Source organism: Pseudorasbora parva, chromosome 9, assembly GCF_024679245.1.
Source record: "Pseudorasbora parva isolate DD20220531a chromosome 9, ASM2467924v1, whole genome shotgun sequence".
In the NCBI taxonomy this organism is placed as follows: Eukaryota; Metazoa; Chordata; class Actinopteri; order Cypriniformes; family Gobionidae; genus Pseudorasbora; species Pseudorasbora parva.
Window position 1 is genome coordinate 8,767,332 of NC_090180.1, and position 565,616 is coordinate 9,332,947.

A 565,616-nucleotide genomic window follows, 5' to 3' on the forward strand; every position below is an offset into this window, starting at 1 on the left:
CAAAATTCATCCTGTGAAAAACGTTTTAAAATTGGACGTTGTGTAACCATGGAAGCAGCCCTCAAATTTCTTCTAGCAGGCTCCTCCCCTAGTGGGCATTGTCATGTTTCATATTACAAAATTTACGTTATGATCAAAATCTTTTCTAATCTTGACAAAACACATATCGTCACAAAGGTCAGAGTCTCAAGGTTCCATATTTTGTGATGGAAGTGATATTTGGACAGACATTTACAGGAAAATGCATCAAAACAATCAATGGAATGTGGATTACACCCGGTGGCTATTTTAAGTACTACGCCTACACAAAATCTCATGGGAATGTTTGATATCAACTTCAAATTTGGAGCACAACTTGGTTAGAAACATGGCTTTGATTTTATAGTAATTTTAGAGTAAAACATTTTTTGTAAAATATATATTCTATATAAAATAAAAATATTAGTACAGTATTTTTCATTTACAGTTAATTTAAACTTCTAAAACTTTTTTATACTTTCATATTTTTATTTTATCTTTAAAACAAGACTAAACTGAGGTTTATATTCCAATAAATTCTTGAATTACAGCCATTTAAGTTTGGATAGAGCATTTTCATGTCTATTTTCAAAAAGGGGGGTGATAGTTAAGGGGTTAAGGATACACAGAATAGGCCTACTTTCCAACATGATCATCATTTCTGAGAGAAATACGAACAAGTTCTCCGTTTAGGATTAGAACAAATATAATCCAAGCGCCTTTGATGACGTGGATGATTACGTTACAATTGATCATCTGTCCATCATTGGCTAAAGCCCACTCTGAGAATTTCATTGGTCCGAACAGTTTCTGTTTGAGCATAATCTCTCCTCTATGGTTCAAGTCCAGACCGAACTGCCAGAGCTCAAATACTGTGGGCGGGGCTGAGTTCGGCTCTCCAGGATAATATAAATTATAATTAAAAAATATTGTGTAGAAACCATCGTACATTTGATATTACAAACATTTCTCAAATGTGTGTGAATTTTTTTCAATTGGTCAAATTGAATTTCTGGGAATTTCTGGAAATTGAACTCACAGATATTCAATTTGGCCAATTGAAAATGTAGATCTTATCAGTTACTAGAAAATTTTCAATTGAAGACATTTTTTATTTTTATTTTTTTACAGTGTATGTGTAAAAAAACATGCATACACCCTCCCAGTGAAATTCAAGACATTTATCTCTGTCTTGTAAACGCCACATAAACAATGTCATTAGCATATAGACGTGCACCAGTCAACATCAGCACCCTTTACTTGAGAATGGTGAGCAGCCAGAATTGTTTAGATTTCCACATTTTAAAAGTATGAACATTGAAGTGGATTTTAACGTACGCACACTCTAAGATTTTTACACGACAACGATGTAAAAACAAATGACAACGTTGTCAAAACGATCTCTGTTCACAAGGACCTACTAAAATGATGCATTATGCATGCCTGGCCAGTAGTTGGCAATGTCATTTTGCGAAGAAACACCCGACAAGCACATAATATGAAAGACTATAGATTCACTCTTAGGTAGTATGCATGCGTGAACATGTATAATATGCATGCACATGACATCACCGTTTTCACAAATTCACTCCAAAACGCGGATCAACACGTTTGTTGTGTAGATGAACAGTCAAAATGCATAAAAAGCTTTCCGTTTTTAGTTGAAAACGGTGTCCTCTAAACATATACTAAGTTCAAATCTGTGCGTAGAGGAGCGCGGGGCACAACGTAAAGCCCAGTTTATACTTCTGCGTCGAGTGTACACCATAGCTACGTCGTACGCTGTGTTGCATGCAAGTACTCCGACGTGCACCTCTCCAAAAATGTAACAATGCGGGCCGCGAGCGCTGTGATTGGTCTGCCAGAACCCTTCCCTCAGGAATACACATGCTCCCTCTGCATATACTGCACATCAACGCGGAAAAGGAACTATAAATGAAAATCAACACGTTGTAGAAGCTACGGTGCAGGTTCGGCGCAGACATATAAATCAGCCTTAATGCAGAGTTAATTGTAACACGCATGGTTTAACACTTTCCACACATGCCAGGATGACGGAACGTAGTGTATTTACTCGTTGCCATATCAACATTATTTAGAGAAAAAATAAATACTCTGAACCCCAATTGGATTAGCCTACTTGAAAAAGTCAAAAAGCGTTATGTTGTGCCCTGGTCTCCTTTACGCACGTTTTATAAATGAGGCCCCAAGACCACTTGTTTATGGCATATTTAGTTAGATAAACAGACAAAATACTAATTATTTTAGTGCCGTTAGTTTAAAATAAGATGCTTTAGAATAAGGAGTTTTTGGGCTAGAACGATGATGCCCAAACCAGGACTCAAAGCCTCCTTTAAGCTATTAAAGAAATTCTGTCATCTGTTTTCAATACAGACAAGAAGCTTCCATCATCACCCCCTTCTGTCTATACCTCTCTCTTCCCCCGGAAGCCATGCTTATTGATTCGCTGGAGAACACGGAGCCATGTGTGCTTGAAGGCCATCTTATGAAAGCACCAGTGCTTCGAAAATACTGCTTACAATCGCAGAGAATACAAAGTAAAAACACATTTACAGATGGATAAATAGTTGTGGTGATTCAGGCAATCATTATTTTCTCATTATGAAAAATAGCCAGTATACTACTTTGTCTTAAATTCATTTTTTCTTTTTAATTAATAATAAATAAAATAAATAAATAAAAAATTCAACCAGTCATTTCAAATACTACAAGTAAATTTAGGCCTGAAAAGCAATATGTATGGTATGAAAAATAGATTTTGGTTCTGAGATGTGTTAAAGATTACATTTAAGTGTTATTAAACTATTAGTGTTTTTAAAGATTAACATTGAAATGAGCATAATATGATGGCAAAGGTAATCCAACTGTAAAAAAGGACTAATTGAGCGTTTGCAATTAAGTTATATAACATTGGATTGTTGCTAGGCAACGTGGGGGAGAGGACGCTGGCGTTGTCTGTTCGCCGCTTCTCCACCCACAAATCATGTTACTGTACTATTAGATTTAGATTTTATTTTATTTTCTTATGTTTGTGACTAGTCTAACAGTCAGAGCTACAATTGGGGCTGTTGCTGATTGCTGGCAGCCACTGAGAGGACGTTGTTCGTCGTTTCGCCGTTTTCCACCGCTTCTCTAATGTTTATGTTTGAATTGCTGTGGTTGGGTCTGGTTTGGAGGACATTTGATGTTTCTCGCCGCGGGTGCTCACTGGTGGTCTCCCTTGGGCTTAAGCTGCATGGTGACTGAAGTTTGCACCGGGCTAGCGTCATCCGGGCTATCGTCATCGGCGTCCGGCATGATGTTGGGATGTTCCGCTTCTCGGCTGCGCCGCTGTTCCGTCCTGCATTGCGGCCGTGGAGCGGCTTGGACTTCTGCGCGGACCCCGGTGTGTCCACAGAAGTGCCCGGAAAAATGTTCTGCCTCCTGCATGGTGCTGCGGCGATCCCCATCGTTTGAATCGTCATGAAGACCCATCATCTGGTCTTCAGCTGTCGTGCCTCGGCGATGTCATCAGGACACTGCCGCTGGGAGAAATTTAAAACATGGAGTGGACCACAGTGTGCTGCGGAGCTAACAGAGACTTCCACCATCAGCTGTTTTCTGTTCACCATCAGCTCTGTTTCTGTTCACCATCAGCTCTTTCTGTTCTGTTTTCTGTGTTGGTTGATTGTTTGTAGTATTCTATATTTTTACTTGTTATTCATTTTTTTGTTTGTTATTTTTCCCCCCCTTTGTTGCACTTTGAGATTCTTCGGAATGAAAAGTGCATTATAAATAAAATCTATTATTATTATTATTATTATTATTATAATATTGGCCGATACTTTTTAAGTATCTTTATAAAAAATACTAATGATCAGCCAATCATTAGAATGGCCCAAATAAGCCAATCAGGCACTGATTATCTCTTCATCACAACACCTGTTAGTAGGGGGGATATATATTAAGCAGCAAGTGAACATTTTGTCCTTAAAGTTGATGTGTTGGAAGCAGGAAAAATGGGCAAGCGTAAGGATTTGAGCGAGTTAGACAAGGGCCAAGTTGTGATAGCTAGACAACTGGGTCAGAGCATCTCCAAAACGGCAGCTCTTGTGGGGTGTTCCCAGTCTGCAGTGGTCAGTATCTCTCAAAAGTGCTCCAAGGAAGGAACAGTGATGAACTGGTGACAGGGTCATGGGAAGCCTGTAGCCTGTACTGTAGCTTAAATTACTCAAGAAGTTAGGCTAATGCTGGTTCTGATAGCAAGGTGTCAGAATACACAATGCAGGGCAATTTGTTGCGTATGGGGCCGCAGACTGGTCAGGCATCCCATGTTGAACCTGTGGTCTGGTTTGATGAATCACATTGGCCTCTATCAGCAGGATAATGTGCCCTGCCACTAAGCAAAAATGGTTCAGGAATGGTTTGAGGAGCACAACAATGAGTTTGAGGTGTTGACTTGGTCTCCAAATTACCCTGATCTCAATCCAATCAGGCATCTGTGGGATGTGCTGAACAAATAAGTCCGATCTTTGGAGGCCCCACCTTGCAACTTAGGGTTAGGGTTAGGGTGTCATGCAAGTGCCAGACTAATGGCCCTTTGCTGTAAATGTGGAGTTATGAAAAAAGTCCAAAAATTAAGCATACAAAGTTTTTACTGTATTAGAAAAGAATAATTGTGATAACAGTAGGAGAAAACCCACAGGGCTTTGAGAATGTTAATCAAAAGCAGAGAGTAGGTCAGTTACATACGCTCATATCATTTGGAAAACTCAGAGCGAGAACAGACCGTGCCTCCTCAGGAAATGCCTGGAAGCTTCTTCAAACAGGAGCTGCACTAGAGTTCACGAGGATCACATTGTAATACTGTTGAATGTACAGCTGAAGATCCAGTCTGAGCCGCTCTCAACCCATGAAATCATTCTCTACAGAACATCCTGATAAATAAAGCCTCTCGCCATCTGAAATGTTTATACACCTGCGCAGACAGCAGAGAGAAGAAAAAGGACTTTACATTGGCTTAAGAATGTCTTGAAGGTACAACTCAAATGTAATGCTGATTTGATTAAGCCCTCCACATAAGTGTTGTATTTAAAATAAAAATTCTCAGTGTGTTAAGGATTACACATGCTTTGGTCGGGTGGGCAGCATATATCAAACTGTAGGCTAAAACTGTATTTTAACATACTGCAAGAAACAAAGAAGCACTCATTTGTATACGTGTATACAGAAAACCATTTGAAAAAAATATCAGATATCAGAGTTTCTCTCTGCTTCAACTGTTTTCCTAACAAAATTGAGTACACCATTTCTCTATCTGAATACCTCGGGTGGAGCACAGATGTTTTGCCATTCCCATTTTCCTTACCAAATATAGATTCAGCAATCATACAGTGAGAAGAGAACATTTGGGTTAAACCTGATAACACATTTGAATAATGAAAGACCAGTTTCTTTTTATTTTACGTCACTTTACGTCATAAAAGATCTTTTCCAGATTTAAATGAAAAATATATATTACATATGTTTCACATTTATGACCTCAGACTTTTGCCCCCCACATATATAAAAATACAACCTTGTTTTTAGCTATCATGCTTATCATCTGGTGCTTCACCTTTCATGCTTCCTGGTAGCACACTTCAAAGGGAGCCTAATGAGGGGGTGAGGGAAGTGTCAAATCTGTTATGAGCCCAGAGGACACACACTGACAAACATACACACACACACACACACACACACACACACACACACACACACACACACACACACACACACACACACACACACACACACACACACAGACACACACACACACACACACAGTCCAGATAAAAGAACAACAACCCAAGCAAACCAAGTGGCCTCTGCCTTTAAATAGCACTATCAGATCTATCATCCTCCCTTTTCCCACATATTTTCTCTTTCAAGAACTTGATACTCCTCTGTTGCTAATACACCCACTGCTCTTGACCTTAAAGGGGTACTTCAGCGCTGGGTGAATCTGTATTTAAACTGGATCAACAATGTAGTCGAAATGTGAAATTATTTTTGAATTTGGTGCCTTCTAGACTGAGAAAAGACAGAAAATGTATTTTTGTCTCATGGGGATGAAAGACTATAATTCCCAGAATGCTCCGCTGCCCTGTGAGGCCATTCCCAAAGCCACCTACTGGATTACTGTGACTGAGTTGGAGAAGACACTACAATTAAAAACTGAACGTGTCTGTTTAATATAATGAGTGAGTCACCGCGCGAGTATCACAGCACTGAGCACTAACTGCAGGAGTGAGATAAATGAGCTGATGAGCTCTCGTGATGAGAGCTGAGGTAATCGCGACTACACTCGCGGCATACATTCACAACGCGAGTTCAGTCTGGCCAGTTTCAGTTCATGCCTTTGCAAGCTTAACTTTCATATAAATTAATTTGAGAAGTTAAAAGACTTACATTGCTCACCATAGCTCCGTTTAAATGAGTGACTGTAGCTGCGAGCTGAGCTCTGAGTGTAATCTCCATCCCCCATGCGCGGATTCAAAACATGCGGAAATGGCCCCTCTGCTAGCTGTAGTCTTTAGCCTTTGGCCAAACATTCCTCATATGATGGAAATATCGTCAATTTGCATCATAGGAGGAATTTTTCCAGAAATAAAATGCATAAATCTCTTGTCTCAGGGGGATATGAGGGGGAAAGCTCAATCATTTGAATATACTCCAGGGCTTCTACTGATACAAAGCCCTATGCTAATATATAAAAATAAATATATAAAGGTGAATATCAAAGTGGGTCAGAATGGAAATCAGCAGATAAACATGTCTAAATAGTTTTAATATTCTAATGAGATCACTATTTTATTTCACTCAGCTAGATGAAAGCCAGTGTGTCCTAACACTCCTCACAGTGAAATATGAAAATAAGTGCCAAGTCTTACATTACACTGTATAGTAGTTTTGTGGCAAAACGCCCAGGAATTTGCTTACTCAAGCACCAGAGTATCTGCAGCATCCTTTCCATAGAAACCATAAGCAGTTATGAGGAGACAGACAAGTGAAAGGAACATGACTTTGTGCATACTGCATACCACAGGAATGTACCGGATATAAGTTTAATCCTCCAGTTAAGTAATGTTTTATTAAAAAGAGCATTTTCATTTAGCAGCGTACTGTGATTCCCTAGGTTCCGCTCAAATCAAAAGCAAAGACTTCAAAAGAAACAGTGGTTTAAAGACAAGAGCACTTTGCTACATTTTAGGCCACAGGTAATGCAAAGACTGACAAAATATGATCCATTACCACCCATATTACACGAAAATACTATTAAAACTTAATTTTGCAATACAGTGAATGAGAGCCGCTTGTCGTCTCCCAGCGGCTTAAATTAGTGTCAGTTTAGTGTTAGTGATAAATTTACAGCAAAACAAATGATAAAATCTCTATATGCTTTCTTGTCCAAAAACATTATTTTTGTATTACATTTTATAATAAAGTCATACAAGCGCAGTACCGACTGGTTTAACATCAGTTTTGTTTTTGTTTGTTTTTGCAAAGTTAAATGTGTGCAAAGAATTCTGGGTGTTTTAAGGCCCTGAAGGATACATCCGATGCGTCCTTCAAAACGGGCCAAATAAAGAATGCAAAACGAAGGATCCACTCAATTGAAATGAGCTTCAGCATCTTTTGATGACATGGTGGACAAGATATGCAGCCTTCATAGGATGGAGCCTTTCGTTTGAGAAATACCCCGGAAAAAAGGTCTGCTGCGGAGTAGTGCGATCTCGGCAAAAGTGCTCATCTAGAGCATATATCAACTGCAAAGGTGGCGCTCGCAAGCACCCTTCTGACACCTAAAATTAAAAATGGGACACTCTAGGGACTACAGTATGTGGAGTTAACGGACACACACACACACACACACACACACGGCAGCCATTCACAAGACCAAAAGCGCATATTAAAGGTGTAATGAACTTGCTTTTAAAAAAATGTATACTGTTGTCTGAGGTCAACTAATGACATTCGTGTGGTTTTTAGTTCCGTTTGGTGACTCTACATTGGCACACACACATCACACCGGAGTTCTACACTGCATTAATAGCATTTGATATCACACACGCACGACTCGTGCTGTTCTGAAAATCAGCAGCTTGCTGTGGTGACATTGGTTTTCATACATCTTCTGTCTATGCAAAGTTCAGCTCCAACCACCCTGAACAAACACGATCCTAGGAGCACTTAATTAAGTATGTTAGATCAGGGATCTAAACTCTGCAAATAGGAAGACCTCCAGGAACATGATTTTGCACCCCTGACTTATATAAACAGTCAATTATAGTATTAACTTACTTTTCTGTCAAAAGTTAGCCATTAAGTTCATATCCGAGGACCACTGATCCAAAAGACACAATGATAGCGAAGGGCTTACCGCGTTACCAAGCGCCAAAAGCCGGGCTGGAGCAGCACCACAGGAATGGAACAAATTGTTCTGTAATCATCGGCTCCAGCTCCACTCCGTTTTTTCCGTTCCCTCTGTAGAAAGCTATGGTTGTACGTGGCTTTTTTACCCTGTGGCTTTTACAAAAAATATCAGCACTGCCATTCTGCTATTTCAATAGCATTTAATAGCATTCTGTATAGTATAATTGTATTATATATAGGTAAAAGTATGCTGTTCTGAATTAAGTATCAAGAAGAAATAAATAGTTGAATAAGTGAAATGGCCACATTTAAAAGTCTGAATATGTATCTGGGAAACCAGCTGCTTGCAAGATGCAACCAAATCCCTTCATCAGGTAGGCTAGTAATCACAGCATCTATAGTGTGGATTGTTGGGCTCAAACCAAATTTGTAGTAGTACTGCATTGCTGTGAGGTTATCACTGGCCTGGGATCATGGTGAGGTGATGAGGGCCTGGTATGAATTAGCTCTAACTTCACAGGAGCACAATGACTCATAATTCAGTGACCCTTGGAGAGGCAAATACCGTAACAGGAGGAACTAGGCTTTTTTTTTATTGCTGGAAGGCTTTAGTTTTTAGTCTTACTCAGATGTCCTTGTTTCCTGCAAAACAAAAGACCTCCTCCGCTCTTCAGGATGACTGGACTTTAAATCACGGGTCATAAGTAAACAGACCTGAGATGGCAGGTGACTTTAAGAGCGGGGTCAAGGTCAGCGTTATTCTCTATAACAGAACACACATCAGGGAATCTGCTCTATTCATTTAATAACACTTACCCCTGGTTTCAAAGACAAGGCTTAAGACTAGTTTTAGAATAAAATGCATGTGTAACTTGCACTGTTATACCTTGAAATATATCAGTGCCATTGTTTTGGCTGCACACAAGATGCACATTTTAAGTCTAAGGATTTGTTTTTTTATCAGGGACATTTATAAAAGCTACATTAATGTCCTAGTTAAACTAAGACCTATATGGTTTAATCTAAGCCCCATCTCAAACGGAGATTGATAAAATGCAGCTTAGCCTTGTTTATTGGTGTTTTCAGATCATCCGCGAGCAGCTCGGTCGTGCGGTTGCCAGATTTCAGTAATTAAATCCCCCAAACAGAGCTTTTCTGTGAAAAGAAACTCGTATACACTCCGGTTTTACCTAAACATGTCCAATCTGGAAACCATTTGCACGCGAGCTCTCTCTTGTGCACGGACGATCTGAAAACACCAATAAACAAGTAGGCCTTAGCTGCATTTCAGCAATCTCCATATACTGTTGTTTTACCTTATATGGTGGAAAAGGTGACGTCTGCTAGAAGGATCGCGTGAACGATCTGTAAGCAAAGTATCTACGGTTTGTAATACAAAATAATATTAACCTTTGTCATTAGACACAATATTTTGTTTTGTATGGTAACGTTACTTGGTGTTTCCTATTGTTACGGTACTAGCATCTTGCTTCTAGACAATGTGGTCTCTCTAAGAAACTTTCAATTTAATCAGAAATTGTTTAAACAGTCAATAAGTGGATAAATTACTTACTGCTTGCAGGAATAGTTGCCACTTTCTTAAGTTTAAGACGCAGAGTGAAGCTTGCTTGAAATGGGCCGAACAAACGAACGATTTGTTGTGGTATCCGATTAACGTTATAATAAACCTTACCATGCGTCATGAGAGCCGTTTTTGCTATCTTCAAGTGTCTTGTTTACCATCAGTAGATTCGGCTTGTTTGGACAGATGCAAATGTTGGGGGCGTGCATATAAATGATCCCCAACGCTTGTCACGGCTGGGTTTATGTTGAGAAACACTTTTTTTCTGTTGAGTTTTTGATTTACATAAGAAATAGGAGGCAATGGGGTTTGAGACTCACAGTATGTGATGTCCATGTACTGGACTCTTATTATTTCACTATGGCAAGGTTAATTCAATTTTTCATTCTAGGGCACCTTTAAAAAAGCCCATGTGACTCCAGTGGTTCAATCTTATTTACTTATTTAATTTCTTGTGCAAAAAAACAAACTAAATTAGACCCGTTTAAAACATCTAAGAAATGCCTCCTTACGCTGGTTCAAGTTTAACGCCTCCCCTCCCACTCCTTTTTATTTTTTAGACAATTCTCATTTCCAAAATCTATTTTGCAACATGCAGTTTTAAAAGTTAAAAATGGAGAAAATGTGTTCAAAATATCCAGTGCCGTTTCTAGGCATAGGCAAACTAGGCGGTCGCCTAGGGCGCCAACAGCTGGGGGGCGCCAGTGAGCCCCCGCCCCAACAAGATTTTTTAGTTATTTCATATATATTTTATCATTAATATTTCATACTTTTTGCTATTTCAAGGCATTATGCTTAGTTGCGATTATTGTCGCCATGGAGATAGTGGCGCTGCTGCATGAAATGAGATCATGTAGAGGGCGGCAGGGAACGTCATCCGTGGCGTTGTAACGCTTGTGTCCGAGTGAAAAATGCGGATAGCTCACTTAATGTAACTGGAGTGGATGCAAACACGGAGGCGATTAACATCAAACAGATCGCACTTTATTCCCCGCTGAACTCTCATCACAAACTCTCATCACGCACATACACAAAATGCAGACTTCGTTTGCAGGGAGCGCGCGCAGCTCTTAAAGGGGCCACACTATATTTCTACTCGTTACAGCGTGCTTTAGTTTCATCATCATGAAAAGGCCAAAGCCATCAGGGGCTCAGTATCGTAAAAAGAAAAAAGAGGAAATATAAAAAAGAAAGTGAAATATACAGGTATGTTGGCCTATTAATTGGTTACTTGTTCTCTACTAAACTGGTCGCTTTATCATAACGTTGAGCAAAACATTACACTGAATATTAGTACTGGACGGACCACACGCCATGCTCATTTCAGGTGCAGAACATTATAGCAGTTCATTTGAATAATTTTTTTTTTTACATCAGAGATAGCTGTTTAGTGTAAATTGATCAAGTAGGCTAATACTGTAATAACCATGGGCCTCACTAGGCCCTTTTTTTATGAACTTATGCATCAAGTCTTTGTGTCACTGTGTTCTTCAATCCGTAGCGGCGCCGAGTGACATGGTTATCAAGCTATTGTTATCTAATTTTTTGGCCTTCAGAACATCTTAAAATACACATATGTAGATCATAGAAATCTAAATTTTCTCGGGGGAGCATGCCCCCAAACCCCCAACATCTGTGATCTCAGTGATAATAAACCTAGCTACATTATTCGATTAATGCATGTACAATATGCCCATGAAATAAGGAAGTTCATATTTACTTATTAAGTTGTAGTTTAAAAAAAAAAAAAGGGGGGGGGGGGGGGGGGTGCAACATATGAATCTCGCCTAGGGTGCCAGAAAGGCTAGAAACGGCCCTGAAAATATCTGTCATTTCAGTCTATCTAGAGCACCAGACAGTTTCATCATATAGTTCAGATGCCTTAGATCATAAGATCCCGCTATAATGGACACAAAACACCACATCTCAAGCCATTATAACGCATATTTATTTTCAAAGAAAGAAACCACATGTATACCCCAATATTAAATTTGATCATCTTCACTTGTGAGAACAGCTGTCAGCTCTGCATGTTTCCAACAATGAAACAAGGACTAAAAAATAAATGACAGATTCTTCTCCATCTGGAAGCAATGTGCAGCGGTATGAGGACCAACAAGAATCACCCCTGGATTTGTGCACCATTAAAACGAATGGATGTGGTGGATCATTCCCCCCCCCCCCCCCTCCTCCTCTTCCATACATATGTACATGTAAGACCATATGTACAGAAATTCATCTACATCTGCATTGAATCTACGTCTTATGTTGGCCCCTAGAATGTACGTTCTCATTTCAGAGTTGAGAAATGTAAACAGAGGACAATTCACAATCTGTCTCTGAAATGTATAGCAGAACACAATTTCTATATAGGAACCATTTGGCAATGCCTCGGGGCTCCTGTTAGCAGACTCGTATGTAAACAGGGGGAAAGCTAAAAGAAAAGAAAAAAGCAAGATAACTTTCACATCTCAGTTTCTTAATCAAAAGCAGGTTGGGTAAATCTGGAGTGATAGTTTCACTGTGCTTTACTGACATCTAGTGGATATTTTATAAATATGAGGAAAAAAGCAGGAGTCCATTCAGGGAAATGCAAAAATATGTCAAGACTTTTTGTGCTAAATATGTTAAAATGTGCAACAACAAAAACATTAATCACATAAAGCAATGTATCAAAGACAGGACCCCCAAGTTTAAAGTTGCCGACTGAAGCCTCTGCCAAAGCATCTTCAAGGCTTGAAACATGAAGGACAGCAGTTAAAAAATAAAATAATAATCAGAAGCACATTATTGGAAGCTTAAAAGCATGCCAACTTTAGAGTGACATGCAAAATGCCATTTTTGTTCCAGCCTTCAAAGCTGGCACATTTCAACAAAACACCACAGAACTGAATGTGTAGTTGGCAGTATTTGGGCACAATGTTTAAGACATGGTGTCAGTGGCTACAGAACAACTAAGCAATTGTCATTTCTGTGGAATTTTGCTTTTTTTTGTTGTTGAAGAATTTTGGTTAACTGAGATTCTTTATGAGTCAGCTGTTCATTGTAGCCACCCACACTGGAAAAACAAACACCGCTAATCCATACGAAATGTAATATATGCAGCCATGTAAAGCTTGGCTGGAATTGCTTATTGGGTGCGGTTTATTTTAAGAAATAAATACTTATATTCAACAAGGATGCATTAAGTTGTGAAATCAAAATGACATTGGAGGACTTGTTTTTTTAAAGACTTCTATTCAAAATAAATGCTGTTTGTTTGAGCATTCTATTCATCTTAATATCCAGGGAAAACATATGATTTCCACTAAGGTTTAAGCAGCACTTCTGTTTCCCTATTGACAATATGTTTTTTAAAGTAAAAATCATCATATTAGAACAATTTTTGAAGCCTCATGTGACACTGAAGACTGGCGTAATGACGCTAAAAAATCATCTTTGCCATCACAAGAATTGCACTTTTATTTTAAAATGCATTAATACTTTTTTATCAGGGCAACCATAAGACACGTCTTGGAGCACATTTAACACTAACCCCAAAGAGAAATGTTAAAACTAAATGCAAATGTATTACCAGGCCTGTTGAAAACTGGAAAAAAAAGAAACACAAAAGCTCATCCGTTTTTCAGTTGAGTTTATTATAATTGCTCCCCTCATATCCCAATTTGTGGTTTCTTACAATTATCATTCAACTATCCATATGAAAAACACTGAACACTATTATTTCTACTGCTTGTCTGATTAAGCATCTCCTTACAGTTTGCACTGGAAATGACCCATGTTTCTTTCTGTCTGTAACTCAGTCAAGCTGCTGAATTTAAGAAAAGAACCAATCTATAAAAAAAAAGCATGTAATTCACTCGCAAGCATGAACACTAATGATTTGCAGATAGAGACAGAGGTATTTTACAGGGATATTTAGGACTAATACTACAAACAGCAAAATAACTGAACACTGGAAACCTGAGAGACTCGCTGAGTTTTATATGCCAACGTGAAATCTTTTCAATACTGTACAGTCATACAATACTTCCCACTTATGTGAGCTCTCAGGCCACTTTTTATACGAGAGCTAGATTAACAATAACAAAAACTAGTTGAAACAGAGAACACCCAACAAAGCTGAAAATACCTCTTAAGAAAAATCATTCTGCCCAACCAAGAGTTGTCATTTGCTGGTCCATCCTATAGTAAACAAATTAAAAAAAAAAAAAAAAAAAAAAAAAAGGGAAAAAAAAATTCTGAATCAAATCTACCACAAAGAGGAATCCAAATGCAGATACAATAGCAACATTCCTCATTTCTACATCAAAAAAAGGAATTTCAGAGTAAATAAAAATGCTTTCTACTACAAAATACTATATTTTTAATGAGCCAAAAGCAAACTGTGCCCTTAAAGTAGAGAAAAACTAAAACTAATAAAGCCTTTATACCAGTAAACAAGCCAGTTGCATGTAAGATGCTATAGAGCGTGAAATGAAAGTGTGTTGGTATTGAAGCCCTTTAAGTGCACACGCTGTGCCTGTCTGAAAGTACAAAAAAATAAGCTAATTTATGCAGCATAAAAATTTGTTGTATAGCAAAGCTACTGTAAACAGAGTTTGTTACAGAGGGCGTTCTCTACCGTTGCATCACAGCCGGTTAGCCAGTGCAAAGCTCAAAGGCCCTTCTTATAATCATCTTCCCTTACTACTAAAGAGATGTAACAAAGGTACTGGGTTATTGCTTTGCTACCAAAATGAGTGTTAATTATGGAGGGACAAAGGCTGTAAACTTAAACTAAAGAAAACCTGGAAAGTTCAGGTGGAGAAAAACTAAATTTAGAATTACTTCTAAAAAAAAGAAAAAAAGAAAGAAAGAAAAATCAAACAAAAAACAGATTTTGCGATTCAGATCAACTACATTATATTTGGTCATTTGGTCTGGATTAAATGTCAGTAAAATTTGTTTTCCGTTTTCTGCCTTAGGGTCGCTAGTTGCCGGTCACCCCAACAAGTGCCAAGCTGTCAGAGTGACATTCAGACAAATCCTAGCCTACCTGAGACACACAGGCTTTGGCACATATGTGGATGTACCAAATGCCGGCAAACTAGTCAGTGAGATTCATAGAGGTAATCATCTATGGCTGCTGCCTGATTTGCAACAGTTTAAGGCCCGTCGGCATGAATAAAAAGGTTTCTGCAATAAGTAGAGCTTTAAAAAACTATTCCCATTTTTAATAATGAATGATAAAAGTGCATCTGTATAATGAAAAAGGAATGAATGAGGGGAAAATAATAATGAACAAGCGTGCAGGAAACCCTTTGTGATATGAAATATCCTGATTAGACAACACCTCATGAGACAGGTCAAAAGGTCCAGCATCTTTACTGTTTAACAGAAATGATTCTCGGTGGTTTGTGAAGGCTGTGACTTTGGTGACTTTTAGAACTAAATGTAATATTTGTGGTATAGAGGCCCTCACTCAACCAGCCCGTCAGCTTCTGTTCATTATGAGCTCATGGGTTTGATGGCAATGGGACACTCCTCCCCCATGGCAGCCAACACGGAGACCTGGGAAAGAGGGAAAGACGTCAAAAAATCAACTCTTTTTCAAAATGACATGGTAAAACACTAGGACTAATTTTAAAGCCATCATAAAATGAAACTTTAGCCTATCCATTTTCTAAATGCTATAAACCTTATGAGGGAATCACCCATTTATGTCTTTAGAACTTCTAATGAAACATTTAGTCTTTGTAGACCCCGCCACTCCACAGTCCACCACAATCTCACATTCATTTCAGTTTCCCTAAATATCCCTAAATTTAGGGAAACTGATTTTTCCCTAAATTTCTATTTTGAAAATCGGAAACACTTGGTTATTAATCACAATGCTGATTTATCACAACTTTAAAGGTGCAGTGTGTGAATTTAGCAGCATTTAGAGCTGAGGCTGTGAAAAGCAAACACCCAAAGCTCAAAATGTTGTCTGAGAAAGCAGAAACTGACTAGCGCTCTAGAGAAGTTTGTCCATTTAGGGCTACTGTAGAAACATGACTGTACAAAATGGTGACGTCACTGAAAGTGGACCCGCAGAGTATGTAGATAGCAATGGCTCATTCTATGGTAATAAAAACATAATGGTTCATTATGTAAGGTCTTTATGTAGTTATGTGTATTATATTGCATTTCTGTCAATAAATCCATATAAATACTACACACTGCACCTTTGTAAATGTAAATACTTTGCTAATACCTGTATAACTAAAATATATTTAGGAAAAAAACAAAACTGGTCACACTTTAGTTTTAACTAGTAACTATGACTTTTACCTCAAACTCCCAAGTATGGTTTGTTAATAGTTTAGGTAGTTGCTAAGTTTAGGTATTGGGTAGGATAAACAGCGAATATCCTAGTAATATGCAACTAGTTAGTAGTGAGAATTGCACTCTAAATCAAAGTGTTACCAAAAAAAACACTACAACTCGAGTGCTATGAATTGTGCTCTTTGCAAACTACATTAAACTACTGTATATCTTTTGTTCATTTTTCAGGTTATTCTTGCATTAAATCATTATTAATAATAAAAAGGTGCTATTTTGATCTCCACATGACATTGCAGTGATCAGATGGTACAAGAAAAGGCAGTTTATAAGAAGTAATTAAAAGTTCTACAAGGATGTTAACGCTTTTTACAAGTTGGAATCTCATAATTATGGTAACTCTAACATGGGACATTATGTGAACCCATGATCAGCCTCTATATCCTCTAATGGGTCCTTGGCCTGAGCAAGACTGAAGATTGATCCAAATTAAATTAATAAAGCCCCATCTAAAAAGTCTTTAAACATTTTTTAACTAGCTCACGGTGTACAAATTTATGTGAATTTAAAAGCATGTAACAGCTACAGACCAGAAATTCATCTCCAGATTCAAATTTGCTCTCTATTTCTTTGCCCAGATCCCCCTCAGGCAGCTTGAGGTCCTCACGCAAATCTCCATTATCCTTCAGCAGAGAAAGGTAGCCATCGGTAATGCCAACCAGCTGTGCCAAAGGAAAGACAGAAAAGGAACATTAATTCAAAAAGCCTCAGAATAGATGAAATATAGACAATTTCTGTGAAGTGCACATTTTTGAAGACAAAACTTTAGTACTAATCACAAACATTATTCAATCATAACCATGTGAACATGACTACTGAACACTGAGAAATGAGGCCCAAGGTTGATCTTACTTGATAGTCCAGTCTCTTGATATTAGGAACATCCATGTTGTGAGTGGAGGGACAGATATCTTCATTTTTCTTTCCAGTAAATATGTCAATTCCAACCATGTGCACCTGAAAAATGAAATTAAGCCAATGCAATTAGCACTTTTAATGATTACAACGTTACCAATTCAAAAATATGTATTGTATTACAAAATTCAGCCCTTAAAAATAAGCCCTTAGCAGTGGGTTAATTAATTTGATACCTTGGCGTGGCCATGCTTGCCAGTCTTGGAAGTAGACATCTCCACAATCTTGCATGGACGTCCTTTTAGCACCACAAAGCCGTTCTTACGTAGAGCACTGCACTGCATGGGGAAGGTTAGAGAAGCCCCAGCATCTCCACTGGTGAAATCAGTATCAAGATCAGCCATGATGGGTTAATCGAAAAGGATTCTGTCAGCAGAAAAGAAAAAAGGAATTATTAAAACATTCGTGTAATATGGTATTTACACAGCAAAGAGTACAGACGAAATCAGATAGTAATACTGTGGGGTACTTTTGATATACCACGTTATTTTCATGGTACTACGATTCAAAATGCAAGGTAGCGCCAAAGAACATCTACAAAAACATTACCGTCTGGTACTTTTAAAGAGATAGTTCACTCAAAAATAAAAAATAAAATAATAATTGGTCATAACGTTCCTTTCGTCTGTGGAACGTAAAAGAAAATGTGAGAACGAGCAGCAGATGTCAATGATAAGCGAAACGTGTGTTCAACAGAGCAAAGACAGACATGCAGGTTTGAATCGACACGAGGCGAGGGCGAGGAAATGACGGAATCGTCATTTTAGGGTGCACTATCCCTTTAAGTGTGGTGAAACATTCGCACATTTGCTGAAATAATTATATATTATCCATTTGTATGTTTATATGTAAATATTACAGACTTAACAGAGAGCACGTTGAAGCTAAAACAGCATGTGAGCTGTGGGGGTGCTCTAATAGACCGTAACTTAAAACTTGAATACGAACTCATTGCCAATGTTGTAAACGTGAACAAATCGACCACTTATAAACCATCAACTACAACCTACCACGGCCTGGACACCAACAAAAAGCGCGTAAAGTTAATCCTCGCTAAATTCGCAGACTCTAATGCCGTTGGAACGTTTGGGCTGGATGAATGACTCACTTTACAGCTGCACGCAAAGTTAACCGGAACTACTAAGTTGACCGAATCACTCAAAGAACGTGTATTAGCTCACAAACATGTAAACCTTGTTTTTGCTCAGGAACAAACCCTTATCGCGGTACATCATTCATAAACGAGTAAACGGAGATGTTCGCATCGGAATCAAGAACTTTTGTCAGGCCGTTATGCTGCTCTATCTAGCTTTGACACACATGCAAAATAAAACAACTCCGCACCCAGAGGCTCTGATCACACAATCGACCGCTTCAGGACACCGTCTTGAATCGCCAAATCCTCTTCCAGAGTCTTATCCACCTACTGTACTGTATTCAGAGGATTCGTCTATAAATGTTGCGATGCTGTAGCAGAGAGCATTGAAAACGCCAGTCATTCCCTTCCAACAAAAGACGAAGAGATCTGCGCATGCGCGTACCTTTACGGCAACGAGATTCTCATGCACGAGGAGAAACTGCTACAGCTGCGTAGTGCTCAAATTTAGGAACAAAAACAATTTTGAAACGAATAAATCACTTCACGAAATATTAAAACTTTAAAAGTAAACATACAAAAATATCAAACTTGTTTTGGCCAACAAATGTTGTACTTGATCAAATAAGTTTAATAGGCTACATTTATCATTGAAAACACGTGGCAACTTGGACCTGTCATTTCTGAAACGTAGCCTACTCTTGTTCTGAGAGCACAGTTGAGCATTTTTCCTAAACCCAACCTTCATTACATAGTTTGAATGTATGCCAGTATTGTGTTTGCTCTGCCCACCGGCAATTATAAAATATGATTATATTGAAGTTCTATCAACTAGCAAAAAGTTGAGTTCGATAGAGAATGAATTGAAGACTAGTTTGGGACTCCACCACTCCACACATTCCACCTTATTCAACATTGATAATATTAGCCTATCAGCATCATTTTTGAAGGATTGTGTCACACTAAAGACTGAGTAATGGCTGCCACAATATTACTGTTTTTACTGTATTTTTGATTAGATAAATGCAGCCTTGCTGAATAAATAAGATACTTGCCAACCCCAAACTTTAACAATAGAGTAAACATAACATTGACTGTTTCTTTTCAATAACTTCCCAGGTACTTTGATAGCCTACTCATCAAACTGCCATAACTTTAAATGGAAGAATGACTTGAAACAGATTAAAAGACATAGCCAAAAAGGGTTCAACATCATTGTTTTTTTCAAAGACCTTCCTATGTATCATTTGATATAATACAATTCAAGGATTATGCTTTTATTCTGCAAAAGTAAAATAATTATGTCCTAAGAGTCTTGGGATTTTTAGATATCTAGCAAAGCAAATAATTAAATATTTACGGTTGTTTTAACTTTGAATGGTTTACTTTAAAATATGGCTAAACTTACAATGACAAAAATCACACAAATGTAATACAACCATTGTAAATGTAGAACAAAATGTACTTAAATTTTGTCCTTGAATATATTTATACACTGAACAGGCGATGTTTCTTTTTAAACATTTATCATATAACTCCCATGTATGTAATGTGCCAAAGTTTATATATCCTTCTTTCAGTTGATTTATGTTACACAAACCTCAGGTGACACAGACAATTATCTCCCTATTAACTGAGAGCACAAATTACTTTACATTTGCCATCATAAATATCACTAATGAAATACACTGCAAAAATATATAATTTTACAACAATAACAATTTCTTTAAAATATTTTAAACAGATATATCATTTTGAGAATATACAAATTATATACAATCATAAACATCAGCCGCACCAGTGCATGTGCACCATCTTTCACGATTTTGCTGTTGTGTTTAGCTAATCTCTTTACTAGCTTCTAGACTAGTTATTTCCTGTCACATGATGGATGAGCTCTGCAGGCTCAGTGATCAGTTCTGTCATAATAGGTGAGTTCTGTGATGCAGTAACAACGTTCATTCCACAGGTCCTCCTTTAGGCCTCTGTAGAGCTCTTGAGCTGCACCATCTCACCCTCTTCTTGAGGTTTGGAAGGAGACGCTCCACGTTTACGGTGAAAAACTGCTGCAATCTCCTCAAAAGTCTTTCCTTTTGTTTCAGGTACACGCAAGTAGATGAAAATGGTGAAACCAAACAAGAGTACTGCAAAAATGACGAAGACATAGCTCCCACAGAGACCCTAGAGAGTAGGGACCAAAGCAAAGTTAGATTTATTCTTATTTTAAAGACCTTATGTAGTGACGGCATATGGGTACTACTGCACAAGGGTAGAGATGCAGGAAACCCTTACCTCTAAATAAGGGAAAAACATGCCAACAATAAAATTGCATGTCCAGTTGCAACAACCAGCTAATGCGATGGCTGCTGGACGTGGGCCCTGACTGAAGAGCTCCGCCACAATGAACCATGGGATTGGTCCAGGCCCGATTTCAAAGAAAGACACAAACATGAATATGGATATCATGCTGAGGTAGCTCATCCATGTGTAAACATCCTGAATAGCAGAATAAAAAGAAATCATTTTAAAACAAACAAAGACAGCAACTCAGTCCAACTCTGTCTAATGACAATTTCATATACTCTAGCTAATGAATTTGAGTTGTTGTTGTTTTTTTTGTTTAAAAAAACAAAACATTTTAGCTTTCTTCATATTAAAAAAACAAAACAATCATACCTGAAATGCCAGGCCCACTGTCATGGCTACTGCACAGCAGCACATTCCTGCCATCCCAACCAGAGTGAGTGTTCGTCTGCCAGTTCGGTCCACCAAGAACACCTGTAGAGCACGCGTGCAAACACACACATGAACCAAACTGTTCAAAAATCATCTATGATTGCCTGTACACAAAGATATGGTTTTTCAATTATTTTTTATTTATGTATTTGCCATATACTGACATCTAGTGGTTTTGAACCATTGAACCAACACATGCTATGGGTTGTAATGATATTTGTATATTTCTCCATATGTATTATTGTAATTAATTGTTATTATTATTCTATATATAAAATATTATTATTATTATATTGTTTATTTTTATTTATTTTTTGTAGTTTAATGGTCATGTTTCCACATTACCACCACATTTTAGGGGTTCCAGAACACCAAAGTATTTGGCTGGCCATGTGATCGCAACAACATCCCTAATGAGGTGACGCCTTCCGTGTATTTCATGGCGCTCGTTTCACAAATGTATATCTCACAAATCCAATTTGGACCTTTTTCTCACAATTGCCAGTTTATATTTCACAATTTTGACTTTTCTCAAATTCTGAATTGATATCTTAGAATTCAGAAATCACTGACACAATTGATCTTTTTTTTTTTTTTTTTTGAGTCAGTTATAAGTGTAAAGCAGTGTAAAGTCAGAAATATTTTTTTAAAAATTGAGAAACTGAGCAAAAAAAGTCAAAATTGTGAGATAAAAAGTTGCATTTCCTTTTTTTCCTTTTGTAGCAGAACATTTTCCAGACTTACTACTCATTTCTTTAGAGCTAAAACCTTTTTTAATAATAAAAAAAAGTACTATTGTGATTAGTACTATTTCTTCATTCAGAAAATGACTTTGTTGAAAATGATTGTGCTTTCATGCACACGATTCATCAAAACTGGTTCTGAATGGATTATTTGATTTAGAGTAGCTATTGACTCATTACTCAAAACTGTTTTCAGCAGGCTGCCCTTGAACCAGCAGAGATAAACACTGCAAAGTCCCCGATAAAATATGGCTGCTCTCCAGCTCTATGAGCCAACAGGCATCTGCACAACCAGCAATTATTAAAAAACTAATAATTATATAAGCCATTCACAAGACTCAAGGTGATGTGTCTCACTGCTGGGTCATATTTTGTAGCATAGTATGTAAAAACATGAGCATGACTGATAATGTCAGCAAAAAATGAATATACTGTATCTAACCTAAATTTAGACAAATTTTGATCATAGTGCTAATGGGTGTTGTTCTGCCTTTCAGTTGTAACGATTGTAAGCTGTTATCTAAAGAAACTGCTCTCAACTGAGCTGGATTTATCTACAATATCAGTCTCAAGTTACTGTCAAAAAGCATTAAAGGAAAGTAAGACCCAAGAGGCAACAGCACTCTGCTGTTTCTAAGAGACGAGAGCCTGTTCCTCAGCAGCCGGTGTTTGCCTTTAAATTAGTGTCTGTTTACCGACACAAGGGTGAAAATGATGTTTATAACTCCCACTCCGATAGTGGCATACACAGGCTGACCGACCCCTGCAGTCTGGAAGATCGAAGTAGAGTAATAAAAGATCTAGAAGAAAAAAAACAAAGACAATATCAAACATTACAGATGTCTTATAGTAATGGGGTCCATAAAACTTCAATCCAAATGTTTTTTTGTTTTCCAATAAAATGGGAGTAGGTAGACTGAGCGTACAGCGTTGATCCCAGAGAACTGCTGGGAGAAGTGCATCATCAGGGCCACAAAGAGCTGCTGGCGGTACACAGAGGAGCGGAGCAGTCGCAGGATGGACATTTTGGCCTCTTTCATGGCCTCCTCCTTCTCTGCCTGCATCTCTGCTAAGTCCTTAGAGGTGTCGTAATCTCCCTTCAGCCTTGTCAGACCTACCAGAAGGAAAAAGGGCAGCATTATTTTGTCTAATCTTTGAGGAAGTTTAGAATGAAGGACTGTTGACACAAAGAACAAAAAAAAATCAATCACTAAACTCTATAAGAGAATAGCAGAGTCCACATCACAACTATAACAACAATGACACAGAGGAACAATATTTTGGAATCCTTTTTTCAGAATTTTTTGAAGAACATTTGTTGGTGTAGACACTAATGCTGTTTTTATAGTGTTCATTCTGTGAAAGGGCCTTTAGAGAAATTCAGATTATTAGGACATTGTTTTAGTGGCAGGTTAACAAAAAATAATTTAGAATACGTTATGTGAATAAAGTTGTAATTTTGCAAATATAGTTGTACATTTTGTGGAATTTGGTATGAAAGTATTATGAAGGGTGTGTGTGTGTGCGTGTGTTCTGGGTTTATGAAGACACAAATGTGTGTAATGACTTGGGTATTACAACATAAACAAGGTTCATGAGGACACTTCCTGTGTCCCCGTAAACTAAATTGATTTAAAACATACTAAACAATGTTTTTCTTAAACTGTGAAAATGCAGAATGTTTCCTGTGATGGGTATAGGGGCAGTGTAGGATAGAATGTACCGTTTGTACAGTATAAAAACCATTACACCTATGGAGAGTTGGAGAGTTCCCGTAAACCACACGTGTGGGAGATTGATTATAGGGGGAAAAAAGCTTATTCGATGCAGAAATGGATGTGGAAGGTTTAGATATAGTCTAGCATGTGTTAACATGTAAATACTTTTGGCAAACCAGCAGTTTTCATTAGTCTCCAGCAGCAAAGGTAGGAAATTGAATTTATTAAGGAGAAATAACCAAACAGACATTCAGGAAATTGCCTGTTTTATGCAATCTGTAATAGCAGCCAGTGGTCAACTCCACTTCACTGTGATGTTACTTTCCTTATTATTATATTATATATTATTATTTTCCTTATTATAATATTGAGACTTCAGTCTCACAAAAATTTATCCTTGTAATTTTGACTTTATTCTCAGAATTCCTTTGGGCCATTTGTGTTTTTTTGGCCCAAAAAAAAATGACATACACTCTCAAAAAAAAAGGTACAGTTCTATCACTGGGGCGGTACCCATCTTTGTACCTTACTCACCCCTAAATGGTACATATTAGTACCTTAAAAGGTACATACCGCCCCAGTGACAGAAATTTACCTTTTTTCTGACAGTGTAGATCCTTGTAATTTTGACTTTATTCTCATAAAATTTCAACTTTAATATCATAATGTTTACTATCCGCTAGTGTAAACTTTATGACTGATGCTTAAGCCTATGAGATTATTCCTAAAATGTTTGTTATTTTTAACATTGCACAAAAATGATCTCTCTACAAATACAAATCGCATGTTTAGTGTTCACGAGTGAGGAGTGAGAAAGCTTTGGCACATACTCTTGCGTGCTTCTTCCACTTTGCCCAGTTTGATGTAGAGGTATCGAGGACTCTCTGGACACAGAAGCAGCAGCAGACTCTGCAGGACGGCAGGAGCTCCAGAAAGACCCAGCAACACGTGCCACATGTCATCATTTCCCAGCAGGAAGTCCATACCGATGATCTGTAGATGACAAGGACACCTGCACATGTCTCATAGAGCTCAAAAAGATCAAATAACTTTAATACAAGCTTCGGTTTTTGAGCAGATCACGTGACGTCCAAAATGATTAAAATACTCATTTGTATTACGTTTTGCATTGAAAAGCTATTGTACAGCATCACTGTTTTTTAAATCACAATTGTTTTAGGTGATTGTTAAACGGTTTTTCCACGGAAGGTCGTGTATGTCCATGCTCTTTTATTTAATAAAATAAAATATCCAGTTCTCGCAATGAACCGTTGAATCTTTATGTATTTGTGGATTAAATATATTATAAAAGTGTCGCTTACTTGACTAATAAGGATGCCAATTACAATAGCCAGCTGGTGGAGCGCTCCCATAGCCCCTCTGTACTTCACTGGAGAAATCTCTCCAATGTACAGGGGCACCAGGCCAGATGACAGACCTGTAACACATTTCACACATAACCACCAGTGTGCAGTCAAAACATATCCCAGATACATATACAAAACATAGGCAGTGCAATGTAATAAAACATATTAATGTAAGTAAATTATGAACTAATGCCTGTGCACCAGTCTGATAATCTTAGCATGTGAAAAGTCTAGTGAAAATGTATATTGATATCTTATATATATAAATGACGATGCATCTGGATATGCCTAACTCCATACTGTGCCGTAGGCCAAAAACAGTATGAGCAGAGTAGTATGTCCAAATTCATAGTATTCATAAAACAGTACAGGTGAAAAACACCCGGATGGCCTACTATTTCTGGCAAGATTCTGAGGTGCACATTTGATGGACATTTTACTATTCCATGAGGACACGGAATAGGATTAGTGAATGCCATCATCACATGATAACGACAACATGGTGAATGTAGTCATTTCATTTATATCACACACATTCATACCACTGTAAATGGATTCTTTAAAGGTGCACTATGCAACTTTTCCATCCACTAGAGGGCAAAACATTCAAAACGAAGGCATAGTTTGATGACGCCAAGTTTGAGCTCAGCATCTTGGCAAGAAAGTATAGTTAAGTTTGATTAGAAAATAGGCAGAAATCATCAGCTCATGGATGCGATTATTAACGCTACTGTAGTATGAAGCAGAGCAGGACCAAGTGTTGTGGAGCTGAGCAAGGCCGCTGGAGCGATTGTTAATAAGATGAAAAAAACACGGCTCACGAGCAGCCGGACTTTATCATGACGGGACACAGTCACCGGTGCCATTTTCACTTTTCCGCTCATAAGTATGAGGTAACGCAGCTCTGTTTATCATATGAGATACATTTAGTTGTGTTTACAATATTGTTATGACGTTACTCTATGCGTTCGCTCAGCGGCTGCTTTGACACTTGTTGCACTGCAGTGAGAGTAAAGCGTTTCTGCCAAATAAAGCTATAAACTGAGGGTAACGCAGATATGACACAATTGACAGGCAACTCCCTCAGACGCCTCGGCTCCTTGGTTAAAATAGCAATTTTTTCAACAAGTTCAACAAGTACTCAACTGAACAAAATATATAACACTGGCCTAGTGACTTTTGGATATTTTACTGCAAAAATACTACATAGTGCACCTTAAATGACCGCAATATGAGATTTCAGAAGATGCAATGATTGAATCATGCATTATTAACACCGATTCTTTGAATGAAGCAAGTACTGCCTGTATGAGCGAGTCATTGTAGCATTCACTTGATTCATTCAAAAACACTGTTTCATTAACCGCTCCTGCGGTTTAATCAGAGACGCAAAGATATTTTATATTTACATTTCGGCTTCATTTGGAAATACTTTCGTTGACCGTCGGATCATTTTACTGATCTGATTTGAGTCAAGTTAAAATGTTATTTATTTTTCAATAGCCAAATTTCCTTATACTTATTTGTTGATCATATTGTAAACCCTACAGGCCTAATGCAGACAAAATATGAATTATAAGAAACAGACAATCGACAAAATAATATCTTATGTAAAACGTAGCTCAATATAAAATTCTTGTTTATTAAACTGCTCTAAAGCAATATCCTACTCGTTGATATTCTAAACAGCTTGCTGTACAGCTTTTGATATTGCTTTTGCATTATTATTATTATTATTATTATTATTAGATTAAGGTTGTTGTTTTTTATTCTCTTATTTATCTTACATGTTCTTCTTATTTGTTTTTAATACATATTGTATATAATTCACATTTTTCAAACTGCAGTATTGATTGTTATTTTTATCCCATATGCATCAGTTATGATATACTTTCAGATTTTTTTAAAATCTCAAACTTGCTTCTCTCTCAAGACTATCTGTAAGGGCAAAGTCCTGTCTTACCACAGTACAGTCCCATGATAGCACGTCCCGCTATCACCATGAGGTAAGGTGTGCCCATTTTAGCCAGCACCATGAGCAGCCCAGCTGTTATGGCAAGGACATTTATTGCCAGCATGCCTTTGATCCTGGAAATCAATATTACACAAGAGGACCACAAATGAGTCACATTCTACTGTATCTGAGCATATTAATCTCAATTCTTCAAGATAAAGAAAGATGAAACTATTTATTGCATTTAATGTCCTTGAGTGGCTTCCTTTTTTATCTTAATCACAAAATAATCCACAAGAACACAGATACTCCACCTTCCACGGAAGTCGCTAACAAAGCTCACTAGAAAGGAGGACACCATGCCTCCAATAGCGAAGATGGACACGGACAAGGAAATGTACAAGACCACGGAAGGATCAGAAGCTTCTTCGAGATCTGTGGCATTCCCTTCTTCTCTACGGGCCAGTTCTTCATTATAGACACCGAGAGATCTTGCATAGTGCCTCTCGATGACCTACAACACAAATGACACACTGCCATAACAAATCCAATCCTACCAGTGATACAGAACAACAGTCCTTTCTCTTGAAGATATAATCTTAAGTAGATAAATCCATATCATTCTGGCTCAGAAGGCAGTTGGGAGTGTGAAGGTTGTAGTGTTGGTGTGATGACTGACCTTCTGTGGGGCATTGATGACGCCCAGGCTGTATCCCATCTGCAGAGAGCCGAGTGCGGCCGTGAACACCGCCAGAGCGAGTGTGAATGTTAACTGCTGCGAGTCCGTTAACACACACACACACAGAGTTAATTTACTTCATTAAAGTGAAATTAGGGTAATACTAAAGTTAGTCATTCACAATAAGGTTTTATCTGTTAACATTAGTTAATATTAAAATATTGATATTAGTTAATAACTAATGTGAACAATATTTCTAGCATTTAATTTGAACTAATGTTAATTTCAGCATTTACTTATACAGATCAAAAGTTGTACCTATTAAGTTTAGTTAATGATCACTGAACTAACACGAACAATGGTTAATAAATGCTGTAAAAACATGTTGCTCATCATTTGTTTAATATTGGATGATGCATTAACTAATGTTAACAAAGGCGTCCTTATTGTTACATAAATTAGCAATACAATCAAAATGATCTGCAAAAACAACAATACTTAATTACTCCTAATTATATAATCTGTAATTAAGGTCTTGAAATAAACGAACGAGAAATGTTTGTGAAGTAAAATATAAAGCATCCGCTCTTAACAATTCAATTTTAAACATTTTACTTTAAGCACAAATGAACAAAGTTGGATTAACACATTTTACTCAAAACTGAGATGCAGCTAAAACATTTTTATATAAAATATCAGTCAAAATTTACAGTCAAGTACATTAGTAATACCTGCAGTAAACAGAACTAAAGCTCTTGGTAGTCTGAAAATCTCTGGTAAAGTGTGTATTGCTCATATTACATTGCTACAATACATGTAGTTTATTCACACTATCAAGCGCTTATGTAAATACACACTTATGAAAATAAACAGTCATATAAACAGAATGACCATCTCTTTATACATCAACAAAAAAATGTACATATGTATCTAGATTCTGAACCGGAATCCATTTTTCAAAGAATCCTAGATCAAACTATATGATTGTTTGTTTTGTCAAAGCGCATTAATGCGACAAATCACGGCATCAAAAACATCTGCATTTATGATTTGGCATGTCAAGACTATCATCTCAGCAGTCTCATTTATAGAGTGAATATTAGACAATAAAAAAATCATTTAAAATGAAACATGCATTTAGTATGATCGACCATACAGACTCAAATCAAACGGTAATTTCCTTATCCAGGTGAATTTATGAAAACGGATGATATAAATTTACCTTCTCCATTTTGCATGAAGTGTCAGCAAAAGCTGCTCTTGGTCGTTATTAGCGGCTCCAAGGTTCTTGGCTGATTTCCCAATACTCAGTAAATAATCAATCCTGTCAGGATCATGCTGCACACGGGTGCTGTGCTCGAGACCTTCTGCCCTGATCCGCTAATGATGTCCATGTCTCACCCCTGTTTATATGGCGCTTTAGGAAAATCATTTTCTCCACTGAACACCAGACTACCATTTCCCTCTTAACTGTGGTGAATATGCCAACTTGATGATTTTAAGGGACTTTAATAACCGTATGTGGTGCAAATATTGAAAAATGACAGGTGTCCGCATTGTAAGATAGGTGCTTTTTTTTTGCATAGCATGACAAAACGGCTAAAAAAGACATGTGCTTGAGCAAGAGGAGTTAATGTATTACACCTATCAGAGCAAAGTTCTCAGCGCTGCGTGACACCGGTGTTCATGAACTCTGCAAAAACAGCCAAATACAACAGAGGCAGGGACACAAACACAAGGCAAAAAAAGGTACTTATTTGTTTTATTTTTTTCTTATCATAAAAAAAAACAACAAAAAGAGGAGGACGTAGTGCTTCTATCACCGTAAAAGAACTGAAAATCTTGTTTACAGCTTCTGAAAGAACGACGATCATTAAAAATGTGTTAAGACAGAAACATTAAGTAACCATTCTTGAGTGTCAAATAAAGTAGTTCATTAAAAGAGCTCAGTGTGTTTTTTTCCTAGCACTGGCTGAACACAGTGTTTCACACAGCATACATACATCAGCAGGACATTATTGCTAAAACCACTCATTCCCTCGCCATTAAAATATCTTCTTTTGCTATGTAAGAGATGTGAAAGAAATATAAATATCTATATAGTGTGCAAACATCAAGTGACTTTGAGAACATCTAAAGCGTTGAACTGAGGACAACGGCAAACATACAAAACCCCAAAAAATGGATAAACTGAAAACAGATCTAACAATACAAAAACAATACGTTACGGTTAATATCGGTTGACCTAATGTAGTAGTTCTGTACCAGGAAGTTGAGATCAGCTCAAATATCTGTGATATTTGAGTCCAAGAGACCAGATAAAGATACTTTTCCCTTTTTGGAATGTTTTGAGCCCCAGGTTATTGGACCGATTAAGCACTGTTGCGGAATAAAAGTGCAGGAAGCTACAGCTTAATACATAAACGGCAAGTCTTTGAAATGTTGAGAAGACAGCCCAAAACGATGGCTGACACGTAAGTTATGGCGTAAGAATGCAAAAAAAGAAAATCAATGTGCCTTTAATGGTTGATTTCACATGGGTTAATTTGTGCTAGGCACTATAAGGAAATCTTAACAAGTCAGCATCAATTCCCATTAGTCAATGAGATGCACGTGTCGTGCTTTTATCCTTTTTCTTATTTATTTTTTGTTGTTGTTGATCTCAGACATCACGTTGCTCTGACATTCCTGTCGCACAACATCTGATCCAGTGTCTACACAAACATGCAAGCGGTGAGGGGGAGCGTTTTCTTCCACGTGGGACTATATTTCGTGCTCCTGTTTCATCATGTTTCAAACATTCCAAAAAAGGACCAGCGAAGTTAAAAAAAGAATTCCAAACATGGTTCGCAACTTAAAAGATCGGGTTCATGATCGGTTCAACTCCCGTCTTTCCAACTTCAAAGCTATAAGACAAACTAAACAATATTTTGATACAGTACTTTTGATAAATGTACAGTATATGAATCTTGTTGACAATATACAAATGAGCACCAGTGTTATTAGTTTCTTTTGAGCATGTCGTTCTCTTTTGAGAAATTGAGCAAAAAACGGGCATCACAGATATTTGTGAAACTGGCAGAACTGTTTGCCAGTATCGTAAAGTGTAACATCAAGAGACTAAAGCTTGGTCTTAGCCTGAGTGCTTGCTAATGTTATCCCCACATTTGTTATCTTTTAAACACTGTCCAATTCTTTACAATCATGCAACTGACTAAAATTCATTGGAAACTGAAAAAAGTCCATCAAAACCAGTGGGAAAACCAGGGACAGGAACGTAAAAGGGGAGGATCCTAAAAGGACAGGCTTTACCGGAGGCCACAAATAAGGTCTAAAACCGAGTTCAAGTTAATCAGCCCCCTCTTCTGGGAACTGCGTGCCACTGCAGGTGACGTCAGATTACTGCACCTTCATGAGCCGTGTGCAGAGAGACAATACTCTCCCTACGGGACTGTCTCCAGGCTCGCTCCTCAGAGTCTTTAAAATATTTTTTTTAAATGTTTTTCAGACCAAAGTGTCAATGTACCGTGCCCTCACAGATGCAATGCTGACAGGAAAAAGGCTCCAGTGTTGGGTCTGCCGAAGCTTCACCAGTTCATCAGAGAGTTTCTGTTCAACGTCATGAAGAACACTTGACTGCTACCGCCTGATCGGACAGAGGCGAAGAACACCTGCGCAACAAAAGAGAACTGTTAGCTGGTCCAAAATGTTCAAAGCTCTTTTAGATTAAAAAAAATAACATTTACATTGAGACACCAGTCTTCCGTGTGGGGATGTTGAAGAGCCTTACCTTGTCGTTCCTCTCACAGAGGAACTTAAGTCTCTGAGCTCTCTTGTGCATGAAAACACCATCCAGGTGGCCCGTTTCAACGGAGCGGATCTCAATGGCTTTCTCTCCCCAGCCCATGATCTGGTTGGAGTGGATATAAGCTGCAAAACAGAACATTTGAATGAGTTCTGATGAATAAACAATATTACCATAGTTAGACAATATATAATTGTTATGTGAATGTAAAAAAGTGAATAACTATTATTTTACTTATTTTAATGATGAAAATATTTAGTTTCAACAGCTGTTAAAACAATTATTATTCTCCTTTTTTGTTTGTTTTTGTGTAAGATATTTTGTTTCAATTTTTGAGGGACTATTCCTCAAAGGGATAGTTACGATGGCCCTACATTTAAAAAGCAAACATAAGTTTGCACAAAACAATGGAAATGCTCCCGACCACTAGAGGGCACTTGGAGCATAGTAAAGTTTTTCATTGCCACTGTTCTATAGATTCGACAATTTCACAAAGATATCAATACCAATTTTAACAGTGTGTGATTATTGTAGATCGACATTCATTTAAAATCACCCAAGTTTACATGCATTTTAGCTAGATATTTATTCTTCAGAATGCTTCGACCCGCTACGGCTAAGGGAACGTCTTCCAATTCCATCATGTGGTTGAAACATAGACTGTAAAAAAATATGGACGTAGTGTCCGTGACGTCACCCATAGGATTCCGATAAGCGTTCTTCTGAAGCGTAAAGTAGGGCGATCTGGCCGTTGCCATCTTGCTAGCGCGTCATCGCATGTCACGCCCGGATAACAGAAAATGGGCAAAGAGGCGGGATATGGGCGGAGCTTATGTGATGCAATGACTATAGACGCCGAATAAATGTCTATCCACCTGCCACTCAATGTAGCAATGTCCTTAATTATGCTGAACTTTAAGACTTTAAATAATGTAAACGAATGAGTTATATATAAAAACTGGCCACTAGAGGCAGGCTCCAGAAAGGAGCAGAATCTCATTGAGCCCCGTTAAAATTCTCAACTTTACAGCAGAAAAAAAAATGTTTACAGCCTGGTACAAATTGTGGTTTTGGCCTATAAGGCTAATTTTGATCTTCATGACAACTGTGAGGAGGGTGAATTTTTTTATAACTCATTCGTTTACGTTACATAAAGCCTTAAAGTCCTGCATAATTAAGGGCGTGGTTACAAGTGGATAGCCATTTATCTGCCATCTATAGTCATTGCGGCACCCGCCTTTTTGCCCATTTTCTGTTATCCAGGAGTGGCACGCGATGACTCGCTCACAAGATGCAACGCCCAGCTCGCCCCAACTTTAAGCTTCAGAACGGCTTATCGGAATCCTATGGGTGACGTCACGGACACTTCGTTCATATTTTTTTTACATTCTAGGGTTGAAACGTATAATCTGTTTTAATCAAGCCTGCAGCACTCCACACGTCATGATTGACAGCTGAGACCAACGGCTTTTCTAATTGAAGTTGTCACTGAGGCACTAACAGATTTTTTCCTGAATTTCTGGGAGCAGATTGGAGCTTTAGCATTATTTCTACATTTCCTTAACTGTTTATTTCACACCAACATAATTAATTGTTCTGCATCTGTGAGAGTGTGGGCGGGCTTTTTGATATTGCAGCTGTACTTCCTGCACTCTACAGCGCAGACTCCGGTCCCAAGATGTCAGCGCCGTGCGGGGCGTCTAAAAACTTCAACTCTGGTCAGCGGAAAAAGATGAAGTCGCGTCGCCCGTATTTTTTTTAAGGTCTATGTGTTTTTTTTACCGCGCTTTGAATGCCCCCTAGTGGCCGGGAGCATTTCCATTGTGTTGCCTCTTTTCCGTTTTGTTGTGACCATGGTTGTGACTTGATTTTGTTGTGTTGTGAGCTTATGTTTGCTTTTTAAATTACATTGTGTTGTGCACTACTGGGCCATCATAGACAGTTCACTAATAAATAAAAAATTTGAAACAGTAGTCATTTATGCAGAATGTTCCGTTCTTTTCCAACAGAGACTTTTACTGAAATAATGACTTAAACCCTCATATGGCTTCAGAGAAAAAAACTGTATTGATAACGTATACTTTTAGAAACATTAACATCATGATTTTCTGCAAAGCTGTTTTGAAACTGTGTATTGTGAAAAGCATCATACAAGATTAGAACAACATGAGTGAGTAAGAGCGGAGTAAATGACAACTACACTCCTTACAAACAGATAAAAAAGGGATCTGTGTATGCCATGACATCTTTTCATACATTCAGTCTATTTTTCCACCACCCGCGGATGATTAACAAGCATACCACAGAAATCGGCCTAAAAATGAATAATTCTGTCTGTGAGCACTACTAATAATCATAACAGCCTGCCAAACATTATCACACTATCACATTATTATATTTGACAAAGTGTGCCAAAAGCCCTAAATCCTCCAAATAACGTGTTACACGAACCAGCGCGCACACACACACGTTCATACTTCTCAAAACATGAGAGAAGTTGAAGCCAAGTTCACGTGTTTTTGAACTCTGGGTGAACTACTTTTATCTCCTCCCACAAGGCAGAGGATTGTGTGGTGGCCCTTTGTTGTTTTCATGCACTTCTGTTGGCTGCGCATCCCTCAAGCTCTGCCCATGTGCTGGCAGAAAAAGCTAACACAATCAGACACTGCGGTAGAGGCCAATCGGACATCAGAGCCACTCTGAATGTGGAATCAGGGTTATGTTAGTCAGCAAGGCGAAATATGCTTGGTTTTAGGAAGTATTTTTTGAAGAAAAATATTGAATAAATATATAGGAGTCAGTCTCCGGTCACTGTGGCTTGCTTTCTTGTACAGAAGGGGTGGGTTTCTATTAACAAAGAGACTCACCAACAGAGGTGGGCATCTCTCCCCACTGCAAGACAACGTCCTTGGTGATTCTGCCGTAAGTGTTGACATAAACGCCCTCATCTTCATAACACAGTAGCATCTCCATGCCATCAGTCTTAGGAAGCACCACGATGGCATGAGGGGTCACACTGCTCTGAATCTGTGTGAGAGAGAGAGAGAGAGAGAGAGAGAGAGAGAGAGAGAGAGAGAGAGAGAGAGAGAGAGAGAGAGAGAGAGAGAGAGAGAGAGAGAGAGAGAGAGAGAGAGAGAGAGAGAGAGAGAGAGATTTTTAGATCATGCTGCAGTGCTTAAAGAGACCATTAGAGGGCCATATAACCTATTTCCATTTATCTATTGCTTAAACTTTAACATTAGAAAGGTGTGCTTGCAAAATGTTTGGGAACCACTTGCTTAAAGTATTCAGCCACGCTTTGTGTGTTGCGTAGTGCTCTTTCATTTTTCAGAATGTCTGCATTTGTTTCTATGGCAATGGCGTTGCATTGGTAGGTAAACCCAAAAAACAACCACCACAACTGAAAAATGGAGGGGTTTGCAATAGAGATGCTGCCATTATGATGCTGCCATAGACTTGTAAGTGTGGCATTATTCCATGCGGTCCATCTTCCCCAGTTTAAAAACGTTTTGCCTCACACATTTACTAAATCTGATGGGATTTCAAAAGGATATGTACAAAAATAATATTTGGACTGATAGTCTGGACAAGACTTAAAGGGTTAGTTCACCCAAAAATTAAAATTCTCTCATTAATTACTTACCCTGAAGTGGTGTAAAAGATACGAACAAAGATTCAAACGGTTATTAATCAGCGTTTCGATTCATGATTCGGATTGTGTGTCGAATTGCTGAAATCACGCAGCATTGCCGATCCGAATCATGAATCGATACGCTGATTAATAACCGTTCAAATCTTTGTTTTGAATCAGCCCATCAGTATAGAAGTCGTTATTTAGTTTTTTTGCAAACAAAAACTATTCTCGTCATTTCATAAAATGATTGTAGAGCCACTGTAGCGAGATGGGATTTGTAACGACGTCTTTATGTGCTATTTATGGGTCTTGAGAGAGGAAATGACATTGGTGTCAATGAAGGCCTTTCTGAGCCATCGGATTTCACCAAAAATATCTTCGTGTTCCGAAGATGACCATCTTTCGAACGACATTTAGGTAAGTAATTAATGACAGAAATTTCATTTTTGGTTGAACTAACCCTTTAATTGCGAGCCATCGGGGCAGATTTGAGACTCCCCCCACTTTTCACATTTATCTCGCATAAACATCGCTCCAGCTTTTTGTCTGCATCAGGTCAGTAACTAGTTAGCATGTCTGTTCTTCTTTATAGGAAAATGAGGAGTAGCGTATCAAATGAATGAAAGTATAATTCTATAAACCTTACATTTTTCACACTTTCAAGTGGTGTAAAGGAAACTTAACGTGTGGAGGCACGTTCGACCAATTAAGAGAGTGTTTCCCTTGACGGGAAAACGAAATTGCGTTTTTACAGTATCCAAACCACAGCCTAGTACAACTGAGAATAAACGGCAGCGTTCAAGTTTAATTTGTGATTAGAAATGATTTGTGTTGTAAATATAAAGATTCAATTTCTATGAAGTTAATTACAAAAACATAACTTACATGTGATGGTATGTAGATGTCATAGGGGTTTCCAGAATCCACATCTATGACGTGAAAGCCCACACTAGAGCCATAGATGACCTTTAACCTCTGACCCTCTTCTACAGTCAGGTCCACCAGCTGAGGCCTGTGCTGCAGTTCTGTGAACGACTGGCAGAAAGAAAGAGACAGAGATGGATGCGGAGTCTGGGGGAACTGGTTAAACGGAATCATTTGTAAATGAAAGAAAATGCCATAAAGGTTTACATGCATTAACTGCCTATCATATGTTGGTTAAATAGCAAGAAACGCAAGCATGAAAGAAATACACAGAGAGGAAAAGAGAGAGAAATACTGTTACACCATCATACCTTGAAAGCCATGAATTTATGATAAGGCTTGGGGGCCCATGCGTAAATCTCCACCGAGTTCTTCAGCGCGATTACCAGGAATTTGATTCTCTCGTATTTCACTGAAAACAAAGTACATCATGCTTCCAGTTACCTGCAGCTCACAGTGGCAGTCTGTCATATTCATTCAAGAAAGCAGACTGTCTCCCGCTGCCACTCTCCATGCTGTTAAAGGTGAGAAGAATACTGATCTTCTCGATTAGCATAAGAGATCTCAATTAGCCTACTCCAGAGTCTTAGACTTAGCCTCTGCTCTAACAAGGAAACTTTCATCTTTTGACCCCCATATGGACGTTTGCCACATTCTGCACACTCATTGTTGCTAATAAACATATAAAATAAGACAAAACATTTAAAACCTCTCACTGAGTGTCACTAAATGCTAATAAGTATAATAATATATAGAGTTTTATTTGGATATTAGTTGCTACTGTACACTAGGGTTGCATCTAAATGTATATTGATATTTGACTGGCATTGATATTAAATACTTTTGATATAGTGACAACCTTAGCTGAGATGGTTCACTTACCAACTTTATAGTGGATGCAGCCTTCCAGTTCCACTTACCAACTTTATAGTGGATGCAGCCTTCCAGTTCCCCAACAGTGATCCAGCCCTGTTTCTTCTCCACCTCTGGGTCATTGTGCAGTATCCTGTTTCTCAGCCATGACAAGTAGTAGACACGTAGTTTGTTTTTCTTCCCTAAAATCATCAATGACAAGGTTGATAAGCGAATAAAGCATGATGTGTATCCCCAAAGACATAAAGAGCTGCCATCAGGCTTTGGATTGACCTCCTTTTTTTTTAACATAGATGCACTGATTGCAATTTTCTTGGCCTATTCAGATTTCTGAATCGTGACCTGCCGATACAGATTTATGATGATTCTAATTTTCTTTCTAAGAACTATAACTGACAGTAAAAATCTACTTTTCAAAGCAAATTAGTATTTTAGTAAATTAGTATACAAAATAAAATAAAAAAATATTTTCTATCTCTATCTTTCCTGTAGCTCAACCAGTAGAGCGTGGCGCTTGCAACGCCAAGGTCTTGGGTTCGATTCCCAGGGAAAGCAAGAATATAAAAATGTGTATATTGAATGCAATGTAAGTCGCTTTGGATAAAAGCATCTGCCAAATACATAAATGTAAAAGTAAAAAACATCAGTAAATAAAATAAGAACAAATTAACAAATTGCAAACAATAGGACAAATAAACACAATGTAAGCCCGACCAAATCATCCCAATGGAGGCTAACGATTGGTGGGTAAAGGTCGCTGCGCGTTTGGTCTTTTCAGCTGGCCAAAGGATTTATTTCCAATTCCTCTTTATCTGACTCCATTTAATCATCATTTTGAATGTAGGTTAGAATGCCAATTAGTTATTTTGTCATTTATATTTAAAAGTTTAATCACACATTGAATTATTCTGTTTAACCCTTTGCTGAAATAGAACTGTTACTGACAAAAGACCAAATGGCTGAAAGCCACACCCACCATACTAAGGCAAGATATCTCTAAACTCTTAAAGCATTTATTATGTTCTGGTTTACTTCCGTAGAGTTCTGCTATTTTTACCCGTCGCACCGAGACATTTCCATTGATATCAAACACGTATACACTGTATAGTAGATTTTTGGTGTATTTCAGGTGATCTCATTATGAGGGGAACCCAGCGTTTGGGGGAAGTTTCATGTGAAAGGGAAGGCATGAAAGTGAGTGTCATTCGTAGACGATTCCCTCAGTGTGATGTCGTCTCGGACGGAGACGCTAGGTGTATGAATGAGTTCAGATGCTAATTTCCTTTGTTTTCTAAGGGAGTATGTTCCTTACAGTATTACAACAATATAATAAAGATAGTTATATATATATATATATATAAAAAGTTTAAGAGTAGATTATTATTAAGGTATGAAATACAACAGATATTAAAGTAATCAAATGTAAAATAATATTGGATAGTCTTCACTGTAAAAAAACCAAAAAAAAACAGATTAATGCTTACAATTAAAACAATAAAAAAGGCTAATATTTGTTTATAAAAAATAGACAAAATATTAGGCTTCTGTTATGAGTTTATGCACAAATCCAATATCACGTTAGTTACATAACTTGCATTTGCGTTATCTATCTTTCTCAACTCACAAGCTGTTTGAGACTGAGAAGCGGATTGTGCAGTCCACTTATAGATCAGGGGTGCGCACGCTTTTGGTATGAGCGTGAAACCTGCGGGAATGACTAAAATGATGCCCAATACTAGCACTATTTAACCATAACGAATGAGAAGCGAGTGAGAGGAATCTGGTGCGGTTACTTCGCCTTCAGAGAGAAGAGAGCAAACACTATGACATTATTGCCAGTGCCCCGGACACAAAACAGACCTGCTCGGAATTAGAAAGACGCAAGGCTGACCAGCCAGTCACCGGTCCAGGCCAATCATGTGGAAAATCAGCAGATTCCGGTCGCTGGTCGGTCAGTCGGTGTGTCTCTATTTTTTTGGGGTTAAAAAGCTCCATCAACTTTTTCTGAGACTAACCTGATATGGTGACGAGGACATTTAGACCTTCCAGCACTTCCATCTGTTGAAAGCGTCGGCGAGTGATGAGGTTATACACCTTGCCCTGCCCGCTGCGGTCCAGCAGCATTAAACCATTCTCAGTGCCGACCAAGAGGTTCACACCTGAGTATCCACAAAGATGAATTTAATTCTGACTCAAGAATTTTCATCCGAAGAAAGGCAATCGAAACCAAAAATGTATATATGAGAGAGAAGGTGATGTACCCCATAGAGCAGCACACAGGATCTCTGAGTTAAAGCGCTTCTTGTACTTGCGGATCTCTGGTGTGTCGCTGTGGGGTCTGATGTTGGTGGGGTTGACGTTGACCACGGAGATCTTCCGAGCTTCGTTCAGCTTGGCCTGCTCCTGACGCAGCAACTCATTAGCAAACATCACTGCAGAGGCGAGAAGAAAGGAATTCACATTATATGAAAAGAGAAAGAGAAAAGCATTTTATTCATAAACAATGTTTGGGCAAAAACCAAACCAGCAGGAGGAAACAAAAATGATGCCTTAATGCTCTTATCTCATTCAATGCCCAGCATAAACCTATTTTAAAGCCCATTTTATTCAAAATATCGTGCTATCCAAATTACTTTCCATAAATGTTCTTCCTTTCATTGTTGCAGGCGGCGATAACAAGATGAGTTTGTTTGTGATTAGTATAATTTACCGGCCGCTGAGCTCTCATCATTGTCATCTGTCGGGGAGGTTTGATACACACGTGGATCCACAAAAGGAGTGAAAGAAGCTTTCGAACCACTGCCAAGACCGAACTGATATAAAAACACAAACAAATGTACCATATCAGCTCCAGTAACATGATTTAATAGCAGAGATTCAGAGAAAAAAAATGTTGGAGCTAAAAATACAACAGAAGTGCAATTCCTCTGTTTAGATAATAGAAGTGTTTTATGACTCAGCAGCAAAATTTACATTTTCACAAGTGACTATGAATCAATACATATTTTTGTCACAGAGTTATGAAAATCTTAAGAGTCATTATGACTGCAAAGTGTTTTCCTCACATTTTTAGGCCCTTTGTTAATGTTAGTCAAGACAAATTATTGTGAGAGAAGGGCAGGGCAGGACTGGGAAATAACGCAAGCCAGTTTCAATAGCATGGCCTGGCTAAATACATCATATCCTTACCCCTCTTAAATGTTATCTACCTCATCCATAGAGTCCAGGTCCTGGGAGTTAAGGCCTGTTGGAGTTCCTGATGGGGAGTGGCTTTGCTGCACCAGGTCTGGTAGGTTCCCGTGGCCTGAGAAACCATTGCTCTCGCCGTGGCCCAAGCGCTGCCTCTCATTGGTCTATACAGAAGAATCAAAAATAATTTAAAAGCGATACATTTGAGAAGCGAGAGAATTTGAGAGTAGTCTTTTTGAGAGAATAGAGAGAATTGAGAGAATAGTCTTTTTGGAGCTAAATAACATCTAATGTGAATGGTATCTTACCTCTCTCATTTTCAGGGTACCATCTTTAGAGTCATCATTGTAGGAGTCACCGAAGGATTCAACATGACTGCTCGTGAAAGACTCGTTATTTCCCTGAACAGAGGGCCTGAGGGTGATAAATACATAAAAACTTGAATTTTGCAGATTCACATTAAAAAAGCATTCATTTCGGTGCTCGTTTATTGATAGATGTAATAAAGATAATAAGAAGTGATAGGATAAAGAGTGGTGAAGGGGAACAAGAAAGACACAAACCGCCCACATAAGCACCCTGACTCAGCACGTGCACTGATTGCTGGGCTCGGTGAGAGAAAAAATACATTTTGAGGAAAAAGAGAGAACTGTGCGTGCGCTTACATGATCCTGGGAATGTCGCTGACTGGCACCGTGCCGTCATGCCCCACAGTCCCATCCTCATCCTCACTGCTCTCAGTGTCCTCACTGGAGGAGGAATAGTCAGTCAGTTTAAGGGGTGGCCGGTTGATCTCATCTATTCGCAACTCCCTCAGTTCTTTAGCCAAGGCAGTCAGATCCTGAAAGACAGACAGAAAGATTCATATAACTACCATAGTGACACTAGTTACTTCAGTAGAGTGACAGTATCTTAGTTGTGGATACAGTGTAGCTGTACCTTGACAATATCAAGCTACTTTTGTTAATGTAACATTACGTTTTTTTTTTTTTAACTCTGCACATAGCTAAATTAAAGTGTTAGAAAGAGCAACAAATTCTGATGGTTCAAGAAAGTTTTTTTCTCTTCATGAATACATGTTTTAATACCATTTTATTATAATGAATCAGTTTTGAAAGAAAGTGTGCAAGAAAATTAACTGGTTCAACTAGTTTCATTAGTTGAACTGATTCTTTTATGTCACCACACAGTAATCCTAAAGATTTTAAAATTGAACATGTGTAATATTTGAGTATATAGCACAGTTTCAACAAAGTAGGTCCCCAACACTGGTGATAAAGCTCATTAAAATGAAATGTTTGATTCTCACTCAATTCAACTGCAAATAAAGGACAGTAATAGTTTCACTATGAATGATAAAACCAAATTTTGTTTAAATTTGAAGATGATACAAAACTCACACATTTAGATATATTGACACTCGCCCCTAAAATAAAATAAAATAAAACATATAGCAATAATTATAAAATAAACTCCTGCAGATTTTGGAGCTTTCATTAAAAGGTCATATGTGTGCAGTTTGCATTCGACCTGTAATCCCAGCTCAAGAACCAACATAAAAATGCCCCCTTGTGAACTTTAGTTGCTATAGAAACAGCAAGGCTCCTAACAAACAGCAGGGGTTATTTGCGTTGTGGTGAAGAATTTGAGCCAAGTGGGGAGAATGACATACACCCACACATAGGGTCCATTGACAAAGCCACTGGCAATCCCGCTTGGTGAGAAAGCTGAGAGGGTGAAAGAGTACAAGCTTTTCTCAAGTCAGCGTTGCTATTGAGATTAGCAGGCAAGAATTCCCACAGTCCTCTGCCAAGCAACCTTTAGACTGAGAGGGACTGAGAAAAGGATGGATGGGAATGCTACCAACCCTTACTCTGGCTTTCCAGCCCTGATTGAGGTCAAGGTGGGAGTGAGTGAGTGAGTGAGTGAGTGAGTGAGTGAGTGAGTGAGTGAGTGAGTGAGTGAGTGAGAGAGAGAGAGAGAGAGAGAGAGAGTGAGTGAGAGTGAGAGAGAGAGAGAGAGAGAGAGAGAGAGAGAGAGAGAGAGAGAGAGTTCAAACATTCATCACGCCTTAGAGACATTTCTTCAATATACTAAACATTTGTTTCCTCAAGTCAAAAGCATCAACTGTAAATATATATTAAAGGGATAGTTCACACAAAACTGAAAAGTAATTTACTTACCCTCAAGTTGTTGCTAACTTGTATGAATTTATTTCTTCTGCTGAACACAAAAGATATTTTGAAGAATGAAACAGTTGATGGGCCCCATTGACTTCTTCAGTAAGAATAAAATACAGTGGTAACCAGCATTCTTCAAAATATCTTTTGTGTTCAGCAGAAGAAATAAACTCATACAGGTTTGGAACAACTTGAGGGTAAGTAAAGTAGTGACAGAATTTTCATTTTTGTGTGTATGAGGGTTGTTGCAGCTGTTAAGTATGAAGAACAGTGTCGTAATAGTTATGGGGAAGCAAAATCTAATTGTAAATTTTAGCTTTTGGCCTGGTGTGTCCAGAGCTTCAGCCAAGAATTTTAATTTCAGATATCTCTAATCTAAAAGCTTTGAGCATTCACAAGTGGAAAACCGGCAAAGAGGACAGGCAGACCAATGTAACCACTGGGACATTTGGCCTCCAGCTGTAAAACAGCATCTGCATCTGAAGGTTGTTTAGTCTACAACTGTGTTTAGAGGCCACATCTACCATTAAAGAGAACTAAAAGCACCTTTAAGCAAATGCTAGATAAAAAAAAGAGAAGACGAAGCTGTGCATATTGACAAAGGAAATGAAGTTAGGCTAGTTAGTATTTGAGGGTGGTTGGGATGTAATTTACCGTAGGTCGACTGGGTTTGTTCACCTCTCTGCCCTCCTCCTGACTGGGCTTGGAGGTCTCCTGTAATGCCACTGGAGAACCTTGGGATTTACCAGAGCCTGGAAAATGCATATAACAGGATGTAACCACATGTTCAAGACTGAAGGTCATTGTAAAAGTTTAAGAAAACCCACACTAACTGACCCTTCTGATTATTGGGGAGGATACACTACAAGAGAACTTGTTCTAAAACAGTGTGATAACAATGAGATATTACCATTACTTTAAACGGAAATATACAAAAGGCTCAACAGCTGGCCTGTGATATTCTTTACGTATGAATACACATACTGGTCTGGACCGGACCAGAATATCAAAACAATTCAAGTGCACAAAACAGGCAAACAAAGTAACAAGCATGTCATACTACTATACATCCACTTCCCTCTCTGGAGGACGAGAGCAGCACTGCACATCTGACATGGTGAACAGAGTGGAACAGAAACAAGAGGATCCTGGCAAAACAACCAGTATGAAGTCTGAAAGACTGCCCTCTCCTTCAGGCCCATGGAGGTTGGCCACCCACCCGCCCACTTTGATTTCAATGAGCATGTCCGAGCCGTAGTGCAGACAGTAGCGTGCTGGCTGAACAAATGTCAAGTCATCTTAATTTATAGTGCTTTACACAATACCATTTCAAAACGGGCTTCACAGTAAGAAACAGGAAAACAACACCCAATTATGCAAACTTCAAATATGAGACAAATTCAAATTTTGAATAGTTTGAAAAGAAAGACAATAGTGTCATTATTCAGCCCAGTCAACCCAGCAATGATTCAGTTCAGTTCAATAACGGTTCATCAATTATAAAATGAGTTCGATTCTGCTATAAGCAGTTCCATTGAAGACAATAAGTGACATTATTCAGTCCCTTCACTGTTGATTCAGTTCAGCTCAATAACAGTACCGATTCATCAAATATGAACCTTTAAACCGTACCTAAACAAGCCAAAGGCAACAGAAGCAAGGAACCCAAAATCCATCAGGTGAGAGAAATAGAGGGGGGGAAAAATCTTGGGAGAACCCAGACTCATTCAGGGGGCCAGTTCACTTCTGGCTATAACAAATAATTTCATAATAAAAGGTTTGATCATGGACACCCAGGTTTGAATCTGGCCAGGATTATGTCCTAAACCTCTCTATCTCCCAATTACCATGTCTGCCTTAACTGTCTTGTAAATAAAAGCATTACTTTTGGATGGTGTGCTGTGGTTAAGGCTCAAGGCTGCTATCCAGAAGGCTTATATTTGGATCATTGAGAATGGTGAACGAATCACCTGGACTTACTCCAGAGGGATACCATTAAACTTATGCATCAAAGTTGTGTGATACTATTTGCTCTATACCACAACTCAAGACGAATCTTAAAGGATTAGTTTACTTCAAAATAAAAGTTTCCTGATAATGTACTCACCCCCAATGCCATCCAAAATGTTCACGTGTTTCTTCAGTGGAAAAAAAAAATCAATTTTTTGAGGAAAACATTTTTCTCAAAGGATTTTTCTCCATACAGTGGACTTCAATGGCAACCAAAATGTTGAGAGTCCAAATCAATGCAGTTTCAAAGTGCTTCAGAGTCTCTGAACAATCCAAGGCGAGGAATAGGGTCTTATCTAGCAAAACCATCAGTCATTTTCAAAAAAATTAATGTATATACTTTTTAACCTGAATTGCTCATCTTGCGCTGCTCTGCGAAGTTCCGCCCCCATGTTTACAAAGCACTTGTGCGAAGACTAATGCAAACATCCTTTAGCAAAAAAAAGTTAAACAATGATTTAGGACTATTTTGAAGTTGCAGATGGAGGATTTTTTTTTGGTAAAGGGCGTTTGTATTAGTCTTCGCACATTCACTTGGGGCGGTACTTCCGCATACGTCTAGTGTGACCTTTCCAACTTGTGGCATGTCCTTCAACATTTTGGTTGCCATAGAAGTTCATTATGTTAAGAAAAATCCTGGAATGTTTTCCTCAAAAACTTAACTTCTTTCCGACTGAAGAAAGAAAGACATGAACATCTTGGATGAGATGGGGGTGAGTAAATTGTCAGGAGATTTTAATTTTAAAGTGAACTAATCCTTTAAGCTAAAAAAGAAAAAGAGGACCAACTCAATCATGTAGAAATACAGAGCACCCTCACCTCTTGGCTGGCTTCTCTCACTGGATCCAGGGTGTGAGCCGCCCTGAGAGCTGGGTGTACTGGAGCTGGATGAGCTATTACTGCTGGTTCTCTGCAGAGCCACATCCAGAGACAACTCTGTCCTCCTCAAGTCTGGATTACTGGAGAGATTAAGATACTTTTTAGTGCATTAATACACCAACACAGAGCAACAGCTCCAGCATGGGATCTGACCGAGTTCTGACCTGGTGCGGATGAGCTGAGAGGCCACCCGCCCCCCTCCACTGGACTCTCCATTCCCTGGAGAGTTCTTCCTCATCAGAGCAGGGGAGATAGAAGTGGTCCGCTGGGGCACCTGGGTAGTACCGCACAACTTTAATCAAACACACAAATGACCAAACGTCAGAGACGAGGGATCATAGCATGATTACAATCAGTTTTATATGAAAGGCTCATGTCAATGTATTTAAACAAACATTGCCATTAAAAACTCTGGGGTCGGCAAGATTTTTTTTTTTTTAATTCATACTTTATGAACATTTATAAAAGTTACATTTAAAAAAAAATATTTTTCAAATAAAGACTATTATTTTGAACTTTACATTCAAAGAATCGAAAAAAACAAAATGTATTATGATTTCCCAGAAATATATTAAGCAGCACAACAGTTTTCAACATTGATAATAAGAAATTTTCTTTAGCAGCAAATCATCATATTAGAATGATTTCTGAAGGATTCAGTGTGACACTGAAGACTGGAGTAATGATGCTGAAAATAGACCTTGCCATCACAGGAATAAAAATGTATAAATAAATAAATAAATAAATAATATACTGCCATTATAATTTTTAATTAAATAAATGTAGCGAGAGACTTCTTTATTAACATTTTTTTTTAAAACTGACCCCAAAATAAATAGTCATATCATAACTCTTCAGGTGTCAAATAAAAATAAAATAAAAAAAGTGCCTCAGTGAAGTTGATTATTGTAATAATCCTGACCTTGGGAGGAATGTCGTCTTCCCTCAGCCAGGGAGAACTGCGATCAGGTTTTTCCTCACGACTGGCCATGCGAGGGGCCGGAGGGGGCATCTCAGAAGTTGGGTCGGAGTTCTGCCGTGGCATCTCTGGCCGATGGGACACCAGGCTCTCCTGGAAGGCTGAAACGCCCTTGGCAGATTGATCATGCAAGGACTGAGAGACTGACAGAGAAGAGCTATGGGACCTCACTGGAACCAAATGAGCCATCTAACAGGAGCAAGAAACCATTAAGTGCTTAGTTCAGGATTCTGGCAATTTTTCATCAATTCATTTTCATAACCTTTACAGTCATTTGTGATAACTGGATAAGAATGTTTTAGACATTTTTATATTTACAACATTTAGATATTGCTGTGTGGATTTCCATGGATATTTGAAAAATTGTATTTCTTAATACTTGTCGCCAATAAGACCCTAGAATGGACAGACTGATTTTTCACACTGATTTCTGAGCCAGCTTTATAATAAATAAATTAATAAGGGATGCACAATTTAAAAATTCTGGCCGATATACCCATAATTATTTTCATATTACAATCACCATATGTCCAATATTACCATTCACAATTAAATATCCAATATCAACAAAAATCCATAAATGATATATTACTGATATACTGTGCATCCGTATTGAAAACGAGCGCTTTAAATAAAAAATAAAGCTAAAGATTGTTTTACCTGAGGCTCCACAGGGCGATGAACAGGAGGGGTCCGTGCCGGCTGCATACCCCCACTGCTGAAGGACTCGGAGCGTGGAGGAAGAGAAGGGTCTGAGATACGGTTTGCCACCTTATGCTGCAGGGCAGGAGAGCTCTGGCGGTTCAGTTTAGAGCGCTCCTCAACCTTCATGAATAATACAAGCCATATAAGAACAAGCCACATTGTTTATCCCAGCCACCACTAACAAACAAGAAAAAGCTAGCAAGACCCTGCAAAATGCCTCAGAAAAGACATACTTGCACCGGCAAACATTACTTAAGTTAATCAGTAGAAACTATCACACCATCTGAAATAGAAAAGCAATCTATTCAGCTAGAAGCTGAATTAGCTGTTGCATGTTGATCGGATCATACATACAACAATCAGTTAGAGCAGACCAGCACCTTCTATAAGCAGAGAGGCTGAGGATCTTGGAGAGGTGAAAGGAAATACTCTATTCAACTAAGTTTAATGGATAAAGAATCTGCTTTGGCAATAGAAAAAGCCAATACACTGTATGAGACACTGCTTGGCAACTACATGAAAAGATTTCAGTTCTTATCTAAGAAAGTTACCATGGTAATCATTTACATTTAATTTGACACGTATCTGTATTCATGTCATGTGGAATATGTCTAAGTCTAAATATGTGAAGTCCTTCAGTGTCTCACAACTTGATGGCTTCTTGTTTGCACCAACAGATCCTTTCAAAGATCTAGACAGACATTGGTTAACCATCTTAATGTCTCAGAAATGCGGATTCCTACTGGGGAAGAAGGTTGTCAAACTCTAAAAGAAAAGGGTGGTTAGTGTGGAGATGGATGGCAGCTTGCTCAGAGATTTGATTACACTAAGTCTAGAGTCATAATTCAGGTTAATTAAAAGGCATTCAAAAGGCAACTAAATGACCCATCATATGTTGTTTAATAGCACTGGCTACATTGGTTAAGATAGTTTTGCTTGTTAATCTAACAGTATGTCCTAATCGGGCGCTATACGACAATATTTGTATGTTTTCAATGAACATGAAACTACTGCGAATGACCCAATCCCAGCCGTAAGAGGATATTTGATTTTCAATATACCGTAAAGTGCTGCAGGAATGAACTGTGCTCCTCAGAGCATTGAGCTAAATTTGTCAGAGCACTTAAAAACGGCCAGAGAAAAGATGCTCATGAAGTCTAAAAATGGGTGATTAAGCAGTATTCAGATGAAATGTACTGTACAATAAAACCTGGAAGCCTGTCTGAATTTTTGCACTTATGGATGCATTGTCCTGATGTCAATGTTTTTTTATTTTTGAAAACCTGAAATAAGGTGTGTACTTAACACAAGTTTAAGATATTTTCATGTTGTACTCCATTACATAGAATGCATGATATGCATTCTTAAAAAGCAGTGCTAATCAGTTATTGTGGAGGACATTAATTGTCGTCTCACAGAACAGGTAAATTCCTCTACTCACTGGCCACTTTTACATCATCAGTGTTTATTCATGTGCTCAAGCAACTAGCACAAAAAGAGTTGGAAGCGTAGTAGTGGTGATGCTGAAGTCATGCAACCGTGGTGTAGAATGTCTAATTAAATTCATAAAAGTTTATTTGTGAAGAATAAAAAAAAAGTTGGCAATATCTTATTTTCTGCAATAATCCAAAGGTCAATGGGACTATTGTCGAGGTAACCACAGTGACGCTAATTTCTGGGTTGGCATATAAAATGACATCATCCATGCAGCAGTCTTTTATGTGAACTGGGAATATGGACCAAGGAGATTTTGCAGTAGGCGGGGCGTCCCCAGCAGAATGCCACCGAAATAAAAATACTAAGCGATCATCAGAAAGTCCTGTTGCTCTGCGTTTGACGCTGCTGGCTAGGATATGGTATATAGGGGGAAAAATTGTTTTGAAAATGAAAAATGTTTTTCAGACTAAATATTAAACCATTAATTTTCAGCCTCTCTCAAAGGTTGTTTGATTTATATGATTAGCAGAGTTCACCACATGCCACCTTGCAAGAGGAAAAGAGGAGCTCCATCACCAAAGGGCAATGAACCCAGAAGCACCCAGCGATGGACTGCACTGACTGCTAAGGCTTACATAAACACCGAGGACAAGCAGGGGTGATGGGCCATCTGACGGGGCACAGAATCAGGACCGGGGTCCAACAAATGACAGAAGGGCATTCATGATGTCACTGATGAGTAAGAGCCAGTAAGATGGGAACGGGAGGGGTTTAAGAGATGAGGAGTACTGGTTGAATGAGTGGTTATGTCTGCTTAATGGGCAGTTGTATAGCTTATGTATGTCGATTTTGGAAATAAAAATTACGCCAGTAGGTTCCATTTTAGTTTGAGGAATAAGAGAGCAAATCAATAATACAGTTCCAGAAAAGCTATTTACATTTATTTACAATGATCGCAGACTCCCTCAATTGATAAAGGGTCTGATTGTCATCATGTTGGAGGAGGTGAACGGGGAGTCTACAGGGGATAAACTGGGGCTGAGCGAGGGCGAGCGATGTTTAGGGCTACCTGGGGATGGCGACCTAGAGGGGACCGGGCTTCCTCTGGGTGAGTTTCGAGGGGAGCGCTTAATCCAGCGCAACACAGCATCGAGTGGCTCAGCTAAGTTTAACTTTTTAGGGGTCTTGCGGTGCCCTTTAAAAAAGTCCTCGCGTTCAAAAGACGTGGAGCGCCAGATAGGCCGGGTAAATGCCTGCCTGAACTGATCCACTGAAGCCAGGTCCACAGCAGAGGAGGAGCGATTTATGCGAAACATTTTATCTGACTTGAAATCTGCGAGAGGCACAGCCCACTCCCATTGGGGTACCATCAGGAGGTTCTTGGCTGTCTCAGAGTTTGAACGCCTATCTCTAACCATTCTCTCTCTAAGAGAGTGCTCTGGGGCTGACTGGGACAAAAAGCTGTCCTCAGTGGTGATCAGATAGTCCTCGTTAACAGCGATTTGTGGGACCAGGTCATCGTCTACATCTATTCTAATCCCAGGTGATAACTTCAATTTTGGGGCCGGGTCTTCTGAACTAACCACTTTAGTGATCGCTGGGTTGGGCTTGTGTTCGCGGACCTCCTGCCTGGGCTTCTGGCAGGCCCTAAGCTGGTGCGCCTGCTGGCTAATGTTCTCTCGAATCTCTTGCTGGACTGAGATATGGAAGCTGGGCGGTTGCTGCTTTTGCTTCCGCTGCTGTAAATGCTGTGCGATCTGTTTGCTAACAGGGGGAATCGGTTTAGTCTGGGCCGAGGGGGTCCGGTTGGGACTGCGCTGCTGACAGGAAGGGGATGAGGAAGGCTTGTGGTTGATGTGTTGGATCTTTTTTGGGGGCCAGCCAGGGACCTGAAACAGTGAGTCAAGAGTTAAACACAATTAAGTTAGTTAAAAAAAAAAAAAAAACACGAAAACAGCTAGGCCATGCACATACTACAAGACTGACGCTCATATCGTTTTGACGCTGAAGACTTAAAGTCTGCGACTTGTAATGTTCGGCAAAGTTGTTCAAATGTGAGTGCTTGTGAGTTGCACTGTGAGTAGTTACAGATGTAATGTTCAATTTCAAACTGGCTGGGCATGTTTTTCTTTTGAGAACCAACTCGTGTCAAAAGTGCATTCAGTAATTCTTTAGCTAAATTTAACGTTGCTATTCTTCATATACTTTAATTACTAGTTGTTTAAGACGCTACACTGCCTCTATCAATGCAGATCAGCATGACTGTCTCTGAGTTATGTAAATTACACTAATACTAGTAAGGTTTTTTTATAGAACTAATTCACTTACCTGTCCAAACAAACAAAAAACACTACTCAGGATTTTCTTCATTATCAAATACTTCTACATTGTGGACCTTTATTGACGTCAGCATACAATTTAGTTGTCAATCTTGGTCTGTCTTCAAACCATTTTCACTTCGGCAGCCGATGTTCAGTCAAACACCATGGATCACGTTATTTCAACATGGCAAAATACAATGAGGGGGTGACTCGCACCATGCGAAATTAAACACTTTTTATTAACAACTATAAATCACTGTAACAGTCTTCATCACGCTTCACAAAACCAGAATTTATTTACTATTTAAAAACTTTTAAATTAGCACCAAACTACTGAATTTGCCTTAATATTTACATTTATGCATTTAGCAGATGCATTTATCCAAAGTCACTTACAAAATAGGAACAACGCATTCATCACAGAGCCAATAATCATAGTAGTACATAATGGCAGATTTATTAGACAACTAGTTTAGGAAACTAAAGAAATGAGTTTTTATTTTTGTGTGTGAGTGTGTGCGCACATTGACTCTAATATGCATGTATGCTCGTGTGAAAACACATTTTGAAATCTGTGGTTACTAGTTTGTGCAACAACCTTCTGTCTTGTAGTGTGTGCTTGGCCTAGGAAAGCAAAGACAAAATCAGAACAATATGATGAATGTAAATCAAAAGAAAAGAGTCCAGATTATGTCACAAAGACATTAAATACTGTTCCCTTTGGTTATATATCATTTCCAAAAAAGGCTGAAGACTGCGGTGGCCCCTCTGCTGATATTCAAGGATAAATCAAGAGCGTTAATCTGTCCAGTTTCATTTTGCTGAATCAGCATCAGTGGTCTTAGACTTTCAGAAAAGGTTTCCAGGCTGCTGACCCTGAAAAGTGTGCTGGAAAACAATTCTGCAGTGTCCTTACCAGACACAAAGTGTTTCCAGTGACAAGCTGTGACAGTGTGTGGCATGAAGTCAATAAGAAGATATTTGATGTTTAATGTACAGTTATTAATCAGATTTCTTTGAAGGTGGGGGTTATGCATACAAGAATTTGTTCCTTAAAAAAACAAAAAACAAAGAAAGAAAGAAAATCGCATCATCCCTGGAGGTTAGGCAGCGCGGCAATGCTGGAAAAAAAGACATTTTTTAGTCTAATTTCACGTTTTCCCACCTCTTTGGCCCAGGCAGGTTTGTCACTGGGGTTAACGGCATCTTTGTAGTGGTAGAGCTGCTTCTTCTCTCCAGGTCTGGGGTCTTGCTGCTGCTGCTGCTGCTGCTGTTGTTGGAGAGAGACAAGGTGAGCCCTTTCTTGCTGAAGCATTCTTTGCAATCTCTCCGCCTGTCTCTGTTCCTCTACCTGTTTACGTTTGTACTCCTGAAGACACACAGAGAGAGAGGAGATGGTAGTTTAACGTCACACAAGAGCCTTGCAATAAATTATTCACACTGTACCACAACCACAATGACCATACACTGGCAAACAAACGCACATAAACATGCACATGCTCAAGACGAAATGGGAGCACACAAAATCTTGGTGAACCACGATTCAATGCCAGGCATACGTTCTGCCTTGATGACAGAGATCTGGTATGGTGTGAGATCAGCTACAGATGAGGAAAAGAAAAACCCCCACAAAAGTGCCACTCTCCTCTAAAAAGTTCCATCTGAAGGTAAAGAACAGAGCTACCTGGAGCATAAAGTCCTCTATGCAGCTTTGCAGTCTTTTATCACTCTCTTCTCTCCTCTGTCTCCCTAGAGGCTTCAATGAAAAGCTAGTTTTATTGCCTCTCTCGGGCCTCCTCTACACTTCAAAACTCTCATGAGAGCAGAGAAAGAAGTAAAGACTTGCTCTGGTCTGCACCTTTCCCAGTTTATATTTAAATGCATCAAAGCATGCTGGGATTTCACAGGATCAATTTTTTTAATTTGCTAAGGATTAAAAAAAAGCTCTGCTGTGATTTGACCATCAACTTGATCAATTATTTGCACACAATACACAAATAACAGCTTGCTTTATTGTGCGTAGTAATAAACCGTAATAGCAATAAAAAGCATTCCTGCATTAACATATCATAGTGCGAGTCAGATGTTTGTCAGCGCTGGTGTGCCCACCTGCTCTGCAGTGCTGCGTAATATCATGTACAGAATAACAGAATTTAACTGATTCGGCAAATACTATAATTTTGGCACTGACGAACCAAACACTAAATTCAGTCAGATTCTTCTCCAGCATGCGGAACCACTGGCGTTAAAGCTTATATGTAAATGTGCGATATTATGGATTTTTAGTTATTTTGTTTATATTGGTATTATTGTATTAGTTTTATGTTTTTTTTGGGCCGCGTGTTTCCTGAATAAAAGTTTTGATTGATTTATTGATACTGTATGAATAGTGGCACAGCAGTGATACAGGTGGCTTCTCAAAAAAGAAAAAATGTTGAGCGACCTGATTTAGTCCAAAGGAAGGGATTAGATTGTTCTTGTTCTTCTAAGTAGTTTTTTCCCCACATAATTATTACAGCCACAAAAAAAATAAAAAATGATACCAACAATTTCAATACATCAATGCAAAAAAACTATTGTGATTCTGCAAGCACAAAAGGAATAAAGGTCAACAGAGAGATATCATTTGGGTCAGTGCAGCAGCGGGTCAGGGGAGAGGAGGTTTAGGGCTACAGCAAGGCGAGTCTTCTCTCTGTTACCAGTAGGAGTGCTTGCTCTTGCAAGAGCTGTTGCTGCAGGATCTCGAGCTGCCTCTGTTCCTCCTCCAACTGACGACGGATAAACTCCTACAGACCCGCCACGACGCAACAGAGAAAAAGAGAGGAAAACACAGAAGAGCCACTTTATCACAGAAGATGATGAAGTGTGAGATGAATAGAACAACAGAATGACAGATAGCTAGCCATTAAGACATATTAATCCAAACGACAGACTTTGCCCTGTGTCCAAATATGCCTACTTTCAAACAATATTAGTATGTCCGAATTCATAGTATTCATATACCCATTGGCAAATGTATCCAGATGACCAATTACTGCCAGCAATCTTTGGAAATGCGCATTCGATGGACCACGAGTAAGTCGCATGATGGATGTAGTGAGGCCGAATTTCATTCTCACTACACACATTTATTATAACTAGAATGGCTGAGAAGTAAGTTTTACATTAAATGTAACACCTACTACTATACAGTGTGAGATTTTGATCACAGCACTAAATCGATTGATAAAATTACAGCTAGCTCCATAGACAGAACAATAGCTAGCTAGAGAAACCATAGACAGAAAAAAAAATGATAGCTAGCCATTTTAAATGATTGCTATAGATAGATAAAACCTTAGCTAAAATGATTGCTTGATAGATTGATAGCTAGTAAGCTAGAATGATAGCTAGACCATAAATAGGAAAACAACAACTAGCTAGAACTATAGTACGATTGCTAGAATGATCCAGAAAAGAGGAGGTGTGGAAATAAAATATGAAGTGAAATACCAGGTACACAAAATGAAGGGAGGTGTGAACGTGGAGAGAGAAAGAAAGAGCACACTGGGTGTTTGTACATCAGCGCCTGAGAGGACAAAAATAGGTGGGAGAGAATATTGATAGTGAGAGCAGTCAGAGGGGAGTGTAATCGCCGTGTCCTCAAGAGCAACAGTGAGATGATGATGATGGAAAAACCTTTTCAGTGCTAGCGGTGTGTGTGTGAGCGAGCGTGAGGGTCAGAGCTCTGGCAAACAGCAGGCATTAACATTCTTAGAAACATACAGATAGCTCGGCAATGTAATTAACCTCACCCACACAAATGAAAAAGACTAAGATATTCTCATCCATTTATCAAGTCAGTGACTCAGCCATCCCTTCATACATCTGGAGGTTTGTGTGGGGGAATGGTTCAAGGTCATGTAGCCACACACACACAATCCTAGTGAAGGGTGTTAGATGGTCAATCAACTTGGAGCAGATAAAGAGAAAAGCTGTGCTCTCATTTCCCGTGTCTTATCTGGCTCTCCACAGAACCTTTTCGTTACGGAGCAATTCGCAGGGTTACTTTAGCAACAATTAACTTTCATTAATTGAGTGTGTAGTTGGGTTTCCAGCTGTATAATCAGGGCAGTGCAGTGAGAAACAGCTTGTGTACCTGCTCCCTTTCGGCCTGTCTTCTCTCCTCCTCTCGACGGAGCTGATCCTCATAGCGATGCCTCTCTCTCTCTTGCTGCTTCCTGAGCTCACGCTCACGCCGCTGTTGCTGTAAGACACACACAATCAATCGATCAATTAATCAATTGATCAATCAATTGAACAATCGATTGGTCAATCAAATCATCTTAAACCTGTTGAGTCTTTATATAGAAACAGTGTAGAAGCCAAAAAAGCATTTTCCTAGAACTAGTAATGGGAAAAAAACAAAAACGTTTGTATTTTGATAACGGGTCACGCACATTTCAATATTTATGTATTTGCTCTGAAATGGCTTAAACGAAATGGCTCTTCCATTCATTCATTCATTCATTCATTCATTCATTCATTCATTCATTCATTCAAACAAAAACAAAAATGTAAAGGCAAAGCTAAATAAAATAAACAATGCAATGATTTTAATTGAACTAACACAAGAATGTAAAATTATGGTAAGTTCATTTTAATTTATAGGCACAGTTACACTACATTTACTTTCATATGTGAATATGAACTTAAATATATAAAAGTTCTAAAATATTGTAATGTCAATTTCCCAATGAAGAATTCTGTGAACAAATTGAGCAATAATGCAGTGCATACTAGTTTAAGCAAATCATAGAAATGGAAAGTTTGAGCTGATTCATAGGAATAAATCAAACTTACCAATTCAAATGCAATTTTCTTATAATCACAATTTAGAGTATTAAGAAATATTTATAGCATTATTTATAGTATTTAGTACTATAAAAATGCTAAAAATAATTCTTAATACTCTAAATTGTGATTATAAGAAAATTGCATTTGAATTGGTAAGTTTGATTTATTCCTATGAATCAGCTAATAAGAATAATTATTTATAGCATTATTTATAGTATTTAGTATTTATACTTAAATAAAAAGAGCATAAAATCACTGTATGTATATATATATATATATATATATATATATATATATATATATATATATATATATATATATATATATATATATATATATATACACACATATACATACTGATATATACATATATACACACATAGATAGGCTAGAAGTTGTTGTCCTCACAGAAAACTAGCTTATTAAAACATGGCATTTCCTATTTTTTTCTTAACTTTCTTTCCATTCAAGGTACGCTGTAGGAGAGGAATGCTGGTCTGTGTTTGTGTGTGACTATCAGCTAATCTGGATGTTCTCCATTTAAATAGGTCTCTTATATCTTACATCACTGAGCACACACACACACACTCTAGCATACCTCTTCAAGTCTGCGCCTCTGTTCTTTTTGTTCCTCGATGCGTTTCTGTCTCTCTGCCAGTAGTTGGTGCTTGTGTCCCTCGTTCTGCTGTTGCTCCAGATGCTGTCTGCGCACGGCCTCTGATCGTTCCTTATTGGCTAGCTGCAGACGTAGGAAATCCCGCCTTAGAGTGGACTCTCCTGGTATGTTGATGATGGAGCTGTATGGGGATCGATCATTGGATATTTAGTTTAGTTTTGTCCCATAGACCCACATCCAGATCCCTCATAATTGTACGCCTACTTGAAAACCCAACCCCAAAGACCTCATGCAGATTGTACCTGGGTTCTCCCACGTCACGCTCCTCCTCCTCCTCTTCACTCCCACTGTACTCGTACTCGGTCTCATCTGCAGGTGTAAAAATGTCCAGTAGTCACATTTCAGACATGCAAAACTCTCCCTGATGGAATCCCTGTCATGTACCTTGCCATTATCTGTCCTTAAAGCCTCTGTCTGCTTTTAAAGTGTCAATATTCATATATTTGTAACTTTTCCAAGAAGTGCACTCATAACGTTTAAGGTTTCTAGCAACAGTCAAAAGCAGAACTTAGTTTTAATGGCCATTTACAACATAAGGTGTACTAGCACACCTTTAAAAAGACAAAGAGCATTTAACAGAATATCTGACAAGTGGCACTAATAGCAATAAGCATTACATTTACCAAACAGATCTAAAATGGATGGTTTCATATTGTGTTTCTAATACAATGAAATGTACCGGTAAGCATTTTAACTGTCCAAAAGGGTCTAAATATGTTTTGGGAACTCTGTACAGACTCCCATTCAGTTTGGGGTCTAAGACTTTTTTAATGTATTTGAAAGAGGTCACAATGACTAATTTGACCAAAAACACTAATACTGTGAAAAATTATTACAATTTAAAATAACTGCTTTATATTTTTACTATATACAATTTTTTATTGACTCCTGTGATGGTTAGGTAAAGCTATATTTCCAGCATCATTACTCTAGTCTTCAGTGTCACATGATCTTTCATAAATCATTCTAACATGATGCTTTGCTGCTCAATAAAAATGAATTATCAGTTATCATGTCTTATCATCATTATCAATTAACATGTCTTATTATCAATGTTGAAAAAAGTGGTGCTGTTTATAATTTGTGTAGAAGCTTCTTTGATGAATAGAAAGTTTAAAATAACAGGATTTATTTTAAATAAAATACATATGTTGTAGCATTGCAAATGTCTATGTGTTTTGATCAATTGAATGTATCCTTGCTAAATAAAAATTTCTTAATCATGCCCTGGTTTAGATCTAAATCTTCTCAAACTGTTCTCAACATCATTTACAGCAGCACACAAACATCCTTTATTTTCAACCTGTATTTTGAGACAATGTCAAAATGGCCATTTGGAGAAGGGCAATATTGCTGAACTCATATAATATAACTTAGAGCAGCAATTTAAGGGGCTATAAGGGAGAAAAGGCAAGCTAAATGGAAAATGAGGAATGGAGGTCATGAGTTATGTGATAAATGCTAAATGTCAGACTCAGCAGAGATAAAGTGTCTGTTGAGGGAATTTCCTCAGCTCTGCGCTGCACATGCCAGTTCCATCTTCATGGTACAAGAAAGGTCATCTGTTTTAGTGTGTTCAACAAAGTGTGCACCGAAAACATGAGTAGCACACAAAGCCAGACGTATCTAATATGTCTGATAAGGCTCACCTCTCTCGCCTCTCTTCTTTTTGGTTCGGTCGATGTGGTCCTTGAGCTGGATGCGGATTTGCCTCTCATTGGGCAAGTCTTTAATGAAGGAATGTTTGATAAGGCTCTCTGTGCTGGGCCTCTGGAGGTGGTTCTTCACTAGACAGCTCTCGATGAAGGACTGGAACTTTTTAGACCTGTAGATATGAGGAAGAGCTTGAGGAATGCTGCAGGCTTATCTTCTCTTTTTTTGTCTCCTTGTTTTGTCTATTAAGCATGTGATAACAATGACCGATGTGGGTGTGCAATTCTAGGCAGTTGGCTTACACGTTTAGGAAATCACATAATATCAAGCTACTGCTAAAAAACTAAAACCTGTCTGTCTAGGGTGACAAGCAACCTTTCTCAAGGCGTTTGAGCTTGAATAGGCTGACATACCAAATGAAGATCACATGTGACAGATGAAGTGAACAGTGAAGACTTTTTTGATTAATAGTAGATTGGACAGTGTTTGTGAGATCTTGTTTGGTCTGTCCTTGTGACCTTTGTGAACAAAGAGAAGGGGCACTCACCACTTTTTGGACTTGAGCCTGGGAGCCGGGTTTCTAGGGATCAGAAACAAGGCTCTCATTGGGTGCATGTCACAAAGGGCTGTGGAAAAATAGATGAGAACATTAACACTGACTAACACTGTCCAGCACATCTTAGCCATAACTGACAGGGCAAATATCCATGAGAGTTTGTTAATGTGCTGAAATGTACTCTTTAAAGCTAAAACAGAATAGTAGAATGCAGATATTCCTGTTTATTACTCTCTCTGAAATACTGAATTCTGATTGGAATGTTCAGAACCATGACAAGCAGCAATTTATTAATTGCTTATATTATTAGTACAAATTTATTACAAGTCCCTTGTTTAAAGGGGGGTAAAACACTCGTTTCAGTCAATTTCATGTCAATCTGGAGTACCTATAGAGTAGTATTGCATCCTTCATATCTCTGAAAAGTCTTTAGTTGTAATATATGTAGAAAAGAAAGATACGCTGTATGGAGTATTTTCGGGGGGGAAAAAGAGCAGCTGGAGGTGTATCCTGCGGGTGGAGCTAAAGAGCCACAAAATTGTGCGCAGCTAGTGCGTTGAGAGCGTCTGAAAGCTGTGATATCCTTAAACGTGGAAAAGAAAACGTTACCCTAATACACCATCAATCAGATTAAACCATACATATGATCCAGAATCAGATCCGGAGGCTGAAATTGAAGAGGAGCAGCAGCAACAGCAGGACCGCTCTGTGTGTTATGTACTGTAACTGTATGCTTAGTGGCTTGTCAACATTTGTGTGTTTACTCATGGTTTATTGAGGACATGATTTGGTTTAGGAATATTGTATGCGACTAAGGCCCTGTCCACACGAACACGGGTATTTTCAAAACCGCAGCTTTTTCTACGCGGTTTGGATGTTCGTCCACACGCAAACGCTGTATCCGGTTACTAAAACCGGACTTTTTTGAAAACTCCGGCCAGGGTGAAGATTTTTAGAAACTCCGGTTACAGCGTTGTCGTGTAGATGGTGAAACCAGAGATTTCAGCTTTTTGAATTGAAGTGCGCGCCGTTCTCTCCTTTGTTTGACGTCAGATTTTCCACATCTCCTTTTGATTTACGTGAGTCGATTCTATGCGGTGGACACCACTAACAGCGCTTATCACATGTATATCCTACAGATACATGTTCAGTTATTTCATTGTATTGCAGAACAAAGGCGCCAGATTGCAATAATACAAAATAGTAAAGCAAGTGTGTGAAGCTATTACAGTCCACTTCGGTCCTGCACCTGTGTATACAGTTACCTGTCACTGAGTCCAAAGCAAAGGAACTTGTAGGAAGTGTTTCACTTGAGCCCATGGCATCCCTTAGTCAGTGCAATGTGCATCGGTGCAGTGAATGGGACCCTTGTGGAAATCAGGCAGCCAATCATAGCGTAGTTTTGCGTTCTCATGTGGACAGATTTTTTTTTAAAACCGCGCTTGTGTGGACGCGATTGTTTTTTAAAATGGAGGAGGAAAAACTCCGGTAATAAAAATACCCGTGTACGTGTGGACTAGGCCTAAACCTAGCAGTAGCAAGCGGAACGGTTTTGCACGTCAGACAGGGTTCAATCCGAGGGGCGGGATAAACGGTTGTCTTTCAAACTCCCTCTGCACGCGATAGGATAGCGCTACACCAACCAGAGCAACGAAGGTGAAACAGAGCTTGTTGATGATTAAACATTCGCCGTATTCGGTCGGCAAAACTCCGAACACATCTCCCCTTTTTAAAAATGACTTCAATGCCGTTCTTTGTTCTTTTCTCAGAGAAAAGCTTAACTCCAAGTCTTCCAGAGTCGCGGTCAAAGCTGATTCGAAAGACCGCCGTTTGCCAGTTTTACTCACCGCCTGCTTCCAATGCACGACAGTGAACCTTTATCGGGACTGAAATTGTTTATTTGGTGAAGTCCTGTGACTGCAGTGCAGCTGGCCTTGGATCCGAGAAAAGCGTATTAATGGGCATGCGTGCATTTGCTCTCTCGCTCTGGTTGGTCGGTCGCGCGCCCTTCCGGGAGAAGAGCCCCCACGGCCCATACAAGGAAAACAGCATTTCCTCCCTCACATATAATAAAGAACTGCTCTAGACAGAATTCTTGACCCGGTTCACAGGTGTGGCTATATCAACTATTAACAATAGCTAAATCATCCAAGCTCACTTAAATAATAAAGTACATCGCTTAAATAATAAAAGTGAAAAGTAGTCCGTTTACTTCAGAAGTATAGTGACTCGCCTATCTCAGATTCCCTTTTTTATAGTTTCTCTATTGACGAATGTAACCACAAGAGAACAAACAACAAACCTGTGTGACAACTTTTGTATCTCTTCTATGGAAGTCTGGCTCCCTGTCAGCTTCTCTGGAACTGTTGTTAGTATAGTACACAGTACAAACAGTCTAACGCCTTGCATGACAATCCGTTGAATGATTTGTCTGCATTGCTTGCATTTAAAAAAAAAAAAGTAAAATTTCTGTCTTTAAAATGTAATGCTTGAAGGTGCAGTGTGTAGTATTATGAAAACTATGTTTTATGTTTATGCTGTATTATACATACATACACACATGTAACATCATATATGTGTGTGTATGTATGTATGTATGTATGTATGTATGTATGTATGTATGTATGTATGTATGTATGTATGTATGTATGTATGTATGTATGTATGTATGTATGTATGTATGTATGTATGTATGTATGTATGTATATATATATATATATATATATATATATATATATATATATATATATATATATATGTATATGTATATACATACATGCATACATAAACATAAAGCATATACGAGAAATAGATGTTGTATAGACAAATGTGTGTGTTAGATATATATAGTTTTCAGAACGCCTCAATTTAAAACTGCTGATGAACATTATCAAGCATTAAAGGGGTGGTTGCATGCAATTTCACTTCATTAACTTTAGTTAGTGCGTAATGTTGCTGCTTGAGCATAAACAGTATCTGCAAAGTTACAGCGCTGAAAGTTCAATGCAAACAGAAATATTGACTTTTAAAGTTATGGCAGTTTATTGCCTACAAAAACGGCCGGTTTGGACTACAACGAGCTTCTTCCTGGGTTGGTGACATCATAAACCCTTGCTAGTCACCCAAGATGTGACTTCTGCCCGTAATGGTAAGGGCCGTGGCGTTTCCAGATAACCTGTGGCACTTCAGCCAATAAAAATACATGCAACTACATTTGGCCATCTAACAAATCTATTGCGTTTATCGGAGGGATGGGCTTCATAGAAGCAGAAAGTAAACGAGCCGTTCAAAGAAAAGTGGAGACAGCGGTGTGGAACAAAGGTCAAATATAAGAAAAATACACCGTTTTAAAAAAAAAGTATTAAGACGTTATAACTCGCCCATAAACACAACCAAGCCTAGAAAAAAAACACGGAACCACCCCTTTAACAAGAGATTAAAAACTCAACTTTTGCAATATGCTTGTGAAATCTAGCAGCTACATTTAAAGGGGTGGTAAAACACGATTTCACTTTTTTAACTTTAGTTGGTGTGTAATGTTGCTCTTTGAGCATAAACAACATCTGCAAAGTTATAACGTTCAAAGTTTAAAGCAAAGGGAGATTTTTAAAGAAATCTATCTCTAAGGACTACAGCAAACGGCCGGTAGGGAACTATAGTATTTTCATCCAGGCTAGCTGACATCAGCAGCTCCAATATTAACATTAACCCCTCCTCCGAGAATATTAAATGAGGGGAATGAAGCCATTTTTTATTGCTGTGGGCTGGAGTGCCATCGGTCATCCAATGCCGACGAAACGCTGTTATTTTCATCCGGATTGCAGGTACACTTTGTTCAGCCTCCCTAGGGACGGGGGAGTTATGGATCAATGGTTAAAATTTAAATCTCGCTCTCTGTGCTGCATATTTTACGGAGAAAAGCTCACAATCGTCACAAGTTCAATGCAGGATTCAGACAACGGCTTGTCCAGAAAGATGGAGCAGTTCCAACTTTAAAAACAGAAGCTGTTTACGGGCCATAACCTGTAAGTATGATTTATTTTTCCATCGATGTGTTTTCCTGTAATAATTTGTATTGTTAATTGTACGTTGTAGCAAGGAAGTATACAAATGAAAATGTTTGGCTCCGCAAACCAGTTTGTTGACACGTATGATCACATTCTAGGTTGCTCCCTGGAGCATACAATCACATATATCGGGTTAGAACGTTCAGTGATCAACTGCCAAATTCACAAATGAAAATCTGCTTTAGCCCGTTGACTGGCGCAGAGCACTGAGTGAGACTGACTGAGCAGTGTCTTTTAATGTTTATTTTAGGTTTTATACACTTCAAATTACATTACACAATCACAAAAATGTCATATATATCAGGAGAAGTGAATGATCTTAGGTTGTAAATCCAGTATGCCCCATCTCCGTCCGTGTTTAAACATATACCGGCGGCCGAACGCCCCAGAGCTCGTGATAACTTTACCGATCAGCTAACACAATCCTTTTCTACCCTGTTCCCTCACGTAATGTCACCTAAGGTGAATTCAGGGTGATTGGGAAACTTTTCCCAAGTCATCTTAATGCCAAAAAGTGTCCCAATCACCTACATTCGCCCTATATCAGGAGAAGTGGATGATCTTGTGTTGTAAATCCAGCAGGCTCTGACTCCCTGTCAGTGTTGAAAAAATGTAATGGCAGCATCCCGCCCACAGCCCGTGATAATTTACTGATCAACTAACACAACCATTTTCGACCCTGTTCCCTCACGTAATGTCACATTACATATTTTAGGTGAATTGGATGATCTTGTGTTGTTAATCCAGCAGCCTCCGACTCCCTGACGGTGTTGAAAAGATGTAATGGTGGCGCCCCGCCCACAGCCCGTGATAACTTACCAATCATCAAACACGTGCACTAGGTGTTTAGCGAATAAGGACACAGCTTGGGCAGCTAACCAATCTGAGCCCATTGTGTATTTTTGAGGGACTGGCTTCACATAATCCAGAAACCATAAGACCATTTTTACAAGAAGGGACAATGTAGTGTCAAGTGTAGAATAAAGGTAAAATATATGAAAAATAATGCTTTTTTTTTATTTTTTTAAGCAAAGCATGAACACGTTACAGTGCATCCCAAAAAAAACAATCAAGCCTTCGAAAGAATGTGTTTTACCATCCCTTTAAAAAAAATACAAATCAACAAAATCTTAAGCAGATATCAACTCTTGAATAGGATTGTGTGTAGTTAGTAGACACAGATGCCAGGTATCCCACTACATGGGCAAGTGCAAGCGACTTCCCAGCACAGAATGGTCACGGGTTGAGGGCACACTGTCTCTCAGCCTGGCAGCAGGGTTGGCAAGCTGATTGCAAACTAGAGGACAGTCGAGCTTAGTGAGTTTGACCAGCAATGTCACTTTTGGACACAGATCTGTTGCTATATACAGAGGGCCAATATGCCAGTGCCAACAAAAATGCATGCACAAACCCATAAACACACACACTTCCATTTGTTGTCAGCAGTCACAATGGTGAGTCATCTCTTCAATGGACTACATAAAAAAGGGCAGATCTGTCCTCAAATGCACTGCCCAGCAGCTTTCTGTCCCCTGGCCAAAGCAGTACCACCCTGCCAGGGCACCTTCCTACAGGATTATTCCCCTCTCCAGCCAGGACAAGATCACTACAGTCTGCCTGCCTGCCCTTTGCCTATCCATCGCTGCTCAGCCATCTGTGAGACAGCTTTCCACTGAGAGCAGCTCACACGGCTGGTCCAGGCTCTGACCGCTGAAGACAGAGGGAAGAACGAGTCTTATATATCTAACAGATGCAAGGAAGACGTCGGTGACATTCACATATGCTTCAGCTAATGCCATAATGCCACACGAATCCACACATGGCCCATTTTTATATGCACTGGCTTGCATCCATCAAATTTTAAATAAAAATAAATAAAAACAAGATGTGTTATTTTTATTTGTTAAGTATTTAATTCAGTGTTGGCATTGCTTCAGGGTTATTTAATAAAACTTTTTTTGATACATTTCTACAAAAACTTAAGGGCGAGGATTCTGCTTCTATGTCCTTTCCAAAATTAAGTAGCCATGTCTTAATGTAACTTTGCAAGGCGTTCACCTATGCTAAGATAATATAAACCTCAATATACACAAAGCAGTGAATCATTTTACTTACGTGGGGCTCCTTCGGCCATTTCAATGGCTGTGATTCCCAATGACCACAGGTCACTCTGAAACAGAGAGAGGAGACATAAAATGAAATATAAGACAGCACACAAAAGCTCAAACTTCATTAAAAAAAGTGCAGAGATCTTGGATAACATACAATTAACCTGGTAAAAAAAAAGTAACTGGCTTTAAATGCATCTGTGTGCCATGTTTTAAATTTGGTCTCAGAGGTCTTGATCTTCTAGACTATAATCTATCAACTGATTTTCATGCAAAAGCTCTTTTTTTATTGTTCAAATTCATATTTTGGGGGGACTTTTAGATTACAAGAGAAAAACACATTGAAAACACAAGACAGTACAAAAGAACAATAAACAAAATTACATCAAACTAGATGACTTGCATTGTCGACATGCTCATCTACAGGATCTCGTGATTAGGGCTGACATTACCACCCCAACCCCACTAAACACCCAGCTGCCTTTTCTATAAATTCCTGTCATTTATTTACATTTAAAATGTAATAAATATCCCAAACCGTGCACACAATCTCAACTGAAGCAATAAACCATGAGAGAGTAAGCGTTACTGTATTACCACCATTAAAGGTGTTGTTCGACAAATCGTCCTTAAAGCAGCACTAGGTAACTTTTGCCCTCTGGGTCCCCCTACAGTTGGGAAAAAATCCTACATCAGGGGATGCGCGCGTGCATTTGTTGACATGACAACCATGATAGCCCTGAACTAGTGATAAGCGGGTCATCTCATAACCCGCGGACCCCACTTAACTCCACATTCCACACTTGCCTTTGAGTGAATACAGAACAAATCGGATCACTAACAACTAGGTGTGTGAGGAGACACATCTCACAAGACAAGACACCAGATCGGGTTCACGAGAACGAGACGCGATTTTTACATATTTTTAAGAAATCCACAATGATGAAATACATGACTTGAAATTAAAAATTGTTTGCAGGTGCATTTCAAATGTTTTAACAAATCATCTTATAATGCATGTCATTTGATTTTTACTTTCTTAATATGAATGATCATATACAGTAAAAGACAACAGTAGGCTACTGTATTCTTTCCTGTATGATTGTCTCTTCAGACCTTAGAACTGCACATACGCTTCTTTTGACCTCCTAACTGAACTCCTTCCTACTAATTGATCATAGATATAAGGTGCAAACAATACCCATAATCAAAGTTCTCAGTATTCAAAGTGCAAATAGAGATTTTTTCTTAAAGCACAGATAGAGATAAGAGATGGTTACAACTAGCTGTAATATTTGGAAACATTTTAATGCCTCAGGGAGCCCCTTTCAAACAGCAGCAACTTGCGTTTGAATGCGCGTTCCCCTGTACTTTCACTTTCGCGATCGCGCATATACTCTGTAAGTAGGGAGCGGTGGTGCTGAGCATGCAGTTTATAAGACTGGCGCTTCTGTTGCGCAACAAATCCTCCACCATGGTCATGTCCACTAACATGTAACACACACACACACTCATAACACACACTGAATTCGAACCCGCAACACAGCTCTTCTTCTCGTCGCGTGATCACTGCTGCATAAGCCTCGAACAACTCATTCTAGATGAGCTGATGGAATTGAAGCGAGTTCAAGCGACTATTATAATTATTCACCTGAATGAAATTGTTTTTATTTTTATAAAAAGAAAAACTAGAGTAAAGCCGTGATATAAAGTTCACCCTCACACTTCTTCATGACCAGGTCATGAGAATATGACGAAATCGCGTTAGAATTTAGTCTTGCGAGATCTCGTGGCACAAGATTTCGTCACACCCCTACTAACAACTATTAAAAGGATAGTTCACCCAAAAAACGAAAATGTCATGTTTATCTGCTTACCCCCAGGGCATCAGATGTAGGTGTGTTTGTTTCTTCAGTAGAGCACAAATTAAGATTTTTAACAGATTTTAAGATTTTTCGCTCGTATAATGCATGTCAATGGGGTGTATTTCTATGAGAGCCAAAATCACATAGACATAGGAATCCATATTAAACCCTGCGGCTTGTGATGATACAGTGATGTCTTAAATACTGTTCGGTTTCTTGCAGAAAACTATCGTTTTGTATTTTATGTTTACAGCAGACGAATCTCATCTAATATTCCCAACGCCATTACTTCCACCGGAGGTGGTCAAAACCACCCCTTTCGGTGCGATCATATTAATATTATATATATATCTATGATCGTACCATTGTTTTAACCTTCTCTGGCAGAAGAAATGACATTGGGAATACTGGATGAGACTCGTCTGCTATGAGGTAAAAAAATAACAAATACTGTTCAGTTGCTCACACAAACTGATCGTTTCGTGTCTTAATACATCAATGTGTCGCCACGAGCTGCAGGGTTTAATGTGGATTCATATGTCTGTGTTTTTTACTCTCATAGAAATACACCCCATTGACATACATCATAAAAACAACAAAAACTTTGACTTTATTCAGCATTGTCTTCTCTTCCGCATTTGAAAACTGCTGAAATCACGTGACATTGGCGATCCGAATCATGAATCAATAAGCTGATTCATGACCGTTTGAATCTTTATTTGAGGTTTGAAAACAACCGCGGAAGAGAAGACAATGCTGAATAAAGTCGTAGTTTTCGTTATTTTTGGACCAAAATGTATTTTCAATGCTTCAAGAGATTCTAACTAACCAACTGATGTGACATATGGACTACTCTGATGATGTTTTATTCCCTTACTGGATATGGACAGTATAGTGTGCCTACACTTAGATAAGCTGTCTGACTAAATATAAAATATCTTAAACTGTGTTCTGAAGATGAACGGAGGTCTTACGGGTGAGGAACGACATTAGAGTGAGTCATTAATGACATCAATTTCATTTTTGGGTGAACTAACCTTTTAAGTAGTAACAATTTGGACCTTTTCTATCTTTAGCACTTTTCTAACCCTGTTACTAATATTTGTCTACAATGACATGCATATGAAAATGAAAGACATTTAATCTAAAATAAAATAGAATAAAAAGCTCATCTAATTATTAAAATGTAAATTTTTCTGAAGTCCTTTCACAGAGGATTTCAAACAGAAGAAAACCTAACCCAACATAGCACACATTTTTATCAGTGGTGCTGAGCATCAAGACTCTGACATGTCGGCAATTTGATACGACAATATAAATGCAATAGAGCAGTGAGTAAAACCACTGCACACAGATGGCATTTCACAGTGCAATAAAAAAAATTTTTTTACTTTACATTTGTCTGAGCTTTGAGCTAAACCAGGGATGAATTTTTAAACATGCATTGAAAAGGACTAAAGCCTAATGCTAGAAGGAAACAGGCCAATATTTCTCTGGACAGGGAAGGGGAGGAACATTTTCTTATCCTGTTACTGTGACATTATCAACCCTGCCAGCCGTGGCATGGATCAGTGTATTAGCCCTAGTGATTCGTGGATAATGGTGACTAAATTGTTTCCAAGGCGAGTTTATTTGATTTTGATTGCATATGCTCACATGTGTATTGAGTAAATTGAGGACCCGTGATCAATAATCTCCTACCGGCTAAATCACTGCGGACTGTTTTGCTGTTATAGAGGAGCATCTCCATCAGCAGCAGTAGCATGGCCATGTCCAAAACGGATTTGTGTGTGTGAATGTGTTCTCATTATGCGAGACTGGACTATCACTTCAAAACCAAGTAGTATGTCACATGATACAGATTATCCACGTCTGAGAGAGGAAAGCTCACCTTATAGTCATATGTGGCATCAGGATTCTCATCACAAGCAATGACCTCTGGTGCCATCCAATAAGGGGTACCGATGAAAGTGTTCCTGCGGCTCACGGTGCGGTCCAGCTGTGCACTCACACCGAAGTCCACTGGGGTTCAAATAAAACAGACACAGGGAAACCAGTCTGATCAGTGTTCTAACCAGGTGTTAAAAACCAGGATATTTTGTCAGTCACTGCAGGCTTCTATTTTGTGCAGTCACATTATCTGTTGTTTGGCCAGTATTCACATGTGAAATCCAGTGATTTCAAAGGGAATCCACAAAATCAGGAATAAACAAAAGTTTAGCAGGTTGTCAACAAAAAAAAGTGTTGACCAACAGAAATCGGTCTTCATGCATCTCAACACTAGCCTGACGTGGTCATACTCAATTCTAGTAAGAATATGAGTCTGAAACTGCTCCATTGTGCTGTAATTATGGGGCGTGTTTAAACCGAACCAGCGACACAACGTTAGTTGTCAGATGTCAACAGAACTCAAATCCACTGTGTTGCTAAATGTGCGGTTTTCCCATGGGTTGTTTTCCATGTCCGTGGGTTGACGTGACCTCAATTATGTGATATATAGAGCCAGGAATGCGAATTTTAGCAGGCAACCGTGCCAAAATAACTAATTTTACCCCCCCAAACGGCATTTTGTCCCGCCACAGAACTGTGTGCTACAGCTGCTGCAGCTCTGAGTAGTGTCAAACAGGCTGTCAAGATAGAGAACTTCCTGTAAAGTACTGAATTACCTAAGAAGCTAGTTTACCAAGATATGCTAAATTGAACCAACAGATGCAGGGGCATGTGAATGCCAGCGCTTTCAGGTAATTGGCCTCTCTTCACATTGCAAATGAAGATAATAAGCGAGAAAAAGTTTAAGATGGTAATGAGAAAAAACAAATGTACTCAGGGCAGAGAGAGACAGAAAAACAAAATGCCTCACAAGCCAAACTTTTAGAATTCAGCCTTGAGCATGTTTGGGAAATCTGCTAGAGTAGCGCTGTCAACTGAAGAATGATCAATTCTTTACCCCACACTGGCTAAATTGATTTACCTCTGATCCACCCTACTTTGTCTCAGTCAATGATAATTTCCTCAATGAGTTTAAAGGGGGCGCCGCTAAAGGACAACAGCGCATTAGCATTGCCGGGCCATGCTTCTCTCGCATTCCTTTGCTTTGAAACCTCCTCTGAGCAGTCACATGCAGGACTGTAAATGCTATGCAAAGTTATCTGAGCCTCAGGGTTGCACTCTTACCTAGTTTGACCTCTGCGTTCTCCGTTAGCAGCACGTTCTGTCCTTTGATGTCTCTGTGGATGACTTTGTGATGGTGGAGATGAGTGAGCCCCTGGCAGAGAGACAAACGTGAAATAGGAGAGATGGCGGAATAGTAGAATGGCAGAATTATTCATTCATAAATTAGGTTGTGAATGAGTACCATTAATTCATAACTAGAAATAGGTTTTTACATTTAAAACCTAACGAGCATTTGGTGTGTGAGAAATGTTTTTTTTCTCTTGACCGTTCATGTTCTTTTGCCTTTCTTTAAAATAAATATCACTTGGTTTGATATTGTGTCTAATGCAATAACATTCATACATTAAGAATGCCTTACAATAAAATTTGACAGAACATTTTTACTATTGTTTAAAAATCCTCAAGTAGCTTCAGAACAGCATCATGGTTTTTTTCTTCTTATATGTAACATAAAAAGATTCATGCTTTATGTCTTATACCATATACAATGCCTTTCAAAAGACCCCAAGCTTTTGAATGGTTGTGTATTTGATTAGAGAGCTGAAACACAGCACACATGAACACAGCAGATGAAATGGTTACTTTTTTGGTGAGTAACCATTATTTTATTTAATATTTTTCAGGATATATGTTTGGATTATTCCTCTACTTTGTTTGGCAAGATAACTCTCCATTAACCCTTTTTGGGGCTGTTTTTTGAGGCAATCTTTGGTCATTAGCTGGTTTATGTGGGCCAGGTGGAATATCATACAGCTGACCTGGTAAACTACATTAGCCAAGTTGGTTTGTACTGGTAAACCACCTAAATCAGCAAACATGTTCCAGTTGCTGGTTTGATTGCCTTAAGCTGATTTTTCCAGCAGGGAAGACTGAATAAAGCACAGTGACTTGAGGCCTTACCCTGAGGATCTCTCTGCTAATGTAGGCGGTCCAGTCTTCCCTCAGCGAGTTGCCCTTGGTGTTCTTGATCAGATCGGTCACTGAGCCCGCACCACAGAACTCCATCACCAGCTGTAGAAGAGACAACAAGTCACTTCCTGCAAATCAAAACCTTTTTGTGTTTAATTTTTCACTCAGTCCCTTAAAGAGCATTAAATTGAAATGAGAGATTTTTGGCTTTTAGTCCATTTCTGATAGCTTTGAGGTGAGGTATACTCAGCAAAAAATAAATATCTTCTCACTTTAAACTGCTTTTTTCCCCAGCATATTCCTTATTGTGTATACATATTTGTATGAACACAAACAGATTGAACAACTGAGACATTAAATGAACAGATTTCATAGACATCTGACGAACAGAAGCGGAATGTATCTCTGAACAGAGCAGAGGGTCCGCATCAAAAGAACGATCTACTCAGTAGCCATGTGTTAATTACCCCTAGGTTCATTTTTCACTGGAGTTCTCCTTTAATGGATGAGACCATTTTTGCTGTAAGAAGTTACTCCACTCGAGTTCTCAAGTTCTCGATCACATCAGAGAGGACATTTAGTTACACGTGGTTTGGTACTGCCAGGTCCATCAGATGTCCTTCCCTGTACCCCTGTCTTAGATGTCTTACATTATGGACATTGCAGCGTATCGCTCCGTTAACATCTGCAGTCATCATGCCTCCTGTGGAGGACTGTGGCCTGTTAACACAAGTCATCGTTCTCCTGGCGTTTTTCAGAGTGAGTAGAAAGGTCTCTAACGTACTAAATGACTTGAACCATTTTTTGAGAAGCCTTTTAAGGACTGTTCCACAGGTGCACACGCAAAAATGGTTTATGTTTCATTCAACAAGCATGAAAAACATTGTTTAAACACTTTCCAGTAAAGATCTATAAAGCGTATTAGGATTTTATCCTGAAAAGAGTTTATTTGCTAGTGTACTTCTACGTTTACTTTTAGCACAAACAAACAATTAATATGTACAGTGTCTTTCTCTTCTAGTAAACTGAGAAAAAATATTGGTCCCACATCCAGAACTACTAATTCTGACCAATCAAACGCTCTTTAGAATGACAACATCACTCGCCCTAATATTACTCTTCAACTTGAATATGTTCCGTTTTAATATGAAATATATATTTTAAAAAAAAGAAAAAAAGAAAAAGTGTTTAAATGACTTAAAGGGGTCCTGAAACAATTTCAATGTCTCTTAGCCTGATATCTCTGTGCAGTTGCTCCATTTAATCTTATATTGCCCGTCTGCCATTTGCTTATCAAAAATATATTAGAACAACCCCCCTAAACTGCAAACCATCACAAACAAAACCCAAACAAACCGCACAATAGGGATCGCCTGCTTTAATCAGCCCGTTACTTTTTCATTACACCCCATCGAACAATGGTGGATTTTGAGATATATAATATATATTTATTTAGAGAGGTAAGTCCCTCAGATCATTAAAATAACATGATAAATATTTCAGCATTCAACACAAACACCCAAGTAGGGACATTCAAATGGAGGGCATAAATCTTTGAGCACTGCTCAACCGCAGGCTGAGAGAGCGTGAGTTAGCTGTCCATTAATATGCATGTGGATGCTGGGATAAATGTAGCAGACAGGAGGAAAGGCCTGTCACCATCGTCATGCGCTGAATATCTGATCCCCTACTCTCCTAAGGGCCCGTGTCTCTCAGACCCAGGATGTGCAGAGTTTTACCGGCTGCATCACTCAGGTTTTATTGGACCTAATTTAGCTGCAAGAACTAAACTTGCTGGAGAGCACAGGAGATCACCCGGGACTTTCACTTTAATATCTGATGTGAATCACACTTAAATCTAGAAGTGCATGGCTTATCTGACTGCACAAACAACAACAACAAACAAAAAACAGCGGGTAGTAGATACACACATAAGTGACGTGTGCTAAAATTTAAATGATTTTATTTATATTTGGAAGTAAGAATCGACTTATAAAAGCAAGATTAGTAACGCTTCTGCTTGGAAATTGTACGAAAGATGAAAATGACTGTTGAAATGGGGACATAATTAAAAATTGAGTTTACAGTATAGCTTGAGGCTCCTTAGAAAGTCTGGTGATTCTGTTTTAAAACAGAATGATGATGAGAACAAACAGAACACCAAAATAATACTTCAAACTTTAACCCAAGTGACTTGTCACATCCAATTTGTGTTTCTGAAACATTCTTGGAAATGAAATTGAAGTAAAAGTTCATCTCTTCTTTTCAGCCGTTATAATTATTTGTACCAAGGGGCCGGGTAATTCCTCAGATGCAAAAGTTGATATTGCTGTAATACAAATAAGCCCATATTACAGGAGGCGCACGTTAGTTAATCACTGGCCATTAATCTTTGCCTGTTTGTTTTCCCAGGTGGAGGCAGTGAATTCTTACAGAGAAAAACAGGATTTGTTCTCGTGAAAAGGGCAACTGACAAACAACAACAATCCACTGTTCACAAAGTAGAGGAATCTGTGATTTTTTTTGGTTGCTTTTTTCAAAAAACATTGTGAACCACACATATTTAAACACATAACTAAATGGAATTTAGAAGCCATAACAAAAGCTATATTTAGTTTCATGCAAGTAAAAATGAAGAATACAACACATTAAATAGGTTGGACCATTGCGGACCTGGGTGTTAATTGTTTAAACATAAAAAAATGATCTTCCCGGGACCAAAAAAACTATTCAATCTATCATGAAACTAGCTACGCTACAAGCAAATTATTTTAAAAAAGTATTTAAAATACAGTTAAGCAATTGGTACAACTATTAACTAATCAAGCAATGGTACAAGTCTACAAAATCACTAGTTACTGCAACAGCAGCAATATTTCAAAAGTAATTTCCTCTATAATACTAGTATGCTGGCTTTCTGTTTGTTACTCATCCACAGCTGGTGTATTACATTCATTTGGTGTTATGGAAATTGCTGCAAAATGAAGCTAGACAGCTTAGCTGGATCCTCAGACCCTCCGATTTAGCCTTATTCTGCTGTAATTTGAAGTGACTTGTGCTTCTAGCTCCTCCAAATCGCACTTCAGCGGAGAGTGTCCTGTCTAGTCACGAGCCCTTGAGCACAGCCCTCAGGTTCAAATCCTCCATGTTAGAGATGTGTGCTCAATCACACAATGGCCACTCAAGCTGGCTGCCTCTGGAAACAGCCTCCAGTTAAATAAGGAAACACTTTACATTATTCAGTTCTCTGAAACTAAACATTTGCTTCCAAGGCCATGCAATATGCATTTAAGATTGTAAAGTTCAACCAAGGATAAATCCATTGCGTATGAACAGTTGAATAGATAAGCTCAGTAATCTTGAGTTCTAAACAAATCATAATCCACTTACGACATACAAAACCACATCAACACAAATAAAGGAAACATCATGTGCTGCTTGACCTCTTTAACACTTTATGAATCATAAGAAACTTGCTATTTTTCTGTCTGGGAAGCCAGAAATGAGGTAGAATGAGATCATTGAGCACTGCTGATGAGGCTGTGTTTTCGTGATGGTACTTCTCTATTTTAAGACACAGACTCATTTTCACAGACTATCACACTGAGTTGTGGCCTGTGATTCAGCAACAATGCCTGTCCTACTAGACAGAGAAGTGTACATACAGTAGGACTGTGTGATGTGTAGGCATTTTCACAGCGACATGGTTCTAGATACAATAAAAACATAACTATCTTAACCAACATAGGCGGTGCTTGTGCATTAAGATATGAAGAGAAATGAAACACCTGTTGTTAAAAATGGTTTTTCATTTGTTCATACCATAGACCGTAAAAGGTTCACTCACACACACACACACACACACACACACACAGTCCGTCCAGCACTAACCAGCAAAATTCAGCCTAAAGCCATGTGGAAATTACATGCTTGTGTAAGCTGGTCTTTTACAAAAGGGCAGGCTTTCATTGCCTTTATGTCCTCTTCCTCACTCTGAATAGAATGTGCAATGTGCTGCAAACTAATCTTTGTGCACTTGGACAAAACTGAAGGAGTAATTTATAGGCATCAAACTTGATTCATAGTTCACAGCACTAACTGCTGTTACCAAGTCAGTGCGAGCAATCGTAAAATAGAAAGTGATTTTGCAAGAGCAGCGCTGAAGCTCAGAGTGACAGAGTGTATGGACTCCCTTGGAAACATGCATGCCAACTATCTGATGAGCAGGACCAAAACTGAATGCGGGTTTCAGACACTTGGTCATGCCAAGAGCTTCTTTCAAAATCGGATTTTGATTGGCAGGTCAGAGGGAATACTGAAGAGGGCTGTGGCCCTCAAGTCTTACGGCAGTGGGAATGTCACCCTTCATCTGAAAGGTCTGCCCATTCAAGAGCTGCCACTCGACGCTGAGATGCGTCACAAATGCTCTTCATTTCCTGCGATGTCTATCTTTATCGGTGGAGCGTTTCACCTGCGCACCCCTGTGTGTCCCTGCAGCCGCAGATAAACAACACAAATTACCCTGCCACTATCAGACCCACCTTGTCTTTCAGCTGAGGAACAGGAGGGAAGTGGTCGGAGAGGGAAAATAAGTTGGTAGGGAGGAAAAATATGGACAGGAAAAGTAGAGTGGGAGATAAGTCTAGACAGCAGACAGAGAACGTATTAAATAAATACGTTAAGAGTCTATGATTGGGTAATTATTATGTTGATGTAGTGTGTAGCTTTTCATTTCTTAAAGGGATAGTTCACTTTAAAATGAAAATTCTGTCATCCTTTACTCACCCTCAAGTTGTTTCAAACCTGTATGAATTTCTTTCTTCAGCTGAACACAAGGGAAGATATTTTGAAGAAAGTCAGTATCCAAACAGTTAACTGGAGCCATTGACTGCCATAGTAGGGGGGAAAAAATACTATGGCAGTCAATGGCTCCAGTTAACTGTTTGGATACTGACTTTCTTCAAAATATCTTCCCTTGTGTTCAGCTGAAGAAAGAAATTCATACAGGTTTGAAACAACTTGAGGGTGAGTAAAGGATGACAGAATTTTCATTTTAAAGTGAACTATCCCTTTAAAACAGCCATGTAGAAAGTCACTTCATGGACATATTCCAGGATGACAATGTCAAGATGCATCAGGCTCAAACTGTGAAAGAATGGTTGGAATGGAGCATGTAGAATCATTTTCACACATGAATTGTCCTTTATTGAAAGTCTTTGGGATGTGCTGGAGTAGACTTTACAGACTTGACCAAAAATTGATGCACCTTTTGATGGAAATAAAAACACAACCTTTAATTGAATTATTTAACTGTAGTTCTTGACCAATTTCAATTGAAGGCCCTTCAGCCTAGAGAAAAATCCAATCCAATCCAAATATTATATTATATTATATTATATTATATTATATTATATTATATTATATTATATTATATTATATTATATTATATTATATTATATATATGTATATATATTTTTTAAGTTAAAAAGTTGTAATAAATAAAACTAAATATAAGAATAAATAAATTAATTAAAACATTTATTATATATATATATATATATATATATATATTTTTTTTTTTTTTTTTTTTTTTTAAGTTAAAAAGTTGTAATAAATAAAACTAAATGTAAGAATAAATTATTTAATTAAAACATTTAAAATATTATATATATGTATATGTATATGTATATGTATATATGTATATGCATATGTATGTATGTATGTATGTATATGTATATGTACATATATATACATATACACACATATATATATATATATATATATATATATATATATATATATATATATATATATATATATATATATATATATATATATATATATATATATATATATATATATATATATATATATATATATATATTTTTTTTAGTAAGTCATCAACTTGCATTGGTCAACCATTACTATCAAGTGGCCTCAACTATAATGCAAATTAAGAGACATTCAGTTATTAAAAAACCTTTACAAAGTCCTTAATTATTCGCAGCACAGAGCACCATTAACTCTCCGTGACAACAGGTCTGTAGGCGAGACAACGGTGCTTTGATTCCCGTTCATCAATGTTCATTCGAGGCCCATTTATCACACACTTCCCCATGGGCCCATAAAAGACCACATATACACAGGGCAGTGTGTGTGAAGCACAGATGGACACACTCTCTCCATTTCCACTGGCACAGTGGGGCACGGTACTCACCCACAGCTGGTCGTCCACGCCGGGAGGGTTCTTTTTAATGAAGGCACCATAGTAGGTGGCGATGTTCCTGTGGTGAGAGTATTTCTTCAGCATGTTGATCTCAGCTTTGATCTCCTCCTCCTCGTCCTGTCAAGACACATGCAGCAGGGAATCATGGGAAAGCTCACATTCTCCACTCGCTAAAGTAAAGCTTGAGGCCTGTGGGATCACGCTAGTGACCTATAATAAGGTCTGATGGCCCACTTACAGATGCAGGTGCTTTTACGTGAAGCAGAGAGGAAGGAAGGAGGGGAGAGAGAGCACAGGATTAGCTCTTGGCCCCAAGAATTACATCTTGACTGGAGTGTCCCTCTGGGAGCCACTCGGGACCCCAACTCAATGATCTCCTTCTAAGAACATGCTGGAGGCTACTGATGAACAGCAATTTGAGCTAATGACAACTCTCTTCATCTACCCTCACATTCACTACAGGTCAAACAGTAATTTGCAGGAACAACCCATCCTGATGATGACAGGTTTCCCACTCGTCCAATGAATTTCCAGGACTTTTCTAGGCATTTGTGAGGATTTAAAAAATAATTTTATAGGAGATTTTATTTGGCCCAACAAAAATTTGATTTCAAACCAAAGAATTATTAGGGATGCATGATATCTATACCATATTTATTTCCTGATATTGGAGAATTAGTTTACTGTTATTGTCGATAATAGATAATATTTAATTGTTCATGTTTATTTCCTCTATTTTTGCATTTAATGTACATGTACCATCATGTAATGCTCTCATCCAGGGATAGTTCACAAATGTGTCATCAGTTACTCACCCTCAAGATGTTCCAAACCTGTATGACTGACTTTCTTCTGCTGAACACAAAATATGATTGATTATGATTAACAGTTGATGGACCTCATTGACTTCCATTTTAGAAGGAAAAAAAAAACACTGTGGAAGTAAATGGGGACAACCAAACTGTTATAAAAAATATCTTCCTTTGTGTTCTGAAGAAGAAATTCATACTGGTTTGGAACAACTTGAGGGTTAGTAAATATATATATATATATATTATAAATATATGCAGACAAAAAATAGAATTATCATATAACAAGAAAAATATTAATATTTTAAAGAACTAGTAATGACTGGCTTTTAAAAGCCTAAAAATCTATGTTTATATTCTTTGCTAATTCCAGTGAATCCGGTGAATTATAAAACGCGTCTCAAAACGTATTGTCCTGCCGACCCAGGGAGCATTTTTGAGCATCACAGGCCTTTCACAAACTCTCTTATAATACTCAAAATGATGTCTACGAAGGCAGCAGAATAGGTTTTGTACCAACCACAGTACATCGTAATGTACATAGTGAAGACTGTTCATCCTACCAAACAAGGATCCACATAACCTGCTAATCAAGTGTTATTCACCCTGAAATAAAAGGTGGCAATCCCCAGGCCATTACAAATATAATCAACGTTGGCCAGTTAAATCAGAACAGCTTGTGAATTGTATTTGCTACGGTATATCAAACTCTACAACAGCTTATTAAATGCTAATTTGACTTTAGATTAAAAATAAAAAAGAGAAATGGGAAAAATCTGCCATTAAAAAGAGCAGACGTGACTGAAATACTGCGACTGATTAAAAATATTATTCCCAATTCATATGCTTGCACTCAATGAAATGCAGTACTGCCATTTCAAGAAACTCCACCAGCCTCATCTTTTCTAATCTATTATAAAGGAAATCTGCTAAAAGGTTATTAGGAAGATGTCTACTTTATCATCCAGAGAACTAATGAGGAGAAAACTAAACAGAGAAGATATGAATATAATAATTAAAAAAGACAAACTAAGCCTAAAATAAACCTGCAGATCTGAGCTGAGGACTCAAGAGGTTGAGACATCTCATCTGTGAAAGACCTCAACAGCTTCAGAGTATAAGAAGAAGTCAAGACGGAAAGTAGAGTGAACATAAACTCACCCCTGTGACATCCATGCACTTGATAGCAGCCAGTTGACCCGTTTTGACATGTCGGCCCTGAAGAGAAACAAAGAGGTTGCGCTTAGCAAAAGCATCAAAACTTGGAATATTATTATGACGACTTCATGCCTGTGAAACAAACAAACAATCAACACTTAAATAATGAATGAATAGATTTATAAAATCAAATATTTATAGCATCAAATAAACTCTTGACATAAGAAACGAGCAATGATTTCAATCCAAGAACACAAATGATGTCCTTAGAGAAGAGAGTTATGCTGGAATACAGGCAAAAGTCAAAAAAAGTTGTTTTTGTGAACAACATCTTTAATGATTATGTAAGATAGTTCTAAGAAAAGCTGACCTCAATTCCAAAATTGTGTTAATCCAAACAAACACACCCGGAGAAAACGTTTCACAAAGAAACTATTGTTCTATAATTGGCAATTAATTACTGCTGCTTTGTTGACATTAACAATGTAGGTTACACCAAAACATCAGTTGAAAACTCTCAACTGTCAAAGTAATATAACTCTCTTAAGCAAGTTAGTTTTAAATCACTTGATCTGAAAATAATTCAGTTTTTAAAAAAATAGCTGGACAGTCATGCACACCTCATACCATCATTATGCAATTTCTGTCTATTAAAAGGCACTGATAAATGCTTTTGTTTTGACCTTAAGGACTTTAAGGTATGTTTAGTCTGTAAGAATGAAAGCACTGACTAGATATTTTTATATGATTACATGATAACATTAACACCAAGTACAATAGTTCAAAAGGACCAGGAAGGACCTTTTTAAAACTTTCCTTAGGATTTGCGTCAGAAGTGGCGTACGGGTGAAACATATGACGTGAAATATTAGGATTTATAAAACTACAGTTTTACCTTACTAAATCACAATCAACTCTAAATGTAACGCAGCTTTTGCGGCCTTATGTCATGCCCATGGTTTCCCATAAATTTACATTTATGCATTTAGCAGACGCTTTTATCCAAAGCGACTTACAACTCAGGAGAACAGGAAGCGATCCGTCAAGAAGAGGCAAAGAAACGCATAAAATACCCTAAATACCAAGATTTGTTAACTGCTCAGAGTAGCAAAAACCAGAAAAAGGGAAGAAGAAAATAGAAATAGAGGATAAATAGTCTGTGAAATGCCCACAAGTTAATATTTATCGATTGCGAAATCATGGAAAACATGGGAAAAAAAAAAAAAAACGTAACTTCACTCAATGTGAAGTTGAAGTTATCGTTGTCGAGGTGGAAGAGAGGAGAAAAATGTTTGTTGTTTTGGAGGGCAAAGTGTGGGCATTACTAATGCCAAAAAATCATGCCGTAAATGCTAAGCCTCACAACCTCAGACCGCGGCCCAAAAAAAAAGAAAGAAATGGTCGGACATCAAAGTTGAGGCAAAAAAGCATCTAGCGCTCCATCGCCAGTGTGTCTGCCACGGGCGGGGGAAAGGGGACACTGGAGCTGACCGCTCTTGATGACAATTTCTAATTTTCTTTCTGAACATACGCCATACGTTATTTTATCAAAAATAAAACAAACTAAAGGCATTTGCATGAATACCATGATTCAGTAGCTGATGAAGAATTTTTTACTATGAAAACTTTCCCCAGTGGACAATTAATGCCAATGCTAATATTATTGCAGAACATAGTTCACTTTTCTTTTTGCAAATATGTGTTCATTTGCATTTCTGTTGTAATTTGTTTGTTTTACACTGCAGATCGATCAAACGGGTGTTTGTATGCTGTTAATTGTACAACTTTGTGAAGTCTTTGTTATTTATGAGAGGCAGTATTGCCATTTCTTTTACACAATGGTCTACAGTTTCACACCCTTTCATGCGTTTCTTCCATCTGCCGATGGTGTCCACATCTCTCATTTCACCAGTTTGCGTGCATACGCCTGGGTCAGAGCTTTGACAATTGCCAAAATGTTTGCAACACCAGTGTGTGTCGTTCACATGGTCGTCCTTAATGTCTATATTAGTTACGGGCCTGCTTCCTGCTAAAAACAAAATGTCTGGCCTCATGTTGCCTTATGTCCTTACCCCACCTTCCTTCAGACACCAGACAAATGGATAAAGGGAGAGAGACAGTAAAGCACTAGGGGAAGTAAACAGAGGTACCAAACATGAAGATATATTGACAGTTAAATGTCAGTAGGAAAGGAAATCAGAATAGCCTCTGTAGAAATACTTAGCCTGAAATGCAGGATTCGATGCAACAAGACGAATGTCCTTGACTATTTGTTATAACTCCAAAAGAGAGATTGTCAGGCAAATGACAAGACCACCTTAGGGGACCCATTAATGGACAAAAATTCAACTCATGCACATCTCCCTTACCATAGCATAATAACTGTTGCTTTACACACACACACACACACACACACACACACACACACACACACACACACACACACACACACACACACACACACACACACACACACACACACACACACACACACACACACACACACACACACTTTTCAAGGCTTCAGTGAATAGATTCAGCTGTCATTCAAAAGAAAAATCCAATCCTCTTTTCTTCCAAATTGAACATGGGGAGTTATTTTACCATCAGCGGGTGTTCAGCCATTGATTTCAATCTAAAACCTCAAGAACACGCCATCTACAACTAAACAAAGATACTACAGACTCTTGACCTTGACAGAACTGGTTTCATCCCACTAATACGTAATATTCTCACCTCATAGACTCTGCACTGCATTGCATTATATGCAAGCTTCATGAAGTGAGTGCTTTCATAAAATCGCAATTCCATTCAGCCATTGGTCTTTGTGACCTAGATCTGCAGTAACAGCCCTCATGAATGAGGATTACTGGATTTAAAAACGTATATCTTATAAACGCTGTATACTCGAGTACATTTGTTGCGCTCTGACTCCTAATGGCGTCGCTCAACACTAGGTTACAAATAAGAATAATAATAGAATCGCTCGCTCTCTGCCAGAGTAAACAGAGCGGGAATAAAAGGGGAGATGATGATGAATAGCACTCGTTCCGTGACGCTCCATAACACATTGGTCTGCTTCCTCCGATCCCACTCATGAAATGAAAAGCCACAAACTTCAAAAGCCAAGAGAAAAAACATGGAATATAGGAACGTGGTGATTATTTAGATCTCTGAAACACGGTATCAACGGACCATGGCATTACGGCCACTGAATCATGGCGCCACCAAAGTCATTTTAAAAAGGCTCTGATGTCCTGACATCAGCACAAAAATAAAATGTTTCATCATCTGCATCAGTGTGAATATTACTGGAGAAAGGCAGAGCTTTAACATTACCTTCATACACTTACCGAGTACACAAATAGCTTCCTTAACAACGTTTGTGGGTGTTTTTCCAGGCTCTAGTTGATGCATGACTTATATTTTCCCCTCTGTCCTCCTGTACTTGTTTTGAATGCTCCTTGTTAGCTAGGTATCATTATTAGCATAAATGATGTTGGGTCTAAATTGTATAAATGAGTGTGATAGCCGTGGAAAATACTGGTTGAAATGTATTACAACAAATGTCATGTTTTGGACATTATTTTGCAGTGAAAGTGTTTATGAACTCTTTTTATTTTTGCTAATATCTTTGTAAAGATAACATATTAAGATTATAAAATAAATACTTATCTATATTTATATAAAAATATGAACTATATAAATATACATTTGTAAATTAAAAAGACATGCAATAAAAGAAGATTTAAATAAATAGGAAAAATCTATTTAACCACAAAAAAAGCACTGGGCTAGTGAAAATTATATATTATAAAACTATTCATTCAAAATAATAAAATGTAAAACTTTGAAATTGTAAATTAAAAAAAAAAAGCTAAAAATGCTGAAAAATACATACATCGAGATAATACAGACAAAGTCACTAATTAAACATTCAATCTCCCAGTATTCACTAATTAGCAACAGAGACCAGATACTGAATATGCCGTTATGAGGCTGCCATAACATGTCAGATTTCCAGTTCGTTTCTGCAGTTTTGCTGACAGCCAATTGTAATTTGCCTACAGCGCACGCGAAGGCATCTGGAGATGAATGTTGTTGTTCGACGGAGTCTCACCGTCTTATTCGGCAGCAATACATGTTTGAGTTAGCGAGAGGACTACAGACAAAGGGCTCCAGGGGTGAGATGACAGGGATCGCCCGTAGTGTCAGGGAAACAACTGGGTTTAATGAGATAGCCCAACTGTTTGAGATGCAGGAGAGAAGCGTGCGTCTCTCTTAACTCCATTCCCACTGAAACCAATTCGCTAGTGGCTTCTCCGCATGGCTGCAGAGGCGTAGTGCAAGGTGAGCGTTCCTGATAAGACTAAATTGACTCTTTGAGCGCTCTTTCGACTGGCCTTGAATTGCCGCCACCGCCAAATAGCATCAGTGCAAACTTTTGACCTCTCAGGCAAGCACAGACTAAAATACATTTTACAGATACAAAGAACAGAATCACAATTGGAAAATAGAGCTGCGTGCCCATATTTCGCTAAAACTGAGCATTTAAACACCAAGCTTATTCAGTGTTTGCAGCAGCGCTGAGCTGGGGGGAAAGCACGCGCACCAGCCTGCTCCAATCTGTCACATCACAACAGCTGATAAGCAAAACACTCCACAAGGTACTAGAATGCCACGTAAGGGACAAAGAAAGCCAGCCAAAACATTCTGAGCAACACACCGGCGAGAGGAATGTTACACCACATTCAAAGACTTTTGGTTTACCATACACTGAGGAGACAAAGCTGAGTGGGATATTCTTATTCATTCTCTATATGGGAGTTGAGCGGCAAGGGATTTGAGGGATCGATGGTGGAGAAGAGCAAGCAGTAAGCGAGTCAAAAAGTTGAGAAGTGATCAACGTCATGCAAATGAGAGGTGAAAACACCAGAGTTTCTGTGGTTTCTGTGCACACTGTCACATATTACTACTAGATTTAAATTCAGACTTAAAATTCCGTTTGGACACTTTGAAAGTGGAGACTAGCTGGGTAAACAAAAATGTCATAAATTGGCATTTTATATAGGGCATTATTTAGGGAAGAAAAAAAACTGTTCATATATAGGCAAATGCTTAAGAGTCTCTGATTGGATCATTATTACAGTGATGTTATGTTATGTTATTATGTTTTGTGCTGGAGGAGACTTTACACAGTGCTTGACTTATTAATACAAGATCTTGACCAAAAATTGATACACCTCTTGACCTAACACCTCTTAATTCTACGTGGCATTGATTCAACAAGGTGCTGAAAGCATTCTTTAGAAATGTTGGCCCATATTGATAGGATAGCATCTTGCAGTTGATGGAGATTTGTGGGATGCACATCCAGGGTACGAAGCTCCCGTTCCACCACATCCCAAAGATGCTCCATTAGGTTGAGATCTGGTGACTGTGGGGCCATTTTAGTAGAGTCAACTCATTGTTATGTTCAAGAAACCAATTTGAAATGACTCAAGCTTTGTGACATGGTGCATTATCCTGCTGAAAGTAGCCATCAGAGGATGAGTACATAGTGGTCATAAAGGGATGGACATGGTCAGAAACAATGCTCAGGTAGGCTGGGGCATTTAAACGGTGCCCAATTGGCCCAATTGAAAATCCCAGTAACTGAGCAGATTGTGAAATACTCAGACCGGCCCGTCTGGCACCAACAACCATACCACGCTAAAAATAGCTTAAATCCCCTTTCTTTCCCATTCTGACATTTAGTTTGGAGTTCAGGAGATTGTCTTGACCAGGACCACACCCCTAAATGCATTGAAGCAACTGTCATGTGATTGGTTGATTAGATAATTGCATTAAAGCTGCACTGTGTGATATTTTTCCCCATGTAGCGGTGAAAAGGTATATGACCATCCAGGGAATAATAGTTTCTGTTCCTCTCAATTCTGATTTCGTTTAACTCCTACGGTGGCCGATTTAGTCCAAGATTAACATGGCAATCCCCCTCTTCACATTCGACAAGGTGCCATCGAGTGTTAAAACACGAAAGGCGAAACTTGAATTTATGGGTATGTCCCTCTTTGGCTAATGTACTTTCAAGATGGAGGGACAACATGGCGACAGGCATTTGAACCCTCACCTGTATGTATTTTCAATGGCATATAAACTTACGAGGATACTTTATACCTTGAAAGAAGTAAATATACATTAATGAGCACATATATTTTTAAAAGAATTAAATGTGTTTTTAGCTAAAAAAAAAAAAAAAACTAAAAAGTTACACAGTGTTAGCCTGACAAGCCAGACCCACATCAAGATGTTTGGTTTGGAAACTCACTATTGACAGGGCTCAATCCGAGGGGCGGGATAAACGGTTGTCTTTCAAACTTCCTCTGCACGCGATAGGATAGCGCTACACCAACCAGAGCAACGAAGGGGAAGCAGAGCTTGTTGACAGATTAAACATTCACCGTATCCGGTCAGCAAAACTCCGAACACATCTTCCCTTTTTAGGAAGGACTTGTGCCGTTCTTTGCTCTTTTCTCAGAGAAAAGCTTAACTCCAAGTCTTCCAGAGTCGCGGTCAAAGCTGATTCGAAAGACCGCCGTTCGCCAGTTTCTGTGTTTACTAGAAGCACGCAAACGCAACTCGGCCGTCGTCATTATGGCCCCGCCCACCGACTCTATACACGATGTGATTGGCCCGACAAGAGTTTGGCGTTTACAGCTCAGAAGGGTATTGAGAGTTGCTAGATGACACTCGCGGGCAGATTAGATTTGCTGCCGCTAGGGTGCGTCTAGATTTCTAGGCCAGCACAGTGTAGCTTTAATGAGAAATTGAACAGGTGAAAAATCCTGAAAATCCTTTAGGAGATTGAGATTATTTATATATATATATATATATATATATATATATATATATAATATATATATATATATATATATATATATATATATATATATATATATATATATATATATATATATATATATATATATATATATATATATATATATATATATATATATATATATATATATATATATATATCTAGAAATCAGAGGCAAAAACACAGATTAGCACAGAAAATCAAAACAAACACTTCAATAAACACTAAGGCAGTAAACACTTTAGCAGCAGCTGCTGAACATAATTTAATATGGTGAGTCAGTATTTAAAAAAAAAAAAAGACTTTAGCATAAAAAACACTAATTTCTAGTTTAAGTATTGCTCTAGAATCATTAAAGTTAAACAAGCTGAAAAGTCCATTGACGTTCATTGGACAAGTTTTAATGAACACTGGGAATACAATCATTTTTTTTTCTGTCACACTCAAACAGCCCCTCCTGGGATTCGAGCATCAGCCACGAGTGCCAAGAAATAAAGCCATGGCAAATAATTGAACACAATGTTTTTTCTCTCAGTGTGCAATCAGCTTATAATCAGTGGGTCTGTCTCTCTTCTGCATACCAATTCAATTACAAAGCCCATTGAGGGCCATTAAAATGCAAGCAGCTCCCCATACAGTAGCCTAGCAACAATTACAGTAAGCAGTGCAGTCCACCGGAGGATAAGAACTGCTGATTGCTCCTCTTTCGCTCATCTAGGCTGATAAACAGAGCTCATGGAACGCTGCCCTGCTGGCCAGCTGGCACAGTTTGCTCTGAGCTAAATTAAGTTCAGACAGTTTGCGGTGTGTAGACACTTTGATAGACTTGCAGATGGTTAGTTTAAATGTTGTAATCCAAGTCAGCGCTGAAAAAAACTGAGAAGAATGATAATGTTTATCATTCAGCCAAATGGTTACTTCACAAGCTTTTCCTATACAAGATTAAATAAAGTTTACCCAGCAGATCTACATTTGGAGAAGTGGCCATTTTGCTTTAGCATATTTCTGTTAAATCTACTGGACAACTAAAGGAGTGTGTTTGAGCTGATGCGTTCATATCCATATCTCTCCACTTAGATCAGCGCAGGACAAATGTATTTATCAAATTAAGTTCTGCTCTAATCCGTGTTTGACTCCTGAGCTGCAAACAATCTAAAGCACTCAGAAGACAAAGAGAGGACGGCAAATAAAGTGTAGGCTTTTGTATGAACGAGCTCATACTGGACAGCTTATTAATCCCCCTCAACTCCCAAATGAAAAAATGTTTTTGAAATTTTAAATTCAGCCTGGAAAATTCATTCAAAGCTCAAGTTCATGTCTCATGGGAATATTGTATTAGGCAAGCAATGACAAGAAGGAAATGTTGCAAGGAAAATAAAAACGCTCAAAATTCCCAAACACACTGATCAATGAAGTGGGGTAATTCACAATTAATAACACACAGTATAAAGAAACATTTCAGAGCTTTTAAAGTATTATGAGATTCATCCATCCCGTGACCTACATGAAGCAGAAATGTGGGTAATGTGTGTCGCTGCACGTGTGTGAATACACTGTTGGCTGCTAATATGGGCTACTTCGTTTCCCAGGAGAGCACAAAAAGCAGAGCCACAGCGAGGGAGCGACAGAGGAGAGATGGTGAAATGAAATGAAACGCCAGAGAAAAGAGCAGCAGGGTAGATGGAAATGATTGGCCTGCAGGCCACACTACCATCTCGGTGAGGAGTGACAGTGTTACAAGGTCACAATCAGCCCGTCTATGTACATCTTCAAACACAAATCAGTACAGCAATGCAGCTAGACCCTGCGCTGCCAGCACACATCAGCGCATGGACAAATGAAGCTCAGGGATGCGACTGGCCAGGACGATATGTAGGATTACAAGATGTTGTTTAGAACCAGTGGCTGTGTCCGAATTTTCATTTTTCATAGCATCCGAGTACGCAGGGAGCGAAAGTGGAGATGACGACACAGGAGGAGTCATGAAACAATGCGTAGGTTATTTCATCCTAACCCTGCTATTACGGTCTAAGAATTGTGAAGTGTTTCTATAGAGAGAGCTGGTCAGTGGGCTGATGATGTCATAATGGGGCTCTGACCCCCCTGAATTTAGGTGGGATCATAGACTGTAAAAAAATATGGACGTAGTGTCCGTGACGTCACCCATAGGATTCCGATAAGCCGTTCTGAAGCTTAAAGTAAAGACGAGCTGGGCGTTGCCATCTTGTGAGCGAGTCATCGCGTGTCACTCCCGGATAGCAGAAAATGGGCACAAAGGCGGGATGTGCGCGGAGCTGAGGTGACGCAATGACTATAGACGGCAGATAAATGGCTATCTACTCGTAACCACGCCCTTAATTATGCAGAACTTTATGCAGAGCTTTATATAATGTAAACGAATGAGTTTACATTATATAAAAAATTCACCCCGCTCACAGTTGTCATGAAGATCAAAATTAGCCTTATAGGCAAAAAACAACATTTTGTACCAGGCTGTAAACATGTTTTTTTCTGCTGTAAAGTTGAGAATTTTAACAGGGGGCTCAATGAGATTCTTCTCCCTTCTGCAGCCTGCCTCTAGCGGCCAGTTAAGGAATTGCAGTTTACATTACTTCCGAATTGGCTTCAAGAGAGATTGCAGGAGGTTGCCGCTTGGGTGGGATGCAATCAAGGCGATACCGAGAAGACAGTCACTGACAAACAAACAGGTCTGGACTGAATCAAATCACAATCCAAAATCGCAAAAATATTTTATCATGATATTGTATCAACTTTTGTTTGTTTATCTATATTTATATATTAATTTAATGAATTGACTTACTCTGTCTCTGTGTGTGTGTATGTGTGTGTGTGTGTGTGTGTGTGTGTGTGTGTGTGTGTGTGTGTGTGTGTGTGTGTGTGTGTGTGTGTGAAATATGAGGACACAAATGTGTATAATTACATGGGTATGACATCGGTATTAAAAGGAGAGAGTGAAATATGAGGACATTGGCCATTGTCCCACTTTTCAAAATGTTTTTTAGAAAGTAAAAATGCAGAATGATTCCTGTGATGAGTAGGTTTAGGGGCAGTCTAAGGGGATAGAAAATACGGGTTCTACAGTATAAAAATAACATTGTGCCTATGGAGTGTCCCCACATTTCACAAAAACGGACGTGTGTGTGTGTGTGTGTGTGTGTGTGTGTGTGTGTGTGTGTGTGTGTGTGTGTGTGTGTGTGTGCGTGTGTATGTGGCATGTGTGTACATATTTTTTTCCTCTTTACACACACACACTCTTTGAAATGAATCGACTTTACAGACCTAACTTTTAAATTGATGTTAACTATACATTAGGTAAACAGACTTTGAAGTTAGTTTCAATTAATAGTAATAATTAATTTTACAGTGCTTACTTTTACTATAATCGGCTTATTTATACTAAATTTATTCATTCATTAATTTCGTAATATTTAATTAGGCAAGAAATTAAGAAAAAAAGGTAAATTTAAAAAAAAAGTAAATTGGCCAAGAGATTTAAACGCATCTTCACTCTCTAGGCGACATACTGAGTCTCACATGTTCAAAGTACTAAAATAAAAATAAAAACACAAATGGCACAAATCTTTAAAAAAAATAACCATCTCATTTTTCAAAGGAAGGTCAAACTAAACTGTAAACACTGTTACCATGAAAATGATTCCCTCACACCCTGTAGATAATGGGCTTGCAAATAATCCCATTTAAAATAATGGCTTTATTCCGCTATGATTCTGACAGTTCAGCTTGAAACAGAAGGGAAATTTAAAAAAGAGAAGTCAAAAACAAAAAAGGATCGATGGAATAATTCAGTGGGCGCCGAGTGTGTTCTGGCGTTAATGGAGAGAGTCAGTCAAGCATGCAAAGTAATTACAGTGAGGCCGGCAGAGCAGGAGCATCCGCCTGGTGACACTGCACATCAGAGCTGCCGCACAGGAAGCCACTGACAAACGGCCTGTCAGTCAAGAACAGCCAATCAGATCGCACGGAGGAAATACTGATGGCATTTGGCGTCATTCAAAAGGCTAGCCCTTGACACGCAAACTCTTCAAGGGGTAAGGATAGTGACTGCACTTCCTGAGGATTATTCACATATTCAGATTTATTTTCACATATTATTTGCAAATATTAAAAGCTTATTACTAAATGAAGCAACAATCAGACATTATTAAATGCATTAATAAATGAGTTATACATTTATAAATACATATTTATAACAATATAACACTTAACTACATTTAACTAATATTAAACTACAATAATAACAGATAAATTAAAATATAAGTAAAAAATATACACTACTGTTCAAACATTTGTGGGTCTGGAGTTTTTGTTGTTTTGAAGTCTCTATATGCTCACCAAGGCTGCATTTATTTGAGAAAAAATAATATTAAAAACAGCAATTTTGTGAAATAGAACAAATTTAAAAAAAAATCAATTTGAATACATTTTAAATGCAACTTATTCCTGTAATGAAAAAGTCAGAAACAGTCAGAAGAGCAAAAGGGCCTTTTAAAGGAGTGATGAATTAAGAAATCAACTTCCTCTTGAGCTTTTGATATATAAAAGTTCATGGTAAATCAGAATATCCTGTAAGTTTCACAGCTGAAAACTTCCTTGTTATTTAAAGAAAAACTTTTATAGACACCAGGCCCAGAAAACGATTGTGTGCCGCTGCCAGTTCATGACACCTTTAATAAAAACCATTTAGTCCTGGTCTGCTTATGCATTGGCATTTTAACAACGGCTATGACTTTATGTCTTTTTTAGGGTCGCATATTGTGACATCATGCCCCGTTTATTTGCTTGTTTACATGTCTTTGGTCTGTATTGCATTCCTATTTCATTCAAACAGCAGCAGAGTTCATTTGAAAGATCTCTGAGACCCATCTTTTCAGCAGTCTCTGTGCGCTTGTTTGGTGCCCACCAGGGTTTGAGATGGCAGCGTTCACACTTATTCAAATGAATCGCACTAACAGAACAAATCGCTCCAGGGTTCGTTTTAATCGAACCAAACGAGCCAAGTGTGAACACACCTAAAGAAGAGCTCTCTCCTACACCCAAAACAAGATCAAAGGAAACCCATCTGAAGGGCTTCAAAACTGCTCTGAGATCAGACTGCAGTGGAATTCCAGCTCAGGTGGCGCCAGGTATGTGGATTGATTCCAAACCAACATACACACACAGACAGACAGACAAAGCTGCCAAAAGATACAAAACATGCAGGCTTTTTTTTCTCTGGCCACAATTGAGAATCCTTAAAAACACACACAAAAACAAATGACAATAGCCAAACCAAACGAGAGACAAGGCTGTGTATAAACAAATCAATTATGTAAAACTGCTGGACACAAATGAAATATAAATCACTTTCCCTAGCTTTCCGTTCTCTGCAGAGCAGCTTTAATTAAAAAAGAGAAAAGGCAATTAAAACTGCAGTGCAAACAGCTTATGGCTGCTCAGTGGGGTCACTGTCTGTCCCCTTTTCTCTCGATGTTGACTCATCATCTGTTTGGATCTTCTCCATCGCTTTCAGCTAATGTTTTCCATTCTCCACACCTTTCTCCCTCTCCTGAGACCGGATCAATAGGAATGGGATTTATACATCATGCCTATGTGATGGATGCCTCTGCGTTAAAAGGATGGCCACGTGACATCACCCACACAGCTCTCTGCCCTCCGCTCCACGATACAGAAAAGGTTCTCAAAATGTTGTTATACCTTTGTCAGAATAGAAGCAATAAATCATTTGACATGAATGAAAACTAATACATCCTTGTGCAAAATAGCAGGGTGTTCAAGTACTTATTTTCCTCACTGTATTTATAGATAAATTGATCAAAAGTGAAAAGACATTTGTATAATCTTACAATAGATCTATTTAAAATAAATGCAGTTCTTTCAAACTTTACTCAAATAATCTTGAGAATTTACCACAATTTCCACAAGAATATTAATGATGTATTATGAACATTCAGCTTTTCTATTACAGGAATAAGTTTCATTAAAAAAGATATTCAAATTGAAAATAGTTTTTTTTTCTATCTATTTCACAATATTACTGTTTTTATTGTATTTTGATCAAATAAATGCAGCCTTGGTGCGCATGAGAGTTTTGAAAAAACAAAAAACTACAGACCCACAAATGTAAAAAATAATAATTATTATTTATTATTATAATTTCTCTTCTAATTGTCGTAGACTTCTTTTAACGTTTCATTTTACTGGTAAATACCAAGGGTTGCAGTAAATCAATGCTCATGTCCTTTTTTAGGCATATACATACACACATGCATACAATGAGTTGCCTGCGCAATCGGGTATTAATTCGTTCTCGGCAGGAATAAACAAGGCAAATGCCAGCCACTTGTTGCAGCTGGTTGCCATGGCAATAGTCATGTTTATATTGATGTATTGCTCTGCCCATTGTCTGCCAAAGTACTACAAGGACTGACTGGCTGTGAGGGTATGAAACATTATTCTTATCATGCATTTTGACTTAAGGATTTGCAAAATGCTGGTCAAATCCTTCCGACAGCCTTTTTGAAGGTGGAGGCTTGTTTTGCATGCACTATTTGTCAAGTGATGTACTCACCGACTTCTCTTGACATTTACAAAAGGATCAGCTTCTTGGGGGACTTTAGATACCATTCTTTTTTTGATCCGCCACTGCAGAAAAATGAACGCTGAGCAAGGAGCATTTTTCACTTAGCATGCTGCTGGTCATCCATGGGGACAGATGTGCACTCAAAAGACATTTGCAGCAACCGGATCTGACTTGAAATAACTACTAGAAAGAGTAACCAAACCCATTTTCTATATGAGAGACCCACAGGACCTTGAAATGGTTGAGCGCGAGGAGGAGATGCCATCCTATAAGCAATTTCAGATGCTTTTTCAGAATGCCTCTTGTCCTCTTAAGCAGTGTTTGAGGATATATCAACCGACCTGTTCATGCTCCGCCCCTCTGTTGTCATCTGGAGGGCCCAGAAAGGCCCATACATGGCTGTTGAAGTCTCATTCAAACCTAACCAGCAAATGCTCTTCAGAAGATGTTTTTGGTGTAAGCTCACCCAAACAAGCGCACACACAGTAGATTGAGGGAACAATTGACATTAGCAAATGTTACTTTTGCAAAATAAGCTCTTGTATATAGTGAATACACACATGGCTAAAGGGTGAGTGGCGGTAATCTCCTCAGCTATGATCTCACTCACAATACAGTTTTTGTTAAACGGCTAGGGCTATATAATTAAAATCATTTAAAGGACAACTCCGGTGAGAAATGAACCTAGGGGTAATTAACACATGGTTACCGTGTAGATCGTTCTCTGGGATGCGTTTTCATGAAAACCGAATGTAAAGAGTTAAATCTCTAAAAACAGATTATCTTATAACGCTAGTGTAGGGGGCATAGTATAAGTAAAATTAAATCGCTAGTTAAAATATCTAAAAATGCTCAAAATAGCCTCACACTAACACGGCAGCATAATGAGTGTCCCTATATGCAAACTGAAGGATTGAGAACTTTGTAAGAGTACAAACAGTTTAATAAGAAGATACTTTATAAAGACAGTGCATTACGCGTATACAAACAGCAGCCATCTTGGAAAACAGTCTCGACGAGTCGAGCCACGAACCACGGGATCTCATTTAATTTCAGGAGCACACCAATGTTACATTATGCAAGATACAACCAATACTTATGTTTATGACTGATTGTAATATAGTCACGGATGACCAATATGGTGCCGATACCAATTTATTCCATTAAACTATTCATTCTATGATGTCTCCTTCAATCCTCCTACATTAAACAGCATTGAGGATAAAGGATTTTCTGAGGATAAACTGTTTTCCTATTGCACAGCTCAACATGACAAACTTGAAACACACACTAACATATTGTGGCTAGCTTCTATTTACAGCATAATTCAATCCTCTTTTCTGGTCAGAGGGCAGCATGGAGCCTGGCTAATCCAGGAGGAACTCAAGGTCTGCTGGGAACTGAACACCTTCAGTACTCTATACCAGCAGACAACAAAATGCTGACATTACACACATTTTCAGTGCTGATGTTGGAGAAAAGTGTGTGAAATGGATTAAGATATGTTCAAATGAGTTACTATGAGTACTTCACATTTATCCTTAGCCGAACCATTTAATAAAAGCTCCGAAAAATATAGAAAGGAGATATCTAAAGGCGTCATGAACTGGCTTTTTTAAAAAATGTATACTGTTGTCTCAGGTCAACTAATGACATTTGTGTGTTTTTTACATTCAAAAACATTATAACTAATAACTAATAGGCTATTTTCTACACAGGTTTTGAGGCTCTCTCCAAAACGCTGGTTTTTGATGGCCGTGCAGCACTGGAGACTTGAAAGTAAACGCCCATGGCTAGGATTGGAGAAGATTTGCATATTTAATGAGCTTAAGTTCACCTGTCAGTTCAGTGACATGAGAGAGAGAGGAGAGAATGATCATCTCGATCACGGGGCTCGTAAACGTCTTTATCAAACAAACACAATGTTTTATTTCTCATCGACACGCGATTGATTGGACTACTATTTTTATATTACACATAGCCCGCAAGATCGGACGATATAAGCGCGAACCGCACGCACACATACACGTTTGGCATGCACGCTGCCCTTCAGATGTCAACAATAGAGGGAGAGAAAGAGAGAGAGAATAGCAGAACAAGAACGGAATATAATAAGATTCATCGGCCTGCCGGGCTTTGCGAGCCCTGGCCCATACGAACCCAGCGTGCTGAGGCATGTTCTGTTAGACACGCACACAATAAGCAAAACGATCTATAACAATGCAGTACTATCACATTTCAAAACACTTTTTACTCCCATACGTGTGTTGCACCATTCCTGTCGGATCCAAATCCAGCATCGACCGGAGATTTGTTTACAAACGATCCCGCAGTGAACTAAAGTGAACATGTCTTCCCCATGTGAGCTGGAACTTCATTAAAAATAAAGTTCAACCACACATTCCTAATATTAGGATCAGGAGGAAGCTTAAGCAGTGACTGTTTTCTTCTACATCCAGGAATAGCGCAATATCTTTATCTTCCTCCTCGGCATGAAATTGTTGTTGACTAGCTAGCACGAGCCCTCCATGAGTCGGTGGGCAGGGCTAATGAACTACATGTGCTCATTATTCTGTATAGGCGGTGTTTCGTCGCACACTGACATCAGTATAAAGCACAGGATCGTTTGCTGAGCCTTGTGTCTATAAAAGATTTTCTTTGACTAACAAGGAACTTTTCAACACTTACCACGACCTTTTATATAGCAAAAGCTCAAGGGAAAGTTGATTCCTCAATTCCTCACCCCTTTAAAATAATGTGGAAATCACAGAGGAGATTCCATACGGGTGTACACGTCAACAACACTCGGCTTTAAAAACACATGGGACGCTTGAACAGGAAATTCCTGATGATACAGATTTGGCACAGTCACGGAATTCTCCATTATCCCAATTTCCAAACCTTACAGAAACTAGACATGACCATGCTATTAAAAAAACGGCACGGCAGGGTGACCCTTTCTTGGCGTGTAATGCAGAGGGAAAGCTTTCTCTCTGTGACTGCATAGTTATGCGCTCTTGTGTCTGGACTTCATGGCAGAAGCCTCTGAGGAAGACAGGCTGCAGCTGAGGTTCCTGTGCAATACCCTGCCAGGAGGCCTGTCAAACAACCAACATGATGTCTGCAGGTAAGACGAGAGGGAGGTGGGGAGAGGTGGCCTGCTCGGACTGATGAGGGAGAGAGCGAGAGGCAGGCTGAGAAAAGCAATGACATGCTCTGGCAGTCCTGGGAGGTCAACGGAATGATGGAATACATTTACATAGCAGAGGCACCCTGCCCTAGGAGAAGAGTGAAGGACAGAAAAGGGACAGAGAAAAGCAGAAAAGTGGGGTTTCCTTTCCTAGTAGTGAAACAACAGCAGCACAGAAAAATAAATTACATTTCTGAGCTTGAAATCTAAATTTAATATTATGATAATGAAAAAACAAAGTGAAAGAAAACAATATTCAAAAAACATTTTATTTAATTGTCTTCGCTGGCTGCACACGAACTCGAACACACACAGCGCCATTATAACGTACTTTGATTCGCAAAAAACTAAAATTGCACTGAACTGATTCTTTTAATGGAACAGTTGGCTCAGGGTTATTCATTTCCCATCAACCTCTTCTTCTTCCAAAATCTTCACACCAAGGATGAACATGTTTCAAACTCTGCTTCAAAGAGCCTGAGCTTTTAAAGCATAAGACGACAAAACTGCACAGTATACTCTTATAATGAAAGTAATATGATCATGCTAATATAGTTATAGTTATCGTTTTTTGTTTATCGTTTCCAGTCTGTGAAGCTCAAGAAGTTGACAATAAGCACCATAAGTCATTCAAATGGAAAATGTTTTAATCAAATGAAAACCTTATATAAAAAAACAACATGTATGTTTTTAATGTTTCATTATATTTTTTGTTGTCTTCACAATCTGTACAAATGTACATATGTATATGATGTACATATATGATAGAATCTGATAAACCTTTGCACAGGCTCTCAAATCAAATATGCTGCCAGGAGTTATCAGTTCAAATCACTCTAGCACATTTTTTAGGATCCGCGCCCTGCAAAAACGATTCAACTGAAATCTCTGTGGAACAGATTGCGGTGTTATGACTACCAGACAGATGAAGATTAACAGAGACTGAAGCGAAAGGAAAGCAAAAGGTAAGTGTCATCCGTCGATCAGGGGTCAAATCTGCAGGCATGGTGGTTATCTGAAGGCTTGGAGGGGCCAGACCTAAATAGATTTTTAAAGACATGGAGGAGGGTTATTGACATCAAGCTCTGCTAATTGAACCTTGGTTGGTGATAATGGAGCTGGAACCGTATGACCGTTAAAATGGCCTCAGGAGAGGCAATACATAACTGGGTTAATGGGCATCAAATCTGATGTGGTCTTCAGTGGAAGGTGGGTTAGAGCTCCACACACACCTGCTATCCAATAATCTACACACACGCATCTATACTATGCAACACTGATAGTGTGCAACCAGGTTCTATGCTACAGTTCACAGATTACAGGGTTCCCTTTGACGCAAGAAAAACACACTTTACAGATGCATTTGATTTTAGAATTCTAAAACTCGTTTTACAGAGATTGCACTCTCTGTAAATTTGATGTGTGCTTACGCACAGGGCATCCAAGATGTAGGTGTGTTTGTTTCTTTAGAAGAACACAAATTAAGATTTTTAACTCCAACCGTTGCTCATATAATGTATGTCAATGGGGTGTATTTCTATGAGAGTAAAAAACAGACATACGAATCCATATTAAACCCTGCGGCTCGTGGCGACACACTGATGTCTTAAGGCACGAAATGAGCGGTTAATGCATTACTTCCATGCGCAGACAGACAGACAGACAGACAGACAGACACCACATTAGTGCCTGCGTGGATCGGTCAAATGAGGCATTTATGTAAATATATCACGCAAAGATTTTGACCTTATTCGACGGAAGTAATGAAACCGATCGTTTTGTGTCTTAAAACATCAGTGTATCGCCAAGAGCCGCAGGGTTTAATATGGATTCATATGTCTGTGTTTTTTACTCTCATAGTGACTCTCATAGAAAACACCCCATTGGCATGCATTATACGAGAAACGGTTGGAGTTAAAAATCTTCAGTTGTGTTCTACTGAAGAAACAAACACGCCTACATCTTAGATGCCTTGGGGGTAAAGCAGATAAACATCCAACTTTCATTTTTGGGAGAACGCATTTTAGAACTGAGTATACAAATAAATAAAATGAACAAACAAACAGACAAACAAATTAATAAATGAATACACAAGCAAATTAATTAACAATTGAATGGCCACCATCCATTTAAAAACAACAACAACAAAACAGCAGTTAACACATCAACATTCACAACACAAATGGTTTCCTCCCACCATTCCCACACTCTCAGATCCTTACGCCTGGCCATGAACGCTGCGATTCAAAGGCAGTGCGAGCAGAAAGCTATACACAACGGTGGCTGTCATCTCTCACAAGTTGTCCATTAAAAAGCTCGGCTTTACTGTACATCTCAGTCATGAGACGTCATTAATCACATGTAACAAAGCCCTCCATACAGCACAGAAGCGGGCCTGTGTTTAACTCATTACCCACTTCAGGCAAGCCGTGACTTACAGTCGCCAGCCTGACCCGACCTTGGCCAGAGAAGAAGCATCTACTGTCTTGCGTGCAGAACCAGGATCAGATTTGTGGTTTTTATTATGGTTGAGAGTAGAATCTAGAGAGAAAAATCTAATCTAATCAAGATCAGTACAAAATGACCCTTTATTCTCTGGCTAAAGGCATGATATTCACAACAGCATTCTGGTTCTTTGACCTAAAAGGATGAAGGGTTGTTAATTTATAACCTTAATGCGTGTAATGAAGGCGAGAGTCAGTCCTGATGCATTTTTAATGTAAATCCATTTGACCTGGATTAGCGTTATGATGAAGAGCGCATGGTCTGACGCTTTAAATAGCAATTTATTAAAAACACTCTGTAGTGTTGGTGAGAGAAAGGGATGCCAGGAAGACAGAGAGAAGAAGGTTTTACCTCTGCTTTGTTATTCAAGAGAGCAGCGTGAGGTTTCCTGCTATCCAGTATAGCACACCGCCCATCTGGCCATAGGGGGAGTTTACTTTGAAGTCTTAAATCCTTCTATGCAGAATGAAAACAGAAGCTCTGATGGCCGATAACGTGGTGTGTTTTTCCTCGGTCACGACTCGCCTCACGTCATAATGCTTAGCTTGTTTTCAGCAGAACAGTACATGCAAACAAACATGCACTCAAACAAACACTTATGCTTAACAACATTAAGCTGGGAAAGCATATCGATGGCTGCGATGCAGTGTTTCTACTCCACTATTTTTATTTAGTTTGATTTTTGTCTTTTCTGGATTGGGCTTGCCTTCTTAAGAAAAACATCAAGCCCCTGTCTTTGAGTCAACGGCTGACAATGTTGGGAGATCAGTATTATAGTTTATACAATTAATTAAGACCTAATACATTTATTTTATTTGGATATTTAGTTGAATAATGAAATTTTAGTGTCTCTAACTGAGCAAGCCAAGCCAAAGTGACAGTGTATGATTATTATTCTGGCAACTTTACAGGTCAGAAATCATATATAGCTCTACAATCATAGCTATCACGCAAGAGACGGATTTATTGAGGATGATGCGTCGCGGTTTCTTTGAAGAAAGGAATATACAGCAGTTTTAAAAGTGTGATTTCCAGACCTGGAAAAGTGGAATATTTATATTGAGTGGGAATATTTATAATAAATATACATTTTTCTAGTTATGCAAAGCTCTAAAATATTTTATCCGGTAGAACTTGAGTAAAAAACTTTTTTTTTAAATACTTATCCATTAAATCACACCCACAAAAAAAAATTTGTCCATGGAATATTGTTGTGGACAATGGGGAGCATTAAAATCAAAGAACTTGAGAACCACTTGATTAAACTATACAGGATTAAATCAGAGGTGGACAGTAACTAAGTACATTTACCTGAGTACTGTACTTAAGTACACTTTTTGAGTATCTGTACTTTACCGGAGTATTATTTTTTCTGGAAACTTATGACTTTTACTTCACTACATTTGAAGGACAAATATCGTACTTTTTACTCCACTACATTTCTATCTAGGTTGAAAGTCGTTTCTGTAGCAGCTCTGAAAGTCGGAGGATAATTTTTTCCTTCTTTAAAAGGTTTTTTGTTGTTGTTGCAGACTGTCTATCAGGAATCACTCTTATAGTCATATACATTTCCCCAACTTTTTTTGAACACTGATCAGTTCATAGCAAAATGGAAGAAGACGGTTCTTAGGCACAAGTGTGTGCACCCATAGCCATACTTTGAAAGTATGTTTCAGTTTTAAAAAAATCAAGATTAGTTTAGTTGGCATACACTTGGTGCAGGTCTTATAAAATATTAAAAATATAAACGTCTGGGAGAATGGTAAAGTTGGGAAAATATCAGATGTGTATCAGTGTATTGGATCCGAGCATTCGGCCTTAAAGTGACAGCAGCTTTGTAAAGAGCTTTGTAACTTATATACAGTCATATGTAGTGGTAGTATGGTTAGTCGTATGGTAGTATGTCAGATGGAGCATCACTGACTGGCTTAAACCATGATGACAGTATGCATTTATACAAAAATAATAAAATAAGGCATTGGCATAAAAAAGGAAATTTACTTTGATACTTAAGTACTTTTGAAAACAAATACTTCTGTACTTTTACTTGAGTAAAAATCTGTTTTTACAACTTTCACTTGTAACGGAGTAATATTTGACCAGTAGTACTTTTACTTTTACTCAAGTAATAGAGTTGTGTACTTTGTCCACCTCTGGATTAAATACACAAAAAAAGGATGAATATGACTAAGGGTGCGTTCACACTTGTCATGTTTGGTTCGATTAAAACGAACCCTGGTGCGATTGCTCGTTTAGTGCGGTTCATTTGAACATATGTGAACGCTGCCATCCGAACCCTGGTGCGCACCAAACAAGACCGCTAAAAAGATGGGTCTCGGTCCGCTTCCAAACGAACTCAGGTGCGGTTCGATTGATATATGAACGCAACACGGACCAAAGACATGTAAACGGACCAAAAACCGGACGTATAATGTCACAAGATGCGACGCATAGTCAGCTGATTTGACGACGCGGAAAGATCGGTGTATCCAAAATGAGTAACGTTAACGTTAGAGGGCAAATGTGGAGCAACGAGGAAGTGCCTCATCAATATTTGGTCAGACGAGCATATTTCAAAAATGCTAGAAAAAACACACAAAAAGCATACCTGGTTATTGTCATCAAAGTTCCTGTGTTGCCCCTTATTAGCAGGGACAGACGACAGAACTGCACAACGGAGGAAATACTGATGCTGTTTTTAATGTTTTGAACATTTTATGAGCTCTTCATGAGTTCTTAGCGGGTAAAAATAAAACCATATGTACACGCATAAAATGACTGCGTTTAATCCAGCACACAGCGTTGTTTTGAATGTTTTGAACATTTCATGAGCTCTTCATGAGTTCTCTGGTAAAAAATAATGCCATATGTACACGCATAAAATGCCTGCGCGTGTAATCCGCACACAGCATTGTTTTGAATGTTCGGTAAGCAGCTCCTACGTCATATAAACCGACCAATCAGGTTGTGACCGTCTCCCTATGCCTTTGGTTCGGTAACTTTAGGTTCGCTGTTAAAAATGCCCGTGTGAACGCTAAGCGGACCAGGACTATTATGTTTTGTTTTTGTTTTTTGGTCCGGACCAAACGAACCAAACTAACCGAACTACAAGTGTGAACGCACCCTAAATTAAACAAGGTCATGTTAAAACACTATGCTACTGTTAGAAGGTTTGGCTGCATACTGTTCCACATATTAAAATAAATAATAGGCAGTGTACAATATGAACAATTAAATTAGAAAAAGAAACCACTGCACAAATCAGAGCCAATCAGAACATCATCGATTTTTAATATTCAATATTGTGAAGCATGCAGGACTTGGTTCACGATTGCTCAGCTACAAAAAAATAGAAATCAGGCAAAAATGTCAACTAAACATCCCTTCACTCATGGCTGCGGCTTACACAAAGGGAAAAAATGCCAAATAAAAGCACTTGCAACTCTTGAAGCGTTACATACATCACTATAACGGTTTTAAATATTGTTATAATGACATTGAGCACTTCTGTATTAAGGGAGAACGGTATTGACGTGGGTGACTTTTCCGCTGACATGTAAATTTGATGGGTTTCTGTTTAATGATCAGTCAGCAGCAGCAGCATATGATTTGCAGTTTCTGCAAATGAGCGTCTGGTTCACGAGCATTTGACAATAATGAAATCATCACTACTGGAAAAAACAAGTCCCAGAGACACGTCTGTGTCTTTCGAGTTGAGAGCCTGTGGCTGGGAGAGGGACAGTCCAGACGGCCATCTTCACTCTTCACTGAAGCACAGACTCGTCACAATCCAGCAACTCTGAACAAGAACAGAGATCTTCAGTTTAGATATAGCACTGCACTGAAGTGACAGTGGGAGTAAAGCATACCGTTTAGTAAATCACATGAAGTATCAAGGTTCTTCCTTTGCATTGTCAGCCAAAAGCAAAAATCAAAGTCAGCAAATGTCCTTCTGGCATATTTTATGAGTACTTTTCAAAAAAAACTTTAAATGGGAATAGCAAAGTCAGCATAAAAAGCAATCCACTGCATCCATCTAAAGACAACAAAACAGAGCCGAGACACTCACTGAGAAACTTAGACTTTCACCAGACTGTTCCTCAAGGTCAGCTGCTTCTGGTCTAGTCTAGCCTGTGGTTGTGCTTTCTAAATTCACAATTGCACTGCATAAGAACACCACGACCAGAGAGTGTGTAACTACGCATTACATATATGCAAAGGACAGAGAAACAAAACACACAACTACAAATTTATGAACATCCTTAAAACACTATGTTAAATTGTGCAAGTGCAAACTGTGGTGTTTCTTAACCAATTGTTAATTTATTTAAGAATAATCCTCACTAAATGTGGTTGCATTTATGCATGACACAAGAACAACTATTTGCCAACATGACATCTATGCTTAAATACAGAAGCTTGTTTTAAGAATGTTTACTGATTAAGAAGCTACTTAGCAAAGCTTCCCTTTAAAGCAGTGCTTCTTTATCTTCTGGAAAGGTTGAGACAAACAGCAGGATGAATTACTGGTAGACACATCTTCATGAACTGCTCTTAACGCGGTGTACGCAGGGGAAGCGCTGTGCTGGACTGGTGCAATACCAACTTGAGCAACCACAAACTTCATGTGACATTAAAACAAAATAAAACCCACGTGACGAACACTCTGCAGTCACCAAAAAGGGAAACTGTTTCCTCTCCTCTGACTGGAAAGGCACAAAAGTCTGTCTTTGTCCTTATCTGTTCTCTAGCTTTTCCTTCATCACACACACACACACACACACACACACACACACACACACACACACACACACCTAAATATTTTATTAGCCTCCTCAGCTTTGATAAAAAGTAAAAGTGCCATGTCATGAACAGCATGAATTCTATCTCACTACACTGAGCAGTGTTCAGGAGTAACCAAATAAAAGTAGCAATTTAGCAATAGGCTTTATCTAACCAGTAGCGATGTAACATGTCGGAGTCTTTTTGAACATTTTATAATGTCACATGTTGGCCCTTTTACATTTGAGGCTTTAGAGCGAGAAAGCTGGACAGGAAGATCCAATTCACTCTTGTGAATGATTCATGTAATTTAACAGATTAAAAATATATTAAAAATTAGTATGTTGAGCTGTTACAACAGCATGTTTTGTATTCTAAATGTTATATAGAGTCTGCTATATGAAATAGAATTTAAAATATATTTAGTTTTGTTTAGTTGCATTAAGTGTCAATATATTGGTTCAAGTTTAAAATTCATTGTTAATTCATAATTTAAAATTCTGTGCAAAAAAAAAAAAACAGATTTGATGGATTTTGTGGTGACTGTGGAGTAGCACGCACACACACACACAGCTGTGTATGACGGAGCGTTTGGGGTTAGGTGCCATGCTCAAGGTCATGAGTCATTTCCCACAGGCATTGAGAATCAAACCTGCAAACTTTGGGTTACAAAAGACATCAACATGACAGCCCCAGTTTAAACAAACATTTAAAACTGTTCTCTGATCAACTACATTGAGGGTATGTAGCTTATTTAAGGGCAAACAATTTTCTAGATAAGGTTTTACAGAACCATTTACAACCCTAGAAATTGTCCCTAGATTGAAACGGTCTGTTTTTGACTTATTTGGAAGGATTATGAGAAGTAATGTGGAGTTCTGCTCTGATTGGCTGTTTCACTGCGCAGCCTATTTCAGCAGTTCATAGTGACAGCAAACACATCTCTACTGTCTGGCATGCTAATGGAGAGATCAGGCATCCAACCTTATATGTTTGAGCCGGTTTCTGAGGAACATGCTGATTTTGAGGAACAACCAGTTGTTTTGAGGTTGGAAATGGATGCTCCTGAGTGGGAAGTTTAGACTTTATTTTCAGTGAGAACCTGCAAACGTAACCTTTACATCGGAACAATAGTGGAACTTTAGCCTAAACGTTAACTAGCATATAACCTTAACTCATAACGTCAGCAGTCACATAATGTCAGCAGTGCCCCTGCGAACATGATTTCTAATTTAACAACTTAGCCAACAACTTTGAATTAAACTGTTGCGTATCCGGTTACAGATGATAATCAACCATGCCCATTTGACTGTTTTGTTCTGTGGGAAGGGTATGAAAAATCCTTACATCCCCTGCACAGCCTGGAACATAACATTTATTTCCAAGATCTGCCATTTTCGCCATCCTCGCTTGAACTTCCGAGTATTCGGCTGTGCAGTTCCGCCTGGCACATAACATGGGCTGGCATATGCAAATGTTGAGGGCATACATATTAATGGTCCCGACTGTTGCGTCACAGTTGTGTTATGTTGAGATATGCCTATTTATCTGTGGTGTTTTTCACACACAATATTTACATATGAAGGAGGAAGCAATGGCGCTTGAGACTCAGTATATGATTTCCATGTACTGAACTCTTGTTATTCAGCGATGCCAAGGTTAAATCAATTTTCAATCTAGGGCCCCTTTAAGGCCCCATCCAAAAAAACACTGGTATTTTTAAAAAAACGCAGCTTTTCCCATGCACTCATGCCGGTCATCCAAGAGCAGTATCCAGTCAGTAAAACCAAACTTTTTTTTGTTGAAGATTTTTTAAAACTACGGTTGCAGTGTTGTCATGTGGACAGTGAAAATGAAGATTTTGGCTTGTTGCGTCAAAACCAGAAACGTTTCAACCTTTTTTCCAGGCTTCTGATGGGCCAACATTGCTTTACGTTTAAGGGTTATACACCTTTTGGCATGCTCTTGATGGCACTTCCAAGTATTTGTGCGTCTTCATGTGCTTTTTTCTTTTAAATGGAGGAGGAAAACTATCAGGGCCTAAATCATAAATGACATAACTGCAAACTTCCATATGGAAGAACCCTTCAATAGCCAGTTTCAAAACAGTATTTGACATCAAAAGAGCTTGTAAATGTTTTTACAAGACAGACAGATATCAAATTTAGAGCTTTAAAGGACATCCAGACGGCTTGCTGGGCCAAGCACAGATCAGACCAAAGGAAAGATAAATGCGTACAATCTCCTTGATCCACACTTCCAAATCAGCAAATGAAAGCGGTCGATCATGAAGGATATGGATAAAATGATTACACATTAATTTTTAATCTGCTCCTAATCTTCGAGGCGATATGCGACCTAGCTTTTTAAATAATAATAATAAAAGCATGCTGGGGGAGCAGGTGGTACACACGGCCACATTCTTTATTCCATAAGGTCTGTGTCTTATTGCTGGACAACAATGCATTAGTTCACCATTACTGTCAATTAAAATACCAATCATGAGTTATAGGCAATATAAGCTTTTTCATTCATGACTAGGAAATGTTTTTTCCATAGGCAGAGAAGGGAACTCACATGCCAACCAGAAGAACTGCCTCAGGCCCGAGCGCTTCGAGCATTGCGGGCAAACGGCAGGATGCATGCCATCTGTTATTCAGGGGCCTTTTGGTGAGGGGTCGAGAAGCTCGGGCCGTTTAAAACTACTGCTCCCTCTTCCAGTCATGCATTTCCATGAATGGGCAAATAGCAGAGCACAACAGAGAAAGCGAGCTGCTTTAATTACTGCAGCAGTGGGGCAATCGGCAGCTTAATCACCCCTCATCACTGGCCTGCCTCAAACACCACGGACGCCTCATTTGCCTTCGCCCCCCCAGGGAGCTGCCTCCAACATATTCTAGTTAGACACAAGCGAACCCAAAGCAGCGAAACCAACATTGTTCCTCCACCTCCTCTTCAGTTCCTTCATGTCTTCATTGTTCTCCACCAGCTCTCCATGTTATCGTGGCATGAATTATTTACAGGGTAAGGATTGTAATTAACAAGGCTTCCCCACATGAGCTCATCATTCCCTCTAGCTGAATTTTAGCAACAGGCAACATACACAAGCAAATATGTGTTAGAGCAGAACCTCAGCCCTGAAAAGCCCCATGAAAAATTCAACGGGCACTGAGGAAGAGCTTTAAATTATTCAGATTTAACAATCTTTTCTATCTTTGGAACTTTTAGCGATTCGACATCACTGTATATAAAAAGTAGTAGCATGTTTAACCACATGAGAACAAAGTCAGAGGAAGAAAAGGGAATATGTATTAGAACGACAGATGTTCTGCTTCTGAAAAATGTGGAATAAAGGGAATTAACTTACAAAGAGGAGGACAGAATGAGAACGAGATTAAATGGGGTTTTTTGAAGTGGCTGATTGATGGTTGTAGGCCAGAGCTAATAAATTTAACTGCAAATTTTATCCCCCATGATGATATAAATACAATAAGACTGTGGTCTAATGGTGAAACATCCTTCTAGACAAAGAAAGATGGGGAAAACCACCTAGAATTTCTTTCAGACATTTAGGAACATTAGTTCTCTCATAGGTTAAACCTTTTAAAACAGAGACTTTCGAAAAGTTCTACAATCACCACTAATCAAAAGCTGATCTACTTCATTATAACCAGTTGCACTTTTCAAAAAAAAAAAAAAATGCAATTCCTAGAAGTACTAAACTAACAGGCAATAGAGAACAAAATAACAAAAGGTTGCATCATGAGAAACCTGAATTGGGTATAGTTGATGCATAATGGTTTTTAAACAACGGGATTTTTAAAAATCAGTTGATATGGACTCATAAAAGCTGCATGCCTAATTATAAATCGTTAACACAATGTTGTTCAAATAGTTTTAGATTTAGTAGATCATGTCCATGCCAGAGGACATCTAAACCTCACTAAAGTATTTTATGTCAGCTACTCAAAGCCAAACGTTTGACCGGTGATGTTCAAGGAAATCAAATGATGGGAGGTGCTCTTTATGCTATTTCTCATACCTCTACACATTTCTAAAACTGCTATAATTATGCCATGCTTAATCACAGAAGTATGTGCAACCGTTAAAAAAACAGCACTGCAGAACACACTATCTGTATGGGCATGGTTCTGCTAAAACCATATGACAAACGCCGTTCTTTGGGTGACTGCAAAGTCTCCAGTAGACAATCCTTGTTTTGTTTCAAGAGCTGGTTTCTGCCAGGGACAAGTACAGGCATGACAAACCACACCACAGATTTGATGCATCATGTTAAACATTTAAAATATAAGGAATAAAATTAAGCAAATTATTAATATTTATATAATATTTATTTAAATAATTATTTTAATACATATACATTATTATATTATGGTTTAATCTGATCTGGGAACAATGTTAATTTTCCATGGAATGAGTCTCTAAAATGTAAAAAAGAATCTAAATATTTACGCATTTTTAGCAGCATATGGCATTATGACTAGCACATAGCAATTGTTATATTACTGATGTAAAATCTGGAATGTCATAACCAGCAAAGTGTGGAAAATTTTAAAACTCACAATCAGACACACTTTGAGGCAACTTATTTCAAAATGCAGCATGTGAATGTTTGCTTAATCTATGATTCATCAAGAGTCATACCAAAGCAGTGCTTTTGTCTTTTTTAGGAACATTAGTGTTGAGTCAAAATATTACTGCTCCTACGACTTATAAATCATAGGACCACTTGTGCATTATAGTGTAAGATTAGATAATGCTGATCTGATTAAAACATGCACCGTTGTGAAACAAGCTTTGGCAGACTAATATTCATTGGCTGACACACTGTACACAGACTTTAACGGAGCATGGTGAGATCAAGTGATCTGTGGGTGACTGCTAATAGTACTTGAATACTGACCGATAATGTCTGTCAGCAGCTTTTAACTAGGAAATTTAAAACAAAGTTGGGCCTACACTACAGTGAAAAACAGAACTGTAGAGTTAATTGCCAATTACAGGCATTCTGGTCAAACTCTGAACGCATCCAATCAGCATTACTTAAAATTGTAATTTTGTCTGACAATTAATACCCCCCCCCCCCCCAAAAAAAACACTGAATGGAAAATTAAATCACTTACAGTTAATGACAATACACCATAAGAAGCCATGCAAAATCACTTTGAAATCGGATTCATACAATAAAATGTAGGATTATAAGAAATATTTACAAAGAATAAAATGTATACAAAGACATGCTTCAAACATTTCTATATTTGCTTACAATTTCCTTCTTGGGATGGCAAAATGAGAGTAAAATTGAACATATTTAATGATCTTGGTTCTCAAACAGGATTATATTCAATAATTGCGACAGCGTTACTAATGTATTAAATCTAATACATTCAGTAAAAACTGCGTCTATAACCTAAAATGTTTTCTAGTACATCTGATTGTTTATATATTCAATTTCTGAATGTCTACTAGAAACACTTGATACCGCTGACAGGTATATTAAAGGCAAAATATCTGCACTATTGTTTTAACTCTCCTTTAGTTTACTGTCTTGAATGATTACATAAATGTATTTTTTCATACATTTTGAAAAATTATTTGCATGCTACATGTCATTAAATTAAATTATTAGATAAAGATGGTTTTGCTGTGGTATCTAAATTGCTGTTTAAAATGTACTGAATCACAACATCAAGACAACAAAAATATGCTGGTTTCTGCCTTTAGATAAACAGATCTAATTATTCGAACAAAGGGTACACCATAATTTAGCATGCCGTCTGCGTCGTGGAATCAGGACCAAAGTCTCTCAGTCACGTTTACAGCAGGTTTAAACCCTCGACTCGAAACCAACCGAGACATACAAGCTCAGTAAGAATCTGAGCTGAGTCACCATCAGTAACATAACACACCAACAGAGCAAAAGTGTTCAGTTCTGGTAACGTCGCTCCACCCAGTATCATGACTGCATGAGCGGTGCCATTGAGCTCTGAAGTGATTTTCATCCTATGAGTCAACGTGACATAATGTGGTTTGTTTCAACTTCAATGAGCATTATTCTGACCTGTTTCAATGCCTCTTATGTGCATGGGGAAATGGGAATTGTAAAAATGCATTATAATAGTGTAATAAAGAAAAATAAATTTATGCTGGAATTTTATCTAAATTATTCACAAACAGATGTAAAGGAGATTGTCACACAGTAGCATGACATGCTTATGCTTGCCTTGGTTTAACACAAATACCATTTTGACATTTCCCTGGTTATCTATGAAAGACATGAAAAACAACAAGATCCAAATCTCAAATCAAAGTTTAATAAAATAAAGAGATGAATTGGAATTCATAGATAGCATTTCTGTGAATTTCCCTTGAACAAGACTTAGAGATACAAGAAAAAAAACAACACAAACATATTTAACACGCAGCATTAATCAGATTTGTGCATATTGTGACCAAAAGAAAAACAGAAATAAAGAAGAGTAGAGAAGAAAAAAGGAAACTGAAGTTCTTGAAAGGGATGAGTTGAGAGCTTTTCTACACAGGTCTTTAGAGCAGGTGCCTCTGCTCAGACAAGGCGTCTCTCTCTACTGCACAAGAAGATATTTAGATAGAGATATTTTTATCCAGCACCAGTGCCATAAATAGGTCAATGTCATCCAAAATAAATTGAGAGCAGGATTCTGCTCTCAGGTGAGCCCCTGCAGTTACAAATGCACTTTCAGAAGTGCCCACATCTCTTTTTGTCCAAAGTGCTTCTTCTCCTGCAAAACTGGTACTGTCCCAGATCTGAAAATCTTGATACAAACAAACTCCCTCAAGATCAACTAAACCTAAATTATCATTCAAGGGTCGTGTGCCGAGTGGACCCTGAGGCCCCACACTTTGGACAGAGCAGCAGGCCTGTGTATACGCCACTGTAGAGAGCTATGCAAAAGGGTGAGGGTGCTTGTAGGAACCCATTAAAGACATCAAATGAGACGTACAACCCTAGTTATCTTATTATTATCTTTAGGCCATAAATGGGACAAATTATTAATGCAAAGTAAGCCTGGCTGCACTGGAATGAGGAGACTTTAAATTGATTTTAACAAATTAACAATAAATCATCATCAGGTTCCTAAAAAAAATGCATTCATGCATTTTTTTGGTCTCATTTTAACAGCATGCTACATTTTCAGTTCTTTGAGACCACTAACTACTGCTGTCCTGGTGAGCTTGAGCCAAGAGAAAAAAGGAGGCATGGTATCAGCTATGAACAGACACATAAATAAAAAAAACCCCACTAACTATTAAACTATTAGCCTATGCAAAGAAACATACAATTCAGCTATATCAGTTCCTGTCTGACTAACCACATGAGTGACCAGAGAGACAGAAAGACAGATGGATTCATTATAAACTGGATGTGACAGAATGGAATTAGTGACCCAGACCAAAATTCAGCCTCAGTGTAGGAAAGGTGTTGACAGTCAGACCTCAGGGATACAGACCTGTCCTTCTAAGAACTGAAGGGGCTGTTCTCTATTATGAATGAGGAAAGGTGCTCACTGGCGGTTTGAAGTCTCTCACCACCAGGCAGATCTTACATAAACTGGCTGTGGACAGCCGAAATGGCCATCCTTCTTTCTTAAACAGCATACAAACAATAGAACAATCTCAAGACAATAGGACGATGCATATTAGCACCTGAGCACCCAGCCTTTTAAATCAATGCTTACTTGCTCTAGTGACAACTTTGCCTGTCCTGAGGCTAAACTGAAAAATTCTGTTACTTTTAGAAATGGTTTTAAAATTAAGTGTCTGAACCAAGGGGGTAGCCAACCCTGCTCCTGGATGACTACCTTTCTGCAGTTCCAAACTTGCTGTAATAAACATGCTTGTTAATTCTGAAAGACGTTGTAAAGTATTCCTGAAGACCTTGATTAGCGGGTTCAGGCGGATTTGATTAGGGTTGAAGCTAAACTCTTCAGGGCGGCAGCACTGCAGGAACAGGGTTGGTAACCCCTAATCTAAATATCGGTTTAACATTAAGATTTCTTTATGACAAGGGGTAACCAACATCGTTCCAGGAGAACTACCATCCAGCAGATTTCAGTTCCAACCCTGCTCCAAAACTGGATATTTTCAAATAATCCTGATAACCTTGTTTAGCTGGTTCAGCTGGATTTGACACTTTTACTTTTGGATCAGTTTTACTTTTTCAATCCAAATTAGACCGATCTACCTTTTAATATAACTGACTTTAAAAAGTTAGGATTGACCTTAAAGAAAAAATATAGATCACTAACATTTAAGACTAATCTAAGCAGTTTATGCAACCGTCCTAAACCTAATCAAGGTCTATAGGATTACTAAAAACATCCAAGCAGGAGTGCTGGAGCCAAACTCCAGATGTTGGAAGGATGTTGGCCCTCCAGGAGCAGGGTTAGACAACCCTGTTCAAAGCAACTGTAAACTAATGCAAACCGAATCATTGGCATAAATGCTGCACCGGCTCAGCTGGGTACCCTGAGTAGATGGGCCAATGGCATTTTGCATTTACCTCCATAAACATAAGGACTGAATGACCTTCACTTGCACTAGACCTTGTCTGTCACATTTTAATAGCTAGTGTAAAATAATTTCCTGTACCGCATGGATCCAGAGCAAGGGATATTAATGATAGTGCAGAAAGGTGTAGCTGAAGTGGATGAGGTATGTTTATAGTACACCAACCCAGGTTCATCCTGCTGTGCATGTCTGAGACGTGAAGGGCAAACTGGAACGACAGAGGAGAGACTCACTAAGCGACCAGAAAGAAGGAAGGAAGACATTCCCCTCCCCATCTGAGCACAGATCGTCTGTAACGTCTTGTCTGTCTGCAGCTTCAAGGCAAAGATAGATGCATGTACATCAGACAGTCTCTTATCACATTCCACCCACTGAAGAACTTCTTTTAGGCTCTATCTGCTAACTCCGGCACAGAGCCAGCTCTCATCTCTCTTCCTCCACTGCTTCCCCTTCCATCTCATGACCACCGCTCTCATCGTTCTTGTCTCCTCCTCCCCAGCATGTGTCTTGGTTCCACAACATGGACCAGCTTTGTGACCCCATGCGGTCTTGGTGGCCTGTGCAAGAACCTGATCTGACTGAACTGTTTAATACTCTTTAGGAGATCCCCAGCTAATTTCTGGGCTACAGGAAGACTTCACATAAAAATGAACCTTTCATTTTTTTGTGCAAAAAATTTATAAAAATATGTTAAGCAGATGCAACTCTCTTCCATTCCATTAAAGGAGTACTTCAGCGGTGGGAAGATGAATCTGTATTTAAACTTGGTAATCAATGTAGTAGAAATGTGAAATTATTTTTGAATTTTGTGCTTTATAGACCGAGAAAAGACAGAAAATGTATTTTTGTCTCATGGGGATAAAAGACTATAATTCCCAGAATGCTTTCCTGCCCTGTGAGGCCATTCCCAAAGCCACCAACTTGATTACTGTGACTGAGTTGGAGAAGAAACTACGATTAAAAACTGAACGCGTCTGTTCAATATAATGAGTGAGTCACCGAGCGAGTACCACAGCACTGAGCACTAACTGCAGGAGAGCTGAGGTAATCGCGACTACACTCATCGCATACATTCACAACGCAAGTTCAGTCTGGCCAGTCTCAGTTCATGCCTTTGCAAGCTCAACTTTCATAGAAATTCATTTGAGAAGTTAAAAGACTTACATTGCTCACCATAGCTCCGTTTAAATGAGTGCCTGTAGCTGCGAGCTGAACCCCAAGCGTAAGGGAACCAGAGGTGGAGAACCCCCGAGATGGAGAAAAACCCAGAGGTGGGGGAACCCTGAGATCCCATCCTCCACCCAATTTTTTAAAGGAAGTGTATGTAAGATTGTGGCCAAAACTGGTACTGCAATCCCTATCCCCTCTCCCCCTCCCCCCTGACTCGAGGTTGCCAGATAGGCTGCAGGATGATTCATTGAAATACATTTCTTACATACAGTACGTTTTAAGATGAAAAATGGGGGGGGGGGGGGAAATTAAATACAATAAAAGTTTCTTACCTTGTACACCTGACCATACGTGCCATTGCCCACTAGTTCCACCAGCTCAAATATTCCTGCAGGGTCCTAAAGAGAGAAGAGTTTATGGTCAGCAAATGTACAATAATAGTCTGATAGTTTAAGGTATTTGTGACTTTTTTTTCGTAACTAATTGTCTTGTAATGTGTTGTACCTCCAGTGAAAAAGTATTAACAAAAAAGGAAGGCACTTGATATTATCCATCAGGAACTGCAGGGTATGGACTACATATTAAAAATTGTTGCAGAGGCATATAATGTATTTTTATAATGCGCACTGATGAGTCATTCACAATAACAGGAGGACCACATATCAAGTAAATAAACTGTGATTCCATGTTGACTTTAATAAACAGCAGCACACGGTTTCCAGCAGCAAGTTAATTGCTTCTCAGCTCACACAAACACAAAAACCCCTGGTGTCCTCCATCTTACAACTGTTGCGGTGTACCATCTCTCATGACCAGCACCCAACCAAGTGTGAGATTCACATCCAACACTCCATCTAACACCTAAATAAAGAAATGCCAAACAAGAGAGTCAATGCAGACAGAAAGGACAGGCCATTCCATTGTGCCATTCTTCACCCAAACACCACCTGGTTGAGTTTGTGACCCTAAACATCAAAAGCCTGCTCACTATCACCAATCGCTGTCTGACAGAAAACGGTTACGATAAAACGGTGAAAAGGGAGTGATATCTTTAGAGATGACATTGCTCAAAGGACAAAACCAGTATTGTGCGTATGAATCTTTTCTGTGGTTATGGCTCCTGTGAGAATTCCTGACAGACGGTGAGATTCCAAACTCGGACAACAATCAACAATCACATTAGCATACATGAGTGCCGTTTCACACAAATGTAACTCTCATTCTTGACCACACATACCCTGCTCTTAAAGGGATACTTTACCGCTTTTTAATATTAAACTATGTTATTCCCTTAACTAAAACGAGTTGATACATACCTCTCTCGACTCAGTGCGTGCACTTAAATCGCTCTGACACACGGTGACGATCTGATAGCATTTAGCTTAGCCCACCAAGCCCAGTTCATTCACTATGGAACCAAACAGAGATCAAGTTAGAAGCGACCAAACACTCGGTGCAGTAAAAAGTCCCAGTTGAAACATCCTCCCTCACATGTGTGAGGATGTCACCGCGCACCTGAGCGATTAAGTCCACGCACTGAGAAAAGAGATGACCTCATCCTGCTAACTGTCATCCTGCTAACTGTTGACGTCACAGATTATTATTCTGCCATCTTTCAAATAATTTATAATAAATATTGTTCATAATATGAACACCTTTCATATTATATATCATAATATTTCATATTATATTCATATCTATTCTGGATCATATATGTATGGCTGAATATGATTGATATCCATCTTTTATTTAGGACAATATTTTATTCCATGTTTTGTAAGTATGTAACAGCTTTCAGGTGCTCTCAACACAATAGCTCCGCCCACACGATACACCTCCAGTTAATTTGGTTTATTTGGAAAGACTCTGTACAGCGTATCTTTCTTTTATTAATATAACAAAACTAAAGACTTTTGGAGATATGAAGGATGCAATACTACTCTATAGGTACTCAAGATTGACATGAGATTGAAAAATGATACCTCCCCTTTAAGTTGTTATGCACAGCTATTTAACATTATTTCTGAATGTAATAATAAACTGTGATATATATATATATATATATATATATATATATATATATATATATATATATATATATATATATATATATATATATATATATATTTTTTTTTTTTTTTTTTTTTTTTTTTTTTTAGTTTTTTTTATTATAAATTACCATACACAATATAATACAATTTACTCTAAAATCTGCATCAAGCTTTGTATGTTTGAGAATGTTGCAGGCTATTCCAAATTAACGCATTTTGTCAAGTACATTTCTACACATAAAGCTGATACATGGTTTGGCTCTCTGGGGATGAGTAATATCATGTCCTTATGCTGACTGGTAAAATGCTGCAGTGTAGTTCACACAAGCGTAGACAGTCCACACAACAAAACTTGTGAAACGAAATGTTTAATTGATTGGAAATGTGGCCTGTCTGTTAGCCAAGGCTGTGAGGCCACTGCGAAACCAGTGCCACATCCAGTGAGACGTGAGAAAATGAGGGGTCAGATATTGTGCAACTGCCCAACAATGCTTTTATCAGCAGGTTACCGGTCTGCATTTTCTGTTCTGGCAAAGCATCAAAAGATGTGCTTTCTAAGATAATTCAGTCAACCCGTTGACCCCGTTCCTCTCTGGCGTGCTGCCAGAATCATTTGAATTATTCTTGTTCTCTGTTGATTTGTTTTTGGGGGGTTTTAATCATCAAACCAGTCACTAGAAACAATAGCTCATCTATTTATGATTATGGTTATTACCCAAAATAAGTAGATGGATTTTTTTAAAACTGCACCATTTATACAGCGTAGTATTAGCCGTTCAATCTTCTCCCTCGGGGTAAAAACTGGATCTGTCAATTCTGAGAATCTGCTGGCTGTTTCCATTACACAAGAAGTTGTAGGAGGAGGAGAAAAAGAAAAGAAAAGAGATCTGGTTTATAGCCAATCCCAAAATCCATTTCACGCCAAGGTGGTCTCAACACAGAGAGCTTAGTTGAAATGGCCTCAACAACATTCGTAATCAACGCTGAAAGATGTCTGTCTGTCCAGTGGGTTCATGGGGCCATTTGTAGCAGAAGGTCTTACGCAGATCATAACCCCAAACTGAACCATATCAAAGGCATGGGGGAAGTCAGCTGTGTGACCACATGACACTGACCGCTGAGAATGAGAAGAACAAGCAGGGGTAAGCACTAACCCACTTAAAGCTCTGAGACCTTGTAAATGAGTTTCCCTTCTAGATGACAACTTGCCTTGACAGACCTAAGAATAATGGTAAAGTAAAACACAGCAATCCAGAGTAAACTAACTAAAATAAATTGTTTAAATGCCAATGATTCTATTTAAAGGTTTAATTGTCATTTAATGTCCAGTACGAAAAACAGATTTTTTTATTTTTCCAAAATGTACAATATTATTGTTATGTATTTAATGTAGGCTATATAATGGATTAGGGATGGACGATAAAACGCTAACAAGATGCATTGCGATAGACATGTAATCGATATTTTTCCGATTTGATAAGTCTGACCGTAGTCAGACCAATGTCGTCTGCAAATTATGCAAGACCATCGTCCACACCTGGACTGGTAATACCACAAACTAGTTTCTACTTTCGTCTGGCTCCGTAGCGCAAGCCTCCGCTGACTGCATATGTGCCTCGTCCTTTGGGGAGGCGTTTATACTCTATGCGCTCGCTCGCCGTTGTGCTGTTCTTTAAACAGATATGGAGAGGTAATGTTCTCTGCATCAGTGCCTTATGACAAAGCATCTAAACAGTACAAATAAATAACGGAGACACTGCACCTTAATGTTAAAGGTCCCGTTCTTCGCGATTCCATCTTTCAAACTTTAGTTAGTGTGTAATGTTGCTGTTAGAGCATAAATAATACCTGTAAAATTATAAAGCTCAAAGTTCAATGCCAAGCGAGATATTTTATTTAACAGAAGTTCCCTTTCAAAGCCTACAGCGAACGGCCGGTTTGGACTACAGCAGGAAGTGCAGGGATGTAATGACGTCACTAGAACCGTTTGTTGACTAACCCTCCGCCCACAAGAACACGCAAAATAGGGGGCGTGGTCTTGTTGCTCTCCCACGTGGAGAAGAGCGCGCATTCAGCGCTTGCATCTCCCCGTTATGGTAAGAGGCGGGACCTTTCCAGGCAAAGTGCGCTAAGCTGATGTCCAATCACAACACAGGAAGCGCTGGCCCAATCAGAACTCGTTACGCGTTTCTGAAGGAGGGACTTCATAGAACAAGGAAATCATCAGGCCGTTTTTAGGACAGAGGAAATAGCGCCGTACAGATAAGTCAATTGTGTGAAAAATACTGTGTTTTTTTACATGTGAAACATGAACTCATGTTATATTGCACACTGTAAACATAATCAAAGCTTCGAAAACACTCGAAAAATGGGACCTTTAAGAGATTATTGTTAAGTGTTCATTGAGATTTTAGACTTAGGTTTACATTTAAATTATTTGAATGTTTTCCATTGCTGTGTTGACATTTCTGCCTTTTAGCTGGGGGGTTGGGGGGATATTCAGAGGAAGGTTAAAGGGTTAGTTCACCCAAAAATGAAAATTCTGTCAAAAATGACTTACCCTAATGTCGTTCGACACCCGTAAGACCTCCGTTCATCTTCAGAACACAAATGAAGATATTTTTGTTAAAATCCGATGGCTCAGAAAGGCCTTCATTGACATCAATGTCATTTCCTCTCTCAAGACCCATAAAAGGCACTAAAGACGTCGTTACAAAGCCCATCTCACTACTGTGGCTCTACAATCATTTTATGAAGCGCCGAGAATAGTCAAAAAAACGAAATAACGACTTATATAGTGATGGGATTCGGATTGGGGGTCAAACTGCTGAAATCATGTGACATTGGTGATCCAAATCATGAATCGATACACTGATTTATAACGGTTCATATCTTTGTTTTGAAATCGGTCTATCACTATACAATTCGTCTTTTTTTTTTTTGCACAAAAAAAATGAACTCTCGTCGCTTCATAAAATGATTGTAGTGAGATGGGCTTTGTAACGACGTCTTTAGTGCCTTTTATGGGTCTTGAGAGAGGAAATGACATTGGTGTCAATGAAGGCCTGCCTGAGCCATCGGATTTCAACAAAAATATCTTCATTTGCGAAGATGAACATCTTTCGGGTGTTGAACTACATTAGGGTAAGAATTAATGGCAGAATTACATTTTTGGGGTGAACTAACCCTTTAAGTTTAAAATAAAAATGTTATATTTATATATATATATATATATATATATATATATATATATATATATATATATATATATATATATATATATATATATATATATATATATATATATATAAATATATATATATATATACGTAATATATTTTTCTCCTGGTCCTTACTTTAGGTCATAAAATAAATAAATAATTATCGATATCGACCGTTATGAAACACATATCGTGATACAGTTTTCAGCCATCAGCCCTTTAATGGATACAGGCGAAAGCTAAAGGACACATCTCTGATTAATTTATTGTGGTTTATCATTTTATTCTACAGCTGGTGTCTTGACCATTTTCCTTACTCAGCCCTTCTCTTTACAGAGGTCTCGTGGCTCTTTCCTCCTCTCCTTCACCTCAGTCATCTCATGCTGGGCCTGCGCTTTGTCTGACAAGACTGGCAGGACGGCCCTTTTCTCCAGCAGCATCAGCAGACATGTCAGTCACAATGTCTATGGAAATGTGTTTTGCTCTTTATTTCTCCTTCTTGCTTCTGAGAGAGGAAGGATGCACATTCGCCCTGAATACCTTCCTGTCTTGGTTCATCTGAAAACGAGGGTCAGTGTGCAAACTGTCAGTGAGTGTGTGATGGGCAGAGAGGAGTTAACAACCTTGCACATCACTCAGGTTTCTGTTGTTCAAGCAAACATGAGCAGAATACCGTGTTATGGTTCCCACCGTTAGACTGACCCGTCTGACAGAAAACTAACATGGCAGCACTGTGCTGAGTAGAAGGGAAAGACAGCCTGAAAGGGGCTTTTTATAGAAGCAGAGGCACAACAGAAACTAACATGCACAGTTGACGCAACTCAAGGAAAATCAGTAGCAACCCCTATAGTTAAATATTAGTTCATGCAAATGTCCAAACTTTTCCCCCTGGTAACTGCCGCTTCTGTAACTTTTACAACGTGAACAGCTGCCACAACCCTGTTAAATTGATAGTTCAGACAAAAATTAAAGGCTCAGAGTTATGTTTTTCCAAACTCTGCTTATCATTAAAGTTCTATTCAATTAATCATACTTTGGCCATGTTCAAAGAATCACTCAATTCAGAAATTTATAAAAAATAAATGGAACATTTTTTATTCCACAAAAGAAAGCAAGTCATACAGGTTTGGAACAACATAAGGGTGAGTAAATGATGGCAGAGTACTCATTGTGTGAACCATCACTTTAAAGCATCTGTGTTTAAAGGAAAGGAGTGACGCGGATTTTAAACATTCAGAGCAAATGTTTCAGTTGTCCACAATCTCTTTTCCTCTTCATTTTCTGGATGATCTGTCTGCTTGACTCTGGCTCTGGATTACAATAGACGTTGTTTGCTCCAAACATTTCATAATGCCCAACTTCCTCTGGCACACACACAGACACACACACACAAATCTATCGGTATCCAATACATCCATATTTGACATGCCGCAGAAAAGAGTTGAGGCCCAGGCATTTTATTCATGCGACAAATGCAAATCCTAGAGTTCTTTTAATATAGCTAAACCACAGCAGATATTGGTTCCATGGCTAGCGGCATGTTCTTTACATGATGTGATGAGTGACCATTCTGTTTTGGTAATGTAATTTTTTGAATAAATTGGATTTAATACTTTACTAATGAGCTACTTCTTGTCATCATTTAATTCCTTTTTACATTGAATTTTATGGATGCAAACCACTTAAATGTTACACCCAAAAATGCTGTAATTTACTCACCCTTATGTTGTTTCAACCTCAAAATACTTTAGTTAATCTTCAAAACACAAATTAAAATGTTTTAATTGTACATGTGATGTGGTCCTTGCATTGATCAATGTTTACAAGTGAATAAAACCTTGAATTAAATAAACTTATTTAAAAATTAAAAATAAATTGAAATGTAAGACAACGTTGGTATTCATTCATTAACCTTTACTACATCTTTATGAACTTTTTGAAGCATTTTGGTAGCCTGACGTGGTTATACTCACGAGTCTGAAAATGCTCCATTGGGCTGTGATTATGGGGCGTGTTTCAACCGAACCAGGAAAGACATCAATTGGATAGACCTACAACCAATCAGAGCAACGAAGCGACGCATAACGGTAGTTGTCAAATGTCAACAGAGCTCAACTGCACTGTGTTGCCAAATCCGCGTTTTTTCCGTGGGTTGTTTTCTATGTCCGCAGGTTGAAGCGACTATTATGTGATATATAGACCCATGAGTGTGAATTTTAGCAGGCAACCTTGCCAAAACAACACACATTTCACCCCCTTTTTTTTCCTGAGAACTCTAAAATTCGAAAGAAATTTGCTGAAAGCAATTTCATGCAAGCATGTATGCACACAAATATATAAATGATTCCTGTGTAGAGTGCCTGATGAATGTACAACCTGTCCTCGGGTCTTTCAACTCTGTCTTTTCTTTCTCCCAAACATCTGACGCACCATAAAATAATGCTGTCTGTGGAGGGGCATGAGGACCAAGCCATGTTTCTGCCTTCACAGGCCATTGAGTCATGTAGAAGGCAAATGAAGAAGATGGTTCCGACATCAATACACGGCACCCGGGAGAGCGAAGCCTGCTGAACCGCTGATCAATACCAGTGATAACATAAACCTTTGGCTCTGAAATCCCATCTCGATCGCCAAAGCTCGCTCCCAATCAAGAGAGGCAGGCATCTATTTGTGCAAACATCCTATGCTGCCAATCCCAATGAACACGAGCAGAAGTCATCTGAAGTGCTGCCTCAAGCCAGCGTGCCAGACCAACACTAACTTTACTGAATAGAGAGCAGTGCTGAAAGTTTACTTTCTAATGCTACAAAGAATAAGGTAACACTTTACAATAAGGGGTCATTAGTTAAAATGGGTTAACGAACTACTTCTGCAGCATTTTTTAATTAGGGCTAGGCGATGTGGCTGAAAAGGATAACGTTATAAGTGATAATTATTTGGAATTTATGACCCATTAAAAAGTAAGGACCAGGAGAATATCACATAAAAAAAAAAAAATATTAAACTTAACCTTCCTCTGCTTACAATCCCCTTAGTTACAAAGCAGAATTGTCAACACAACCATGGAAAAGACGCTTTATTTAAAATGTAAACATGTTTATACTCGCCGATGCATGAGCGTGTCTAAACCAGTTGCTTACATTTACAAAATGAGCCAACAAAATCACAGAGATAAGCCTTTATTTTAAAGAAAAAATAAAGATCCATGTTTAATAAAAAATAAAAATAAACTAATTGAAAATGTTTGAGATCATCAGGGTGGGAAATTAACTTTTTTTGCCCACTAGCCAAAGTGGTTGGTGGATGTCCAATTTTACCAGCCACTTTTTACAGAATTCAAATTTAAAAGAAAGTGCATTAGCATAGTATGGGGTGAATTTGGGTTGATTGGGACATTTTTCCCCAGTCATTTCAATGGCAAAAACGGTCAGAATCATGAAATGAGTTACTCGACAAAGGTGCATTATTGTTACTACCAACATCATTCTTTGGCAAAAGCTGTCCAATCGGTTACAATGAATGTTTGAAGTAGTAACCAGTAAAAATATGTTTTACAATTCACCAGCCACTGTGGCTGGTATACACAGCAAAGTCACCCGCCACATTGAAAAAGTACCCGCCATTGGCTGGTGCTAATTTCCCACCCTGGAGATCATTAATTTAGTTGTGTTCTCCCATCTATTTGTTTTGTTCTAATGTTATTGGATGGGAAGTGTACCACTGCCCTCGAACCCAGCGGGACTCGAACCCAGGTCTTCCGGCATGAGAGTTGGACGCTCTAACAAGGAGGCTAAAGGCTGCAACCTCTACCTTCAGTCGCTAGAGTGTTTCTTGAGATCAGAGGAGTGAGGTTTACTCGCACAGCAGCTACTGGCCTCCGTTATAGAAAGCAGATGTTCTGTTCATTCCTCGAAAACAGGATAAACTAATTGATTCTTGGTATTTAAGGTCCTAAAAATGACAATCAATATTTTTCTCAAAACTTCCTTGTTAGTCCAAACATTTTATTTTGCACTGAAAACAACTTCATTCGGATTGTGTCACGTTATGATGCAAGTGCAACGTAAGACTGCCTCTGCAGAATAAGATCATCACCTACTTCATCAGCGCATATTTGGCCCCGCCAACTGGCATGTTAGTGAGAGGAGATGTTTTTGGGGGTTTATGGTTTACAATATCATATTTTGATGTTGTTAATACTTCTGTATTAATGTTCTGACTTGAATGCATGACATCATAATAACAAATGCCCTACGCTAAGATACAAATTTACCAGACGCACCTAAATGCAGCATCTGTCCTGATGAGAAAACAGCTAATAACTGCATACTTACCTGCAAATCAACCACTGATACAAAATATTAAAACTTTTGTGTAACAGTTAATGGCACAAAAAGTTATTAATGCTGAATTTTGGATGTATTATTGTAATTGAAGATCATATTTAGGTCATGACCATCAGTTGTTTGTGAAACAAAAGCTGTTTAAGCATGAAATGCTTGACTATAACATCCACATTTGTGTATTACCATAAGAATGGGATGCGTTTAGTTTAGTTTTTTTTTTTAACCTAAAACCTAGTTAAAATAATGCAAATGAATGTCCATGCCGCTACCCCTCTACCATAGCAGTTTTAAATTATATAAAAACAAACTTGAAATATCGGTAATTATCATTAGGGTAGTTATCAGTCTATAACAAGTTTTGGTAATGCAATAAAATATGTCTAAATTATCTTCCTTATTGAGTAGTGCTGGCTACTTGAAAAGTTATATTTCATACTGATGTCAGACTGAGCTATAAACTATTTAAGTTCTATATCTGTATGTCTAGTATATTATAGTCGCTCCTCACTTCAATAAACAAATCAATCAGTACTTAAGTACATGAAAACTGTATAGTTTTATAAATTTTATTTAGTACCTTTGTACTTTTATTCCACTACAATTAAAAAGGACTATATAGTAATTTATTTTACTGGAGTAATATTTTATTAGGGCATCTGTACTTTTACACAATTACTTGATTTGTTTTTCAAACGCTGCTTTCAAGGGCCTTTAAAAATGTTAAAATCGGACTGAAAACTTGAGAATGACCCTAACCCTGCATGTTAGCATTTGTGTTAAACCTAAAACCATGTGAGTAAATTTATGACAGACCATGACCACTGAACAGTCAAGTGATGTGCATTTCTTCAATACGTCTGATATCAACACGCAGTAGCATGCATCTTGAGATGCAGATCCAATTCAGTAAATGGGCGCTAGACTAAAATGAGATAAATGAGTATTCTGACTGAAACAGCACATTTGCATAAATCAAAATACAATGTTTTTTGTTTACAACAACAAAATGATGTAGTAAGTGACGTGCACAGAACACAATCAGTCACAGTAGACTACTGAGACTCATGTGACAACCAGATGTAAACAAAGAGTCTCTTGCGATCATCTGAGATTAACCTTAATTCCAAGCGTAAACAGGCCAGATGTGCCAGTCTATTAAATATACCTTAAAAAGGTTATACATCTATCTAATTTAAACTAAATGAAAGTCTACATTTGCTCTGTGTACAGACAGGAAATGGGTCAGTGGACGTCTGCTGGAGGGTAGAGTGGCGGAGAGATTGAGGATGGGAGGGGAGATTCAGAACAGCTAACGCTGCAGGGCACGGGCTAACTGCAGACACAAAACCCAAAAACCCACGAGCAAGGGGAGAGACAGCCCTCCACACCCCTCAGTTTAAGTGTCTCGATGTGGCTCTGCAAGAACTGGCAGTTCAGCCCATCATCAGCAACTACACATTTTCTTTTCTTGGTGAGCCACATATATAAAAATAATGTTATACAAGACATCCTCGGGCTGAATGGCATAGAATGGAATGCAGCTGGAATGCCCGGGTGAGACTAAGTAAGTAAGTAAGTGACTAACTAACAAAGGCACTCAGAACAACACACCCAGGGTGGACACCAGACCCCACGCTGTCAAACGCAGAGTCATCTGTCACTGATGCTCTTTGAGGAACGCAGGTATGATGTCGACATCTCTCCTACACTACTGCACATGGAGAGCACAGCGAACGGAAGTCAGTTAAGGGGGAAGCAGACGGTGCACCACCTGGCCCTCACAGTGCCCGGCGCTATTCCTTCAACCCACCGAGCTGCTGAATGAAATCACATAGACACTCAAACTAAGAGGAAGTGTGAATGAAAGAAGGATCTTAAGGCCTAACTCCAAGCCCAAAAAAGACCCCAACAAGAGTCGCATCTCGTATTTAAGCTGTTTTATCATTAATGGGTCTGTAACATTTAAGAGTGTTCACTATTAAAGAAAAGGAAAGATATTTATATAGGTTATATTAAAAAAAGAAATTTTATTAAACATGGTTCTCTAAAAAGCACTTTGTTTATTATGTGTTTAATGTAATTTTGGATTGCAAATGAACACCTGTAAGTGTACACATCGTAATCATGTACACAATGATTTTTTTAAACACTAGCCTTCAAAAATATATATATATTTTATTATATTTTAAAATGTAATTTATTCCTGTTATGGCAAAGCTGAATTTTCAGTGTCACATGATCCTGATGATTTGCTGCTCAAGAAACATTTCTGATTTTAACAAAGTAATAATAATAATTGTGCTACTTAATATTTATGTGGATATTTTTTTCCCAGGATTCTTTGATGAATTGAAAGTTCAAATGAAAATATTTTTTTTGAAACAGAAATCTTTGGTAACAATTTTTTGTCACTTTCAATTTATTCATGCTGTATAAAACTATTAATTTCATCAACAACAACAAAAATAATCACTTACTGTCCCCAAACTTTTAAACAGTGGTGAATTTCAAGGAAACACTATTTTTCGATATCAAATGAGTTATCAATTCATAAATATAAAAATTTAATTCATTTGAGGATTTGCACCAAATTACATTGTACAACCTGAACAAAGCTTGCCAAAAAGCTCAAATGATCTGATATTGCAACAGTTATTGACCTTGAGACAGTCATACCTTGACACATAAGGGTCCATTTTGTTTTCTGCATGTTGGTCATAAGCACAACACATGACACATACATATACACACATGCATACATACATATTTATTATACACACACTTATCAAATATTTAAAAAATTTACAAAAAAAGAAAGAAATTTAAATCTATCAAACTTTAGTTCATTCTGATATCACGTTTTACACTTTATAATATGGTTGAATTGAATTATAAAAGTATTTTTGAATAAAATAACAGCAGATTAGCATCACAAAAATTACCCATATCATTTTTAAAAAAACATAACCTTGAATCTTAATACGCCTGACTGCACAGAACCTCTAACCCGCAGGCCCATCAAACCCATGACAAAATAAACCTTGTCTGCATTACGAAAAACACTACCTCATTAATCTGGATGAACAAAGGTTATTCTGATGACCTGCATCAAAACCAAGCCTATAACACGGACACAGTGCAGTACACGACCCCTTCAACAAACTTAAGTCCTCGCTTCTTGTGTTTGGAGCTAAAAATGGCCAGACAACAAACAAAAAGGGCATGGATCTCATTTCAAGGTTTGTGGTCAGAGCACAGAAGCTCATTTTCAGATGTCGTCCCTCAGGACTAGGTGAGGCTGAGCAGGTGATGCCAAACATCGCTCCCATGTATGTGGGACACAGACCTCCGCTTCTGTGCCAGAGAGGGAGTTTATGAATGGCTCATCTGAGCATGTGCTGTGCTGAAATGTTTCACCACTACTGCATGTCAGCGCTCTGCTTCTGGGTGACCTATTTCCCTTCTCGCTCAAACACAGCATGCGAAAGCACACTCAACGACATGAAAAACACACTCAGACTATTTAAATGAACGGCCAGATAAAAGCAAAGGATTGTTTCCATGTGCAAGTCTGACATTTTTAGAAACAAACATCTACTGTAGTGAGGACTCTGGACAGACAGCAAAAATAAGGTTGCATCAGCAACTGTATGTCTGTTTCGTCTACAGTACAAAACCAAGACCAAGCATCAGGCGTGTTTTTAACAACAATCTGTATTTTCTCCACTGATAGAAAGTGACAGTCAGGAAGTGACGCAAGCGGCCTATAAACCTCAATTCTTATGGTGTGAAAAGCGAGGAGCTATCCATCACCTCGTCTCAGTGAAGGGCAGAGTGCAGGGCTAGTATAAAACAGAGATTAACACTTAAACAAATCCCATACGAAATGTGAGCGACATCTGGGGCGCCATGCGATTTGTAGTGTCGAAGCATGTACGTGCAAACAGATCCGTGTGTGAGAAGCCAGTGAAGGTGAAGATAATGCACCAGACACAATGGATGGCCAAATCAAAAGCACTCAAAGGGCTATCTGCAGTAATCTTTCCATCCCACGCGCTACTTAGCCTTGCGAGCGGAGAAAGGAGAGCACTTCACGGGCATCCCTTTAGCCCATTAGCTCCTACAGCACACAGGGTAATTGGTTTATGACTGCTGTGAAACTGTGCCTCACCATATGGGCATCCTTAAACTGCCCATCCACTTATATCTAGCCCAATTTACTCATCAGACACACTCATCACGAAACATATTTTTACACTTACGCATCGCCATTTTCAACTAAATGTGTAAAATATGCATTTTGGCCGTTCATATACATGATTGCGACATTTTGGGGGCCTACAAACAAACTCAAGAGCAATTTTTTTAAACGGTAGCGTTATCGTCTACAGAAACCTGAATTTGTGACAGTGAGGTCAAGCGCATATTGTGTTCAGTCTATAGAGGGTATGCACATGACATCAACGTTGTCCATAGTGACTGCGGATACGCCAACTGACGCCTGTTTCACACACACTCTGTTTGCAGTGCGGATTTTTTTCCGTACCCATGTTAACAGATTACAGCTTTTACACTTTATGCGGATGCTGTGTTGTTTGCATTAAAATCAACATGTTCTGACGTGAAACTCTAGTAATTTCACCACAGATGCGTATCATTTTAAATATACTCGTTTCAAAGTCAACACATGGCTTTTTTTCTCTGGTAAAGCAAGGTAACGACACATTACCTGTAGCCTGACAAGCCAGACCCACATCAAGATGTTTGGTCTGGAAACTCACCATTGACAGGGCTCAATCCGGATAAACGGTTGTCTTTCATACTCCCTCTGCACGCGACTGGATAGCCTTACAACCAACCAGGTTGTACCAACCGCCATTCACCAGCTTCTGTGTTTACTAGAAGCACGCAAGCGCAACTCTGCCGTCATTATGTTTATCCCCGCCCACCAGCACTACACGCAATGTGATTGGCCCATCTAGAGTTTGGCGTTTACAGCTCAGAAGTGTATTGAGAGTTGCTAGATGACCCTCGCGGGCAGGTTAGATTTGCTGCCGCTAGGGTGCGTCTAGATTTCTAGTCTACCTTACCTGGCATTTAGGTAAAAAATGTGCCATAATGAATAGCACTCGTCCTTTCTTGGAGGTGTAAAACAAAGTTCATGACCTGCAGAATTTCTGCATTGTGATTTTATGCTATAACCTATGTTTAAATGTTTTTCCACTTGTGTGAGCTAAATCTAAAGTACTGGGCTATATAAATATGAATGAATGAATTGAATACAATGTTGTTTAAATGTAGCAACCGGACTTCTATGAAAGAGTAAACAAAGAGAATTGCAATTCTGACGAACCATGTTCAGTAACAACTTTTGGATTTTAAATAAAAAATAATGAATAAATGCTGTGTTTGTGATATGAAACAGCAGATCAGTTGCGCACTATAAACACAGCACAACAGGGCATGCGGCTCCTGTACTGCATACGCAACACAACACCACATACACACTGCAGACGGAGTATGTGTGAAACGGGCGTGAGTGGCAAAAAGGCTGAGCTGTAGCATTGGTTTTCAGTGTGAATGCCACGAAAAACACACAAAACGTCTAAAACAGGAAGAGCTTTGAGATTGACTGTGCAGAAGTTACAGAAAAGAGAAGCAAATGGAGCGCTACAATTTACAGAAACTGGACTCGGCAGCAAAACGTGGATTTTTTGAGTTATCATTTTGTGTCAATATGTTGAATTCGGGGGTAAAATCATACCTTATATATTGTATAGACGACTCATCAGATCAATATTTAGCATATATTCTGCATGATTGGATGTTTTTAAATGAGCACTGACAAAATCAATACAAGTTTTATGGCTGGACAAGATGAATATAACAATGATATAAGCGATCACCCGGATTTAGACCGACCTATATTGTATTTATATAAAGCGTTCACGAGGCAATTTAGCGTTGTATTTCCCCAGCGTTGAAATCAGGCTCATATAAATATCAGGAAACAAGCGATTCCTGAATGTATGTCAATATCCATGGAACTGGATGTTGGGTAAGTTGTAAGGAACAACCTATGGAGTCCAAACTTTAGTTTAAACCAAGCGGCAACCTCCCCCAGTTTCTCTTGAAGACAATATGGAAGTGACTTAAACTGCAATTCACACTGGCCGCTAAAGACACGGTCCAAAAGGAGCAGAATCTCATTAGGTGCGTTTACATGGAGCAATAGCCTGGATGGATGCCAGCCGAACTTAGCCCCGCCTATACATTTTTTAGGCCGGGCAGTTCGGTCTGGCCTTGCTCCATAGAGGAGTAATTATCTCCGAACAGAAACTGTTCGGACCAATGAAATCATCAGGGCGGGCTTTAGACGATGACGGACAGATGATCAACAGTAACGTAATCATGCACGTCATCAAAGAGGCTTGGATTATATTTGTTTGAATCCTAAACGGAGAGCTTGTTTGTATGCATTCACCTTCACAATTTCTCTCAAAATTAATGATGATCATGTTGGGTAAGTACTCTGTGTATCATTCAAATTATTATTTTTTTTGTACAACACCGGCAAATATCGTTTATTTCAGCGCGTGCCGACAGGGTTGCCAAGTTTTTACAACAAAACCTGCCAACTACTAGCCCTAAACAATAGCTTCTCTGGGGGTTCTCCGGGGAAAAAATGGCGTTTGGGGGGGGAAATGTGTGTTATTTTGGCAAGGTTGCCTGCTACTATTCGCACTCATGGGTCCATATATCACATAATAGTCGCTTCAACCCGCGGACATAGAAAACAACCCGTGAAAAAAACGTGGACTTGGCAACACAGTGCAGTTGAGCTCTGTTGACGTTGCTTCGTTGCTCTGATTGGTTGTAGGTCTATCCAATTGATGCCTTTCCTGGTTCGGTTGAAACCGCCCCATAATCACAGCCCAATGGAGCATTTTCAGACTCATATTCACACTAGAATTGAGTATGACCACGTCAGGCTAATGGAGCACTGTAATCGGTTTAAAAGTCCATTCCAAATGAAAATGCTCCATATTAACACCTCAATCGGAATAAAAATGCGCAAACCAAATGAAAGGTGGGATAAACCTTTTCATGAACCGATCAAACGAAAAATGTAACCATGTAAACGACCTGACCCGATTACTTTTCAGTGCGAGTCCTTATGTGACGTGATACACACACGTGCCTTCACCACTGACCGCGCAGCACGCTCACATGCAGGCTAGAATGTTGAGAGGAAAGACAATTTTTCTGAGGGGTAAACTTTTTATTTTGTTAGAAGTTATGAAGATAATGTTGGCATAATGACAGACATAGCCCGGCTTTATCCTCTCATCTTGACAGCGTTTGTCCCAGGCACTTTTTACTTCAACTGCGCCTGCAGAATTTATTTTTTCTGAGATGATTACGCTTTACAATAAATAAATAGCTTTTATAAAACCGTATAAGTCCTGGTGGCCGTTGAGAGTTGCTATGGCATCCGTGAACACATTCCAGCTGCTTTAGAGGACAGCGTCGACATTTCTGACGCGGCAGACAAACGCTCTGTGATGCGATTAAAAGTCGGCATATGTAAACATAAGATTGGTTTAGATAACGTCTCATGTAAACAGTCCACTAAATCTTTTAATCGGAATGACAAAAAAGTGTGCATGTAAACGTGGCTATTGAGCCTCATTTTAAAATGCCCAAATTTACAGCAGATAAAAACATGTACAGCCTGGTACAAATTGTGGTTTTGATTTATACAAATAATTTTGCCCTTCATGACAACTGTGAGGGGGTGTTTTTTTTTTTTATAAGTCATTTGTTTACATTTTATAATGCCTAAAAGTCCTGCATAATTAAGAGCGTGGCCACTGAGTGACGGGTGGATTACCGCTTGTCTGCTGTCTGTTAGCCATCACGTCACCTCAGCTCAGCCCACATCCCACCCTTTTGCCCCTTTTCTGTTATCTGGGAGTGACGCACTACCAAGATGGCTCTTTAAAAACCTATGGGTGAGGTCATGGAAAATACATCCATATTTGTTTTTTACAGTCTATGGTTTAAACTGATAGTCATTTATTTTACTCACGTTTTCACAGTTTGCTCAATAGATCCATTCATGCAGCAGCTCTCCTGCCACTCAGTCAGGCTGAAAGTAATGTTAACACATACCCTCTATAAGCATGTAATATTCGTGTTTCTTTAGATGTCAACTACAGGCCTGGCATGCACGACAGCCTTTTTAGTCATTTATGCGGATCCTTGTGAACGGGGATCGTTTTGACAATGGCTATATGCGAAATTTTTAGTACATTGTTGTCGTGTAAATATCCCCTTTATTGTATGCATTTAGCAGACATGTATATCCAATAAGAATGACAGTGCATTAATCTCTGTGTGGCAATGATGGTGGCATGTTTTACCAGTTGAGCTACAGCACGACACACATACGCTCACACTAATTAGACAGACTGACACAGTTTTTATAATCCGAGGAGCGACGCATAAAACGGAGCCTTGTTAGGAAGTAACCCAGTTTATCCACTCAGAAGTCACAGGAAAACATGCTGTGAGTAATTTGGTGGCATTAGAAGGATTTGAGCATTTATCAAGCCATGCATATGGCACACAGTTTCCCAGCTGGACACACATAGATCCTGCAACAGCACACAGAAAGTTGTGTCCATTGAACAAACAGTGGAAGGGAAAAAACATGGGTAAATTACTCACTGCTTTATTTCTTTTCTTGGTATAAATCTGACTAAATTGTAATATTATTAAATACAATAAAAATGCAATTTAAACATGCAATTGCTCTGCTGTGATGAATGTGTTTTCAATTTCTGAAGCAGAATTAAAATCGCTTGAGTCCAAAAAAAAAAAAAGAATTGAATCAATTCTGTTTAAAAATATTCATATATGAAAATACTTCAAAAGGCATTATGCCATATAATCAACATACAGGAAGCCATTTTGTCGTCATGTGACAAGAATATGTTGGCCTTTTTATGAGAAGGCATGCTTTATTCAGGTCAAATGATTTATTTATTTTTAAATCTAAAAAAAAAATCCCCCTCATATATAAAATAAAAAATACAATAAAAACTTGATATTCATGACATGATTTATGATACGTTTAACAAAAAATAAATTCAAAACTTTTTGGAAAATGATGACTAAGCTTTATATTGTACTGTATAGCTACATTCATATAACATTTTCTTGTACTGATGACTGCAATACATGTTCGCTTCGAAAATGTAATAAATCAAAGCCACAAGCATTGCATTTTGAAGAACTTGACGTTTTAAACTAGACTTCTAGAAACAAATTTCCCTTTTCCTTATTTTGGATATTCTTATCATTGATTCATAAAAGTCCTGATGAAACAAATCAGAGAATCAGGCATGCGCGTGGAGCTAGGCAGGCTACTTTAGTAGACTAGTTCAACATACAATACACACACAAAGCAAAAGAAATGCCTGAATAACATTACAGGCTTCACTGCGATATCGTGATCATCTGGAATGACATTTGCTGCAATAATCTGTAATAAGTTTCGCAAAAGCAGTTTATCTAATAAAAGCAGCCGTCGATCACAGATTCTTATCGATTGAACAAGAAAGAAAATCGCTTTTGATCTGAATTAAAACGCCCTGTTGCTGCCCGTCAACCCGTTAATTTAATTTCATTCCATTTCTAACGTTACTATTGTAGTGATTGTTGCACCTGCCATTACGGCGCAACTGCAACACCAAAACACATCAATGAGCATCTTCAATAAAGGACACATAACTTACCCTTAACGCGGAGAGGTCTATTTCATCCAGACTCCGAGCCGGAGAATCGCTCGCCATATTAAAGACGAAAGAAAACCGGAATTACACGGAGAAACAAAGAAATGTTGTTGAATAGATCTCAGACAGCCGTCCGCTGATCTCCTACGGCAGCGCGTGCAAATCTCGTCTGGCTGTTCGCTCGTGCTTTTGTACAATCCGTCTTTTGACTGTGGATTCCACCGATGCTTTCGCTAGACCTCAGTTAGATTTTACCCCAGCAAGCAGAAACATCGTGTGCTCTGCGGACAGCATGCTTTTTTTCAGGAGCTACACATCTCTCAGTCTCTACTGTCGCCGAAATCTCAATGCCGCTTGTCTTGAGAGTAGCATCAATCAGTTATGTGGGAGTGGTCAGGAGAAGGGGCGGGATCAGCGTCACTAGTACCGCCCATTTATTGGTTCCATTGTAAAGTTCATGCAATAGTATGCTTCTGGGAACCTTCTTCACTTCTATGGAGCCCAATTCTTTTCTCACAGTTAACTTTATGTGTCCCTTATTCTTATTTCCTTCATGTTAAAGCGGATGCACGCACGTTGCCACGGTTACGCGCCTGGCCCGAAGTTAACTTCCGGTCTGTGTTTGTTTATCGGTGTGGATATGGCACTACTCAGTATACATTTTTGATGTACTATTCTTGGATACCATGATATAAATATTAAAAATCAAGCAGAGAGCATGACACATACGCAAAAACAGTGTGTGACTCACCAAAACGCCTTGAATGTTTCATAAATATCCAGTCTGCATGTGAGATCAGCATCTAATATAATTAGGGCCCAAGCCCTGAAAGGGCGCAGAGCCCTATTGTTCTTCTAAGGATTATTTGTTATTATTATTATTATTATTATTATTTTTTTACGCGACTATTTGGGCATTTTTGGGGCCCTTCCCATGCTCGAAAACTCTTGAAACTTTGCACACGCATCAGAATGCGCGGCCATCAGGGCCGGGCTGAGGCTGGGACCCGGGCGTGGCAGGGGGGCTCGACAGCGCCCCCTAAAGTGGGGTCTGAAAACGGGGTCTATAAATCAAACACACTTCCACGTATATATATGAAACTCGGTACACATATAGAGCTCATCGGGCCGAACAACTTTCGTGCTCTAAGTTATGTGTCAGCCCAACAGGAAGTGAGCTAATATGGGTTGTTCGGAAAACGCATGCTCTGAAATTTGCTATACTCCTCCTAGACGATTCACCCGATCAGCACCAAACTCGGTCAGCCTGAAGTCAAGACACTGAGGATGCCAAATTGCGAGCAACTTTCTGATTTCTCAAACGGTTTGGCCGTGGCGAAGAGACGAATTTATGGCGAGAAAAAGGAAACAGGAAGTGTGTTATAACTTTTGCATACATTAATTCATTTTGATGAAACTTCAGCTGTGTGTTCGTTGTAAGAGGCCGATCACATGGATATGACTTTTGTGAGACAAAGTTATAGCGCCACCAACTGGCAGCAGGAAGTGTGTCACTTTCAAAATTGCTTTAAATCCCCATCTTATTTTCACCCGATTTACTTCAAACTTCATCAGTATAATGTCAAAACATAGCAGATATAGACATATGAATGGATTCCTGATTCTAGAAAAACTGTTGTCATGGCAACATGTCAAAATCTAATAATCTTTTTTGGTGTTTTTGAGACTCTTCAAATGCTTGAAATTGCATGAAACTCAACACACACATCAGACATGCTGTCCAGAAGATGCAAGCAAAGATTCAGAAACGGGCGTGGTAGAGGGGCTCAGTAGCGCCATCTTTTGTCCAAAGCGGGGGGTTAGTTTTATCTACATTCACCAAACTCGGTATATATATTGTACATTTTGAGCCGGACAACTTTCTAATTTACAGTCATTAGCTCTGACCAATAGGAAGTCAGATAATTTGGTTGGAAGATAACAAGAAGTCGAAAGCGAGCTCTGAGTTTTTACCTTCTCCTCAAAAGCGATTCATTCAATCTCCTCCAAACTCGGACAACATGAAGTAAATATACAGAAGATGCTAAAATGCGAACGGTTATTGGATATCTCAAACGGTGTTCCCTTAGCAAAAGCCTAAAAAACACAAAATAGGGACACACGTGCCTGGTTCATAAATAAGGCTATACTCCCACCTGCTGGTTATTCTATATATCACACTGTTGTTTTTTTTTTGTTTTTTTTCAACACTTATGCTCTCCCTTAAATGACCAGTAGAGGGCAATATTGTATAAGCTTTCAAGCAAAAAGCCTTGCCTCTGTGTGTGTGTGTGAATGGTTTTCTAGGCTGGTGGGGACTTAAACCTGAATGCACACAGACTCATGGGGACTTCCCAATGGGTACAAAAGCTAATAAATCAGACAGAATGAGTTACTTTGAAAATGTGAAAAAGCAGAAAGTTGTGTGATGGGTAGGTTTTGGGGTAGGAGCAGTGCAGGAGGACAGAATATATGGTTGTTACAGCATAAAAACCATTACATCTATGCTGAGTCCCCAAAAAGATAGTGAACCAGACGTGTGTGTGTGTGTGTGTGTGTGTGGAGAGAGAGGGAGGGGGGCTGATTTCTACCTTCAGCTTACTACTGAGTTACTTTGAAAATGTGAAAAAGCAGAAAGTTGTGTGATGGGTAGGTTTTGGGGTAGGAGCAGTGCAGGAGGACAGAATATATGGTTGTTACAGCATAAAAACCATTACATCTATGCTGAGTCCCCAAAAAGATAGTGAACCAGACGTGTGTGTGTGTGTGTGTGTGTGTGTGTGTGGAGAGAGAGGGAGGGGGGCTGATTTCTACCTTCAGCTTACTACTGTGTGTGTGTGTGTGTGTGTGTGTGTGTGTGTGTGTGTGTGTGTGTGTGTGTGTGTGTGTGTGTGTGTGTGTGTGTGTGTGTGGAGAGAGAGGGAGGGGGGCTGATTTCTACCTGCAGCTTACAACTGTGTGTCTGTATTGTATAAGTTTTGAAGCAAAATAAACTTGCCTGTGTGTGTGTGTGTGTGTGTGTGTGTGTGTGTGTGTGTGTGTGTGTGTGTGTGTGTGTGTGTGTGTGTGTGTGTGTGTGTGTGTGTGTGTGGTTTTCTAGCCTGTTGGGGACTTCAACCTGAATGCACACAGACTCATTGGGACTCGTGTCACTGTAGGGACCTAAACTGAGGTCCCAATGGGTACAGAAGCTTATAAATCATAGAGAATGAGTTCGTTTGAAAATGTAAAAATGCAGAAAGTTTTGTGTGATGGGTAGGTTTTGGGGCAGGGGCAGTGTAGGGGGACAGAATATATGGTTTGTACAGCATAAAAACCATTACGTCTATGAGTCCCCAGAAAGATAGTGAACCAGACATGAGTGTACGTATGCAAGTGTGTGTGTATGTGTGTGTGTGTGTGGAGGGGGGGATGGGCTGAGCTGATAAGGGCTGCCTGCAGCATTACTACTGTGTGTGTGTGTGTTTGTGTGTGTGTGTGTGTGTGTGTGTGTGTGTGTGTGTGTGTGTGTGTGTGTGTGTGTGTGTGTGTGTGTGTGTGTGAGAGAGTGTGTGTGTGGAGAGAGAGGGAGGGGGGCTGATTTCTACCTGCAGCTTACTACAGTGTGTCTGTATTGTATAAGTTTTGAAGCAAAATAAACTTGCCTGTGTGTGTGTGTGTGTGTGTGTGGGGGGGGGGGGGGGGTGTTGTGGATGGGGGATGGGGGATGGGCTGAGCTGATTTGAGTTTGCTCATAATTGAAAGTGACCTATTATATCCTAATACTTTTAATTGTTTGCTATAACATGGGCTTTAAAGAAGGTCATGTGCTGTGTTTGCAAAGATCAGTATGACACCTCTTTAAACTAATTATTTCACTGTAAAAATTATTTAGAAAAAAAGTTATCTGGTTGCCTTAAAATGTTGAGTTCATTGAAATTGAAATTTTGAGTTAATACAATGAAATTTTTTTGAGATTCGACAACCTTTATTAAAAGATTATTAAAAGATTTTTTAAGCATATTAGGTAATTGTGTGTTTTATTTCTGATGATGGAGTGAAACATGCCAAATAGTGCTATTTTCATGATTTATCACATTTTTTTATGTGGTTCAGATACAAAAATATTTTGAGTTTTTATTTATTAAACAAATTTCCTTCATTGTATCAACTCACATTTTTAATTTCAATAAACTTAAAATTTTAAGGCAACCAGGTTACTTAGTTTTTTAAGTTAAACCAACAAAAAACAACCAACATTTTTTACAGTGTTGTTGATAAAATTCAAATGGATAAAAAAAAAAAATTCACATGATTTTATAAAAGTGGCTGTTAATAATAAACTTCCATAAATTATATGCACGCATATTTCTCTTCCCTGACACTGATATTAAAATCATTGTTGCGGTCTCTGTGATTTGGCTTAATTTATTTTTTAAGAGAAGTGTAAGGATAATACAACTTCAGCATTTGGACAGTATTCTGCACTCATTTTGAAATTGACATTTGACATCATCTGACATAAAATTAATGAATAGAATGTAATTGATCTCAGAGATGTGAGTGTTGTGGTTCCTGGTCATAGCAGCACCAGTTGCTGCAGTTAATGAGGTGAATTCAAATTACTTTGACATAGTCCCTTTATTTATTTTCCATATTAAATGCCTATTGCCTGCTGTGCATAGTTAAGCTGATGCCACCGGGGTGGCGGTGCCCCCGGCTTGGGCCCGTCATCGCTGCTCGCAGCTTTAATTTAGACTGTATGTCTAATTTACTTGTTATTTATTCAGATTGTTATCAGAAATAATCTACTGTAGAGGTAACTTATTCCAGTTGCGTTTACACTTAGCATTAATATGCGATCATGTCAGTCAGGACACAGCGCGTTTACATTTGTTCACATCAAGTGGTCGCCAGCTGGATAACTGATTAGATTAATTTACCGTAAATTATTCAATTATGTAATAGATCACTGATCATATTTATTACAGAGTGTAAAACAACTTTCACTTTATCCTCTATTAAAGCTACAGTATGTAACTTTTCCGTCCGCTAGAGGGCGCCTATTCAAAACAAAGGCGTAGCTTGGATGCCGCCAGTTTGAGCTCAGAATCTTGGGACTTGTGGTCTTCACCTCACAGCTGGTGGAAAAGAATTGGGAATAGACTCAGATAAAAATCAGGTTTAATGGATGTGATTATTAATGTTACTGTAGTATGAAGCAGAGCAAGACCAAGCGGCAACCTCCCCCAGTTTCTGTTGAAGCTAATACGGAAGTAACTTAAACTGAAATTCATTGTCTGGCTCCATAAGGGAGCAGAATCTAATTGAGCCCCATGTTCAAATTCTGTACATTTTACAGCAGAAAAAAACATGTTCACATCCTGGTACAAATTGTTTTGGTCTATACGGCTAATTTTGCCCTTCATGACAACTGTGAGGGGGATAACTCATTCGTTTACTTTATATAAAGCCTTACATTTCTGCATAATTAAGGGCGTGGCCACTTTGATTGACAGGTGGATAGCCATTTATCCACTATTAGTCATCACGTCACCTCAGCTCCGCCCATGTCCCGCCTCTTTGCCCATTTTCTGTTATCCGGGCATGACACGCGATGAAGCGCTGGCAAGATGACAACGGCCAATAATCTATAAATTATTTAAATATTAAAATCTGCTCCAGTTACCACAGCTGTAGTTACAAACGTTCCTGCAGCCTATATGGCAACCGAGTCAGGGGGAGGGGGAGAAGGGATAGTGATTGCAGTACCAATTGTGGCCACAATCTTACATACACTTCCTTTAAATGTGACTGAAAGACAATGATCATGTTGTATATGCTTTAAAGGGACTTATTTGGCAGCTGTCGCTAGGGAACTGTATTTACACTAAATTACTCTGGTACCATTTCTGCCTGGATTTGGCCTACCCTAATTGAAAAGCTTCCCATACACACCCATTTTTTATGGTCTATGATACAGACATACAGTGGTCCAAAATGTTGGCGTCATTTTACAGGAAACCCTTTGAAGTTACATAAAACACTGCTAAAAGTGATAAACATGTAATTACAAGTTGTCTGAGCTGTAATAACACTTCTTTTTTTCCACTATTTTCTTGAATTTAGTGGAAACAGCCTAAACTGTCTGAAGGAACCTAAAGCACACAGGGCCTGAGTTAGACACTTTCAGAACTGAATTATTGTTATTATTTTCAAATCAATCAATAAGCATCTAAATGGGGGGGGGGGGGGGTATTACAGCTTTGGCAACATATACTTACATGTGTATCACTTTTAGCAGTGTTTAATGTAACTTCAAAGGGTTTCCTGTAAAATGACACCAACATTTTGAACTTAGACCACTGTATGTAAGGGAAGCTTTTCAATTTGGATAGGTCAAATCCATGCCTACCAAATCCAAATCCAAAAAAATGGTCCTAGATCTTAATAGGTTAAAGCACCTTTAAAAAGAATAAACCGGATTATATAATACATGCTGTAGGTCTATACAAATGAATCAAGCTGAATACGTTCTCAGGAATAGCGTCATAGCCCTAGCTTCCCTTAAGCAGTTAATAACTGCCTTATGGTTCTTCTTTGGAACTCTGAAAAGAATTTAAAAGCCTTGTTACCTGGCAGATCTGCATGGCTGTGAGCAGTAAATCGAACTGACATTGCTTTAAGGCACATTCTGTTTACCCCAACAACAGTTTCCAAGCCATGTAAGAAATGAATGAGATATAACCAGCAGTCTGAACGATGATAACATCAAAAATACGTCACACCTCTGCATTTGATGTATAACTGTGGTTTAACTCGTTGTTTTCCAGCATAAACATGTAAATAAAAAAAGATTTCATTATCTTTTGAAGAAGTGTAACAAGAAATGCTAAATGAAAACCTCCCTGTTTATGTGTCTGATCTTATAAGTTTTATATAAATTATACACTATATCAAATATTTCACTGAATAAAAATACAAAACTTGGGTTTGCAAGTAATAGTAAAGCACTCTTAATAATATAGGTCACTTTCTCTTATTTTAATCTATTGTTGTTTCTATTTGAAGGAACACTCATCCAATTACCCTCATTTTCATCTGAAATACTGCAGTCTGCCACGACCACTGCAATTCAGCCGAACGTTTGTGTTTCCTTGGAAACTTGACCTAGCCCGTAATTGCTTAATCCACTTCTTAGGAACTCAAATCCCTTTTCATATTCTTCCTCCCTCAACAGTGCTAGGACATGATTTCTTTCCATTTTCATAGAAGTAAAGCATGCATATCAAGAGAAAAATCACATTCATTCTTGGCTGAAATTAGAGGACAGAGTCTGTCATTCAGATAAATCGTGTGTAAAAACCTGTTTCCAGCCTGTTTCACTGATGCTGTAAAATAAAGTGTGTTGTTGCTACAGTATGACTGGCTTGGTAAACAACACTGATAATGATGAATATGTATTACTTCAAAAGATCACATAAATAGAGCACTCTGCTTCTCATCTAATAAGTCTGTATTCTATGGATTCCTTTTTTTGTTGCCTATTCAAAACAGCTGCTCTACAACGACTGGACACAAGTGTAACAACGTTATTTAGCATGCAAGGCTCTTCAAGAGGGTGTTTCAAGGTCAAAGGTCACAGTTTGCTATAAATGTCAGCAAAGCGCTAGCCAGATGAGAGTCCCTCGCTGGGTTTTGATGAAAGCTGATCATTTCTTGATGCCAAAATCTGTTTAAACAGTATGACTTTTCAAATTATTTATATATTTGTGTCCCCGTTTTTGTATTTATGTCTTTTTAATGCCTTCAGTTTAGAGTTAAACAGGCCGGATTCAGTGCACCAAGGGGACATTTTTCATTTATCCATTTGTAGATGCTTTAATCCAAATTGACTCACAAAGAGGAGTACTACAATAAAAGCAGTTCATTTATTTGCAAGTCCACCAGCTTGTGCCAAATAGCCATGGAATAAACTACCCGGGCCGTCGCCTCCTAGTGGCAGCATGCTGCAAGGTGACATAAAAGGGCATATTTTAGACACTTCAAATTCACTTAGCTGTTAACCTAATGTGAGATGGAAAGTGCCTTCCTGTGCAATGTGTTTGATTAAAAACCTTTATCTGAAGTTGCATTTGAAGGAAGAACAATATTCCTGAATATTCCAGAAGGTTACATACCGTGTGAAATCTGTGCAGGGAGTGTGTAACAGGTTATGCAATAATTTGTTGCGCAATCGGTGCCCCAAAGGTGCTTCTTCCGTAGAAATTCACTTTCCATATATACCTGAATAAGGAGACAGTTTTTTTTGTGCTATTTTGCTATAATGTCAGTTATAGAATAAAAGGAAATCAGGGTTTTGTTAAATAGCAATCAAGTGTGAATAGAAAGAGCATTTGGTCAATCCACGAACAACAAGGACGCCTTTCAGCTCCACGTGATGGAGTGAAAGAGCTTTTTATGGCCAAATGTGCATAATCCTTTAGCCAGCAAAACATACAATGTGTGCACTGATGATACAGAAGAGTGATTTGTGCTGGTCCGAGAAGAAAGAGATTCCATATAACAGAGAGTCTGAAGAATCCTAGTCAATGGGGCATGAGATATCCGCATGTCTCTTCAACACATCAGCTCAACTCAAAGCCTGACTCAGTGCAGTTTCCATGTACACTTACTGAGTACTGACTGCAAATTTTGGGGATTTTTCCATTGTACAGTCATGCATTTGTGGACAACAAAGTATGACCGACTACTAACAGTAGTTGTCAAATATGCCTAAATGTTAAAGCAAATTCTGCAGGTCAAAATATAATTATGCACACACACACACACGCACGCACGCACATGTCGCACGCACACACACACACACACACACACACACACACACACACACACACACACACACACACACACACACACACACACACACACACACACACACACACACACACACACACACACACACACACACACAGTATATACATATATACAGTGCATCCAGAAATTATTAACAGCGTTTCACTTTTTCCACATTTTGTTATGTTACAGCCTTATTCCTTATTCCTAAAAAAATCTACAGACAATACCCCAAAAGGTAAACATGAAAGAAATTTGTTTGAAATCTTTACAAATTTATAAAAAATAAACAACAAAATCACATTTACATATAGGTATTCACAGCCTTTGCTCATTAACTAACACTTTTGCCTCAATAAACTCCTAATTACGGTTTATTAATACTTATTAGGCCTAGTAAATTTTGGTATTGGATAGGATTAAGGGATGGTCATGCAGAACAAAGAATTACTAAAGTACTAAAAAGCCAATATCCTAGTAATGTGCATGCTAATAAGCAACTAGTTATAATAGTGAGAATTGGACCCTAAACTAAAGTGTATATATTAAAATTATTTAAAAAAAAAATGTTAAATCAACTTTGCCAAGTAAGCCTTCCCATGCTTATTTAATTTTAATTTATCTGCTTAATCCAGAGCAGTTTGTCTGTTTTCTTAGCGAGATCTGGCAGCTAATATTCAAGGACACACCTTAGTAGTTTCTCACAGATTTTTATTTTGTAACTAAGCATGAGCAACAGCTTTTATTTTTTGTCAATGTACAGATTTTGTCCCTTAACACCTTCAAAACAAGGCACTATTCACAAGCTCGATCACTTTCCTCGACTTGCAGGATGATGAAATAATAAAATAGCGACATATTCGCCACCATTCCCTTCTTTTTGTTTCACATATTGCGTGTTGCTCGTGTCGATGCAGTTCAACCATTAGAGTTACACAAATTTCAAGCTGCAATGGCACACTGCAGTCGGCTTCTGTATTCAGCAGCGTCAGTATGCAGCACTTAGCTCTTGGCAGTGGGCCCTCAGGGACACATCTATAGGTGATATCTACCGTAGGCAGCATGTACAGCCCAGAATCTGCTACGGTCTTGATGTGCCCTTTCAGACTGTTCACTAATGACAGTGACAAATGCAGCTGCTTTAGACTCGACTCTTAGGATCGATTCCTGTCCATGAAGAGTCTGTTCGGATTAGATAGGTAAAGAGTTGCTATATAAAAAAACTTACATTAGCAGTTCTGTTGGCAGAGTGTATCTCTGCTTGGGGATAAGAGCTATACTCAAAGCAATGTCAAATTTATTTACAGTACACCGCTCACAGTGTATGTTTCTGGATTGTAGTCCACCAGGTGGCGCTGTGAGTAGCCTAATTAACTCAATGGTGGTCAAAACGGAAAATGCCACCAAAGTATGGCAATTGATCTTGAGATGTCCACCACAAAACAGTCAGATGCTAAGATTATTATTACTGAATATATAGCCTACCTTAAATTCTGTGTGTTGCTTTTGTAAGGCTGTATTTGCCGCTTTTATTGCACTTTTTGTCATTTTAGAAGTTTGGTAACCTATATTATTTTTAATGAAAAGAGCAGTAGATACATCTAAACAATTGTGTGTTCTACATCGGAAAGCAAATCATAACGTTTGGAACAACGTGAGGGTGAGTAAATGATGACTAAAGTTTGCTGAAAGTAATGATCAGAAAATAAGTGTTTGGGACCATTTCATGATCATAATACAACATAATATCCCTTTTTCTAAGCCATATAATCTAATACAAAATGTCATCCAAAAATGTATTATGTAATATTCTTGTTTAGGCTACTTCTTAACAGTCACATCTTTAAAAACCACTGTAATTATAGGTTATACGTTTATTGTTTGTAACTTGTTGACACATTCCACTGTCTCATGTGAAGCACAAACAGCATCAGGCAGTTATTCAGGAATGATGTGTGATATCTTCATATAAAAATCCTTTCTGATCACCTGCTAAGCTTAGCATTATCTGCATTACTTCTTTGGGAAAATTGTTTTGTAATAATAGGTTGTGAAAGGGAACATTCTCTCCGCTGTCAGGTGTGTCATTCTGGCCTCTGGCTGTATGGAAGTAAAACTGTGCCACTGGATTTTGAATTCAAATTTTTAGCACTGAATTTTGTTACATCGAATTTTTAACACTGAATTTTATTTTGCATCTAAATCAGACTTTGAATTTTAAAAGCCATCGAATTTCTAGCTGTTTTTTTTTTGCCTATGACATTTTTTCAATGTTTTAAAAAAATTCAGTGTAAAAAGAAATTCAACGTCTCAAAAAATTCAGTGTAAAAAAATTCAATGTCTCAAAAGATTCAGTGTAAAAAAATTCAACGTCTCAAAATATTCAGTGTAAAATAATTCAACGTCTCAAAAAATTCAGTGTAAAAATATTCAGAGTCAACATCCGGGTAACCAAGGAGAAGCAATCGATCCCTGTATCAAATCATCCAACATCCAGCCAATCATTTACGCTCCATTGGTCATGAGTAAACTCACTGAAGCGCCATCGTGTGTGTTCTGAGCCATGCTGCTGAGCTCTGGAGCTCACCTGAAGTGAACTTCCCCCCCAGTGCCGTTTCTAGGCATAGTCAAACTAGGCGGTCGCCTAGGGCGCCAACAGCTGGGGGGCGTCAATGAGTCCCCGCCCCAACAAGATTTTTTAGTTATTTCATATATATTTTATTATTAATATTTCGTACTTTTGCTATTTCAAGGCATTATGATTAGTTGCGATTATTGGAGTGAAGTCGCAATGGTGATAGTGGAGCTGCTGTAATGAAATGAGATCATGTAGAGGGCGGCAGGGAACGTCGTCATCCGTGGCGTTGTAACGCTTGTGTCCGAGTGAAAAATGCGGATAGCTCACTTAATGTAACTGGAGTGGATGCAAACACGGAGGCGATTAACATCAAACAGATCGCACTTTATTCCCCGCTGAACTCTCATCACAAACTCCCTTTCCGTCCACAGCATTACTTAATAAAACAAAATAACTGTTAGCAACAGAAAACTGTTAGCAACAGAAAACAGAAAATAATCCCCACACATGGGAGCTCAAGACTCAGTGCGCACATACACAAAATGCAGACTTCGTTTGCAGGGAGCGCGCGCAACTCTTAAAGGGGCCACACTATATTTCTACTCGTTACAGCGTGCTTTAGTTTCATCATCATGAAAAGGTCAAAGCCATCAGGGGCTCAGTATCGTAAAAAGAAAGCGAAATATACTGGTATAGCCTACTTATTGGTTACTTGTTCTCTACTAAGCTGGTCCCTCTATCATAACGTTGAGCAAAACATTACACTGAATATTAGTACTGGACGGACCACACGCCATGCTCATTTCAGGTGCAGAACATTATAGCAGTTCATTTGAATATTTTTTTTTTTACATCAGAGATAGCTGTTTAGTGTAAATTGATCAAGTAGGCTAATACTGTCATAACCATGGGCGTCACTAGGCCCTTTTTTATGAACTTATGCATCAGCCCCCCCTAAAAAAATATGTGATTAACCTTTAAAACATGAAACTGGCGCAAGGCTTCGGCTACGGCTTCGTCCCGTCTTTTAGTCTTTGTGTCACTCACTGTGTTCTTCAATCCGCAGCGGTGCCAAGTGACATGGTTTTCAAGCTATTGTTATCTAATTTTTTGGCCTTCAGAACATCTTAAAATACACATATGTAGATCATAGAAATCAAAATTTTCTCGGGGGAGCATGCCCCCGAACCCCCCAACATCTGTGATCTCAGAGATAATAAACCTAGCTACATTATTCGATTAATGCATGTACAATATGCCCATGAAATAAGGAAGTCATATTTACTTAATAAGTTGTAGTTTTAAAAAAAAACAGGGGGGGGGGGGGGGGGGGGGGTGCAACATATGAATCTCGCCTAGGGTGCCAGAAAGGCTAGAAACGGCCCTGTTCCCCGCCTTCCTGTTTCAGCGTCACATGACCAATTGAGCGTAAATGATTGGCTGGATGTTGGATGATTTGATACAGGGATCGATTGCTTCTCCTTGGTTACCCGGATGTTGACTCTGAATATTTTTACACTGAATTTTTTGAGACGTTGAATTATTTTACACTGAATATTTTGAGACGTTGAATTTTTTTACACTGAATCTTTTGAGACATTGAATTTTTTTACACTGAATTTTTTGAGACGTTGAATTTCTTTTTACACTGAATTTTTTTAAAACATTGAAAAAATGTCATAGGCAAAAAAAAAACAGTACTAGAAATTCGATGGCTTTTAAAATTCAAAGTCTGATTTAGATGCAAAATAAAATTCAGTGTTAAAAATTCGATGTAAAAAAATTCAGTGCTAAAAATTAGAATTCAAAATCCAGTGGCACAGTTTTACTTCCATAGCTGTAACTGTGAACTGTGATACAGTTTTAAAATGTTACAGTAAACTACAACTGAGGGGAGACACTGCAAACTGTGTGAAGCTACATTGAGTCTCTGGAGACCAACAAGTACACAAGTGGGTGGTTGGATTTAATTGATAGGATTGAAAGATTTTGTCATTTGTCTCAGGACAAGATAATATGAGCTTTCAATTTCAGAAAATATGATAAAAACTGTAGATGATATGTATATACCCCACCACTGTGTATATATGTATATACACTAAACAAAACTTTAAACGCAACCCCCCCCCCACCCATTTTCCATGAGCTGAACTCATGAAGACCTTTTGTCTGTTTTCTATGTATTTTTCTGTTTTCATCTGTGCAATAATCATGCTATATAATCAGCATCTTGATATGCCACACCTGTGAGGTGGATGTATTGTCCCTGAAAAGGAGAAGTGCTCACTAACTTATTTAGACAGATTTGTGAACAATATTTGAGAGAAATATAGGCCTTTTGTGTACATAGAAAAACTCTTAGATCTTTGAGTTCAAATCATTCAAAATGAGGGCAAAAAAAAAAGGTTGTGTTTATCATTTTGTTCAGTGTATCTATACATCCACTCACCAGCCACGTTTTAAGGCACACCTTGCTAGTACTAGGTTGGATGGACCCACTTTTGCCTTCAGAACTTATTTAATTTTGAATCATCGATTCAACAGGGTGCTGAAGACATTCATCAGTGATTTAGATCCATATTGACATGATAGTATAGCGCGATTGCTGCAGATTTATTGGCTGCACATCCATGCAAATCTTCTGTTTCACCACATCCCAAAGGTGCTCTGTTGGTTTGAGATCTCGGACCAGTTGCATAAACATAGCCATTATGTTAAAAAGTGTCTTAAGATCTAGTGTGATGACCCACTAGCACTTAATCAAGGGACAAAAAGAAAGCAAAAATAAATAAAATAAAAATAAATTCTGATTACTAACTTGTAATACTAGTCTTAGCAGTGTATGCCACAGGCCCACAAGATTGTGGAGGCAATTTGAATATAGTGACCTACTTATGTTCAAGAAACCAGTTTGTGATCATTTGCACTTTGTGATACCCGTCATCCTGCTGGCCATCAGATGATGTGTACACTGTGGTCAAAAAGGTCAGCAGCAATACTAGGTTGTGTTGTAGCATTGAAATGTTCAATTGGTACTAAGATGCTCAAAGTGTGCCAAGAAAATATCCTCAGTTATGTTATGTCTAAAATGCAAGGTGCTCCATATTACATTATAACTTCTCGTTTGTTCAAGTGTTTATAAAAGCAACATCATACTGTCAGCCATGCTGTTTGTCTGAATATCAACACTTGTGTGATTTTGCTTAATTAGAAAGCTTCTAGACTATACAAATCTTTAAACTATCACCACAGACTTCAATAGTAAAACTGTATTTGTTTATATTATAAGAATAATGAGCAGTGCAAAAATGTATAATTAACATATGGACTTCGCATACTTGTGAACATCAATGCAAATTTGCCAGAGAATGCTTTTCTCATTTCAGAAGAGGACAATCTGTTTAATGAGCCATTTCACAATACCAGAAAACTACAGTACACAGTAATTGAGACAATGATCCTGTTTTCAAATGACACATATGGTTAGTGAGGCATGACAGCTCATGAGGAAATAGCTCTTGAAGAAACTAAATGCTTAAGGTCTGGATGTGTTGAACAGCTGGAGGCTTTTAGACCAATGATAAGAAGGCATTAAGGTCACCAAGATAATTTATCAACTCTTTTCACTCTTGATTTCAATATCTCAGAACATGATTCCACTCAGAGGATGTCATTAATGTTGGCCGCTCTCAATCAGGTGTCTCCTCCAATGAGGCGCGTTTGGTGACGAGCCAGTGGCCAGATTTGCATTTAAATTGCTTCATAATGACCGCGTATCAAGACTTCCAGGTTTGGGCGCAGATCAGAGCCAGTTCCCCTGCGAAATGACAACGTTAAAACTAATGTTCACAAGGATACAACTCATATATTTAAACCTCTGCCCCAGCCGCTCGTGCCTAAAGGGCATGTTTTGATTGGATTTTGGTGTTAAAATGAAAAGACAGACAACATTAGAATATGATTTAAGATCAGCTATTGCAGTAAAACACCCCAAGGAAACCACTCACAAAACTTTTTTCTTCAAAGTTTTTGGATTTATTTGAAACTTTAGTCCAAATTTCTGTACAAATGAATTATCGAAAAGGAGCCAGGGCTAAATACACCTTGCTGTCAAATTCATAATTAATATAACTAGAAAAGGTGACACAGGAGATGTTATTCAACCGGGTTTGGCTTTGCTACAATTCAGAAAAGATGCAACAAGTTTGATATAGTGATGCATATAGTGATATTGTGAAACATGTTCAAGAAAAAAAGCAAAAATACATTCTTATCTCTTAAATTTTAACATAATTGCATTGCCAACATTAAATATAAAATCAATATGGACCCCATTTACTTTCTCAGTGCATATTCCAGATCTATTTATGAACGACTCAGCTGTGCATTTTATACTTCACAGGAGAAAAAAAAGTTTGTATTTAGGAATTATTTCAGTGAAACCACCATTATGGTTTATAACGCACATTGTTCGCCACATTAGATGCAAATATTCACACACACCACTCCAAAAGGTAAGGGTCAGTAAGATTAATTTTTTTTATTTAATTTTTTTAAATAAATTCTTGTATTCAGCAGGGTAGCATTCAATTGATCAAAAGTGACAGTTAAGACATTTATACGGTTACATAAGATTTATTTCAAATAAACATTTGAATCCTGAAAAAAAGGATCATAATTTCCACAAAAATATTAACCAACACAACTGTTTTCAACAAGAAAGAAATGTTTCTTGAGTACAAAATCAGCATATCAGAATGATTTCTGAAGGATCATGTGACACTGAAAACTAGAGTAATGATGCTGAAAATTCAGCTTTGCATCACAGGAATAAATTACATTTTAAAATGTATTAAAATAGAAACCCTATTTTTGATTAAATAAATTAAGCCTATGCGAGCATAAGAGATTAAAAGAATCGTACCGACCCCAAACTTTGAATGGCAGTGTATTCCCATACAGTACTCTTTATTTGAGGGAAGAAAATAAAAATTAAAATTTTTTAAAATTCACAAAAACTAAAATTGGTTAAAATAATTGCAGAAAACGGCTGACATGATTATATTCAAACACCAAGGGACAACGTGAAAATGGCAACAAGCCCTGAAAATCGGCCTGTGCCACATTTGTGAAGGGGACGATGTAGAATTGGACGCCCGACGTTGATGTTTGGAGTTGAGAAGCAACAATTTCCTTCAGTTACTCAGCACTTTAATTCACAGACAGATTGTCTGCTCTCCCCAGAGTGCTGACACGTAGACACAGGCAGTGAGGCTGGACAGTAAAAGCCTCTGCAGACTCGGCCTAAGAGCAGGTTCACCAGACAGAAAACACTCATCACTATACTCAGCCTGTCATGGATGCGTTTCCACTGGGGACGCCGTGCTGAAGAATGGGCCGCGGTGATAAAATTATATCTGACAGGGCTTCCACTCTCCATTTTGCCCTTCATTTTGAGTGGTGCCTCTACAAATGAGCCAGCTCTAGCAATAAAAATCAAATGTACGTTAGAATCATATTATTTATTTAAAAGCCCTTCTGTTTGGCATCTCAAAAAGGCGACATAATAGTAAAGTAAAATAATATGTTCTGATAATCACTGCTTATAAAATATCATTATGTACATTTATAACATTAATGAAAGGTAAAAAACCATATGGAGCTCTCCATTTCTTCCATGACAAAGGACAGACAGTTTGTCTTAATATCCTTTGCTCCTTCATGTCGTTTCACGAACAAAGTTTTGTCTGCCACAGCGGTGTTTTGCATCCCCTTCGTGCTGGGAGCAGATCATCTTCTCAGTGGTTCTGATTTGGTGCCATCAGGTCCAGATCTCTGTGGGCACCATGGCTTCTTTGGTGCCTACTGAGGGCATGAGGTTCTCCTCACAGAGGAAGTCCAGTGGGAACTGGACCAGGAAGCCTCTAATCTTCTTCAGTAGCTCTTGAGCTTTAACTGGGTCCTCTTTATCGAGACCTGGTTTGGACTGGAAACTCAAGAGCTCCTGTTTGTTCCTCACCAGACTGGAGGGCAGACAGCGGAAAACCTGCAACGCCACCACAACAAAAGTCATTTTTATGGTCATGGCTTCTTTTTTTTTCTTGGCAAATGTGCACCAGAGTTGTTATTGTTAAATAAAACAATTCAAAACATTTGTTACCTGAAATAAAGCTACAATTTTGTTTTGTTTTAAGTTATGGAGTGGAAACCTAGCACCTTTAAAGCAACACTAGGTCACTTTTGGCACTCTAGCAGTTAATTAAAAACTGCATGCGTCTTGCAGAAGAACATTGTAGCTGGAGCTACTTTGTTTATGTCTATGAAGAGTCATGCAGGGACTGTGCTACTCCGTTGTGTGTACTGACTAAACATGAAACTTACAGAGTGTGGTTTTAGCGCTAGGAGGCTGCTTGGGTATCAGCAGCAGTAGAATTTGTCAGATTAAAAGTTGTTCTACCACTGAAATACAGGTCCTTCTCAAAAAAATTGCATATTGTGATAAAGTTCATTATTTTCCATAATGTAATGATAAGAATTAAACGTTCATATATTTTAGATTCGTTGCAGACCAACTGAAATATTTCAGGTATTTAATTGTTTTAATACTGATGATTTTGGCATACAGCTCATGAAAACCCAAAATTCTTGTCTCAAAAAATTAGCATATCATGAAAAGGTTCTCTAAACAAGCTATTAACCTAATCATCTGAATCAACTAATTAACTCTAAACACCTGCAAAAGATTCCTGAGGCTTTTAAAAACTCACAGCCTGGTTCATTTCTCAAAACCGCAATCATGGGTAAGACTGCCGACCCGACCCTGTCCAGAAGGCCATCATTGACACCCTCAAGCGAGAGGGTGAGACACAGAAAGAAATTTTTGAACGAATAGGCTGTTCCCAGAGTGCTGTATTAAGGTCCCTCAGTGGGAAGTCTGTGGGAAGGAAAAAGTGTGGCAAAAAACGCTGCACAACGAGAAGTGGTGGCCGGACCCTGAAGAAGATTGTGGAGAAGGACAGATTCTAGACCTTGGGGGACCTGCGGAAGCAGTGGACAGAGTCTGGAGTAGAAACATCCAAAGCCACCGTGCACAGGCGTGTGCAGGAAATGGGCTACAGGTGCCGCATTCCCCAGGTCAAGCCACTTTTGAACCAGAAACAGCGGCAGAAACGCCTGACCTGGGCTACAGAGAAGCAGCACTGGACTGTTGCTCAAATTTTGCATGTCATTCAGAAATCAAGGTGCCAGAGTCTGGAGGAAGACTGGGGAGAAGGAAATGCCAAAATGCCTGAAGTCCAGTGTCAAGTCCCCACAGTCAGTGATGGTCTGGGGTGCCATGTCAGCTGCTGCTGTTGGTCCACTGTGTTTTTATCAAGGGCAGGGTCAATGTAGCTAGCTATCAGGAGATTTTGGAGCACTTCATGCTTCCATCTGCTGAAAATCTTTATGGAGAGGAAGATTTTGTTTTTCAGCACGACCTGGCACCTGCTCACAGTGCCAAAACCACTGGTAAATGGTTTACTGACCATGGTATTACTGTGCTCAATTGGCCTGCAAACTCTCCTGACCTGAACCCCATAGAGAATCTGTGGGATATTGTGAAGAGAAAGTTGAGAGACGCAAGACCCAACACTCTGGATCAGCATAAGGCCGCTATCGAAGCATCCTGGGCCTCCATAACACCTCAGCAGTGCCACAGGCTGATCGCCTCCATGCCACGCCGCATTGAAGCAGTCATTTCTGCAAAAGGATTCCCGACCAAGTATTGAGTGCATAACTGAACATAATTATTTGAAGTTTTGACTTTTTTGTATTAAAAGCACTTTTCTTTTATTGGTCGGAAGAAATATGCAATTTTTTTGAGAATTTAATTTTGGGTTTTCATGAGCTGTATGCCAAAATCATCAGTATTAAAAAAATAAAAGACCTGAAATATTTCAGTTGGTGTGCAATGAATCTAAAATATATGAAAGTTAAATTTTTTTCATTACATTATGGAAAATAATGAACTTTATCACAATATGCTAATTATTTGAGAAGGACCTGTAATTTTAGAGACATTATTTTAAAGGTCGAAAAACTACAGTGTTGCTTTAAAGGTGAGGTAAGTGTTATTACAAAACGGACTTGGGCCGTGTCCAAAAACAAACAGCAGGTAAGGGGCGTGTCTAATAATGATGGTGAAAAGAGAGTGAGCGCTTGCTCAATCCACGTCATTATTAAAAAAACACGAGTCACACATAACGAACATCAGCTGAGAACTAATATTTGCTGGCTTTTGATTGAATATGCTTGTGTCATGTTCGCTTGTTTGTCCATTTGCAATCGTATTGTCGTTCACTTCAGCGATGAAAAAGACCCGTTCATTTCCACACCGTATGGAGCATCTAAATCTCCTAACTGTCTGTTTCAAGATCAGCTCACAAAATGTGTGTGACAAGTAAGATACTATACACCTAAAATATGTTTCCTCTTTTCATGATCTATATAACTCTAATCTGGTCATAATTGTAATATGTCTTCAGTTGGGCTGTCGTGCTTGTGTACTATCGAGTTGTTCATGAGAACAGTTTGTGTTTTTGTGATCGCTATAACTCTAATCTGGTCATAATTGTAATATGTCGTCAGTTGGACTGTCGTGCTTGTGTACTATCGAGTTGTTCATGAGAACGGTTTGTGTTTTTGTGATGGAAGGGGTGACTTTTTCATTGAATATTCAACCTGGATTAGTAACACACAGATCCTGCCATAGTCGATGCCTGGGTTATGTATGTGTGGGGCGAAGCTATCATATAGGGGCGAGACCCTTTTGGGGGAAGGGCCTTGTTTGTTTTGGTGATTTGAAATATTAACAACGGTTACCAGAAAGCATTTACCCCACCTTTAGGGAGCCAACTAAAGCTTCCTAATTGTATTTGTATTGTAGTTGTGTGGCTGTCTGATGTATGTGTGTGAGGCATTTACTTAAATTGCCAGCCTACAATGGTGGTTTGGAATAAGAATCTCTCAATCCATTAGGCCTCATTATTACTGGCCTGTCATGATGCTGCCAAACAGCCAACTGAGCCTGAGAGCTTCAGTGGTGATTGAGAGCAATACCTATCTGACAAATGACCAAGCAACACCTCTAAATCATAATTCAAATGTTCCATGTAATAGGAAGATGGAAAGTAGCCATCATTAATTCCATTACATGCCCAGGATTGAGTGGAGAAGACACAAGAAATCACACGGACCTTCTCATAGATGGTGGCGTTTCGACCCGAGGTGCTCATCCAGACGTCTTTGTAGAATCCGTTACTGATGGGGTCACTGACATCAATGGTTGGATCAGTAAAGGCACCGAGAATGGTTCTGGTTTATGGAAAGACAAAGACTTTTAGCTGTGATTCAGTTGTGTTGCTAACACTGGGATGGATGGACTTTCCATCAGCTCTTACTTGAAGCACTCCAGTCTGAGCTGCAGAGCAAACTTGCCAGCCTGGTACTCTTGACCGTCCATCACCGAAGCTGTTGTTTCAGAGTCCTCAAAGATCACAGCTACCTCGCTGTCCCTCTTCCCCAACATGCTGCGGTCGTTGATGTTGGCAGAGCCTGGGGAAAAAATGTATTAAAAAGAGAAGAAAAAGAACAAACATAACTAGACTATGTTTATGAGGATGACCCTACAAATAAAGCAGTTTAATATTTGACAAAGATTCTTGGTCAAACTTTCAAGTATATCCATTAATATGCCTAGTATCATATAAAGCAAAACAATTCTGAGCTGTATCATACATTGCAATAACCATGAAAAAGACAATGTGCTTGACTGTCGCCGGGTTTGCTGAAAGGCATCGCACACTGATCATGACTCGCTTAGTTTAAAATATCAAGACAAATAATAATCACAGACAAGAAAACAAGATTTTTTTTTTAATACTCTGCGATTCAATTTGATTTATTGTTTTATAAGTGATTGGATCTTGAGGCATTTAATTTAATAGCACACAAATCGTCCACCTACAGAATGAGAGATAACTCAATTTCAGGATGCGGCTAAATGTTCCCATCTGCCTCCTTCTGATCTATGGCTTTCCTCATTGGATTTCTTCTATCTTCTGCAGAAATCTAAAGCTTTATCTGAAATGACAACTCACTTATTTTTTATGAGTTTCTTCCGCTCCTCATACAAAGTATTATTTGAACTTTTTTTACAGATGTGATATGTCTTTCAGTCAAGAAAACAGAGGCATGATGATAGGGCTTAGCTTAGGTCTGCCGAGCAAATATCAATACTGCACATCTGGCAGTGCAGTCATGTGTAAAATACACAGACCACAATGTTTTCCTCATTAAAACTCACTTCTTTTGGACACAAAAGTCTGTTGACCTCATTCCAAATACACTATTTTATGTGAATGAGTGGACAGAAGCAAAAAACAGCTATTTAGCTGCCAGATGAACGATTATATGGCCTCTTGGGCCTTACCATATACTTCAAAATCAAATGATGTACCACAGTGTACCACAAGGGGGAGTATAAGGCTCTCGCCGCTCAGCAAGTTGCTCAACATTTGAGCATTAAAAACACTCCTATTATTTGTTTCCGGATAACTGTAATGGATAACTGTAATAATGTAAACCTACCAATAATGACAGTGTTGTCATCAGCGATGAGTAACTTGCTATGAACATAGATGAGTTCAGACACCAGTCTGCCCTCTAGCTCTGCATGAGTTCTCAGACCACAAATCGAGATGTAGTTCATCCATTGGTCATCCACTGTTGGGGTGTAAAGAGAGAATCGGGTGAAATTCCGACTGCCTAGAAAAAGCAACACTGACCACAAAACACTGGGGGAAAACACTGCCCAGAATGAGCCATTTAGATTTTTGGTCCCACTTTATATTAAGTGGCTTTAACTGTACGCATAAAAAAGTACATTGGCTGCATTGTGTTCCTTGTATTGCAAAAAGGTGGGATATACGGGTAAGGTTAGACAGGTTTGGTGGTATCTGGTATGGGCTGGTTTAAGGGAGGGTAAAAGGGAAGGGTCAACAGTGTAATTATAGATGTAATTTCAGAAATTAATTATAGCTGTAATTGTATGCAGGTATTTCTTAAAATATAAGTTCAATGTAAAACATGTATTCACAATAAGTGCATTGTGTCAAATGATTACTTGAAATGTTATAGTAGAGTTAAAGCCCCTTAATATAAAGCTGGACCAACTTGGTCATGATTTAATGAATTATTAGCTTTTAAATCAACTCAAAAACCACAGTTTGAGAAAACCTGTCCCATGTAGTAGGAGAAGACCTCCAACTCAACTATGAATGCATTTGTTCATTTTTTTCACCACAAAAAAATTGCCCTCCAATAAATAAAAAAGCATCATATATATATACATTCATTTGGACAACTTTAAAAGGTGATTTTCTCAATATTTAGATATTGTACCCTCAGATTCTAGATTTTCAAATAGTTGTATCTCTGCCAAAAACCCTACATAAATTGGAAAGCTTATCTATTCAGTTTTCAGATGATGTATAAATCTCGATTTCAAAAAATAATAATAATAATTTTTTACCCATAACTGGTTTTGTGGTCCAGGGTCACAAAAAAAAGGGAAAAAAAAGAAAGAAAGATCTCCGTATTCCATACCTGTATTCTGTTTTTATTCTTTGAAATATCTTGCTTTATTACACGGCTCTGTGAAAAACTTGATTCTGATTGGTCAATCGCTCATTCCAGCGGTATGTTATTCCCAAATAACAACCGCTGATCCGGGTAATATGAGTTATCTTGACCGGTACTACTTCTATGCTTAACGCTGGCGCCATCTTGTGGCTTAAACAGCCATGGGTTACAATGGAAGACTTCAAAGAAGGTTTCCTTTATAAAGATTTAAATATAGATATTTTTCTTACACAAACGCAACGATTCGAATTAGAAGGCTCTATTAACCCATCGGAGCCACGTGGAGCACGTTATTTGACGGACAGCTGCATTTTTTATGGACTTCAAAAACAGCTGCTGGGATTAACGTTAGCTTGGACTTTTTAAATATGAGTCCGATTGTATTTGTCTGAAAGAAGAATGGCATATACACCTACGATAACTTGAGGGTGAGTAATCACAGGCTCTGTTTCATTTTTGGGTGAACTAACCCTTTCAGCATTCATTTTCAACATTTAGCATATGGCAAATCTTCAGCAATAGATAAAGGCTTAAAACAATTTGGAACTGTAGCCGTTTAATAAGCGGGGTAATGTACACCCAGCCGGTTGTTATCGCAGAATAAACCCCTTCATAGTGATGCAAGACCCCTAGCATCCCTCTGTCGGGGTTTATTCTGCGATAACAACCGACTGGGTGTACATTATCCCTTACATAAAGGCCCTACACAAAACAGGCTTTGCAGGTCAGAGGAATACTGGGACTTCTGTGCATAAATGTCACCTCAACTCAATGATTGGCACACGCAGACAATCAATTACAATAAGTTATGTCATCCTCTTACTAGTAATTATTTAGCACATTTTGAAATACATGTTCACTAGTCTTACATGTTGCAATGCTGTGGTAAACCACAGAGGAGAACTCCCTGCCACCACAGAGTCAGGTTCACATTAAACCATGTCACAATCGCATCATATCGCTCCTTCTCTAACAGCCGACACACAGAAAGAAGAGGGATGTAAACAATCAGACTTACTTTCTTTCTTCAGTTGAGTGATTATGGAGTACTCTCCTCTGTTCATGGTTCTAAAAAAATAAATAAAAAGATATTCAAGCCATGATTAGGTGGGAACAAATGATTTTTCAAATGTTAACATAACATTATAGCAGCTCATTGTGTTCTTTAAATGGCTTGACATTATTATCTTTAGTTACCATGGTATCTTCCAAAAAGGAAGCTTATGAACCAGTAAACCTGCCTTCCCACATGAAATGTGGCAGAGAGCTGCAGCAAATGTATACATATGTATAAATATTGTGATATATTATTACAATTTAAAATATTTGGTTTTCAATTTATTATACTTTAAATTATCATTTATTTCTGTGATGCAAAGCTGAATTTTCAGTGAAATCATTCTAATATTCTGATTTATTCTGAGTGTTGGAAACAGTTCTGCTGCCTAATATATCTGATGAATAAAAGGTTCAAAAGAACTGCATGCATTCAAAATAATAACATTTTCAAATAATATAAATCTCCTTTACAATCATTTTTTATCAGTATAACACATCCTTGCTGAATAAAATTATTGATTTATTTCAAAAAAAGAAAGAAAAAAAAGTCTGACCTCAAATTACTGAGCAGTAGTCTATATTGTTGCTACAAAAGATTTCTATTTTTAAAACATTTGCTTTTTAATTATTATTTTTTTTATTCATCAACGTATTATAAAAAAGTATCTCAGGTTATGAAAAAATATTAACCTGTAAATATACCTGTTTCCAACTTTGAAAATGAATCATCATATCAGAATGATTTCTGAAGGATCATGTGACACTGAAGACTGGAGGAATGATACTGAAAATTCAGCTTTCCATCATAGAAATAAATTATAATTTAAAGTATAATAACTTGAAAACCAATTATTTTAAATTGTAATAATATATCCCAATATTAAAAATGTTTCTGTATTTTTGATCAAATAAATGCAGGCTTGATGAGCAGAAAAAACTTCTGTCAAAAACATTACAAATAGTAATGTGTCCAAACTTTTGGCCTGTACTGTATATTTTAAAAACTTGTAAATAAATCTTGCATCAGTTTTCCATATTTAATGCGACACTAAAGCACTGCTTATTTCCATTTATTTTCCAGACGAATGAAACAAGCATTTAACACTTGGCTGCTGTGCCTCTTATGTGTGTAATGGAATGAATTGGTAAGCTGGCATTGGAAACAAAGGTGCACTGTCTAACTCGGGTCATTATCCTCACATAAGCCACATTTACAATTTTCTTTGACAAATTCCTCCTTTCATCCAAATGATATGCAGAGAGCATGATTGGAAGGTTATCGTTGAGATGAGGATGAATATGCCTGACTGCAGGATGAAAGCAGGCTTGTCTCGTAGACCAGGGTTGTTCGCTCTTCCTCTCTGATAGAGTTGAAAGAAGCCGTGAAGCTGTTTAGTGTGTTGTCAGACTCATTAAAGCTTAATCAGGGGAGGAGAGGAGAGAATGTGTCTGAGTTCACTAAAGAGGAAGCGTTAACTGCATCCCTGGGAAACCAACTACTGCTGTGAACTTATGAATGACACTGCAGAAACTGAAACTGACGGGCAAGTCATGCTCAGTGTACATGACACATTTGGTTTAAGACAATGTCAAGCAAATTTACTGCAGTAACTCTTAATAAATGTCCCTGGTCTGTGATTCAGTACATGTTATTCAGTTGTAGGGCAGCGCAATATATCGAAATATCTCTAATGTCCATATCACGATATGCATATCGCAACAGCCCGCAATATCCGAATGATTTTAATAGGCTACTTCAACATTGTGAAAAGTGTATGTTTTAGGTCGACGCATATAGCAGAGAATAGACTGGGCACACAACTGTTACTTATGTGACTTGCCTGATTCTAAAAATTATTAAACGTAATAACTTGCGACAAACAACTTGCGGCCTCGTGCTGTTTGACACACACACAATGAAAATTGCGCACAAGCCGCCTCTCTGAAAGCGCATGATCCCTTCAGTTTCCTTTCGTTTCTTGTTACACGCTCGAACTGTCAAATACACACAGAATTTAGAGTATACTTGATGAGTATTCATGTAAACTCAGTCGGTTAAGCTTTAAGTGAACGATATCAGTTGGGGAAAGAAACCGAATGCGTGTCAATAGGGTCCGTGCATTAGGTCTTAAAGGGTTAGAATACCCAAAAATGAAGAAAAAAAAGGGCATCGAAAATACATTTTGGTCCAAAAATAACAAAAACTACAACTTTAGCATTGTCTTCTCTTCCATGTTTGTTTTCTGGCTCACATCAGTGCAGTGGCAGATCAATCTGCGAACAAAGATTCAAACTCTTATGAATCAGTGTATTGATTCATGAGTCGGATCATGTGTCTAACTGCTGAGATCACTTGACATAGGCGATCCAAATTCTAAATCTATTCTCTGATTTATAACCATTCAAATCTTTGTTGGCAGATTGAAAACAAACACGGAATAGAAGACAATGCTGAATAAAGTCGTAGTTTTCAATGATTCGGATCGCCAATGTCATGTGATTTCAGCAGTTTGGCACGAGATCCGAATCATGAATCAATACACTGATTCATTAACGTTGAATCTTTATTTGAGGATTGAACACAAACAAGGAAGAGAAGACAATGCTGAATAAAGTCATAGTTTTTGTTATTTTAGGACCAAAATGTGTTTTTGATGCTTCAAGAGATTCTAACTAACCAACTGATGTGACATATGGACTACTCTGATGATGTTTTTATTCCCTTTCTGGACATAGGGAGTATAGTGTGCATACACTTAGATACGCTGTTGGACTAAATATAAAATATCTTAAACTGTGTTCTGAAGATGAACGGAGGTCTTACGGGTGTGGAACGACATTAGGGTGAGTCATTAATGACATCAATTTCATTTTTGGGTGAACTAACCCTTTAAGTTTTAGGCTGATATAACGATATATTACCAAGTCAAGCGAAATGTTTTTGGTATTAAATATTTGCATTACATTTTAGTTTGTTTACATTGATGTTAAAATTATATTTTCAGATTTGTGACATTCATTTTTGCTAAAACACTGCTGGTCACTTTTTTAATATAATTTAAATAGATTTTACATACTAATACCAATATCGTAATGCATCTAATATTGCATTATTTAATATTTAATATTTAGTATTGCATATCGCATTTTTCTTCAATATTGCACAGCCTTATTCAGTTGTTATTTCTTTCATCAAAATGTAATTTAATAGTATTCTCAGCCTCTGAAACAACTTCTTTTCAATGATGTAAGCAAGGCTGCATAGGCAGGGAATGATAATATTGTAAAATAATATTGTAGAATTATAGTATACGATGTTTCACATCTACATGACCTAATCAAATTCTGATGAAAGCAGTCCCAAGTCCCATCCTAAATTGCTTTTCTTTCTTTAATTATGAAATGCAACAGTACAAAAACTGGTTGCAAATACATGTTTGTTTGTTTCATGTTGTCTTAAAATATAAATTAAACAAATGAACAACGCAACGTAACATAACATATAGAGTATGTGTGTGAACTGTGCTACCCTTTTTGCTCAAAGACATACACAGCAACAAATTTCATTCCTACCTGTAGTTGAAATGCATGACAGCCTGGAGTGCATTTCCTCCACCTGTGGTAATGTCTCCCTCAAATCCAGGCAGCAGGGGAGTCACCACATACACACGGAACGTTTTATTCTCCCTGTGACAAATTACAAGAAGCATCAATCCTGATACACCCGTGCAAACATATGCTTATTCTTATATACCCTCACTCACTTCCACTGACATTAATGGTAAAGCATCCTTTCCAACCCATTTCTCTTTAGAAGCATGTCCTTGTGTTCAGTGTGCTGCCTCCATAATTATAAAGTCATTACAAATGGCTCTTCTCCCAGAGAGCTCTTTAAGCACATGCCAACATTGTTGCAGCACACCCAACAGCGCAGTATTTCAGTATTGAGGGCGATGACTTGAATGACTAAATGAAGAGTGGCGTGTCCACAGCCCGTGTCTGGCTCACATCAGTGCAGTGGCAGGTGCTGGCTTCTCATTAGCCGTCAATGCGCATTAAAGACAGGCCTGTCTCTGCAGCTGAGCCTGAGTGCGTGACAGCAGCGGCGAGAGACTCGTGCCTCCTCTAAATCAGATACTTCACAGGGAACTACAGTTGCCAGGACTCCATAAGCATGGGAGAAGGTGGCACTTTACTTTATCTCACATGCTTTCATTGAAGAAGTGAAGCAATACTAATATGTCTGGGTAATATTGATATATATACAGGAAAGATGGGTGTTGATATACAACCCAAAACTATAATCTGGTTGGATAATTGTTAAGCATGTGAGGAGACCTAAAATTCATATACAATACAATTACAATTATAGTTTATCTATTAAAGCTACACTGTGTAACTTTTTGTTTATTCTTAGCTAAAAAACAATTAGTTCTTTCAAAAATATATGTGCTCAATAATGTATATTTACTTCTTTCAAGTAATAAAGTATTCTCATAAGAGTATAATTTGCTATTGAAAATACATAAGGGTGAGGTTTCGAATGCTGGTCGCCATGTTGCCCCCTCCATCTTGAAAGTACATTAGCCAAAGAGGGACATACCCGTAAATTCATGCTTCGCCTTTCGCGTTTTAACACTCGATGGCACCGCGTCGAATGTGAAGAGGGGGATTGCCATGTTAATCTTGGACTAAATCGGCCACCGTAGGAGTTGAACGAAATCAGAATTGAGAGGAACAGAAACTATGTATTTTTGACTTTTTTTATCTTAGTGTGCCTGTTAAGATCTGGCTAAGGACAACAGATGGAAATTAGCACTAGTAGCTAACTCTGGCTTGTTTACAGCAAGTAACCTGTTGTTGATCAATGAGCATTGTCCCTATCAAATAAAGACAAATAAAAATAATAAAAATATTCCCTGAATGGTCATATAACTTTACACCGCTAGATGGGGGAAAATCACACAGTGTAGCTTTAAAAAAAGTTTACATAAAATTGTGTTCTTTACCATTTTTTTATATAAAATTACAATTTCATTACCTTAAAAAAAAACTATAATTGCATCTGGATTTCACATCATTATAAATTTTGTTGTATAAAAAAAATGTAAGTAAATGATATACAATTTTCTCAAATTAATAAATCCACAGTTTAGTCATGAAACTATCCAAGTGCCGATTGATTCTCCTAAAGCTATTGTAGTAGCCAACCAACGTACTTTCTAATCCACATAACCACTTTTTACCGTTCCCTAGCCAGCAAACATTCTACAGCAAGAGGCGAAAACTTGTTTTACCCTCCTCCTCTGCATTCTGACTTCTTTACAATGTTGTTAGTTGGATTCTCATGCTAAGCGTGCCAAAAAACAAACAAAAAAAAACTAGTTGGACATGACCTACTTATGTGCCAAATACACTCCTTCAGGATTCAAACAAGTTTCGTAAAGTTTTTTTTCCAAAGTATGGCCCTGTATGACATCATAAAGGGTGGAATTCCTTGTATGGCCACTTCTCCTGGATAACCTTGTTCAGCTTCCCAAATAACCCATTGTTAAGGAAACAATGTTTTTTTGTTTTTCCAGAGCAACAGTGAAGTTCTCCAAGTGTGTTTGTTTGTTCCAGGTCATGAGTTGAAACCACAGGAAGTGAGTAAAACCGTGTTTTGTTGGCAATCTAATAAGTGCATTTAATGTAAACAACACAAACGTATAGTGAATTGAAAGTTATCCAGAGACGTATTGTGTGTGTCATAGGTGTGTGTTTGTGTACTTGTGACTCTTTAGCTCCCACCCACTGCACGCCTCCACGAGTTCGGCTGTGTTCGGGAAGTAATCTGTACAGCCTTTTATCTGTTTTTATAAATATGATAAAACTAAAGATTCTTCTGAGATATCAAGGAATCAAAGCTACTCTATGGGTACTCAAGATTAACATGAGACAGCCAGAATGTGTGTGTTATGTACCCTTTAAGTATGTTTTTTGAACCTAAGCTGAACAAATCCTTGTATTTGCTCAGCAGCAGCATATCATATCTAGTATGTATGGCAAAATAAACCAATCAAGTACATTCCATGCACTATGCCAATACGATGTCATGACGGAAGTATATGTACAAAAACCTATTTAGTTACAATGAATGTGTATGATTATTACTTGTTTGGTTAGAACTGAGAACATTTAGTTTGAAAGGGCATGATGCTTCTGTACTTGCACATCTCTACTAAGCTCCACTGGTAAAGTGAATGGTGATGATGAATTACAATCAGTGTTAATGCATTAAGATTCTCATACTTACTTGTGAGCTCTGATAATTCTCTCAATAATGGCATCACCAATCTTGTTGTAAACATGTTTGTTATCGGCACAGCTGATGAAGAACTGGTTCTGAAACAAAATAATGAAACAGGAACGATCAATTCAGTTAATCAGGCATGTCACAGAATAATGGCACATTTCTGTAATCATGTAACGTTATTTATATATGAATGAATTTTAGACAGTGGAGCTTCCCCTTGAAAAAAATCCTACAAAACAGACTCCACTAATTGTTTATCATTTTGTCACTGCTTTGCTTTGATTGCATAAACTGCATTTTTTTTAAATTAAATTATATATTTTTTCCTTAACTGAATTTGCCATAAAGACAACTTTTAGTGTTTTTCTGTACAATAAATAAATCTAATTTACCTATATAACAATAGTATTCAGGATTGTGTTCTTCTCTAATTAAATCATGTCCTCAGAGCTAAAGAAAATAATTTTCTATTATTATTCCCTTGAAATATAATTTACAACTGTATACATTTTATTTATCTGTTTATACTTGGCGAATATCCAAGACATGGTTCTTCTAGAATTTCCACTAAATCATTCCTGGCACCTCCCTTGATATGCTCTGATAACCGCTGCATGCCATTCATCAATAATATGAAGCAACTCAAATGTCAGCTGTGTTTTATAACATAACTACAATGGTTGTCAACACATGTGAAGCATATCAGTGAATGCTCACAGGCAGCGTGAAAGTGGGAGATCATGTACCTCAATGTAGATGAAGTGCTTGCTCTTGGCAATGACCTGAATATAGGCATTATGAATGGACTCCTCGTGGTGCTTGATTCCCGCCGACCAGTCTGCTGCTGACCGCAGAACCTGAGAGACCATTTACATTTATGGGCAATTTTATGGCCATTTATGGCAAAGTTACTTAGTGTTCATTCTTTTTTTGTTTTTTTTCAGCAAGTATATGCATGTTCCTTGGAAACCAAACCCATGATGTTCCCTGCGTCATGCTCTAATAGTTACATGTACAGATTATGTTTACTTTACAAATTATGCTTACTCACCTGAACTTTGGTCTGGACAGAGTCTGGCACTTGGTACTTCAGATCATTGCCTGTGCTGTGTGATTTGGGCAGTAGAAACGGGTAGGAGAGTGATCTGTACTTTGGCTTCATTATCTAAAGGAGCAAAAAGTCTTTATTGTGACATGCGAATGCTTCATCAAATGTCAGAGTTTAAAGTTATATCGAAGAAGTTCACAAAGGGTATTGAGAAACCTGTCAACAAAGTTTAAATTGTGTGGGTCATGGCCCAAGCACTGGGGTGTTAAACCTCTCACCTTGGTGAAATTCCAGCGTTGTATAAAGTGCCTGGCCACATCCCTGGCTGCTTTCCCATGCACCACTGAGGAGATGTCATGCCAGGGCATTCTGGGAGTTGTGTACCTGTCAATAAAATCTATAGTCGAGCACAGTGTTAAAAAGCAGGATCGTAAACATCTGAAATGCATTAAAAAGACTGCGTTTAATAACACAATTAACCTTGGATAACCTGGATTAATGATCATTGAAATGAAGAAAACAAAAGCTGCCCGGCAGTAAACGTGTGGCTCACCATCAAAAGGCTTGTCCAGCTGGACCCAGTCTTTGTAGACAAAGTTGCAGTAGTCTTTCCCATGCCAGAAGCGCGTGTTTCCCATCAGCTCTCCCACTCCCGTCTGAAGACTGTGCACTGAGCCACTCTCTGCACACACAAGACATACAAAACTGATCAAAACACTTTTCTCTTTCACACTTTTGTAATAAATCTTTAAAATCTACAAATTTTACTCTGCTAAAATAAAAATAAAAATGTAAGAGAGAAACTAAAGGCATACTGTACACAAATAAACTAAATAAGGCTATGAAATAAGTATGGAAAATAAAATAAATATACAAAAGAGTATAATAGTGTCCGTATAGACCGTGATTTAATTGTAATAATCTTATTCATTTAGGATAAAAATAAGATTTTGATGCTTATTTTTCAGGTTACTGTTACAGATCTGTTTAGAAATAATTAAATGACTGATATCAGACCAAACAAACACACATTTGGGCCAGTATTTTCTCTCAAACATGCAATACATTGACAGCCAATATATTTGTAGTAATATTATGTATATTTATCCACAGTAAAAGGATCACAACATAATCTAAAACTGAATAATTAGAGGGAAACAAAGGATTGGTTATCTTAACAGCAAATGAATGTGACTTTGGTGTAAGAATCAGGGACAAATTAAATCTACCCTAAGGTCAAAGTAATTTAATTTACATTTACATTTACATTTAATCATTTAGCAGACGCTTTTATCCAAAGCGACTTACAAAAAAGGGGAGAGTAATAGAAGCAACGGAACAGACAAGGCCAAAAACCTGTAAGAGCTGTAAGAAATCTCAATTAATTAGCACAATACACAACAATTTTTTTTTTTTTTTTAAAGATAGACATCTACAACAAAAACTCACGTCCGCAAAGTGCCGAACACTGGATTTTGATAGCTATGATAACAACCCATTAGGACTAAGGCTGTTGCCCCAGCTGTTGTCGTTAATGCAGATTCAGTGGCCCAATGGGTTGGTTTTGTATTCTAGCTAAACGCGCAGCAATAGCCATCTACAACAAAAACTCACGTACGCAATATACAGAACACTGGATTCTGATAGTTATGATAACTATGTAACATACCCGCCTGAAGGCACAAGGAAATTTCATTAAAGCATATCTCTTATGTCTAGTCTTAAGCCAGTCTCAAATACACTTAATCCTCTCTCAGACAGGCTGAAATCTGATCTATACGTGTGTCTTACTATGGCATACTATGGCAGGGAGAACAAACAGAGAGAGCTAAACGAAGCTAAAACTATGGGGCACTCGTACATGCTGGGGCAGGGTGTCTAGAACTACACCTATGGTACTATCAGTCAGAGAGGATAAGCATCACAGCACAACCAACAGAGTGGGAAAATATAGACACACAAGGTGCACACTGACTGACACTGACAAGTAACAGAATTTATTACCTTTTTGCCTGATTTACTGATCCTGAAAGTCTAGAGATATAACAGAATTTGAATTGGAAATATATATAAATGCTAATATATATTATTATATGATGTAATTTTTCATTGGTTCCAGAGTAATTAACTTGTTACATGGCATTTACAGCTCAAGTGATTTGTTAAAAAGGATTGGGATGTGGAAATGAACACTCATGAGCAAAACGATCCAGTCAAATTCCATACATTTTAATTACTGTTGCATTATAAATGCGGCATTAGTGTAAACAACAACAGAATTTTCATGTTTCAGTGAACGATCCCTTTAAGAATATTTTTTTTGTTGTTGTTACGGTCACAAAGTATTTAATCATTATCAGACTCGGAGAACTTCACACAAATGAACCACAGGTCAGATTATGGCTGCAGTTTCCGCAAGTTAGTCCCAGTAGAATCTCTTACTGTTCGTGCTGTCGATGCTACTGACGCTTTCAGCATGGTGAAGGCCACGTTGGAGGTGACGGTACAGGCTGAAACGTGTCTTGCGAGTGCGACCGAGGCCTTTTAGCTTGGGCAGGTCCACTGAGTCACCAACCATCGTCCGGCTGCTGTTTCCACTGGAGGACACTTTTTTCCTGGGTGTGGATGAATCCAGTCCCTGAGTCCCAAACCAGACATAATTCCACTTCATTATAACAAGCAGAAACCTCTAAATCACAGTCTTTAATTTCAACCTTCAAAGCCAAAAAATTAAGTTAGGCATGTCATCCAAGGGTGCGGCACAAGTAATGCAGCCAAATCAAGCACGTTTTTGTGTACATTATGATGCTATCTCTAACCTGCTCTATGGCCTGAGCAACAGAACGTGTTACACTTCCCACATCTGTCAGTCGGTGCTCAAAGTCATCCCAGCGGCCATACGCCAGATCAATTCCCCCAACAAAAGCGACTGATTGGTCGATGACAACAATCTTCTCATGATGTGCCCATAAGTACACAGATGAGGACATGTGATCAGGGTGTCTCATAACCTTTAAGAAAGAGAGGAAGAGTTATAATCAACAAGATGTCATGAGATATGCAAAAGCAGACAAAAGACACACACAGCTTACCTTTATGTTTGGGTGAAGGTGCATTAATGTTCTTTTGCTGTATTCACTATTGATGCCGAGTGCCAGCTCCACTTCCTTATACAGCATAACAAAGATCCTCACTCCTTGTTGCTAAAAGTAAATACGTAAATAAATAAATAAAAAGTAAATATGAAAAAAAAGTAAAATGAGCAGTAATAACGATCTGAGTGACTTTTGATGAGGGCCAGAATGTGCAAGGGACTGGGTCTCTGAAATGACAAGGCTTGTGGGTTGTTTCTGGTCAGCACTGGTGAGAATTTACTTTTGTGTATGGGGCTGCGTTAGCCTGACGTGGTCATACTCAATTCTAGTCAGAATACGAGTCTGAAACTGCTCCATTGGGCTGTGATTATGGGGCGTGTTTCAACCGAACCAGGAAAAAAACGTTTGTTGTAAAAACTTGGCAACCCTGTTTGCACGCGCGCTGGAATAAACGATCTTTGCCGGTGTTGTAAAAAAAAAAGATTTTAATGATGCACAGAGTACTTACCCAACATGACAATTTTTGAGAGAAATAGTGAAGGTGAATGCATATACAAACAAGCTCTCCGTTTAAGAGTTGAACAAATATAATCCAAGCCCCTTTGATGACGTGCATGATTATTACTTTACTGTTGATCATCTGTCCATCATTGTCTAAAGCCCGCCCTGATGATTTCATTGGTCCGAACAGTTTCTGTTCGGAGATAATTACTCCTCTATGGATCGATGCCGGTCGAACCGCCCAACCTAAAAATGTTGTGGGCGGGGCTAATTTCGGCTGACATCCAGGCTAGGACTGCGTAACCGCAGACCAATCATAGTGCCTATGATAACCCCTGTTAACTATTAAAAGTGCATAAAATCGGTGTGCAAGCGCTGAAACTGAACCTTGGAGCAGTGGAAGAAGGTCGCCTGATTAGACGAGTACAGTTTTTCTCTTGTAGTGACTGGACCTATCAAACACGCAATTTTTACAATTAAATCTCCTTAAGGACCCAGACAGGCTCATTGATGTATAGTTTCCCACTGTGAATTAGAACCCTGGTGCCCACTCATACACTACAAAAGACACTTGGGCTAATTGTTCTCAAATGAGAGAACCGAACAACCAACAGACACCCAATCCCCTATATAAATGGAATTCTATGTATCCACTAATTCATTGAAAATCTGTTAAATGAATGAACATGCATTTCCCCAGTACATTTTATGTATCATTACTGTTTGTATATTGTCTTTTTACATTGTATAGTGTAATGCATGCTTGATGATGCTCTGTGGAACTTAAAAGCCAACGCGTTAGTAGTGCTTGCTGCTGGCATTCCATTCCCGAACGCTGTTCGCCGTGAGACCTCATCCCCAGCCCCAAACCCATCAAGCCGTGTGGGCTTTCTTCGACCATAACAGAGTCTCTGCAAATTGACCGTCACTTCTGCTCTCAACACAGAAGGAATCGATTGCAACTGCAACACCATCGGACAAAACTATCAAGTCTTTCTCCTGCGACTGTATATGTGGACACTCTTCAACAGCTCAGGCAAATGCAAGTAACGTGATATACAAAATCGCTGTGTAGTTAGTTAAAGCTGTAAACGCCATGGTCAAAAAAGGAGCTCAGGATGCAGGATGCACTGTAGGATGACAACAAAGGGAGTGTGATGCTTTAAGGAATACAGAAAACCATGGGTCTGGACATTGATGTGGATGTAAATTTGACCCGTGCCACCAACCTAAACATTGTTTCAGACCAGGTACACCCCTTCATGACAATGATGTTCCTTGTGTGAAGTGGATAATGCATCCTGCCACACAGCACAATTGTTCAGGAATAGTTTGAGGAGCATGATGAAGGGTTCAAGGTGTCGCCCTGACCTCTAAATTCCCCAGATCTAAATCCAACTAAGCATCTGTGGGATGTGCTTGACCAACAATTTTGATCCACAGCGGCTCCACCTGCATGACTTGATGGATCTGCTGCTAACACCTTGGTGCCAGATACCACAGGACACCTCCGGGGGTCCTGCAGAGTCCATGTCTCATTGGGCCGGCACTATTTTGGCAGCTCGTGGTGGACCAACAGGATATTAGGCATATCATACTGTTTTGGCTCATCGTATAAGTTAAGTATATAAGTTATTAAATAAATATAACCTTATTTTGAAAATGGACACACATCTTTGTATCCAACTTGTGAGCATGGCACCAAGTACAAATGTACCCGAGTAATGTCAAGAGGACTTACAGCCTTTCGTTTCAAAATGCAGTCGAGCCTCCAGCGATTTCCTTCCACCACAGGCCTCTTCAGAAAGATCTCAGGGCTCAGCCTGCACATTACAAACGCAATCATACAGCAGATACAACATACTACAGCAAAATCACACCACCTTTAAAGTCTACATGAAATCAAAATGGACACAGCTTACTTTCTTAATATACAAATTCCTGGTCTTTATTGTTTACATCATTATTATTGAAATAAAATAAAATATTGAAATTCTATAATTTCATTAAAAAAGTAAAATAATATGTCTTTTAAAATAGAATTGCTCTTTTGCTTAAGATACAACTAAGTGTCAAGTGTCAAGGAAGAGAATAGTCATACACCATATTTAACCAGGAATAGTTACAGTAACTATAAACTTAAATGCCAATAATAGAATATTTCATATTCTACAAGTACAACTACATTAAAAACACATTTAAATTGCCAATAATTTCTCTCACTCACACACACACACACAATTGAGTATATTCCAGGAATGATATTTCTGAAATAAGGAAGGCTGAAACTCGACACGAGTAAAATGAGAGATACTGGTCTTGCTGTATAACATACACCTCCTACTCGGAGCCCCTGAACCTCTGCCACAGATTCTGGATGTAGGCACGTAATGTCTACAGCAACACTACCACAGAGCATTACCAAACAGAGAAATAAACACAAAATACCAGTGTCACCTGATTAATGAGTACATTTTTCATGCATGAAAGATCATATTGAATCCAGCCTTGCTTTCAGTCAAAGTTTGACAGTTAACTGTGGCTTTTTTCTTCCATAACCATTTGACACTAAATAAAACTTAACCACTAGACTACTCCAATTTAAACGTATACAAATGGTTGTATACTGATACATTTTCTGGTCATTATTTATCTTTTTAAATAAGCTTAGACTGCCACTGGTGCCCCATAAACAAATACATGCATGTAATTTGCTTCTTCCAATCACAGCTGATATGCGCACACACATAACTACACAAAGTATTTTAGGTTAATTTCTCCGTAAACACTGTGACTGTGAAGTTATCAAAACATTGTTCTGTTTGTTGAAGTGATCTGTCCAGCCTACGATAGCAACATTGGCTCAACAAATAGTGTGAGATGGGCCGAGACTATCTGTCTGCCTGAACATGTTTTCTTCTTGGAAAGTAAACAGTGAGTACATACCACCAGTCTGTAATGAAGATCTCTTCTTTGGCCTCCTCCAGTGCATTGGCAACATCCTCCATGTAGGTTTTGCCATTCACATACCTGGACAATTGAATTTCTTTTTCTTAGTTGTCAGAGATCACAGAGTAATGTTTAATCACTCTTATGTCATTAAAAGCTGTAAGATTGTTTGACTGTATTACAACATTGGACCCCATTGTCTCATTGCATGGACAAAAAAAACTCACCTGAACCCGAAAGTCATAAAGGTATGAAACGACGTAAGGGTGAGTAAATGTTTATTTTTGGGCAAACTCTTAAATATACCATTTAGAGGGTATGTTCTCCTCCTCCCTGGCAAAAGATCCGAAGCGGTGGGTCCTTAAAAAGGCCTTGCCATGTTTCCGGACAAAGTGTTCAATGGACTGACCCCACCACATTGCATGTCTGTAGCTATTAAATTTCAGAATGAGTTTCCTACACAAGACACAAAAACAAACACAATTTGTCTACAAACTGAGATAAACATAAGTGACATTAAATTTGAGATTAAGTGAACAAACCTGGACAAGTTCTCAATGCTTACTCCATGCTTGGTCTCTGTCTGTTTGGAGTCTATTTTGATGCTGAACTCATTGTCCACCAGCAGGACAAATGAAATGGCACCAGTGTCCGGCTTCATGTACAGCAGGAAAGAGTCCTTTACAACAAGCCACCTAAACAAAGAGCACAAAAGAAATAATCATTAGTCTCCATCACAACCAAGAGGTCAAAACTAACCTAAAGTATGCTTGTGTAAAACATTATTATACAGGGAGCGGTGGAAGTCAACTATACGGTGTCAGTTTAATCAGAGAACGAAAGTAGCACGGTATCAGTGGAGCAGAGATAAACAGCATACTAGACTCAAAGAGACTTTACGGTGTGTGTGTGTGCGCGCATGTGCATGCTCGCTTTATCTGAATTGTGTATTTCGCAGATAACACTGCTTTAAAGAGCGTCTCACAAATGTTGAAGCTCAAAGTAAAGAGCACTGCCTCACTGCATGAACGCATTACCTCATATACAATAATTACCTCTTGGACCAGCGGTAGCAGACTTCATTGCGGCCACAGCAGTTCATGCCTGGGATACGGTGACCTCCTGACCTTTTATAAACAATGCCTTCTCTGAAAGATATAGGTTTGTATGAGCAAGTTAAAAGGGTAATCATCATGAAATCCATTAAAAACATTGTGTCATTTCAGATAATAAATGAGATTATAGATTTAATGTTGCAAAAGATTAAACATTTTAGGAGCATCACATGTTTTCATTGTAACATTTTCATGACAAGTACATCCCCTCCCAAATTCTCATGACATCATGGGAACATTTGTGATTTGTCAAGCATCCAGAAACAACATCCTGTTTTTTTTTTCCAAAACATGGTACTTTGTGCTTAACACTACTGTCACAATGAAAAAAAGTAATTAATGTCAATCAATATTAAACTAATCCAGAGAAATCCTAAATAAAGCTTAATTTAGTTTATGCAGTATTTTTCACCCTAAAATTATAAAACAAATAATCAGAGTGAGACAATAATAAAACAGGAAAGTAAAAAGAGTGTCCTCACAAGCCTTTAGGGCCCAAGTCCTGAATGAAGGACAACTGGCTAACATCAATAAACTCCATCTGGAAAAGAGAAACAATTCTGCTTAAAACCAGTGAGACAGAGACGCAGCTTCATTTAAAAGAAGTTACACTAAATCCTCAACTATATTGACCCTTGGAGGGTATTAAAGAGAGTGAAGGAATTTGAGAGAATTACAGATGTCCTTGATTAAAGCTGTTGGAAAGCACTGAGCGGAGAGAAAGAGCTGCACATTAACACGCTCAGGACACACAGTCTCCATCTGTAATATCGATCCTCATGCTGCTGCTTCATTTAAGATAACTCAACGTGAGCTCCATCAGGGACTGAACTCTATAATCAAGTGTGAGCTTACGGTGGCGTGATATTTTCGGTACATTGCCATCCTCAGCAGCTTGTTAAGGTAGTCTTCCAGTTGTTTCTGCAAAAGGAAAACACGTTAGTTGCTTTTAAAAGTTTGATTTTGTTGCACCAGTTTTGGATAATAGTAAATCTCCAAAAATAAAAACGGTATTCAAAGTCTCCAAAATATTTTTGGTGATGGCATTTAAATATGAAATATGAAATCTAACTTTCAATTATTATACCAATGTAATTATACCTTGTATATCTAATCTATACTAACATAGATAATATATAAGCATCATATTTCTTAAATGTTATTAATAAAAGTAGTTATTTATTAAGATTATACAGCATATATAAATTGTTGCGATTTGTATTGCTGTCTATATGCTGCAATTTACAAGTGCTACAAAGCTGAATGTCCTTCTTATTATTTATGAAAGTGATGTTTGCCTAGTAAGTCTAGTGTACTGGCTGAAAGAAAGAGCTGTAAACTAATAAGATGGTTAATTAATTTTTCTTTAGTTTATCTAAAGAATTTCTTTAAATATCTACAAAGTAAATGAAGAGGAAATAATTCAGAAACTCAGGCCATTGATAGTCAGCAGAATTTAGCTTTACTCAACAGTTGGACACTTACAAACTTCATCAGTAGATTATGAGAATATTCTCATGTGACTCACATTTGTAATATGACAACCAGAGTATTGTTATACATGCTCAGATACCAGTACAGTATATCATGTTAATGATGTTGTGTGGGATTGACCTGACCACAGACACACCTTGTGATGATGCAGATTACATCATGCTCAATATTGTCTGTGTAAACACTTCCTGTCAAGGGCTGGTGATGCAGTAAGCATGTTGGAGTGACTCACCCTCCGACTAGACACTTGCTCCTCTCTTGCTAACTCATCTCTGCCTCCCCGAGGCAGTGCAGGCATATGCCTCACCTCGCTCCTCTTTATGCTCTTCCTTCTCTCAGTATGGCTAAAAGACAAAGATATCATAGTCTGAGAGAAAAACAAGGAGTAACTATAGCACAGAGTGAATGGCAAGAATGAGTAACCATACAATTTTGAGAAAAGTGAAACAAAATGGAAAAGAAAGAAAAATCAATCAGAAAATCAACAGGAAAAGAAGGTGTAGAGGGACTGAGAATAATACTTCTATAAGAATAAGAAGAGTAACTGATCTGCTTCCTTTACACCTGGTATTAAAAGCCGTCTAGGACCATTGAATCACAAGAGGTCATGCGAGACGCATTACCGCTTACACCAAGTAGTAGCATGGATCTCTAAAGCATCTCCTGTAACCATTTGTGATCAGTCAACTATATTTCAGGAAGGTATTTTCACAAGGCTGATAGAATAAGGTAGAAGAAAGTAGCTTGCGGATTTATAATCGTGTGATTCTGAGTGGAGCACTCATGATTTACCTTAAAATCTGAGGTAATTTATTCATGATAAACTGAAATGGGAATCTTTACAAATTGAAATATTTTCATGTTTATGTTATTAAATGCCAATCAGTTACACAAGCTGAAATAAACTTGGATTAAAGACACAAAGAGACTATATTTGTGGGATGATGTTACCATTATCTTTAACTATAAACATTATTATTTTTGCCGATATGTTATGAAGGTACCTACCGATTCAAAAAATAACGTGTAGAGTGTTTCAGATGGCCACATGACACATACGATTTTTTTGAATGTTTATTAAAGAAGTCCTTCATGCTCACCAAGGATGCTTTTATTTGTTTAATTTTTTTAAATGGATATTAAGTAGTAATATTGTCAAAGGTTATTACAAATTGTAATAAAGGTCTTCAATTTTAATTTTGAAGACTTCACACACTCGTTTACATTCACTCCTTCAAGTGAACTATATTAGTGGACTAACTTAGGGAATAATGAATGAGGGTTTAGGGGACGATTTCGGATTAAGCCACTGTTGTTTATGGAGGGGTCTTTGAATCTTTGACTCAACTGATTAGTTTAAAGAGCTGAATTACTCAGTAATGAAACACGGTTGAGTTTGGTTGCTGTGCTACGAGACGCGCCGTGGTTCTTGAAACTACTTTCGCTGCTGAAACAGAACAAAAACATTCAATATTAGGTCTAAAATGTAAGTGACTTAATGTTAATTACTTGTATACTGAAATGTCACAAGAAATCAGTGTCATATTTTCAGTCGTGATGGTATTCAGCACTCTTGGTCGTGTGATGTTGCTGAAATGTATATGTTATAAATATAAAAACTCCACATTTTTATTTTACTGAAGTAGGTTACTGAGTTTCTTTGTGAGCTGCACTCATTTGTTTCCATTTCTTCTTGAGAGGCTGCATGATCCTCAACAGCACAACCTTGTTACTGTCAATAGCCTACATTATATATTATGTTATTATTCACTATAAATCGCCACTTATACAAAATGAATGCGTTTTTTTTTGTTTTTTTTGTTTTTTTGTGATTGACGTTTTAATAAGGATACTTGTCCAATCAGGCGAGTAAAATTCTCTTTCACTTGCCCCTTCAAAAAAATCCACTAGTCTCGGACAAGCGGACAAATGTTAACGTCGAGCCCAGCAGTGAGTATGTAGCATTTACACTACAAATGTGATGTGGTAATTTGCATTCCCAAATGTGGTTTGCGTGAACTTCTTACAAAATGTTTTGCATTTAGTGCCATGATCGGACTGCATAACAGGTGTAAACGGTCTGACCTTCGGGTGGGCAGTGGGATCCTCATGAGGGTCTTGTATCGTAGAAGCTCTCTATGAAGCTCCATGAAGTGCTTTTCTTTTCTCTTGACTATCCAGGTGAAGTTCCCATGTTTGAGCTCTATCTTAAACACGGAGGGCATTGCCTATGGACACAGCAGTGATGTGAGACCTGTGACATCTTTCAACATTTTAACTAGTGTGTGCTTCACAGACCTTAGACACGCCTCTGTGTTTGGAGATTTTGAAGCGGTCTGGGGCCCTGGTGAAGCGTTCCACATCTAGGATCTTGGCAGTGATGGGGGCAGAGATCAGATACACCTGCGCTTCTGTCTCTTTAAAGCCAACTGTCCTGTACACGGCAGAGAAAGGGATACAGGAAGCTCCTGTTGGAAAACAACAGTGCGGACTGAGGCATACCAGCGGGTTATATGAGCTCCAGTGTGTGTGTGCTGAATACTTCTTTTGACGTGCCTCATCATGTAACACAGTTGTCCTCACATCACTCCCTTTTACACACATCCCCCACAACCCAGATTCCTGATTTGACAGAACTACTGTAACCGTTTTCCACTTCCTAAATAAAAAATTACTGGCAAAACAAATGCTATTTCTCCAAGCTCACTTGTACTACTAAATTAAATGAATAGATGTATTCTACACACTGATATAAATACAATACAATACAATACAAAATACAAAGCGGCCAATGGGAAAATAATTACAATCAATATTAGCCAACCCTATACCAGGACAGAAAAACTGACAACCTACTTCAATGGATCAACAATCAAATACAATTATCCAAAATACATGCATTGCACACTATACTTCCAATTACAGACAATAATGAATACCAAAGGGTAATACATTAAATGGATTATTTGTGTCTGAAATAATAGTAATAATCATTTACCTGAAGTGTTGAACTCGCTGTCCACCTCTTCAGGTTCATCCTCAGCATCTGAGAACCCCAGTTCCCTGGTGTCCAGGTTCTCCACAGTGTCACTCATGTCTGCTTTTATGGAGTTCCTTCTTATAAGCTTACTGATACATTCAGCACTCTTCCGCCTGTAGGGCCAGCATTGGCTATTTCAACACAAAAACACACACGACATGTCCAGTCAACCCTAAAAATATGGTTCTCAACTAATGTAGAAAGAAAAAAAACAATACTAATATCCTCAAAAAATAATAACTAACCAAATAATCATGCATAATTAAGAATTGCAAACTATATTTTGCAACTTCGTAAACAGAAGGAGAAAATCTTTTGCTGTCAATGTCAAGGTTGTGCTTCCAATTAAGTTTTTGGATCAAACTCATGTGTGAATTTGTAGAAGCTGGTAAAAATTAGTTAGAACCGACGACAGGGTCAGGAGCGGCCAAGGCTCATTGATGTACTTGGCAAGCAAAGGCTGGCCTGTGTGTTCCGATCAAACAGATGAATTAATGTAGCTCAAATTGCTCAAGACATTCCAATGGTTCTGATAGAAAGGTGTCAAAATACACAGTGCATCACAGTTTACTGAATATGGGGCAGCAGAGCTGGAAACCACTCAGGGTGCCCATGCTGACCCCTGTCCATCTCTAAATGTGCCAACAGTGGGCACGTGAGCATCAGAACTGGACTACGGAGCAATGAAAGAAAGTGGCCTGGTCTGATGAGTCACATTTTCTTTTACATCACATGAACGGCCGGGTGTGTGTGCGTCGCTGACCTGGGGAACACATTGCACCAGAATGCACAATGGGACGAAGGCAAGTCAGCAGAGGTGATTTGGGCAGTGTTCTGCTGGGAAATCTTGGGTCCTGCCATTCATGCGGATGTTAGTTTGCCACGTATCACCAACCCTACCTAAGCATTATTGCAGACCATATACACCCTTTCATTAAACCAAAAATATTCCCCGGTGGCTGTGGCCTCTTTCAGCAGGATAATGTGCCCTGCCACAAAGCAAAACATTGAGTTTGAGGTATTTATTTAGCTTCCAAATTCCCCAGATCTAAATCCAATCGAGCATCTGTGGGATTTGCTGAACAAACAAGTCCGATCCATGGAGGCCCCACTGCACAACTTACAGGACTTAAAGGATCTGCTGCAAAAATCTTGCTGCCAGATACCACAGCACACCTTTAGGGGTCTAGTGGAATCCATGCCTTGTTTTGGCAGCAAAAGGGAGACCAACACAATATTAGAAACTCTCAACACCCTTCTGAGCTGTAAATGCCAAACTCTTGTCGGGCCAATCACATCGTGTATAGAGTCGGTGGGCGGGGCCATAATGACGACGGCCAAGTTGCGTTTGCGTGCTTCTAGTAAACACAGAAACTGGCGAACGGCGGCCTTTCAAATCAGCTTTGACCGCGACTCTGGAAGACTTGGAGTTAAGCTTTTCTCTGAGAAAAGAACAAAGAACGGCACTGAAGTCATTCGTAAAAAGGGAAGATGTGTTCGGAGTTTTGCCGACCGGATAAGGCGAATGTTTAATCTGTCAGCGAGCTCTGCTTCACCTTCGTTTCTCTGGTTGATGGTAGCGCTATCCTATCGCGTGCAGAGGGAGTTTGAAAGACAACCGTTTATCCCGCCCCTCGGATTGAGCCCTGTCAATGGTGAGTTTCCAGACCAAACATCTTGATGTGAGTCTGGCTTGTCAGGCTACCAGATCAGCATATTGACACTGAAAGTAATAGCTGCACACTGGAGTAATGGCTGCTTACAATTCAGCTTTAAAAGCTCAGGAATAAATAACATTTAAAAAAAATACAGAACGGTTATTTAAAATTTTAAAAATATCTCAATATTTACTGTTTTATTGTATTTTGATCATAAATACAGCCGTTGGGCATAAAATAGAATGGGTGATGCATTTTTGCAAATGGTCCAGTCTTGGCATAGAATCACTGATCCATGCTAACCAGCAAAACATTGACCCCCTAGTTTGCTCATTTCTATTTAAAACATTTCCAATTTCAACCAGGCCAAAGGCCAGAGGTTAAATGTCTTCTCTTGTAAAGCATGCGTTCCCTTCAGTGAATATTACTCTAATAATACACACAAGAACAGATCCGTGTCATTCTCTCACAAAAACAGCTATTAAAAAGGAGGCCAACATCCTGTTTTCTGCAAAAAATGCTGGGTTGTTTTTACACAATGTTGGGTCAAATATGGACTAACCATAAATATTTGCTCAAGACAACCCAATTGCTGGGTTAAAACAACCCAATTGCTGGGTTAGTTGATATTTGACCCAACATTGGGTTGTTTTTTACCCAGAATTTTTTAGAGTGTGGGAGCAAGAAAATTCCCAAAACAGTTTAGGAATCACAGTGATAACTGCTTTCAGAAATACAAAATCCAAGAATCTGTTAACTGCTCATGTCTTTAACATGAGTTAGTGGTATGACCGAGAGGTTGAAGAATATGAATTCAGATCTCTGAAGTTGATAGGATTTGTGACCGATCTACAGTCAGCAAAAAGCGGTGAGATGAGGTGTGATGATTCCACAACAGATTGATCATAAGCCACTGACGCCATTAAACTACTGCAAATCAGAGTTCATAATTGATGTGCGGCAGAATGGAGGAGTGCAGATAATTGCAGATCTGGGTTTTATGCCTAAAATAGAGAGTTCCCTGAAGAAAACAATATAGAGCAACATGGTACAAAGTACAAAAGCAAAAAGAAAGAGTCAAAAATATCAAAGAAAATGCTGAAACTGAGCAGCTGAGTCACTGCTTGTTACTAACACAACTCACAGCGACAAGTTCATTAAAACAAAAATGTAACCACTAACATTATTTTTCAAGCCTTTCACACAACATAAAGTCAACATTTGTGTTCTTAAAACAAAAATATCGTTATTAGAGAAAATAAGAGGAAACACACAGAGCTGCTCTCTCGATTTCTCTCACAAAGACTTTTGCTTTCCTTTAGATGGTAATTTTGCTGCCAAGTGCATGTTCTCTCTGTAACTACCCCACAAAACCATCTATTAAACATAATGGAACATTTTCTCCTCTCACTGGTTGGTTGCAGTGGGCTACAGAGTACAGATACTGGTCTATTCAGTTTGATCGAATAATGGCCATTTAAAACATGTAAAAGAGAAATCATGTGTGTTAGAGAAGCTGAAATGTCTAAACTTCCCATCTTACATAATATAAGTCTAACAGTGTGAGGTGTGGCTCTTTGGAAAATCTGAACTCAATATGACGTCACTTTCCAGTCCAGCTACCTTTGGAAGCCTCTGCTTAACTCTGACAAACAAACTCAGTCCCTCAATCCATAGTCATAGTAGACAGAAAGTCCTGAAAACCATTCACAAACAGAGACAAGATTGGCATGTTTCAAATCATCTCACAATATTTATTTCACAACTCCTAGTCTACAATGGCACCGTTTTGAACTTTCAGTCAACGTGAAATTAGAATTCCATTCACTTTGTCAGTGTACGTTCCTGGTCTTTCTGTAAATGAGTGATCGCTATGGTTTCAAACAAAAAAAAAGTTTGTCTGCGATATCAAATCAAAATACACTCCTGAACAAAATCTTAAGACCAGGGGATGCATTGCAAGTTTTACACATTTCGCACTTGTGGATCATAACCGGGTTGTAAGTGCTTCTTCAAAATGCCAAAAGAAGAAACAGGAGCAAGAGACGAAAAATAGAGAGTAGGCAATTTATTGAAAACTGCATTTAAACTCAAACAGCCCATTCATCAGCTGATAAAAAAAAAGTTTAAGACCATAGCCATAAAAAGGTCAAATCTGCACAACAATATTGCTTTTATGTCATTGTCCTTCAAGCCGACATATTGTCAAGATCTCCTGATGGCAAAGGCAAAAAGGCTTTCTCTCTTTGAACGTGGCAGGATTGTTGAGCTGCACAAGCAAGGCCTTTCGCAACGCGCCATCGCTGCTGAGGTTGGACGCAGTAAGACAGTCATTTTACATTTCTTTAAAAATCCTGAGAGTTATGGGACAAAAAAGTCAAGTGGTAGACCCAAAAAGATTTCACCTGCACTGAGCCGCAGGATCCGCCGGGTTGTCCGTGAAGACACAGGTCGATCCTCAACCCAAATTAAGGCCCTTACTGATGCTGACTGCAGCCCAATAACCATAAGACGTCATCTGCTAGAGAAGGGCTTCAAGAACAAAAAACGTCTTCAAAGGCCACGTCTCCTACCACCACACAAACTTGCCCGTTTAGAATTTGCAAGGTAGCACCAAACATGGGACACTGAAAAGTGGAAGAAAGTTTTATTCTCTGACGAGAAAAAATGTAACCTGAACAGTCCTGATGGCTTCCAACGTTACTGGCATGACAAGGAGATCTCACCTGAGATGTTTTCTACACGGCACAGTGGAGTAGGCTCCATCATGATCTGGGGTGCTTTTTCCTTCAATGGGAAAATGGAGCTTCAGGTTGTGCAGGGGCGTCAAACGGCGACTGGCTATGTGGATCTGTTGCAGCGGACATCCCTCTTGACCGAGGGCCCCCGTCTGTGCGGTAATGACTGGGTCTTTCAACAGTACAACGCTGCAATTCACAAAGCCCGCCTGACGAAGGACTTCTTCGAGGAGAATAACGTTGCTCTTTTGGACCATCCTGCATGTTCCCCTGATCTAAAACCCATTAAGAACATTTGGGGATGAATGGCAAGGGAAGTTTACAAAAATGGATGTCAGTTCCAGACCGCGGATTGCCCTTCATGAAGCCATCTTCACCACATGGAGCAACGTTCCCACCAGCCTCCTGTAAACAGTCGCATCAAGCATGCCGAAACAAGTTTTTGAAGTGATCAACAAGAATGGTGGGGCGACTCACTACTGCGTTTATTTTTGGGCTATGGTCTTAAACTCTTGATCAGCTGATGAATGGCCTGTTTCAGTTTAAATGCAGTTTTCAATAAATTGCCTACTATCTATTTTTTGTCTTGTTCCTGTTTCTTCTTTTGGCATTTTGAAGCAGCACTTACAACCTGGTTATGATCCACAAATGTGAAATGTGTAAAACTTGCAATGAATCCCCTGGTCTTAAGATTTTGTTCAGGATTGTATAATAACTTCCTTTTTCAGCTGACACAATCAATTTTGGCTCCTCAGATTATCAGATTACATTCCAATTTACCACGATCAAATTAATCACAGCCCAATATTTCACACAGTGAACAGTATAAAAAAAGATTAAAATTTTCTGTCTATGGTGACAGTGTTTACTGTACATATACAGGACAGTCTAGCTAGGTAATATGTAAACAATAGTGGTGCTGGTAGAGAGGTTCCTAATGGAAGGAAGGACTCATTCGTTCTCTCTGTGTAGGTGAACATTTATGACTTTGGTATCTCATGCGTGTCTCCCACTGTGCACTGACCTTTAGAGGCAGCTTTAAAGAGATGTGCAGGTCAGTGAGGAGCAATGAATCATATGCGTCAGCCATCACTCCGTTGGTGCAATATTACATTTTTATGATTCTTTAGATATCTTCTAGCACAAACCTTAATAAACCTTGCATATTTACTGTTTCAAGATATACAGAATCAAAATTCATTCAGACAACTTCAACGCTCACATTACAGTTTATTCGCTTTAGTTAAGAAAATGGTCATAAAATATGCCAAGAACAAGTTAAACTGTGTCAGAACAAATTCATCTTGACAATCTCAGATAATTTTGTTTTAATGGTATGTAATGGATTACAATCAACCAATCAGCTGTCAGTACACAATTAGATAATACCAATTTAGATCAACCAATAACCAAGCAATGCTTCATTTTGTTCAGTTTGTGGTATAAAAGGTTGCATTAGCAATTAAAGAAAAAACACTCGAGCAAAATATGGTCAGGTGAAAGTGTCTGAATAATTTTGGTCCCAAATTTTTGGGTATATATATTTATCAGTTAACCTGCTATCCTTACTTACATCAATGAACTAAAGTGTCCTGCACCCACTAATAAAAACTCATATTTGGTGTCTGAATAATTTTTGGTTTTACTGTAAATACACGCACACTTGTGATTTACACATGTTCCATGTATTGTATGGTAGAAACAAAGGCTAGGATAATTCCTCATATGTTTGAAGTGAACCTATTTAGGAAGCAAACTAAACCCAAACATATTAAAAAGCAGCCAAACATATAATGACACTGAGCTTTTATTTAAAACTATGGGAAATACCATTTCAACCCAGGGAATAGTTTGCTTTCAATAAACAAATCTTAAAGGGGGGGTGAAACACTCAGTTTCAGTCAGTGTCATGTCAATCTTGAGTACCTATAGAGTAGCATTGCATCCTGCATATCTCCGAAAAGTCTTTATTTTTTTAATAATTATATAAGAAAGATGCGCTGTTCCGAGTCTTTCCGAAAAAAGCCGAGCGGGTGGGGGCGTGTCGTGTGAGCGGAGCTAAATAATGACGTGTACAGCAGCGCTGTAGTGTTGAGTCGAGTCCGTCATCCCTAACAGCGGGAAAAAAACTTTATTCAAAATAAAAATATGGCTTTTAATCAGATACAGCCATACATCTATGATCCGGAATCAGACCCAGAGGCTGCAGTTGAACAGGAGCAGCAGCAAAAACGACTAGAGCAGGACGTCTGTATGTGGTAAGTTACAAGTTATACACTAACTATATAATATGCTTAGCGGCTTGTGTTATTTACATATTTATACTTGAATTATATCGTCGTATTTTTGTCTTTGAAGGTGTACATGTGGGAAGTGCAGTTGTGCACGTGTGTGTGTGTGTTTACGCGTGGTTTGTGTAGAGACATTTGAAGCAGTCTCACTCACCCTTCTAACGTTGGGACTGCTCCATCCTTCAGCATTAGGCGATTGGGAAAATGCGGCGTCGAGCTGGGCCTTGTGAAACAGTCGGCACCGAAATGCAGCGAACAGATATAAACATTCGCGCAACTCAGTTGCTGATCCGGAAAAGCAAATTACATCCACTGTTGCCTTAACGCGGGGTTTTGGAGAATCTGTGCAAGACTGTCTTGGTCTGGCAACCAAAAACGCACTTTTTTGGTGACATTATGTGTAATTGTCACCTGTCCAGCAATCTACAAACCAGCGCTTTGATGGGCGTAGGCTGTTGCTTTCGCTCTCTCCCTCGCTCTCTCTCACGCGCTTCCGGTAGAATTGTCCGTAAGGCCCATACAAGGAAATTCCGCCCCCACTAACGTCAATGGGGACGCATGATCTCAAAAAACTTGCCGAAACTTATGACTAACCGGAAGTAGTATTTTTGACAAAGAAATACTCCCATCAAACGTCCACCTTAACTTTTGAAACTTTGTCTATGTTTAGTATGGGATTCCAAGTCTTTAACAGTGTAAAAAGATCAGTATGCATGAAACAGCATTTCACCCCCCCTTTAATGTAAATTATCTAAAGCAGGACATAGGCCATGCAGTGAACTGTAGAAAATAACTGCGCTCTACTCAAGGGAGTAATCTAGCACTCGGAAAGCGTTCCACCCATAGGGGCGGCCATTGCTAACCAAGCCATCACCTGCTGTTAGCATCCCATTGACTCCCATTCACTTTGACAGTGAATAACTTTACATCTGAGACATTTAAAGACTCCATTTGTCCATTGTTTATTTCTAAAGAAACACGACAATGCATAAAAGGCTCCATTACCTTGTATCTTACACTATCGCCCCGTAGAAGCTGTTTTTTTAAAAATAGGCTAACGATTGCGTCATAACCAACGCGACTCTGTCGCACAGTTGAGAAATTACCGTATAGACAGGAGGAGACGCTCAGAAACAATCTTTTACTGTCTATGAGGCAGTCGGGGGGACGTGGAAACAAAGTTCGATAAAGTCAAGGGAGAAGAATGGGGAAAAGCCCATAGTGAGCCAAAGGCAACGGGAGAAAATATTTAAACAACGTGATTCAGATTTCACTTTCCACAATTACTAGAAGACCTACAACTGTCAGACAGGTTGCTTACGTCACATCTACGTCGTCAAGCTCAGTCTGAGCCTGCGCAGTACGCTCACCCATCAGGAAATGAGTGCCTCTAATTGACCTGACTTTTTGTCTATGGGATCGCTCTGTCCATTTCTTTTACTGTCTATGGCTCTACTACCAGTTAGACAAGCCAAGCTCATGTAAACCAAAACATTTTCATTTTCAGTATTGTCTTGATTGCCAAGAAAAATAATAAACATTTCTTAAAACAAGAAGAATGTTCTTGATATAGTATAGTACACCCAGCAATTATATATAGTATATTTTGCATACTAAACTACAGAAATACACAGATAATGAGGAGAGAAGGAGTCAGTGAGGACGTTCTGTGGATGGGATATCAGCTTTTGCTTCCTGCCAACAAGTTCCTGCCCATTGTAATTCGTCATGGAGACAAGGCTCATAGCATTTGAGAGGAGAGCAACAACAACAAAAAACATAATGCAACAACATAGGTTAGCTTTACTATAAACTGTGCTACAGACACTGGAGTCACTCAGGTGTGTTGGGGCACACATGAGGCTAAAGAATTGAGGGAATTATTGGCAGTGTCATTTTAAGACATGAAGCCACAAACAAAAGTATTCTATTCATATTTCATATTAGGAGGGGCATTTTGTCATGGAATGGCAGTCTTGTAAGTGCTGTCCTTGCCAACCTGAGGTGCCATTCAGCATGAATTCTGGTTCATGTTTCTACAGAACTAATGCACTTTGTACCTGAAGGCAATTTATGACAGGAAGGTGTTCACTAAACAAATCAGCACTACAGTTGTTGTGCCATTTTGTTTTACACATGTTAGAGATAGCATAAATTTCCCAGCAGCTCAGGGTCAGAAGTATCTTGCATTCTGATTAATGAATGACATGATTGAAGAATAAGAGATAAGTAAACAATAATGAGGGCTATTAAAAATCACTAACATATGTACTGCATTATTAATAAATTGAGTTGAAATACTATATATTAAGTTGTAGTGTATTGCATTCCTGCCCTTTAGCATATAGTTGAAAAGAATGAGAGGGACTTTGGAGCCTGAGCAAAGCCAAGTTTACTTTCCTCTCTCTAATGCACTGGTCACACATTCCACCATGGATACAAAAGCGTCTCACACTGCGGTGAGGGTGAGACAGGAGCCAAGGCATATCGGTACCAGAAAGACGTTCACATGTCACAATTACACACACACACACACACACACACACACACACACACACACACATACACGGCTAGAAATTTCCAAGTCTTCATTCCCTCTAACTTCGCAAGCTGAGACACAAGTTTGGAACAGAGAATAAAACAACAGCAAACTGCATAAAGTTTCACTGACCTGCCCTGCATGAGATTCCCACATGATAAATCAGCTGTGCTGTCTGACTCCTACAACAATGAAAGACTAACTCATAATTTCGCATGAAGCGTTAAAAGAGTCTCTCCTTTTCTGTGACTGCAAAAAGTCAGGGAGGGCGGTGGAGAGACCAGTCATAGGCCAATGTGTTTCAACGGGGCGGGGCCTTTCCTGGATTCTGAAGTGTCAGTCACGATCGCTCAGCCAGTCAAGTTCAGAAAGTCACAATATGCTCCTCCCCTCCTCAGCTGTTTTCTGCATTATTAAACTAACTGATATCATCCCGTGGCGTAGAAATGTTTGTAATGTTGCTGTGATACTGTCATTAACCTCCTAAAACCCAGGGGGAAAAAGTTAAGAATTTTGTTTTTTTGTTTTCCATTTCATTACATTGTTTACAGCATAACAAACAAATAAATAATACAATTATTTATAAACTTAATAATAACTAATAATTAATAAAAACTTTAGAATTAGCCATATTATACTATGTTTTCGTATGTGGACACCAGAACTCAGTTGTTTAAAATTAAAATGACATGAAAAAAAATAGATTTTTTTTTCCAGTTCACCAATCAATTTTTAGTTTTCAGAATTTTGTTTAACCAAATTCTCAACTGTTATGAAATATATATGGAATTAATTGTTATACCATTTTCCTTTATGCAATATGTGTGTAAAATAGCCATACATGGGTTGAAAGATGTCATAAAAAAAAACATTTTCATAATAATATCTAATATTTTATTGGAATATTGATGTGTAATTTCTTTCCCTATTCACTTGTATTTCCTAAAATGCCTGATAAACATGATTCAAGTCCTGGGGCCTATTACACAAAACTAGGATAAGAGATTAAGCTGGGATATCTTGGTGATCTTGTCATCTGTATGCAAAATTTAGTACACCGCTGTAGTAAATGTACCATGAAGGCACACTCACACCAAGAACGATAACGATAACGAAAGATAACTGTATATTAGTGGATAAATTGAACCAAAATCACCAAGATATCCCGGCTTAATCACTTATCCCAGTTTTGTGCAATAGGCCCCTGGTGTCCTCTATTGAGGACATGTATGAAGTCAATGCCCTGTTTTGTAACAGAAAGTCATATTTTATGACTAGATTAGAAACCTCATAACAACTGAGATGTTGATTTATAACAAACAGATTTAAGAATTTAAGAAATAACATTTGAATGACTATTACAAAGATATTATCATTTTCCATAAGAGTACTAAATGTGACCATTCATTAATTTTTAAAGACAAGAAGTTGTCCAGCTGAAACCTCAGAACAAATGGTATCACTGAAAAGCCCTGAATGTGGCTTTAATTTGTAGTATTTAAATTACAGCAATCTTAATTTACAGTAACAGTTGTGTAAAGTCCTGTTTAGAGGTCTTGTGCATGAGTTCTGATGTCACTACAGCTACAGTATGTTAAAATGACAAACCTAGTCCCTGATACTTGGAGGTCGAAATGTCAAACCAACTTATCTCCAGGCTGCTCAGCAGTCAGGGCCATAGTTTTCCCTTGGAGCAGTTTTTTCTGCTCCTCAAACAAACTGCAAGCATTTTCCTGAAGCCCTTCCTCTCCAACAATCCATCTATTTTCCATGGTGAGGAGAGTTCCACTCCACTGTGTCTAAATGGATTAATCACTGAAGAACAAGAGCAAGACGCCTCACTAAAGGACATGCCAGCGTATCTGACGCTCTGTGGCCAACAACAAAGACAGAGGAGAAGATAGACTTCTGAGCACCATAAATCATTTATATTTTCAATTTTCCGCCTTGTCTGATGCAGGACCTCTGGTCTATGGAGTCTGTAATAATTAACACGGCAGGGTGTGCCAGAGCGGCCATACCTTTGCTCAAATGGCAGGCATTACCATTTATCACAGCCGCAAGCAAACATCTCTGTCTCTCTCACACACACACACAAAACAATATCAGCTAAACTGCAGACCTTCAAGTGCACAGGAGAGCGGGGGGAGGAATATAAAGAGAAACAGTGCAATGTAAGGTAAACAGAGATTAAAAGAAAAGTTACATAGTTTAATGGCTTTGCATAACAGCTAGTTTCATTACTCTCACATGAGCCCATCTGCTACAAACAACACAATCCCAGAAAGCACACTAATTCTGAACGTCTAACACAAAACAATGATAACAAACTCAGGGCCATCATAAGAAGTAGACCATTGTGGGCCATAGTGCCCCACTATAAAAAATACATATATATATATTTATAGACTGTAAACTATAGTATTATGTGACTTGCTATTATCACTGAATCATACTTTTGCTGGATCTTGAAGTGTTAGAACAGTATTACATACAGCGCTATTGCCCTCTAGTGGACGGTATTAAAAAAAACTATTTCTGTCTCTTTAAAACTTCATTCCACGCTAACCACTTACAGTACAGTGAGCATAGGCCATTGAGCAGAAATCAAAAAATATGTTTGCATTCACAGTTATGTGAGTTCCTCAAATCCTTTTTAAATAGCAATAGGTCAACAAATAAACAAAACAGATTTTGGGATCTGGTAATCCTTCCTACGTCCCTATCTATATCTACAGGTGTGCGATGGTAATTGTGTACTAAATTAATAAATATCAATAGGTCAAACAAAACCTGCTATGGTCTAAGCTCTATACTTCCTCTCAAGCTGAAGGAGGATTAGTTGTTATCATGTGCTACAAAGATTTTATGTTGAATGTGATAACTAGATCACAGTGTGCAATATTACTGCAAATGGCACAGCTGTTGATTGGGAAGAAACTATTATGATGAAGACTTTGACCATACCACACAAAACCTTAAAGAAACAACAACACTTTAAATCACATGGTGATACACTAAGTTACACATTACACAAATATGCAAATTGCGTATATCAATGAATACTTTGCTTCTTTGATTTAACAGAAGATAGGACAAAATGCAGTACACATGGAAAAAGAAAGCAAGAAAAAGAATATCTATTTCCTGTTGCATGTTCAGGTTAGTTCTAGACACTGATGATGATAATTTATAGAAGGGCTCGATATCAGCAGCTCAGCCCTTTCCAGTCATAAAACAGGTTAATGATCTATATCTTAATTCATGTCTCATAATATTCAGTTAACATCAAAATCTAATTGGCATGAGAAGCATTTTTGCTTTAAATTTGTCAAAGTGTACACTTCTTCCCTTGCCAGCTGTAATGCTTGTACATTGCATATAAAACATTGGATGGGGGGTAGACCTATTGTATTGTATCTTTCTAACAGAGATAATTTCCTATTCTATTTATTTTACCTGAAACAAAATGCTGTGTATAGGACCACCCCTACCATCCAACAGGCTCAATTAATATTTTAAATGATGATGTGTTTAAAATTATAAAGCCTAACAAATCAGAATGAAGACAACACAATTGTAATACTTATTATCTCTTTAACACATCACCTATTTGTCGGTGGGATATAATTAGGCAGAATGTGAACACTTTGTCATCAAAGTTGGTGTGTTAGAAGCAGGAAAAATGGGCAAGCGTAAAGATTTAAACTAGTTTGAACACACTGTGATCGCTAGACGACTGGGTCAGAGCATCTCCAAAACTGCAGCTCTTGTGGAGTGTTCCCGGTCTGCAGTGGTCAGTATCTATCAAAAGTGGCCCAAGGAAGGAACAGTGGTGAACCAACGACAGGGTCATGGCTCATCGATGCACGCTCCAAGGGCAAAAAGCCTGACACATGGAGGCCCCACCTTGCAACTTACAGAACTGAAAGGATCTGCTGCTAACATCTTGGTGCCAGACGCCACAGCACACCTTCAGGGGTCTAGTGGAGTCCATGCCTTGTCGCGTCAGGGCTGTTTTGGCAGCAAAAGGGGAACACAATATTAGCATATGTTATGCCTGATCGGTGTGCACACATTGGGCCAAAAAATTGGGCCAATTGTGAGAGTTCTCCCAAATGATATGAGAGATAAATAAAGATATAATATATAGATATAAAGATATGAGAGAGGCCTGTAATTTTCATCATTGTACACTTCAACTAAAGGAAAAAAAAATCAGAAAAAAAAAATTGTCTAATTTTTAAAGAATTTATTTGCAAATTATGCTGGAAAATAAGTATTTGGTCTACTACAAAAAAAGGCAAGATTTCTGGCTCTCACAGACCTGTAACTTTTTCTTTAAGAGGCTCTGCTGTCCTCCACTTGTTACCTGTATTAATGGCACCTGTTTGAACTCGTTATCAGTATAAAATACATCTTTCCACAACCTCAAACAGTCAGACTCCAAACTCCCCTATGGCCAAGACCAAAGAGCTGTTAAAGGACACCAGAAACTAAATTGTAGACCTGCATCAGGCTGGGAAGACTGAATCTGCAATAGGTAAGCAGCTTGGTGTGAAGAAATCATCTGTGTTTTTATTAGAAATTATTGGAAGACATACAAGACCACTGATAATCTCCCTCGATCTGGGGCTCCACGCAAGATCTCACCCCGTGGGGTCAAATTGATCACAAGAACGGTGAGCAAAAATCCCAGAACCACACGGGGAGACCTAGGGAATGACCTGCAGAGAGCTGGGACCAAAGTAAAGGCTACCATCAGTAACACACTACGCCGCCAGGGACTCAAAACGCAGTGGCAGGCGTGTCCCCCTGCTTAAAGGGTTAGTTCACCCAAAAATGAAATTTATGTAATTAATGACTGACTCTAATGTTGTTCCACAGCCATAAGACCTCCGTTCATCTTCGGAACACAGTTTAAGATATTTTATATTTAGTCAGAGAGCTTTCCGTTCCTCCAATGAAAGTGTGTGCACACTATACTGTGATATACTTCTGTGTCCAGGAAGGTACTACAAATCATCAAAGTAGACCGTATGTGAGATCAGTTAGTTAATTAGAATCTCTTGAAGCATTGAAAATACATTTTGGTCCAAAAATCACAAAAACTACGACTTTATTCAGCATGGTCGTCTTCTCCTCATGTTTTTTTTTCCAATCCTCAAATAAAGATTCAAACGGTTATGAATCAGCGGATTGATTCACGAATCAGATCACATGTCAAACTGCCAAACTGCTGAAATCACATGACATTGGTAGCCTGACGTGGTCATACTCAATTCTAGTCAGAATATGAGTCTGAAACTGCTCCATTGGGCTGTGATTATGGGGCGTGTTTCAACCGAACCAGGAAAGACATCAACTGGATAGACCTACAACCAATCAGAGCAACGAAGCGATGCATTGTCAAATGTCAACAGACAGAGCTCAACTGCACTGTGTTGCCAAGTCCACGTTTTTTTCCGCGAGTTGAAGCAACTATTATGTGATATATAGACCCATGAGTGCGAATATTAGCAGGCAACCTTGCCAAAATAACACACATTTTACCCCCCAAACGCCATTTTTCCCCGGAGAGTAGTTGGCGGGTTTTGTTGTAAAAACTTGGCAACCCTGTCTGCACGCGCGCTGGTATCAGGCTGGAATACGCGATCTTTGTTGGTGTTGTAAAGAAAAAAAAAAAGATTTTAATGATACACAGAGTACTTACCCAACATGATCATTATTTCTGAGAGAAATTGTGAAGGTGAATGCATAATAATAATAATTCATTACATTTATATAGCTCTTTTTCTAGGCACCCAATGCGCTATAAATAGAAGGGGGAATCTCCTCAACCACCGGATGATGCGACGACAGCCATATTGCGCCAAAACGCTCACCACACACCAGCTGATTGGTGGAGAGGAGACCGAGGCATATTTAAACAAGCTCTCCGTTTAAGATTTGAACAAATATGATCCAAGCCCCTTTGATGACGTGCATGATTACGTTACTGTTGATCATCTGTCCGCCATCGTCTAAAGCCCGCCCTGATGATTTCATTGGTCCAAACAGTTTCTGTTCGGAGATAATTACTCCTCTATGGAGCGAGGCCAGACCGAACTGCCAGACCTAAAAAAATTGTGGTCGGGGCTAAGTTCAGCTGGCATCCAGGCTATGACATTGCGATCTGAATCGTGAATCAATATGCTGATTCATAAATGTTCTAATCTTTATTTGAGGATTGAAAACAAAGCAGGGAGTGAAGACTATGCTGAATAAAATGTGATTATTGGACCAAAATGTATTTTTGATGCTTCAAGAGATTCTAATTAACTAACTGATGTCACATATGGACTACTCTGATGATGTTTTTATTACCTTTCTGGACATGGACAGTACATACACTTTCATTTAAGGAACAGAAAGGTCTCGGACTAAATTTAAAATATTTTAAACTGTGTTCCTAAGATGAACAGAGGTCTTACGGGTATGGAACGACATTAGAGTCATTAATGACCTAAATTTAATTTTTGGGTGAACTAACCCTTTAAGCCAGCACATGTCTGGGCCCATCTGAAGTTTGCTAAAGAGCATTTGGATGATCCAGAAGATGATTGGGAGAATGTCATATGGTCAGATGAAACCAAAATATAACCTTTTGATAAAAAAAATCAACTTTTCATGTTTGGAGGAAAAAGAACACTGAGTTGCACCATACCTACTGGCATTGAAGATGAAACATGGCTGGGTCTTTCAGCATGACAATGATCCCAAACACACTGCCCGGGCAACAAAGAAGGGACTTCGTAAGAAGCATTTCAAGGTCCTGGAGTCTCCAGATCTCAACCCCAAAGAAAATCTTTGGAGGGAGTTGAAAATACGTGTTGCCCAGTGACAGCCCCAAAACATCACTGCTCTAGAGGAGCTCTGCATGGAGGAATGGGCCAAATTACCAGCAACACTGTGTGTAAACCTTGTGTCGACTTACAGAAAGCGTTTCTGTCATTGCCAACAAAGACTATATAACAAAGTATTGAGGTGAACTTTTTTTATTGACCAAATACTTATTTTCCACCTTAATTTGCAAATAAATTATTTAAAAATCAGACAATGTTATTTTCTGGAAAATGTTTTTCTCATATTCTGCCTCATCCTAGTTGAAGTTTACGTATGATGAAAATTGAGAAAATGAGAAAATGAGAAAAGCCTCTCTCATCTTTTTAAGTGGGAGAACATGCACAATTGGTGGCTGACTAAATACTTTTTTTGCCCCACTGTCTGTGTGTGTGTGTGTGTGTGTGTGTGTGTGTGTGTGTGTGTGTGTGTGTGTGTGTGTGTGTGTGTGTGTGTGTGTGTGTGTGTGTGTGTGTGTGTGTGTGTGTGTGTGTGTGTGTGTGTGTGTGTGTGTGTGTGTGTGTGTGTGTGTGTGTGTGTATGTATACTCCATACAGCTTACATGTATTCATTTGAAATGTGTTCTTTTAATGTTTGGAAAAATTACTATCAAACAGTAATGACGTTATCTATAACTATAACATTAATTGGTTAGACTCGCTATATGTATAGGTTTAGCCTTAGCAACATACCGGCATGTTACACAGATTCAATGACCGCAGATAGACAAATTAGCTGAGAGAAAATATATCTCTGACGCAACAACGCCACGGCCAAGTAAATAGTTTAAGAAATCAACAAATTGTCTTTTCATGATAATCCTTTTTTTTCGGGATGGGCCTTATAGTTTTAGTCAGATGGAGTATTTGAGCCAATTATAGGTTCCAGGTGAAATCAACTTTACAAGAATGCTTTAAACTGCATTCTATAACCACACGATGGCACTGCCCAACAAGTATCCATCTTCATAACGCTCGGGGCTTTTAAATAACGTGGATGTATATTTTCTGTCCACTTCCGAAAATCTCTACCCATATGCCGTATCTACTTAATCAAAGATAAACCAATGAAATCAGTAATGGAAGAGTCCTTCAGCATTCGCAGGTGACACGCAGCGCGCATTACGCGCGTCTCTCATCCCCCGTGAGGTGATTTCATCTCTCCCACCCGACACTTATCTTTCTTCCTACACCAAAGATTCCTTAAATAGCTTTAAGACTAACGATTTCCTGTCCAATGTGGACAGATAACTTAGCAGAAAAAGCTGGATTGCCATCCTTAAATCCTCCAAGTTTTCCTATCAGTTGAACACGTCATGAGGACATGTATTGGACAACAAATACTATGGGAAGCCAAACAATCCAAAAGTGGGATGAGTCAGCGGGCTGTTACAGAGCTCGCGCCGCGCGGACATGTCATCTGCGCGGTTCAATAGACCGAGCCGCGCGGCCGACTCGTCAGCGCAGCGCGGACGTGTTTACTAGCGCTACCCAATGGACAGCGCGGCGCGAATTAATCCGTTTTTTCCACGGTCTATGGAACTAATGCTCACCAGCGCTGTAATGAACAATTTAAACCGATACAAGTTCATTTGAAGCAGAAACTTCAATGACTTTGTTATCAATATTATGATATTATGATATAGCCTTATCTATCTATCTATCTATCTATCTATCTATCTATCTATCTATCTATCTATCTATCTATCTATCTATCTATCTATCTATCTATAATTATGGAATTCAGATATAAAAAGCTTAAGTATTACAGTCATGGGCGTCGGAAGCAAATAAAAAAAAATGTAATTTAGTCTACAAATAATAGCTGAATGCAAAACTTCATACAATAGGCTAATAAGATTAATTACCTGAACATATAAACTCTGATATAATTACCAGGAGGTTGGCGCTTCTCAAGAGGAATATGATATTGAAAATCATTAACGTTTGCTTTACAGATATTTCCATATAGCGTGCAGTTCAGTATCGACACAACACTGACTTGACTTTTCAAGATAATAAACAAAAGAAAAGGCATTTTATCCCCGATTTCATTTATCTACTGTAGGGAAAACAATTAAACTTCAGCAGAGAACCATTTGTAAGGAATGAGGGGTTTCTTTATTGTAGCCTATATTTGAGTGCATTTATGGTTCGCGCCGCGCTGCCCATTGGGTAGCGCTAGTAAACACGTCCGCGCTGCGCTGACGAGTCGGCCGCGCGGCTCGGTCTATTGAACCGCGCAGATGACATGTCCGCGCGGCGCGAGCTCTGTAACAGCCCGCTGTCTCGTCCCACTTTTGGATTGTTTGGCTTCCCATAAATACAACAGGGTGCGAAATACTGAATGAGCTTCAGGAAAACAGACTTTTTAAAGGAACTTCCGTCAGCAGTTCTCTGTCAGGGCGCATGTTCGTGCGCCACTAATAGTACGCCTCTGAAAGTAAGTTAAACTATTAAAAGGGCGTTTAAACAAAACAACAACTATATCTGTTAAATGTATATTTAAAAAAATAATGGCATTTTTGTCGTTTTCACGGAGCGCTCGAGCAGCTTACTGTTGCTATGGTTACTTCCACAGGCTGACGCGACTTCTGTTCGCAGGCTTTTATTCAGCGCACTAAATGCGACTTTTGTTGTTTTGGGAACGTTGCTAGAAAACGCTGCTGAAACATATAAATAAAAGAGTATGTTTTGAAGATTTATTCTACTTGTTTTGACTTCTTTTAGGGGGCTTGAAGCCGTGGGAAGTCAGACCCTCAAAAACTCCCATAATTCCCAGCCCGCAGTAAAGGTTGTATAAGTTAAATAACAAATGTTGGGCAGCCCTGAGCGCAGCACGATGGGGAGTCGGTGGGGAGACTGTCCTCCCCGAGCTCTCTCTCAGAGGAGAATCTAGACGCTCCATGATCTCTCAGCATGCCTGCCTGGACGAACCGGTCCAACTGTTCCTTCAACTGCAGTTGGGATGATAACGCGACATACTGGGGCGTCGAGCACCCGGTCAACATTTTCCCCATTCCAGTGCTGACCGGGGTCACCGTCACCTGCGTCCTCTTCTTCTTTGTGGGTGTAACAGGGAACCTGATGACCATTTTGGTGGTGTCAAAATACAAGGACATGCGAACCACCACTAACCTGTACCTGTCGAGCATGGCCTTTTCGGATTTACTCATTTTTCTCTGCATGCCTCTGGACTTGTACAGAATCTGGAAGTACCGACCTTGGAATTTCGGCAACATACTTTGTAAACTCTTTCAGTTCGTGAGCGAGTGTTGCACATACGCGACCATTCTGAACATCACTGCTCTCAGTGTGGAGAGATACTTTGCTATTTGTTTTCCTCTTAGGGCAAAAATAGTCGTGACCAAGGGTCGCGTGCGAGGGGTCATTTTGGTCCTCTGGATAGTATCCTTCTTTAGTGCAGGACCTGTATTTGTGCTCGTCGGGGTCGAGCATGAAAATGGGACAAACTCGTGGGATACTAACGAATGCAAAGCGACGGAATATGCTATTAGGTCAGGGCTCCTAACCATCATGGTTTGGGTCTCCAGCATCTTTTTCTTCTTGCCTGTGTTCTGCTTGACTGTTTTGTATAGTCTCATCGGGCGAAAGCTCTGGAAGAGAAAAAGGGAGACGATTGGAGAAAACGCTTCGAGTCGTGATAAAAACAATAGACAGACAGTGAAAATGCTGGGTAAGTGCCCGGTTTCATCACAGTATCAGGTAACCGCGATTAAGTTGTTTATCATTTGCGCACTTTACGCACAAGCGCACCCATTACGCACGGGATGCGCTTGGCACAAAACAGCAGCACGGTCCTCCATAAACTAAAATGCTTTTGTTAGAGGACCTAAAAATGTACTTTATGCGGTAACACCTAAATTAAATGTTTTTATTCAAGTAAATGGGACATTGTACACTTTTCCAGGAAGAAAAGCTAAACATTTCTGTCGGATCTCTTTGAATGGTAATACATTTCAGTGTGCTGTGCCATGTTAAGATTATATATTATAAAGGTAACACAGTGACAGTTTTCCGTTGATTTAGTCATGAAACCTAAATGTCATTATAGTACAAATTAAAGATAACTGGGTTGATCAATTAAAATGGTTGGTTACACTTTATTTTAAGGTGTCCAAGCTACTGTTTAATTTTACATTTAGGTACTGAGTAATAATAAATTACATATACTTTTCAATAGCGTCAAGGTTTGGATTAGGGTGTGGTTAAGCATGTAATTATGCACAATTTATAGTAATTAGTAACACTTTACTTTTATTTAAGAACGAACTCAAGAAAATATAAGATAAAGTGATACAAAGAGGAGACACTTGTTATTGCAAAGTTTGCGTTGTGAAAGAGTGATTATGTTTCTTATTTAATGAAACTGTTCATCATTTTAAAAAAGGGGGAGTTGTAATGGGGTTGAGAGAAACATTATGTCCACTAAAATACTTCTTCATAATAAAATTAAACAGACACTCTAAAAAATGCCGGGTTAAAAACAACCCAAGTTGGGTTGAAAATGCACCGACCCAACAATTGTTTTAACCCAATGGTTGAGTTGTTCTTACCCAGCAATTGGGTTGTCTTAAGCAACATTTAACCCAACTACTGGGTTAAAACAACTCAACCACTGGGTTAAAACAACTCAACCACTGGGTTAAAACAACTCAACCATTGGATTAAAACAACTCAACCATTGGGTTAAAACAACTCAATTGTTGGCATTTTCAACCCAACTTGGGTTGTTTTTAACCCAGCATTTTTTAGAGTGCATTGACTAATTTTGTGTTCTAAGAAAACTTTAAAATACCTGTTAAAGTGTGAGGCTATTGTTATTGTTACCATATGTTCAAGTTTGAGATATATTTGTCTCCTGAATAATATTTGCTTTCTGCAACAAAGTGAGGAACAAGGTGCTATTTCAATATTCATTTACTCTGATTTCTCTCTCTCTCTCTCTCTCTCTCTCTCTCTCTCTCTCTCTCTCTCTCTCTCTCTCTCTCTCTCTCTCTCTCTCTCTCTCTCTCTCTAACAGCTGTGGTGGTGTTTGCCTTCGTGCTCTGCTGGCTTCCCTTTCATGTTGGACGCTACCTGATCTCCAAATCCACAGAGATGGGCTCTCCTATCATGTCTGTCATCAGCCACTACTGTAATCTCATCTCATTTGTACTCTTTTACCTCAGTGCAGCAATCAACCCTATTCTGTACAACATCATGTCCAAGAAGTACAGGATGGCAGCTTGCAAACTTTTCGGACTGCGTAATAACCCACGAAGAAGCACATCAGTGGCTAAAGGAGAGAGCCCACCGTGCTGGACGGAATCCACTGCCAGCGTGTGACTGCACGTGACAGACTCTCTTTACCGTTAACAGCCATTTCAGACCTCATCTAATGCTGCCATCATTTTATAAGACGACGTCTCTTAATTAGACACAAGATTTATATGAAGGTCTCGTCGATTTTCAGACAGATCAGGGAGTATTTTAGAAAGATGTCATTAACAGCCATTTGCCTATTCAAGCTCAACATTAAATACCTTGATGTTTTATAAAAATATGCTTGTAAATAAAGAGAGAAAAAGATAACTTCAGTTGCCTTAAATCTAAATGAAATCTGGAAGACAAATTTAGCACTGTAGATCAGCAGAATCCTCATGCGCCTGATGACAGGGACTGCAGGGGTGATGCCGTTCGTTCGTTCGTTCGCCTCGTGCCTGAATGCACGTCATGCTCTTTTAGCCAGTGTTGTCACTTTCTTCATGTGTGCGTTTCACATGCACCCCCGCCCGAAGCACACAATCCAAAAGCTTTTGAGAAAAGTTCATTTAAAATAAAGAAACATAAAACAGTCAAGATTGCATAGGTGCATTTAAGTGCCCGAACATCATAAAAGCTTGCTTTTTTTGTTCTCAGTGTTTCATGTGCTGAATGTACAAACTGCTGGTACAGAATTACCCAGTTGTTGAGAAGAGTTTCATTGAAAACTTCTGCAATAACCGTTTGTGACAGTATATCCGTGCGTTAGCAAGTCCTCTTGCATCCAATTCTAAATGTTGTGGAAACTGCATGTGTCTTGTGTTCTAAAATGATGTACAGTAGGCCTACGTAGAAAATTCCTTATTTGAACTTTGTAAAATATGTAAATATACTCATGTTTAATTGGATGTCTGTTGTGATGGACGTTTTATTTTGTAAGAACAATGACAATATGATGAATTATAATATACATGAATATACTGTGTGTGTGTGTGTGTGTGTGTGTATCTATCTATCCATCCATCCATCTATATATATTATATATATATATATATATACACACACACACACACACACACACACACACACACACACACACGTGGCATTGATTCAGCAGGTGCTAAAGCATTCTTTAGAAATGTTGGCCCATATATTTATATCCCATTTCACTAAAATGGATGGATAGATAGATAGAGAGAGAGAGAGAGAGAGAGAGAGAGAGATAGATAGATAGATAGATAGATAGATAGATAGATAGATAGATAGACAGACAGACAGACAGACAGACAGACAGACAGACAGACAGACAGACAGACACACAGACAGACAGACAGACAGACAGACAGACAACCCCTTTGGGTAAACAGAGCACAACCAACAATGTATTGCAGATATCATTAATGTCAATATTTAAATTTACAATATCATTTGTGTATTTAGTCTGAGTTAAGGGGAATCAAAATACCAGAAGGGTAATTAGCTCCGGAGAAACATGATAGCAGCTGATAGTACTGAAGGAGCTTATTATATATATATATATATATATATATATATATATATATATATATATATATATATATATATATATATATATATTCATGCTGTGATAAACTGTACGGTGTATTTCTATAGCTAGACGTGATCATCTGACAGTCAGCTGATGCGAGCTTCACTAACATGACCTGCCAGAACTAACACTACACTGGAGTTGTGAAATTTCCTCACTTCTAAATATTCCAATCAACTGTTAGTAGTATTATAACAAAGTGGAAGCAATTGGGAACAACAGCAACTCAGCCACAAAGTGGTAATTTACGTAAAATCACAGAGCGGGGTCAGCGCATGCTGAGGTGCACAGGGCACAGAAGTTGGCAACTTTCTGTAGAGTCAATAGCTACAGACCTCCAAACCCTTGGTTTCCATGGCCGAGCAGCTGCAGCCAAGCCTTACATTATGTGCGACTGGACTCTAGAGCAGCGCAGACGTGTTCTCTGGAGTGATGAATCACGGTCCATAAAGACATGGATGAGCAAGTTTGATGTGGAGGAACTTGACTGGCCTGCACAGAGTCCTGACCTCAACCCAATATAGCAGAGACTACAAAATTCTTGTAGAACGCCTTCCTAGAAGAATTGAAGCTGTTATAGCTGCAAAGAGTGGGTCAACTTCACATGAAACCCTACAGATTAAGAATGGGATGTCATTAAAGTTCACGTGCATGTAAAGGCAGGCTTCCCAAAACTTTTGGCAATATAGTGATAGATAGACCGACTGACAGACAGACCAAAAGATAGGTAGATGATAATACTTGGATACAACGTAACTTGGAATAGTAGTTGAATTTGGGACTCTGTGTTAATTTACATAACCCCCAAAATAGACGCAGCAGTTTATTATAGTCTTTAAATAAATAATAAGGGATTTAATGATATCCATGTGTAAAGTCTGACTGTTGGAGTTTTATAGATGTCAAATCAAGGTTAGAGTGGCCAGACTGGAGAGAAAGAGGATTACAGAGGAGAATGCTTTCATAAATCAGTCAGAGCTCCTCATGAAGCAGAAGGTGACGCTGCAAAATGAGATTGTCCACCATTCACACATGCCACTTCTGCCTACCATCACCATAAAAAACACAGCCCTGATAAAGAGGAGGAGTGTAAACACTCTTCACAGTGTCAATTACAGGTCAATGAATTAACAGAACATCATACCTGGGCAAACCGTTTTTAATGTTTGACTTCACCTAAAAGATTTCTGTCGATTTTAATTAGTGATTGGAATCAATTTCCACAAACATAACTCTAAATGTCTTCACCAGTGTTGGGGGTAACACATTATAAGTAACACAGGTTACTTTGTTTTACCGTTTATTGACTGACAGCTGTCCTGTCTCCATGTTGAGAGAAATCCTGAGTAAGATGCAGAAGTGTGAGTGCAGTGTGAACATGACGGTCTCTCACTTGCACAAAAACAGATTCAATATTCAGTAAAGATGTTTCAACATATTACTCAGAAATGCAATGATTAAAGGCCCAATATGTAATTTTAGCCACTAGAGGTCACTTATTCAAAACAAAGGCGTAGCTTGATGAAGCCTTGATTTCGCAGAATCAGGGGAGTTATCTTCACCTCAGCCGGTGGAAAAGAATCAGACGGGACTCGAGCAGAAATCATGGATGAGCTATTGTGCAGTATTAAAGATTTATTAATGTTACTGTCGTATGAAGCAGGATGGAGCTGAAAGCCGTTGGAGCAGAACGAGGCCACTGGAGCGATTGCTAATGAGAGATAAATGCGGCACACGGCTCGAGCGCTGTGGAGCTTTTCTTATGCCTCAGACAGTCGCTTCCGCTTCTTCCGTTCATACGTATGTGGGGTAACGCAGCGCTGTTTACCAAGTTAGATACACCTGAGTGTGTTGAAGGTTATGTTATAATCATAGACTGTAAAAAAAATATGGACGTAGTGTCCGTGACGTCACCCATAGGATTCTGATAAGCCGTTCTGAAGCTTAAAGTATGGGCGAGCTGGGCGTTGCCATCTTGTGAGCAAGTCATCGCGTGTCACTCCTGGATAACAGAAAATGGGCAAAAAGGCGGGATGTGCGCGGAGCTGAGGTGACGCAATGACTATAGACGGCAGATAAATGGCTATCCACTCGTAACCATGCCCTTAATTATGCAGGACTTTAAGGCTTTATATAACGTAAACGTATGAGTTATAAAAAAATTCACCCCCCTCACAGTTGTCATGAAGATCAAAATTAGCTTTATAAGCCAAAACCACAATTTGTACCAGGCTGTAAACATGTTTTTTTCTGCTTTAAAGTTGAGAATTTTAACATGGGGCTCAATGAGATTCTGCTCCTTTCTGGAGCCTTTTTTTTGGCCAGTTGAGGAATTGCAGTTTACATTACTTCCGTATTGGCTTCAAGAGAGATCGTGGGAGGTTGCCGCTTGGTTATAATGCTACTCTGTGCATTCGCTCTGCGGCTACTATGAGACACTTGTTGCACACAGTAAGCTGGATTGATATTAGGCATGGTAAAACATGGTACTCACTGTAAATCAAGAAAACGAGATTTAGGCTAAACAATAAGACTAACTGTGTTGAGCTGTATAACAGTGATTCGTTTTCTGTCCAAACGGTTATTTACCTGTCTAATAAAAGATACATGACATCTTTCGTGTTTCCATGGTTTCTAAAAAATAAAATCAAGGGTAACGTGGGTATGTCAATGATAGGCGACGCCGAGATATTTTAATCCAAAAATCGTACATATTTTGCCTTAAATTGATAAATTACACAAGTATAATTGATGTACTTAATCTCACTTTATTAATGTATTTGCTGCTGACCATTAATGATCCAATTCAACCATGCAGCAAACAAAAATGAGTTTAGTTAAACATAAGAACAGCTGAATTTGCATTTGCTTCATTCATATACATTTGTCAACAACAACAACAAAAAAGTCATTAGAAGATATTTTTGTTGAAAGCTGATGACTGAGAAAGGCTTCAGAAAGGCCTCCATTGACATTCAGTTCATTTCCACTGACCCACTCACAAAGGCACTAAAGACTTCATTACAAAGCCCAATTCACTACAGTGGTTGTACAATAATTTTACGACGCGATGAGAATAGTTTTTGTGCGCAAAAAAAAAATCTAAATAATAACTTTATCTGCCAAGATATTGTCTTCTGTGTAGGTCTCTGATGTGATCTCACCTGGAACTCACGCGATACCGGCGCTCCTCCTCTTCCGGGTCATGTTTTCAAACAGCGGATCTGCCTCATATTCTCGCGCATGCGTCGAGTTCACGTCAATAACTTGGTGGATAAAGTCGTTATTTAGATTTTTGTGCGCACAATAACTATTTTTGTCACATTTTAAAATTATTGTAGAGCCACTGTAGTGAGATGGACTTTGTATCGATGTTTTTAGTGCCTTTATGGGTCTTGTGAGTGGGAATGTACTGAATGCCAATGGAGGCCTTTGTGAAGCCTTTCTCAGCCATCAGCTTTCAACAAAAATATCTTCATTTGTGTTCAGAAGATGAATGAAGGTCTTACGGGTGTCCAACGACATGAGGGTGAGTAATTAATTAAAAAAATATATTTTTTGGGTGAACTAACCCTTTAATATTACTTTAGTATTAAACAAACTAATAAATAAACTTTTCCCCAAAAAACACAGCACCAGAATAACAGTTGAGGACATCTTTCCTTAATGGAAATTTTGATGGTGTTTAGGTTGCTCAGTATTTAATAATTGTTCTTTATAAAGCTATTCATCATATCATTCTACAACATGAATCTTAACACAGACTTAACCCTCCTTTATGAGCGAGTAACTGCTTCAACAGGTTCAGGCGAGGCACTTTTGGTGGAGGATGAAATTGGACTAGCAGCTTCAACGAGCAACATAATTCTACATCAGACACGGCAGCATAATTGTAGAACAGCCTTTCAATAAATGAGAATAAGGACATATTCTGAGGCAATTCTTCAATCAAAAGCTCTGTGAATTATTAACACCTCCAGAACAAAATACAATCTGTCAGAAAAAATTAAAACATTTATTGGGTATAAATATATTACATACACGCTACAGATACAGATAAGTCTTACATACATAGGGTAGTATTTGCAAAAATCTATACATTAACAATGATATGGCAGTTTCTTTTATATATATGCATATGAAATTGTCTAACATTTACAATACGAGAAAAATTTATGACTTTAAAAATTGTAGATCATGACAAGCCTGGAATGTTTTGTATATTTTTCCTTTTCTGACTGTTTTTTTTTTTTTTTTTTTTTTTTTTTAACTGAGGTAAAAATACACTTTTTTTTGGAAAATACTTGAATACACTTACGGTTCTATACATTTCTCTGGGATGACTGAGAGCTGATCGATCTCCAAACCATCATTTTCAAATTCATTTTCATATTTAAAACAGAGCACAAACAAAACAAAGATAAAACGGAATAAAATACAATATAAAAATACAAAACTATACTTGGGCCACAAAACTGTTCTGTGTTCTTTTGAAATTTTACAAGGACCAATAAGAAAACAAACAAAAAAACATAAAAATTGAGCTCACCGGTTGGGATCAAACACTACTAACATAATGGGCAAAAAAAAGAAGAAAAAAAAAAAAACCATTCACTAACAATAAAAGGACCCCATGTACTTTCAGACTTTCCACTAAATATGTTCAAGCCTGTGCGGGCCAGTTTTACAGACATTTCTTACTGCATGATACTCTCGATATGAAAGCAATAGCAACGTTGACTAGGAAATACAGTTTTATCAAGATAAATCTAATAAAGATTAATGTTTCACTTTAAAAAGTGCTTAATTTCTGTTAGTTGTCATACTATATATCTCTATATATAATTCCTTAGCAAAAATACTGGAATAAACTCACTATTGCGCTATGTCTGAAAAAAATAAAAGGAAATGAGAAATGTCACTTGCCTGAAACAGTCTGATTGTTTTTTTTCCTTTTGGCGTGAAACGGCATGTAAGATTTCACCTCAGAAGGATTATCAAAATAAATGGCACAATTTTACTACTAAAAAAAAAGTGTAGTCACAGATGAAGTTTAACTTAAACTTATGTTTCTCCTTTTCAAGAAACCATGTTCTAGTGTCACAAAGGATTTGTCAAGTAACCCTTTAAATAACAACAAAAAGCAACATAAAAGTGGACAAGCTTCCGCTTTGGCAAACAGTAAGATAACATAAGCGTCATAACACTCTTTAGTAATGCCAAATGTAGCTATGTACTGTATGTCCCGTTACACACTCACAAATAATAATAATTAAAAAAAAAAAAAAAAAACGGTTAAACATTTGCTACGGTTCTCCATGAAAAGACAACTAACTGGAGTTCGGCACTTTGTAATAGGAGATGAACAGACATTTGGTTATATATAAATGTTTTAGCATGGTACATGCTACATGTTCCCAATTAATGAAAGACATAAACGTAACCAGAAATATGAATGAAAGGAATGCTGGCCTTTATCGTTAATCTACAATACATAAAAAATAACTGAAATAAAAAATAAAAATAAAAAATAAAAACATGCTACAAGAGAGGGGAAAAAAATAGTACATAACTACATCTCTTAATTTCTTGAAAAATAAATAAATGAAGATTGCACTTTAATTGCCATTTAAAGTACTGTATGCAATAGATAGTATAAATAACCCTAAAGAATGATACCTTACTTTCCCATTAACTTTGGCAAAGGTATTCTGAGCTAGTAAACGATTTGCTTACGAACAACTGGAGCAAGGCACAGCTTAGGTGAGAAAACAGATCAAATAAATGCATTTAAAACGGCAGAGGCAGATACAACGGAATGACGCTACCGACGACAGCGATATCAGAATCGTTCGGCAATGTTTAGTGTTTCGCAGCACCCTCTCAGAAACAGTATTTACTTCTTCTTCACCTCTGAAAAGTCCATGTCCCTGAGGTACAATACAGGCTGTCAGTTTATTTCTCCGTTTTCGAAACCTCCTAACCGGTTCTGCAAGTGTAATGTGGGAGAAACTCTTTGGATTGATGGGAACTGCTGGTTTGTACCTTTTACTTGGCTAAAGATGCACTGCGAGCGCATCAGGCTGTTTTGGCATGAACATCAGGTGCAGCGGGTGGAGGAATTCACTGCTGCTTTTGACAATAACCTTGGTAAAGCACCTTAGAAATGCCCAACTGGCTTTCACGGATTCAAAGAAGACGAAACATTCAACGCGTTGACACAGGCCACGGAGAAAACACAACGGGAGAAGTCCCGGGCACGCCATTCACAGAGTGAGCAAACGGGCTATTTTGGTTCCACAGCTACGCACTGGCCGTCGCGACTCCAGTCCGAGAGGGCGACGTTAGCCTAGCCAAGTCATCCGGGGGGCCGGAAGGCGAGAAGTAGCCCTGCGTCACTGCACCTCAGGACTAGATGGCCAGTTGTCTTGGGCGGAAAGAGGGTGCGTGGTTGTTACCGAACGCGTGGCACGTCAAACTTCCCATACCCTCGTCCACCGCCACCACCACTGACCACAGATAAAGCACCATAGATTGTGAATCGACACGCTCCAAAAGACAGATCTACCTTAAACTCGTCGGTACTTATATTACAATAGCTCTATAGAATCTTATAGATTTATATTTGTATCTATATATATTAGATAACTGATTCCATTCATAGGAAAAATAAACACACAATAGCAGCATCACTTAAACCACACTTGGATTGCAACTTGCTTTGGCAGCTTAATGCAGGGGGCTTTAAAACAGTCTTACTACGGTAACAGTATGTCGTGTTTCTGAGAAGGATCGTGATCGTACAAAGACGCACGGACAAAATGCGAATGTCACGCGATTGTGTATAGTGAAACGGCACTGGGTGAACCGTGACCGTGGGTATTACACCATGATAAAGCTATGATACTCGTATATGGCTGTGAAACAAAAGCACACTTGGATAAAACAAAGTAAGGCCATGAATGTGGAGAAAATACCAATACATTTTCCTCCCAACATATACGTACACTTAAAGGGATACAAAAAACGAAGCATGCAAAAACAGGCCGTCGCGCAACTCTTCGTAAGGCTTGATGATGTGGTTTTGCTTCCCCAAGAATTCAGAGCAAAATCCACACGCTGTAAAAGAGCGAGTGACACAGTGATGCACAGGCAGGCCGGAAGGCATCAGAGAGAGAGAGGGGGGGGGGGGGGGGGGAAGAATAAAAGACAGAGAAAGGAGAGCCTGTATAACATACTCAGCCTACAGTACGTCGCATCGGATGTATACTTTAAGTGTTTGTGTGTTACTCCAAACGTAAATGTTTTTCTTTCTTGACTGGCTGCTGGTTCTGCGTTGCTTTTTAACATCTTCATTTCATGAAGAAGTATTCCACCACAAAAGCGATGAGGAAAGACAGGGCCGCGAAAGCCCCGACTAAGACCGCCGCGAAGCGCTCGTCCGTGGCGAACATGCCGCTGGGCTTCAGGGTGTCGGCGGAGCTGAGCTCTCCGGGGAGGGCGAGCTCCGTGCGCCGCAGTGTGAAGAGCGAGGATGGGCTGAGGGGTCCGCACAGCTCCTGCGTGCTGTCCTGACACCGCCGACACACACACACACGGAAGCGATAGTCTGTGTTGTTTTGCAGGCCCGAGATCTGGAAGGTTGTGTCCTCTCCCTTATATAACTAAAAGAAAGAAAGAAAAGAAAGCTTGTGAAAAATACAGTTTTATAAGCTCAAACTGCAGAAAACTCACTAACACCAACAACTGGTCACCATCAGGAGTCGCTCATGTTTACAGGTTCAACACAAGTTAATGGCATAATGTTGATTACCACAGAATTTTTCTTTGGTAAACCAATTTGTGGTTTAAAAGCAGAAAATGTAAGCTTGTGTTATACTAATAATATTTAGTAATATAATACAATAAAATATATAATAATATAATGTAATGATATATAATTAACAATGCTAGTTATTAATACTATTAAAAATACTACTAATTATAAAATAAAATATATGCATTTTTTAAAATAATAAAATATTATTTGCATGGACCCATTTTATATTAAATGCCCTTTAAAGGGATAGTTCACCAAAAAATGAAAATTCTGTCATCATTTACTTACCCTCATGTTGTTCCAAACCTGTATGCGTTTGTTTGTTCTGCTGAACACAAAAGAAGATATTTGGAAGAATGTTTGTAACCAAGCAGAGAAAGCAACCATTGACTTCTATACACTGTAAAAAATGATATGTTCAATAAGTTATGACAACATATGTTTTTACATTGTTTTAACGCATCAAAATAAGTTAAGAAACGTTAAACTTGTTTTTATTAGTTATACAAGATGTAACTCATTTTTTAAAGTCAGTTTAACATAATTTAAGTTGAAATAACTTATACATCTAAGTCAATTGTAGTGCAACAAAATTTGCCTTTTTTTTACAGTGTAGTAGGGGAAAAATACTTTGATAGTCAATGGTTGCTTTCTCTGCTTGGTTACAAACATGCTTCTAAATATCTTCTTTTGTGTTCAGCAGAACAAATAAACTCTGACAGGTTTGGAACAACATGAGGGTTAGTAAATGATGACAGAATTTTCTTTTTTGGGTGAACTATCCCTTTAACTACGTTTTTACTAAAATTTAAATTAATAATTTGATACAATGCACTTATTGTGTACATACATGTTTTACATTGTACTCCATTTTTAAAATACCTGGCATGTAATTACTGTAATCTGTAATTAATTTACACATAATCCCACCCTTAAATTTACCCGTACCCCCACAGCCACCCCTGACCTTACCCGTATCCCACCTCAATATCAGCAGAAGTGTTAGGCAATACAATATGAACACAGTTAGTACAGTGTATTTATTTTTTTTAATGTACGTACACAGTAGTTAAGCCACCAAATATAAAGTGGGGCCATTTACATTATAAAATATAAAATAAATATGAATCTCGTTAAAGCATGTACTTTTTATAATGATAATTCTTTATAATAGCAATAATAATTCACTATTATTATCAATGTTTAATAATTCATGTAGTTGAATGTTTGTATATAACTAGTGATTCTATCGATCAGGATAAAGTATAATAATAATTCACAAAATGTAATATTAGGAAAAGGAGCATTCAACATTTATTAAAGTAAGAGCAGAGGGAAGCCTTTCTATGTCAATATGATAGATAGTGGTCAATAGGGTACGTTCCTCATGTGAGCGGGCCTTCATATCCTGTACTTTTGACAACGCCACAAAAATATATAAGGTATGACAGAGAGTCTAGATAAGAAAACTATACAGAAAAGATGATTTTTCACCGGGAAAATATATCTTCCAATTAGACTACATGCATGATATGCGGTTACTAACATGAAATATTCAACACAAATTCAAGGAAGTCTGATTAAAATGCAGAATAGGTCATGTGTGGGAAGAAAAGCCCATTCTAAATGACACAACACAGAGCGCTTGCTATGTATGAGGCTTTTCACATGTGGCTGCTTTTAGTTTGCCAAACAACAGTTGTTCAATTTCACTTGAAAGCCACCCACAATTTGTAACCTTCCTTACGCACTGCTGAGATGGACACATTTTCATTTGTGGACATAAATGAAACAGAGAAAAATCACTAAAAAGTCAAAACGTTCCGCTCTAACAGGACAGGAGCTAAATATTAAGACCTTCATTGTTTATTCCAGACGTATGGATAAAGTGGCACGGCACAAAGGTGTACAAAAACTGAGAACTAAACATTTGATGTTCAAGAGGAAAGGAGAACTTCAGCTTACCGTGCACATCAGGCTTTAGAAAACCCTAATGTATCAACCATATACACAAGCTATGCAAATACATTTAGAAACCGTCCCTTTCAGCAGTATAATGCGTCGAAAAAGATAAACTTAATAGAAGTTGTTTCTGCCAACCCTTTTTGACAGCTACTATTTCATTTTTCCATTTGCAGCGAGGAATGAAACAGATGCCATTTGAGTTCAGAAGAGCGTGTAAAACGGAGACAGCGATGCACCCGTTAATGAAAGTTGACAAAAACAAGCCAATTGCTCCTGAGCAGACAAAATAAAAATAAGTATACATTTTATAAACAAACTAAAAAAAAGTACAATGCGATGAAATAAAACACCCACCAATTTATTCAGGTCCACAAGTGCTGACATTTCATATAACAGCACAGGAAGATTTCACTATTTGTATCACTTCTATGTTTTCAATACAATACTACATATAGAGTCGATATTGAATATTTTATTGCTCATGCTCTTTTCCTCAGTTTTTACATTTAGATTAACTTTGAGCAACAAATAATGGAAAGAGTAATCTTTAAAAGTAATCTTAAAGCATCACAAAAGTAATAAATAACCTCTATCAAATCTCAAAACGAATATCCATTTTCCATACACTATATTATACTGTGGTAATGCCTAAACTAACACGTGTAGTGTTTTGTGATTTTTTAAATTTGATGTATATTGAGTAAAAAAGTGCAGCATTTTATTGGTTATTGGACCTTAATAATAATATAATTACAGGCCAAAATTGGAACTAACTTTTACATTAAGGGTCCTATTTAAAGCGCATGGTGCACTTAGGGCATGTCCGAATGCGCTTTTGTTAGTTTAACGATGGGAAAAAACGGTAGGCGTGCCAGGTGCATGGTCCAAAAGGGTCATGGGTGTGTTTTGGGCGTAACGTGCAATAAAGAGTCTAATCTCCCGTTCCCATTAAAAGCCAGTTGCGCTGGCACCATGGCGGATTTCGCTACTTACATGGCAGAATTTACGAGCAGAAATACAAAGTGTGTTTTCTTTTCTTTTTAGCATTTAAAGATGTTTGTGTGCTGCTGCGCATCTGTGTGTGCAATTAGCAGAGTGTACGCACCCTTTAAATAACACAAAAATACTGCGCTATTAACTTTAGACCCGGTTTTTGTTGGTCCATGGCACAGTCGTTTCAGTTCCTCAAAATAGCGACGTGCCAACAATGCACCTGAACACACCTTGTTTTCAGATCAGCAGCTCGCTGGGCGAACAGATGGGCCTTTTCTATTTAAACAGCGGCACTGGACGTGAAAATGATAACTGCGTCGCATTGAAACTAGAGCAAAAACACTTGGATCGCGCCTGGCATCGCATTGCGCCAGGTGTATGATAGGGCCCTAAATGGCCAGATGTCTATGCTTACGTCATTTTAATTCACTAATGAAGAGTAAACATGCATTGGCTGTACAGTTAGCTGGGTGAAAATGATCTGAGATGTAGACGGGATTTGTGCTGGATCCCTGCTCTGTCTCTAACTTTTACGTGTTTTATATAGTGGAAAAAACTGGTGAAATTGAGATATACACTAGTTGCTAGCCACCTTAGCGCAGAGTTCACAGACACATCAGAAACAGTGCAAACAGAACACAGCATCTGCTACCTTTAAATGCTCACTTCTCTCTACAAGCAAACAACCCGCTCCTGACTCACATCCATTTAAACAGCTGACAGGACAAGGCACACATTAGCAGAGTAATAGGAACCATGCCAGCTACATTAGACATTAGAACAGCAGGGCACTTGCCCCTAGCAGAGAAATATATGAGTGAAGGAAGGGATCTGATTGGCCCGCTCTGGTTATGACAGAAGCGGTCATGTAGAACTCCATGGAGAGTCCTCGTGGCCTTCAGAACCGCTCTGCTCAGTGGATTTAGACTCACCGGATGATCTACTAATGTGGCCATTAAAATGTAAAATGACAGCACATTTGTAACAGAACTGACAAAAAATGTGTGCAATAATGTCACTTGCAGTGCAGTGAATGATAATAATCCTCCCTCTGTGGAAAACCAAGGACTCAAACACGACAAACATCACAAAAGGACAAACAGTAACACTATTTAGGCAATTTAGGCATTTTATTAACTATAAGTAACTTTGCAACTACACGTCACCTACCAGTCATTAGAATATTAGTAGTCTTAAAGGCATAGCTCAGAATTTTAATTTAACCCTTGATTTACTCACCCTCAAACCATCTTAGGTGTATATGACTTCAGATGGATGTCAATTTCAGACAATCAGAGTTATATTTAAAAAAAAAAAATCCTGGTTAATCCAAGCTATATAATGGCAGTGAATATGAGCCCAAAATATGAATCTGCTAAACATTATTTTGATGGTTCCCCAAAAGACTGAATACAAGTAACTTTGCAAATACAAGTGAACTTATTCTACTAAGACTAAGTCTAAAGTTAACATGTAATTGCAAATTAAAGGAAGTGTATGTAAGATTGTGGCCAAAACTGGTACTGCAATCCCTATCCCCTCTCCCCCTCCCCCCGACTCAAGGTTGCCAGATAGGCTGCATGATCCAGCAGTCACGTTTGTAACTACAGCTGTGGTAACTAGAGCAGAGCTGGCAACCCAAATGCCGAAACACTACTGACTTCGTGATTGGTCGATAGGTGGAGAGCGGAGCTTCAGGCCAAAACACAACATGACAACATCAATGTCAGTTGAGGGCTGCAACAACAACTTTTAAATGACAATTATCCTGGCCGGACTACTGTTGTCAGTGATATAAGTATTTGAAATTAATATGATTTCTCAACGTCTAGGGACATATCAGGGCGCTTTTATGATTCATTGAAATACATTTCTTACATACAGTACCTTTAATTATTACATTTCCCTATTGATGGAATTTTCCGTCATTTATGGGACAACGATGCTTCCCTGCAATTTATGGAATTTTCCACCTTTCTGTGTTTTACTGTTATACCGTGCACTATTATGCATCTTCTGAAAGAGTATAGAATCTCTGGGTCAAAACACAGGAAAAAAAGATGCTGCTATTTTAACCAGTGTAAAATCCGTCCCTTGTCATTACTTCCCATCAATTACGTCATATCCACATTTTTCTCGATTTTACGTTGCATATACAACGTAAAATGTCTCAGGCTTTAGTCTGCGCCCTGCTTCATACCACTGTAACGCTAATAAAACTTTAATAGGAGGTGAAGACGACAACATTTAAACTGAGTGTACCATAAATTGAGTTATATTATAATTGGTGTGAATACCTTTTATGCTCAATAGTTTAATCAGGCTAACCCTATGAGCAGAACTATATGCTGTTTTTCTGTATTACTGGAATTTCTCCAAATCACAACCAACGCATTTTCAAGTCAAAAATACCAACCACAATAGAATGAAAGGCAAATAATGAAAGGTTCCTTTCTTCACTTGTATCAAGTATGATAGATGAGCTGGTTGTTAGTCTCTATCAAGCCATCAGCAGTGGCATCAGCGTTAGCCGCAGAATACTAATAGTCTGAGGCGGAGGACACAGACCTAACATCCGAGTCCTATCTCAGACTTAGACTGTGGCGATGACATCTCTCCATCTCTTTCCCTTTCCTTCAATAACAATGCAGTGCAAAGAGTAGCATTTTCCTTTAGTCTGTGTTGGTGTTAGTCGTAGTGTTTGTCAAATGTATGAAGATATTAGTATAAGAAGTTAATAATGTAAATTAAATATATAAAATAATCATAAATTACGCAAAATGCTGCGGTACAAATTAAATGGATGTCTCAAACTAAAAGCAATTAAAAAAGCAATTTTAGGGGATGAGTCATCTAAAAAGGGCTATCAAACTGAATGTGCATTAACACATTTCTCTATTTTAATACAAAAATTCTCTCATCACATTTTCATAAAAATATATAATCTACTTTGTATGCAAATTAGATAAGTAAAGAAAATGTGAATGTGTTTCTGTAGAAATGAACTCCGTGATAGAAGTCATGAGATGTATCACAGTTTCCTATAGATTAGGGCTATCGATTAGCCTGAGATGTGAAGAATGGAATCTCACCTGTTTGTAATCAGATTCTCGGCCCACCAGCACCTGTAGGATGTAGATGATGGGGTCTCCTCTCATTGGTGGAATGCTCTCCCAGCTGACTTCACAAGCATTCCCTTCCATCTGTACCACTTTGGGAGCTAAAAGATAATACACAAGTTTAGCTATAGTATTTAAATAGCCAATAGGTATCCATTTAGTACATAAACACGTGTGGCATGAAACAATATGTGGATGTTTTTGTACAAGGATACTTTACCCTTGAGAGCTGGAGGAACAGATTTGGTGGTATGGAAGGTGTGTATTTCAGAGAAAAGCCCCTCTCCTGCCTCACTCACAGCTTGAATCCTGAGACAGTAGCTGCTCGACTCACAAAGTCTCTGTACCTTATACGTGTGGCTTGGCCCTCTGTAAATTGTGACAAACCTAAAACACACACACATTTGATTTATGTTAATGCTATGTAATTTACTAATTTACTTAGTAATCGGACATTTGGTGGGTAGAATTTCATGTTTTTTTAAAGAAGTCTCTTATGCTCACTAAGGCTGCATTTAAGGCGGGCGTACACAGTGCGAATTCGGACACTCGGAAGGTCGTGAGATATTGCAGACGCTACGAGCCATTTAATTTGATCATCGCATCAAATCAGCTGGTAGGCCTACACGGCACGACTGTTTGCACCTCGAGCCGGCCGCGATCACACGAGTTTTCATGTAACACAGACACCGGAGCTTTCAATGTTGCTGCTATAGCTTTAGATACAAAAAATTAAGAAAAAAGATGTGAAAATGATTTGTTGAAAAGCAGAGAACAGCCATTCCTTTTAACCGAAACAACCAGAGGGAGAGAGAAGAGTGCACGTGAGAGAGAGAAAGTGTGTGTGTGTGGGTGTGTGTGTGTGTGTGTGTGTGTGTGTGTGTGTGTGTGTGTGTGTGTGTGTGTGAACGCAGTATGTGGCAGCCACTGAGCTAATAATAGTCATATAGATTGAGCGTATGTGACGTGCTTGTGCATGATTTGGCAATAGGGGACAGCCATATGCTGGTAAAAATCGGGCCGACTCCCCGAACTTTTTAAACATGTTTAAAAATTATCGTAAGGTCGGGAGGTGCTCTTAACGTGCTCGGCTCGTCTCGTATTTCCTCTCACACGGTGCGAGCCTCATAAATGGCATACGAGCCATTTATGAGCATCCACGATGTCCACGCGATTTCTCCCGAGAAAAAAAAAATCGTCTGCGAGTTCGTACGACAGCAAAAATTGCACCATGTACGCCCGCCTTTATTTGATAAAAAACTGTATTATTGTGAAATACTATTACAATTTAAAATGTGTTTTCTATTTTAATATATTTTAAAATACAATTTATTCCTGTGATGTCAAAGCTACATTTTCAGCAACATTACTCCAGTCTTCAGTCACACGATCCTTATTAAATCATTCTATTATGATTATTTTTGTAATTACCTTTTTTATTTCACAAATTGTAGCAATTATTATAAATTAGGTATCATTTGAAAGCTTACAATCTCTAGCGTACTCTAAATTCTTTTAGCAGGCTCCTCCCCTATTTCGGTTAATGCATTTTCACGTATATTCTCTTCAACATAATTTGTTGAACATGATTGCTCGTTTTAACGACCATCTTCAATTTGTCTAAAAAAACACAAAAAAAACATAAACCATATAACAAAATGTTAAAGAATGCCCTTTTATGCTCATTTGTGTATTTCTAAGACAAAAAAGGACATTGTGACATTGTAAACCAGACCCAGACATATAAAATATTATTTAATTGAACCTTTTTTGGTCTCAATTACATTAAATTAGGTGGAAATTTCTAGTATTGGCAGTGAGCTCAACCACCAGGTCACACAAGGTCAAAACAGGCAACAGCTGCTATTTAATGATTTTGCCAATTCCCAATGTCAAGAAAATCCTGCCAGCTTGATATCATACAAATCAGACAAAGGTAACAGTCCACTGATCTGCAGTTCATACTTAATATTCTCATCAAAGCTTGTCAAACTCTCCTCTACATGGTCTTTTCACCCAAAGCTGGTCTATTTTGGATTTATGCAAAGGGTATAGGTTCTTTCTAAGTGTTCTGATACAATATCTGCTATTGATCGTTTGATGGACAGGATAGTACATTTGTGGTTAGGTAATCTGACCAGAAATAAAATGTATAATATGAGAAGGATTACAAGTCATTTCAAAGCTGAGCTGAATCAAGACTCCCATTTGTGCAGTCGGCATCTAATTTTGATTAATCAGCTAAATCAATCATTGTTAATGTAGCAAATTCTAAACTACTAAAAAACATTTACCAAACTCTAATGCACACCAATGATGGCAATTGGATCTTAGGCCTTTAGTAAATATGGTTATCAGTATAATTTGATCAGGAATAACACACAAAGTCAAGGGGACATTATGCTACCAACTGATAGTCCTCTGTTTATGACTATGACGTTTCATTTTGTGACTTTCAGGCCCTGCACAGAATAAGATGAGCCTCAATAGCCGTGTTTCCACTGTTGGGCCAAAAGCTAGCGTGTGCCGGTGCCAACCGCATGTTCAATTGATCTGGTCTCCTCTGGGACAAAAGCCAGGGGGGTTTGTCCAACATCACAAAAGTTAGCATTTCTTTTAAAATTACAGCTCAGATATAAAAATATCTGAAGACTTGGGGCCAGATTTACCAACAGCATGAAGAGCCCAAATTTTCTTATTTTGTTTAAATATCAATTTTCCTAATTTAGTGCTGCCTTTCAGAAGCAACAGAAGATACTTGCATGTTTTTAGAAAAAAAATCAAGTACAATTTACCTTGACCTTCAAATTCAAAATAGTCCCCCCCCCGGCATCATGTTTCCTTCTGGAGTATCAGTGAATGTTTGAATCTTTTATAAGAGTTGTGTTTGAGTCTCTCAATTATCCTCAGTGTGAAAAGATGGATCACAAAATCATACAGCCACTGCTTGAAAAAGTTCAAATAGGCAAAAGGAAACGATTTTTCAAACGTTGGGCTATTTAACTGCTCAGGACAAACAAGGGACTCATGAACAACCGTCACGAAAAAACATGGATCATCCAGGTAAAAACACAAAATATTAAGAATCAATGGTTCATGAACTTTTAATCGGGTCATTTTAATAAATGCAGCTATTTTTGTCTTGTGGACTATATGTAAACATGTACATTAGTAAAATATCTTATTCAGGACATTAGTAAATAAAAAAAAATAACATGCATTTTGTATGATCGCTCTTATTTTGATAAAATTATTCACAGATTCTGCAGGGGTTCACATACTTTTTCTATAAAAAATGTATATTCTAACTGTGTAGAAAAACTGTTACTGGCTAAAGGAAATCATTGCAATAATTAGTCAATTAACCAGTCTAACACTAAAAGGATTTTTGACAGTGCTGGTTGGGGAATTCATTATAATTTCTATTAAATGCCCATCTGTCAGCCCTGTTGCCCAATCAAAAATACTGCCAACATGCCACTCTGCCAAGGAAAACAACCAACAGTTACAATTAAATTAGGTGAGCCAAAGTAAAACTTGGGTAGGTTAATGTAGTGACCTCACCAATCTATGGCTATGTCTAAAACAGTAATGCCTAAAGACCTAGAATAATTTTCAGACCTCAAAGCACTCATTTAAAAAAAAAAATGTTAAAAGATTATTAGCACCATTTAATGACAGTTCACCTTGACTAAATTACTTAATCGCTCACAGCGTGCTCTCAAAATGAATTCAATGATTTCCTTTTATCTGTGCCTTTATTGCCATTTATGAGGTGTGATTGAGATGAACAGACCTTCTATTCTTGTCCTCCATTTGCAAGTTGTAGACCATCTCTTCTCCAAGCAGGCTCTTGGCATTGCTGCCGTCTCCCCACTTGAGTTTGAGGCTCTGGGGACCCGCGGCGGTGCACTCCAGTCGGGGAGGGGCAGGTGGCAGTGGCCTGGTGCGGGCCAGCAGGGGAGGGCAGAAGGGACCGGCACCAATCTCATTCACTGCCTGAATCTGCAGACTGATAGCACAGAGAGTCTTATTTAAACCATGCACATCAGGTGATTTTTAGGGCTGGTCAATTTTACCTGTATAATCGGTGCAACGATAGAAATGTGTAAACCGTTAGATATAAGTTATATCATTTATATTTGTGTTGAACTGATATCAGTGATAAAACAATTAAATGTTTTATCAAACGGACAACCAGGCATTATCACATGGTTATTTCTGCTGTAATTCCTCCCAAAATAACTATAACAGACCTAATGTGTGAGTCACTACACTACACTGATTCATGTGCATGTGTTAAAACCACAACAATCCCCTCCGATTACAGCTGACATTCATGCAGAAGGTGGGCAGATGACACTCATATGATCAGCTTCATCTGAATATGCATGTATGGATGGATGAAATGTAGGGGGGTTCACATACAGTATGTTTATCAGCAGGCCAACAGATGTGCTCTAGTTTTGCTGTTAAACATGTGTAACACTATGACATTTCCATGGCACAACAAAATCTGATGTAGATACACTTGAGTGTTAGAAATTATATAAATAAAATATTTGAGACAACAGCTTGTTTTACCCAGTCATTTTTCACTTGAGTCAACCTTGATATGAAATGAGATGCAGTTGATCTCTTCACACACTGCCACTATAAAAAGTAATAAGTCACGTCATGCTAAGTTTCACTCACTAGAGGATGCAAATAACTTCCTTAACTTTCCCCTTGCTAAACTCAATCAAATTTATATTTGTCAGCTGAAAGTGCTTTGGGTAGGAGCCCATCATTCAAGGATAATGCCTTGTTGTGTTATTAAATCAAACGGAACCAAAATCAATTTCTGGGTTAAAAAAAAATTGTGGGTTGGGGAGTCTGGACTGAAATTAACAGCAGCTCTCCCACTACACCAGACTATTTGGTTGACATTTAACTGAAAACAAAACATACTTTAACCTTTCACAAGATTTCATTAGTCTGCACGCCCCTAATGACAAAAGACATAATCGATCTAAGAGCGATCAATCGGGTCGGGTCGGGTCTGGCTAAAAAAACTGGTACAGTGGGGTTCAAAAGTCTTAACCGGAGATTCAAAATCTCATCTTCATTTTAACCTGGAAATAAATCAGCCTGGAGATCCACTGCCCTGCAAAGTTGATATCAGTTAGTGATTTTTAAGGGATCCTGAAGACTTTGATAAGCTGCTTCAGGTGAGTTTGATTGGTGTTAGAGCTAAACTCTGCAGGACAGCGAGTCCTCAGGAGCGGGGTTGAAGACCTCTGAATCAATGAGAATGAATAAGACATATTGAGATTCTGCTCTATCTGAGGTTATTGATAACTTAAGCAAATCTGTTTTAAGCACAATATTACTACCTTAACCCATTGATGTGAATATAAGGTGTTAAATATACTGAACTGTCTCTTCTTTGTATGAGCAAGCAAAATAACAGAGGTTACTGCCATTAGGTCACTCAGAACCACTCTGGCAGGAGATTGCTGAGATAGCCTTGTATCAGATAATGAAATCTGTGAGAGTGGACTCCTGCCATCAGTTTTTTTTAATGCATATGAAAATAAATAAAAAGTGGACTGGATCTTTGTCACAATGGCAGGAAAATACAACACAGCCAGTGGGGTGTAATGAGTGGCTGATAATGCTAACCGAGAGGAAGTTCAAAAGCAGACAAATACAATATTATTGAGAATAAGCTTCATTACATTTACATTTACATTTATGCATTTGGCAGACGCTTTTATCCAAAGCGACTTACATTGCATTCAAGGTACACATTTTTTACATTATTGTCAGTTCTTGCTTTCCCTGGGAATCGAACCCATGACCTTGGCGTTGCTAGCGCCATGCTCTACTGGTTGAGCTACAGGAAAGCTTCATGACAATAAATGTAATACACCTGGGGAAAAAATGGTCATACAGTAGAAATCCTACACTAACCTACGCTAGTTTGGGGTTGGTAAGATTTTTTAAAATGTTTTTGATTTTGATAAGTCTCTTATGCTCACCAAGGCTGCATTTATTTGATAAAAAAAAATTAACAACAGTAATATTGTAAAATATGATTATATTTTAAAGGGGTGGTTCCGTGTTTTTTTTTTCTAGGCTTGTTTGTGTTTATGGGGCGCAGTATAACATGTCTTATTACTTCTTTCTTTTTTTAATGCCGTATTTTTCTTATATTTGACCTTTATTCCACACCGCTGTCTCCACTGTCTTTTGAACAGCTCGTTTGCTTCCTGCTTCCAGGAAGCCCATCCTTCTGATAAACGCAATGGTCTTAGATTGGTTAGATGGCCAAAACTAGTTTCCTGTATTATTATTGGCTGAAGTGCCAAGCACAGGTTGTCCGAAAATGCCTCGCCCCTTACCATTACGGGCAGAAGTCACATCTGCGGTGACTAGCAAGGGTTTATGATGTCACCAACCCAGGAAGAAGCTTGTTGTAGTCCAAACCGGCCGTTTTTGTAGGCAATAAACTGCCATAACTTTAAAAGACAATATCTCCGTTTGCATTGAACTTCACTGTAACTTTTCAGATGCTGTTTATGCTCAAGCAGCAACATTACACACTAACTAAAGTTAAAAAAGTGAAATCGCATGCAACTACCCCTTTAAAATACCTGTTTTCCATATTAATATATTAAAAAATTTAATTCATATTACTGTAATGGCAAAAGTGCATTTTCAGCATCGTCTTCAGTGTCACGCGATCCTTCAGAAATCATTCTGATCTGGTGCTCAAGAAACATTTCTTATTATCATCAAAGTTGAAAACAGTATTTTTGTGGAAACAAAACCGTGACGAATTTCTACAAAATTCTTGAAATGAATAGAAAGTTCAAAATAACAACATTTATTTAAAATAGAAACCTTTTGAATCAGAAGTTATGGCCACTCTTGATAAATTTAATGTGTCCCTACTGATTAAAAGTATTAATTTCTTTGGAAAAAAAAAATAAAAATCTTACTGACCCCAAACTTTTGAACATTAGTATAAACTGAGTGCGAGAAGGCAGGAAGAAAATCATTAAGTGGGGAGACTGAGACTGAGACTGACCCAACGGAAAGTGGGACGAAACTGAAAAAAAGAAAAATCAGCCCCATGCAGATCTCTAATTTAAAGACTATAATCAAAGCTCTCAGACAAAAACATGGGTTGCATAAGCTGGCTGATGAAGACACTTATGTGCATGGTGGTGGCCTCATGCAGGGATAGATGTCCTGTTATGGACACCACTTCGTAGATACACACACCAAATCTGCCCTCTGGCCTTCTCCTTTCATTAGCTACCGATTAGCATCATTAACAGTCTGCTGTTTACCCACAGTCCTCCTAGGCAGGGGGAGGAAACACGCAGCGGGGTGACGTGTTTGTGGCGTCATGCTTCGCTGAAATGGACAACTTTGCTGAATTCAAATGAGACCAGAGATGGAGCGTAACTACTCCCTGCAGGTCACAGATGTGGCTCAGAGGCAATCGGAAAGCTAAATGGTTATTAGTTAAGACTGATGTCCCATGTCGCAGAAGTCCTTATGAAGATCAACAGATAAATGTAATCTAGTGGACAGACAGGTGGTGTCAGAATGGTTTGTGGTTGTGTGTTTAAGTGTGTATGTACATACCTGTGTTCACAGGTGGTGTCAGAATGGTTTGTGGTTGTGTGTTTAAGTGCGCATGTACATACCTGTGTTCACAGGTGGTGTCAGAATGGTTTGTGGTTGGGTGTTTAAGTGTGTATGTACATACCTGTGTTCACTGTCAGGCTGTAAATTCTGCAGCACATGGCAGGTGCCGGAGCCCAAGCTGATGAGCTGCTCTCCCAGTTTAAGAGTGTAGGACGTGATCTCCACTCCATTGTTGCAGGGCTCATCCCATTTCAAAGCCAGGCATGTTGAAGGCGAGTAGACGCCGCTATCTGTGGGGTCGTGCTCAAGTACACACAACACTGAGACTGCGTCGGGAATGGTGGCGGGGGTCTGACAGCTCGTGTGCTCGCTGTACAGTCCTGCGCCTGCTTGATTCGCCGCCTTTAAAAAATAAAATAACAAAAAGGGTCAATTTACCATGCAGTATAATGTACTTTATTAATATATTTGATTTTTGGCTGTGTTTTTAAATTGATAGTTACAATTTTGTTGTCAAAGTAAGTTACAAATTATGACAAATTGCCAAACATAAATACACTTAGGCCTGGTATTTAATTTCCTTTCCCTAAAAAGGAACTAAATGTGTTAAGGCATTAACTATGAATAATTATTGTATTAATCATTATTAATAAATGATTAACTCAATTATTTATTTACTCAAATGAAATGCACTCATTATTGCATAAGAAATCACATTAGGGTTGTCAGTGGACACCACTTCGTTAATGCACACACCAAATCGGCCCTCTGGCCTTCTCCTTTCATTAGCTACCGATTATCATCATTAATACTCTACTGTTTACCCACTGTCCTCCTAGAAAGGGGAAGGAAACACGCAGCGGGGTGATGGGCTTCTCTAAAATGGACAATTAAATATTAATCCACTGACAGCCCTAATGTGATTTCTTATGCAATAATGTCACCTGAAAAATTTAGAGAATTTCATTTGAGTTCATCAGCATACATCCTTAAATATTTACAAATATATATAAACTAAATTTTCTCTCATTTTTGAAACACTTTACACTTGGTTTCATTAGTTAACATACATAATATATAACATATATAATATATTATGGAAATCAAAAGTTGTCTTTATTAAATACTTAATGCATTGTGAACTAACATGAACAAACAATGAACAGTTGGATTTTTATGAACCAAGATTAATGATGAAATACCGTAACAAATGGACTGCTCATTGTTAATGTTAGTTAATAAAATAACTAATGTTAACAAATGAGACCTCATTGTAAAGTGTTACCCTCATTTGATCTCACTTCGTCTCTGTAAAGCATATATTGAGCTGCACGACAATATTTCATAATAACTGAAAGTTGTAATAGTGATCTTAATGCCATTCATCTTGGCAATATAATTTAATCTCGACATGACGGACACTAGCCCATTTATTTAAAGCATAATGACGAGAACCTTCTTACAGCCTCAGTGCACAAGATGATACATTTAATAAAGCGCCAACTTTCATTGTTCTTTTCAACTTTTCCTGTCATACTTTTACTACTCCAGTCATAATTAAATGGGCTAAAATAGCCAAGAGCAAATGCTAAATATGTTATGTATGGCACAAATATTTCCAAAGGTAATCCAAGTTTTTACATTTTGGTTTGAGCCATGAAACTGCAGCAGAGCGAAACACCACAGCCATGTATAAGTAATATAATAAAACTATATTGTGGGCTAATCAGTTATTTTGACTTTCTTACTCCCAAGTGCATTGTGCCTTACACTGTAGCAATAAAAGTACTAAAAGATATAGCCATATCATTAATTACGAATCAAGTGGAAAACACAGGACATTTCTGGGCACAATTTAGAGACACTGTCTGTATAAAATATATTTAAAATAATTTTTGAACAATATGGTGCAAATGGAAAGAACCCTTCAGTGACAGTGATACCTGTAGTCTGCAGTAGTAATGAGTAGCAGGTGTCAGGTCTGAGATCTCACACTGCGTGTCAGGGCCGCAGTAGATCAGCTCCATGGGCTCTTCCTCTCGGCCCCACTCCAGACGGTACTCAGAGATGTCGGCCCCTGAGCTCTCGGGACTCTGAAAGAGAGACAGAGGAAGTGCATAAAACAAATATTGGTTGATTGTTTGTACTTCAGCTCATCTGACCATCAATACTTACAATATTTATTTGCTGAATGTGTTAATTAATGATATATGTCCTATTGATGGGCCTGCTTTAAATATGATAAATTACCTCCCAGCTGACCAGCACACAGGTATTGGACATTAAGGTAAGGGATGGTGCTGCACATTGGCTGGGAGGACCAGCTGCGGTTGTTATGTCTGTTGGTTCAGAGAACTGCCCAAACTGTGAACAGAAGAAGAGAGAGAGAGAGAGAGAGAGAGAGAGAGAGAGAGAGAGAGAGAGAGAGAGAGAGAGAGAGAGACAGAGAGAGAGAGAGAGAGTGTAAAAGTAGTAGTGCAAATTAATATTCAACACATGACATGAAATGTCTCATAGGTGTATTTCTATCAGGATTCAATGTGAAAAACAAATAAAACACTTAAGACCGAGACAATCTTGCATTACATCCTTTGTGAAATCAAAGCTTGTTTCCAGTACTGCAATCTGATACGAGACGCATCGATTCCTCACTTTTGGGAGTTTGCCTCACGCAAACAATGAGAAAATGATTAAATTCAGCCCTCTGGCTCTAGAGCTTACTCTGAATGCTGTATTAACACTGCAAAAGAAACAAAAGAATAAAGATAAAGCAGAAAAAAGGCCGCCAGAGCTGATCTCTGCCCCTCTAAAAGAAGAAATCCTTGAAGTTGCATAGATATCTATGGAAGTCCACTTCTGCCACATAAAAAAGAAATAAAATCAATGCTTTGGTAATTATGAGATTAAAAAGTAGTAATTATGACATACCAAGTCATAATTCTTAAATTAAACATTTAGAAATTGTGAAAATATAGCCTAAATTCAGAATTGTGAGATCAAGCATACAGCCGAGGCAATGCAGCGTCAGACGGGCTAGTTTCAGCCTGATGCGTTTATCTGTTCACATCCAGCGCAATGTTGTTTAAACAGAAAAAACACTCATGCCCGTCTGTTCGCCCATGGTCTGAAAACCAAGTGTGTTTTGTTGCATTGTTGGTGCGTTGCTATTTTGAGGCAACTGAAAACGACTGCGCCATTGACCAACAAAAACAGCACATCAGCACACAAACATGTTAAAATATCAAAAACAACAGGATTCCCCTCTAGAGAGCCGGTCAGTCTTTTTCAAAATTTTGCCATGTAAATAGCATATCTGCCATGGTGCAAATGCAACTGGCTTACAAAGGGATGGAGAGATGAGACTCTAAATGGTTTATTGCGTGTTACGCCCAAAACACACCCATGACTCATTAAGAGAATAGGGATAACCCGTTTATACTAGTGGTGGGCGATACTGCAAAATTTGGTATTGAGCCGATACCAAATACATATCAGTATTGACGATACCAACACCAATACAATACTTTTTACTTAAAAGTCATTAATGACTCACCCTAATGTTGTTCCACAGCCGTAAGACCTCCGTTCATCTTCGGAACACAGTTTAAGAGATTTTATATTTTGCGCCTGTTTGTTGTTAAACTAGCAAAAGTGGATTCGGACACGCCCTAAGTGCACCTGCGCCATTTGCTTCAGACTATGCACTCAGATCATTAAAACGGCTCAAAAAATGTACAATAAAGTTAAAATTATGACATGGCAATTGAAATTGAGACAAACAATTTGGCCATTATTGACTGATATTGACGTCATTTATGACTTCAATCTCCATTTTGATTTTTTAATCTCACAAAAACTTCAAGTTTTTATCTCATCATTATAATAAGTCTGCAGACGGTGTGATCAACTGAAAACTGAACCCGAGGTGCATTAGGGTAGGGATGGGTCAGGATGGTTGTCTACCGACGGACTAGTTAATTAGGTGCGATCAATGAATTGATGTAGGTTTTTTTCACAATTTTTAACATGATTATTATTATTGCCAGTGCTTCAGAAAACAAATAAAGAATTACAATTTGATCAGGGAATTTTCCAGCATCACTCACCCCAGCCTCGTTGGCTGCACGCAGGCGAAAGCTGTAGGTGGCGCCGGGGAGCAGACTGCCCACAGTGCACTCCAGATCAGAGCCGTGATAGACCTCAGTGGGCTCCGACTCTCCCTCCCTCATTTCCAAACTGTATTCATTCACTTCACATGTCCCCTCAGATGAGGGACAGTCTGAGATGAGGGACAGAGACAAACCACTTCAGTACAAAATAAATTACAGTTTTAATTCATATTTTATAATGAAAATAAGGGGATCAAGTTAACAGGAAAATGTGTTATATTGAGGAAATGTAGTAAAAATGGTGGAATTAATGATCGTACGCAGTTACTGGATATGACGAAAGGGTTTCATTTTGTGGCATAGCGTGAATGCCACAGAGGGACTTGGTAAAATGTGATTTCACATCATCATAAATACATTTGGAACTGCAGACATCTTTGAGACATTGTAAATTTCCAATTTAATGTTTCTTGAGATCGTAACTGATAAAGTGTTGTGTTAGTGACTCTGTGGGTTTAATTCCAATGGAAATTGTCCAAATTTTTTAGCTTTGTATTAAAACATAATATGCATTAATGTGAATATGAAATGGAGGCTAAGGAATGAAATACTCTCAGAAGTGTGATGTATTCAGAGAATCGTACCCCATTGTAAGTGCACTTCTTTGTGCTTGGCTTTACCCACAATTCTGGGAGGCTGGCAACGTCCTGGAGCTACAGATAGTGTACGCACAGGCAGACTCTCAGAGCACTGCGGGGACACAGCATAACATTTATATATATATGTTTTAAAAAATATATGTGATTTATAGTACCGTTCAAAAGTTTGCGGTAGGTACGTTTTTTTTAAGAAAAAGGAATTAAAAAAATATTCAGAAAGGACATTTAAAAATAATTAAATTGAGCAATAATAACAGTAAAGTCTTTTTCTATTTTAAATAAATGCTTCACATCAAAGAATCCTTGAAAAAATATATTACAGTTTCTACAAAATATAACTGTTTTCAACATTGATAATAATAATATGCTGAGAAGCAAATCATCATATTAGATTGATTTCTGAAGGATCATGTGACACTGAAGTCCGGCGTAATGATGCTGAAAATTCTGATTTAGCATTACAGGAATAAATTATATCTAAAAATATACTGAAATAGAAAACTGTTACTTTAGATTGTAATAATTACAATATTACTTCATGTATTCTGGATTAAGTAACTACAGCCTCTGTAAGCATAAGACTTTCAAGAACATTAACCTTATCAACCCCAAACTTTTGAACGGTAGTTTATATAATGCATTTTGGCGGAATTCCTACATAATTTGGTCATACAATTTAATCCGAATTAATTAATCTTTATTTTCAAAAGTCAAAACATCAAACAACCAATGATATGTTTTGATACTGCTAACATACAAAAAGAGCAATTCACACCAGACTATTATTGAAACGGAAATTTCCCCTGAACTGTGTGCACCACAGATACATTAGAAAAGGTTAATGGAAGTTAATGTTGTCAAAGGAGGATTATTAATTTAAAATCCATACTTTTCCCACCCTGCACTATGAATGTTTAAATGGTGTGTTCAATAAACAGTGAAACATGAATAGTCTGTGTGTTTTGTCTATTATTGGGAATTAAAATCCACATACTTTTTTCCTGCAAATGTATAGCTTTAGGCTCTTATTCTTTCTAAATGCATTTCTTTCTGACGAGTCCATTAGGACCGCTGTTGTAATACATGCGAGTTACCTGGCTGTGGCCGCCCGTGCTGATGCTGCAGGTGCGCAGTCTGTACATTGTGCCGGGTTTCAAGTCCTCACACTCACACTCTGTGGCAGGTCCGCTGTATGCAATGTCCCACTGATTGGCTACCGAATACAAGACGTCAAAGAGTTAAAATTTGCAGAGAAATCACTTTCAAAAAGTTAGTCAATCAGTCAGCCATCAAAAACCCTCTGTTTCCAAAGTTTAATTAATCCATTGCAAGATAAAACACATAGGCATCAATGAATGTTCAAGCATATTTTTGGCTATATGAAATTCCTTTTAGAAAAATAAAAGCTTTGACAGGACTAATGGAGTATCTGTGTAAAAACAGAAATACAGATGGGACAGTGTAAGGACACACAAAGATTAATTATGAAATTATCTTATGTTTTTCTAAAATATTTAATGTGAAAAAGAAAAAAAAAGTAAAAAAGAACAAAGACAAAAAAAGACTAGATAGGTTTCTAAATACTTTTGAACTTAACCGGAGATGTAATTCACCAAGGACTAAAACACTTAAACATACAGGCAGATGGGGAATGACAGAGAAGCACTACGTGACAAACATTAATACATACCATCAGAATTTCCTTCTGAAATCTCTAAGAGGTATTTCAAGATTTCTGAGCCTCCGTTGTCTTGTGGAGGATCTGTAGTGTGACAATACAGACAGGGTATTACAAATATACACATACATATGGAGATGCATTAACCATATCATTCAAGCAGTCCCCTTAAAGCTACACTGTGTAACTTTTTTAGTTTATTCTTAGCTAAAAACACTTAGTTCTTTCAAAAATATATGTGCTCATTAATGTATATTTACTTCTTTAAAGTAATAAAGTATTCTCGTAAGTTTATAATATGCCATTGAAAATACATACGGGTGAGGGGTTTGAATGCTGGTCGCCATGTTGTCCCTCCATCTTGAAAGTACATTAGCCAAAGAGGGACATACCCATAAATTCATGCTTCGCCTTTTTAGTTTTAACACTCGATGGCAATCATGGACGAGGTCGAACTGGAAGCCATGTTAATCTTGGACTAAATCGGCCACCGTAGGAGTTAAAACAAAATTGAGAGGAACAGAAACTAATATTCACTGGATGGTCATATACCTTTTCACCGCTAGATGTGGGAAAATATCACACAGTGTAGCTTTAGAAAAGTACCCGAACAACAAAAACACGTAGTGACTGTGACTGACTACTAGCTGTTATTTAAGGCTAGATAATTGATAAAAGCAGTTTAAACATATTTTTCATTTATTTGTTCCTTAGGACCATCTTTAATGTTTTTTGCACCAAAAGCTATTTGGTAATTTACAAGTTTTTTTGAGCAAGAATTAAGAATTTTTACAGCAAGAACTACAGTAAGAAATAAAACCTACAACATGGTCTTATTGTACATTGAACTTATATTTTAAAATATATTAAGAAAAATGATTTCTCATGATATGACCCTTCATGTATTCATACTTGATTTTTATTAGGCTGTTGTATCCCTTTACAATGAGTCTAAACAAAATTTAAGGCATTTGCCCTTGAAGTTTATTGCAGCTGTCGGAAATCTACTATTTGGTTCATTACCAAACAAATAAAGTGTGATTTATCACGCTGAGAGCACAATACAACCACAGACCTTGTCCTACTCTCCTTTGCAAATAAAGAAGTAAACTGGAAAGTGGCAGAACAAATGAAAACATCAAAATGAGGTGTAGTGTGACTCGCACATCAGATAGAGATGGCACAATACCTGTACTAAAGGACATTACATTGTTTATATTTTTTTTAACTTTATTTCAAAATATTAAATATTTGCATAGATTTCTTCTCAATTTCCAAGATTAAAGCTCAAGCTCATTTGTGTTTGAAAGATGGAGCTCAAATGCAAAACCGATTGCAACATAAATGAGATTTCCAATTTCCCTCACAGCCAGAAACCAATTCAGCAAATGCAATAACTCCAACGGAACAATTTTGCTGCACAAACAACCATACCCCATTTGACACTGAAGCTGTAGGGTCTGATAGGGCCCTTGATGCAGGGTCTGGAGGGGGGTCCAGGTTTGTCTGGACTGGTGTTACACACCAGCACCTCACTGGGACTGCTTCTGCCCTCCAAGTTAGAGGCTATGAGCTGCAAGACACAAAAAAACAAGATAGAAGAGGCTTAATTCTGTACAATAATGACTTTTTGCCTCTTTTGAACATCATAGGTCTGATCACTTAGAAAAGCGACTCTTGTTGAATTTCAGAATTTGAGATATCATTAACTCATGGGTTCATTTAGATCTCTAACTATGAGCAATGGACCCTTTTCACATTTCTGGGGTTCTCAGAAGAGGAAGTCATCATAGTAAACTTCTATAGCAGTGAATGGGAGATGACAGCAAATATCATTTTTGTATTCCCATTAAAAGAATATGGAAAAAAGTCAACCGCTGTCTCGCAGCAGCAAGATGTCTTATATCGACAAGGAAATATTGCACAATATATAGTGGTCTAAATGTGTATTCAATTTTGTTAAAGATAAGTAAGTATAATAAGTAAAAACTTTACTAGATTTGTGATGCTGATATCTGAAAATGCATAGAAAAAAATCTCAATAGCGACATTTGAAATATGGCTACTTTATAAACAATCCCAAATTGTCAAATCAAAAATACTTTAAAACCAGTCCAAAAATGGCAAATCCTAATATATTTTTTAATAAAAATTAAATAATAAAAGTAGTCACACAATTATTGTATTTTCATGACCATCGTAATTTTCAAGTCCTTGGGTACTTGAATCCATCCCTAATTTTTACATTGAAAAAAAAACAAAAAAAAAACAAAACCCTTAAAGGTGTATGAAGGTGTTCCATCACAAATGATTGATCACAAATACAGAAGTAATGCCATAACACATTTACACACTCACGTTATTAGCACCTGCAGCTTTAATGGAACAAAAACCTTAGGAGGTGTGCAGAGGAATTATTATTAATTATGAAAGCACTTAAGCCAGACCCACTCACTGCATTACAGCAGCACTTGACGTGGGCTGCGGCTCATTCATAATTGTATAGGAGAGTTCTCTAGATGAACGTGCCAGAAGAAAATATTTGTGATAAAAAAAAAACTGTGGTATGAATCAGTGGAGCAGAGAAAGGTTAAAGCCGTTTGTTGCAATTGTAATTAACGTATGACTCTAGTCTTAATTTGTCAAATGTCTCTGTAACACAAACATGCTTCATGCACATATAGTTACTCACCAACACAGTGGAACAAAAACAAACAAAACACTATGCGCCTGTGAAGAGCATGTGTCACACACGGCACACTACTAGCTAATAATAAGTCCTAAGTACAAAAGCACTTGACCAAAACATGAGGTCACTACCACTGGGCAATTTGTATTTGACCAGTAATTTAGAGAAAGCATCATTCTCATCAAAACAGACAAATGCACCTCTTTGGTATTTTTGAGCATGTCAATATTCCATTGTGAGCTTTCAAAATCTCTTCAAAGCCATAATTTAGGGTTGAATAGGAGCGTATTTAATTTTGTTGTACTTTTTTATATAACGACAAATAAAAATTCTGTATATATGTAATTTTTTGTTGCTAGAGGTCGCTTATTCAAAACAAATGTGTAGCTTGATAAAACCATGATTCCGCTAAGCTTTCATTATGCCGCAGACAACCACTTTCAGTTATTCTACTTATGTTATGAGGGGGGGGGGGGGGGGGGGGTTAATGCGGTTTTATCATATCAGATATGTTGAAAGTTATGTTATAATGCTACTCTGTGCATTCGCTCTGGCCTACTACGGGCGGCTACTATGAGACACTTGTTGCACACTGCAGTAAGCTAGATCAATATTAGTCACGGTAAAACACGTTATTCCCGCTAAATCAATGAAAACGCGATTTAAAGATTAAGAATAACTGTGTTGAGCTGTATAACAATGATTCTTTTTCTGTCGATTATGATTTGTTTTCTGTAATTAGTTACTAAGTAATTAGTTACAGTAATTTAATTACTTTTCCTTTGAAAAAGTAAAGTAATGGATTACTCTTATTTTTCTGTAATTTAATTAGTTACTCCTGATGTAATTTAATTAAATTCTGTGTATAGATTGTAGAACAATTAAATATATAACAATAGTGGAATTAGCATACAAATGTAAAGTCTAATTTTAAAACACATGTTTGTATGCATCCTCACATTTGTAATACTTTGGTCAGTTAATAAGAATAGACTTTTTGGAGTCGTTTCATGTCATGCCATGAATCACTTAAATAGTTGAGGTTGATATAGGATTTAAAAAGTAATTAGTTTTTGAGATAATTATTTGTACAGTAATCTAATTACAGTACTGAAGATGTAATTAGCAACTAATAATTCATTACTTTTTTTAAAAACACTGGTCACCTGTCTAATAAAAGACATAATACATTAAAGCATCTTTGGTGTTTCCATGGTTTCTACAAAAAAGAAAAGAAAAGGAAATCGAGGGTAACGCTGGTATGATGTCATTGATTATGGACGCACAGACACAATCCGTGTCCTGGTTTAAATCGCTTATTTCTCTGGATTTAAACATTTATGGAAACATGTGGGTAACCACACAAGTCAACACAAAATATATAACATTGTTCTAGTAGTTTTTGGATATTTTAATCCAAAAATATTACATATTGTGCCTTTAGGTCTCTTAAACATTTATTTGTGGTTTCCTTTTGTCAAACACTCTTTCATTTGACACATCATACCAAATCAATAAACTTTAGTTTACAAACTTTCATGCCACAGAAAATTTGACTGTCAACTTCAAAAATGAAAATGCTACACTATTTGATTTTGAATTTATGTGCACACATTTTGGACCATTGTGATCTTACTATAGGCCTGTTTGCTTAGTTTTGTTATACTGGTGTATGAGTCTGATGCTTATATGAGCAGTGAAGCAGCCCAGGATTTCCAGGATTTCCAGGATGCTCAGCACATGGTATGTTTCACAGTTCCACAATGATGCTGTGCTTTGTCCCTCAGCACAAAAGGGAGTCAACAATATTATATCAAATCATTTAAACAAACAAGCAAAACAAAAAAAACTGGGATTTTTTTAAAATGATAAGCATCTTACATATTATAACTAGGGTTGTATAAACGTATGAACTCTGTAAAACACACACTGTTGTTATTTGTGATATTGTGTTAAGCTATACGTAAGCTATAAGAAAAATTGCACTCACCCTGAATTTATACTGCGTGCTTCTCTTCAGGCCCTCTACAGTACATGTCAAGTTTTCTCCAGTGTACTTTGGGTGAAACTCTGTTCCCTGTAGAAATGAGCACAAAAACAGTAAACTTACATCATTTTATGCCACAACAAGTAGTGATGGGGATCCTAAAGTATCTACTATTTTGATTCCAAATAATGATTTGATAACAATAATAAGGCCCGTTTCAAAGAAACAGTTGGAGGTCCCCTTCTTGGTGGAACAATGCAAATGCTTAAGAAACAATGGTGTCGAACGTTATAAAAACTTCAGTTTTTTTGGAAATTGCCAACACAACTAAATACCATGGGGTTCATGCAGTGCCGTTTCTGGGCATAGGCAAACTAGGCGGTCGCCTAGGGCGCCAACAGCTGGGGGGCGCCAGTGAGCCCCCGCCCCAACAAGATTTTTTTGTTATTTCATATATATTTTATTATTAATATTTCGTACTTTTGCCATTTCAAGGCATTATGATTAGTTGCGATTATTGGTGTGAAGTCGCCATGGTGATAGTGGCGCTGCTGTAATGAAATGAGATCATGTAGAGGGCGGCAGGGAACATCGTCATTCGTGGCGTTGTAACGCTTGTGTCAGAGTGAATTTTTTTTAACTGGAGTGGATGCAAACACGGAGGCAATTAACATCAAACAGATCGCACTTTATCTCTCTCATCACAAACTCCCTTTCCGTCCACAGCATTACTTAATAAAACAAAATAACTGACTGTTAGCAACAGAAAAGAGAAAATAATCCCCACACATGGGAACTCAGTGCGCACATACACAAAATGCAGACTTCGTTTGCAGGGAGCGCGCGCAACTCTTAAAGGGGCCACACTATATTTCTACTCGTTACAGCGTGCTTTAGTTTCATCATCATGAAAATGTCAAAGCCATCAGGGGCTCAGTATTGTAAAAAGAAAAAAGAGGAAATATATAAAAAGAAAGCGAAATATACAGGTATGTTAGCCTACTTGGTTACTTGTTCTCTACTAAGCTGGTCGCTCTATCATAACGTTGAGCAAAACAATACACTGAATATTAGCACTGGAAGGACCACACGCCATGCTCATTTCAGGTGCAGAACATTATAGCAGTTCATTTGAATAATTTATTTTTTTACATCAGAGATAGCTGTTTAGTGCTGTTAAGTTATGAACTTATGCATCAGCCCCCCCTAAAAAAATATGTGATTAACCTTTAAAACATATGAAACTGGCGCAAGGCTTCGGCTACGGCTTCGTCCCGTCTTTTAGTCTTTGTGTCACTGTGTTCTTCAATACGCAGCGGCGCCGAGTGACATGGTTTTCAAGCTATTGTTATCTAATTTTTTGGCTTTCAGAACATCTTAAAATACACACATGTAGATCATAGAAATCAAAATTTTCTCGGGGGAGCATGCCCCTGAACCCCCCAACATCTGTGATCTCAGTGATAATAAACCTAGCTACATTATTCGATTAATGCATGTACAATATGCCCATGAAATAAGGAAGTCATATTTACTTAATAAGTTGTAGGCCTAGTTTAAAAAAAAGGGGGGGGGGGGGGGGTTGCAACATATGAATCTCGCCTTGGGTGCCAGAAAGGCTAGAAACGGCCCTGGGTTCATGTATGCTGGACTTGAGTATGTAGTAGTCATGCTATAAATGAAAACACTACTGCTATCTAAATGACATACAATGTTCTCCTCCTGGATCTCCAGCGTGTATGTGACAGGCTCCTCTGCGGTACAGCCATCTGGCCGGCTCCACTCCAGCGTGATCCATGTGATGCCGGCACGCACCAGCCGAGGAGCGTGGGGCAAGTGGGGCAGACTTCCAGTTGTATAGAAGACCATATCAGGACTAAAGCCACTGACAAACAAGAGAGGAGACAGAAAATTATATATACCGGTACATGAAGCTGCAATACATCCAGGAATGGAGTGTTTTTAGTTCTTTGTGTATCTGTCAGGAAGGACGTATAAATGTGACATATAAACTTTGCAAAACTTCGGCCAGAGGAAAACTGTCACCCCAAACTGAGCCTGGTTACTCCCAAGGTTTATTTTTCTCCATTATGCCCTGATGGAGTTTTGGTTCCTTGCCACTCTCACCTTTGACTTGGCTTGCTCAGTTAGGGACACTAAAAGTTTTCAACTAAATCTCTAAATAAAATGAATTACTAAATTAACTGAATCAACTACAGTGGGTATGGAAAGTATTCAGACCCCCTTCAATTTTGCACTCTTTGTTATATTGCAGCCAATGGCTAAAATCATTTAAGTTCATGTTTTTTTCTCATTAATGTACACACAACACCCCACATTGACAGAAAAACAGAATTGATGACATTTTGGCAGATTTATTAAAAAAAAAAAAACTGAAATATCACATGGTCCTAAGTATTCAGACCCTTTGCTTTGACACTCATATATTTAACTCAGGTGTTGTCCATTTCTTCTGATCATCCTTGAGGTGGTTCTACACCTTCATTTAAGTCCAGCTGTGTTTGATTTTACTGATTGGACTTGATTAGGAAAACCACACACCTGTCTATATAAGACCTTACAGCTCAAAGTGCATGAGCATTCGCTCATTCTTGTGCACTCTGTGTTGTTGTGTGTGTGCGCTGTCCTGTCTGTGTGTGTTGTGTAGCATGCGGCTGGTGTTTTACTTAAGGTAAAGAATAACCCAATGATCACTGTGGCTGAGCTCCAGAGATGCAGTAGGGAGATAGTTGTAGAAAATAAACCATCACTGCTGCCCTCCACCAGTTGGGGGTTTATGACAGAATGGCCCGATGGAAGCATCTCCTCATGCAAGACACATGAAAGCCTGCCTGGAGTTTGCTAAAAAAACACACCTGAAGGACTCCAAGATGGTGAGAAATAAGATTCTCTGGTAAGATGAGACTAACATTTAACTTTTTGGCCTCAATTCTAAGAAGTATGTGTGGAGAAAACCAGGCACTACTCATCACCTGTCAAATTCAGTCCCAACAGTGAAGTATGGTGGTGGCAGCATCATGCTGTGGGGGTGTTTTTCAGCTGCAGGGACAGTATGACTGGTTGAAATTGAGGGAAAGATGAATGCTGCCAAGTACAGGAATATCTTGGACGAAAACCTTCTCCAGAGTGCTCAAGACCTCAGACTGGGCAGAAGGTTCACCACCCAACAAGACAATGACCCTAAGCACACAGCTAAAATAATGAAAGAGTGGCTTCACAACAACTCGGTGACTGTTCTGGGTTAGGAATACTGAATACTTTCCATACCCACTGTATATCACTGATCTGCCCACATTGTCGCTATATGATAAATTGAAATGAACTGATGACATCATTTTCTCCAGAGCGACTGTAAAACCGAATCAAATGTTTAACACTGTGAAGCTGCTTTGAAACAATTGTCATTGTAAAAGCGCTATATAAATAAAGTTGACTTCAACATCAAAAAATCCTCAACATCTTATTGCAAGAACTGTGTACATTTGCATCCCTTACAGGGTGGACACTTTGATTGGGTTTATTTTTAAACACAGTTCCAATATGAATAACTTCCAGGCTGACTTATTGAATTTGAATAGTTTTCCTCTCCTCTCGATAGCAGCTTTAAATCTACTTTCTTCCAATTAACTGGTTGTGACAAGTTTACTAGAGCCCTCAGTATTTACTGTGTAAGAGTGTCTATAACTGCCACTGGGAAACAGGAGATGCTAAATGAGCTTCTTTCAGTTAAGGAAGCAATAAAAAATGTCCCTTTAGACTGGGTGAAAGGTGGTTTACTTGAGGGGGAGTCTCATATTTTAGCAGAGTTGCTTCACTCTCTGAATGTGTCTGAGGTATTAATGTCAGGAGATGGAGGAGATGAGGGATGGTGCCATATTCAGAGTAATGACCATCTTCCCACAATTCTTTTTTAAATAATTTTATATGAATAAAATAAACAATAATATTAAATTATATCAACATAAATTATTTTAAAATATGTTCTGTGTTAAAAATAAAATATACATAGAGGTAAAACAGAGATATGAAGAAAAAGAGAGAGAGAGAGAGAGAGAGAGAGAGAGAGAGAGAGAGAGAGAGAGAGAGAGAGAGAGAGAGAGAGGGGTGGGGAAAGAGAGAGAACGCTCCATTGGCTGTCTGTTCTTCTGCATCAAGGTGACTTTATGGCTCTCCTCCTCCATTAAGACTTGAGGGATGGTGATACGATCAGATTACAGAAGGATAATGGGATTGTTTTGTCAGACACATAGAGTTTAATATGCATCCTGTACAACAACTCATATTACCTTCTAATTCAAAGCTCAAATCATAGGCTGTATCCCAACTTGCGTACAATCCATACTAAATACTATCCAAGACTAAAGGTTAATGTGTTTTAGTGTGTAGTGTGGGAGTATGTAAATTGGGATGCAGCAAAAGTGTATCCGTGTACGTGTTTAAGGGTGCTTTCACACTTGTCCAAACCAGAGTTCGATTGCTCCCCCTTCCCCCCTGCACCCGCTGGACTGTTCACGAATACACAAACACACAGTTTCAAATCAAATCATACGTCATCAATAGCAATTCACCTCCGCATTTTAGTACAATTGCTTTCATATCAGCAGCGAGCTGTACTGGAGTTCACATGAACCCTTTTTATGTGCACTCGGGTACGGTTCATGGGTTCGCAAACAGCGTTCACATCATCCAAACTAACCAAACTCTGACGTCAATCGAACCCGGGTGAGCTAGTGTGAAAGCAACCTAAGTGCATGCATATGATTCTGCAGTCATACCTCATTCCTATGTCGTTGCGTGCTGCCACCCGAAATGTGTAGGCCATAGCTGGACACAGGTGAGTGAGTTTGTAGTGCCTTTGGCTTCCGAAGTAACATTCTCTGAAATTGTTGTTCTTTTTGCCCTAATAGATAAAGTAGAATAACAGATATATTTCAGTTTCTACACTACACAAAAACATTGAAGCCCTTCAGCTCAAAACCACTGTACTCATGGCTGGAGTGAGAAATAGATTGTGATCTTTGAAGAATGCAGAGGCATCAGTCAGATATGAATCTTTAAATAGAGTGAATGTGAACAGTGCTGATGTCAAAGAGGCATCATTAGTGCTGAAAATGTTGAAATGCAGTTCAACAAGGTCATTTAACTAAAAATGTGAAAAGAATCTGAATGGGAATAAAAAAAACACTTTGTGAAGTCTTACATGGGAACAAAAATATTGTAATACCTCATCCCATTCTAAAAGGTAACTTGTGATTTTCGATCCATTATCAACTGGTGCCTGAGAGAGGAGAGAAAAAAAAAGAAAAAAAATTAGAAGTACACAAAAAAAGGAGGAAATAAAACCTTAATTCCTGATTAAATTTACGTAACAAGTACTACTGTCTATGTAGAAGACCATGAAAATCTTCTTACTAAGTAGTTTACCCTATCATTTACTCACACTCATTTACTGTTTTTGCAAAACTCTTATAATTATCTTTCTTATCCTGAACACATAAGATGATGGCGGAACGTTGATGGTTCTTTTTGCCGTGCAATGAGCATGATTTGTGATTGGTCAAGCTCTAAAACAACACACAAAAAACCCCCACCATAATCATGACCATATGACTTGTGTTATGTACTCTACATGCTATAGTGATGTAAAAATTGGTCTTTATACATATACAATTTTTTTTTTAAAGTTTGGGGTCAGTAAATTGACCAAAAGTGACAACAGAGACATCTTTAATGCTACAAAAGACTGCTTCAAATAAATGCTGTTCTTTACTGTTTTCAACTCTTTAGAGCATTGATAATAATAATAATACTAATAAGTGAAGAAGAAGAAGAAGACGAAGACGAAGAAGAAGAAGAAGAAGAAGAAAAAGAAAAAGAAGTAGAAGAATAATAAAAATAGATGGCAGTTTTTTAAATTGTAATACTATTTTAAAATCTATCTTAACAATTGACAGTAGTCTTGTTTCAGCATTAGAGACTTTTAAAACCAGAAAAAAAACAGTGTAGCTTCAGAAAACTTTAATTAGTGCACGAGTCATATGGACTATTTTATGGCTCTTTTGAAATATATGTGGCCCCTGGTTACCATTCACTCTCACTGTATAGAAAGGGGCATCTTTTTTCTTCATCTTAAGTTCCAGAGAAGAAAGAAAGTCGTGCAGGTTCGGAACAACATGAGGGTCAGTAAATGATGGCAGTATTTTCATTTCTAGATAAACAATCTCTTTAATACTTCAGGAGGATGGAACATCTCATTTAAAACTACCAGGCTCATTAGGCTTGAAATGGATCTCATCTCTAATAAAAACTTTACGAACTTTAAATGAAAATGTACATTCAGTGAAGAAGTAACAGAATTAGCCCTATATGTCTGATGTCTGGGAAACTATATGGCTATGGCTTTTAACTGCCATACTAGTATGGGAGAAACAGCAGCCTCACCTTCCACTGCAGGGTGAGCGTGCTCTTTGTGCGGTGAGATAGTTTAGGGGGCAGTGGGCAGTCTGGAGTACTGCTGTGGGTGGTGAAGGCCCCCACCTCAGAGCACGAACCCTTCACAGAATTGCACACAGCATTCACTCTAAGAAAGACAAACACACATACATTTGGAAGACATAGTTCATTCAAAGTGATCTACACCACATTTATAGCAGAAACAGAGAGTGGGAAAATAACCTTTTTGTGTTTTCCATAGAAGAAACGTAAAGTGCATTCGAGGTGTACATTTTAATCAGTAATCAAGCTCATGACCTTCTAGCACCAGTTAAGCTACAGGAACAAAAGCACGGCTGCATCTTGTTCAATGTATTTTCTGATTAAGTGCACATTTCTTTTACCTTTCCAGGAAATAGCTTTAAAAAAAAAAAGATGAGCTAAAAAGTTTTAAAGCGCTCTACTTCACCTCATTGCTTACTCCTGTGCTGAAAAAGGTGGGACAAAATTAATCTGGCCACACATGACATTTCCCAACAGGTCGCTCAGATTTATAAAGAGCGGAAAAAAAGAATCACTCTTCGAGGCAAATGAAAGATTCAGGGTCACACCTGACTGCAGTGCAGAGACAGAGAGTCTCCCACTATCTCTTAATCAGAACATATATTCAGATACAAGTCCCACTGTCGCCAGGGGTCAAGGCTTGACCAAAAACTCAACCGCAATTTCAATGCGTTTTAATAAGGGGCCAGACAAACCGATCCCCAGCACTGGATTCCCCTTTAACAAGAGCTCCAGGTGTGGGCTTGAAAGTTTCTTTGAGGACCAGTACATGTATCATATTTAAGCTTGACCTTTCCAACGCTGTGATACACAGCACTTTCGGCTCAATTAATTGCAGGTAACAGGCAGACCATTAGAGGGACATTTAGGTAGAGCTGTGGTCATTAAACTAAAGTCGAAGTTAAAAATGAGGAGCAATATCCTATTGACATTAACTTTGATTATGTAAAAAAAAGAAAACCGCAGATATATGGACCATTGTAATGACAACACTGATGATCTGATATAGCGTGCATTTCTTGCACAATGAATAACAGTAATAGTTTGAATTACTCTAAGCACATGTTCTTGTGCATGGCAGATTGCAAGAATTAAAGTTGACAGCTGCACTTACCTTACGTGGTAGTCTGTTGCTGGTCTGAGATCTTTTAAATTGCATTCCAACTCCTCTCCACTGGAAAGACACACACACAATTGTTTACTAACCTTAATGGGATGCCAGTAATAGAGTTGTGTAGTTCAAAGCGCAAAATTGACTTTCATATGGGATTCTGCTCAGTTATTATTGAGCACAAATGCTCGAGGGAAAAACTGTGAGTGGGTTTGCCTTGACACATTTTAGGGTGTCCTGCAACTTTTTTTTTTTTTATTGCTAGTGCGATAATATTTTGTTAGAGGTCACATTGGTGCAACTCCAAAATTGCCCCATTCTTTTAGATTATGCTTTGTCATTTTCTTTTTGCATATATGGGAAATAAACAAAAGCATACACTCAAAAGAGTGCCGGAACAGCGTTACCTGACAGTGACATTAAATTGAATGGTGCTGCGCAAACCAAATTTAAACGCAGGACGAATATTGAATCCCATTTAAATAAGAAACAATTCTATTACATAAACCTCTACTGGAACAACAGTTGAAACCATATTAAACATCCATGACATTATAAACAGCACTGGTGAGGAAAACAGGAAAAATCGATTCATGCACAAACATAAATTAGAAGGCTTGTGTACACAGTAAATGTATATATATAGTATATATACATACATACATACATATATATATATATATATATATATATATATACATATATATTATATATATATATATATATATACATATACATATATTAAATACCAAGCTGTATTTAATACAGTAAAATATTTTATTAAAGTGTTATTACAAATTCATAATAACGGTTTTCTATTTTAATATATTTTAAAATATAATTTTTTCTTGTGATGACAAAGCTAAATTTTAAGCATCATTACAGCAGTATTCAGTGTCACATGATCCTTCAGAAATCATTCTAAAATGATGCATTGATGCTCAAGAAACATTTATGATTATTATCATCAATGTTGAAGACCGTTGTGCTGTTTAATATGTTTGTGTAAACTATTACACAATTTTTCAGTATTCTTTGATGAACAGAAAGTTCAGAAGACTAGCATTTATTTGAAACGATTTATTCAAACAATGTTTTATTAATGTATTATTTGTTTAGTAACAATGTTACCAACTTTTGAACGACAATATAATATATTATTCTCTATGATTTTATAATTAATATAATATAATATTTCCCAAGCACCACTGCTCTCATATGTTAGTCTGGAGTCATGCTTCAAAGGGGTGATAACAGGGTGTGAGGGGTCTGATTATCTTTCCTGTCTGCTCTCTGGAAATTGAATCATACACGTCCTGGTGGGAGAACAGGCTGCATCTAATGATTCTTTCTGTGCGATGGATGATGTATTTATGTCTAACTTGCTCCCTTGTGGTGAACACTGTTAATTTATGAGAACATAAAGACTTCTCAAGGATTCTGAGCAGACGGCACAGCTCCTCAGTGATTATAATCTGCAGTCCATCTTACCTATAGATGACACGGTACTGGCCGTTACGACCCTTGTCTGAGAGAGTGACCTCGTAGCTGCAGGTAAAGGGGTGTCCGTTACTGTGCCTGTCTCTGTTCTGGAGGCCTGCTGGTGGAGCCCAAGTCAGTCGAGCTGTCCGAGCCTGGATATTAAGAACCTGTGCAGCAAACACAGAACAAAGAGCGTCTACTGTAAAACAGGAAACTATATTATTAAGCATATCAAGTGTCTTTGAATCTGTGGGTAGGTGATGCACACAAGTAGAAGCATAAAAAATAATAAAAAATTGCTCTCTCTCTCTCTCTCTCTCTCTCTCTCTCTCTCTCTCTCTCTATATATATATATATATATATATATATATATAAATTGAATATATTTAAAAATGTAATTTATTCCTGTAATGGTAAAGCTTAATTTTTCCAGTCTTCAGTGAAACATGATCCTTCAGAAATCATTCTAATATGATGATTTGCTCCTGAAAAAAATATTTATGATTATTATCAATGTTAAAAACAGTTAAAAAATATTTGGGATTCTTTGATGTAAAGAAATTTCAAAATAACAGTATTTTTCTGAAATAGAAATTGAATGCATCCTTGCGGAAAAAAACGTATTCAATTATTTCGGAAAAAAAATCTTACTGACCCCAAACTTTGAAGATGTATGCACATATGTATGCATTATTTGAAAAATGTGACTCAAAGTTCATGGTAAAGACATCAAAGTAAGTCATGCTCTGTCTTGGCAAAAATGTATACACTTAAGTGAAATTAGTATATGGGTTTAAGTATGTTTGGGTGCAGTGCCACCAACTGGTCAAAGTGGCAAATTATGATTAATAATTTACAATAATTTGTAAAAAATGGAATAAATACCGAAGTGCTGTATTTCTTTGGAACACGACTTTGGACCAGAAGTTGGAGAGCATGAACACCACCACATTTGGCCCAGTGCATATTCACTCTCTGAGACACTCATGAAAAAACTGAACAAGAAAGGCACCTTCATTACAGGCTGCTGCAAAGATGAGGGTGAGGGCAAACTGAAGTCACTTACTTCCGAACCTGCACATCCCTCCAGAATGCCTCATCATTGAGCCACAGATGCTTTCCACCCTTATGCCTGCATTTATCAGGATATATACCCTCTATACCCCTGCATGCTACATTTTCTCCCATTCATGGAGCTGCAGGTATATTTCACAAAACTGTGGGGTCAGTACGATTTTTCAATGTTTTTGAAAGAAGTCTCTTATGTTTACAAAGGCTGCATTCCTTTGATCAAACAGTTAACGCAGAATTATTGTGAATATTATTCAAATTAAAAAGTAATGGTTTTATATTTTAAAATGTTAATTATTTGTGTGGAGACCAATCTTTATTGTCAGTCACATGATCCTTCAGAGATCATTCTAATATGCTGATTTGCTGCTTAATAAACATTTCTTATTAATATCAATGTTAAAAATTGTTGTGCAACTTTTTGGGGATAGCGTGATGCATTTTCTTCAGGATTCTTTAAACAATCTATATAATAGGAGAGACACCGTATTGCTGCACGTATTACTAATAATTTCAATTTTGCTATAATGTAACATACAGACAGACTACAAAGTAGTTTTCAGAAACAGATAGGTAGACAGATGCACCTTTGTTAAATATAATAATATAAAAATATATGATCTGTCTATGATTTGTTTTATCTGCAATGTTAAACTGATTTTAACTGATTTTACTGCCTTGATTGCACCAATATTATGATAATGAGGGATTAATTTTACGCTGAGGGAGTAAATGAGACAGCTGTTCAAATAACACTAATACATTCAAACTAAAACAGAACAGATGATTGATGACTATGGGTTAATTTCACTTATGGATTATCACTTAAAGTGACGGGTGTCCTTAGATACTCCTGAATTAAACAACAGCAAGAGCAGCCGGCTGAGTGAACAGATGGGAAAAGAACAGAGCAAACACACTGGTCAGAAAACATTGTTTTGATGGAAATGTTTACCTAGTCCTCAATCGCTTGACAGTGGAACATGAAAACAAAACACAACGCTGCCCCTGTGTGGCTACAACCGGAACAGTTTGAAATTGTAAACAAATATATCTTGGTGACTTTTACTGAACGTTTCATGACATAAATGTCATTAAATCATGTCATTATATGTTTTTATGCCCACTTGTATTCACAGCCTGTAATTTCTGTTGGCCATTAAAGGACATTATGTTTATCCGATAGCATTAAAACGTTTAGTGCTCTTCTTCACTGAATACTGAGATTTTTAACTCATTCCAGACCCACCTGTGGTTTTTCCATTCCCGAGAGAACATCCTGAACTCTCTTTGCTTCTGAATCATGATCTGCAGCCGGGAAAAGGGGAGAAGAGGGGAAAAACAGAAAAACAAAAGGGTGTTATTCCGTTATGAAACAGCAGGGGGCAGCTTTACGTCAGAAACTGCGCAGGAGATAAAAGCGCGTGTTAAAGGAATAGTTCACCCCAAAATAAAGAATATTCTGTTATAATTTACTCACACATGTAGTTCCAAACCCAAATTATTTTTAAAATTAATATTATTGGGTGAACAATTCCTAAAACCACAACTAATCTTTTTTTTTTTTTTTTTTTTAAATCTTTTCAGGTAATGAAGTTCTCTGAAACAAAGAAATAAACACATCTGAGGAGAAAACAGAATTGCGTTTGAAAATTGAACATGAATTTGAAGAGAAACAAAAGTGTTTTTCGGCTTCTGTTGATACTTTCTTCAAACAAGGCATTGAAAAATATATATTTCATAACCACAGACCCCACTGAAAGAGTGCTGGCACAGCGGATATATGAACTGTCCGGAGCTTGCATTTCTGTCTCACTACTGAACCATGTCTATAATTCGTATGCAACTCGCATGCCAATTTGAAATCTGCACATGGAAAAAAATGCTCAAATTACCTCATGTTCCCAAGGCCGGATTAGCTCAATAATCTACCAGATCATCAGCGACAGACAGTCTGCCAGAATACCTTAAAATCTTTATTGCCCTATGTGGCTACACACACACACACACACACACACACACACACACACACACACACACACACACACACACACACACACACACACACACACACACACACACACACACACACACACACACACACACACACACGTTTGTTTTTGTGACATATGGGGACATTCCATAGGCATAATGGTTTTTATACTGTACAAGCCGTATTTTCTATCCCCTTACACTGCCCCAACCCCCTTAACCTACCCATCACAGGAAACATTCTGCATTTTTACTTAAAAAAAAAAAAACTCATCCTGTATGATTCAGAAGCATTTTGAAAAGTGGGGACATGGCCAATGTCCTCATATGTCACCCTCTCCTTGTAATACCTATGTCATACCCATGTCATTATACACATTTGTGTCCTCATATGTCACAAAAAACATGCCCCCCCCCCCCCCCCCCCCCACACACACACACACACACACCCACACACACAAACCCTGATTTATAATTTCCACAGCAGACCCAAACACACATGATGATCACACTTGAGCCACTTGCTCGATTTCACTCTCAGGATGTTAGCGTTGTAAATCCGAGCATACGGAGTTTGTGTGTGGCCTCCACTTGGCATATCGGTATAATGCATGTGTGTCAAATAATTTTAATAAATTATACAAGGAAAATTATATACTGTATATATACACACACGGATGCCAGAATATTATAACCAGTCACAGGAGAAGCCATTATTGTTGATCATCTCCTTACAAGGCCACATATTAAGGTACCTGGTCAAAAGCTGTTTTAAACACAGTGGGTGGTTACCACAAATATTGATTTGATTTAGATAATAGAAGTTAACTGATAAATAAAATCTATTTATGACTATTTTTGAAAGAATGTTCACGTTACATCTCTTCACAGTACTGCAGCTTTGCAGGCAGGTTTCTTGCTGCGACATTGCCACAGTTTTTTCTGTTTCTTCATGTAATCCCAGATAGACTCCATGATGGTGAGATCAGATCCCTGTGTGGAGCATACCAGCTGTTGTGCATACAATAATCTCACTGGATTATTACAATTACTGAAATGTTTGGAAATGTAAACAATACAGCAAAAGATAAAAATAACTGGCTTAAAACCATTGTATAGCGGGGTGAAAATACTAACATGTCAAAGACTTTATTTTGCACAGTACTGCATATGATTGTTGTAAAACTTCTTACTATAAATACTTACTATGCATGTACCTTTTTTGCATATTAATTATGATTAGACAAACTATAACCATTACTCCATAATATGCTGTCATAGCACAGATAAGATAAAATTCTCTATATAGTGTCATTAGCCTGAAGCTGAAAAAAAAAAAAAACATTCATAGACACAGTATTTGTCATCCACCCAAATACACTACATGTGTATGATTGATGTGTGTATTTATTACTAGAGTAGATAACACACTGAGAGTTCGCAGCGCCTCTGGGCCTTCATGAGTCATGGCAACAGTGATGTCATACACAATAACCTTAACATGACCCCAGGAGGTAAGCACAGGGAACGCAGGCTTCCCAGGGAGATGGAAACCTTACTAATGCTGTGCGTGTGTGTGTGAGTGTGTGGGTGGGTGACAAATTGAATTATCAGAAAAAAAGTGATGAGTAATTGTGCAAACGTGGAAGAATATGAGGTCGCCTTGCTCTTGGCATTAATAGAGCGCTCATTTAAAAGATAGAAAGAAAGGAAGAAAGATAGGGTTATCATTGTAGAGACAGTCAATATAGCAAGATTGGTGTTTTGTAAGATTTAGGACGTTTAGACCCACTTCAGGTGTTTTCGGTGATTGGATAGCTATCCGATCGTGAAAAGGCAAGGTGTAAAAATGCCCTTCAAACCGCTTTCGAGAGGGATTTAAAATGATAGTTCCCCCCAAAAATGAAAATTTGATGTTTATCTGCTTACCACCAGGGCATCCAAGATGTATGTGCTTGTTTCGTCAGTAGAACACAAATGAAGATTTGTAACTCCAACCGTTGCTCGTATGATGCATGTAAATGGGGTGTAATTCTATGAGAGCCACTAAGAGAGTAAAAAACACAGACATATGAATCCATATTAAACCCTACACTCGTGGCGATACACTGATGTCTTAAGACATGAAACGATCGGTTTGTGTGAGAAACTGAACAGTATTTATATCTTTTTATTTTATTTTTACTTCAAATACAACATTATGAATAAAAGCTGTGACCGCATCATCACTTCCGGCAAGTAAGGTCAAGATATGGTGTATCTCAATGGAATACAAGTGATATAAATTATATAAATACTGTTGGTTTTCTCACGTAAACCGATTGTTTCGTGTCTTAAGACATCAATGTGTCGCCACGAGCCGCAGGGTTTAATATGATTCGTGTTTTTTACTCTCATAAGCCCTATTTGTAAGGTATTTTCATCATTTACAGGGCCTAGTCTGTGATTTTATTGCCTTCCGAATCCAGAATGTCAGTGTTTTTCTCCTACCACCCACGTAAAAATCCCCGGCCGAATTACCTACTGTTTTTTGACAAACAGCAAGGTCATGTGGTGGTTTAATTGCCATCTGAATCCACATTTCTGAGTTTTCAAGAAAAGATTGCTTCAAAATGAAGTGTTTATATCCTTTTTGACCACAGCGGAGCACCGTATCGTTGCGTTTCCCTGTAATTTGGATGCATTTTACAGATAGCCTTACTTTTATTACGGAAATGCTGCAAAGTATTTACAAGAATAAGCTTTCATCACCGCTCAAAAGAGAGGAAAAAAATGTAAACATTTGAAATGAGAATTTTTTTGAAATGTTATACAAGTTAAATTTGCAGCATCATTTCCCCTCATTTCAACCTTTTTTAAACAGGAGATTTAAATAATAAATAATTTCCTATTATTAAATTAAATATAATTGTATTATTGTTCCAAGCATATGACTTTTACAGCAGACAACAATCATTCGACTGACCACGTGAGCAGTGTTCCCAGGTGTGGATCACAAAACTCGCTCCTCCACCGTGAATAAATCACCATCCGAATGCACGAGTTTTATCACTGAGGTGGCATGCAAATGTATTTTTACGGACGTCCACATGAGAAACAATTACCGTTCGAATAGGGCTACAGTGGCTCTCATAGAAAAACACCCCATTGATTATGTGCATTATGTGTGCAACGGTTGGAGTTAAAAATCTTAATTTGTGTTCTACTGAAGAAACAAACACACATACATCTTGGATGCCCTGGGGGTAAAGCAGATAAACATCAAATGTTCACTTTTAGGGTGAACTATCCCTTTAAATCCGATGGCTCAAACTACTGAGGTGATCTGAGAAGCATTACGGATGAAAGTGGAGCGGAAATGCATCTGGTTGTTAAAACCAGAAATATAAATGTATAAAGGTCTGAGGGTATCAACGTTCGTCGTCACAGACGCTCAACACACAATAATCTTCATTAAAAGTAGTGAGACTAAAATGATCTTACCAGTCTCTTCTATTGCAGTTTTTGATCTTAAAATTAGCTGATGATAAATAAAACGCAGCTCACATCTGTTGCTTTCGTTGACGTGGATGTTAATATAGTGCGGGAATTGAAGATCGAATTTATATTTGTTTCGCGGAGACACATTTATTTGGTCAAGTATAAATGGAACTGGTTTAACAGATAACTCTCTGATCAGTAAAAACATGTGAATGTGCAACCAGGCCCTTAGTCCATATGTCAACTTTGAGATCACCAATATGATAAAATGTCACTCCCCCTAATATAACCAGCAAGTAGCAGCTCATGGTGCATAGCTGTAACATAACTAATACCCATTTATTTAAAAATGAGTTACATTTCAAAAATAGATGAGGATGTCGATATGTCCTACTGAACCTTCCTATTTCAAAAGGGAATACATCAAGACAGGAAAGAAACTGGGGTCATGGGGTCTACAAGTCATCTCTGCTGACTCAAACTAGCCGTCAAGTCCACTTCCAGTGTGTCCATCCCCTCCTCTCGTTCTGCCCCTGCCCTCTGAGGGAACCTCTTTTTGTTTTGCTGCTTCCAAGCACAACACTTGAGTTTCCAAAGCTCCACGTCTGTTTCTCACGCATGTCGTCTCCATAGGGAGCGGACGGTTGAGGATAACTGCTCACTTTGTCTCGCCCTCCTGCCACGTTCTGAAAAACGGCTTCTTCACAACATATAAATGAAAATAAATAGAGGAAATGAAGATGATGGAAGAGGAAAGAAAGAAACACCTCTTATTTTAAAAGTAGTCTTGTTCTAATTCTATTCTGCTATTCATTTTCCACTTTCTCTCTCGTGTCTCTCTGGATATCTGAGGTGGAGAGGAGTTTCTGCCTTCAATTATAAGCCAAGGTCAAAGATGGGAGAACAGAAAATAAAAGTGACAGAATGGAGGAAAGACAATGTGATAGAGGGAGAAAAAGAAACATCTGACAAAAGCCCTAACTATAAGTTTTAAACTTTGGTGTGTAGCGTCTGCTTGCTGAGAAGAGTTGCCAAAAACAATCGTGATATAATTACGTTTTTTTTTTTTTAAACTGTCGGACCAGCTAACAAGCCAAATCTGGAACTTTTGCAACCATAATACCCAATCAACCAAATACAAACATTATTAAAACATTACCAACTGTTTAGCATTGCCAGGAGACCACATACACAGTTAATAAGCCGAAGGTCAAAGGTTATAAAGGCTATTCGAGTCATGAGAGAGCTTAAACTTGACCTCTTTAAACCAACATAGATCTCTCTCTCTCTGGACTTTAGGAAGCATTTAAAAAATTAGACAGAGGTCTAGAGCTGCAGTGTGAGTGGAGTGTTTGGGTGTTTAGCTCTATGTGAATGAGCGTGCATGTGTATATAAAGAGGTGCTAGGTAAACATCCAAAACTGAATTTGCAGACTATTGGAAAAAAAGTCTCCAAGAACACCCACAGTGCAACAGACGCCAAACGGCCAGGCCAGTAACTACACCCACATGTCTGTGCGTGCTTTTGTGAATGTGTGCGAGTGCTGGAGCTGCGTAGAGCCGCTGCAGGCACCTAAAAACAGCTCACAACCTCTAGCTAGCATCATGAATTAGGGCTACAGATAGACAGCTACTATCAGGAGGGCTGATCAGTCAGACATAAACAAGTTTCACAGTCCCAAATTCTGTTAGTGGGGTCGATTTGTTTGTTTGCTTTTATATTAAAGCCTCCTGGAATTTTTCATGCACTTCACCCAGAAAATAAAGGGTTCTTTTGTGGACTGCGCAGAGGCACACACACTCAGCTAATTTCTGCCCCCTGGTGGAGTGAGACGAAACGGCACATTCTTGATTAGTGACGGTCGTTACACACACACACATCCTACAGGATCAGAGAGCTGCTGTGAGTCCATGCAAAAATGTGAAAAATGACAGAGCAATGCAAGCAGAAAATCATTAGGAAAGCCAAACTGAGGTTAGTGCTATACTAACAGAACACAAAATTAATAGACAGCTAAAAAAAATAATTCAAAGTTGGCATTTAAGCACTTTGTAATAAACATTACATTATATTAAAACATATACTGCTTTTAATGACCAACAGGAAAGATTATTATTCCAGGTAATTAAATAAAAATTAAAGAAATCTTCATCATACACTTTTCTGCAGAAAAATGTCACTAATAACGGATTGTGAGGGAGGAGTGAGTGTGGGAGGAAGAGAGAAAAAGTTGCAGGCTCCCAATCGTTCTCATCTCCGCATAGCACACATTCCATCTGCTCAACAGCTGGCTGTCTAATCCCGCTCTCACACAAACCTGTGCCTCCCTGAGAACCCCTGGCGCAACACATTCGCTCTCACAAACAACTGACACAGCCACTCGTGCTCAAGACAGACATGAACTGTGTAATATACAGGCCCATAGTCTGTCTGTCTGTCGATCTAATCTGTAGCCATCTATCACAAATAAGTATACAGTCAAAACCATAAAATATTGATTACATATTTTAAACATCAGCAGTACACCGCCTCTTCCACTATATCATTCAGCACCAGACTAAACTGCTCAGACAATCTTGGAGAAGGTAAAATGAGGACAATAAGCCAGGTTAAGACGTTAGCATTGCTCATAACTGTTCTTTGATTTTCTACAAAACGCATAGGTAGGATAAACGTGTATATGCGTGAGCGTGTAAACATCTGATAAACTATGGTTTGCTTTCATTTTAGTATCAAAGACCGACAGCCCCATCAGCAGAATAGATGCTTGTTTTTCAACAACTGCCAAGCTGGCATCAGTCTGTTGCCTTTAGTGTGCTAGCTCCATTTCTCTAGCTATCTCCAGGGGACTCTCAGTGGCATTCGCTCACAGCAGAGATGCATGGCCTCACTACTGCCAAGGGACACAAGGATACGCCAGCGCTTCCTGGAAGGGAACTGGAAAGAATGGAGAAAGTTGGCAGAGGCTAGAAAGTAGGGATAGAGGGGAGAGAAGGGAGGAGGAGAGAACGAGACTGCTGAGAGCCGACTGAACCGGGGCGACCTGCTCTGGATGCCCAGTGCCACAGTCTCCACAGGTGCCAGTCTATGTTTATCTTACTTGAATGAGAAGTATATGGAGCTGGAGGATGGGAAAAGAATACTAAATCTAATAATGTACATTATTCCTACTTGTACTCTTTATTTAGTCAGTAATTAGCATTTTTTATATTACATCTTAAAGGATTAGTTTACCCAAATATAAATTTTTTTTTCAATAATTACTTACCCTAATGTTGTTCGACACCCGTAAGACGTCCGTTCATCTTCGGAACACAGTTTTAGATATTTTATATTAAGACAGAGAGCTTTCTGTTCCTCCATTGAATGTATGTAAGGTATACTGTCCAAGTCCAGAAAGGGGATTAAAAAATCATCAAAGTAGTCCATATGTGACATCAGAAAGCTCTCGGTCTAAATATAAAATATCTTAAACTGTGTTCCGAAGATGAACGGAGGTCTTACTCATCAAAAAAGATAACCCACTGACTTTGGACCATGTGAGTTTTGGGTTAGTTGACAAAACCTGCCTTTTGAGCCACTGCTGTTGCCTCTGAATATCATATGTGTTGATTTTGGACAGAGACATTTTTTGGTCCCCATGAGGAAAACATCTTATAAATCATACAGAAGGATTTTTTTTTAGAAAGTAAAAATGCAGAATGTTTCATGTGATGGGTAGGATTAGGGGCAGGGGCAGTGTAAAGGGGATAGAAAATATGATTTGTAAAGTATAAAATCCATTACGCCTATGGAAAGTCCCCATAAAACATGGAAACACTATGTGTGTGTGTGTGTATGTGTGTGTGTGTGTGTGTGAGAGTAAAATTATGGAGTAATAACAAGTGTATTTGATTTGACTGATACAGTTCAAATCCAGCTATTTCAGAGTTGTCTTTACAGGCACATTCAGCTAGAGACTAATAACCAGAGACAAACACTTCCATTGAAACAGACGTGGGTTGTGCATTGTGTTACTGTAAGAGTTGCAAGAGGGGCTTCCCGGAAAAACACACACATGTTGATTTTGGCACAGTTCTCAGTGCCTTCTATGGCAACTTCTTTAAAAGCAACCTACCCAGACTCGTAAGAATCTCTTGATAGGTGAGCGTTCTGGCGCGCCGACTGTATATGACAGAACAAGCACTGGGAGATAATAGAAAGGTCACGTTTAATTAGCTGAAGAACTGGCTTATGGTTACCAGGTTTTAGCTGCTCTCAACCTTCTCATCTGATGCACTTTCCCTAAGTTGCATCACCCATCATTGCTCCATCACATGTTGTTATCGATGCGACCTCGGGGCATAACCTTTCTCAGTGACTCATATGTTGTGAGGAGTGAATGTGGGAAACTGTTACCATTGTGGCAAAGACACAAAGCCAAGATTAACGAACATCTGTTGCTTCTGGTCGATAATGACGGAGTGATAGCACGTGGCTGGAGGAAACGCACAGAGCCAAAGGGGAGCAGAAGTGAACATCTGTTTCTGCTTGAGTCCATGCAAACACTCAAGGAGAGCTGGAGATAGAAAGGAGTTAAGGTTGAAGTACTACAAGCCTGAGACTATGAGAAGGTTAATCTAGTGGCCAGTCTTCCTCTGAACACAGGCTTAGCCCCAGCCTAATCTAGTTATTGAGGGTGGAGCGGTAAAAAGCACAAATATCCTTGCAGCTTAGGAACTAAGAAGCTGATGGTTTCCTGCCTTATGTAATCAAGCTTCATGAGCGGAGGTGAGCGTGTTTGTGCCGATGGGGTGATCATAGCAAAGACTGTCCAGACGAGGTGCTGAGAAAGAACAAGTCGAGCTGTTTTCACAGCTCCAGTCGTGTATGGTATGCCAACAACAAAGTATTTTCGACAGCTGGAATGTCTGCCATTTTGTTGTCCGTCTCTCCATCTCTGAATCCCTTTATTTCTCTTTTTTTTGTTCTTATTTAGTCTTGAGAGTTTGATTATACTATTGCGGATTCCTCTTAAAAAGAAAAAAATCTTAACCTGATCTCCGGCGTGATCTGGGGAGCCAAGTAGTCTGCATATGTGGTCATGATGATTTATGCCTAGGAGCAAGGCTGCAGTGAGGCCCAGATGGCTGTAGCCCTCAGTAAGTGACGTGAGCTAGAAGCCTCAAGTTTGTTTTCTATACTTCATCAACCATTCAGTCGACTCCGCAGAGGAAGGTAGCAAGCTGCAGTATATCTTGAGACTTGACCCCAGTGCCTTGATCTCCAAAACACTCATCTGCTTGGCCAACGCTGAGTGCATTTACATGCAGGATCTTTCACTGGATTATGTTGGATAACCCAACAATCTTATGTAAGGCCATTTGCATGCTTTAAAGGGATAGTTCACCCAAAAATAAGAAGTCTGAGCCACACGCCATTACACATCTGTATGACTATTTCTTCTATGGAACATAAAAGATGATATTTTGAATGTTGAACTGTTCAAAGTCAATAGACCTTATTCACAGAAACGCCATCCTTGATTTTAAAAGGAATGAAAGAGAGGTGGTGAGGGATAGACATAATCTATTCCCTTATCCCATCTCTTCAGTGGGTTTGACTGTTATTTAATGCTTTTGGATTGTTCTGCTGACGAAACACAGCAAATATACGTTTCCAAGAAGTTTCAGTAGACAAAAAATTCTGACAATATGAGCTGTTGAAAATTATAAGTGATCTAGGAGCTTTGTACATCTTTTTACAAAGCTCCTTTATATACCAATGAAAACACCATAAGTCTGACCCTCACAGCCTCGCTTTCATACCAGTCAGGGCGCTGCTCTGAATAAGGTCTATAAGGTCCTAAACTAAATAGAACTTTTTTGGAAAAACACTTGTGCTCCACAAACAAATGAAAGAAATACAGGTTTGGAATGACATGCGGGTGTGTTCCAACTTGTTCGCTTCTTTTCATAGGTTTTTTTGTTGTTGTCCTGAACAAAAAAACAAACAAAAAAACATTCAGTCTTGGTTCTCTTATCGATTCATGATTCGGATCGCCAATGTCACATGATTTCAGCAGTTTCATGACATTCATGACACTGATTCATGACCGTTTAAATCTTTATTTGAGGTTCGAAAACAAACGTGGAAGAGAAGACAATGCTGAATAAAGTCGTAGTTTTTGTTATTTTTGGACCAAAATGTATTTTCGATGCTTCAAGAGATTCTAACTAACCAACTGATGTCACATATGGACTACTCTGATGATGTTTTTATTCCCTTTCTGGACATGGACAGTATAGTGTGCATACACTTCCATACGCTCTCTGACTAAATATAAAATATCTTAATCTGTGTTCCAAAGATGAACGGAGGTCTTATAGGTGTGGAACGACATTAGGGTGAGTCATTAATGACATCAATTTCATTTTTGGGTGAACTAACCCTTTAATGCGCTCGCTGCATGTGCGTATATATGATGGTATATGATGGATCTGGCATGAAGATATTATAAAATGTGTAAAGGAGTCAAAACAGCAGCAGGAAACACTCCCTCACATACAAAAAAAAAAAAATCAGCTGTGAAGAGCTTCTGATGTCTGTACTGAACGGTGATGGGCAATGACTATGACAGGAAGGGTCGCATCTTGCGACATCATGCCCCGGTTTTGGTTTGTTTACGTCTTTGGTCTGTGTTGCATTCATATTTAATTCAAACCGCACCAGAGTTCATTTGGAAGCTGACTGAGACACCTTTTTATTGTCTTAGTCTGCTTCTTTAGTGCTCACCAGGGTTCTGATGGTAGCGTTCACACTTATTTATGAACTAAATAAGTGTGAAGTGTGTAAATTTCTAACGAAACCATTGGTTCGTTTTAATTGAACCAAACATTCCAAGTGTGAGCACACCCTAAATGATGATTTTTGGGTGAACTATAATTAGTATTTAATTGTATCATAAACAGTTCCTTATCACAAATGTATGTGGGATTGTCCCAATTTTCTTTACCAACTAATTCAACGTTCGCTTACATTTTGACGCCACGACTGGATAAACACTGGTGGATTTTAAAATCTTGGTTATTTTGTCTCACATATTTAAAAACTGGGTGAAAAAAACACATCACAAAAACAATCATCTAACAATCATGTATGAAGTGAACCAACAGTCAAAGTTGAGTAATAGCTTCACAGGCTTATCTGCTGGGAATTCTGCCAGTCAGCGGTCGCCTTTGATGCTCTAAGTGTGAGTAACAGATACACCATATGGATGTATGAGCACTTCCCTAGCTTGTTAGACTGCGAAGGCCTATCGTGAGCTGATCAAAGGACAGGCTGCTTGTGTTTGCAGCAGACAAATCACGTTTCCATGATGTCAGTGCGCAATGAGTCAAGTCTTACAACACCTGCATATAATGCTACATGTTCTGCCTTTAACATAATACACACAGAGACAAATAATTGAATTTGGAAGGTTTTTTTTTCTTCTTTTTCTGAGGGACAAAACTGCCCTTTTGGCAGACCAAATAAATGAAGGGGTCATCCCCTTGCCCCACTTGTCAGCACTTGCAAATGTCCATGCACTGACGAAACACCTGGGATCAGTGGCACATACATAATTTAAAGCTAAAACTTCAAGGACACTAAACGCAGAAGACAAAAAAACAACGACCTTCTGGAGTGCAGGCATGGGTTTAAATAATTTAAAAACCTTCATGAATGTTTGCTCTGAAAAATGTTTATGCTAAGAAAATGCTCTTGAGAGTATGCCAACATACTCCTCTCCAATCGCCACTGCAGGGGGCCTGATAAGGCACATGTGGAATTGGTGAGGATCGGTGGCCATGCTCAAAGGACCCCTTCATTGGGAGAATGAGACTCCACAGGTATGTGGGCTGCCTTTCAGCAGAGGCCCAACCTGAGATACAAGGGCCACATTGTGGGTGCTGGAAAAATGATAGCACCTTGGCGATTCCCAGCTATGCAGTTTCCGCGACATGACGACCCCCTTTACCTCTATTGATACACTTATCTCTTTCTTTTTTTTAAGAGAAGAGAGAAAAACTTTGTAGCCAAGACCGAGGGAAACATGCATTACAGATGTCTAATGGAAGCCGTGAAACATCAGAGGCTAAATATCCTAGCCATGTACAAGATGATTTAATGTAACCACAATAACATCTATAATGTCTTGTGTAAACGTTGTAGAGAATTTTTGGCACACGTAACCATCTCCCTCTGCTCCGACTATTACAATTCTATGTAACTTATTCACTTTACATTATGAAAGAGAACACTTTATGCTGATGTACTTTTAATTAAATAAATAATATTTTAAAAAAGGATTTGTAATTTTTGTAAGTTATAATAAAAATGAAAAATATTATTTTTAATATTTATTTTATACACAAAAAATTGGGGTCAGCTAGTTTTTTCTGCTACTCACCAAGGCTGCATTTAGTTGATCAAAAATATAGTAAAAACAGTAATACTGTGAAATATTATTATAATTCAAAATAATTGTTTTTCAAAATATTTTAAAATATAATGGTGAAGTCTTCAGTGTCACATGATCCTTTAGAAATCCTTCTTATGCGCTGAGTTGCTGCTCAGGTAACATTTCTTGTTATTATTAATTTTGAAAAAAGCTGTGCTGCTTAATATTTTTGTGGAAATCTTGTTGCATTTTTTCCAGATTCTTTGATGAATGGAAAGTTCAGGAGAACAGCATTTGAAGTCAGCGTTTGACGTTTGAAACACACAAAGACACATCTTACTGATCCCAAACTTGTTGATGACCTGTTGACTGAACTACTGTCCAGGTTCTTACCTTGTAAGTCTGGCTCGCTGGATCTGGGGCTACTCCGAGCTCCACGGGTTGTTTTTTTAGCTCCAGGACTGCTTCCTCCTCCTCCACCACCGCCAAGATTTCCGTGGACCTTGCCGTAGCCATTGTACATGTTGTTGCAGCCCACATTGCTCTTATAGATGGAGGGAGGGCTGTTGAGGCGATTCTGACGCTCCAGTCTGTCCTTCATCTTCTTTGGTGGCGGTTTGTATGGCTCATCCCGCCCAAGGTAGTTCATCCCATACACAGGAATGATCTCTGCAAAACAAACATTCAACCATGAAACTGCCATATAAATTGGGAATAGGAAAAATGTGATGCGTTCCATTTGTCCTCGGAAGCTGGAAATTCCTAGTCCCTAGTAAGAACTTTTAACTGCAACGCCCCTAAAGTTGGAGTTGCGGCTGGGAAACTCAACAACTCTGACTTCAGAATACAATATTGCTTTGCAGCGTATCAACAGTATAACATATAGTTTATTAGCACTTCTGTTTGTCTGTGTCCCAATAAACTCAGCTATGCGACCTCTATTTGTGGACATTTGTGGGCATTACCTGTGCAAAATGACACTTTTTTTTTTTTTCATGTGTCTGATTTCTAAAAAATCAAGCACAACAAAGGTTTGCCTGGACACATCCATCGTAAGTTTCTGACCTTTGTACCTGTGGTCAACTCAGGTGTGACGTCAATCCCAGCTCTGACCTGTCTCTTCCGAGGGAAATGGAATGCAGCAATACACTTAAAAAAAACATTTCAAATAAAAAAGGTACCTTAGGGGACATCAGGATGGAAAAAGAGATGGGATGAAAAATTATATTTTAATTGTGTTTTCTAGTAAAAGTATTGTGTTTCTTAAAAAATAAATATAAAAAAAACCTGAAATATCCTTTCATCCCATCTCATTTTTTAACCACCACATGTCTCTTTAGGCCAGGGGTTCTGAACTCTGGCCCTCAAGATCCATTCTCCTGCAGAGTTCAGCTCTGACTCTAATCAAACACACCTGAACAAGCTAATCAATGTCTTCAGGATTACTAGAAAACTATAGGCAGATGAGTATGATCAGAGTTGGAGCTAAACTTTAGAGAAAGATGAGAAACCCCCTGCTTTTAGGGGCTTCGTTCCAAGGTAACACGTAGTACAACTTTTTTCTTTGTTTTTTTGGAGTATGGACAAAAGTTTATCAGTTTTGGCTGTGAAACTGAAATATCATGATCACTTGCCATCGTGACAATACCAGAATAAGAGGAGAGTAAGCTGTGCATACTCCTACCTTCATTGTACATAGGCGGGATATGATGATGGTAGTACTGGTGGTGGGGAATGTCCCCTGGGCTGACGGGTGGGTAGAAGGCCGTGTGTGAGTTGGGAATGAAGGGTGGTGGGGCCATGTATGGAGGTAAGTGATGAGTTGGAGAGATGGCTGGAGAATAGCTGGGAGGATAGCATTCTGGAGACTGAGGGGTGACTACCACTCTCCGGACCCCTGTGTTGTCCTCCAGCACCTTTAGTGAGAAACAAACAAGATTTTTTTAATCTTAGATTTAAAATTCCTTGACCATTCCTGTTTTTGAATTTTTAAAAATTACAAATAAAAATATGAACAAAAAGTCAATATTTATGCAAGGACCTGTGGCCTGTTGCAGAAAGCTGGTTTCAGTTGTTACCCAGTTTGAGATTAGTTTGAGCAAACTCTGGTTTTTCGGGCTCAAGAAGGTGGATTGTTTTGTTCATCACCATGGTAACTGACACTACATGGCTAACCTGCTCTGGAGCAGGTTTTATTCTGGGTTAGAGATCGCAGACCCAATCTGGACCAATCCGCTGCATGTAAAGATGCAACGAAGCCACACCCCCTGTATCTCTTGTTCCAAATTAAAGCAGTTTATAATGAAAAAACTTTAGAAATAAAACTGTGCATATTTGGGTGCTAATTATTTATTATATTTACATTACCTATAATTATTAGGCATATTCCTTTGATTCACATTATGCATTGATATTGTCAGATATTCTTTCAGTTGCCTTGTAAAAACGATCTCACAATCTTCAGAAGAGAAGTGAATCTAACAGACACTGATTGGCTGTTTGCCGCACGTCACACTTGGATTACTAACTCTGGATTAATGAGTTGACAGAGAAAGTTTATACCGAGCTTTGAGAAACGGTTGAACTTGATCTAAACCATGAGTTATCAGGATTTGTCAACTCTAAACCTACTCTGAAACTCAGAGTTTGTTTAGCTAGCTTCATGCAACAGGCCTCTAAAAAATCAATGAAATATCATGAAAAATAATAACAAGCATTATTTAATAAAACCAAGTGTCATGAAAATACTGCATTATATTGTAAAATCCTCTTCAATACTTGAGCACTAATCCATCTGTATGACCTGCTGACCCTGAGAGTGTGTTTACGTGTGTGTACGACAGCCTGTTTGACAGGCCTATCAATAAGCAGACAGCAGTGTGTGAGAGAGGGTGTCAAGAGTGATCAGCAAAGCTTAAATCAAGTTCAGGCTTGCTGTGCATTGAGATGTTGAGCACACGGGGAGAGACGCTGTTTCATTATGCATGTCTCTATGAAAGACATCAGACTGAGGATGAGAGTGGGTCAGTGTTGTTTTAGAAACATTGACATACTATTTTAGTTTTTAAATTAATATTTTGGATTCGTTAAAATCTTCATTTTAATTTTTATCTTCTAATTACATTTTTAAGTTTCTATTTCAGTCCAATAAGTTAAATTAAATGAAAATGAGACGTTGCTTTGGAAACGAGCAGAAAGAAAATAAGTTGATTATAATTACATCTTCTGGGTCTCCAAATGGTCTATGACCTATATTTTAAAGGCGATGGTGTCAATTTTCTAGCTACAAAAATGTCCCCTTGTATTTCACAAATGTCCTCATTCCCATTATAAGTCCTTACAAAACAACTGTTCAGCCCCACTGCAGTGCTAGAAACTAAATTATGGAGAACACAATGACACACAATACCAGATGCTGCAAGGTCAAGGGCGACAATATGACTGCTAAATATCAGAGGTTGTTATGATTTCATGTTACTCAACAGAGGTGACCTCAACTGGGACTCAGGTTGGAGAGCTGTACTGAAACAATAAGGATGAATTAGTCTGAAAAAGAAAAGCTGCGATTAAAAGTCTGTCTTGTTTCTGGTCTCCTCTCATTAGATGCCCACAGCTCTGACTGCGTTTCCCGCTCCTAGTTGGCACTGGTCTAAATTAAACACAGATACAATGACCTTTGGACAATTAGCAGATTCCTTCAACTGCCACAGGAGGGGTGAAGAGTCATGCCCATTAAAACTAAAAGGGCATGATTTTTTTTAAGTCAAGTAAAAAATAATAAAAACCAACCAGCAATTCTTGTTTTATGAGATATTTGTTATAAATGATTTATCCGTGCACATCATTCTTAAAAATTAATGTGCCCTGGTAATAGTCCCTCTTTCTGATAATGTGTTTACTGTTATTTTTCCCCTTTTGGCCTCGTCTTATCTCACCTAGCCGACTAAGTGAGCCAGGATTGAAACTGGCACCCCCTCAAATAGAAAATAGCTGCGTGACGCTTTTCTGTTTTCCTACTCAGAGTACAGAGTACATAAATTTAGGCAACCCACATTACGTAAACAAAGAAGCCTAATCTGTTTGTGTTTCCTGTAAACAGTATCACCAGATAACAACCCGTAATAATTGGTTACAAGGTCAGGTGGGAAACATCTCCCCAACTTTGTTTGGCTCTCCATGACATTTTAACTTTTATTTACAAATGCCTTGCGAAAGTATTCGCCCCCCTTGAACTTTGCGACTTTTTGCCACATTTCAGGCTTCAAACATAATCATATGAAACTGTAATTTTTTTGTGAAGAATCAACAAAAAGTGGAACACCATCATGAAGTGGAACGAAATGTATTGGATATTTCAAACTTTTTTAACAAATCAAAAACTGAAAAATTGGGTGTGCAAAATTATACTTTCAGTGCAGCAAACTCTCTCCAGAAGTTCAGTGATGATCTCTGAATGATCCAATGTTGACCTAAATGACTAATGATGATAAATAGAATCCACCTGTGTGTAATCAAGTCTCCGTATAAATGCACCTGCACTGTGATAGTCTCAGAGGTCTGTTTAAAGCGCAGAGAGCATCATGAAGAACAAGGAACACACCAGGCAGATCTGAGATACTGTTGTGGAGAAGTTTAAAGCCAGATTTGGATACAAAACGATTTCCCAAGCTTTAAACATCCCAAGGAGCACTGTGCAAGCGGTAATATTGAAATGGAAGGAGTATCATACCACTGCAAATCTACCGAGACCTGGCCGTCCCTCTAAACTTTTAGCTCATACAAAGAGAAGACTGATCAGAGATGCAGCCAAGAGGCCCATGATCACTCTGGATGAACTGCAGAGATCTACAGCTGAGGTGGGAGACTCTGTCCATAGGACAACAATCTGTCGTATACTGCACAAATCTGGCTTTTATGGAAGAGTGGCAAGAAGAAAGCCATTTCTTAAAGATATCCATAAAAAGTGTTGTTTAAAGTTTGCCACAAGCCACCTGGGAGACACACCAAACATGTGGAAGAAGGTGCTCTTGTCAGATGAAACCATAATTTAACTTTTTGGCAACAATGCAAAACGTTGTTGTTGGTGGCAGCATCATGGTTTGGGCCTGCTTTTCTTCAGCAGGGACAGGGAAGTTGGTTAAAATTGATGGGAAGATGGATGGAGCCAAATACAGGACCATTCTGGAAGAAAACCAGATGGAGTCTGCAAAAGACCTGAGACTGGGACAGAGATTTGTTTTCCAACAAGACAATGATCCAAAACATAAAGCAAAATCTACAATGGAATGGTTCAAAAATAAACATATCCAGGTGTTAGAATGGCCAAGTCAAAGTCCAGACCTGAATCCAATCGAGAATCTGTGGAAAGAACTGAAAACTGCTGTTCACAAACGCTCTCCATCCAACCTCACTGAGCTCGAGCTGTTCTGCAAGGAGGAGTTTTCTGCAAAAATTCATGATCCACTTCATGATTGTGTCCCATTTGTTGTTGATTCTTCACAAAAAATTACAGTTCCATATCATTATGTTTGAAGCCTGAAATGTGGCAAAAGGTCGCAAAAATACTTTCGCAAGGCACTGTACTATGTTTGGCCCTTCATGACATTTTAACATTTACTCTCTGCTTGGCCCTCCATGACATTCTAGCTGGCATTTGCATCTTTGACATGAGTGGTTAAGAATGCCACAAGCAATTACCGTTGTGCCCTTGAGGAATAATCTCCTTGTAATAAGTGCATGGCACCATCAATGGAAACACTATATTAAAGTCACAAAAACATCTGTTCAAATCAAATATTCTTAATAGTCCTTTCTAACATCAGCACAAAGTCAGAAAATGCCTGTTGTCAGCTTGTGGGTAGATGTTGAGGTGAGGTCTGTTTAACTCTAAATGAAGATGTAATGTAACCACTAGGCTCCAGGCCCAGAGCTGTTGTCATGCTGATTATATCTCTCCAACAGCTACTGGTCAGGGGTCCGCTTTCATGTCTGGCTGATCATGAGCGAGATAAGAATTACGGTTTGGAGAGCTCATTCAAGATCAGCACTTGCTACATATTGATTACTCCTCTCATCTGCCAGATAGGAATCACCATGCAGTTTGGAATGACGACAGATTCTTGTATAATGCCTAATAGATCATAATAGAGATGGAAGAGCCCTGGACAGATCACAGGTCTCACTTACAGAGGTAGGAGGATGGAAGGTATTATTGAATGCTTTTTCTTATTTTTTCTCCAAAAGATGGAAGCAGTCACACAAGCATACTTCCAAGTGCATTCTCAAGTAACAACTCTACTAATTTATAATGTGTAGTGTCATTTAAATGTGTAAGTGTAAAACGAATATTCTAGCTCATGTCTACTGACATGTGACATGTTATTCCTGGCTTCCATTGCGAGTCTATTATGGTTTTCTTGCTTCCTTCTTTTTATATACTAAGGGAAGAGTAAAAATAAATGTGGTGGGAAAAAAACAAATATATTGTTATACATTTTCCCTGTCCCAGGCCAAGCTGAGTTTATAAAATGAATCAATGATGTTATTTAATCATTTTGCACTCACCTGGGAGATGTAGCCAGGAGGCACATGGATTGGTGGGATCGATCCATTGGGTGACATCATCGGGACCTCTGCAGGCCCTGTGTATAAAGAAGAAACAAATGGTTAAAAATTCTAATTTAGCTTCTCTTTTTATGCTAAACATTCCTACTTTACAAACACTGGCAAAACAAAGAATCATATTATAAGTGTTAATAAGAAAAATGTACTGTCTTCTTGATATGTTGACATGGTTACCACAATTAATTTATGAATAACTGTTGTCTTGGTCTGTTATGTTGCTTTTGATTAAAACAAAGCAGAAATGTTTATAAGTTTGGCATCTGATCAACAGGCCCAAACTTCTGAAGAAAGTTCTGTAGAACTTCTGTATTTCCATAGCCAAGAAATCTAGACGCACCGTAAAAGCAGCCAAATCTAATTTGCAGCCAGGGTAGTCTAGCAACTCTCCGCTGGATTGCGAGCTGGAAAAACCAAACTCTGATCAGGCCAATCACATGTATAGAGTCGATGGGCGGGCTCAACCAGAAGCTGGAGAACAGCGGTCTTTCGAATCGGCTTTGGCCACGACTCTGGAAGACTTGTTAAGCTTTTCTTTAAGAAAAGAACAGCACTAAAGTCAATCATAAGAAAGGAAGATGTGTTCAAAATGAGTTGAGGAAGATGAGTTTTGCTGACCAGACATGATGAAAGTTATATCTATCAACTAGCTCCACTTCACCTCCTTCGTTGCTCTGATTGGTTGAAGCGCTATCCTATTGCGTGCAGAGGGAGTTTGAAAGACAACCGTTTATCCCGCCTCTCGGGATAGGCTAAAGCCCTGCCAACGGTGAGTTCCCAGACCCAACAACTTGATGTGGGTCTGGCTTGTCAGGCTAGCATTTCCACAGAACTGGAATGCATGTTATTCATTCAGTTATGTGAGTTCTATATTGTTCATTTAAATATTTTGGCTGACCTGATCTATGCCTTTAGAGTGCAGCATTCTAAATTCCATTGAACATATTCCTCCACGTTTAAATCTCAAAATTTGCAGATTCTGCCAGGGCCTGCTGATATGCACCCAACTATGCATAGCTGAAAATTATTATAAATAGATATCACTTCATCCACATTGGCAAACAGCCTGCCTACTAGACACCAACCAGCATGGAATAGAACATACAAATAAACAAAGCAAACAGGCCAATAAAGGCCACCCTACTTGGCACGGCACTGAGGGCTGTGGGTAATGGAACTAGAGCAGTCCAGACAGAGCGTTATGGAGGACTGGAAAGGACTCAAGCAGCATGGAAACTCCCGTCGCTCTGAGTGCCTCTCATCAGGCCTGATTTACTACACACTCCTTCTCCAGATCCCTTGCTCACTTTGATTGTATGACTGATGGGATCACCAAGTCACGCAGCGGTCTGAATGGTTGCAACAAACTCCAGCCCCACTGTGAGACTTTGAATAAACATTAATTTTATTTGTATAGAAACACTCACTAGATTGTTCCGTTTACACCACGAAACTGTTACGATTGATAGAGAAGAAATGGATGGGGAAATGTATAATTTTAACAGCTAGCTTAATGGAATTATAAAGATAAAGATGTTTTCAAATATACTGTACAGACATTTTGAAAACCAAGTCAGCTGTTTAAACTTAAATAAAAGCATCGACTTCCGGTTATGGCGAGGTGCTAAGAGGTCGCAACTTTTTAGCTCTGCCGACAGCATGTGATTAATCCTACAATACCAACCAGAATCGTACTTAAAGGAAAGCAATTAGTAAACAAGAGAACGGGGAGTTAAAATGTCACGCAAAGGTGGCAAAAAAGACAAGAAAAAAGCACGAAATGAAGACGAAAACTCAGATGGGGAAGAAATTAGCGACGCCATGGCGACTGTGGAAGAAGGCCCTGACGAAGGAGATGGCGAAATAACTTCGGGCGAAAATAACAACCAGGACATCATGAAAGCAATAATGTCCTTGAAAAGCGGTCTTTATAAGAAAATTGACGGTGTGCAAACAGCAATTACGGAGGTAAGAAAGGAGATACAGGAATGCACAGGGCGCATAGCGCACGCGGAACAACGTATTTCTGATGCTGAAGACAACGTTAATGGGCTAATATCCAAAGTGAGCACATTGGAAAGCACCGTTAAAGCTCTTTCAAATAAAGTGGACGATTTGGAATGCAGAAGCCGACGGAACAACGTGAGACTGGTGGGTCTACCAGAGAAAGCAGAGGGTCTGGACACGGCTTCATTCCTGGAGAAGTGGATACCAGAGGTTCTAGGAATGGAATCGCGGGAGTCATTGGTAATTGAGCGGGCTCACAGAATCGGCACTCTGACTAACAACGACTCGCGCACCACTCGCCCGAGGACAGTAATTATGAAGTTCTTAAACTTCAAAGACAAGGAACGCGTATTAAAGGCAGCCAGAATCAAAGGGAATGTTCTTTACAACAACGAACAAGTCCGTTTTCATCCAGACCTCTCCGCTGGTATACACAAGATGCAGCGCGACTACGATGACGTGCGTAGGAAGTTGCGAGATAAGGGAATTCATAAGCACAGAATCATCTTTCCTGCACGGCTCCTGTTGACACATGAAGAGAGATCTTACACTTTCCAAACTCCGGCTGAAGTAGACAAATTCGTCCAGTCTCTCTGAATGATCATGGCGAGTTGGAAGACGCTAAGAGGCTATCTTCACCAGGAAAATACTTGACGGCATTGATCTTAATGGTAACACTTAAACACGGACGAATGAGAATTGGCCATTATTATAGCTATTTGACACTTTAAATGACACTCACAATGGACGTTCAATCCATTTTGCACTTTACATGCCCAAATAGTTGTACTATTTGATTTATTCGTTATCTGTGATTATCCTTCGGCACGCATTTGTTAAGTGCTTATTCCTTCAAATACAAATAATCCTTTAATGGTTATGTTTACAAATATTGCAAAGTTCTTTACAATATTTAAAGATTACTGGTTGGTTAGTATTCGGTAATAGTAGAGGGAGGGAGCTAGAGAGAAGGGAATAGCTAAAAACGAGAGACAGGCGGTTCTTCGGATCGCGTGGACCCGTCTCGGACATAAGCGGTTGGTATAAGGTGTGCGGGTTTTTTGTGTGTGTTGTTTTTTCTTTTTTTTTTTTTTTTTTTTTTTTTTTTTTTTTTTTTTTTCTGGGGTGGGTTGGGGGTCTTCAATGTATTTTACATTATTATATAACTCATGTCTAGTACTCTGAAGGTGAAATTTACCTCTTGGAACTGTAGGGGCTTAAATACAACTACAAAGATTAAACTAGTGATGAACAGGATAAAATTCTTGCAATCAAAAATTATTTTTTTGCAAGAAACGCATCAAATGAGTGAGAATATTTCTAAAATAAGGAGAAGATGGCAGGGTCAGGTGTTGTCTGCTCCCTATACCACCCATGCTAGAGGAGTAATGATATTAATTCATAAATCTGTTCCGCTACAAATCCAAAATGTAATTAAGGACCCTGCTGGTAGATATATCATAATTCAGGGTATGCTATTATTTGAAAATATAAATTTGATAAATGTGTATGGCCCAAATGAAGATGACCCCAAATTCTATAATAATTTGTTTTTGACTGTCTCAAATCTTCCTGGGCAATACATAATAGCTGGCGACTTCAATTGTACGCTGGATCCAGTAAGAGATAGATCATCAGGCTTAGATAAAACTCACATTAGATCGAGGAAGACAATAAACCATTTTATTAAAGAATTAAATCTATTGGATATATGGAGACAGAGTAAACCCAATGCAGTAGAATACTCATGTTATTCTAGCACTTATAAAACTCACTCGCGTATAGACTATTTTTTGGTTTCAGCACAACTTGTTTCAAAAATTAATGAATGTCAGTATAGTAGTATAGTAATATCTGACCATGCAGCTGTATCACTTCTTTATACTGATAATAAACTTGTGAGTAATCCCCCAAAATGGCGCCTTCAACCCGGATGGCTTACAGACCCCACATTTATAGATTTTTTGGACAAACAAATTGACATGTATTTGGAATGTAATACTTCTCAAACTTCTGCTAGCATACGATGGGAGGCATTTAAGGCCTTTATAAGGGGTCAAATAATTAGCTTTACCAGCTCAAAAAAAAAGAGCGCACAATTGGAAATAAAAAAATTAGATGAGAAAATAAAAAAACTTGAAACAGATCTCTACAATAACAAACCTAACTCTGTAGATGCACATACACAATTACTCCTGCTTAGATCAAAGTATAATGAATTGTCAGCTAACAAAGTAGCAATTAATTTGATGAGACTTAAACAATCATACTACGACCAGGGGGAAAAACCTGGGAAACTATTAGCATGGCGCATTAAACAACAACAAACAGAAAGGTCTATTAACTGCATTGAAGTTTCAAATGGTAGAACTATAGTAGACCCTACAGAAATTAATGAGGCCTTTAGGGTATTCTATGAGAAACTGTACAGTTCTGAGGGTACTTTTAGTCTCGATAAGCAGACTCAATTCCTAAACAGCCTTAATATTCCTAGAATTTCAGAAAATGAAAGCAGAGATTTAGATAGAGAATTAACAAAAGAAGAAATTGCGGATGCAATTAGTTGTATGCAGGCTGGAAAAGCAGCCGGCCCAGATGGTATACCTATAGATATTTATAAAAAATTTCAGTCTAAATTGATTTCACCCCTTTTGGAGATGTTCCAGGAGTCTTTCAGTAGTGGTCTTCTCCCCACATCCATGAGGAATGCCCTAATAACTTTACTTCCAAAACCGGGAAAACCAAACACAAAATGTGAAAACATGCGTCCAATCAGCCTTTTAAACTCAGATACAAAAATACTAAGCAAAGTTCTTGCTAGAAGATTGGAGGGCTTGCTTCCCCGGGTGGTGGGAGAGGACCAAAATGGATTTATTAAAGGTAGGCAGGGCTTCCATAATGTCAGAAGAGTACTCAATATTTTACATAGTCAAAGAGGGGCGAAAGACACGGCCTTACTCTCTCTTGATGCAGAGAAGGCCTTTGACCGCGTTGAATGGTGCTACCTATTTGAGGTTTTTACCCGCTTTGGCTTTGGGGATACATTTTGTAAATGGGTTAGATTGCTTTGTACTGGGCTCACTGCTGAAGTTTTGACCAATAATACGGCCTCTAAACCATTTAACATTTCTAGGAGTTGTCCGCAAGGAAGTCCTCTATCACCTCTATTATTTATCCTTGCAATAGAACCTTTTGCTATAGCGGTGAGGATGCATAGTAACATTTATGGAATCCGAGAAGATCACTTGGAACATAAAATAGCATTATTTGCTGATGATGTAATTTTGTTCCTGAAAAACCTGAGCAGCTCTGTCCCTGCACTTCTAGAGCTAATTGAAACGTTTGGGAAAATATCTGGATATAAAGTTAACCATTCAAAATCATCTATAATGTTACTTAACGAATCAGAAAGGGAAAATAGCCAGAGTTATGCTTCTACCTTCAAATCAACAGATAATTTCACATATCTGGGTATAAAAATTGTCCCTGAGGTGAATAAGATTGCTCAGATAAATTATGACCCCACACTGGAAGCTACTACCTCACTAGTAGAACGTTGGACATCTTTACCCATCTCAATGATTGGCAGGATAAATATTCTAAAAATGAATATACTCCCTAAATTTCTCTACTTGTTCCAGAATATCCCCTTACCCCCCCCATCATACTTGTTTATTAGAATTAAGAAATTGTTTACCAACTTTATTTGGCAAAATAAACGTCCCAGGCTACGTCTATCTTTACTATATCTACCATTTGACAGGGGAGGCCTTAAATGTCCAAACATCCAATGGTATTATTGGGCAGCTCAGCTGCGAACAATTATGTTTTACTTTTCATCTGAAAGCCCTCCTGCATGGATGGATTTAGAATCCTGTTCTATTACACCAAGATTACCATTGCAATTGTACCTGTATTCAGCAGACCACAAATACCTGAGAAAAAATACAGATAACCCTATTGTATTGAACATGATCAATATTTGGTTTAATTCATGTAAATTTTTAAATTTAAATCCCTCCTGGTCACGTTTTAGTCCTATTTGGGGTAATGTTCGTTTTAAACCAGGGAAGTGTGATGCTGGATTTCGGATGTGGGCTGAAAAGGGGCTAAGGAAAGTGCAAGATATGTACAGTAAAGATGAAGTTTTTATGTCCTTTGCAGCAATATCAACCAAATATGATATACCAAATACCCATTTTTTCAAATATCTTCAGCTTAGAAGCTTTATATCCTCCTCTCAAAACCATTCATTAGATATCCCTGTCATTTCCCCATTAGAGGCAGTAGTTACAGGACATTGTTATGATAAAGGTTTAATTTCATCTTTGTATGATTTGCTTGTGTCTGGGTCCGATGAATCCTCAGAATCCAAGCTAAGATTATGGAAAGAAGATATAGATGACGAAATATCTCGTGAAGATTGGAGCGAGGCATGTAAGAAGGCTCAGATGCAGACAGTCAACAGTAGCTTGAAACTCATACAGTTCAAATGGCTGATGCGTACATATATAACTCCTGTGAAGTTGCACAAATTTAATGATAACATCCCTGATACCTGCATAAAGTGTAATGAGGAAAGAGGTACACTGTATCACTGTATATGGGAATGTGTGAAAGTGAAACCCTTTTGGCAGGGTATTACTGAAATGATAGAGGAAATTCTATCAAAAAAACTGCCATTGGATCCTAAACTGTTTATACTTGGTATATATCCCATCAGCCCCACCTTAAGGAGCAAAGAGGCCCGATTCATAGATATGTGTATTTTACAAGCTAAACGTATAATTGCTCTTAATTGGAAAAATATCAATGAGCCAAGAATTGGAATGTGGATTAAAGAAATGTCATCAAATATGGCATTAGAAAAAATAACGCACATTGTCAAAAACAAACAAGATGCTTTTGAAGATGTATGGAGACCTTTTACTAACTTCTTAAGGCACAATGTTATTGTTGGTAACCTGTTACAAGAAGAAGCTTTGAGGGAGTAGGGTAGCATCAAGATTTTCTGCATTGAGGTGTGAAATGATGATCTCTACCTGACTTAAGTAACCCCCGGGGTTTTATTTTATTTTAGTTATTTATTTTATTTGTATTAATTTATATATACAATTTTTAGTTATTTATGTTTTTCTGTGTGGGGATGGGGTGATGGGAGGGACAAAAGGGAGAAAATGTTTGCTGCGTTTTATGTGATTGTTATTCATTGTGTAATCTGATGTATATGCAAACTGAAAATTTAATAAATATATGGTAAAAAAAAAAATAAAAGCATCCACTAGTTAGTCTAAAGTAAACCAGGCCAAATCCCTCTTTAGCCATTTTTAGATTCACTGGAACAGATATGTTCAAATCCAAATTGTGTTGTTGACTTTTCCAATGCGGTCTCTCTCTGCTCACAGTAGCGGAGGTCTAGCAAAACCTGGTAAAGTCATCTTTACACCCCCCCATAAATCACAGGATGGACTGTAATGAATTCTACAGTTCATTCTTCATTAGCTGCCAAAGCCTGTTCACAACAACATTGCTAGTCACTACTATGTCATATCCTGAAGGAACATTCCAGAATTGCTTAACTGAAACATTTTTCATAAAAAGAGAATAGGAATGAAAAGAGGAATGAATGAAAGATGTTACACATGCAAAGTGTAAAAATTGTCCCTACTCATTCAGTAAAGCTGCGAGAAATCAGTGGATCAATTCTTTTGGATGTTCTAGTCCAAGTCTGATTGAAATATGTCTATATATAAACTGTTGCACTAGATATTACCTACTCTTAGGTTCATTTTAACACAGCTAACTATGTAAGAGAAATCTTCCACCAATCAGTTAATCAAAACAAACAAAATCGCACTAAAATAATTCTTTAGCACCCGTCCATGTACATGAAGCACTGCAATTTCTGCAAATGATGTAGTCAGTTTCTCTAAGCTCTAGTGAGCAACTACTTAAACATTTGTAAATATGTAAATAAATACAAAATGTGCCACTAAAAGCTTGACTGTTAATAGCAAACGGTTTTCAAAACCATAGCCTGACAGCAGTTAGTCACTTACCACTAGTTGCTTGCAGTCAACTACTTTTTCAAGTAGTGCAAAGTAGAGAATGACTAGTTTAAAATCATGAATAGTTTGTTTGAAAAGCTACAGTTTCAAAAGTGTGAGATAATTTAAAGAATACTTGGTGAGGCAAAACTGGGGAACGCAATTAACACAAAAACGCACAAGGCAACAGCATATCAGGCGGGGTAAAGGGTTTTCAGAAGCAGTTTTTCCAGTAACAGCTAGACTCCAGCTGACTTCAAAAGATTTAACTGGTGAGAACAGAGGAGTTCTTACTGGAAGCGTGTGTGTACGTGTACAAGTGCTGCACAACAGGGACCCTATGTGAGTGGCCCTAGATATTGACCTTGCTAGCAGAACAAATCCTTGTAGAACAAATTAGTCTATGATGATAAACACAATCAGCTTGTCAGTCAGAGCAAAGTCGAATGAGTGGGTGTTTGCCAGTCGGGGTATATGCAGTATATGAAAAAGTGCACGTGGGTGGGTTTGCAGTCGATGCAAGTTGTGTGTTTAGCCATCTTTACTTAACTAGTCCAAGATATCAAGGTCTGTTCTGTGTACACCCACCCACATATGTATTTACACAAACACAGCTGACACAAATGTACTGGGATCATCATAATAAAGAGAAATAGTCAATCAGCAGACAGACACAGAGAACCGTGGCTTCTTCGGATTATTCCTGCTGACGTAAAGGAAACGGATTTTGCGCTCAATCCAACTGTGTGTGGGGATCTTGAACATCTTGAGCCAATAAATAAATAATGTCTGTGAAAGTTGTAATAAATTATACAATTTTCTCTATTTGTAAGCCATGGCGAAGGAAAATTAGGCAACTAGCGGTGGAAAAAATATCAAATAGTGCTGAGGAGGGTTTATTACTCCAGGCTTGCTATAAAGCTTACCAGAAGTGGTAATGCCAAAACCGTCAAAAGATGAGATACAGTCGCCATTTGACATGAGAACTGCATGAGCTGCGGTATCACCCCAGAAAGTGTATCACCATAAATGTATCACCACACAGACACGTATAAAAAAAGAACCAAGGAATTCTTTGGAGTACTTTGAAGCATCACGGTACATGAAAAAGCTAATCAGGTACTATGCTATTACCAATTTCACATGAAGGAAGATTTTATGCATTATTTATTTAATACTCCTGCCATGACGTGGTACTCTAGTACTGCCAGAATACTTTTTCTTTGTACTGGTGTGGCAGACTGGAAACAGGAAGCATGTATGATACGAGCGACCTATACTCGTGAGTGTCCAGCACATGACTATGCAGAGGAAGAGAAAGGCTCCATCCTTTAATGTGAAATACATTATTCATCCCTTCTTTTTTCTACAATGGAGCACGGGGAACACATGTGGGCCTAGGGGAGTCAGTACGCTGTACTTTAATGAAGCGTTCAGTTTGAGTCCGAGAGCTGCCTGGAGCCAAGGTCAGGCCTGGTGGAGTGTGCGCCGAGCACACAGAGGACGCCTTTTCAGCCTCCCTGCTCTCCCTGATGGCGCGCTGTACACACACAGAGAGCACTCGTGTGAAGTCTGAACTGAGCCCACACTGGCAGCTTTCTTTCAGCCACTTCACACCAACGCAATGAAACTTATCTCCTCTCCATCATGAGTGTCCAGAAGCATGCTAAAGATCTGAAACATACTCTCCATTTATATTCTCATAGTCATAGCTAAATCATTTGGTGCATTTGAAGCACGCTCCATGTCAGGAGTACACTCAAGTGCTGGTCAAGTACTGCTTTCTTGAGCAGATAGATGAACGATGGACACCACAAGGGATCTTCAAAAGGACATAAGGACCCAGGGAACTATTCTGGGCATTACAACACGGCCGAGCAACATGGTTTCTTATTTTAAAATGTTCAATCAGTGAATTGATTTGTTCTTCTTTTTTTTTGCTCAATAAACAGCTCTAATCAGGCACTTGAAATGTGATTAGAAATTCAAGGACGTCAGGTTGGTTAATCTGAAAAGGAATGTCTTTAAAAGGTAAGCCAATAAATCACACCGTATAAATGAATCAGACCTGCTAGAGATGGGAAGAGCAGAGTATCCTCATTCTAGAACAGATAACTATAACCCAACATGCACTCTGACAAATCTACATGAACATGAGCAGCACTGATAACAGGTTTCTAGGTTTCAAACAGGGTAACAGTGTCTTCTTGTAACACTTCCAGAAAACTGGAGAGGGCAGTGGCACTAAGCGTTGTTGTCTTTCCAATCTCAGTGGCCAGCTCTCCTCTCTCTCCGCACAAGAGGCTCCATTCAGGGGCTCGCCACTGAGGCTCCCAGCACAGAGACAGCAATATGCTCCCAGTTGGCAAACAGACGTGTGTTTGGACAGTCTCTGTAGTTCTCTCCACTTAGCAAACACCAGCATTCCTGCAGCTTTGCAGCCAATGGACACGCACACACAACCATATAGTGCAACAAGAACCCAATGAGGCTTAGTCTAAGTCTCTCAGCCTGACCTCCATGGCAGCACCTGGTCCTTTTCTCCTGTCCTAAGAAGGCATCATCATCAGGCCTTCACGGGACATCCGATGATCCGTTGGAGGTTCTGCTAAAAGCTGCATGCTCAAACAAGCATTTAACAATGCACAGCATGGCTGGGTCATGCTCGTACAATGTACAACACTCCAATAACACCTCAGTGATTTTGACTCTTAGAAGGCAAGATAAAGAGGAATAAGTACCAACTCTCAATTTAATAATTTAGCAAAAGAAAATAACATTTACATTAATGTACACACCCTCATGTTTTGTTGTCTGTGGAATGGTAGACATTTTTGAAGTATCGTTATCTCTTGCCATACAACAACAGTTTGTGGGGGCTGTCAAGCTTTAAAAAAAAAAAGTTCACAGAAGGTTTGTTTGAGGAACACATCGCAGGCTAGAGGTGAAGATTATTGTTGTACTAACCACTTTTATGCTGGTTTTATGGTTATGGTTCATGTTTTGTGGAGTTTGAGTTTTGTAACAATTCTTCATAATGAAGTGTTTTTGTCTTCCACTAAAAAAAGATAAATAAAAAATTAAGTAACCACATTCAAAAGTTTGGGGTCACTAATACTTTTACCCAGGCAAAGAGATATTTAAATTGGTCAGAAGTGACAGTAAAGACTTTTACATTTTTACAAATTATTCCTTGCCATCGCATTAACTTTAAACGCATCCATTTCAGACACACCACTTTCCAGAGATTTTTCCAATGAAATCAAGCTTTTGATTATAAATATTAAAATGTATGCTTGTTTTATAACAACATGGAACACATCACTAAGTATTGCAATATTTCAATTAATGCAGTCAAAACAGACTATAATTAGAGAAGAGAGAGAGAAGGAGAGAGCACGCTGGAGAGTGGAAACACTGTCATCTTTCTTCCTTATAATCTGGAGTGAGAATATTTTCCATCCTAGACCTTTACCCAGCAAATAAAATCCTTGAACATTCATTATTTATTGAGCAAATGCATCAATTTTCCAACAATAAAGAGATTTGGTGGATATTTGTTTACTTTCACAGCAACCCCGAGGACATCAATGTAATTTTTATGACATTTCAGTGAGCCCCTGTTGGAGGCAGAATCTATAAAACCATATTTGATTTGGCATAGAAAACACTGAAATTCCTGCCACAGATATCCAGCCTAGTCAAGAGGCTGTAGAAATCCATGCAGGAGCATGCAAGTACGTCACTCAGCAGGCCTAAATTAGCTCGAAATGTATCCCCCAGCCAACAATATTTCAATCAATCATTTGAGTATTATATTTGGTTAGTCAGTCAGTTAATCGGTCATCAGTATATTCAGTCTTTCAGTGAGTCATAAGTGCTATATTTATAGTCAGTCAGACCAAGAAGTCTATTATGCAGAAGATTCAAAGGGCTTTATGATGATGAGATGGCGAAAACATTAAGAACCTTGCCCAACAAACTCTGATATTTTAATCTTGGCATTTGAGCTCCTAAAAAAGAAAAGCCAAATGACCTAATCATCTTGTGGAAGATCAATTTGAAGTGTGCCAATAACCACAAACAAGGTTAGTACAGTCTGACAGTGTTTGTTATGATTGAATAAAAATGTAATGTGCTTGACCAATTGGCCGACATTCACTGACAAGTTTTTATACAGCGGAGACCAATTAATGCAGTTTGTGTTCCAGTCTGAGTGTTGGGTGTAAGTGACAGACAATCTCATGTAATAATCACATCTGATCAGTAAACACATGTACAGTAGGTCCCTGAGACGTCAATAAAAAAGTTTTTAAAAAAACATACATCATTAAAATCTGACATATTCACAATGGAAAACACTTTATGACATATTTGAGATGGATCTGCATCATACGTGTGCTAACAGAGCGAGGTACAGTTTATCATGCTGCTTTGGTCGGGTTTTGCCGAGGCACGTTCAGTCTGACAGACAGGTGAATGTCAGAGTTTAACGCTGGGTTCGCATGTCTGGATTATCACAATTACAAGATGTCAACTTGAAGATTGTACTCTGACCTGCTCACGCCCTGTCAAGGTACCTAACAACCTTTAACTGCTAACGCTCACGCTATTTTGTTTTGAGCTAGTGAATACGACGCATAGTTTCCAGCTTGGGAAAAAAGGGTGGATGAAGCTTGCTAAATGTTCTTATTAAAGCCTATAGGGATGCAACCAATAAATATATCCACACAATATTCAGATTAGAGATCAACCAATGTGTTTTCAACAGGTTTCTTAAATTGTTATATTTGGTTTGCTAATCCTAAAAAAAGTATGCACAAGACTGAATGCATTAGCATGATGTTGCTTTAATCAAGTTGATGACATGCATTTGCTGTTGCACAATGCAGATGGAGAGCGTCAGACAAGCTCTGTGTCGTGTTTACTGCTGCGGTTGACTGTAGAGAGAGCTGAAGATATGCTTCAGCACAGCTGCAGTCTGCAGGGAACATCCTCTCATACACACGCACACACGCACGCACACACACACACTTTTACTTAGACCATCATTAGAAACTCCATTCGCATACCACATGGTGCTTTACAAGCTGCTCATCTGTCACATTAGATGAGTACAAATGTAGTTAGACCCTTTAAGGAGAGAAATGGGCCAATAAAAGAGTGTGATTTAGAAATCCAGTAAAGAGCGGCGCTCATCATCTCTTCCTGGCAGGAACTCGGACTCGATTCATCACCAGCTCCATTAGAATCTCATCAAGTGTATTATTAGACCAACTGATGAGTATCTGGCCCTAACTAAACTAAACTAAGCATGACTTGGGATTAGGCGGTGTCACTCAAACATTTTCCTAAGAGATTTCTGGAACCAATCAGAGCTCTGTATCATGATATCCCAGTGTCTCGTGCAGATTCAGCTGGATTTGAAGCCTTATCTACCAGGCTACTTTGTGAAAACCTAAGGTTGTTTTTTGAGGTCCAGAGACTATATAAAAAACAAAAAACAAAAAAAAAGATTTAGCAAAGCAGTTGAAACAGAGTTGAAAGCTGCTCGACCATAATGTACACATATATCCATTTAATGAATGGCAGACGTGCACACCGCCAAAAGCAGGGCAGGGTCAAGACACAGAGCACATGGTATCCGTCACATCTAACTGTGCACGCCTAAGCTTGCTCAAGACAATACCCTACTTATAAACACTTAAAACATCAAACAAGCCCAAATATAGACCAGTGATATCAATCCACCAAAGACAAAAAGGTTTGACCTTTGACCTTGAGGTCATTGGTTGATATCACTTAACAACCCCAAGGCTTTTTTGCTACCTGTTAAAACAAGGACATCCGTTCTGTCACAATCCACGTGTGAACATTTCATCAGGCATGTCTGAAAAACAAAGAATTAGGGGTGGGAGAGACTGGTCAAATAGTTGGTTGTTGGATGATGAGGAATTTTCAACAGTTTATCTTCTTTTCTAGTGGTACTTTAAATGGGTATATTTATAAATGCAACTTCAGATGTGGTTTTAGCGTGCTGATTGTCTAAAAAGGCTCATTTACAACTATTTACAATGCCAATCTCCTAAACTCCCACTGAATATATATATTCATTAAATCTTTTTAAACACAATTTTTTTTATTTCCCTATATTGTGTAGGCCTACAAACACCACAGATACAATAACAGAACATCAATAGAGCAAAACAGATGGATGACAGAATCCCAGCGCACAATCTAACCCAAGTCAACATAAGCATGCCTACACATCAGTACATTTATTCTGTCATACTGAGATGACGTATCCACTACCCCCTAGATATATATTCTTTCATTCGTCAAGTTTTCTTTTTCTCACAGTCGTTCTCACTCAAACACACACATGCCCTGCAGGAGCAGACGCCGAGCAGCTGCTTGCTCCTGCTATAGAAACAGGCAAACCCTATGTTTCCTGAAAACACTCTGTCAAACATGGCTCCCAGTCATGAAGAGTGTGTGCAGCATGGGCCGTGTGCTGGGTGTGCTCCTACACGTCTGTCCTTTTAAACTCTTGCAGCTCCAGCTGAATGCAGCACGTCTCCACCCAACTCGGTAGCCAAGTATCTAATAGCCTAATGAGGACACTTATTATTCTGTCTGCTAAAGCTTTTACTTGTATTATTCTTGCTCATAAATACTGTAAGGCAAGTATCCCTATTATTGCTTAAACTGTGGGTTAGGCTTTTCAACGTCATTTGTGCTAAAGAAACAAATGATCCGTCAAACAATGCGGCTTGTGCTATTAGTGCTACTTTTAGTAAATCAAACTTGATATTTGCCTGCTGACAACAAAACAAGAAATAGCATAGACTGAACACTCTTGTATTCATTGCATTCAAAAGTTTTGAAAGAAGCCTCTTTCGCTAAGCATCTAAGGCTGCACTTATTTGATAAAAAAGTAAAAACAGTGAAATATTATTACAATTTGAAATGATCGTTTTCTATTTTAATACACTTTAAAATGTGTCAAAATGTCTATAATGTCAAAGCTACAGTTTCAGCCTCATCACTCCAGCCTCCAGTGTCACATGATCCTTCAGAAATCATTCTAATAGGATGATTTGCTGCACAAGAATTATTTCTTATGATTACCAAATGTTGGAAACAGTCAATTGCTTAATATTTTGGTGAAAATTTTGACTTTTTTAAGGATTCTTTTGATGAACTGAATCTTTTAAAAGAACAGCATTTATTTGACCTCCCTATTTGACCTGATTTAAACATCCTATAAATGTCTTTACAGTCACTATTGAGCAATTTAATAATATTTTGCTTAATAATTTTATTAATTTCTATCAAATTAATCTTACCCTAAACATTTGAATGGTAGTGTACAGTATATATGAGAGAGAGAGAGAGAGAGAGAGAGAGAGAGAGAGAGAGAGAGAGAGAGAGAGAGAGAGAGAGAGAGAGAGAGAGAGAGAGAGAGAGAGAGAGAGAGAGAGAGAGAGATTAACTATATATTTATACTTTTTGCTCTAAAAACACCATCATATTTGTTATTTATCTTAAATTAATCTCTTGCCATTTCAAACAGACATCACTGAAGTGCATTCCTATATTCCTAATGCAAATGTATCAGTTGCAGGCCATTTTTACCAACTCAAAAACACACTGTGGAAAATTACAATAAAATAAACCAACTCAAAACACACATCTGGAAGGAGTGAACAAGAGTCAGGGAATCTAATCAAAGCCTTTTTGTCGATTACTACCTGCTAGTGTCCTCTACAATGACCTCATCAACACAGAACCCTGCCCCTATTAAAAAAAAGGATGCCCCATATACCTACCTCCACCCTATGAAAGGGCAAACTGAAGTATGCACACCCATGCTCACTCACAGGCAGGTCAAACAGCTGTAGAGGTATAAGGCCTCGTAAAGCTGAAACCTTGGGAGCATGTAAACCTTTGAGAGCACAGTGCCCTGAGGAGGACTTGCTCTCTTCAGCGAGGGCCAGCCTCGGCTCTTCCCTGCCAGCTCAGTTTTCTATTACCCTTCCCCTGGGATCGCTCCCCTCTATAGTAGGCCTTTGTGGGAAAGGAAAGCCCCTGAACCAAGACTGATCCCCCCCTGAGAACACACACCCCTCCTGACTTACTCAGGCTTTCTCTATATTTACACAGATAGCTCACGCTTTATTCCACCCAAAAAAAATACTCAATGGAAAAAAAACAACATAGCAAAGCAGTAAGCACATGCACGTGGGCAAAACAGTGATGTGCACCAAATGTGTTTTATGAATTGATGTGAAGTTAAATTATGAAACGATGGTCTCTTCAAACAGCTCTTTCCTGGACATTTTTTTCTGATCAGTCTTAGACTACATAAAGAAGCATGGCACGGGACGTACAATATTACACGGCAAAACTTCTCCAAAAAGTCTCCAACGTTTTGACTACCAATTATATGCATCTGGCCAAAACTTGCAGCAGCAACAACCTTGTTCTGAATATTTTAAGAATAATAATAATAATAATAATGTGTTGCATGAATAATTGTTTCAAATAAATGCTGTTCTTAAGAACTTTATATTCATCAATAAATCCTGACCAAATGTATAAATGTTTCCACCCAAAAAATAAGTAAAGAAATATTAAGCAGCACAACCATTTTAAAAATTTAAAGCAAATGTTTCTTGAGCAGTAAATAGGGCATTAGAATGATTTCTGAAGAATCATGCGACACTGAAGACTGGAGGAAGTAATTACATGTTAAAGGGGTGGCTCCGTATTTTTTTCTAGGCTTGGTTGTGTTTATGGGACACAGTATAACATGTCTTAATATTTCTTTTTTTCTTATATTTTACCTTTATTCCACTCCTCTGAACAGCTCGTTTGCTTCCTGAAGCCCATCCCTCTGAAAAACGCAATTGTCTTAGATTGGTTAGATGGCCAAATGTAGTTTCCTGTATTTTTATTGGCTGAAGTGCCAAGCACAGGTTATCCGGAAACACCACGCCCCTTACCATTACGGGCAGAAGTCACATCTGCAGTGACTAGCAAGGGTTTATGATGTCACCAACCCGAGAAGAAGCTCGTTGTAGTCCAAACCGGACGTTTTTGTAGGCAATAAAGTGCCATAAATTTAAAAGACAATATCTCCGTTTGCATTGAACTTTCAGCGCTGTAACTTTGCAGATACTGTTTATGCTCAAGCAGCAACATTACACACTAACTAAAGTTAAAAAAGTTAAATCGCATGCAACCACCCCTTTAAAATAATGAATGGAACTGTAATTCACAATATGGGAATAATTGTGAAATTATTATTGTAATATTTCACAAAGACATTTAATCATCATATAAGAAGCTCCTTTCAAAAACATTCAAAAATATTACAGACCCTCAAACTTTTGAACAGTGCTCGCTAAATACTGACATTGGGATCGGTCGTTAAAAAAAAAAAACATGTCTATCGAAAACTAGTCAGGAGATTGTCACTTATGAACTTCCCCATTAACCGGACGCATTGCTTGTTTCTGAAAGATTTCCTGAAGGTTAATGGTGTATACATGCAGGTGCCTTGACAATACAGCTCTGTAGACCTACTAATCATAAATCGCACGTGTGTAGAGTCATGGATCCATGCTGTTTAGATGTTGTATATGTGTGTGAAGAGTTCTGAGCCCAGAGACCCAGGATCTCTCGGGGATGCCTGCGTCAAGCTGGAGTCTGTGTATATTCCTGTCCGTGTGCGGATGAGCAGGGAGGACCGAAAGAGAGAGGACAGCACATGGGTGGTCCTTCACCCTTCCAACACAACGTAAACCAACAGGACCTCTGGGGCCATGCTTGTCCTCTATCCATCAAGCCTGGTACACGCACCACACCAAAAAGCGAAAGATCTCCCAGAGAGCGTTAGGGGTGATATATGGACCTCAGCAGGGCCACAGAGACACACACTTCATGTCCTGTAAACACTGCAGAAGCAGCAGGCAGCCCAGCTGAGGCAGACACCCAAATCAAGAGCAATTTACAGATTTATATCGGCCGCCGGGAAAAACAGGCACTCAGAGGAGAGAAGCATTAATCTCTAGGAGCCTTAATATCTCTCACCCTCTATCTGTCTCTTAAACGACGCTCGGTGGCAACTCCCTGCTGAAAAGTCCAGGGTATACCAGCATGAATTTCCATGCTGCTCCAGACTTGTTAATGCTGGACAAACATGCGCTAAAGAACATTGTTCAGCAGCTGAAATAAATAAAACGAGATACAAACTTAAAATTATTTAGGCTTCTAGAGTGTTCTGTAATTAAAATATATTGAATACATATAGAGATGGGGTACTATCATTAAATTATATAAATGCAATTGTTATTATTGTGGTTTTAAAACCTAATGATATAATATCTACCTTAATTTGAACTGGCAAAGTATCAGCACATTTTGTAATTGATCCTAGATGTAATGACCACTATTCGGACAACCGGGTACTGTTGTCGGCCAATGGGAATCTAAAAATGACTATCATCAGCTGATCAATCTGAAAAGATCCATCACTACACTGTACATTTTTTTTTTTTTTGGTTTAACTTAAAGTAACCTGGTTGCCTTAAAATTAAAACTTTAAAGCTATACTGTGTGATATTTTCCCCCATCTAGCAGTGTAAAGGTATATGACCATCCAGCGAATATTAGTTTCAGTTCCTCTCAATTCCGATTTCGTTTTAACTCCTACGGTGGCCGATTTAGTCCAAGATTAACATGGCTTCCAGTTCGACCTCGTTCATGATTGCCATCGAGTGTTAAAATGAGAAAGGCGAAGCTTGAATTTACGGGTATGTCCCTCTTTGGCTAATGTACTTTCAAGATGGAGGGGAAACATTGAGACTGGCATTCGAACCCCTCACCCGTATGTATTTTCAATGGCATATTATAAACTTCCAAGAATACTTTATTACTTGAAAGAAGTAAATATACATTAGTGAGCACATATATTTTTGAAAGAAAAATAATAGATAAATAAAAACTCAATATTATTGTATCTGAACCACATAAAAAGTGATAAATCATGAAAATAGCACAATTTGGCATGTTTCACTGTGTCATCACAAATATAACACACACAATTACCCAATATGATTACAAAATCTTTTAATAATATTTGAATAAAGGTTGTTGATTCTCAAAAATGTTCATTGTATTAACTCAACATTTTTTATTTCAATGAACTCAAAATTGTAAGGCAACCAGGTAACTTTAAAAAAATAGTTTTTACAGTGTACTGTTGACCCGCTGATGATCTTTTTAGCAGTGCCGAAAGACGTTTCCCTTCACAACATACTGCCATTCGCACCTTCTTCTTCCGGAAGACATCCACGTGGCCATCTCTCAGGGAGGCACCACATACGGATCGGATATCTGATCCTTCTCTAGAGTTACAGTTCCATCTCCTCTCCGTGCCTGCAGTCCCAATCGGTCATCTTTCTCACTATAACTGCGTCTCAGAGCCTCTCCCCACAACAGAGATTATGACATGCTGAGCTGTGTCATGTTCTCTGGCGAAACTAAAGCGAGAACTCTGGAAACCCACCTCTTTTTGTTGTCATTCTTTTAGGGTGGGGATAAAGACACGTCTGAAAGAACAGACAAGCCTAGTTATAATAAGAAAACAACAGCCTGAGAACTGCATGTGGATTTAACACTTGCTTCATGCCCCTCTCGCTCCCTCTCCTTTACCTCAAGAAAAGCCGCACATGTGGTGACCACATTGAGAGGAAACGGCAAAGCTCCGGAGCGGTGGAGCTATATCACATCACTGGTGCTTTGTTTTGGGTGCTGACCTACATACAGGGGCGAACCGGAGAGTGGAAAACACCCTAGTCGGCATTAAGAGAGAGGAGAACGGATGACGTTGGGGCTAAACTGGTGCTTGACCTATCAGACAACCCTTTTCAACCAAAATTATCTGTTATTGTGTCAGAAGCAAAGCTTTTCCACTGTCCTGAGAGTCGAATGATGTTACAAGACCACAAATAAACACCACATTGTGGTCTTTGTTTATGATTCTTATGAGCCTGAGCATATTTTATTCAAGTAATTTGATTTAGTAAATGCCACTAGAGGCTGCTTTTGAATAGAGTTAGTAGTATTAGTAGTAATAATACTACAGTAGTACTAAATTTTTAGAATATTCAAGAAAATGTTTTTTGGAACTATTTGTAGTAGTAGTAGTATTCAAATAATAAATATTTCAATGATTATACATTTGAGTAATTCAATATTTTAATGTATTTTTTTTTTTAAATAAGTTTTTTTTTTAATAGTGGATGGTTAAAACAGGGACAGAGAGAAGGATTGGTCATCAAAAGTGTGGTGAACGAGATGCTGGTGTGTACTGTACTCAGGTCTGTTATTGTTGTTAGCCTGTTGTTGCTGCAATTGCTTGCTAGTCACGCAGAGAACACCGCTATTTTACATCAGAACACTGAAAAGGAGAGCGAGAGAGCAGGAACTAACCGAGACAGGACACACCGCTGAAATAGCAGCGAGGCAGACAGAGTAAAGCCTGAGCCAGATTTACTGCTGCACACATCAACACACAGACATACTAGCACAAAATGCACATCATCAACTGCCAACCCCATTTGGGTTTCTTGAATGTTTCTGGCAAAGCAGACATGAGCGATCTATAAATGTTTCCTCAAAGAAAGAGAGGAGAAAACAACAAGAATCAGCAGACAACTGGAGCAGGACTGAGCACACATCAGCAGTCTCAGTCAGATCAGTCCCATCATCACTAACTAGCCCAGAGGAACTGCTTCTAACACCCTCTTAAAGTCACCCTCTATAAAACCCTCATCATTTACATGGACATTCATTTTGAAATGTTCCAATACTCTACATTATAACGTTGTGATGCCTAAAGTTACTTGAATGATTAATTTTGAGTTTGTCTTTATTTAATTGGACAAAATAATAAATAACAAGAAATGTAATATCAATGAATGCTTAGTTTTCAGTACTATCTATATATAAAATATCTTTAAAGAAATAAGAGAGACACAAATGACACACAAGGCCTGTAGTTTGTTGGCTTTTGAGACTTCATTTGTTTTAATGTTGGATTTTCTTCTTGACATTTTAAAGCGTACCAAAAATGTGTTTATGCAAGTCACATATGAGTAAAATTGTCCTCTTATAGTTTATTCTGCGTCATCTATTTAGCCAATCCTTACTGTGTACGAATGTAGCCTTGATTCCCGCTCTGACTGATAACTGCTGCTTTTTATATTTATAACACATTTCCTGTTGTGAAATATGATACCGCTTTATTTGTTGGTCCATTAGGTCAGATTGCTTTCTCACCTGAACCTGAACTGAAACACTGCAAAATTAATTTTCAATTGGACCAAGACCAGCTGTTCCCACTTTATTAGTTGGCCTTAACTATTATGTACGTACATCAAAAAAATAAGTACAATGTACTTATTTTGTTCATATTGTATTGCTTACACTTTTGCTGATATTGAGGTGGGATACGGGTAAGGTCACGGACGGCTGTGGTGGAACGGGTAAGTTTAAGGGTATAGGGTTAGGTGTAAGGGAAGGTCCACAGAGTAATTCTAAATGTAACTACAGAAATTAATTACAGATGTAATTAGATGCAGGTATTTTTTTTAAATGTAAAACATTTATGTACACAACATGTGCATTGTATCAAATGTTAGTAGTTACAGCCACCTAATATAAAGTGCGTCCAAACTCCTTGTTCAGGCAATCTTGAAGCAATTGTTTTGATGTGGATCTAAAGAAGATTTTGATATGAAATTTGAGTTCATATTGAAATCTAAGGCTTTTAATGGCAGACTTTGAGATCTTGGCATGCGTTTGAGACATCCTTGAGATTTCTTCTGATAATATGAAGGAGATACTAGCCTGGATGCCAGCTGAACTCAGCCCCGCCCACAACATTTGAGCTCAGGCAGTTCGGTCTGGACTTGATCCATAGAGGAGAGTAATTATGCCCGAACAGAAACTGTTCGGACCAATGAAATCATCAGGGCAGACTTTAGATGATGTTGGACAGATGATAAACAGTAAAGTAATCATGCACATCATCAAAGGCGCTTGGATTGAATATGTTTAAATCCTAAATGGAGAGCTTGTTTGTATGCATTCACCTTCACTATTTCTCTCTGAAATGATGATCATGTTGGTAAGTAACTGTGTATCCTTAAATTCTTTTTTTACAACATGGTTGCCAAGTTTTTACAACAAAAGCCTCCAATAGCCCAAAACAATAGCTTCTCGGGGGTTCTCCAGGGAAAAAAAACGGCGTTTAGGGGTAAAATGTGTGTTATTTTGGCATGGTTGCCAGCTAAAATTCACATTCCTGGGGTCTATATATCACATAATTAAGGTTGCTTTAATGGAAACATGGAAACCAATGAAATCATCATGGAAAACAAACCGTGAAAAAAAAGCAGACTTGGCAACATGGTACAGTTGAGTTCTGTTGACATTTGACAACTAACGTTATGCGTCGCATCGTTGCTCTGATTGGTTGTAGGTCTATCCAATTGATGTCTTTCCTGGTTTGGTTGAAACATTCCCCATAATCACAGCCCAATGGAGCAGTTTCAGACTTAAATTCTGACTAGAATTGAGTATGACCACGTCAGGCTAAGGAGATACATGAATGCAGTATTTTTCCTCAAGGGAAAAAAAAGGAGCAAAGATCTTCAGCAAATGGAAGGACTATTGAGAAACTGATTTGTGCTTTTTGTCTACAGATAAACAAACCAGCTTTGAGTTTTCTGAATTTCTCTGAGTTCTCTCTCCTTCTGATAAAGCCATCATATAAGACCTCCGTCATAAACCAAACAGGCTCTAGTGTAGTTTATGACTATTCAGTATTCCAAAGATGTGTTCTTTTGTGGCTCTGTGGTTCTGGAGGCCTGTGTGGGCCAAAGACTGAATCTGTCCAGACGCTCCAGACGCTCCCTCTCACCTTTCCTTTCCTCAGATCAAACTCCCAGTCATCCTGTTCTGGTCCTGCGCTCAGACCTCTGGGACGTTTGGTCACCACCACTCTAGCTCTGTTATACCTGGCCCTGCTGCTCATATTTGCATTAGCCTGCATCCAAAAAATCCAAAAACCGATACATCCATTACCTTATTATTAAAACATATAATAAAAAATAAAAAAAATCAATTAAAATAAAATTATGTTCCAAAAGAAATTTCAGGAAAAATGACCAGAGCAAATGGTGGTACTTTAACAAAACATACTGTAACTGTCCATTCAAACCCCCTGAGCTATGAACGAGTAACATTTGAGGAATTACAATTTTACTCTAGGGAGGTATTTTTTATGTAAATGTGGCATCCTCCTTTAACCCTGTAATTGACATTCCAGAGCAAATCATCAGTGTTTGTCCATAATGACAGCATCTCTTCTCCTGCAGAACACATGGAGCAGAAGGGCTGTGCGAGACGCTTTTAAGAGACTAAATAAGTGTGTCAGGAGTCGTCTTTGCTAAACGCTGTCTTTCTTATTGTACCACAGTTGCTTGGCAACAGATCCTGCTCTTATCTTGTTCCGTCTGAGTCTGATAAGCTACTGTGAGTGTGGGGTGGATGGATGTGTTTTATAATAGAGAGCCATTTCACAGCACTGAGAAAATCATGCGAGAAGAGTATCCAGAAAAACTGAAAAGTCTGGAAAGGTCCTCTAGTAGAGTAGAGGAGGTGGTTATGTGAAACGATGGGATTGAGGTAAAAACAAAAAACAAAATGTTATAATAATTTATCAGGTCTTATGAATCAGGCCAGAGGAGAACTGGCACCCCGACTGAGTCTGGTTTCTCCCAAGGTTTATTTTTCTCCATCATGCCCTGATGGAGTTTTGGTTCCTTACCACTGTCGCCTTTGGCTTGGCTTGCTCAGTTGGGGACACTAAAATTAAAGTTATTTAACTAAATATACAAATTAAATGTATTAAATAGGTCATATTTAATTCTATAAACTATCCAAATCAAACTACCCAAATCAAATTGTGTTGCAATATTGTCCTGTTTAACACTGAGAAGCTGCTTTGAAACAATCATCATTGTAAAAGCGCTAAATAAATAAAGTTGATTGATTGATTGATTGAATTACTTTTGTAGTGTGTGCAGATGCAGACCCATAAGAAAAAAGGAAAAAATGTCTCCAATTTCTCATTTATTTTTATTTGATCTCTATTGACCAGCAGCCATATCACCCTGCAGCCCAAGACTGGTTTCCCACTGAAGCTAAGCAGGGCTGAGCCTGGTCAGTACCTGGATGGGAGACCAACTGGGAAAACCAGGTAGCTGCTGGAAGAGGTGTTAGTGAGGCCAGCAGGGGGCGCTCACCCTGTGGTCTGTGTGGGTCCTAACGCCCCAGTATAGTGAAGGGGACACTATAGTGTCAAAGACCACCATCCACCGTCCCTCTCTGTGGTCGTTAAAAATCCCAGGATGTCCTTCGATAAAGAGTAGGGGTGTAACCCCGGCATCCTGGCAAAATTTGCCCATTGGCCCCTGTCCATCATGGCCTCCTAATAATCCCCATATCCTGATTGGCTTCATCATTCGGTCTTCTCTCCACCATAAGCTGGTGTGTGGTTCTGGCGCAATATGGCTGCCGCTGCATCATCCAGGTGGGTGCTGCACATTGGTGGTGCTTGAGGAGATTCCACCTTCTATGTAAAGCGCTTTGAGTGCCTTGAAAAGCGCTATATAAATGTAACAAATTATTATTATTTAACGCAGCAATTACAGTAAACAAAGAACGAGTAGAGACTTCCATAAGAATGCAATACAATTAGATCTCATTATTGAAATTGTATATATTTAAATAAAAAACAAGCTCTCAGACATTTTCAGAGAACAAGATAAATGGAGAACTAATGAAGACTTTCATAAGAAAAGTGGACAAGAAAAAAAAAGAAATCTTAATTTTTTTAAGTTGTTTCTTTGAGACATCAATGAGAATAAATGGAGCTAAATGGAGACTTCTCTTCTTACACTTAATAAAAGATGCACGAAACATCTTTTTGATTTTCATCTCTAGATTTTCACAGTGCAATCAAGCTGATATTTCTCATCAGACTTATCAAAGCTATGCAATGCACATTTATCAAATAGCTCTTTACTCTACAACAATTTGTTTCCATTTTTACTTTAATTTTGAAAAGACCTCTACAACAAACTTGACATGTCAATGGAACTCAAGTGTGAACTTCATGAAGCCTTCTGTGAAATAATAATTTCCTCTGGGAATAATGAAAGGAGAGGGGGAAACAATGCTGAGTCAAGACTTTTCCTCTGAACACAATATTTAAATTCTCACTTGATGGGGGTGGGGTGCAGATAAACAAATTGACTGTGTGAATGTGTATTTATCAGGAGGAAATGGTCTTATCTGCCACAGTAAACAATACATAAACTTCCGAGAGGGAAGTTATGGACTTCTTAGAAGACACTCTCCAAGAACACAGTCACGATGATTAGGAAGTATTTTAAAGGTACCTCCATAGTCTGAGGACCAAAAGGAATAGCCATCACCTCAATTTCCATACAGGTATGTTTGAACTTTACGGAGGGAGGGAACAAAAGCATGGAGGAGCAGGGAGAGTTAGCAGCAGACCCTCCCTTGTTAGGGCCTATTTTTACTAACCTGACCTATTTCTGAGTCTGGAGGAGCTCCAGAGAGCCATGGCTAACGTCATGTCTCCTGGGCCGGCAGGCCTGCCTTTGTTTCCCGCTCAGCCTGTTGAAGGGTGGAGAGTGGAAAGAGCCATACAAACAACAATCACCACTAAAAGTAAATCAGCAAGTGTCTAGGATATGAAGGAACCCAGCTCTTTCAAAGCTCTGGAGACTGAATGGAGGTCTCAGTTTAATTTAAGTTTTAACTTTGCCTAAGATGCTTCTACCGATAGAGAGAAAAAAGTGGCAGAGTGGGCTTTAGTTGGCAGACTAGCTATTATGTTCTAAAAAAAACATTTATTGTGGTTATTAAGAGACATTTAGGTCTCATTTAACATTTTCACCCACCACACCTGAGATCCAGTTTCCATTAGCTGAACTTTCAAATGATGTTCGTTCAATAGCTTTAGTCAAGCTGCATGTCATATCAATCTGTGATCTACACATTGTCTTTTGTTGTGTTTGAGCTCATTTGAGACCACTTGTTCTACATAAAAGATATGTGACTAATATTTTAAAATTACAAACAAATGTATCATGCATAAGCATTGTGTACTGTTTACAAGTGTGTCAGTGCTGCTTTTCCACACAAATACTTGGTATAGTTTGCTCTCTAACTGAAACAAATATGCGTGTTGTATTCTGCTAGTTGAGACCTTTTCAATAATATAGGATAAGTATATGTTTTGTACAATGATTTCATAGATCACAATTTCATGTAAAGCAGATACTTTTTACACATTTTGAAAATAGACCACTTCTAATATGTAAGCAAATTTAAAATCACTTGTTAAGTGATGGTCATATTATCTATATTCACTGTAAAAGTCAAGCTTCTAAGCTTTAACACAACTTATTTTGTGTTGGTTAAGCAAGTGGTTATGTAACATGATAACTTGGCGCCCCCTGCTTCGGACTTAAAAGGTTAAGGTCTACAATCGATTATGGGAATTGAAATACAATGACATCCCTACTTTTAAACCAAAACAAACAAAAAAATCTTACTGAACCCAGAGAGAATATGACATTTCTCTTATGTGTGTGAACAGATTTAGACATAAACACACACCTTTGGAAGGAAGGACAGACAGGGAGAGTTTAGGCCTTGCATGATTTGTTTTAATTATGGCAAGGCATTTTGTTGCGGTCTATTAACCCTGAACCTGGTGACTCATTATTCCCAGCAGCCACACACACACACACACACACACACACACACGCGCACACACACTCTCATAGAGAGGTGTCACAGCTGGGAGTGTGTAAACAGGTCCATGGAAATGAAAAATAATGCAGAGAGTAGACGACTTCCTGTTTCAAAGTGAAAGTGAGGCCAGTCTACAATCTGGGGTTTATTGCTGAGACTGAACCACACACACACTTTTAACTGATGCTTACACCAACACCTGGATTAACTCACCCAGCGCTCAAGAACAGCACAGCAACAAGACTTTGGAGTGCTGGAGACCAGTTTATACCCTGTTTACACATGGTATTAATCCAATCAGAAATGGCCATCATTAAATACAGGTGTAAACGGGTTTCAACACGCAGCAACACACTGACATAGCAACAATATACATCAAACAAGATGCATTTCAGACATTAATACCAGATATAAACAACTCTTACTCTTAATTCCAGGTGTAAAAAGGTGTGATACTCGTCTTTCTCCCTGTGCTCAGTAGACCCTTTAAGAAACAAACTCAAGGTCTCCATCATCAAGTAGAAAAGAGAGGGAAAGAGCCATTTCTCTTCATCTATAATTCTTTTCATCTATGTACTCTGCTCCCTTTCATCATTTAGTTTACATACCTAATCATTCTTTTTCTTTCTTTGTATAAAATTATTTGTTGTTATTGGCTTTAGTCTCACCAACAAAGTTTTTCAGAAAGAGAAAAAAAAAGAGAGAGTTGGCTTAGAGCTAGAAGTAATTGTGTGAGGGTACACGTGTACACAGCAGGGATGCAGAGCTTTATTTATTTATTCATTCATTTTAAAATCCACCCTGTGCCTAGTTAGGCTGATATAAAAAGTTATTTTTCCAATTAGAACAATATATTTTCCTGAGAAAAAAAAAGTTTTGTGATTGCATTGTTTGGATCATAAGAAACAACTGGAATAACGACATATATATACACACATATATAAATATATATATATACATACATACATACATACACATATATATACAGTCGTGGTCAAAATTGTTGGTACCCCTGGTAATATGGCCGTAAGAAAATAATCTGCATTGTTTATCCTTTTGAACTTTTATTTAAAAGATCAAATGCATGGCGAGAAGGAACATTTGAGTGTACAAAGACTCTCCAAGGATCACAGATGGAGAATCACAGAGATTAGTTGAGTCTTGGGGTCAGAAAGCATCAAAAAAAAAAAAAAAAAAAAAAAAAAAAAAAAAAAAAAAATCAAACCACCCCTTCATCACCACATGTTGTTTGGGAGGGATTCAAGAAAAATCCTCCTCGCTCATCCAGAAACAAGCTCCAGCATATTCAGTGTTCTGGAAAGTCAAAAGGGACCTGGTTCTGTGGTCAGATGAAACTATAAAATAGCTTTTTGGCAGCAAATCTACCAGATGGCTTTGGTGCAAACAGGGATAAAAAGTACCCCATGCCCACGGCTAAAAATACCTCTGGATCTTTAATGTTGTGGGCCTATTTTTTTGCTGGAGGTCCTGGACATCTTGTTCAGATACATTGTAGCATGGATTCTAGCAAATACCAAAAGATAAAAAAATCAAAACCTGATGGATTCTGCTAGAAATCATATAATGGGCCGTGGTTGGATCTCCCATCAGGACAATGATCCAAAACAAACATCAAAATCAACACACAAATGTGTCACTGAGCATGAAATGAAGCTTCTGCCATGACCGTCCCAGTTTCCTGACCTGAACCCTATAGAAGATGAGTAGCTGAACTGAAGAGAAGAAGCACCAGCATGGATCTGGGAATCTGAAGGATCTGGAGAGTCAGTATGGAGGAACGGTCTCTGATCTCTGGTCAGGTGTTCTCCAAACTCATCAGGCATTATAGAAGAAGGAGGTTGCAAAAAGTATTTAATAAAAGGGTACCAACAATTGTGGCTAACGTGTTTTTGAGAAAAGCATTAATTTCATAATGGGATCTACCTCTCATTTTCAATTATTTTACTTTAATGAAAGGTTGGATTTTTGTGAATTTATTAATAAAAGATCAAAAGGATAAACAATGCAGATTTATTTTTTACAGCCATATTTGATCATATTTACCAGGGGTACCAACATGTATATATAAATGTATATATAAATCCTATGTTATGCTTTGTCCTCTATAGAGGACATAAGGACTTGTTTATTAAGAACATTTAAATATATGAAAAGACGTAAGCTGTTTTGTGTTTTAGGTTAAGCTTTTTTTAAAAATCCAAACTAAAGATGATTCTCAACTATGTTATGAAAGCAGAATGACTTGATATACATTTTACAATGTGTGTGTAAACATGGCCATAAATGCCATTCCCATTCTATGCAGTACTTCTATACACTGTATCTAATTTGCATATGAATGTGTTCTGGGGGCATGTAATGAAAAAGACATGTAATAATTGGGAATATTTCCATAAGGATATTTGAGGTCATGTTTCGTAACAAAGTCATATGATTTTGAACCCCATAACATTTTCCTGAGATGTTGATTTCTGGCAAACCAATTGAAAATGAGTCAGACGATTACAAAATATTATCAGATGTCCATAAGAGTGCTAAATTTGATAATTCAGTAATTTTTAAAGACCAAGGACCAAACCTTTAAACATCTGGTATCTCTGCAAAGCCCTGAATGTGCTTTCACAGTCACAGACATGCATGTTGTCAGCGGAAGTCTCTAAATTATAATGTCCGCTACAGATACAAAATGCCTATTCCGGCGTCCCAGAAAGATATAGACTTTATTTTTCCCTAATGCTAATATTTCTTAATATTTCTAAAAAATATTACAGTTTAATGTTCCCCCTGTGATTTTAAAGGCTTTGTCAAACATGACAACATGCCATTTTATTCTATTTATTGTACTTTATTTCCTTTATGCATAACACCTGGACTTTGTAAGCACCTGAAATCTTTTGTTATACCGTCATCCTTTACAGTCATGCCAATAATGCTTTGCTGATTCAGACACTCTAAGAGAAATGAAAAAGAAGCTGTGGAAAGAGAGAACTGTGTAAAAGGGATCAAACGCAGGTGTAACTGGGTGAGGGCAGTCATGCATCTGTCAAAGGGAAAATTACATTTATACTATTTTCAACTTCACTAGATCATCTGAACGAAACAAAACAGCACAACAATGTAAAGCAAGGCAAAATAAAACAATCGACTACATGGTTGTATAGAAAATGAATGAATTAGTCACGAGTTTTTGTGTGAATATTGATGCTTTTATGCAAAACAATAAGCATATAAAAGTTCAATTTCAAAAATAAATGAGAGAAAGGAAAGAAGAGAGAGCATGAACGAGAATCTGAACTCTTTGACTCCTGGGATCAAGGAAGAGGGACAGACGGCACTTGTAAACACAGTCTCTGACGATGAGCGACTCGCACCTCATTGCGATACACAAGACCCCGCTTTAACCTTTATCTGCGAGCTGCTGACTTCCTGTAAACTGTTGGCAGCAGCTTCAAACCTCCGTTCACTGTGGCAAATATTTAACATACCAGAAAACAAGATCAGGACAGGGTGAGCAGATAACAGTTAATAAAGTGAGCCCATGATAGCACAAAGTTTTAAACACAACTCTTCATGAGTCAAAGAAAACAAAGCAAAGAACTTCACACCAAATCTCTCAAGCAGACGACAAATTCTTGAACTCGTGCACCACATTTCGAACAGACCTAAACGTGGCAGACAGAAACCCATCCACTTTAATTTAGGTCAACCTGAGGAAGGTTTCCAGCATAGAAGGTCTCTGTTTTATGAACACATTCCCTGGGAGAGAGGCAGGGCGGCTGCCACATCGTGCCCACCAGTAGAGACAGGGAGAGAGAGAGCAATTTCATCTTTCCTCAATGTGTGCATGTATATATATATTTTTTTTATTTATTTTTTTTTTCAGCCAATAAACTTGTCTTTAACTGCTTGCGTCTACAATCAACATTGTATGCGAGTCTAGATAAATGGTTTTCCCTTTTTCCCTCCCTCTTTCCTTCCTTCCCTCTTTCCTCCCTGCAGCCTTTCATCCCTGCTACAATCAAAGGGAGGAGGAAGGAAAGAGGTCTATTCAGGCATTGGGAAATCCATCTCTGTAGTAAGATGCTACAAACCTGAGAAAATCTAACAAGAAAATCATCTGCCTTGTTAAAAATGTACACATTTTCAAAATTGACTATGCCAGATTTACTATTACAAATTAATACCCAAAAGCAACTTTATAAACCTTAGTATTTAAGCTTTTATTTGAACAACTCAAATGCAATGATTAGAAAAACATTTTATGGTCCTATGCATACCACAGTGTATAGACAATATGTACAGTACATTATACAGTACATATATATATATATATATATATATATATATATATATATATATATATATTATATATATATATATATATATAATATATATATATATATATATATATATATATATATATATATATATATATATATATATATATATATATATATACACACACACACACACACACACACACACCAATTTACTTAGTGATTGCTATCAGTGCTATCAGGATGTGAAGAGACCTTCAACCAGCATAAAAAAAATATACATATTCTGGAACAAATCCCTAACCATGCCTTTAAACTATTAATCCCGATGCTTACGTCCAAAATAACAGTTTGTGTTTACATAATGCATGTGTCTGTACTGTGTACTACATTCAAATATTTATCATGCATGTGTGTATTTGTAATAATTATATATACTATACACACATACAATATATTACGTAAACACACATTTTATTTTGGATGTGATTAATCATGATTAATCGATTGCACAGCACCACTTCAATAAAAGCCAAAACCAAAATGAACTCTTTCCCCTCCAAGCTTCCTGAATTCATCTTTATCACCACTTGAATGTAAGAGTTGATTGTGTGTTCAACTTTTAATTCATTAATGTTAGGCAGTTTGGATTGATATGCTGTTAAATATTTAATATTTGATTATTTATATGTGAATAAGCAATACCTTTATCGCTTGTTTCTGCTGCTTCTTTGCCTATGTTTCCATCTGGAGATTCTGTACTCTTTCAGAAAATGTGTAATAGCGCCCCCTACTGTATAACAGTAAAAACATGAATTGCTGGACAGTTTTTGTCAATGGCAGAGAAACAAAAGTGAATTCCAAATATGAAAAAATATAATAATATATAAATAATACAAAAATACAAGGACAAAAAAATGGTTGAGTCCTGTACAGGAACATGTCATGGTGACTAACCGCCTGCACTAGTTCCTCATCTGATCAGATCACTGCAGCTACACTTTAAAAGCCAAACTGTGTTTTTACAAGTCAGGTTCAGAGGAGAACACACGTCAAAGTTGAAGAGGGAGCACTTGTTTAAAACGTCTTTCAAAGCCTCCTTTGGGGATCATTTTAGCAAGTGTAATGTTTTTATAAGCTCATAAGTCAGAGGAGGAGGAGGATGAGGACTGGGGTGATGAGAGGGAGGAGGGTACGGCATGCATATGGGTGTGTGATGGCGTGTTTGCCGGCTTTGATGTGCTTCAAAGAGAAGCGACTCACGAGAACATGACTTCACCCTCATCTGCACATCTGTAAACATTACCTGCTCCACAGGTGTGAATGTGTGTGGCTCAGATGGTATACAGATGACTAGAGGAGGCTGCCAGCTCTACTGGCCAGCATTGTACTACTCCACTGGCACTCTGCAAGACATTCTGCTCCCAATAAACAACACACACACACACACACACACTACCATTCTCAGTAACGGAAATGGCTCCAGACCTGCCAGAATGCTAAAACACAGTAACCTATTCTAATGCTTGGAAACCTCTCTCGCACAGTCAAACAGATGTAATGGCAGGATTATCAGCTAATTTAGAGCCTAAAAGTTGTGAAGTTCCTACACGACTGCAATAGGTGTTGACTGGGATTGATAGACAAACTAACAAAGTATTTGTATATTTAAGGAGAAAATGTACATTCTAGGCATTTTAGTGATGCTATTGGTTAAAAATGTGTCTGACAATAAACAAATAAACAGAAAAAAAAATGATGAGCTTATGTATGGAAATTTAAGTTCTATGCAAGTCGTATTAATTGATATTATTAGTAATAGATGACAACTTACAATTACAAATAATATTATTATAATAAAATAAAATCATAATTGTTATGATTTTTTTCATTCCATGAAATAAAAACAGATCATGGTTTACCAACCAAACGCACAACATTTAATAATTTGTTCAATAAAATGTTTTACAATAAACAAATAAAGAGCGCAAAACTGATTAGCTTATGTATAGAAATGTACACATATGAAGGCATTCTTGGATTATACATTAGTCTTCCTCTATTAAAGATCTTCCATCTGTTAAAGAACAAGCGTAAAACTAAAAAGTGATGCGTGGGACAGTTATATGAAAATGGCATGTTCTTATGTCACATGTAAAGACATCTAAATACATTAAAAGTGAAACATTCAAAACAAAAATCAATTGTTTAAAATGTTTCAAATGATGCCATACTGTATAAATGCACACACTGTAAACGATTTAAAAAATAAGTTACCAGGTTGCCTTAAAATGTTAAGTTAATAAAAATAAAAATTTTGAGTTGATACAATGAACACTTTTGAGAATAGACAGCCTTTATTCAATTATTATTAAAACATTTTGTAAGCATATTGGGTAATTGTGTCAAAAACATGCCAAATTGTGCTATTTTCATGATTTATCACATTTTTTAAGTGGTTCAGATACAATCATATTTTGAGTTTCTATTTATTAAACCAATTTCCTTTATTGTATCAACTCAATTTTTAAATTTCAATAAACTCAAAATTTGAAGGCAACCAGGTTACTTGCTTTTTTAAGTTAAACCAACACATTTTTTTACAGCGCAGTATTTAAAGAAAAAGATCTAATATCAACACAAATATGGTCAAACCCGTGATAGAATCACTGTAAAATTTGCATGGAGCTAAAGTGTGCATTGTGATCATATACAACTGATATACTGCAGATGAAGCCCAGGTTGGATGGAGTGCCCCCTTCGAGCTGTAATCACGATTAATGGTTGCCACTTATGTTTTCAAAATGCTGCTAAAGATCAATAAATGCAATCTGAATTACTTTCAAAATATTTTCTATTCTCCCCCAAATAATCAATAAAAGATATACTAAGGGAATCACTAAGAAACCGGAATCATTGAGCCAAAAGGGTAACGATTACAATCCAACAATCCAACGGTCAGGAGAAGCACTGCAAACTAGCCTTATAAAAGTTCTATGTCGGGATAGTGAGAGCTGGATTTTGGGAAGGGAAGGCCAGCTAGCGCTGTGTGTTTCAACAGCTGTGTTTACTGCAGCCGTCTCACTCTCTACACATTCATCGCCCCAGTTACACACACCTGCAGCCAGCGATGACGTTTAAATATAACACACACATAAGCTGCATCCTCTCGGCGTCTTCTGTAAGTGTAGTCAGTGCGTGGATGCGGAGGACGCGGCCTGAGATCATGTGACAGGAATGCAGGGGTTGAGACTACACCATGTCCTGCTCTGCCCTTCAGATAAGCTCTCTGAAAATAGTCCGCTCTCACACTTCTCCTCATTAGTTCCCCTGGATACTGTTCCTCCCCCAATATCCTGTAAACAAAACAGAACTACGGTGTCCAGGAAGGTTTTTGTCAATTTTGGCCTTGAGAACTGGCTTTTAAAAACGTAACCAATAGTGAAAACGAGCTCAAGGGCTCTTGCAGCCAGAGAAGTCTTGGTGTCTGATGCAGAAACTGAGCCAAAATGGATTTCTGCTTTCAATGCATTTTTTTTTAATTCTCGGAGCTATGGCTTAAAGCAGTGGTTTCCAAACATTTTGTAGAACGCACCCCATTCTAATGTTTGATTCCTGTCAAGCTCCACCTTCACCTTATTTCGGTTAAACATCACATTTTTAATAGCAATAACTAAACAAAAAAAATCAACATTTCAGTTGTTATATATAAAAAAATTATGAGAAATAGCTTTAAAACTAAGTCAGTGGACAGTAAATTATTTGTCAATTCCTATTATGCAGCAGCTGAAAATATGCTAACGTGACAATCTGCTTGCATTCATTGCGCCATTGCACCAATGGAACGGCAGAAAAGCTCCCAGATTATTACGCAGGAATGAGAGTATAGTTCCTGGCCATATCGATTCCAGGAACTCCAACATTCTAACTCCCAAATTATTATTTTGTCACTTATTGAGCAGTAGACTAGATGGAGCCTTTTACCTCCAGTCTTTGTGCTAAGCTAGGCTAGCAGTGGGTGCATCAGACAGAGTTATGGCACGCACGGAGATGAGAATGGTATGTCTGGACTTATCTAACTTTGGGGGATACGGTGAATAAGCTAAAGTCCAAAAAAGTTGCTGTGTTTCTTTAACGAGTAACACATTTGCTTAATCCATGGTGATAACGCAGGTGTTTGAATACGACCTAGGTTGTTTTTTACTTATTATTACTCCGCTCTTCAGTGTCACATTTTTTGGAGGAATCTGTGATATACTTGTGATTGATTCTTTGATGAATAGAAAGTTGAAAAGACCAGCATTTACTAACAGTCACATTTCGCAAAATTCATGAATGAGTTAAAGGGTTAGTTCACCCAAAAATGAAATTTCTTTCATTAATGACTCACCCCATGGGCGTAGATTACGCGGGGGACGCGGGGGACATGTCCCCCTCACTTTTAATAAAATGTATTTTCGTCCCCCGCACCCCCGTTTCGTCCCCCGCACTGGGTCTCACCGATCCTAGTCGACCCGCTCCGAGCGGGATTCGATCCGGCGTTACCCTGCGCGGCGACGGCCAAGTTAACAGGGACACTAAAAACAGCCTTCTCTAACCTCGGTTTATAGCGCGCTTCTTGAGGTCACGGGCAAGTGTATTTACATAGAAACCAATGTGAATACATCAAGATTTAAATTCAGAGACAAAAAATAATCTATGCATGACCTGTAATTTTTTTCGATTCCTAATATGAGGAGGGCGCTCACATAGAAAGTCCAATAGTGGATTCGTAATACCCAGGCACGCTGCTGAAGGAAAACAATCATTATGAGAGATTAAACGTGACGACGACAATCAGACGATTGCGACAATATATGCTTTATGTGTGTTTTTCAAGTCATCTCGATGTAGGCTATTTATTGACAATAAAGTAGGCTATCATGTGATTAATGTTTAGTATCTTCTGCTCACCAAAGCTGCATTTATGTAATGAAAAATAGTTAAACAAGTAATATTTTGAAACATTATTACAAATTAAAACAGCTTTTTTCCTATGTGAATATATAGTCATTTATTCCTGTGATCAAAGCTGTATTTATCATCATTACTTCTAAAAGTAGTCTTCAGTGACTACTACACGTCACTACGTCTTCAGTGTCACATGATCCTTCACTAATTATTCTCATATGAGGATTTCATAATCAAGAAACATTTATGATTATTATCTGTGTTGAAAACAGTTGTGCAGCTTAAAAATGTTGTGGAAACCATGATAGCCTACATGTTATTTTTCAGGATTCTATAAAATTTTTGAATATAATTTTTTGAATAGAAAGTTCAATGGACAGCATTTATTTGCATTTATTAAATCAATTATTATCTAATTTGTAATATTAAAAATATCACTTGTGATCAATTTAATGCATGTCTGATCAATAAAAGTATTAATTTAGCTCTTTTTTTAATTTTACCACAAATGTTTAGATGGTTTCCACAAAAATTAAGCATCACCATGAGCAGCATAACTGATAATAATCATAAATGTGTGTTGATCATCAGATCCTCATATGAGAATGATTAGTGAAGGATCATGTGACACTGAAGACTGGAGTAATGATGATAAATTCAGCTTTGATCACAGGAATAAATTACACTTTACTATATCTTCACATAGAGAACAGCATGGTTTACATTAGAATACTTTTTTTTTTTTACATTGCATAAAATCTGCAAAGTCTTAATGCAGAAGTGTTTGTAGTATATAAACCAATCATAAAATTGGCATAAAAAATAGGAGAATAACATTATAGATATTAATTAATGGTTATTGTTCAGCAGTGTATTTGATATCTTGCCCAATTAAAAGCAAGAGATGCGATAAATTATATTGGTCCAAAAAAAAAAATGTCATTACGACATTTCTGTCCCCCTCACTTCTGAAAAGATGGCTACGCCCCTGACTCACCCTAATGTCTTTCCACACCCGTAAGACCTCCGTTCATCTTCAGAACACAGTTTAAGATATTTATATTTAGTCCGTGGCCTTTCTGTCCTTTGAATGTAAGTGTATGCCCACTTCCTGTCCACGTCCAGAAGGTAATGAAAACATCATCAAAGTAGTCCATATGTAACATCAGTTGGTTAGTTAGACTCTTTTGAAGTGTCGACAATACATTTTGGTCCAAAAAATACGACTTTATTCAGCGTTGTCTTTTCTTCCGCGTTTGTTTTCAAACCTCAAATAATGTTTTAAATGGTCGTGAATCAGCAGATTGATTCGTGATTCATATCGCCAATGTCACGTGATTTAAGCAGTTTGCCAGTTTGACACGCGATCCGAATCATGATTCATGACCGTTTGATTCTTTATTTGAGGAACACGGAAGAGAAGACAATGCTGAATAGTCATGTTTTTTGTTATTTTTGGACCAAAATGTATTGTCAACGCTTCAAAAGAGTCTAACTAACCAACTGATGTTACATATGGACTACTTTGATGATGTTTTCATTACCTTCTGGACGTGGACAGGAAGTGGGCATACACTTACATTCAAATGACAGAAAGCCCTCGGACTAAATCTAAAATATCTTAAACTGTGTTCTGATGATGAACGGAGATCTTACGGGTGTGGAACAACATTAGGGTGAGTCATTGATGAAAGAAATTTCATTTTTGGGTGAACTAACCCTTTAATGCATCCATTCTAAGTAAATAAAGTCAGAGGAGTCCAAAACAAAACTGTTTACCACTTCCAATCAATACTGGCCAGATCCAATAAAGATTTTTTGGCGGGAACTCTATTTTTTTGGAACCAAACTCTAGAACAAACAGAATTGAAATTTTCGGGTCACTATTATTTTAATTCATCCTCTTTAAAGAACTGACAAAAACAGACAGGTGCCCAGATCAAGATGTACAATAGATGTGCTAAACCTGCACAGCTCTCCTTACACCCCTTCACAGAAATACAGTTACAATACTCACTCCGTCTGAAAGGCATTGCCTATTGTAACAGTAACACTGTTCTGGATAAATATTTTCATCTTAGCTAAGTGATTGCTGTACTTATGAAAACTCCCATCAGCCCAAGTGCGGACGAGTCCGGCCCCTCGCATCAGAATGCAATATTTCTGTGAGAGTAAATGAGCACCATGTGCTCTGTGGCTATCGCTTCCTTCATCTTTCCTCCTTCATCCTCTTCTCACCATGTGTAAAAGCGGTTTAGCCCCAGGGATGCACGTCTGGCAGAGGGCTGTTGTGGAAACTCACACAAGGTCCTTATCCTTCAAATCTCAGAGAGTCATGCATCCAGCTCGGTTTCCCCCACAGCACCTTCACCTCACCTCAGTCTTTAACATCAGCCAAGCCCCGCCAGCTCTACAAACCCAGACATTTGTGAGCGAACATCAAAGAATCAGGCCAGGAGCTCCATCCAGCCATTCCCGAGCACCTAAAAAAAGGATTTAAGCTTCTACGAGAAAACTGAAGAAAATGGTGGAGTATGAGTGTATGCGTGTGTAAAATAAGGAGAAAGACAGGAGTAATCTTGACGCAGATATGAAAGATGCCTAATTTGCAGGCTTGTGATGGGGGATACTAAATTAATCTCAAATGAGCAGATGAGCAGAACAGAGTAGCTGTCTATGTGGAAGACTAATCTAATGGAACAAACAAAAATAAACAGAAATATTTTGACACATACCAACAATAATGGGATGTTGGTCAGATCACCATGCTAGCAAACTGCAGCTGACACCGCTGAAGACTCAAGACCAAACGTGTGTGCAGAGTATCTATCCTGAGTCTGGCCTTGTTAGGCTCAAAGTCTAGCTGAACTTTCTCTGAAAGGACAAGGGAAAGAATGCCTGAATGCCTTCCAGGCTTAAGAGTGAGGATAAGCCCATGCTTCCCATAGCTGAAATTCACAGTCCCTCACGGTGCTATCAGACTCAGGCCTCACATTCTTCTCCCTAATCTGCTATCTCCAGTCAGAAGAACCAGATAAAAGAAACAAACGCTTTTGCAAAGCAGAGCTTGTTGGACCATTCGATCGGCGTAGAGAAGAACAGTGACTGTATTAGACTACTAAACTAAAAAGTATCAAAATCAGTTCAATTTTATTAAAAACTGACTATTTCAATATTTGTGTGTTTGCTAACAAGTCCCCCTAAAAATGTACTAAAAGTTGTTTTGGCTTTTAGCATGACTATGTTAGTTTTACCGTTATCTATCTAAGCTAGTGGGTGCCAAACACAATGACAAAATTTGCATTAAAAAAGTTTCAATTTAGTCAGTCGCAATGCATTCTGGTAATATGAGGTTCCATTTCAGTTAGCATGCTCTGAAAGAAAGTACAGCTGGCAGCAGTTACTTAAAAAATAAAATAAAATTTTCTTTTATATTCCAGTATAGCGCTACTTATTTTTGCCATACTAAGACCAGTCAGTCCTTTAACACAAGACAGACACACACACACACATAGTTATGAGGATGTTACTGACTCTAACAACCAAGTTAATGGGTTCCATTAACATGAGAGGAACCGTTAGGTTGGAGCCTGTGGCTCCTAGGGAATGATTAGAGGAGATCTTTTAGGGGGAGGCTGCATATGAACATGGTGTGTGCTATGCCCTGGGCATCCTCTTCTGTTTTATTTGCTTTTGGCCTCATTAAATGCAATAGCATTTTGACACTAGCAGTGTTGAAATTAGACGCATAAAGACATCTCTCATCAATAGACAACAAAGATGTACATACAAAGTACTCAGCCACAAATCATCACAGACACACTGGGACAGTGTGAAGAGTGTTATCTTCACTTGTACTATTATGACCTGCCTACATGCTAAGGAGGATACAAGGAGATAACAATGTCCTACTCTCGAACTGCAGATTATCATTAGCTGAAGACCTACAAGAGGAAGTCCTACAAGACCTAGAGAAAAAGCTCCTGCTGCGCTTTCGTCCTCTTTTACCATATCCACGAGGTGGGAGGTGGGAGCCTATAAAGCTGCTTAAAGGGATAGTTCCCCTAAAACTTCACTGGAAATATCGCCTTAAAACGTGGCTTTAACAATAAAAGTATTGCATGTTTAAAGTATTGTGAATGCCCAAAAGAGAGCAAGGGTAAAAGGTGAGATATCACATTCAGTGATTCAGAATACCTTCTCAGCCCAGATGTGTCATGTCTGCACCACTAACATCACTAAAAGAAATTTTTCATTGAATTTATCAATGAATATAACCATGATGACATCACAATAATTGCACATTTTTTGGTCAATACAATAATAATAATTTTTATAATAAGGCTGCTAAATGACCAATATTAAAATATTATATATTATTAAACAAAAACATACATACGGTATACACACACACACACACACACACACACACACACACACACACACACACACACACACACACACACACACACACACACACACACACACACACACACACACACACACACACACACACACACGCACAGTATTAAAAATAAGATTGATTGATTTAGATGCTACAAGTGAATTTAGGCATTACAGTACGAAAAAAGTATGAAATTCATTATTTCATTACAGTATGAAAAAAACATTAATTTTGAGATTTAGTTTAGATTACATTTAACGGTGTTATTAAATGAGTGTTTTTAAAGATTATATTTGCTGTCAGTCCACTCACTTAAAGGTGCACTATGCAACTTTCCGTCCACTGGAGGGCGCCTATTCAAAACAAATGCGTAGTTTGATGACGCAAAGTTTGAGCGCAGCATCTTGGGACATGTGGTCTTCATCTCACAGCCGGTGGAAAATAGGACTCGGGCAGAAATCATGTTCATGCATGCAGTTATTAACATTACCGTAGTGTGATGCATAGCAGGACTGAGTGTTGTGGAGCTGAGCACGGCTGCTGGAGCGATTGTTTTACAAACACACGGCTCGGGAACACCGTGAGTTTTAATATGACGGGACGGGACACAGTCGCCGGGCACCTGCACTGATCCGCTCTTCCGGATATGATTATGAAGTAATGCAGCTCTGTTTATCATATTAGATACAATTAATTGTGTGTTGAAAATGATGTTATGACGTTACTCCGTGCGTTCACTTGTTCACACTGCTAAGAGTAAAGCGCTCCTGCCAAATAAAACCCGAAACCGAGGGTAGCGCAGATATGACGTCCCAGTCCTTAGTTAAAATAGAAATTTTCTCACAATGTACTCAACTGGCCTAGTGGTTTTTGGATATTTTACTGCAAAAATACTACATAGTGGAAACAAAACGAAAAAAACAACACGAGAACGAGCAGATTATGTGAAAACTTAATTTTTGGGTGAACTATCCCTTTAAACGGCCTTTCTCCACGCAGAAGACTCCACATCAGCAGAATGTTTCAGAGAGCCATGTCTATCGCTGGCTCCGGTACAGACCACAGACTCCTCAGCTGGAGCAGAGCGGGTCGGGACAGACATGGCACAGCACCACACCAACCATACTCAACTCGTATACGCCACCGAGGAGGAACGAACGAGATCCAAATGAAAGTAGCCCGACTTATTAGTATTAAAGGTCTGTGGGACTTTTTTTTGTGAGTGTAAAGTACAGACTGCCAGCCACTGAAGCAGAAAGTAAAGGAGATAGAGGGAGGTAGACAGAGAGGGAGAGGGATTTCAGCAGCCCTGATATAGCAGAGCCACGTCAGCAGGAAACAAAACTGCTGCCAGGTCGCACTCAAGCTGTCTGGAGCAGACTGCCTACGGAGAGAGAGAGAACGAGAGAGAGAGAGAGAGAGAGAGAGAGAGAGAGAGAGAGAGAGAGAGAGAGAGAGATGAGTGAGCAAACGAATATTACTGTAGAAGGAGGACTAGACTCCCAGTGAGACAGTGAGAATGCAGAAAGGCGTGAGGAGAGATTAAAAACAGAAGACGGGACGCAAGCGTCTGGCTGAGGGGAAGCCGAGGGGAGGAGAAAGCTGAGGAAAAGGTGGAGCAAGTTGCTGACAGACTCGAGAAACCCTTTTAGTTTAGAGGAACATTAGCAATCGTTCTTGGAAGAGCCACATCTGGCCTCTTAAACCTTTTAGACAGATCTTAAGATTCTGAGAAGGAGAAAATGAGTAAGAAAAGGTGCATCGTCTCAGACATTTGACATTCAGAATCATGTTAAAAACTGACTAATCCTTACTAAGACTTCACTGGAAACCTGGAAGGCACTACACTAAGGATGTCAGAGAGCACTACCTAAACATGATTCAAATGAGAATGATGCATCAAAACGAAGAGGAAAAAAACAAAAAACATGGGATTGCGCAAATTATGCACGGTCACGCAACCATGTTGACAAAAATGTTACTGTTACTGCAACTCCCTCTGACATTGTCATCCATTGACGAACGAGACCTAAAAAGTACATCATGCTACTAATAATGAAACAATTTTAATTACAAACATACGAGAAATAAAAAGCACCCAGGTAACTAAATAATCAGACACACACACACACACACACACACACACACACACACACACACACACACACACACACACACACACACACACACACACACACACACACACACACACACACACACATCTGGTTCACTATCTTTGTGGGGACTCTCCATAGACAAACAGTTTGTATATCGTACAAACTGTATTTTCTATCCCCCTACACTGCCCCTGCCCCTATACCTACCCCTCACAGGAAACATTCTGCATTTTTACTTTCTCAAAAAAAAAAACTCTTCCTGTATGATTTATAAGCCTTTTGAAAAGTGGGGACCGCTGGCTGGTTCCCACAATGTAGGTAATCTCAGGTTTTACTATCCTTATCCTTACTATCCACAATGTAATATAAACAAGGGCACACACACACACACACACACACACACACACACACACACACACACACACACACACACACACACACACACAAGAAACATCTTGCATCTACACAAAATAATGCACAAATGAACTATTAAGTTACTCGCTACTCAGAATGTGCAGGTTACGTTGTCAATACACTGTCATTTAAACAGACAATAAATAACTACAGCATAAAGAATTTACAGCATTGTAGTACAAAAGTATATTTGTAATATTTTAGGAAATTGTTACATTTAGATACATTGATAAATGTTCAAATTATTACATAACATGTCATAAAATGGCTAAATTAATTTTACACTCCTGTCAACCTGCATTTGTCATTTAATCAAAATAGAGTAAAAACAGTTTAATACTATTACATAACATTGTGAAAATATTATGTAATTTATTCCTGTGATGGCAAAGCTACATTTTCAGTAGCCATTATTTCCTTCTAATATGATGAATTGCTGCTCAAGAAGAAGAAGAGTAATTTATTTGAAAATATATTGACTAAAAAATTACAAATATGACATTAAATATTGATGACATTTAAAGGATATTTCACAAAAGAACAAAACTAAACCTAGCTTTTGCCACACTCTTACAAACTCCTTTTGTTGCTGAAAGGACCTAAAAGTTCAGGTCACAAGCACAGGAAGGCACTTCCAGACGTGCATTCTGATCTTCATCACACCCACTACCCTGATACCATACCAAGACACAACTAAAAACGCACTGGACCTCACATTCTTTCCTGATGAAATCTAGTTTCCATGTAGGGTTTGGTCCTGAACTCCTGTACTCCAATATTTGGTTATGATATTGGAATGATCCGCAGGGAACATATTTAGGTTACATTGTGCTGAAAGTGCAAAGATCTAAAGAGGCCATAGACCTGATGTGTTCACACTCTTTCCCTTCTTCTCCCTCGCTCAGCTCTGAGAGGGTGTGTCTGAGGAATGGGCAGCAGAGCTTTAATCTTCTGCCAAGCCTGTGAGGCACATCTGGAATAAGCCGGGCAAATCGTCTCGGGCCGTGCCTCTCTGGCCACAGTCACCGGGCCCTGTCCAAATGAACCCTCTCACCCCACCCTGTTCTCCTCGCTTGAGCTTGGGCCAGTAGACAGGAGGAATTCTGTCAATTCCCCTGCCCTTGATCTCTCTCAGGGAATCTGCTTTTCTCCATGAGCCATCATTGGGTCAAACAGGCCTTTTTGGTCGGAAATTGAAGTTATCAAATACATGTGCCAAACGTTTCTCCTTGTTTATTCCGGATCTTTATCAGACCTAAGAAAATGAGATCTGAGATCATGTCTCTAGATGGCATATCCATCTCCCTTTCTAGGATTGAACACTTTACATAACTGCTCAATTAAAGGGTTAGTTCACCCAAAAATGAAAATTCTGTCATTAGTTACTTACCCTAATATCGTTAGACCTCCGTTCATCTTCAGAACACAGTTGTTTTTTCCGCACAATACTTCTCGCCGCTTCATAAAATGATTTGAGAGCCCTGTAGTGAGATGCGCTTTGTAACGACGTCTTTAGTGCCTTTTATGGGTCTTGAGAGAGGAAATGACATTGGTGTCAATGAAGGCCTGTCTGAGCCATCGGATTTCAACAAAAATATCTTCATTTGTGTTCCGAAGATGAACATCTTACGGGTGTCGAATGACATTAGGGTAAGTAATTAATGACAGAATTTTCATTTTTGGGGGAACTAACCCATTAATGTATTAGTTGGCGTGAAATAACAATAAACAACTTTTTTAGAGCATTTATTTTTCTAAGTCAACACTAAAGTTAAAAATATTACTATTACTACTATTGGTACTATTGTTCATTGTCAAATCATGTTCAAGACCCCCTGTGGTGGAAATGATGTGTCTCTGTGGTGTTTTTAATATGCTTAATTCATAAGTCAACACCATTGGGGATTATTCATTACTATGCTGTGAAGGGGAGCCTCAAAAGAAGCCAGGTATTTAGGTATATTTTTTCTGTTGATATGAAAAATGATGTATATTTATCAATATAGCGGGTGAATTATGATGACGTATATTACGATGTTATGATGAATAACATGCTTTTCTCTACTGATGTTTTATGACGTTCAAAGCGTTTCTAAGATTCAGATTTTTAGAAGGCAGACTGAGATGGTGAACGGAAACATGGTTTGGGTAACATTAGCAACATATTATTAGCTGTTTGATAACATAGAAAATCAAAAGGCTAATCATATGAATTATCGTTGTGTGTCTGACATTAATAAAGAGCAATGCCATTGTGCAGCGTTTAGTACAGTAACTTAAAAGTAACTTAAAAAAAGTTAAGCGAGGGAATCTCTGCGCTTATGCGAGTGAGTGGCGACGGGACTAATTTGCATATTCATGGTTCCGTATATACTAAATGAAACAAGGATGCAGAGTTACATTCAAGCTTATTTAAGGGCAGAAATAAAAATGATTATTTACAGGAAAAAAACGTCATTTTGGTGATTAGATGAGTTTTAAGGTATACAATTATTGACTTTATTATTTAAATTGAACTTAATGTTCAATTGTATATGTAGACATTAACAAAAAAAATTCATGCTTGCACTTAAACATACAGAACTCAAATTTTTGAATTGTGTGTGTAATCCAGGTCTCTGGGATCTGCTGGAGCTCTGGTGGTCACCATCCAGCAAAGCAAACTCAAATATGCACATTCGCCTTTGCCTTCTGGAAAACAAATCATTCATATATTTCACAGCTCCAACTGAAATGAGTCATTTCTCCCCTCAAGTGCTTTTAATGTTTTTAAATGTACTTACATAAAACATTCAAAAGCTCAGGGCTGATAACTAAAAGGTAGCTGGGTCGATATTCACAAGGAGCGATCATCATTGTGCCTTTGAGCAAAGCACTTAACCCATGTTTCTCCGGAGGGGGGATTCACCCTTTAGTAACCTATAAGTGTACTATAACATACTTATAAAAATGACTACTAAATGACTTGCTTCCATTTGCTTTAGAAGGATTGTTCAGGGTTCAACTTGTCCCTCAGTTCTTTTCTAAGATGTGGTTACAGTTAAAGTTAAAATGGAAATAAACTAAACAATGTAATATATATTGTTAAGACATTTTTTGAGCTGTGAAGTGTTATGGAAACAAATGTCTAATAATTATAATAATATAGCTACAAATCCTGTTAATAGAGCTTGCACTGAACTTGGATTATTCTTTTTAATTCTTTCCTCGCAAGTTTTTTTCATTACTCTCAGAATATAAAATTACATTATAAATTATGGGAATTTCGATCAATGAGCGGGAAAGAGTTAATAATCATAACTGGCTCTTTTTCTGGGTTCCTTCAGAGTGTTACACTTCATCAACACATGCGATCACACATCACCTGAGTGTCTTCTCCAGCTGACCTATTATACCGCTAGACCTGTCTCTCAGGCGACCAGCCTCCCAAACATAAATAGAAGCCCAGCTGCTTTGTGGACATAGATAAATAAACCCTAAAGGAGAAACGGTAACACACTTTCACCTCTGTAAAACCTCTGTAGGAGACAGGAAAGCTGTCTTCAGGGCTACAGTATGGATTCTGTATTGTATCTGCCCATTACCCTTCGATTTGTATTAGAGGAGTGCAATAATAAGCACACTGACTTGTTAGTAAGATCATTAATCAATGACGAAATGACTGCAGTTGGTGAAGTAAGTGGGAAAAGCGATTGCTCTTATGGGTTGCGCTTCTTTAGATGTAAAGGGGTGTGTATTTTACATATTTCTACTACTTGAGCACTCAACAGACACTGTAAATCAACCAAGCACATTGCTGTTACCCAGGTACTCGAGTCCATTCCTACTCAGTGGAGCCTGTGGCACGAAATGTCTGCCTCTCTGTCTCGGTGCTTTGTGGAAGTACGGTAAGCTGAGAAAGTCACTCACTTCACGCCACAATAGGCATTCATGGGGCTTTTCTAAAGATAGCTAATGACCTTCAGTCACTGTAGATACAGTCCGATGGCAAGGACAAGAACACTTTTGTCCTCTTTCGGTCAGAGAAAGCAACATGTCTTTCTTGCTCATTTTTCTTTTTCTGGACAACATCGACTCCCTTGGGCTCCTGACAAATTCATTCAGCATGTTTAATTTCGATATGCTTTCTGAGGCATAAATGAAATCTTTTTGGTGCGCGCTGTGCAGAAAATCAGATTCAGCGCTTGCTGACAACGCTTTTGCCGTGCATCATTGCTAAATTACGGTGTGCAGATGAGAATAATGTGCTCTCAGCAAAAGCTGTAATTACACCAGAGAAGCATTTCTCCATGGCTCCTCAAAGCAGAAACAATAAAACACATTTAATTACACAAACATACTCACAGTACAGACACAGACACTGGGACTTTTTATGTAATTTCATTAAGTTGGACTGAAGAGGACTTGCAAGCTTATTCAACTGTAAAATCTTAATTCAACTGCCAAGAAAGCACTGCAAAATCAATGCGTACTAGTGCTTTTATGTTCATAATTGATGAGATGCGTTATGCCCCCAACTTATTATCATTTTACGCATGTACAGTTGTCCCATGTACAATAATAAGGTACTCTAGAGTACAACAAGATACTGTTAACACTTAAGTTTAGAGGCGCTAGTGAGCAGGTTACGGAAAAAGTTGCTTCGGTGACAAGCAAGCAACATATACAACTTTCTACACATATGACACAAATTTGCTTTTCTGATTATCTCACTTAGGCCACACATAGGGTATTAGATAATGTTTACCTGGTTACACCCAAATTTTACCACCCAATCAGGTATAATTCGATAAAATCCAGCAATGTCCTAAATTTATTGAGTGTGAAAGTGACATGATGTGAAGGCCAAGTATGGTAACCCATCCTCTTCATTTAACCCAGCCAAACACATTAGGAGCAGTGAGTAGTAACCACACACACACACACAGTAAACCACGGACACACACAACCATAGCAGCGGGCAGTCATTTTGCTGCAGCACCTGGGTAGCGTTTGAGGTTTGGTGCCTTGCTCAAGGATACCCAAGTCATTTCCTGGTGGTATTGAGAATCTAACAACCCCCCTCCCTCTGACCCCCAAGGCTATTGTGTAATTCACACCCTGGTTATGGGAAGAAGAGGAAAAACATATCAGCAGATACTGAGGAAATGAGGAAAACAAATGAAAATGCTTCATGGTTGTCTAAAAGCATAAAAATGGCTTGATGATCATTGACTGGCCCTTGAATAAATGACAAACAGGAAGTGCTCACGGATGGATGGATACCCTCTTCAAATGGAAATCCAGTCACTCACTCAAGTGTCCCCAGTTAACCACCAAACTCTCTCTTTATCTGCCCATGGCCCGGTAGGCCTTCATAAACACCATCTCACTGTTAGGTTAGTCAAAACACAACTGAGCTCCTCCTCAGTGGGGAAATGCTGGAGATAACATAACTGCCCTGACCTCGGAACAAACCAAAAAAAAAAAAGGGGGGGGGGGTGTAAACAGAAACACAAAACAGACAACAACCAACCCAGGACAGACTGAACTCAAACAGCAGGGCTGCCCTCCATTTGCAAAAGTGTGGGAAAGCAGCACGAATCGGCCTTACTGCTGAGAAAGGACTGCGAATTGTTAAGCAGTCCCCTGCAAAAAGAAAAAGGTCACCTTGTTTAAACAAGACAAAGATTACAGTTCAACCTCTTCCACTCTAATTAGCAGCGATAGGACCGGGTTGGAACTCCAGTAAACATAGGACTCCGAGTGCTGTAATGACCTGCCGCTCAGCCAAAAAACTTCAAGTCACTAGCGGTTGCAAGACCAACAACGGCACCTGGCAGGCAAAGGGTTAAGATTAAGAAAGTTGGGTTAAAAAGTTGAGGCTAAAAATAATAGCACAACATTCATCTAAGTGAGTCAAAAATAGGAGGTGAGTGGGATCTCCATGTGGGAAGAGAGGAAAACGTGCTGTTTTTGCAGCGCAAGATGATGATGAGGGAGGACAGAAATCGACCAATAAGAACAGAGAATCCTTAATTATAAAATTCTTACACAACAGCCTCCTCTTTCCACTTTTCCACTATCCTACTTACATTTTTTCAGAGGCCTATAGAGTCCGATTATGTGACTAAGACACAAACTCTCATATTTAAAAGGATAGTTCACTGAAAAATGTCTGTCATTCTATATAACAAAAAAATATATTTTGAGTTTGTTGTCTTTATTAACAGTCAATGGGATCTGATGTTGTTGTTTTGGACCACATTGACTTTCACCCTTCAAATTTGGACAAATTTAATTCAAATGTTTCTTGAATTTGTTTTTTTGTGTGCCGCTGAAGAAAGTCATAGAGGTTTAGAACGACATGAGAGTAAGTAAATGATGACAGAATGATCGTGATTTTTAGGTGAACTATTCCTCTAAATTAAACCTTTTGACTCCAAATGCGATTTTGGCTCGAGCTTTTTCAAAAACGATTTCTCTTTGCGTTCTGTGTTGCCAGCGGTCCACAGGCTAAACAGTGGTTACTTTATATAAAATCCTAAATCTAGGCTTCTGCTCTGAGGTTTGCATAATGACAAAGAAGCCTCTCTGTAAAAAGCAGCTACTTCAGAGCCTCTGCTTCAGTCGACACTTCTAATTAAACCCAGTGACCTTTTCTGTAAACATGTGCGTTTGAAATGCCCCTCTCCTCCGTGCACCACACCTTGTCCTCGTTGTTACGCTGTTTTTTTTCTCCTTGCTTTTCTCAACGCCGCAATGCTATAAGCCGTGCCTTTTCACTAAGCGTCGGATGTGCTAGTGTGCTTCTTTCCAACACAATGGCACGACCTGAAAGGCTTGACCTAAGTACTTCCTTCTTGTTTTTAGCCTTTTACAGAAAGAGGTTAAAGCCAAGTACAGTCATTAATTACAGCATTGATGCTTTTCTTATAGGAGGAACTGGTTTGACAAATATGCAGCAACAGGGACACTTAATCTGGCGGAGATTACAATGGATGAAAGTTAATGCATTGATGCCACAAGAAAGAGAGCTATTGGGGAATCACAGGTGAAGACTTAAAGTTGTTGAACACACAAAGGCCCATTGTGAAAGCGAGCAGGGCCAGTGCTATGGCCTGCGACCTGTTGTTTTATTCTTGTGTCAACACGTGTTGCTGCCAAGCCCTGCAGAGCCCTGTTTCTGCCCCTTATCACAACAGTGTGCCCTTCACAGCCAAACAATGGCCCATCCACCCTGATTTCCACTCATCTATGCCTCGGCAATCTGAGGATCACTTCTAAGCAAGGAAATCGATGTTATGTTACCTTAAGTGACGGTTTTCTTATGGGACTGATTTTGCCTGCAGCGAGAAGCAGGTTGTTGAAAGTCAGAGTGGATGTGTTTACAGGTATACTGTAACTCAAAACCCGAAGTGGATTCCTGCACATTTCTCGGTGACAATAAAAAATGCTTGATTTTGTGGCGGAATCCATTTTAGTAGTGGAAAACAAAAACGTAAACTGACTTGCCGATGTCTAAACACAATAATTATTGATCATCTTGATTTTACAGAACAGTTGTATAAAAGCAATAATCATACTCACAAAAGTCTTTCAGCATCACTGAATCTTAGGGTGCGTTCACACTTGTCATGTTTGGTTCGATTAAAACGAACCCTGGTGCGATTGCTCGTTTAGTGCGGTTCATTTAAACATATGTGAATGCTGCCATCCGAACCCTGGTGCGCACCAAACAAGCGGACCGAGACCGCTAAAAAGATGGGTCTCGGTCCGCTTCCAAACGAACTCTGGTGCGGTTCGATTGATATATGAACGCAACACGGACCAAAGACATGTAAACGGACCAAAAACCGGACGTAATGTCACAAGATGCGACGCATAGTCAGCTGATTTGAAGACACGGAAGATCGTGTTTCCTAAATGAGTAACGTTAACGTTAGAGGCCAAACGTGGAGCAACGAGGAAGTGCCTCATCTGGTCCGACGAGCATGTTTCGAAAATGCTAGAAAAAACGCACAAAAAGCATACCTGGTTATTGTCATCAAAGGACCTGTGTTTCCCACTATTAGCAGGGACAGACGACAGAACGGCCGTCTCTTTTCTGCACAACGGAGGAAATCCTGCTGCTGTTTTGAATGTTTTGAACATTTTATGAGCTCTTCATGAGTTCTCAGCGGGTAAAAATAATGACACACGCATAAAATGACTAAAAATATATATATATATATATATATATAGAGAGAGAGAGAGAGAGAGAGAGAGAGAGAGAGAGAGAGAGAGAGAGAGAGAGAGAGAGAGAGAGAGAGAGAGAGAGAGAGAGAGAGAGAGAATATAGTATTCAAATAGAAAATGTTCAACAAAATGCAATTTGTTTTGATATCAAAGCTGTATTTTCAGCCATCATTAGTCCTCAGCGTCACATGATCCTTTGAGGAATTATTTGAATATCCTGATTTTGGCATTCAATATTTTTTTATTTATTATTATCAATGTTGAAAACAGTGGTGCTGCTTAATTTATAGTAACTGTTGAATTTTTCACTTTTTTTCCATCTTACTGAATAAAAGTGAGATGTGCCAGACTGTGACGTGAGAGTGTGGTGAAACACCGCCTCAACATAAGATGAACAATCTGATTCTGTTCTGATTCTGTAGCCCTGTCCACAAACTCATGCCGCTGATATGACATAGGCCTACATAGAGCTAAACAGGATCCAACTTCTAAGCAATAAACATGCCACACAAGCTTCATTCGGATTCCAATTTTATAAATGCATGGATGAACTTTATTTTTAATAAAGATCCAGCTCATGTGGGGAAGACACTACATGTTTGTATATAGATTTATATATATATATATATATATATATATATATATATATATATATATATATATATATATATATATATATATATATATATATATATATATATATATATATATATATATATATATATATATTGATTATGTGTACATGTCTAACAGAACATACCTTAGCACGCTGTCAAAGGCTTAAGAATACTTTATTTTTGGTGGTGTTGGTTTATTGCAATTCGGGATCAGACATGGACATGTATGGGCCAGGGCTCGCAAAGACCAACGTCTTTGGGCTATGTGTTTTCATGATGTTTGTACAGTATAAAAACCATTACTCCTATGGAATGTCCACACATTTCACAAAAACAAACGTGCGTGTTGCACGGTTCGCGCTTATATCCACCGATCAGGCTGGCCAAGTAATAAAAAACAACATTCCAATCAATCATGGGTGGATTAGAGATAAAACATTGTGTTTGTTTGATATAGACGTTTTGCCAGAACTGTGGGACAAAATGATTCCGGTGAGACTCATTTCCCCTCACAATTCAAAACAATCCCTCACGTGTACTCGCGGGGGAGCCAAAGCTCATTAAACATGCAAATCTTATCCAATCCTAGCTGTGGGCGTTTACTTCCAAGTCTTCAGTGCGGCACGCCCATAAAATCTGAGCATTGAAAGAGAAAGCCCCAAAACCAGTGTTGAAAATAGCCTATAACTTATTAATTATGATGTTTTTGAATGTAAACGTCATAAGCTGACCTGACAAAAATTTGTTCATAACCCCAAAATGTCGGTGTCGATAAAGCTATATTTCAGGCTTACTGATGGGGCTCATTCATGCCTTTTTAACAGAACATTTTACTGCACATTTCCTTCTGGTACATTCTGTTACAAACTTCTTAAACTAATGTTCTCTACTGAGACTGGTCCTTATCTGCACAGCTGTTCAGAGAACTCAACCGCAGTGTGCGCAAACAATCCATCTTGTCCATCGTTAATTAGCTACAAAGACACTGAATGTTAAAGAAGAGGGGTAATGAGACAAAGAGGGTTTGTAATCTGCCATTGTACACTCTGCTTTTTATATCCTCAGAAGCATGCCAGTCGTGGCCCTGCGCCCGGCCTCTCATCGGCTTACACCAGCTCCAAATCCAATAACACACCAGTCATGGTTTCGATTAGCTAGCAAAACACCACGCAAACAGAAACAGAGGGAACAACACCACCATCCCACATTTTGCACCATCCTCGAACACATAGCATATATGCAAACTCAAATCAATTCCACAAACTAGCTCCTGATACAGAAGGTAGGAAGAGCCTGTTGCATGAGACAGGAAGCACAACATACCTTGAATGCATTGCAGGGATCCATCCTCTGCTCTGATGGTGAATGTTTCTCCAGGGTTGACTTGCACAAGGATCACCTGTGAAAACAAGTGGAAATCAGACATGCTTTTAACTCGAAACTTCAGACACAAGGCCAAAGTTTTGCCGGCAAACACAATCCGAGAGAGAGAGAGAGAGAGAGAGAGAAAAAGTTGCAAATCCTCAAACTGCATAATCCATAAAATGATCCATGAAACATTTAGTGAACTGCAGTCAATGCAACTGCCAAGACAGCAAATATGACGCAACCAGATGTTGTGAAACCCCCTCGAAGCGGTCCGGTCGTCATGCCATCTTTTCCTCCAGGCTGCTTACCATCATGTTTTCAGCACACAGGTTGTTGAGAGTGCAAACGTGCCTGTAGACGTGAAAAAGTTGGCCCGCCATGTCGCACGAGCCCCGGGTTTCCTCGCAGCCCTTATGGTGGAGTGTCAGGCAGACCTCCCATCTCCCTGCTCTAGCCCTGGAGATCTGGGCACCTACTTCCTGCCTCCACACACACACACACATACACACACTGTCTGCTGCTGCTGCTGCTGCTGCTGTTGCTATGGGAACGACGGCATGCACTGAAGAGTCAAGCCGGCTTTCCAGAGGAAAACCTTGTGTTCAAACCCCCTCCCTTTCCCAGCACACACCTAATGCAGATAAAGGACTCTCCTGACACGCAAAGTCACCAGAATGCAAATGAACACTGGCACGATCTTACACAAACATTTCACCTTTGCATATCAGGTTGGCATCAGATCAGGTGGGCTGTCGAATATAACAATGAATCGATCAAGGGTGCCGGACACATACTGACAACTTCATCATGCCTGGGAAGGTTGTGCCATCTTTTTCAGTGATGCAGAGAAACATGATTGTGGCTGAATCCAAAGCACTTCCCTTCACCTTCACTATCTGCTGCAGATGCCCTTTTCTTTATCTCTCAAGGGTCTGATTCTCTTTCCGCTCTGGCCGGAGAAAACACGGCCGGGGCGCTGTATCTGCAGCACCTGGAGAAGAGATCAGAACAGACTGATCCGCTCTGATAGTGCAGATCTACAGAGAGATGTGTGAGGGAAATGTGAAGCATGCCCGAGGGGCTCAGTGTGCTCCTTGAATGTCTAATTTAAAGGGACTGCAAAGTTCCTCATTGACCAAAATACTGACCTGGCTCAAAATGGATGTTTCTGGCCTTGTTCCACATTAGGAATTAGAGAGAATTTTTTTTAATTTTATTTGAGGGGGGGATTCCATCAACTTTTCACTTACTCTCAAACTACTTATGAACTTGTGAACTTTTCCATCAGCACAGTAAAAAAAAAACAGAAATCTGCTCTTGAACTTGAAATGACCTTTTATTGTTGCAATGTTCCTCTTTAAAAGGTGAAGGATGTATTGCATGTGCCAGTGACACCAAACGGAACTGAAAATATGACAGATAATCATGTCCCAAACTCATGCCATTTGTTGAGTCAGCATGCTTTAATAAATAATTTGCAGAACACAAAATTAAATAAATGGGTTAAATACGGTCATTGTAAAGCCAAATGTGAGATTGTAAAGGAAAAATGAATAGACCTTTTACGTACTTCCGCATTTTTCGAACGGAAATATGTCACTGAAGTGCATTAGAACTTCCTGTTGTCAAAGCGACAGATACGAAAAATGTCAGAATCAAAGAGCCGGATTCTGTTGTGTTCCAGGCTGTTCGTGTTCCACCCAAAAACAGCCTTACCTTTCATTTCATTCGTTTCCTGTGGATCCAAACCTGAAACCTAAATGGATACATGCGGTCCGAAGAGAGGAATATGTGTATCCAGGGCCGGTTTTTGCTATAGGCGAGCTAGGCGGTTGCCTAGGGCGACAATTGTGTTAGGGGCGCGAGCGCGCTCTAGTGCCGCCCATTACTTCCCATTAAGCTTCGAATCGGAACAAGCGAAATACAACATAATGTTTATTATACATGATCATCATAGGGCGCCCCCTCAGCCACACGTTTAATTACGTATCAACCTGATTATTAGATTGAATTGATGGTGATTATTGATTATTAGCTCGGGCGTTGGGTCAGGCAAGTGATCATCTTGCGCGTTCATCAAAAATGAGGCGTCTAAACCCCGCGGATGCACAGGGACGGAAAAAGAGAAGAAAAGAAAGGAAGAAAATCGAAAGAAAGCCCAGTATAGATGTTAGTCTTCTTATCTCAGCCAATAAGTTGTCAAACAAAATAAAATTACTTAGTATTATCAATCTTATCAACTAATATTTATTTTATAAATATTATTAATATTGTCACTAAGCTATCACTTGCTAGTTTTCTATGTATTACTATACGTATTGCAAACATAACTTCACTGACAATAATCTACAATAACCTACATGGATGTCATTTAAATATCAAAAGTCCAGTTCGTTATAAATATGGATAACGTAACGTTATGCATGTTATTTATGAAAAGTACAAACGCTCTCTACGTGGGCGTCGGAAGCAAATAAAAAGTAGGGCCTCTCGTTTTTTTTTTTTTACTGGAGTAACGATAGATGCTATATTATTTACATTAAACACAAATATGCTGTGTTTTAGGCTACTTAAAGATTGATTGGGCCAGACAAAATTACAGAAATCACGAAATTCTCTACAGTGGCTGTAAAGTAATAATAATAATAATAATAATTTGTTACATTTATATAGCACTTTTCTAGACACTCAAAGCGCTTTACATAGAAGGGGGAATCTCCTCAACCACCACCAATGTGCAGCACCCACCTGGATGATGCGACGGCAGCCATATTGCGCCAGAACGCTCACCACACACCAGTTTATGGTGGAGAGGAGACTGAATGATGAGTAGGGGTCATCAAGTTGACGCAAATCGATTAGAGGTTCAAATCCACCTTTTGCCACACTCGCTCTATTCCCTTTTCCCATCACATATCAGATCGGAAAGGCATTTGTTTTCAATAAAAAGTGAGAAATTATTAGAAAAGTGGAAATAAAGCGTCTAACGTGTTTAATAGAGTACTTTTTTGGGGGGGGGGGGGGGCAAAACTCCATCTCGCCTAGGACAACCAAAGAGCTAGAGTCAGCCCTGTGTGTGTCTTTTCTCTAATTAATTATAATTTAATCAATTGATAAGCCACATGTTTAACAGGAACAAATAAAACATGCATGCATATTGTTGTTGTCTTTTAAATGCCGTGTTATTCATGATTTATTTTTATAAATGTTCATAAAATCCCCCCCAAAAAAACACCTTTTGTAAAATCTGTTGGAAATTGTTTGCAAAGGTTTCTTCTCACCACCATGATCCTTAGCATGATACATTTCTAAAGTTGCTTTGAAACAATATTTGAAATATATTTTAACAGTTCATGAAAATATCTGGAATATATGAATATAAAAAGAACTTTACAAATAAATTTAATTTAAAACATTTTACTTCTGTTTTTTGGATCCAGTGCAATGACAATATAGAATTCAGTTATTTAATACGGCAAATGATGTTTCTTTTACACTGTTGGAATGGGATGATCTTATTTAGAGGTCCATCGGTACGAAACAACTTGAAAAATCCATGGGGCCTATTGCACAAAACTAGGATAAGAGATTAAGCCAGATTATCTTTGTCTTCGGTATGCAAAATTTAGTACACTGCTGTTGTGTAGACATACCCTGAAGGCACACTCACACCAAGAACTATAACGATAACTGTATATTAGCAGATAAATTGAGCCAGGATCTCCAATATATCCCGGCTTAATCCCTTATCCCTGGTCTATGAATGTGTAGCTTATATATACATTTATATGTATTTATCAAGCAGAGGCATTTATAAAAAGTGACTGAATAAATTGCATTCAAAGCATACATTAACAATTCATGCACCGACCGGAGTAGCGCTCACCTGTTGCGATCCATCCCCATTAACATTAATCATGTGCGGCATCATGGCCACCTCCCCGTTCAATAGTGGTGGCGGCAGGTCCAGCGGAATCTGGTCTGTCATCATCATTGTGACGTACATTCATGGAGAACTTTCCTGGACTGCCTTTCTGTGAGAAGACACAGAGAAACAATCTGTCATGAAACATGAAAAATAAAGAATATGAGCTGCAAAATAATGTCATTCGAGCTCAAACTTGCAAACACACCCTTTTGGCTGCCCTGGTTTCGTGCTGTGAGAAAGATGGCTGTATTCATGTATTTGAGATGATTGCACAATCTTTGGTTGGCTTGTGACATTTGAGTGACTGGGCTAAAGCATAAATGGAGGGAAGATGCAGAGATGCACCACAGTGACTCAGAGGCAACTGAAGCCAACTGTGGAGCACAGCAGTGTCATTGTGAGCTGGACGGGCCCTAGGGAAGATCTCCTAAATGAGAAGAGTGTGTAACCGACATGAAAGTAGACTCCCACCCCTAGAGTTTGAGTTTTGAAACGTGTATAGTGTTCTTGAGTGATTTCACTACTAACGATAACCTTGGTATTGATAAAATTGCATTTTCGCAAGTCTGTAATGATTCAACGGCTTAGTACACAGCGTGACTAGTCCAATGAAGGAGAGACGAAAGAGTGGAGGAATAAAAAGGTGACCGAGTTAATGAAGAATGAAGCAAAGGAACAGACGGACAATTTTGTATTTATTTTGGATGCAAGGCCACCCATTTGCAACATAGAAACGTGGTAAACAGTACCACCACTGTAAGAGGCACAACATGTGGCAGAGCCCGCAGGACCAGAATGCAACCCCCTCAATGTCTGTCCCTCCCTTCCTCGTCAAGAAGTCACAGCACATGCTCAGAGAGACAGAGAAAGAGAACATTTCTGGCTTCATCAGACCCTTGCACATGATTTACCACAAGGCAAGAAAAAAAAACATACTATGGCTCATACGGACTGAAGGTAGAGAAAGGAAATTTTAAAGGGATAGTTCACACAAAAATGGTTTAATACATCATACATATTTGTTGTATCAGGTCAGTCATACTTTGATACAGCAAATATGCAGTAAAATTATCAAAAGTGACAGTAAAGACTTTTAGCAGGTTACAAAATATTTCCACTTCTGATAAATGCTGTCCTCTTGAAATGTCTATTTATCAAAGTATCCAAAGCATTATAAAGTAATTTATCAATTTTGATAGCAGCAAATCAGCTTATTAGAATAATTTCTGAAAAGTGGGAAAAAAGCTGTTCAAAATTCATAAATACATTTTAAAATGTATCATTAAAATAGAAAATAAATTTCACAATATTACTGTTTTTAACTGTATTTTTTGATTAAACTGCCTTGGAAAGTTTTTTTTAACGTTTTAAAAAAAAATCTCACAACTCCATACTTTTGATAAAAAATGGCAAAAGCAGAGACATACATCTACAGTTATTTGGCAGCCGTTGGTTCACTTCAAATGAGAGGTGCAAACCCAGCCAAATACATTATGATTGTTTATGGCAGAAAAAAATCTGATAATTTCAATGTGTAATAATGTGGTCCATACACATGCTTATTGCATCTCCATTCTGTTTTACTTTCCATCCATCCTTCATTACCTTTTGCCCACTCCTTATGCTCTGTGTTTACGCAGTGCATCAGGTGAGATTGGCATGGCAAAACAAGAGTAAACAGATTAAACAGATGGTGACCTCCTTTATGCCCAGTCACGATTGCAGCCTTTCCTGATGATGCTGTCCCACAGACACATGTCTCTAATTGCAGTGAGGAGAACAGAATGTGGCTCTGGACTGGAAATGCAGGAAGATCAACCTGGAATGATCCATCTTGCATCTGGCATTTTAGCAGAGCGGGGACTACCAATAATGTCCAGAGAACCAGATGGACCAACACAACAAAACTGCCTTCACTATCTGATACTCAGTCCTACAGCATTGTGCACCACCATTCAACAATGCAATGTGACAAATCACTCTAAAGCCACATGAAAATGAAGTCCTGAAAACTCAACATCAGTGCAGACAGGAAAAAATAACTAAAACAAATCTAAGCAAGGATGCATTAATGACATTAAATGATGACAGTAAAGATGTTACAAAATATTTATATTTTAAAAAAATATTTAGAACTTTCCAATCAAGAATACTTAAAACAAATAATCATGTTTCCACAAAAATATTAAGCAGCACAACCGTTTTCAACATTGATGGTGAAAAAATGTAAGCACCTCTTGATGGAAATAAATGTTATGATTTTATTTCCATCAAGCAGTGCATCTATTTTTGGTGAATATCTTGTATTGACAATGCAGGAGTCAAGCACTGTGTAAAGTCTACTCCAGCACATCCCAAAGACTTTCAATAAATTTAAGTTGTGAGAGGTGCCAATTATGTGTTAAAATGATTCTTCATGCTCCCTCCCAGCCGTTCTCAGGAATCTTGACATTGTCATCCTGGAATATGCCATGATATTTTGTTTAGTTGCGGTCGTTTAAGAAATGAAAATCTACACACTCCATCAATAGGGTTAGAGGAACTGTTGCCAACAAAACATGCTTGAAACATAATAAATCACTGCAATAATGATCCAATCATAGACTCTTAAGCATTTGCCTACTATCAGACCTTTTTTGGAGGTGGTGGGGGGAATGAAGTTTCTTGAGCACCAAATCAGCAACATTTTTATTCAACAGTACAAAACTTAAGAATATTATATGATATATGATAAGCAGATCAGCTTGAGAGTAACGCCAACAGGGCACAGCTATGCAAGGTTCAGCATAAAACACAGAAACTGACAATAAAGAAATAAAAATAAAGATGCTATCGTTGGGGTGGATGGGGTGGATGCTATCACTGTGGATGAAAGTTGGCTTCTGAATGTGTCAGAACTATAAACAGACAGAATTCACTGTGAGATACAGCATCATGGAGGAGAGAGAGAGAGAGCGAGAGAGAGAGAGAGAGGCCAACAGACAGCCACACACAGCGAAAAAACCCTACAGTTAACCAGAAATAATTAATGACCTTTTAAGAGCCGCCAAGCCACAGTCCCAGAGAGCAGAGGGGAAGACTCTGAGAGAGAGAGAGAGAGAGAGGGGGGGGGGGGGGGGGGAGGGAGAGGGAGAGAGAGAGCTGGAGAGCCAGAGAGCTCAGACTTTGCTCACACTGCCCTGATGGAGTCGTAGAGGACGAGCTGCACTTCTCACACAGTGCAGCAAATATAACAACATCAGAGAAACGTACTTCACCCAAATCACTCAAATGTTCCCCGAATTCCAGCAAGCAAGTGACATCGCCAAACTGTGTTATATCTTAGGAGAAAAAGAGAAATGTATCCACTTGGCAGCACAGCATGTGTCCTCCTGCCATATCATGAGGGACAAAGGCTGAACCCTCTTTAGTCTCTTCACTGCTCTCTGTAACCATTTACCCTGTATTTTACAACCGATTGAGTTATGTCATAATATATTTACAATATAGCAATGTATATGTTTTTTTTTTTTCTTCTTTAATTATATTTTGTATTTAGATATCTATACCTGTATAACTTGTTACATGTTTATTGCTTTGGCAACATTGTGCTATCCGACAGTCATACCAATAAAGCTGAATTGAATTGAATTTAATTGAATTGAGAGAGAAAGAGAGAGAGAGAGAGAGAGAGAGAGAGAGAGAGAGAGAGAGAGAGAGAGAGAGAGAGAGAGAGAGAGCGCAAGAGAGACACAGAGAGAAAATAATGGCAAAAAAGAGAAAGCAAAAAAAAGACAAAACCGGATGGAAGTGAGTTTAAATGACTAAACAAATGCCATCTGAGTTAATTCAGTCAGCTGTCGGCCGTGAAGAGTGGTCCTGATGCAGTCGCGCTCTCAGGCGACAGGTTAAAGTGCTGGGCGGTTAGGCTGAGATTAGTTCAGTTGAGCGGACCATGCTGAGCTGCTTTGATGCCTGGATCCCTCCTGCTTTAGCAGCTAATGGGGCCTATGCTAAGCCTCGGCCTCTCACCCACCAAAAGCTATAATTAGGATTTCCATTGAAACTGAAGCCTGCATTTATTTTAGGATTTGTACAACTTACAGTGGAAACTTACAATGGGATGGATATGAGTTGTGATAGCTTAATGGCAGTGTTTACAGAAATTCCAGAAACTTTGTAGCCTTTTTATCTCTGTTTGAAATATCTCGTTTTGTTCTCCGGCTGGTATGATTGCAGTTATGGCTATGTGATTTTCCTTGTGAAGGCTGTTCCGACAGTAAAATCCTTGAGGTTTCCTCCTCTTCGAAAGAATGTCTGATTAATAAGGTGTCGATTCCAAAAGACGATAAAAAGTTAAATTGAAAAATTCCTTCAAGGATAGGCCGCAACAATCGGGCGCTTGTTCGCTGTGGCTGAGGGGAAACTGGGGGATAAGAGACAGCCTTGTGTGAAGAAGCCAGTCTTGCTGCTGGAAGCGAAAACCGAGGACTGCCTTTTCGGATCTAGCAGAGGACGTAAAAGACGATAATTCACTGAGGTGTCACCTCATCTGCCAGTCGGGATCAAAGACGCCAAGCTCAGCTTAAACCCAGAGCCCTGAGTCTGTGAAACCTGTCCTTTCCGCTAGCTGACCTCCACCTCCTTCACAACCCTAGAAGTCAACAGTTGTTCATGCAAAAAATAATAATATACATATTGTAATATAATATAAAATAATACAATTAAACACACAAAGTCTGTATGCACACAGACACAGGAGTCTCATGATTGGATGTATGAATGAGACAGGCCTTCTGGGTACTCTCTGTTCATTACCTCATTTTCACAGTAATTTCCCTCCACAATTTGAGAAACAAAAAGCAGCTCTGTTTGCAGCACTCACTTTCTTGAGAAGTCTGCCACACAGGCTCCTCCACCTTCTCTTTCACTGAAGGTTTTTAAAATAAATGAATCAAGCCAGCTTGACTACGGTAATACCAAACCCTATTAAACTTGAGAAACAAAGACTGATTAAATCCATAAGCATGTTCGTTTGTTTAATCAGCTTCCTCTGCAGCTTTCACAACACACAGCTCTCTAATTGGCATTTAGATTAGAGGTACTGTGGATGAAAACAGGCCGAGTACGCCTTGGGAGATCATAGCAAGAGATGCAAGCATACCGTTCACACTCATAATGCCTGGTAACTTGAAGGGATCAACAACAGACAGTTTAAGGAGAATCAGATGAAAATAGATTAACTCAAATCTAAAATAAAAGTCCCCCTTTGAGTTAAAAGAGCCAGTCATCTATCTGAAATTATCTATCTCAGGCTTTTTATGTAGCCTTGAAGACATTAGATGGATGTGCCAAAAAAATGCATTGGTTTATACTGACGGAGGATTTATATCAGCATCTTATCAGTTATTGCAGATGTTGAAGTGAATTGCTGGGTACATGTAATGATGCAGAGCTGTGCAAAAAAACTTTAGTTTTTGGTGTTTTAATCTTTTTTTAATATTGTAATCATTTATCTGCCACCGCTTATCAGCTTCAGCTAGAATTTCAAAAGATCAATGGGGGTGCGTTCACACTAGTAGTTCGGTTCATTTGGATAGTTTGGTCCGGACCAAAAACAAAGCATATAGTCCTGGTCCGCTTAGCGTTCACACTTACATTTTTAACAGCGAATCTGAAGTTACCTAACCAAAGGCATAGGGATATGGTCACAACCTAAATGGTCGACATTTATGACGTATATTTCGTGACAGAGCTTGCTTACCGAACATTCAAAACAATGCTGTGTGCTGGATTAAATGCGATCATTTTATGCGTGTACATATGGTTTTATTTTTACCAGCTGAGAACTCACAAAGAGCTCATAAAATGTTCAAAACATTCAAAACAGCACAAGGATTTCCTCCGTTGTTTCCTCCACTGCTGAAAAGAGATGGCAGTTCCGTCGTCTGCACCGACTAATGGCCAACACAGTTCCTTTGATGAGAAGAACCAGGTATGCTTTTTGTTCGTTTTTTCTAGCATTTTCGAAACATGCTCGTCGGACCAAATATTAATGAGGAGGCACTTTACCTCCTCGTTGCTCCACGTTTTCCCTCTACTCATTTTGGACACACAGATATTTCCGCGTCGTCAAATCAGCTGACTTGTAGCTTTGCATCTTGTGACATTATGTCTTTGGTCCGTGTTGTGTTCATATTTCAATCGAACCGCACCAAAGTTCGTTTAGAACCGGACCGAGACCCATCTTTTTAGCGGTCTCGGTCTGCTTGTTTGTTGCGCACCCCGGTTCGGATGGCAGCGTTCCAAGCAATCACTCTAGGGTTCGTTTTAATCTAACCAAACATGACAAGTGTGAACATGACAAGTGTGAACCAAATCATTTTTAAAGCTAAAGGCGCTAAATGTATAATATGACTGATGTGACAATCTCGATATTAACTAGTTTTAAAATGAAACATACAGGGATGAATCGTTCACTATAATTTATATTCAGAATGTATTATACTCAATATGTAATAGAACAGTTTATCAAAGTGTGTTTTTGTGTGTGGAGGAGAGGAATCTTCTAGTCCAGGACAACTTGTAATGCTGGTGGCCCCTGTCCACCAGCGGCATATAAAAGTTAGTATCCGTTTCCTTGTTTGAAATGAACCATTGCTCATTTCTTCCTCCTCAAATCCATCAAGAATCCTCAGTAAGGTGTGTGTAAGAGCTTAGCGCTGTTGCTAAGGGCTTCACTGGACTGTTGTGTTGTGTTTTGTTGCGTCTACCAATGGCTTCCCTTCCCTGCTAGAGTCTCCCTGTGGTGCAAAGAACAGTTCTCCAGATCTTGCGCTGAATTGCACAGGTCTAGGGGAAGTACAAAAAGGAAAAGGCGTTTTTTGAATGAAAACGCAGGGGATTTTTGAATGACGGGTCATGCTTTGCCTAACCGGAGATGAATATCATCGTCTCCCATTGAGAACAAAACACACTGAGCAACTTCCTGTTCTGCGGACCGTATAGTTAACATTTTGCAGAACAAAAAGGGAAGTACAGTATACATATGTGTACACACACACACACATACAGCAAATGCACATGGTGGGTGATTTGCCACAGCGCCTCAGTCTAGATCTTGCACTTCAAAAAAATAAATAAAAAAATTGGTCATGCACACTCTGACTTTCCTGTTTCCTGTCAGCCTGGCGGAGAGGGCCAGCTGTGGGTCATGATTGCACAACCACGCTAACACAACTCATCTGGAGCCTAATAAAGTTAGATGCTTTCCCAAACAGCTCGCACTCTTAATTCATGTACCATGCATTTTGCCAAGACGACGCATCCAAATGTTATCCCGGGACAACAACAACTCACTAACACCCTCACATCATCACATGACATGAGATGTGGGCTAGCCACATCCACATCATTCCTCTCCCACAGGACGACGCAAGCACAGACATCAAGACAAACGCAGAAGACTCCTGATGGCCTCGATGGAACGCAGTGTTCTCAAGCAATGCTGTGGTTTAGAGATTCAGGAATACGTCACAGGTGACAAAGAATTCCCCAGCATGGTCAAGGTTTTCAACACAGCTGTCTGTCTGAGGCTTTAGGAAGGCTGTCAAGAGATTTGTGGGCCACAAGACTGAGCAAATATGGCAGCTCCCACTTTTATTTATGCATAAATATCACACAGACTAATTAAATCCTGGGCAGTCTGGGCAGCGAGGCGTGCAGTACAGCCAGTCTCTGTCTGCCTGTCTCTCTCACTCTTGTCCAGTACCTCCTGTCACATGTCAGCCAGCCAGCTTCCATAGTCTACATGGGCGCAAAAAAGGAACAAAAGAGAAAACTAACGCTGCGGGAACAGGTCAGACGGAAAGCGAGCAACAAACTGTTCCCGCCTTGTCCAGCACAATGACATGGACCCTTTAATACCTCAGTGACTGCCTCTAATTCCTCTACTATTCTCTAGTATGTAGTGGTGAATTTAATGAGGAAGAGCATTCAGAAGGTACGCAGGTGTGTAGTACCGATACATTCCTGGAAATACTAATCTGACCTGCCATCTTTTGACCCCATGTGCTCCACATATCCTTTTGGAAAGATTATGGCTTTGAATCCAATTGGTAGTTTGAGCGTCCTTTTTTGGAAAAAGAGAACAAAAGCAGACTCTATGTTGTGGACCACATGACTTCATCACCAGGAATCGGCTGACAGTTACAGCTATTGACAGAGGCAACAGGACACTTTGAAGTGCAAAGATAGCATCCATCTATCCATCCATCCATCCAACCATCCATCCATCGGTGGGAGTCCCTCAACCTTGCAATGGTCTTGTACAAATACACAGAGAAGAAGCACAGGGGCTCCTCAGGGATAGGATCTCTTTTCCTCCTTTTGCCCAACACTTGGTTGAAGTACAGGGACTCATCTGCACAACAAGTTCATATGATTGTGGCGACTGTTGGATAAAGATAGGCAGAAGGCGGAGTAAAGGAAATTTGTTAACACCCCGTATAAGAGTTTGGAGAGAATCGCTAGCAAATTCGCATGGCGATGATAAAGGTGGTGGTGAAAGAACAAGATTCCGTCTAGACTGTCGACTAATGACGACTGTCGTAAAATTTCTGACAAACATGAAAACCCTTTGAGTAAAGTGGAATACACTTGCCCTCAAAAGCCATGTTTCAACTGTAGATCTTTCATTAAGTAATAAATTACAAAACGCTCTGAAAACTTCATTTTTACAAGGGACAAGTCTTGACTTGTCATTTAAGTTTATTTTTTAGTCACATGACAATATACAAATAACAAAAGGACAAACCCAAGTGAGAAGAAAAATAAGAAATATTATATGTATGATTATACATATTTACACATTTTCTGTTAAAAGGAAAAATACTATTAAATAAAAAGGTCTGACTAGATGAAGTAACTGATACTGTCAGCCAATAACCCAACATTGTGCATCCAAAAGAGGAGAAGACGAAAATGAGACCAGATAGAAACAAAGGGGAAAAAATGAAAATGAGCCACAGGGAGACATGAGCTCTACCTGTAGGTATGCACCCAGCTGGCTACAGATAGGAGCGTTTGCCAGGGCTGTCTGATATCTGCTTATTAGCTCGGTTTAATCACAGACTGCACAAAGCCACGTCGGACCCACAGCCTCAGAGAACGCCAATTACACTTTCAGACACACACAAGCAATTAATAAGATCCTCAGTAGCTGTCTGGCTCCTGCAGGCAGAAGTAACCACAGGGACAGGAGACAGGCAGAACTGAGAGGAACGCTGATGCTGCAGAGCGACAGAATGGATGGAAGTCAGTCACAAAGCTCTATGGTAATACTCGTTTTATTTTTTAGATGGGAATTCAATACTACATAATCATTTGTGCGTTTTTCTATCATTATCTAATATATTTGACATTTGGCTAGTTTTATAAATTCATAAAATATCAGCCACCAATTCTATATCATAGTTCAATATATATTCATTTTTAATTTTATCATTACTGACCCGATAAGAAAATGTGGACAATATATTAGGCAATAGACAATGTATTGTTTCCTTCAGCTGAGAGTTCAGATGCACGCTGTTCGCCGTGATGGTTTTGAATTGCTTGAAATATGATTAAAATCACTTAGAACGAAAAATATAGTTAAGTGCAACATGTGCAGTGCAAATCTGTCATATAGGCTGCATAAAATAACATAAAAACACTACTGTAAAAGAATGCTGTGAACTTGCTGTCACATGAAGAGCGTCTCCACAACAGATTTACATCTAAGTTCACTTGTGAATTCGCAGCCTTTTGTTTTGTGCAATTAGAAAGAGAAATAATATGTTTCTTTTGTGTAAAAAGATCTGCTTTATCTCATTTAGGATGCATTTGGCTCAAGAATTAACGCGGTAGTAAAGCGCATCGATGATCTTTAGCTTCAGCACGCACAGCTCAAACAGTAATGCATGACATTAATAACTATGATTGGGACTGTCATATTACATAACATTATAATGAAAACACTACTGTAATAAAATGTTGTGAATTCTTTGGGTTTAGATGTTTCAGCACGTTACTGGAAGAGCACATCCACAACAGGAGTTGCACATTCCGACTGCATTTGCAGATATAAGCTGCAACATTATGTTTATGCTGTATAAATATATTAATCTTGTTTGGTTGCTGGTGTTCATTTATTTCTTCAGCTTTATTTGCATGCAACTCAAACAGCAATGCTGTTATTTGAAACAGTAATATGAATTTCATGTTTCAAACATTGATGCATTATTAATGACTAGAACTTTTATTTTTCTTGTATCATGTTCATCAACAATATGGTAAAATAAATTATAAAATAATTTCATTATTGTCCATGTGGAGGCTAATCCATTAAATGTATCCATGGAACATGCATTTTGATTCTTAATATGCAAGTTATGATGTCCAATTACTTGTTATTTAGGCATTATTTTATTTATACAGCCAATGTTTTTTTTGTTTTTTGTTTTCATAAAGAATGTTGGCTCTAGGAGTATAAAAGTAAAAGTGTAATTTTAAAACTTACACTGGTTCTATATGCTACTATATGTGTTAGATTGAAGTGCTTGGGGAAATGATGAGACTTTAGTTTATGCAATCAGGGCAGGCTCTCAAAAATCATATACAATTTTGAATTTAGAATCCGCCAATATATCTGCTTTGAAATATAAAGAATTATTGTATCGGTCAAAATGTTAATTTTGGTGCATCCCTAGAATGAATTACAATAAAACTGTATATGATTAAGGTTGTTATTCTGGTACTATGGTGTATATCATACTCTCGCTGTTCTAGTACTGCTATAGCTCATTTGCCATTTCATATGTCTTTGAATCCTATGGATTTATATGTTCATACCTGTTCCACGTTTGATCGATGTTTACTTTCATTTAAACGAAATGCTTAAAACGGCTTGTAAAAAGGTTTTAACTGCAAACAAGAGTTCTTTTATAAACAAAAATAGATAAAAAGCAACCATGAAACTCTTCATAAATAAAAGCAGGAAAGAGTGTAGTGTTCCCTCTAATGGTCTGCATGGGCTGAAATCTGCATAATGGGAGAGAAAGGCCTATAATTTGACCTGGAATGAATAAGACGTACTCATAGGTTCAGCATCCAGCTGTGCTGTGTTTGGCTGTTCTGGATCTGGAGAATTATGCATTTGGCCTGTTGTGGTTAAAAGTATCATTTCCAATGGCTCCATCCATTTTCAAAAACCCATTTTTTTAAAAACAACTGAGGACACACTGAAAGAGCGAGTGAAATTGAGTTGATATTGGACTGAGGGTGATATTGAAAGATGAACTGAGGTCTAATCTGATGAAACATATTGAGTTTGCCCATTTTGGAGCCCAAAGTCACAGTTTGTCATGGTTGGACGATGACAACAACTCACTCAATCATAATACCAACACAGGCAGCGAGATGTTTGCCAACAAATCAAAAATGCCACTATATCTAGGGACCCCGACATATATGAATAAATACACAGCTCACCATGCCGACTGAAATAATAAACTGCCAAGATCAATAAGACAAATGTGTAACCTTGCAGCTAGTTGTTGCTGTTTAACCATAATTAATAAATCCAAAATGCATGGCTATTCTTTGCAGGTGGGATGCTTCCATAGGAGTTTGTGTATTTTTATGAACATTTACGCTGAAAGGAATTTCGCGGGCAGACTCTCCACAGCCCAAACACCTCAGGCAATCGGGTTCACAGCGGATGTTTTCAGAAAACGGAATAGTGACGCCATGGAAACAGCCGTCTCTCATAGCAACAGCATCTCTTAAAGCTCTTTAAGCATCGACTTACTTTTTTCCAGGTCACACTGCTCAGTTTGAGGAAAAGACTGAATGACACATCAAGATGACTATAACAAGCGTTTTGTTTTGTAAACTAAATCTTAAGGATAAGCACGTTACCAAAATCACAGGCCATGAAAAGGGGCACTGGTACTTTTTAAGGCTCGCGAAAAAGAAGAGGGCAAAAGACAGGAAGTTCAGCTGCTGACCACAAGCATGTTCGGGGGTACACACGTACACAGTGTCAGTATTCACATCACACACTGGAATCCAGAGTCTGCAATTCACCCTAAAGCACAGAGCTATCTCATTAACAAACTACCTGCCCCATACTTGACCCACAGACAAAGAGAGAGGTGACAGTTAGCATGAAATGCTGTAGACATTGACCCCTGGGGGCCCCTTCAATTTTTTTACATTTCATTCAGCAGGTTCATTTATCCAAACTGACAAACAAATGAGGAATGCAAGAACACTTTCACTAAGATTGTGATATCTGCATATCATTGGTCCACTTAATGGTTTTGTGCAGTCACTATTGTGAAATGGTTCCTTCCCCTACAGAAGTTCACAACATCCATACAGTGTTCTCAGGTGTCACCACACAATGAAAGCTGGACCCTGGGGAATATTCTGTAGAGAATCAGAATAGGTGTTGAATGACTACACTGCTGGTTAATGTGGGCCCACAAAAAAGGAGTATGGGCTTATTTGAACAACAATAACAGAATAATACTCCTCTTTCTTTAATTTTGACCACTTTTAAGCAAGAGTCAGTCAAAAGTGAAAGAAAATCATAAACTGGATAAACTGGAATTAGGGCACGTTGTAGGGCACACTCAAACTCAATAGGGCACCACAGCTCAATGACGTGGATGAATAGGACTATATTAAAAAATAAAGGCTAAAAGCCATTCAAAATTAGGGCTGGGTATTGACATAAATGTCTCAATTTAATTTTTTCAATTCACAAGCTTGGAATTTCATTCGATTTTTTTGGATATATTATTAAAAAATATATATTTTGTTAATATATTATATAATATGGCTCAGTGGCAGTGGCTCAGTGCTTCATGTAGGTTGTCTACAAACCGGTTGGTGGTCCAATCCCCGGTTCCACCTGACCAAGTGTCGAAGTGTCCATGAGCAAGACACCTAACCCCAGCTGCTCCCGACGAGTTGGATGGTGCCTTACATGGCTGACATCGCCGTCGGTGAATGAATGGGTGAACGTGAGGCAAAATGTGAAGCGCTTTGGATGGCGCTATAAAAAGCGCTATATAAATGCAGTCCATTTACTATATATCAGGTACGACGCATGGCACATTTTCTCAAGGAAAACAAATCTCTTGACTAATGCTGTAAACTATGGGAGTCAGTTGGTACTACATTAGCCTACTATAATATTGAAGGTAAAAACGAACTGATTTGTATACAAAGACTTAAATTACACTGTTTTTTTTTTTTTTAATAATAAAGTATGAGATATAAACATTTCAATTGTGGCTGTCATAAAAAGTTGCCAGATTTATTCAAACATGCATTAACATTATAATGAATATTTAACATTGTGCATATATTTGAGCAAAAGGCTCTTGTCTAGAGTTACTTTTAGAGTTAATGAGTTTGACACTGGATATGTTTTTTCTGTGCTGCAAAATATTTTTGCGGAAACCATGATTGAATAGGAAGTTCAAAAGAACAGCATTAATATGAAAAATAAATACATTTAGTAACAAATTACATTACTGTCACAATTTATTTCATCCTTGCTGAATAAAAGTTTTTTATTATTATTTTTCATCAAGTCTCCCTGGAAGAAGAAATGGAATCTCAAGGGAATCTCCTGGTTAGATACAGTTTCTCTCAAAATAACTTTAAAAAAAGAAGAAACTTGATCCCGAACTTTTATGGTGTATATTAATGCTAGTCTTACTATCAACTTACAAATAAAAAACTGAGATTTAGCTTCTGGAAAGGAAACTATAACTGTAGCATTCCTATAGCTCGAATTGTAGAATGGCACTAGCAACATCACAAAATGCATAAACTGATAGCATGTGCACATTACATAGTCTTTAAGTCACTTTGGATTTAAGCATCTATAAAAAAAAACCCTGTAAACTACTCATCCTAAAACAGCTCAAAGCCAGAAGCACCTGAAAGAACCTTCCCCCAGCTCAACCTTACCCAGACCACGTCTCTTCTGGCAGTCAGGAGGGTACTCGAATTTGGTGGGAAACTGGCTCTCGCACGTCTCCCATTAAGCTCCCTGCACCCAACAATAGGTATTGAAAAGAGGGGAGCAGAAAGCCTGGCCCAAGAGCAGAGCACCTTTGTGCAGGCAGATCTGGGTGAGGTGGGGCAAGGGCGGGTGTAGGGGGTTGGGAGGAATGCAGGAGACTTCTGTTAGCTTTTACACAGAGGCTCAGTTGAGAAGCGATGGAGATGTGTAATAAGGTCTCTCCGGAGCAGGGCTGATCTAAATGAGTGCGCCCATTCAGACTGAGCCAGGGAGTTCAACAGGTTCAGACGCTGAGGGCGGACACGTGCATACCTGCATAATGCAAGAGAGGTACGCGTTCAGAGCGCCTACCTGCCCACTTTAACGGCACCGCATGGATGAAGTCTACGTACCACACACAGAAGAACAGTTTACTTCATATGAAAAAAAAAAAAGAGAGAGTGCGGCCCACACCGAGCGGAGTGAAGTGGAGTCGACCCGCTCCCTGTAATTGAAGTAATGACATGCTGTTTATGCAGAGGAGCATTGGCAGCACAGGAATTTCTCTGTGTTAAAACTTCTCTCCACTTCAGAAAAAAAGATCTCCCCCCCACTGCTAAGTCATGTCTCGACTGGTCTCCCTGCTGGAAAAGCTGCAGCCCCAGGGCATGGTTTTGCAAGAAATGGGATGCGTGGGGGAGGAGACGTGAGGCGGGGAGGATGTAGAGGATTTTTACATCCACACTTGAAAGAGGGGGGGGGGTCCAAGGACACTCACTGTCCACATTCATCCTCCCAGTTTTTATAGCCAGACCAGGGTGGGACAAAAAGAAGCTTTTCACCTGATGACGAAAGAACAGAAAGCTTTCTGGAATTATGAGTAGAACCCTCAGCTACCTGCCACTGGGCCAGTGACACTGAAATGTTTTTATTAATTTATTTAAAATATATCAAAAATGCAATTTATACACATAACCTGTATACACTTCTACGATGAACATTTTCATCATGATATTCTAATTAGATTGGATAATTACATTTTTATGTATTGTTTGTTCATTGTTTTATGCCATTGACCAGACTAAAGTCGGGTTTCCATCAAAATTACCCAGAACAATTTGTCCCAGGAACTTTTTCCCCCCAGACCTGTTGATGTTAGTGTTTCCATTGCGGCCTAAAGTACTGTGAGGTTTGGGCTAATTACTTCACAATGCAAAAAATAATTAATGTCTCCAACTGAAAATTGTCTAGTGACTGATCACATCTAAATTTTTCATTTGATTGAAAAATTTAGATGTGATCAGTCACAGACACAGAATTTATTTTTATTTTTAAAGTGCAGTGATGTAGGACTGCGTACGACTTTCCAGATGGATTTCATCCTATAAGCAAATAAGCTTAATAAAGCCTGAACCTCGTCGTCAGTCTATCAGCCGTATTTTTTAAACTCCATTGTTGATTCGAACAGTAAACAACTTTTACTTTTAAAAATTGTGGTTGAAATAAAATGCTTAGTGGAGTCAACCAATCAAAATGCGGTGTAAACTCAACCAATCAAAATGTTTAGCGTCCAAAATCCCACCCCGGGAAAGTTCCTGAACTCTGAAAAACTACTACTTTACCCGGAACTTCATTTAAAACACTGATTTTTAAACCTGCCTTGGACGCATCCCAGCGCTGCACATTTTGTATGTCTCCCTTATCAGACAGACCCAACTTAGAAGCCAGAGCTTTCCCTTTTTTTTTTTATCTGATCTTTTTATCCCCCTCATTTCAAGAAATATCTGCATACACATAAGATCACTGAAACCGACTCTAAACAATGTAGTATACATGCCAGTTCAGTGTGTGGTGCTGTAATTCTGGCACAGAAATACACTAAAAAGGGAGAAGACAAGTAGGTGGTGAGGCAAAATCTCACGATAAAATAACAATAAATACATTTGCTAATTAAAAGATGTGTTTTATTAAAGGGGGGGTGAAACACTCAGTTTCAGTCAATCTCATGTCAATCTTGAGTACCTATAGAGTAGTATTGCATCCTTCATATCTCCGAAAAGTCTTTAGTTTTATTATATTTATAAAAGAAATATGGGCTGTATCGAGTCTTTCCGGAAAAAACCAAGCGGCTGGAAGCGTATCGTGTGGGCGGAGGAGCACAAAGCGGTGACGTCCTCAAGCGTGGAGAAGCCCATGGCTATCGATCTCAGCTAATAGATATATGATCCAGAATCAGATCCGAAGGCCGAAATAAATTGAACTGGAGAAACAGCAACAGCAGGACGTCCGTCTCTGTGGTATGTACTGTATTTAGTAGTCTGTCAACATTTGTGTGTGTTTACTCGCAGTTTATGAGGACATGATTCGGTTTATGGACTATTGTATGCGACTAGACCTTAGCAGTAGCAAGCAAAACGGTTTTGCACATCAGATTAGTGTAACGTTATACATAGATGATCTCATTGGTTATACGTTATACAACAATGGAGTCCGTTAGCGCATTTGAATGACAAAGCACGTTTACTGATGTTTACTCACGCGACAACAGCCAACAGCATAGACATTTGAAGCAGTTTTACTCACCGGCTGCTTCCAAAGCAGGACCGAACCTTTATCGCTGGGACCACTCCGTCAAAAACACACTTCTTTGGTATGATTTGGTAAAGTCCTGACAGCAGTGAACGGTGGAGATCCACTTTGCGACGTGACTAAAGTGATGTTGTGAAGCTTCCCGTCATTTCTGCGTTCAAATCGGTTCAAATGCAGCGCTGCCTTCCCGGAATGCTGTGCTGAAGCGTTGAAGTCGCTCGACGTCAACCATAGGAATAAAGTGGAACGCGGCGCAACCATAGGGCGCGTCAGACGTGTTCACGGATGACTGGATCTGCACCTGAGAGTGTTTATGGGCGTGCATTTCCTCTCTCGCTCTAGTCACGCGTGCGCCCTACCGGGAGAAGAGCCCGTACGGCCCATACAAGGACCTTCCGCTCTGTTCACGTCAAGTCGAGCCATACTCGAAAAAAACTCTGAAACTTGTGAGAAACCGGAAGGAGTATTTTTAACACAGAAATACTCCATCAAACGTCCAACATTAGTTTTTGAAACTTTATCTATGTTTAGGATGGGAATCCAAGTCTTTAACAGTGTAAAAAGCTCAGTATGCATGAAACAGCATTTCACCCCCCCTTTAAGGCCTACACCTACCCTTACAATAATGCAAATACAGTAATTAAATTATGCAATATTGATGTGCGCATGCCCAGTGCCCATAGTTGCATGCTTTAGTCTTTCAAAATGCAGGACGCAGTGTGATGACATTACTGTTTTACAAAATATACGGATTGGCCGTATGCACGAAAACGCAAGAATGTCGTTTTCCGATTTATCTACTCTAGGACACGGTTTTAGAAAATATCGGATTCATGCTTCCAAAACGCCGGATCTGTGTGGATGAAACACTGATACAGTACAAAATGCATACGTATACAGCTAAGCGCGTCTCCGTGCGGACAGGGCCTTAGTTGCAGTCTCTACTAACGAGCTGATGAGTTGAAACACGTGGCTTAAGTTAAGAGCACCTCACAGACATCCCTACTTCCATGCAATTTCACACAGGCTTAAAGGGTTAGTTCACCCAAAAATGCAATTTATGTCATTAATGACTCACCCTAATGTTGTTTCACACCCATAAGATCTCTGTTCATCTTCAGAACACAGTTAAAGGTATTTTCTATTTAGTCCGACAGCGAATCGAAGTGTAGGCACACTATACTGTCCATGTCCAGAAAGGGAATAAAAACATCATCAAAGTAGTCCATATGTCACATCAGTTAGTTGTTGTCTTCTCTTCCGTGTTTGTGTTCAATCCTCAAATAAAGATTCAAACGGTTCTGAATCGATCAATGATTCGGATCGCCAATGACACATGACGCGCGTTTGGCACGCGATCCGACTCATGAATCAATACACTGATTCACAACCTTTTTAATCTTTATTTGAGGATTGAAAACAAACACGGAAGAGAAGACAATGCTGAATAAAGTCGTAGTTTTGTCATTTTTGGACCAAAATGTATTTTCAATGCTTCAAGAGATTCTAACTAACCAACTGATGTGACATATGGACTACTTCGATGATGTTTTTATTCCCTTTCTGGACATGGACAGTATAGTGTGTCTACACTTCCATACGCTCTCTGACTAAATATAAAATATCTTAAACTGTGTTCTGAAGATAAACGGAGGTTTTACGGGTGTGGAACGACATTAGGGTCATTAATGATATCAATTCAATTTTGGGGTGAGCTAACCCTTTAAGCATTATCTGACTTGTTCTCTCTCTACGACTTGGCAAACATTATAATGTCCTCTCACTAAGGCTAATCAAACAACCACTGAAGTTGTGTTCTGTCAATAATTACAAGAGAGCTGTCAATAATTACCGAGAGCTCATCTCACTATGTTTTGACAGTGCTAGCGCATGTATGCCACTTCAGATAAACAAGACTGAGGGACACTTGACTCGTAAACCTGAAGAGAAGAGGCCTGTCTGAGAGACTCCGCTTGTTGCACTGGGGAGTTGTCAGAAACAAGGGCTTCCCTGTACATGGAGCCAGCCTGGGACACAAGAGTTTTTATAAGGCTGATTGAACACAAGAGCACCTCAAAAGCCCTTAAGAAAAAAGAGTACAGCAGCAGCAGCATGCATGTGAAATGGCACATGAGGCAGCCCTGGACTGACATTTCAATGACAATTTGAATGGAAGACCTTCTCATTCCACAGCAACATGTTACAGTCCCTCACCTGGCTTCCAGCAAATACCAGTCATTTGCTGAAAAATATCAAGTTCTTGACGTGTCCAGACCTGGCCTTGAAAAATGGCAGCCTCAGCATTTCTTTCATTTTTGTTCTTTGAAAATCTACACGTTTATTGTGCCACCATGAAAGCACAACTCAGAGTCGTCATTGTCTCTCTCTTTGACTACGTTACAAAACAAAATCCCTGACCCTGTCAGTCTTTAAGCCCTAATCAAAAACGTTCACATTCCGATTTAACCACACTGAAGCAGTAGAAACATTCCTCCAGCCTCATAAAGGCAACCAAGCCAATGTTCCCAAAAGTTTTCAAAGGCATATTTTTGGAGAGAACGTGCTCTCCTCCACACTGCTGGAACATCAGCTGGCACCGGCTTCCGCTTAAGCAAGTGAAGCAAGTGGTCCATGAAAACAACACCAAAGCATCTGTGGCTATCTACATTTCTAGAGGTCCACCGACTTAAATCCATTAAAGAGGCCAAAATGATGACAGCTGTGGTTTGCTTATGAGAAGAAGAAGAAAAATGTTGTCAGAGGACCCAGTCTCAAGTACGACAAGCCAATATCCCCAAGTAATACACAACAGTCAGTTTTTCCAACAGTGCTTCCAGGACCAGTGCGAGAAAGAAAGAGCGAGAGAGAGCGAGAGAGTGTAGAGAACTATAGTAGAGATAGAAATCATCCTATTAGTTTTGTAAATGCAAGTGCTAAATCTCTCTAAAAAATTCCTCGTACGTGTGCATGGGTTGTAGAATAAAATAAAAATTGACCTCATAATGTTTAAGCAAAATTTGACAACTCGATCTTCTGTCTGGTGATGTAAACCCATAATTTAGTCTGTCGATTGTGTAAATTAGTCGATTTGTGCAGATATTGAACCAAATAAAATGGCGCTCTGCATGCTCTGTAAAACTGAAATGTCAGTGTACGGAAAAAAAACATCCCGGGGCTCTCCCATCTCAAAACGACATAAAGTATTTGGCGTAAGTATTTGGACTATTATAATGACTTTTTTTACACAGCACTACAACACATTTGTCATTCCTGTATTTTGCGCTTAATATGGCTGCATTCATACAGGATTCAATTTTATACAAACTGGAGTGGGTGTGAGTCGGGCAGCTCAAATGTACCCTCTAAAACTGATTACAAAGCATTTACCGCTGTTGTTGCTTATTTAAAATATCTTAAATGAACTGATGAACTCACGCACACCTTGATTGGACGTGTTTAATGTAAATGTAAATCATTTAAATGATGTAATGATGTAAATGACTGAACTTCTGTCGAACCCAGAATATTCTGTTAAGTACGGCGAGTAAGAGAGGAGTTTTTCATGTGTTGGGTGAGGTTGGCACAGTACAGTGAATGAGAGCATTCGGCAGCTGCTTTGAAAGCCATTACAGGATCGAGGCAGCGCCAGGGCATTATTTACACCCTTGTCAGTGAAGCACACAACACTTCCATGAATAATCACCCAGTCACAGCGTCCATTGGGGCAACGGGCAGCGTTGTGGGAAAGCGATCATCAAGTTGGCTTGACCTGTATCATTTCCCATGTGATAGAGGAGTCAGTACGTCTGGAACCGGCCATATCGTTGCAAAGGTCTCGTCGGAGCTCAGCTCGCTCCCATGGCAGTGGTCGGTAAAGTGAGCTTGCAACAAGTCTGGGCACTGTTTCAGACTCAAATTAGAGAAACCAGGAAAACTACACATGATCCTTTTGGGCATTCGATGTTCAGCAATTACACACACACACACACACACACACACACACACACACACACACACACACACACACACACATTTAATGCCGTTTTTGTTAGGAGGGCCAGTAAATCCAGCTGTTTTGGAACATCAGCAATGAAGCTTCCACTCCACATTTCTTCCGGAAAACAAGCAGAGCAGATGCTGTGCACAGAATCCCAAAGCACGTACCGCAGCACTGGTCTCACACCCCATCTGACAGAACATCCTGCCCCGCCACCTTATTCTCGTTACGCCAGACTTAAATGACAGACGCTGTTACAGGCTGGATCAGAACCAGCTTAAGGGTCTGCTTTTACAGTAACAAAGCCAGAATGGCTTTTCTTTTTTGGCATTCGTTTCCATCCCCCATTACACATCTGAAGTCTGCAGATGTTAAAAGAATGTGTGAACTGCCATTACTTCTCATACACACACACCTTCAAAAACATTAGGCTTTAGCTCTAGTTTGGCCATCTATTTTGTCAGCTGTAAAGGAAAACGTTCTCAAACAGAGCATTTACCTTCACTTATTCAAGTGCTGCATGCTGTTCTAGCAGTGGGTGAGAACCCATTTTGCAGAGTGATACAGCAACCTTACATCATTGTGATAGATTAGCAGTCACTGCTTGCACATCATCACTGCTGACAGTAGCATAAAAACACTATGACAGGTTGCTCCAGGGCTCACTGACACGCGCTGGTTAATCATACAATGCTTAAACAACTTTGAACTCTATGTGGCACAGCACATTAACATTGTCAGGGCCAGGTGTCCCTGCCCTTGCTCACTGCTGTATGTGCCTCATATAACCAATGAATAATGCTTCACTTCTGCAGGATTTTACTGTGACGCTTTCTTAATTTAGATTTCTGACAATGATTATTGTATTTGTTCCAACCATTTTGAAAAATAACAATTTTGTGTAGAAAACAAAATTAAAATGATTACAATATTACAAAGAATATTATTACAATATTATTCAGTTTTCCACCAAAATAAAAGCCTATATTCAACAGCTTACAATATTAAGCTTAATAATAATAATAATAATAATAATAATAATAATAATAATAATAATAATAATAATAATAATAATAATAATATGTTTATTAAGGTTAAGCAGCAATATATTTGTGTTATTTTGTAAAATTAGTATATTTTCATTGTACAGTAATATATTAAAACAACAACTTGGGTCTATTGGGTATTATTGGTACTTATTAATACTGTACAGATAGTGGCTATTTATTACTATATAAAACACATATTAATGCATTATTATTCTGCATGACCATATTCTACATCCCTTAATCCAACCCAACACCTAAACTAACAACTACCTTACTAACTATTAATAAGCAGTAATTAGGAGTTTGAGGCAAATGTCATAATAGGCAGTTAATAGTGAGAATTGGACCCTGAATTTTGTAAGCAAAAAAATTTGAAAAATATTTTTCTATTGTACTGCAAAATGAAAATGTACTAAGCTATTTAATATTTATTTTGGTAGAAAACTGAATACTGCAATACATTTTCCACTGTGTGTGTGTATGTCTGTATGTATGTATGCATGGGTGCATATTATATTATATAACTACAATAGCAATTTGACAAATGCATTTGACAAGTAAAAAAACAAAAAACAATTGAGCCTGCTTTCTGTCACATTATGCATTATTTTTTGTTACCAGCTGCCAACTGTCCAATCAGATGTTTCCTCTGCAGGTGCATATCAAGATTGGCTAATCAAATTAACATAGTTAATGTTGGAATCTGTGAGATGTGTGGGAATCTAGGTGGAAAGTTAAGGGGAAGAAAGGAGGCTGTTACACCAGCCACATGGGTTATCATAATAAATCAACACATATTGAAGCACACAGTGGGCTTTCTGGGCAGTACAGACAGCAGCAACACTGCTCTCTCTGTTTCAGATGTTGAGGAGAGAGCACTCGCTTCACAACACGTCATTCAGGAGTTTCCCTCACCCCCAACATCTCCCTTTTGCCTCCAAACAGTCCGTTGTTCAGGGAATTTCTTCATAGGAGAGAACTTTGCCTAGTGCTGGCACACAGCCATACAGATGACTTCAAATTTGCAGCTTGTGAAGTAATGATTTGAGCGGCACGCAACGCCTCTTTAAAATGTACCATTTTTCATATGCAGGAATTCACTGTGTTTATACATTCTTCTGAGGTCATAAAAACCCCAGGCTTTTGCATAGATCTGAGACTTGTGTTCAGACCAGCCTGATTATGTTTTATGCCAATTCTATTTCTCCCCATACTACTTATTCTTTTTCCAGGTAATCATACAAATTATCCTACTAGATGCTTGACGGGATTAGTTTTAGGGGTCTTGAGGGTCTCACAAAAGTGCAAGTCCATATCACAGCTCCTTGATAAATTGCTGAGGAGGAGTCTGATATTAAGGTTTGTACATGTGATGGGAATGAAAGCCGGCCCAGCTGGCCACACCATGAAGCACAGCCAAACAAACCCACATCATGGATTATAGTTTCTGCGCCAGGCAACTCGCCTTTATGGGAAAGGAAAAACCTCCTCTGGAAAACTCTGGCCAATAGCCATTATATGAAAATGAGGCAATGGCCGCCCTGAACAATGCCATTCTTTCAGAGGGAAATCAGACAGGCCTTGGGAACAGCAGCCTAACTATTCTTTGAGGCAACTTTGGCAGTAAGACAGGCATGGACCAATTGTACACGTTCTTTCTCATTCTTTCTGCCAACCATACAGCATCATTATCACCAATGGTTACCTCAGACTATTTCAGACTAAACTAAACAGGCTCCTGAAAACCACAGGGGTGAAAAGTAGCTCCAGTCACTAATGAGGGAACAGACATAGGAGAAATTTCTCCTTTAGGTACATTTACTGCTTAAAGGGATCCCATGGTGTTGAGACTTGTATGGCTTAATATAACATAAATGATGTCTCTTACTGAATTATGTGGTAGAAAACCCATGAAAGATCTACGTTATTTTAAAAATCGATTTTATATTTGGACCATGGGCGGCGCCATTTTGTTTGCGTTCTAGGTTGATGACGTAGAGTGGCGTTACCCGTTGCTATTTTTACCACAACGCAACTCGAAAATTGTTTCAGAGTTAAACAAAACAAATGAATTGCTTTGTAATTGTACTTAAAACACACTCAAACATACATGTGCACACAAACTCACCTACACAAGTCACAAACATGTATGTTTGAGTGTGTTTTAAGTATAATTACAAAGGAATTCATTGGTTTTGTTTAACTCTGAAACAATTTTCGAGTTGCGTTGTGGTAAAAATAGCTACGGGTAATGCCAGCTGATTGAGGAGTTCAACCACTCTACGTCATCAACCTAGAACGCAAACAAAATGGCGCCGCCCATGGTCCAAATATAAAATCGATTTTTAAAATAACGTAGATCTTTCATGGGTTTTCTACTACATAATTCAGTAAGAGACATCATTTATGTTACATTAAGCCATACAAGTCTCAACACCAGGGGATCCCTTTAAGTATCTACAGTTGCCAACAGATCCTATAACTAATCAAGCTGAAAACTACTTCACCTTGAGTTAAGTAGACTAGCACTGAATTAAAGAAAAACTCGCTAACAGATTAGCTTATAACGCTTGTCTATGGGGCACAGGGTAAGTGAAATTAAATCGCTAGTTAATGCCAATAACAAGGCTCAAAATAGCCTCACACTAACATGGCAGCATAATGAGGGTCCCTACACACAAACTGAAGGATTGAGAACTTTTTAAGCGTACAAACAGTTTAATAAGAAGATACTTTATAAACACAGTGCATTACGCGTTTACGGTCAGGCGCCATCTTGACAAACAGTCTCGACGAGTCGAGCCTCGAACGCTGTGCTAAGTGAGCTGGTCGATAGGAATTAAGTTTGTGAAATCTAATTACATGGACATTTTTATTTTGATTTATTTATTTGCTCTGTTGCGTTCAATGCTTTCTTCCGGAAACAACGGACCATATAAGATTCCAAGTCACAGTTCATCAGCGTTCGAGGCTCGACTCGTCGAGACTGTTTTCCAAGATGGTGTCTGTCCATGAACCCGTAATGCACTGTGTTTATAAAGTATTTTCTTATTAAACTGTTTGAACGCTTACAAAGTTCTCAATGCTTCGATTTGCATGTAGGGACCCTCATTATGCTAGCGTGTTAGTGTGAGGCTATTTTGAGCCTTGTTAGTGGTATTAACTAGCCATTTAATTTCACTTACCCGTTGCCCCATAGACAAGCACCATAAGCTAATCTGTTTTTAGAGATAAAACTCTTTACATTCGATTGTCATGAAAACGCATCCCACAGAACCATCTACTTTTAATTACCCCAGGTTAATTTCTCACCAGAGTTGTCCTTAAAGGCCTGTTCACAACAAAAACAGTAACTTTTAAAGATAACTATTTTTGTCCATATGTGCCAATAGACAATTATGCTACAGTTGCTACAGTTATTTTATCTACTCTTTTAAATGATTGTGTTCTTAATTAAGAACATGTGGATTTTGATTGGCTGTCAATGTTTATATCATTCATCAGCTAAAGAAAAAAAAATCTACTCTATTTCACTATCATTATAGTTGTGGTTTGGACTTCCCTATTCTCGTAGAATTAGAATGATTTTAAAACTTGGCAAATTTTGTTATAGTTATTGTCCTGGGTGTGAACAGGACTTTAAATGTGTGCAACACCCAAATTAAGTAATTTTATGCATAATCAAGAACAATTAAAAGTGCTGTGTCCACTTTACCATATTTATTCAATTAACTTTCTAACATTTCGGTCACATTTGGCAAGCGACCTGAAGAAGATATCTGAAGAAGTTTTCGTGTCTAAAGTACTGTTATTCAACAAAGTTGCCAAGTTTAATCCATTTTCAAAAGCAATTAAAGAAAATAAATACCAAGCTAAAGCAATAAGATGAGGAATTAATAGAAAAGTCCCATATGATCCAAAGGTCACTGGTCAGATTTTTTATAAGCGAAGGTTTCCGAGTCAGGAAGGACAGGAACTCTATAGAGATATTTTAACAGAAAATGGTTCAAAAGATGAAACATCAGTCTATTTTTCAGCAGCAATGAGAGCAAAGCGGATTGACACAGCCAAAGAGAGCAGGAGAGAGAGAAAACTCATCCAACCATCTGGATGTGGACTAGGCAGAAGTCCAGGAGGCAGTAAAATTCATTCCAAGTCCCTGACCGACGTGCGACTGCCACGTAGCTGTTAATGCAAGAGGACCAAGAGGAGAAAAGAGGCTGTCTTATCCCTGCAGAAACACTTTCCCACAGAGCAACATAAGCACATCTGCCTGTCTGCTACACAGCACACTGATATTGAACTGCAATATCACAGTTTTGATGTAATATGACAATGTGATAATGATCACTTGGAGAGGTTCATATTAATAGAATGTGGTTATGGGCATCAGATGAGTCGAGTTTAAGTCTCACGTCTTTGAAGAGGGTCCAAGCCTCAAATCCTTTCGTAATACTTTTTATACACTTCTATACACATTTTATAAACATTGTAAAAGATTTTGTAATTACAAGTCAAATCAAGTCAATTGTTTACAGTGTTGTTGTTGTTATTGTAGTTATTTTTAGCTAAAACTATATTATAAACTATATTGTTAAGTGAAATATAGCTAACATAAAATATAACTATTAAATGAAAAACTTAACATTAGAAATATTGTCTGAGCAAATACCTGAAATAAAATAAAGCTTTGAAATTATATTATAATTTAATACAATGCTTAATTTTTAATAAAACTGAAATCTAAAAATGTAAGTATAATTTAAAAATATATGAATAAGTACTATAACAATTATTATTTAAAACTTAAAGGGATAGTTCACCCAAGCATGAAAATTCTGTCATCTTTTACTCACCCATATGTTGTGCCAAACCTGCATGACAGAGACAGACTGTTAAATGATGATATTCTGAAAAATGTTCTGTCAATACAATGAAAGTCATTGAGGTCCATTGTTATTTTGTTTGGACCCCATTGACTTTCATTGTATGGACAAAAGCTAAAAAGAGTCAAAATATCTTCTTTTGAGTTCTAAAGACATTCAGGTTTGGAGCCACATGAGAGTGAGACAGAAATTTCATTTTTGGCTGAATTATCCCTTTAAGTGTAACGTTTCAGTTTCCATTTCTGAGTAAATATATGCTGCTCTAAAGGAATAACCACATTTTGATTGTAAAGAATGAGGTTCAATGTGTGACATTAAAGAATGAAGTTTGAAAGACTTCTACATTGACTCTTGTAGTGGGTTGGTCTAGACTCGTTGGTGACTCAAGTCTGTACAAAAACAGGAAAAAACAGTAATGTCTAAAATACCTTCAATATGCACCTCGCTACTAAGAGAGTAAACAGCCAGGTCACCACACAGCTCGCAGATCTCAGCTCTCCTGAGATCTCCTTTTTTTTGGCTAACTGAACTTGTGTTTAGACCAAGCTGAGAGGAAGCAGCCTAACTCCCACAAACACATGAAAATGACTCACTCCATACACATGGTTGGGATTCAAGATTTTTCCTTCTCTTTTCCTTTTTTTTCTTTGGAACTTAGAAAAAAAAAAAGAGTTCATTGAGGAGGATCAGTGCATGTATCCACAGCAGTCAGAACATGTATGCCAATGCCATTATAATACAACTACAGTGGGTTTTCACTTTGAGCTACAGTCTTCATCTGTCTGTCCAAGTATATGACCAAATTTGTAATTTAATTTTTTTAATAATATATGTTGTGCGTCACCTCTGTTTTTCATAGAAAGGAAATCTATATCCATTGACAGCGCTAGCAAAAGTACTAAGGGTGAAGTTCTCCTACAACAGTTGGGATTGCACTCTCAAGAGCCATTTTTAAGCAGCTCCTTCCTCAAGGAAACACATTCCTCCATCTCTTCCCGGTAAACAAAAATAAAACTCTGAGAACCAACTGAGAATCAAACATATTAGAACACGGTCTAAATGTTTACCATGACAGTAAAGCAACTCATAAACCTCAAGTTTCCCCACACGACCCTCCAGACAAGGTTGTATTTCGATGCGGAAGTGGTCAGTTTTGTCCAGATTTAGATGTAAATTTTATAGTCTTGGAATGCTGAATGAGTCAACACTGTGGTATGGCTGAATCTTATTCCCAAGCCAACATTCAGGGCTCCCCTAACCCCCAGCCAAATGGGGTGTGATGAATTCAGTCGGAGGAAGACACAGGGAATGAAGCGGGGGGTGTTGAATTTGGGGGACAGATTCTGCTCATTTGTCCCACATGGCTGAGCACGCTCAAAGAGGGCAGCTCAGTTTAAACAAACATAACCACTTCCTCCTCACTGCACAAAAAGCCTTTAAACAGAAACCCGTCCATCGCTCCTCAACGGGTCATTTGGGGGAAAGAACAGCCTGCCGCCAAAACACAGTCTGCCCTGTGTGGCTCAGCGTCTGCAGACACCCTGGAAAAGCTCAAACATGGTCCGCTTCTCAACTCCACCTCACACACACAAAACACTGTTACAGTAGATTCAGCATCTGTACAGGTAATATATACAGTCATTTGCTTACAGACAAGAGCCTAGACAACTGTCAGTCACTAAGAGAACGGTACTGGCATCAATTATGCTCCCTAGTTTCTTCAAAGAACATTTAAAAATTAGATACATGACGTACCATATATAATTAGCAGATGATATTAGAGTGTTTTTTTATGTATCAGTAGATGATAAATAATAGTATATTAAAAAAGTTAAATTCATATAAAAAATTAATATAAATATATATATATATATATATATATATATATATATATATATATATATATATAAGGGCTGTCAAACGATTAAAATTTTAGATCGTGATTAATCGCATGATTGTCGTGAGTCAACTCGCGATTAATCGCAATTTAATCACAGATTTTTATTTGTTGTAAATGTATCTTAAATTAAGTTTTAATTAGTTTTTAACACTCTAATCAACATGGGTATATGGACAAATATGCATGCTTTATGCAAATGTACGTTTATTATTAGTGAAACCATATTATACTTATTCAATAATAATCAATAAAACAGCATGAAGACTAGATATGTATCAAAGGTCATAGACGTTTATCAAAGAACATGTTCATGTCTCTTAAGTCTATCTTAAAAATTCAGAATAAGCAGGGATTTGTCTAATTTTAAGAATATAAATAAAGGTAGTATTACTGGCAGTTTAGTTCAGAACAGGGCACAGTTCGTATGAAAAACTGGTAATGTGAAAGCTGTCATGCGGACCAGTGAGTGCACCAGTAACACACACCATACCCGGAGGAGGTCCATATTCCACGAGTAGCAATATAGTGTGGCCCTATTGGGTACTTTGCGTGTGCGCGCCGAACTATGCCTCGATTCACGTGAACAGTGTGAGAAACGGAGCGTTCTTGTTCAGAAGAGTAACCTGTGCATTCGTTTTAGCCGATTGTAATGCATTAAGTTCAATATAACACATGTACTGTGAGTGGTGATGTGTCAATGATTTACCTCAGACATGAGCGAGAGTGAGCTTCAGTGTATTCACGCATCGCGCTCGGACTGCAGAGAATGTGCTCAATGTAAACAGACTTTTCTTCCGACCTGGTGTCTATGGTTAAACAGAAAATATGGTAGCTTATAGGCAATAACTGCAGTTTTGGTTTAGAATATTAATGATAACCATTTTCTTTCTTAATGTTTGCTGCCTCATCCTTTACATCTATGACTTATCCCGATTTCTCCAACTACGGGCTATGCCACAGATCAAACAGAAAATGCGCGCTGCATTAACGCGCGTTAATAAATTTAGTGCCGTTAAAATGAATTTGCGTTAACTTTGACAGCCCTAATATATTTTATTATATTATATATATATATATATATATATATATATATATATATATATATATATATATATATATATATATATATATAAAATAGTAGATGTAAAACACCACATTTTATTTTACAATATTGTAATAATGTAAAAGAAGAAATTAACTAATACATTCATTACACTGTCATGTTATTACCAACGTGCAATATATCAATGATCTATATAATATTGAAGTGTAATATGTTCAGGTAAAATATTTTAAAACATTTTACAAAGTACATCTGTAAAAATAAAAAATAAATATATTTTTTTTAAGTGCAAGATTTTTTTATATTCAGCAAAAACAGGTTTATGTAAATACAGCATTTAAAACTATTCATTTTAGGGTTTTATTTTATTTATTTAGACATTGTTATTTATCGGATATATCAGCCATAACATAAAATTATCAGATGATAATGGGTGAATATACCAGAGATGCAAGTATATAATTAACAATAAATACATTAAAAAAAACAAATTGATGTAATGTGCGGGAAAACGCGAGAAAAGGGAATGAAAAAATACATTTCTGCTAAATTATGCAGTCCCTAAGAGGAATGTTAAGGAGCAGCCTTTTCACCCCATGTTGACTCTGGAATGCTGTAGAAAGGGAAAATTCAACATTGACACATTCCTCCAGTGCCACCTGGGATGCCACTGGTCTCACAGCAATGGCTGCCATTCCCATGACCTCCCCGATTGCTTTATTTTGGCATTTTGGTAAATTCACACATCTAAAACATGGCTATTGAACAAAGAGAGATGAGCGGTACTAATCCAAAAGAATAATAGGAATTAGCTGGAAAAATTCACCAGGCCGAAATAAATCTGGGCAGTAAGAATGGATAGCCCCCATTCACCCCCCTCACTTTCAGAGGTCAAAGGGTGAAATTCCTCATCTTCCATCAGGCCTCCAGATTTCACACACTATAAAGGGGAGTGCTTGAGGAGGGGGATGGGCTAACAAGACCCGGTGAGATGGAGGGATTGTGGGAGGTGTTGGTCTAAGGTCCTGCTGGTAGGGGGGTGGGCATAGGAAAACAGGAAGTCTGGGACAACAAATATATGCACAGTGACACTGCTGACATGAGCTTGAGCAGGGCAGGCATTAGAAGGGATCGAACAGAGCGTACCTACACCGTAAGAGGACATTGTGTAAATTACAACAGACTGAAGGGGTAATAAATGCACCAATATAAATGCAGCATCTGATGCCAGGCTCTTGTTGCACATGCACGGCAGCTAAAACAGTCTCCAGTCAAATAAAAGCATCATTAATGAGCTGCTGACGCATCTGAAGTTTCCATCGCCCAACTAACAACGGCCGTCTCTGCACTCTGAATGCTAATGCAAGCACGAAATTACACCATTGGCCACCTGACCAAACACTTAGTGTTTTTCCGCTCTGCTTTTAGCTAAATGTGCAGGCCAGGCCATTTGAATAATGCATTGGCATGACAGAGTGGATGCATGTCAGGAACCAGTGACAAGGATTGAGTAGCAAAAAGTGACTGGAAAAAAACAGCCATGCAGGAAGACACATCATGGCCATATTCCAGGATGACAATGTCACGAATCCTGAGGCTCAAACTGTGAAAGAATGGTTGGGAGGGAGCATGAAGAATCATTTTCACTCGTTAATTGGCACCTGAGTCCAGACCTTTAATTCAATGAAAAACTTTGGGATGTGCTGGAGTAGACTTCACACAGTGCTTGACTCTTGCATTGTCAATACAAGATCTTCACCAAAAATGTATACACCCCTTCATGGATATAACATCACAGCATTTATTTCCATCAAGAGGGGCATCACATTTTGGTTAAGATCTTGCAACTTTAGCAAAACAAAAATTTTGCAGGCAATATAGGTCCATGGTCTACTGTCAAGAGATGTTCTTCTTCTTGTTTGTTATCGTTTTACAATTAGAATGTGTGTTTTACCCAAAGTTGAACATTCTTTAACTCTCAGCAAACAGAAAAAAATAGATCCTTGTAACGATGCATTTTAAAAAATTGAGCACTTCCATTGAAAACAATTGGAAAAATACGCTAGTCTCTGTAAAAAATGCTTTATTGGACACACCCTAAGGGTCCAAAACAGACTTGGATAAAGTCATACAGGTTAGGTAAAACATGAGGGTGAGTAAATGACGACAATTTTCTCTTTTGGGTGAACCGTTTAAAAGTGCAATATGTGCAAGGACAAGTAAATAAAAACACACATTTAAAATATTGATCCATCTGAATGAGCATAGCGCAGCGGTGTTGATGAATTTAATGCAACCATGAAACAGAACTTGCAATAACATTTTCTTCCCAATTGTGATGTATATCCGAGTGACTCGAACAAGAAAAAAAAAAAAAACGTATGGCAGGACTTGATTATGTCCATCGGGAATTGACTGAATCGTTACAGTTTGCTATTGGTCGATCTCATGTGAGTGACAGGTTGTCCCGCCCTTGAAAACACCAGAGAAGAGATGTCACCGCATGAGTGAGGGGAAGATATATTGATTGAAGTTTATGAGGGCACAAGAATTAAAATAAAATGATTAATAATTATGAGCACAGATAAATTATTTTAGAATAAATACTGCAATATAAAATAAGAATTGTCCATTTTGATTTCATGGTGACTTTACCAAGAGCATTTTACTGGACAAACGAGAGTATCAACATGTTAGGCTAAAGATATTAAAAAATGTACATGAACTAGTCCACTCCTTTCAACTCTAGTTGGTTGTTGCATGACATCCAAAACAAAGCAGCGTATGAAGGTATGCTATGGCATCCAGCAAAAGCATCCTGTAGCTTGTCGCTTGCAATGTTGGTAAAGTGACGTGTGTGCAGTTAGGTGGGGAGGCGACTGTCTCGAGAGACGGTGGGAAAGAGAGTTGAAAGGCCTCTTTTATCTTCATCTAAATCAACTGTCAACAATAGTGTAAATCACCAAGAAGACGGAAAAGCCTAACATGCAAACATAGCAGCACTGTGCCAAACAAACATTCTCCAGGAGAAGATGCTAGAGTGCAAACGAGACTTGCAAGAGCCAACAGCGTGGAAAAAAAAAAAAACCTGCAGTGATTACTGTTATGAAGAACACTACTTTTAGCTTCTCTGAATGCTGCTATATGTGGCCATGGCTTACTGATTCAAGATGAACAGCATGATCCTGATTCATGGACCGGCTGACAGCCACATCATCACCACATGCATATTTCCCATGCACTAATGGTTAAAGCACAGATAGGAACTTGTTGTGTCTTGCTTAACAGTTCGGAGAGACGCTGACTTTCTCTTCCTAATGAGGTCAAGGAAGAATGATAAGATGATGTGACCATTTCGACTTATCATGTACTCTTTTTTTTCTCCATAATGCAGATAAATGCTACTGAATTCATGTCACACACAAAAATAATAATAATAATGAGCCATCGCTAGAAGAACCATCTAAACCTACACAAGAGGGAAGAGCTCAATTGAACTTTACAACATCTGCTGAGCAATAAGTGTGACTAAGAGATGTGAAGTTGTTTCAAAGGGCACCGTTCAGAGAAAATCAGGAAATATCCTCGAGAAGGTGGACTCTCCGCTGCAATTAGTAACAATCACAACAGATTTTATCATGCGGGACTGCATAACATCAGCACACATCAAAGCACAGAGCTGCTCCCAGAATGATGGAGAACTGTTGGGGGAGGGTTTGCGCAGTATTTGAGTAGCCCCTGGGGAAACAGACCTCCAGCTCACCAGGTACAACCCCATGACCTCAAAGGAAGAGCACATTCCTGCAGCAACGCCTGATCACGCAACACCTGAAGCCAATCCATCAGACATCAACCAAAAACAATAAAGCTACTTTGTTTTGAAAGCATCTCAATTATATGCTGTGCGCTGGGTACATGAAAAACTACAGTTCTACTGTTATTTTCTCTGCACGTTTAAACAATGATTCTAAATCTGTTTGACTCCCACACTGTATTCAGATAGAAAATAGAAATTAACCTATCCACCTTTAATGACAATGGTCACTTTTAGAGTATAATGTACAGTTAGACTGTCACTATAGCAAAATAAACTCATTTCTGCAATAATGGTCAGATGGCTGTAGTGACTGATACAGAACACTAGCACAACTATGATGGGAATATAGGTTTGGGGCTGTGTTGCCATGGGTAAAGAAAATTATTTAGAAATATGAATGCTCTGACTGACCAATCAGAATCGATTGTTCCAGAGCATTGCATAGTGCAAGCATACAATCCAGCCACTCATATACTTTGAGACGTAAAGTCCACACAGACCTCTATGCTGCACAAAAAAAGAAGAAAAGAAAAAAAGAGACTGTGACAAAATTGATGAACATAGAATATTTTGTCCATATTTAATTATTTTATATAACTTAATTTTATATGTATGTATATATATATATATATATATATATATATATATATATATATATATATACACACACACACACAAGCACACACAACTTGTTATGATCCAGTGCAACAATTTACATTTACATCAAAAAGTTATGAAATCCCTCACTCAGCTGGAGAATGCAAACCTGACGTCATTATCTGCAGATCACATTTCTCCTCTCACAGATACTGTGGTTCTTTCTCTCCAATAAGCCCTCTAGATCCAGGCAGGAGTATATCTCATGGTAGCTCCAAATTGTCTTGAAGCAGCCCATCAACATCATCCAAGAGATTAAAAGCGACCATTAAAAATACTTTTTCCAGAGCTGATAATTAGTGCGCTTTAATTCCCAGCACGAAAGAGCAACCAGCAGCCTACTTGTGACGTTTGGAAAAACGATGCGCGGCGTTGCATTAAACCAAACCAATAAAACAAAAGAAAAAACAGAAACAAGTAACGAGAAGTCGAGATACGTTCTGCACAATACATGACAGGACAATGACAACAGCAGCTAATGTTTTCCACCATAAACAGACACAGCTGTTGAAGAATAGACTGTCTGGAATACTAGGGCATGATGGAGTTGACCACCTTCACTTCACTTCATCATCCATCATTCATATTCCTTAAATCGTTGCCAATATTATTCGACATCATTCCAGCAACTGACTGTTTTGCAAGGAAATGCACGGGGAAAGCCAGCGAAATTCAGCATCCCTACTAAATCTCACCTAAACATTTGGTAGGCTATCACTCCAAGACTCACCGATTTAATAAAACACTTTTTAATAAAGCTAAAGTATAACTTTTTGTAACGTTTGAGTAACAGTAGCTACGTGCTAAATAAAAACAAAACAAAAAACTAAGTTGGAATTCAACGACGACGTCAAACTATGAATTTTCTCGTAAATTGCGAAAGTCATTACAAAGTTAAACGAAGAGTTTTGAGCATCTTCGGGTAAATAACGGTTTCTAAAAAGAATCCATGGAACTGTATTTTCTTTCGGGATAATGAAGTTTTCCGTCTCATCTCTTCGTTGGCCAACTAACCCAGACTCCCGGCGTCACCGCTATCCAGACACAAAAATGCACGCAACTTTCCGTTATGGACATATTTTCATCGCTTAATTGGGGAAAAGCACACAAACGCGAAGTGTATAGCCAAAGAGTGAATTAGTAAGCGATAAGAAAACCTTACCTCGCTGCAATAAAATGATCTTGAAAGAAACTCCAGAGCTCCACTTTCACCACAGACACAACTTTGGCAATCCTTGCTCCAGTCTGCGCTCAGTCAGGGCAGGGGGAGATTCCGCGGCCATGTCAATTATGTCCCACAGCACATGTGAGCTTGATCCTGCCCCCTTTACCGTAAGCAACCATATAAACGAACTTCAGAGCCGAAGGGAACGATTCAAAGGCGATTTAACCTACATAGCACCCCAGACCCATGCACACAGACTCAGCTTTAGCACACACGACAAAAGCACGAATGCTCCTGTTCCTGTTTGGTTCAAAAGTCCCATTCGGATTATAGCCTATGTTTTTTTATGGATTTGACAAGATTTCATATTGATTTTCAGGTAGCCTAATGGCTGCAAATTGGTTAATTTTCTGATTTACACTTACACTACAATTCTTACTTTAATGCCATTGTAAGATATTTAAATGTAATAGTTAGATAGAAAAATTTAGCTCACTAATAGTCTAGTTTAGTCTAGTTTTAGTCTAATGACTACTAAACTAGTTTAGTTTATGCAAAAATTTACAATAAGGTTCCATTTGTAAACTAAATATTATCTATATTGGTTCAAATTTAACAATTAAAAAGTATTTTTTTATCTTAGTTAAAGTTAATTTCAGCATTAGCTGATACATTATTAAAATCAAAAGTTGTAGTTAATATTATTTAATGGACCTGAGCTAAAATAGACAGTTGTATTTTTATGAACTACGGTTAACAAATATTAGCCTAAAATACTGTAACAAATGCATTGCTCTCTGTTAGTTAATGTTAGTAAAAGGGACAGTTCACTCAAAAATTAAAATTCTGTCATCATTTACTCACCCTCATATTCCAAACCTGTATGAACTTTGGTCTTCTCCTGAACACATAAGAATATGTTTTGAAGAATATTGACTTCCATAGCATTATTTTCCATACAGTGGAAGTCAATGGGGTCCATCAATTGTTTAGTCCCCTATTTTCTTCAAAATATCTTCTTTTGCAGCAAAACAAAGAAATTAATAGATTTTGAACAACTTGAGGACGAGTAAATGTTTCATTTTTGAGTGTACTATCCCTTTAATGCATTAAAGTTAACTAATGAGAACTTATTTTAAAAAGAGTCAGCATATTTTGTTCATTGATCAACGTGTTTTTCAATAGTTTACCATTAGACCCCCTGAGATGTGAATACATGGTTAAATCGTTGCAGTTCTCCTGAATGTCATCTTAGTGTGGGTCACTGTCTGCTGCACCATCTTCCTGTGTTTGCATCGTTTTGCAGGCTGATCTGCGATCTTGCTGGTCTGTCATCACAAGACAGATTTAGAAAATTAGATGGATCATTAAACTGTCATTCATGTATGCAAACTATTTTAAGTCCACTGCATGTCCGTGACTCATGGCATAATTATGTAGGTAGGTAGCTGAAAATACTTTTTAAATCTCAAAATCAGAGGATCACAGCTGAACAAACTCAGTGCCCCTTGTCCTACATTCAGTGGCAGGTAAGTCAAACAGTGTAAGTGTGTTTGCTTCCCCCAGCAGGTCAGTTAAAGGTACTGACACAACTATTGCATTAAGGCAACTCCAGAATGTAGTGCTGCTATTTATTAATTGCTCACATTCAAATGTATTATGATTAGACATTTAGATCTTCCATGATATAAGATTAAAATATATATATATATATATATATTATTATTATTATTATTTTATTGAGGCCTAGAAAGAGACTTTCAAAAAAATAAAAAATAAAATCGTCCCGAACTTGAACGATATTGAAAATTATGCTATCTAGGTTTGCCTTATTTTAACATTATAACAAATTTGGTTCAGTAAATTCTTCAGGACATTTCTTTTATGGGAATAAAGCGAACCTCACTAAAGAATCCTTTGCATCAATCTCTTTCAAACGTCTTTTAGTGGAAAATGACTGGAGAAAGTGATTTCATATAGGCTACTGTAGGCATTTATTTAACAAGCAAAACTAGAGCCATTTTATAGGCTAATATTTTTCCTGAATTGTCTTATAAATCGGCACTATATGTGTATGTATGTATATGAAAATGTGTATGAATGTAATCTGGATGTATGTTGCCTATGGTTGCATTATGTTGTCATAATCATGTGACCAATTACCTGCATCCCTTCATTGGCACTCATAAATCCTCTCCCGTGGCCTCATGGGATAGTAAAGTGTCCATCGCATCCACACTTCAGAATCTTGCCAGAATTGTTTTATTTTATTTATTTATTTAAACAATCTCACCAGAATAAAAAGGTCAAGTAGTGCAGGTATGACGTCACTTTGTAGGCCAACCGGCAGCGCACTGCATTTTATCTGAGGAAAACCCATTTTTCCATAGGCTTTTGGATTATGCAAAAAAACAAATGTTTATGATACGTACACATTTTGTCCCATCAAGATAATTATTACAGATGAACACAACTATAATAATAATAATAATTCATTACATTTATGTAGCGCTTTTCTAGACACCCAAAGCGCTTTACATACAGAAGGGGGGAATCTCCTCAACCACCACCAATGTGCAGCATCCACCTGGATGATGCGACGGCAGCCATATTGCGCCAGAACGCCCACCACACACCAGCTGATTGGTGGAGAGGAGACAGAGTGATTAGGCCAATCAGGATATGGGGATTATTAGGAGGCCATGATGGACAGGGGCCAATGGGCAAATTTGGCCAGGATGCCGGGGTTACACCCCTACTCTTTATCGAAGGACATCCTGGGATTTTTAATGACCACAGAGAGTCGGGACCTCGGTTTAACGTCTCATCCGAAGGACGGCACTCATTGACAGTATAGTGTCCCCATCACTATACTGGGGCATTAGGACCCACACAGACCACAGGGTGAGCGCCCCCTGCTGGCCTCACTAACACCTCTACCAGCAGCTACCTAGTTTTCCCAGTTGGTCTCCCATCCAGGTACTGACCAGGCTCAGCCCTGCTTAGCTTCAGTGGGAAACCAGTCTTGGGCTACAGGGTGATATGGCTGCTGGCTATGAATTCTGAAGCCTTAACGTATTAGTGAAAAGCATAGGCTAAGTTTAAAAGAACTACACTACGCTCCCGCGATTTCAACATCACCATTACTAATTGCTTCCGACAGCTCTGTCAGTTTTTAATTTGAACTCAAAACATTTTCCCAGAACGTTTGAGCTTTAAGAGCACAATTATGAGCATAATGAGGATGCAAAAGTGGACTGAAGTTACCCGTTCGGCGTGATGACGTCTGTAGTCCTATGTATAGCCACTTGTTAGCAACCGCCTTTTTCACGACATGTACCAGCTTAAAAAATCATGAGTGGGGTAATATTAATATATTTATGTCACAAAATGAAACGTGAAAAGTGTCTTGAGCTTGTGTTCACCACAGACATTATTTCAGCCATTTAACCAAAACCCCTTTCAAAAAACCTGAGGTAACCAGAAGTGCTAAAATGCTAAATCGCCTACAAAGTATCTGAACCCCGCTATACTTTTTGCCTACTCTTGTATGAGTACTGTAAATCCGGACATACTTCTTTTGTCACATACTGTTTCATAATAGGGAAGTATGCGATTATAAGGATTATAATGATAAAAATCCATCCAGTGTTTTTCTTTTTTAAAATCTCCTTATATGTTTTCCCCCGTCTTAAATCAAGCCGTCCGTCCATATGACGTCACACGCTCGGACGCCCCTCCCACGATTTTTGATTGACAGCAGTGTTTCAACACGGATCCGCCCTGAGCGAGTTGTCATTATACTCCGCTATTGATCCGTATTGATACGCTGGAGCAGAATGGCGTCTAAGCGATTGGGGTGTTCTGTTCTTTGGTGTAATAATGAACACAGCAGTCATTCTGATGTTCCTAAATCCGAACCGCTGAAGACAGTGGCTGAGGGAATATTCGAAGGGAATATTCCCCCTGATCAACGTCAATGCTTTCATGTTTGCACAAATCACTTCTCACCAGACTGCTTTATAAACGAGTGTCAGTATAAAGCAGGTTTCGCTATAAGCTGCTCCTGAAAAAAGGATCGGTACCAACTAATTGTGTTCCTGTTGCACCTCCAGAAGAAGTGAGTGTAACGTTTGAATTGTTTACACGTTTCACAATGAATGTGGCTAAAGTTTACAGGGTAAGTTACATTACGGCATGCTTTGTATGTATGACTTTCTCAATATAATTCATAATCCCACGTTTATAATGAACAATGCGTTACGGTTATTGTGTCATAAACTCTGTAAGCTGGTGATAAAGTTAACGTGGTAACACTACACTAAGCTTATATTTGTAGATGGTTTATAACGGTGTCTGTTACAGTAATAATAATAAAAAAAACGTTATCTATGCAGGTATTACACTGCATAGATAACTTTATGCATCACTGACAAACCTACATTTACAGATAAAAAGGTTTTTTTGGCATTAACTAGCTGTAACATCATAGCATTCATATCTTCTCACTACGCTAATGTTACCCTGCCAGTACATACAAAGACAGATCAAAGTGATTATTATGTTAACCAACCATCCAGAAACGTCCTGCTCGAATCTTAATTGTCGAATTTCGTTGGGGCCGTCATCTTGTTCCGGTCCAACTCCGGTTCAGCTTGATACAGTTGCACAGATGTGTCCTTAGAGACTCCTGTTGACATTTTTTCTCCAATATACCCTCTACTGTTGTCAAGGCAACACTTTTCTTGTGTTGTGTGAAAACGCCCCACAGAACAGAGGGACGGGGTGAGCAAAGCTCATTAGCATTAAAGGCACATGCACTGAAATGGCTTGGTGAAAACATAGCTGTTTTTGACCATAGACAGTAAAAGAAATGGACACAGCGACCCCATTGACGTCAACGGCGAAATAATGAAGTCAACCTAGGGGCACTCACTTCCTGATGGCTGAGCGAACTGCGCAGGCTCAGACTGAGCTTGAGGACGTAGATGTGACGTGAGCCTCCTGTCAGACAGCTGTAGGTCTTCTAGTAATTGTGGAAAGGGAAAGCTGAATCACGTTGTGTAAATATTTTCTCCCGTTGCTTTTGGCTCACTATGGGCTTCTCCCCATTCTTCCCCCTTGACTTTATCAGACTTTATGTTTCCACGTCCCCCCGACTGCCTCATAGACAGTAAAAGATTGTTTCTGAGCGTCTCCTCCTGTCTATACGGTAATTTCTCAACTGTGCGACAGAGTCGCGTTGGTTATGACGCAATCGTTAGCCTATTTTTTACAAAAACAGCTTCTGCGGGGCGATAGTGTAAGATACAAGGTAACGGAGCCTTTTATGCATTGTCGTGTTTCTTTAGAAATAAACAATGGACAAATGGAGTCTTTAAACGCCTCAGATGTAAAGTTATTCACTGTCAAAGTGACTCAAAAATGAATGGGAGTCAATGGGATGCTAACAGCAGGTGATGGCTTGGTTAGCAATGGCCGCCCCTATGGGTGGAACGCTTTCCGAGCGCTAGATTACCCCCTTGTTTTTGACCAGGTAAAATGAGTTCTTACAGTACTAATACTTAATTAAAGTATATTACAAAGTTTTCATTTAGAGACTAAAGAATCATTAACTTGACCCTTTTAAGGATTTGGATTTTATTTCTTGAGGGGATATTCATGCCCTTTAAAGTTGTTTTAAGACGCTGAGCGAAGCTTGCTTGAAATGGGCCGAGCAAATTAACGATTTTGAATTGAATTGGTGCCGTATCTGATTATAATAAACATCAACCAAGACTGTTGACATTTTTTGTCTGTAGGAAGGGTATGAAAAGTCCTCACGTCCCCTGCACAGCCTGGAACATGACATTTGTGTCAATGAGAGCTGCTGTTTTCGCCATCCTCGAGTGTCTTGTTTACCTGCAGATCCCGATGATTCGTCATCAGTTCCTCCGTGTGTCCGAACATGTTCATTGCCTTACAATAAACATGTTCGGACACATGCAAATGTCAGGGGCGTACATACTAATGATCCCAACGATTGCGTCTCACTTGGCGTTATGTTGAGAACTTATTTTTCTGTGGTGTTTTTCATGCATGAGATTTACATAAGAAGAAGGAGGCAATGGTGTTTGAGACTCACAGTATGTGATGTCCATGTACTGAACTCTTATTATTTCACTATGGCGAGGTTAATTCAATGTTTCATTCTACGGCACCTTTAAGCACGAAACAGAATATGCAATAGTATTTTCCTCCCTTTTGTGATGTATAGCCGATGCAGCTTCTCAAGAAACAAAGTTGGGCAGGACTTGTGATTTGCTATTGCTGTGATGTCATGTGAACACATCAGTACTTCAGTAAACGGATCATCAGAGAAGAGACGTAGCTGCACGAGGGAGAGGAAGATATTTTGATTATTATATAGAAGATTATGAAGGCACATTCATTAAAACAAAATGTGAACAGATAAAATATTTATAATAAACTGCAATATTTAATACCAAAATAATTTTTAAATTTTGATTTCATTTTTTTTTTTAACCTCGTAAATGTATTGAATGGTAATCATATTTATTAAGGAAGCATAGCATGATGTTAAGCACACTTAAATAAATGCAGCAGAAATGTTTTATATAAGTTGAATAAAATAGTGTGGTGCAAATGTGGATCATATCAGTCCAGGTGTTCTGTGACGGTGTGAAATAATGTTGGAGTCATGGAGACTGAATGGTCAGGGGATTTCCTGTCGATAACGAGATTTTGAGTGAATAAGGGCAGTGATCATCTTCTAACGGATATGTGCTGCTCATAATCACAGACAGCTTCTGGCTGATACAGGATAGGGTGTTCCCTCCTATTGAAGTTCCCTAGTGTCAGAGGTGTCGGTCTGGAACAGGAAGAGCTATGTGAACACTGATTCTGACATGAAAGTGTTTTCAAGGGTGTGGAGCTCTCTCTCTCTCTCTCTCTCTCTCTCTCTCTCTCTCTCTCTCTCTCTCTGCCTTCTTCGACTTAGGTCTGATAAAGTCTGTATAGATGAAAAGTTAACCATAAGAGGGCACATGCCTAGTTTCTACTACAGCAAATATTTTGTCATTCAAATATTTGAAGAAGCAGCACAAACACAATCAGTGCTCATGTTTGCACATCCCTATTTTGACTTTTCTGTGGGTCATTTTTCTGTAATTATTCCTTTCAAATAAGTTGGTAGGCCTACTTGCATACTGTAATTTAAGGAATAAGCAAACTTTTACTACAAGTAAGTGTCTCTGTTCTGTTTCCACTGTGAGGGTTCCTTTAGAACAGAGTTCTTCATCAACAGTAGATCCGTGAAGCCAAAGGACAAGCTGAGCTTTTGTCTACAAATCATAGGTGTTTGAACGAATGCCATCGTGCAAATTCATATGAAATCGCCACCTAGTGAAATACTCACGTTTTCTCATGAGATCGGGTTGGTCAGTATGGAAACCTTTAGCATTTTCTATTGAATCAATCTGAAAACATTCCCATCAACATCTAGAACATGTGTTTCTACTCTGCATTTACACCAGGGTAATGCAATCTCCTCATGTCTGCCAGAAAAGAGGCGGATGGAAAGTGATGATAATTCATGACACGCACATACAGAACGAGACAGACAGTGTTTGGCTGTATTGACAAGTGTTTGGCTGTATTGATCAGATAGCATATTTTCCACTGTAGTTTGCCATTAACAGAACAAACATGAACTTTTTCCTATATGGACACCTGGAAGAGCGTTTTGCAGATTAAATGAAAACTGAAGACATTCTTCAGTGAGACTCTTCTCTCTGGGGACCAAAATAGCGGAAAAAATGAATTGCACACACAGTGAAAAACAGAGGACAGATTCAAGATGGCCTGGATTTACAGGAGTTCACTGCTCGAGTTCCTGCCCAGAAATCATTCAGATTTTTTTTTCCCGCAAAGACTACTACATCAGATTAAAAGAATTTGCCGGAAGGTTTATGTTCAATAAGACACATTAGATACACATTAGTCGTTTTATGCCCACAAATGAAGGATTTTGAAATTATTTCATTTTTTATTATTATTTATTATTATTAAATGTTTTTTCAAGGGGAGCATTGCAATCTTGCAAGAGAATTTGTCTCTTTCCATTTGAGGGAATTGCATGTCTTAAAATGGATTTCAAAAGCACAGCTGACTGGCCAATTTCATGAAAATGTATGCCACATATTCAATGTTTCTTGCATATAGATTTTGGGTCCATGGGCAACACGTACCAAAACACAAAGACGTCTCTATGTGCATATAAAGTGCATGATATGATATACGAGTAGAATAACAGGTAGAAAAAGGGGTCTCTTCATTGTCATGGTCTGTGATGTTCATTCTTAAAGTAGCAATATCCTGATGAAGAGCTATCAAAATCCACTCTGACCCATATTTAATCCATACATTTTTGTATATTATATTTTGTAAATAATTATTTAATATAAACTATACATATAACAATTATTTAAAATGTAATCTCATAACTAATGATATTTCAATGAGGATCCAATGAAACCACAATGAAATGTGAATATATACAGTAGTGGAAAATATTTTATATATATTTTAAATACGAGGAAAGAACAAAGCACTACATTTGTTTTAGTTTAAATTTGTCAAAACGATTTGTCAAATAAGGTAAACCACAGCTACAGGTTTTATTTTAAATGCAAAAAAAAAAAAAAAGTCACAGGTAAAAGCATACAGTGACTACATTTTGTTGTAAAGTAAATGTTTTTTGTTTGTTTTTATATTATATTTGTTTTTTGAATTTTGTTCAAAATGTCTTGTATGACAGCCTGGCCAAAAATTATGTCCACACAAATTAGGTTATCACAAATATAACAACTGACAAGCATAACTATACAATATGCTTACAATTAAAAAAAAAAAAAAAAAGTTTTTTTTTTTTTTAAATAAATATTGTTCACTTTTGGCAATACTGCAAACAAATGCTTTTCTTACTTAGTATTTTTGTCTTGTTTCTAGTCCAAACATCTAAAAATTCTTAAAACAAGAAGTATTTACTAGACAAGCAAAAGTAATTGTCTTGTTTTGGGAAAAAATAACTCTAAATTAAGAGAGTTTTTGCTTAAAATAAGCAAAATAATCTGCCAGTGGGGGTAAGCTTATTTTAAGCAAAATCCTCTTAATTTTGAGTTATTTTTCCCCAAAACAAGACATAACTTTAACTTGTCTAGTAAATGTTTCTTAATGTAAGACATTTTAGAAATTTTGACTAGAAACAAGAAAAAATACTAAATAGGAAAAGCATTTTTTGCAGTGCATATACAACATATTCAGTATGATTTTTTTTTTTCAAAGGTAACGAGTGTCAAAGAGGCTTTCTAGTGTGGAATCTCCCTGAAACACCCTGGGTAACAGTCGATGGGACGCACCTTTTACAACATCAGGGTTTATCATAAGAGAATAGGATTGTTGGCAAGTAAAGCCAACACTGGCACATGCACCTCCCTACTGCCGTCGTGAATGAAAAGCCTGTAGGCATTGCATGAATTAACATTTTTATTTATTTTCATAATTTTCCAAAAGAAAAATATAGGGAAAATTCATGCGAACACCAGAGCCATCTCATCAGAGCACTTAAGAGATCACGCTACTTAAGTCTCATCTTTTACCGTCTACAAGCAAGGCATATCAGATTCAAAAGAAAAAAGAACACGTGGAAAGATATAAAACTCAAAAAAAAGATAAAAAGTTGCACACTAACAAGTTTTGTTGTTTACAGCTTCTGTAGCTGCCAATAGCTGTCCAGAAGATCAGTTTTGCATAGCGCTCCATGTGCTAGTGATAGAAATGAACCAGGATTGTAGCATTAGTCAAGTTTAGTTTCCACTTTGTGTTTGAATGTCTAATAGTCCTGATAAAAGTGTAACCCACTACAGCAGTTATATTGCTCGGTTTAGATTTTTTTTGTGTTTTTTGTGTTTTTTTTTTTAAGAAGTGCTACTTGCATGTCATTAATCTCAGAAACACGTCCAGTTGATTGTCACCTGTCAGCAATTTCATATTGAATTCCTTCATAAAGCCCCTGTCCACTCAGTTTAATGCACATTATATAACACTGGCAGTTAGAGATATATCATAATTTAAATGTCCCCTACCACTCAGTGGCAGAGTCAATCACATGGGAAAAATAAAATACAAAGACATTTACAGTGGCTATATAAAATAAATGTCCTATAGGTCAAAAAAGAGCTAGTCTACAGTACAAGGAAAAGCTACTGGTAAACCATGAAAATGGCTGGCCAAACAAAAACCAACAAACAAATAAAAACCACTTCACATATATAAATATATTACACTAATTACATAAACCAGAGTGAGATCGAGTGGAGGGAGGTTTGGCCATCAAGCACACAAAGACATTTGAAAAACACTGATCTGGCTGGCCAGGACTAAGAGACAACTCAGTAAAGATGAGGTGTGTCATTTTGGATCATAAAATACTTTCTCCATTCCCAGTTTAATGTGCAGAGAACTATAAGCAAGCATAGCTTGATTTCCCTGTAAACATTGCGGCTCTGTGGCACTTTCAAATTAATGGAGTGCGTTCGGGGCGGGACTACTTGTTTGATCGACCAATGGCAGACCGATACATCATGGTTATTTTTGCAATTCCAATTCGTTATACATTATATGATTGAATTTAAACGTGGAGCATTTTGTTACGTTTGTAAAAGAAAGGACATAAGCACTAAATTATTTTTGGTGACTTGACTAAGTGGTCAACCAAGGGGTTAGGGCTCAGAGGGACTGTGATTTAATGTCCACGCCAAATAAATAGTACGTTGCAGCTCTCTTTACATGATTACAGGTGAAATTAAATACATACACAAAATGCTATAGGACAAATGTCTCTGTACACTGAGGATGAAAAGCATGATGAATTTATATATATATGTATATATATTTTTCACGTTTACATTTCTTGAAAAAGATGTGACCATTTCAACCCCAGATAAAAACATCATATAGCTGAGAAAGGACATTTCCAAAAAGCACTTTCAAGTCTAAGATTGTCCTGGTCAGTTCATCTGGAAATATGTAAAAGGAGGTTTTATGTCTGTAATTAAGTTCAAACACTTAAAAAGTCACAACTTTCAGTCTTTTCTTTAAGCAACAACATGCAATACCATCAGTGACCACTGGGAGCAACGTGTTTGCACCGTTGCCACGTCCCTTAAACATAATGTGCAACACAGCATAGCACAAGATATGTGCTGATCTCATGATTTAAATGTCTGGTATAGTCTGAGAGGACTAGTTTCCGTGAGTTACGTGCCACACAAGTATAAAGTCTCTCTAGTTCCCTCCCCACCTTTTAAAAATATATGGCAGCATTACATATCGTTTCACTCACATTAAAGCACATTCTAAACTCATTCTAAAGTTACTAAAATGTCCTTTTTTCACATCAAAGTCTTTGTGAAGGGTGGATGGAACCAGCCGGCAGTTTAGTTTGGGAGTGGATGTAATTATCAGTAAGAGAGTGAAAAACATTGAGTTTACATTTACATGTTAAGACATATTGCACATAAAGCCTTTTTGTGGGTGTCTGAAGCCTTTTGGTTTTAGATGGAGTTCTATTGCACACATGCACACACACACACAAATGTCCTTAATGAAATGTAGAAAAAACGTTTTTTTCCCTTTTTGACACGTCAGGAAAAATATGGCGTGGTGGTTATCCGTTCAACTTCATGGTGTGTAGACAAAAACGGTGACCTACGCCGACAAATCAGATATGACCAGCTTATCCATTTTACTTCCGATGTCTGAGGAGACTGTGAGCTCATCGGACTCATAATCGTCGTCGAAAGATCTGCGAAAGCAAGTGTGTAACAGTTATGCTTCATACTCCTCTGCTATATGAAGTTCAACCACATATAGTTGGTATCTCATCTCTATGCAATGTAATGAACTCTGTAGCGAATTCATTCCATTACAGAGCGTTCTGACTCACCCCTCTCGTAGCTGTTCATTGGCCGTCTCCTCTGCCACAAGAATCTCATACTCTTCGGCAGCATACTTGTCCCAGTCTGAGGGCTCAGGACCGTCACTATCCAAATCCTGATACACACAAACACAGAGTTACAGAATAATCAGAGTACTAACATAGCTAACACTGAACATAAATGCAACCCATCAAACTCTTACCTTCTGCACTGCAAAGGGATCTCTCTGCTCATGGTCCAGGTACTTCTCCAGATTGAAGAAGGTGTCGTAGAATATATGTGCCATCCTGCAGCGTTTCAAATCTCGAAGAGTAATTTTATCTGCCAAGAGACACCATCAATTGTTTACATCATATATAATGTACATTTATTTATAGGAAAGGCAAATTCCTGTGCATTCAAGATATACAATTTATCAGCATCTTACATTGGCATTTTTTTTTATATTATTACTAGTAAATAGCTTTTTATTTTCATATATGGGCCTTTAACTGGTATGAAACTCTAGAATGGCAAGAAATGCAATGAGAATGAGAAAAAGGAATAGAATCCGAACATCTACTTTGGAGGTAGCCTCATAGGTTATCACAGATTGAATATCATATGGGTGAGATGAGGCTATGAGGATTGAAGGATTAGAGTGGGTTTTTTACCTGGGCATTCTGGTTTAACTAAGTCCAGCATCTGGCACAGAAGATCCTGGAAGGGCAGTGGTTCAATGCCCATACCCTCCATGCGTTCACACTGCTCCTCATAGAGAAACTCCAGTTCAAACATGGACAGAACACCATCTCCATCCATGTCCATACAGCGGAACCAGTACTCTATACTGAACACAGAGAGAGTTATCATTATTTCAGTGAAGATATAAGATTGTGATTATAGTGGCCCCAAAGAGTATTTGGCCACTTTAAAGCTGATGACATGGGGCAACTTTTTGAACAATGTTGCTGAGCAATGTTGCTGAAAGATGTTGCTTTTGGCTTTTTCCCATTCATTTATCAATCAACACTTTAAAAAAAATACAATTTCTCAATATTTTAGAATTATTTTTATTCTATATACAGTATACACTCACCTAAAGGATTATTAGGAACACCATACTAATACTGTGTTTGACCCCCTTTCGCCTTCAGAACTGCCTTAATTCTACGTGGCATTGATTCAACAAGGGGCTGAAAGCATTCTTTAGAAATGTTGGCCCATATTGATAGGATAGCATCTTGCAGTTGATGGAGGTTTGTGGGATGCACATCCAGGGGACGAAGCTCCCGTTCCACCACATCCCAAAGATGCTCCATTAGGTTGAGATCTGGTGTCTGTGGGGGCCATTTTAGTACGGTGAACTCATTGTCATATTCAAGAAACCAATTTGAAATGATTCAAGCTTTGTGACATGGTGCATTATCCTGCTGGGAGTAGCCATCAGAGGATGGGTACATGGTTGGTCATAAAGGGATGGACATGTCACAAACAATGCTCAGGCAGGCAGTGGCATTTAAACAATGCCCAATTGGCACTAAGGGGCCTAAAGTGTGCCAAGAAAACATCCCCCACACCATTACGCCGCCGCCACCACCAGCCTGCACAGTGGTAACAAGGCATGATGGATCCATGCTCTCATTCTGTTTACACCAAATTCTGACTCTACCACCTGAATGTCTCAACAGAAATCGAGACTCATCAGACCAGGCAACATTTTTCCAGTCTTCAACTGTCCAATTTTGGTGAGCTTGTGCAAATTGTAGGCTCTTTTTCCTATTTGTAGTGGAGATGAGTGATACCATGTGCAGTCTTCTGCTGTTTTAGCCCATCCACCTCAAGGTTGTGCATGTTGTGGCTTCACAAATGCTTTGCTGCATACCTCGGTTGTAATGAGTGGTTATTTCAGTCAAAGTTGCTCTTCTATCAGCTTGAATCAGTCGGGCTAATCTCCTCTGACCTCTAGCATCAACAAGGAATTTTCACCCACAGTACTGCCACATACTGTATGTTTTTCCCTTTTCACATCATTCTTTGTAAACCCTAGAGATGGTTGTGTGTGAAAATCCCAGTAGCTGAGCAGATTGTGAAATACTCAGACCGGCCCGTCTGGCACCAACAACCATGCCACGCTCAAAATTGCTTAAATCACCTTTCTTTCCCATTCTGACATTCAGTTTGCTGTTCAGGAGATTGTCTTGACCAGGACCACACCCCTAAATGCATTGAAGCAACTGCCATGTGATTGGTTAATTAGATCATTGCATTAATGAGAAATTAAACAAGTGTTCCTCACTATCCTTTAGGTGAGTATAATATATATATATATATATATATATATATATATATATATATATATATATATATATATATATATATATATATATATAGGGTTTGAAAATAGATTAGTGCAGCACCTTTAAAAGATGCGAGTTCCCTATTGAACTGTCAGTATTTTGTGTGTGTGTGTGTGTGTGTGAACACGGATTCAGGAGCCCTCTAGTTCAGAGAAGTAACCTGCGTATTCATTTTAGCCGATTGTAATGTATTGAGTTCAATAAAACACATGTACGTGGTGATGGTGTTAATGATTTACCTCAGATTTGAGTGAGAGTGAGCTTCAGTGCAGCGCGCTCGGACTGAAGAGAATGTGCTCAGTGAAAAAAATTCACTTTTCTTTTGACCTGGTGTCTAATAAATGTTAAGCAGAAAATATGGTAGCTTATGTAGGCCATAACTGCACTTGTTTCAGAGTAATGTTATTGTTAACCCTTTTCTTTCCCTATTAATGTTTTCTGCTGCATCCTTTACATTATGGCTGACCTCAATTTCTCCAACTATGGGCCATGGATCAAAAATAAAATGTGTGCTGCGTTAATAAAATTAGTGCTGTTAAAATTAATTTCAGTTTTCTTTTTAATTTTAGTTTAAATTTGTAATGTTCATTTGTCATTATTAGTTATTGTTTTATTTTATTTTGTTTTATTTTATTTAGTTATTGTTTTATTTTTCATATTTATTTATACCTTTAAATTTATTTTCAGTTTTAGTAATTGAAGAACTTTAACTTAAATCTATTTATTTCAGTTAGTTGTCAAGGCAACATTTTAAACTATTATAAGTTTAAAGGTCCAGTCACATTAGTGATATTTCAGTGAAATTTTACAAGCAAAAGACTTCCATTTTTGTGATGTACAAAGGCAGCACAGCTCAGACAGAAATCCCTTTCAAACCAAGCAGCTTTTTCTTGGTCACCATGGCGAATTCCTGTGCCCAACTGCGTAGGGGACTGGATTTCATCTCCAAAGTTTCACTAAGCAACGGTAAATGTGACCGCATATTAAGTTTCAGATCAAGAATTTGCAACTGCGGTGTCTCTATCATATTTGTGATATCTCATCTGTGTCGTTACCTTGTGGGGTTCTTTTTGTCCTCTTCTGAAATGAGGAACCAAACAAACTCGGCGTAGCTCATTCTTCCTTCTCTCTGCACTGAGTTTCCCCTAGAAGAAAGAACAAATTTGCATCATAAGCCACATGTGTGCCACCCAAGTATATCTCATACGACCTTATTTCTCCTCAGCGGGTCCTACCTTGTGACAGCTCCTGAGAACAGCCTCTCAATGATTCTACTTGATGAAGCTTTGTAAAGAAGAACAGAGCAGAGACATCAAAAGACGTTCCTCAGTGCCACACAGTTGATAAGTCAGTTTGGCACCTGACTGAGGCTTACAAGTACATGCAAGGGATAATTTACCCAGAAATTAGTAAATGATAGCATAACTTTCATTTTTGCTAAATTATTATTTTAAATAGTAATTTTCATCTCATCTTAAGCAAAAACAGGTTCACTGTATACTTACCATGGTCATTGTACCTGGCCAGGTCCTTAGGGTCAATGAAGAGGTCATGGTCAGTGTCCAGCTCCCAGAATTTACAGTAAATGACATAGAAGTGCTCATAAGAGAAATAATCTGTAATTTGATTGATGTCGTCTTCTTCTTCCAGCAGGGCTAGTGTCTAGTGAGACAGCGAGAATGGCTTCTGATGATAAAGTCCCTTCAAGTTTTGAAAATTGAATTCAACACATTGAAGGCCTAGAGTTATGGTGCCATTTAATAGAGTTTACCTGGAGGAAGTTGCTTCTTCTGAGCTCTGTCATGTTGATCTTGCCTGTCCAGGAGCGATTAACTGTGTAAAATATTCTCTGGATCACCTGAAGAGTAGAGAAAGGACATCATGGAGATAAGGATGTCAAAGTTCTAAAGAAAACTTTGAAAGTCCTAGATAAAAGTGCTTGCTTCATCTCCAAAACACTGACATGGAATTTAATTTTATTTGGAAACAAAAAATTTACTACTTTGGACATAATCCAAAAGAAAGTCTTTGAAAAAATGACTTTAAGATGTTCTCTGCATGTTATACATCGTAATAATCACGGAACCCAAATACATAAAGCATAGATGTTTAATGAAGCAATAATCTCCCTAATAATGTCCTTTAGTCAAAGTCTAACTCTACTGCTAAATGAGAACTGATACTCTGTATTTTAGTGACACATTTAATAAGAAGTGATTTTTTTTTAATCAGGGGTATTGCTGCTATTGACGATGTGTTTAAAAAAAAAAATAAACACGGATATTTCAAACCCACAAAAATGATATCATAAATAATTCAGGTTGACACGCCAACATGGCCATAAACGTTGCTCACATGACTTTTTCACTATATTCCATGTTAACTGAAGCTGTACTTTGTGTGAGGAACAGAACTACATTTAAAACAATATTTAATGAAATTGTCCATCTATTACAGCTCTGAAATCTCAAGTCAGACAGGTTTAGAACGGCATGAGGCTAAATATATGAAGAGAAATTTGCATTTTTTATTAAATTATTTCATCTGCCTGTAGGTATAGTTGTCTAGGGACTGGTTGGAGACATACTGGGTTATATCTAGCCCTGTGGTGACAAAGTACCCATGCTTCAGATTCCAAGAGAAACAGTGACATCAGTGTGGATTAACATGCATTTCCTGATAGATCAGTCCTCATAGGAAAAATTGGTACTGGGGTGTGTCAGCCAGTGCACCAGTGCAAGGAAGTGTCTAAATATGGGGTTGTGCAAGACCAGGGTCAGTGGCCTGTTGGTGGCATCCGTGTTTCCGTGATGTCAGGCCACTTTGACGCCATTGCCCTTCCCACCCCCTCCGTCCCCCATTCACAGCACGTGTTGCAGCTGTCCCACAGACAGACAGACAGACAGACAGGCGCACTCCATATCTCATGGTTTCGACGCTCCACCAGTTTAGCTTAGATAGCTGGATCTGATTTACTTTAAACACTTAAATAAGCTAACAAGGCCTTTGAACACAAAACTGAAATGTCGGAGCAATGCTACAAACAGAGATTACAGCAGGCCAAACTGATGATTAGCCCAAGACAAAGCAAAGTCATGTTCTCTGACCCACAAAAGTTGTTGAATGTATAAAAAAATAAACAAAAGATTTTTGCAGTGTGTTCCAATGATTCCCGTAATTTTATCCCCATGAGAAATCTCCTGCCTGTGTCATTGAGCTCTTAATAAAGATGCTTACTGTTGTGATGTACCGGGAATGGAATTCAGGAGCATCTTTCAAAAATGTCAGGCCTGGATGAGTGTCCACAATGTCCTAATAATAATTAAAAACAACAACAAACAAAAAAACAGAATGAGATGACCGTCCTAACCTAACAGTTTAATTCTATAAAGCCCCTTTTGATTGCCTATGTATTGATTTTATTTATAAATTATTTATAAACCTAAATACAAATATAGCCTGTAAAATCCATGGGATCCAACACAGGACAGTCAGTTTAGAAATATAATTAATATAATATAATATAATATAATATAATATAATATAATATAATATAATATAATATAATATAATATAATATAATATAATATAATATAATATAATATAATATAACATAACATAACATAACATAACATAACATAACATAACATAACATAACATAACATAACATAACATAACATAACATAATATAATATAATATAATAGATTTTTGTGCAGTGTGAAGTTCACCTTTACTTAAGACTTAATTTATTCATTATCATAATTTCATATCTACTTTTAGTAATTACTTACGCAGAAAAACAGGAGGTACCAAAAGGCTTATTTTTCACAGCTATATGCACTGTAAAAAACACAATGTATTACAAGAGTAATGTTCCAACCTGTAATAGAGGGATGAAATCTTCTTGTTCCAGGTAATTGCAGCCTGGTTTGGCCAGCAAGTAAACAAACTTGGATGCATCATCATAGCAGCTGTGCAATAACCTGTAATAAGCAAAAGTCTCAATCCAATGCCACATAAGACATATAAAGCACTTTTTTAGTGAAAAGCGATGTGTGTTGAAACTTACTTTCTCCATGTTGCAATGAATGAGTGAACAGAAACAAAACCTGTTCGCTCTCCGCCAGCACAAATGAACATTGGTGCTTTCCAATAGAGGGGACATCCGCATGCCTGTGAAATGATATGAATGAATTTTCTGTTTTCGTTGTATTTTTTTTTTTTGTCATGGAAATAAATAAAAGCTGATAGCGCAATTTATTATACCTCAATATTACTTAAATTATGTAAAAATGAAAAGTGTAAATGTCAGGATGGATTATTCTGTTCATATTTTTTCATTACATAATATTGTTCATATATTATTCAAAATGTGAGAAAACAGGATGTTGTTATAAGACGGCATCCACTATAATGCTGTGCCAATATAATTTTGCAAGCAGATATGAGGGCGAAGAGTTCTAAAAACAAGTGTCAGCTAGCATGTTCAAAGCTGTCAATCTAAGGCTATTGAATTGAATATTAGACTATAAATCTCATTTTAAGCGAAACAAAATTCATATCCACCTTCGCTATCTTCCCCATTTCATAAATGTCAGCTTTCTCCTCCTCAAAATCTGTGAAGGCTGCCTCGATTTTGGCAATGGGTTCGTCATAGTTGGCTGCACAGTTCGGAAGGCCTTTGGGGAAGTAGAAGCGTGGAATGTTTATGGAGGAGGGTGGGGGTGTGGCCACCACTTTGGCAGGTGGAGGACTGGGTGGCCGTGGGGTTGGCGAGGAGGGTGCAGGTGTAAGAGCTGGAGGAGGTGTTCCAGGTTTCTTCTCAGGCTGGATCTATTGATACGCAGAGAGAGAGAGAGAGAGAGAGAGAGAGAGAGAGAGAAAGAATAAGGATCTCCATGGGCATATTTGCTTTAGAAGGCCTCGAAGAAATAATTGAATATACATGACATTCTACAACGGATCTAAGACGCTAAGCTAAAAACAAAGGGGTGCATGAAGCAAACAGTGGATATGAAATGATGTTGACAGTGGTTGTTAAATTGTTTTTAACTTCAAAATGAGGGTTGTTCATATTATATATGAAAAACTCTCAAACTCATATATATATGTTCACCTTTGCATGACAAGACACATTAGCATTACAAAAAAAATTCAGGAATGACAACTAATATTGAGAATAAACAAAAGCAGCACATATTTTGTATATTTAGAGCACATCTTCTAATAAGCATTTTTACTTCAGCATCACATCCAAGCTCTACAGATGATTTGAAGTATTTATAGTGATATACGTAACAAGTAAATAATGCCTTTAAAGTCTTCTATGACATTAAAGATGCCTACTTAATTGCTACTGTTCTTTTGAAAAACTTTGTGTGAAATTCTCTCCCGGCACTTGCTGTGCGAGGATGTTGGCTCTCGTTCTGCATATTCACACTGATCAATCAACTTGTCGATGTGATGACAAGAACTCCCCAGCAAAAATAAGACAGATATTTACCTTTCTTCCTTCCTACCCTCACCAAAACAAGTCAAAGACTTAATTTCAGGGGGGTTGTGGATTGATTTGAGTTTAACTTTCCTTGGACTGGATAAACGATTGGGACATGTCACATGTTACTTCAAAACACTCCATGCATACAGTCTAATTCACAGCCCCGACACTAACAGCTGATGTCAATTCACTTCATTCTTTTCAGACAGGACATTGTGGCACCAAGGTTAAACTTCTAATAACAAGCTGTGGAAATGTCCAACACATTCTATACATAGTCTTGACATACTGTTCTTATTCTGTTCTCAGGGGAAAACCCTAGAGTCTAAGCATGCACCTATGTCTTACTGTCAATCAAACAGAAACCAAGCTGTTGAAATGCGACTGAATTTTGGAGAACTCTACTGCAAGCTTGAGTGGGCCGAATGGACGTATTGAAGAGAACAGCTGTGGCTCGAGCCTGGCCCGTACCGTCCGCTCCCTCCCCCCTCCTCGAAGCTCCTGTACGCAACACTTGGACACTGTATTCCTGTCCTGCCTCACCCCCTTACACTAACCTATTAATAAACGCGTTGGTATCTGCCTGTGAATAGTTTGTCTTGTCTGGCATGTGAGAGTTAGCCATGGCATTCTTTGCTAAACTACAGAGGTTGGCTACTGACCTGGGCTTGCTGGAAAGACTTGAGCCTTTTCTTGAACCGTGATGGAAGGACAAAGTCACAGCCTCGGGCCAAAAAGGCCAGTTCCCCCCGCAAGTCGGGATCCTCCCTTAACGAAGCCTCCTTGATCATCATATTGGCAATGTCAAAGGATTCAAAAAGTGAGAAATTAGGAAAAAACCCTCAAAATAAAGAAATTGGACAAGCTACTCCTACAGTAGGTCCTCTGGGGGGATCAGCTTCCGTTCAGGAGCTCGCAGAGAACTCCGTTTAAGCCGGTGTCACTCGCTCGCTCTTTCTTCCAATGTTCCGCTCACTTCAAAACTCTCATTTGCCGGGCTTTGTCCAGGGATGCAAGGTAGATGTGTCTCGGTGCACGGAACAATTCCTAGAATCGTGCCTGCTTCTGTTACAGCTGGAATCCAGGAGCATTGTACCAAAGAGGCCAGGCCGCCAGCCTCCTGATTGCTTTTCGAAACTACAAAACACAAAATCTCAACTCAAGTCCATAGCCAACGGGTTCCCAGCCCTGCGAAACATGAGCCGCTCTGGGTTCTGCCTCCCGGACCAGTCCCCTCTCTCTCTCTCTCTCTGAGCCCGTCCTGTCCTGATGAGCAGGGGGCTGAACGCACCGATACAGATGGGAGGGGGATCAGCTGTGTCAAATGTCCGTATGGGTGAGCAAGTTGTATTATGGGAATGGAAGCCCCCTCCCACCCCCAAACAGAAAGGCTAAAGTTAGCTAGAGCACAGATGAAGTTCAAATTGCTCGATCAAGACTTTGTTTACGTGCAGAGGAAGGCAGCGAGAGAGGGGAGATAGCTTGGAGGGCGATATACGGCTCCCAAGAGTTCATGGGGTGCACTTCGGGAGTGGAGTAATAGGGAGAGTCAGAAGCGGTTCAGGGCACTGCACCCACAGCATAATAACACTAATGTCTGGAGTGCACAGAGCTTCCTCTCTGCTCTAGAAACCGTCAAACTAACCGTCAAATGAACTTCATACTCGAGGCAGACAAAATCCAACTGATGCACTACAAGAATATTTAAAGGCCTCATGAATTTTCCAGCTGTTCGTGATTTACTGGATAAGGAGAAATAGGGATTTTTACAAATATTCAGACTCAAATCCTACCTGACTAGAAAAGTGTATAATTAAATTTAAAATACCCATGAGTCATGAAATTGAAATAATTTATATGACTTTTCTAGGTCCACTTTTAAAATGATGACGCTTTTCCACTGCATGGTAAAGTTTGGTACGGCTCAGTATGGTTCATCTTTTGGTGCTTTTCCATTGCATGGTGCAGCACGGTATGGATCGGTACGGTTCATCTTTTGGTGCTTTTCCACTGCATGGTGTGGCTCGGTATGGATCGGTACGGTTCACTTTTTGGTGCTTTTCCAATGCATGGTGCAGCTCGGTACGGTTTGCTTAAATAGTACCACCTCAGTTGAGGTTCCAAGCTTGCTGTTCCGATACAAAAAAGTGACATGTAAACACTACAGATCACTAATTGCTCAGAGAGAATCGTCACTACCATTATATGCTTTTATGACAGTGACATAGTGGTTGAGACCCTAAACACATTGCTAAATACAAGATTAGTTTACCCTTGTGTGCTGTTGAGCAAATCAAGTGATGTTGTCAGCTGCGCTTTGTTGCCTACTCTCTTGTTTTTAACAGTATTTTGTTTTGCTGTTCTCAGCCTCCTTTTAAACAAATGTATTCATCTTGTTGATAAAAAACATACACATGCCGAGAAGTAGAGGTGGCACTATTACAACAATTATTCTATAATCCCACCCACTTTAAAACGGTGCTAACTGCAGTGGAAAACCGAAGCGAGCCGAGCTGTTCCGTACCATGCAGCAGAAAAGCAAAGCGAGCTAAGCTGAGCCAAGCCGTACCGTACTGAGACGTACCAAGTGTTACCATGCAGTGAAAAAGCACTATTAGACTACTCATATATCCAGGTTTTTATTCTACACACACACACACCCATTGTTGAGGGCAAACATCAAGATATTTCTTATTTTAATGCTTATTTTGCCCTTAAAAATGTAATCATCTTTAGGCCCCCTGTGAGTTTGCTGAGGCCCTGGTTTGCATAGGCTGAACTGGGTCCCATTTTTCATATACCACCTGTGATTCTTTTTGGCCTCAGGAGAACTGGCACCCCAACTGAGCCTGGTTTCTCCCAAGGTTTTTTTTTCTCCATTCTGTCACCTGATGGAGTTTTGGTTCCTTGCCATAATCACCTCTGTTGCGTTTGACTTTTGGCTTGCTTAGTTGGGGTGGGGATACTAAATATTCAACTATATTACCGATCTGCCCGCATTGACACTATATGATAATTGAACTGAGCTGAATCACTGTTTTCTCCAAAGTGGCTGTACAACCAAATCAAATTCTGTTGCATTATTTTTCTTTTTAACACTCTGATGCTACTTTGAAACAATCAGCATTGCAAAAAGTTTGGACACTGTACAAATTGTGAATAAAAAAAAGGAATGCAATAATTTACACATCTCATGAACTTATATTTTATTCACAATAGAATATAAACAACATATCATATGTTGAAAGTGAGTCATTTTGAAATGTCATGCCAAATATTGGCTCATTTTGGATTTCATAAGAGCTACAAATTCCAATAAAATTTGGACAGGTATCAATAAGAGGCTGGAAAAGTTAAATGTACATATAAGGAACAGTTGGAGGACCTAATTGCAACTTATTAGGTCAATTGGTAACATGATTAAGAATAAAAAAGCCTCTTAGAGTGGCAGTGTCTCTGGTAAATCAAGATGGGATTAGGATCACCAATTCCCAATGCTGCGGTAAAAAATAGCGGAGCTATATCATAAAGGATTTTATTAGAGAAAAATTGCAAAGAGTTTGAAGTAATCATCAACTACAGTGCATAATATCATCAAAAGATTCTGAGAATCTGGAACAATCTCTGTGCGTAAGAGTCAAGGCTGGAAAACCACATTGGATGCCGTGATCTTCAGGCCCTTACACAGCACTGCATCATATACAGGAATGCTACTGTAATGGAAATCACAACATGGGCTTAGGAATACTTCCAGAAAACATTGTCAGTGAACACAATCCATCGTGCCATTCGCCGTAGCCGGCTAAAACTCTATAGGTCAAAAAAGAAGCCATATCTAAACATGATCCAGAAGCACAGGCGTATTCTCTGGGCCAAGGCTCCTTTAAAATGGACTGTGGCAAAGTGGAAAACTGTTCTGTGGTCAGACGAATCAAAATGTGAAGTTCTTTTTGGAATACTGGGACAACATGTCATCCGGACTAAAGGGGACAAGGACAACAAAAGTTGTTATCAGCACTTTGTTCAGAAGCCTGCATCTGGGCAGCTTACACATCTGGAAAGGCACCATCAATGTTGAAAGGTATATCCAAGTTCTAGAACAACATATGCCCATCCAGACCTCGTCTCTTTCAGGGAAGACCTTGCATTTTCCAACATGGCAATGCCAGACCACATACTGCATCGATTACAACATCATGGCTGCATAGAAGAAGGATCCGAGTACTGAAATGGCCAGTCTGCGTTCCAGATCTTTCACCCATAGAAAACATTTTGCACATCATAAAGAGGAAGATGCAACAAAGAAGACCTAAGATAGTTGAGCAACTAGAAGCCTGTATTAGATAAGAATGGGACAACAATCCTATTCCTAAACTTTAGCAACTTGTCTCCTCAGTCCCCAGAGACATTTGCAGACTGTTATAAAAAGAAGAGGGGATGCCACACAGTGGTAAACATGGCCTTGTCCCAACTTTTTTTTAGATGTGTTGATGTCATGTAATTTAAAATCAACTTATTTTCCCTTAAAATTATAAATGTTCTAAGTTTAAACAATTGCTATGTCACATATTTTGTATTCTGATGTTGTACCTATGTTGTAAACTTCCACATCATTGCATTCTGTTATTTCTTCTTCTCACAATTTGTACAGTGTCCCAACTTTTTTGGTATCAGGTTTGTGGATGACTAGAATTCCCTTCTTTGAAGCTAGTCTCGGTCTCTAGGTTTTGTCATAGCAATAGGTTTATAAGCTCAGGAGTAGAAAACCAGGATTACATCATAAACATAGCCATTATGTTCAGACAGTGTCTTAAGATCTAGTATGACACAGTCTTACTTCCTGGTATCAAATAAGGCCAAACTAAGTTTTTAATGTAACTGACTTAAAGTTATGAACAGTCTTAAAGAAAAAAGATTATGACTAAATTGTAATACTAATCTTAGTGATTTATGCATCCGGCCCCAGAAGTCAGTACTAGAGACTGCTCCTTTGTTACTAGGACACCCTCTTGACACAGGAAATATTATTTCATATTATTATTTCATATTATTATCATTTTCAAGCACAATGAGCAACAATATTATATTCATTATAATATACACTATATAAAATATATATAAAATAGGATGGCTATTTTACTATCCACTTTACCTGTGTGAACTACAAAACAGAAAACTAAATAAGTATAGTGACACCTAGTGTCTGTTTATAAATCATCCAACAGCTATCTTTCAGAAATTCACACATCGTGGTGTGTGGGTTATATTGACAGACAGCTGTGTTAATCAGTGCCATGTTTACATTTTATCTGCACAAATAAACCAGTGAAGTTTTTAAGAAGGAAAAAAGCAGAGGTAAATGGAGCCGATCTCTTTGCGTAACTAAGCTCTAACGCCCAGCAGATCTTCTCCGCTTTCCTTTAAGCCTTATAAATAACACCCTCTGTACAGGAGGCCTCCTGACATTTCAGCTGTACATAGCAATCCCAGCATTCCCTGTTCTGTCTCCGGCAGCTGTTAGGAGAATATCAAACGCATCAAGATTCTTCTGTGGGCAGGGCAGAGGGACATAAAGAGGCCTGCCTGCTGCTAACACCATTAGTTATTGGTGGAGGAGAAGAGATGCATGCACAGTTCCAAGTGCATGTAATGAAATACTTATTCTTGTGTTGGCCAATTCTTAGCCCGAAAAACAAACCTGCTGTAAATAGAACATTAATGAAGTTATATTTCCATGAAACAAGTAACCTCAGAACCAGATTATAGTTAGCATGCTTCTGACTCTCTCACACTGTATTCTAGCACACTAGGGACCTACTATGGCAAAATGGCACAGGCCAAACTCGAACCTGCATCCCCAACGGAGAACTATAGCCATTAAGGATCATGTGAGAATGTGCGCTTCGGCTGCACCATGGCCAGGGCTGGAACTAGAAATTCTAGTCCTCCATCTTTTTTTAAGTGAAGTTCAGGCAGGGACAAGACCTGGTGGATGATTCACGTGTACCAACACGTTGCATGATGGTGCTTTTGTGCGGACTAGCCAGATGCAGATCCCGCTCGAGTCGTTGTCCAATCTCACCATTATTATAATATTACAAAGGGATATTCCCTGATTCAAAGACCCAAATATCATTATTACCACTTAATTTTGTGTCATGTTTGATGAGCACCTTTATTTCTGTTCTTCATTATTATTATTATCCTTTTATCTTTCATCTCTGTTGATCTTTGATCTCATTTCTTTTAAATCTATTTTAGCTGAATTACATAAACTGGTGTGCTCTTTTGTCTGCAGTAAATCAAATGTAAGGTTCCACAATGTTTCCTTATGTTCAGCTTGATAGTGACAGTGCAATAGTATATTGCTTTAGTAAAAGCAAAAAGCTTTTAAGTGATCACATTCATGCATAGGTCTTGTATATCCAGTTTTTGCAAGGTTTCTTGACATGCGTTTGATAAACTTTCTGGTTCCTCACACCAAGCTATCATATGGTGTCATATTAGATACTTCTTTTCACCAACCAATCAATTCTTTACGGATAAAATGGGTTTTACGTTGATCTTTAACGCTAACACAATAAACTATTTATTCTTAGATTAATCATTTTTATTTAATTATGTCCAACTATGTGACCTACAACAAGAGGATCAAGCACACATTGCATGAAGAATCTTAGGCCTTGTTTAAGTTATGATGTTTGACAACTCATGGCAGAATTCCTAGAAGCACTAGGGCAGGCCAGGACTTTACTGTCCTCAGCTGCAGAACAATATAAATACAAGAGTGTCACCTTGCCTGGTGGCTGCCTGTGGAACCAGTGGCACTTGCTCTTGATCCAGGGTTACATTCTAAAGACCCTCAATGAGTTTCCCCCTCCACTGTTGGCATAACTAATTCTTATATTGCAGTCTCCTGGACTCCAAGCCTTGTGCAGTGCATCTGTAGCTAAGAATGATGGACTATTATACTTTCAGCTGGAATATTTCAGTGGGAGTGTATATTTTACCTTTAGTTTCGGTGGTCTCCTCTAGACTGCAGGTAGTAATTAATTAGGGTGACTATACGTCCTCTTTTTGAACTTTATAAAATGTCCAGCCGGGATTTCTAAAATTCTACAATCGCGCATTCTTTCTGTGCATTGGTTTTAGCATTGCTTTGAACTTTTTTCTTTATGTCCAGCCTTCTCGCATGCCACCATTGGTCGTCATGTACGCGAATGTGGTCAAACTGCAAATTATACTATAATTTACATTTACAATCTGATTAGTTACTGGGATTTTCATGCACAACCATTTCTAGGGTTTACAAAGAATGGTGTGAAAAGGGATAAACATCCAGTATGCGGCAGTCCTGTGGCCGAAAATGCCTTGTTGATGCTAGAGGTCAGAGGAGAATGAGCCGACTGATTCTAGCTGATAGAAGAGCAACTTTAACTGAAATAACCACTCGTTACAACCGAGGTATGCAGCTCAAGGTTCTGTACTTTGTCCGCTCCTATTTCTCATTTATGTACTGCCACTAGGTCAGATAATCAGACATATTGGTCTTTACTTTCACAGTTATGCTAATGATATTCAGATTTATTTCACAGTTGAACCCAATTTAACTCATCCTGCCGCTTCTGTTAACTCATGCCTTCAGGAAGTTAAAACCTGGATGACTGATAACTTCCTACAATTAAATACTGATAAAACGGAAATCTTGTTGATTGGCCCTAAATCTCAAAATTTGCAACGTGATGACATTTTCATTAATATTGAGGGTGTACGGATTAACCCTTCAAAAATTGTGCGTAATCTGGGAGTATTGCTTGACTCTTCATTGACTTTTGACTCACATATTGGTCAGTTAAGACATGCTTTTTCCACTTGAGAAATATTGTACGTGTCCGCCGATCTCTCAACTTTAATGATGCTGAAACCGTTATTCACGCATTCATAACCTCACGACTTGACTACTGCAATGCTCTATACAGCGGCTTACCAACAAAGGCTATGCATTGCATCCAAATGGTACAAAACTCTGCTGCCCGAGCACGAACGTTTAATTAAAAATCTGTCCACATCACACCCATCCTCAACCAACTTCACTGGCTTCCTGTGGCCAGCCGCATCCAGTTTAAACTGTTAGTTTTAGTCTACAAAGCCATTCATGGCCCTGCACCACTATACCTTGCTGAGTTAGTTCACAAATATGTTCCTGCCCGGACCCTCAGATCCAGCAATGATAATCTGCTTGTTGTACCAAAGTTTAAACGCACTACTATGGGAGGTAGGGCTTTTAGTGTTGCTGGCCCTACATTATGGAACAAGCTGCCCTTGACTTTCCGTAACACACTGACTCTACAGTTGTTTAAATCCCAACTTAAAACTCACCTGTTTTCTCTGGGCAGTAAATAATTCTGACATGACTAGTTGCTGTTAATTGTTCACTTTGATTATGTAACTTCTTTGTTGTTGTTGTCTATCTGGAGTTGATTGTTGTACACCTGCTTGTTTATGTGTTATCATTAACAGGCTGATAGTTTTTGTACTACATTGTAAAGTGACCTTGGGTTCGGTTCTAAAAAATAACCATATTATTATTATTAATATTATTAGCAAAGCATTTGTGAAGCCACAACATGCACTACCTTGAGGCGGATGGGCTACAACAGCAGAAGACCCTACCGGGCACCACTCATCTCCACTACAAATAGGAAAAAGAGGCTACAATTTGCACAAGCTTACCAAATTTGGACAGTTAAAAATTGCCTTGTCGATTTCTGTTGAGACTGTTGAGTCAGAATTTGGCGTAAACAGAATGAGAACATGGATCCATCATGCCTTGTTACTGTGCAGGCTGGTGGTGGTGGCGGTGTAATGGTGTGGGGGATGTTTTCTTGACACAATTTAGGCCCCTTAGTGCTAATTGGGCATTGTTTAAATGCCACGTCCTACCTGAGCATTGTTTCTGAACATGTCCACCCCTTTATGACCACCATGTACCCATCCTCTGATGGCTACTTCCAGCAGGATAATGCATAAACAAATAACTGGTAAATTTTTACCGCTAGGTAAATAGCCATGGCCTATATTTGGAGGTACCCTGCATTATGAAACATGCGAGTGGATTCGCTGAGACTAGCAGAGCAGTGCACCGCTGGGAAATCCTATGAGCAAGGAGAGTTAATGCTTTCCCGGCCCTCCGCTTCAACTTCAGAGTTACACCTGTCTGCCTGCATATGCCAGCCAGCTTGTTCTAGGACGTGCTGTAACAGTGCCCGGCCCTCTCGATGGCTCTGCAGGTGCTGAGTATGTTCTTGCACTGACAGGAGCCAGGCTCATCACACCTGTCTCCGTCCCATCATCCCAGACACTCCAGCACCACGCTGAGTCTTCAATTAACAGCAAATCCACTCTTAGGGATTCCAGAGGTATCGGAGTTCTGTATGGGTGTCATCCATCCACTGACATGACTTATCAAAATCATCTTCTTCACCTTTAGAAGATAGATTTCCACTACAACAGCATTGGCTTTCTAGGATTTGGAAATACTCATGGTGTATTGGTCTTATTGACACACATTTAGTCAAATAACCAGATATTCCAACTACATTTGTTGCATTTGTGGGAATAATAATGTTTTCATTCCATCAATTTTCAGCAGGTCTCAGTTGCGCAGTGTTGGGATGCCATCGCTGTTGCCCTGAAGTCGGGTGCACTCTTCTTCCCCTTCACACCGCTAACATTACAACGTCACAATGAGCATTTGGCACTGGCTGCGTGACAGTGCTGGGTATCTCGGAGCAATCAGAAGGTGTTCTTCCCTCCAAATACTAAGAAAAAGTGCATAGCTGCCTGAAAGCAGTTATTCAGAGTTTAATTTCAGCTTTCAAAGCTATGCTTAGTGTTTTGATTTATGGCACAGCAAGTGCTGCACAGGCCTCTGAGACTGGAGGAGGATGGGGCACCGAGGAGGCACACAGTTATATTAGATCCTTACTGAAAGTGAGGAGACGAGACAACAGTAAGAAGAGGACTGTGCCTGCATTTCAGAGATGGATAGATAGTTAGAAAAATAAATGACCAGCATGTTATCACCATGAAATGAATTCTTATTTTTTATGGAATATTTCAGTGTTTATAAATTTATCCGGTGTATTTTTCCAAAATTAATTTTCCCTCATAATTTTTAAATTAAAATATCTTTCACTCCATCATGCAGTGACATCTCTTCTCTGATGACGTGTTTACTGGCACAAGGGCGCGACCACAGCAATAGCAAACCATAACCATCCAGTCAATTCACACTTCACAGTGGACAAAATCAAGTCCTTCCATTCATTTTTTTCTTGTTTGAGAAGCTTTTTAACTTGGATATATAAATTAAAATAGGTATGAGAAGACCATCGCAATTTCTGTTTCATATCAACATTAAACACCAGAACACTGTCTAGCAAATTTTAGGATCATGACACCACTCAGAATCCTGTCTGTAAATTAACAGCCAACTGGACAATTTTTTTTTTAAAATAAAATAAAATTAAATGCATATGTGTATTAATTAATCAATTAAAACAATGAAATCCCATTTCGTCAACATTTGCTGAGGAAACAAAAATCAAAATGCCCCAGATGAAGGTAATACAAAAATATATTTTGTTTTAAAATATTACACGTTGTAATTCTATATCACTAATCATAAGCAATTCTCTGGCTAATCGCACTACATGTTCTTATATGTTTGTTTATATATAAACTGACATCAAGTCAAGTTAGATTTTATTTCTATAGCACCTTTAGAAGCAACAGAGTTAACAGAAAAAAACAGATTTAAGAGCCGATTTAAAGCTGGCTAATGGAGGAGCAGACCTCACATTGAAGGGATGATTCTAGAGGTTCTGCAGCAGAGAAGGCCCAATCACCCTTAGTTTTACAGCAAAAACATGGACAGTTAAAAGAAGCTGATAACAAGACATAAGAGTTATTTGGGGAGTGTAAGGAGAAAGAAGACCATTTATGTATTTTGGGGCAACACCAGATAAAGCCTTGTACACAAAAACACGCAATGTTAAAATCGATTCTGAACTTAACAGGAAGCCAATGTAAAAGTCGCTAAAACGCGAGAAACGTGATCTCTTTTTTTTGTGCCTGAAAAAGTCTCGAGGCAGCATTTTGAACATTGTGTTTGAGTTAGACCACAGTAAAGGGAATTACAGTCAGTCCAGACGTGATGTTATGAAGGCATGGATTACAGACTCTAGATCTTTTGGAGACAAAAACTCTTTCATTTCACAATCTCAAATTAAAGAAACTTTACCACTGAACTGATTTGTTTCTCACAGTTTAGTGACAAATCAAATGTAACCCCAAGATTCCTTACATTAGGTTTAACACTGGCGGAGATAGAACCTGGATGGTCTTAAAATAAAATTTTCACTTTTGCTTACATTTAATTGCAAAATTATTAGCCATCCAACATATGCTCTCTTCAAAACAGTCACACAGTTTGTCCAAGGGATAAGAACTGTTAGTTTTTGCCGGTAGATAAAACTGTGTAACTGTGTAACAGCATATATTTCTTAAAAATGGCACCCAATGGCAGCATATAAATTGAAAAGAAAAGCAGGCCTAAAATGGACCCCTAAAGCATTGCATTATGGCCGTTATTCATTATGGGCGACGTGGATAAAAAATAAAAAAAAGGACAAAAAAGATTACTAGCACTGAACATTATCAATTTTTTAAGCAAACACGGGATGCTAGGAAAATCAGATGAATGATGCTGCCAAATCTTTATGATTTTGAGTTTCAGGTGAGGCCTGTGCCTTCAGAATGTCAGTACTAGAGCTGTACTTAAACACATTGATTGGTGTGATATCATGCCAATATTTCATGTATCTTTAATCAGATTTATTAAAAGTACTATACTATAAAGTACCCTGATCTATTCTGAGTTATATAATAACACAGCCATCCTGTTAATATCAACACTATTCTTTTAGCCTATTAAAGCAAACTGGTGTTCATAGCACATAAGCCTGTCTCTACACATATAACTCTGTTATATCATGTTGAACCCAAACAGTTGGAGTGACTGGGGGCAGATGGCAGAGTCCGTCTATCTCTACTGCAGTGCAGAAAGAGAGCACCAGGGCTGGACAGCCCATTTTGTCCTCACCCCCACCTCCCCTTGCTCGCTCGCTTGCTCGCTATGACGCAGGAGCGACTGCCATGTGTGTAAAATGATCCCCCAAAGATAAAGCTTCTAATTTGCAGTTTATTTCTGCAGCAGGCACTGGGCAGACTTTAGAAACACATACAAATACTCTACCCCCACCACACACACTCGCACCACTGTTTGAATCTGAGAGCTTGAAAATAGAAGTGCCAAATGCCATCACCATAGCGATAACCCTTTACCTGGACTTCTGAGAGCCTCTGAGGAATGTGGGGGCATGAAAGGGGCCTTATTTCCTCACACACACTCGGCAGAGAGCTGAATTGAGGAAGTGGATTTTATGAGGGCCTATTCTATTCCGAGCTGGATTTCCTCTATGAAAAGCCACACAGTGGGAGCACTGAAAGAAGTACCATTAAAATTACAGCTCACAAAGGCTGGGCCAATGGAGGACGGGACGGCTCTTTAAAAGCCAGAATAATCCAAATTAACTTCATTTGGAGAGACACGACTTTGGGTATTTACACTCAGTGCCAGACACGACATGTTGAATTAGCCGATTTCAAATTTCAAGCAATGCTTTAAAGGGGTGGTTGATTATGATTTCATTTTTTTAAACTTAAGTTAGTGTATAATGTTGCTGTTTGAGCATAAACATCTGCAATCTGCTAACTGTTCAAAGCAAAGGGAGATATTTTCTTTTAAAGGACTACAACAAACGGCTGGTGGGGACTACAACGAGCTTCCTCCCGGGAAAGTGACATCACTAACCCTGAAATTTACATAAACCCTGCCCCCAGGAACATGCAGCAAATGGGGTGAGATTATCATGACAGAATATGCTAATCAGTGACTTGAAGATACATAAATTCATCAACTAACCATTCAGGAACATCTTGTTGCATTCTACATGTTGTCACTTTTTCTTGAGTCTGTCCATCATTGTCAACTCTGGTTTGAACATAAAAGTGTGAACAGTTTCATTGCCTGTCTGCATGAGGCTATCACAGCTGCTAACTGAAGTTCTTGAAGCCTCATCCCCGTGAGCAACAATTAATTTATGCTCAACCTCAAAAAGTGACATTTTTAACAACACAGATATGACGGCATTGACAGGCGACTCCCTCAAACATCCCGGCTCCTTGGTTAAAATCCCAATTTTCTCACCATCTAAAAATAGTTGGAAACATTTGGAATATTGTAAATACTAAACTGAACAAAAAGTATAACACTGGCTTAATGGCTTTTGGATATTTTACTGCAAAATCCTACATATTGCACATTTAATATATAATAATGTATTATTTTATTGTCATTTATTTTAAATGACACAAGTGAAATAAATGCATTAAAAATAGAATCTTAAATAATTGTTTTATTAAATATCAAATGCATTGATTTCAGTGAAATTGAATGCCTTTATTTAAAAAAAAACATTCTAGGTTAATGTAACTTCGTTAAATATATATTATATATACACTTTATATCATGCTACGATTAATACTGGCTCTCGTACTCCCCACTGTATTTTATATAATTCTTTAGGATGATCATCATTACACATGAGAAGGAAAGAAAATGCATTTACTTGTTTCATAACAAAGCCATTATTATTATGTTTGGTAAATGACCTCTATATATTTGTTTTTTTTTATTATTTTACTCTAATACTAAGTACTAGAGCAACAACAAAATTTAATCTAGTTGTTCCCAGTGTGTGGTCAGAGTTCAGCAAATCAGCTTTTTCCTATTTTGCAACTAAAGAATGGAATGAGCTTCAAACTTGAAAACTCTTCTCATAGTAAATGCTTTTAAATCTTTTTTGGAAACTTGTGATTTTAAATAACTGTTGTATTTTATTTATTTATTGTATTATTTCTAGGTCACTAATTAAAAACAGCATATTTGTGATTTGAACTTTGTTGCTGATACGAATTAGTAATGAAAATTGTTGTATTAAGCTAATAAGGGTAAATCGACATACTCTGGTTCACTGGATTGAGATATGTGAAGTTCAACTTGTATGATGTTCAATTCCGTTTGCAATATTTCTATATAATCAATTGCATATGTCTATTTTTTGTATATATTTTACAGTTTTGACATGATTTGATATAATTTTATTGATTGGTTTGTTATTAAATACACACAATATTGCCATATTATTACTGTAGAATGTTTAATGCAGTATATATTCAGTTTAAAACCAACGCATGCTGTCCACTAGTGGACATCTGCAAATCTCTTTGAAAAATATGTGTAAAAAAATAAGAGCAATAACAACTGTGACTTGGAAGCTCCAAGTTTAGATGAATACTTGGTAATTGACTGAGGTGACATGAACATGTAGGATTGTTGCAACTGATTTGTGGTGGCCTTGTGTTTGTGGTTCTTGCTCAACGTATTCTCCACATGCTGTTGTTTACCACTTGGCTGCCATCTATTTCAGGGCAGGTCAGAGCAGCCTGAAGGTGCTGGCCAAAGGCCTACTCACTATAGTTTTTACAACCAAATAAGCAGAGAGCCTGAAAACAAAATGCAATGAAACTGTAAGGGTCTTAGCATTCTGATTTTGAAAAACGTTTAGCAAAAATGCAAATTAAGCCATACTAAAAACAAGCTGGTTCTATTGATGCAGCATTGTTTCTGTATAGATGAAATGTAGCATGACTAATGTTAGTTATCATAACAACCATTATAGATCTTAACTGTGTCAGAATTCCTGTACTTTTATACCATTTACTCGATCATTAAATGTCTATGTTCTATAGCTAACCCAGATATACCACAACTACCAGATTAGCATCCTTCTTTGACCTGTACATTCATGGTGTCATAGAGAAAAGTGAGGTACTAACAGCAGCAAAATCTAATACAAAGGGACATGGTTTATTGATGCACGTGGCACGAAGGCTGGCCCGTGAGGTCCGATCAAACAGACGAGCTAATGTAGCTCAAATTGCTTTAGAAGCTAATGCTGGTTCTGATAGAAAGATATCAGAATACACAGTTCATCATGGGGCTGCATAGCCGCAGACTAGTCAGGGTGCCCATGCTGACCCCTGTCCACCGCCGAAAGCACCAACAGTGGAGTGGGCATGTGAGCATTAGAACTAGAGCAATGAAAGAAGAAGTTGGCCTGCGTCTGATGAATCACATTTAAATCACATGAATGGCTGGATGCGTTTGCATCGCTTGTGTGGAGAACACATGGCACCAGGATGCACTATGGGAAGAAGGCAAGCCAGCTGAGGCAGTGTGATACTTTGGGCTACTACTGGGAAAACATGGGTCCTACCATCCATATGTGGATGTTACTTTGACACGTACAACCTACCGAAGCATTGTTGCAGACCATGTACAGCCTTAATGGAAACACTGTTCCCTGGTGGCTGTGACCTCTTTCAGCAAGATAATGCGCCCTGCCACAAAGCAAAAATGGTTGAGGAATGGTTTGAAGAGCACAATAACGAGTTTGAGGTGTTGACTTGGCCTCCAAATTCCCCAGATCTCAATCCATTAGAGCATCTGTGGGATGTGCTGAACAAACAAGTCAGATCCATCGTGGCCCACCTTGCAACTTACAGGACTAAATGGATCTGTTGCTAACATCTTGGTGGATACCACAACACACCTTCAGCGGTTTAGTGGAGTCCATGCCTCAATGGGTCGGGACTGTTTTGGCAGGAAAAGGGGTCCAACACAATATTTAGGACATAATGTTATGCCTGATCGGTGTAGATGTTATCTGATATTTGTATTCTACTTACATGGCTGCATGTTTTTGTAGTTTTCAATGTTTTTGCACAGTTTTGTATCTTTCCAATCTACAGGTGCAACTGGATGCATCACTGCCTGTTTTCTAAAACGATTTACTAGAGGCAATAAACAGGAAAGACACACAAGTAAAAAATAGGCATTTTTCAACTTAACTTTAAGGTAGGCCTATGAGAACTGCTTTGAGTTGAGGTCTGCTACACTTATAGTCTTCACCAGCAGATGGGGGTATGAGCCCATATTTATATATGTGCTAAAGTTAAGGGTAGTTCAGTCATTTACTCACCTTCATGTCATTCCAAACCTGTATGACTTTCTTTTTTCTGAATATATTTTGAACACTGAGAAATTCTTTAAATATGGTCTTACAGGTTTGAAAGAGACATGAGGGGGTTAAGTAAATGATGACAATATCGTTTTATGGGGTTACTAACCCTTTCAAACAATGTAACAACAGTTCAACCAATATATTCCTATCAAACCATGTGAATGTCAAGCATAATACCTGGATTGAACACAGAGACTTTGAAATATGATGCTTCTTAGTCATTATTGCCACATTTAAAGCAGTTGTTAGACTAGATAAAACAATTTAAAGCTATGATATTTACCACCCAGAAGACACAAAGTCATGAACCCTGTGATTCTGAAATGTCTCATCCACCCTCGCACACGCTGTACATTTATAATTTCACTGCATTTGCCAACTCATTTAAAACTGTTCAGGAACTTTACACACTTCATTTTACGAGGATAAAGAATCATAGTTTAAACATAAAATGTATTTGTAACAACATTCTGTCCATCTCTTAGATAGTGGATACAGTATAGTTATGGCAATACGTCCTTTAAAGGGTGAGTCTACTGGGGAGATGGAATCTCTGACGAGGATAAAGCTTTCATTGGCCGACACCTCCCAAATTCCCCGGACTACACTGGATTACAGGTGGAAAATACAGTCAGCAGCGAGTAACCACAACAAACGCGGCTTGTTGGAAAAAAGCCTTATGATGCCAGGCAAACATTTGTCTTTTTCCATACATGACATTCTGTATACATAGCATTCTATGATTATTTTGTGACCTCTCTCTAAGACACTAGATGGCAGACTATGCTTCTTGAATAAAAATATAGAAACACTAATGGTCTCGTCTAAGAACTTTTTGAAGTGGACTTAATGCCTGAAGACCATTCAGTCAATGACTCAGATTTACAGTAAAATTACTGGAGGCCATGGACACACACACACACACACACACACACACACACACACACACACACACACACACACACACACACACACACACGCACACGCACACGCACACACACACGCACACGCACACACACACGCACACGCACACGCACACGCACACAAAGCTGATTCACAGTAAAATATAAATACATATTTCACTCACTCTCTTCATGTCTAGCTAGTCATTATCTGAGGATTAAAAATCATAAGCGCATGAGTCCTTGTGTCTGCTGTGGCCATCTCATTGCAAGCACTCTCTGGTCAGATTATCTAGTTGTAGTGTTTACTGAGATCTTACTTTCCATTCCCCTTTTGTCTTGTGCTCTTTTCTTCCCCTCTACTCACTCCCACCAGCAGAACCAGATGCAAAAATACACAACGTCAGAACTCAGTGACATGGATCTCGACATGGACAAAACACCAACCACAGAGATAAACAGCTGCCAGAATCAAAGGCTTTCCTTTATTGGATAGCTGTCGACGTCCCAGGTGCCGTGATTTGGAGATCTCTAGCACAAACTGCGGAAGAGAATGTTTTTACCTGTTTTAAAGACACAGAGGCTAATTTCAAACAAATATAGCTTGTTGTTTACCACCGATTTTATGTATCACAACAAAGTCTGCGAGCATCGAAGCAGGTTAATGTGACCGTGGCAATGACAAGACAAGGTTTATTATGAGATGAGAGTCCATTAAAACACTGCTCCCTCCAGTGCTCAGCGAACTGATAAAAATCAGCCATTAACACTTTTCAATGACAACTGCAGTTCTGGAATTCAGCAAGCCTGTATTGTCTTTTAAGCACTTGTGCTGAGCTTCGGGCATTAAAAGTGAAATTGCTCTTGATTATTCAAATGCAAGGCACATGAGTAGTATGGAAGGTTTCGGAACGCCATTATAAATTAGATTTTTGTCTTTCACACAGTTCATAGGATAATGGGTAATCTCTTGGATAGCAACTTCCAGATAGCATGTTAAAGTGAAGGGCTCTGTCTGACTACTGAACACCCCCCCATGACATCCTGCAAAGGCGCATGTGTATGTGTGTACTTGTTAATATTACATTGTGGGGACCAAATGTCCCCACAAACAAATTTAATATAAACCTCACCTACATTGTGGGGACCAGCCAGCGTCCCGCACAATATAAACGGATTTATAAACATACTAAATTATGTTTTTTTGAAAATGTAAAAATGCAGAATGTTTCCTGTGATGGGTAGGTGTAGGGGGATATAAAAGACAGTTTGTACAGTGTAAAATCCATTACGCCTATGGAAAGTCCCCACAATTCACAAAAACATAACTGTGTGTATGTGTGTGTATGTACATATTTTATAGCTTTGATCACATCTATGAGATATTAATTCAGTTTAGTTATGCTAAGCACTGATACCAAGAATGCCTCATACAGCTTTTTATAGCATATACAAAAGTCCCTATTTTGAAACATTTCTGAAGAATTTCACAACAATGCGCTGTCCAATTTCCAGACATATTTCAGAGTTTAGTTAAAAATGTTAAATTAGTCTGAGTGTTTAGTTTGATTCATAGAAGAGTTGTTGAGATGACTGAAGATTCAATTAAATTCTCTGACAAAAGCAATCTCATTTTAATGAACAATAATTCAACACAAAACGAACCACTTGTGGCTTAACATTTTTTAAACTAATAGTGCTGTAAACACAAACACACAAAGGATTTATCCTTCCTATAAAATATCTAATCGCTGACAAATAGCTGTAAAATCACATTAAACATCTCACAAGAAACCTGCTTAACTCAAATACATCCCATCAGACTCTTCACCTAACTATTATAAAACATAGTTTGTGACTGTGAATGAGCAACCGTTTCATTGTTGAAAAATAGGAAGCAGAGCTGATGGTCATGGTACAGGAAGTAACACAGAGCTCCTGTTTTTTCTTGTCAAATCCCCGTGCCAGCTCAAGGACTTAATGCAGCCCCCAACACAAATGGAGGCTTAAGCACCATTTTAGCCCATCTCCTCAGACATCCTAAACCCTGGGAAAAAAAATCCCAGGGGCTGGGAAAAAAAGTTTTGACATCACTTGGGGGATTCTATCAGTGCATATACACACACACTGCTGTTTGAGGAGATATTGTCTTGTTGCCATGTACTTTTATGTTGTTTCTCACCAGAGCTATAGCCTCTTCCATAACTTTTTTTTTGTATTGGAAACCCTTCACAAATAGCAACAGGCAGTGATTCACGTAAGGATGTTACACATAAGGGGGTTTCTTGGCTCAAACCTCAGCTGTGATTTCATTTCCTCTGCGGGGCAGCCATGCCGGTGATGTAATTCCCTGCTGACCCTATGCAAACAATTTGAGCAAATAAGAAGGTGGACACAAAAGGCGTGCATGCACCCTTCACTCACTCATTTAAAAAAAAAAAAAAAATTATATATATATATATATATATATATATATATATATATATATATATATATATATATATATATATATATATATATATATATATATATATATATATATATATATATATATATATATATATATATATATTATATGTATTATATGTCCTTGAGGGTGAGAGCTAGTCTAGAAATCTAGACGCACCCTAGCGGCAGCAAATCTAATCTGCCGTGAGTGTCATCTAGCAACTCTTAATACACTTCTGAGCTGTAAACGCCAAACACTGGTCAGGCCAATCACATCGTGTATAGAGTCAGTGGGTGGGGCTTAACATAATGACGACCGAGTTGCGCTTCCGTGCTTCTAGTAAACACAGAAGCTGGTGAACGTCAGTCTTTCGAATCAGCTTTGACCGTGACTCTGGAAGACTTGGAGTTAAGCTTTTCTCTGAGAAAAGAACAAAGAACGGCACTGAAGTCATTCTTAAGAAGGGAAGATGTGTTCTGAGTTTTGCCAACCAGATACGGCGAAAGTTTAATCTTTCAACGAGCTCTGCTTCACCTTCGTTGCTCTGGTTGGTTGTAGCGATATCCAATTGCGTGCACGCAGTGCAGAGAGAGTTTGAAAGACAACCGTTTATCCCGCCCCTCGGATTGAGCCCTGTCTATGGTGAGTTTCCAGACCAAACATCTTGATGTGGGTCTGGCTTGTCAGGCTAGGAGAGAGCAACTTTAGTGATTCTGACTGTGAAAGGCCGAAACGTTCTTTGAAAATGTATTTGACTTCCAGGTATATAAACTAAGTTTACAGGTGTAAAAAGTGAACTGTGTGGAAAATGCATTATTAACATACTGCTGTTTTCCAACTGGTTTTCGCTGCACCTAGGCTATAATTTTTCAATCTGCTTCTTGTTTCTCAGAATCTGATGGATTGTGAGGAGTGACTCATTAATTGAGGGGGTTTAATTGCAGTGGTTTGCTAGTTTTCTCAAATTACATAATTTCAGAAGCAAAGAAAAAAGAAATCACTGGGGCACAATTCATAAGTCTCAGTTATCTGCAGATGTAAGCACATTTAAATGAGGTTGAGGATTGGACATGGGTTTTAATTAAGGAAAATACTGAGAAAACTAAACCAGCAATGCTATTTGTAATTACACTACAGTAAAAGTGGGGTATACAGTGTGTGTGTGTGTGTGTGTGTGTGTGTGTGTGTGTGTGTGTGTGTGTGTGTGTGTGTGTGTGTGTGTGTGTTTTAGATGACAAGCCTACAATCTAACAAAGTAGAGCACTAGAATAACGAATAACTAAAAATAAAAATAAAAAGTAAATGACTTCACTTAAAACCTGAAAATATAAAAACAAAAGCTAATGTAAAATATTAATAAACACTACAATTGTATATAAATAACAAATAAACACCTCAGAACAATGCTTTGGAGATGCCTGGATCAACCTTACTCTCCGAGATTATGGGGCTTTCACACACTCACTGAGAATCCAGACTCCAGTAAAACACAAGAAGAACACTGTAGTTTCTCTTCATATAACAGAGGTGTCATGTCGACTCACTCTCAAATGCGGCCTGGCCAGTGGTGACCCGATGTGGTGTGTCTGTGGCTCTGAGCATGACTAGTTGGCCTGAGCTCTTGGAAGAGATCCTTCTGATTTATATTGACTGTAACACTCTTATTGCCAAGCAGGGTGTTCCCTGTCACCATGGAGATTAACAGCACTTCCTGACAGGTGCAGTGAAGGACATATTGCCTTGTCTGCACCATGTGGTCACACCAACAGGGCAAGATCTCCAGTCCAACATGGAGAGAGTTGTCTCTAGGCTAATTGGAGGAAGGTTTTACACGCAGGCCTCAAATCTGAGGGGTGAATGTAATAAACAGTTCAACCATTTTTGCACATGGAATTTCAATGCAAAATCTTGCACAAACCATACGTGATTAGGTTCAACACGGAACTAATTGTGCTGAAATAGCACTGCACCGTGAATATTTCAAAATGCATTCATTATTATTCCCACACAAACATGCCATATATTTAAATTGCACATTATTTTGTCTTTATAAACTAAAACACTAAAAATCATCCATTTCAAATGCAATAAATAATTAATATACTACATGCTAAATTAGTTTTTTTAAACACAAATGCAAATAAATGCTAGTTGTCAAAACTCATTTCATTAGCCATTGAAGACTCATGTATTTTATTTATCTTCACAATCGCCTACATAAAGTATTTCGTTCAAAGGTTTCACCATGACGCACGCGTGAAACCAAGAAACAAAGACAAGCGGTAAATAAGCCATCTCCAGAGAGAAGTACTAGCCCAGCATCCGGAGCAACAGATAACCCTGTCAGCTCTGAGACAGAGGCGAGGAAGCCCAAACCAGTTTAAGCGTCCACTTTCAACCTCACCTGCTGTTTGGTCTAGTAATGAGCCATGAGATGGAAAAAGACACACAAACAAAAAGACCACACTCGGGTCCTGTCGCAATGCACACCAGCAACTGTTAGATCTGGAGCTGGTTCCCTAGATGCTGAGATGCTGACAGATGACAGATGGGCCACATCTTGATCCATTCAGTGCTTTTGTGTTCTTGATGACACATGCAGGAACTAAATGAGATGAAACGAGGAAAGCACTGCAGGTGCAACACATTAAAAACAAGACCCTAGATTCCCATCGTAAACAGCAAACAGGTATGACACAACTGATCAGAGGGAGAATGCATGGGTCTAATGTTTCCGCAGCCTTGTTTATCTCCGTGATTGGCAGCTTTGTGTTTAAATGGGGCAGTGGGCAGGGCTCCTGGCGTAGCGCTCTTATTTTTATTGCTCCCTCGGGTGCCAGAGAGGTGATCAGGTTAGCAGAAAGCTATTCCCAAACTTAGCCGTGACCCCCACAGCAACACTGGGTCCGTTTTCCTTCTGGCGACAGCCAGTCTCTTAGCGGAATGAAATAGTAGGCGGGGAGTAAGCTGATTTAGTCTTCCTGACACCTTTGTCTGTGGATGACAAGGAGGAGGAGAAGTGCCCTAGGCAAATCAACACCATTAACAGTGTCTGTGCCAAAATCCCTGCCGCCTGCTCTAGCTATGACCTACCAGTGCTCTCGAAAAAGGACTGTGTGTCCTCCACACCAACTGCATGGCTACAGCATCACAACTCAATCCCAAAATAACATGCGGACCAATGAGAGGCAGTTACTGGGGGACGTGCATGTTATGTTTTCTAACTAAACATCTCACACTTGTATCTTTGAAATGAAGCTAATGTGACAAGCATACTTTAAATATGAACTAATTCAACCTTGTTGTTTGAGATAAAACCTAGTGCTTGAGTCTTGGGGAAGCATGAATGTGCGAGTTTATCTGACACGTCTACAAAACCTAAATCATCAGCCATCAGGACATTTTTCTATATGTGCTTACGGGTGTGTACGTGTGTGTTTGCGCGCAAGTATGCGACTCATCCAACCTTAAGGGTTGTTAGTTATGCGCTGAGAGAGTACAGAAATAGGACTGGAGGAGGAGGCCCATTATTAAAGGGGGTTCCACTCTTGACAGATGTCATGGCAACGTCATAAATAGCAGGCCCGAGATAGAACCTAAGCTGGTATTGGTTTACAAAGCCAGGAAAATAAACAAGAGAGGATTTAACAGTGAGAGAAAAGATAAAAAGGGTGGGAGCGAGATAGAACACAGGACACATAAAGAGCGAGGGTTAAATGTGCCAGGAGGATTGACACAGGATATAAACGGCTTGAAAACACTTTAGAGAGCGGAGCGTTTGTAGAAAAGGGTCATGAAACACTAAAACACATTATCTAGACTTGCACTACATGATGACTCGTTGTCATTCAGATGTATAAACAAGTACGTCCAGTACGTGCCAGAGTCTCACCCAAGAACCCTGAACTAGAGTTTCACAAACTGGGCTTTCTTCTCCCCACTATGATGGATGTGAAGATAAAAAGGACTAGAGGTGACAGCCAGCTCCAAAAGACACATGATACTGACCCCACAGTTAACTGCAACAAGCTTTTTTGCAACCCACTGTATTTCTCAGGGGTAAGAGTTTAAGGCTATTAGATATTAGTTTAACAACAAGATATATCATTTGGACATCAACCTGGGAATTTAAAAAGGTTTTAAATTAAAATCACTAACTATATATATATATATATATATATATATATATATATATATATATAATTTATTCTGTTCGATCACGCCGGCGCCTCTCGTGCACACACTGCATATTTCAGCACTGCAAACTTGACATCGCAGCCTGTTCATTATCAAAATAAAATAGTCAACCTAACATATCAAATGTGTGCCATTCAGTGTGATCACTCCGCTGTATTGTGTATTGTGTTTACAAACACATTTGTGCAGATTTTTTCAGTCAATATTGGGACGCGAGTGAAGTACAAAGTCTATAATAAATATTGGTTTAGCATCCATATACATTGCAATTATGGAAACGTGGATTTGAATGAGAGACTTAGGCTACATGAGCCTAATGCTGGTTACTTTCAGTTTCTAAATAAATTATTTTGTTTTGGCTTGTTAACTTATATTTTTTATTCTTGTTATGTTCCGAATACCGCTAAATTTAAAGGATTTGTTGTCAAGTGAGGGGGACTAAAATGGCCTATAGCTGTGTTTGTAGTGTTTATAATGGTCGTAGTAGGTTACATTGATTTCTCAATGTTAACTGGTCTCTCAATTTTTTTTTCCAGAGCTGTATGTATATGTGTAGTTAGTGTATAATAAGGTATGTAGCAACCTAATTATTGGTTAAAATTCTTTTAACAGTTAATTAGCGTCCCATGTATAGCTAGATCCAATTAGTGCCAAATCAACTTTGCGGTTTGAATGCATCAAGATTCAAAGGCTGTGTTTAAGAAAAGTGTTGCGCTGAATTTGTGCCATCTAGTGGTTTAATAGATAATACAGTCAAACTGCCCATTGAATATAAGTATTATTATGCTTCGCTTGAATTGTTTGAATGCAAATGGTTGTAGGCCTATATATGGGTCGCGATAATTTAAAAAAAAAGAGGGTCGCTCTTAAAAAAGTTTGAAAACCCCTGCTGTAAAATATAAACATGGTAACACCATCACCATATAATATATACCCCTTAAGAGAATCTGAAAGATATTTTTATATCTTCCACAAGACAAAATTATCCTGTACAAATATACATGTCCTCGGTTTTTAATATTATAATATTATGATTTACCCCCTTGAGTATCAAAGAAAAACTTAATGTAGTAGTTTCTTATAGCTGCGTATGAGTCTCTGGTTTGTCTTGAAGCTGCTTACTGAAAGTCCTAGCATGCATTTGAATTCATTCCCAAAGTAGCTCAATGATGCTGAAATCCAGCTTTGCCACTGATGGCAACAGAAAAACTCATGCACCACAATCACAAATGGCTGCAAACACCCATTGATGCTCAAGCAGGCAATCTCAGTGGTATATACCATTTTAAACATGTAAACAAGGTGTTACTGTTATTTCCTCTCATTTTTAACATTTTACCACTTTTCTTAAAAAATGGCACACATTCTCTGCAAGAGCTATGTCAACTTACAAAAACCTTACATTAACCTAGTTTAGCTGAACTCACCCTGATGACTTCAGGAGTCTGCTGAATGAGAAGTGTTGAGCCTGTGTCCCTCACAGTAGATACAGGTGTCTGTATGGCAGCAGGTGCACTTGAGAGTGTTGGTGTAGTTGCAGGTGCAGTCTCAGACAAAGGCACAGGCAGTGGGAGTGGAGCCACCTCTGCTTTAGTGCTGGCCAGTGTGTCCTGGAGAAGACGCATGACCTCTCGTTCCTTAGACTGAGTTCCTCTCCCAGCTCCACTCTCCACCAGCTCCTGAGCAAAGCTCTCAATGCTCTCAAGAATCCTGAGCAGCAGAGCTCCATCATCCTCTTCAGAGGCCTCAACCCCTAGCTCTGGTGGCTTGGCCACCGAGGGTCCAGATAAATCCGCCACGGGTATATCTTTAGCCACCGAGTTACTAATTAAATGCTGGGGGGAACCTGTCTGCTGGGAACAATTTTTAAGTTTAGGGGGCAGTGGAGGCTCCTTTTGCATGTTCTGGGAAAGACACTCCAGGTCCATCAAAAGTTTATCAATATCGTCAGCTCCGCTTTTATTAATGTTTGAGATTGACCTCGAGAACAGTCTAGAATCTGTGCTTTTTGGCAAGTACATTTGGTTGACAGTGGAGTCGTTTTTAGGCTTAAACACAGTTCCGTTTCGGCTAAGCTCGTGGAGTTTATCTGAAACACCACTACTAGGCTCAGAGTAGCCAGTGGTTCTTTTGGAGTAAGGTCTGGGGTCCGAAAGACTACAGCTGTGCTTCACATCCCCTTTAACTGCCCTGTCAGGCACCCTGATCACATCTGAATCCTCCTCTTCAATATACAGAGCCTCCATGGCATCCTTACAGAGACTTTCGCTACTGCTAGACAAGAGAGAGTTTGTGGAAGAGAATGTGTCTGGTCGGCTGGTTGAGGCCGTGTGGTGGCAGTTAAAAGGCATTGAACCGCTACTGGAAGCTGAAGGGAAACTGCCATGTGGAAACCCATTAGTTGATGAAGGTGTACGTGCTGATAAACCAGGGAGGCTCTGAATAGCTTTTATATTGCCTGCATGATCCCTAGAGCTATCTGGCGGTTCTGACTGGGAGGGTTTAGGCCGAGGCTTAGTGGGCGGAGGCGACTGAACAACGTCCTCATATCGCGGAGGTTGCTCATTGCCAAAAATAGGGGAGAAGGGGATTTGTTGCAGCCCGTGTATGCTGTTAACTAGTTCAGCGAGCTCGCTGTGCTCTTGCCTCACACTTTGCCCCTGTTCCAGCTCAAGAGGAAGCCTCTTCAGATAATTGGAGAGACGAGCCATCACATTTTTATAAATGGCTTCAGGATTCCCAGAGTCGTCGCTGCTTCCACCCATTGACTTTCTTTTGATGCACTGTTTGATGATGTCTGTGCACTTCTTCAGATCTTCAGAGCATTTGAGGAGAATGTCCAGACAGGCTTTAATGTCTTCTCCTGATGCACTGCTGTCAGCCTTGGTCTTCTCAAGTATGCGGGTAATTAGGTTTTCCTCAGTGAGGCTGTTCAGGTAGAGTGTGGCCACATTGTTTAGGTTCTGCTCCAGGGATGCACTGCGACTTAGCTTATGCTCTTCGAGTACAGATTTCTGAAACAGGCCAAATGGAGGACAGTTCTCATCATTGCCTGTGAACTGGCCATAGATAATATCTAGATCAGTAGATCTCCTGCTGAAGGAGTCCGGCCGAACCTTACGGCCCTTTCTGAAAGTCACATGACTGGTGGAGTACTTGATCTTCTCAAATGAAAATTCCTTGATTTTCCCGCTGGCCAGGTTAATGGCTTCGCCTGTAATATCCTTGAGGCTTGCTGAGCTTTGGATGGCAGATCCTTTCTTGACTCTGGGGATGACCTGGTGGTAGTCATCACAGAAGGCCCCAGACCCTGTGTTGCCGTTCTCCAACGTTTTAGACTCAAGAATAGCGATGGGCCGGTCAGAACAGTTTCTGGATATGGGGGTATCAAAAAGTTCAGCACAAGTGCTGCGGTGAGCTACTGTGCAGTTCAGTCCATGTTTTAGTGCACCACAGGGTCCATTACAGTAGTGTACAGTGTGTTGGACACGACGGTCAATCACAACACTGTTATAACAGTTTATGCTACTGACCACTATGCGATAGGTAGCCGCCATGGTCTTTGCAATTCATAAATCTGAAAATGTGTTTTGTTGTACAACGTTAGCCACCTAAAAAAATAATAATGCTATGAAGACTCATTCATATAAAAATGTCAAAGTGTATCAATACTAAAAAATCAAAATGAAAGGTGCTTTCCGTAGCCTCAACTGCTGCTTGAGCTGCTTCCAAGAGAAAAAAAGATTTCCATAGCAATCCTTCACCGGTGCCCCATAGTTAAAGGGAAGTTGCACTGTTAGCTGCAAAACTATCCATTCCTTAGCATGGGCCCCAATGGCCTAATGATAGGCCTGTGTGCAGCTCTCCAGATCATCCCCCCTGTGAACACCCAAGGCCTGTGGGCATGAAGAAGTCCTCTAGCCCCCTCTCAGAAGCCACAGCATACAGCCCACCTGGTGACAGCCTTCCACTGATGTGTTCAGCAGATGTTCAATCCTCTCTCTCTCTCGTTCTTTATCTTGCTTTACAGGTCTGAATCAGATGTTTAAGAGTCCAATGTGAAAGCCACCTGTGAGAAAAAAAAAGACGAAAGTGGGTTAGGGGGAGAAAGAAGGCACTTATTTAGATCAATCGAAATACAAAAGGTCTATGAAACCCTATGCTACTGCATCCTTGGGCTGATTGTGTAAGTTATAAACAACACTGAACTAAAAGCCTCTATGCAAGTAGTCAACAACCACACAGGCTATATGTTGCTCTTCTTCAGATAACAAGGGGATGAATAGTAGGAGGTTGTTTCTGCCTCAGGGTGAAGTTTATTTTATTATTGTATTATTTCTTTACTTATCGATTTGGCAGACGCTTTTGCCCACAGTGACTTGTATTGAATACAAGCTATTCATTTTTTAAATTCATGCATTCCTTGGGAATCAAATCCATGACCTTGGCGTTGCTATTGCCATGCTCTACTGTCTGATAAGGAGTTTGATAATTGGAAGAATGGTTCCATCACTTAAGTGGTTACAAAAATAAAATGATGTACAGTTTTGATACCACAAGATAGTTTAAAAGTGATTTAATTGTCATTGGTTAATTTGTTTAACATCTCTCTTTATTAGTTTATCAGCATATTACCCTTTTAACGTCTCTTTGGTACAGCTAAACCACATCAAATGTTGAAAACTACAATGTGCAAAAAAAGTCTTCAAGCCAGTAGTGAATCACAATCAATAAAACAAATACAAACGGAAAAATAAAATGAAGATATAAAAATACCTAAGCCTCTGGCATTTTAGGTCTCCTGTGTTATCAAATGAAGTTCTTAAGCCACCTTCAAAGGGGCCACATCACTGGAAGCTGTTAAAGAGCTTGTGATGAAAGTACACAGACACTCTGTCAATATTCTTTGACAACACACCGCACTCTGCCTCTCTTCTCTATAAAGAGTGTTTACTCAAGAGAGACGTTCAAATACACAAATACCATAATTGAACAGTTGTTCTTATAGCTTAGGTTTACTACTGAATCATTCCTTAGGAAAGAAACAATCTTTCCCTTGTTGCTCTGATGATAGATTTGTGTAGTGTATAATTGGAGGCCAGCACTAAACAACAACCTACACAAGAGCAGTCTTCCTGCTTCTATCAACTACACAAACATTCTCAAAATTTCTCCTTCAGTCTATAGAAAAATGACATCACATGCATTTGGAGTGACATGAATAAATAATCATTTCATGTCTCTATTGCTCCTTCTCCCTCTCTCTCTGTGTCAACAAATGAGTCATTATGAGGCTGGAAACATTTTTTTTAAATACATATATAAATGATAAATCATTACTAGCATATCTCAACCAGCATTTGTTCTCCATGGCCAAAGCAATACATTCCTTTATTCTCCAATTCATTGTATTTTTCTATCGATTTTTTTTCTCTCTCTCAGTCCTTCTGGCCCTTTTGTTTTTCTTCCATTTTTTTCTTTCTCTCACAGCAGGCCTCATTAAAGCCTTGTCTTCTCTGTGTCTCAGCAGAGTAACAGCAGAGAACGAGTCTCCAGGATGTCCACCGCAACCTCACCTCATATAAACTCTGACTATGGCCACGCTGCATGACATTTAAAGCGGTATAATCTGTGTCCACAATATAGCCTCGTAAATGCATTACACGTCTGTATTTCCTCACAATATCGGAACAATGGTCTCTGGCTAATGCTTTTCAGCATGGATTCATTACAGATGGGCACTATAGAGGTAGCACCTGGAAAAACATTCAGAGAGTGAAATTTAGGACAACCTACACTGTTAACAAAAGACTGCTTGCCCAGCCAGTTACTCAAAAACTCGGCTGCTGTGAGAACCTTATAATGACAGTATTTACAAAAAAACTAAACAAAGAAGCACAGTGTATGCATAAACAACAGTCAGACAGCTTCAGGATGCCAGGATTTACTTCTGGGGTTCATGAAACTTACATGAAATGTACAGTTCCCCCTTTTTAATATGTACTTCTTTCAGAGGAAATTACATTTCCTGAATGTCTCTTATCTGCCCTGAGTTAAGAGAAGCTAGTATGAAATACAAGAAGCAATGGAAATTTCCTCAAAGAATCCTGTAAAAAGATTCAGATATACTGTATATTGGTTTCAACCAAGCGGCAACCTCCGTGATCTCTCTTGAAGCCAATATGGAAGTAATGTAAACTGCAATTCCTAAACTGGCCACTCCAGAAGGCTCCAGAAGGGAGCAGAATCTCATTGAGCCCCATATTAAGATGCCCAACTTTACAGCAGAAAAAAACATGTTTACAGACTGGTAGAAGTTGTGGTTTTGGCCTATAAGGCTAATTTTGCCCTTCATGACAACTGTGAGGGGGTGAATTTTTTTATAACTCATTTGTTTACATTATATAAATCCTTAAAGTTCTGCATAATTAAGGGCGTGGTTACTTTGAGTGACAGGTGGATAGCCATTTATCCGCCGTCTACAGTCATTGCGTCACATAAGCTCCGCCCATAACCCGCCTCTTTGCCCATTTTCTGTTATCCGGGTGTGACTCGCGATGACGCATTGCCAAGATGGCAACGGCCAGATCGCCCTACTTTACGCTTCAGAACAGCTTATCGGAATCCTATGGGTGACGTCACAGACACTACGTCCATATTTTTACAGTCTAGGGTTTTCAACACTTCTTTACGAATCACAACTGCTTTCAACATTTCAAAAAATGCTTCTTGAGCACCAAATCGGCATGATTTCAGATAGATGTGACACTGAAGCGTTTGTGGCTTCTGAAATTTCAGCTTTGCCATCACATGACTAAACTACATAAATTATTAATAACATCCTAATATTCTGATTCTGAACACAATTTACAGTCAAAGCAGGGATTTTAAAATTGAGGGGCCAAGGAAAATGGTGGTCTCTTATTTTATTCCAGAGCTGGATATGCAGGCGATTTATTTTTTACAACATTTTTAGCCATGTCAAAGTTATTAATGTTAAAATTAATGTGTATTTATTTTAAATTATTAGCATATCCTTTTTAAAAACTGTATAACGCAACAGTTTTATTCAGAACAACATACTTCTTTGTTAAATATAAAAGGTTCAAAGCAAATAAAATTACACCAGGTTTGTGGTCATGCATGATACCATTGACTATCCATTGCCAAGGCTCAGCACAGACACACTGGAGTTGGTTATCATAGAGGTTAACACTCTTGAGCTTCAGTGTCCCCAAACAGAGCATCTCAATAACATGGTCTGCTTTCAAAGTGGGCTTTGACATAGCTGGTTGTCAAGTCGGACTGAACTCAATATGACAGGAAGAGTGTGGCAAAGAGACAGCTTTTTAATGACAATTTAATGGGCTGATCAACACATGACCCTGCTCTCTATAATTTGCAAGCCGTTTCTATTTCCAGGCTGGTGGGGGTTGAAGTAGAAGCCTTCACACCTTAACGTCACTCAGTCGGTGCGGACGCCCATACAAACATCTTATATGTCTGATGGGAGTCTTCTCACTGCATAAGACCTCCCTGGTTAGCTGTTTTGGGATGGCTAGTGTTGTATGAAAATTGAGATGAATGTTCCTAGAAGATTATGTTTTAATTGTCAGACAACAGTCTTTATCTCAGCTTAATGTTGTAATTAGCATGCAGTGATTGTTATGGAGAAAGCAGAGCATGAAACACAAACACACACTGTTTGGAGAGCAAGACAACATCCACCCACATTTCTGAGACTGGCAGGAACAGGAGGAACGAGGATGCAGCGGCCTCATTATCTTTCTCCTCTCTGTGCTTTCAAGGCATACATTCGTTCCATGTTTAATTACACAGTAGCAGTCGCACCCGTGTCCTGTCACATCTGCCAATGCTTTTCACTTTAGTGTCAAGACTCTGGGAATCTTCCTAGAAATAACACCCCCCAACATACTAAACTCAAAAAGAAAATAGATTTTCTTGTTATTTTTGCCAGGTAGAGCAATAAATCACGACATGCTGGTCTGCTTATATTTGGCCCAATTAAGAGTTGAGGGATGAAGAACCGATATACGGTACGGTAGAGCTCATTAAGGAATCACTGAAAAAGTTTCCCTTTGGAAGGTAAATTGATAGTTTGTGTGAGCCCTCCCTTGTTAGCGGTCGGGCCCGGTCTTGCTACTCTGCACAAGCTGCCGAAGGGGGGCCTGCCATGAGCTTTGTTTGTCTCAGCTTGAGTAATGACTTTCAAAAGCTGTCGCTGCAAGAGAGAACCTGACCGCGGTGATAACAAAACATTAATAAAGGAAGGATTACACGCTCGCTGGATACTAACTCCTTTACACGCTGACCAGGATGCACATTTAACCCTTCAGAGCCGCAAGGGGGAAGGCGAGAAGGGTGTCACAGAAAGGACGTACGGAAATACGGATGGTGTAAAAACCAAAGGTAGCATTTCAGTGAAATGTTGCAGAATGTGAGATGAAGTGGTTATTTAATATTCAGAGTGAGAGATTGGGAATTAAATGGAGTGCAGCATACAATTATCAAAGAGCAACAAAGCCTGAATCAATTGTATTATCACAATGGCTGTATATTATGCAAATTGGCTTGGCTTGTTTTGTTTTAGTTTTTTTGGAAACCACACAATTAAATGTACAACAAAAACAAATGGCAAAAAAAAAGCCATGAAAACAGACCAATCTACAAACCACATTTATATGGAAGCTTTACTATTATTTAAGTAGCACAACAAATCATTCCTGGACCCTTATCAATTATTAGATTTATAGACAATTTTGAATACCGGTTTAAAATGTTCAAGTTCAAAGTTTTATAGATAATATACAGTATAGAATGGCAGATATACTATATCGTATAATAGAAACACAACCATTCAAAAGGTTGGTAATATTTTTTTTAATGATTTTGAAAGAAGTCTCTTATGCTCACTAAAGCTGGGTACACTGTGCGATTTTGGCCACAATTTGGCCGTCTGAGATCAAATTTGAAAATTATAAAAGATTCCTCTGATCCTAGACTAAAATCTGAACTCTTTGATCGTTAGTTTAGACATAATAGTTTCACCGACAGCCGAATAAAGACCGCTGCGATCAAATTTTACCTCAGATGAAATTCTGGCACTGTCAGAAGATTTAGTGCACAGTCCTGCAGTGTGACTTCTCCTACGACAAGTCAAATTATCTTCATTTTTTAAGACAAACTATGACTAAAATGAGAGGCACCCTCTCAATCCCGTGTGTAATGAGCTCCCTGTCACCGGACGTGTCATTCATTGATGATATAAAACTCATTAATAACAATAATGACAACTTAGATCTTACAGTGTGACATGGCTTACAGACGGGATCATGTTCTTACAGTCTGACAAGAAACAATCGTAAAGAAGGACTATTATAAATCGCACAGTACGTACCCAACTTAAGGCTGTATTGATTTGAATAAAAATAGATTTTTTTTCCCTTCTTGTTTCCTATGATGGCTGAATTTTCAGCACCATTACTCCAGTCTTCAGTGTCACATGATCCTTCAGAAATCATTCTGCTCAAGAATCATTTCTCATTATCAATGTTGAAAATAGTTTTGCTGCATAATATCTTTTGGAAACCATATCTGGGATTCTTTAATGAAAAGAAAGATAAAAAGAGAAGCATTTATTTTAAATATTTTTGTCTTTTGTCTAAAATATGTCTTTGCTGTCACTTTTGATCAATTGAATAAATCATTTCTAATGCTTTTCAAAAAAAGAATGGTATTGAAAATAGAAATACAAAACAAAATAGATCACCTCCTACTTGACCATTTTAAAAACCCACATTTAATAATAACAAAATGTCACTTGTTATTTTCATTTCTTACAATAAGTCTATTAAAAAACAACAACCACTGACCTAATTCTGCAATCCAAATTTTGGACAAATGTTTCCCAAAGCTCTTAAACACTCTTTGGGAGCATCAATACACCCCAAAAGAGGGACATAAGTTTTTTTAATTTTCTGTTGCAGCAGGAAGAAACCTGCCAATAGTAATGAAATCTTAATTAGCATTTATTGTTTTGAAACCGCATCAATCAGACTGAACAATGAAGCCAACTATTCACACTCATATGAAGACGTCACAGCAGCATGAATGCCTTACTGACAAAAAACAGCTAATCAGCAAAGGCTCTCTGCTACAACAAAAGGCCTTGAGAAAAACACTTGCATTGATAATCAAGTTTCAATGCAACAGCTGCTGCACTAACATAAATGACTGCATTCAATGCGCATTACTTCCTAACTGACTGGAGGTCAAAAATGAATGGTAAATTCATGAATAAAATCCATATTTTTAATTTCCATTTAAGGGAAGGGCAATGGAATTGTATTACATTCCTCTTTTGTGCTTACTCTCTTTCTTCACTCAGCCTCCCTGAGGCCAGGATACGATGAGCAGAAGCTTTTGACAGGAAACACAGAAATCATGGGAATAGAGCCACTGACTCATAAGCAGACATTTACATTAAAGGCATGCATGGTACTTTACAGGAGAGAGAAAGGAAAAGAACCAAAGCTTCAAACAGAGGAGACACAGGAGAGAGGAACAAACCAAAAAGTGAGCGACAGTGCAGTGAATGCAAGACACAACAAGTAACAAGAGTAAACGTGTGCTTTGTAAAACCAGTCACAACTTAACATGGCATTTTGTCAACCACTTGGTTAAATTAATACTTTTATTCAGCAGCATAGATGCATTAAAATAATCAGTAAAGACTTGTAGATTTTACAATTCCAAATAAATCCTGTTCTTTTCAACCTTCAGTTAATCAAATCATTGAATTCAGGTGTTCCAACCACTTCCATGGTCACAGGTGTAAAAAATCAAGCACCTAGGCATGCAGACACTTTAGAAACATTTGTGAAAGAATGGGTCGCTCTAAGGAGCTCAGTGAATTCCATGGTCAACTGTTAGTGCTATTATAACAAAGTAGAAGCAATTGGAAACAACAGAAGCTTAGCCACGAAAAGGGGCCAGTGCAAGCTGAGGTGCGCAGCTACAAACTTCGTATGACCTTCAGATTAGCTTAATAACTGCGTAGAGAGCTTCATGGAATGGCCGAGAAGCTGCATCCAAGCCTTGCATCACAAAGTGCAATACAAAGCGTTGGATGCAGTGGTGTAAAGTACGCCACCACTGGACTCAAGAGCAGCGGAGACATGTTCCTTGAAATGACGAATCGCCCTTCTCTGTCTGGCAATCTGATGGATGAGTCTGGAGACTGCTAGGAGAAGGGTACTTGCCTGACTGCATTGTGTCAAGTGTAAAGTTTGGTTAAGGGGCTATTATGATGTGGGGCTTAGCCCCTTGGTTTCAGTGAAAGGAACTCTTAAAGGGGTGGTTCCGTGGTTATTTTCAAGGCATGAGTGTGTTTTTAGGGTGCAGTATAACAAGTCTTAATACTTCTTTCTTTTTTTAGCGCTGTATTTTTCTTATATTTTACCTTTATTCCACACCGCTGTCTCCAGTGTCCTTTGAACAGCTTGTTTGCTTCCCGCTTCTATGAAGCCCATCCCTCCAATTAACGCAATGGTCTTAGATTGGTTAGATGAAACACATACATTGTTTCATGTATTTTTATTGGCTGAAATGCCAAGCACAGGTTATCCGGAAACGCCATGGCCCTTACCATTACGGGCAAAAGTCACATCTGCGGTGACTAGCAAGGGTTTATGATGTCACCAACCCAGGAAGAAGCTTGTTGTAGTCCAAACCGGCCATTTTTGTAGGCAATAAAGTGCCATAAATTTAAAAGACAAAATTTCCGTTTGCATTGAACTTTCAGCGCTGTAATTTTGCAGATGCTGTTTATGCTCAAGCAGCAACTTTACACACTAACTAAAGTTAATAAAGTGAAATCGCATGCAACTACCCCTTTAATGCTTCATCATGCTTCCAACTTTGTATGAACAGTTTGGCGAAGACTCCTTCTTGTTCCAACATGACTGTGCACCAGTGCACAAAGCAAGGCCAATGATGGACCAACTCCATATTAAACCCTACAGATTAAGAATGGGATGTCATTATGTCAATAATCCCATTAAGAATGGGATGTCATTAAGTTAAAGTAAAGGCAACATCCCAAAATGTTTGGCAATATGGTGTATCAGTTTCCACAAAAATATTAAGCATCAAATGTTTTCAACATTGATTATAATAAGAAATGTTTCTTGAGCAGCAAATTAGCATTAGAATGGTTTCTGAAGGATCATGTGACACTGAGGAGTAATATTGCTGAAAATTCAGCTGTGCCATTACAGGAACAAATTACATTTTAAAATATATTATATTAGAAAAAAGTTATATTTCAAAATTTTACTGTTTTTACTATATTTATAATTAAATAAATGCATAATTCCAAGGACACACCAAGCCAACTAGCAGCCTCGAAAACAGACGATGTTGTTTCCTCGCATCGGCTGCATCTAGGGCCATAAAGCTCTGTCTAGACACAGCCGATGTTTGCGTTCTGTTTTACTGTTTAGTGCTAATAGCTAATGAATGCAGCAGTGGTGTACATAATTGTTATGCCTGGTTAGGACACTGGTTAGGTCCTCTGACAGGTATAGTTTTCCTAGTATAGTCCAGAGCAGAATAATTCAAATCTGAAGATCAAACATTCTTCACCTCTGAGCCCTGGTGAGCACATTATAAATGTAAAAAGCCTTCAGAGCTTATGAAGTCAAAACTAGTGCTGATATATCTCCACATTTACTACGTGAGTGGACTGTAAAAGAAGTCAATCGCTATAGTTAGCTCTTACAAAGCTCCATCAGATGCCATCTATCAATGCACTGCATTAGGTGTATGAATGTTTTTGAGGCCATTTTATATCCAGAGAATTTTAACATGACAAGCTCATTGCTGGATTCTCATATGGAGCTCTGCAGTACTTGTACACAGTGGCCCCGAACAGTATTTGAACACTTAAGCCACAGTTGAAACTGTATGAAGGTCATTGCATCCTCACTGAATTGCAAAATATCAAACAAAGGAGAATTTATTTTAATAAACAACAGACAAAGACAAATAAATATTGTTAAATTAGGGATCTGTATTTCCTTTTTTATTTTTTTTATGAAAGTTCACCTGTATTTGACAAATTTACAGTAAAAGTGTTTTTTTATACTGTTGTCTGAGGTCAACTAATGATGTTTGTGTGGTTCTTACATTCAAAAACATCATAACTAATAAGTAATAGGCTATTTTATACACTGATTTTGAGGCTCTCTCCAAAATGCTGGGTTTTGGGGTGCGTGCCGCACTGGAGACTTGGAAGTAAACGCCCACGGCTAGGATTGGAGAAGATTTGCATATTTAATGAGCTTCTTTATCAAACAAACAATGATTTATTTCTCACCCACCCACGACTGATTGGACTATTATTTTTATATTACACATAGCCCGCATGATCGGATGATATAAGCACGAACCGCCCTTCAAATGTCAACTCGAGAGAGAGAGAGAGAGAAAATAGCACAGATCAAGAACGGAATATAATGAGATTCATCGGCCTGCCGGGCTTTGCGAGCCGTGACCCATACGTGTCTGGGTCCAGCGTGCTAAATGTATGCTCTGTTAGACACGTACACATAAGCAAAACGAACTATAACTAAACTACAACTAAAAACACGATTTACTCACATACGTGTATTGCACCATTCCTCCTGTCGGATCCAAATCCAGCATCAACTGGAGATTTGTTTACAAATGATCCCGCAATGAAATGAAGTAAACAAACACGTCTTCCCCATGTGAGCTGGAACTTCATTAAAAATAAAGTTCAACCACACATTCCTAATATTAGGATCCAAAGGATGCTTATGCAGTGACTGTGTTCTTCCGCAACCAGGAATAGCGCAATATCTTGCTATCTTCCTCGGCATGTTTATTGTTGTTGGTTATCTAGCACAAGCCCTCCATGAGTAGGTGGGCTGGGCTACTGGATTTGACGTTCTGTAGAGGTGCATTTCGTCGTGCAATGACATAAGTATGAAGCACAAGACCGTTTGCTGGGCCTAGTGTCTATAAAAGCTTTTCTTTGATGAACAAGGAAGTTTTCAGCTCTGAAATTTACAGGAAATTCTTATATCACCATGACCTTTTATAAAGCTCAAGGGGAAGTTGATTTATAAATTCATCACCCCTTTAATACAGTGCAGTTGCCCTGTCCCATGTGCAGAAAAACACCCCCAAAGCATGATGTGACCACCCCCATGCGTCACAGTAGGGATGGTGTTCTTGGGATGGTAATCATCATTCTTCTTCCTCCAAACACGTTTAGTGGAGTTTAGTGCACTTTTAATCCTGCTGTAATCTACCTGTAATAATGTAGGCTATACTTTTATAGCACTGTCAATCAGGCACAATTTTATTAAGAAATATAAAATAACTATACCGTAGCCTACAATAGAAGAATTGCAGAATTACAGTTGGCCTACAGAATTATGACAAACATCAAAAGTGCTATAGCCTATAGCAAGCAGAACAAAATTATTTAAAATTCCGTATTTTTATTTTAGGCCTATTTTTATACATTTCATTATTTGTTTTAAATTAATTTATAACACTTTGTTAAAACTGTAGTTTTAAATAATGTTCAACGCATTGTTACCCGCGATTTTAATTCCTGTGTAAATGCATTTATGCCGATTCAGAGAAGGATTAAACGGTCTGTGTAAATGCACATTTTTGGGATTTTATGCCGCTTCAGAATCGGTTTCTGTGCCACGTTTGCTGTGTAAAGATGCCTTTAGTGTATTACCAATACATATATATATATATATATATTCTGTGACGGCAAAGCTGATTTTTTTTTAGCATCATTACTTCTGTTTTCAGTGTCACATGATCCTTCAGAAAACATTATATTGTGCATTTAGGCACTTTCTGGTTGTGCAAATCCAATTAAATATTGGATATTTAATTGTCCATGCACTTATTTTCTCTAGTTTCACATTTAGATTACTAGTCACTCAAAGCTTAATCTTCAAAAACATAAATAATTTAATAACATAGTCAAACGTTAAATACTCTTAAGTGTTAAATCTTTAGCAAATCTAAAAAAAAAATATCATTTTTTCATTCTTTACATTATAATTTATACATTCTTAGCTTTTAAAGAGGTTCAATAAATGCCCCTTTTTGCAAGATGTAAAAATAAGTCTCTGATGTCTCCAGTGTGTATGTGGCGTTTTAACTCAAAATATCATTATAGCATGTTAAAACTGTCACTTTTTTCTGTTTATTTAAATGCAAATGAGATGAGCTAAAAGAGCTTGTGTTAGCAGCTCTTATTACCTCACGCAGACACACACTGAAAATGTCACAAACTGTTAAGCCTTTTATGTTCAAACCAGAGTAGGACAATAATGGAGAGACTCAAGAAGTAGTGACAACATGTAGAATGCAACATGATGTTCCTGAATGGTTAGTTGATAAATTTATGTAGCTGAAGTGGTGTTAACTATATTCAAGTCATCGATTAGCATATTCTGTCATGATAACTACAAATCGCTTGTGTGGGAAGTGGGAACTGTTGTAAGATGCCTTCAGAGCCAGAGAATATACCAGAGAATATATGCTGCATGAAGATAGAAAATATAGTTTAGTTTACAGTTATGACTTGCTTTTATGACATGCTATTGCACTTGTGTAACGTAATATTTGATAAACAATTGAATGGGGCTGGAAGAGAAGATCCTAAAAGAGACTGGCGCCCAGAAGGAAGTAACTCGAGCCTGGCTCCTTGTACAGCGCCTCGCCACTTTGGTGACAGTGTAGTATGGCCATCCAACAGAGATGATAGACAGCCACAGGAACACAGCATACTGATGACACAGTCCACCAGGATAGACACATCAGTGTCCGGTCCGGGAACGCAGAGCAATCCTGACTCACACTCATGCACATACCAGATGGACGTTTTCTGCCAGTCACCACAACCACACCCCTTACCAAACAGACCATGAGGCACCCTAGATCAGCAGGGTCTGGAAGAAGGGCGCTGCTGGTTTTCCCACAGGCTGGAGGGTGAGAAGCAGCAATTGCGGGCAGGTGTTAGTTCTCCAGCTGTCCAGAGACTTTCACAATTATTCACTGTGACTAAACTCCTGACGCGAAAAAGGGCCATTTCATAGCAATGTCATTTTCTTGATCCTGCACTTTCCACATTTTGATTTATGGAGTTTAAATATCTAATTTCACCTTTAAGATTAATTAAGGGATCCTTAAGGGTTAAAAAGACATTTCAACCAAAAATGAAATTTCTCCCATCATTTACTCAACCTCATGCTATTCCACATCAATGAGACTTTGGTTAATCTTCGAAGCTCAAATTAGATGACTTTAACGACACCTGAGGAGTTTCTGTCCCTCCACTGAATGCAAATGAATCAAGCAGTTTCTTCATGTCTTGTGACTGGATCTGATCGCTTTATATGATGAACATTATATGAGTTAATTTAGACCTTAATTCACATATAAACACTCCAGCATTTCATATGATAAACACGGACAAATTAAGATGAGTAAATAATTTTCTTTTTTGGGTGAACTAACCGTTTTACCGTCATTTTCAAGTCAAATTTGTTTTTATTCCACATTAGTTATCCTCCATTAGAAGGTGTTGTGCCTGACATCACATTGCCTTCTCCCTGTAACTTCTAGAGCGATTCACAAGATCATTTCAAAGATGAGATTAATATAGAAAGGAGACCTAGTTCAACATGACAGCTCCTAAAAAAAGGTATCAGGTAAAAGCCCTCAGCTGGAAAAAAAACAAGAAATAGAGTTTTAAAAAAAAAGCCTATTTTAACCACTGAATAAGAACTGTAAAACTCTTTGAAATCGCAAACTTTGGAAAAAGTTATTCCACGTGTTTCAGGTGGTTTCATTTGGTTAGCAAAAGAGAACAAAATATGTATGGTGCCTCATAAATAACTGCTCCACAAAACCACTTTACTTTATTACACAAAGAACATGTAGTGTCACCGACCAAACTAGAGATAATACATTGTCAATGAGAGCTCATTATTTATGTTTCATTCATGCAGAAATGCCATATATCACAGTGAATTCTCAGTACCTTATACCTAAATGTCATCATTTTGAGTTAAGAAAGGCAGTACAATTATTAAACAATCCTAATTTTAAAAATATATTATAAAAACTACTTTTCTGCAGACTGGTTATACCAGTCTATATTTTTGCAAGGGTCTCAGACCCACAAATATGTCCTCCACAAATATTTTATGTTTTTTTTTTGCCTGCCCTTGTCTTTCAAACTCTGCCCCAAACTCTGGAAACTCTGCCCCAAACTCTGGAAGCTCTGCCCCAAACTCCCAATGCACACTTTCTTAACTACAAAAAAAGAATAGTTCTAAAGTACAAAAGAATAACAGAATAAAAATAACCGATATTTCATTTATATATATTTTAGCAAGGCTGCAGAAATGTTATCAAAAAATCAGTAATATTGTGAAATGTTGCAATTTAAAATGAACCTTAAAATGTAATATTCCTCTGATGGCAAAGCTGAATTTTCAGTTCAGAAAAGTTCAAAAGAATGGCATTTGTTTGAAACAGGAATCTAACTAAATGTAGTCACTTTTGATCAATTTAACATGTTTTTGCTGAATAAAAGTAATTAGTTTCTTCTAGAAATTCTTCCTGACCCCAAACTTTTAAACACTAGTGTATGTGAAAGTAAACTTTGCGACCTGATCCTGGTGACAGCCGTGTTTGATTCTCATCTGACGTCTCTACACCTCTGTGACTGGCTTGACTGCTGCTGAGCTGACGTGCCTATGCTGGTAGACACTGGTGTGTTTGCACTTGAAAGGGGATTAGCAGATAGAGGTGAGAGATAGAGAGAATGAGAGTGTAAACAGAAAAAGGAAAGAGAGGCGAATGAAAAAAGGATAGATGGAAGCAAAGGAGCAAAAGCCCTGGTGCTGTCAGGATGCATATCTCATCCAATAAAAGAGACTTAACACAGTGGCCTTTAAGTTTTTGATCAGCTAATTTTCATATTCCAGACTGACATTCCTCTCTGGGCCCAAAACCCAAACGGTGTACTGGTCTTTATTTAATTATTTAAGAGTTTCCTGATTCATGCTTGTTGACAGTCTATTTAACATTACATTTACATTTTACATTTAATCACTTAGCAGACGCTTTTCTCCAAAGCGAATTACTTGAAAGGGGGATTATAACATCATGACAAAAAGGTGCATTATATGGCGCATGGTTGGAAAGACTTGCTCCAGACTAACATTTCTTCTCTCACTGGCAATAAATAAATAAAAAACTTTTTTGCCACAGGAAAAAGGAAATTTGAGTCAAACTACATTTTTTTAATCTAGCTACACAATACTCAAAAAACAGTTTGTGAAAAGTTTGTGAAAAAGCTAATGGAGTAGAATGATAGAAGTTGAAAAGCCACTTGGCCAAGACCAACTGCTGGAAATGGTCTATTAGAAAATGGTTGATTTTTTAATTAACGTTCCATGTCTTGAGGAAAAGAAAGGTCAGGAAGAAGTGACATTGTCTGAATGGTGCACACATTTTATAGATGGTCAGATCAGATTGAGCACAGGGTGATTTATTTTTTAGAATGATGTCACTGGTTTGAGTTGTAAGGCCTCCTAAGAAAGCATCCACAGGCTATATTTTGATACTGATTCACACACTTATTTTCACTCATTACGTGAAGCAGAGGCATATATCTGGAGAGAACAGTGGCAGCTCAGAGATGTACAGCAGCATTTAAGGATGAAATTGAATGAATAAATGTAGGCTAAAATTAAATATACAATATACAATATACATTGATTAAAAGCTACTGTTTTAAAAATGTTTGTTTGTTTTTTGTTTTATTCAAGAACAGTGGGTGATTTTCTCTGTCTTTTGTTGTTTTATTAACATAATTTTAGAGGTGAACTGTCCCTTTAAGGACAAGTGTTCACAACCTGCTCACATCTCATATACAGACACGCAATTTTACTTTCACTTTAGACATAACCGACTGTGTTTAAGACTACTTAGTCCAGTAATCTTGTGTGTTTGACCGTATTAGTGCAGTAAGACACTTAGTCCTGTAATCTTATGTTTGACAGGCTTTTAGTGCGCGCTCAACGCAAAAAAAATTGTATTGATTCACATTTAATGATTCACTCACTTATTTTCACTTATTACGTGAAGCAGAGGCATATATTCGAAGAGAACACGGTCAAATCCAATTCAGCATGAGCCCTACACTGTTTTAAGGACCAAATTTTGTGGTATAGGAAAAAACACAAAAGGGATATGTATTCACACAACAGGGTTGGGATTAATGGGAGGGAAAGAAAGCAGAGAGACAAAAAAGGTGGACAAATGACATGACACCGCAATGATGACAAAATGTGCAAAAATTGTAGCCTAGAAATCTAGACGCACCCTAGCGGCAGCAAATTTAATCTGCCCGCAAGTGTCGTCTAGCAACTCTCAATACCCTTCTGAGGTGTATTTCCCTAACTCTTGCCGGGCCAATCACATCGTGTATAGAGTCGGTGGGCGGGGCCGTAATGACGACGGCCGAGTTGCGTTTGCGTGCTTCTGTTGTCTAGTAAACACAGAAACTGGCGAACGGCGGTCTTTCGAATCAGCTTTGACCGCGACTCTGGAAGACTTGGAGTTAAGCTTTTCTCTGAGAAAAGAACGGCACTGAAGTCATTCTTAAGAAGGGAAGATGTGTTCGGAGTTTAGCCGACCGGATACAGTGAATGTTTAATCTATCAAGGAGCTCTGCTTCACCTTCGTTGCTCTGGTTGGTGTAGCGCTATCCTATCGTGTGCAGAGGGAGTTTGAAAGACAACCGTTTATCCCGCCCCTCGGATCGAGCCCTGTCTATGGTGAGTTTCCAGACCAAAAATCTTGATATGGGTCTGGCTTGTCAGGCTACAAAAATTGAGCTAAGAGCACTATTAGTAACTGACAACACTATTAAAACGGCCACTAAATATTTAATAAGTGAAGTGGCAGTGGATAAAACACACAGATTCAGTGTGGACCTGCTCATACAGGCTAAATAAACATAAAATAATTAGTGCCGGAACTCGATAAAAAAAAATTAATCTAATTAATTAGAGGCTTTGTAATTAATTAATCGAAATTAACTGCATTTTAATTTCATATAAATATTTGATTTTGAGTAATTATTCACATGGATTTTTAGTATACCATTGAATAATGACTGAATACATAAGCATAATCAACAAAATATTGTTTATTTATTTCAATCCAGCAGACCAGCGCAATGTTTGCCATTAAGTGTAGCAAAAGTGATATTTGAGGCTCGATGTGCTGCGGTGATACGCAAATTCCTTGTTGTATAGCTTGCACACAACCATGTTCTTGTCGACGCTTCCATCCTTTCGTTTTTTAAAACAAAATTTCCCATCCACGGGGCCAAGCAAAGCGGTCTCATCAGCTTCTTCGTTCATGTTCACTATGGTTTGTTGTTGTCGTGACGAGACTCGTGAGCGCTAGTTGGTGTTCCAGTATAATCGGTCCGTTGAAACTCATTGATTGAAAAACGTTCCGTGGTGCATAAATAAGTGTGGTTAAAATTATATTATTTATTTTTTTGCATAATTAATTAACGCGTTAAAGTCCCGGCCCTAAAAATAATCAATCCACTGAGAACAATCTAAAAAACAAAGGCACATTTTCTTTGGCATGTTCAAAACAAGAGCACAATGAGTCATGTTATTTTCTTATCCAGCACTTCCTGTGGTTTTAGAAGAGCTGGGCCTTATAAGGCTGAGAAGGCTTCTTTTCCTTTCTCCACCAAGCACAGCCTTAATAAATAAATCACTCTCTTAGGGTCATGTCAACACAGGCCTGACTACAGTTTGTGTCAGTGCAGAAAGACTGTCTGACACTTCAAAGTTGCTTTGTTCAGCCATCCAAATGTCTCTGCTAAAATAACAAAGAAGCCAAAATTCATCTAGGTCAAGTTACAAACCGCAGTTACAATAAACACTGTCCAGAACAGATAAACTGCACCATCAACTGCCAACTCCAGAAGATTATGATGCTTTGAATTCACTATTGTGACCTGATGTGCCAATGTGAGAATTACACTCAGTTGGGAAACTTGGGAAAGTTTCCTAAAAAAAATGATACATTATAAATTGGGAAAATTACAATAAAACGGCATAAAATGTAAAGCCACGTGAAGCTGTCACTAATCAGATTGAATGAAATACATGTAATATAATACAAACACATTTGCATCTAAATGTATCAACTTTCATTTGTGTGCGTGTTTGCGTGTGCATGTGCGAGAGAGAGAGAGAGAGAGAGAGAGAGAGAGAGAGAGAGAGAGAGAGAGAGAGAGAGAGAGAGAGAGAGAGAGAGAGAGAGAGAGAGAGAGAGAGAGAGAGAGATGATGATTTGGGGATGAGTTTTTATGTAATACACCATAATTTGATTTGCTCATGAGAGCCCACTTACATCAGTGTTGAATTAACCCAGTGGAGAATTGTTCTGCTACATCAAACAAATGAGAATCAGACAGTTTTGCTCAAACCATTCTTTTGGTTAAGAGAACAGTGCATGAGCTAAATCTGTCCATTCACATGAACACTATGACCCATTCTTTCAGGTCAGTGGTCCCATAAATGAAACAGAGGTACTTTAGTCTTCAATAAGAGACTATTTTCACATCAGCAGATGTTATAGGTCAGTGCTTGCTTGCTCCAGAATAATAAAGGGACTAAAGACTGCCCCTCCCAGCCATCTCCTGACTTTATGAAACTGAGAGGTGCAACAATAAATGAGATTATATAAATACTACACTATTAATTTACAGACACATATTCCTGTATACAGGTGTAAACAAAATACAGCACTCACCCACTTTTTAAACCACTGTTTTGTTTTGGCGCCCTTTAGAAGTTTTGACATGCTCTGACATTTGTGCTTTTTTCTTATAAACATATTAAATGGCAAAAGAATAAAAAATTAAAAATAATTGCAATTTCCTAAATTCTTGTCAGTTCTTGTCAATAAATAAATAAATAAATAAACCTTAAAATGTAATAAAATCAGTTGCTTTAAAATAACTGATTATATAAAACACCCTTCTTTTTATATTTATTGCAATAAAGATCAAATCAGTTAAGAGGAATAACTTAACTGCAACTTTAAATGTGTAGACTCGCTCGAATATATTACTTGCAACACTTTATGGAAGAAGATGGCTATTTGTGAGCAGTTTTAATGCAATTCCTGTTTCCACGGTAACATTGATGGATCTTCAGCAGTACTGGTAGTGTTATTCTACCCTGGCAACTCAGCAATTAAACTTTTTAAAGAGGAAAAAAGTGGATAAGCCTGCTTTATAAAGATATACTTTATACTGTAAAAAAAATCTATTTCTCTATGGTAAAAAAATCTATGGAATTTTACTTCTGAAACCTGGCTGAGTTCTGTAACAAACTCATTGGGGGTAAGGAATGTTGGCCAGACACTTGGTGGTGTGAGTAAGGGGTGGTGTGACAGTGAGTAAAAGCACACGAGAGAGAGAGAGAGAGAGAGAGCGAGCGAGAGAGCGAGAGAGAGAGAGAGAGAGAGAGAGAGAGAGAGAGAGAGAGAGAGAGAGAGAGAGAGCGAGAGAGCGAGAGAGCGAGAGAGCGAGAGAGCGAGAGAGCGAGAGAGAGAGAGAGAGAGAGAGAGAGAGAGAGAGAGAGAGAGAGAGAGAGAGAGAGAGAGAGAGAGAGAGAGAGAGAGAGAGATGCAAAGGTATGCAAGCAGAGAGCAGAAATTCCCTGCATCCTGGATCCCTTTTCCACTCTAAATGGTAATCATGTCCGACAGCTGACCTAAATTTGTCTATGTCGCTCCATAGCTGCAGCAAATGTGCAACCCTTGACCTCTTCATTACCTGCACACTTCAGCCATTATAAACCTTACCCATTTTCCACAAAACATGTCTCTTAAGACAGAACACTTTGCCTACGCACACTCGTCATTGAATGTTTATACAAGAAAAAAATGGTACTTCTAGTTAGGGCTGTGCACAAATATATAGTGGCCTTTTTCCGCCACTCAAAACAAAATAAAAAAGACTAATTGCGACTTTTTATCTCAGAATGCTGACTTTTTTTTCTCACAGTTGTGAGTCAAAGTCACAATTCTGACTATTTTTCTCACAATTGCGAGTTATAAAGTCAGAATTCTGAGATATAAACTTGCAATTGCGTGATATAAAAGTCAGAATTGTGACACTATATAATGCAATTGTGAGTTTATATCTCTATGTTTATATTTTAAAAAAAGTCATAATTGTGAGAGAGAAAAAATGCTTAGGTAGGCCGTGGCATTTTAACGATGCCCAATTGGCACTAATGGCCCTACAGTTTACAAAAAAACATCCCACACAACCATTACACCACCACCACTAGTCTGCACAGTGGTAACAAGACATGATGGATCCATGTTCTCATTCTGTTTACACCAACTTCTGACTCTACCACCTGAATGTCTCAACAGAAATCGAGACTCATCAAACCAGGCAACATTTTTCCAGTCTTAAATTGTCCAATTTTGGTGAACTCGTGCAAATTGTAGAATCTTTTTCCTATTTGTAGTGGAGATGAGTGGTACCCGGTGGGAGATAAAACAATGTAAAAACATATGTTGTCCTAACTTATTGAACATATAATTTTTTACAGCGTGTAGGGTCCACTGAACCCGACTGCCTCCGTCCATTAGGGCCCTAATACTAGTTCAACAGGGTCACATGAGAAGCAGGCGTCTACATGATCGCCTTTCATCTCCTCTTCTGGAGAGATGGCCATACAGGATGGCTCCTTTCACTGTCAGATTTACCCTTTTGAACATAAAGAGAGAGCCTTTCACGTCCTTCATGTTGTAGGTTTCAAGAAAAGCAACATGAGAATCTTGTATAAAGTGCAGCAGCCCTTTTAAACTATTTATAAAGTATTGATGTCACCTCTCTAAAACCTACCTAAGCATTCTTAGTGCAAAAATCAAATAAGTGATTTCTCAACATAAAAGTCAGGGTGTAAATGTCATACAATTAAAAAAAGACCTATCCTTAAATGGCCATGTTTTTCACCTCTTAAATAGCCGTATTTGAAGAGACTGGGAGGTTTTTAGTGATATCGATAAAATGCATGATTCTAAACACTAGAAGTTGAGGGAAAACAGGCAAATTTACAGGAAGAGCAGAGACAACGCTCTATAAACGTCTCATAGAGGCTGCTATATTTATGGCAACATAAGTGTGTGACCGTAAGAGCTATTAGAGATCAATTATTGCCACAGCCCCAGGAATTCTGAACAAAGCTGAATGGCCATTATTCCACACTATATTTCTCTGGGAATTGAGACCATTTCCTGTACGATCTTAACAGCTTGAGATAGTAGCATCAGAACTGTAAAAATGCACATGAAACATCATCCTGCCATCTTGCTCTGATAAGCCTTATCACACTGCCCAATTGCTCTCAACCGATACACACTGGCATGTCAGCACCATCTATATATAAGAACTGAACTTTAGCCAACACTTTCCAGAGTTTTCCCAGGATTTTATCAGTTTATTTAATGAGATCATAATGCAATCAAAAAACAAACAGTTTCGGCACCAGGAGACTCCACCCTGACTTTAAAGGTGCTTTATGTATGTTTTTTTACTGTACTAAAGCATAAAAACACCATAATATGCAGACATTTCGGAAACATGCTAAGTTGTGAGTATTGCAAACAATACTCGTTTCTCAGAAAAACAATGTAACCGCCAGTTATTTTACTTTGAAATGTGTGTTCTGTGTTGGAATGTTTGTTATTGTTTTGGTCTGTGCGATACCGCACGTTGTCAGTATACCCAACAGTATTTCGACACCACAGGTTGCCAGTTAGTGGAAAACATGGTGTATTGCTGTCATGGAAGCCAGCAAACAAAAAAGAGCACATTTTCCCACAACCAAAAAAGCCTCTGCATCATCTAAATTTTTTTTTTTTTAAATCACGTTAAAATTTGGATAAATTAATCCAGGGGTGCCCAAACTTTTTCCTATGAAGGGCCAAAAATCAAACTTGATTGAGAGACGTGGGCCGAAAGTAATTTAAAAAAAAATCATAAATCAAACTGTATTAGGCCTACATTAAAGTTGCTATGGGTTTATTCATTTCATAATGTTTACAATAAATATAAAACAAATGTAATCTGATTAACTAATGCAGTTTTATTTGTAAAGTGTTGCATTTTAATGACCAATTAAATGGGCAACAATCCCCAAGTGTTCAATGTAAAATACGGTTCAATGTCAAATACACAATGATCCAGATTCATAATGTTGACGGATATTTTACTCTTTTAAAAAAGGAACAGACTGTTTGCAAATAGGGTTGGGCGATATCCCCTAAATTGGCAGTTGACAATGTTTACAGTAAAACATCGCAATGGACGATGATATCGTCGTTTATTTTTATTTTTATAAAAAGATAAAATACAGAGTATAGTAAATTATATCTCTTTACATAAATACTATTTTCTACTTAAAAACTATAATTTCATTATTTTATTAACCCAAATAAGGACTCACCCGCACAAGTTTCAACGTGATGGGGAAAAAAGGTAGCTTCCTTCCACTTAAGAAGAGTTGTGCACTTTTTATTCTAATTTATCTCTTTACATAAAAACTATTTTCTACTTAAAGCTCTATCTTCGTCATTAACCCAGTGCTTGGTATGTGAATGCTGTTTTACGTGAATATTACCACAGGAGTAAAAGCACAAAACTTTGTTTAAAAAGGAAATAAATTCGCAGATGTAACATTGCAGCCCTGGATGAGAGAGGTGGGCTGAGCCCAATTTAAGATCTGCCAGCTTTTTAATTCTGTTTTGCGTTCTGGTCACCCGATTTGATGGACATCTGGTTTCTTTTCTTAAATCTTCACTCGCGTCGCACTCATTTTCACAGGAAAATATTAATGCTTCTTCCTTTCGTTTGCGTATAATTAAGTATATTATACCCATTCACATCTATGGTAAAGACTGTAGGACGAATACCTTTTGACAAATTTTATTTTATTAAATTTTATGTTTGTGCTTGTTATTAGACTTGAGGCGCGTCAAGTTTATTTGAATAGCGCAGTTCACGTGCACCCAGCGGTTTTACTTTCGCTTTTTCTAGCGGTGCATACTCAAACATAGCCTAAATGTCTTGGCCCTGTGGAAGATAAAATTCACTCTTCAGCCCTTTTACAACAAGTGTTGCTTTGCAACATCATGAAGACAAAGATATTAGAAAAGGTGTCTATCCAGCTCATGTCCCACATTCATCTCAAAGCGCAGACCGGCATAGGACGCATCTTTAAGGGGGAAAAGGCTAGGAATCTATTTACAAATCTTTTTTTAACTAATAATTAATTTTCTTATACTCTTTGGGTTACCATTATTTACTGATAATTGTTTAATTGTTTTACAGGCTGCAGTGAGTTGTTTCACTGACGGAAAATAAACATGCATGCTTATTATAATGTTTGAGCGTTTATCATTTCAAAATGTAGGCTCTCTCTCTCGGACCTCGGTGGGCCAAATCAAAGGTTACCACGGGCCAACTTTGGCCCGCGGGCCCTAGTTTGGGCATCTCTGAATTAATCAATACATTTGCATACTATAAGTCTCCTTGCCTTCCATTGTCAATTGCGCTCATCACACAGTTGTCTTCATTTAAAATAGCGAGACTATTACCAGTGTTGATGCCACTCTCTCTCACATTGCGGTCTTTGATCTTGACATGAGCTAAAAACTAAATTAAAAGAACGACACACATGCATTGCGTTTTACCGTGAAAGGAGAGTTCCACATCTTTATTAAAATCAACACTGTAATGACTTCTCTCATCCACCCGCAATTTTTGGGATGTTTACCCACCTGAACCGCAGATAAAACCACAATCCACTCATTCTTAGACAAGTACTTAGAGTCCTTAGACAAAAAAAAATATTTCTGCAACATCTGTGTATAGTTAAATGGACTAAATCAAGCATGGAGGCAGATAATTTTGCCTCAAGGATATTTTAATTCGAATAACTCGAGTTACTCGGGGAATCATTTCAGCCCTACATACAGCACCTTTAACTTATATGAAAACAACATGACAGCAATAGAAAGATGAAGTAATGCATCCTAACATTCATTGGGATGATTGTGGACACACATTCATTTGCCAGGTCTGAAATAACACACACGTCTGGTTCACTATCTTTGTGGGGACTCTCCATAGACATAATGGTTTTTGTAACATACAAACTGTACATTCTATCCCTCTACACTGCCCCTGCCCCTAAACCTACCCATCACAGGAAACTTTCTGCATTTTTACTTTATCAAAAAACTCATCCTGTATGATTTAAAAGCCTTTTGAAAAGTGGGGACCACTGGCTGGTCCCCACAATGTAGGTGATCTCTCAGGTTTTACTATCCTTATGGGGACATTTGGCCCCCACAATGTAATATAAACAAGGGCACACACACACACACACACACACAGTCCTTCAGTCCTCATATAAATCATCCTCAAGTTAATCCACACCTTTATAAATTTCTTTGTTTTGCTAAACACACAACAAATATCTCCATTGTCAAGGGCCAGCTTACCAATGAGAGGTTCCAGATCAACAACGAGCCAATACCAATAGTTCTGGAGAAGCCCATCAAAAGCCTCGGCCGCTGGTATAGCGCAGAACTCAAAGACTCGAAGCAGGTGGAGCAACTCAGGCAGGATACAATCAGCGGCCTCAAGAAGATCAACAACACTGCTCTCCCAGGGAAGCTGAAGCTGTGGTGCTTTCAGTTTGGGCTCTTGCCCCGTCTCATGTAACCAATTTCTATCTATGAGGTCATGCTATCCCATGCCTTTCGACTGGAGTGATTAGTGAATGCACAAGTGAGGAAGTGGCTGGGACTGCCGAGATGCCTTACCAGCATTGGCCTGTATGGCAATGGAGTCCTCTCCCTGCCAATCTCAAGCCTGGTGGAGGAGTACAAATGTGCCAAATTAAGGCTGGAAATGACTCTCACAGAAATCCGGGATCCAGTCATCAGAGGTGCTGCTCCTACCCTAGCAACGGGGAGGAAATGGAAGCCGTCAACAGCAGTTGCGGTGGCAAAGGCTGCCCTCAAACACCGGGATATAGTGGGGCTGGTCCAACATGGCAGAGGGGGCCATGGATTGGAAGCAGCAACACCAACAAGGTAAAAGGCTACTCCAACTGAACTGCGGCACATGGTGGTGGAAGAGGTGCGCCACCAGAAGGAAGCATCCAGGTGTGGCAAGGCTGTCTCCCAAGCCTAGCAAGGCCGCTGGATGAAGTGGGATGGCGTGGAGAGGAGGAAAATCACATGGAGTGAGATGTGGGGTATGGAGGCTAATAGGCTAAGGTTCATCATCAGGGCTACATATGACGTCCTGCCCTCCCCAACCAACCTACATCTCTGGTATGGAGAGGATCCAGCCTGTCCCCTGTGTGCAGGTGCATCCCCAGCAACCCTCAAACACATCCTGGTGGGTTGTAAGACAAGCCTAACTCAAGGAAGGTACACCTGGCGCCACAACCAAGTGCTGCGGTGTTTGGCTGCCGAACTTGAGAACAAGAGGGTAACCACGAACGCCGCGCCTCTAAATGCCCAAACTACCATCCCGCGGAGAACAACCTTCATGTGGGAAGGGGAGAAACAGTGGACTAAGCCATCGCTCCCAGAGTCTGGCCCACTGAACGCAGCCCGGGATTGGGAAATGCGGGTAGACCTTTACCAGAGGCTCACCTTCGCACCCGAAATTGCAGCAACCAACCTGCGCCCAGACCTTGTCCTTTGGTCCAAGTCCTGCCGGCGTGTCTTCATAGTTGAAATAACTGTCCCATGGGAGGATGCCATCGACGAGGCATTTGAGCGGAAGAGGCTGCAATATGCCAACTTAGCAGCTGAAGCAGAGGGGCGGGGCTGGAACGTGAAGGTGTGGCGCAGAGGTTTTGTAGCCTGCTCTAACACAAGGCTCTTGAAGGAAGTAGTGATCAGAGGGCAGTCTCAAAGAACTTGCCACTGCAGCGGAATGGAGCAGTCACTGGCTGTGGCTGAAACGTATGGACGCAACATGGGCTGCTAAATGATCGCATGGTGCTACCACCGTGCAACACACACCCGGGTCTGATCAACCCGTGGTGGGCCAACCCCGGCAGAGGGTGTCTTGTGATAAGTGGCCGAACACCCAATGAGGTCAGGCACACAACTGAAGATGTGTCGCACTGATGGCACCATGAGATCTGTGCCAAATTTCACCCCACACACAACCAGTCCTACTAAGAATCCATAATAATAATACAAAATATTATTTTGTATTATTATTATTATTATTATGGATATTATTATTGCAGTCAACTGTTTTGTTAGCGACATTCTTCAAAATATCTTTTTTTTCAACAGAAAAAAGAAATTCATACAGGTTTGGAACAGCTTGAGGGTAAGTAAATGATGACAGAATTTAAGCCTTGCTTATGTAGCTGATGTAAAAAGAGCTCACTCCATGTCTCAGTTGTATTCTGGTCCCAGGATGTCTCTACTCCCTCCTTTAATGTAAATTTAAGACACCTGTTTTATTGCCAAATAGGCACAAATACTTCTCCTCCACAAGCAATTAACCCTAGGTATGAGCAATGAGTTTCCATTATCGGCAAAATGCACAAGTATTTTGCCCATGTGCTGCTCCAGAAGGAAGGAGGGGCTGCTAGAAGCCAGGAAACACCTGCTCTAAAACACACTCATGGGTCAGCCATGACACCCCATACATCTCCTTTGTTTTCTCTTTCTGGTCTTGGAGGATTTCTGCAAACAGTGAATAAGCAGATTTCCACAGATGTCACGTCTCACAGTCATTCGTCTTCTGTAGACCGGGCAGTCATTATCTTACTTCTGCCGTCTGATGAATATGCCATGGGCGTACTGCATAATCTAAATATTATTGCACCAACCAGGAACGCTTAGTCCAGATGCTACAAATGTGAGTAATGAGGCACGGTTCTCTCATATGTCTTGCCTCTGATCCACAGCTGAGGTTCAGTTAAAGAAGGCGTTTGTTTTGCTAACCTCAGCAATATGATTAGCCCTGCTCATGCTTCATAAACTTTCATAAATAAAACCCAGGTGCAACTCAAAACATCATGAGACTTCAGGCAGACTTTAAGGAGGACGTCTTTATGGCGATCATCTTAATGTACTGTAAGCAGCCTATATTGCAATCACTGAGAAGCTGGTAGGTGTAATTAGCAGATAATCATCTCTTGTGGTTGAGATGAGCAGATTTTGCGGAAGGGAGAGTGTAAGACGAGGCTGGGTGTGCGTGACAGCTGTGTTTGCTCCAGATCATCTGACTCCTGAGATGGAGTCTCAGAGTCCCTGCCGTGCTACAGCTGGGGTGACAAGACAAGACCGGCCATAAATTGGCCCAGCATCTATGTTAATCTAACAAAAACACATACTTACTTACAGTAAACAAAGTAATCTAGTTGAAAAGCTGTTCTAAAATGTGGGAAAGTGGAGTGTTTAGTCCAGGCTGCATCTGGAACAGGCCAGACATACGGTGTAAACAAAGATGCTGGACAGGATGTCCTGTACAAAGATGCTCCATTAAGGGCCATGGTGCACGCTAAAAATGAATAAACCATCTGGGTGTCAGCACCAGCTGTATTTGCAGAGAGCTGCTATGGATGGGATACATTCTGGTATTCTGTGCTGTGAAGTTGGCCATTTAATGAGATCATGTCAGATAGAGAGGTTACCATGTGCTGCACTTATGATTAAAGCACTTCTTGCATTAGCACCTCTAATTAACACTGCAAACCAAACCAGGAATGGTGACAGAAGAAGGGCAGTGCTGATAATGGGAGTGCTAAAATAGCGAGCGGTGTAGGAGGACGACGCTGACAAAATCATGGGTACCACAAGTGAAATACATCTTTTTCCCCCATTACAAATTATATATTTAGTAAAACAATTCACGAAAGTTGAAATAAAAATCTCAGTTTGTTTAAAACAAACATGAACCTCCTCAGTCAATCCAGTATGGATTTTAGAGGGGGAAAAACAGTTTAATCAAATAGCAACACAGCTAATCAACTTTTGTATACAAATATAATATTTGTATACCGGTATACTGTATATTAATATTTTGAAATAGCATTTATATTTTTAATTTCAAAACTCATTTTGAATTGTACAAATGTTGTTGAACTTTATTTTATTTTTTTTAGTATGTCTATTTAACTTTAGTTTTTCCATAATATGTTTTGGTTTTAATATTAATGATATTTTTACTACTTCAGCCTGTACTACAGTTACTTACCAACATTCCTTTTCTTTTTTTAGTTGTTAAAGTTTACATACATGTTAAAGTTATTTTAGCTTTATTTCAGAAAACAATTATTAATACTTTTATAGTCTTAGCCTAAGTTAGCAATAACACCGGGTCTTATGAGAAAATGCAACTTTTTTACAACTTGCCGATTTGATATAAATTCATACAATTTCACCACCAATTTGCCGAAATGTACAATAGTTTTGAACTAGCATAAGAGTGTATTACAGCTAACTAACAGTGAGAGACATATTTTTGTTTTTTTGAGTTGTATTTGGATTGTTCACTGGTTTGTTCATAAAGACAATAATGCATTATGGCATGAATTTCAACGAAGGTTTTGATTATCTGTTCAATAGGGACTTAAAAGACTACAGCTGACATGAAATAATGTGTATTGTGAAAAGTGCTAACAAAAGTGCAAACAAATATAACTTGACTTGTATATGATAAAATACAATAATAAGTTAACAAAACAAAGGCTTATTATGGTCTATACTCAAATTCAATTTAAATGGGCTGACAAAATTGCTATGATGTAAGCAGACAGTATATGTGAAATGTCTTGTGAGTGCACTCATCATAATATATTTGTATTTTAGAGCAGGCATAATTGTGTGACCGTCTCCCAAACGGACTGTAAAAGAGTAAAAGCCTCATATGTCTGTTGAAGACAGCTGGCTGATTACAATTTTCTTCTGGGGTTCTCAGAGGAGATCTCAGGTGCCCAAGTATTCACTGATACTTTAATTCTGGTGGAGCCATAAACCGTTCTATTCCTGGAAAGCTCTTCCCTGATTTTATGAAAGACATATGTCTTCATCACAAGACTCATTACTGTCAAGTCCCTGTGTAAAGCTCCTTTCATCTAATAAAAATATATCATCTAAACCATTTAGCCATTATCAAATATACAGTAAGTGTATTTAATCAGATTTTTGTCCATTGAAAGAAAGTTGTGTCCTCATTCTCAGACTGAAGAGAAGCGTAGATAAATCAAAAAACTAAAATTGTTGAATGTAAGGTTGTGCTGTGTGAAGGATGATTTTTAAATATGGCTTTGGGTGGGTTTCCCTGGTTGCTGTGTGCTGAGGGTCCTAATGAAGTGAGGAAAACAATCATATAAATGGCAACATATGTGGGCCACAGCACTCTCACACAGGGGCTGCGACGAGGAGCCGGTGTTATGTTTTATTATGAGACTCGACACTGCCGGAATGTGTGCCCAACAGCTCTCTAATGCTGACGATATTGGGCGGAGCTTCTTTTTACAAGCTTGTCTGCATGAATAACCACTTTTTAACTCTAAAGCCAATTCTGAAAAAGCTTATATGGCATATTCTTTCTTTGTTAATACCGTTCCTCAGAAAAATCAAAAATGAGATATCTAACATCTCAACTGTTTCTTCTAGACAAAAATTAGGTTAATTTAAAATCAAATGGAGTCTACTGCTAATCACACTCATCTCACAATGGTCGGTCACCTTTAAAGATTTAGAAGAGACCTTAACAACATACTCTGCGATCAGATTTTTCTCCATAGACACTCTGGAGCTCTTAAATCTGTCCCCTCTAAAGTATAGAAGATATCTTACAACATTACACGCCGTGTTCCGTGTTTTCCGATTTTTCTCTTTAGCTAAAGACATTGGATTGTCTACTCTAAAGTATAGAAGATATTTCAACAACAGCTAAGGAGTAAAATCTGAGCCTAATGAGTGAGATCTCTTCTAAAGCTTTAAAGGAGACCATTGTGAGAGTGTTAGAAAGTTTTGCCTCAGTAATAAAATTGTGAGAAGCAGGAGACTCAAGCGAAAGTCTCAATTTGATGTTAATGTAACATTATATATATCTAGCAGAAACATTTGAGATGTAAAAGACATTGTGTCTTCCCTCTGGATAGCTTCACTCATGTATCCACACAATACATGCATCGTCATATTTAATGTTGTTTAGTGTATTTTGTTGCACAATGATTTGATGTAAGAAATTATTCATGACCTACATTTACATGTGTGCTAAATGAGTTAGTTGTACAAGACATGTTCCATACTAAACAAAGAAGAAAAAAAGGTTATGCAACAGCCATGAAGTTCCAGGCATTGAATATAAATTTAAACTAGTAACCCTTAATATTTTAAAATGAAGAATGGTATTTCAATGATAGTTTAAGTATTTACAATATTAAGACTATAGAACATTTAACGTGTTTCTCTTAAAATGAAATTGAAGACATTTGAAGACAATGCTAACATCTAAATGTGAGATACAAGAGCTACCGCTTAGTATCCTGAGCTTAGAGAAATTTCTGTTAGAGCCATAGCCTTGTGGGCAGCACATTGACACCGAGGCACAGCTGCTAAAGGTACTTTCCTGCTCCCGTTCCCTTCTCCCTTATGTCATAAAAAAAAAAAAAATGTAACCTCTAAAAAATATATTTTTATAACACTGTCTTGAAAGAGATTACATCAAGACAATAAAGAGATCTCCAATGTTTCTCACAGTCCATTCTTAGTTTACTAACCACTCTCAGGCCAATTTGGTCCACTAGCTCCACCCTTAATGAAACTACTTAATGAAAGGCGAAATGTTTGTAATCTATTCTTAGTTTTGTCTTGGTGCATGTGATCCTCAGATCAGGTCTGGAGAGCCGAGGTCGTGCAATGAAGGAGAGAGCACACAAGCTTCACACATCCATCCTCAGCTGTCTGACAGAGACAGGGTGGCTCCACTTCCCTAACGTCACAAGCTACTCTTGGAGAAGACAGCTCGGTTTTAAAGTGCACTTTGTAACAGAGAAGTGTGGTTTGCCTTCAGTAAATCCAAGAGCTGCCACTGCTCAAACCTCAAAGTCAAATGAAGAACTGGCAGAACTTCAGTTAGTGTCATTATAATGTTGCATGGTAGAGCTGCCTCACATGATCGGTGTTGGGAACACAACTTTGAATAATCTTCAAGTACTTTCTGCTTTATATTTGCAATCCCACATAAACAACGGTTTAAAAAATGCAAATGAAGTGGAATTCCCTGTACCTAACATTTTTCAGTTTTTTTTGTTTTATGCCATCTATCCATTCTATGCCATCTATCCATTAAAAAAAGGACACATAAAATGAAATTTAAAAAAAACCACCATAATCTATAAAGTTCAAAGACTTTGAACTGAATCTGCAGTCACAAAAAAATGGCTAAATAAAATAAACAAAGACACCAAAAAACAAACAAATAAATAAATGCTATGCACTGATTTAAATTAATCAATTTACACAATCGGTCCAAGATGATTCACAACAATGAACACTGCTAGTTGGCATGCAACTAAAAATGTAGCCAAGCTAGTAATGCCACTACTTTTAGTTATTTCCAAACAATAAGGAAGACTCAAAAATAGTGAAGGCAGGCTTAATCTGGAGGAGTGGGTCAGTCTGCACTTGGCTGGATAAGAGCATCTGGAGTTGGAGTCGCTCAGAGAACTATATATTTGTTCTGGAGTTGATTTAGGGAGAGGGGAAATGAGGCAAAGGATGACGTGCACACTCTGTGCTGACTGCGATTTATTAGTCTTACTGACGGCCCCCAATCACCCCCAACACCTCTATTATATGTATGCTCTTGATCAATTAAAAGAAAATAGCACTAATAAATGCAATAATGTAGGGAATGTAAAAATAGTCAGACAAATGAATGGGCTTGTGTCATATGTCATTTTCCATGCAACAAAAATTATGGTAATTGGCCTTAGCAATGTTACATAAAACCATTAAATGCAAAAACAATGTAGTTCGCCAACTACGTTGCAGGGAAAAATATTACCATTGCTATCCCACAAAACCCATGGGGCCACACGAAGACGTGCCTTAGGCACATCACTATCGGCTGCTCGTACTCGACTCAATCAGAAATGACATGCATAGTCATAGTCTCCAACCACATGCTTGTGTTTTCACTCAAACTTTACAAACTCAATCCTTACATTAAGTTTACTCCCATAATGCATGATTGCACAATATATTACTTAGAGCAGAGACCCTAGGACTTAATTTTGTTAAAAACACGGATTGAGGTCTAGACAGGTCTGAGTGAAAACACCTGGATTTTTTATTCTAAGAAATGGCTTTATGGCTGCAAGTCATGTACAAATTTCTTTCAGAACAAAAGAAAAGTTGTGTCTTTCAGCTGGCACTGTTTTCACAGGATCCCTGTTCTCAATACAAAAGTGTCCCTAAGAAAAGTGAGTTTAAAGCAATGTGACAAACTCAACTCCACATGTGGTTTATCAAAACCGCCAGCCGTGATTTATGACAAGTCTTTTGATGGGACTCATTTGACCAGGGATTAACTGATGATTATGGACTTCCCCAGAGCAATAATAAAACCAGTAAGAGATAAACTTTTAAATAGTTACACTGTGCGATACAATGGTATTTTTATACTCTGATGCAGGAACAGGCTTACGTAGACAAAACCAGAGGGAATGTGAGACAAAAAAAAAGGATGATTTTATTTACTATATAAATCAGTTAAATCTGCCTGATATTGCAGGATAGAAAAGATGGCTAGAGTATCCCTTTGCTTAAATACTTGCTGACCAGATGATGTAGATTCCACACATCGACTGACTCATGCAAAAAATGCTGAGGAAAGACATTTCCACAGAATCACACATCTTAAATATATAAATAATAAAACAACATGTCAGCAAGCCTGAGGTCTTTCCTGTTCGTTACAAAAATTACACCGTAGTCTGTCTATGCATTCGATGCTATCCATCCATCTTTATCGAACAATTTTTGTGAAAAATCTGTAACTCCATCCATTTCTATCTATCCATCTATCTATCCAGAGGTTGTGTGCAGACACATTAGTCTGCATTTGAGATTTGATTTAGTACTTTCTCTGGATCTTCTCTTTTAAAGGGAACAACACTAAAAGGGAGTGGTGATAGTATTTTCCCATAAAGAGAAATAATCCAAAGAATAAAATGCTGGGAGGTTTCCTGGGTCAGTCTTACCTCACTCCTTAAGAATGTCCCGTGAGACTGAGGCCAGATTGTGAGGTTGTTATACCGTCGCAGTAAGTGTGACTCATGTATGTTTCTGAGCAATGGTTTACACTAAAGTGGACCACGCAGAGGTTTCTACAAAGCTGCCTTGATTTACAGTTTATGAATGCAATTCGACATCTTCAGAGAGTTTCTCTTTTCATCTGACTGGAATACGCTTCCTGGAGCAAGAGCAAGGCTGCTATCCTCATATCATTACTGCCATGTTTCAGTTTACTCAATGGCATGTAAAAGGTCCCCTGTCAGAAATGTCAAAGTCACCAACTTATAAAACAGAAAAAAAACAGATGGTTTGGTGCCTTTGGGGTTCAGTGGTGCAGAGGTAATAGCTACACTTTCTTCAGGCATTATGTTTGCAGAACTTCAGGCCGGAAAAAAAACCTGCCTGGTCTTAAAAAAAAAAATTGTAATGCTTTTTTTATTTGTATTATTATTATTATTATTATTTTAAAGTACCACATAATTCTAAGTTACATTAGGCGGGAAAACAAACAAGCACCATCTGTCAACAATCACATGGGTTTAGTTTTAGCTACCTGCTCCTTGGATTCATTACCTGTTTTTTTTTTGAGTCCAATTCTAACACAGCGCAGCTCTCGCAGGCCAGAGAGGATTCATACTCCTACCTGTGGAATAAGGAGCACAAAACTGAATAAGTTCAACCCAACAAAGACATTTTCACAAGACAAAAAAGGCTTATTGTGTGACTAAAAGTCAGACATACTGTGCACCACTTTTCCCTCCCCTGACTGTCTGCTCCATTTAAGGAGAATAAACAAATAGCACACTCAAGAATACGTGAAGACTCCTTTTCCCTTGAAAATGACTAATTCAAGCCACAATGCAGTGCTAAATGACACCATGAAACAGCAGAGCACAAACCACAATATCGCATTAAAGTCTTAAGTGAATCACTGGAACCATTTTGCAATGGACTAGTGGCCTACCTAACCCAGAAATAGTCTAACATCATGGAAAAACCAAAACACATTCCTGTATTAGCATTCAGTTTAAATCTTTCGATCTGCCATCCTTTACTCAGCAAATAATGAGATTTTCCAAATGGCTATGTAATTAAAAATCAATTTCAGACGCCATCAGCCGAGGAGTAGAAGTGTTACACAGAGCTTCACTCACCGTAACACAAAGGGATAAATCACTTCACAAAATGATTTACCACATCATTAAGACACGTCACATTAAATCACAACTGCTGATTCACTCTTTCTGCTCAGCCAGACTGGGTGGATGCGTTTATAAAAATAGGCTAAAAAGAAATAATCAGTGGCATTTGGAAGAACTCACTCCACACTACAGAACTCAGTGACATATAAGCACTTGCTTATGCCACACTGATATATTTAGCTGTTTGCGTATACAGACTTCCCAAACTTAGTAAGTTTCAATGCACATACATCACCCCTGAATCAGTGCCGCAAAAGAGGAAAAGAAAAATCATGATTGACTAAGTGCAAACTGTGGACCATGATGGACTCTTTTTTCTGTCAGGGTCATAAATCCAAGAAATGTGAAGGATTATTTTTCTTGGCCTTTGGTCCTTTGGTTTGTTTATCTCTGTTAACAGACTGACCATATCTTTAACTAAATTAAAATATTTTTACATTGTGGCAATTATTTCATGATAATTAAACAAATTTCACCACAATTTCTCATTAATATGTCCGGTAATGTAAAAAAAAACAAATGTATTACAATGTATAACATTGTTTATTTAAATCTGCCTAAATGTGCGGCTGTACAGGAAATAAGATCATGATGAATTATATGTCATATTTTACTTGAAAATTTTTACATGTGCTTAAATGTCATGAAAATAAATGTCAACATGGTCGATTTTTAAGCAAAAATAAATAAATAATTTGAGGTTGAAATATAATCCTGACATGTTTTTGACAGTTTTCACAAGATTCACCCAAATGTTTATTAAATGTTTCTGATAAACAATCTATCTGAGCAGCTACTGAACTTGTAACCTCGGCGAGGTTGGGGCTATTTCAGGTCTGTATTTTTGGAAACCTTCAGATGAGCTCAGTGTTGACCTGACCTCAAGGTAAAGATGCAAATATAACCCTTTCCAATTTTAAACACTGCGTGATAGGACCTAGTTTGGCAGATACATGTGATATAATAGCTAAAAGTAACACTAGCAAAAAACAAAACAAAACAAAAAACAAGGAAGAAAAGCAAATGCTGAAGCAAATGCAGAGGTTGTTTTCCCCATGACAAGCTTGACTCACACACAGGTCATCACAACATTTAGAGACCCACCTGACATGTTCAATAACTAAAAAAAGGATAATGAGCCCCAATCCTTATTACACCCTTCAAAACAAGCTATTACAGGAAAGTTCCGTTAACATCCTGAAAGAATGGTAACAAAACAATTACAATTTACAGCCAATAGTGACCCACCCAGGGAGGAACCATATGAGTATCATTCATTTTAAAGAATGGGTGTGAACCCATAACAAACGCTGCATATTTAGATGTCTGAAGTGAAATAAGCCCATTGGGCATTGCAAAATCAAAGACAGAATGAGTCATATGGACTATTTTTAAAATAAAATTTTGTTGTTTTTGGAGTTTGTCTGCGTAGAGTATCTTTTTAAACCAATGTATATACCAATGCTTTTTTTCCATGACCTTTCCAGTCCTTTGTGCTTAATGGTTAAGGATTTTTCATTTTAGAGAGATTACTGGCCTGGGCTGTTTCCTATTTGTACACGAGGCACCAATATTTTTAATTAACATACTTAGTAGACAATTAACATCGCACACAGAACGAAGTATAACCAAATCCAAAAATCTCAACAAATAAAAGGAAATGCCGCACACTATCAGTACTTGCAAAAAAATCAGAAACTTTTTATTAGCAACATTTCGGTCTCATGAGACCGTTTATGTTGCTGATAAAAAGTTTCTGATTTTTTGAAAGTACTGATAGTGTGGCATTTCCTTTTATTTGTTGAGAATTAACATACTGTTAATTGATGATATGTTAAAATGATGATATTTTGAAATTTATAATCAGAACCAGAGCAAAAATTTACACAACTCATTTACAGATTCTCTGATTAGTATTTTTTTAAACTATCAGGCTCAAATCACAGAGGTTATAATCTCTGTGCTTTGAGTCTGAAAAAATGTGAATCAAAATATCTCCTTTTGTGTCTCACATCAGAAAATACGTCTTACAATGAGAAAGGAAAACAATGAAAACTATTTTTTTTAATGTCTGTCTACTAAAAGGATACAATAGGTCTGTCTTACACACTTGCATCTCTTTATCTTTTTACTTAAACTTCAAGCTTCACATATCAAACCACAGTGAATTCAGGCTCTCCATCGTTACTTCGTTGTTCTCTGGGGATCCAAATCACATCTTCAAAAGTTCAGCCAAAAGAATGTCTCTTTTCACGACGATTCTTTGGTGTAAGTTGAAATGTAGAGCGAGTACATACCTTGACTTGTCAAATGATTGTGACAGGCGCTTGATGTATTTTACCAAAGGCTTCCCGACCAAAGCTTCACCTGGGAATCTCCCAACTTAGATCTTTTCAGTAATCCAACATCTCTACCTGGCTCCCAATTGCTCCCTATGCCTGTAGATGTCTTTCTATCTATTCATTTCTTGACTTCAGCTCCTCTATTCTGCTCCAGTTAGGCCACACCTGTGATGGAGTGCAACATCTGTGCAAATCAAACTTCCTCTACTCTTAACTACAGCATAAGCCTCCCAGAAAATCCCTCCCTACAGTGCCAAAACAAGACCTTTAGGGAAAGAGCAGAGAAAGAGTGAAGGAGGGGTGTTTGGAAGTACATTATCATCCATGCTCTCTGCTCGTTTTGCCCATCCAGCTGCAAGAGCGTTTGTAGCCATGGAAACTACTTAAACGCAGCCTGAAGGAAGTGTGTCATTGTGTTTTAGTAATGCAGCAGAATAAATAGAGTGAACATAGGAAAACAAGCAGCTAAATACTAATCAGGTTTGGCCACATGTACCCCAAAGGTCTTTTAAATAATGCAGTAATTTGCACAAAAGCCCTAGGCAAAACATAAGGTAACATAAACACAGCCTTATATATAAACCAAGCATGTTTAGCATAGTACTATTCCCCCTCATTAGCAGCCGAGCATTGAGATTACAGTCATGTCGACATGTTGCAACCTTCACTGTTACAGTGTGTTCCTTACCCGGGAACCCACCCATAATCAGGGCGTTTTCCGAGGAACAATCATTAAGATCTTTCCAAAAAAAGAAGCCTGAACACAACGTTTATTGCCTGCAGACAAGCAAATATCAGCTTTTTGCTCAATAGTCTCAAAGTAATGAGTAATTTGCACTTAGGTTTCAAGAAAATACAGCATTGACTGAAATACACAGAAAACGCATCAGCATTCGACAGCAGTCCTCTAGGTATAGCGGATCCCAGATGAATTGTATAAATAGCTGTTTTGGGAAAAATGTGAACTTCTCTTACATGTAAAGCTAGATATTCATCTGAAAAATTAGCCATGAGGCCTTAAGCATAAAGTCTTTCATCATAAATGTAAATCTAAATAAACAAAATATACAAATATGCAAATCAATTTTAAAAAATCCAGCAAGCCAAATTAGCATTCACAATTCCAATTGCAAGGACATTTGGAATGTTTAAACTGAGACATTTCAGAGACCTGGAATGCCAGAGCTAGGCTACAAGCGCTTATTATTTTTCCTACTACATTTCACCCGTCTGTCTATGTCGCTCTCCTACGGTACACAGGGGTGTCATTACTGGTTGTACATGCACTGGAATTGTGTGTACCAGCCTGAAAGCCAGAACAGATAACAGCCACCCTGAGCTCCATCTCGAAGCCCACGGACCACCTCAGAATGGCCTCAGTCTGAGAGCTAACATCACACTTATTCAGCAATCAATAAACCACAACTGACTAGAAGCCTTCATGGTATCAGACCCATCAGTGTCTGAGGGAGGTAGCGTTCATAAACAACATAAGCAGTCGACACGGCCCACATTTATGGAACGTGATAAAAGTTTTCATGCTGGTTTCTGTCCTCTCACTTTCCCCTAGGGACAGATCTGATTTATGATCTCTGTTTCCCCCCACAGAGGGATGGAGCCATTAGGGTGGAGAAAGAGCAAACGAATGCTTGGAGAGCACTTTCCCACTGACATGATGAGGAGGGGCGACCGTTACGACCCCTGTCCATTCCACAGCTGCTGGAAGGCTCTAAACAACAACACTTTCACGCCTTCACCTCTTTTCAGGTGGTTCAGTGACACTGTTTGGGGATGGATAGAAAGAAAGAAATCCCAAATGATTTGGGAAATCCTAGGATTTGCTTTCTTCTAGCCCAAGCATGATTATATAGTATTGTGGTCAACGAGATGATAGAAAAGGTCATAGGAGGAGCAAATATGAGAAATGTATGAGAAATGTTGCCTTGGCAACTAGCTGAAATAAAATAAGCTTCAGTTTTAGCATTTTCCTTACCAAGTAAAAAAGATGTTTTAGATTTAGTTAACTTTAATAACCCTGCAATCTCATGCATGAGCTATGTAGCTCAGTATCCACCGGTCATTGTGTTTTATTGTGGTGGTGACGATAAAAAAAAAATAAACAAGGAAGTGGGGCGGCAACCCTCTGGTATTACTATTCCACATGCTCGCGGTTCACATGGACTCACTCCAGTGCAGGTTTTTCCAGAATATAAAAATAAAGAAACATTTAATGGCACTCTATCAGTTCTCAAAGCCATTGTAAAGTTCAAAAATCCCAATTTAGCATACTAACCACAACAAGATCGTGCCAGAGGAGAATAATCCCCACTGTTAGAGACAACGCCTTCCATTAAACATTTAGCATGGCCTTATGAATAAAAAAAACTACAAGGTTCTCTGCCATTCAAGTAGAGCAATAAGAGAAGCATGTAACTAAAGCCACATAATAGCTTTGTTCTCGTTCTCTTTCCATTTGCCCTCCTTCCTTTCTAATTTTCCTGTGGAACTCTTGGCAGCGCTCCTGGCACTGGAAGAATGTCTTTGCCTCCATGGCCGAGTGGAGCACACAAAAGAGTGCAGTGTTAGAGCGGCAGACAGCGATTGGCCGCTCAGCATACGGACATTTACTCATCCTGCTGCATTCCACACGCTACAGGCCTGCAATGACACCAAAGCTGCCCCGAGGAAACACATCCCGCTGTGAGCGTGAAGGAGCTTAGGCAATGGGCTCCGCTCCAGAAATGTGCATAATGTAGCGTTTATGAGAAAGACCTGTCGCTGGGAACCCTGTAAACACAAGCCCTTGTTTGGTATTGTTTTAGAACTAAACCAGGCGGAGGGTTAAATTACTGTGGAAGTCATTGAAAAGAATACAATTTTCTGAGTTTCAAAGAATAGTCAAAGGATTTTGTCATTGGCATGAAACACGGGTCAGTGGCATGGCCTTGTTGAAATGGCCACCCAGCACACTGTGCATCTTGATTGCAGCATGTTGGATAATTCAGCCCAGAAACTACACTGACAAAACAGTGATCTCCAATGTCTGATTGACAATAGAGTAAATCTGTACTATCAAGGGACAAGATAAGACTGATTCCATTATTTCATAATCATCTATTGTGGTTGAAATTCCTGTGCAAACATGCATAATAGGTCCATTCTAAAACCTAGTGAGCTGCCTTCAACCAACGTCCTTTCAGAGATGGAACCTCACAAGTGACCCCTTAGAGCACTCTTAATGGGCAGCAACTGTTGTGTGTAAAAAAATAAAACAAATGACATCACCCATAAGATTCTGAAGAGCAGTTCTGAAACGTAAAGTACAGATGAGCTGACCATTGCCATCTTGACAGCGTGTCACACACGGATAACAGAAAATGGGCAAAGAGTTGGAACAGGGGAGAGGCTGAGGCGCCGTGATGACTAATAGACAGCGGATAAATGGTTATCCACCTGTCAATCAAAGTGGCCACGCCCTTAATTATACCGAACTTTAAAATGTAAACAAATGAGTTATAAAACATTCACCCCCCTCAAAGTTGTCATGAAGGGCGAATTTAGCCATATAAACTAAAACCACAATTTGTACCAGGCTGTAAACATGTTTTTTTCTGTTGTTAAGTTAGGCATTTTAACATTTGGCTCAATTAGATTCTGCTCCCTTCTGGAGCCAGTTGAGGAATTGTAGTTTAAGTTACTTCTGCATTGGCTTCAACAGGCAACTCTGTATGCCAAGCAAATGACACGATGCACAATATACTTCACTAGTAAAGTCTGAACTTAGCCTGCTAAACTTAGCCCCACCCACAACATTTGAGGTTGGGAAGTTCAATATGGACTTGATCCGTTGTGAAGCAACTATGCTCACTGTTTGGACCAATCAAACTGTCAGGGTGGGCTTTATACAATGATGGACAGATGATCAACAGTAACGTAATCATCCAAGTCACCAAAGAGTGCTTGGGTTGAATTTGTTTACTAAACGGGGAACTAGTTCATGTATGCATTCACTTTTACTATTTCTCTCAAAAATTATGATCGTGTTGCTAAGTACTCTGTGTATCATTAAATTCTAAATTACAATACCGACAAAGACACTCGTCTTATTATTAGGGTTGGGTATCTTTAGTTTTTTTTTAAGATACCAGTGCCAAAATCAATACTTTTTTTTCAGACAAAACAGAGGTGGATGACATTAAAGAAGGGCGCATTTTATTGAAAAAAATCTTTACATTGAACAATTTATTGAAACTTTAAAGTATACCTAACCCAACTATAATAATTTAACACTAAATAACATTTAAAGTACTTATAAAAGCAAAGTAGTCAGTATTCTTGGTATGCTACAAACCAGCTTCAAGCTCCAGCAATTCTTTTGTATAAATTTGAACATTTTGCCTTACATCTATATTTTGGAATGCAACGCTTATTATTATTTTCATGGTGACGCATCATGTTTCTCATATGATACACCGTAGACACAGTAGTGCTGTATGACAGATGTATTGCTTCTAGGGGTGTGACGAGATCTCGTGCCACGAGATCTCATGAGACTAAAATGTGATGAGATTTCTCGTCGAGGTCAAAAGCTGTCTCGTGTCATATTGTCGTGACAGTGTGAGGGTGAAATTAGATAACTAACTGGTTCCAAATTTGCCTACTTATACTACGACCTAAAAGTTATATACTTTTTTTTGTGAAGAAAAAGTTAATATACTGTACTTTCGAGTGTGTTGCAGAAGAGTAGGCTATGCAAGCTTTGGGACATACTATTTCGTCATCTTGAACAGACTCTGTTGCTTGGTTGCGTGCATCCCTTCACCATTTAAACTGCCATGTCAATCATCGTCAGTTAAAATCCTCTGTATTGGAGAGATATGTACTGTAGTAGCACATTTGATCTGCCATTCATGGGTCTTTAATGCAGAGACTCTACTCATGTGTTTAAATATAATGTTTAAATATAATGATGTATTTAAAAGTTAAAGTTACAATGTGGATAACACTTTTTATCCTCGTTGGTATTTTCTAATCGAATCAAAGACCCACGGATGATTTGTTGCGCAACAGAAGTTTCAGACAAATTTCTATTTTTAAATGCGTATTCAGCTCCCTTTTCACAGAGTAGGCATACACATGATCACGAAATTTAAAGTGAAAGTAAACGTGAGCGTGCATTTAAGCACGATTTCAATATTTCTATGTTACCATTGTTTGAAAGCCCCCCGAGGCATGAGAATATTCCTCAATATGAAAGCTATCTGTGTACTTAACCATCTCTTAGCTCTGTATCATGCTTGAAGAAGAATTTGTTCTCTATTTGCACTTTGAATATTGGGAATATTGAGTACTTTGATTATGGTTGCACTTATTGTTTGCACTATGATCTATGATCAATTAGAGGAAAGGAGTTACGTTAGGAGGTCAAAACTTGTAGCAGCTCATAACTCACAGTTCTAAGGTCTGAAGACACAATCAAAAAAGCAGCCATAGAGTAAGTTTGTGCAAAACCTTTTTCAGTGCTTGAGTGTTGTTGTATTTTACTTCATATGATATACTCAGAAAGTAGAACTAAAATGACATTCATTACAAGAGTTAAAACATTTCAAATGCACCTGCAAACAATTTTTTTAGTCATGCATTTCAACATTGAGGATTTCTTAAAGGTCCCGTTCTTCGCGATTCCATCTTTCAAACTTTAGTTAGTGTGTAATGTTGCTGTTAGAGCATAAATAATACCTGTAAAATTATAAAGCTCAAAGTTCAATGCCAAGCGAGATATTTTATTTAACAGAAGTTCCCTTTTCAAAGCCTACAGCGAACGGCCGGTTTGGACTACAGCAGGAAGTGCAGGGATGTAATGACGTCACTAGAACCGTTTGTTGACTAACCCAGAGCCATATATTTCTCTATGGCTCTGGACTAACCCATGGACTAACCGCAAAATAGGGGGCGTGGTTTTGTTGCTCTCCCACGTGGAGAAGAGCGCGCATTCAGTGCTTGCATCTCCCTGTTATGGTAAGAGGCAGGACCTTTCCGGGCAAAGCGCGCTAAGCTGCTGTCCAATCACAACACGGGAAGCAATGGCCCAATCAGAACTCAATCCCAATCAGAAGTGTTTCTGAAGGAGGGACTTCATAGAACAAGGAAATCATCAGGCCGTTTTTAGGACAGAGAAAACAGAGCTGTACAGATAATTAAATTGTGTGAAAAATACTGTTTTTTACACGCGAAACATGAACTCATGTTATATTGCACACTGTAAACACAATCAAAGCTTCGAAAACACGCGAAGAATGGGACCTTTAACAATACTATGTAAAAATCTCGTCACGGTCTCGTGAACCCAATCTCGTGTCTCTTCTTGTGAAATAAAAGTCTCGTGAATGTTTTTGTCATTTAAAACCCTTTATAATGATCATGTTAGTTGATCTATAAATGTGATGCCCCCATGGTAGTTTGCGCCTCCGAGAATTGGATCTGTCGGATTTACCACTTCATCCACGTTTCACAAAACACAGTTGATAAAATCAATAATGAAAATCATTGTCAACGATTCTCATTAATGATTAGTCTGGTCTGCCCTTACTGCAGGCAAAACTTCCACAGGTCACGCAAAATTCCAACACTGAATAATGCATTTCTATGGACAAAATGCATCTAAAAAAGTGAAGTGGAGACAGTGAGCTGCTGCGGGAAAGGTACGAGATCCAATAAATTATCGGTTTTCAGCCTCAAGCTAAATGTATTAGTGCTCAACATCCTATACCATGTCATGCTTTTTGACAGATGTGTGTGCATGCAGCCTCAGTGCAAAAGTTTAATTCGCAGGTTAGATCCTTATCTGTAAATGTTACGAATTCATGCGAGTATTTCCATTTTGCATGAAAGCGTGTCCCGACAGTCTTCAAACTTCACTAAACAAGCAGTGGGCGCACGCATGCGCGTCAAACAGACAGAAGAGGGAGACAATTAATATTCAGCGCAAAAACATTCATTTAGCTGAAATACCTGCTGTTGGAAGTTAAATTTAGCTTTAAAAGTCAACATTTAATTCAAGTATTTGAGTGGTAACTTAAAGAGATAACAGCATGTAATTGAATATAAAAGGCAATTCATTCTTACAGCCTATTTACAGGATAAAGAAATAAAAGTATAGTTACTGTGTCCATTGGGATTTTGTGAATGTTTTTGCAGAACATTCCTCTTATCTGCTAACACTGAGGTTTTTTGTTATTGCTTTTCTTCAAAATAATTTAATGTAGGGATTTAAACTGTCCTTTTGCTTCGTAATTTTTTGCACATAATGTATAGCACAGACATACCCAATACTAACCATGTTTTTACTATAGTAAAAGCATGTTTTTTTTGGCATATTGATTACCATTTGTAGAACTAAACAAATACCATAGTTAGACTATGGATTTGAAGCAAAAACTCGGATCATTTGTGGTCACCATGGAATAACTACAATAACCCTGTTATTTATTTGTACAATTTTTGTTTGTTTTATTTGTTGTAAAACCATGGTTACTTTTTGTAAGGGAAGACATTCACTGTGTATTTTTTCATAGCGCTCCGCTGACACGTTTTTTTTAAAGGACAACATTAGGCAGGTGTGTTTTGTCTAAAAAACTAAAAAAAAATGGAAAATTTTGAAAAATGTCTAGACTGGATAAACCCAGCCTTATCAACTCAGTCTGGAAACCTGTACATTAATTTCTACTGCTTCTGTTACAATTTTGCGGGAACCAATCACAGACCGGCTTATCCACCTGGTGTGCTATTGGTGGGTTTAACACGATGACAGATAGAGAAAGGATGGGTCGTTGCTCGTTGATCACACCTCTTGTGCAGTAGGAAATGCAGCGCAGACTCCCCAGACCGATGTTCAATTTTAGAATGAGCTTTGTCTGGTGATAGCCATACAAGTAAATATCTGAAACCTATATAAACATTATGTGGCCGAAAAAACTGTATAGTTGTGTTATATGACAATTGCTGAGCGTGTCTCTCTCGGGCTCAGCGCCAGCTAAAGCACAAAAGCACATTTGAATTTAAGTGGTACCAAAATGAGGCACCGAAATCTGCGATTCGGTCCGGTTACATTGGCAACCAAACCCTAGCAGAAAGCTATTCATCCTTTATTTTAAAAAATATTGGTGTCTTAATTGAAATGAAAAGAGGTTTGGACCTGGAAAAAAGTCTGATATTAACATGTTGCTAAGGTCATAACTTACCTGAATTTATTCATTCAGGGCATGGGTATTCTCTAGCAGTGCCAGTGAATGTACATTAGCTGTACACTTGTTATTCAATCCCAAAGTGCACTTGATAAAGCCTTTGGTTGAATCATAATTTGCATAATCTCTAAATAGGTACATATTTTTAATAAGTAATTACTTTTTATTAAAAAAGTATATAGTATAAATGCATGAATGTAATAAAACCATTATACATTTGTCATGTTGTCATTGTCATCAGTTGTGTTGTTTCACTGCTATTCACAAATTCTCTCCTCTGGCCTCATGGGATATTGGATGTGCACTGCTGAATCACGCCAGAAATAGTAGGTCATCTATCTGGGCATTTTTACCTACTGTTTTAAGAATAATGTGAACATACTAACTGTTCGCATACTACTTTTCACTGTTTGCTCAGCTTGCTTGATCTAATGAAGGATACACGTAATGCTGCCTTAAAATTTAGTCAAAAGTTATTTTAGGAGGCCCACTTTTGGCACAGCCTTCACGTCAAGTGTGCGTCCATGATGCCATGGTTTCTGTAGCAGAGCTAAAATAATTAGATAAGTCAGCAACTTGTTAAACCAGCCAAAAGGTTCCCAAGAGACAGGAGCTTAGCCTTGTAATGATTTGTACATAACAATAATCAAGCTAGTAATCTAGACAGACTCTCATTAGTCATAAAATTCTGCAGCACCAAATAGATGTCCATCATTTACCAGCTCAGCTTTCTCTCATTACGACAGACTCACCTCCTCATTAGCTGCATTTAAACCTGAGGCACATGCTCTCCTTTCAGGTTCCTTACGCCTCATGAACATCCTGCATTACCTCAAAAGGAGCATCTGAATCATAGAAAAACCACTCTCCACTTATAGATGTTCACTGAGTTAGAACAGATAAGCAGTTACTATGGCAATGCCTGAGTTTTAAATAAGTTGCACAGAGGAGTTTTCAGATTTTTCCCTCACCTGCCATGCAATTTGAATGCTTACAGCGAAACTGCACTCACACTTTCCAACACCACATCAGATTAAATAGATAAGGCCTAATATGAGTTATGAGCGGGAGTTTCCAGATCCTGCAAAAGCAGCTGAGGAATGCTTGTGTGCCAAAAATCTTAAGTGAGTACATTCAAAATAAAAAAGGGCCATAAATAAATTAATAGATCACATTGTTGTAACACAGCTTGATACATGGCTATCATTGCAAGATTGCAGGCCACAAACAAAAAACACTAAATTATATTAAATTAAGCAACAAAATCTGGGCTCTGATTCGGTCCAGTTATATTGGCACCGAGTTTCAGTACCTAATCCTAGCAGACAGCTATTCATCCTTTATAAATCATTAAAACATATTGGTGTCTGGGACTTAGTGATTCCAGAGAGTGTAGTGTACACATTATGAGTTTTTAAAAGCTTAGCTTAAATGTGTAATATGAATAAAAAGTGCTCATAAAAGTTCTTAATTGAAATTAGTAAAGGCTTGGACATGGAAAACATCTAATATTAAAGGGATAGTTCACCCCAAAAGGAAAATGTGATTGTTATCCCATGTGCATCTAAAATGTAGGTGTCTGTTTCTTCAGTAGAACACAAATGACGATGTTTAACTTCAGCTGTTGAAGTCTGCCAGTCATAATGCATGTGAATGGGTAACAACTCTATGAGAGCAAAAAAAACATGTTTAGATAACATGCACAAAAACTCTGCAGCTTGTGACGAAACATTGATGTCTTTGACAATTGAACACTGACCGATCCGTGCAGGCACTAATGAGGAATCTATACATGTATCTATGATCGCGCTAGTTTGACCTTACCAGATGGAAGTAATAGCAGGTGGGAACACTAGATAAGATTCGTCTGGATATGAGGTAAAAAAGTTTTGTCATGAGCAGCAGGGTTTTTGTGCATGTTGTCTAAGCATGTTTTTTTTTTTTTACTCTTATAGAGTTGTTACCCAGTCACATGCATTATGACTGGCAGACTGCAAGAACTGAAGAAACAAAGACACCTACATCTTGGATGCACTGGGGGTGAGCAGACATCACATTTTCATTTTTGGGTGAACTATCCCTTTAACATGTTGCTAAGGTCATGACCATTCTGAATTGATTCATTCAGGGTATGGGTATTATCTTGCAGCTATAGCCATTGAGTGTACATTAAAAAACACTAAATGAATTGTGTAATTTTGTGTTTACTTCTGTATTCTGTGGTTACTATCAGAGGTTACTTCACTGATATCACACAATGTGTGTAATACATGATTCATTGACTATCACACTGAACTGTGCATTTTCTCAAGCAGGCCTTTCAGCCTCCCTTGCAGAGGCCGAAATGATGGAAAAACTCCAATCTAAACAATCTGCCCTCTGGCCAACCAGTACACAAACTTAACCAGTATTTTTCTCTCTTCTGCAGGGCGCCACATGCATCTGTGAAAAAACACAAGTCTATAAAGAACTGTGGGAAAAGGACCTTGACCCTCAAGAAACACTCCCTCTTCACCGGGGAATACATTCCCAAATCCTCATCTGCCACATTCTACCTACATTTCACACTATGAATTGCCAGATCTCAACAGAAACTGCAATAATGTTAGAGCTTTTCTAAGATCTGTTGTTATGGTTTCTGAAAGATTTTGATCATAACCCCACAATTCCACCAGGCATCACCAGAAAGCTGTCACATCTTATTCTGCAAGCCTCAGATCTCCAATAGCAGCAAGTGTGTCGTGCGCACACACACACACACACACACACACACACACACATACACACACACACACGAGTCGCGAGCCGCTAGTTTTATTCAGGGCACAGACAGCAATGTTTTGTCTGTGCTGTATGGAAATAGCAGCAAAAGGAGCAGGGCCTCAAACAGCTAGAGCTTTTTTTGCATCTAAATTGAACTATATTCAGAATCAGGAGGCTTCTTGGGAAGCCGTCCCCCGAAGGAACACTTGTTTTCTGAATAATATTTCTAATGGCTGTGGCATGGAAAATCTTGTGCACTGAATGGAAGTAAACACGTGATGGGGGCAAATGCAGAGTCCTGATAGAGACTTGACTACTTGCCTGACGATGTTCTTAATGCTGCATTTGAGATTGGGGCTAGCATCGACATAAACCTTCCAGAGGTGATCCATTTTAATCATCAGAGACAACGCACATACGATGAGGGGTTTAAGCTGAGAGAAGCTCACAGAAGGGACAAACCTGACACAGTGTCTTTCACTGACGCAAACATGCTGCCTACCGAGCCATTTTGGTTTATAAACACAAGCTGTGTTGTAATCCTAACATGTCATTACAGATGTCAGGCTCAGAATGGAGTGGGTATGAGGTGGTTTAAGACAGCGTTTGGGAAAAAATAATGAATGCACAATACATGTCACCTGTTACCACTAGAAAAATGACTCAAACAATGCATCTAAATATTATCTCATCCAAATATTGCTATTGTTTGGAGATGCAAAAATGATGCAAAATTATTTTGTTCACAGTTGTATTTTTTATGCTCTCCTTATGTGGTAAAAGCAAATAGACTACAGCCCTGCTAGAAAAAGCAGTTAAGTTTGAAGGGTTGGTGGGATGGTCAGCTCTATCTGCTGGTCCAGATCTTCCAGGTCTGTCCTTCATTAAAGTCACTTAAAGGGTTAGTTCACTAAAAAATGAAAATTATGTCATTAATGACTCACTCTAATGTTGTTCCACACCCGTAAGACCTCCGTTCATCTTCGGAACACAGTTTAAGATATTTATATTTAGTCCGAGAACTTTCTGTCTCTCCATTAAAAACGTATGTATGGTTTACTGTCCATTTCCAGAAGGACCAGAAAGGTGGTTGCGTTCGCCACTGCACATTGACGCTGCTGACATGTTATCTGGTGCACGCGAGCTTCGTTTATAGTCTGAGACAGACTGCGCAGTTGTGAACAAGGATTGAAATACAAACCTGGAAGAGAAGACAATGCTGAATAAAGTCATAGTTTTGGTTATTTTGGGACAAAAATGTATTTTCGATGTCCATGCCCACAGATGTCACATATGGACTACTTTGATGATGTTCTTTTTACCTTTCTGGTCCTTTCTGGACACGGACAGTATACAGTACAGTTTTCAATGGAGAGACAGAAAGTTCTCTGACTAAATAGAAAATACCTTAAACTGTGTTCTGAAGATGAACGGAGGTCTTACAGGTGTGGAACGACATTAGAGTGAGTCATTAATGACAGAATTTTCATTTTTGGGTGAACTAACCCTTTAAGTCCAGCTATCATTTCCTGTCCTATATGATGGGACAACTATCAACATCTACAGCATGAAAGTGTATAATAGCGCTTTTCTTCAGTGATTGTTTTTATCTGTTCACATATAAAAAGACCTGCATAGATCTAACAGTCCTGACCTCCCTCTACTTAATGTTATCTAATGAGCTCTTAGAATGCTTAAATGCAAGTAGAAAACCCAGAAATAGACTGTACGACCAAACAAATGTTTCTAAAAACGTACGAGGCTTTGCTTTACTAAAAACAAGAATGAGAGGAAGTAGATTGACTATGCAAGCAACGTAATTGCATGCCTCAAAAATTGCTATGTGCAAGCCTTTGTGAGTGAGTGCAGTTACGCATGCATGCCCAGCATGCACTGCAAAAGAACACTGACTTGCATATAGATCTATCTCTCTATATATAGTCTATATACAAGCAGCCTTGTGGGCCTGAGGACAGACCTCTGTGCAAGGCACAAGACCACACACATGTACTGTAGGAGGTGCCCAAAAAAGCCCTATTGTGGGGGTCAGTGGTTCAGCTGTGGTCTTCATGTGGAGTTTAATGAGCTTCAGTCAATAGCAAGGAGAGGCAGGATGGGGTACAATGGGAAAATCAGCAAACCACAGCTGACCAAAACCTCACCAATGTACTTCACTGTGGCTTGTTGGCAGCCAACCAGGCCCGTGCAGTCGCGGAGCGGCTGGATGTGTGGAGAGGAATCGAATAAGGTGCCAAATTACTTCACTGTCAGGATGCCAGTAAGGAAGAAAATCTTCTGCAAATTGTGTCGCTGAATAACTCATTCTTGTGAGTGAGGGAAAAATATTGAGTTAGGACAACAGGCTGTGATTGACCCAGAACGATCAATTCCGGCACTTAGGAAGTGATTAATGCATGGGAGCACATAGCTGTGATCCAGAGCTATTTTGGGCTAATTAGAGAGGAAACGATCCTGAGACTGCCCAGCCGTCTCAGTATCTGTCAAGTTATCAGGCTAGTGACAAAGAACAGAGCACTGCTCAAGGTTGCACTCAAGCAGGACAGGCATGCATTTAGTGCAGGCGGGATGCCCAATTACACCCACAGCAGAGAGACCCCACCGGGATATTTATAAAGAGAGCATGACAGAGATCTGATCTTTGCAAGATGCACAGGACATAAGCACTGTGCCAGTTCCTACTGCTCAAGAATGAGTTAAACAGCACCTCAGCCCAACTAAGCATTCATGTCCGAACAGTGAAAGCAAAAGCAAAATCCACCTAGCAACAGAAAACTATGGAACCGTTCATAAATTGTATTCAGTTTATGAAGCTTGAGGGAGAAACTAATGCAACATGTTAATTCAGCCTACAGTTCTACATCTTCGAACTCTAAACACTGCAACGAGAGAGAGAAATGTTCGGTCTTTCTGGTAAATTATAAAACACATTAGTTAATTAAAGTGACAGGCATTGCAATGTACGAAAGTGAACCTGCAAACAACTCATTGAATATGTCTGTGGAGTATAAACAAAAGCAGGCGTGTACAGCAGTCAGTTTACTGCGCGCGTGAGTTTGATACACAGTCGATGCGGTAAAAATCACTCCACAATCACAACACATGTATGAAACTCAAAACACTGTGATATCAGCTTAAAAACAACCTATCGTGTCTTTCCTCAACACCCTGCTTGGATAATAAAGTCTATTTAAACTTCAGTCCTTCCCTTGAAGTCACGAAGACATTTTATTTGACAACCACGCGAACTGTAACTTCTACTTAAATGTACAGGGTAAGTATCGCGAGCGGAAAGCAAGGACTCGATATATCAACAAACACTTACCGTTTCGCTCCGGGTTAAGGCTTGTCATCTGGGGTTTTAGGACAGTCCGATATCCAAAGAGATAATTTCATGACTAGCGTGTCAACACACGGTTTTGTGGAGTGTAACAGCGTTCCGCCTTGCCGTTCAGACTCTGCGTGCTGACAGCAGCCAGTGCAGAATGAGCAGAGCTACAGCGCGCGCGGACAGGGCAGTTCCTCAGACACACTGGGGCGGGAATATATAAACGGTGACACTATAAACGCTTACTAAAAGCAGGTAGGAGCCAGATATGACGATACACAGAATGATAGATATGCATGAATTTTATATATATATATATATATATATATATATATATATATATATATATATATATATATATATATATATATATATATATATATATATATATATATATATATATATATATATACCGGTATATATATATATATATATATATATATATATATATATATATATATATATATATATATATATATATATATATATATATATATATATATATATATATATATATATATATATATATATACCGGTATATATATATATACCGGTATATATATATATATATATATATATATATATATATATATATATATATATATATATATATATATATACCGGTATATATATATATACCGGTATATATATATATATATATATATATATATATATATATATATATATATATATATATATATATATATATATATATACCGCCGGTATATGTCTTAACTCATATATTGAACCCATTATTTTTCTAATTGATGGTGTTACTAGGCTATGACAAGTCACGTGCAAAAAAACAAAAAAAAACAGTGGTTTCAGAATTTTCAGATTTCTAATTTAATAACATTAAATAATTGTTAAATTATCTGAATGCACTGTATTATAACATACCGTTTGTAGATCTAGGATAGATTAGGCTACTAGTCTCATCTAAATAGATTCCCTCAATTCTGCATTCTGAATATAGCCAGCTTCAAACTGATGGCTGAAGAGCAAGCCATGTAGGATAACATGTACATTTCTTGTAAAGCTTATGCAGTTTAAATGTGGCACTACAGGGCTTGACCTTAACTATTTTTTGCTCACCAGTCACTATGGCTAGTGATTTTCCAAAGTTACTAGCCACTCAGCATTTTCACTGGCCAAAATTGTTTTATTGGGAAGTTTGTTGTTGGCTGTCTGTAAATTACCTCTACACACCCAAATCAAGTCGACATGAAATGCATAACATGACAGGTCATCAAATAAGCCTTTTTAACTCAGATATGGTTGTGTGTAAAGCTCCTCAAATCTAGGAGAAAACAGTTGCTTGTCTGAAAGAAAAATGTTTGGTGTAAATATAATCTTTCTCAAGCAATATTCCTATCAGTCTTCTATCAGCTACGACATATTTAAATGTAGCATATTTTGTGTGTGAGCCATACATTAGCCTAGTGAAATACATGTGATTTGACCGTTAAATATCAAAAATCCTAAAGGTGTGCATTGAGTGCAGACTTCAGTGAGTGAGAGTGCGCTCTGAACAAAACTCTGGAGTTTCAGCGATGACTAATCTGAACGCCTCTGATTATTAGACATTGCAATCATAAACCAAATGTCCCCACAATGTAATATAAACCTGAGATCACCTTGTGGGGACCAGCCAGCAGTCCCCACAATGTAAATAGATTTATAAATATACTAAATTATGTTTTTTTTTTTAAATGTAAAAATGCAGAATGTTTCCTGTGATAGCTAGGTGTAGGGGCAGGGGCAGAGGCAGTGCAGTGGGATATAATATACAGTTTGTACAGTGTAAAATCCATTACGCCTATGGAAAGTCCCCACAATTCACAAAAACACAACGTGTCGTGTGTGTGTGTGTGTGTGTGTGTGTGTGTGTGTGTGTGTGTGTGTGTGTGTGTGTGTGTGTGTGTGTGTGTGTGTGTGTGTGTGTGTGTGTGTGTGTGTGTGTGTGTGTGTGTGTGTGTGTGTGTGTGTGTGTGTGTGTGGTAACATTAAGATACAATTGAGAAGGAATTTGACAAAACAGGGTGAGAATCTCTTGATTACTTGACCTTTGTGTCCGAGGAGTTGTTAGTGAGATGAACACATGCAGGAGGAAGTACTTATGAGGATTCGCATATCTTAAAATACAAATGTCTATTTCCAGTAACCAAAAACTTCCTTTGTGTGTCACACAAATAGGTTGCATGAAGGGAACGAACCTCTCAGAGGTGTTTTACACTCACATTGTTGTTTATTTGGATAGCAGTTCATACTACCGATGAATTCCAGCTCTAGATTGAAAAGAGTGAGTTATATATAGACAGATGTATCATTGCAAAGGAGAGAAATAATTGTTAAAACTGTCACTGACATGAGTCACCAATCATTCTGCATGTATGTAGAAGGTTTGCCTGTTATTCCCCACAAAAATCTTTGACCGCCTGCGGTAGACTTTTTGACCATTTTCCCATAAAGTAGGAATTCGATCCATTTAAGAGGATCTAAATTCAGCTTAGCTGCTTAGCTGTGAAGTTTTAATGAAGCAGAAGATTAAACCACTTTACTAATGAGAAAGACACACTTATGCAACTACCCACTTATGGTTATCTCAGTGTCCCCTGGCTGTCTTTTCTCGTCTCTCCCGACAGATGACAAAGAGCATTCGGTATACAGGCACCTGACAAGGTGTGCATGTCTATTTAAAGCTAATGGACCTGTTAAGTTCAGCTCAGTCTGCTTAGCCTTCAGGCATCAGTTACCGAAGAGGACATTTGTGAAAAGAGGAGAAAATGGGGGATTTTGGACCCAGTCATGCCTGAAATTCTATGGTCCATGGTGTTGATGAAGGTTTAGACCCCCTCATCTCTCAGCACCCTACTCAGTCTTCAACTGTCACATAGTCACCATAAAGCTAAATTTCTCTCCCCAGGCCCAGACTAACCTAAAAGCTACCTCCAAGCAAGAGCTTCTCTATTATACAGCTTCACTTTACATCATAGAAGTAAATGTGACAATGTCATGACCCTCAGAGACAGTTAGACAGGGACTCATTTGTCTTAAGGGATGATTAGGGCAGGAATCCAGTGTGTCTATTTCAGAAACACTCGGATGAACAATGATACGCCCCAAAAACAGGTCACCGCAAATGGATTCGCTTTTAAAGTCAACCTTTCATACAAATGCTGTCGGATACAGATGCAACTTAGAAGATAAAGAAAATAATCACTCTTACAGAAGGGATAAATGTTTTTTTGTGAAAAACATTGACAAATGACTCCAGTAAAGGATAAAAAGCATATGAATTGTGTTATCATTCATTTTTTGGATGTGGGGAGAGACCATTTTTGTTGTATTGCAGAGCTAGTACAATGTTTAGCCAGTAGAGTGCATATATAATTGTTGCTGCTAGATATTTCACAGCTTGCTAAACAGCACTGTCTTCCTCCAAAATGGACTATGTTGCACAGTCTGTTTCAGAGGACAGCCATTTCCTAATCTTCTCCCTCACTATAAACAATTCTGAAATGCAATATACTGATTCGTTTGGCTCTTTCTATGTATAACTAGCTAACAAAATCTTAAAAGGTATTCTAACTTATTGAACCCCAACCAAAAATACATTAGGTTTCCTGTCATATGACAAACCACAGACACAATGTTTATAGCAATTTAAGAATTGAGTCCAATGCACACCTGTGCCAATATGTTAGGTCAATGTTTTATCAAGATTTGATATATTACATTATATATTAAGAAAATTTTCCCCAAGACAGACTTTCGGTAATAAAATAACATTCACACAAACCATACTTGACATTCCTCTGAACCAAATCAGTTACATTGAGAATTTTTGTAATATATATCACACTACAAAAACAAGTCATACATTTCCCTTGCATCCATATGGCAAGCAAATGAAATAACAGAATGTTAAAAGAAAAACTGAGCTCATTGGAAAAGGATTCCTCTCAGTATGAAAGCAGTAAGTCGAGCCACAAGGTCAGCCCCTCACCCAAAATCAACATTTGCAGCAGGGCGACACAAGAATCCTGGAGCCTTTTGGTTTGAGAACCCCATTCGAATGACACTAATAGGACATTTTGCATTGCATTTGTTTGTTTAGCAGGTGCTTTTATCTTAATTGGAATAACACAAGCAGAAGCTGTTTCCATCCCAGAAAAGTACTTTTTTTGTTGAGATTGCAGTGGATATATTTAGGTGAAAATTACACTGTTAAAAAAATAAAAAATAAAAAAAATAAACCGGTTTCCAATTGAAAATGTTTTAGTGACTGATCACATGAACATTTTTTAGGTGGCCAAATTGAATTTCTGTTCATTAAATTGCATCAATTCACAGAAATTGTCTGAAATTAAAACATTTAATTTGTCCAAATGAAAAATTTAGATGTGATCAGTCACTAAAATAGCCTGACAAGCCAGACCCACACCAAGATGTTTGGTCTGGAAACTCACCATTGACAGGGCTCAATCCGAGGGGCGGGATAAACGGTTGTCTTTCAAACTCCCTCTGCACGCGATAGGATAGCGCTACACCAACCAGAGCAACGAAGGTGAAACAGAGCTTGTTGACAGATTAAACATTCAACGTATCCGGTCGACAAAACTCTGAACACATCTTCCCTTCTTAAGAATGACTTCAGTGCCGTTCTTTGTTCTTTTCTCAGAGAAAATCTTAACTCCAAGTCGCGGTCAAAGCTGATTTGAAAGACCGCCGTTAGCCAGTTTTTGTGTTTACTAGAAGCACGCGCACACGCAACTCAGCCATCATTATATTAAGCCCCGCCCACCGACTCTATACACGATGTGATTGGCGCGACCAGAGTTTGGTGTTTACAGCTCAGAAGTGAATTGAGAGTTGCTAGACGACACTCGCGGCAAATTAGATTTGCTGCCGCTAGGGTGCGTCTAGATTTCTAGGCTTATCACTAGAACATTTTCAACTGGAAACCTGAATTATATATTTTTTTTTACAGTGTAGGAGTTCAGTGTGAAGATATGGAGATTTTTGTCTGTCATTTATGAAATATTCTGTTTTCCATTGATGAAATGTACCACCACAGTCCCACATATACCTTAACCACCGCAGCAATTTCTGCTGAAAACGATACTTACTTAAAACAATATGGCAAAATGTACACTATATAGTGCAACCACCATATAAACATTATTGATAATAGAGTAGCATTTATGTGGTGGTACTCACTCCAGCTGAGAAACTCCGTGGATTTATTTGACTTCTATTCAAATGTATGCCAACTTTCCCATTGACCATGTTTGTTTCCCTGGGACTATCCTTCTGTCCCAGATCTGCTCACTGAATTACTCTGGCCCCTCCTCTTTAGTCACAGCTGTCTGTGCTCTGCGTCTACAGTCAGCCTACAGCTGGAACGAAACATCAACAAGGGGAGGGGAATATATATCAGAATTGGCCGGGCCACAGAGAGGAGCAAAACCACCATCAGGATTCAATTAAATCCCAGAGGGGCCGGTGGGAAAGAGAGTGGAGAAAGACAGAGTAGTCAGCTGCTGAGACGGAAAGGAAGTAAAGAGCTCTTTCACTCAGGAAGAGGACAAAATGTCAAGAATCTGGTGCGCTGCCCGTTCTTCATTGTTCACTATGGGAGATGGTCAAAGTCATTGGGCTGCTGTTGCCTACTGGCAACCGAACACAGTACTCATTGTGCTTCCATGTCATGGGTCAGCACTGAGGCATGAAGGCCTCCACATCAGAGAGCTGGACCCCAGCCATGAAAGATGACCCCGCTGCTCTGCCTCAAAGCTGTATGAGTAAAATGTGCTGCTATCCACACAGAATGACTCTAATGAACATGAGCTTTCTTCTCATGGACTGGTAATGCGGTTACACTCTTACCCTCCTAGTCATATAATGGTGTAAAAACAGACCTTCTCTGGTCAAGTCAGGTGAGGGAGGATTTTAAACTCATGCCCCGGAGAAGCACAATTAAGGCAGCTGTTATACTTGTTCCACTCTATCAAGTGTAAATAATGAATGAAAACAACCAAAGAAGATAAGCAGAGCTGGTGCAGTGATATGGCAGGGCAGAGGAGAGCCAAGAGAACATTTAAACTGCTTGTTTAAACTAGGTTTATAGTTGTACGAAAGCATGTTATAATTAGTGTTTACTGCAAGCGTTGCCAAACTCTCCAGAGCCAGAGCAAACTTCACACTCAGAATGACAGCTTCACATGTGGCATTCACCCATGCTCATACCCACAGCAGTGAACACTGAAAATGCATGGATTTTATCAGACCCAGTCAACATCCTGTAGAGGTGCCTCTAGGTGATGCAAACACCTTATCTTAATGAAGGGACCTCAACTCCACTTCGAATTTCATAGCGTTTAATCCTGAGAGAGAGAGAGGGGGGGGGGGGATGTGGGGAGACTTTTTTTTACTTTATTTTTTATCTGAATTTTAACTTCACACTTTTAAACAAAATAACCACTATTATAAGCCGCTTGCACATTTCTTCAGGATATATAGTTGCCAATTGTAAACCTTTGTTTTTCTGTGTTTTTCACACTGCCCGTTTAGCCGTTCCAATCAGGTAATTTAATAAAAATTAAAAAAATCCTTTTTGAAAATGCATATTTTATTCCTCCAATAAACACCTTATCTGAAAAAATTCTCATTAAATTTCCTAAACCAGCTCTTTTCCCCCACAGAATCGACATTCCCCCTTTACAGCTTTATTTAGTTGTGCCACACGTGTTGCTATCGGCCCATAAATAATCCTCCACTGCAGATCCCCCGAACGCTTCTCTACAGGGGGGTTATTAGGGCTCTCCACCTGTCTCTTATCGGGAAGTCTGGGCTCAACAAATTTGGTCACTTGGAAACTTTTTGTTTCCTTAAAGAGTCTTGATGGATTGTTTTTACTGACATCAAAGGAATAAACCTGAGGATTCTTGAATGAATATGGCATCCACCACTTCTTCTTCATCCTCCTTTATTGCTGGAGAAATTAGCAGTTCTGGAAAATGCACATTATTCCCCATGTCCTGTGTACTCTCCTGTCTTTGTGCAATAAATGTTCTGTATCCACTTGGTAGTACATTGAAGATTTCTTCCTTTAGCTTTGACACTAGACGTGAAGATCACGTTGATCACAATCACGTTGCTTCTTGAAGTTAATCAATCGATTTCCATCCATCTTCATTTAATAAATGATCCAGCTTTACGATTCCACTCCTTAATAAACATTGTCGTATAGTGATAGAAGACAGCAGTCTAGTTTTATTCAGTGGATTAAAAAAATGTGGCTCCTCTGATGCCCAAAGTTGCAGATTGTCCCTACTCCGTTCTTTTTTTAATAACAATTTTCCATGTTTGCAACATAGTTCTATAAAAAACAGTGAGCTCAGACAGGTTCATCTCTTAGAGCTTCTTTAAAAATAGTTGTTTATCAAGTCCAAAGCCACCAACTGGCCTCATGATCACACTTGCAGTTTTTTCCCAAAGAAATCTCATTAACATACAGAAATCTCTGTGCAGCTTGTAGCCTGAAAGCACGGATTCTGTTTCTCACATCCACCAGTCCTTGGCCACCCTCTTGTACTGGTAGATAAAATACTGCAGCACGCAACCAATGTTGTCCATCCCAGTAAAAGTTCACTATTGTCCTTTGTATATTGGAGATCAACTCCTCTGATGGCAATGACAATAACAGCCGTATGCCACAGAACAGAAGCAGCCAGATTGTTTACTACCAGAACCCTTCCTCGATATGACAATTGTGGTAATAGCCATCGCCACATCGACAATCGGTTCTGTCAAACCCTCCCAGTTTTTCGTTTGAAATTGTTAATTCCAAAGACAACACCTAAAATCCTTAATCCATCTCTTCTCCATTGCAACCCTCCTGGAAGTTTTGGAACATTTTCAAATTTACCAATCATAAATCCTTCACTTTTTTTCCATTTTACCTAGAAGAGGAGGCTTTTTCATAGAATTCAATAGTTTTTGTTCAAATTTCAATGTGTTCTTGAAAGAGAGAGAGAGAGAGAGAGAGAGAGAGAGAGAGAGAGAGAGAGAGAGAGAGAGAGAGACAGACAGACAGACAGACAGACAGACAGACAGACAGACCAACAGATAGATAGATAGATAGATAGATAGATAGATAGATAGATAGATAGATAGATAGATAGATAGATAGATAGATAGATAGATAGATAGATAGATAGATAGATAGATAGATAGATAGATAGATAGATAGATAGATAGATAGATAGATAGATAGATAGATAGATAGATAGATAGATAGATAGATAGATAGATAGATAGATAGATAGATAGATAGATAGTCAGTATACAGCACACCTCATTCTGTCTGAGCCAAGAATAACAATGACTTAAGCCTGCTGGATTCAAAATAACTTATTAAGAGTCTGCTTTAGTTGTCTGCAGGATGACAGCGGCCTGTATTTCCAGTTGCTGAGTCCAGAAACTACAATCCTAATCAAAGGCTTTTGATCCAATGCCTTGGTGGCCCTGAAAGCCACAGCCACATTGAGCCCTAGACAAACCAAAAACTATGACCCACACACAATTTTATTCCATATGAAAACTGTTGCTGAGTGAAGTACCAGTGTTTGAATTTCAGTAGCTCCCTCTTGCATTACCACAGTCCGGCTTTGAATATCATTAATAAAACGTTGACATCAATTCATGCATATTTTCCCAACCTCTGGCATGACAGTATCAGTCGTACTGGAAAGTCTGAGCTCATTGGAGGGTCACAGTATGTATCATGAGGTGGACAGTAGCCTATACTTGCACAGCATGCTTCAGAACTGTCTGCAAATCCTAAGTATAAAAAGCTGATGATCCGAAGTGTTAACATGCAGCTGAAATAGAATGCGCTGCTGTCGAGACTAATGGCACCAATGCAGCTGGATGTGAAATGGCACGGGGTGATGTGTTCGTTCTGTCGTGTAGATGCAATGGCAGTTTTGGTGCGAAAGGACCCTTAGCTGAGAACACACATTATTTCTGTGTGCAGTTTTCATTATTTGACCTTTTCAAAATGACATTTATGTAATACGTAATTGCTATGGCATTTTAAGAACTATATATGGAGCCGTGAGCTGTAAATAACAATCATATCTTAAAATGTAAGGGTCCTATAATAATATGTTCATAAATAGCATCAACAACTAAAGCACATATCAACACTAGCTGTCTACACTCTGCCAGCTTCACACCTTTGCCTGGTTTGACTGATGGCTTTTCTGCGTAAGCTTATGAAGTGTTTTCTTTTTTTACAAATGAACTGAAAAGGAGCCTTGTTTCAGGAAGTGGGTTATGTGACGTCCCAGCACGACTCCCTTTGGTTTACCTAAAATGGCCTCAGGCTGCTCTGTTCACAAATTAATGACCACAGACAGACATGCAAACCTCTTTTCTGTGAGTCTTTAAATACTTCTTTTAAAATAAAGTGCACTGAGACCGAACTATAGACTAGAATTCAAACACATAAATCTCACGGTTTTGGGCTGCAGCTCTATAGAGGAGGGCTGGCAGCTCAGACAATACATCAGCCAACAAACCTCAAAGGGATCATTTACAACTGATGAATCACATCTCCCTGTATTTCTGTGAGCCATTAAATAAGCAGCGAACTAAACAAATCCCACGATATATTCAATAAAGCGTGGAAATACCAATGCTAAGAACGTTTTTCAAAAAGCAAACAGTGATGGCAAGAATTTCAGAAAACACAGAAGACTTTAGCCAGCTAGAGTTATCGTTCCTGAAGTGTGAATGGCCTTTAACTTTTGTATTTACTGATATGTTGTAAAAACCGTTGATATTTTGTGGATGCGATTAATTACCATTAATTGATTTGACAGCATTGTAAAAAACCTTAACAGACAGGGTTTAGATTAAGCCAGGATTAGGCCTTAGTTCAGTTAGAACATTTAAGTAGATTTTATAAATTTGCCTTAGAGAATAAAACATCACTGGTGATCTTGAGACAAAACAATGACACTGGTCCAGGACTACTGGAAGTGTATGTAAGAGTGTGGCCAAAACTGGTACTGCAGGTGTATCCCCTCTCCCCCTCCCCCTGACTTGAGGTTGCCAGGCTGCAGGATCAACAGGAACGTTTGGAGCTACAGCTGTGGTAACAGAGCTGGCAACCCAGATGCAGAAACACTACTGACTTCGTGATTGGTCGATAGGTGGAGGGCGGAGCTTCAGGCCAAAACACAACATGTCAACATCAACATCAGTAGAGGGCTGCAACAACAACTTTTAAATGGCAATTATCCTGCCCGGACTACTGTTGTCAGTGATATAAGTATTTGAAATTAACATGATTTCTTAAAGGGTTAGTTCACCCAAAAATGAAATTGATGTCATTAATGACTCACCCTAATGTTGTTCCACACCCGTAAGACCTCTGTTCTAGCCTAGAAATCTAGACGCACCCTAGCGGCAGCAAATTTAATCTGCCGTGAGTGTCATCTAGCAACTCTCAATACCCTTCTGAGCTGTATTCGTCTAACTCTTGCCGGGCCAATCACATCGTGTATAGTTGCGTTTGCGTGCTTCTAAACACAGAAACTGGCGAACGGCGGTCTTTCGAATCAGCTTTGACCGCGACTCTGGAAGACTTGGAGTTAAGCTTTTCTCTGAGAAAAGAACAAAGAACGGCACTGAAGTCATTCTTAAAAAGGGAAGATGTGTTCTGAGTTTTGCTGACCGGATACGGTGAATGTTTAATCTATCAACAAGCTCTGTTTCTCCTTCGTTGCTCTGGTTGGCTATCCTATCGCGTGCAGAGGGAGTTTGAAAGACAACCGTTTATCCCGCCCCTCTGATTGAGCTGTCAGTGGTGAGTCTCCAGACCAAACATCTTGATGTGGGTCTGGCTTGTCAGGCTACCTCTGTTCATCTTCAGAACACAGTTTAAGATATTTTATTTTTAATCCGACAGTGTATCTAAGTGTAGGCTCGGTCTATGTCCAGAAAGGGAATAAAAACATCATCAAAGTAGTCCATATGTGACATCAGTTAGTTAATTAGAATCTTAGCATCAAAAATACATTTTGGTCCAAAAATAGCAAAAACTACGTCTTTATTCAGCATTGTCTACTCTTCCGCGTTTGTTTTCAAACCTCAAATAAAGAGGTCTCCTTTCTGGATATGGACAGTATAGTATGCCTAAGCTGTCGAACTAAATACAAAATATCTTAAACTGTGTCTGAAGATGAACGGTCTTACGGGTGTGGAACGACATTAGAGTCATTAATGACATGAATTTATTTATGGGTGAACTCACCCTTTAATGTCTAGTGACATATTAGGGCCATTTTATGATTAATTGAAACACATTTCTTATTTACATACATACAGTTCCTTTAAGCCTTGTCTGTGAAACCAGGGGTTAATCTTTTAGCTAATCTTTTATTTTTATAATTTGCTCCCTACTTTTCAGTACATTTAGTTTTAGTTTAGTTTAGTCAATTTCTGTGCAATGTCTGATAAACTTCCAGTGAAGCTATTTAATTTGAGGCACCTTGGGACTGTGTATACATTCAAGCTTGGTCAAGTGACTTTTATCTAGCGATTTATAAATACAGTGCAGCTCTCGCGTCATCATCAACGGCATGCATCGTGGTGCTCACATGAACAGCATCTGCACTGCTTACAACGAAAACTGCAGGAGACTGAAAAAGGCTAGAACGAATTTGTAAAAAATAAATAAATAAATAAGTCATTCTTTTTGTTTGTTTGTGCTCACAAAAAGTATTCTCGTCGCTTCATAACATTAGGGTTGAAAAAGAGTCACATGGACTATTTTAATGATGTTTTACTACCTTTCTGGGCCTTGAAAGTGTTAATTATATTGCAAATTATATATCAAACATATCTAAATTTGTGTTCCAAAGATTAACGAAGGTCTTATGGGTTTGGAACGACACAAGGGTGAGCAATTAATAACAGAATTTTCATTGTTGGGTGAACTAACCTTTTAAATGTCTTTTAAACATTCCGTTAAAACCAAAAGAAAGTGCAATAAAGCGAGAGAGAATGAGCATGGACTAAGAAACAGCAGAAGCAATAAAAGGGAAAGCGAGACGCTGAAATCTAGCAGTGCTAACGGTTGTCAGCTGAAGGAAGGGTGCAACGTTTTCTCGGCTGTTGATGAATGTCTGCAGTGATGTGTGCGAGGCTCTGAGCCAGCCTGCTTCTTGCTCCAGCACCCATAAATACTATGCAGGCTGCCTGTTCAGTCCTCAGTCACCACCAGCGCCACCATTCTGCCTAGAAAACTCAGCATGTCTACACTCTTCCCTCTCCTTGCATCACTCCTCTCCCCCTCCAGAAAACTGAGTCCCTGTTACAATGGAATTATTGTCATGCATGTCTCACAGGAGGTTCAAAGTTGGTGCTGCTATATGATCCTAGGGGCAAACTGGAAATGAGGCGTCTGGGATCGCAGTACCTGACTTTTGAAGCACCAACAGTGGAGAACAAACCATAACCGCTCCCGGCTGGTGGTCCATTTCTCTTACAATCCCTGTCAGATTTTTTTATCAGCCCACACTATCATTACCATCAGCTTCCACTATCACTGTCCTCTCCCTCTGATATCACTCATATCTCTCGATTCTATCGCTCTGATATAACAACAATCGCAGAGAAAGAACTGCTTCAATCCTGTCAGAACCTGCGACAGCCATTCATTAACACACAACACGACTGTCAAGATGTTTCTAATAGTGATAACAGGCATATAATTCCAATGCAAATCAGTTGCTGTGTGCCGACCATGAAATGTCTAACCCGATATAGTTCCTATATATCGATGTAGCGTTTCATCAATATGTCATGTTTAACAAGATGACATCAAAACCAGCTTTGAAGTAAAAGATCTTCTCTGTAGTACACTATATCTTCTTCCATCAGCCCTTTGATTACATGGAGATCTGGAGCGGAATAAGGGCAGCCTGCCGAGGGGAGTGTCAGTGTGGAATTTGCAGGAATCTGATCTGGATGACTGTACAAGCGTACCTTCACTTCTGTGAAACAATCCTTTGTGCACAACTCTTCCAGCTCTGGCACCGCCTGGCACAGACCCAAGTGCAAGGGAGGCCATTGTGTGCCCTCCTGACCCCTAACCCTCCCTGACTTTGACAAAGCACAAAACATGTTTTTAACAACCTAGCTTGCTAAAGAGTCTATACAAGTTCCATTACATTTAAATAAATTAAAAATGGACACTGTAATTAATGTAAACCTTCGACTATAGTGTATATGTGTGTGCATATGTAAGATATTTTGACGACAGCTGCAAGTTGTAACTCTTCTCGTGTTGATTTCAGAGACAGGAATGTCAGACTGCACACCTCTTTATATGCCGGAGATGAAAAACAAAAGCAAACCCTGTGTGTGTGTGTGTGTGTGTGTGTGTGTGTGTGTGTGTGTGTGTGTGTGTGTGTGTGTGTGTGTGTGTGTGTGTGTGTGTGTGTGTGTGTGTGTGTGTGTGTGTTCTCTGCCTACTGCGGATGTACACTGAAAAAAATTATTCTGAGTTGATGTAAATGTTACGTAATTACATCTGTGAAATTAACAATAAAATGTTAAGTTTGTATCTTTACATGTATATATCTAGTTTTGAATTATTCTGCATTTGTTAAAAACACAAGACAATGAGCATTTTTTCTTTTACACAATTTATCTTAGTAATTCCAACAAATATTTGTATGTACACACACACAACAAACAATAACCTTGTTTTATTTACTCGGTACAAAACAATCACTTCCCCCCTGTTTTGTTGCTCTGGAAACCCCTTGCATTTTAAACGAAGACCAACACGAAGACGAGCACGACGACTGAATTTAAGGTAAAGTATTTGCATTACCTTTATGTTATTTTTAGTACTTTTTTATAATTGTTGTGCAAAAAAGAATAGCCTATTTACATGTAGCCAATTTGAAAATAATGTTGCTGCATACGTTACTTGTACTACAGTTGCCACGGAACTTTGCGAGTCCCGATATAATAGTTTTGCCACTGACATGCTCAGACTAGCCTATTATTCTGTGTGTAATAACAAGTGTCTGACAAGTGACAACATTATGGAATCCCGAGGGCGAACTTTTTGTTAAAGAGTAGATCGTTTTTGTTTAAACCGTTACGTTCAAAGATTGCTGACGGCCCCAGATTATTGTTCAGCATGTTCAACACGTTAAAACGTCACTCTCCTAACGTTACCTGATCTGGACAAACTGAGTAACGGTATCATATTTGAAAGATTTAGGACTCCAGCTTCGATATCTGACACTATGATAACGGTTGCAGTGACGTTCATTTCTTAACTTATGTCAAGGGTGCAAAATAATCAATCTTATTATTATTTTTGTATTTTGAATCGAATAAAACACGTGTGTATATATTTAATCATTCACGTCGGCCAGTTTATTTGTGTTCACATAGACATATGCACGTAGACGTAGTAGGTTTCTGAGGCTTCAAAAACTCAATAGCTGTGTCCCAAAGTGAAGTGCGTGCACTTCGAAGGCCGCATTTGAAGTGCGATTACGTCATACCTGCACTACGAAGACTGTCCCAAAATGAAGGCTGCACCCTCTGAAGGCCGCATTTGAAGTGCGATTACGTCACAGCGGCACTACGTAGGCTGTCCCAAAGGGAGAGCTGCACCTCTGAAGGCTGCATTTGAAGTGCGATTGCGTCACAGCGGTGCGACGAAGGCTGCCGCAATTCATGAGCGACTTCAAAATGCGCCCTTCGGTCTCAGGCAAAGGAAGGGTACAGCAGATGGGACCTTCTCATAACTTCGCAGCCTTCCCTATCCCAGAATTCATAGCACACTGGTGACTACAGGATTTGACTAGTCCGCATTCCCGCAGCACTCGATCAGATTCCAGTTAAAGTAGCGGTCGGTAACTCAAGTGTAGCCTGGGTAACGTTACTATTGAACACAACAGCGCAAGCGCTAGAAGTAAATAAAACGTCCAACGTTAGTGCATTCACACAGTTCCCAGTTCCCTGCCCTGAGCAAGATGAACTTAAATTTCCCCAATTTTTAAATGCTATTTATTTCTCAACCATTATCTCAAGAAGATGAATCAGTCCATTATCACCCTTTTCGCTGTTTCTTTCTTTTTTCCCCATACACTTTCTTTAAATAGCCTTCAAAATATAATCTGCGCGGCGCTGTATTTTCGTCCTGCTCCCGCTATTCCGCACCGCACCATTCCGCTCGCGCAAAATTCACTCCGTGCTCACCCGCTATAAATTATTTTATTCCCGACCCGACTGATCCAGCTAAATTTAGATTTTGTTTCCAGAATCTATCTTTTAAATTTCCCTTACAGAAAGAGAGACACTGGATAGGAATTGTCCGTGCAATCATTTATTTTTCTTACAGCCTAAAGCTGTAGCCTATGTCAACACCGTAACTAAAACAAATATCACAGAAAAATAGGCTAAATCAAATGTGACATCTGTCACTCAGAATTATAAGAAAAAATACAAACAAACGAAAACTGCTGACTTAGATGCTAAAATAAAGTTTATATATATAGCTATATGAATGAATGTTCACTGACGACGGTCAACATCGATCCTCCAAAGGCTGAATGCGTGGCCGACACAGAACAATTTAAATGGCTAGCTTATTATTTTTTTATGCTAAATTAAGTTATTTGTAAATTAAATGAACTGCTGTCTATTGTTCATTTTCGTTAACTTCAAACGTAGGCTAAATTAAAGAGAAGTGGTTTTTCTATAGCCTAGCTATTGTTTATTTTTGTAATGCACGTTATAATTTGTAGCTACATTAAACACATTTATGTTTATACATATATTTTCTTGTCATGTAATTTAAAATGTGTAAATGAAAATAAATTGGTCTATTAGCCTACGTAGGCTTTTTACAATATAGCCTATTTATAGACGAATAAAATAACTTAAGTTTAACATTAGAAACAACAAATTTTTATTATCAGCCAAACCAGAAGAAAACACTTTTCTACACTTTCATTGCGCTGAGCGGGAGAAGCTGGAGCTGGACCGGGATGGGGAATAATGCTCAATAGAGACTCTGGGATGAGTACATATTTCCACTGTCCGCAGCTCTGCGGGGCCGAATCGGTCGACGGCTGCATGGCATGCCATAAAAAATGCATCTGAGATGAGTTGAATAAAAATAAGTAGGCCTACTTAAAAAAAAAAAAAAAAAAAAAAAAAAAAACTTGGACGTATATAGGCTAAATGTTTAAAATATATTGTAACAGTTACATTTAACATAATAAATAAACTGTTAACTAATATTTGCAATTTGACAATATTTAACCGGCTACATATTTACATGCTTATGGTCCAGCCCATCGTCGCAGGCTTTGAAGCATGTCAAAACCCAATAGAAAGCTCAAAAAATATATATATATATATATATATATATATATATATATATATATATATATATATATATATATATATATATATATATATATAAGTAGTAGTATATGCTCCATTTCTCTTTTTAAAATCTCCTCACGAACGTCCGCTGTCAGTTGTCAGAACCTGCTAGTCCATTAACGGCGCTTTGGTTCATTGTTGCCAAGTCTGAATGAGGTTGAATGAGGTTGCATTTAGGCTACTGTTGCTTTGGGGTGTTTGTAGCCTATAGTCCACAGGTTAAGTTGTCTTTACTTAAGCAATATTTCTACTGCCCGCGCCCCGCATTTTGGGATATTTTGGCCCATTCTGGCTGTGATTCCGATACTTTTGAATAACAATTGTAGGGGTTTTATTATTCAGACCTGGCAACCCTGTCCCTCGGTTCGCCCTTCGTGCACTTCGTGCACTTTGAAGGCGTGGCCTGGTCTGGCCTTCGAAGTGCATGGCCTTGGAAGTGCGCACCCTTCACTTTGGGACACAGCTAAAGTCGGCGATTGCAGTCTTGGCAGCGCGTGAGCGCGGCGTCACTGCAAAAAGGCGGGACGTGGCTGAAGCTGAGGCGTGATGGCTATTGGCATTGGCTAACAGACAAATGGCAATCCAGGTTTGCCTCAGTTATAACGGTAAAAACTCATTCGATCTCTACAGCTGTCAATCATTTTACACACTTCAACCAACGTGAGCATAATCCCGCTCTTCGGCACGACGTTGTCGTGTTCACTTTCTCGTTCTGAGCTCCGTGAGAAACATTTCTACTCGTGAAACAAGAAAATAAAACACGATTAACGTTACAACAGTAAGTTATATGGTCTGTGTGTGATTTTAATGCAATTGGTGCGATTTTTCTATTAATATTGGATGTTTCCATAAATGCTAAACAGAGTACTATACAATGAAGTCGGTTTAGGTGGATAGCCGGGTATGTTTCAGTTATTTTTGCGCCAACTGAAGCTGTCTGTGCCCGGGAATGCCCCCGTTTTACAGCTCGTTCAAAATAATCCGCAGATATATTGCTAAAAAAGCGCCAACCAACATACAGCAAGCTGCTAGTTATAGAGCAATCGTGTAACGTTAGTGCAGAGCTCTCAAGTACACGCATTTCAACCCATTCACACGCCACGCCATGTATTTCTCACACACATGGTAACACACACTAAGTTGCGCGCTATTAGTGGAATCAAGCGATTTCCCCATAGAGTCCTGACGGCCCGGCCACGCACCACCAGATCTAATAAAAAAATATATAGATACCGAACAGCCAATCATAAAATAGATTTGCTGTATCTGGGTAAGATATAGATATTCCCTCCACCCAAGAACGTTTACATTCACGTTCTGATTCCAACGTCACATTCTGTGATTCTGTGATTTGCTCAAACTAACTTGCTAACTTAACTAAACTCAAACCATGCATTTGAATGAACTCTCATTCGGTGCAGCATCCCTTGTCAGACATTGGACCAGCTAAATACTGTTCTTAGTGTATTTCTAGGATTACTTTTTCTACTTGGTATTCTGTTTCTCTTTCCCTGTGTCTATAATTATTTTTTATCTCAGTATCTCATGTTTCTCCATCTCTTTCTGTCTCTTTCTCAGATCGAGGAGGAATTCCGGAGGATCACACTGAAGCCACTACAGTCCACATTCCTAGGGAAGTTGGACCAATACACACCTAAATTGTTGAGCCTGTACAGGAGGAAGGGGGGAGCTGTTGGGAAGAAACTCGACGAGACCCTTGACATCCTAAATGAGGCATGCATGTTTAATATTGTAGCAGTTAGTTTAATGTTCTTGCATTCTTATATCTCAACTTAAGAAAATCTCATGTTTCATATATTTGTAGGACAACAGCATTGAATCCCGTAGAGAAACTGATCAGAGGCCTCATTCTCTACCTTAGTGAAAAGACCGAGGAGTTAATCAAGGACTACCCGGTAAAGAAAATATATTTCTGCCCTCTCACTTTTAATGAATTCATACTGTAGGATTCTCAAATGCATTTCTTGATTTACTGTTAGTATTTCCCCCCTTAAACAAAATGTTTTTAAGCCCATTATTAATATCTTTTACTGTAGTGTGTCAGTAGGAAATATCAGTTTACAAACATTCCTTTTGCCATTAATTGTAATAATAAAGTGACATTTTTGTATGCTGAAGGAGTCTGACAACAGCCGGGGCTCCACACAGAGATCTGATCTTACCATCATCGATATTATTTCATATTCCATTATGAAACAGAAAAATTTGATAAAGACTAAATCCAGAATTGCATACAAAACATGCATATTTCACAGACAAATTTGTGCATACGCATGCTTAGTGAATGAAACCCATTGACATAGACTACACTGCCAAAAAAACAATCAATTTTATTTTGGTCTTTTTTTCCAGTCTAATTTTTAAATCAAGAAGCATTTACTAGTTAAGTAAAATGACATAAGATATTTTTTCTTGTTTTCTGGAAAATGAAATCAAAATGAAGTGAGTTTTTGCTTAAAACAAGCAAAATGATCTGCCAATGGGGTAAGAAAAATCTTGTATCTTGTCCCAAACAGACAAGATTTCTTACCCCATTGGCAGATAATTTAGCTTGTTTTAAGCAAAACGTAACGTAACTTAACTTTTTTTTTTCTTTCAGAAAACAAGAAAATATATCATGTCATATTACTTGTGTGGTAAAAGCATCTTGATTTAAAAATGTTTTGATATTTGGGCTGGAAACAAAACAGAAATACTAATTAAGAAAAGCATTTTTGTTGCAGCATATTGCATTGCACTATGAGTAGAGCAAAGTTAAATCTGTTAAACTGCCTCCTTGTCATTATTAGCTACCTGTAACATTACAGAATGAATAAACATATTTTTATGGTCAATATAGACTAAATATACATTTAAATACTATTTACAATGGTTAACAGCTGCATTTCAGCTGTCAGAGAGTGTGAATCAATGTGCATTTTCATTCAGCGCGTCCGATACTGTTTGTAGATTTCCATAGCTTTTCCTCTGACGCAACAGATTCGCCACTCGGAACATTCCTCCTCTCCTCCAGTCACCTGCGATAAGTCTCTGACTTTACAGTATTAAATCTATATTCATTAAGTCGAATCGAGAATTGAAATCCTTAATCGAGAATTGAAATGGAATAAAATCGAATTGAGAGCTTGTAAATTGAAATCGAATAGAATTGGAACATCTGAATTGAAACCCAGCCCTACTGTGCACAATCACATCTTGGCTTTAATCACAACACCACTCAACTACCACAGCAACCATGTAATCCTACCCAGATTTCTGTTAAGAGGGAGCGCAAAGAGCTATATGCATTCTTCACATTAGCAAACAAAAAGTAGGTTTAATTCTCTCTGGTATATTTCACAGGTTTGTGCTGTCGACATTGCTGCAACCATCGAAGAGGACCTCACTTCATTTGTTCTCAAAATATTTGTGGTCAGCAAAGACAAGGATGGAGGTCTCGAGAAGAAGGCTGGAATAGCCATTGAGGGAGCAGAAGTCCTTTTTGGTATTCCCAATGTAGCATCTACCTAATGGGACTTATCTATGCCATTGAACTAAGCTATCCAAAATCAACTGAAATACACCTTCGAGGTTTATCAGAAAATATTCCTCGAGCTAGAGGACGTTAACAAAAAAATGTCCTCCAAAGTTCATGATCTCATGGTCTGCTTACTGGCCATAAAGTCATACAGACATTGTTGAAGTTTTAAACTTCAATTTTGCAGGTTCTTCTACTGCACGTTCTCAAGTTACACTATTACTATGTCTTATGGGGAACATGTTTGTGAGTCTGTTCTTGTTTAAGGTGCATTTGATAGAAAGTTGACTGTTAAAGGTATTGTTAATCCAAAAATGAAAATGTGATGTTTATCTGCTTACCACCAAGCTATCCAAAATGTAGGTGACTTTGTTTCTTCAGTAGAACACAAATGAAGATTTTTAAATCCAACCATTGCTGTGTCAGTCGTATAATGTATATCAATGGTAACAAAATCTATGAGAAAAAAATCCATATTAAACACTTCGTGACGACACATCGATGTATTAAGACACGAAACGATCGGTTTGCGTAAACTATGCCAGACCTCACTTACCGGAAGTGATCTCGTGCTGAAAGCTTTTGGACATTAGATGGTGTATTAGAGGTAAAAACTATATAAATACTTTAAATAAAATAAATTAAAGGTACTTACTGAAAGTGTTCAGTCATTTTAAATGTTTTGAAATATGAGTTAAACATCCAATTGGCATGTTGAAACTAACGGATGTCAATATAATATTATTGTTAACCCTTGGCTACAGCATGTATATGTTGAAATGTATTGACTGGATTAAGGGTATTCCTGAAATGAGACAATAAAAACAAAAAAAAATGTATTGTACACAATGTCTTAATCTATGAGGTATATATATATTTTTTTATACAATTTGTTTTACTATTTGCATTAGAAATAAGTTGCTAATTAGAAAATGTGAGTACAGTAACTTTAAAATACACAAACAAATTTGAAAAAAAAGTAGAGCCTACTTGAAATTTGTAATATGGAATTGAAAAAATTAAGTTGGATTCAATCAAAAATACACATTTAGAACTCGTAAAGTTATGTAGATCACACTCAAAAAACGGACTAGAGAAATGCTAAACTTAAGTTTACTTTATGTGCAAATTATGTTTAACAGATAGAAAAATTAAGTAGTTTGTACAAATACTAGTCTTGTTTGATCTACATAATAAAATGATGCAAAAAAATTCATCATATTTTTTAAGTAAATCAAGCAGAACATTTTTATCAGTGTAGTAGGGATGCTGGAGCACCTTCTCTGGTAAAATGAAAGCAGATGTGCACAAAAGCATTTCTCTGTGTACAAAGTGAAGTTTCCTTGGCATTACATAAGTAGAAAGAATATATTCTGTAAAAAAGTTGCAGAACTTTCAGCTGGAATTGTGAAACCAATGGTAGAAAACAAAAACCTACAATGACATTTCAGGAAAGTTGTTGTATGACTTCCAGTATGACTTCCTTTATTTTGTGAAACACAACATATTTCATTTAGGTATAATGTTGTTTTGGACCCATTTAATTTTATTATATAGACAAAAACTGGATATGCAGGTTTCTGTATGTTTTAAAGCATGGAAGCTGGTTTGAGTTGGTTTAAGCTGGTCAAGTGCTGGCTCTAAGCTGGTCCTAAGAAAGTGAAAGAAGTTCACCCTAAGATCAATTTTTATAATTGCATTTGAAAGCCAATTTTTTCTTTCAAAGAAAGAAATTCTTTGGTAAATCATAATTATGATGTTTATGAGCTCTACACAGAGGACAATTTATTTAGACTCTACACTGTTTAAATAAATAGTTGACGCTAAAATGAACATATTTATGGAAAATTCCAAGTAAAACATGACATTTGTCAGAATTGAGTTTATTTAATAATTTGTAAATATTGATGTCATCATTTTGTAACTCATTATGACTACCATATCAATTTCTGCTTTTTGTCATCACACTATAAAAATGCTTTGTTGGTTTAACTTTAAAAAGTAAGTAACCTGGTTTCCTTAAAATTTTGAGTTTATTGAAATTAAAAATTTGAGTTGATGCAATGAAGGAAATTTGTTTAATAAATAGAAACTCAAAATATGATTGTCTCTGAACCACATAAAAAATGTGATAAATCATGAAAATAGCACTTTTTGGCATGTTTCACTGCGTCATCACAAATAAAACACACAATTACCCAATATGCTTTATAAAATCTTTTAATAATCTTTTGGTAAAGGTTGTCGAATCTCAAAAAAATGTTCATTGTATTAACTCAAATGTTTAATTTCAATGAACTCAAAATTTTAAGGCAACCAGGTAACTTTTTTTTATTTATTATTTTTTACCGTGCAGACATATATCTGTAAAACATGTAAGAAATTTTTTTCATCATTTTTAACCAAATCTAATAGCCTGACAAGCCAGACCCACATCAAGATGTTTGATCTGGAAACTCACCATTGACAGCTCAATCCGAGGGGCGGGATAAACGGTTGTCTTTCAAACTTCCTCTGCACGCGATAGGATAGCGCTACACCAACCAGAGCAACGAAGGTAACATCGTTTATAGAGTCGGTGGGCGGGGCCATAATGACGACGGCTGAGTTGCGTTTGCATGCTTCTAGCAAACACAGAAACTGGCAAACGGCAGTCTTTCGAATCAGCTTTGACCGTGACATTAAACATTCACTGTATATGGTTGTCTAAACTCCGAACACATCTTCCCTTCTTAAGAATGACTACAGTGCCGTTCTTTGTTCTTTTCTCAGAGAAAAGCTTAACTCCAAGTCTTCCAGAGTCACGGTCAAAGCTGATTCGAAAGACCGCCGTTCGCCAGTTTCTGTGTTTACTAGAAGCACGCAAATGCAACTCGGCCGTCGTCATTATGGCCCCGCCCACCGACTCACGATGTGATTGGCCCGACAAGAGTTTGGCGTTTACAGCTCAGAAGGGTATTGAGAGTTGCTAGACGACACTGGCGGGAAGAATAAATTTGCTGCCGCTAGGGTGCGTCTAGATTTCTAGGCTACATATCTATGGCTTTTTGTTAAAAATTGGGAATGGGATACATCAAGTCTGGATCTGGATGCAAATATGAGGTGCCTGTTTGTACAAGTTGGTCATGACATATGAATTAGAAGACAGGTGCAGGTTAGCGTGGCTTGGTTGTGACGCCTGAGGGTTATTTCTGAATGTTTTTAGATTTTTTCATGCTTGGATCTGATCCTCTGAGCTCTGTTCCTTCCTTTATTATGTTTATATTTTTAGGATTTTGTGAGTGAAGCTGCTTCATGAAGATTGCAGGTGCATTTTGTGCATTCTTAATTAGCTTAATATCCATAACCATGACCGAATGTGGTATTTTAAGATTTGCAATTCATTTTCAGAAATAATTTACAGCTCTAATCCATTTCCAGTCAAATAGTCCATGATCCTCTCATTTTTTCTGCACATTATTGCAGAAATCCAGTGTGCCCTGGTGCTATGGAAACTAGCTATCTGCATGTACAGTGACCAAACAACTGCCCGTCTGGAGATAAACCGTGTTAAATGCATTCATGATCCTAAAACAAATTCCACAATCAAGTTTTAGCCAAAAATGTATGTTATGTGGAACACGAAAGATGATAATTATAGCAGAATGTCCAAGCTGTTCGTTTCATTCAGTGACATCGAATGGTGACCCTGTGAACAAGATTTTCTTTGATTAATGAGTCAAATTTCATCTCTTTTTTTGGAGTTTGAAAAGCAGCTCGACATCTCCTTTGGAATTTCACAGAGGAAAGAAAGTCATACAAGTTTGCAATAGCATGGAGTGAGTAAATGATGACAGCATTTTAATTTTGGGGGTCAACTGTTCCTTTAAACGGTGGTGGGGCTGAGCCCAGATCGTACATTTCATTCCTCTTGAGAGTTTGGCGACTCCGTCAAAGCTGCTGATAGGGGTATCAAAGAACTTTAATCTCAAAAACTAATTAAAGTCGCTCTGCTTTGGATTAGCACAGTAAGGGCCTGGACAAAAGAGTCTTTTGACTTTTAAGGACTTTCTCTGACTTCATCTGTCCTCTCTCTTCTCTCAGATGGAGCAGCAGTAAATGAAGGTTGGCCGATGTTTCTGTGCTGATTGGGGCCAGCAGTGCAACTGCAGCCCAGAGGAACATGATGAGAGATGATGTCATTGCGAGTAAAACAATCTGAGTCTCTCGTTTAGGGTGTATAAAAGATGCCCCATATGGAGAAATAAGCCTCCTGTTTTTTTTTCAACAAGCTGTTCAGAGGGCCGAGTGTTACTGATCCAAGTAACACCATGTGAAGGGAATTATTCAGAGCTCACTGTCTCACATCTTTTCTCATGGGTGTTTCCCTGGATTTGCCTTCCATGGATTTGCCAGTATCCATAATATCAAATCTTAGAAAGCAAGTGTGAGCCTTTTTACAGTTAACGTCTTAGGTGCTGCTCCCTGAAAGGGCGTTTAAAACCCTTATTTTTATTTTGCAGCATTTACATATTATCTGTTAAAACATGAATTTTCCTAATAGCATAATATATATATTATATATAAATAAATTAAAAGGTATATATATATATATATAAATAAATTAAAAGGTATATATATATATATATATATATATATATATATATATATATATATATATATATATATATATATATATATATATATATATATATATATATATATACAGTCTTGTTCAAAATAATAGCAGTACAATGTGACTAACCAGAATAATCAAGGTTTTTAGTATTTTTTTTATTGCTACGTGGCAAACAAGTTACCAGTAGGTTCAGTAGATTGTCAGAAAACAAATGAGACCCAGCATTCATGATATGCACGCTCTTAAGGCTGTGCAATTGGGCAATTAGTTGAAAGGGGTGTGTTCAAAAAAATAGCAGTGTCTACCTTTGACTGTACAAACTCAAAACAATTTTGTACAAACATTTTTTTTCTTCTGGAATTTAGCAATCCTGTGAATCACTAAACTAATATTTAGTTGTATGACCACAGTTTTTTAAAACTGCTTGACATCTGTGTGGCATGGAGTCAACCAACTTGTGGCACCTCTCAGCTGTTATTCCACTCCATGACTCTTTAACAACATTCCACAATTCATTCACATTTCTTGGTTTTGCTTCAGAAACAGCATTTTTGATATCACCCCACAAGTTCTCAGTTGGATTAAGGTCTGGAGATTGGGCTGGCCCCTCCATAACATTAATTTTGTTGGTTTGGAACCAAGACTTTGCCCGTTTACTAGTGTGTTTTGGGTCATTGTCTTGTTGAAACAACCATTTCAAGGGCATGTCCTCTTCAGCATAGGGCAACATGACCTCTTCAAGTATTTTAACATATGCAAACTGATCCATGATCCCTGGTATGCGATAAATAGGCCCAACACCATAGTAGGAGAAACATGCCCATATCATGATGCTTGCACCTCCATGCTTCACTGTCTTCACTGTGTACTGTGGCTTGAATTCAGAGTTTGGGGGTCGTCTCACAAACTGCCTGTGGCCCTTGGACCCAAAAAGAACAATTTTACTCTCATCAGTCCACAAAATGTTCCTCCATTTCTCTTTAGGCCAGTTGATGTGTTATTTGGCAAATTGTAACCTCTTCTGCACATGCCTTTTTTTTAACAGAGGGACTTTGCGGGGGATTCTTGAAAATAGATTAGCTTCACACAGACGTCTTCTAACTGTCACAGTACTTACAGGTAACTCCAGACTGTCTTTGATCATCCTGGAGGTGATCATTGGCTGAGCCTTTGCCATTCTGGTTATTCTTCTATCCATTTTGATGGTTGTCTTCCGTTTTCTTCCACGTCTCTCTGGTTTTGCTCTCCATTTTAAGGCATTGGAGATCATTTTAGCTGAACAGCCTATCATTTTTTGCACCTCTTTATAGGTTTTCCCCTCTCTAATCAACTTTTTAATCAAAGTACGCTCTTCTTCTGAACAATGTCTTGAACGACCCATTTTCCTCAGCTTTCAAATGCATGTTCAACAAGTGTTGGCTTCATCCTTAAATAGGGGCCACCTGATTCACACCTGTTTCTTCACAAAATTGATGACCTCAGTGATTGAATGCCACACTGCTATTTTTTTGAACACACCCCTTTCAACTAATTCAACTAATTGCCCAATTGCACAGCCTTAAGAGCGTGCATATCATGAATGCTGGGTCTCATTTGTTTTCTGAGAATCTACTGAACCCTACTGGTAACTTGTTTGCCACGTAGCAATAAAAAAATATACGAAAAACCTTGATTATTCTGGTTAGTCACATTGTACTGCTATTATTTTGAACAAGACTGTGTGTATATATATATATATATATATATATATATATATATATATATATATATATATATATATATATATATATATATATATATATATATAAATAAATTGTATATATATAAATAAAATAAAAAGATGTGTTGCCCAACTTTTAAGATATTCAAGATGATTTCAAACCTTTAAATGTGATTTAATTTGTGGAAAATTATTTATTAATGTGACTCTTATAACAGTGATTAAAAAATAAAATTCACTGCGAGTTTCATTGTAAGATAGTCTGTTTATCAAGATATAATGTCTCCTCAATAGTCTATGCGATCCTGACACAAAATCTGCTGTCTCGATCAGTCAACCTGTCAACACTGAGCATATTCTGGAGCCAAAGAGTAGCCTGGAATGGTCCCTGTCCCCTTGCTGTACCTTTCACCAGCGAGAACCCTGCAACCCTGTCCGAGGACAGGACAGGAATGGTATGAACCAGGGATATAAACCTTCAGATACCCATCAGTCCATAGTACTCCATACCTTTGGTTTCAGGGGTGATACCTGGTGCTCAAACCGAGGATCCTCTGGCCCACCCAAAAGCTCTATAATAATGCACACCTGTGAAGATTTGGTGAATTTTTTAAAAATCTATTTTGCTCCTAGTGAGACAAATTAGATAATGCCACTGACAGTTTTCACTGGTGTGTCTAAGAATAATACATTTACTATTATATACAATTATATTATATTTACTATTATATTATATATACTTATTGAATTTATGTCCAAAAGTCAAAGAATACTAGTCATAATTTTAATGAACCAAATTTACACATTTTTAACACAAATGTAGTAATTTTCAGAATGTAAGTTTGTATCCCTTTTGCTTAAATGACAGCCGCAGTCAAGCTCAAATCTGCAGTCTGCATGAACTCAAGTTTGTGTCAAACCTTATAATCACTGTAATAAAAGGTAGAATATTTGTCTGTCTGTACAAAGAGTTCCATGCCAAGATATTTTGAAGAATGTCGTTTGATGGACCCCACTGACGTCCACTGTATTTTCCCCCCACACTATAGAAGTCCCTGGGGTCCAAAATATAACCTTTTGTGTTAAGCAGAAGAAAGAAATTCATACAGGTTTGGAGCAATTTGAGGGTGAGTAAATGATTACAAAATATTTATTTTTAACTATTCCTTTAATAGTGGCATAATGAATCAGAAATATTTCTAACTCATATTACATCAATGTTTCTGGAAATGCTTCCAGGTTTAAAATAGATTTTAATGTGGTCTCAGACACCAACACGAATAATTATAAGCTTGCACCAAAAGAAGTTTTTTTTTAGGGGGTTGGGTCAGTCTTAAGATAACAGCTGCACGTTTTCACACAGTGTGGTTTGCTTTTTATTTATGATCATTTTCTGTGTAACCAAACTCAACATGGGTAAATTTGGTAGACAACTTTGGCTAAACCCATATATAACCAGTTTTCATGTTCAAAAACCAGCCTGACCACCTTAAGCTATATTACCTGTTTTTTTCTAGTAAGGTAAACATCATGTTAGTCACAGGTATGTGTTCACACCTTCAGAAAATTGACTCCCATGATCTTTCGTGGGGAACATGACGTCACTTAAATGTCATGTCAAAAGCGAAGATGAGCGGTGAAACAACCTCAACCAACAAGAAATAAGCCAACAGAAATAAAGGTAACAGCTGAATTTTCACATGACATTATGTGTTTGACAAGTTAGAGGTAAGCACACTTTCTCATTTTCATGTAGCTAAATGTCAACATAAGTGCAGACAGCTGATTGTTTGAGTGTCAAACCAAACTATTAGTCTTTAAATCATTCTTTAGATTTTGGAATGATGAGACAGAAATGACATGTCTCTGATAAAGAGAGATAGCAGTTTGTTTTGATGGTGACCATTGAAACCCAGTAAGCACGTGTTTAGCATTCTGCTTTGTAGTGCTTTAAAACCTATAATCCTCTAGTTATGAAACTTTTGGTTTCATTATAATTATTTTCATACAACAGATGGTTTAATTTAGTAATGTTTAATTTCTCTGATTTACTGTGGATATTGGAGCAAAAGGCTAGTAATCTACTTTCAGTGCTAGCCATATTCTAGCTAGCCCAAAGAAAACTGTTTTCATAAATGAGTTATAGCAGTGATATGTCTGTAGATTACAGAGTTTTTCTGATTTAGTTTGACCGAATTTGGTAACGGAACGGCTTCTTTAGTACGTCACCCCATCCTTGACGACGTCTCTTAAATATTTCCAATTCAACTCTGACCAAAGTCATTCAACAAAAGCAAACAGTTGCAAGCCTCAATTGTCTTATAATAAGAGAGAAGGGATGATAGATAATGCAAGAAACAACAGTTATGAAGACCAAAGAGCATGTATGACCGAAACCTTTGCTGCTTTTCCCCCTTACTTGGCAGTTCTAGCTGAGCTAGCCGCAGTATTTTTCCAATTACAGTAATCACTGCACCGAAGTAACAAAAACCCTGAATGGCTAGAGATGGTTTTGACAGAGGAGCTCAGAGCACATGGACTGTGGGGAGGAGATATTGTGGGTTACGTCAAACCTACCATTAAAAGCTGTCTGGTTTTCTACTCAACACAGACCTTATTCACTTATAGGCTAGGCTACATGTAATTTTTGTGACACAATCCATTTCGTCAGCTGTAATGAAATGCAACAGATACATTTGTGAGAGCACTTTTTAAACCAGAACACTTCTACTTTATTATTAACTAAGTATCGACGGTGCTGTCAATAAAGATATTTATTTACCGTGGTAAAACAAGGTAAATAAACAATGATGCTTTGTCAGTTAATGCTTTGTACAATGCTCATTTTTTGATAATTAAGTGATAGAAATGAATTGGCTTGATTATATATTTCAATATAAATATGTCTTACCAAACAAATGATCTTTAGAATTATCGCATGTGAGTGGTCTGGTCATACAGTATGAGGATTTTTCTCATAACAACAATGTCCCCTAGTGGTAGACATTTGACATGACTGCTGAGGTCAATGAGTAAAACTAATCACCACCATGCCACATGCCACTGAATATTTATGAAAAATGATATAGTCCTAACCTGTTTTTGCTGATCTCAAAAAATGTTTAACATTTGTATTTAGTACTCGATCCAGAGCGAGTGGCAGTGTGTGGAGACAGTGCTGGAGGGAACCTGGCCGCTGTCCACTTTTATTTCTCAATTACTGTAATGTAATATAATTTTAGGTCATATAATGTAATATAATTTCAGATCATATAATGTAATATAATTTCAGGTCATATTGTTTGATTTAAAGGGATAGTTTATACAGACAGGGAAACCATTATTACCTGTTATTATTATAACCTGCCATTATTAAATCACCCTCATGTTGTTCCAAACCTATATGACTTTCTTTTGTGTAACAAAGGAAATATAAATACTTGTTCTGGTTTACACACCGAGGTCAAGGAGTAAAACTAATCATCACCTAATGTCACTGAACATTATTAGCTGAAACATTTATTTAAAAAATAAAAAAAGGTCTTAATCAGATTGCATGACGCATGAAAATAAGATGCTATAGATTTTAACCAGTCTTTCCTCAAAGACCTCATTAAAAAATTGACCTAATTTGTGAATATTAATATTGATAAGATATTACTATAGTTTGTAGATTGTAATCGATATTACACTTAGGGTAGTGGCTTTGAAAACACAGTATGCAATGATGTTTTAAAGAATGAAAACTACATTTCCCAGAATGCTATAAGATTATCCACAGGAAGTAACAGTAACATCAAAAAAATCTTTGTAGAATTGCACAATGTCATATTGTCTAACCCCCTGATAGCTCCAGAGAGAAGGGAAGAGAGACATCACTTCATGATGAAGTTGCTGTACAGCATTACCTTGTTATTATCAGTTGCTGTGGCCTATTACATCTACATCCCATTGCCTAGGGCAATCTCAGAACAATGGAAACTAATGGGGTTGGATGCCTTATTCCGAGGAGTTGTGAGTATGGTAAGTTGCACATTTTAAACAGTCCACCAGGTGAATTGAGGAAAGGAGCATTTTGATTGGCTGGAAAGATGTTTAATATTCCATTCTAAACCAAAATAGGTCATATGACTTTTAACAGAATCAAAATAACATATATAAAAGTTTTAATTTGCTTTGTCATTAAACAGTAGAACTTATTCTTCATATAATGATTTTTGCTTTTAGTATTGACATCTCATGGCTATTGATTTATCAAGTTCAAGTTGTGCTTTATGTGGTGACATACAGTGGAATGAAATGTTGTCTATCTTAGGACCTACATAAATGCAGACAGTATAAACCTATACACAACCAATCTACTGAGAGAGTCTAACTTTAAATATACTTTATACAAATATTTAACTATACATAAAAAATATACAAATACTTTCACATAAAAACTATACATGTGCAAAAGGGAAACATTGTAAGGCCAAGAGCTGGCTGGGGAACAGTGCAATATGATTTGCAGTACATGAGCATGTAAACAAACATTTTTGTATGTTATAAAATCATTTGCATAAAATATGGACTACATCGAGTTTTGATATTAATTAAGGACCTTCTGTTTTTGAAGAGACGTGTTAAGGAATGACCTTGATCTGCCTGTTCTGATAAACTTTGACCAACTTGGCACAACCGTGGATAATACTCGAGGACAGGATGAAATGTTCTGTCTTCATGAACTTTTCTCTCTTTTTCAATGCTTGTCAATGCACCAAAATATTATGCAGACAGCATTTCAAAACCATAAGGAGGGGAACGGTTAGTTCAGATCACGTTTTCTGACCTTGTTGTTTTGCAGGGAGATGTTGCTCACTCACTGGGTTTGAGCCATAGCGTCCACGTTATCAACTCCGCCATTGTCAATTTTGAGAGCTTCGTTCCGATCACAAACCAAGAGATCCAGACTGAAGATATCCTGTTTGATGGGGTCCATGTGCGTGTGTACCACCCTCCCGGACGGGAAGAAAAGCTGAGGAGAGCAGTTATGTTCATCCACGGAGGTGGATGGGCCTTGGGTGCTCCAAGTACGTCCAAGTGTTTCCTTATTAACCATTATACACGTATCTTAATGAATCAGGTAGCAGTAATCCCTCTGTCCTGTTTTGTCCGGTCATGGGATTATGTGTGACTTGTGCTTTCATGTGACTGCTTTATCTGCCATCAGAGTTGGGGTCATATGACAGTCTCTGCAGACAGATGGCAGCTGATCTGGACGCAGTGGTTGTGACGGTGGAGTGAGTATACTCGCATTCATAGGAAGAGAAAAATCATCTAAGTCATCTAAGACATACTGTTCATTTTGTGCAGCTATCGCATGGCTCCTGATGTGCACTTCCCAGTGCAGTATGAGGAGTGTGTGCAGGCCGCTAAGCACTTCCTGAGGCCAGATGTGCTGGCACAATACTCGGTCGATCCAGAGAGAGTGGCAGTGTGTGGAGACAGTGCGGGAGGGAACCTGGCTGCTGCAGTGGCTCAACGGGTACACTTCCACTTTTACTTCCCTATTACTGGTACTCTCCCTGTGATGTAATATCATTTCAGGTCATTTTGTCTGTTAAACAGTCATGGAAATGATGTCATGTTTCAGCAGATTTATTTTGGTGTTGATACTACTGCCATAGAAAAGCATCATTCTGAGTATGTCGTCATGTGATGTGGCGTGAATGCAGCAGCTTCCTTTAAAGGTTCCCTAGAATGATTTGAAACAATATTTTGAATGGTTCTCTGATATCTAAATCGATGGTGTGTGGCTTATTTAAGGTCAAAAATTGTCCAGATAGTTTTACAGGTCCATCTACAACACCAGAAATTGTCCCTAGGATGTAATGTTCTGTTTTTGCCTTAGGAAGGGTCGTGAATATTAATGCAGAGTTCTGCTCTGATTGGCTGTTTCACTGCACGGCTCAATGACAGCTAACCCATCTATACCATCCGTCATGGCAATGATTTGACAATGATAGCTTCTTAACTTTGAATCACAAACTGAAACTGGGTAGCGCGTAAATATGTTGTTTGTACAGTAACGTTACAGTTTGACAGTAGAGTACTGATTTAAAAGTCGCTTTATTTAGCCAAAGTAACGTAGAAGCCATTTAAAATAGTCAGTGTCATGTTTACTCATCCGCTGCCAAATAATTATACTTTAGTTCTCAAAAATGTATATTTATTTAACAAATTGACTAGAAGCCTTGTCAAATGATAGTTTGAATTTAGATGGTGAAGGTGATGTTAGCTACAAGGCTTGAGTGAGCGATCTGTAAGCAACTAAACAGCAGTAGTAAACGTAGTTAGCTTCTGAGTTATGTGTTGATGATGAAATATAGGCTCATTTAGATTTCAATCCGTCAAAAGGGATCGACATACGTATACTGTTGTATTTGATGACACTGGCAGGAAATAATATAAAAATGTGTCATTTGACAAACTGTTATGTTATGTGAGTTTCAAATTGTTACTTTACTAGCATCTTGCGTTGGATCTAGACAACACAGGGGATATTATCGTTAATGTTGTCTTACTAAGAAACTTTCAATTTAATCAGAAATGGGTTCGATAGTCAAGAAGTAGATAAATCACTACTTACTGTTTGCAGGAATATGGTTGGAAATTGGCCCTTTCTTTAGTTTTGAACGAATCCTGCTTGATATTGTCCACGTTAGAAAAACTGTCCGTGGTGAAATGGGCCGAGCAAACAAACAACTCTGATTTTTTTGTCTGTGGGAAGGCTATGAAAAGTCCTCATGTCCCCTGCACAGCCTGGAACATGACATTTGTGTCCATGAGAGCTGACGTTTTCGCTATCCTCACGTGACTTGTTTTCCTGCAGAACTAATGATTTGGCTGCAGTTCCGCTTGACATTGACTACTGCGCTGTAAAAAAAAATTGGTTGGTTTTTGTTGGTTTAACTTAAAAAAGTAAGTAACCTGGTTGCCTTAAAATTTTGAGTTTATTGAAATTAAAAATTTGAGTTGATACAATGAAGGAAATTTGTTTAATAAATAGAAACTCATAAAATATTTGATAAACCATGAAAATAGCACTATTCGGCATGTTTCACTGCGTCATCACAAATAAAACACACACAATTACCCAATATGCTTACAAAATCTTTTAATAATATTTTAATAAAGGCTGTCGAATCTCAAAAAATTGTCATTGTATTAACTCAAAATTTTAATTTCAATTAACTCAATTTTAAGGCAACCAGGTAACTTTTTTTCTAAATAATTTTTTACAGTGTGGCTAACTTGCAAATGTTGGGAGCGTACATATTAATGATCCCAGCGATTGCATCACAGTTGGCGTTATGTTGATAACCGCTTGTTTTTCTGTGGTGTTTTTCACAATCTAGATTTACATAAGAGGAAGGAGGCAATGGTGTTTGAGGCTCACTGTGATGTTCATGTACTGAACACCTTTAAATCTAACAGTCCATTGGAGTCTTAACCATTAGTTAGTGTGATGGTTGTGGTAAATTAACATGCATTTTTATTTTCTCTCACTAGATTGGAGTAGACAACAGTACATCTGTGAAATTCAAACTGCAGGTCTTGATTTACCCAGTGCTCCAGGCGCTAGACTTCAACACGGCTTCCTATCAGCAAAACCAGAATGTCCCCATCTTGTATCGCAAGCTAATGGCCCGTTTCTGGTTGGAGTACTTAGACGCCGACCCTGACCTCATGCACTCCATTATAATGAACAAACACACCGCTCAAGACCAAAGCCTGTTGTACTTGAGTCTTTCAAAGCTGAACTGGACCAATCTCCTCCCCAAACGAGTAATAAAACATTATAAGCCTGTTTTTCCGCTGACTGGCTCTCCTGGTATTTTAAAGGATTTACCGGCATTACTGGATGCCAGAGCTGCTCCGTTACTGGCAGAGGACGAGGTTTTACGTATGGCGCCACGTGCTTACATCCTGACCGGAGAGCATGATGTTTTGAGGGATGATGGGATGATGTATGCCCGCAGGCTGCAGCTGGCAGGGGTCTCGGTCACTAATGACCATTTCGAAGATGGTTTCCATGGCTGTGTGAGCGTTGCTTTCTGGCCCTGCTACTTCTCTGTGGGAATAAGGGCAGTGCAGAATTATATTGCTTGGCTAGACAAACATTTGTAGGTATTTGACTTGGTACATGTACAAAAAGACACGTATACTTTAAAATGCGTCTTTTGGAGAGTTCCACATTATACATTGTGATGCATTCTTTGCAGTGACAGAGGATTTATATTTTAAATCAAGAAACTGTATTCTGTCTTTCTAATAATGACTAACACATTTAAGTGTATTTTTTAAACGGACGTACTAAGAACTAAACGACAAGGGAATTTCTCTTAAATATTACTAACATCATTAATCTGCATCTAACATCATTATAAGTATGTTTAAAATTTGCATACATTTTTGTGTATGAATAAAGGAACATGTATTGAAGCTGATGCTACCATAAAAAATAAAAATACTTCTTCACGGATCTTATATAAAATACTTATCAACGACGGCTTAGTCAAGAAAACACAACATTGTGTCATTTTAAATATTCTCACATTTCTGAATAATCAAAAAAAACTGCGTTTAGGTTTACGGTTTTATGTTCCTTTTATAAGCACATTAGACAGAAGTTTTTAGGAAGTAAATATATGTTGTAGTTCAATACCTTTTGGATAACTGTGCTAATCAAGTTCCTTCTAACTCCTAGTTTTATAACGAAGAAAAATATCAACATGAAAATATGTATAATGATATTTTGATAAATTAAATATTAAACTGTAAAGTTATTCATTTTAATAGCAATATTGCCCTCTAGTGGCTGAGATGGTGACGTACCGTTCCATGAGCCAATCAAAGCTAGACTACTAAACTTAACAGAAAATCATTATCAGTATCAAAACACATATAATACATGACACAACACACCGTTTTGAAAAACAAGAAATAAAAAACTATAATTTATTTTTGTTGCTTTCTGCAAATTTCATTATTTCATTGTGGCAGTGAATAAACCAGCAATAATAAGAGGTTCTCCAGTAATTAAAAAAAAAAAAAAATCAAGAAACTAAAATCTGAGTTCAAGTAATGACCATTGAAAAGCAAAGGGAGGAATAAAACAACACTACCAAACTATAAGGTTTGAAAATACAACACAATATCCCACTAAGAATCAAGACTCAACTAAGATTTTCAATATTTGGTCAAAGCCCTACTGATAGTGTTTTCAAGCATATTTAAGGATACGGATGAAGCACTGCCTACCCGGCTTCATTATATAAGACATGAAACGGTGCAGTGTAACAGTAAAGATGTGTTCACTGACCTTTCTCGACACATATTTCTAGTTTTGGTCCCTAAAACAGGAATCACAACACAACTGCAAGACAAACACGACTAATCAGGATCAGAGTAAAGAGGCATCAATGGGTGCTAAAAGGTGCTCAGGCATACATTTAAAGAACATAACATTTTAAAATACTCCTTTACAGTTTGCATCAAAACAAATATGATGCCTTTGTGTGGGGGAAAGGGTTTAAAAGACGGTTATCATTTTGATTCTCATATTGCTTTAAAAATATCACTGCCATGAATACATTCTCAGGTAACACACTGAACACTCTTACATTCACTTGTTTCAAAAAAACGTGTAGATATTCTACCGATGACACAGACAGCTCAGTCTGATCTAACAATGAACAATAGAGATTAAATGAATCAGCAACTCTTGAAGTTGGAGAAATATAGCTGTCATGACATATTTGTGCTTCATCATCCTTATAAAACGGCAGACAAGAGTGGAGTTTGAACGTTTCTCTTTCAAAGGTTGAACCCAACAAAGAAAAAGAGACATAGCACTACGTTCCGATCAAAAAATAAGGAACCATCTACTTTTAAAAAAAAAAATCCAATATCCTGAAGGGACACCCCAGTCCTATAAATTGAGTCAGGATGACACAGGAACCACAAAAGGTGTCTAAACCCATTAACACTATTGGGACTAAGTGCTACATTTTCCACCATAAGTAAAATTATTTTATCTGACGTTAAACAGACATTACAGACAGCTGTGTATAATTTTACCTTCAATGAGTTTAGATGCAATATATTCATATTTATATATATATTTGAAGAAAGAAAAAAAAAGTCACCACAGAATGTAAACAGATGTTACTCATTGAATAGCTTTGGGACAATTTATAATGAGCCACACATGTAAGCAGACAAATGTATCAAAAATACCTGTGAAACTCATTTTAAGGTTTGGGTCATTGAACACAAAGAAAATTAACAGATGTTTATCGATCCTTAGTTCGTTGCGACTATAACGGTCATGCAGAAGCATACAGTTCCTTCAAAACAAAAAGAAAATATGCCATAAAGCTTAGCTTCACAGTAACTTTCCATTACAGCAGTGTATGATGGTAGATGTTGAACATGAAAAACTACAGACAGGAGTTTTGGCAAACAATTCCTGTTCGAATCGACGGCTAAGAGAGATATCAGTAGCATGACAGCTATCAACAGTCAAAATGCATCTCGAGAGCATCTTCAAAACTCTGGTCCTCGTCGGTGCTGGACGCGAGGAAAGAGGCCATAGGCGAGCCAGCGGACAGGCTGAGGACCCCAGCAGCGTTCGAGCCAGCGTTTCTGACCGAAATACTGGTGAGGTTGATGCCGAGAGTGAGCCTGGTCTGCTCCAGAGCTTTTTCAGGCACGGCGAAAGCCTCCAGCTTCTTCTCCCCGTTGGCCATGTACGAGTTCTGGCATCCCCTGCAGATGCAGTCCAAACAGGCCTTACGGTTGGAGTAGCAGGGGCACCTTTGACCCCTGCAGGTAAGAACACTTGGATTCTGGGTGGCCCGCCCACACTTGCAGCCTTTTTTCTCTTGTGTCTTTTTGTATACGACTTTAGGAGGCTGGCCTGGCAACACGCTAGATGAAAGCAACCGTTCCTTCGCCTTGCCCTTCGCCTTCGGGACGGCCACTTTAGACTTGGCCTGAACTTTCTTATTAGCCAGGTCTGTGTTTATCTGGATATTTTTAGTTGAATCCAGCATGGCCTTGTTAACCTTCAAAATGCCTCCGTTAGTGACCACGACGGCAGGCGTGGAGGGTGCTTTCGGTTCAAACGCTGCTTTGGGCGGCGCCGTGGCCGCTACCGACGGCCCCTGGATGAGGCTGGTGATGGGCAGAGGTTGGAGCATCTCGCTGTCACTCTCAGAGCGAGAGCGCTTTCGGCTCAGGCGCGCTTTCCTGTGGACCGCGGCGAGGCACGTCAGGCCCATCTGAGGCTGTGGAGGGTGTCCTGGCGGAAGAGTGCCACTGGTTTGAGACTGCAATGAGTGCCGACATAGCTCTGTTGATTTAGTCTGTTCACAAGACACCTCTTTGCTCGTAATGTCAGATTTAAGGTCCTCTAGAACGCTTGTGTTCTCCGCAGTGAGGTGCATGGATTCTGCGCTTCTGTCTAGACTAACTTTGCACTTTACAGTGTTAAAAGGGACAGGGCCCACGTGTAGCTCTGAGATACATCTTAGAGGTTCGTCTGCACTGACAGGCTTGGGGGTCTCTATTTCAGCAGGGATCTGCTCAGCTTTAGAGTGTTTGTCTAAGTCAGTCGGCTTGACGTCAGCAGAGATTTCTGAGCAGTCTGTCTCCATTTTGAGATGTGAAACATCCAAAGAGTCTGTGACAGAACTGAACTCTTCTTGTTCCTGATTCACCCCCAACAACTCTTCCAGCATCTTCTTGACCTCAGGATAACCTTTGACCCCCAAGGCACTCTGCTCCGTCATGACGCACACTGAGACACACTCGCAGAGACTCCTATAGCAGTCGATCAGAATCTGAAGCTGTTTATTCTCCTCAAACTGTTCATAGTCTTTACACCAGCTGCAGGATGGCTTTAATAGCATTTTTTTGCCTTTGCAACCCTTGCAAACAAAGTGCTGGCAGGAGGAATTTTTTGGAGCAAGGGGCTCCTGAAGCAAATTTCCTAAATGAAAAACAAACAACAGATTAATTTAAAACAATTAAGCAGCATAAAACAACTGTTTTTATTGAGTGCAACAGAAGTGTTATGTCATTCGCAGTAATTGATGGAGCTGTTGTTTTTCTATTATAAAAGTAGTAACAGTCTTTAACTTTTTTTTATACTTTAAATCAAAATTTATAATGTTTTGATTCACTTTGTTGCTGCTTGGTTTGGTTCATGACCTATAACATAACTATTTGGTTGATGACCTAATAGGAAAATAAATGTGACATTTAAATAATAAACCAAGAAGTTCACTGGTGCTCACTGCAGAGCCAAATGACGTCCAGCTCCCCCTCTGACATCACGGGAGGAGCTTGACCTAGTCCAGCCCCACCTCTGTGGATCTAATGGGTGGAGAAATTGAGTTATTGGAAGGGTTATAGGGTGTGATTGGACCTTTTAGCCCCACCCATTACAACCAAATTAGATCTAGAGACGGGGAGCTAGACTTCACACTTCACCCATGGCTCTGCAGTGCAGTCCCAAGAAGACTTCTGAAAAAGTGGGCGGACACTGTTGTAGCGGAGTTTCATTTGTGGATGCTGATTGGATGATACAGCTATCCATCATATCACTGTACAAAAACCACAGGAGATCTTTTGTGTGTGTGTGCTACGTTGTTATGCCACCGACTTTACGTTCTAGTGAAATTACGCGACTCAATTTGCTTAATAAAAATAACGTTTGAATGAAAATGTGTTTTAAATACTTTATTTTTTAGTGACCCTTTAATAAAAGCAATAACACACTCGAGGCTGTGCTGTGTATTGTGAACACATAATAACGGCTACTTTGATGCGCCAGATGCCCAGCAACGTGACTGTATACAAAGCATAGCACTGCCTCTCGTACATTGCTTAGTTTTAAAGGTACTCACCACACACCAGGCAGGATAGGGAGTCTCTAAAGAAAGGCAGGACGTTGAACAGCCCTCCATAGGTCTCTGGGTCCTTCGGGTCGCACTGCAGAAGGGAGCGACACGCCGACACATACAGCGTGGTGGCGTTTACAGGGTTCATCTCAGCGACTTCAGTCGATAACAGGACCAGAGGAGCGGGCTGATCAGCTACTGAGAGCGACTGTTGATCAGACTCCCGAAGCAGAATAACCGCGAGAACGCAATCAACCAGGCTTGACCCAACGCCTCAAACAAAGAGTGTAATTTGACATGACTCGCAAGCAGATGAGCGGCTTTGAGTCGTCTGCTTGTTAACATGTCAGTGTTTACAAGATCCTCCAGACGGTCAGCCCGGTGAAAAGAGGCTGCTGTGAGCGATGTATACCACACAGACTAGTATAGTCTGCCTTCCATTAGTGGCAGATCCCGATTACCTCAATATGAAGAGCGCTGCGCTTTTGTGATAAAGTACACGGAGATGAAGGACGGGGCGATAAACAACATTTTAGAGAGAAGCACAACAGGCCCGATGTGTACAGTCGGCGGCACGAGCTCTGCGGATAATCCGTCCACATATAACAAACGGGAAAACGGAGAAAAATCTGGTGCACAAAAATATAATCCTTAAAACGATCAACCACCGCGGTTATGTACAGATCAACAAAACAAACCACACAGTTCGCTTGCTTGCTAGTTCGCTAGCTATAGCTAATACTGCCTGCACTTCTTTTCGGGTTGTTGAAGAGAGCTTTTTTCTCATTAATAAGTGCGATAGCCTCCCGTTTGAGCGATATATTTATGTAGCATTCAACTGAATTCCATACTCTGCTAAATATTCCAATACATTAGCCTATGCTAAGAGCCAGTTTCGTTGCTTATTATTCCTCTGTTAACTTTTGCATCCTGAGAGGAACAATACCAAACAAGAGTAAAAGAGCGCCTGGAATTAAACACGACCTCCAGTGATTACTGCCCCCTAGCGTGAGACTGTATAAACCACACGCTGCTATGAGCAGAGCAGCAGAGGCTCTGTGGGGATACTTATATAAAAATAGCAATATTATTAAAATAATGAATTACGTTCTGCTTGTCGTAAAATGCTGTAACTTAGCAACAATCAAAAAAAAAAAAAAAAATCTTCCTAATGATATTGTCAGTCCTGTATTTGTTATTTGTTAGTTTTGCCTGTACGCCTATCACTTAAAAAAATATGAATGTGACTTTTGTTTAGTATTAATGGGACTTTTGGACTTTAAAAAAAGTTATTTTTGTACGTTTGATAAAAACAACAACAACAACAGAAAGTGTCTTAACATCTTATGTAGCAAAGATATGCCTAATTACTAATAATCTTTACTATTCAAAGTAGTATTTGACGAGGAATTTTAGGATGAAATTATGAGCATGTTGCTTTTCTTTTTTTCTTTTTTCAATAGGTAAGAAAAGACGATTCCCTGAATAAGCGAGAAATTGAGATTTACAAGAGGAACGTGTCGATTACCTTTTGAATTAACGTTTAAAATTCAGTAAATAATCTAGCCCTAAATTATTATTATTATTATTATTATTATTATTATTATTATTCAAAAGCGTTTATGAATCGAAAGTTATTTGTTTAAAACATAAAAGTGATTCTCATAACAGTTGGGAACTGTAGTTTATCATTGTTGACATTAATATGGACTACATCTATCAAGTTAGCTTAAAAACGCACATCCTTACAGTGATTGGTTCACTCAATCACACCCTCTTAGCTTACCGAGTAGTGGTTGGCTGTGACAAGTAGGTTGCTTGTTGCTGATTGGCTGAAGACACCGACAGGGTTTCCGACAGCTTCTGTGTCCTCAGTGAGTGTAGCAGTGATGGCGACCTACACGTTAATGCGAAGCAGTCGGGGACTATTGAATGGCCTAAAATGTTCTTTTAAAAGTGTAGGTCAGATTCCGTACGGCGCAGGGGCAGTCACCCAGTCGAAAGTACTGCAAAATGCAAGATGCTATTCTGCCAGTCATCTGTCTGTGCAGGAGAGAATTGAGAAGAAGCGAAAGGCAGCTCTTATAGGAGGAGGACAGCTGAGGATAGCTGCACAGCACAAAAGGGTAAGTTATGAAAACTTACTGCAGAATGAATGCAGTTAACATAAGTGAAAGCACAACCCGAGAAGAGCTGAGAAATGCCTGTGCGCAGGGTAAACTGACAGCGCGAGAGAGAGTGGAGCTCTTGCTGGACCAGGACTCGTTCGTGGAGTATGACATGTTTGTGGAGCATCGCTGTTCTGACTTCGGCATGGAGGCGGATCATAATAAGGCAAGTCACCTCCACCTCACAGCTCAAAGAAACTACACACTGAATGCAGAAATACTCCCATATGCCTGTCATGAGTTATGACATAAAAACAGCGTTAAATGTCTTTATTCTCAAATTGTGTCAATTGCAGTTTTGGGTGAAACGGACGCTTTTTCAGTTTGACAGATTTTTAAAACAACCTTTTAACCAAAATAAAGTGTTTTAAGTCAGTGCTTCTCAACCAGGGAGACCCAATTAGCCATGCGTTATTTAGATTTCGCTATATTAACATAACATTAATTAAAAATACTACTCTAAAATCTAAATGCTGTACTAAAACACAAAAAGATGTGTGTATGTATATATATATATATATATATATATATATATATATATATATATATATATATATATATATATATATCACACACACACACATATATATATATATAAATATATAAAATGATGCGTATATCTATTTTTATAAATGTTCTCTTATGCTCACCAAGGCTGCATTTATTTGATCAAAAATACATTAAAACAGTAACATTGTGAAATATTTAATATTTTTTAAAGTGTAAATTATTCCTGTAAAGGCCCAGCTGAATTTTCAGCATCATTACCCCAGTCGCTACTCTAAAATAAAAATGTATACAATTTTATATTTATATTACAGAAGTACCATATGCACATATGAAGCCCTTTATTATTGTCTTGGACTAAATATATTTTCTTGAAAAAAGTGGGGTTTAGGTGTTATTCAATTTCTAATAAATATACCTGTAATAAATATAAAAAAACTTGTATTGTTCAATATTTCAAATGTTTTAAAATGTGCATATTTACAAATACAGTAAGAAGAGATTTGATGACAGCTCAATTTTCGTGAAGAAAATAAAAATAAAGTGGATACTGAATTTTTTATTTATGATTTTATGTCTAGCACAGCAAATGCACATACTAATGGCAGTTATTTTGTATCACATGATTTTCCTCTTCCTGTCTGTGTGTTTAGTACCCAGGAGACAGTGTAGTCACCGGACAGGGAAGGATCAATGGCAGACTGGTGTATGTTTTCAGCCAGGTATGGTACTAGTTTTCGAACATAGGTTTGCAATATTAAAATGTTTTATTTTAATATCTCTATTCTCTTGTCATGAGTTAAAAGCTCCTCTGTCCTCAGGACTTTACCGTGTTCGGGGGCAGTTTATCAGGAGCTCATGCTCAGAAGATCTGCAAGGTGAGACCCGTTGTTGAGCGTTTTTGGACCGGACTAAAGTCTTTTAAAAAAATGCACTGGCACAATACACAATGCAATTTCATTCCTAGATCATGGACCAGGCTATGATGGTTGGAGCTCCAGTAATCGGTCTCAATGACTCAGGTGGAGCCCGCATTCAGGAAGGCGTCGAGTCCCTTGCAGGATATGCTGACATATTCTTGGTAAACTGAAAAGCTTAAAGGGTTAGTTCACCCAAAAATGAAATTTATGTCATTACTGACTCACCCGTAAGACCTTCAGAGCACAGTTTAAGATATCTTCTATTTAGTCCAAGAGCAAAAATAACAAAAACTACGACTTTATTCAGCAATTGTCTTCGTTCAGAAAGACATTAGGGTGAGTCATTAATGACATAAATTTCATTTTTGGGTGAACTAACCCTTTAACGCCACTATATATTTTGATATATAAACTAACTTTCAAAAGTTTGGGCTTGATTTATAAAAAAACTAGAATTAGATTACTTATTTATTATAAATGTTCTCTTATGCTTACCAAGGCGTCATTTATTTGATCAAAAATACATTAAAACAGTAACATTGTGAAATATTTTACATTTTAAAGTGTAAATTATTCCTGTGAAGGCACGTCTGAATTTTCAGCATCATTTCTCCAGTCATCACATGATCCTTCAGAAATCATTGTAATATGCTGATTTGGGGCTCAAGAAACACTTCTTACTATTATCAGTGTCAAAAAATACTGCTTAGTATTTTTGTGGAAACAGATAAAAAAAAAATAATAATAAAAAAAAAAATCTAAGTAGCAACTTGATTCTATTTACACTGAAAATATCATATTTTCTTTGCTATAGATGCTATTTACATTAAGTATAAATAGCAATAGATTCTATTTACATTATGTAAAAATATCAGTATTTTCTTTGCAATAAGTGACATAGTTAGATTATATTATAATTAGTGACTTCTAAATAGTGGCAGAAACTATTTGCACCTCGGTGTTGTAAATTAAATGGTATGCAATTAATGCCTTTCCGATCTGATACGTGATGATAAGGGAATAGAGCAAGTTCGGATTCAAAAGGCGGATTTAAACCGAGGACCGTACTGACCTGTTAATCCAGTATCTGTCCCAATCAGACGTCAGTAGGCGGAGTTAGTGTAAATAGCATTTGCCTACAAGGCGGGCTATTTGCACTTGGTGTAAACAGACACTTGTTTTTTTATTTTTTATTTTTTACAAATAGAAAGTTCAAAATAAGTTTTTTTTAATGGCATAATAAAAAATAATGCATCCTTGTTGAATATAAGTATTAATTTATTTAAAAAAAGAATAATTCTTACTTACACCAAATGTTTGAGTGGTTGTGTACATACAGTATATTCCAGGATTAACTCTGAACAATCATATTTATTCTTCAGCGTAATGTGATGGCCTCAGGTGTAGTTCCTCAGATCTCTCTCATCATGGGTCCGTGTGCAGGTGGAGCCGTGTACTCGCCTGCTCTGACAGACTTTACCTTCATGGTGAAGGTAAGAAAAGAAAAGCATAGAGTATAAATGCATATTGCATTTGAATTCAGATTTCTTGTGTATATTTTAATTTTAGAATCAGGTCCCTGCCGGCTCGCCCATTTTCATGAAATGCTACAAGTTTTCAGCTGATTTACATCTTTATCCTGTGTTTGCAGGACACCTCCTACCTTTTTATCACAGGCCCAGATGTGGTGAAATCGGTAACAAATGAGGATGTTACCCAGGAGGAGCTGGGTGGAGCAAAAACCCACACCGCTGTGTCGGGTAGGTCTATAGATTTAGCCTGTGCGTACATAAGAATGTATTTCATTTGTACGGTTTTAAAAGTATTTGTTTTCTAATCTAACTAAAGATTATCTTGGCTTACTCGTAATATAAAGAGCTTTTGTTTTCTTTCAGGTGTTGCTCATCGGGCCTTTGAGAATGATGTTGATGCCCTTCTGAACTTGCGAGACTTTTTCAACTTTCTCCCACTGAGCAACAAAGATCCAGCTCCAGTCATCGAGAGCCATGATCCTCGGTGAGAAACTGTTTTATTAAATAAAACAAATTCTCAACGTATCTTGAACAGGTTTTTCAGTCACATGGAGTCCGCTCTTATCATGTCCATTTATTGTCCTCAGCGACCGGCTGGTTCCTGGTTTGGACACCGTCGTTCCTTTTGAAAGCACAAAAGCCTATGACATGCTGGACATCGTTCATGGTGTATGGGCATCTTTAGAGAACAGACAATTCAAATAGTCATGGACTAATCAGGGAGTGCTCATGATTGTCATTTCACTCTTACAGATAGTAGATGAGAGGGAATTCTTTGAGATTATGCCCAACTATGCCAAAAACATTGTGGTGGGATTTGCCAGAATGAATGGTCGGACTGTAGGCATAGTGGGAAACCAGCCAAAAGTGGCATCTGGTGGGTATTTCTATTTCTATTTTATTTTATTTAATTTATAATAAATAAATAAAAATCATATTTGAAATAAATATTGTTCTTTTTTATATTAAATTCATGAAAGAATCCTGAAAAAATAACCATGGTTTTCACAAAAATATTAAGTAGCACCATTTTGTTTTCTACCAATGTTTCTTGAGCAGCAAATCCACATAATATAATGATTCTGAAGGATCATGCGACACTCAAGACTGAAGTAATGATGCTGAAATTTCAGCTTGCCATCAGGAATAAATTACGTGTTAAATTATATTACTAAGCAGTTATTTGAAATTGTAATAATATTTTACAGTATTACTGTTTTACTAAATTTTGGATCCAATAAATGCAGTCATGGTGAGCATCCTCTTTCAAAACCAAACTTCTGTAAAATAGACTATGAATGTGTAACATGTAGTTATTTTTTTCTTGAATATTTTAGGCTGTTTGGACATAAACTCATCTGTTAAAGGGGCTCGCTTTGTTCGTTTCTGTGACGCCTTCAACATTCCCATCATCACATTTGTGGATGTGCCTGGATTCCTGCCAGGTGTCTAATGACTTTATTATCCTAACCATAACTTTTCTCTCGATCAATTTAGCCCGAATTGCCAACATGCATTTCCCTTTAAAAAAATACTGACAGGACCTTCGGTGTTTCCACAGGCACAGCTCAAGAGTACGGAGGCATCATCAGACACGGAGCCAAACTGCTGTACGCTTTTGCCGAGGCCACGGTTCCAAAGATCACTGTCATCACTAGGAAGGTAGGAGGCAGAATGATGATTGTGTGTGTGTGGATGGCTCTAACTAGCTTGTCTGCTGAATCCTGTGTGTCCTGTCTTCAGGCATATGGAGGTGCTTATGATGTGATGAGTTCCAAACATTTGAGAGGAGACGTCAACTACGCCTGGCCATCCGCTGAAGTTGCGGTGATGGGTGCAAAGGTAAAACTGAAGACTAATGAGCTGAAACAATAGTGGCATGGCCAGTGCACTTACATAGAAAATATGCATTGTGGGTGAATTATGGGTCTTTGAAGGGCATTTATGAGCTCAACCAAACCTGCCATTGAGCTGCAATTAAATCTCAGGATCCTAGAAATCCTTAATAAAAGATTCTTTATCCTGTAACCAGAGCAGAGGAGTGGCAGATAGACATGAGAGCGTTCAGAGCGCTTCAGCCACTGATATACTCTAACAGCAGCAATGATCACTATGCTCGGCTCTCTTTGGTGATTACGCCGCTTGTGAATGTCCCTTCTACTGGAGGCTCAAGCTGTGAGTTGAGTAACAGGTGCTGCTGACTCAGAGTTTGGATAGCACCGATCATATCACATGTTGACTGTTTAAAGTACAAACTATAAATATTTCTGCTGGGTGTCCATTAGTGACACTAAAGCAACAATGATGCTCATAGATAGTCCTATAATGTATATAATATTTAAGGTTGTTAAAATTTTATATATATTTAGAAGTACTAGGCAATCGATTAATCGCGATTCCCAAAAATTAAGAGACCACTTAATTTCTTTCAGAGCTGTATGTGTGTGTATTGTTTAATTATGACGTATAAATGCACAGTCATATATTTATATAATTTATCTTATATACAAATATAAATATTTTATATATAAATATAACATTTTTCTTAAATATACACGTGTGTGTGTGTATGTATATATATATATATATATATATATATATATATAATTTTAAAAAATCAATTAATAATATATATATATACATAATATATAATATATACATAATAATTATACAGAGTACACACACACATTATGTAAACACAAACTTTTATTTTGGATATGATTATTAATCATGATTGATCGATATAGATTAGACATAGGGCCATTAAGACTTTTTTATTTTTAAGATTAAGGATAAATTAAATTGATCAAAAGTGACTGTAAAGACATGTATGTTATAACCTATTTCTATTTCAAATCAATTGAAAATAATAATTAATTGAAATATAATTGACACATGATCTTTGGCATCTCAACATATTTTGCTCACTGAATCCATGTACAATGCTGGTCAAAAGTTTGGAATAATTAAGATTTTATATGCTTTTAAATCTTATGCTTAACAAAGCTGCATTTATTTGATCAAAATACAGTAAAAGCAGTAATCCTGTGAAATATCGTTTAAATCTTATGGAAAAGTTTTCTATTACCCAAATTCTTTGAACTTATTATTCATCAAAGAATCCACAAAAACTTTAAGCAACACAACTGTTTTTAACATTAATAAGACATTTTTTTTTAGCAGCAAATCAGCATATTACGATTTCTGAAGAATCATGTGACACTAAGTTATTTATTCAAAGCTGAATTTGTCAATTTTATATATATATATATATATATATATATATATATATATATATAATATAGCGAGAGAGAATACTTATTTTACATTGTAATATTTCATATGTACTGTTTTTACTGCATTTTTGATAAATGCAACCTTGGTGAACGTGAGTATAAGCAACAACTTTCCGACGCTGTGTATATCATTTGTTTTAATATAAGAATTTTGAAAGTAATATTGGTCATAGAAATTACAACAACAAAAAGAATCAATAACTCAGTTTAAGTTTAAGAATTTCTTAGGCTTTTTTTATAATTTAGTTTTTATAAAGTTCTCGATAACTGGAACAATCATGAAATGGATTGATCATAAATTGTGAAACCCTATATTTATGTAATGTGCTACATAATTCATCATTTCATTTTGAAGGGTGCTGTTCAAATCATCTTTAGAGGAAAGGAGAATCAAGCCGAGGCTGAAGCTGAATATGTGGAGAAGTTTGCCAATCCCTTCCCCGCTGCTGTCAGAGGTGCGCAGACCAGACGCAACGCACGCTCATCTCACTCCACGTTTCCCTACACTGCCATACAGACGTGCTGGGTTCTGCTGCTACTTGTGTTATTGCTAAACAACATTTAATGTGTTTCACAGGCTTCGTGGACGATATCATTCAGCCCTCAACCACACGCAAGAGGATCTGTAGAGACCTGGAGGTGCTCGCCAGCAAGAAACAGACCAACCCCTGGAAAAAACATGCTAACATTCCCTTATAAATCTCCTCAACACTAATTGTATAGCATTTCCCAGCAATATCTGTGGTTAGACTGGAGAGAACATCATGTTTTTATACATGGTTCATTGTGCCTTATTCCCACTCGTATGCATTGTCGTTATTTAAACATTGTAAAATCAATAAAACACTCCCACGGTTCATGATTACATATTTATTTTTTTCTGAAAAAGTGAGTTTTCCATAAGTTCACTGCAGAAAAGTTTTAGAACAGTTTTCCATTAAAAGGGAAAGTGGTACATCATTTCTAGGTTGTACAAAAGAAAACCATTTTATATTGAAAATGTACAATTTACAGGTACACTAGCAAAACTAACCAGGGCTCAGGATGGGGAGTAATGACGATCATAGGAAACTCGTGTGGTTGACAGGATAACATTTCACTTTATGAGAGCACAGGACCATAGAGCACTTAAACGGAGGCAATACTTGAATGGGCCTCACTCGACACACGGCACGACAGCCTCTGCTGTTTGATCCGGACGAGAGTAACGGATGAAAACCCTGCCGTATAGACATTTCACACAAATAAACTTCACCTAAATCTACTGGAAATAAAATACCGACCATTTAAATGTTTCTGCAAGCCAAAACACACAACATGTAATGCCCCCTTCAGGACACCTGCGTCACACGCACAGATTTTTGGCTCTCTGACAATATTAACTGCATTTTTAACACTCTGACTAAACGTTTCTCATCTTCCTCTGACATTTACCATCATTTATGACTATTGAAAACTGTTCAGTGTTATTTTATATGTCAACTTAGACTGATTGAAGATTGGCCAACATTTAATACTGCTTGTTTTGTGTGGAAGAATCAGTTCGTTGACCTTATATATAAAAACCAACTTCATAATCTAACTGTACAGGGCATCTACACAGTAGGATGGATAAACACAAATATGTACATCTTGAAGATATGGGACCATACATTCTTACATGATATATCTGTACCATGATGTAAATCCCATCCAGTGTGATTCAGATGAGCTGATGAAGAATTTGTTTTACAGAACAATTCACCATATATGTAACATGACTGGACTGATAAAATAATCTGTGGATGAATAAAAGCTCCTCTGTGTCATCTGATAAAAACTGGCAAGTCGACCTCAATACGCTCCTTTCAGCCCTTACTTTAATCAGTTCGGAAGCTATTTTTTTCCATCCGTTGTGGCACCTCAGAACATGGGCATCGTGAAACCCTACAAAAAGACACACACAAAAAAAGAAGTTTTATTAACAAGGTTTGGGAAGAAATATGTTCAGATAATTGACACAAGTGGTGGAGAGCACTCAGCTAATCAGCAATAAGATATATATATACATATAAACACACAAATACATACATACACACATTATATACATTAAATCTACTCTCTATAAATGATATGCAAGTGTGAACTCGTGAAATTCAGGTGATCATTTATTGATAATTAGGGCTGCGCATTTTGAGGGAAAAATTTAATCGTGATTTTTCTGAGGATTTTGTTTTTGTTTTTGTAGAGCTGCACGATTTGGCCATAAAATGTGATTATATATCAGTTTGACCATATTATAACTATATTACTAAATAAAAATATAAGTTCAACTGTAAAACTGCAATTCTAGTATTTATGGTTGTCTTGATTTCTACACTTTATACTGACAGATATTTACAAATGATTCTCACTATAAATTTGGCAAGGTGGTTGATGCGCCGCGTTTTCAAATGCGCAGAAAAGGAATTTGTGTGGAGCAACATTTACTGCGAACGGAGTCACTGCAAGACACTGAAAACATCCCATCATGAGCTGCTCGTGTGTAAAAGGAAACAGGTTCATCTTATATTCAGGATCTAGACCTTTACATGTCAACAATACACCCACAACAATAGGTGAAGGCAAATATGGGTAAGACCAGTGTGCTAATAAATACGGTGTCAGTCGGTCTTATAATCAGGGTCGTCTTATATTGGAAACAATATGGTAATATATAATGTGTTAAAGCCTTAGCAACTCATTCTTACCGACTCATCCTCAATCATGGCTGCAGAGTCAAAGAAGTCCGGTCTCAGCTCTGCTCTTTCCCGCCTGTTCCTGGATGGAGGCTGCACAAGATTTAAAATAATGTGATTTTTTTTTCTATATTTAATTACACAAGTATTCTGAGACACTTTTTTCCACTTTTCCACAGACACTATTTCTCCATTTGACGATCATTAGTCAGAAACATACAAATTGCCAATATCTCAGTGTAGAACAGTGGTGGCGAATGTCATTCCTGGAGCTCAACTGTCTTGCAGAGTTTTGCTCAAACCCTGATAAAAACTCACCTACTACCTGTAGCTTTCTAGTAACCCTTAAGACCTTGATTAGCTGGTTCAGGTGTGTTTGATTAGAGTTGGAGCAAAACTCTGCAGGACTGTTTCTCTTCAGGATGACGTTCGCCACCCCTGGTATATGATGTTTTACCAGTCCCCCATTTTTGGAGGGCTCTTAAATGGGAAGCAGAACCTCAGGATAGGTTTGGGGACTGTGTGTGAGTCACTGTAGTGTTAACAGCTTGGATCTTACCAGATCAATGACCATGGTGTCCTCAAATTCCTCACTCATGTCTTCTAGCTGCCCTCGAGACGACATCATGACATCCTCAAAGATGGGCTCTGCGTCGTCCTCCATGAGACCACGTCTAGATTAGAGAAATCAAAGTAACATTAACTACAGCATTTTTTTCTCATTTGTGAAACATCCCACACACGTTTTTCCACGTACACAGTCTGTCGTACTCCTCCGCTACGGGCCTTCATGTAGTTCATGGCTGTGCGTTCTTTCCTGTTTACCTCCTCCATCTTCTGTTGGCCAAGCCAGGACATCTGCATCTGAGGACTGATCGAGAGGAAAACCGCATAATGCTAGTGACATAAACCAACCATGTTATTGTTAACTTAAACTACAAAAAAAATGTGTTCATTAAAAAAAAAGATGAAAAAAATCATAAATATTAGAGGAAACACTTAAAAATGAGAAATATTGCGTTGGCAGCTAACTCATTTAGAATAAGCTGAAGTGACTAAAAGTCACTTACTTATGAACATAGTCAGATTCAGACCCAGGCTCAGAGTCCTGGTCAGGGAGGTGCTCAGCTGCTTGCCGCGGGTTCTCTCGGAGCACAGTGGAGGTGAGTTGGGGTGTCTGCAGGGCTCCTGGGGTCTGTAGGGTGTCATTCCTCATCATCCACGAACCCTCCATACTCTCCTCTGCAGAACCACGAAAACACACACAAAACAGCCCATGACTGCTTACTTTTAGGCATCTTAGTCAGCTGAACCAACCCACAGTCCTCCCGTCTTCTATTATTATGATCTACTGGCATCCTCACCCTCGATGCGTTTCTTGTGCATGGGTGGACGGCCCTTCTTGCTTCGTATGGATCCAGCTTTGCTGCTGCTGCTGCCGCTGGTGATGGACATGCGATCTTCATCTCCACCCGTCAACAGAGAGTTCCTGTAGGAGATGAGCGGCAGCCAGATGTCCTCCCGTCTCTCCATCATCTGCTCTGTCATAAACTTTTCAAGATATGAGTGCCTGCATAGTCAAAGAGAAAACACAATTTTACTGACATATATAAATATAATACATTTTAAAAAAACATATACAAATATAAAAAAACATAAAAAAGCAAGCATATATAAATTAATTAATACTCTGCCTTTCTCTATAAATGTATATTAGTGCTGTCAATCGATTATTAACTAATTATTCACATATTTGTCTGTAATCACGAATAAATGCATCCCTTTCCATGACATTAAAGTTTTTAATATATTTTTAAATTGGGATAATTTCGCATCTTCATAAATTAAAGTAGAAACAACATATACACCAACCTAAAGGATTATTAGGAACACCATTAATGCAATTATCTAATCGACCAATCACATGGCAGTTGCTTCAATGCATTTAGGGGTGTTGTCCTGGTCAAGACAATCTCCTGAACACCAAACTGAATGTCAGAATGGGAAAGAAAGGTGATTTAAGCTATTTTGAGCGTTGTATGGTTGTTGGTGCAAGACAGGCCGATCTGAGTATTTCACAATCTGCTCAGTTACTGGGATTTTCACACACAACCTTTTCTAGGGTTTACAAAGGATGGTGTGAAAAGAGAAAAACATCCAGTATGCGCCAGTCTTGTGGGCAAAATGCCTTGTTGATGCTAGAGGTCAGAGGAGAATGGGCCGACTGATTCAAGCTGATAGAAGAGCAACTTTGACTGAAATAACCACTCGTTACAACCGAGGTATGCAGCAAAGCATTTGTGAAGCCACAACACGCACAACCTTGAGGTGGATGGGCTAAAACAGCAGAAGACCCTACCGGGAACCACTCATCTCCACTACAAGTACGAAAAAGAGCCTACAATTTGCACAAGTTCACCAAAATTGGACAGTTAAAACTAACATCTTGGTACCACATACCACAGCACACCTTCAGGGGTCTAGGAGTCCATGCCTCAACAGGTCAAGGCATTTTTGGCAACAAAAGAGGGGCCAACACAATATTAGGAAGGTGGTCATAATGTTAAGCCTGATTGATGTATATATACACATGCAAACACACACATATTTCTCTCACTTATTATTTATATAATTAATGAGTGCCTGTACAGAAAAAGAGAGAACACAAAGGTACCAGCATATATAAATAATATAATAAAACAATTTTATTAGCATATATAGTTTAAGTTTTTCTTATTTATATACATTATAATATAATGCTTCTGCTCAGTTTCTTAAAGGCTTCATCCAATAAATCTTTTACTCAGTGCCTCTATTACTAAATCAAGGCAAAGCTCAAGCACATGAGCATAAAACCCCATTAAACAAAGTGCTCTTTAGACCAACTTACACTGTTTTCTTGTCTTGGCGAAGTAGTTTCGAGGAAAATTCACAGAGAACATCTAGGAAGGCCAGATTCGGAGGGGGATACTCCGGTCCTTTAGGATTCTGATATTTAAAGGCGAACTCAATCCCATCTCTGAATACATTAAAAATATTTGTGAGAGGTAAAATAAAGAGGTCCATTTGATGTTTGAGGAGTAATAATTCAAACATGAACAAGAAGTTACTTGTGCAGTGTGGCCACAGCTTCTCTGGTTTTGATCTGGTCCAAGCCAAAGGTGAGGGCAAAGCGACGTGCCAATTCCTTAATGCCGCTCACATGAGATGAGGTTCTGTCTAAGTTAGGCCCCTGATCCTGGATCAGCTCATTAAAGAGCTGAAGAACAGAAACAATAACAGGATTACTACAATTATCATAAGATTAAAATGATAATGCGAATATCATGTTCATCTTATACCAGAATATCCCTCAAAATGGAGGCTGTCATCTCACCTGTTGTAAGCTCAGGATGAGTGTCTTGGCACACAATATTTTGTCCGTCTGTCTGGTCTTACTTAGAGTCTCCTTGATGATGTCTCCATAATCGTTGTAGTACTGCAAGTAGTTTACCAGTAGTGAAAGCCGAATATTTGTTGGCATAACAGTTTTAAGTATAAATCTAAAATATGTATATATCTGTCCACTGGAGCAGTGAAATTTTGAACGCTTTCATTGTGGTTGGACAAAGGTATATGTATACTTTGGCAATTCAGAAAAAAAAGGCAGCCGCACAAGATTTCCAGGTAAGGTGATGACTGGAGATCTTACCTTCATGTAGTGTTTGAAGATATCTGCAGCAGCTGGCATGTCTACTATATCATAAATGATGAGCTTGCTGAAGGCAGCTAGAAGGTTCCTCCTCTTGTGTAAGGCCTCAATCTTGTTAGCTTCATCTTCCTCATCACCCTCTATGTAAAAAACATCAGATAGATTTATTAAAAACATTATTGAAAAGCCTCTTACAGACTCTTATATCTGTTCAGTATCTGATGGATATCCCATTGGATACATCCATCTCATTTACTGGGTCACATTCACAAAACTGTACATTATATAGTCATGGACAAAATTGTTGGTACCCTTGGTGAATATTGACAAAACAGCCTGTGAAAATGCATCTGCATCGTTAATCCTTTAGATCTTTTATTTTGAAAAAATAAACCTTTCATTGAAGTATAACAATTTAAAATGGGGGGGAAATCCCATTGTGAAATAAATGTTTTTCTCTAATACACGTAGGACACAATTATTGGCCAAGATATCAACTCTGAGTCTTGTTCTATAATGCCTAATGACTTTGGAGAATACCTGAAATGAGATTAGAGAGCATTCCTTCATACAGAATCCCTCCAGATTGCCAGCTCCATGTTGGTGCTCCTTTAGGGTCCGGGGACTAAGATGGCCATGGCAAAGATACATTTTGTGCTCAGTGACACATTTTTTTTGCTGGTTTTTGGATCATCGTCCTGTTGGAAGATCTAACCATGGCGCATTATAAGAATTCTAGCAGAGGTCATCAGGTTTAGATTTTTTATCTGTTGGTATTTGATGGAATCCATGATACCATGTGTCTGAACAAGATGTCCAGGACCTCCAACAAAAAAATTGGCCAACAACGTTAAAGATCCAGCAGTATATTTGACCGTATTTTTTGGTTTCATCTGACCATAGAACCAGGTCCCTTTTGAAGATCCAGTCATGTTTGTGTCTTTGGATGAGAGCAGATGATTTGTCTTGAAACCCTCCTAACCAAATTGTGGTGATGTAGGGGGAGTTTAATATTTTTAAAGTCTTTCTGACCCAGAGACTCAGCTACTTTTTGCTTTCTACTTTCTCATCCTTGGAGTATTTGGCAACTCAAACTCTCCTCCGCAGATTCGTAATATTTCCTGCTGATTAGAACCTCTTAATTATTGTCCCAATGGTAGAAATGGGAACTTTTAATGTTTTAATGTTGCGAAGCTCAACAATCTTCATGTCAGAACTATATTATTTGGTTTTACTCATTGTGTTGGATGATTAAGGGAATTTGGCCTTTGCATTTCCTCATATTTATACTTCTGTGAAACAGGAAGTCCTGGCTAGATAATTTCATGTTCCTAGTCACCCTGGTGTGCTTAAACATGGATGGAGATGTTACTCATAAGAATTTCTAGTGGTAACATTAACTGTGGCCATAGTGTATTAGAGAAGAAGAAATTCATGATTCCCCCCACTTCATTTTTTAAAAACTTCAATTAAAGGTTTGTTGAATAAAAAGATCAAAAGGATTTAATTGTTGATTAATTGATGCAGAGTTCTTTTCACAGTCTTTTTTGATCAATATTTACCAATATGTACCTATAATTTTAATTATTAATCATTAATACTGTCTGTAGGTTCACCTAGGCTCTGATTCTCATCATCCTGGTCAATAAACACATGATCTAAGATGAAGTTCAGGAGCTCGTTCTGTAGAGTGCTGTCTGGATTGAACACCAGAGGTTGCAGACCCTCCCTGGCCCCTGTGGTGAGCTGGTGACTGAAGATCATCAGTAGGTCACATAGCAGCATGAACGCCTGGAGGAAGAAATAGGAAGGTGCCGCAATGATTGACTGTTGAACAGGCATGCCCCTCCTGAATGAAAGGTCTTTAGCTTACCTGCTCTTTAACCGGTGTGTTAACATTTGATAAACACTGCTGGCACACAGCTAGAAAAGACTTGACAACCCTCCGTAGTGCTAGAAGATCATCCTGGAATCAAACAGAAAAATTGTCTTTTGGTTGAAAGTTGCAATAATCAGTTAATGAACGCACCTTTATTGCTTGTTCAGCCTGGTCATATTCAATAGAGATCAATTCTGGATATAAAAACAATGGATGAATGGTTCAGTGTTGCTAATAAAAAGGTTGCAGTGTATTTAAAACCACCTGCTAAATAAGAAGGCATTAAATAGACACCTTACAGACCTTGGATGGAGATCCCTCTGTGATTTTGACCAGCTGCCACAGTATAGAGTAATGAGAACACTGAAGAGCCTGCACTGCTATCTACAAACCACACAATGAAACACACTCAGCTTCAGGACATAACTTGATCTACATAAATCTGCATTAGTCACATGAAAATAAGTTAAAATCACGGAGAGAGGGAAAAAACTAAATCAAGAAATTTAAACAAATAATATATATGTGTGTGTGTGTGTGTGTGTGTGTGTGTGTGTGTGTGTGTGTGTGTGTGTGTGTGTGTGTGTGTGTGTGTGTGTGTGTGTGTGTGTGCATTGCTATTTTGTTAATTGCTTGATTTTTTTATTGGTCAATATGTTTGTATAATAAGAATATGATTAATTCCCCCCTTTTCTTTCTAATAAAATAAACCAATATTTCATGCTCAATTCTTAGTACTCCACTACAGTAAAGAAAGTCATCCATTTTTAAGATTGTTTTGTAAAAGTTCTAAATTACAGGCAACAAAAACTTCCACAATGTATAGTAAACACAGTGTGAATGGATATTTCATTTAAATAATGCTGCTTTTTTTATTAGAGTACTAAGAACTGTCATGAAAATAGTGTCATAATGCAAATAATTGGGTTGAAATGTGACACGTTCCTGACAGGCTTCTTGAGATTCCTCTCATCTTATATCTGAAACAGACGCACCTGCTCTGGCATAGAGCCCTGCTCTATTCCCGTCCTTAGCAACCTGTAGCAGTTCCCAAACAAATCCCATCTGGTCAAGTCATGAGCACTGATGGAGAGGAGAGATGGACACATTGCTTGTTCATTAGCACTCACTGACTCCAAGTGGTCAGAAGTAACTTGCTTTTGCACAGTAATTTAACAAGACAGCGTCATACTTGTGAAAGGCTGTGAGTCTCTTAAGAGTGGAGAGAACATTGTAGATGTCGTCGTCATCCGCCTCTTCCCCCTGTAAATAAGGCAGACGTCTAAGAAACATACACAGTCATTCACCAACTCTATTTCAGCATATAACAGCCTCAGAGTCTTTAATAGAAGGAATGATGAATAAAGCTCAGAGTTGTCTAAGCACTACAATTTTCATTGGATATTTCAAATAAAAAACAAAACTGTGCCACCTGTTAGCCACCAAAAATGGCACAAAAAACCCACCAAAAGGCCCATAAAAGTAGTCTATATAAAAGACTCAAACAAAAAAACAAAACTGTTAACCACCAAAAATGGCACAAAAATATACATAAAAAGCCCCATAAAAGAAGTCTATATATAAGATTCATGTTGTTGTTTTTTACCATGTTTTCTGAAGCCATACATGATGAAATTCGAGTTGATCGGTCCATTAGGCAAAAAAATCATTCAGTCCAATTCGTGAACTGGATCAGAACCAGCTCAAAAAAAGGAAAAAACAAACAAAAAAACCCCACTCATTTTCTATTGAGTTCAACTCACTGAATCACTCATTTCATTGCAGTGAATAATCTGTGAATAATGATAAAAATGTTAGTCCGTTCCTCACAAAAAGCTATCATATTGCTTATGACATATTTTAATGCCCTTTTCAGTTGTCATAACTACACTATTAACCACTTGTGTGAAAAATATATATTTTTTAAAATAACAGCATAAATGTTGGGGATGACATGAGGCTGATTAAATAACAGTCAGATTAATCATTTTCCTAAATATATTTTGTAATGGATGTGGTACTTTAACAATCCCTCTAAATATGTCCGTCACCTCCACAGAGCCCTCACCGCCTGCAGCAGCTCCTCTACCGAGTGGTTGAAGCGGTCGGTAAGTTCATCGATGAGCTGACTGCGGGCGATGTCAACGCGGTTCATGATGGTGTACTCCTCACTGCACAGAATGCTGTAGGTCTTACTGCAGGCCTCCAGCACCTCTGTATCAGTGTGCTTCTCCACCACAAACTTGATCTGCTTGAGCAATGCGTCCAAGTGCTGGAACATTCAGATTCAGTCTATCAGCAAACGTTCAATGAAATTCCAGCGTTCATTGAGATCCAGCTGGAGAAACTGCTTACCTTCTCCATTCTCCCAGCACTGTACACATCCAGGTCAAAGTATTGCGGGATCTGTAGGAGGTTGGCTACTTTCTCTGCATCTGTCTGGTACTGTGAATAGAAAACGTGTTTACCAGGATCCGAATTAGCAAATTAATTCATGATGTATGAGAGCATGAAAACAGGACTTCATCCTACTTTTGAGAGTAACATGGGAAGAGCCATGATGAAGTGCTCTGTTAATTTGTTTTTGTCATCGATCTGCGTCTTCCTTTCTTTAGCAGTCAAGACCTAGACAACAAGACAGACCAAACTAAACAACAATGGCAACAAATAATTTTAGAATAAAATGCTTGTCAGGTAAAATCTTACCCTTTTCCCAGTCCCTCTCCCCACAGGAGGGTGGGCCTCAGCAGCCTGACGAATAGTACAGACAGTCAGCTCGATCAGAGAACCCTCCTGCCTGTCTGACAACACTGAAGACAAATAGAGAGTCAGAGCCGTGCTTCTGGTGAACATATACATATTCGGGCATTTATGAGAATATACTGTAAGGCGTAAGGTGCACAAAAGGTGGTGAGGAGTTTGAAATGAAGACTTTTGTGACAACTAGCCCCACCCTCCTAGCCTGACGTGGTCATACTCAATTCCATTCAGAATATGAGTCTGAAACTGCTATAAATGGTTAAACTGGATAAAGGGTTGTCTTTCAAATTCCCTCTGCACGTAATAGGATAGCGATACAACCAACCAGAGCAACATGAAGCGGAGCTCGTTGACAGATTAAACATCCATATCCGGTCGGCAAAACTCTGAACACATCTTCCCTTCTTAAGAATGACTTCAGTGCCGTTCTTTGTTCTTTTCTCAAAGAAAAGCTTAACTCCAAGCCTTCCAGAGTCGCGGTCAAAGCTGATTCGACAGACCGCCGTTCGACAGCCTCCGTGTTTACTAGAAGCAAGCAAGCGCAACTATGTCGTCACTATGTTAAGCCCCGCCCACCGACTCTATACATGATGTGATTGGCCTTACCAGAGTTTGGTTTTTACAGCTCAGAACTGTATTGAGAGTTGCTAGACGACACTGGCGATAGATTAGATTTGCTGCAGCTAGGGTGCGTCTAGATTTCTAGACTATATGTTACAACTATTTTAATGAATTTCTATGTAAAGCACTTTGAATTGCCATTGGGTATGAAATGTGCTATCCAAATAAACTTGCCTTGCCTTGCCTTACCAACACGATCATCATTTCTGAGAGAACTAGTGAAGGTGATGCATATACGAACAAGTTCTCTGTTTAGAACTAGTTTTAGGATTAGAACAAGGTCAACCAAGCGCCTTTGATGATGTGGATGATTACGTTACAGTTTATCATCTGTCCATCATCATCTAAAGCCCGCCCTAACAATTTCTTTGGTCCGAACAGTTTCTGTTTGAGCATAATTACTCCTCTATGGATCAAGTCCAGACCGAACTGCCCGAGTTCAAATGTTGTGGGCAGGGCTGAGTTCGGCTAGCAGGGGCGTAGCACCAAATTTTGGGCCCTGGGTACAAACCATCTTGCTGGGCCCCCGTACCATGTATGTGTATGTATAGAAAACGGACTTCCCTGCCTTGGGCCCTGGTTACTCAGTACCCTTTATCCCCCCAGTCCCACGCCCCTGTCGGCTAGCATCCAGGCTACCACCCTCCACTATGTTTTCTATCTAATATGATCTACTACAGGCGGCAGAGAAGCCCCTCTCAGGGTGACCTTACCCTCCTCGCCCTGCACCGGCTCCTCCAGCAGCAGTTCGGTCATGCACTCCCAGTCCTTCAACAGCTCCTGAGAGCTCTCCCACAAACTGTCCACAAGATAGGCAGCATGTTCATGCAGCTGTAAACACAAACACACATACACCATGTGAGCTGACACAAACACAAGAGACTCTGACCAATATAAACAGAACTAGCTGGATTCTAGTGACACTTCAGGAGATAAGTATTGTGTTAACCCATCAATCATCAGTTGTGGCCTCACCTCACTTTCCAGAAAGAAGAGCACCAGCATGCGGATGAGGTTTCCGTTTGGGCTGCTCCTGCCCCTGCGTTTGGCCAGAGCCTCCTCCGCCTGAGGATCATGTCTGCTGAACAACCTACACATGACACCGCAAAGAAAGGACACACAAAAAATGTAATTCAATTACAATAACACAAATATATATAAATAATCAGACAAAAGCCAAGAATATTTTGCCGAGAAAATATGCAAGCTGGCTCACTTTCGATGTAGAAAATCCCCAGCAGCCACTGCCACAGGCCTGTGAGCTGAGTACACTAGATGATAGACATTCTCACAGTCTTCATTAGACAGCGCGTCCTCACTACCCCTGAACAAATGAAGAACATTCATGGAGGAAAACATCCAGACTGCAGTTATGTTCAGCTTTTGAAAGCATCTGAGCTTCACTCACTGAAGGATTAGAGTGACCAGTCTGATGGCCTCCACAGCCACATCATACTCTTTATCCAGCGTCATCGACACGATACGATCCTGTGAGAAGATCGAATCGTCATAAAGACATTCAGAGAACTGGAATACCTCTCCTGAACTGCGTTCTTACCTTGAAGCGGTTTGTGAAGAGCTCGAGTTTTGGAAACAGTTCACGGTTTGTGTAGAGGTTTTGTAAGGCTTTTAAACACTTCAAGCGTACTTCACCTTGCTTGAAATGGAGAATGCTGATATTAATACACTGAAAATGAAATGGGGGCAAAAGTGCTGCTCTTGGTGTATTCGGATATGCCATACCCGGTCGTGTAACGTCCAGCCCACGTACTTCAGGTAGCTGTCATTCAGGAAGGCATCGCTGTACATTTTCATCCACACACCGATCTCTTCTATACAAATCGCTCTGATTTCAGCTATTGCATCTCTGCCAGTCACACAGAAGAGGAGATCAGACATTCACAGCTTCATCTACGCTATTACTGTGAGAAGATACAACTTTGATCACCTATAACGATGAACAAAGATTCCCTTGAAGATCGAGTTCATCATGTTTTCGATTTCATCTTGGTTTTCTTGAAGCTGGTGAGAAAGTTTGTGCATTTGAGTAAATGATCAGCAGTATAATGACTGTATACTGACACCATTTTCTGTCTTTGTCTAGCGGTAAAATCTATTCTGTGCTCGGTGAATTCTGTGGAATATGTGTAGGACTTGACAGGTGTTTAAATTCTGATGAAATCTGCAGATCTGTGCATTGGATTTCATGTGGACCTGGTAATCTAACAGTCCACAGAAAAATAATAATTGTTTAATACCTCTTTCCTTTTATGGAGTAGGAGTTCAAGCTTCTCAGTGGCTCTCTTCCCCACCATTTTGTTGCGTTCAGCTTCGTACTGTCTCTGTGTGTTGTCCTGGTTAATGCTCAGGTTCAGAGCCACATTCACCAGAGCTGTCATGAGCTTCATGGCTGAGGGGAAAAAAAGGACAGGTATGCAAACTCATTTTTTTTTTTACAGAATTTAAAAATATTTCTCTCTACTTCAGTTGTCTCAGTCAACTTTCACACTGTTGTTTTTTATGGATCCCATTAAATATGGCTAGACAATAACAACATTTTTTTTAATTATTATTAATGTTATTAAAGTACACAAATTAAATCAGTTAAAGGGCTAGTTCACACAAAAAATGAAAATTACCCCATGATTTACTCCCTAAAGTCATCCTAGGTGTCTATGACATTCATCTTTCAGATGAATAAAATCGGAGTTATATTAAAAATGTCCTGTCTCTTCCAAAATTTATAATGGCAGTGATGGTTGGGTCATAATTCGACCCGGGTCGGGAACCTAGTAACATTGCGGTATTCGACCCGGGACGAGCGCTGTGTGAACAAAAGCAGAAACTAATGCCGCAACGTGTACGTAGTTATTGTGCGACTCCTAGAGCTTGTTTTTTCAATAATACAACCCTGCAGTGCCAGAAGAGCTAGTCGGTGTTTTAAACGCAGAGAGTGTTCGTATATAAAAAAAACTAAAATTAAACCAGCAGAAATGTGCGCAAACTGGACACAAGTCGAGACCACGGAGCTCCTTACTATCCGCGCTGAAGCTGAGATCGCTCGCCATTATACGTCACATCAGGATGTCACGTGTCAACTCGACCCGGGGGCCGGGACCGTTAAGCGTTGTGTGTGAAAGCGCACATATTACGGCATTTTGCTGGCTGTGTGAATGGACCAAATCTAGCGGCCTGGGAACAAATGCCGGGTCGCATTATCCGTGTATTTGCCGGAATCGCAGTGTGAAAGGGGCTTAATAAGAAATATATAGCTTTAGTATTAATACTTTTGAAATGTTTGGGTTCAAATTTGGGTTTACCTGCTAGGGTGCTGGTGTGTCTGAAGGCTCGGACCTGTGAGTCCGACAGACCCGTGAGCAAAGAGATGACCGTGTCCATCATGTACTCGTCGTAGATGATGCTGTACTGGCACTGACGGATCAGGACGCAGATGAACTCACAGAAGTTGTAGCGAAACTTCTTCCACAAAGGACCAGAAATGGTTAAGGGGTAATCACCACTGTCCTGCATTAAGACACAAAAAATGACCTACTCAGACTGGAGTTCAAAGGTCTTTGACTACACTAGCTTCTGTAAATCCAACAGGAAGGGTACCTCATCAAACTCTTCTGTCATTTTGCGGATGATTTCAGCGTTCTGCATGTTGCGAAACATTTCGATTCTAACAGTGCCTGCAATGAAGGATGATCAGTAATCAAAACTATTGTGAATTAATATTATTATCATTCATTAATAAAACAGATATATGAGCATAAGTTGCTTGTACCTTTACAGCCAGAGCACTGGATGAAAAAGTTGATGAGGTCCAAAAGTGCTATATCTCTGTCCTGCTTGTACGACTCGATCCAGTCATCAACGACCGACTGAAAGATTTAGGGACAGATGTGTCACTATTTATATAAACACAGCGGATGAGCAGCTCAACACTTGTTTCTTTAGCAGAACAATCTGACTTAAGTGCTTTATTAAGCGAGTCTGACACAGAGGATGTAATAACGGCACACCTTCAGCTGTTACATATCCAACATCTGCTCCTGATCTGAAATATTTGGAGACCAGCTATATATTTCACTCTTCATTTAACAATTAAATAATACACATTGTTTAATATTTTATAGCTAGGGCTGTTAAATGAATGTGTTAATGTATGCAGTTAATTATGCACTATTGTTCCAAAGTTTGGGTCTTTTGTGCTCATTTAAAAAATTACAATTTCAAATGACTTATATATATATTATTATATGTAATGTATTCCTGGGATAGCAAAGCTGAATTTTAAGCTTCAGTGTCACATGATCCTTCAGAAATCATTCCAATATGCTGATTTGGTAATAAAAACATTTATTATTTTGAATATAATATTTTATTTTGTGTTTTATTTAATATAATATTTAGTGTAAACTGTTATATATTTTTTCATGGATGAATAGAAAATACAAACATTAACGTTACAAATGTAATTTAATGTAGCTTTGATGAATAACATTTGCAATTGTATAATATATATATATATATATATATATATATATATATATATATATATATATATATATATATATATATATATATATATATATACATTTTTTAAAAATAATCTTACTAGCCCTGAAATATTCAATGAAAGTGTACAAGTTTAACACAATTATATTATCTAACACAGATAACAAATGTATACAATTTGGCAATTCATTCTGTTCTGTGTGATTTCGATAAACTGACTAAATCCGATTAAATCCTGAGAACTGATCATGCTTTACTCAGTTAATGATGAAAGACATTTATGTATAATTTATTTATAAACCAAACACAGATGGGATATTTATTAAAAGTAATTTGCATTCTTTGTGTGTTGAAATGTAATTATAGCTCATTGGACATAAGGCACCTAAAATCAGTTTAAGCTCATTTGCATGTTGATCAGTTCTCGCTTCTATTAGAAATTTTTACCTGCATAGCACTCTTTCCCTGTTTGACAACTTCAAACAGAGTAACAGGATCCCCCTCTCCGTTCTGCTGAGCCATTCCATTGGCCTTCCGTCCCCGCGGGGCTCCCATTAAGCCCTTTTCTGATGGTGACTTTCGAGGCTTTTTGTTGGGTGCCTGGAGACGGACAGGAGGGGGGGTGGGGGGTACGGGGTTAAGCCACGAATAATATATATGTGTGATAAGTCAAGAAAAACAGTTTTTGTGTGAGGCATACAGGTGGTCTGCCAGGCCTTCCTCTCTTCTTCTTGGTCTTTCCATCTCCAGGGTCGTCCAGCTCACTCATGCTCATACTGAGACTCACTGTGTCCTGACCCGACTCACCGGAGTCCCTGTGAGAAAAACACACACCGTGGACTCTGAACCTCCTGAAATATCATGAAATTAAATTGTGTCTGTCTGTCTATATAAATATATAGACAGACAGACTATATATAATATTATATATATATATATATATATATATATATATATATATATATATATATATATATATATATATATATATATATATATATATATATAAAAAAAATACCCCTTCATGGTGGTATATTTTTATATTAGAGTATGCATTTCTGTATAGCCAATAAGAAAAAATATATTTAAAAGATTTTTTAATAAATTGAAAATCAATTAAAAAAAAAAAAATATATATATATATATATATATATATATATATATATATATATATATTTAATTATTATTTATTATTATTTATTAATTTTATTGTAAAACAGGATTATTCATTTGAGTTTTGATCCTGTCACTTATTTACCTCATAACAAAAGTGAACTGTCACTTTAAATGACAACGAAGATTAAATGACATAATTTGAGTCTTCAGAGGTGTTAAGAAATGTACCCAGTTCTACTCTCATTTAACCAAAAAAATGAGTCAAGCAAATATCCACCCTAAATCTTATGAAAACATATTTGACTGTGCTCATTTCATTATAAACATTGTTTATTGAATTTTAGAAGGCACATCACAATTTATTAACACTTAAAACATTGTTTGTCAGGCATAATTTTTTTTAACGTTTCAGAACTTTACAATAATCACTTTTGAGAAAGAGAAAACATGACAGTAGATGAACATGTACTTTAATGGGGAGTCTGGACTCACTGTAGCACTGGCAGCTCTGAGGTGATCATGATGATGGAGAGGAAGGTCTGGTGAGTTACAGGTCTGGTGTGTGTGTGTGTTGTGCTCTGCTGGGAGGAGTTCTTTCAGTGCGCTTTGAGTGCTGATGACAGTATTAACACTGCAACTCTGAGCCTGCAGGTGACAGAAGGAAAGAAATTAGTCAAACATTTGTTTGTAAAGCAAGTCTTTAGGGACTAGAAAAACATGCACTTTATTTATGAACTATTATTTCACCTACAATATGTGGATTCTATAATTAATGACTTTAAAGCAAATATTTCTCAATTAAAAATTAGTGCTTTTAGAAATCTGAAATACTGTGAATAATGCTTCATAAACACATTTTTAAATTATGTCAAAACCATGAACCTCACACATAGTTGTGGATCTGCAACCTTGCAGAACTTAACCGCAGTAATATGGACATGAAGTAAAGTTTAAAGGCTAAACAGTGACACCAACTGGCCATTTGATGAACTGCAGCAGCACATCATTAACAAAGGTGTCAATCTACATAGTCTCAGGGAAGAGCTCTACAGAGCCACACACAGGTTTTCTGCTTTAAAAACATTTTACACTTTTTTTTTTTTAAATCCATATTTAATATAATTGAGGAAAGGTAGGGTGAGAATAGGTGTTCTATTTCCTTAAGTTCAGGTAAACCTCTTTTCTATTTGTAAAATTAATAATTCGATTTTTTTGAACAGTTAAATATTTTAAAAAGGTGTGCCACTGACTTGCCAAAAGTGAATTAAACTGATTTATTTAGCATGAAGCTTTCACCTCACAAAACCAACAGAAGGCTAAAATGGTCTGTTTGGTTGTTAATACAACACAGGAGCAAAATATATTAAGCATTTCATTTAAAACATCAGTTAAATAGTAAAAGATTACATTTTTGTGTGAATGTGCTTGTTTTCTGACTAAAGTTAACTATCACCACTAGGGGCAGTATGAACCATAAAGTACTTGACCTTTAATGATTCTATGATAGCATAACTAAACGTGTTTCTGGAGAATTTCCAAACATATAAAAATTCAAATTAATGTTCATTTGGCTCTAAGAGACAGTACTGATCATAAAGACACTTTTAGAGTGAGTTTTCTCTCACTAACCGAATGCTGAACTCTAGAGGATGTAAAGCACTTCTTGGGCAACAGTAGGGGGCAGGCTAAGAAAGTTTTCATTAAAATGTTCTTCACTAATGCTTAGATGAGGAAATGAACACCAGTTTGATTCACACCATAATAATCTCTTTCTTTCTCATATCCACCTTTAATGCAGAAATCTCTCGTAGTGATTCACACAAAAACAACAAAAACAGGCCATGACAGAGAATTGTGTACTCTAAGAAAGTAAAAAATTTGTCAATGGAAAAGAAAGTGTAAATGCATTAATCAAAACTATATTAATCATCCTGTCCATCACTATATGGTAAATGAAGAGTCAATGAAAGGATATGAAACAAACCTCATTAAAACATGCACTACAGGATTAGTGTAAAGTTGTGTAAAGATGAGGTGAATATTATCCTTTTTAGACTGCCACTAGATGGCTGTACACTGTAGGTGTCCTGGAGGACTCGGTTTTACAGGTGCGAGTCTGCAGAAGTTAAACTGAGAAACTGTCAGGACATAAGGACAAAAACTCTTGTGTAGAGAGGCAAAGGCATGTATTATGTGAGCTTTAACAAGAAATAAGCAGCATAGATGCAAGTAAAAGAGTGTAGGAAAACTATCTGGTTCATATCGGACCCTGTAACCTCGTCCTCGGTGGCGTCCTGAACACATGGGAGTGCTCTAAATACGTCCTCCCCTCCCCCACTGCCACGAAACACTCACCACCACCACACGGCCACATTACACCTCTACTGACACCACTGCACCACTGAGAAAACTACAACACACGTCTGAAAATAAACAGGTCTATATTATATATATATATATATATATATATATATATATATATATATATATATATATATATATATATATATATATATATATATATATATATATATAAACTGTTTTTCTTGACTTATCACACATATTATTCGTGGCTTAACGTCAGCTTTAACATCTTCCCCACGTCAGCTGGAACTTCATTAAAAATAAAAGTTCAACCACACATATTCCTTATATTAGGATCCTTATGCAACGACTGTGTTCTTTCACAACCAGGAATAGCACAATATCTTGCTATATTCTTCGTAGGGCTGGGTATCGATTCAGATGTTCCGATTCGATTCGATTTCAATTCACAAGCCCTTAAATTGATTCGATTTCGATTCTAGATTCGTTTTGATTTTTGATTCTCGATTAAACTCAAATTAATAAAAATTTAATACAAAAACTATAGGTATTTATAAAAAAAGAACAATGAACATAAGTGGGTAATTAAAAAGAAATGAAGAGCCACAAACATGTATATTAAACTTTTTATGTTAGGTACACCCGAGTACATTAAAACAGAACCCATCTCTATATTTCAAATCCATAAAATTGTTAAATACAATTTGACTCAAATTGTATTTAACTCAACATTGGGTTAAAACAACCCAGCATTTTTTAGAGTGTAATTACAGCCAAATGGAGCAGTTTCAGACTCATATTCTGACTAGAATTGGGTATGAACACGTCAGGCTAACTGAAAGGATAAATGATGTGTGCCTCTTGCTCCTTTGTAAGATCACGAGGTGACATCTAGTGGAGAAGACTAGTAATCCGATTTACGTTAATTTTATGTTCAATGTTAGTGTAAATAAATATGGGGGGGAAAAAATAGATTTGTGGCCTTTAAGAATCGATTCTGAATCGACCGATAAAAAACGATTAATAAAAAAATCTATTTTTTTGCCCAGCCCTATTATTGCTGCTGGCTAGCGTGAGCCGAACAGCTCCATGAGTCGGTGGGCGGGGCTACTGAAAACACGTGCTTATTATTCTGTAGAGGCGGAGTTTTGTCAGTCGATGACGTCAAGATGCGAACAAGATCGTTTTCTGGGCCTGGTGTCTATAAAAGCTTTTCTTTGAGTAACAAGGAAGTTTTCAGCTCTGAAACTTACAGGATATTCTTATATCCCCATGACCTTTTATATATCAAAAGCTCAAGGGAAAGTTGATTTCTCAATTCATCACCCCTTTAATGACCTTTCGAGTACTCAAGTAGACAAATTGACCAAACGGCCACCACTACTCCCTAATTAAAATGACAGTTCATCCAAAAAAAATTATTCTGTCAAAGCACATAATATCTTTTGAAAAATGATGGGAAGCAAATAATATTGGAGCCCACTGATTTCAACTGTATAGAAGAAGAAAAAAAAACAGATATTTCATCTGTTTTCACAGAAGTCACAGAAGAAAGAAAGTTGATTTTATATACTGAAATGAGCATGTTATCAACATGCAGTATCACTCTAATTTTCAGTAAGTTAAGAGGGTGTATCAGCTGACAAACACTGTACACTGGTCCTAACAAAAAATGGGAGCAATGCATCAGCCAGATCAAAACCTCAGTTTGAGTCCTCTGTGTGAATAGGGTGAGTGATCAAAGTCTAAATAAATGTGTTGGAGAGCTTATCTGTGTTATTTAAGGAAGTGAAGTGATACAGTGAGACTGTGGATGCATTTATTTTATTTAGTGTAAATTAATTTAAAAATGAGTCGATGCATATCACCCAGTCCTAAAATCTAAATCTAAAATGATAGGCTCAGGCTTATGAGAGGTCAGAGTGTTTTAGGATAAAATAAAAACTTTACACCACCATGATTTCTTGAAGGGAAAAGAGAAAAAACAACCAGCAAAAAATTGCAGTTTGAAAACATTAGGAACGTGGGTGTAGAGACGACCTTCATCTGTTCCTGATGTTCAGCGGAATCAATCTGAGGCGAATTGAAACTGGCTAATGCAGTGGAGACAGACCTTCGCTCTCTCTCGCTCTCAAGTGCTTTATTGGCATAAAATTTCTACCTAATGCCAAAACAACAACAGAAAATAGACAAACAGAGCAAGAGACGCATATGACATAAGTAGAAAGGCATTGCACCCAAAAAATAACATTGTGTCCTTATTTATTCACTTTAATGTTTCAGTGGAAGAATTTTTTGAAAGATTTTCAAGAATTAATGTCTTTTTTTAGCATTAAGCATAAAGATTATATATATATATATATATATATATATATATATATATATATATATATATATATATATATATATATATATATAAAAGAAAACGGGCATTTAGCAGGTGATTTAGTTGGCTTCTACATAGTTTCTTGCTCTCTCTCTCTCTCTCTCTCTCTCTCTAGTGGTGTGGAGATATGATTAATGAGCACTACTGTGAGGAAAAATAGTGCTTTTTTTATTTTTTTTTTACAAGGGATCTGTCTTCTCCGATATAATCACCTTTGTTTCACAGCTCTCATAGACCTTCAAGCAATCCTTCCCTTTCTCCCTCAACCTAATAAACCATTTTTTTAATCTCTCAACCTTCTACCTCATTAGTTTAGAATATTGGTAAACTTAAGCTGCAAGCTTTGAGTTAAACAGACTGAAAAGTTGGACTCTGAATTAACTGAAAGCATAATCCTGCTCCAATCACAATTTTTGCAGCCAGTTTCCACCATGGATTTCTTGTCATCATGATCGGCTGATACCAATACAGATCCTGATTACTCTAATAAGTGGATAGAAGTGGCTCTCTGTTGGTTGTCACTGTTAACCTCTAATACCATGAAGGTATTTTTAATGAGTGGCATACTTAAGCAATAGCTTACTTTTAGTAATCCTAAAAAAAAACAAAGACCATCAACATGGTCTCATTTGATAGAAAACCTTTCAAAATAAATAGATTCTGATCATGTTTAGAGGTTCTTAAGTTACAACGCTGAGAAAACCCCAGAAAAAGTGCTGTAGTTTATTGACTTGTATAGCTTTTCATGCTTGACATGATGACTATTAGAAAGTGCATTTTTAGTTTTATTTTAGGATTAGTTTTTGATGATCTTCCAGTGCGTGGTGCACAGTACATCAAGACCTAACAATTGGAGCGATCAATCCAATCCAATCCCCACCCACCACCATTCCAAGATCTACTTTTAATTGGATGAACTTTCAAATGCCACAGCACCATGATGGCGACGCATGAGGTTGGATCAGGGATGTCCTATGGCTTTAACCATGTCATTTGAATCGCGACAACCTGCTCTAATAAAAATGTGTGATTTACTATGGTTTACTCATGTTTCACAAAGTTACAAAACAGCACCTGCCGTAAAAGCCAATTGCATGCACTTGGATTTCATTAAATTTGCGATCAGTTGGCCAAATTGAGTGACCCCTATCGAGTCGTAGAACGTGATTATCGGCCGATACCCATCTGCAGCCAATCGATCATAGCATCCCTAAGCGTGTGTAATTGTGTCACTCACAGTATTACTCACAGTCTCAGTAGACTCTGATGGCTTAATGCTTGGCTTAATTACAATGGTAAATAAAATAAAAAAAACTCTAATTTAAAAAAAAAATTCAAAATTGTTTCCTTAAAAAAGAATTTAATTAACTTGTGATTTTATTTAATTCTATAAAAAATATTCGGAATTAAAGATTTTGTGGGAGAAATGCAGTCATTTCAAAAGGAATCCATGCGATCCGGAATTTTATTCGAGCGTAAAATAGTAATCCACACAGATTTAGCACTAGGGTCGAAACTGGTCTTGTAAATTTGACATTGACAACCAAGAGAGGTTGGGATTGATGCACTATTGACATTAGACAACGGAAATTTTCACCAAATTTTCAGTAATGCACGTAAAGCCGAGCCTTTTCCCTGTTGGAAAAGAGGAAAGAAAAATGCATTTAAAATATATTCTCTACAAACTAGAAGGACTTCAAGTAAATAATATGTTGTTTAAAGAATGTTTGATATTTTAGTGAAAAAACAAGACAAAATACAGATTTTGGGCCAGATTTACTAACAGCCAGTCAGTGCAAAACCCTCTTATGGATTTAAAAATCTACTGTCAGGATTTACTAAAAACATGCAGTGAAAAATCAGAGCTGAAAAGGTGCGTGGACAGGGTTATTTTCGCGGCTGAATTTATTGCATATGTTTCCCTTTCAGATGCAACATTTATGGGAGGAGAGCATTTAAATTATTTGTGTAACGTGACTTACAAAGGTTTGAGCTCGTCAATTTACTGGTATTTGCGCCATTATGTACAGCCCAAAAAAATCGAACTGGTAGATTGTGTCGTTATTATGGAAATGATCCGGCTGCGTCTGTTCACTGTTTAGTAAATCTGGTCCCATATTTTTTCGTAGTGAAACTGGTGGGCTTTGTGCACTCTCATCAGTGCTATTTTTGATCTGTGAGCATGTGAACCGTTAAGAAAGTCCTGCCAGGGCACATCATAATTGCTTATTACTCACACAGATTATTATTAAATTACACTGGTGGTTTGAGGGCAGAGCAGAAATTGTGCAACATTCTCAAAGGGGTGCAAAATAAATTATGTCAGAGTTTTGCAGTGTGTTACTGTTTGATCTTCAGTTACCGGCTGCCAACCCAGGACGGCTGCCAAACTGAGCTGAGATAATATTATTGACCATCGGCTGCATTTTAATCCATAATGGCCTGTTATGGATTAAACAAGCCTGGCCCAAAACAATCCTCTAAAGACATATTCAAGCAGTGTAAAACGGTGAATTTTGAGTTAAACAACTGTTTCCGGCTGCTGGTCAACCTCAATAAAGCTGAACAACCTGAGACCAGCTCTTGAGTAATAATACAGCTCCAGAAAATGGATCTGTTTAAAAATGTCTGACAAAGCCACAGATGGCATAAAACGGCAGAAATTAGAGCTAGAACATGTCAGGATTTATCTAAAATCATCTTTCTCTCATGATTATTTTCTCCTTTTAGATGTTTTTAAATGAAAAAGATTTGAATTCCAGTGCAAAAACAACAGCATGAGCTTTATGCTTGAATAAGCGTGAGCTTTTAAAAAGACAAACATTACAAAAACAAATGCAAATTAGGATTACATTTTTTTCAAGAGCCAAATTTACATTAAACACCAACCGTGACACAATGAATATTTTATTAAATATAACCACTAACACATTCATCCCTAATGGTCTGATTTTAGGAGGTGGGAACATGTCCACTGGTCACAGATGCTGTTTTTTCAAGATGCTGAATTTCCACATTCTGTTCTTTTCAAGCCACACACTTGATTCATTAACAGAAACCTTCCAGCTGCAAAGAGTTAAGCAGCACTTAAAATGACATAAATAGGACATTTATTACTGCCAGAGTTCAGCTCAAGCCATCAAAATGATATGTACAAATTTAGATAACTGAAAGCTGAAATCTGTCTTCGGTGTGCATCCACATTAAAACATACACCTACATTAATTCACACTAAAACGGGTAAACAAATGTTGTTCAGGGGTACTAGTATGAATAATAATAATAATAATAATAAATACAATTCAGTCCACTTTCTAGTCACACCCCATTTTGATGACATCATGCTGCAGGTTCTCGTCACATTTTCTGTCCAATCAGATGCTCTCAAGAATCTACAGTGTCCCACCCCCAACACTATAAATGGACGGCAAAGATGCAGCATGAAGTCGGTTATTTGCATACGCAGGGCCAGCACTTCTACATTTTAACTCTTAAGTGTACCTTCACCTTTTCTTTTGTACTACTACTTCTCGCTTTTATAACGAATCAATTGTCTGTGCAATATGACTGTATTTTGTTTAATTAATTGTTTAATTGTTTAATTAAGTGCCACGCGAATCACTGTACACTTTCAAAAATTATTTATAAAATAAGTTACCTTAATATTGAATTCATTGAAATTAAACATTTGAGTTAATACAATGAACATTTTTGAGAATCGACAACCTTTATTCAAATATTATTAAAAGATTTTGTAAGCATATTTGGTAATTGTGTGTTTTATTTGTGATGACGCAGTGAAACATGCCAAATTGTGCTTTTTCACGATTTATCAAAATGTTTATGTGGTTCAGATGCAATAATATTTTGAGTTTATATTTGTTAAACCAATTTCCTTCATTGTATCAACAAAATTTTTTAATTTCAACAAACTCAAAATTAAGGCAACCAGGTTACTTTTTTAATTTAAACCAACAATATTTTTTACAGGTGCGTTCACCAGTGCGCTCCAAAAGTATTATGATTTGCACGAGCTGTTCCTATGTGAAGCTGATGATAAAATGTGCGACCCATTTGAATTCTATTGAGAATGTAGTAAAACACTACGGAGAAAGATGAACAAGATCTAAAACAGCCACTAAAATTGTGAAAAGAGGGGAAAACATCATCCTGCAAGCTTTTTAAACTCATGATGAGCACATTTACTAGAATTTATCACGTTATATTGTATTTATTGTGGTTACATTTTGACTAGTTATAGAATTTATAATAGATAATCAGTTAAGGGAATATATATATTTCACTAAAGATGTATATTACACCTGTGGCAGTTTGTAGCTAACTGTTGCTATTTTTCATAACAAATGCTATAGATTCATTTTATTTTTATTTTTTTTAAGTTAACATTGGCCTGTATGGTAATGAAGAGCCATCAATGGTCTTGGTTTGTAAATAAACTCTTATTGTAACAAATGCTATAGTTAAGTAATTACAAGAACTATATGTTAGTGTTAAGGCTGAGTACAAGTTAGAAAGAGCTTAAAAATATGGACATTCTTGAAATATTGACTAAACAATCTCCCCATAACCAAGCCCCCCTCAACAAAGCCCCGTCCCCTTTGGTAAGTACTGGCACTTTATTTTTTCCACTTCAAGCAACGCACACACAGTCTGCTCCAGTCCAGAGACAAGACAGCACAGAGCGGATCATACCCGTGAGTTGGCACACACCACGTCAGAAGCATTTAAATTCAGCACAGAATGCTAAATTTTAAAGTGATATGGAGGAGATTAGAAGGAGAAACGGTTAGGGATTAGGAGGAAACTGCAGCTTTACTAAACTTAACTCTGGCAGAGCTGTGATAAAAAATGAAATTCTATTGGCCATTTAAAAAAGGGGAGGAGCTATTCAATATGTTTTGCCCTATCTTCATGCTTCATTGGAAATTACTTTAACACACTGAATAATGCTGCATGTTTCCAGGCACTTCAGTCGGCCTTTAAATTTATTAATTCTAGTTAATTTATGACTGTTACAGGACCAAACATTTACACATTCCTTTATACATTTCAAACTAAATCTCGATGGTTTAGGTATACTAAAAAAAAGGACATTATACTATCCACATGCCCTGTTTTCACTCCTCAGGCTGACTGATCTTTTAAAGCCCCAAAGAAATTATACAGTAGAGCAAATTATTACATTATGACTAAGACACAGCATGTCACAGATTGTAAGTATATGTGACGGGAGGAAAAGAGACAAAGATGTGTGAACCCAATCAGATCATTATAGCTGAGCATTGACACAAACTTCATGATTTGATTCACAAGCTTACAAATTGATTCGATATTGATAAATTTATATATATCAGGTACATGGCAAGTTTTCAAGGAAAAAAAAATCTCAACTAATGCTGTAAACTACATTACTATAGTTAGAGTTGGAAGCATGAAATTGTCCAAAATGTCTTAGTATGCTGAATCATTAAAAGTACCTTTAACTGGAACTAAGGAGCTAAGCCCAACCCCTGAAAAACAACCTCATACCATAACCCCCCCTCCACCAAACTTTACACGTGCCACAATGTAGTCAAGCAAGTAGGACTACTGTTCTCCCGGCAACCGCCAAACTGAGACTTGTCCATCGGATTACCAAACAGAGAAGCGTTATTCATTACAGAACGCATCTTCACTGCTCTAAAGTCCTTTAAACCACTGCATCCAATGCTTTGCATTCCACTTGGTGATGTGAGGCTTGGTTGCAGCGGGAAACCTGTTCCAAGAAGCTCTCTACGCACTATTCTTCAGCTAATCTAAAGGCCACACGAAGTTTGATGGTCTGTAGCGATTGACTCTGCAAAAAGTTGGGGACTTCCTGTGCACTGTACGCCTCAGCATGCGCTGACCCCGCTCTGTGATTTTACGTGGTCTACAACTTCGTGGCTGAGTTGCTGTTGTTCCTAATTGCTTCAACTTTGTTAAAATACAAATAATAGTAGTGAGGAAATTTCCCGAATGGACTTATTGCACAGGTGGCAACCTATCACGACATTCAAAAATGTTTGTAGAAGCGTCTACATGCCTAGGTGCTTGATTTTATACACCTTTGGCCATGGAAGTGATTGGAACACCTGAATTCAATGATTTGGAGGGGTGTCCCAATACGTCCACCTCACCACACACAAGTCCATTTATGTTTATTTGGTGCTTTAGTATTAAAGCGGTGATCATTTCATGTGCTTCACTTAATCTGAGGCAGCAACAGCGATCGGACACCATATTAAAGAGTGATAAAATGGTATTTATTGTTAGAATTTCTTAATAAAATGAACAGAATCTGAAATATGAGGCATTGTTCCATATCAAAAGTAAAGCATAAAGCTTAGAGATTTATCGGACAGATTCTACACTGTAAAAAAAAAATTCAGTTCTTCAATTGAAAATGTTCTAGTGACTTATGAAATCTAAAAAGTAAAAAAAAATTAGTTGGCCAAATTGAATTTATGTGAATTAAATTGCATCAATTCACCAGAAATTAAATTCGGCCTAATGAAAAATTTCGATGTGATCAGTCAATAGAAAATTTTCCATTGGACACCTGAATTTTTTTTAGTGTACAATGTTCTGTTCATTCATCAACTGAAAACAGCACGAACTAAAAGAGTGATTATTGGGATTTAAGAATATATATCGGTTCATAAAATTTTGAATTGATTAAAATTGATATCATTATTGCTCGGTGTTCATACACACAATGCCTTGCTCAGACACAAATTATTTGCATTGACGCTTTAAATCCATTCATGAGACCAAAAGGAACAATTTTACTATTAATTTAGTCACACAATCAGGTCAGATTTATCCACTGATTAAAAAAAAAAAAAAAAAAAATATATATATATATATATATATATATATATATATATATATATATATATATATATATATATATATATATATATATATATATATATATATATATATATATATATATATTTATCAAATGGAGACAAGATTCATTCCAATCTTTTATTCAATTGTATTTTTTTAACAAAATCCTACGAGAGAAAAAAAACACTGAGTGGGTGTAAATTTGTGCCATGTGACAGTAGTCATGTTTTAACCAGTACACAGTTTTGAATGAGGTGTTTGTTAGACACATTGCAAAAACAGTTAGTTGTTTACAGTTGCCAATAATAGATACATCATATTTGATGCAATAATTGTTCAAATGTACGGTGTCTGAAACACTATTCATTTTTACAATACTAGCTTAACAGTCTTTTATTAGTAACTCCATCATTACAGTGTTTTCTGCACCAATGTTGTAGGCCACCACTGCTGAATCTACAGCACAAAATAAATCATATTTTACCCAAGTTGTAAAATATTAAATGCGAAGTCTTTCTTTGAGATGTGGGCTGCATGCAAAAAAAACAAGCATGCGGTGTCAACAGCACATCAGCAACATTTGCAAGTCTGCTGGTAATGTATAATATATTGATAAAAAAAACGGAAGATTGTAAAAATATATTTGAAAGAAGCTCACTAAGGCTATTGATAAACAATGGAGTAAATCTGTAATGTAATTTATTCCTGTGATGGCAAAGCTGAATTTTTAGCATCATTACTCCAGTCTTCAGTGTCACATTATAATATGCTGATTTGCTGCTTAATAAACATTTCACATTTTCACCACAGAAAGTTGCTTAATATTTTTAAGAAAACCATGATACTTTTTTTTCAGGATTCACTGATGAATAGAAAACTTGTAAGAGAAATCTTTTGTATCAATGTAAAATAATATACAATTTTAATGCATTCTTACTGAATAAAAATTCATTTAAATCTGTTATAATTTATCCAAACATAAAAATAAACATTTCAATTGCGTTCAATTCACAGGACTATCATAAATAAATAAGCGAAATGTGATTGTCGTCATATACCCTTTACTGTGAAATAAATGACTCATCAAACCGTGATATAACATATTGGTCATGGCACAACCCTTACTGTGATGAGGTGAAAATTGCAAGTAACACACAGGCATGAAAAATCGGATGATGATGATGTGGCTTTACACACACAAACTAAAACAACACAAACTAAAACTAAAACAACATCCAGTACAGTTCAGACACGTCAAAGCCAATCCCAATTCTCAAAATAAATATGAAACGTGGAGCATGGTTTAATACGGAAAGCCAGAACAATTCTTCTGAAGATAAGAAAGAGAAATCAGATTGGTAGAGTAGATCCAAAAGGATTTCCTGTAGATAAACAGTCCTTGCCACTGACGGATCTCTCCCGTGTGCGCTTGCTTCATTCAGCCAATCAAATCAAACCTGCAGCTTATGACCTACAAGGGTTGCCATGGTAATGCCTGCCTTCTGGAATACATGTCATGCATGTTAAGTGCTTTACAGTAAAAGCAACACACGCATGCGTGCAGCACGTTCACATCCCTGGCAACTACTACTAAACCTCTCACTCACACGTGCATGTGCGAGGGCACACAAACACACACACATACACACACAAAATGGAGCAATTAATCCACTAGCCACAAACAACACACGTGAGACAGTAGGCGTGCTTTCACATATATCGAGCGATACAGAAATAATTACTTTAAGATTACACAAGGAGGCTTTTTAATTAAATAACATTCACTTACAGTCAACTTAAATGAAATGTGATGAACCCAGAGAAAGAAGTTCATTCAGTCATTCAGGACAAGTACTCTTACTGCAGTCTTTGAGGAGGTGGATTACACACAAGGACGCTTTTCATATTGAATCCATGAAATTTAAACATTATACAGCTGTACATCAAGGCTGCACTATGAGAACAGTTAACTGACCTAGCACCTAACCCAGATTCAAAAATACCACAAAGCAAAACACCAGTGAAAGGGTTAGTTCACCCAAAAATGAAATATATGTCATTAATAACTCACCCGTAAGACCTCCGTTCATCTTCGGAACACAGCTTAAGATATTTATATTTAGTCCGAGAGCTTTTATTGAAAATGTATGTACTTTTTGGACAAAAATGTATTTTCGATGCTTCAAAAAATTATATTTCTAATAAAATTCTATTCTAATTTTATTACCTTTCTGGACTTGGACAGTATACCGTACATACAATTTCAATGGAGACAGAAAGCTCTCGGCCTAAATATAAAATATCTTAAACTGTGTTCCGAAGATGAACGGAGGTCTTACGGGTGTGGAATGACATGAGGGACATTAATGACAGAATCTTCATTTTTGGGTGAACTAACCCTTTGATGTGGTTACAGTAAAGTACAGCACTGAGAACACATTGTAAATCTGGGAAAAATTAGTTTAAAGGTCTGTTGACGTAAATTTCCACTGAAACAGTTTTTGTTTAAAATAGCCAATAGCCTTTTTTGTTTATATCACAGGCACAGCTTCCTTTTAAATCTCTACCACATAACCGTTTCTATTCCTATCCTCCATTATGCTTTCAAATATAGCATTCTGTACAGAATTCAAATCACTCTGATATGTTTTATGGTCTGATTTTAGCCACAGCTATTTGGGGGCGGGACGCTTCAGATTCTAGGGAGCATTTGATTGGACAGAAAATCTGCAGAGTGCAGTTATCCAAATCCATATTAGCAGAAGTGAGAGACCGTAAGTTTTGAATGTACAGTCAGAATTATATACAGTACAGAATTATATCCTTCAGCTGAAGTCTTGACACCCGCGCTTCAAATGTTGACGACTCCAGCTACAAATGTTATATCCAATAATAAAATGTTAGTGCATCAGTTTTGAAAAAGAATTCAATGTATATTGTTTAATGTATTAAGCTCTAAAAAACCTTTTGGGAAGGAGACCTCAAAACTACCAAAAAAAATATATATATATTTTTTTTTTTTGTATTTTGCTCGATACTAAATGAAATGAAAGATAATTTATTTATAATTCTTAATTCTAAACACAAGAGACTTGGTGTTGTTTTCATAAAGCAAAATATATATATGTATATATATTATATTTTTTTATATTTTTTATAAACTATTTTATATATGTATCGGCCAAAATTAGTTTAAAATATCAATGTCAGATAACGGCAAAAATCTAATGTTGTGCATCCCTAAAAATGTGTGACACTGATGACGTGACTGTACCATGAGTTATTCCTGCTTTCAATTTGAGCAAGATGCTGTTTGGATCATCTGCAGAAAAATCACTGCTTGGATTTCATGCAGTTTCAAAGCTGCAGAAATTAAAGAAAAATGAGGACATAAAGACATTTTGAAAATGTATACTTAAACTGTTATGATAATAAAACTTGAAAATGTTGTATCACATTAGAAACATGCAAAAACTATATAGAGACTTGCACATGTTTACATCAGTTAGAAAAGAAAAAGACAGCATATTTACCTATTCATGTATTGCTTGATTTATTGAGCAGCTTTTTTGTGCAGTATCAGACAGCTATTAAATTATCAAGAAGGTGTACTTGTCAGATGTAGCCAGAATTCACTGAAATAAAATTATCAGCTCTGAAAGAAAACATTGGAATGAATCCCAACGGTACAGCAGCAGAGCTGAAGAACAGGGTGGTGACCTGCTGTGACATGTGCCCCAAAAGCCGTCTGGATGGATAATAAACCCTTTTCACAGAGTGTGATGACACATTATTAACCTTGCAAATCTAGTAAAGTTTTTTATATTTAATTTTTTTTTAAAATTCAGTATACATTTAAAACGCTACAATTCTCAAAAAATGTTAACCTCTTTTATAAGCCTATCCACTTTTTGGACTATTTTGTTAACAACAAAGTAAATATCCAGTAAAAAAAAAAAAGATTGCGAAATTTGACGTCTCTATCCAACTGGCTCTTTACTGATAAAATGGTATGCATAATGACATTATCCCTAAAAACGATAGGGAAACGAAACGTTTTGTATCGCAAAAAAAACAAAACAAAACTGCCCTCGTTTCGCTTCCATACATCATTTTGCATATATCGCAACTCATATCATATCTTTCACATCCCAAATATTTGTAAAATGCAGAGTAAGACGAGCAAAATTCACCAGTTTTTACTATTTTCACAAATAATAGGCCTATTACTAAAATATTAGGTAATATTAATCAGAAGATCATGGCGAAGTGGGACAGCTTGTCTGACAGGACTACATGCAACTGACTTTGTACATGGCAGCTCATATGTCCAGTATGCAAAATGTTAGGATTAATAAAAAAAGATTGCTACAATAAAATGTTCGGTCATATATAGCAACAATATGCCTTGAGCATGCAGTCAAGCCAGTCACGGTTTGACACGGCCTAGAACGCATGCATTCAGATCATTCATTCGAATCTATGAAAAACATTAAAATCGCTGCTAATTCTCCTTAGATGGAGCTTTAATGGTGCATTGTTCTGGCGACAGATATTTGGCTACACTCGTTGTATAAAGACAAAACTAACGGTGCTATACAGTCAGTGGCGATCACTTTATCCAATCTGTAGTCAAATAATCCCTTCGAGAACTGTAATATCATTTGTTAGAACGATATGAAAAAAGGCTAAAAGGTAATCATGAATTCTGCTGTACTAACTTTAATAGAATACTATAATACTAATACTATAACTCCATATAGAAAAAGCTATCATAAACATTAGCAGCATTTACAAATCACAGCGTATTTGTATATCTAAAAGTATAAGACAACGACAACTAAAAAAACATACCATTCTGAAACAGCTTTTCTTGCGCAGGGTCTGATCGATCCTCTTCAATATTCTCTGGGTCTGATTCGGGATCAAATTGATACGGCAAAATTGAAACCCTTGTTTATTACAGTAATGCATCTACCCGTAAAGGTAAGGTGCATGGCTTTTCCGGACAACGTGCGCTAGGTGGATAGTGAAACAACTCACTGGGCCAGCTAACCAATCTGGGCCCTCTAAGGGAGCTCAACAGACCGTTTTTACGAGAAGGGACACATGTAGAAAAAAGGTAAAATATGAGTGTTTTTTTTAACAAAGCATGTTACAGTGCACCACAAACACAATCAAGCCTTCGAAAAAAAGCTGATCAACCACCCCTTTAAAAAATAAACCATATATCTGCCTTTAAAGTCATGATAATAATTACTTTCTGTAAGCATGATCCTTTTTTGTTGCTTGTTTTTTTTAATGATCTTTAATGAAAATGAATACAGTAGAAATAAAGAATACATTTACAGCAAAAGTTACATCACAGTAAAATGGGGTTTCATGTTGACTTTAATAAACATTTTCTCCAAAGAACAAAAGCTTTAGTAGGTACTTTGAAATCTAGACATCGCAGCCACGTTCAAAATGTGAAGGCATTAGCTGAACGACTCTCCCTCCATTCGGTCAAGGGCAGAAACCCTATTTAGAGTAAATCAATGGAGGTTGATAGGAGACTGGTGAACAAGCTAAACTGATCGCCTCTTAATGTGACACAGGGCAGAATAAGAGGGTGAAATGACATTCTGGGCTACAGAAACAGATGTCTCTGAGGAGAAATGAGGATTAAGACATTAAGGCATTTTAGTTTTTCACGTCTGTGGCATAAACTACAGATGAAAGACTCTTTTGCAGATTGCTGGTCCACCATTACCAGACAAAATTAAATGAAGACTAATGTGGGCAATGCATTTAAAAAAAATATAGTAAAACAGATTATCTGCAGTGCTTTTTGCTAGTGGCACATAAATTACACTCATTTTCATGATTGCTAAAATTCCCATCTATTCTTCAGAGGGAGAAAAACAAGATATGACAGTACATGATTTTGAGGTTAAACACGTAAAAAGGTGCATTCGCAAAAAGCTATATTTTCAGCTAAACTCATGACCAGATTGACTGGATAAGTGGAGACTTTCTGCCTTACAGAGCAGGAGAACTACATGACAAACACATTAATGAAACCGGATCTGTGTATTGCAGCAGCTTGAGTTCTCTGTTGATTTGTTCGCCACAGTCTGTAATTCCATCTGCTCTCCTTAAATCACACATATTTCAGGACCCCGTCTCGTCCGTGGGAAAGAGCCCAGAGCATGCAGAACATACGGAACATGATGAAGTAAAAGCCTTAAACTACACATAACCAGCCAAGTGCAGTCAGTGTTAACAAAAGGGCTTTGTTGAGACAAGCCATCGTCACGACCGTGGCTCTGAGACGTATGCTACAAAGAGCCCATTCACCTGCAGGAGAGGAATGTCAGGTGAGGGGATGATGGCTGAGCAGAGAGACATTTTAAGAATTGCAATCTTAAGCACACAGACAGAAAAGCTATGGACGAAAATAGGAACCAGCAAGAGTTGAAAAATAGCCTGCTTGCTCAATTTCAGTGTTATTTTGGTATTGGCATACTATTATCCAAATCCAATCCAGACATATAAAAATGTCTTACAGGCAATCATGTCTTCATACAATGCCCCCAAAATGGCCACAATTGAATGTAATTTTTAAAGATATACTTTTTTTTGTACATTTTTCATATTTAATAGTTTTATAGTAATAAAACATACTGAAACACAATTTTCATAACAAAAAGGCAACTTAAATCTAAATGTAAATGACAAATATTGACTTCTTGACTCAACACAAAGTTTTATGTATGGAAGTAGATATGAAAATAGATATTACATTTTAACAATTCGTTTTTTTAATCTAAAACAGAAGCTCTAGAGCGGGACATTCTATCCTGGATAGGGGTGGGAATCTTTTACCATCTCACGATTCAAATCGATTCTTATTATTGAGGCCACGATTCGATTCATAATCTATTTTCGATTCAAAACGATTCGATTTTGAAAAATATCAAAATTAAATCCGCACCCACCCAAACCCGTTAATATTTGGCCCGTTACCCGTGCCCGCGATAAATCACACACGCTAAAATCATTCAAATTAAAATGCTTTCTTGCACCTCTCTCAACATTAACAGCGTCATGAATAGGCTAATGAAAGAGGCTCTGCCTTTAAAGACTCGTTGTCAACAATTTCATATACTCCACCAACACATACTTCATATTAGGGCTGTACTAGAATAATCGAATATTCGAATATTCGTTCGGTGAGGTGGCATTCGATTTTCAGTTTTGAGATTCGAATAATCTTTTTTTTTTTTTTCAACACGTGACTTCAGTCGCGGACTCATTCTCACTCATGCTTGAAATGATAATAATAAATTTAAAAAAACACCGCAACATGCTTTCAATAAAAGCGTTGCGCATTTTAAAGATTTAAATTAACAAAAAGTCAGAATAAGACAAAATAAATCCCTTATATAGAATAAAACTAATTGTAATAGATATTACATTTTGTGTCATTTTAAAAACAATTCATTTATTCTTATTCAACTGTTTATAAGCATGCTACCGTGTTCTTTATTTATTACAGTTCATTGAAATCACTGTGTGTTACTAATTTAATTTCTGTTTTGGGATTCATTTGTTTTAAAGAAAGGTTCGTTATTAATACCTTATAAAAGTTCTTGCTCTCAACAGACTTTTTGTTTTGTATCACTTGTGCACGGTCCGTTTTCGGAGCATAAACCTCCCCATGTAATGCGTACCGGAAACTGTTCTATTTAAAAGATTATTAAATGTTTATTAATATTTAAAGAATGTGTGCCACCTGATCATATTGCACCAAACGCAACACTGCACTCCACTGGGTCTGCCGCAACACATTTACGATGCCGAAGAGTGAAACGTGAAGTCGTGAAAGATGATACAAATGCAAACCGACACTATTATTATATATTTAGCCCCACCCACCGAAGCTTCGAATATTCGATATTGATTGCCACCTAAGCTTCGAAGCTCAAAAAATGGCATTCGAAACAGCCCTACTTCATATACTCCACCAACTTTACTTTTACTTCTTCCATTGCTACTCCTGCAACGCTCGCTCCATCTGGGCTACGAGAGGCATCAACAAAAGTTGCACTGTCGCAGTGGTGGTGACGTGATGGTCAAATGGCATATCATGTTGTGTGTATGTGTAATGGTAATTTGGACATAGAAATTGTAATACAGTATGTTCGAGGGGGAAGAAGGAGGCGGGAACCGGCGAACATTTAAAAGACTTTAACCAAACAAAACGAAAGTAATGTGGGCGGCCCCTCACAGACAACTGCCACGCGCAAACACATAATAAACTGTAAACACAACTCCACGTCAAATCCAAGTCTGGTGATCTCTCATCCTTATATACCTCAACCTAGAGGACTCAAGAGTGACCGGTGTGGCTCGCAGGTGACGTTCATTCACAATCACGCCCCACAATCATGGAGGCAAACAGCCAGCTGATTTTATTAATTTATTAAATCGATTCTTGGACATTTCAGAAAGATTCTGAATCGTTTAAATGAGAATCTAGATTCTTCTGTGAATCGATTTTTTGGCACACCCCTACTGGATACCCGTATTTGGGATTAGGAAATTATATTGCATTCTTAATTCTTAAACAAAACTTTAGTGGAAAATGTTCACAACAAGAGTTCCAGACAAGTCCTGAAAAGTGAAGCCAAAGCATTTCGATCGCCCCCAGTTGGTTGATCCCCGTGTAGGTCATAAACCCCGCCCTCTCCACAGAATCGAATGGTACACGAGACAAACTAAACAAATTTAGTAAAAGCAAACTACACATCAAATACAGTTATCACGTTGATGAAAGTTCCAAGTTTTCATTTTTTAAATAAGCTTGGTTTTAGTTATTTATTTGATTATATAAAACCGGGGGTGTGATATCATGATTGACAGCTGAAATTGATAGTTGCTGAGTGTGGGCGGGGCCTTGATAATGCTGCTCTACTTCACGCTCACTACTGCGCACTCAGGTCCAGAATCAGCGGCAAGATGTCAGTGCCATATTGGGACATTGGCTGCTTCACTTTTCTACAATGGAAGAAAGGGAAGGCACGCATCTTTTATTACAGTAATATACCGTTATTCCTCAAATAAAGACCGGGGCATTTATTTACCTGAACTGCCGATGGGAACCGGCTTTTATTTGAAGCAGGCTTTTATTAGGGGCAGGCCTGTATTTCTAATTCCATCTGTTTGAAAAATAATTGCTTTATGTAAACCGTTTTCTATTTAAAGTGATCGTTCCAGTGGACAAATATCATAGATTTTTTTAAGAAACATTTGCAAAAATATACCAATACAACAACATAATACGCATTTTTTGTAATTCCGCGCGCAGCTCCGCATCCGAAGATGAACGAGTTCTCAGCGAATATAGCCGAGCATGACGTCTCATCACACCGGCACCCAGTTTGCACATTAGGTGCTTATATTTACTGAATAAATATTCCGTTTGGGAATATAAATATAATGTAAATTTCCGTTTGGGGAGGAGCGCGCGCAGTCAGCGAAGGCTCGCGCAGCGGAGACAGGCGAAAGTATAAATAAGGCTTGAGACGGGACTGCGCGGAGCTAAGCTTCGAGGCTCGGGTGAGACACCCTTATGACATAAAAGAGACGAGAGGCTAATATGAGGTGCGTCTTAATCAGCTCCCTAGTTCAGTAGTCAGGGCACTGCAGGACATACCGGTAAGTCAATGGACTGACTCCCTGATCAGTGCCCTGACTACTGACGGAGCAGATTGAGGCGCACGCATTGTGAAGATTGATATTTGTAGCCTGCCTGACACGCCATTTTCACAGACGTCGCATTTCTCATAGACTACAGTACCCTATTTAAAATGGCACATGCATCCTTTATATTCTCAATTTAATTTACAAAGCAATCCCTGTAAAGTTTTTAGGTTAACTATAGAAGAGACCAGGATTAGTGTGTGTCGCACTGGCATGACTCGCATCGTGGCGCGTGGCATCAGGATGGTTTCGCATTAAATTAACGGCATTTAGGAGATTATCCACTCATTTTCCCCCGGCCTTTATTTGTTCGTGCTGACCACACCCCCGGCCACTATCAGAGACCCGGCGTTTAATTGACTACAGCCTTTTATTTGAGGAAATACGGTAACTATGAATACACACATATTACATCTGTTGGCACTGTCATGTAATCTACCCTGTACAGCGTCTTGTTGTTCTTCACCATTTCCCATGACTTCATGACATAGAAATGTCTGAATGGAAGCAGCAGGTCATCTGGCTACTTTTAGAAATACTGCATTTTTTAGAAATATACTACTCATTTGGCATGCAGATTTTTGCACTATAAGAAATAGCATAATTGAATCCAATTTGCTCAAACAAAAAGGCGAAGTTAATTGCTGAGAAAGGGTCTAGCATCCTTTGTTTGCAGAAGCCACTTGGTTTCAAGTTTAATGCAATGACATTCATACATTTTTAAGTATTTAACTGCACTATGTAACTATAAAGGAGCACTGTCTAGCAACAACTCTGTGCAACATCTAAATCTCACAGACACAATACTGCACACTAATGAAATAAGGTGTTCAAAACAGCAGATGACTGACCCAGGGGACGTGAGTAGCCCTTAATCATAAGGGATCTCTCTCCACTGATGGGAAATCTGCAGGATTAACCCTGAAGGCCGGGCTCGCTATAATCTTCCTTCATCACTGTCTGCTAAACACTTCAGTCAGTGTTTGTGTATCCTGTGGGTTCTCCTAGATCTGATTTGCAGCTGAATAGATTAAGTACAAACAATAGTGTACAAACATGGGTCATTCCACGTCAAATCAACCAAATTTCAAAAACCTCCTTTGAAAGACAAACATCAGAAGTGGTTTACTGAATATATATTTCTCTATATGACTTTTATTATTTTGGATTTCATTACCATTTTATGGAAGGGGGTTAAAATGTCAATTTTCACCTGCGATTTGGAACCAAATTACAGGGGGTAAATATGACCGTAGAAATATGGCAGTATCCTTCTTTATTTTTACACAAAGATTGGTAGGTCTATTTGTAAAATCAGTTGTTGCATTATATGCCAATGGTAAGAAGTATTAAAGACATGTTAACATCCTTTTAGATTTTGGTTCTTCAACGTTTCTTTTGGTATGTAAGGGTGGTTTTACACCTGCCTCATTTAGTTAGGTTGAATCATACTGGAGTTCATTTCCCTCTTTGGTGTAGTTTGTTTGGTCAGGTGTGAAAGCAGCAAATCACACTCAGCTGCGCACCAAAAGCGGACCAGACAAGGAAATCGAGACCTCCTTGAAGAGGTGGTCTCGGTACGCTTTCAAACGAACTCTGTAGCGGTTAATTTGTGATGAGAACCTGATCCGACATCGAACAAAACCAACTGCAAAAGTGCTGATCATTTTTGGACTAAACCAGCTGCGCTAACATTATGTGCATGACATTACCTGATAGATCGTTGGCAATATTTTCGGAAGATTAGCATGCCTCCGCCTCCGCTTGAAGTGACGAGCAATGCCCACTCGTCGTTTCCAGTGAATTAGAACGTTGTTTTCAAGCCGCATCTGCGCTTCATTAAAGAAATGTATTGTTTGCATATTGTGGTAAATACACACAATGTGGTAGATTATGGCCAGTAATCAGTGTAGTGTGAAAAGGAGCCAAAAAAGCTGAAAAATGCAACAATGTATAATTGTTTGCCCTTGGTTCGTACCAAATAAACCGAACTAGAGATGTTAAAGCACCCTTAATTTTAAAGAACCTAGGCTATGTGATTTAACTCCAGTCTCCTGAATGAGTGAACCTACACTGGTCTCACGGTTCAGTTCGATAACGATTATCATGTCATCGATTTGGTTCAATTCGATATCACGATGCATTGACGATGCATCGCATTCTCATGTATACAATTTTTTTCAATAAATACAAGCAGTCAGTTATATGATCTGAACCTTTAATTTTACCTGCTCAAAGAAAACAAGCTTCTTAAATGTATCAAACATCAAACAAAACTCAAGTCTGGGCACAGAATACAACAGGAGCATTTAAAACAAATACACAAAAGGAAATACTAAAAGCCACTTTAAGATGAGGTTTGGGCCTCCTTACAGTCAAAACTAAAGTCTAAATGCATCTGGCTGTTGAAACCACATATGTAAAAAATAAATACAAAAAAACGTATGAGAGCCTGTTATAGGGTATATGATGTTATAGCCAGATATGACAGCGCTACCGCAGCACGCATCGCCACAGACGAGTATCTCTTCCTTAAGTCAATGCACAAACTACCGCAAATGAAACCGAAAGTAAAGTCGTAGGTGCTCAAAATGCAATCATCTTCATTAAAAGTAAAGAAACTGAATGATCTTACCAGTGCTGTGGCCGCGTTCGCTCATATTGCGGTCATTGAAAACGCAGCTCATATATGTTGTTTTGGTGATGTGAACTCCATTAAATCTACATATAGTGCAGGCATTGAACAGATTCATATCCATTTTATGGAGATACATTTATGTGACCAAGTGCAAATAAAATCATTTTGATAAATAAGATAGCTTTGATTTACACACAGCATGTGTGTTCTCCAGGTCATGCAGGTTGTAAAATGTGCCGAAATGTGAACTCTAGAAGTAAATATCAATATGATTTTACATTCTGGTTCTTAGAAAATGTTTCTTGTGGGATGTACATTTTTAAGACCTTTATATATTGTAGATTGCCATGGTAAAAACATTACTCACGGTAAATCAAGAAAACAAGCGATTGAAACAATAAGACTCACTGTGTCGTGTTGTGAATATGGCAACATTTTTAAATCTTTATTTGAATATGGCAAAAGGATACCTCTTTCTACAGATTAAATCACTGAAAGAGACCCCTCCCCCATTAGCCAATCACTGTGGTCATTGTTGGCAAGCATGATGACATCATCCTTAGCAATGAGGTCAACCCCACCCTTACTCTTAGCTTAAGACTTCGCTCTATTCCTAAATAAAAGTTGGTCTCAGCAGCTTTGTGAATAGGTTAAGAGAAAACTCTTAAGAACTTTTACTGCTATTAGGACTCTTAGTGCCAAGATAAAATGCCCCTGATTTCTCTTGATTTAAATATTGTTAGAAACATTTGGGATAAGTACACAGGTCATGCAAAAAACGTTGTTCTAGTGTTTTTTGTGTGTGGATATTTTAATCTAAAAATCTTACATATTGTGCCTTTAACTTGCCTTCAATAGTCTGTTCATATGATTCTATATTTAATTCAGTTTCAGAGATATCTGGAAGAAGGGATTTAGTTCATTTTAACAGCTTCCGAAGCTAGCAAGAGTTCAAATATGCAGTATCGTAATGCCCCTGTGTTTGCCCTCCCCACACACTGTATTCACATCAATAAACCAAGATTTGCCTCGCCTGCATTGTTTAAGGATTACAATTTCCTATTGTTATAACATAGTAAACATACAAAGCATAATCATGTATCAGTTATCCACTGCTAAGGGGCATATTTAGTGGAATCAGTGACAATACCTCTCATGTTGACACATTTAAGGGCTCTCACACTTGAAATAGTTCACCCTGGGTTATTCTAAAGCTGGGTAAATGGGAATTCAGGGTTAACTTAGTTTATGTTTTACACAGCTCATGCATTACCTGCAGTTAACAACTGATCCTATCCTAATATTTGGACGTAGAGCTGCATTGAGATCCCAGTATCAATGTGATCGATATAGGGCCTTAAAAATTAAGATGCCAAAGGAAAAAATTCCTAGGAACCAGAATCTAAAAGGATATGAAGATATCTTGAATTCTCACTAATATTGAAATTCCTCTATTTCTGAAAATTAACCATAACAAAGATTGCTAATTTACTAATGTCAACAGATACACTAATACATACCAATCTCTTTGTAAAAATAAAAAATGAGTCCCGCCACATTTCTAAAATATTTTTTACCCTCTTGAATTTGGCTCCAAATGGTCATCTTTATCTCCCTCTAGAAAATATTGGCTTTCTCAGTAAATATTAATTTCATTCGACATGACATTTAATATTTTGGTTTTCTTCATTTATGCATGTTTTTCACCAGAAAATAATTTTGGACCTCTAGGTTGATTTGACACGGAATGATCCACATAGTTTTTCATTGGACAAATGGGCCCGAAAGAGACAAACAAAAATATTGACTGAAACAATGTTGTGCATCTCTGTTAATGCGTTTTGAACATGTCAGCATCTATTTTGTGCACACAAGGATAAGCAGAGTGGATGCAGTTAACTGTAAACAAACATGATTCTAAAGTAGCAATACGTAAAGTTGTGATTTATACGTAAAGTGTTCTGCAGAAATATCTAGAAGCAACTCATTGTCAAATAACTTTACCATGGCTGTTTAAATTATAGCCTGAATTTAGTTTAATACAGCATTTAACAACATGTAGAAATCAGATCAATCAAAATGCATTATAATGATCAGATCCAAATGTATAAAATATCAAGCCATTTTTAACCGTAGTGTGAAAAGCACAGAAATTATACATTTATGGGTTTGTTTCTGTCTTCATTTACTGCACGCCTCTGATCTGCACACACTTCTCCTGCAGCAGACGCTTTCTCACGTCTCAGAAATCTGCGCACTCGTATAATTAAAAAAATGATGGTCATTTAATTTTACTGGCTTACTGACCAATTCATTTATCTATCTTTTTATTGAATAATTACTTATAATTAATAGATGTGAGAGTAAATTCTCACCAAACGCTACAATTTTGCGTGGTTAGAAATAATTGTACTAGGTCAAATAATTATTTATTGATTTTTAATGTCTAAATAAATTTCATATTTTAAAAACCATAGATTGTTGTTGAAATCAGTGTTATTTTGTGCTAAAGAAATGTAAATATTTCCCATGGATAGACTAAATGTTATATATTAACAGGCAAACTTGATCTTATTTATCTTGATGGTTGATGTGCTCAGATTATTTTATTAACTGAACAATAAATAAAACTAAGATATGGTTTGCATTAGGGATGCCACAATTCTCAAAATAATATTGAACCATTCTGTACGGCATTCACGGTTCAATACGCGCCTGTAAATTTTATTTTATTTTTTGGAGGGGGTTCTATTTCCCTCCGTTTGAAATATTTCTCTGAGTTTATTTCTGCTCTGTTTGAGTGTGCTTGCAGTCTACGCTATAGTTATTCACAATCACGAAAGTTCATTATTTTCATGTTTTAAAGCCTTGCCGGTTAAACACTTTATTCACGTGCTTATGCACATATTGAGCAAGTTTTACAAATAACAATTTAGTTATATGAACAAAAGAATGTCAAGTAAAGCTGACAATTTCTTTAAGTAATACAAACCATTTGAATTTGTCAGTTACATAATATTTATATGTGTAGTTTACTTAATAATGTTATAAAAGTTATAATAACTTAACTACTTCTTCTACAAGTGAATGTTTAAAATTCAAAAATAACTAAATAAATGTCCCAAGTTGGACGTTTGATGGAGTATTTCTGTGTCAAAAACAGTCCTTCCAGTTTCTCACTAGTTTCGGAGAGTTTTTTTCGAGTATGAGTCGGCTTGATGTCAACAGGGCCTTGTACAGGTTTTAGGGGCTCTTCTCCTGGAAGGGTGCGCGCGCGACCAGAGCGAGAGAGCGCTGCACTCACTGCTGTCACAGGACTTCACCAAATCAACAATGTGTGTTTTTGATGTAGCGGTCCCAACGATAAAGGTTCACGGTCGTGCTTTGGAAGCAGGCAGTGAGTAAAACTGCTTCAAATGTCTATGTTGTTCGTCGCATAAGTAAACCACACGATCGGGTATAGTTCATTTATCAATGGAGCATGCAATGTATGGTGCTTGTTTAAATACATTTGTTTAGTTGACCACTATAGGTGTCTGTTTGTATATTGAACCACCCCAAACATAAACCTAGCATTCTCACAAAGCGCGATTCGTCATTCAAATGCGCTAACGTTACTCCATTGTTGTTCTATGTATAACGTTACACTAGTGACGTGCAAAACCGTTTTGCTTGCTACTGCTAAGGTTTAGTCGCATACAATAGTCCATAAACCGAATCATGTCCTCATAAACTGCGAGTAAACACACACAAATGTTGACAGGCCACTAAATACAGTACATACCACAGAGACAGACGTCCTGCTGTTGTTGCTTCTCCTGTTCAATTTATTTCTGATTCTGGATCATATATGTATGGCTGAATCTGATTGATAGTCATGGTTTATTAGAGTAACGTTTTCTTTTCCACGCTTGAGGATGTCACAGCTTTCAGATGCTCTCATGCAATAGCTGTGCGTGCTCGTGATTCTTTAGCTCCGCCCACACGATACGCCTCCAGCCGCTCATTTTTCCCCAGAAAGACTCGGTACAGCCTATCTTTCTTTTATAAATATAGTAAAACTAAAGACTTTTCGGAGATATGAAGGATGCAATACTACTCTATAGATTCTCAAAATTGACTGAAACTCAGTTTCACCCCCCCTTTAAACACAAACATACACTAAAAAGATCTTTCCTTTTACTGAAAAACACATAAAATAACACTTTAATCCCTACATTTACTCTCCTAAATTTTTTTAAGTGTAAATAATTGTACACAAAATATTGATTTGAGTTTTAATATTCCATCGGGCCAATCAGAGCGGAGGAAGGAATTAGTTAGGAATTTCCTGCGGAAAGGAAGGATTAGACTGAATCTTCAGACGAGTCATTTAAGAATCATTGAAAGTGTTGTTGTTTTTTTTACTTTGAAGCATTTAAGCCTGTTGTAAACCTACAAAACAAATTGAGAAAGGAACCTTTAAAATAGCATAGGGGCACTTTAAGTGGGATATGGGAATAATACATTTTTTGTTATAAAAAAAAATAAAAATAAAAAAGCATTTCTTTGTGAAGGTGTGTGTGTGTGTGTGTGTGTGTGTGTGTGTGTGTGTGTGTGTGTGTGTGTGTGTGTGTGTGTGTGTGTGTGTGTTAGTTTTTATTAGGGATGCTCCAATCCGGTACTTAGCTCGGGTATCGGCTCAGATACTGCCATTTTTATTTTACAAAGTTAAGAAAGTAATGTTAAAGTCAAGACTGCCTGATGCTTTTTCACAAAATAATGATCCCAGTCTCTTCCACACAGTGAGGCATACTGTTTATTAGGCAATTCAGCACTATTTTTATTTTAGTATCGGACTGGTATTGACCGATACATAATCCCATCGGAACTGGAGGCAAAAAATGCTCATTGGAGCATCCCTAGTTTTTTCTGTGCTCTGGCTACTTTTTGTTTATAACATGTAGATTTATAGAAACCATAACCATAATATCAGTTGACAGTGGTGAGTAGCCAGCATGTTTTTACCTGTGGTTACCAAGTCAGTGAGACTGTCAGAATATTACCATTTAAGCCTATAAATAATAATATAACAGGTATCTAGATTTCCCAGCTGACACCCATCCATATACCAAATCCTGGTACAACTAATGAAATAAATATATTTAAATGCACATCAAACCTGACAAACAAGGCAGATGGTTGACTAGGTGGGGTGTGTGAATGCAGCTGTGGATTTGAAGCACGACATTGTGCTGACTTCCTGCTTTTATTCGGAAAGGTTTGTTCAGCAGACACACCAAACGCACATTAACTGTGAAAAAGAGAAGGTCCTAAAGACTGAGAAAGACATTTCACATTCTCTAAGCTGACACGCACACATATACACACCAGCAGCTGGTGCTGAATGTGTGAAAAACTACAGTAATAACTGATGAGACAGATCCACTGGGAGATTCACAAGAGGCTAGCAAATGTGTTTCACTAGAAGACAATACAATTAAATCTTTCACAAACAGCAAACTAAACAACAACAACAAAAGCACTTTCATTCTCACAGTATGAGTCTGCACTGGTCACATGTAGTTGAATGGGACAGGCAGAGTGCTTTTGTGTTGGTGTCACTGCAGCAGCGGTCATGGCCGCCCCACTGCAGGCGTTCACAAAATGGAGACTGCAGGAGAGGGAGGAGAGACTCAGCATGGAGCCGTCTAACTCTTAGAGCTGTTGCACATTAACAAGCTTCAGTCGCATTCTTTCACTGAACACAAAGGTCCCATTCACGTCTGTTTTGAGCTACGTCGGCAAGGAAGATAATCGCATATCTGTACCGTCAGACGTATCGGAGCAGTGTGCTGACAAACTGAAGATGTCAGGTGAAATAATTGGTAATCTCACAGATCTGCTACAGACCCCCGACTGATAGAGGAGCACAGTTACTGCCAGTATGAGGCTGGTTCTTTGGCTATGGCCACTTTTAAATCAGTATTGAACTTTAACTTATTAAAAATGTAAAAAATATATTTAGTGTTTTAGTGTACTTGTAAAGGAGCTTAGCTTGTGACAGTATTTGTTTACCAAGAAGAGATTAAATATGTGATTTACAATATTATTTCCGCCACAGTAATTTATTACACCCAATAATAAATAAATATTTATATTACATCATATGTACGTAAAAACTAATTGTATAAATCGCACAATACAATTAGTGCTATATGCAACTTGTTTTGTAGCCAAATCAACCAACAACTAGGGCTGCACAAAATATTGAAATTATCAAAATATCGCAATATGCATATCGCAACGGCACGGAATATCTGAATGATTTGAATAGGCTACTTCAACATTGTGAAAAGTGTATGTTTTAGTCCACCCCTAGTTCAGGTGTATTTGTTTACCTGGATGTTCTTGATATTAAGTTTTAGGTTGATATATTACCAAGTCAATCAAGTTTTAGGTATTTAAATATTTGCATTACATTTTTTGTTTGTTTACATTGATGTTAAAATCATATTGTCAGATTTGTGACAAATCTTTGCTAAAACCTTGCTACTGCTGGTCCCTTTCAGAAGTTGTAGCAATGCTTTCTTTTCCCAGAAAGAATGTGAAACACATAAATTGTATCATTCTCTGTTGTTTAAAATATAATTTAAATAGATTTTACACAGACGGGAAAAAAATATGGACGACTCGACATCATCCGTTTCCGCTTGCCAAATTTGAAGCTTTCAGGCGGCCTGCACGGCGCTGACATCTTGGCACAGAGTCTGCGCAGTAGAGATTTCGGGACCGGAGTTTCACAGTAGAGCGCAGGAAGTAGAGCAGGAAGTACAGTCGCGATATAAAAAGCCCGCCCACACTCTCGCAGATGCAGAACAATTAATTATGTTGGTGTGAAATAAACAGTTAAGGAAATGTAGAAATTAAAGCTAAAGCTCCAATCTGCTCCCAAAAATTCCGAAAAAAGTTCGTTAGTGCCTCAGTGACAAACTTCACTCAGAGAAGCCGTCGATCTCAGCTGTCAATCATGAGGTCACACCCCCCGTTTGTATAGCATCAAATAACTAACTAAAACTAATCTTATTTAAAAAAAACGAACACTTGAAATGAAATCATCGTGATGATAACTGCCTTCAATAACATAAACTAACTTTGGGGAAAAAATATTTGAAGTGTAATTTTATTATTTAGTTTGCCTCGTGTCCATTAGAAATCACAGAGGGGCGGCTATACTGGGACCGGCCACCTGGGGGGCGATCGAGGCGCGAAAGCTTCAGTTTCTGAGAGGGATACTGCAGGCTTGATTTTACACTAATAGCAATATCGTATCGCATATCTAATATGGCATTATTTAACAAGGTATTGCATATCGTATTTTACTTCAATATCGCACAGCCCTACCAACAACTACAGTTGTCCCACACTGATCAAAAAAGCATCTAGTACTTCAACAGCCTCTTACAATATCATTTTAGTATCAACAGACTGAACCTTTCAACCCATTCACCCTTTTCATTAGACAGTCTTTGGCCTCAGGCCTGACAAAGACACTGATTAACTGCCAGCAAACAATCTGCTGCACCGTGCCAAGTGAATGAACTCAACAGCTATTCAAAATAAACTTAGGTAAAGCTCATTTAGTTTTTTTCATTTTGCATGAATAAAATCCCAGATGTACAACAATTCTTCAGCATTGATAAACAATGCACTCGTCTTATGGATGTCATGAACTAATGAAAAGAAGCTGAAACTTTTACACCTAAACATGTTTTCTTCCAAATTTATAGAGGATATGTCATTAATAATTTAGTATCTTGTATAAATTAGCTCAAGATCAGAAAATGGAACCAACAAAAAAGGTCCACTTAAATATATTATCTGGTATATATCATATTACATATTATAATATGATAAATATATCATATTAATCTCGTAACACACTCAAAGACAGAGCTGGCCTTTACCCAAAGCAAAATTCTCTCTACATGTCTGGCACTGAAGTAAAACCCTGTTGACATCAAACATCATTCTGAACAAGAACCTTTGCAAGACATACATGTACAAGTACACACATGCCTTCTAACTGACACTTAGAAAGTCATTATGATTATGTTGTAAGGAGTTATGGTGAACAAATGGAGATGAGGACACACACAACAGGTTTTGGCTGCAAGGACTTGGTGAGCCACAGTTAAACGCTTTAAACCCAGTCATCACAGCTCTTGTTCTCATTGATGCGCCCTAAGATCACAGACTGAACGTAACTCGTACTCAACACCTTTCACTTTTGCATAACAGGATTTTGTATTTTCAATCCATTAGGAAAAGCTGATGCAAAGCAGGAAAGCAAGTATGGTTAGCTTGTTTTAAAAGTCTTTTTTTCAGTCAGGTCGTAGTAGGCTATACATTTAACACACTGACTGGACTGGAGTCAGTTTTCTCCAGATGTTTTTTTAATACCCACACTTTCAACCACAGGATGTGCTACATGTGCAATGCTGATTTCTCTTGGGTAACTAACTCTGCACATCACAGGAAAAAAAACGAGCTAGTGGTTTTCCTGGCCGCTGCTTGTCCCAAAGTGCAATGCTATGCGGGACACACTTCTGCAACTGTACAGCAATATTACAATTTTGACATTTAAGACTGAAGAGAGGCCACAGCATTAGAGCTCAACGTTAGTCCAGTGGTTATTGCATGAAAAAAAGACTGTAAGACTGTATAATAAAAACTATCAGTAAATATAACAAGAATAAAGTCATAAGCAACTGATGAAAACCTTTCCAGGGCTATCTGGCTTGAAAATGTATGAATATGAATTGTTTTGATGATTACAGGTAAACTATTACCAGAAAATTAGGTTTTCAAGCTAAATATAGGCTTACATTTAGGGCTGGGTAATTAAACGATAACGATAATTATCACTAGAGGTCGACCGATAGTTGATTTTACCGATACTGATAGCTAGGTTGGACCTCATTTGCCGATAACCGATTAATCGATCGTTTTTTTAAAAAGATACTAGATTAAACAATAATAATAATACATAAAATAACAGGTAAAAAAAAGCTGTGCTGAACTTTACAAAATTTTTTTAAAAAGTACTGAACCATGAAAATGTTACATTTCATATGTAAATATGAATATATTAAAATGCGAAGTTTTCTAATTAAAAAATTCTACAGAAAATAACTAAAATATTAAAATATTAAAAATAAATGTTTCTTTAGCTATAACCTAGAAACATGTATGTAAATGTCAGGTAACAGACTGAAAATCCCATTTGTTAACAAGGATGTATTTATTTAGCTAACTTACATGAACTAAATGCATTATGTAATGTACATTTTACAGCATGTATTAATATTTGAGAAATACAATTCTACCTTAATCATTCATATTAGTTCACAGTGCATAAAAAAGGTTAACAGATAAAACTAACAATGAATAATACTTTTACAGCATTTATTAACCTTACTTAATGTTACAAATGGAATATTATTGTATTATATTAAGTGCTATATTAAGTGTTTCATATAAATCCAAACAGTTTGATTTTTTAGAACACTTGACAGTTTTCTTATCAAAATAACAAAATATGTATTGAAATCTAATGCGTTTCTGATGGGTTTATATTTCTGTTGGATGCATGATACGGTTTCTCACATCAAAAAAAAGTTTCTCAGTTACATCGTTTTAAATGCTTGAGGTAACTGTTGCTGCTAATGTTAGCGTCCTGTCAGCCTCGACGACAAAGTACATATACTGCTGTTCTTTCCCTGCTAAAGCATCTAGTCAACAAATCAATTACTTTTTACTGATTTGGCAACATGTACTGAAGTGTTTTGTATTCATATCGTTTCTCTGTTGGTGTTTTAAACGCGCATCAGATGTGTCAGCGCGCTCTGTGCAGCGTGAGCTATAATGTTAATGTAAACATTGATAGTTTTTTTATTTGGCCTCTAGAGGCCGCTCTCATGCTATATAATGCCAGCAGACCCTTCTCAGAGCTCTCGTAGGTTACTGTGTAATGACAGCACCCTTCTCAGCCGCTCCCACAACGGACGCAAACTGGAAAAACTATCGGTATTGTTTTTTGCCGATAACCAATTGTTCCACCAATCAGCTATCGGTGCGGATTAATCGGCAAAACCGCTGAATCGGTCGACCTCTAATTATCACAATATAATTTTCCTCCATAAAACGATAACAACAGTTCAATAAATTCTCAATATAATGCTTACGCGCTATGCGTAATGCTGCGCAGGCATATTGCAGACCGGGCTTCTGGGTGCTGCACGCGGTGTTGTCTACAGTCACAGTGACTGACAGGCTTGGAGGATCAGAGTGAAGTGAGAAACATTTGCAATAGTGAAGACAACTCACTGTGTGTGTGTGTGTGAGATGCACGGTGGACCAATCCACTGTGAGGCAAGAGAGGGGGGACCCTAGACTGTAAAAAAATATAGCCGTAGTGTCCGTGACGTCACCCATAGGATTCCGATAAGCTATTCTGAAGCTTAAAGTAGAGTCGAGCTGGGTGTTGCCATCTTGCGAGCGAGTCATCGGGTCACTCCCGGACAACAGATAATGGGCAAAAAGGCAGGATGTGGGCGGAGCTTAGGTGACGCAATGACTATAGACGACAGATAAATGGCTATCCACCTGTAACCACGCCCTTAATTATGCAGAACTTTAAGGCTTTATCAGAGACATAGAGAAAGAGTCGCGACAACGGAAGTTCAAAATGCTTGATAGTCACGTGATTCATTGAGACCTGGAATAGTTCCAGGAAGTGCTTTGGTGGGCAATTCAAATTGTTAGTCTGCTACCTCCGGGAACTATTGAGTCTCCATGAGCCGCCATTGTTGTAAAAAAACTGTCCATTGGAGTCTATGGAGTTGTCGCGACTCTCTCTCTCTATGGCATTATGTAACGCAAACGAGTGAGTTTTAAAGGTCCCATTCTTCACGATTCCATCTTTCAAACTTTAGTTAGTGTGGAATGTTGCTGTTAGAGCATAAATAATACCTGTAAAATTATAAAGCTCAAAGTTCAATTCCAAGCGAGATATTTTATTTAACAGAAGTTCCCTTTCAAAGCCTACAGCGAACGGCCGGTTTGGGCTACAGCAGGAAGTGCAGGGATGTAATGACGAGACTAGAACCGTTTGTTGACTAACCCTCCGCCCACAAGAACACGTAAAATAGGGGGCTCGGTCTTGTTTGTCTCCCACGTAGAGAAGAGCGCGCATTCAGCGCTTGCATCTCCCCGTTATGGTAAGAGGCGGGACCTTTCCAGGCAAAGTGCGCTAAGCTGCTGTCCAATCACAACACGGGAAGCGCTGGCCCAATCAGAACTCGTTATTTCTGAAGGAGGGACTTCATAGAACAAGGAAATCATCAGGCCGTTTTTAGGACAGAGGAAACAGCACTGTACAGATAAGTAAATTGTGTGAAAAATACTGTGTTTTTTTACACGCGAAACATGAACTCATGTTATATTGCACACTGTAAACATAATCAAAGCTTCGAAAACACGCGAAGAACGGGACCTATAAAAAAAAATTCACCCCCCCTCACAGTTGTCATGAAGGTCAAAATTAGCCTGATAGGCCAAAACCATAATTTGTACCAGGCTGTAAACATGTTTTTTTCTGCTGTAAAGTTGAGAATTTTAACATAGGGCTCAATGAGATTCGGCTCCGTTCTGGAGACTGTCCCTAATGGCCAGTTGAGGAATTGCAGTTTACATTACTTCCATACTGGCTTCAAGAGAGATTGCGGGATCGTGTTTTTAGTGTTTTACTCTTTTCTTTTTTTTCTTTTCTTTTTACAGTCTATGGTTCTACTACTTACACAATTAAGTAAATATAATGATATTATTGAAGTACAGTGTAGTGTAAAAAAACGCGGACCGCACAATTTAAAAAAAATACATCTACCTCAGTTTTAATAAATTGTTCACCTGTTTGGGAAGTGTTTGTCATGTTTTGACAATAAAAGATAGTTTAAAACCACAGTTAACTGTCTGTTTTCTACTTTACTCAGGAGCAAAAATATGCCTTTGTTTAAACTTTAAAGAAATGAAGATTTTACATTGTGATATTTATTGATATCGACTGATATGGAAAATGATATTGTGATATTTTTTTAGACCATATCACCCAGCCCTACTTACATTCCCATACTTTATATTTACAGGTCTCAAATAGCACTTCTAGAATAACATTTAGGTTTCCCACACCTTTTGACCAACACATTTCAGCCACTCATAAAAATATTTATATGAAATTTAAAAAAAAGATTTCATTTTAAAGCTGAAGATAAGAAAAGTAGAAAAAAATATGTTTCCCCCAAAAAATATCTTGATTTTTTTAGTAGTTTAAACTAAACTTCATTTTTTAATAGGCCTACTTGTTTTTGGCTTAATTTATTTTAATTTCAGTTAGCCTAGTTGCCAAGGCTCCATTTTGTTTTGTTTTTCTTAACTGTAAGATTCTCATCTAAAATTTTCATTTTATTTTGGCTTTATTTAAAGACATAAAACTATGTTAATAGTTTTAGTTAGCGATTAAAACACTGCATTACACACTACAAAAAGCAGGTAAACCCTTCTCCGCAAAAAAACTAAATAAAAAGAAACATCTTGGAATTGCTGTGTAGAACATAAACCAGATACAAGCATGTTAAACAGGAGATTTGGGGGTGTTTCTGAGATAACGCTGAACTTTACTGAGAACAACTGCTCCCAAATATTACATTTCAGCCACAACACATTTACCAAAGGGCCTTTCAAATCCTTTAGAAGGAAGTTGCCTCATTAGCAAAGTTGACATGTTGAAAACCTGAGAAATAACTAATAATAACACAGGTGTCATGTGGGCTGCTGACTGTGAAGTTTCACTACTAGTGTGATCTTCCTTCAGTCTGAGAAAGTACAAATGAAAACAAAGGTGAAAACTCAACCCCTCCCCCTTCACATCTACACACTAAAGTCTCTCACATTATAATCCTCTATTATAGCAACAGTATTACACCTGTCTGGCTCCTTCTCTCCTCACATCATCTTACACTGGGATTAATCATGTTATCGACTCAAGTACACCAGATTACATTTAAGCCTGCTGTTGACAACTCTGTAATAATTTCTTGGCTTTGACATTAAATAACGGGACCTTTGTTATATTATAAGGGGGGGAACTTGAGAAACAAACCAGCATCTACGTTACTCAAGCCAGCAGCAATCAGTGCCATAAACTGGTCATTATATAATGAGTGCAGCTCACTGTCGACGACGAACCGAGACAGCTCTGCAGACACATATGAGTTCAATTACACTTAAGAAAATAAGCCCGTGTCTTCATGACCGAGTTGTGTGTGCTCACAGAGCCGCGTACGAGCAGCTAAAGCTCGGCTGCGGGTGTGTGGATCTGGCCTGGGGAGATGCAGTCAGTGTGAGAGCAGAGAAGCCGCCCATCCCCCACTAGCCCCGTTGTCCTCCATCTTTAATCTCCAGACCCGCTACACTACACACACCACTAACGGCACAAAAACGCATACAACTCACCTGGGGTGCTCATGGTCGTAAAGGTCGGCGTTCCAGCTATTCGAAATTCGATAAAAGTTTTGTTAAATATGGATTTTTTAATTGAAATTTGGACCAGGAGAAGGAACCGCGCCTTTCAGAAGAGCAGCAATCCTAAACCGCCATCTGGTGGCATTTTCCACAATCGAATGGCGCGCGTTGACATCGGAGCCCGAGCGCCCTCTGGCGGACACAGCCGAGACTAGCCGAGGCTCAGCGGGCGGCAGGGGGAGGAGGAGAGACCCTCTTATAAACCAAACATGTCTGCAGTTTAAACGCTAAATTAGCACACATTTGTTACTGATGTCTTCCTTCTTATGACAGTCGAGTTATTCAGGACTATTGGCGTTTAAACTAAAGAATGATTTAACATAACTGATTAACATTATGATGTGGCTAATATAATAATTTCATTGTTTCAGGAAATCTATAATTTGTAAACTCCTGCAATTCTTTCTCTGAATTGTGTTTCAGTTTAATAAAACAATTCTAATATGTGTATATAACGATTTTCATTCCTTTTAACTTTCGAAATACATTCATTTTTATTATCACATATCATATAGATAAGTTGGTAGCCTATATCATGTTATTTTTTTACTTCCCTCTTTATTTCTCCCTTTATTTCTGATTACATTCATTGAATGTCCTTGGCTGGCTTTTCTTTGCTTTTCTGCACATTTCCATTTATGCGGAAACACAATATATTAAAGCTCTCAGTCTACGGTAATTGACTAATCTGTAGTGACCTTTGTGTTTTTGCACCAGGGGATTGGAGTGTAATGTATGTGGCTGGTCAACACTGGCCTCTCGTCTTTTTTTTTGCAGGGCTCATGAGTCATTCAAAATTTGGAGACAGGCCTGAATCACAGACCATCAGACCACCACAGATGCTGTGCCAAACATATAAAAAGGGATGAAATATAATTTTCTTCATCTGGTGTTTCTTTGCTATTTGCCTATTGAGACATAACATATATTATGTGTAAAACAATTAATATATATATATTTTTTAACATATAGTTTGATAATGCAGTAAGTACAATACGGTGATTTTAGAAAATTCTTGCATCTAGAAAAATTAATGTCTGAATCATTTTAGTTTGTAGTAGTAGCCTACTTGTCATAAAAATATAATACCAAGTACACATGTATCTAGCTCAAATCTGATAGAGACAAACAATCCAGAAGCACAGTGATTAAAATAATAGACAATTTAATAAATAAAAAAATGTTTTATTGTTTTTATTTATCCTAGATAATAAAAATGTTATAACATCATAATAGTATAACAAACTAAAAACAAATGCTACTAGTCAATAGGCATCACAACATTGTACACTATATATAAAATAGATATTACTTGATTACATTTAAATGTTAAACCATTATTGTTTTTGTACTTTGTTAGATGAAGACAGAGGTGTTTTAAATGTGATTTATATTTGTTTAATAAATAGAAATTCTAAATATTATTGTATCTAAACCACATAAAAAATTTGATAAATCATGAAAATATCACAATTTGGCATGTTTCACTGTCATCATAAATAAAACACACACAATACCCAATATGCTTACAAAATCTTTGAATAATATTTTAATAAAGGTTGTCGAATCTCAAAAAATGTTCATTGCATTAACTCAAAATTTAAATTTCACTGAATTCATAATTTTAAGGCAACCAGGTAACTTTTTTCAAATTAATTTTTTTACAGTCTATCTATCTATCTATCTATCTATCTATCTATCTATCTATCTATCTATCTATCTATCTATCTATCTATCTATCTATCTATCTATCTATCTATCTATCTATCTATCTATCTATCTATCTATCTATCTATCTATCTATCTATCGCTCTATCTGTCTGTCTGTCTGTCTGTCTGTCTGTCTGTCTGTCTGTCTGTCTGTCTGTCTGTCTGTCATTTTCAGTTAATATTAAAGTTTTTAAAATTATTTATGGGTAACAGTTAAATTATATATATATATATATATATATATATATATATATATATATATATATATATATATATATATATATATATATATATATATATATATATATATATATATATATATATATATATATATATATATATATATATATATATATATATATATATATATATATATATATATATATATATTTCCTTCATTATATCAACTCAAATTTTTAATTTCAATAAACTCAAAATTTTAAGGCAACCAGGTTACTTACTTTTTTAAACCAACAAAAACCGACTAAATTTTTTTACAGTGTAGATAGACAGACAGATAGACAGATAGATAGATAGATAGATAGATAGATAGATAGATAGATAGATAGATAGATAGATAGATAGATAGATAGATAGATAGATAGATAGATAGATAGATAGATAGATAGATAGATAGATAGATAGATAGATAGATAGATAGATAGATAGATAGATAGATAGATAGATAGATAGATAGATAGATAGATAGATAGATAGATAGATAGATAGATAGATAGATAGATAGATAGATAGATAGATAGATAGATAGATAGATAGATAGCATACCAGATGGTGTGTCTACTGGTTTAATGTTTTCCCTGAAACACTTGAAATCAGTGAGAGCTCGCCTGGGAGCAGTGCTAACATGCTTTTGAGCGTACGGTGTATGTCTCCTTCATGCCTCATTCCCTGCCTCTCCCCTGCTCAGGCATTAAAAGGTAATGTGTTTCACCTCGCCTGGTCGCCGGTGAGCCTAACAGTTTTTTCTTAGGAGCTGTTAAAAGGCTGCAGCAGAGTCACAAGCTCTATGGGGACAGATCCTATCTAAGAGATAAATCCCACAATGCAGACCTCACACTGCAGTGGTATCCGACACTGAGCTAAAACTGCAAACAACCAACCCACTCTGTTTGTCTTTTTGCTGTTTCACACTATTTACACTGCAGATGATAAAGACTACCTGGAGACAAAACAACGGATATGACACAAGCTTCAGAAAAAGTCATATGAGGCTGATGAAGATCAGGACAGCTTACAATTCTCCTCACAAACATCCCAACGAGAGCACTTTTTACCCATCTTCATGCACACTCATTTATTTGTATTTCCTTTTCAAGGCCTCTTGTTACCTCCCCCAACTGGTTTTATCATCAAATTAAACCCAGCGTTGTGTACACTCTAGCATCTCTGCCCAGTGGTGGCTTTTGTCAGTATCTGATTGATTCGAGGTGCTCTAACCCAATTAGCTGACTCTAGATTTATGAGCAGGACAAAAGAGAATTTACTAGGCCTTATTCTTCTCCCAAGAGAAGAATGATGGAAATGGAAATGAGACCAGGGGTGGAAAGAATGAGTCAGTGATGAAAACAGAGCTGGTGGCACACATGGCTTCTGTCGCTGAACACGCACTTCCGAAAAAACACTATATCTAAAGTTTTAATGCTACATAGTGTGGAGTGCATTTGAGATCTTTATAACAACAATATTCTGCCTCATAACTAATGGACAAGGCATGGATTAACAGCAAAAACTCCCATTTTTATATCATGACATCTTTAAAGATGATAGGCTATTTAGTGGTGACATTCATTGGGCTCTGCTCCCTCTTCTGTCATAATTACTGTGTAAAGTTCAAACAGCAATCAAATGTACTTCACTATTACAGTCTTTCCACTGAGCACCAACCCAGCAAACATGCCACATGCTCGAATGAGATAAATTCAGACACCTTCCTCCTTTAGTGACTCTTTGTAGCAGCATTGTGCTTTCTAATGTGAATAAACAAAAGACACAAACGTTTTTATTTTTATTCTGTTTATGTCACTTATTATGCCTATAATTTTACCTTTTATGATTTTTTTATATATAGTACCCTAATATTACTGAAATAAATCACGGAAAATTAAAATCATTTTTTAAAATCACATTGACACACCCTTTCAACAACTAAGCAAATACAACCACTTGTAAATACAATGCGCTTGGTTAGACTCATTCATGTGGTGAGAATTCGTAATATTTCTGACTCCTGCACTTGCAGGCCACATTGAACATAAAAACCTGAATGTTTATGAGTAAACGGTGTTACAAATTAGGATCATTACTGTTCAGTGTGTTTTATTTTTCTGTCATTGTACTTTATAAACAACTTTGTACTTTTGTACTTTATTTACAACTGCTGTAGTAAACATTTCATCCATGCTATGCCATCATAGTTTGAAAAGAAGATATTTTACAACTAATTATCTAATTGTTTCTCAGTTACAATCAGAAGCCACAGTAAGATCAAACAAAGCCATTCTTAGCAGACACAGTATAGCCTATGTTTGCACTGATTGCTGCTCTCTTCTATGTCTCCATAGCAACTTGACATAAGGGATGTAATTACCCTGGCCAAAAGTCCTTGAAGATGGCTTATCCCCTGCTTCCTTTCCTCTGGAACACAATCAGTGGGAGGGAGCAACATAGCTGGAAAGAAATATAACAATTTTACCTGACTCACAGGTCAGTGATGAGCTATTAAAAATGTATTTTATATATACTTTCATAAGTGAGTCATACTCAAATCAGAATCTAGCACACGTCTGTTGAATGTTGAAGGAGCACTTTCTTTAGAATTATATACATATCATCAGTCGTGGTCAAAATTGTTGGTACCCCTGGTAAATATGATCAAATATGGCTGTTAAAAATAAATCTGCATTGTTTATCCTTTTGATCATTTATTTTAAAAAATCACAAAATCTAACCCTTTCATTAAAGTAAAATAATTGAATATGAGAGGTAGATCCCATTATGAAATTAATGCTTTTCTCTAAAACACGTTAGCCACAATTGTTGGTACCCTTTTATTAAATACTTTTTGCAACCTCCTTCTTCTATAATGCCTGATGAGTTTGGAGAACACCTGACCAGAGATCAGAGACCGTTCCTCCATACTGACTCTCTCCAGATCCTTCAGATTCCCAGATCCATGCTGGTGCTTCTTCTCTTCAGTTCAGCCACTCATCTTCTATAGGGTTCAGGTCAGGAAACTGGGACGGTCATGGCAGAAGCTTCATTTCGTGCTCAGTGACACATTTGTGTGTTGATTTTGATGTTTGTTTTAGATCGTTGTCCTGATGGGAGATCCAACCACGGCCCATTATATGATTTCTAGCAGAATCCATCGGTTTTGATTTTTTATCTTTTGGTATTTGCTAAAATCCATGATACAATGTATCTGAACAAGATGTCCAGGACCTCCAGCAAAAAAATAGGCCCACAACATTAAAGATCCAGAGGTATTTTTAGCCGTGGGCATGGGGTACTTTTTATCCCTGTTTGCACCAAAGCAATCTGGTAGATTTGCTGCCAAAAAGCTATTTTATAGTTTCATCTGACCACAGAACCGAGTCCCTTTTGACTTTCCAGAACACTGAATATGCTGGAGCTTGTTTCTGTGATTTGAGCGAGGAGGATTTTTCTTGAATCCCTCCCAAACAATATGTGGTGATGAAGGGGTTGTTTGAAAAAAAATTTAGGCTTTCTGACCCCAAGACTCAACTAATCTCTGCGATTCTCCATCTGTGATCCTTGGAGAGTCTTTGTGAACTCAAACGTTCCTCCTCACCATGCATTAGGACGATAAACACACGTCCTCTTTCAGGCAGATTTGTAACATCTTTAGTTAAATGGAGCTTCTTAATTATTGTCCTGATGGTGGAAATGGGGATTTTCAATGCTTTAGCTATTTTCCTACAGCCTCTTTCTATTTTGTGAAGCTCAACAATCTTTTGCTGCACATCAGAAGTGAACTATATTCTGTGGTTTTACTCATTGTTATAAATGATTACGGTAATTTGGCTTTTCTGCATCCTTATATTTATACTCCTGTCAAACAAGACATCCTAGCTGGACAATTTCATATTCCTTGTCACCTTGGTGTGCTAAAAAATGTATATATTAATGTAAATATACTTCAGAGATATTTTACTCATTTAAAATTCTAGGGGTACCAACGTGTTTTAGAGAAAAGCATTTATTTCATAATGTGATTTACCCCCCATATATATATATATAGTGATGGGCCAATTTTTTGGCTTTATTTTACAGTATGTGTACACAGTGTATTTACTAGCTTAATAGGTTCAGGGTTAGTACACAGTTATTGTCATTACTATAATAATAATTAATTAGTATGTACATTGGAAACAGGACTGTAAAATAAAGTGCTACCAATGTTCTTCAGCACAGTCCATGAATAACTGCCTCATTGCTCAATCGATTTTAATGGTTAATCATGCATGCTTTCTGGCGTCTCGACCAGGCAGTTCAGGACATTTTCACTGAGGCAGAATGATCAAAAAGCAGTTAACAGGCACAGTTTATCTGAGACTTTATTAAGTTTAACATTGACAGGTCGCACAAATATCTGATACATTTTTAAAGCTTCTCTGAACACCTAATATACAGGTCCTTCTCAAAAAATTAGCATATTGTGATAAAGTTCATTATTTTCCATAATGTAATGATAAAAATTTAACTTTTTTATATATTTTAGATTCATTGCACACCAACTGAAATATTTCAGGTCTTTTATTGTTTTAATACTAATGATTTTGGCATACAGCTCATGAAAACCCAAAATTTCCTATTCTCAACCCTAATCTAAAAAATTTGGCATATTTCATCCGACCAATAAAAGAAAAGTGTTTTTAATACAAAAAAGTCAACCTTCAAATAATTATGTTCAGTTATGCACTCAATACTTGGTCGGGAATCCTTTTGCAGAAATGACTGCTTCAATGCGGCGTGGCATGGAGGCGATCAGCCTGTGGCACTGCTGAGGTGTTATGGAGTCTCAGGATGCTTCGATAGCGGCCTTAAGCTCATCCAGAGTGTATATCCCACAGATTCTCTATGGGGTTCAGGTCAGGAGAGTTGGCAGGCCAATTGAGCACAGTAATACTATGGTCAGTAAACCATTTACCAGTGGTTTTGGCACTGTGAGCAGGTGCCAGGTCGTGCTGAAAAATGAAATCATCTCCATAAAGCTTTTCAGCAGATGAAAGCATGAAGTGCTCCAAAATCTCCTGATAGCTAGCTACATTGACCCTGCCCTGTCTCACTTGAGGGTGTCAATGGCCTTCTGGACAGCAGTTAGGTCGGCAGTCTTACCCATGATTGCGGTTTTGAGTAATGAACCAGGCTGGGAGTTTTTAAAAGCCTCAGGAATCTTTTGCAGGTGTTTAGAGTTAATTAGTTGATTCAGATGATTAGGTTAATAGCTTGTTTAGAGAACCTTTTCATGATATGCTAATTTTTTGAGACAGGAATTTTGGATTTTCATGAGCTGTATGCCAAAATCATCAGTATTAAAACAATAAAATACCTGGAATATTTCAGTGGGTGTGCAATGAATTTAAAATATATGAAAGTTTAATTTTTATCATTACATTATGGAAAATAATTAACTTTATCACAATATGCACATTTTTTTAGAAGGACCTGTAGCTGAAGACCTATAGTTGCATTAACAGCCTCAGAAGCAGTTTTTCACCCTGAACACCTCTTTCACAGCTGTATGGATTAAAAAATATGTCCATAAAAAATATGTCCATAGGACATTTTGACGTACATAATGTCAAGAAGGAAAGGCCACTGCCTCATAAAGGCATTTTTCACAAAGGATTTATTGCTTTAGCTGTACAATGCTGCTTTACATTGTAAATAAGAAGGGCGCATGCAAAAATACCACAGAATGATGCTGTCAACACAGTGTCACTCACTTAGCTTTAATCACACAATGTCTGGCAAATGTCTTTGAAGCAAGGACAGCTAACAGCAACCACCCATGTCCAGCAGCTTAGCTCTATTTTTACAGCACAGTAACCTTGCTCTGAGCTCTCGTAGCAGCTCTTTCGCTTGTCCTCCCCTTTCCTAGGTGTCTGTGCTCTCTTGCATCAATAAAAAATGGATGAGGTTGGGAAAACTCCATACACTCATAGTCATGATGGCCAATCATTGGATGGTCAAACTGGGCAGTCAATCTCTGTTCCTCATTCTCCAGCCTTACAAGCATGTTGTCAAGGAGCACTTCCCATTAATTGCTTGGGACTTGATGTATTACATATTTTCTCAAGAGGCAAGTAAAAATAGGATCCTCAGAAACTTTTATAGACCCTAAAGAACTGTTCACACCCAGCCGGCAGCACTCCTGTAAATAACTGAAGCCTCCGCGCCTCAATCGCCCCCAGGGGGCCGCATAGCCGCTCCTCTGTGGATTCTAATGCACACAAGACAAACTAAACAATAAAATTGCATCATGTAATTTTTTCACAAAGTTGGTTTCTGTCATTTTAGGTAGTTTTTATCACGATGGTTTAATTTCAAGTGTTCGTTTTTTAAATAAGTTTAGTTTTTATTTGATGCTATAAAAATGTGGGGGGGTGATATCATGATTGACAGTTGAGGTCAATGACTTCTCTGAGTGAAGTTGTCACTAAGACACTAACTGACTTTTCTCGGGATTCTCGGAAGCAGAGCGGAAGCTTTAGCTTTAATTTTTACATTTCCATAACTGTTTATTTCACACTGACATAATGAATTGATCTACATCTGTGAGAGTGTGGGCAGGCTTTTAATATCGCCCCTCTATTTCCTGCTCTCTACTGCGCAACTCCGATCCAGATACACTACTGTGCAGACTCGGTCCCAAATCTGCACAAGATGTCAGCGCTGTGTGCGGGCCTCCAGAAGCTTCAACTCTCGTCAGTGGAAGCCAATGGTGTCTCATCGTCCATATATTTGTACGGTCTATGGTTCACACCATGAACATTAACTATAACGAGAAAGTGGGGCTAAGTATAGGGGACCCATACTGGGTCCATACTTATCAAACTAATTCCTATGAAAGTTAAGCTTTCAAAGGCATGAACTGAAAACGCACCAGACTGAAAACGCGCTGTTAATCTATGTGTTTACCTAAACTCTCCGCGGATGTGTTTACCTAAGCTCTCATCAGGAGCTCATCCATGACATGTCAATGTAATCTGACTCCTGCAGCGTTTGGGCTGTGACACTCCCTCAGTGGCAAAATCACATTATATTGAACAGACACGTTCAGTTTTTAATTGTAGTGTCTTTTCTCTAACTGAACTGAGTTTTGAATTGTTGTCTTTCTTCCCTATGAGACAAAAATTTCTACTACATTAATGACCCAGTTTAAATACAGATTCATCTTCCCAGCGCTGAAGTACTCCTTTAATTATCAGAAATGTAATATTTACTGCATCTGTCTCTCAGACAGCAGGCCAACAACTGCTTACGAGCATCTAAATATACAGTACTACAAACTTTTTGTCATCTGACAATCAGTTAAGATAATAAACTATATTCAGGAAATCACTCATGAAAACGAGGCTGTGACACAGCCTGTTCAATGGTCTTACAATATATCAGTTGTGTTTGTTCATGTGTTCTTTTTTTAGTTTCCCCGCCACTGTTTCCACGGACACTAATCTTCACCAAAGCTGTTCGTCATTTATTTAATCACCATGTGTATTTAAAGGGTTAGTTCACCAAAAAACGAAATTGATGTCATTAATGTCTCACCCTAATGTCGTTCCACACCCGTAAGACCTCCGTTCATCTTCAGAACACAGTTTAAGTTATTTTATATTTTAGTCCCAGAGCATGCAGTCTATGCACACTATACTGTCCATGTCCAGAAAGGGAATAAAAACATCATCAAAGTAGTCGATATGTGACATCAGTTAGTTGATTAGAATCTCTTGAAGCATCGAAAATACATTTTGGTCAACAAATAACAAAAACTAAGATTTTAGTCAGCATAAGTTTCTCTTCCACGTTCGTCTTCAAACCTCAAATTGATTTCAGCAGTTTGGATCACGTGTCAAACTGCCAAACTGCTGAAATCACGTGACATTGGCGATCCGAATCATTGATCGATTCACTGATTCATGACCATTTGAATCTTTATTTGAGGTTTGAAAACAAATGCGGAAGAGAAGACAATGCAGAATAAAGTCGTAGTTTTTGTTATTTTTGGACCAAAATGTATTTTTGATGCTTCAAGAGATTCTAACTAACTGGTGTCACATATGGACTACTTTGATGATGTTTTTATTCACTTTCTGGACAAGGACAGTACAGTGTGCATAGACTGCATGCTCTGGGACTAAAATATAAAATATCTTAAACTGTGTTCTGAAGATGAACGGAGGTCTTACGGGTGTGGATCGACATTAGGGTGAGTCATCAATGTCATTAATTTCATTTTTGGGTGAACTAACCCCTTAAGTTCTTCCCCTTCACTCAGTGTTTGTCTGGTCTTGTTAGCTTGTGTGTAGTTGCATCAGTTCTGAACCTTCTCTGGATTACTTTGTGGATTTTTATTGAACTTCTTTTATTGAATTTCTGATTGTTTTGTCGACTGAAATTTTTTGGAAAGACATATTCAAAATGTTTTGACCACACATCAAGTTATATAAAATACATTCCATCAAACAGAATACATTTCTCCATTGCACTGACATCCTTCTGAGACTTGGAGGATAAATGCGAGCATATAAGTGCTGACCTTCATCAACACCTTTAGGAAAAATCCTCCAAATCTGTTGGCCAAACACTATCAGTAACAGGGACCTATGGCAAAAAATATCATAGCTGCCAGTCCAGGACGAAATCACAAAGATATATAGGCCACACCAACATCAAACATATAGGAAAGCCTGTCCTGGAATCCTCAAGGAAAAGTCAATAACAGCTGTATTCATCTACTGCAGACAGGAGCTCATAT

General features: G+C 38.3%; 11 protein-coding genes and 1 non-coding gene across 26 annotated transcripts; 3 read left to right on the forward strand and 9 right to left on the reverse strand.

Annotated features, from left to right (window-relative positions):
* Window positions 1-13,634: 13,634 nt before the first annotated feature.
* Window positions 13,635-18,830, reverse strand: eif5a2 (eukaryotic translation initiation factor 5A2). 3 transcript variants are annotated; one of them, XM_067453741.1, is made up of 5 exons: window positions 18,641-18,830; window positions 17,473-17,662; window positions 17,234-17,338; window positions 16,912-17,043; window positions 13,635-15,568 (listed from the first exon to the last, which is right to left on the reverse strand). In XM_067453741.1, exons 2-5 carry the CDS (start codon window positions 17,638-17,640, stop codon window positions 15,506-15,508), a joined length of 468 nt encoding a protein of 155 aa, XP_067309842.1. In that variant the 5' UTR covers window positions 17,641-17,662; window positions 18,641-18,830; the 3' UTR covers window positions 13,635-15,505. The 3 variants fall into 3 exon arrangements, with proteins under 3 accessions (XP_067309842.1, XP_067309843.1, XP_067309844.1); XM_067453742.1 differs by lacking the exon at window positions 18,641-18,830 and adding an exon at window positions 18,307-18,445; XM_067453743.1 differs by lacking the exon at window positions 18,641-18,830 and adding an exon at window positions 17,846-17,983.
* A 762-nt stretch (window positions 18,831-19,592) lies between these two features.
* Window positions 19,593-29,132, reverse strand: slc2a2 (solute carrier family 2 member 2). Its single transcript, XM_067453740.1, has 11 exons — window positions 28,812-29,132; window positions 27,590-27,685; window positions 27,225-27,424; window positions 26,920-27,044; window positions 24,912-25,027; window positions 24,420-24,582; window positions 22,798-22,985; window positions 22,567-22,671; window positions 21,069-21,170; window positions 20,685-20,888; window positions 19,593-20,573 (listed from the first exon to the last, which is right to left on the reverse strand). The coding sequence occupies exons 1-11, from the start codon at window positions 28,818-28,820 to the stop codon at window positions 20,370-20,372; spliced, it is 1,512 nt and encodes a 503-aa protein (XP_067309841.1). The 5' UTR covers window positions 28,821-29,132; the 3' UTR covers window positions 19,593-20,369.
* A 202-nt stretch (window positions 29,133-29,334) lies between these two features.
* Window positions 29,335-132,061, reverse strand: tnika (TRAF2 and NCK interacting kinase a). 10 transcript variants are annotated; one of them, XM_067453731.1, is made up of 34 exons: window positions 131,704-132,060; window positions 112,615-112,680; window positions 78,566-78,622; window positions 76,587-76,712; window positions 70,361-70,471; window positions 69,461-69,551; window positions 68,178-68,308; window positions 64,429-64,483; window positions 58,238-58,316; window positions 57,687-57,862; window positions 56,280-56,346; window positions 55,960-56,158; window positions 54,664-54,771; window positions 53,225-53,311; window positions 51,877-51,894; window positions 51,691-51,798; window positions 49,788-50,093; window positions 46,723-46,887; window positions 46,006-46,251; window positions 45,248-45,375; window positions 45,024-45,163; window positions 42,849-42,946; window positions 40,680-40,855; window positions 40,323-40,428; window positions 40,035-40,178; window positions 39,536-39,638; window positions 39,087-39,257; window positions 38,841-38,984; window positions 36,873-37,007; window positions 36,264-36,364; window positions 35,914-36,063; window positions 34,262-34,421; window positions 31,380-31,519; window positions 29,335-31,260 (listed from the first exon to the last, which is right to left on the reverse strand). In XM_067453731.1, the coding sequence occupies exons 1-34, from the start codon at window positions 131,758-131,760 to the stop codon at window positions 31,177-31,179; spliced, it is 4,233 nt and encodes a 1,410-aa protein (XP_067309832.1). In that variant the 5' UTR covers window positions 131,761-132,060; the 3' UTR covers window positions 29,335-31,176. The 10 variants fall into 10 exon arrangements, with proteins under 10 accessions (XP_067309832.1, XP_067309831.1, XP_067309835.1 ...); XM_067453730.1 differs by having other exon boundaries at window positions 45,248-45,357; window positions 51,691-51,894; window positions 131,704-132,061; XM_067453734.1 differs by lacking the exon at window positions 53,225-53,311.
* A 15,264-nt stretch (window positions 132,062-147,325) lies between these two features.
* Window positions 147,326-184,886, reverse strand: pld1a (phospholipase D1a). Its single transcript, XM_067453744.1, has 26 exons — window positions 184,750-184,886; window positions 175,350-175,522; window positions 174,650-174,819; window positions 174,437-174,579; window positions 172,584-172,695; window positions 171,713-171,778; window positions 171,340-171,398; window positions 170,798-170,890; window positions 170,285-170,437; window positions 170,049-170,198; window positions 169,740-169,823; window positions 168,535-168,616; window positions 166,290-166,400; window positions 166,017-166,208; window positions 165,640-165,835; window positions 163,751-163,879; window positions 163,476-163,594; window positions 163,201-163,314; window positions 162,896-163,006; window positions 162,150-162,238; window positions 159,428-159,541; window positions 155,814-155,863; window positions 153,743-153,877; window positions 152,554-152,707; window positions 152,350-152,467; window positions 147,326-149,159 (listed from the first exon to the last, which is right to left on the reverse strand). Exons 1-26 carry the CDS (start codon window positions 184,758-184,760, stop codon window positions 148,935-148,937), a joined length of 3,153 nt encoding a protein of 1,050 aa, XP_067309845.1. The 5' UTR covers window positions 184,761-184,886; the 3' UTR covers window positions 147,326-148,934.
* A 9,001-nt stretch (window positions 184,887-193,887) lies between these two features.
* Window positions 193,888-197,520, forward strand: ghsra (growth hormone secretagogue receptor a). Its single transcript, XM_067453059.1, has 3 exons — window positions 193,888-193,941; window positions 194,229-195,195; window positions 196,543-197,520. Exons 2-3 carry the CDS (start codon window positions 194,418-194,420, stop codon window positions 196,845-196,847), a joined length of 1,083 nt encoding a protein of 360 aa, XP_067309160.1. The 5' UTR covers window positions 193,888-193,941; window positions 194,229-194,417; the 3' UTR covers window positions 196,848-197,520.
* A 4,806-nt stretch (window positions 197,521-202,326) lies between these two features.
* fndc3ba (fibronectin type III domain containing 3Ba) lies at window positions 202,327-354,299 on the reverse strand. 3 transcript variants are annotated; one of them, XM_067453745.1, is made up of 26 exons: window positions 354,148-354,299; window positions 318,942-319,089; window positions 315,011-315,086; window positions 261,632-261,708; window positions 256,752-256,983; window positions 255,461-255,736; window positions 242,422-242,480; window positions 240,111-240,268; window positions 238,623-238,682; window positions 237,455-237,593; window positions 236,238-236,291; window positions 235,789-235,913; window positions 232,703-232,877; window positions 230,996-231,082; window positions 227,751-227,889; window positions 226,329-226,400; window positions 225,733-225,851; window positions 224,624-224,729; window positions 223,977-224,149; window positions 222,121-222,234; window positions 221,814-221,963; window positions 219,992-220,272; window positions 216,023-216,238; window positions 212,447-212,613; window positions 212,200-212,327; window positions 202,327-205,994 (listed from the first exon to the last, which is right to left on the reverse strand). In XM_067453745.1, exons 2-26 carry the CDS (start codon window positions 319,059-319,061, stop codon window positions 205,683-205,685), a joined length of 3,615 nt encoding a protein of 1,204 aa, XP_067309846.1. In that variant the 5' UTR covers window positions 319,062-319,089; window positions 354,148-354,299; the 3' UTR covers window positions 202,327-205,682. The 3 variants fall into 3 exon arrangements, with proteins under 3 accessions (XP_067309846.1, XP_067309848.1, XP_067309849.1); XM_067453747.1 differs by lacking the exon at window positions 354,148-354,299 and adding an exon at window positions 319,189-319,730; XM_067453748.1 differs by lacking the exons at window positions 318,942-319,089; window positions 354,148-354,299 and adding an exon at window positions 315,364-315,492.
* Window positions 218,042-218,116, reverse strand: trnaa-agc (transfer RNA alanine (anticodon AGC)). Its single transcript has one exon. It is a non-coding gene; the product is annotated as a tRNA-Ala (tRNA).
* Window positions 354,300-363,682: 9,383 nt separating the features above from the next.
* Window positions 363,683-452,405, reverse strand: ppp2r3a (protein phosphatase 2, regulatory subunit B'', alpha). 2 transcript variants are annotated; one of them, XM_067453749.1, is made up of 14 exons: window positions 452,215-452,405; window positions 399,233-401,874; window positions 373,056-373,322; window positions 372,559-372,662; window positions 372,370-372,472; window positions 371,726-371,800; window positions 370,260-370,346; window positions 369,994-370,150; window positions 369,724-369,772; window positions 369,544-369,633; window positions 366,803-366,978; window positions 366,352-366,470; window positions 366,158-366,264; window positions 363,683-366,016 (listed from the first exon to the last, which is right to left on the reverse strand). In XM_067453749.1, exons 2-14 carry the CDS (start codon window positions 401,360-401,362, stop codon window positions 365,920-365,922), a joined length of 3,561 nt encoding a protein of 1,186 aa, XP_067309850.1. In that variant the 5' UTR covers window positions 401,363-401,874; window positions 452,215-452,405; the 3' UTR covers window positions 363,683-365,919. The 2 variants fall into 2 exon arrangements, with proteins under 2 accessions (XP_067309850.1, XP_067309851.1); XM_067453750.1 differs by lacking the exons at window positions 399,233-401,874; window positions 452,215-452,405 and adding an exon at window positions 374,649-375,294.
* Window positions 452,406-482,418: 30,013 nt separating this feature from the next.
* Window positions 482,419-487,041, forward strand: nceh1a (neutral cholesterol ester hydrolase 1a). Its single transcript, XM_067453752.1, has 5 exons — window positions 482,419-482,616; window positions 483,440-483,665; window positions 483,806-483,875; window positions 483,949-484,120; window positions 486,148-487,041. The coding sequence occupies exons 1-5, from the start codon at window positions 482,476-482,478 to the stop codon at window positions 486,763-486,765; spliced, it is 1,227 nt and encodes a 408-aa protein (XP_067309853.1). The 5' UTR covers window positions 482,419-482,475; the 3' UTR covers window positions 486,766-487,041.
* A 524-nt stretch (window positions 487,042-487,565) lies between these two features.
* msl2a (MSL complex subunit 2a) lies at window positions 487,566-492,517 on the reverse strand. The gene is made up of 2 exons (XM_067453751.1): window positions 491,553-492,517; window positions 487,566-490,633 (listed from the first exon to the last, which is right to left on the reverse strand). Exons 1-2 carry the CDS (start codon window positions 491,692-491,694, stop codon window positions 489,156-489,158), a joined length of 1,620 nt encoding a protein of 539 aa, XP_067309852.1. The 5' UTR covers window positions 491,695-492,517; the 3' UTR covers window positions 487,566-489,155.
* Window positions 492,518-493,390: 873 nt separating this feature from the next.
* Window positions 493,391-500,826, forward strand: pccb (propionyl-CoA carboxylase subunit beta). The gene is made up of 15 exons (XM_067453755.1): window positions 493,391-493,672; window positions 493,761-493,880; window positions 494,875-494,943; window positions 495,043-495,099; window positions 495,189-495,302; window positions 496,524-496,634; window positions 496,793-496,901; window positions 497,037-497,157; window positions 497,261-497,342; window positions 497,427-497,550; window positions 498,011-498,118; window positions 498,235-498,335; window positions 498,417-498,515; window positions 500,325-500,424; window positions 500,547-500,826. The coding sequence occupies exons 1-15, from the start codon at window positions 493,436-493,438 to the stop codon at window positions 500,666-500,668; spliced, it is 1,674 nt and encodes a 557-aa protein (XP_067309856.1). The 5' UTR covers window positions 493,391-493,435; the 3' UTR covers window positions 500,669-500,826.
* On the reverse strand, window positions 500,825-555,024 carry stag1a (STAG1 cohesin complex component a). Its single transcript, XM_067453753.1, has 34 exons — window positions 554,816-555,024; window positions 517,767-517,919; window positions 516,859-516,973; window positions 516,606-516,758; window positions 515,425-515,521; window positions 515,253-515,329; window positions 514,958-515,162; window positions 513,896-514,047; window positions 513,586-513,659; window positions 513,381-513,504; window positions 513,196-513,294; window positions 513,046-513,125; window positions 512,854-512,961; window positions 512,613-512,727; window positions 512,351-512,468; window positions 510,963-511,066; window positions 510,789-510,881; window positions 510,612-510,701; window positions 510,325-510,528; window positions 509,449-509,519; window positions 509,252-509,339; window positions 508,560-508,640; window positions 508,251-508,343; window positions 507,994-508,168; window positions 506,378-506,517; window positions 506,063-506,164; window positions 505,797-505,945; window positions 505,577-505,705; window positions 504,051-504,256; window positions 503,757-503,928; window positions 503,444-503,557; window positions 503,246-503,360; window positions 502,699-502,779; window positions 500,825-501,895 (listed from the first exon to the last, which is right to left on the reverse strand). The coding sequence occupies exons 2-34, from the start codon at window positions 517,793-517,795 to the stop codon at window positions 501,872-501,874; spliced, it is 3,777 nt and encodes a 1,258-aa protein (XP_067309854.1). The 5' UTR covers window positions 517,796-517,919; window positions 554,816-555,024; the 3' UTR covers window positions 500,825-501,871.
* Between the last annotated feature and the right edge of the window lie 10,592 nt (window positions 555,025-565,616).

What these genes read in the sequence shown, in the direction of transcription:
- msl2a (XM_067453751.1), bottom strand. Translation starts at nt 491,694, where the DNA reads ATGAACCCTGTAAACGCCACCACGCTGTATGTGTCGGCGTGTCGCTCC. An exon ending in CCTATCCTGCCTGGTGTGTG is followed by an intron (nt 490,634 to 491,552) that starts GTGAGTACCTTT and finishes TTTTTCATTTAG; the next exon opens with GAAATTTGCTTCAGGAGCCC.
- tnika (XM_067453729.1), bottom strand. Translation starts at nt 131,760, where the DNA reads ATGGCGAGCGATTCTCCGGCTCGGAGTCTGGATGAAATAGACCTCTCC. An exon ending in TCTCAGCTCATCCGCACCAG is followed by an intron (nt 45,164 to 45,247) that starts GTCAGAACTCGG and finishes TAATCTCTCCAG; the next exon opens with TAATCCAGACTTGAGGAGGA. An exon ending in ATAAATTCATGGCTTTCAAG is followed by an intron (nt 36,064 to 36,263) that starts GTATGATGGTGT and finishes TCTTTCTGCCAG; the next exon opens with TCGTTCACAGAACTGCAGCA.
- nceh1a (XM_067453752.1), top strand. Translation starts at nt 482,476, where the DNA reads ATGATGAAGTTGCTGTACAGCATTACCTTGTTATTATCAGTTGCTGTG. An exon ending in ATGGGCCTTGGGTGCTCCAA is followed by an intron (nt 483,666 to 483,805) that starts GTACGTCCAAGT and finishes ATCTGCCATCAG; the next exon opens with AGTTGGGGTCATATGACAGT. An exon ending in GCAGTGGTTGTGACGGTGGA is followed by an intron (nt 483,876 to 483,948) that starts GTGAGTATACTC and finishes CATTTTGTGCAG; the next exon opens with CTATCGCATGGCTCCTGATG.
- ppp2r3a (XM_067453749.1), bottom strand. Translation starts at nt 401,362, where the DNA reads ATGGCGGCTACCTATCGCATAGTGGTCAGTAGCATAAACTGTTATAAC. An exon ending in TTCATTGCAACATGGAGAAA is followed by an intron (nt 372,473 to 372,558) that starts GTAAGTTTCAAC and finishes TGCTTATTACAG; the next exon opens with GTTATTGCACAGCTGCTATG. An exon ending in AATGAACAGCTACGAGAGGG is followed by an intron (nt 366,017 to 366,157) that starts GTGAGTCAGAAC and finishes TTGCTTTCGCAG; the next exon opens with ATCTTTCGACGACGATTATG.
- pccb (XM_067453755.1), top strand. Translation starts at nt 493,436, where the DNA reads ATGGCGACCTACACGTTAATGCGAAGCAGTCGGGGACTATTGAATGGC. An exon ending in TGGTGTATGTTTTCAGCCAG is followed by an intron (nt 494,944 to 495,042) that starts GTATGGTACTAG and finishes CTCTGTCCTCAG; the next exon opens with GACTTTACCGTGTTCGGGGG. An exon ending in TCACTGTCATCACTAGGAAG is followed by an intron (nt 498,336 to 498,416) that starts GTAGGAGGCAGA and finishes TCCTGTCTTCAG; the next exon opens with GCATATGGAGGTGCTTATGA.
- ghsra (XM_067453059.1), top strand. Translation starts at nt 194,418, where the DNA reads ATGCCTGCCTGGACGAACCGGTCCAACTGTTCCTTCAACTGCAGTTGG. An exon ending in ACAGACAGTGAAAATGCTGG is followed by an intron (nt 195,196 to 196,542) that starts GTAAGTGCCCGG and finishes TCTCTCTAACAG; the next exon opens with CTGTGGTGGTGTTTGCCTTC.
- fndc3ba (XM_067453745.1), bottom strand. Translation starts at nt 319,061, where the DNA reads ATGTACGTCACAATGATGATGACAGACCAGATTCCGCTGGACCTGCCG. An exon ending in CGCTCACCCTGCAGTGGAAG is followed by an intron (nt 236,292 to 237,454) that starts GTGAGGCTGCTG and finishes CTCCTCTCTCAG; the next exon opens with GCACCAGTTGATAATGGATC. An exon ending in GCACGGGCGGCCACAGCCAG is followed by an intron (nt 224,730 to 225,732) that starts GTAACTCGCATG and finishes GTGTCCCCGCAG; the next exon opens with TGCTCTGAGAGTCTGCCTGT.
- pld1a (XM_067453744.1), bottom strand. An exon ending in AGCAAGTGTCTAGTCGGAGG is followed by an intron (nt 171,779 to 172,583) that starts GTGAGTCACTCC and finishes TTCCTTTTGCAG; the next exon opens with AAACAACTGGAAGACTACCT. An exon ending in GTCATGCATTTCAACTACAG is followed by an intron (nt 155,864 to 159,427) that starts GTAGGAATGAAA and finishes TTATTTTTTTAG; the next exon opens with AACCATGAACAGAGGAGAGT.
- stag1a (XM_067453753.1), bottom strand. Translation starts at nt 517,795, where the DNA reads ATGATCACCTCAGAGCTGCCAGTGCTACA. An exon ending in TACTCCATAAAAGGAAAGAG is followed by an intron (nt 513,660 to 513,895) that starts GTATTAAACAAT and finishes CTTTCTCACCAG; the next exon opens with CTTCAAGAAAACCAAGATGA. An exon ending in TCTTCTTTCTGGAAAGTGAG is followed by an intron (nt 512,469 to 512,612) that starts GTGAGGCCACAA and finishes TTGTGTTTACAG; the next exon opens with CTGCATGAACATGCTGCCTA.
- slc2a2 (XM_067453740.1), bottom strand. An exon ending in GTTAGCGACTTCCGTGGAAG is followed by an intron (nt 27,045 to 27,224) that starts GTGGAGTATCTG and finishes ATTGATTTCCAG; the next exon opens with GATCAAAGGCATGCTGGCAA. An exon ending in TGTTTTTCCCTTATTTAGAG is followed by an intron (nt 20,574 to 20,684) that starts GTAAGGGTTTCC and finishes CCTACTCTCTAG; the next exon opens with GGTCTCTGTGGGAGCTATGT.
- eif5a2 (XM_067453741.1), bottom strand. Translation starts at nt 17,640, where the DNA reads ATGGCTGATCTTGATACTGATTTCACCAGTGGAGATGCTGGGGCTTCT. An exon ending in GCAAGCATGGCCACGCCAAG is followed by an intron (nt 17,339 to 17,472) that starts GTATCAAATTAA and finishes TTCATTTTTCAG; the next exon opens with GTGCACATGGTTGGAATTGA. An exon ending in TCAAGAGACTGGACTATCAA is followed by an intron (nt 17,044 to 17,233) that starts GTAAGATCAACC and finishes CCTTTGGCACAG; the next exon opens with CTGGTTGGCATTACCGATGG.